This window comes from Mobula birostris, chromosome 23 (assembly GCF_030028105.1).
Source record: "Mobula birostris isolate sMobBir1 chromosome 23, sMobBir1.hap1, whole genome shotgun sequence".
Taxonomy (NCBI): domain Eukaryota; kingdom Metazoa; phylum Chordata; class Chondrichthyes; order Myliobatiformes; family Myliobatidae; genus Mobula; species Mobula birostris.
Genome location: NC_092392.1, coordinates 27,888,830 through 28,465,545, shown reverse-complemented (window position 1 = coordinate 28,465,545; position 576,716 = coordinate 27,888,830). Strand labels below are relative to the sequence as shown.

Genomic DNA, 576,716 nt, shown 5'->3' with positions numbered 1-576,716 from the left:
AGACAGAAAGAAGCTGCAGAAGATCGTGAACACGGCGCAGCACATCACACAAACCAATCTTCCGTCCTTGGACTCACTTTACACCGCACGCTGTCGGAGCAGTGCTGCCAGGATAATCAAGGACACGACCCACCCAGCCAACACACCTTCCGTCCCTCTTCCCTCCGGGAGAAGGCTCATGAGCTTGAAGACTCGTACGGCCAGATTTGGGAACAGCTTCTTTCCAACTGTGATAAGACCGCTGAACGGATCCTGACCTGGATCTGGGCCGTACCCCCCAAATATCCGGACCTGCATCTCGTTTTTTTTGCACTACCTTACTTTCCATTTTTCTATTTTCTATTTATGATTTATAATTTAAAGTTTTAATATTTACTATCGATTTGTACTCCAGGGAGCGGGAAGTGCAGAATCAAATATCGCTATGATGGTTGTACGTTCTAGTATCAATTGTTTGGCGACAATAAAGTATAAAGTATAGTCAGAATCTCTGGTGACGAGGAAATCAAGATATGTGGAAAGCAAGGAAACATTTTTTAAATTTACACTTAGACATCAGGCATCGATAACTTCACTCACCAAAACTCTGAACTGATTCTACGACTGACAGCTTCACTTCCAAGGTCTTTACAAAACATGTTTTCAGTATTATTTTTAAAATTTGCACAGTTTGTCTTATGCACACTGGTTATTTGTCAGTCTTTGTTGATGTATAGATTTTTCATGAATTCTATTGTATTTCTTTATTTCTATGCAAATGCTGCAGGAAAATTAATCTAAAGGTAGTATATGGTCACTCGGTGACCCCTTTATTAGGTACGTCTGCATACTTGCACATTAATGCAGATATCTAATTAGCCAATCAGGTGGCAGTAACTCAATGCATAAAAGCATGCAGACATGGTAGAAAGGTTCAGTTGTTGCTCTGACCAAACATCAGAAATATGATCTAAGTGACTTTGACCTTGGAATGGTTGCTGGTGCCAAGCAGGGTGATTTGAGTACCCCAGAAATTGCTGGATTTTCACACACAACAGTCTCCAGGGTTTACAGAGAATAGTGCAAGAAACAAAAACAAAATCAAGTGAGGGGCAGTTCTTTGGGTGAACGTGCCTTCTAATTAGAGAGATCAGAGGACAATGGCCAGACTGGTTCCAACTGAAAGGAAGGCGACAGTAATTCAAGTAACCATGCATTACAACAATAGTGTGCAGAAGAGCATCACTGAACGCACAACACATCGAACTTTGTAGTGGATGGGCCAAAGCAGCGGAAGACCATGGACATACACTCAGTGGCCACTTGGTTAGGTAGCAGTACTCACTAATAAAGCGGCCACTCAGTGCGTAAATATTTTGTTAATAAATTTTACTTTGACTTTGCCTTGACCTGATGCAGTGACCTCTTCTTCCTCAGACTGGGTTATACTGAAGCGGAATCCATGTTTTGGTGTGGCAAACTCTAAGAACGAGTGGAACTTCTGAGCTACGTTTGCATTCTCACAGCAGAAACACCTTCAAAAAACACCATGGAAACCAGAGAGAGAGTTCAGATCATCAATCACCACAATGTTTAAACCTGTCGTGGATCCAATTATATTTGTGTGGGTTCAGTAATCACAAAGCACAATAGTGTGTTGTATGTGGTACAATGAAATTCCATTTAGTCTGTTTAGACCAGTTAATGATTTGGAGCCAAAAACTTTGATGTTAAACTTTGTGGATTTCTGCAGTGACTTATCGTCAGAATAGATAATTGTCAAGTCATTCATAATGTTACAGAGATACTACCAATTATAGACACCCCCCAAAAAAACCAGGAAATTTATCCAGTGGATCCACACAATCATGAAACAGGGTCTGCATTGGGTTTGCTGATCTCACTGAGGTAGGTGCTGTGGTTGTGGTCAACTTCACTGATAAAGAGAATGGATTTATCCAGGCTTTGCATTCTTGTTTATCTGATGACCACTTGCACAGGGTTTGGCCTATGTGGTCCTTCAGTGATGGTATGAATGGGTTGGGTGGTGCCCTCTCCCCCAAGCACAGCTCTCGACAGCGTTCACTATGAAGATATGCATGTGAATTATGCGTGCATGGAGATACCAGGAACTGAATATGCTGGAGTCTAGAGGGAAAAGCAATCTTCTGGAGGCTGTCAGCAGGTTAAGCAGCATCTGTGGAAGGAAATGCAGAGATGATGTTTCAGGTTGAAGGCCTTCAGATGTACCATCTCGAACCAAAATCTCAGTGCCCATTTCTCTCCACAAATGCTGCTTGACCCAATGACACACACAAAATGCTGGAGGAACTCAGCAGGTCCTTGGCCTGAAGGATCTCGAACCAAAACGTCGACTGTACTCTTTTTCTATGGATGCTGCCTGGCCTGCTGAGTTGCTCCAGCATTTTGTGTGTGTTGCTCGGATTTCCAGCATCTGCAGATTTTCTCCTGTTTGTCATCCAACAGTTAGCTTTTTCAACAGTCCTTGGACACAGTTCCTTAAAGCTGTAGTATTCTTAGATAAGTTTTCTTATGTGTTTAAAATAGACATGAAACTATCTTAAAATACTGTGGTTAGAACATAGAACATACTGAGGTTTGATCGAGGCATGACTGCGCAAGGGGGTGGACGTTAGCGAGTTAGTACAGTGAGAAAAGTTTAAAAGGAGATAGCTTTGTAGAGCGGGCGCCAGAGGCGCAGGTGACAGAATAGAGGGAGATAGGGTAAGAGGGCTTTGGCTATAATTTGTTGAGGCAAGGTCAACTACTTGTGTAGAATAGAAACAGCAAGTATGCGTGTGAGGCTGGTGTTCTGTACTGGGTGTCAGATGTGGGAAGTCCGGGAGACTCCCAGCCTCCTGGCTGGCCACATCTGCACCAGGCGTGTCGAGCTGCAGCTCCTTAGGGACCGCGTTAGGGAACTGGAGACACAGCTTGATGACCTTCGTCTGGTCAGGGAGAGTGAGAAGGTGATAGAGAGGAGATTGCCTACCTGGGGGAAGTAACAGTGGTCGTGCCTCTGGCACAGAGTCTGGCCCTGTGGCTCAGAAGGGTAGGAAAAGGAAGAGGATGGCAGCAGTGATAGGGGGTTAGACAGGTGATTCTGTGGACACAGTGAAGAAACATGGATTGTAGTTTGCCTCCCAGGTGCCAGGGTCCGGGATGTTTCTGATTGCATCCACGATATCCTGAAATGGGAAGGAGAACAGCCAGAGGTCATGGTACATATTGGTACCAACGACATAGGTAGAAAAAGGGAGGAGGTCTTGAAATCAGACTACAGGGAGTTAGGAAGAAAGTTGAGAAGCAGGACCTCAAAGGTAGAAATCTGGGGATTACTGCCTGTGCCATGTGACAGTGAGTATAGGAATAGAGTGAGGTGGAGGATAAATGCCTGGCTGAGGGATTGGAGCAGGGGGCAGGGATTCAGATTTCTGGATCATTGGGACCTCTTTTAGGGCAGGCATGACCTTTACAAAAAGGATGGGTTGCACTTGAATCCCAGGGGAACCAATATCCTGGCAGGGAGGTTTGCTAAGGCTATTGGGGAGAGTTCAAACTAGAAATGCTGAGGGGTGGGAACCAAACCGAAGAGACAGAGGAAGGGGCGGCTGGCTCACAAATAGAGAAAGCTTGTAGACAGTGCGAGAGGGAGTATAGGCAGATGATGGAGAAGGGATGCGCTCAAACCGATGGTTTGAGATGTGTCTATTTTAACGCAAGGTGTATCATGAACAAAGCAGATGAACTTAGAGCATGGATCAGCACTTGGAGCTATGATGTTGTGGCCATTACAGAGACTTGGATGGCTCAGGGGCAGGAATGGCTACTTAGAGTACCAGGCATTAGGTGTTTCAGAAAGGACTGGGAAGGAGGAAAAAGAGGTGGGAGCATGGCACTGCTGATCAGAAATAGTGTCACAGCTGCAGAAAAGGAGGAAGTCATGGAGGGATCGTCTATTGAGTCACTGTGGGTGGAAGTTAGGAAGTGGTCAAAAACTCTACTGGGTGTTTTTTATAGACCACCCAATAGTAACAGGGACATCAAGGAGCAGATAGGGAGACAGATTCTGGAAAGGTGTAATAATAACACGGTTGTAGTGACGGGAAATTCTGATTTCCCAAATATTGATTGGCATCTCCTTAGAGAGAAGGGTTGAGATGGGGTGGAGTTTGTTAGGTGTGTTCAGGAAGGTTTCTTGACACAAAATGAGCCTGGAAGAGGAGAAGCTGTACTTGATCTGGTATTGGGAGATGAACCTGGTCAGGTGTTAGATCTCTCAGTGGGAGAGCATTTTGGAGATAGTGATCACAATTCTATCTCCTTTACCATAGCACTGGAGAGGGATAGGGACAGACAAGTTTGGAAAGTGTTTAATTGGAGTAAGGGGAAATATGAGACTATCAGGCAGGAACTTGGAAGCATAAATTGGGAACAGATGTTCTCAGGGAAATATATGGCAGAAATGTGGCAAATGTTCAGGGGATATTTGCGTGGCATTCTGCACAGGTACATTCAAATGAGACATGGAAAGGATGTTAGGGTACAGGAACCGTGGTGTACAAAGGCTGTTGAAAATCTAATCAAGAAGGAAAAAAAGCTTACGAAAGGTTCAAAAAACTAGGTAATGATAGAAATCTAGAAAATTATAAGGCTCGCAGGAAAGAGCTTAATAATGAAATTAGGAGAGCCAGAAGGTGCCATGAGAAGGCCTTGGTGAGCAGGATTAAGGAAAACCCCAAGGCATTCTACAAGTGTGTGAAAAGCAAGAGGATAAAATGTGAGAGAAGAGGACCAATCAGCTGTGACAGTGGAAAAGTGTGTATGGAACCGAAGGAGATAGCAGAGGTACTTAATGAATACTTTGCTTCAGTATTCACTACAGAAAAGGATCTTGGCGATTGTAGGGATGACTTACAGCCACTGAAAAGCTTGAACATATAGATATTAAGAAAGAGGATGTGCTGGAGCTTTTGGAAAGCATCAAGTTGGATAAGTCACCGGGACCGGACGAGATGTATCCCAGGCTACTGTGGGAGGTGAAGGAGGAGATTGCTAAGCCTCTGACAATGATCTTTGCATCTTCAATGGGGATGGGAGAGGTTACAAAGGATTGCAAGGTTGCAGATATTGTTCCCTTATTCAAGAAAGGGAGTAAAGATAGCTCAGGAAAATATAGACCAGTGAGTCTTACTTCAGTGGTTGGTAAGTTGATGAAAAAGATCCTGAGATGCAGGATTTATGAACGTTTGGGGAGGCATAATAAGATTAGGAATAGTCAGCATGGCTTTGTCAAAGCCAGGTCGTGCCTTACTAGCCTAATTGAATTTTTTGAGGATGCGACTGAACACATTGATGAAGGTAGAGCAGCAGATGTAGTGTATATAGATTTCAGCAAGGCATTTGATAAGGTACCCCATGCAAGGCTTATTGAGAAAGTAACGAAGCATAGGATCCAAGGGCATTGCTTTGTGGATCCAGAATTGGCTTGCCCACGGAAGGCAAAGAGTTGTTGTAGATGAGTCATATTCTGCATTGAGGTCAGTGACCAATGGTGTGCCTCAGGGATCTGTTCTGGGACCCCTTCTCTTCGTGATATTTATAAATGACCTGGATGAAGAAGCAGAGGGATGGGTTAGTAAATTTGCTGATGACAGAAAGGTTGGGGGTTGATGAAAGACAGATAGTCAGAGGCTTTTTCCCAGGGCTGAAATGGCTAACATGAGGGGGCACAGTTTTAAGGTGCTTGGAAGTAGGCACAGAGGAGATGCCAGGGGTAAGTTTTTTACACAGAGAATGGTGAGTGCGTGGAATGGGCTGCCGACGACAGTGGTGGAGGCGGATACGATAGGGTCTTTTAAGAGACTCCTGGATAGGTACATGGAGCTTAGAAAAATAGAGAGCTATAAGTAACCCTGGGTAATCTCTAAAGTAAATACATATTTGGCACAGCATTGTGGGCCGAAGGTTCTATATGGTGCAGTAAGTTTTCTATGTTTCTATGTTAACATTACAGTACAGCACAGACCCTTCAGCCCACAATGTTGTACCAACCCTTTAACCTAATCTAAGATCAATCTAGCTTTTTATTTGTTAGATATGAACATATTTCATACAAAGACTAAAAGACATCGACCAAATAAATTCACATCAGAAGGAACATAATGCATATCTACTCATTCAGCACAACATTTTTTCTCCTTGTCTATATGTAATTTTGCTATAATTTTAACAGTCTGCAAATAATAACTCTTAATAGTAGTATACCAAGATTAGAAACTGTGACTATAAGTTAATTTGTTTTACTGGTTACGCTGCTTAATTTTCTTATTAAGATTGCTAACATATTTAATTTAATTAATTGTGTTTTGTGTACAAATGATAGTACCTCAGCCAGTGAGAGTCTGTGATGTGCATTCAAGGTTGAATTCGATAACGTATGATGTTAGTATTTACAGATCGGTATCACACAAATTAAATCACATAGTGAGACCATTTGTATTGGTGTTATTGTAACGCAAGAGCCTGGAGCCCAAGCAATGAGCCTGCGGTCACCTGAGAATATATCACCCCATCAATGATATAAATACAAAGATTTAGATACAATACAAATGCAAAAATGAATGTTATATTAAAACTGAAAGTGCATTGAAGGAATGATATTAGAACATAAAGCAGTACAGCACAATACAATCCCTTCAGCCCACAGAGTGCTGACCTCCTAACCTACTCCAAAGGTCAATCTAATTTTTCCCTTCCATGTAGCTCTCCACTTTTCTATTATCCATTAACCTATCTAAGAGTCTCTTCAATGCCCCTGATGTATCTGCCTCCACCACAGTCCCTGGCAGGACATTCCACACACCCACAATAATAAAAATCTACCTCTGACATCTCCCTTATACTTCCTCCAAAAACATTAAAATGATGCCACCTTCTATTAGCCATTTCTGCCCCTGGAAAAAGTCTCTGAATGTCCACTCGCTTATCAAAAGATCATAAGACCACAAGAAATAGGAGCAGAGTTTGGGCATTTGGCCCATCGAGTCTGCTCTGCTATTTCATCATAGCTGATCTGTTTTCCCTCTCAGCCCCAGTCTCCTGCCTTCCCTCTCTTGTACACCTTGATCAAGTCATTCTTACCCAACCAATATACTTTCGAAAGTAATGTGTATGTTTTGTGTTGAATACTTACACTTCCTAACAGGAAAATACGAACCAATGATGATCGCTGTGTGAATTGGCAATGTTGGTTTTCATTGGATGAGTTATTGGAGAGTAGTTCCTTACACAATGAGTCTGATCACTACTACCACCCACTTTTGTGAGAACGAGAGTGAATTGATAAATTAGTTTATTATTGTCAAATATACCAAGATACAGTGAAAATCTTATCTTGTGTGACGTCCATATAGATGAATTCATTACGCAGTGCAATGAGCTAGGACAAGGTAAAAAAAAACAATACCATAATGCAGAATAAAGTGCCAAAGCTACAGATAATGTATGGTGCAGGCAGACAATATTGTGAGTTCAAGAGTCTACCTTATTGTACGAGAGAACCATTCAATAGTCTTGTAACAGTGGGGTAGAGTCTGTCCTTGGTCCTGCTGGTATGTGCTTTTGGGCTTTGTATCTTCTGCCTGATGAGAGAGGGGTGAAAAGAGAATCTCTGTGGTTGGAGGGGAGGGAGAAGAGAGAATGTTTGTGGTTTGTGCATCTTTGATACCGTACTGAAGCAGCGAGAAGTATAGGTGGAGCCCGTGGCATCTTGGGGTTGAGGCCCAAAGTTCAAATCCATGATTGGCAAGTCCTGGGGTTGGCAAAGTCGGGAGGGCAAAGCCAAATAACAGAGTTCAAAATTTAGTGAGTTCAGAGGTCAAAAACTGAAGTTGGTGAGTTTGGAGGTAGAAGCCTGCAGGTGAGGGACCAGGGCCAAGGACTGGTGGCCCAGAGGTGGACTGCCTTGGGATTGGAGGCCTGTCTGTATGGGTGAATGGGAGGGAAAGGGGCTTGTTTTGATGTGGTCTTGTTTTACTTTGTTTTGTTGCTGTCGCTGCTTCTATGGTACTGCTGAACTTTGTGGGCATGGTATGTTGGCGCTGAAATGTGTGGCAACAGTTGCCGGCTGCCCCCAGCACACCCTTGAGTGTGTTGGCTGTTAATACAGTTATTTTACTGTATGTTTCAGTGTCCACGTGATAAATAAAATTAATCTAAGTTTGTATATGAATATGAATCTTTTGTGTGCAATTGTGGTCATGAAGCTTTTGGAAATCTGTGGTTAAGCTGGAGAGAGTTAAGAAGTTTCACAAGACCGTTACCAAGACTGGAGTGTGTGAATTGAAAGAGACACTGGAGAGGTTGGGACTGTTTTCCCTGGAGTGAAGGAAGGTGAGGGGGTGACCTTATAGAGGTTGATAAAATCATGAAAAGGTGGATAACCACAGTCTTCTCCCCAGGGTAGGAGAACTCCAACATCAGTAACACCAAGGAAATGATTGTGGACTTCAGGAAGGTGAGTTTGAGGGATCACACACCAGTCCTCATTGAGGGATCAGCAGCTTCAGTCTCCTGGGTGTCATCACTGAAGATCCACCCTGGACCCAACAGATTGATGCAGTTATGAAGGAGACACGAGAGTGGCTATGTTTCATGAGGAGTTTGAGGAGATTTGGAGTATCGCCAAAGACTCTTGCAAGGGTCTACAGGTGCACCATGGAAGGCATTTCTAACTGGTTGCATCACCATCAGAGAAAGCAGCAGGAAGTTGTAAACTCGGCCAGGACCATCTTGAACACTGACCTCCCCAGCATAGAGGACGCCTTTTTAATGTGATGCCTCAAGAGGGTGCAATCCATTGTCAGTGTGCCACAAATGGAATATTGTGCAACACACACAAAATGCTGGAGGAGCACTCTTTTTACACTACTTACCTATTTTTATACAGTACGTGTTTCTGTTGTAACTTATAGCCGTTTTTTGAATGTATTACACTGCACCCATGCCACAGGATGGTGAAGAGTTCAGTCAGCAGTTATGCTGTGGGGCAACGCTCTTCTTTGTGCAGTCATGCGAACGGTGGTGAGTACCGCCAACTCTGAGTGTGGCTTCGCCGCATTGCGGCATGGAGGCAGGGGGAGTCAGAGGAGTCTCTGGAGAAGGAATAAATCTAGGTTATACCACCTGCTCTTCCCCAGGACAAGATGATAAGAGACATAAATAGAGTGGATAGATAGAGATTTTTTCTCAGGGTGGAATTGGCTAATACTAGGGAATCGAATACGGGGGGACAAGTGAGGTAGGTTCTTTACAGAGGCAGTGGAAGGTACATGGAATGCACTGCCAGGCATAGAGGCCAATACATTAGGGACATTGAAGAGAATCTTTAGGCACATGGACGATAGAAAAATTTAGTTTTTTAAAAATTGAGATACAGCGCAGAATAGGCCCTTCTGGCCCTTCGAGCTGTGCCGCCTAGCAACCCCCGATTCAACCCTAGCCTAATTACAGGACAATTTAAAATGACCAATTAACCTACCAACTGGTATGTTTTTTGACCTGTGGGAGGAAACCGGAGCAGCCAAAGGAAACCCATGCATTCCATGAGGATGACACACAAACTCCTTACAGAGGACACCAGGACTACTAAATGCCGAGCTCCATCGACCTGAGCTGTAATAGCAGTGACTGCTACACTACCGTGGCACATAAAAATAAAGGGTTATACAGGAGGGAAGGGTTGGGTTGATCTTGGAGTAGGTTAAAGGGTCAGCACAACATTGTGGGCCAAAGGGCCTGTACTGTGCTGTAGTGCTCTATGTTCAATATTGTTTCGTTTTGAAGTGAATTTTCCACATTTGATCCTGATGGTGATATGAACTTATAAATTTGACATAAATTTCACATTTTTTTTGCCACTGAAAGCTCCTGCTGACTTGAGGAAAATCTTTTACACACAACAAAAGCGCGATCACATTACAAGCAATAAACATTCTCCAAACACTCTCAAGGCAGGTTTTCCATCCCTGCGCCTACAGAAGTGTACACGGTGAATTCTTTGGATGCTTCCAGACACGCTGCCTTTTGTCAGAGGTGAATAGCCCACCCTCCACTGCTGTTCACTCTGTTCCTCCTGCGTTTCTGACCATCCCTCCGGGTTCGGCCACCACAAAACAGAAGGATGCTGCGGAAACCCTACCCGTTACCTGCAAGGGTGAGAACAAAGCAGTCAGTAATTGGTCCAGGCTTTGAACGTGAAGAGAATTCTCAGCAAATAGCTCAGCCTTTGTTCGACGGATATTCCCCCTGAGGCCACCAGAGCATTTTTCCACTCGGTAACAATTTGCAGTTCTAAGAAAAACATCTCAAAAGGCAGCCCATAGAATTTAAGGTGAACGAGAGGTTGGACGTGCCCTCTGCTCCTTGCTACCATCAAGGAGAAGGTACAGGAGCCTAAAGACCCACACTCAGCATTTTAGGAACAGCTTTTCCCCCTCTTCCATCAGATTTCTGAACGGACAATCAACCCATGAGCACTACCTCATTATTTTTTATTCTTTTTTGTTCTCTTTTTGCTCTACTTATTTAACTTAATTTTATATAAGTTTTTTTTTCTTTTTGTTACTTATAGTTTTTTTAAATTATGTTTTACAGTGGACTGCTGCCACCAAGCAACCAACGACATGACATATGCCGGTGATATTAAACCTGATTCTAATTCTGAAATACTGACCACCAGAGAGCAGAACCTCAAGGCCAGATAATCCCTCAGAGGGGAATCACGCAGCTGGAGGTAAGGGAATGCGACGAGGCAAGAAAACAAAGAGGGTTGGGAAGGGCGTGGCAGAGAGTGAAGTTGGAGGATAGAGTGGGGCAAAATGACAGAAGTTTGGAGAGTTTAGGTGATAATAATAGGAAATGCAAATCAGTGGATTAAGATCAGCCGAGCGGTTTATTAGATTAGATTAGAATAGATTAAATCGTTAGATTGAAGCTTTTGGCATGATGAGGGAAGCTCTGAACACCACCAGAGATGGAGGACCTTCATTGCTGCCCTAAACGCCAGCAGCGTAGCAGGCAGTAAGTAAAATCAATCAGCAACCTAATCTACTCTGACGATAACAGGAAGCCTGTGCGGGAGAGTTTTTAAAAGTGGAAAAGTCACTGCACTGGGGCACTTCCAGTCCCTCGACCTCGGATTCGGGTCCAGTGGTACAAGCAGACGTCACAAACCGGGGTCTTCCTTGGTTGCAGTGGATGACCATGACGTCTTCTGTGCCTCACCATGCCCTTCGCCCTCCGCGGAGCGTTGCAGAACCGCTTTCCTTGAGTTGGATCTCACTGTAGATCCCATCCACCCAGTTCGCCAGAGCCGGCTTCACAGGCTAGGACAGGCACGTCCCTCTCTCACCGGGGTGTGAGGCCCGCCGGCTACCCATGTGTTGAAGCGGTGTACGGGAGTGTGGCCGCTGTCACACACAGACAGCTACTTGGAGCCATACGTGGGAGGTGAGCGTCTGGTAATTCCAAAGGTGAGTGAGCTATCCTGGAATGGACAGGCCAAACCCCTTCGCCAGAGGTGCTACCCCTTCCTGGACAGCCCATATAGCCCACAGATTAGACTACATTAGACCTCTTAGTCACACATGGAGTGCAAGGGCTTGTGCTCAGCAGTTAAACAGGGAGGTAACTCAGGGACAGTAAAGAGATTCAAGGTTGTTTAAGCAACACACATCAACGTTGCTGGTGAACGCAGCAGGCCAGGCAGCATCTCTAGGAAGAGGTGCAGTTGACGTTTCAGGCCGAGACCCTTCGTCAGGACTAATTGAAAGAAGAGCCAGTAAGAGATTTGAAAGTGGGAGGGGGAGGGGAGATCCGAAATGATAGGAGAAGACAGGAGGGGGAGGGATGGAGCCAAGAGCTGGACAGGTGATTGGCAAAAGGGATACGAGAGGATCATGGGACAGGAGGCCCAGGGAGAAAGAAAGGGGGAGGGGGGAAAACCCAGAGGATGGGCAAGGAGTATAGTGAGAGGGACAGAGAGAGAAATAGGAGAGAGAGAAAAAGAAAGAGTGTATATAAATAAATAAATAACGGATGGGGTACGAGGGGGAGGTGGGGCATTAGCGGAATTTTGAGAAGTCAATGTTCATGCCATCAGGTTGGAGGCTACCCAGACGGAATGTAAGGTGTTGTTTCTCCAACCTGAGTGTGGCTTCATCTTTACAGTAGAGGAGGCCATGGATAGACATATCAGAATGGGAATGGGACGTGGAATTAAAATGTGTGGCCACTGGAAGCCACACTCAGGTTGGGGGAACAACACCTTATATTCCGTCTGGGTAGCTTCCAAACTGATGGCATGAACATTGACTTCTCTAACTTCTGCTAATGCCCCACCTCCCCCTTGTACCCCATCCATTATTTATTTATTTATATGCACACTTTCTTTTTCTCTCTCACCTTTTCTCCCTCTGTCCCTCTCACTATACCCCTTGCTCATCCTCTGGGTTTTCCCCCCTCCCCCTTTCTTTCTCCCTGGGCCTCCTGTCCCATGATCCTCTCGTATCCCTTTTGCCAATCACCTGTCCAGCTCTTGGCTCCATCCCTCCCCCTCCTGTCTTCTCCTATCATTTCAGATCTCTTCTTTCTCCCCCTCCCCCTCCCCCTCTCCCTCCCACTTTCAAATCTCTTACTAGCTCTTCCTTCAGTTAGTCCTGACGAAGGGTCTCGGCCCGAAACGTTGACTGTACCTTTTCCTAGAGATGCCGTCTGGCCTGCTGCGTTCACCAGCAACTTTTATGTGTGTTGCTCAAGATTGTTTAATGTCGCTTTCAGTACACAATAATCATTACTCTGGATCCGATGCAGAACAAAAAACACAAAAAGGTAAAGAACACAATAATAAAAGCACAATAAGTATAAGTATGTAAGATAGCTTATATACATAGATTGATTTTATGTCCTTAAAGTGATGCTAGACTCAGGAGTGTCTGTACATGTGACTGACTGGAGATGATAAAGTAGTGGTGGTTGGAGGTGTAGAGGGGTGGGTTAGTGGGTAGAGGGTTGATCAGCCTTACTGCTTGGGGAAAGTAATGGTTTCTGAGTCTGGTGGTCTTGGTGTGAACACTACATAGTCTCTTCCCTAATGGGATTGGGAATAAACAGTCCATGAGCAGGGTGGTGGGGGGGAATCCTTCATGATGTTACTGGCCCTTTTCTGGAACCTTTCTGCAAATATGTCCTTGATGGTAGGAGCTTAGATTACAGTCAATAAGACCATAAAACATAAAAGCACAATTAGGCCAATTCTCTTGTCTTCTGCCAGTAACCTTTGACATCCTTACAAGTCAAGAACCTATCAACCTCTGCTTTAAATATACTCAATGACTTGGCTTCTACAACGGTCTGTGGCAATGAATTCCTCAGATTCACTACCCTCTGGCTAAAGAAATTCCTTCTCATCTCTGTTCTAAGGTGACACCTTCTATTCTGAGGCTGTGTCCTCTGATCTCAGACTCCCCCACTGTTGGAAAATTCCTCTCCATGTTCACTCTATCTGGGCCTTTCAATATGCAGTAGATTTCAATGAGATGCCCTCTCAGTCCTTCCCCACAAAGTCTTTGCAATTGTTGCACCAAGCTTCATTGTGCCCTTCAGCCTGGACTATGCCAGTTGGCAGCATTCCCTTTGGACATCTTGCTCTGCTGGAAGATCATGTTTCGGGCAGACTAAAGGGCACCTTTCACTGAGTCAATAACCTTCCAGCAGCACTGATGTCCATTCCTCTATTTGTACCTGGAAACAGACAGGAACAAACATAGAGTCCTCTGTTACGCAGCTGCAGGAGATGAATCGGGACACGGACCCTCTCGGCAAATCCATAGCCTGCAAAGAGAGGAGATACCATCTCTTCCCCATTACATCCTTCTCAGGGACAGTATGATATTTTATCTGTATAGGAAAGATCTGAGCGTCAGGGGCCCCTCACACCACCAACCAACCACGGTCTTGGTGCTTGTCAGTGAGATCTGCCAGATGGTTTGGACAGTTTGCTCAGGGAACCATCCTGCAGTTCCCATCACACTTGCTGTGATCTGAGCTTAGAGACTTTATGCATAATGGAACATAACGACAAGGAAGAAACACTCACCCTTTTAGCAAATCCAGAGTCTGCAAAACTTGTGGATTCCAAGCGACATGGACCAAGAGATCTCTGCTCTCTCAGAGATGTTCTGACTGAGTGCATCTCAGAGCGCATCTCTCCGATCTCTCACAGAGAGAATCTCTGCTCTTTCCCAAAAATCGTGTGGGCTCCAAGACCCTTTTCCATAGCTAACCACAATCCGACAAATGTGACCACTTTCATAATTTGCAATGGAAACTTGGACAAATTGAAAGTAAGACCATAAAGCCACCAATGTTCTCTCTAATATTCTCCCCCTTTCCTTCATAAGTTGTTGATTTATCAGGGGACATGGTTCCAGACAACACCCCCCTTCCCACCATGGGCTCTAACACATCTCAGCGTCGTATCTCTACCTAAAGAACCAAAATATTTAACTGTCTCCCCATCTGTAGACCCTGAATGTTCCAACATTTCCTGCACCCCCCCCAACCATCCTTTAAATCCTTGCACCAAACTCATGGTCTTCGATACTTAAGTGCATCCTTTCTCGATACACCTTCTGGTGCATCGCTTCTCAACTCAAGTTGACTTCAGTGAACCTGCAATGGGATTTCCATTGAGACACTCAAGAGAAAGCAGATGCGGGAACCTGGAGCAACAAACAATCTGCTGGGTCAGGCAGCATCTGTGGGAGGAAAGGAATTATCAATGTGTTGTGTCGAAAAGCTGCATCAGCACACCCTCACAAATTTCTACGGGATGCACAGTGGAGAGCATTTCAACTGGTTGTATCACAGCCTCTTATGAGGGCTCCAATGCACAGGATAACAAGAGGCTGTAGAGAGTTGGAGACCCAGCCAGCTCCATCACAAGCACAACCCTCCCTATCATCGAGGAGATCTTCAAATTGTGGTGTCTCAGAAAGGCAGCATCCATCATTAACCCTCACTATCTAGGACAAGCCATCTTCTCATTACTACCATCAGGAAGGATGTACAGGAGCCTGAAGACCCACACTAAATGATTCAGGAACAGCTTCTTCCCCTCCACCATCAGATTTCTGAACGGTCCAGAAACCCATGAACACCACCTCACTATTCCTCTTTTGCACTCTCTATAAATTTACTTCTCGTAACATAGTAATTTTTAAAATCCTGCCCTGTACTGCTGCCGCTAAACAACAGATGTATCAATGCATCAGTGATAATAGAAGTCATTCAGATTCTACTTTCCGTGGAAGGAGGCAGCAAAAGTGGGTGATAGGTGTGGTGAAGGAAATATGGTGGGGAGATGTGGTGTTAGAAGAACCTGAGTCAGTTTGTTCCCATCTGAACACCAAGCCTATAAAATGGTACTCAGCCTACTGCTTAAGTCTGCCAGTTTAACATTAACTGGGATTGACCAGCGATGCTGCTGGTCCCTCTAACTATATAATGATTACTTTCTCCTAATAAAACACTAAATTGAGGCAGAAGATGCATAATACATGTCTCTGGTTCTAAATCTCTTGTTCTGAGCAGTGAGTTCTCTGTTAGCAATCATTACTTATGACATTATTTCTTATCTGTAACCTTATCTCATGATCTTGATATTCATACCAAACTAATTATAAGATATGAGGAGTTTTAGAACTGAAAAATTAATCCTTCCAAAGTCAATCATAATTTTTCCAAATAACTTTTTTCTGCTCCAGCTAACTTCTCATAAGTAATGCCAGATGATGATAGAGTTGGAGGCAGTTCTTAATGTTTTTGTTGGTACAGAGGACAAATAAATGTATTTTCAATGGAATTTAAGATCTTTCCAAAGTTTATAAACTTTGTAAACAACAAATGGGACTATTATATTTAAAAAAAGATTCCAAGGTGTTCGCTGTTCCGAATCAGTCTTGCCTTTTTCCTGATGATGGACATTTTTTCAAGTTTATTTTTTCCAGTTGGACATTTGCCAAAGCATTCTGGACAAACTGTGGCTCCAAACTCTCATCCGTCTGCCTGGATGTATCAGGCATGTTACAGCGGACTGGTGGACAGACATGTGAGGTGGTTGGGTGAGATGTTTGGGGAGGCTTCACAGCAGAGGATAGGTACCTGGATGGGAAGTGTATGGAGGGTTATGGTGCAGGTGTGAGTCGATGGGACTAGGCAGAATAAACAGGTCGGCACAAACTAGATAGGCCCAAGGGTTTCTTTTTGTTCTGTAGTGCTCTATACTCCGATAGAACAAATCTGGAAGAGTTGAAAATACTCAGTGGTCAGTAGATATATATAGCCTAGGTTGCCTTGGGAACAGGAATGAAGCAGAAAGTTAGTATCCTGTGATGGACAGCACTCAGTAAATACACACACGAATATTGCCTTGTTATTCGCTGTCGCTGTGCTGTGTGCGCACACTTCAATATCTTCCCCGGTATATTCCAAGCTGATGTGCTGGAGTTGGATTTATGGTCTTTCCCACCATGCACAGTGGAATATTCCAACTCTTTAGTAATGAGTATGTGTAAATATGTATATATTGTTTGTATAATGTATTTAAGGTAGAAACTTCAGTTTATTTTGTAGTCTGATTGTCAGTACGTTGTGGGGTGCATCATATTCTAATTCATGTGTAGTCTTAAATTAACGTTATGGGTAATGAAAGCCGATGTGTCCTGGTGTCTAATTAACGGGGCTCTTCGCTCTCAGTTGGAGGGAGAGAGATCGGAGCTGCTGGAGTTCACACTGGACAAAGTATGGAGCTATTTATTGTGCTTTATGGTAGATAACTTGTTGTAAATGCTGGCAGTTTCCTTTTTGCTATTTTTGTAAGTTTGATTTTTGACACACCTAATAAACACCCTTTCACTAAAGTGCTAAGTGACTCTAGCCATTTTTTACCTTTAGTCATAACCCATGGATTTCACATATCCCGGCATAAAGATTCATGATCTGGATACATGAGTTCAAATTGCACTTGTGGCTGGAAATTTACATTGAATAAATTGTTATCTGTTTATTAGTTTATATGGCACCTGTACTGAGGTACAGTGAAAAGTTTTTGTTTACATGCCATCCAGGCAGATTATTCCATACAATGAGGTCGTACAAGGGAAACAATAACAGAATGCAGAGTATAGTGTCTGAGTTACACAGAAAGAGCAATGCAGGCAGACAATAAGCTACACACATAAAAGTTGTTGGTGAACGCAGCAGGCCAGGCAGCATCTCTAGGAAGAGGTACAGTCGACATTTCAGGCCGAGACCCTTCATCAGGACTAATTGAAGGAAGAGTTAGCAAGAGATTTGAAAGTGGGAGGGTGAGGGGGAGATCCAAAATGATAGGAGAAGACAGGAGGGGGAGGAATGGAGCCAAGAGCTGGACAGGTGATTGGCAAAAGGGATATGAGAGGATCATGGGACAGGAGGTCTAGGGAGAAAGAAAAGGGGCAGAAAAAAGCCCAGAGGATGGGCAAGGGGTTTAGTGAGAGGGACAGAGGGAGAAAAAGGAGAGAGAGAGAAAAAGAGTGTGTGTGTGTATATAAATAAATAATGGATGTGGTATGAGGGGAAGTGGGGCATTAGCAGAAGTTTGAGAAGTCAATGTTCATGCCATCAGGTTGGGGGCTACCCAGACGGAATATAAGGTGTTGTTCCTCCAGCCTGAGTGTGGCTTCATCTTTACAGCAGAGGAGGCTGTGGATAGACATCATGCCATCAGGTTGGAGGCTAACCTAATAAGGTGCAAGAACCATGACAAGATAAGTCAGGAGTTTATCACTATTGTACCAGAGATCTGTTCAAGAACCTTATATCAGCAGGAAAGAGGTTGTTTTTGAGCCTGCTGGTAGGTATTCTCCATCTTTTGTATCTTGAATTTTATAACAAAAGGAAGGGAGATGAAGGAACATTTAGGCTCATTCTCTCCTGGGGCAGAGTTCATGGAAGGGAGGTTGGTTTCCATGATGTGCTGAGGAGTGTCCACAACTCTCTGCAGGTTTTCATGGTCTTGGGCGGACAGTTGTCATACCGAGCTGAGGTGCGTCAGATAGAAGGTTTCTTTGTATATGTGCAACAAATCCAAACTTAAAAGCTGTTCTAAGTGACAGTGTCGATGGAATTATGGGTTGTTGTAAACCCTTTCTGATTCACTAACTTCGCACAGGGAGGGTAATCTGCTGTCCTTAGCCAGCCTGACCTGGAATAGAAGGTGCAGGTGGAACTCTCCTATATGAAGGTCTAATGAAAATTCAAAGTTCAGAATTAAAAGTACATTTACTATCAAAGTACATCTACCATATACAACCTTGAGATTCATCTTCTTGCAGGCAGCCACAAAACACAGAAACACAATAGAATTCACGAAAAACCCATAAGACTATGATATAGGGGCAGAAGTAGACCATTTGGCCCATCGAGTCTGCTCCACCTTTCAATCATGGGCTGATCCAATTCTTCCAGTTATCCCAACTCCTCTGCCTTCTCCCCACATCCTATGATGCCCTGGCTAATCAAGAACCTATCTATCTCTGTCTTAAATGCACCCAATGACATGGCCTCCACAGCCGCTCATGGCAACAAATTCCACAAATTTACCACCCTCTGATTAAAGTAATTTCTCTGCATCTCTGTTCTAAATCGACGTCCTTCAATCCTGAAGTTGTGCCCTCTTGTCCTAGACTCCCCTACCATAGGAAATAACTCTGCCATATCTAATCTGTTCAGGCATTTTAACATTCGGAATGTTCCTATGAAATCCCACCCTCATTCTCCTGAACTCCATGGAATACAGCCCAGGAGCTACCAGACATTCCTCATACGGTAACCCTTTCACTCCTGGAATCATTCTCGTGAACCTTCTCTGAACCCTCTCCAATGTCAGTATATCTTTTCTTGTCAGGCAGGATTTTCCTTTCAGGAAACCATGCTGGTTTTGGCCTTTCTTGTCATGTGCCTCCAGGTACTCCATAATCTTATCCTTAACAATCAATTCCAACAACTTTCCAACCACCGATGTCAGGCTAACAGCTCTATAGTTTCCTTTCTGCAGTCTCCCACCCTTCTTAAATAGCAGAGTCACATTTGCAATTTTCCAGTCATCCAGTACAATGCCGAATCTATCAGTTCTTGAAAGATCATTGTTAATACCTCAGCAATCTCTCCAGCTACTTCCTTCAGAGCCTGAGGGTGCATCCATCAGGTCCAGGAGATTTATCCACCCTCAGACCATTAGGCTTCCTGAGCACTTTCTCAGTCATAATTTTCACTGCACATACTTTACTTCCCTGACACTCTTGAATATCTGGTATACTGCAGATGTCTTCCACTGTGGAGACTGATGCAAAATACACATTCAGTTCCTCTGCCATCACTGTGTCTCCCATTACAATATCTCCAGTGTCATTTTCTATTGGTCCTATATCTACCCTCAACTCTCTTTTACCCTTTATATACTTAAAAAAAGCTTTTAGTATCTTCTTTGATATTAGTCACCAGCTTCCTTTCATAATAAATCTTTTCCTTCCTAATGACCTTCTTAATTTCCTTCTGCAAGTTTTTAAAGCTTCCCAAGCCTCTATCTTCCCACTAGCTTTGGCTTCCTTGTATGCCCTCTCTTTTGCTTTTACTTTGCCTCTGAATTCACTTGTCAGCCACGACAGTGCCCTTCATCCATTTGAAAATTTCTTCTAATTTGGAATATATCTCTCTTGCACTTCCCTCATTTTTCATAGAAACTCCAGCCATTGCTGCTCTGCTGTCCTTCCTGCTAGTGTCCCTTTCCAGTCAACCTTGGCTGGTTCCCCTCTCATGCCATTGTAATTTCCTTTATTCGACTGAAGTACCGACACTTGGAATTTAGTTTCTCCTCAAATTTCAAAGTGAACTCGATCATATTGTGATCACTGTTCCCTAAAGGTTTCTTAACCTTAAACTCTCTTATCACCTCTGGATCATTGCACAACACCCAATCCAGCACAGCCGATCCCCTAGTGGGCTCAACAGCAAGCTGTTCTAAAAAACCATCCCTTAGACATTCTACAAATTCTCCCTTTCAAGGTCCAATACTGGCCTGGTTTTCCTAATCCACTTTCATGTTAAAATCCCCAATGATTATCATGACATTGCCCTTCTGACATGCCTTTCTATCTCCTGCTGTAATTTGTAGAGACTCTACACCTTCCGACCCTATGTCATCACTTTACAAATATTTAATATAATTTCTTATACACGGGGCCATACCACCCCCTCTGCCTATTAACCTATCTTTCCGACACACGGTATGTTAGATTAGATTAGATTAGATTATGAGGATACTCAGTCCTTGTTTATTGTCATTTAGAAATGCATGCATGCATAAAGAAATGATACAAAGAAAAACAGGACAAACCAAAGAATAACACTGACAAGACCACATAATTATAACATATAATTACAGCAGTGCAAAGCAATACCATAATTTGATAAAGAGCAGACCATGGGCACGGTAAAAAAAAGTCTCAAAGTTCCGATCGACTCCCGATAGTCCCTGATAGCAGGCGGCAGAAGAAGAAACTCTCCCTACCATAAACCTCCAGGTGCCAACAACTGTCGATGCATTGGAAGCACCCGACCACAGCCGACTCTGAGTCCGTCTGAAAACTCTGAGCCTCCAACCAGCCCTTCGACACTGAGCACCGAACACCATCTCTGCCGAGCGCTTCAACCCCGTCCCGGCCGCTGAACAACAAGCAAAGCCGAGGACTCGGGGCCTTCCCCTCCGGAGATTCTGGATCACACAGTAACAGCGGCAGCGAGAAAGGCATTTCAGAAGTTTCTCCAGATGTTCCTCCGTTCCCTCACATCTGTCTCCATCAAATCAGGGTTGTGCACGGCACCCTACTTGACGGATTACAGATATCATTCACCGGAGAGGCCGCGCAAGCTGCGTCGTGCTGCCATCTTCTCCTCCTCCTTTCACTTATATCCTTGGGCGTTCAGCTCCCAATGGCACCAATCCTTTAGCCAGGTTTCAGAGATGGCTACAATGTCGTACTTGCCAATCTGTAGCTGGATTTCAACGTCGTCCATTTTATTTCTCATGCTGGGTGCATTCAAATACAACACTTTCAGTCCAGTATTTGTTGCTTTCTCTTTTAACTGCACCACGCCTCTATTGCCCTGTAAATCATCCCACTGGCTGTGATTATGCCTCATCTCCTGCCTGTACTTTCTATCATCTCTGTTGCATGATATCTTTGTTTTATTTCTGTTTTTCCCTTCCTCAGCCCTATCACACTGTTTCCCATCCCCCTGCCAAATTAGTTTAAACCCTCCCAAACAGCTCTATTAAAACTGCCTGCTAGGATATCAGACCCCTTTGGGTTCAGTTGTAACCCGTCGTTTTTGTACAGGTCATACCTCCCCCAGAAGAGGCGCCAATGATCCAGGAGCCCAAAGCCCTGCCCCCTATACCAGTCTCTCAGCCAGACATTAATACGCCTAATCATGCTATTCTTGCGCTTGTTAGCACGTGGGACAGGCAGCAATCCCGAGATTAATTACCCTGAAGGTCCTGCTTTTCAGTTTCCTACCCAACTCCCTGAATTCTCTCTTCAGGACCTCCTCCCTTTTTCTACCTGTCATTGGTACCAACCCCACACAACAAAGACCGACAAACATCCAATGTGTGAAAAAAGAACAAATCGTGCAAACAAGAAATGAAGTTAACAAGTAAAACATAGAATATGAACTACAGAGTCCTCGAAAGTGAGTTCACAGCTGCGGAGCCAGTTGAGTGCTGCTGCCAGTCCAGGAGCCTGGTTGTGTAGGCCACAACCCAGGAGCCAGTTCTGCGCTGAGGCAAGTGCTGTTGGCGGCAGGCCACCGCTGCAGAGACAGTTCAGCGCTGAGGCGAGTGACACCTCACAGAGTAGTGAGCTGGACACTGGCTTGTACTTTACCCTCAGCCTCAACACCTTAATCTTTTAAACCTGGCTCATCACTTAAATCAGCACGACCCTGTGCTCAGTGACCCTTAGCCCAATCGCCCTTGAGTTGGGGGCGTTCCTCAAGTTGGAGAGTCTGGAATCAGAGGTCAGGACTGAACTCAGGTCACCGGTGAAGTGAGCTAGATGGACCACTGCTGCATCACTGGAGTTATCTTCAAAGAGACTGGAAAAGTTTCAAAGTTCAAACTAAACTTATTACCAAAGTACATATGTATATGTCACCTTATACTATCTTGAGATTCATTTTCTGACAAGCATTCACAGTAGAACAAAGAAATTAAATAGAATCAATGAAAAACTACAGACCGAAAAACTGCAAAAAAGATAGATGAACAAACACATAAACAATTACCTGAGAACATGTTGTAAAGTCTTTGAAAATGAGATAAATGAGACTAGTTTAGATGGGTTAGCATGGACCCAAGGGGCTGAAGGGCCTGTCTTTGTGCTGCATGACTTTATGACTCTATAAAAGAGAAATGCTATTTGTAGAAAGTAAACATATAGTGTAATGTTGTAAACTACAGTTAACTGGATCTTTTAATATTCCCACTGGCAATACAGTTTGAGTTCATCCAACAGATTAAGATGGTTTGATCTAATACTGTACATCTGAGACACTGATTCAGTGATGTGCATAGTAAATGGCAACACAGATTACTGAAACAAAGGGCTATTGATGCAAGTTGTGAATTATATTTCTAAAAATAACAATCAAGATTATAATGTGATCCGATAAGCAGCAAGGACATAGCTTTAGGTGAGAGAGGCAAAGTTTAAAGGAGATTTGCAGGGTACGTTGTGGGTGGGTGCCTGGAACACACTGCCTGGGGAGGTGGTGAAAGCAGGTACAATACCGATGTTTAAGAAACATTTAAGCAGGCATGTGAACAGGCAGAGAAAAAGAGTATGCTGGATCATGTGCAGGAAGATTGTTTTAATTTAATTTGTGGTTGCATGGCAGAGTAGCAGTTAGTGTAACAATATTCAAAGTTCAAAACGCAAAGAAAATTTACGAGGGGTGATTGATAAGTTTGTGGCCTAAGGTAGAAGGAGCTAATTTTAGAAAACCTAACACATTTATTTTTCCTACATTTACACACTTAGTCCAGCGGTCGTGGAGCATACGGATCTCTTCTTTGTAGAAGTCAGTGTCTTGGACCTCCAGAAGTGGTTCACAGCAGGGGTGATTGATGGGTTCGTGGCATGTCACAAGAGCTGTATAACTCATCTCCTTCTACCTTAGGCCACAAACTTATCAATCACCCCTGCTGTGGAGCACTTCTATAAAGAAGGGATCCATATGCTCCACAACTGCTGGACTAAGTGTGTACATGTAGGAGGGGACTATGTTGAAAAATAAAGCTCCTTCTACCTCAGGTCACGAACTTATCAATCACCCCTTGTATTGTCAAAGTACATATTTGTCACCATATCCAACACTGAGATTTGTTTTCACGTGGACATTCTCAATAAATCTATAGAATGATAGCTATGACACAATCACTGAAAGACCACTCAACTTGGACATTCAACCAGAGTGCAAAAGACAACAAACTGTGCAAATACAAAAAAAAGCAATAAATATCAAGAACATGAGATGAAGAGTCCTTGAAAATGAGTCCATAGGCTGTGGAAACATTTCAGTGATGGGGCAATTGAAGTTGAGTTAATTTATCTGCATTGGTTCATCAGCCTGGTGGTTGAGGGGTAATAACTGTTCCTGAACCTGGAGGTGTGAGTCCTGAGGCTCCTGTACTTTCTTCCTGATCACAACAGTGAGAAGAAAGCATGACTGGATGATGGAGGTCCCTGATGATGGATGCTGCTTTCCTGCAACAATGCTCCATGCAGATGTGCTCAATGGTGGGGAGGGCTTTACCCAAGATGGACTGGGCCAAATCAACTACTTTTTGTAGGATTTTCCCTTCAGGGGCATTGGTGTTTCCATACCAGGCTGTGATGCAGCCAGTCAATATGCTCTCCACTACGCATCTATAGAGATTTGTCAAAGTTTTTCTGTCATGCCATATCTCCGTAAATTCCTAAGGAAGTAGAAGCACTGTTGTTCTTTCTTTGTAATTGCACTTACGTGCTGATATTATAGTGAGCACCCGAGACCTGGGTTCATTTCTCACCAGAGGCTGTAAGGAGTTTTAATGCTCTCCCCCTGAACAGGAAGATTTCCTCCAGATACTCTAGTATCCTCCCACATCCCAAAGATATGCAGGTTAGCAGGTTAATTGTTACATGGGTGTAATTGGACAGTGTGTGGTCATTGGATTGGAAGGACCTGTACCTGTGCTGCATTTTTAAATAAAATATTTAAACAAATAACTTAACGTCATAGTTGGCCATGACATCACGGGCCGCCCTGCGCTGTGCTTCTGTCTTCTGTGTCCTGCAAACCCACCCCCCCCCCACCCCACTGTCTGTTTTTGTGGCTTGGGACGGGACAGTGGAGATTTCTACTATACCTGATGAGGTTCGGTTTTGACGGACAGATGAACCAAATATGTTGGAGTTCGTCCTGAAAGAAAAGCTCTGACTGGGCATCACTGCGGTTAATTTCCACGGCACTTCAATTCTTTGTCCGTGAACCCGTGAACACCACCTGACTATTCCTCTTTTGCATTATTTGTTTACATATTTTAATTTAATTCTAACTCATAGCAAGTTATAACACTTTACAGCTGTCTAAAAGTTCATGACATGTGGACCAAATGTTAAGAGGTATAGATCAAGTGGACAGCCAGAGGTGGAAATGTTTAATGCCAGGGGGCATAATTTTAAGATGATTGTTGGAAAGTATAGGGGAGTATCAAAGGTAATTTTATTTACACAGAGAGTGATGCTTGGAACACACTGCCGGGGAAGGTGGTAGAGGCAGATACATTAGAGACATTTAAGAGGACACTTAGACAGGTACATGGATGAAGGAAAAATGGAGGGCCATGTTGGAGGGAAGGGTTATATTGACCTTGGTGTAAGTTGAAGGGATGGTACCTCATCGTGGGCCAAAGGGCCTGTTTCGTGCTCTATGTTCTCTATGTCAGTGCTAATAAACCTGAGTCTGATTCTGGTTAGGTTTTGCACATGTCGAACCAGCTTCACCCACTGAAGCTTCCTGCAAGTAGCCACCTCTAGCCCCTGCCCAGATCTCCAAACTAGCTTGTGCATCTGGTGAGGAACAGTGGTGAGTTCAGACAGAATAGGAAACATCTGTGTTTATTTCCTTTAGGTTTCCTTGCAAATATTCATAGAAGAGATATAGCAAAGGGCTAATCTTTGATCCTATAATGAGGTGAAAGCCCTGCTTCTACAAAGTAGGTGTGGGAGCAGATTTAATGTGAGTTCTTGGCTATCAGTCTGAAAAACCTCGTTTCATGAAAGCTGGCACCAATCACTAGTTGAACATAGAAAATAACAACACAGTGCTGGCTCTTTGGCCCATGATGTGGCACCATCCCTTTAACTTACTCCAAGATCAATATAACCCTTCCCTTGCGCTGACCTTTTAACCTACTCTAAGATTTAAAGAACCCTTCTTTCCCACATAGTATTCCATTTTTCTATCATCCATGTGTCTACCTTAGAGTTTATTAAATGCCCCTCATGTGTCTCCCTCTACCACCACCCATGACAGGATATTCCACACACCTTGCACTCTCAGGGTACAGAAACCTACCTCTGACATCCCCCCTTATACTTCCAAACACCTCAAGATTTTGCCCTCATATTAGCCATTTTTGCCCAGGAGTAAGTCTCTCGATCTATGCCTCTTTTTGTTTTATACGTCTCTATCAAGTCACCTCTCATCCTCCGTCGTTCCAAAAAGAAAAGCCCCGGCTTGCTCAATCTATCCGCGTAAAACATGCTCTCTAATCCAGGCCGCGTCCTGGTCAATCTCCTCTGCACCTTCTCTAAAGTTTCAGCATCCTTCCTATAATGTGGTGACCAAAGCTAGGCACAATACTCCAAGTCTGGTCTAACCGGCGCTTTCTAGAGCTGCAACACTACCCCTTGAATTCAATCCCCAGAGTAATGAAGGCTAACACACTATATGCCTTCTTAACCTCCCTGTCAATTTGCATGCTACCTTCAGGGATGCATGGTCGTGAACCCAGGAATCCCGTGCTCCTCCACACTGCTAAAAATCCTGCCTTTTGCCCTGTAGTCTGCCTTCAAGTCCACATTTAGGAATTAGTTCTCCTGGTGCAGAGAGTAGCCAGTGAGAATTTTGACACATAGTTTAGTGTGTCCCAGAGGATTGCTGATCCATTAATTTTAATGAATGCAAAGTCATGCCGTGCCAATGAACCTCAGAGCCCAAATTCTTGGTGTGCACTTCACAAACCTTCCCATCAGGAATGCAAATCTGCAAAGTGCCAAATGTCCAGAGTTAGGTATGGACATGAGATGTTGATATTCTGAACAAAATGAATGATGAATTACTGGCAAGTATAACCACTCAACGTGGAGTAGCACTCTGCAGGTTTTAGCTGTTTGCACTTAACAAAGAAAAAGGTCACTCTCAAGGCTGCCGAGTGTACATTTGCATTTCTTTAGCAGCACTATTCAAAGCGACCTGGCTTCCAAGAGAAGCTAGTGTGAATTAATCAGCTCATTACAGAAAACCACTTTCTGAATTTGCTCGTTGTATAAACAGTGGCAGGCGGCATGCAAGCACATAGATGCTGCAGTCAGACTGGATACTGTTAAAACCCTGCAAAGATGAAGACAGCATCTCCCCCAGAGCACCTGGGCATCGAACAAGGCTCTGTGACAAGGTAAACCATCAGTGGATTCAAGACGCACTCAGATTCAAGGAGGTCCAAATGCTTGTAAAGATTTCTGATAGAATAAGGTGCTGAGATGGAAATCAAAAACTGTGGGAGAACCTAGGTGTCTACGCTGTTGAATAAAGATCTGTCTGTCCGTCTAGGTACCATATCCGATGCGGACTTTGGTGACCATGGTTTTCCACATAGATCTATCCTTCGTATTTTGGATGACTTCCATTTCCTCGATGTGTAGCCACCTGGCTATGATTTTGATGTCCATGAGCTGAGGACTTCCTCTAGGTTTACTCCTCCCAATCTTTCCAGAGAGTATGAGTTTTTCCAGTTCATCTTTCCACATGATGTGTCCTAGGAATCTGATCAGAGAGGAGAAACCAAATCACGTGAAAAAGTACGAACATATTTCAGTAGTACTACAGAATAAAGTCTGCACTCACGCCTTACCTTACCTTAGTATTACAGGACACAAAGAAGGCACAACAGTGCCTCTACATGTTCAGAATTTTGTACAGATTCGGCATGTTATTGAAAACTTTGATAAGTTTCTATAGATGTAGTGTGGAGAGTTTCCTGACTGGTTGCATCATAGCCTGGTATGGGAGCAGCGATGCCCAAGAATGGAAAAGTCCACAGAAAGTGATGGAACAGCACAGTCCACCATTGTGCACATTTACAAAGAGCGTTGGCACAAGAAAGCAGCATCCACCAGCAAGGGCACCCACCACCCAGACCAGGCTCTCTTCTCGCTGTTGAAATCAGGAAGGAGGTACTGGAACCTTAGGTCCCACAGCATGAGGTTCAGGAACAGCTATTACCCCTCAACCAACAGGCTTCTGAACTGGCGTAGATAACTTCACTCACCTCAACTCTGAACTGATTCCACAACCTTTGGACTCACTTTAAAAGGGCTCCACAGCTCATGTTCTCAGTATTATTTACTTACTGACTTATTATTATTAGTTTTTTTGTATTTGCCGTTTGTCTTCTTTTGCACATTGGCTGTTTAACAGCCTTTGTAGTGTTTTATTGAGCCTACAGATTTCTTTGTTCTGCTGCGAATGCTGGCAAGAAAATGAATCTCAGGGTAGTATTTGGTGTCATATATGTACTTTGATAATAAATTTACTTTGAACTTTGAAAAAGTAAAAACAAATGCAAGTATTTAGTGTTGCAGATGAGGGAGCCTGGACAGTGTGGAGTGAAGTGGGGGGGGGGGGTGTGGAGTGAGGACTGAGGGGTGGTAATATCCACATACAGTTGGCGCCTCTCACGTTAGGTCACATTAATCACAATTGATCTAGGAGCGGTGGACGAATGATGAAGGGTCTCAGCCCAAATTGTTGACTGTTTATTCCCCTCCAAAGATGCTGCCTGACCTTCTGCGTTCCTCCTGCATTTTGCTCTGGATTTCCAGCAGCTCCAGAATCTCTTGTGTTGATGAAGTTGTACTTATAGCCCAGTCTCCTATCATGATCATAGTTTTTAAATACTGAGCGTAAGCAATACTGTAGAAACATCAGCACAGAACACTAAACCTCCCATGAGTAATGTAAAAAAGTTAATAGATTGCCACATGTACACCAAAACATCCGGTGAAATGCATTGTTTGCATTAAATCAAATCAGTGAGGATTGTGCTCAGGCAGCTTGCAAGTGGCACCATGCTTCCAGCTGCCATGTGGTCTGCGGCCTCTGTGGCTTTCGGTAGAGTGTTGAGCTTCCAAGATTCTTGAGCACTTATAGTTAGTAATCATTATCTTAACCAGTGCAGTTCAGTGCTTTTGGTTTAATCTTGTCAAGTTAATTGTGACTGGCGAGGGTTTTCCACATTCTATGATTATTTAAAGTGGACTCCAGTTTAGCGACTTAGCGGAGTCATTGTGTTGAGAGAGAACGAACTGTCTTGTGGTGTCGCTCAGTCACTCCTCCGAGGCTCTGTTGGTATTCCTACGTCTAATCTCTTGTTTCCGTGTCTTCATGGGGAACCTGCCGCCTTCCATTCTAGGGTCGAGTCGTGAACCTGCCATCCACAGCCCCTGGGTTGAGTCAATGTCAGCCACTCCGGTGACAGAGAAAATCTGCCATTCTTCCGCACTTGGGTCTAGTCCCCTGAGAGCACACCGTGACACCAGCATAGCATGCCCACAACTTACTAACCTATAGGTCTTTGGAACGTGGGAGAGGAGCATAGGATCCTGGAGGAAATGTACAAGCTCTTTATAGACAGCGGAGGGAATTGCTGTAATAGTGTTACACTAACCACCATGCTACCATGCCCTCCCACCCCCACAGTGTGAGCTTCAAAGGCAAAAACACAGTGAATGCATATACTATAGAGACATGTGCAGTGTTTAAATTTGACAGAAAAAAATTCAGAATTAAATTGTTTTATCTGGTGACATGTTGACAGGTTTGCAGACCTCAGTGTCCTCGTACACAGATCACTGAACATCACCTTAGGGGTTCAACAGCCATCTACAAGGACAAATGATACATTGGCCTTTGCTGTGACAGGATTGAAGAACTGCAATTAGAACATAGAATATGGAACAGGACATCACAGCGACAGGCCCATCGACCCAGAATGTTGAACCAAGCCAATTAAATTAGTAATCAAATGGCTAACTGAACTAATCCCCTCTGCCTACACAATGTCCGTATCCTTCCATTTTCCTCACATTCGTGTGTCTATCTGAAACGTCTCTTTAAACCCCCTAATGTACCTGCCTCTACCATCACCCCAGGCAGTGCATTCCAGACACCCACCCACTCCCTGTGTAAAAAAGACTTGCTTCTCGCATCTCCTTTGAAATTAATTCCTCTCACCTTAAATATGTTGACTCTGGCTTTAGACATCTCAACCCTGGGTAAAAGTTATTGTCCACCTCACTATCTATGCCTCTCGTAATCTTATAAACCTCTCCTCAGCCTCCACCGTTCCACAGAAAATAACCTGAGTTTGTCCAACCTCTTTTTATAGGACATGCCCTCTATTTCAGGCAGCGTCCCAGTAAACTTCTTCTGCATCCTCTCCAAAGTCTCACCATACTTCCTATAATGGGAGTTATATGGAGCCTTGCTAAGAATACATCTGGAATATTGTACACTGGTCTGGTCTCACTGAGGAAGAACGTACTTGTAGGAGTGGGAGTTAAGTGTAAGTAAGCCTTCACGTAAATTATTCTTTGAATGGGCAGAGATAATAAACAGACTGGGCCTGGATTTTAAAGGAATGAAAGGTCTCGAATTAATTGATCTCATTAAAGCACTGAAAACTTAATGTGTCTTTTTCCTAGGGTGATGATGGCTAATACAGGAGGACACTTTTAAGTTGATTGGAGAAAAGTATAAGGGGGGATGTCAGAGGTAGGTTTTTTTACAGAGAACTGGTAGGTACCTGGAATGCACTGCCACAGGTGTTGGTAGAGGTTTATTAGGGACGTTTAAGAGACTCTTCGATTGGCACAAGGATGATAGAAAAATAGAAGGCTATGTAGGAGAGAACGTTTTACGAGAGGCTGCCAACTATGCCAGCTTCCAAGATTTAAACGCTCTTACTCTCCGGTGAAGAATCTTTGAGGGCGTAGGACGTCTTTGTTAATTGATAATCATGTTTTAAGTGCCAAGAAGTGAGTAATTACAGAACTCCTGAGCATAGGTTCGGTGCTCAATCTTAAGCCGACCAATGATTTTGTACAGCATATGTTTTGCGCTCAGTTTCTCGACCCGGTTGAGACCGTGTCTCGATCCCAGTCTCGGATACTCCAGCCGTTTGGATCCAAGCTATCGTCCTCAAGGACTCTCGTCACAGAAGGATTAGATTGGTCTTAAAGAGTTGGCAAAACATTGTGGGCTGAAGAGCTTGTACAGTGTTACAATGTTCTATGCTCTATGTTTTATGTTCTACGTTAATAGGATAGATTCAGATGTGATTTTTCTCCTGGCTGGAGTTTCTGTCACAGCATCTTAATGAGATTCAGATATGATTTTTCTCCTGGCTGGAGTTTCTGTCACGGCATGTTAATGTGATTAAAGATATAAAGTTGGAACAAGAATGTAGGGCCAAAGGAAACGGCCAGTGTGGATCTCATCAACTGGTAGAACAAGGCCTGTAGGGCTGAAAGGTTGTGATTCCTACGTCCCAATATGATTGGTATGAGACATTCTCTTTCTGAACTGTTCAGTGTCCATCTTCTGGAAAACTCATTCAGCTAAAACATACATTAGAGATTAGATATTTCCATGATTCAAAGTGGAAAAACTTTGACTAGCACCAATAATTAGCACTAATAATTAGCACTAATAATTCCAGCAAGTTTTAAATTCCTTTACACTCACGCTAGTAATTACCAGGACAGGATACTAATTGTGACATTTTACCAGTGAAAGTGACTTAACTCACTCTCCTTCGAATAATAAGTCAGCTGCCAAAAATAATATTATGCCTAACATTTAAATATTAAATACATTTTCACACAGCCAACGGAGCGTGTGTGTAATTCTGCAAGAAAACAAAGCTGAGGCAATCCACTCTGTCACAGCACACTGGGAGAGGAACTCTCATTCCACGCTGCCATCCCACCCTGGACAGAGGGACATACAACCAGGTGTCAGCATGGAAATTTAGCCGAGAAACTGGATCTCGTTATGGAGTGAGAGTACAAAAGAAACAATTCAGTCCAGGGGGATTACCAATGCAATTCCTTCTGGAAGAGTTTGCATCCAATGGAACATTGGACCGGGTAACTGTGTGGCATCAACCAAACACCTAATGACATCAGTATTAGTGCTACACCAACTTCCATCCTGGTCAGAACTATTAGAAACAGTTGTCCAGTCCTGGTGAAGGGTCTCAGCCCAAAATCTCGACTGTTTATTCCCCTTCATAGATGCTACCTGACCTGCTGAGTTCCTCCAGCATTTTGTGTGTTGGAATAGTCAGGTGTCATCTCCGATTGTTGCGGAAGGTCTGAATCAGAAGTCTTTCAGTAGAACTAGGGATACCTTGCAATAAGTGAGATGTAGAAGGAACTCTGTGGCTCAGGCAGCATCTGTGGATAGAAATGGACAGTTCACAGCTCCAGCCATCTGGACAGGAAGATAGAGGGGAGGTTGCTGGTGGAAAAAGGTTGGAGAAGATCTGGTGGATGGAGGAGGGGAGAAAGGGAATAGTGACAGAGGGTGGGGGGTGTGATGGGTGGATTCAGGTGAGGGGAATTGGTGACAGACAGATAGGGGAGGGGAGAGGGAATAGTGACAGAGGCTGGGATCCAGGTAAGGAGGGGTGAATAGTCAGATGAAGGAAGGAGTGGGAAAGTGACAGCAGCTGGGTTGAGAGAGGTGGAGGTAACAAAGAACTGCAGGTGAAGGGGAGGATGGTGGAGCATGGACTCGAAGTGGGGAGGTCGGAAGGAGAGGCAGAGCATTGGGGGACAGGAACACTAGGTATCTACCCTCTTTTTTTCAGTCCAAGTGAATGGCCTTGACATAAGACATCCGCTGTTTATTTCCCTCTGTAGATGTAGCTGGTCTATTGAGTTCCTCCGACATCCTGTGTCCTGTTCAAGATCATTTAATGTCATTCTCAGTACACAAGTGTAAAGGAGAACAAAATCACCATTACTCTCGATCACAGTAATAACAAAAATACAATGAATATAAATACATAGGTTCTAGCCTGTCTTAGCAAATTACCAATATGTGCAAACTTAAGAGAACCTGCAGATGTTGAAAATCCAGACTAACGCACACTAGTAACACACACAGCATACAAGTTAGGCAGCATCTATGGAGAGGAATAATCAGTCAATGGTTTGGGCCAAGACCCTTCATTGGGACTGTTTATTCATTTCCATAGATGCTGCCTGACCTGCTGAGTTTCCTCAGTGTTTCGTGTGTATTACCAGCACGTATGAATCTGAGGCGCTCAGGCTGCAGAATAGAAAACAGACGGAAAGAACAGATTTCAATTCCACGGGCCTGGCCTTGATTCTAACCATTCCCAGATACAGAGGGACGTCGCCCAGTCCTTTGTCCCTTTGTGTCTGGCAGTGAGTTTCTATAGCCTTGTTTTCCTCATCTTCAGCCAAAGTAACCAATTAGTTCAAGTTCACATCGTTATCCAGTTATGGCCCTTCACATAAAAGAAACTGACATTTGATACTTATTTTTCCACAAATAATCACCCTCGGTAAATATGTTTTCCATACGTACATTCGCAGAGCTTCAGTAATTGCCAGACCCCTGGGCTTTGGATATAAGAGCATGCAGGGTAAATTTACTCCCAATAATGCTGAATCTCACAGAGCACTAAAGAAACTTAAGAGTGCATTCAGGAGAGGGGTACTGAGAAGAGATTTAATGCCAGTTTTTATTTTAATTCTCATTCGGTGTCTCTAATTGTATCAACAATAGCTTCCAATAATAACGGGTGGCATGGTAGTACACTGGTTCAATTCCCACCGCTGCCTGTAAGGAGTTTGTATGTTCTCCCAGTGAGATGGGTGCTCTGGTTTCTAACCACATTTCAAATACATAGAGTTAGGGTTAGTAAGTTGTGGACATGCAATGTTGGTGGCGGAAGCATAGCGACACTTGCACATCCTCGCTAATTTGAAGCAAAAACGAAACATTTCACGATATGCTCAGATGTACGTGTGACAAATAAGACCTATCGTATCTCAATCCTTTCATTTAGTTTATTATGAACATTTTTTTAAATGCACGCTTAATCCCAATTTCAAAATGACAATAAATTTACAAAAATAATCAGTATTGATTTTCATTTTGTTTAAGTTAAAATTAGAAGTCGTCGTCGTCTGAACCTTTAGAGCCTAAGTGGCACATGGGGCCTCAAAATTAGAAATAAAATGCATGAAATCTAGAGTAGTGGTTTTCGTAGTGTGCTAAAGCCATGCTCATAAACATCATGCCATATGCTTAAAGGGTCAGTAACACATAATTATAAGTCATATTTCTAAATCACTGGTGCCTAGAAATGAGACTGTATAATTCAAAGTTAAGGGCATTTAATGGTTCTGTATGAGGCTCTATTGTCTGTATGTAGAGAGAAATATTAGCTCATAAAGTCTGTGAATTAACAAGTTAGCAAGGTATTCATGAAATAGGTAAGCTGGTAGGGGGACTGGCTTTTGGATAATTACATCTGCACTGGAAAATGGGTCTGGCCCCCCCCCCCCCAAGTCACTGGACTGACTGACTATAGGCTGCACTCGGTCTCTCCAGGTTAGTTTAGTTTCTGTCTTGGGGTTGATAGTCAAAAGTACCCGATGTACCACTAGCTCCAGCCTACCACCATCAAGGACAAACAGTATATAGTGAAAGATGCCGGAAAAGGGTCAGTAACACCATGAAGGATCCCACCCACCTTGTTCATGGACTATTCGTCCCACTCCCATCAGGATGCTATGTAGCATCCATGCCAGGACCACTAGCCTGGGTGCCACAATAGCTTAGCGGTTAGAGCGACGCTATTAAAGCTCGGGGCGTCAGAGTTGGGAGTTCACTCCTGGGGTCCTCTGTAAGGAGTCTCTGTGCGTCCTCTCATGGAATGCATGGATTTTCTTAAGGTCCTCCCACAGTCCAAAGGTGTACTAGGTAGGTTAGCTGGTCATTGTAAATAGTTCTGTGATTAGGCTAAGGTTATATCGGGGTTGTCTGGCATTGCTGGGCAGTGTGGCTCCAGTGGCCAGAATGGGCTATTCCGTGCTGTATCTCTAAATAAAATAAATAAATACGCTATTTCCCCAAACGGTAAGGCTATGTCCGCCGGTGGCGTAGTGGCATCCACACTGGGCTTCGAGGCAAGTGGTCTCAGGTTCGAATCCGGCCGGCTCCTTGCACGCTTTCCATCCGTGCTGGGTTGTGTGTCACACTAGCAATTCGGCCTCATAAAAAACAGACAAAAATACCAAAGAAACGACAAGGTTGCTGCCCGATGCACCATGAGACGTGGAAAAGAACAACAACAACAAGCAGTAAGGCTGATCAACACCTCCACCCACTTACACACTCCACCACACCCCAACCTCCACTACTTTATCATGTCCTGTCAGAGTCACCTTATGTACAGACACTCCTGTGCCTAGCGTCACTTTATGGACATTAAATCAATCTATGTATATAAGCTATCTTATGTATTATATATATTCTGTTTATTTAAACTGTTATTATGGTGTTCCTTATCTTTGTGCTGCATCAGATCTGCAGTAACAATTATTTTGTTCTCTTAACATTAAATCTTGAATCCTGAATTTTCTGGAACTGCCCACATTTTACACTCAGACAGACAGGAAATTGTGACTTCAGCCTTTTTGATTTATTTCCCCAGGACATTACCAATAGCCTGTCATGGTCCAAACACGTAGATGCTACAATAAGAAAACTCATCAACTATTGGCATACGGTTCATACAGATCAATTCATTACTCAGAGCCTCAATGCGCATTATACGTAAACAATCTCAGGAGGCTGAAGAAATTTGGTATTTCCCCATCAACTCTTTATCGATGCACCCCATCCAGATGAATCACGGTTTGGTACGGCAGCTGATCTGCTCATGACCACAAGGAACTGCAGAGAGTTCTGGACACAACACAGCACAACCTCCCTTCCATGGACTTTGTCTACACTTCACACTGCCTCAGCACAATCAAAGACACCACCCATCCTAGACATTCTCTCTTCTCTCCTCTCATATTGGGCGGAAAGTACCCAAACCAGATCGTGTGCAAGCAGAAATGATTAGTTTAATTTGGCATTGCGTTCAGTACCGTCATGATGGGCTGAAGGGCCTGTTCCTGTACAGCCCAATGTGTTGCTCTCCTTTGAGTGGTGTCATTATGCAAAGACTTTTCTTGTTCCCACAATGGGTGCCATGTTTCTCTTCTTTTCTCATCCTGCTGAAGTTCCTTGGGTCTAAGTTAAAAAGGTGAAATTCACAACTGGCATGAGGAAAATGCCTGTGCACAGCATGACCTGGCCACTGGAATGCACTGCCCGCAGGGGGGAGGTTGGACAAATGTGTGGTGAGGAACAATATGCAAGGCTGACCGCTGGCACCTGGGAGGTTCTCTGGTAAGTCACACCGGATAGAATCCTCTTGTCCTGTAAGTGTACTGAAGGTCTCACACCAACAGATTCAGGAACATCTATTACCCTACATCCATCAGGCTCCTGAACTGGCATGGATAACTTCACTCACCTCATCTCTGAACTGATTCCACAACCTATCGACTCAGTTTCAACCCATGCTCTCGGTTTATCTATTTACTTTTTTATTATTTGCACTGCTTGTCTTTTTTTGCACTTTGCTTGTTTGTCAGTTTTTATAGTTATTTATAGCTTTTCAGAAGCCATTTTGTATTTCTTTATTCTTCTTTGTAAATGCCTACAAGAGAATGACCCCAAGGTAGTATAACCCTGTGGGGAGAAGGCAAGAGAATGGGATTGAGAGGGACAATAAATCAGCCATGATTTCATGGCAGAACAGATTTGATGGACCAAATGTCTTATGGTCTATGGCCTGCATTTGGCTGAAGTCCTCCTAAACCCTGACCCTAACCTTTCTTTCAGGTATGGTATGTGTGTCCAGCTCGTTTCATGTGCACACCACCCGCTTTTACTAACCCTGACTGTGTTTCCAGTTACATTTTGCAATAGTTTTGCAGTTTGTCTGTCAGCGAGAGTTTTACAATTAAGTAAGAATGGATGGTACCCCACTTTAGAATATCTATAGTGAAAGATATTCTTACGAGATGCAATGTTGTTCTGGGATTGTCTTCATTTTCTGTTCATTGAGAAGAATCATTGAATAGTCTTCTCTGTCATCAGTGCATTATTTTACTTGGTCTTTATGGTTATAAAGTTAAACTTGGACACATTCTTTCCTTCAAGATCATGTTTAAATCAATGGCAATGCTAATTCCACCAAAGAAATTCATCAAATGAAACCTGAGAGAGTCTGTGGCTTTGCTCTAAGTACTGGTTTGCAGGAAACATTTATAGAAAAGAGACAAGTATTAATCAAACTGTAATTAATAGCCGAAACATTACCTAAAGAACCTGTCAAATATTATCACAGCTTGTCTGTAATACTGAAAGACATACTGGCTGTTCTAAGCATGGGCCCAGATTGATTGGTCTGATCTTCGTAATTTGTCCCAAAATTATGCCAAGAACCACAACTTGACAAGGAACTCCAAGTGCAAATTATATCTGCCACAAATTGAATTTCCACCTTCTGTCACAGTGGTTTATAGAAATCCATTGCACCCCACCGGCTTTGTCGGATTGAGTTAATCACCACGGCTATTCTCACTGCCTGGGTCCTTTGTGGGCCCTCAAAGAGGCTCTTAATGCACAGGAACAGTGATAGGCAGCTTTAAAAGTTTAAGTCTTGTTGAACAATCATAACAATGTTTCTGGTGGGAATGGTAAATTTCAAAATCAGGACCTTTGCAGTCTCTGTTGGCAGAGGTATGTGGAATGATACAGTGTGCGTGGTGTAACAGAGTGCAGGGCAGCAGTGAGGAGGGGTCAGGAGTAACAGGTGCCTGGTCACGGCTACGCGGACAGCTCTTTCTGTAGTTTAATCATCATTTTTCTGTACAATCATCATCTCTCTCTCTCTCTTTGTCTCTCTCACACACACAATCTTTCTCCCTCACACACTCTCTCTCTCTCACACACACTCTCTCTCTCTCTCTCTCTCTCTCTATCTATCTATCTTTCAGAATCAGAATCAGTTTTTTTTTTATCACTGGTATGTGTCATGAACTTTGTTCACTTAAATTTTCTCTCTTTCTGTCTGTCTCTCTTGGTCTCCCTTACTCTCACACACACTCTCTGAGTGACAAAGGACATTAAGGACATACTGAACGCTAAAAAGAGGGTGTTTAGAGACAGAAATAGGGAGGAGCTGAGGGCAATACAGAGGGACCTGAAAGCCAGGAGCAGGGAGGCTAAAGACAGGTACAGGAGGAAGCTTGAGTGGAAACTCCAGCAGAACAACATGAGAGAGGTCTGGAGGGGGATGAGGACCATCACTGGGTTCCAGCAAACTAGCAACAGAGGAGCTGAAGGCAGTGTGGACAGGGCCAACGAACTTAACTTGTTCTTTAACAGATTTGACATTGTGACCCCTGTTGTCAGCCCCCAACCAACACATATTCCACTCTCCCCTTTTACCCCTCCTCACAGTCCCCCACCCTGCTCTCATGACTATTCCCCTCCCCCACACAAAACCACCACGGTGGGCTTCACGGCTGAACAGGTGAGAAGACAGCTGAAACGTCTCAACCCAAGCAAGGTTGCAGGCCTGGATGGTGTCAGTACCAGGGTGCTCAAAGCCTGTGCCTCTCAGCTATGTGGAGTACTTCGCAATGTATTCAACATGAGCCTGAGGCTCCGGAGGGTTCCTGTACTGTGGAAGATGTCCTGCCTCATCCCTGTGCCGAAGCTGCTGTGCCCCAGTGGCCTCAATGACTACAGACTGGTGGCATTGACCTCCCACATCATGAAGACCCTGGAGAGACTTGTTCTGGAGCTGCTCCGGCCTATGGTCAGGCCACAGTTGATCCCCTCCAGTTCACCTACGAGCCCTGTCTAGGAGTTGAGGATGCCATCGTCTACCTGCTGAACCGTGTCTACGCCCACCTGGACAAGCCAGCAAGCACTGTGAGGGTCATGTTTTTTGACTTCTCCAGTGCGTTCGACACCATCTGCCCTGCTCTGCTGGGGGAGAAGCTGACAGCGGTGCAGGTGGATGCTTTCCTGGTGTCATGGATTCTTGATTGACTGACTGGCAGACCACAGTACGTGTGCTTGCAACACTGTGTGTCCGACAGAGTGATCAGCAGCACTGGGGCTCCACAGGGGACTGTCTTGTCTCCCTTTCTCTTCACCACTTACAGCTCGGACTTCAACTACTGCACAGAGTCTTATCATCTTCAGAAGTTTTCGGATGACTCTGCCATAGTTGGATGCATCAGCAAGGGAGATGAGGTTGAGTACGGGTCTACGGTAGGATACTTTGTCACATGGTGTGAGCAGAAATATCTGCAGCTTAATGTGAAAAAGACTAAGGAGCTGGTGGTAGACCTGAGGAGAGCTAAGGTACCGGTGACCCCTGTTTCCATCCAGGGGGTCAGTGTGGACATGGTGGAGGATTACAAGTACTTGGGGATACGAATTGACAATAAACTGGACTGGTCTAAGAACACTGAGGCTGTCTACAAGAAGGGTCAGAGCCGTCTCTATATCCTGAGGAGACTGAGGTCCTTTAATATCGGCCGGACGATGCTGAGGATGTTCTACGAGTCTGTGGTGGCCAGTGCTATCATGTTTGGTGTTGTGTGCTGGGGCAGCAGGCTGAGGGTAGCAGACACCAACAGAATCAACAAACTCATTCGAAAGGCCAGTGATATTGTGGGGATGGAACTGGACTCTCTCACGGTCGTGTCTGAAAAGAGGATGCTGTCCAAGTTGCATGCCATCTTGGACAATGTCTCCCATCCACTACATAATGTACTGGTTGGGCACAGGAGTACATTCAGCCAGAGACTCATTCCACCGAGATGCAACACACAGCGTCATAGGAAGTCATTCCTGCCTGTGGCCATCAAACTTTACAACTCCTCCCTTGGAGGGTCAGACACCCTGAGCTGATAGGCTGGTCCTGGACTTATTTCATAATTTACTGGCATAATTTACATATTACTATTTAACTATTTATGGTTCTATTACTATTTATTATTTATTGTGCAACTGTAATGAAAACCAATTTCCCCCGGGATCAATAAAGTATGACTATGACTATGACTATCTCTTCCTCTGTCTATTTATCTCTCTTTCTCTGTCTCTGTCAGTCTGCTCATCTCTCTCTCTCTCATTCTGTCTGTATCTCTCTCTGACTCTCCCTCTCTCCCTGTCTCTGATTCTTTCTCTCTCTCATACGCAAAGTCCTGACCAATGAAGACAAGTGTCCCACACACCTTCTTTTCCACTCTATCTACACATGTGACCACATTTCAGGAGTTATGGACTTGGAGCCCAGGATCCCTCGGTACATCAATACTGTTATTAGCTGTACACATTTACTTTTGACCTATCAAAGTACAACACCCCACACTTGTTCAGATCACAGTTCAGAACTCCATCTGCCATTTCTCTGTCCATATCAGTAACTGATCTATATCCCAATGTATTCTTTGATAGTCCTCTGCACTGTGCACAGTTTCACCAATCTTTGCAAATTTACTGATCCTCGCACCGTTAATTTCATTGAAGTTAATTATCACAAGCAAGAGAGGGTTCAGCACTGATTTCTGTCACAGACCTCAGCCAGAATAATACACTTAATCTTCTGTTTCCTTATTTATTTAGAGATACAGCAAGGAACAGGCTCTTCCAGCCCAACAACCACGTATTTAACCCTGACAGGATAATTTACAATGACCAATTGACCTGCCAACCGGTACGTCTTTGGAGGAAACCGGAGCATCTGGAAGAAGCCCACGCACACATGAGAAGGAGCGGAATTGAACTCTGAACTCCGACACCGCGAGGTGTAATAACGCCGCGTAACCGCTACACTACTGTGGTAAGTCAGAATTGATCCTGCTAGCCCCTTCCTGGGCTTCCTTATCTGCCTCTGCCCACTGGACCTTGGACATCTCTTCCATCACACCATCGTGGCTTCGATATGAGGAAAGCTCATGTGGGAAGTGTGTGGGAAGCAGTACGACCTCAGTATCCCGGGCAGCTGTAATCTGATCTATCAGGATTATAAAACTGCTTTTTGTTCTGGTTTCCACATCTTTATCTGCCACTGTTGAACAAATCACCCTGTCTCCATGTTGCTTCCTGATGCATCTGGAAGTGATACCTAACCTTCCTCCTTTCCCTTGATGAGGAAGTTGCGTGGGGGCATGCGATATATTTGGTGACTGCAACTCTGTTTAATCTCTGGGCTGTCTGTAATTTCACAGATATTGGCAAACAAATGCTGGCTTGTGTGGAGCAATGGCTCTCTAATGAATGAGATCCATGACACTGAACCCAAGGAAGATATATCTGCTGTGAATATATCTAATTCAGGGCAGAGAAATGATTAGCATCCCGAGGCAACACTGCCTTGTCGACTATGATAGAGTAGTATCGATTTTCTGAATGTCATACGCCCATCATAAAAAATATTAAACACACCTCCATTCACTTAAAGCAGCAATTGTTTGGTTTCAGTCTGCTTTCCCTGCCAGGCTCACAGATCTGCTTCATTCTGTTCCCTCTCACATAGGCACAGCCTGGGTTAAATAAAGATATAAAGATTCTGATCCTGAGAATGATCTATAAGCCAATTTCTCCATCAGTCAGAATGACTGTTCTCTACAGATACTGACATCATATCACCACACAGGCACCTAACCATGGACATTCGAATATAGACTATCCAGTTACTAATAAATACCGCAAAGCATCTTGTAGCATGGCACGGTAGAAAAGTGGTTAGCATAATGCTTTACAACACCAGCAGTGAGATCAGTGTCCGATTCTTGCCGTTGTCTCTAAGAAGTTTGTACGTTCGTCTCGTGACTACATCAGTTTCCTCCAGGTGCTCTGGTTTCCCCCCACATCCCAAAGATGCATGGGTTAAGATTAGTAAGTCGTGGGCATGCCACGTTGACACTAGAAGCATGTGACACTTGTCAGAATCAGAATCAGGTATAACTTCACCAGCATATGTTGTGAAATTTGTTAACTCGGTGGCAGTAGTACAGTGAAATACATGATACCTACATATAGAAAAAATATAAGTAAATCAATTACAGTAAGTATACATACGTATATTAAATAGTTAAATTAAAAGTAGTGCAGAAACAGAAATACAAAAAACAAGTGAGCAGTATCCGTGCGTTCAGTGTCCATTTAGAAAATGGATGGCAGAGGGGAAGAAGCTGTTCCTGAATCACTGAGTGTGAGCCTTCAGGCTTCTGTACCTCTTTCCTGATGGTAACAATGAGAAGATGGTATGTCCTGGGTGCAGGGGGTCCTTAATGAAGGATGCTGCCTTTCTGAGGCATCGCTCCTTGAAGGTGTCTTGTATACCATGAAGGCTAGCACCCATGATGGAGCTGACTAATTTTACAACTTTGTGTAATTTTGTTGAATCCTGTGCAGTAGCCCGTACCCCTCCCCCATTACCAGACAGTGATGCAGCCTGTCAGAAAGCTGTCCACGGTACATTTGTAGAAAGCTTTCGAGTGTTTTAGGTGACAAACCAAATCTCCTCAAACTCCCAATGAAATATAGCTGCTGTCTTGCCTTCTCTATGGCTACATGGATATGCTGGGACCAGGTTAGAGATATTGACACCCATGAACTTGAACTTGTGGGCTGCCCACAATACATTCAGAAGGCATTGGTCATTGATGCAAACAACACATTTCACAGTATGTTTTAATATTTCGATGTGCATGTGACAAATAAAGCTGATCTTCTATATCTTTAGTAATTTTTGGGAGCTTGAAAAATGCTTTATAAGTCCACGGGGACAATTTGTAGAAAGTGGGATTGCCATAAATCAGGTTATCCATGATCAGAGGAGAATTATGTGAATAATATCATTTCCATGGTAATAACTATTAACTAATACTGTCACATTAGATCACCATGGGCCAAACATGGGCAGATGGGGCTAGTTTGCTGGGCAACACAGTTGGCATTGGCAAGTTGAGCCGAATGTTCTAGAATGACCCTATGACTGTAATACAAAAACTTGAAATGACTTTCAATAAATGATAAATTATCCATGAACCAGATAAACTATCACAAGAGCAGCAGTAATTGACACAAAAACAACCTCAATCTGGCCAGCCATTTATCAGAACTGTCAGAGATGTGATGTGTAAAACCTTGGAATCCTTCCAATTAATTAATTCACGTTAGCAGGGTAAGGGGATAATCATTGGAGAAAATTTTAAATTGAAAACTTGGAAAGGAATTTTACAGCGACAAAGTTTATTTAGTTTTTAACTTTCTGCCAGGGTGTGTTCTAGACCAGAAGAAACAGAAAAGAAAGAATTGTAAAGAAAATACTACAACTTTTAAACAAACACTAAACTCGTCACCCTAATGAAAGAAAATACAGAAGCAATCAGGCTGCAAAGGCGGGTCTCTCACTTCATGTTGGAGTGACCCTTAATTACTGCCAAACACACCACTCTGCTCTGACAGCACAGAGAGGGTTTTATTAAATGCTGAGAAGTTTTGTTTTACCAGATGGAGGTTAATTTATCAAAGTGTACACATGTCATAACCTGGTACAACTCCAGTGCTACCAAGAGCATTACGTCCTGTTTGAATGAATATTAATTGCCAATGATACCTACTGGTGAAACATGACATATCCACAGATCCCAAACTCAGAGTCTCCACACAACAAAGATGCTTTCTTCAGCTGAATAAGGAACCATTGTACATCCACCACACAGCTTTTGAAATGATTTTTTTGCACATTCTGTTTTGTAGAGTTGTTTCATATTCTCTGTAAATTGCTCTAAAGCTTGGTGTAGGGATGAGTCAAAGGTCAACTTGACATTGGCTTTTGAGAGAACTCTGTAGAAATCCACTGTTACTGCCAATATTAGATGTTGAATGTATTTTCAATGTAATTGAATGGTGTAAGTATGTGTAGCTGTCTGCACTGTAAAGACAAAGGGCTAGATCATAGACAATGGGCTAGATCATAGATAATAGGTCAGATCAGAGACAGTGGGGTGGATCACAAACATTGGGTCAGATTGTAGACAGAGGGCCAAATCAATTATTTACCACTGTTTCTAATCAACTATATTTTTTCAATTAGAAATACATATTTCAATTTCTATAATTTTCGAATGTCATTGAATCTGTTGAACGTGATTGAAATCATTGAAAGTTTTTACGGTTCACACAGAGGAAGGCTCTCAGACAGTTGTAAAAGGCTGCCAGTTGCTTTACTTGGGAGGTAGATTCTGGCACGGGGCTCCAGATCTGATGCTGGCCCAACAATTTATCACCAAGCCCATTGCTCATTCATATCGATTTATTTAGAACTGAAAATCAAAAGGCAGCAGATGCTGAAAATCTGAAACAAAGTCAAGGGCGTCCTGGTAGCGTAACAGTTTGTGTCAAGCTTTACAGTGGCAGCAATCTGAAGTTTGGCGTTCAATTCCTGCTGCCGTCTGTAAGGAGTTTGTACATTCTCCCCATGACCATGTGGGTTTCCTCCAGGTGCTCTGGTTTCCTCCTACATCCCGAAGACATTCAGTTTCAGGTCAGTGCATTGGGCCATGCTATGTTGGCACTAGCAGCATAGCTACACTTGTGGCCTGTTCCCAGCACATCCTCGGACCATGTTAGTTGTTTTCACACGTTGTGACTGACTAAACTGAGAACCTGACTTTGAGTATTACATTTAGGGGATGATTAATGTGGCTAAAATTTATTCCAGAAGCTACTGTAAGCACAGAATCCTCTAAATATTGATCCTTGCTACGGTTCAGGATTTGACACACTTGAGAACGTTTCTCCTGACTTTTGAGACAACTTCCTTCGGCAGACTGTGAACCTAAAGTTAACCAAACATGCAAGATGGAGGGAACAGAATAGACAGCTGAATTCTTTGGGGGAGAACAGAAGGCTGCAAGGAGATGTGCTGGAAGTATATGAAATGTTGACGGGCTTCATGGAAAGTGGGAGGTTAGATGTAAAAATTCAGAGTAAGACCTTCCTCTCTCAGAATGTGGTTGGAATCTTGGATGCACTGCCTATAGCTGGTACGTGGATGAGAGAGGTATGGTCCGGGTGCAGATCAATGGGACTAGGCAGATTAATGGTTTGGCATGAACTAGATGGCTCGAAGGGCCTGTTTCTGTGCTGTAGATTCTTCGATGAGATACAATAGAGGCAGCTTCCATTGTGGCTTTGAAGAAGATGTTGAATCAATAAATAGAGGAGGGAGATGCGCAAGGCTGCTGAGAGAGAGCCGGGGGATGAGTGTAAATGAGTGTGTCGTGACCTGAGTCAGCTGAAGGTCCAATTTCCACACTGAGAGGATGAATCTGTCTGTCAATAAGGGGACAGCTGGCCCAGAAGAGAGTAAAGCACAGACACAACATGCTGCAACCATTTTAGGATACTATTAGTGAGAAAATATTTAATTTTCATGTCTCTGACAGTGATACGTTGGTGAGAATTATGGGGTGGGATCCTCTTGACTTTTTGCTGATATTGTGGAACATTAAATGGTAGTGAAGGTCCGTGTCCTGTAAACTGACAGAACGAGGATGAAAGATCGGCTTTTTAGTGCAGTTGTACACTGTAGGAACTATTCTTTATTTTCCTTCCCTGACTCCACGTACTGTCCCCATCTCCAGGCACCTATAGCTCTGAGCAATGCAGCAGTGAGCCTCAAAGACAAGGACAATTAATTTATTACTGTTTATTAATTTCTTGATTTAGTTTTTAATTTATTATTGTCACATGTACTGAGATACAGTGAAGAACTTGTATACTGTTTATACAAATCAGTTCATTACACAGTGCATTGAGGTGGAACAAGGTAAAACAATAACAGAATGCAGAATAAAGTGTAACATTATTATCACTGTCATTGTGTGCCATGTTGTATGACGTGGGTGGTCATAGTCTTCCTTCTGTCATAACCATAGTTGCTCTTAGCAAATTTTCTACAGCAGTGCTTTGCCTTCTTCTGGGCAGTGTCTTTACAAGGTAGGCGACCCCAGCCATTGTCAATATTCTTCAGAGATAGTCTGGCATCAGTGGTCACGTAACCAGGACTTGTGATACCCACCAGCTGCTCATATGACCGCCACCACCTGTTCCCATGGCTCCACGTGACCCTGATCGGGGGCTAAGCAGGTGCTACACCTTGCCCAGGGGTGAGCTGCAGGCTAACGGGAGGGAAGGTGCGCCTTACGCCTCCTTTGAAATGCATCTCTGCCTCGCCACCCAAAGGGTAACAGCGACTGAAAAAGTGATTCTTCTCTCAAATTTAAACATCAGGGTAGTTTTTATCCATTTAGATTTTGGAGGACACTGTTTGATTTACAAAGTATTTGTCAATTAGTATTTTAGTAAGTGTCATAGTTTATTTATTGAACATACTAGTAAATCTATTGAATGATGAAAGGTCCTGATAGAGTGGATGTGGAGAGGATGTTTCTTAGGAACAGAGGACACAGCCTCAGAATAGAGGGACGTCTTTTAGAATGGAAATGATGAGGAATTTGTTCAGCCAGACAGAGGTGAATTTATGGAATTCTTTGCCACAGCCTGTGGAGGTAAAGTCTTTATGTACATTTAACGCAGAGGTTGATAGATCCTTGACTAGTCCGGGCATGAAGGGATATGGGGAGAAGACAGGAGATTGGTGCTGAGAGGAAAATTGGATCAGCCATGAAGAAATGGTGGTGCAGACTCGATGGGCCAAATGGCCTAATTCTGCTCCTGTATCTTATTTTTCACTAATCTCACATACATGCAGTTATCATTGGTAAATGCAGCTATTCTGATGATTTCGAGTTTATCAGGAGTTCCAGCGGTCTGCAGGTGCACACTCCAATTAAACAGTGCTCAGTTCAGGCAGTCAGTTCCTCAGAACCAGCTGAATAATTGAACTGAATTGAACAAGAACCACAATTTAACAGGCAGTCTATCATAGTGGCCCAAGAGGTCATATTTTTACAGATTTATTTATGTAGGAACAAAGTCATCTTTTAATTTACTCATTAAAGTTTCAGTTACACATCAGGTCTGTGCCCTTCTCACCAATCTGCAGCAAGGCCCAGTATAGCTTTACAAGTCTCTATATGCTGATGACATACACTCGTTGGCCATTTTATTAGGTGCCTCCTGTTCTTAATAAGGAGGCCATTGAGCGTACGTTCATGGTCTTCTACTGCTGTAGCCCATCCACTTCCAGATTTAATGAGCTGTACGTTCAGAGGTGCTCGTCTGCACACCACTTTTGTAACGTGTTGTTATTTGACCTCCCTGTCAGCTTCAACCAGTCCAGCCATTCTCCTCTGACCTCTCTCATTAACACGGTGTTTTTGCTCACAGAGCTGCCGCTCACTGGATGCTTTTCATTTTCTGCACAATTCTCTGTAAACCTTAGAGATTATTGTGAATGAAAACCCCAGGAGATCGGCAGTTTCAGAAATACTTAAACCACACTGGTTGTCACCATCAATCATTCCACGGTCAAAATCAGTTAGATCACATTTCTTCCCCATCCTGATGTTTGGTCTGAACAATAACTGAATCTCTTGACCATGTCTGCATGCTTTTAGGCATTGAGTTGCTGCTACATGATTGGCTAATTAGATATTTACATTAACGAGCAGGGTACAGGTGTACCTAATAATGTGAGTGTATGTTTGCAGCGTGGGTTTGGTTGGATGTGTAAAGCTGATTAGAACATAGAACATTACAGCACAGGACAGTGTAGGACCTTTGGCCCATGATGCTTTGCCAACCTGTTAACCTACTCGAAGATCAATCTAACCCTTCCCTCCCACATAGCCCTCTATTTTTCTATCATCCATGTGCCTATCTAACAGTCTCTCTGAAACTTCCCTAATGTATCTGCTTCTACCTTCACCCTGCAGTGTATTCTATGCACCCACCACTCTCTATGTAAAATAGCTTACAAGTTCAACTTCAAATTTAATCGTCATTCAGCCATACACATGAATACAGCCAAATGGAACATTGTACCTCTGGGCCCACAGTGCAAAACATACTACATACAATCACACACAGCGCATAATGCACATATAATTATGATAGCAGAAAAACATACAGTAGTTAAAAAAATAATATATTAAAATATAGCCTGTCCCTGAGTGTCATGGCCTGTAGATTGATGGTGCATGGATGTTGTCCCAGAGCCATGTTTCTGTAAGAACAAGACCGCAGCAGTTCCCCATCTCACCACATGTTTCTGTAAGAACAAGCCCGCAGTAGTTCCTCATCTCACTGCATGTTTCTGTAAGAACAAGCCCTCAGCAGTTCCTCATCTTGCACAGTGCATCTGTGGATGAAGGCAATCCAGCTTGTCTCCCAATGAGTGAACACTGGAGGGCAGCACTGGCGGGATGAGCTCCCTTATCTTTCCTGTCATAAGGTGACCAAAACTGAACACGTTCCTCCAAGTGTTGCGTAATCAGAGTTTTACAGAGCTGCAACATTACCTCGTGGCTACTCACTCCTCCAACTAATCAAGTCCAACACACCGTCCTATTAAACTCTGCTTTAAAAACTCCCTTAAATATTGTCACTAGTTGTGCAACACTCATATTTGACTAGTTCCAAGAGACAGCAGTTTCCATTCGCTCATGAATACCCAGATTACTGTGAAACTTGTGTTAAAGATCCAACCTTCAACCCCCACTCATTGTTTTCTCTGTGAACCCAAGTACATTTGTAGATGTGCCTTTCACTGCCCTCTGTATGGAGACTGGGTCAAACGTCACTCTCAGCTGTCTGGACTAATTTGTTAGCAGTTACCCACACCACAAGAATCTGGATTAAAGAAATCAGAAGTGGATTCACAGAACCAGGAGTGAGATGGGGGTAAGCTTTACTGCACAGTCTGGAATGCATTGCCGACGAAGAGTGAAGACAACTTCACTCTAGTGTTGAAAAGGGAGCTGATTAGGGTAGCAAAATTGTAGTTAGAGTAATGCTTGATGGTACCAGCAATCACGATCAGGGTTCAATTCCCGCTGCCACCTGTATATTTTCCCTGTGGCTGCGTGGATTTCCTCCAGATGCTCCAGTGTCCTCGCACATTCCAAAGGGTTAGGGTTAGTAAGTTGTGGTCAGGCCATGTTGGTGATGGAAGCATGGTGACACTTGCGAGCTGCCCCCAGCACATCCTCAGGCTGTTGGCTGTTGACACAAATGGCGAATTTCACTTATGTTTCGATGTACATTTGACAAATAAAACTAATATTTTCTTTATATTTAGATTAAGTGCCTGAAAAAGAAGGAACTTTCAGGGCACTGGAGAGAGGAGAAGGGAGTGGACTAACTGAGTTGCTCTTTAGGAGAGCTGGCAGAGAAGATGTGAAAGACTGAATGATTTTGTTCTATCCTGTAGCTTGTTGTGGTCCTGTAATTCAACAGTCACCTCTCACTCAACATCTGGTCATCACAGAGGCGTTGGTGGGATCTTAAGGCTGATTTATACTTGTGCGTCAAATGGACGCCGTAGCATACGCAAGTGGCCTACGTATGTTGTGAGCATTTATACTTGTGCGTTAGTGTGTCTGCGTCGCTCTGCAATTCAGGCATGTCGCGCATGCGCACACACCTGCCCGTACAAGGCTTCATGGTCATGGTAGTCTTTCTCGTGGTAAACAAGTTTAAAGCGAGCGTCTTTTTTCGTAAAAGCGAAATGAGTCCTCCATAATTTCGGAGGTCTGTAAAGCTAGTTGGAAAGCATTGCAGCCAGAGTTCCTTCCCTGCCCTTCAGTCGCCCAATGGGAAGCTATTGCAGCGCAGGAGGAAATGCGATACTACCAGGCGGACCAATCACAGTTGTTCGTTCTGCGTTGCCGCGACGCGTAGTTACATTTTGGGGGAGGTGAGCGTCAGGCTACGGCGTAGGGATCCGCGTAGGCTCTGCGTAGGGTTCGCAGCGACGCCGTACTTACTGCGTCAAGTTGACGCAGAAGTATAAATCAGCCTTTACTCTTCACAGATTGGCTCCCCGATGACAACAGTGACTAGGCTTCAAGATATTCATTGGCTTCGATTGTTTAAGGATGACTTAAAAGTTGCTTCGGTGATATATGTACAGTAAATTCTTCTAGATATTGAATGAAACATTGAAGTATAATCACAGACACTGTTGGAACAGAAATCAGAATCAGGTCTGTTTACTATCATTGTCTTAGATTGCATGAAATTTTAAACACAAGACACTCAGCAGATGCTGGAAATTGTGAGCAACACAGAAAGTACTGGAGGAATTAAATTTGTTGTTTTGTGGCAGCAGTACAATGCAATGATATAAAATTACTATACAACACAAAAATAAGCAAATAGTTCAAAAATAGGTAGTGTTCATGGTTCATGGACCATTCAGATGGCAAAGGGGAAGGAGTTGTTCCTGAATTGTTGAGTGTGCACCTCATCATTAGAAATTAATCCTTTCACTTTTACAATCTGGAATCGAATGTGCTCAGGTGATGAATAAGATCTTTGTTCTATCTGATCATTTCCAGAATTCCAAATGGAACCACTTTTGATTGCATTCATCCAGTTCCATTTGGTGTGAGTCTGTCACATAAAACTGCCAGTAATTTACATTAATTGCCTCTCACACTCAGAGGTGGACACGTATGTAAACATTCTATCAGTTTAGCAATCAAATACTCCAAAGGTGTGTTCGGGGATGATTTCTGGAATTCGAGTAATTAATATTCAATGTTGTTTTTGGAGACTTTCAGCTAAGCTCAACTATTGCAAGGTTAGGCTTCTGATCTTTCTATGGACTTACTTGACTAAACACAGTTTGAAATAATTTGTGAAAAGCACCATTAGTCAGATAAGTCAATTTTATAAATCTTCAGAATCAGGTTTAATATCGTTGGCATATGTCATGAAATTTGTTGTTTGCAGCAGAAGTAAGTTGCAATACATAATAATAAAATCTATAAATTACATTAAGTATATATAAAAAAGAAAATAAATAAATAGTGCAAAAAGAGAGGGAAAAAGGTGAGATAGTGTTCATGCGTACATTGTCCATTGAGAAATCAGATGGCAGAGGGGAAGAAACTGTTCCTGAAACATTGAGGTTGTGTCTTCAGGCTCCTGTACCTCCTCTTTGATGGTAGCAATGAGAAAAGGGCATGTCCTGGGTTATGGTGGTCCTTAATGATGGATGCTGCCTTTTGAAGATGACTTCAATGCTGGGGAGGCTAATGCCCATGATGGAGCTGTCTGAGTTCACAAATTTCAGCAGCTTTTTCCCACCTTGTGCAGTAGCACTCCCATACCCGACGGTGATGCAACCAGTTCGAATGCTCTCCACAGTACATTTGTAGCCATTTGTGAGTGTCTTTGATGATGTGCAAATTCTCCTCAAACTCCGAATGAAATATAGCCACTGTGTGCCTTCTTTGTAATTGCATCAGAATAGGTCCTCAGAGACTTTGACACCCAGGAACCTGAGATTGCTCACCCTGGGTGAAATGCACATTATTTACTTGGTCTCACAGCTTCCACTGTCCATCCTTGGACCATTGTTTCTCTATAGCTATTTACCTTTGTGGTCCACAGAATATTTCTTCTGGACGTACATAGAACATAGAACATAGAATAGTACAGCACAGTACAGGTCCTTCGGCCCACAATGTTGTGTTGACTCTCAAACCCTGCTTCCCATATAACCCCCCACCTTAAATTCCTCCATATACCTGTCTATTAGTCTCTTAAAATTCATGAGTGTATCTACCTCCACCACTGACTCAGGTAGAGCATTCCACGCACCAACCACTCTCTGAGTAAAAATCCTTCCTCTAATATCCCCCTTGAACTTCCCACCCCTTACCTTAAAGCCATGTCCTCTTGTATTGAGCAGTGGTGCCCTGGGGAAGAGGCGCTGGCTATCCACTCTATCTATTCCTCTTATTATCTTGTACACCTCTATCATGTCTCCTCTCATCCTCCTTCTCTCCAAAGAGTAAAGCCCTAGCTCCCTTAATCTCTGATAATAATGCATACTCTCTAAACCAGGCAGCATCTTGGTAAATCTCCTCTGTACCCTTTCCAATGCTTCCACATCCTTCCTATAGTGAGGCGACCAGAACTGGACACAGTACTCCAAGTGTGGCCTAACCAGAGTTTTATAGAGCTGCATCATTACCTCACGACTCTTAAACTCTATCCCTTGACTTATGAAAGTTAACACCCCATAAACTTTCTTAACTACCCTATCTACCTGTGAGGCAACTTTCAGGGATCTGTGGACGTGTACCCCCAGATCCCTCTGCTGCTCCACACTACCAAGTATCCTGCCATTTACTTTGTACTCTGCCTTGGAGTTTGTTCTTCCAAAGTGTACCACCTCACTTTTCTCTGGGTTGAACTCCATCTGCCACTTCTCAGCCCACTTCTGCATCCTATCAATATCTCTCTGCAATCTTCGACAATCCTCTACACTATCTACAACACCACCAACCTTTGTGTCGTCTGCAAACTTGCCAACCCACCCTTCTACCCCCGCATATCCAGGTCGTTAATAAAAATCACGATAAGTGGAGGTCCCCAGAACCGATCCTTGTGGGACACCACTAGTCACAACCCTCCAATCTGAATGTACTCCCTCCACCACGACACTCTGCCTTCTGTAGGAAAGCCAATTCTGAATCCACCTGGTCAAACTTCCCTGGATCCCATGCCTTCTGACTTTCTGAATAAGCCTACCATGTGGAACCTTGTCAAATGCTTTACTAAAATCCATATAGATCACATCCACTGCACTACCCTCATCTATATCCCTGGTCATCTCCTCAAAGAACATTGATGACATCAGATTATAGTGGATAGTGTAACACTGTTACAGTGCCAGCAACCCAATATCTGTAAGGAGATTGCATGTTCTTCCTGTGACTGCATTGATTTCCTCTGGGAGCTCTGGTTTCCTCCCAGAGTCCAGAAATGTACAGGTTAATAGGTCAATTGGTCACATAGGTTTAACTGGATTATATGAGAATGAACCAGATGGGCTGTTAACATGCTATATTGCTAAATAAACAAACCCAAATTGATCTATTTTTAATCTACAATTTATTTTCAATCCATCTTCGCACAGCTCTTCTCTATTTGGAGAATCTTTAATCCGAAAGGATCATTGTGGTTGGCGAGATGGATCCTTAGTGAGTGTGGGGACACAATGCTGTTCAGACAACCTGACACACAGACCACAGACTTCTCTTTGTAGCTGGTGACAGCACAGCACTGTAGTGTAGTAGTTAGAGTAATGCTATTCACAAGCTGTAGGATCATGGGTCAATTTCCACCATTGTCTGTCAGGAGTTTGGACATTCTCCTGGTGACCCCGTGGGTTTCTTCAGGTCCTCTGGTTTCCTCCCATATTGTAAGGATCTGTGGTTGGAGTTAGTGAGGTGTTGCCATGATGTGCTGGTGTTGGAAATGTGGCAACATTTGCGGGCTGCCCAGCACGATTCCTGCTGATTTGATTTGACTGAAGCGATACACTTTGCTGGATGTCTTGATGTATATGTGACAAATAAAGCTAATCTTTAAGATCTCTAAATCTAGTTGCATCATCTGTGCCTTCAATAGTTCGAATGTTTCATTTAATATCAGAGACATGTATGCAATATATTCCCTGAAATTCCTTGTCTTCGCAGACATCCATGAAAACAAAAGAATGAGAGACAGTAAAAACGTTAGAACCCCAAACCGCCAGGCCGGCTGGTGGCACACTGACATCAGCACCGGACTCTGGAACAGAGGTTCCCGGGCACGAACGCAGTCGGATCTGTTCCCGAGTATGCTCTCCATCCGTGCTGGGTTGAGTGTCGAGATCGCAACTTGACCTTGTAAAATAAAGGGAAAAATACTGTGAAATGTCTGTGTGAGGAGTGGCGCGCCACACAGTCTCTCTCTCTCTCTCTCCTTCGCTCTGCACCTTGTAAAGGCATGAAATAGACATTGTCCTGCCAACATCGCACATGCACGCACGCACGCAGACACACACGCACAGACGCACACACACGCACACACCAAAACAAAAAAAGAAGAACCCGAAGGGCCCCTACGCCCCCTCCCCACACACAAGCAGCAGCAAAGCAACAACCCTCTCCTCCCCCATTTACTTCAGGAAAAAAAACATGAGCACCCTCCACCCACCAGACATACAACAGCAAAGCTCCCAAGAAAGACCATGATCTGCAGTACAACAAAAGCTAATCGTTCACCGGACAATTCGACACAGCATAGGCTCTCTCTCGCTCTCTAATAATTCATGTCTTCCTGCATCTGCATAGTATAAAAATTGAAGAACAGGCTATAGAGACACGCCCATAATATACATGCAAACATATACGATCATTCTTCAACTTGATTGGTGATGATGGAAATTTTGCGGCGTCACCAAATTTCGATTTGTTTTCTACTGTTTTTTTTTATCAGCGTGGCTGGTGACCAGAGCAGTAAGAAAATATTTTGTTTAAACTGCCATTAACTATGATCCATCAACCGACAGACAAGAGGCAAATTGGAGCATTTCAGATAACAAACTATCACTCCACAGCATTGTTGTAATATTCTTGTTTTCAAAGTTCAAAATAACTTTATTATCAAGTTATGTGTATATCACCATACACTAGCCTGAGATTTATTTTCTTGCAGGCATTCACCGATCAATGAATCAATGAAAAACTACACACAAAGGCTGACAAATGTGCAAAAGAAGACAAATTGTGCAAATACAGAAAAAGATACAAATAATAAGAATAAATAAGTATATAAATAAATAAATAATACTGAGAACATGAGTTGTAGAGTCCTTGAAAGTGAGTCCATAGGTTGTGGAATCAGTTCATTGTGGAGGTGAGTGAAATTATCCACGCTGTCTTGCTTAGAGCTGAGATCTCCACTCTGTTCTTCCACAATGACCTGTTGATGGAAGTTTAGGGATGATTCTCCAAATGATCAATGTTTGCCAGCTTCAAAGTGTGCACACATTGCCAATATGCTAATAATTCAGATTAGCAGCGGGGAATGTACAAATGTTTACAGGAATAGGACTGGGCACTAGTGGAGGCAGAAGGGATTTGGTTATGTCATTATGGGAACCTGAATCAGATCATGATCAATGTTGATGATGAATCAGATCCCGATCACTGTTGATATGATCAATGGATCAGAACCTGATCACTGTTGATATGATCAATGGATCAGAGGGGATAACTTCACTCACCCCATCACTGAACTGTTCCCACAACTTATGGACACACTTTCAAGGACTCATATAATTTTCTCAATATTTATTGCTTATTTATTTATTATTATGTTTTTTTTTTGTATCTGCAGAGTTTGTTGCCTTTTGCATATTAGTTGTTTGACTTGTCCTGTTGGGTACAGCCTTCCAGAGATCCTATTGTGTTTCTTGGACTTATTGAGTATGCCTACAAGAAAATGAATCTCAGGGATGTATGTGGAGACATATACAGTATATTCTTTGATATTAAATTTACTTTGGCCATTGATCACCATTGAAACTTCAATGAATCAGGGTGCTGATCATAAACACAAGAAATTCTGCAGATGCTTGGAAGTCCAGAGCTACACACACTAAAAGCTGGAGGAACTCAGCAGGTCAGGCAGCACCTATGGAGAGGAATAAATAATTAATATTTTGAGCCAAGACCCTTCACCAGGAGGGTCATGATTGATAGTGACAATGAATCAGATCCTGAATATCATTGATACCACTTCTCAGCTTTGTTCTAAAGAGAAAAGCAATGTTGGTGTAATATTAAACAACAGGCTTGTGATAGAATGAGACAGAGTTGCTAAGGAGTTTCCTGTTTACTGTGCTGAGTAACAAATTGGATAGAACCATCAATTCAACTTGGTGAAACAACCCTGGAAAACGTGGACTACTTTCCATATCTTGGAAGTCACTTCTCCAATGTTGACCTTAATGATGAGATCCAACGTCGTCTTAAATGCGCTGGAACAGCTTTTGGACGTCTCCGAACAAGAGTCTTTCATGATCGTGACATCTGAACAGGCACCAAAATGTTAGTGTACAAAGCAGTGGTAATCCCAACGCTCCTGTATGCATCAGAAACCTGGACAACATACCGACGACATCTGAAGGCACTTGAGAAGTTCCATCAACGCTGTCTTCGAAACATCTTAAATATCAGCTGGGAAGATAGAAGAACCAACGTCAGTGTGCTAAATGAAGCAAAAACAACAAGCATTGAAGCCTACGTCATCAAGAACCAACTAAGATGGAGCAGTCATGTTGTTCGGATGAAAGATGAATGTCTGCCGAAACAAATCTTCTACTCCCAGCTTAAAGAAGGCAAACGTAAAAGAGGCGGACAACAGAAGAGATTCAAAGACGTGTTAAAAGCCAACATGAAGAAATGTAACATCGACATCAACAATTGGGAAACCAATGCCAAGGACAGGAAACTCTGACAAGTCATCATCTGAGAAGGAACAGCAACTTTCGAAGCCAACAGATGTACAGAATTAGAGGAAAAGAGAAGAAAATCGAAAGAGAGGCAGCAACAACCAAAGGCTGATCTGCCATCTGGAACTACCTGTCCTGAATGCAGAGGAACTTTCAAAGCCAAGATTGGACTCACAAGCCACTTAAGAGCCCATAAGTAGATCAACAGAATGAAGACCATCATCCTCGACCTCGAAGGATAGCCACCACGACGACCGGCTGAGTAACTGATAGACTAATAAGGTAAGTTAGAGAACAGAAAGTTAATAACAGGAGGCGTTAAAGCCGTAAGGCTCTGGTCAGAGCAGTTGCAGAGAAAGAAATGTGTAAGGAGAAGGTTAGAAATGCCCAGTTGATTTGGTGAAATTATATATGGGACATTGATCACTGAAGAGTACAGCGCAGGAAGAGGCCACTCAACCCATAAAGTTTATGCTGACCGTGATTCCAATTTCAACTCACATCTGCTTGCACATGGCCAATGTTCACCAGTGCCTTAATTAATTTGCAGAGATTTGGCATTACACCTAAAGCTTCCACAAACTTCTATAGTGGTGTAATGGAGAGTTTTTTACTGGCTGCATCATAGCCTGGTATGGAAACACCAATGCCCTTGAACAGAAGATCCTACAAAAATTAATAGATATAGGCACATTTTACACGAATCGTTGTGCAGGACAGCATCATCTGTCATCAAGGACAGCTACCATCCATGTATATATGTATTTTGATAATAAATTGACTTTGAACTTCAAGCTTTTAACTGATATTCTCCATTCCCTGCCAGTGTGTGTATCTGTCAGAACACCTCTCACACATCGCCGTCATAATTGCTTCCACTATCTATTCAGCAAAACATTCCATCACCCTCTGTGTAAAGATTCGTGTCTCACACAGCTCATTTAAAACAGACCCTACCCCCCCCCCCCCACTTCACCTCACCTTAATCCTCTCTGGTCTTGTATTTGACACGTCCACCCTGGGATAAAAACTCCCTCTGTTAAACGCTGTGGCGGCACAGTTGCACAGTGGTGAGCACTTTGCTCTAGCAGTGACTGGAGTTTGATTCCTGCTGCTGCCTATAAAAAAATTCACCCCGTGACCAAGCGGCTTTCCACTGGCTGCTGCAGTTTTGTCCCACAGTCCACAGAGAGGCCAGTTGCTAGTATAAATTAGTCATTGTAGATTGACCTGTGATAAGGCTACAGTTAAATTGGAGGTTTCTGGGCAGAAAGGCTCAATGGGCCGGAAAGGCCTGTTTGGCACTGCATCTCAATAGTAAAAATAAACATTTAAAAAAATAACTAGAAAACTGTGGAAGCTTGTCTGTGACAAGAGGCTAGGTTATCCTAAATAACCTGCCCAGATATTTATTCCATAAGACACTGGAACAGAATTACGCTACTCGGCCTATCGAGTCTGCTCCAACATGCCATCATGGCTGGCTTATTTCCCCTCTCAACCCCATTCTCTTGCTCTCTCCCCATAATCTTTGACACCCTTACTAATCAAAAACCGACCAACCTCTGCTTTAATTAACCCAATGACTTGGCCTCCGGATCTGCCTATGACAATGAATTTTAAAAATTCACCAGCCTCAGCCTACAGATATGCCTCCTCATCTCTGTTCTAAAGGAACATGAGTCAGAGGGTGGTAAATCTGTGGAATTTGTTGCCACGGGTAACTGTGGAGGCCAAGTCATTTGGTGTATTAAAGGCAGAGATAGATAGGCTCTTGATTAGCCAGGGCATCAAAGAATATGAGGTGAAAGCAGGGACTGGGGGTGACTGGAATGAATTGGATCAGCCCATGATTGAATGGTGGAGCAGACTCGATGGGCTGAATGGACTACTTATGGTCTTATGGTCTTATGGACATCCATCTATTCTGAGGCTGTGCCCTCTGGTCCTAGACTCACCCACTATGGGAAACATCCTGTCCGTGTCCATTCTACTGAGGTCTTTCAATATGCGACAGGATTCGATGAGATCACCCCCACCTTTCTTCATTGACCATCTCACACAGGACATTGAGTTCACTGATAACAAAACCAAATGTGTGTAGTCCAAGCAATAGGGAAAGGGCAAGAATTCCTAACTTTTTTAAAACCACGAGTGATTCTGCAGATGCTGGAAATCAAGGGTAACACATACAAAATTCTGGAGGTACTCAGTAGGTCATGTAGCATCTATGCAAAGGACTAGAGAGCCAACGTTTCAGAGCTGCTTTCTGAGTACTTCATTTTATTTAGCCGCACCATTCAGCGACCCACCTATTCAACCCCAGCCTAACCAGAGACAATTTACAATGTCCAGTTAACTGACTAACCGATAGGCCTTTGGACTGTGGGAGGAAACCAGCGCACCCGGAGAATCCCATGTGGTCAAGAGAAAGGTGTACTAACTTAGACCATAAGACCATAAGTGGAATTAGACCACTTGTCCAATTGAGTCAGCTCCACCATTTCATCATGGCTGATCCATTTCCCTCTCAGTCCCAATCTCCTGCCTTCTTCCTGTAACCCTTAATGTCCTGACTGATCAAGAACCTACCAGCTTCTGCGTTAAGTATACCCAATGACTTGGCCTCCACATCTACCTAAGGCAATGATCTCACAGATTCACTACTCTCTGGTTAAAGAAACTCCTCCTCATCAATGTTCTAAATAGCCATCCATGTATTCTGAGTTTGTACCTTCTGGTCCCAGACTCCCCCACCATAGGAAACATCCTCTCTACATCCATTCTGTCAAGGCCTATCAGCATTTGATAGGGGTTTCAATGAGATTCCCTATCATTCTTCTGAATTCCAGGACCAGAGCCGTCAAACATTCCTCATATGGTAACCTATATGATAACTTCTTACAGAGGACGCCAGAAATGAACACCCTTCTCCAACACCCCAAGCTGTAATAGCAATGTGATAACCACTACACTGCCACGTATATAACTTTACTTCCTTATAATAACTACAGAAAAAATGTCTGCAAGTTTTAAAAGTAAATTTTTGAATATAGAATATAGAAACATAAACATTTAGTTTGCGGTTCCTTTCTATGGATTAAGGTATCATATTTACTCTAAACTGCAAAATTTGCCATCCTTCTCTAAAAACTTTTCTTCTAAAGACGCGACCACTACAGGAAACATGCACTCCATGTCCAATCTGACCTTTCAATATTCAATTAGTTTCACTGGATAAGAGCTAACTTCTTTCCAAGTTTTTTTTGCTGTAATTTATCATTATCAATTATTTATAAAGGTTCCTAATTAACTATATTTTTTCAATTAAAATAAATATGTATTTTTAATTACTTACTTCAATTTCAGTAATTTTCAAATGTCATTGAACCTTTGAAAGTGATTAAAAACATTGAAAGTTTTTACATTTGCATGGGGAATTGGTCTCGGACATTTAGAGAAGGCTCTCCTTTCATGCTTTATTGCTTTTGTTAAAGCCAGAATGAAAGAAAGATAACACTTTGAAATTCTCTTGTTAATGCATTGTCATTGCACTAATTTCTTGCCAAGTAATGTAAGTGATTATTTCAGAACTGTTATAGTTGCAAACTCCATTTCTTGGCAAGTAACACACAACAAATATAGCAGAAAATAATGTTTAAGTGGTAAATAAATTTCCTTCCTTTGGATTACAGAAGGTCCTGATTTGTTTCTTTACATCTCTTGAATTTACAGATTCCCACCCCTCGTGCTTGCACGTCTTCTTACCACTTGGCCAGTATTACATAGAACATAGAACTGTACAGCACAGGAACAGGCCTTTCGGCCCACAATGTTATGCTGATCCAATTAAATTAGTAATCAAATGGCCAACTAAACTAATCCCCTCTGCCTACACAATGTCCAATCCTTCCATTTTCCTCACATTCATGTGCCTATCTAAACGTCTCTTAAAAGTCGCTCATGTATCTGCCTCTACCAGCAGCTCAGGCAGAGCATTCCACAGACCCACCACTCTGTAAAAAAACTTGCCCCTCACGTCTCCTTTGAACTTACCCCCCTCTCACTTCAGATGTATGCCCTCTGGTATTAGACATTTCAACCTTGGGAAAAATATTCGAGAGATTCAAGAGATTCAAAAAACTTTATTGTCATTCTAACCATACATCAGCTCTGCAGGGCAGAATGAGACAGCGTTTCTCAGGAGCAGTGCAATCATAACATAACAAATGCAACACTAAATAATAAACATAACAATAAATAGTAAAACACAACAGCCACATGTCAGTTAAAATCAAGTTATAAGTGTCCAGTGCAAGTTAAAAGTGCCCAAAGCAGAGTCAGGTGGAGCAGCTATTTAGCAGTCTGACTGCCTGTGGGAGGAAGCTGTTTAGTAGCCTTGTGGTTTTAGTTTTGATGCTCCTATAACATTTGCCTGATAGCAGAAGAACAAACAGTTCATGGAGAACTCTGAAAGAGGCCTTGGACAGAAAGTAGGGAGACCCCAATAACCTTCTCTGCTCCCCTAACCACCCTCTGCAAGGCTTTTTTGTCGACAGCACTGCAGCTGGAGTACCAGGTTGTGATGCAAAAGGTCAGCACACTCTCAACCCCGTCTCTGTAGAATGTAGCTAAGATGTTAGTGGGGAGTGATGCTTGTTTAAGCTTCCTCAGAAAGTGCAATCTCTGCTAGGCCCGTTTCACAATCGCAGTGGTGTTCCAGGACCAGGTGAGATTGTCCGAGATCTGCACCCCAAGGAACTTGATGTTTTCCACTCTCTCCACTGTGGAGCCGCTGATGCTGAGGGGTGTGTGCTCAGGCTGAGACCGTCTGAAATCGACGATCATCTCCTTGGTTTGTCTGTATACTGTCTGTCTACCCTATCTAAGCTTCTTGTAATCTTATCAGGTAAAAATAATAAAAGCTATTTTTTTTAAAATCAAAGCCGAATTCAATGAGATGGGACAGGAGGCAGAGGTTCTTGTGCAGATGGCAGGAGGGGGGGTGGGATAGGAGTTGGTGAATGATACCAAAAAAAAGAACTGAACAGTTAAGTGCTGCTTTAAAGAAGCCTAAACACCACTTCCTATGAATCTTCTATCTGGAGTAAAATACTGTTGCTTCACCTGCTTCCAATGGCTGCAGGGACAAATCTTAGTGTGGGTTGTAGCTATTCTGATGATACCCACATCGTGGTGCTTTCTCTATCAATGTTCAAAGTGCATTTGTTATCGAAGTATGTATACTATACAGCTTTCAGATTTGTCTCCTCACAGGCAGTCACAAAACAAAGAGACCCAATTAAGCATTAAAAAAGACCATCAAACACCCAATGTGCAAAAAAAAAAGTTGTGTAAACAATAAAAATAAGCAAATAACATTCAGAACTCAAGTTCTCAAAAGTGAGTTCACCAACAGGAAGCCAGTCCAGGAGCCCACTGGTTGCAAGCCTCAGCCTCAGTTCTGCACATAGATGAGTATCTCCCCTCAGCCTCCACCAGCCCAGAGAAAACAACCCAAGTTTGTCCAGACTCTCACTATAGTGCTCTGGCACTGGTGAATAGCTGCCTGTCAATCAGACCTACCACAAACATCTGTTTGTGTAAAACATGTGGCAGGTCTGTGAGGAAATCTGTGATTTGTGGTCTTATAGTTTTCCTCCGGCATGCAGAGAAACCCCGGAGTTTCTGTGTATGATACACAGAGAGATTACAGGCAAGTGAGGCAAATAGTTAGGAAGAAAAATGATATCTGGACCTCCCAGTCATAGAGGGAAGTGGGACAGGCTGGGACTTTATTCAATGGAGCACAGAGACTTAGAGGTGATGTAATACATCATGATGGCTGCAGGTAGGGTGAGTGTACTCAGTCTTTTTCCAAGGATTTGTGAATCAAGTCTAGAAGGCACAGGTTTAAGGTGAGAGGAGAAAGTTTCAGAAGTGCCCTGAGGGACAACATTTTCATCTAGAGGATGATCAACTATCAGTAGAAGTGGTGAGGCAGTTACTGCAATGAGTTCTTCAGGCCTGTGCAGGGAACTGGAGAGCATTGGGCTCCAAGGTTTTTAGAACAGCTTAATTAGTTAATTGTTGTTTAATAACAGCTATTAATCGTTTTGAGTTCCTTATGTTTTTCATGAGCGACTTGATCCTTGTAATGTGGTCTCCTGATGCTTTCTGCTTAAGTTTATTTTTGATAGGCTCAGGGATCTGTGTTACTTGTATTATTTAAGCGGATGCCTGTTTAGAGCTAATCGTGGGGTCCTAGTTTTGAGAATATTACTTCTCGGGGTGTCACTCAGCCAAGCCATCAATGTTCTTTTTTAAATTATTATGAATAAACTCCTGTCGCCATCTCTACATCAGTGTTAGTCTTTCCTCTGCACTTGGGTTCCGACATTGCCTGCGCACGTTGCGACGGTTACAATAGCAGCTCTGAAAGGTACTTGGAGAGGTACACGGATAAGGAAGGTTTAGAGGGATACGGGCCAAAGTGAAGACAAATGGGTCTGGCTTAGCTGGGTATCTTGGTCAGCATGGACCGGTTGGTATGACTCTGTAACTCTGAATTGGTGTTTAGTCTTTTGTTCACAGGTGGCACATTGTAAACACAATTTCTGCATCATCACACTGAACCGTCGCTAGAAAAAAAAGTTTAAGAAGCAGATGATAGTCCGCAGCAGAAACCACACAGAGGGTTTGAATGAATGCTTCAAGTTTCATAAAAGTAATTATTTAAGAACATTCTTTTAACAAGCTATCCATTTTCTTTAAAAACAAATGAGATAGAAGAAAGCCCTTTCCAATGTGAAAATTCCTCTGTGTCCTTCATTACTCTGTTCAGGAGGAAACAAGTTTTCTCAAGAATGATGAACCAGCCAGTTCAGATTGTGTTTGTGAAACTACACACCTCCTGTTCTGGTCATCACACTGAAAGGCCCAGTAAATCATTGAATAGTTGACAGGTTCCAGAGCATATTTGCTTGGTCTTGGACAAACCAAACAAATAGCATTCAAGTTCAGCTGTGCTGGTGCTGAAAACAAGTGAGTGAATAAGATAAGTGTGACATTTAGCTTTGCAAACATTCTCAATCAATTCTTTGACTTTGACTGCGCTTTGGGAATTCATTTTGACACTCGGGTTTTAAGGGCTCAGATGTCAATGCACAAATTAGCCCATGAAACCTTGTCCTCTCTGGAGAGAAGATGTCAGATTTGGTCAGGGCTGTGCGGCCAGAACACTGTATTTTTTTTTAAGCTGGTCAGGCTATCACTGAAATGGGACGTTGCAGCTCCTGGCACCTCCCTCGCCGCAGGACGGGCAGAACGGTTTCATCTGGCATGTGCGGATGTCTATGTCCCCATGTGCATTATCCTTCAGGAGTCAGGAAGTCATATCGCAGCTGTAGAAAGTCACTTGGAGTCCTGTGTGCTGCGATACAGGATGGGTGTGCAGGATTTGGAGCGGATGCAGAAGAGGTTCACCAGCATGCTACCTGGATTAGAGGGTATGATCTATAAGGAGAGGATGGACAAACTTGGGTCAGAGGCAGAGGGGAGAGCTGATAGATGTCTATAAAATGATGAGGGACAAAGGTAGGGTGGATAGTCGGAAGCCTTTACCCACTGTAGAAATGTCGAATATTCGAGGACACACATTTAAGGTGGGGGGGAGGTATGTTTAAAGGAGATGTGCAGGGTAAAAAACCCTCTGTTTTTCACACAGAGGGGTGTGGATCTGTGGAATGCTCTGCCTCAGAAGGCAGTGGAGGCCAATCCTCTGGATTCTTTCAAGAAAGAGTTAGATAGAGCCCTTAAAGATAGCGGAGTCAAGGGATATGGGGAGAAGGCAGGAATGGGGTACTGATTGTGGATGATCAGCCATGATCACAGTGAATGGTGGTGCTGGCTCAAAGGGCCAAATGACCTACTCCTGCACCTATTGTCTATTGTCTATTGTAAGTTATTTTACCTGGAGTGGTGGGTGCCTGGTTTGGCTGCCAAGAGTAGAGGGGGAAGCTGATACAATAGTGACATTTCAGAGGCATTTAGACAGACACGTTGTTATGTACCAGCAGCAATAGATCACAAACTGAGTCAGGTTTTAATGTTAAAACCACTAACTTTATTAATATCTACTCAAAATATAGAAACTTAAACAAAATAAACAGAAGTTAACACTCTTATGCATATATATATATATATATATGTGTGTGTGTATGTGTATATATATATATATATATATATCTATGTGTGTGTGTGTGTGTGTGTGTGTGTGTGTGTGTGTGTGGTTCCCAAACAGTCAAGTTTAGGAACAGTTCTTAAAGTGTTAAGATGGCAAAATAGAAAAGGTTCAGTAATCCATGGAATAAATGAGTGAAGGGGGAGATTTGTAAAGTGTAGAGAGAAGGTGATTACGAAGAAATTCCACAGGTTCCATGCTGAGTAAACGAAGTAACAGTCGCCGAAGATCTTATCTGTTGAGTCATTCCGAAATCCACTTAGAAATATCACCAGGTGACAGTCACAGGAATATCGTCTTCAAGTGGTTACTACATAACACCCCGATTCCAGGTAAGGGCCGACAAAAGTGATACCACAGGATACTCCAGCATATCCACACATATGAATTATACGAAGTGACAGTCACACATCCGTTGTACACTGCGTGCGGACGATCACCTCAATATTTTTGGGCATAGGAGAGTTCCAAACCATAGCAGTGACAAGCTGAAGTTCCAACAGAGTGTGTCTCTCTCTCCTCCTCCTCCTCCTCCTTCTCTCTCTCTCTCTCTCTCTCTCTCTCTCTCTCTCTCTCTCTCTCTCTCTCTCTCTCTCTCTCTCTCTCTCTCTCTCTCTCTCTCTCTCTCTCTCTCTCTCTCTCTCTCTCTCTCTCTCTCTCTCTCTCTCTCTCTCCCTCTCTCTCTCTCCCTCTCCCTCTCCCTCTCCCTCTCTCTCTCTCTCTCTCTCTCTCTCTCTCTCTCTCTCTCTCTCTCCCCCCCCCCCCCACTTACTGAGCAGCTGCGGTTGCCTGCAGCTTGTTATACTGACATCATAGTCCCCTCCTCATCCAGGTGTCTCTTAAAGTGACAGTCAACAAAACCTGTGGTCACGTAACATCATGTAATGGCAGGGAATAGTTGATTTATAGGTCATAGGGAGGCTGGTCGGTTGTTTAAACTGACATCATGGTCAGTCCGGGCATCATGGGCTGAAGGGCCTACTCCTGTGCTGTACTGGTCTGTGTTCCATGATGTTCTGATGAAAGTGCCTCTTCATCTGAGGCAGTCTCTGGGGATCGAGGATGACTGTACTCACTGCAGCTCTGGGGGTCTTGAGGTGACTAACGACACACATCTTTGTCTTACATGTAATGTCGGTGCTGCTGGGCCCACATCAGCCAGACAACTTGATTCAAAAAAGAGCAAAGGATTAACAGAAGTAACAAATACTTTGCATTATTGAATTGAATTGACTTTATTACTTGCATCCTTCATATACTTGAGGAGTAAAATTCTTTACGTCTAAATGTGCAATGTGCAATTTATAGTAAATTATAATAAATAGTATGTACAACAGGACAATTAATATAGCATGGAAATACAGTGTGAACTGATCAATCTGAAGGCCTGGTGGAAGAAGTTGTCCCGGAGCCTGTTGATCCTGGCTTTTATGCTGTGGTACTGTTTTCTGGATGGTAACAGCAGGAACAGTTCGTGGTTGGGGTGAGTTCGGCCCTGCAATTGAGGGGAGTACTGTTCCCATACTAGGCAGTGATACAACCAGTCAGAATGTTCTCAATTGTGCTCCTATAGAAAGTCCTTAGGATTTGGGGGCCCATACCAAAACTCCTTCAACCATCTAAGGTGAAAGACATGCTGTTGTGCAGTCAGCAGGTTAATCCTTTCACATCGGTGATCAAAGTGAGGTTTCCTGGTTAATATTAAACTTCACCATCTGAGATTTCACATTACAGTGAACATTTGCCAATATGCAGGTTACTGAAGGTACCTCTGGTTGGAAAAGAGGGGCTGTTCCATTGATGATAACAACTGCTTTGTTAAATAACCATATAATCATATAACAATTACAGCACGGAAACAGGCCATCTTGGCCCTTCTAGTCCATGCCGAACGCCTACTCTCACCTAGTCCCATCTACCTGCACCCAGCCCATAACCCTCCATTCCCTTTTTGTCCATATACCTATCTAATTTTTTTTAAATGACAAAATTGAACCTGCCTCAACCACTTCTGCTGGAAGCTCGTTCCACACAGCTACCACTCTCTGAGTAAAGAAGTTCCCCCTCATGTTACCCCTAAACTTTTGCCCCTTAACTCTCAACCCATGTCCTCTTGTTTGAATCTCCCCTACTCTCAATGGAAAAAGCCTATCCACGTCAACTCTATCTATCCCCCTCATAAATAAGCCTTATATCTGTTCTTCCAAAGCTTTTTAAATTGGTAAATTGTTGTATTATTGTCACACATTCTGAGATAGACAGACTTTGTTTTGCATGCCATCTGTACCTTTATTACAACAGTATATTGAAGTCGTACAAGGTAAAGAATATGATAGAAAACAGAATGAAGTGTCACCATTACAGAGAAAGTGCAGAGCAAGTGGATAGGGTTGTAAAGAGAGCTTTTGGCACATTGGCCTTCATAGCTCAGAGAACTGAGTACAGGGGTTGAGATGTTATGTTATAAGACATTATAATACTCCATTATAGTCCATAAGACATAATTTGTAGTACTATGTGCAGTTTAGGTCACCTGCCTACAGGAAAGATGTAAATAAGGTTGTAAGAGTACAGAGAAATTTTACAAGGATGTTGCCAAGACTGGAGGACCTGAGTGAAAAGGAAAGATTGAGTAGGTTAGGCCTTTATTCCTTGGAATGTAGAAGATTGAGGGGAGGTTTGATAGAGGTGTACAAAATTATGGAGGGTATAGATAGGGTACATGCAAACAGGCTTTTCCACTGAGGTTGGGTGGGACTGCCACTAGAGGTCATGGGTTAAGGGTAAACACAAAATACTCTGCAGATGCTGGGGTCAAAGCAACACTCACAACACGCTGGAGGAACTCAGCAGGTCGGGCAGCATCCGTGGAAACGATCAGTCAACATTTCGGGCCGGGACCCTTCGTCAGGATTGAAGAGGGAAGGGGCAGAGGCCCTATAAAGAAGGTGGCGGGAGGGTGGGAAGGAGAAGGCTGGTAGGTTCCAGGTGAAAAACCAGTAAGGGGAAAGATAAAGGGGTGGGGGAGGGGAAGCAGGGAGGGGATAGGCAGGAAAGGTGAAGAAGGAATAGGGGAAAACACAATGGGTAGTAGAAGGAGGCGGAACCATGAGGGAGGTGATAGGTAGCTGGGGGAGGGGGCAGAGTGAAATAGGGATAGGAGAAGGGAGTGGGAGGGAATTACTGGAAGTTGGAGAACTCTATGTTCATACCAAGGGGCTGGAGACCAGCCTTCTCCTTCCCACCCTCCCGCCACCTTCTTTACAGGGCCTCTGCCCCTTCTCTCTTCAGTCCTGATGAAGGGTTCCGGCTCAAAACGTTGACTGAGCATTTCCACGGATGCTGCCTGACCTGCTGAGTTCCTCCAGCGTGTTGTGAGTGTTGCCATGGGTTAAAGGTGAAAGGTAAAAAGTTTAAGGGGACCATGAGGGGCAGCTTCTTCATTCAGAGGATTGTGAGAGCGTGGAATAAGTTCCCGGTGCAAGTGGTGCATGCAAGCTCAATTTCAACATATAAGAAAAGTCTGGACAGCAGGGATGGTAAGAGTATGGACGGTTATGGTCCCTGTGCTGGTTGATGGGAGTAGGCAGTTCAAATGGTTTGGCACAAACTCAATAGACCGAAGGGCCTGTTTCTCTGCTGCACTTTTCTATGATTCTATGACTCTAGGTACATAATCAAGTTCAGGGGCTATAACAAGGTATGAAGAGCATAGAACAGTACAACACAATACAGGCCCTTTGGCTCACAATGTTGTGCCAATCTTTTAAACTACTCTAAGATCAATCGAACCTCGCCCTCCTACATAACTGTACAACTATATGTCAAATAAATAAAAGCACGCACTTGGTGGAGAGTTAACTGGTGGGTTCACTTTGCAGAGAGAGCAACAAATCAAAGCACATGCTTAAGTTATCAGTTAATAATTAGTGCCATGGGAAGTCATTGCACTAAAAGAAATAGATCCATACACTACAAAAACCTTCAATTTTTCTTTCATTCACTTGTCTGTCTAAGTGTCTAGTAAATGTCCCTAATGTCTCTACCACCACCCTTGTTTTACGCACCCACCACTCTCTGTGTAAAAAAAAACCTCTGAGATCTCTCCTGTTCTTTCCTCTAATCATCTTAAAATTTTGCCCCCTCATTTTAACCATTTCTATCCTAAGGATAAGTCTCTGGCTATCCACAAGGTAGATTTGGATATCAAGAGTTCATCTTTTAATGCATGAGAGGTACAGTCAATAGCCCAGTAAGAGTGGGATTGAAGCTATCTTTGAACCTGGTGGGACGTGCTTTCAGGCTTTTGTACCTTCTGCTCGATGGGAGCGGGGAGAACAGCGAATGTCCAATTTACTGTCTGTAACAATGGATAAAATCATTACGTGTGTATTTAATGTCTTCAACATAGCAACACTTTGATTCACTTCCTTTGGAATTTGTTTTTTACTCTACATAATTTATTTCAATACCTTTATTCCAACCAGAACCCAGGCCTCTTACTAGATGGCACATCATTAATAAGACCAACAGTAATATATCAAAATGTGATAGGTTTGTAACATAGGGCTCCATGCATGAGGGGTTTTTAAACAATCCAGAGTATTAATTATATAAAATTGTTGGAGTTCTGATTGAATGGTTGCTGCAAGAAGGTAACACCTGTTAGCTGAACAACAGTGAAATGAGAAGTTCTGCTGTAATTGTTGCTCCATAGGAAAGGTGTGGATTCGAAATTCTGGCTGCAATGCAGTTTTCTCCAAGCATAACCAGTGAAATCACAGAGCTTTGCCCTACCTGTGTCATTGTTTAGAAAATACTCAGACTAAACACATTACTATTTCATGATTAGTCAGGCATCAAAGGATATTGAAAGGCCTAGATAGAGTGGATGTGGAGAGGATGTTTCCTATCGTGGAAGAGTCTTGGACCAGAAGGCACAACCTCAGAATAGAACAGGGCTTCCTAGCCTTTTTTATGCCATGGACCCCTACCATTAACCGAGGAGTCCTTGAATCCCAGGTTGGGAACTGCTGGAATAGAAGAATGTCTCTTTAGAAGAGAGAAGAGGAGGAACTTCTTTAGACAGAGGGTGGTGATTCTGTGGAATTTATTGCCACAGATGGGTGTGTAGGCCAAGTCATTGGATATACTTAAAGCCAAGGTTGATAGGTTTTCACTTCATCAGGTCGTCAAAGGTTAAGGGTGGAAGGTAGCAGAATGGGGCTGAGAGGAATAATAAATCAGCCATGATCAAATGGTGTTTTCCCCCTTCTTTTCTCATCCTGATGAAGGGTCTCAGCCCAACACATTGACTGTTTATTCATTTCTATAGATGCAGCCTGATCTGCTGAGTTCCTCCAGCATTTTGTGTGTGTTGAGTCAAATGATGGAGAAATCTTGATGGGCCATATAGCCTAATTCTGCTCCTATGCTTTATGGTTTATGGTCTTATTAAAATTCCCTGGAAAATGAGGTGGTTTTGACCTGGCTCGTTCCTGAACTGTTGATTCAGTTGATAAGGTAATGTGGACCTGATCAGAATGTGCAGCCACGTTGAATGAGAATTGACAGCTGCCAGGAACTTGTAGAGGTTTTGACTGGGTTAGGATCAGAAACATAGATTCATAGAGTCATAGAATACCACAGGCCATTCAGCCCATGTAGACCCTGATGACTGAGTTTTCTGCCTTGGACATGCACCATAGCACACACCCCCATACCACTCTCATCCAATTTGAACAATGTTCGAAACACTGCTTCTGCTGTGACCTCACCTGATGCAGCTTCCAGACAAACCTGTGAACAGTTACTTCTACTGCCCTCCTGACTTTAACACGCATATCTTAAAAGCAGCATTGTTAAGAGCAGACCAGGTAGTCACCATAACACGTGTTTTCCCAATGAAGACTTTATGGTATTTTGTCTAGCTATCCATAATCTCAACCTGGTCTCTGCAGTAACTTAAGGAGATGGGTTACGAGGTAAATGTACATGGAAATCAACTCCTGCTGAAGGGTCTCGGCCTGAAACACTGACTATTCACTCTTTTCCATAGATGCTGCCTGTCTTACTGAGTTCCTCCAGCATTTTGTGTGTGGTCTGGGGTTATTTGATGTTTTTTCTTGACAATGCATCATTGAATAGGAATACTATTCAGAAAACTTTTCAGCGGTCCTAAATCCTGTGTTTCTTGATTTTTTTGTGCTTTTAATGAAATTTTACAGATATAACCCATTCTGTGCTATACTTAGAGGAGTATAACACTGAACACACTATGTACTGGGTGAGGGGGTGGAGACACATTGCTTTTAAAGGAGGTGTAAGGTGCTGCTTCCCTCTGCTAGCCTGAAGGTCACCCTTGGGCAAGGTGTAGCACCTGCTTAGCCACCTCCCCCCGCGAACAGGGTCACGTGAGGCCATGGGAGCAGATGGTGGATGGTCATATGAGCAGCTGGTGCGTATCACAAGTCCTGGTTATGCCACCACTGTCGCCAGGGAGACAATCTCCAAAGAGTATTGATAATGGCTGGTGTCATCCATCTTGTAACGACACTATCCAGAAGAAGGCAATGGCAAACCACTTCTGTAGAAAAATTTGCCAAGAACAACCACGGTCAAAGATTATGTTCACTCACGTCATACTGATAGTGATGAGTACTGAATAACACTTGAAGTTTTATGTTCAGGTTTGGTCACTTTATTATAGGAAGAATGTAGAAACATGGAGCCTAAAAGCAGCTGATGAAAAGAAGTTGACTGCATCTGAGATGTGGACATACAGAAGGATCCTTAGCTTATCACACATTGAAAGGAAATCCAACAATTTCATCCTAGAAAAGATTGGCATGAAACCAATGCTTCTGGAAACTGTTATCCAAAGAAAACTTCGGCATTTTGGACGCATCTCAAGAACTGATAACACACTGGAATGCACTGCGCTTGAAGGCAGAGTAGAATGAGACAGACAGAGGACAACCTAGATCGACAACATCAAGAAGTGGTCCAACCTCACCGCCAGAGATGCAAGTTTCTGTCAAATCAGCGAGAATTGTGCTCCTGTGCAGTCTCATTACAGATGGTGTTGTTTCTGTCAAATCAGCGAGAATTGTGCTCCCCTGCAGTCTCAGAACAGACAGTGTTGTTTCTGTCAAGTCAGTGAAAATTGTGCTCCTGTGCAGTCTCATTACAGATGGTGTTGTTTCTGTCAAATCAGTGAGAATTGTGGTAGGCAACACCATACGTCCAGCACCAGCGTAGCACTTCCAAAACCCAGTAACCCTAACCCATATGTTTTTGGAATGTGGGAGGATTCCGCGGCAGAGTAGCAGACTCCCTAGTACCCCCACTGATCAGAGGATTCAGTACACACCCTGTTATATTTTTATTGTTGGCTGAATGATTAGGAACAGAGCATTAAGGGTTTCTGTTGCAGCAAGATCATAAAGAATTAATTTATAATCTCACTACAAAGAGCAAACAGAGGAGACTTCAGCCACTTTGGCAGTAGGGTGAGGATGAGTTGTATGGAGATGAGGTCGAGTACAGGGCTACTGTAGGAAACTTTGTCACATGCTGTGAGCAGAATTATCTGCAGCTTAATGTGAAAAAGACTAAGGAGCTGGTGGTAGACCTGAGGAGAGCTAAGGTACCGGTGACCCCTGTTTTCATCCAGGGGGTCAGTGTGGACATGGTGGAGGATTACAAATACCTGGGGTTACGAATTGACAATAAACTGGACTGGTCAAAGAACACTGAGGCTGTCTACAAGAAGGGTCAGAACTGTCTCTATTTCCTGAGGAGACTGAGGTCCTTTAACATCTGCCGGACGATGCTGAGGATGTTCTACGAGTCTGTGATGTCCAGTGAGATCATGTTTGCTGTTGTGTGCTGGGTCAGCAGGCTGAGGGTAGCAGACACCAACAGAATCAACAAACTCATTCTCAAGGCCAGTGATGTTGTGGGGATGGAACTGGACTCTCTGACGGTGGTGTCTGAAAAGAGGATGCTGTCCAAGTTCCATGCCATCTTGGACAATGTCTCCCATCCACTACATAACGTGTTGGTTGGGCACAGGAGTACATTCATCCAGAGACTCATTCCACCGAGATGCAACACAGAGCATCATGGGAAGTCATTCCTGCCTGTGGCCATCAAACTTTACAGCTCCTCCCTTGGAGGGTCAGACACCCTGAGCTAATAGACTGGTCCTGGACTTATTTCCTGGCATAATTTACATATTACTATTTAACTATTTATGATTTTATTACTATTTAATTATTTATGGTGCAACTGTAATGAAAACCAATTTCCCCCGGGATCAATAAAGTACGACTGTGACTATGACTATGACTAGATTGAGTTGACAGCCAGCATACTTTTCCCAGGATAGAAATGGCTAAATCGAGGGGGCATAATTTTAAGGTGTTTGGAGGAAAGTATAAAGGAATGTCAGAAGTAGTTGTTTTTTACACAGAGATCGTGGGCGTGAAATGCCCTGCTGGTGTGGTGGTTAGAGGGAGTTACGGTGGGGGCATTTAAGACCTTCATCACCCGGGCAGTAGTGAGTCATTGGAACGTACTGCCGTGGGGCGAGTGGTTAAAAATGAACCTCTGCCTGCATTGAAGAAGTGTTGCTGTAGCAGAGATGGCAAACGGCCAGCAGCTGGGAGATGGGGTTAATATGGAAGCATGGGTGTAATGGGCTGAACAGTAGTGTAGCAGTTAGCGCATTCACTTTACGGCATCTCTGACCACCGACCGGGGTTTAATTCTCACCGCCGTCTGTAAGCGGTTTGTACAATTTCCCTGTGATTGTGTGGGTTTCCTCCAGGTGCTCTGGTTTCCTCCCACATTCCAAAGACGTACGGGTTAGGGTTAGTACATTGTCAGCATGCTATGATGCTGCCAGAAGTGTGGGGACACTTGTGGGCTGCCCCCAGCTCATCCTAGGACTGTGTTTGTTGTTGCTGCAGCCTTCCTCCACCTTTGCCGCCGTTATGATGCGTCATCATCTTCCGCCAGCTCCACCACTGAGGTTTCGTCTGGGTCGCGCTTTGTCTGGAACCTCCCCCTTGTCCTTATCGCCATACGTGACCCTACCAGGAGCTGAGTGCCAGATGGCTAAACTCCAGGCAGCAGCACTCTCGGGACATCAGGAACTCACAAACCACTCCTCCATGACGAGGCGATGATCCTCAGAGGAATCAGAAGTAATTAACCTTGACAAAGTGTGCACAAGCTGGAAACTATGTACTGTACATTATCATTTACTGGGAGTGCGGAACAAAGCATTAGAGATGCTTGGGGGAGATCTGACATGGTATAAACTGTACCTCCTGCAGAGCTAAATAGAACAGAATGTAACACAGGAACATACCCTTCAACCTACAATGTTGTGCCAAAATAATTTAACTGATGATGCCTAATTATAAGCACAAGAGATTCTGCAGATGCTGGAAATCTTGATCAACACACACAGAATGCTGGAGGAATTCAACAGGTTAGTAGCTTCTGTAAGGGGAATAAACAGTCAATGTTATGGGCCAAGGCCTTGATGCTGATGCTGATAAACAGTCTCGGCCTGAATCATCGACTGTTTATTCCCCACCATTGATGCTGCCTGACCTACTGAGTTCCTCCAGTATTTTGTGTGTGTTGCCTAATTGCACTGATCACCTCTGCTGGCACATGGTCCATATCCGCTCCATTCCCTGCACATTTCTGTGCCCGTCTAAGAGCCTCCTAAACACCTCAAATATCACACTCTCCTCATAACCACCTGGGTCTCCGCCAGGTGCTCCAGCCTCCTCCCACATTCCAAAGACGTACAGGGTAGGATTAGTAATGTTGGAAGCATGGCAACACTTGTGGGCTGCCCCCAGCTCATCCACAGACTGTGTTGGTTGCTGACACAAAATAATGCATTTCACTGAATGCCTTAATGTACATGTGACAAATAAAATTCATCTTTATCTCTTTCTTTAACGCTGGATCGTGGTCGGGTACTTCCAATGCATCGACATTTGTCAGTGCTTGGAGGTCTATGGCAGAGAAAGTTTCTCCCTTCTGCCGCCTGCTATCGGGTACTATCGGGAGTCGATCGGAATTTTGAGACTTTTTTTAAACGTTCCCATGGTCTGCTCCTTATCAAATTATATTATTGCTTTGCACTGCTGTAACTATATGTTATAATTATGTGGTCTTGTCAGTGTTAGTCTTTGGTTTGTCCTGATTTTTTGTGATATCACTCTGGAGGAACACTCTATCATTTCTTAATGCATGCATGCATTTCTAAATGACAATAAATGAGGACTGAGTGTCCTCATAATCTAATCTAATCTAATCAACTGGTAAAAGGTCAAAAATTGAAGAGGCTTAAGAGAATAGTAGACTTTTGATTGGGAATTCAGTGGTGCGGATTTTGGTTATTTGGGATTTGAAAGGAACAGAGAGAGGGGTCACTAAACTCCCTTAGGATCTTCTGTAATTGAATAACATCACATCTCATTCCTCTGAATCCAAGAAATATGGATCAAATTGGCTAGCTTTTATTGATGGAACACCCTCTGGAGACTTTCATCTGCAGACTGGCGAACATTGGTGAAATATTTGAAGCTGAATGTTATGCATTTAATATTTCAGTAATTGTGGAGTAATATTGTAGACATATTGTTTGATTAAGAATTCTTGATTCATTTAAATAATTCATTATTATGGATTATATGTAAAAGTAAGTGAATGGCATATGTCATCACGCCACCACATCATAAGCGTGTGTGTTGCGAAAGCAAAGGTGAACTAGACACTGATTCCCAGCTCCTTGCTTCCTTTCATTTAATTTTATGTTTTGGAGTTACAAAATATAACACAGGATTTTATGCAAGGCTTGTGATAATTGAGCTGACTAACCGTGAACAGTAGTGTCAGGGTTATGCAGCAAAATAATAAACCAAGAACATCCAATCATGGGGTATTTAAGTTCACTTCATTACATTTTAAATGTGGCTTTATTTGTCGCAAGTACATTGAAACGTCTAAGCATACAGGGAAGTGTGCTGTTTACGTCAACGACCAACGCAATCCAAGGATGTGCTGCGGCAGCCCGCAAGTGTCGCTATGCTTCTTACATCAACATAGCACATCCACAACTCACTAATCCTAGTCATACACCTTTGGAATGTGGGTGGAAACCAGAGCACCAGGAGGAAACACTCGTGGTCACGGGTAGAACGTACAAACTCCTTACGAACAGCGGCGGCAATTGAACCCAAGGCGCTGCTGCTGTAAAGTGTTACACTAATTGCCACACTACCGTGCCATATATATTTATATACGAAACAGAACCAGAGAAGGTGACCATGAAACCTCTGTATCGCTTTTCGATTATATCTGGTTCATTGATGTTTTTTTACTTACCATGGAGAAAACTCTACCGGCTCTTCGAGCCACTCTGCCCCAGCAACCCAACAACCCCAATTAGCCTTAACCTAATCACAGGATAATTTACAATGACCATGGAGCCTGTGAGCTACATTTTGGCAGTGAGCTTTTGGGCTGATTGAGTAATCTGTTGCTTTGCTGTCTCTGAGGGAATTCGGTGAGGTTTCGAGTGAAGTGTATAGACTCGAGGCCAAGAAGCCTGGAGACAGGGTGTGACTCCATTTCTCACTGATCTCACCGATTATAGCATCGAGGAAGATTGAAATCATCGAGGTGAGTGCAGAAGGTGAGTGACAGTTCAGAACCATCTACCAGCCTCTCACTCTCTGCTGCCAGAGGAAGGTGTCTGTGTGTGACTCTCCCTCTCGCTCACCACTCCTGGTGAATGGTCCCTGTGTTTGAATGGTCTCGCTCTCTCCCTATGCTGTCGGAGAATGGTGTTGGGCAAGGTTTAATCAACACAGTTTGTGAATTTGACTCTAGTTCACATTATAATGTGTTTCTGCTTTCCGCTCACTCCTTTTTTGCTGCTATTTTGTGTGATTTTGAATCGAGGCAGCCTACAGATAATGAAATCTAAGCTGAACTGAATTATGCCTGAACTCATTCAATTTTGTGTTTTATGCTCGTTTTTTCGTTGCTGTTTGCGCAATTTGTTTTTTTTTTCATGTTGGGAGGGGTTGATGTTTTTCTTTGAATGAATCCCATGGTTTTCTTTGCTTTCTGGCTGTGGGAAGACAAATCTCAAGGTTGTATACTGCATACATACTTTGAAGTATTTTGAATCTTGAAAGATTGTTTAAATCTCTGTTTCTTTCATTCATTCTCAACCACAAAATACCTTTCTCTTTCTACTCAATATGAGTACACTGTGCCCGATCACCCAGTCTCTTGCTTCATCATTCTGTGGTTCCTCTTGTGCTCTTGGCTGCAACTTCTCCCTGATCCACAGAGCATGAGTCATTCTATCCACTGAAATCCCATTGACCTTCCACATTCAACCTGAACTTTTTACCCGAGTTGTTATACACTCACTGGCCACTTTATTCAGTACATCTGGCAGAAACTCAAAGCATAAAAGCATCTAGAAGTTTAGTACGCCCCCCCCCCCCCACAAATTCTAAGAACTTTCTATAGGGGCACGACAGAGAGCATCCTGACTGGCTGCATCACTGCCTGGCATGGGAAGTGTATTCCCTCAATTGTAGGTCTCTGCAGAGAGTGGTGTGGACAGCCCAGTGCATCTGTAGATGTGAACTTCCCACCATTCAGGACACTTACAGTGACAGGTATGTAAAAAGAGCCTGAAGGATCATTGGAGACCCAAGTCACTCCAACCACAAACTGTTCCAGCTGCTACCATCCGTGAAACAGTACCACAGCATAAAAGCCAGGACCAACAGGCTCCGGGACAGCTTCTTCCACGAGGCCATCAGACTGATTAATTCATGCTGACACAATTGTATTTCAATGTTAAATTGATCATCCTGTTGTACATAATATTTATTATAAATTACTATAATTGCACATTGCACATTTGAACTGAGATGTAATGTGAAGATTTTTACTCCTCCTGTATTTGAAGGATGTAATTAATAAAGTCAATTCAATTCAAAAGGTTCAGTTGTTGTATATGATAAAGGGTCTGTACTGTGCTGCAGTGTTCATTGTTCTAATCACCTTTACACATCCAGTCAAACCCACACTGCAAACATACACTCACTTTACTAAGTACACTTGTACCCTGCTCGTTAATGTAAATATCTAATTAGCAAATCATGTACCAGCAACTCAATGCATAAAGGTATGCAGACATGGTCAAGAGGTTTGGTTGTTGTTCAGCCCAAACTACAGAATGGGGAAGAAACGTGATCTAAGTGATTTTCACCATGGAATGATTGTGGGTGCCAGCTGAGTTGGATTGAGTTTCTCAGAAATTGCTGATCTCCTGGGATTTTCACACACAACACTCTTTAGAGTTTATGGAGAGTGGTATGAAAAAAGAAAATCATCCAGTGAGTGGCAATCCTGGGGGTAAAAATGCCTTGTTAATGAGAGGACAGAGGAGAATGGCCAGAGTGGTTCAAGCAGACAGGAAAGCGACAGAACTCAAACAACCATCTGATGCAACAGTAGCGTGCAGAAGAGCATCTGTGAACTCACAGCACGTTGAGCTTTGAAGTGGATGACCTACAGCAGGTTCTACTCCTGGACCTAATAAAGTGTCCACTGAGTGCATATCATATAGAAAATTTCCTATCATGGGGGAGCCTTGCGCCAGAGGCACAGGCTCAGAATAGAATGATGTTCCTTTAGAACAAGGATGAAGAGGAATTTCTTTAGCTAGATGGTGGTGAATCCATGGAATTCATTGCCACAGATGGCTGTGGAGGTCAAGTCATTGAAGATATTTGAACCAGAGGTTAATAGATTTTTGATTAGTCAGGGCATTGTTGGTTAAGGGGAGTAGGAAGGAGAAAATGGGTTGAGTGGGACTTTAAATCAGGCATGATGTAATAATGGAACAGATTAATGGGCTAAATGGCCTAATTCTACTCGGATGTCCTATGGTCTTATATAATATCACCAGCAGAAGAGATGATACAATTGATGGATTTGAGGATATTCTCTCCTGCCCTCTTTGTTGAGCTGTCTAGCTGTTTATAGGGTGCTGACTTGTCATGTGGAAAGTTGGCTTAAAACTAAGCAACCTGTTCTTTAATGAATGAATAACTCACTCTAATTAGGTGGTGTTCAATTACTCCAGACCTTTTCAGAAATAATGCAATTGTATGTTTGACGTTATAGAGGTCTAATAATAGTCATTAAAGGAGCGTATTTTTGTGGTCCAATTTTTATTAGTATTTCTGGAGTTGATTTGGACCAGCCTGGCCTTTTGTAGTAGTTACCTCACTTGAAGACTTTGGAAACGATTGTGCTTTTCTATGGCAATGACTGGATTTTTGGCAAACTTTCAGTAAATGTGAACACGAGGCTAAATTTAGAATCCGTGTGTATTCATTTTCACAGGTAATCATTTGACTTTTCCATTCACAGCTTTTTACCGTTCACTTCACTTAAGTGCCTTCCTTCCTTTAGAATTGGTTCGTGCTGAAGTAAGGCTCAGTGGGCAATGATCATCTTCTGCAAACCCCCACCTCCCCCCCGCCACCGTCTGCGTCTAGACAGCAACCATTGCCGCAGTCTGTGGGAGCTGTGGACTTGCCAATGACGCTACGTGCTGTGAATGAAAGGAAAATAGAAGTGTGTTTATGCTTCGTCAGGTTATACATATGTTGCTAAAATCAAACAGCAAATTGAAAAGCTGCTCACTGTTCCATTAATGAGGGTTTTTTTACAGATCCTGAAAGGCCTAGATGGAATGGAGGTTGAGAGAATGTTTCCAGTAGTGGAAGAGTCTAGGACGAAGTTTCTCAACCTGGGGTCCACAGACTCTTCAGTTAATGGTAGAGATCCATTAAGATAGACATAAAAATGGTTGGGAGTCAATGGTCTAGGATCAGAAGACACAGCCTAATAGTACAAGGACATCCCTTTAGAACAGAGTTGAGAAGGAATTTCTTCAGCCAGTAAGTGGTGAATCTGTGGAATTCATTGCTACAAACAGTTGTGGAGGCGAAGTCATTTGGGTATATTTAAAGCAGATGTTATTAGGTTTCTTGATTAGTCAGGGAGTCAAATATCACAGGGAGAAGACAGGAGAATGGAGTTGAAAAGGATAAAGCCATGATGAAATAGTGGATCCAGATTCAATAGGCCAAATGGCTTAATTCTGCTCCTTTGTCTTATGTTCTTGTCTTTTGAAGATGGCTGTTAATGAGTCCACATTTTGTGTGGAGCAACAGAGCGGTGGACTGTCAAAAGTGTGGCAGTTGATTTGGAGGTCGAAAAGGTTAAAAAGGACATGGAAGTGACAGGTCGGCTTGTGGTGAGATGTTTTTAATACAGTCAAAATCGTAGAACACTACAGCACAGAAGTGGCCCATCTAGTAAATCCTGAACTGCTATTGTGCCTAGTCCTACCTGCACCATAGTCCTCCATACCCCTCCTTAAGTGTTGCAATTGAACCCGTGCCCGAACTGAATGAGCTGGCAGCTCATTCCACACTCTCACCACCCTCTGAATGAAGAAGTTGCCCCTCATGTTCCCTTTAAATGTTTCATCTTTCAGCCTTTAACCCATGACCTCTATTTCTAGTCTCTCCCAACCTAATGGAAAAAGTCTGTTTGCATTTACCCTACCAATATACCTTATTAATTTGTATACCTCTGTAAGATCTCCTCTAATCCTCCTATGCTCCAGGGAATAAGGTCCTAACCTACTCAGCTCAGCACTGATCCTGCCAGCAGTCAAATAAAATCTTTCGTACTAGTTTATATCCACATTTATATGTTAACGGGAAGTTTTACAGATAAACAGTCATTGATAAATTGTCTACCTTAAACCTGGAGCAATATAAAACCTGCCTACAGGGAGGACGTCAATAAGTTTGAAAAAGAACAGAGAAAATTTACAAGGATGTTGCCAGAACTTGAGAACCTGAGTTACAGGGAAAGGTTGAAGAGTTTAGAAATTTATTCCCTAGAGCATAGGAGGATGAGGGGAGATTTGATAGAAGTATACAAAATTATGAAGGCTATAGATAGGGTAATTGCAAGCAGGCTTTTTCCACTGAGGTTGGGTGGGTCTAGAATGAGAGGTCATGTGTTAAGGGGTGAAAGGTGTCATGTTTAAGGGGAACACAAGGAAGTACTTCTTCACTCAGAAGGTGGTGTGGGTGTGGAATGAGATACCAGTGGTAGTGAGGGAACTGGGTTCGATTTCAACATCTAAGAAAAGTTTGGATAGGTATACGGATGGTAGGGGTATGGAGGGCTATGGTCTGGGTTCGGGCTGATGGAGCTAGGCAAAATAATAGTTCGGCCCGGAGTAGATGGGTCAAAAGGCCAATTTCTGCGCTGCAGTGCTCTGTGACTCTGTGAATCTATAATAAATGAAACAAATGCTTAAAACTAAATTTTGATTTCATCTGTCAAAATTAATCAAATTATTTCCTATACTAAGCCACAGTGAGACATGGTCTCTGCAGAGGGAATCCAGAACTCTTTGAAGTGTCACTGTCTTTAATCACATGGGCTACACTTTTCGGTACCATTGAAGTCTTTCTTTAGCCACCGACTTCTACTTAACCGAGCTGTTACTTAAATATATGTCAGCTCTTTCGAATGACAGCTCCTTGATATTCTCAAGCTTTCAGTCACACTCAAAGCAAACATTTTTACAGTCCGCACAGGTTTAAACCAGCCTGCACACTTTAAAGAGTTTTTCCCCCTGAATAAAGAGTTTATTGATCCTTTTAGTAAAGGGGTTTTACAATGAGATTGATGTTGTGCAGGACACTCCCAATACAAACTAACTTTCTGATACAATCCTTCGTGTGTGCTCAGGCTGATGGCGCTGTGATGTCATTTTGAAAAATAAATATGGAGAGCTTGAGGCTTAAGGCCACAAGAAAAGCAGAAATCTTCACTTCTAAACATTTAAGTAACCTCCACAAGGGGTCAGAAAGTTTGAGGTCAGTGGGATTGAAAGGAGCATTGTTTTTATTAAAGCTGTTGGGTGTTTCTGAACTTGTGCAAATTTCAGTTTAAGGCAGAACAGAGGTTGCAAATCACAGCAAAATGTTCAATTCAAGTTATGCAGAATAGAAACAGGCCCTTCAGCCCTTCTCATCCCTGCTAGCCAGGCTGTCTACTTGCGCTAGTCCCATTTTCCCGCATTTGGCCGATCTCCTTCTAAGCCAGGGATCCCAACTTTTTTTTTGCCATGGAGCCCTACCATTAACTGAGGTTGGGATCCCCTGTTCTAAACCTTTCTCAGACCTTACTCTTTAACACTTGTAACTCATGATAAGTGCAATTGCTTCATCAATCACTTCAAAATAAAAGAGAATAACCTTCTCAAATATTCTAATTGAGCTGACCCTGTGGCCTATGGCGTAAGCTAGTGTGCATTATATAAAAGTTAAAACAATAGAGATTCAACAGATGCTGGAAATCCAGAGTAACACATACAAAATGCTGGAGGAACTCAGCAGGTCAGACAGCATCTATGGAGAGGAATAAACAGTCAACCTTTTATGACTATTGTCACAGGTACTTAGGTTCAGTGAAAAATTTGCCTTGCATTCTGTTCAGACACATCAATTAATTACACTGTGCATTGAGGTAGACCAAGTTAAAACAGTAACAGAATGCAGAATAAAGTGTAACAGTTAAAAGGAAAGTGCAGTGCAAGTAAATGATAAGGTGTAAGATCATAATGAGGTAGATTGTGAGGTAAAGAGAACACCTTATTGTACTAGGGAACCATTTAATAGTAGAAGCTGTCCTTGAGCCTGGTGGCACATGTTTTCAGGCTTTTGTATCTTCTGCCCGATGAGAGAGAGGAGAACGTTCAGGGTGGGCTGGTCTTTGATTTTGCTGGCTGCTTTACTGAGGCAGTGGGAAGTGTAGACACAGTCTATGAAGGGGAGATTAGTTCCTGTGGTGTGCTGAGCCCTGTCCACAACTCTCTGCAGTTTCTTGTGGTCATGAGCAAAGCAGTTGCCCTACCAAGCCGTGCTGCTTCCGCAGAGAATGCTGTCTATGATGCATTGATAAATATTGGTAAGGTTTAATGGGGGCACACTGCATTTTATTGTTAGCTTGGAATTATAAATAAATTGGATAATAACTTTGAACTTTGAACTTTGAACTATATATGTTTCCCAATGCATATTTTATGCCATAAGACCATAAGACATAGGAGCCAAATTAGTCCACTCAGCCCATCGAGTCTGCTCTACCATTCCATCATGGCTGATCCCGGATCCCACCCAACCCCATACACCTGGCTTCTTGCCATATCCTTTGATGCCCTGACCAATCGGAAAATGATCAACTTGTGCCTCAAATATACTCACAGACTTGGCCTCGGCCGCAGTCTGTAGCAGACCATTCCACAGATTCACTACTCTCTGACTAAAAAAATTCCTCTTTACCTCCGTTCTGAAGGGTTGTCCCTCAATTATGAGGCTGTACCCTCTAGTTTGGGTACCCCCACCGTAGGAAACATCCTCTCCACATTCACCTTATCTCGTCCTTTCAATATTCAGTAGGTTTCAATGAGATCCCGACACGTTCTTCTAAGTTCCAATGAATACAGACCCAAAGCTGCCAAATGCTCCTCATATGTAAACCCCTTCATTCCTGGAATCATCCTCATGAACCTCCTCCGGACTCTCTCCAATGACAACACACCCTTTCTGAGATATGGGGCCCAAAACTGTTGACAAGACTCCAAGTGTGGCCTAACTGGTGTCTTACAAAGCCTCAGCATTATCTCCTTGTTTTTATATTCGATTCCCCTTGAAATAAATGCCAATGGCACTACAAAGGCAGAAGGTGTTTGTAAATCATCTGCTTCAATTTAATCATTTTTGAAGGCAGTTTATGGATTTTTCATTTTTGAATGCGAAGTGCAGAGAAATTATAGATATCTGTAAACTTGTACTCTCAACAAGTATTCCTGCAGAGCCTGGCAACAGTGGCTGGAAGTTTTAATATTTTAATTTCTATGAACTTTTGTGCTAATCATTTATCCAGCTTTGCTAACAGATGGATTTAATGTCTCTGCTGCAAGATGAGTGGAATGTCTCAGACAAACACATTGAGTATTGGAATCTCTAGCCCTCTGAAAGCTTTTTAAACGTAATTATTATCCAGCATAAAAGAATGAAGTGCTAATTCTCTGATTTGTAAACCATTCAGGCAAATTGTCAGCACTTAAGTGGAATGTGTGAGTGCCAGTAATATCCATAGCAACTATATAATCAGTACTGCAGTTCAACAAACAGTTCCAGGCATGTTTGAAAATGCTTCTTTCTACATTTTAAGTTGATAATTGCTGAAAATTTCTTACTCTTCAAATCCACTCTTACGGGGTCTATAGCTGTCTTCAATGGTGTTGCTTATGCCTGTTTTTGGAAGATGCATATTGTTGGAGATGTGCAGAATGTGGCGCCAAGCCAAGCTGTTGGACGATTGATGCTAATGAGGGAGATAAGAAAGACAATGGAGAAATATTCAAAATGCTAATAAGAGAGAAGACAGGGATTAACAGAAGAGAAATACAATTCAGAATATTGACAGACCAGTTGCTTTGAACCTGAACTGTTTGAAGTTTGATGGACAGATGATACCCCAGCAGGGGGATAAAAAGAGCAGGTTTGCTAAGGCACGAAACAGACCACAAGACCTCGAGACCCTGGAAAGAGCAGTGTACCCCCACAAGTGGTGGGAGTTTGGAGGTCCGGTTCACGGGAACCAACCAGCGGTTCACAGGGTGTGAAGGTACGATCGGTGGGAACCTGAGGTGTGTGTCCACCCTTGCCTGGGTGCTGGGTTCACCACAGAAGAATGATCGTATCCGGAATGGAGGGGTCACAGTCGGTGACCACAGCAGGGGATTAGAAGACATAAAAGGGTCTGCCCGAAACCAACTGCAAAGACATCAAAGGTCTGCCTGAACCAAATTGCACCTCTCTCTCTCTCTCTCCAACGGTACCACAACAGCGATTACTGCGAACTGCACTAAACTGAACTGAACTCTGCTTCACTTAAGACTGATCATTTTATCCCTAGACTGCGATAGAGCTTGGTTGATTCCTATTACCCTATTTCTGTGTATATGTGTGTATTATCATTGTTAACCCGTTACATTGATATCCTTACGATTAGAGTACTGTATTACTTATGTCTTTAATAAAACTTTGTTAGTTCCTAGTAATCCAGACTCCAACAAGCATTCCATTTCTGCTGGTTTGGCAACCCAGTTACGGGGTACGTAACAAGAAGAAGAAGAAGAAAGCCCTTAACTCCAAGTGGAGTCATTGGGACGCCGTCCTGACAGCGTTTTTTTAGCAGGCTTTCTTATTTTTACGAGGTTGGGTTGCTAGCTCGATGCTCAACCCAGCACGGATGGAAAGCGTGTAAGGGAGCCAGCTGGATTCGAACTCGGGAGCCTTCGCTCTGAAGTCCGGCGCTGATGCCACTACGCCACCAGCCAGCGAAGATGAGCAGTACTTGGGCAGTAATGGTATGAATGAGACCAATTTCAGATTCAGATTAAGCGCCATGGTAGTGTAATGGTTGGTGTGACACTATTGCAGCATGTGGCATTAGAAATTGGAGTTCAATTCCTGCATCCTCGGCAAGAAATTTGTCTGTCCTCCACATGGAATATGTGGGTTTCCTTGGGGTGCTCCGGTTTCCTCTCACAGTCCAAAGACGTATCCGTTAGTAGGTTAATTGGTCATTGTAAATTGTCCCGTGATTGGACCAGGATTAAATCTGCAGCTTGCTGGTGACACAGCTCAAAGGACTGGATCAACTTATTCCAACTGTGTCTCTAAGTAGAATAAAATCAGATTCAGATTTATATATTGCATGCTGATCGAAACATGCCTTGAAATGTGTCACTTGCATCAATGAACTATAGAACATGCAGGAGGCAGCCCGCAAGCATCACCAGCATAGCATTCCCACAACACTCAGCAGAACACCACAGAGCACAACCAGCAACAAAACAACAACTACAGAATACGCCCTTTTCCTCCCTCCCACCAACCCACACACACGCACAACCCTCCAACCCCAGGCTTCCGGTCTCAGCCAGTGAGAAATGGGTAGGTGTCAGAACAAACACTGGGGAACATCAATGAGACTCGACTCAGGTCCAGCTCTGCCCAGTGTGCTGCCTCTGGACCAGGAGACAATGTCCAAAGTGACAGAGGCAGTAACTTTATCTACGGCTCCAAGAGGATATCCTGGCCAAGGGATGAGCAGGAGTGAGTGGACGGCGAGCAGGGAATCCACCCGATCAATTGGAACAACACACACAATATGCTGGAAGAACTCAGCAAGTCAGGTAGCATCTATGGAGAGGAATAAAGAGTTGACATTTCAGTCTGAGATCCTCCATCAGGACTGACATGTTCCACTCTAATGATGCTGCCTGACCTACAGACACAGGAGGAGATTTAGGCCATTCAGTCCATCGAGTCTCTCTGTCACTCCATCATGGCTGATTTAATATCCCTCTCAACCCCATTTTCCTGCCTTCTCCCTCTGACATTTGATGCCTGGACTAATAAAGAACCTGTCAACTTCTGCTTTAAATATACTCAATGACTTGGCCTTCAGAGCTGTCTGTGGCAATGAATTCGACAGATTCACCACCCTCTGGCTAAAGAAATTCCTCCTCATCTCTAAATGGATGTCCCTCTAGTCTGAGGTTGTGCCCTCTGGTCCTACACTCCCCCACAATAGGAAACATTTCTTCCACATCCACTCTGTCTAGGCCTTTCAATACTTGACAGATTTCAGTGATACCACCCCCCCCCCCATTCTTCTAAATTTCAGGCCCAGAGCCATCAAATGTTCCTCATATGTTAACCCTTTCACTCCTGGAATAATTCTCGTGAATCTCCTCTGGACCCTTTCCAATGCCAAAACTGCTCACAGTACTCCAAGTACTATCTGACCAATGCCTTATAAAACCTCAGCATTACACCTTGCTTTTATATTATAGTCCACTTTGAATGAATGCTGACATTGCCTTTGCTGTCCTCTCCATAGACTCAACCTGCAAATTAACCTTTAGGAAATCCTACGTCAGGATTCCCAGGCCCTTTTGCATCTCTGATTTTTGAATTTTCACCATGTTTAGAAAATATAGTTCCTCCAACATTTTTGTGTGCATTGCTTAGGGTTTTCAGCATCTATAGAGTCTCTTGAGATTACGATAAATTGGAACGTGTCTTCTCTCTTTTATTCATCTTTGTCATCAGTTTGTAGACCTGTACAGCACAGAAGAGAGCCTTTTCAACCTCACCTCGCCATACTGACCATAACACCTATCTACAGTAATCAGATTTGTTCACATTAGAATCACATCCCTTCACTCCTTTCCTGTCCAACTACCTGTCTCAATGCCATTTAAACACAGTTAATGTTTCTACCTCCACTATCCCCTCTGGAAGTTCGCTCTAGATAACCACCACCCTCTGTGTGAGAAAATCACCCCTGAGGTTTCCCTTAAATCTCTCCCTCTCGCCTTAAACATACACTGTAGGGCTCTAGACTCTCCCGCTCTGGGAAAACTATCTGTGGAAAATACACCTCAAGAAAGCAGCCAATATAATCAAGGAGCCCTCCCGCACCAGACATTCTCTCTTCCTCCACCGCCTATCAGGCACACGTGTTGAGAAGTATGAACAGACTGAAGGACAGCTTTCATCCCACTGTTATCAGAATCCTGACTGGACCTCTTGTACGAAAGAGAAGAAGAATTGATCTCACAGTCTGTCTCACCAAGGCCCTTGCATTTTATTTGTCCACCGGCATGGCACTTTGTAACTGTGACACGACATTCAGTACTGTGATATTGTTTTCTTTTTTGTACTTCCTCAACATATTTCCACATGGTATCTCTGACAATCATAATCCAATTTCCAATAGCTGTCTCTTTTAAACCATTGTGATGTAGATCATTGGGACTTATTGTCATTCAGTCTCACTACCTTCCCTCATATGTTTCTATAACCAGCTCTAATTTTCTTCAGTTCTCCATTCTCACTCTACCTCTGGCGCTCCCATATCCCTAAGTGTTCATTATCAGTCTATGTGCACACACCAGTCTTTGGGACTCTTCAGTTCCTTTTGTTTATTGCTCTAGAGAACTTTGGTACTCCGGAAATGACCAGGGCACGGTAGTGTAGTGGTTAGCACCAACTCGTTACAGTACCAGCCACTGGGGTTCAATGCCTGCCACTGTCTGTGAGGAGTTTGTACGATCTCCCTGTGACCACAGGGGTTTCATCTGGGTTCTCTGGTTTCATTTCACTGTCCACAGATGCACCGGTTGGTAGATTAATTGGTCATTGATTAGGCTAGGATTAAATCGGGGGTTGCTGGGTGGGGTAGCTCGAAGGACCAGAAGTGCCTATTCTGTGTTGTATCCCAATGCATCAATAAATAGCTTATAATTAACACTAATTTTCTTCAATTCTCCATTCTCTCTTTACTTTGGCGTCTCTCATAGATATGTGACATCATCTTCTCTGCAGACAGACAGAACGTGAATGTTTAATTCCTCTGCTGGTTTCATTATAACTTGCTCTGTCTCTCTCTCTCTCTGAGGGAAACACATTCATCCCAGTGAGTGTTTTCCTTCTAATGCTCTTCATTTGGAAATGAGGACTGTTTTATTCTCACACACCCTTCACTGAATAAGTACACAATGTGTCAGCCATTCATGACCAATTTCAGTTACCAAGAAGTGTCTAACTCAGGAGTTCCCAACCTGGGGTCCACAAACCCGTTGGTTAATGGTTGGGGTTTATGGGCATGAAAAAAAGCTGGAACTCCTGGTATAACTCATACACATGAGGTGGACATATAGCGTAGTGATTAGCACATCACATTACACTGCCAGCCATGGGGGTTCAATACCTGTCACTGTCTGTAAGGAGTTTGTACGTTCTCCCCGTGACTGTGTAGGTTTCCCTTGGCAGGTCCGATTTCTTCCAACATTCTGAAGACGTACAGATTAGGGTTAGTGAGTGTGGCTTGCTATGTTGGTGCCAGAAGCGTGGTACTACTTGCGAGCTGCCCCAACATAATTTTGGCTGATTTGATTTTGACATAAAAGACATATTTCACTGTATGTTTCGATGTACGTGTGACAAATAAAGCCAATCTCTTTACAAGTCATTAAAAGAGAAACAATTTCTGAAGAAAGGCAAATTAATCATTAGTGTAATGTTCTTTGAGTGAGAGCCACAGGGGGTACCCACTAAGTACATTGGTTTTAAATCCCAGCATGGGAGCATATGTCAAAGCCCCGAAGACATAGGAGCAGAATTAGGCCATTCAGCACATTGAGTCTGTTCCCCCTTCCACCATGGATAATTTATTATCCCTCTCAACCTCATTCTACTGCTTACTAATCAAGACTCCTTACTAATCAAGACTCTATCATCGAAATCACCAATATAGATGACAAACAGCAAAGGACCCAGCACCGACCCCTGCGACACACCACTAGTCACAGGTCTCTGGTCTGAGAGGCAACCATCTCCTACCACTCTCTGGCTTCTCCCATGAAGTCAAAGTCTAATCCAATTTACTACCTCATCTTGAATGCCGAGTTGCTTAGGGACTTTTAAGGGATGTTTTAGATAGGACAATGAATGTGAGGTAAATGGAAGTATATGGATATTGTCTAGGCATAAGGGATTAGTTTAGTTAGCTATCTGATTACTAATCAGATTGGTTCAGACAACATTGTGGGCCAACTAGCCTGTTCTTGTACTGTACTGTTCTATGTCTATATGCTATGGAGCTTCCAATCTGTTTCTCATAATTTACAATCATACCAGATGGTTAGAACTAGTCAACATATATTGATTTACAAAAGGGAAGTCTTTGCTCAGACTTGGCATCTATGTTCTGCATGGGCATTCATAAAATGTCAAAATATATTTCATTTGCCAATTTAATAAGTTTGTTTACTAAACCTTGGAAAGGTTCAATTACAAGAGATTCTGCAGATGCTGGAAATCCAGTGTAATGCACACAAAATACTGGAGGAACTCAGCAGGTCAGGCAGCATCAATGGAGGAAAATAAACAGCTGCGGTTTCAGGCCGAGACCTTCGTCAGTACTGGAAAGGAAAGGGGAAGAAGCCAGAATAAGAAGGTGGGGGAGAGGAAGGAGTATAAGTAGGTGAAAGAGTTGTAATGCTTTATATTACACTTTGGAATATATAGAGTATTTGTACAAATGCTGAAGTCTGTTTCCATGCCAAACTCTGGCAAGTATTGCCTGAGGCGACATTGTTCCTGAACCAGCATTTTTACCTCGTGTTTAACTTGGTAGCCAGAAACAAGGTTCAAGATGCTGGACTGATTACTGCCGTAATTGTTCCTTTTGGTAATATATTGGATTAGACTGAAGGTAAAATGGCTGAACATTCAGTGAGAGTGCTCGGTAATCGACATCCTGAACCCTGGCACACCACGGTAATATGATATTAATGACTTCATTGTCTTCAATCTGATAGTTATAACAGCTTGACACCAAAGCAAAGGTGGTGGGGAAACTGCTGGAGTCAGTTATCAAGGATGAGATAACAGCACATTTGGAAAGCGGTGAAATGATCGGACAAAGTCAGCATGGATTTGTGAAAGGAAAATCATGTCTGACAAATCTCATAGAATTTTTTGAGGATGTAACTAGTAGAGTGGATAGGAGAGAACCAGTGGATGTGGTATATTTGGATTTTCAAAAGGCTTTTGACAAGGTCCCACACAGGAGATTAGTGTGCAAACTTAAAGCACACGGTATTGGGGGTAAGGTATTGGTATGGGTGGAGAATTGGTTAACAGACAGGAAGCAAAGAGTGGGAATAAACGGGACCTTTTCAGAATGGCAGGCAGTGACTAGTGGGGTACCGCAAGGCTCAGTGCTGGGACCCCAGTTGTTTACAATATATATTAATGACTTGGATGAGGGAATTAAATGCAGCATCTCCAAGTTTGCGGATGACACGAAGCTGGGTGGCAGTGTTAGCTGTGAGGAGGATGCTTAGAGGATGCAGGGTGACTTGGATAGGTTGGGTGAGTGGGCAAATTCATGGCAGATGCAATTTAATGTGGATAAGTGTGAAGTTATCCACTTTGGTGGCAAAAATAGGAAAACAGATTATTATCTGAATGGTGGCCGATTAGGAAAAGGGGAGGTGCAACGAGACCTGGGTGTCATTATACACCAGTCATTGAAAGTGGGCATGCAGGTACAGCAGGCGGTGAAAAAGGCGAATGGTATGCTGGCATTTATAGCGAGAGGATTCGAGTACAGGAGCAGGGAGGTACTACTGCAGTTGTACAAGGCCTTGGTGAAACCACACCAGGAGTATTGTGTGCAGTTTTGGTCCCCTAATCTGAGGAAAAACATCCTTGCCATAGAGGGAGTACAAAGAAGGTTCACCAGATTGATTCCTGGGATGGCAGGACTTTTATATGAAGAAAGACTGGATGAACTGGGCTTGTACTCATTGGAATTTAGAAGATTGAGGGGGGATCTGATTGAAACATATAAGATCCTAAAGGGATTGGACAGGCTAGATGCAGGAAGATTGTTCTCGATGTTGGGGAAGTCCAGAACGAGGGGCCACAGTTTGAGGATAGAGGGGAAGCCTTTTAGGACCGGGATTAGGAAAAACTTCTTCACACAGAGAGTGGTGAATCTGTGGAACTCTCTGCCACAGGAAACAGTTGAGGCCAGTTCATTGGCTATATTTAAGAGGGAGTTAGATATGGCCCTTGTGGCTACGGGGGTCAGGGGGTATGGAGGGAAGGCTGGGGCGTGGTTCTGAGTTGGATGATCAGCCATGATCATAATAAATGGCGGTGCAGGCTCGAAGGGCCGAATGGCCTACTCCTGCACCTATTTTCTATGTTTCTATATTTCTATCTTATCTCCTACTTTGTTCGATGGATCTCAGATTTTTCTAACAACTTTAATGATTGAATATTACCTGGCAAGTGTGGCTAAGGAGAAGAAAATTTAGCTACGGATTAAAAGTTGCGTTCACCAGCAACTTTTAAAAAGGATCTCCCCCTCCTCCTCCCACTTTAAAATCTCTTACTATCTCTTCTTTCAGTTAGTCCTGACGAAGGGTCCTGGCCCGAACAGTCGACTGTACCTCTTCCTAGAGATGCTGCCTGGCCTGCAGCATTCACCAGCAACTTTTAAGTGTGTAGCTATGGATTATTGTTTTTTTTCTGGATTACTGTATATATCTTATAAACTTTGCTATTACTTTACAACAAGCATTTCTGTTTGGATTAATTTTGGGGTCAATATTTTATTACAGTTTGTTAACAGTAAATTCAAATATGTTGTGTATCAGCTTATTATTAGTCTGGAGTTTAGCTGTCTGGCACTTAGCTCCTCATGGGTCACCCATGGTGAGAAGGTCAGGCGGAGGTTTCCAGACAAAGAATGGTCCAACCAAGATCTCAGCAGTGGAACTAGTGGAAGGTGATGGGAGAACATAATGGCAGTTAAGGCAGAGGAAGGCTGTAGAGGTGAAGTGTCCCCATTCCATCCTGCTGGTCCCCAACCCCAATCCGTCAAGGACCGTGTGGTGACTGCCTGTGCTTTAGCCTTGCCACGTTACACAAAGTCACGCACGGGCGTTATCCATTAGCAGAATCCACCCTAACAGCCTGGTTGTATAAATCCCAGAGTGGCCTCTGCAGCCACCTCAGGATCCCTGATAGACAACTCCTTTGGAGAACATTGTACTTGACCCAAGTGACCACTACTACATCCTGCACCGATGGTCTGAAGTGCTGAGGAAGTACTTGAAGGCTCATGGCTGCAATTAGTGCAGATTACAGGGACAGAGACCATTACACCATGAAACATAGGACCAGAATTAGGCCATTCTGCCCATTAGGTCTCTTCTGCCATCCTCATAGCTAATTTATTATCGTTCTCATCCCATTTTCCTGTCTTCACTCCATAACTTTCGATGCCCTTATTAATCAAGGACCTATCAACCTTTGTTTTAAATGTACTCAATGATTTGGCCTCTACAGCCATCTGTAGCAAAGGATTCCACAGATTCACCTCCCTCTGGTTAAAGAGAGTCCTCCTCATTTCTTCCCTCTATTCTGAGGATGTGCTCTCTGGTCCTAGACTCCTCCACTATAGGTAACATCCTCTCCACATCCACTCTATCTAGGGTTTTCGATAATTGATAGGCTTTAATGTGATCCCCCCCCCCAATTCTTCTAAACTCCAGCAAGTACATTAAACAGTCCTCATACATGTCCTCTTGGAGATGTCCTCAATGGCGGGGAGGGTGCTAGATTCAAGTTTTAAGTTCAAGCTTTTATCTGTGCCTTGAGCACATTTCCCTGATTCCCAGTTTAATGCAATTCTGAGGGAGGGCCACAGAGTCTTCAGCAGGATCTCAGCACCATCGGTGGGTGGGAGAGGAACTGTCGAGATTTGGGGTCGAATCCCTTCATGGGGGAGTGGTGTCGTGTTACAGCCCCCACTCTAAAGGAGACGTGACACATGATCCTGAAGACCCCACTACCTCCTGCTGTGGGTCTGCTGAATGTTAAATGTTCTACCGTTTAGAAAACTAACAAAAGCCTGACCAGAAGCTTCAAAGGTTTTTGACAGCTGCTAAAAGAAAATACTCAATCGTTTGCCTTATTCCCGTGACAGCTCAAAACACCAAGTGTGACTTTAGGCACTGCTTTGTGTGGTAATCTGACATGCTTTCAATCAAACTGCGCTGGGGAGAAATAAATCCTCAGAGACTATAGATGTTTAACACAGGAGATTTATTTGTTCGAGAGAAGTAACTGGGAGCCACAGCCGTCAATACCTGATTTCTGACACACACTATCTGTCACTTGTGCTGGTGAACTCAGAATCAGAATCAGGTTTAATATCACTGGCATATGTTTCTTGTTATGTGGCAGCAGTAAGTTGCAATACATAGTAAAAACTATAAATTATAATAATATCATCATCATTATGTGCCGTGTCTCATGACCATGGCTGTTCTTGGCAAATGTTTCTTCAGAAGTGGTTTGCCATTGCCTTGTTCTGGGCAGTGTCTTTACAAGACTAGTGAACCCTGCCAATATTGATACTCTTCAGGGATTGTCTGCCCAGTGTCAGTGCCCACATAACCAGCTGTGATGTGCACCAGCTGCTCATCTGACCATCCACCACCTGCTCCTATGGCTTCATGTGACCCTGATCGGGGGGCTAAGCAGGTGCTACACCTTGCCCAAGGGTGACCTGCAGGCTAGCGGAGGAGAGGAGCACCTTAAATAAGTACTGTAAAAAGAGAAAAGAAATAAAAGTAGTGAGGTAGTGTACATGGGTTCATTGTCCATTCAGAAATCTGATGGCGGAGGGGAAGAAGCTGTTCCTGAAACTTTGAGTGTGCGTCTTCAGGCTCCTGTGCCTCTTCCTCAACAAGAGAAAATCTGCAGATGCTGGAAATCCGAGCAACACACACAAAATGGTGAAGGAACTCAGCAGGTCAGGCAGCAGCTATGGAAAAAAGTACAGTCGACATACAAGTAGGAAACATCGACTGTACTTTTTTTCCATTGATGCTGCCTGGCCTGCTGAGTTCCTCCAGCACTTAGAGAGTGTGCCTCTTCCTTGATGGTGAAATGAGAAGAGGACATGTCCTCGGTGATGAGGGTTCCTAATAATGGATGCCGACTTTTTGAGACATCGCCTTTTGAATGTGTCCTGGTTGCTGTAGAGGCTAGTGCCTACGATGGAGCTGACTGAGTTCACAACTTTCTGCAGCTTATTTCAATCCTGCACAGCAGTCCCTCCATACCAGATGGTGATGCAACCAGTTAGACCGCTCTCCACAGTGCATCTGCAGAAATGCATCTTCCCACTGGAGCAAGCACCATTTTCATGTCAGAAAGTACTTTATTTTAAACATTTCTTTCCAAGGCAGCCAGTGTTCCAGTATTGAGGTACTTTTTCTGAGATTTCCCTGTTTTGGACAAGATTTCCAGTGTCACTGGAGTGCACAGGGCTTCAGAGGCATTATCTCCGATCCAGGCCGATGGATTGAAGTCACACCAGGCAAAGAGGAAGAGCAAGGACTCACTCCACTTACTCCTGAAGAATATAAGTATGTTTCTCATCTCAGAACCTTGTGCATGTTCTACATTACAACAGGGACTGTACTAGGATGTATGGAGCAAAGAATATAAAACACAGAACAGAACTGCACTCTTTAAGAACAAACTCTTTGCTCCACGATGTCTGTGCCAAATGCAAATGACAAATTTAATTCGTCTGCCTGTACATGATTTATATCCATTCATTCCCTGCACGTGTCTCTCTAACTACCTCTTAAATGCCACTTTCATACCTGCTTTCACCGCTTCTCCCTGGTCGCCTGCTCCAGACACCCACCACTCTCTCTATAAAAAGAAGTTGTCCTGCACAGTTCCATTAAACCTTTGCCTCTCATCTTAAATGCCTGTACATGAGTACTTCCCATTTCTAACCTGCGGAAAAGATTCTGACTGTCTACCCTATCCATGCCTCTTATAATGCGATAAACTTCTACCAGGTCTCCCCTCATCCTCCGTCGCCCAAGAGAATTGTTGTTAGAACTGGTTTATTATGGACCATTACCCTGTACATTGAGATAGAACACGATAAATCAGTAACAATGAAGTGTAACAGTTACAGAGAAAGTGCAGTGCGGGTAAATGATAAGGTGCAGGGCCATAACAGAATGCAACTCAAGTTTGTCCAAACTCTCCTTGTAACAGATCCCCTCCTGTCACCCCGTCCATTCCTTCCTGTAGTGGGGCAAACACTGTTGTATAAAATAGTGGTGGAACGCAGCAGGCCAGGCAGCATCTATAGGAAGAAGAGCAGTCGACGTTTTGGGCCGGGACCCTTCGTCAGGACTAACTGAAAGAAGAGATAGTAAGAGATTTGAAAGTGGGAGGGGGAAGAGGAGATCGAAAATGATAGGAGAAGACAGGAGGGGGAGGGATGAAGCCAAGAACTAGAAAGTTGATTGGCAAAAGGGATACAAGGCTGGAGAAGGGAGAGGATCATGGGACAGGAGGCCTAGGGAGAAAGAAAGGGGGAGGGGAGCACCAGGGGAAGATGTTGCTTGAATTTCCAGCATCTGCAGATTTCCTCATGTTTGCATGTACAAAATACTTCATGTGCAGCTTGACCAAAGACTTATACAGCTACAACATGGAATCTTGACTCCTATAATCAATGCCCCAATGACATGTGCCTGGGTTACTGTGATAGACTGAGCTTCTAAATCATCTCAAACTCTTCACCTTAATTTGTGATTTAAAGAGTCCTAAATTCATTGGCTGGGGGAACAGCAATGTCCTCTGCCAAGTTCCGTTCCTGTACCCAACATCCTATGTCCACCGACACCTGTTTCCAATGGCTGTAGTGAAGGGGGTAGAAACATAGAAACATAGAAAACCTACAGCACAATACAGGCCCTTTGGCCCACAATGCTGTGCCGAACATGTACTTACTTTAGAAATTACCTAGGGTTACCCATAGCCCTCTATTTTTCTAAGCTCCATGTACCTAACCAGGAGCCTCTTAAAAGACCCTATCGTATCCACCTCCACCACTGTCGCCGGCAGCCCATTCCACGCACTCACCACTCTGCGTAAAAACTTACCTCTGACATCTCACTGTACCTACTTCCAAACACCTTAAAACTGTGCCCTCTTGTGTTAGCTATTTCAGCCCTGGGAAAAAATCGTTGACTATTCACAGGATCAAAGCCTCTCATCATCTTATACACTCTCATCATCTTGTACATCTTATGAAGCTGTGTGGCAATCTCAGGGACAATGTCTGCCTGTAGTGAAGGGTGTGTGTGACATTTTCAGGGACACCTACGGCCTGTAGTGAAAGGTATGTGTGACATTTTCAGGCTTAGGCTGTACTTGTAGTGAAGGGTGTGTGTGACATTTTCAGGTTCAGGTTGTACCTGTAGTGAAGGGTGTGTGTGACATTTTCAGGCTTAGGTTGTACTTGTAGTGAAGGGTGTGTGTGACATTTTCAGGTTTAGGTTGTACCTGTAGTGAAGGGTGTGTGTGACATTTTCAGGCTTAGGCTGTACTTGTAGTGAAGGGTGTGTGTGACATTTTCAGGTTCAAGCTGTACCTGTAGTGAAGGGTGTGTGTGACATTTTCAGGGACACCACCTGCCTCTTCTCTCATATTTTGACGGTTTCTACCACCAAACTCAAGGACACGGTAACTCTCAGATCCAGGAAATTGGCGACTGATCTCTGCCACCTCACTCTGTCTGCATACGAAGGCTCAGAACCATGCAGTACCAGTGAGGCTCACTGGCCCATCGAGTCTGTGCAGACCATCAGACACCCACTACTCTCATTCCCCACTGTCCCATTTCATTCTCCCCATTTCTTCATCAATAACCATCATACCACCTATTATACCACCTATCCACGTACCAGGGACAATTTACAGTGGCCAATCATCCTCTCAGTCTGCATGTTGTTGGAATGTGGGAGGAAACTAGAACATTCTGGGAATCCCACACAGTCACAATGTGAACTTGCAAACTCCACACAGACAGCACTGGAAGCCAGGATCGAACCAGGTCAGTGGCTCTATGATTCAGCTACAATATTAGATACCCCACTCTGCCCTCTTCGTCATATTGGAGATACCAGGACTCTTGCTGGAATTCTTCACTCTGAGGTTGCTACTCCACATAGAAGAAGAATGGATGAATTAGGCAGAAGAAACAATGTCACATTGGAGGTCAGATTCATTTATTGACATGGCAGTCATGGCATCAGTCACATTGCTTCACAGTTTTGTCCCACATTATAGCAAGGCAGTCATTTGTCTTTAAAAAAGAATCCCTCAGTATCCTGCAGCGATCAAGGATTTCCTCAAATACCACTGAAATTAAATGTATGACCTTAACAATCACAGTAGGTGAGGCATTTCAGAGTATGTAGCACAGCTAGCAGTCACCACACCAATGTGATCTACCTCTGCACGCTGAAAGATCTGGATGAACTGAACTCATAACTGAATGTCTGTGGTGTCTTAAAATGCATTATTAATTAAACAAGATTAAATAGTGAATAAACTGATAATCATGCCCTTGGACTTTTGTTAGTCATACAGGTGCCATTCCCTTTTGTAGATGCACCTTGCTGTTCTACTATTGTGTTATGATGCTTTCCTCTCTGTCTACAGATAACCTGCTCCAGTTCCTATGTGACTTCACAAAAGCTGTTGAGTTTTTGGGAAGGGGGCTGTCCTTTTGAGGAGCGTTTAGGAGACTGGGCCAATTGTGTAGAAAAATGAAACATAAAAACATTGACATGTGAATGCAAGGATGATGTTGTCCCTGGTTGGAGTATCCAGAACTAGGTGTCACAGACCCAATAAGACACTGACCATTCAAGGCACCTCTTCACTGAGAGGGTGGTGAATCAATGCTCCACTCAAGAGGGGTTGTCAAGGTACAGTTATCATATACATTCACGAAAGAGTGAACAAACATTTGGAGTGGAAGGAATGTAGTATTGTGGAAGTAGAAGAGGTCCTGGTGTGAGGTCTCAGCCTGAAACATTCACAATTCCTCCTTCCTCGTAGATGGCTAAGAATCTTTAGAAGGTTTAGCTTCTAAACTTTAGAGCTTGAGTTCCCAACCTGGAGTCCACCGACCCCTTGGTTGATAGTAGTGGTTCATGACATAAAAAAGGAGGGAAATCCCTGGTTTCAAATGTTTAAACTCTAAACTTAGAAAGATATGGGTTATACAGTGGCACATGGGGCTGGCTCATTTAGACAGCCGGGTTGGCAGAGACAAGTTGGGCTGAAGGGCATGTTTCTGTGCTATAAATCGCTACAGCTCTATGACCTACTGTGTTCCTCCAGCAGATAGTTTGTTGCAAACAATATGGGGTGCTGAGCTAATCAAATAGCCACAATCCTATGGAATAGTAGAGCAGCATGAAGGGCTGAATGGCCTTCTCCAGTTTCCACTTCTTATGTACGTGTCCTCATTTAGTATCCAAATCAGACCTCAGTCAAGGAAGGTAGCAGGAAAAACCTCTGAAAATATTGGTGCAAAGTGGTAGTATTGGAGCCGATGAGGATTATCTGAGGCGTGATGATTTAATTATTTATTTCGAGATTCAGAGTGGTATCGGGCCCTTCTGGTCCAATGAGCCAACGCCACCCAAAAGTACACTCATGTGACCAATGAACCTACTAACCATATGCCTTTGGAATGTGGGAGGAAACCAGAGCTCCCGGAGGAAACCCATGCGGTCATGGGGAGAAAACACAAAACTCCTTAGAGACAGCAGTGGGAATTGATCCCAGGTTGCCAGTGCCGTAACAGCATTGCACTACTCTGCTACCCATCAGCTTTATTGTTTATTGATAACTTTTCCCAAGTTTATCTATGATGCGCTGGATATTTAGCAAAGAGCAAGATGTGATGAGTCGATGGGGGAAATGGTCAGGTTAAACAATTCCTTGCACAGTGGGTAAAATTAAAAGGACAATTGATGAACGTGGCGATATAATGGTTGGCTAAAATGGCTCTTCGCTTCATTAGTTTCAGCTGCAGTAACTTTGCTGTAGGCACTAATGACCAAGGAAGTCGAAGTTTAATTCCACCACCATTATACAGCTATTACTGACTTGGTTTAAACACTGTCCCAAAGTACCAGATTATTCTAAGCATGTCAAAGTGGTGTGGCATTCCATGTTGTTGACAGATCTAACTAAAAAGCATAAAAAGTGAAGTTTAAACATACTTCTTAACACTCTCCAGACACTCTTTTGGTAGCAGTGTTTACTGTTGAAAAATATACCAAAATGTCAGTGAACAATCAGGCTTTGCATACTTTGAATTTATTACTGAGGTTTAGGAAAGGTTTTTTTTTCCCTCTTTGACTTTCCTGCCTCTCTGGTTTAGAATGTGGGTCAAAAGTGCAATTGAAGCTTTATAGGGAAAGTCAGAACTTACACTCATGACACTTGGGTTCAGATGTTTAAAAATGAGATTCGTTTCAAATGACCAAGACTCTCAAAAGAAATTAGCTATCACTTGCTCCTCAAGTAAGTATAACTGATCAAAGTTTATCCCAAGTCAATAAATTGTTAATTTCCCGAAGAATCAAACTGAAAAGCAGGGAAGTAATGCGAACTCTACATGATGCATAGCTGGATCACAGTATAGTCGTAGAGTTGGTAGCATGGGAAGAGCCCTTCAGCCCATACTTGTCCATGCTGACGGAGATGTATATTCAAACTAATCCCATTAACCAGCACTAGGTCTATATCCCTCTGAGTTGAAGTTCAAGTTGAGTTTACTGCCATTCAACTGTACATGAAACAACGTTCCTCCGGATCAGAGTGCACAACACAGTACCTATAACTCACCCGCATAACGCCATTGAGCATAATAAGGGCCCTGCGTACGCTGTGCTTCTGATAAGTGCTGTACCTCTGAAGAGTGGACGAGAGACCCAGGTGATGATCTCAGCAGTCCTTTGTAGGGATTGCAGTCACATGCCTTGCAATTCCCAGGTCAGACAGTGAAGCATCTGGCCAGGACACTCTCGAAGTTGGTTAGAATGGGTGCAGGGATTCTCAATCTCCTCAGGAGGTGGAGACTCTACATCACTCCCTTGTCATCCATATACAGTATCTATCCACAGACTTCTTAAATATATCTACTGTACCTGCCTCATCTACTTCCTCTGTCATCTGCTTGCACATATCCACCACCTGTTCAGTTAAAACAAACTGCCTCTCAGATTCTTTCACCTCTAACCTTAGTCTGTGTCCTCTAATTCTTAATTCTCCAATCCTGGAACAAAGATACTTGTCATATCTACACCCCTGATGATCTTTACCCCTCTGAGATCACTATGCTCCAAGGAGTAAAGGCCCAGCCTGTCCAGCTGTCCCTATTGCTCAGTCACTCCTACCATCTATGAGATCCTGCACAGTTCTCTTGCATTGCTGGCAACCCAGGTTCAATTCATGCCTCTGCCTGCAAGGAGTTTGTACGTCCTCCCGGTGATTGCTGTGTGGGTTTCTTCCGGCTGCTCCGGCGCCCCTCCCCACACCTCCCCGCAGTCCAAAGATTTACTGGCTACTAGGTTAATTGGTGATTGTAAATTATCCTATGGTTAGGCTAGGGTTAAATCAGTGTGTTACTGGGAGGTGTGGCAGCAGCTCTGTATCTCAATAGAAATAATTGAATAAGTAAGTATTAACTTAACAGAGAATATTGACGGGCTGGAGAGAAGGTGCGTATTTCTTGTCAGAATTACAAAATTCAGACAGGGCTCGGCAGGGTGGATGTGTGAAGGATGATTCACTGGCTGTGGAGTCAGGAAGAGGGTGTTAGAATATTTGACAATTATTGGATGCACTTAGAACATAAAACCTTCGAATATTACAGCACATTACAGGCCTTTCAGCCCACAATGTTATACCGACCTATTAACCTACCCTAAGATCAATCTAACCCTTCCCGCCCACCTAGCCCTCCATGTTTCTATTATCCATGTGTCTATCTAAAAATCTCTTAAATGTCCCTAACGTTTCGCCTCTACCATCATCCATGGCAGTGCGTTCCACACACCCACCACTCTCTGTGTAAAAAAGACACAGACATACACCCTATACTTTCCTACAATCACCTTATAATTATGCTCCCTCCTATCAGCCATTTCCACCCCGGAGAAAATGTCTTGGTTGTCCCCTCAACATCTGGTACACCTCTATCAAGTCATCTCTCATCTTCCTTCGCTCCAAAGAGAAAAGCATTAGCTCACTCAAGCTATCCACATTAGACATGCTCTCTAATCTAGTCAGCATATTTGCTGATCCTTAACATAAATACAGATGAGGTAGGGATTAAAGCATGGATTTGAAAGGTGTTTAGGAGCGAGATAGATCACCTGGCTGAGTGGTGTTGCAACAGCAACCTTGTACTCGATTGATTGTTAACTTCTGGAAGGAGAAGTCAAGGGAACACACATCAGTCCTCATCGAGGGATTAGCAGTGGAAAGGGTGAACATTTTCAAGTTCTTAGGTGTCAACATCTCTGAGGATCTATCCTGGGCCCAACACTTTGATGCAGTTACAAAGAAGGCACGGCAGTGGCTATATTTCATTAGGATCTTGAGGAGACTTGGTACGTCACCAAAGAAACCTGTAAATTTCTACGGAGGTGTCGTGGAGAGCATTCTAACTGGTTGCATCACCATCTGGTATGGAGGGACCACAGCACAGGATCAGAAAAGCTGCAGAAAGTTGTAAGCTCAGCCAGCTCCATCATGGGCACCAGCCTCCCACCTTTGGGGACATTTTCAAAAGGAGGCAGCATCCATCATGAAGGAGCCCCACCACCAATTACTTTATACTTTATTGTCGCCAAACAATTGATACTAGAACGTACAATCATCACAGCGATATTTGATTCTGCACTTCCCGCTCCCTGGATTACAAATCGATGGTAAATATTAAAAATTTAAATTATAAATCATAAATAGAAAATAGAAAAATGGAAAGTAAGGTAGTGCAAAAAAAGCGAGATGCAGGTCTGGATATTTGGAGGGTACGGCCCAGATCTGGGTCAGGATCCGTTCAGCAGTCTTATCACAGTTGGAAAGAAGCTGTTCCCAAATCTGGCAGTACGAGTCTTTAAGCTCCTGAGCATTCTCCCGGAGGGAAGAGGGACGGAAAGTGCGTTGGCTGGGTGGGTCGTGTCCTTGATTATCCTGGCAGCACTGCTCCGACAGCGTGCGGTGTAAAGTGAGTCCAAGGACGGAAGTTTTGTTTGTGTGATGTGCTGCGTCGTGTTCACGATCTTCTGCAGCTTCTTCCGGTCTTGGACAGGACAACTTCCATACCAGGTTGTGATGCACCCTAGAAGAATGCTTTCTATGGTGCATCTATAAAAATTAGTGAGGGTTTTAGGGGACAGGCCAAATTTCTTTAGTTTTCTCAGGAAGTGAAGGCTCTGGTGGGCCTTCTTGGCAGTGGATTTTGCTTGGTTGAAGCAAGTCAGGTCATTTGTGATATTGACCCCAAGGAACTTAAAGCTTTTGACCTGTTCCACTTGCCCACCACCGATGTCAATTGAGTCGTGCGGTCCGCTACTCCTTCTGAAGTCAACAACCAATTTCTTTGTCTTGCCGACATTGAGGGATAGGTTATTGTCTTTGCACCATGCCATCAGGTTCTTAATTTCCTCTCTGTACTCCTGTACTCAAACTCATCATTACCCGAGATAAGGCCTATAATTGTTGTGTCATCAGCAAACTTATATATTGAGTTTGATGGGAACTTGGCCGCACAATCATGGGTGTACAGTGAGTACAGCAGGGGGCTGAGTACACAGCCTTGTGGGGCACCGGTGCTCAGAGTGGTTGTAGAGGAGAGCTTGTCCCCTATTTTTACAGCCTGGGTCCTGTCTGTGAGGAAGTTGAAGATCCAGCTGCAGATCTGAGTGCTAAGGCCCATGTTCTGGAGCTTAGGAATCAGTTTATTTGGAATGATGGTATTAAAGGCAGAGCTGTGGTCAATGAAAAGGAGCCTTATGTATACGTCTTTATTCTCCAGGTGTTCTAAGGAGGAATGTAGGGCCAGAGAGATGGCATCTGCTGTTGACCTGTTGCTCCAGCAGGCGAATTGCAAAGCGTCGAGGCTGACCGGTAGGCTGTGGTTGATGTGTGCCATAACCAATCGCTCAAAGCACTTCATAGTAATTGATGTCAGAGATATCACAGGTTCTCTCTCTCTCCCTAATAAGGGGAAAAGGGATGTCCTCGTTTCACAGCAAGAGGGGAAACATAACGGAAGAGGTGAGAGGAGGTGAGTTTTGTGAGAAGAAGGAAACAATTGGGGAATGAGACCTAGCTAAATGACGTGGAGTGAAGAACTGAGTAGATTCCTCCTCTACTGATGCTGAGACTCAACTGCCTTTGTGAAGTTATTTCTGGGAACAGAAGACCTCAGTATAAAATTCCTCTGTTTTAATTGCTCAAACCTACAGATTTTAACTGGGTAAACTCACCCATGAAGCAGTGAGGAATTTAGTGTGACTGAGTCCTCACACACACTAGTGCTGCTGACAGTAATTTCCAGTGTGGAAATTGAAAGTAGCTGTCCACTTATTGCCAATTAGTGTCTCGGAGGAGCTGAGCAGTTGGATTCAGGCCAACGAGGAAACGATTGAGACTTGCCAAACAATTTCATGGAGAACCCTCCGGTCATCAGAGAGGAAACTTCGATCCCCTTCAGATCTGAGTGGGCTCCAGAGAGGAAAGGACAATTTGAACAAACGTACAGAGATGTAAAGTGTGCTCTGTTAATATAACAGCTCCCACTGCCTCAGTTATTCCATTTCTGTGAAATTGAGGGAGGCAGCGTTAAGAAAACAGCAAGTGGGTTTCTTCCAGTGAAGTGCTGATGTGATTTTTAGTGAAAGACTGAAATGGGAATGTGCACACTCAAGTCTATCTGCATGGTGAGTGAGTTTCACAGTGGCTAACGCATTCAATGTTGTGTTACAGATGAGGAGGTTGGCCGGTGAGTGTTTCACAGAGCAGTTCAAGGAAGGGACCATCAGCCAAGCCTGTTTACTGAAGATGGGTTCCAGCTGGCCAAGCTTCTCTTGGCTGCCCTTTGACCTTCTGTCCACACTGGTACCATATTCCTGGGTTAGGCCAACCAGGCAAAGGGAACAAAGTGGACAGTTTAGGGAAAGCTCTTGGAAATTCCCCTGAATTTGTAAACCAGCAGAGGATCATAAACCATAAGATATAGGAGCAGAATTAGGCCATTCAGCCCATTAAATCTGCTCTGCCATACCACCATGGCTGACTTTTTATACCTTTCAACCCCATTCTCCTGCCTTCTCCCCGTAACCCTTGATGCCATTACTAATTAAGAACCTATCAACCTCCGCTTCAAATATATCCAATGATTTGTCCTCCACAGTATTTGTGGCAAGGAATTCCACAGATTCACCATCCTCTGTCAAAGAAAATCCACCTCATGTCTGTTCTAAATAGACGTCTTTGTATACTGAGGCTGTGCCCTCTGGTTCGAGTATCCCCCACTATAGGAAACAACCTCTGCACATCCACTTTATCTGGGTCTTTCAATACTCAATAGCTTTGAATTAGACCCCCCCCCCATTCTTCTAAAGTCCAGTGAGCCCAGGCCCGAAAGCTCCTCAAACATTAACCCTTTCATTCCCAAGATTATTCTCATGAAACTTCTCAAGTTCAAGTTTATTTTCATCTGACTACATATCTTCAACCAAATGAAACCGCATTCCTCTGGACCACTGTGCACACACAAAACATATATCACACACAGAACATAAAACAAAATATTATACTACTAAATACAGTGTCATGCAAAAGTTTGGGCACCCCCAGTCAAAATTTCTGTTACTGTGAATAGTTAAGTGAGTAGAAGATGAACTGATCTCCAAAAGTCATAAAGTTAAAGATGAAACATTCTTTTCAACATTTTAAGCAAGATTAGTGTATTATTTTTGTTTTGTACAATTTTAGAGTGAAAAAATGAAAGGAGCACCAAGAGATTTGAACTCCCAGATAACTTTTCCCAAGCTCTCAGACCTTAATTAGCTTGTTAGGGCAAATGGCAGTTACAGGAACGGTGGAGGCCAAGTTGAGGGCTGGAAGATCAAGAAAGCTTTCCAAGAGAACTGCTCGTAGGATTGCTAGAAAGGCAAATGGATACCCCCGTTTGACTGCAAAAGACCTTCAGGAAGATTTAGCAGACTCTGAAATGGTGGTGCACTGTTCTACTGTGCAGTGACACCTGCACAAATATGACCTTCATCAGAAGAAAACCTTTCCTGCACCCTCACCACAAAATTCAGCGTCAGAAGTTTGTAAAGGAACATCTAAACAAGCCTGAAGCATTTTGGAAACAAGTTCTGTGGACTGATGAAGTTAAAGTAGAACTTTTTGGCCGCAATGAGCAAAGGTATGTTTGGAGAAAAAAGGGTGCAGAATGTCATGAAAAGAACACCTCTCCAACTGTTAAGCATGGGGGTGGATCGATCATGCTTTGGGCTTGTGTTGCAGCCAGTGGTACGGGGAACATTTCACTGGTAGAGGGAAGAATGAATTCAATTAAATACCAGCAAATTCTGGAAGCAAACATCACACCGTCTGTAAAAAAGCTGGAGATGAAATGAGGATGGCTTCCACAACAGGATAATGATCCTAAACACACCTCAGAATCCACAATGGACTACCTCAAGAGGCGCAAGCTGAAGGTTTTGCCATGGCCCTCACAGTCCCCTGACCTAAATATCATCGAGAATCTGTGGATAGACCTCAAAAGTGCAGTGCATGCAAGACGGCCCAAGAATCTCACAGAACTAGAAGCCTTTTGCAAGGAAGAATGGGTGAAAATCCCCCAAACAAGAATTGAAAGATTCTTAGCTGGCTACAAAAAGTGTTTACAAGCTGTGATACTTGCCAAAGAAACACACACAAAATGCTGGTGGAACGCAGCGGCTCAGGCAGCACCGATAGGAAGCACAGTCAACGTTTCGGGCCGGGACCCTTCGTCAATGAGATTTTTAATCTCCCTCCTATATGCTGATTCATCACCACCCTTGATTTGGCCTACGATGGTGGTGTCATCAGCAAACTTAAATATGGCACTGGAGCTATGCTTCGCCTCACAGTCATAAATGTAAAGAGAGTAGAGCAGGGTGCTAAGCACACAGCCTTGTGGTACATCTTTGCTGATGGAGATTGAGAAGGAGATGTTGTTGCCAATTTGAACTGACTGGGGTCGGCAAGTGAGTGAATCAAGATGCAATTGCACAAGGAGGAATTGAGGCCAAGGTCTTGGAGTGTATTGATTAGTTTTGAGGGGATGATAGTATTGAATGCCAAGCTATAATTGTTAAAGAGCATCCTGATGTTTGCATCATTTTTGTCCAGAAGTTCCAGGGTAGAGCGAGGAGCCAATGAAATAGCACCTGCTGTGGACCTGTTGTGCCAATAAGCAAACTGGGAGCAAACTGGAGCAGATCCAAGTTGCTTCTTAGGCAGGAGTTTGTGTGTTCTATCACGAACCTCTCAAAACATTTCATCACTGTGGATGTAAGCGCTACTGGACAATAGTCATTTGCCTCTAGGACGTAATCATTAATGGGGGCTGCCCTGAATGTACAGGGACAGTGGACTGTTTCAGAGACAGATTAAAGATATCCATAAGATCTTGGTTAGCTGGACTGCACTGGCCCTCAGCACTTGACCAGGAATGTTGTCCAGCTCTTCAGCTGACCAGGTATGAGTTTACCTGTCTAGGGTCCTCCTCACCTCGGCTGCTGCCAGACAGGGTACCTATTCCTTTGGAAGAGAGGGGGCAATCATTCAATTGGTCAAAGTGTGCATAGAAAGTATTCAGCCTGCTAGGAAGGGAAACATCACTGTTGTTGATACGCAGGGTGGTTAGGGTTTGCATACTGTACCTTGCCACTTGCATCGCATGCCCCTGTGGTTAAGTGCCTTGCCCAAGGACACAACACGCTGCCTCGGCTGGGACTCGAACTCATGACCTTCGGATCACTAGTCAAATGCCTTAACCACTTGGCCACATGCCCACACATTGTAAATACCTGCTGGTATTTATCTATTTATACACATTTTATTCCATATCTGTACTTTGAGCTTTATTTTCATATAATTCTTTATTCTTTATATGCTGTTATTATTCACATGTCAAATGTTGTTTTTTGTTGCATGTCGTGCCCTGACCAACACACCACAGCAAATTCCTAATACATGTATGTACATGTATCTGATGAATAAAGTTGATCCTTGATCTTTGAAACTGCAAAAAGTTGCGGACACATCTTAATACATCACAAAAATCAACCTTCCCTCAATGGACTCTGTCTACACTTCTTGCTGCCTCAGTAAAGTAGCCAGCATCATCAAAGACCCACCCACCCCAGACATTCTCTCTTCTCCCCTCTCCCATCAGACAGGAGATACAAAAGGCTGAAAGCCCGTACAACCAGGCTCAAGGACAGTGTCTATCCGACTGTTATCAGACTCTTGAACAGACATCTTGTATGAAAAGGTATGTGACTCTTGGCCTTACAATCTACCTTGTTATGATCTTGCACCTTGTTTGCCTGCACTGCGCGTTCTCTGCAGGATTTACATTTCATTCTGCATTATCGTTTTACCTTGTTCTACCTCAACGTATGGTGTAATAATCTGATCTGTATGAACAGTATACAAGACAAGCTTTTCCACTGTATCTCAGTACATGTGACAATAATAAGGTGCTGGGGAGTAGGTGCAGAGGAGATGTCAGGGGTAAGTTTTTTACACAGAGAGTGGTGAGTGCGTGGAATGGGCTGCCGGCGACAGTGGTGGCAGATAAAATAGGGTCTTTTAAGAGTCTCCTGGACAGGTACATGGAGCTTAGAAAAATAGAGGGCTATGGATAACCCTAGGTAATTTCTAAAGTAAGGACACATTCGGCACAGCATTGCGGGCCGAAGGGCCTGTATTGTGCTGTAGGTTTTCTATGTTTCTATAAACCAAATCCAAAATCCTAAAAATGACCATCTAGTTCAGGGATCAGGCCATGCCTTCTTCTTGATGCTACTATCAGGAAGGAGGTACAGGAGCTCAAAAGACCTACACCTCAAAGTTCAACAACATCGTCTTCCCCACCGTTATTAGGTTCCTGAACAGGCCTGAAACATCCTGAAATAACCTTGAACTGTATTTTTTTTACTCTTTCTAAACTTGCAATAATGCCATTGCGTTTATTTTGTTTAAGTTATGTACAGCATAATTTATGTCAATTTATGTTAATATTAATGTACAATTTATAATGTACTGCATTGCTGCTGGCAAAATCTAATTTTCATGGCATTTATACCCGTGATAATATGCTTTCCCATGACAACAAACTTCAACTTGACAGGTGAACCTTGTTGGCAGGAACTTGCTCCGGCCTCCGTAAAAGGAAATCCATGGCCCCCTTCCCACTTCATCTTCCAGCTATCAATCTCTCTTTCCTCAGTTTTCCAACAGTGAATTTATTCTTATTCTGGGGTAATTTGCTTCTACCTTTTGCCATGGAGATCTATTCTAATCCTACATGCCTGTATTAATTCCTTCGACCTCTTTGCCCTTTCAAATATTTATCCAGATGCCTCTTAAATATTGTTACCGTTCCTGCCTCCACCACCTTCCCTGGCAGCTTATTCCAGATATCAGCTTTCCTCTCACTTCTCCGCTCTGCCAGGAGGCAGAAGGTACTAAGGCCTGAAAGCACGTGGCACCAGGATGGAGGGCAGCTCCCATTCCACTGTTATCATACTTTTGAACGGTCCCCTAGTACAATAAGATAGACTTTGGATCTTACAATCCCATTATAATCTTGTACCTTACTGATTACCTGCACAGCTCTTTCTCTGTAACTGTTACACGTTACTCTGCATTGTTATTGTTTTACCTTGTCCGACCTCAGTGCACTGTGTACAGAGCAGAATCTGATCCAAATGAACAATATTCAATACACAGGTTTTTCACTGTATTTCAGTGTATGTGACAATATTAAGCTAATTCCAATTCTAATTCTAATCCCAGCTCGTCTGTGTGTTAAAAAAAAAGTACCCCTCCGATCCCATTTACACTGACTCCCTCTCACTTTAAACCTATGTTTTCTAGTTTTAGACTCTCCTACCATGGGCAACAGGAACTATCGGCTCTATCTATTCCCCTCATAATGTTATATGCACTGATTTGTAATATAAAAACCCCAAAAATTGCACCCAGAGAGGCAAAGAGTAGCACAAAGCTCTACAGCACCAGTGACCCAGGTTCAATTCCCAGTCCTGCCTGGAGGGAGTTTGCACTTCCTCCCCGTGAGCGTGAGGGTTTCCTCTGGGAGCTCCAGTTTCCTCCCACAGTCCAAAGCCCCACCGGTTGCTGGGTTAATTGGTCATTGTAAATTGTCCCCTGATTAAGCTAGGGTTAAATCGGGGGGAATTGCTGGGTGGCGTGTCTCGAAGGGCTGTTCAGCGCTGCATCTCAATAAATAAATATAAGAAACTAACCCTGCATGGGACAGCCCCTTCTCAGATGTGTCGCAGCATGTGAGCTGATCGCCTCTTCCTGTGCAGTCTGATCCGACACCTCCTGGCAGCTCTCCTACCTCTGAACCCAAGTTTTATGTGCAAGCAGTGCTGTCATTCTAAAGATGATCTGTATTTGTCACACGTACATCGAAATGTATGGTGAAGTGTGTGTACTTACTCATTGAAATACAGCGATGAGCAGCCCTTCTGGTCCTTCGAGCCGCACTATCCAAAATCCCCTGATTTAACCCTAGCCTAATCATGGACAATTTACAACGACCAATTAATCTACCCATCGGTACATCTTTGGGACGTGTGAGTATACTAGAGCAACTGGAGGAAGCACATGTGGCCACAGACGGCGTTGTTTCTGTCAAGTCAGCGAGAATTGTGCTTCTGTGCAGTCTCGTTACAGATGGTGTTGTTTCTGTCAAATCAGTGAGAATTGTGCTCCTGTGCAGTCTCCTTACAGATAGTGTTGTTTCTGTCAAGTCAGCGAGAATTGTGCTCCTGTGCAGTCCCATTACAGACAGTGTTGTTTCTGTCAAATCAGTGAGAATTGTGCTCCTGTGCAGTCTCATTACAGGTGGTGTTGTTTCTGTCAAATCAGCGAGAATTGTGCTCCCATGCAGTCTCATTACAGATAGTGTTGTTTCTGTCAAGTCAGCGAGAATTGTGCTCCTGTGCAGTCTCATTACAGATGGTGTTGTTTCTGTCAAATCAGTGAGAATTGTGATGGGCAACATCATACGTCCAGCACCAGCATAGCACTTCCAAAACCCAGTAACCCTAACCCATATGTTTTTGGAATGTGGGAGGATTCCGCGGCAGAGTAGCAGACTCCCTAGTACCCCCACTGATCAGAGGATTCAGTACACACCCTGTTATATTTTTATTGTTGGCTGAATGATTAGGAACAGAGCATTAAGGGTTTCTGTTGCAGCAAGATCATAAAGAATTAATTTATAATCTCACTACAAAGAGCAAACAGAGGAGACTTCAGCCACTTTGGCAGTAGGGTGAGGATGAGTTGTATGGAGATGAGGTCGAGTACAGGGCTACTGTAGGAAACTTTGTCACATGGTGTGAGCAGAATTATCTGCAGCTTAATGTGAAAAAGACGAAGGAGCTGGTGGTAGACCCGAGGAGAGCTAAGGTACCGGTGACCCCTGTTTTCATCCAAGGGGTCAGTGTGGACATGGTGGAGGATTACAAATACCTGGGGTTACAAATTGACAATAAACTGGACTGGTCAAAGAACGCTGAGGTTGTCTACAAGAAGGGTCAGAGCTGTCTCTATTTCCTGAGGAGACTGGGGTCCTTTAACATCTGCCGGACGATGCTGAGGATGTTCTACGAGTCTGTGGTGGCCAGTGCTATCATGTTTGCTGTTGTGTGCTGGGGCAGCAGGCTGAGGGTGGCAGACACCAACAGAATCAACAAACTTATTCGAAAGGCCAGTGATATTGTGGGGATGGAACTGGACTCTCTCACGGCGGTGTCTGAAAAGAGGATGCTGTCTAAGTTGCATGCCATCTTGGTCAATGTCTCCCATCCACTACATAATGTACTGGGTGGGCACAGGAGTACATTCAGACAGAGAGTCATTCCACCGAGATGTAGCACAGAGCGTCATAGGAAGTCATTCCTGCCTGTGGCCATCAAACTTTACAACTCCTCCCTTGGAGGGTCAGACACCCTGTGCCGATAGGCTGGTCCTGGATTTATTTCATAATTTACTGGCATAATTTACATATTACTATTTAACTATTTATGATTCTATTACTATTTATTATTTATGGTGCAACTGTAACGAAAACCAATTTCCCCCTGGAATCAATAAAGTATGACTATGACTATCCAACATAAAGCACTGTCCTCAGCGTGATCATTTCAGCATCCTGGTGATGGATCAGCAAACTGGCAGAAGGCCTAGTTCATAACCCTGATTCATAGCCCTGTCCCACAGACTCCATAGCCCTTCCCTTTCCAGCTGAGGGTGTACAAAATCTGATTAAATTAGCTTTAATTGTCTCATGTACTTGAAATCACAGTGAAATGCATTGTTTGGGTCAAATCAAATCAGCAAGGATTGTGCTCGGCGTCAGGTCTCAAATAACGCCATGCCTCCTGCACTGGCATAACGTGCCTACAATTTACGAACCCTAATCTGTACATCTTTGGAATGTGGGAGGAAACTGCAGAGAACCCTCACAGTCAAGTACAAACTCTTTACAGGACAGCAGTAGGAATTGAACCCTGAGCTTACAGCTGGAACTGTAAATCATTATACAAACTGCTACATAACTGTGACATCCACATAGATTCTTTAATCATTACACTAACCGCTACGTTAGCACAATGCTCATATTGATTAAGATCAAGGTGGCACCTGTGTACGATGCTCCCTTGGTCAACATCTTCTGGATGGAGCATGAAACTATTTACTTCACTTCTTTTACATCTGCTTTTCATAGTAAATGTGTTTCTGAAACTGTTAAAGCCTACAATATACAACTTGAAGATCAATGGAGTAATCCAGTGCTCTGCCGTCTCCAAGACGATTCCAGGCTCCGAGCTCAACCCGTGATGCCTCGAGCTGAAGAAACTTCGAGACAGGATATGAGCCAATGATCAACTCCGTTTCGCCAATGAAAACTTCCATTATTCACTGTTTAAAGCGACAAGGAAAATTGAAGTATCGAAGTGAATGTGGAAGGCGGGCTAGTGTGCGGCACCGGCTACCTACCTCTCGATCCCTCCGCTGTTGGAGGAGGCTGAGTAGCTGATTGCCATACCCGGAGGCTAGGCCTCTGCACTCTCTCTTTCCATGATGTTGGGGGATGTTACTAAGGTTCTGTGTTTATGGATTTGGACCATGGACTATAGACTTTTTCAGTCTTATATCTTCTATATTTTGCATTTTCCCCCTTTCTTTCTCATTTTTTTTGGTGTAGGGGAGGGGAGTTTGGGGGTTTGGGAGTTGATGTTCTTGGTGTGCTTTTGTGTGGGGGAGGGGGTTGGGGGCTGATATCCTTGTGCGTTTTCCTTAGTTCTTGTATGGAGGAAGGGACTTGGGTGTCAATGTTCTTGTTGCGTTCCATGTGGGCAAAGGGTGGTTTGGGGGAGTGTGGATGATCGTGCTGCCATCCCTTTTTTTTTGTGCGGGGGGCTGGGTTTGCTGTTTCTCTTTGAATTTACTTCCATGGTTTTTCTTTGTTCCATGGCTATCTGGAGAAGAAGAATCTTGGAGTTGTATATTGCATATGTACTTTGATAATAAATGAATCTTTGAACCTCTGAACCTTTTATAATCTTTGACAATTTAATCACACTACGTTACTGTGATACTCTTGTTGATTATTCAATCATTACACTAACCACACAGAGGAAGAATTTGATGATTAATAACTTAATTCATTACAAATATAAGTTCACAATGAGTTTTAAAAGAACCACAGAATCACAGAATCTTATTTTGCTCTCCTTTAGCACTACTTTTTTATTTTATTTATACAGTTGGCCCTCCGTATCCGCGGGGGTTTGGTTCCAGAACCCCCCCAAGGAACCAAATTCTGCAGATGCTCAAGTTCTGTATATAAAATGGCGTAGTATTTGCATATAACCTACGCACATCCTCCCGTATACTTTAAATCATCTCTAGATTACTTATAATACCTAACAGAATGTAAATGCTATATAAGTAGTTATTATACTGTGTTGTTTAGGGAATCATGACAAGGAAAAAAAGTCTGTACATGTTCAGTACAGATGCAACCATCGTAGCCCTTCTGGGAACGCTGATGCTGCCTCAGTATCAACCGATGCTGATTCTTCCGTGATCTTTAAGTTCTTGAGGCTGTAGCACTTTACATAGCTAGCCAGCCATCCCTTACTAGCCTTAAACTCCTTCTTCTCGCTCACAACACAAGTAGCGAACGAATGAGACGCGAGGCGAACAACGCTCAAACAGCGAGTGCTGGAGAGAGAACCTCTGGGGCTTTTTTCGATCCCGATCTGCGGTTGGTTGAATCCCCAGATGCGGAACCTCCAGATACGGAGGGCCGACTGTATTTCTTACTGTATTTTATCGTCATTTTTAATGTGGATTGTACTGTACTGCTGCTGCAAAGCAACAGATTTCAGAACACATGTCAGTGATGTTAAACCTGATTCTGATTCACAGAACCAGATCCTTTTGACCCACCTGGCCCATGTCAATCGTGACATTTTTAAATAAAGTACAATTACAGGATTGTACAGCACAGAAAGAAAATCTGTAACAGCCTTGCTAATAATTGCACTGAATTTCTGGGAATTGAAAACAAAAACATTTCTGTTGAAATACCAGCAATCTCTGGAGGAATTTTTCTTTCTTTTTAAAGCTTAAAAGAGTTTTTGAATATACTTCCAGAACTTAAAATTATTTTATTTAATTATCTGCTGTTGTGCAGAAACTTGGCAAAATAGCAAATTTGCAGACAATAAGACCGAGCTTAATCCTTGTAGTTTGATGGAAAAGAGTGCCGCAGTGAAGTAGAGGTTAGCATGGTGCTATTACAGCTCGGGGTATTCTGGACTTCGGAGTTCAGTTCCGATGGTGTTTATATGGAGTTTGTACACTCTCCCCGTGACTGCATGGGTTTCCTCCGGGTGCTCCAGTTTCCTCCCACAGTCTAAAGACATACTGATTAGTTGATTTGTTGGTCATTGCAAGTTGTCCTGTGATTAGGCTGGTGGGCTGCTGAGTGGTGCAGTTTGCTGGGCTGGAAGGGTCTGTTCAGTCTTGAATCTCAAAATAAATATAAATAAACAAAAACCACACTAATCAGAACAAAAGAGTTGTACTTCTGTAATCATAGTATTCATTTGTTAAGTTGCTGCGCTTGAGGTACCAATCAAAACACAATAGGCTTGAGTGAACTGGAAACTTGCTCCAAACTTTTTCAGGAGTATCCGAACTCTTCCCTCTTACAAGCAGTTACCACACCGGTTCTCAGTTCCTACCCTGCTGGGTACCCCTGTAAAGCCATAAACACAAGAGATTCTGACGATGCCGGAAATACAGAGCCCCCCCGTGATCAACAAGTGGTGAAGGAGGCAGGGCTGTGAGATCTGGCTGAATTCAGGATCGTGGTGTTGGGTTTACACTGGGCAAGTGAAGGAGAAGAAGGGTGGTTACTTGTCCGCACTGCACCAGAACATATGGATCCTGGTTCAGCCTGTACAGCCTCCTGAGGACCCAACAATAGAGAACCCCTCAGGAGAACATCATACTCAACCTGAGTGATCACATTAATAGTGTGAATCTCCAAATGTATGTGCAAGAAAGCATTGTCTATGTACCACGTCACAATGAACTCAGCTCTGCAGAGGGTGAATAGGATGCCCTGGACAGTAACTCTCTGCGACAGAAAGCTTATTGGTGTTGAGATAGTCTACTGGAGAGGGGAAGATGAAGGAAAGTGTTGGAGCAATGACAGACCCTCAGCTCACTCTGCTCTGCTCTGAGGATGGATCCGTTGTGCATCTGCTGTTAAGGTCATGACTTGCATTCCTTTAAGAGGAGTCTGTGAGATGGAGACATATTCCTGCAGAAAGGCAGGTGTGAGCAGGAATCTCCGTGGCTTTTATGAACATAGAACATAAACCAGTAGAGAACAGCACAGGTCCTTTGGCACACAATGCTGTGCCGATCCTTTACCCTTCTCCAAGATCAATCCAATCCTTCTCTCCCACGAAGCCTTCTATTTTCTTTCCCTCCATGCGCCTGTGTCAGAGTCTCTTAATTGCCACTAGTGCATCTGCATCTACCACCACTCCTGGCAGGGCATTCCATGAACCCACCACTCTCTGTGTACAAAAGCCTAATTCTGACATCCCCACTATCCTTTCCTTCAATCACTTTAACATTATGCTCTCTCATATTAGCCATATGGGAAAAAAGAGTCCCTGGCTATCTGCTCTATCTATGCCTTATCATCTTTTACACCTCTATCAAGTCACATCTCTATCTCCTTCGCTCCAAAGAGAAAAGCCTTAGCTTACCCAACTTATCCCCATAAGACCCCGTCTCCATTCCAGGCAGCATCCTGGTAAATCTCTGCACACTCTCTAAAGCTTCTACATCCTTCCTATAATAATGCAGCCAGATTTAAACACAATTCTCCAAATTAGGCCCCACAAATGTCTTATACAATTTCATCAAAACTTCCCAACTCCTGTATTCAATACGTCAATTTATGAAGGCCAATGTGCCAAACCTCTAGTTAATGAACCTATTGACCTGTGACGCCGCATTTAAGGAATTATAGATCTGTATTCCCAGATTCCTCTGTACTCCCGCTCTATTTACCATGTTAGTCCTACCCTGGTTTGTCCTTGCAAAGTGAAACACCTCACATTTCTCTGCATTAAATTAAATCTGTCATTTTTCAGCCCATTTTTCCATCTTGCCTGTACACTCTCTTTGCCCGTCTCGCAACAGTACTGTCTGCTGTGCGCACACAGTGGACCGTGTACAACAGTACCGCCTGCTGTGTACGCACAGTGTGCCATGTACAACAGTACTGTCTGCTGTGTGCGCATGGTGTGCCGTGTACAACAGTACTGTCTGCTGTGTACACACAGTGCGCCGTGTACAACAGTACTGTCTGCTGTGTACACACAGTGCACCGTGTACAACAGTACTGTCTGCTGTGTACGCACAGTGTGCCATGTACAACAGTACCGTCTGCTGTGTGCACAGTGCGCCGTGTACAACAGTACCGTCTGCTGTGTACACACAGTGTGCCATGTACAACAGTACTGTCTGCTGTGTACGCACAGTGTGCCATGTACAACAGTACTGTCTGCTGTGTGCACATGGTGTGCCATGTACAACAGTACTGTCTGCTGTGTACGCACAGTGTGCCATGTACAACAGTACTGTCTGCTGTGTACGCACAGTGTGCCATGTACAACAGTACTGTCTGCTGTGTACGCACAGTGTGCCATGTACAACAGTACTGTCTGCTGTGTGCACATGGTGTGCCATGTACAACAGTACCGTCTGCTGTGTGTGCACAGTGCGCCATGTACAACAGTACTGTCTGCTGTGTACACACAGTGCGCCATGTACAACAGTACCGCCTGCTGTGTGTGCACAGTGCGCCGTGTACAACAGTACCGTCTGCTGTGTACACACAGTGCACCATCTACAACAGTACTGTCTGCTGTGTACACACAGTGCACCATCTACAACAGTACTGTCTGCTGTGTACACACAGTGCACCATCTACAACAGTACTGTCTGCTGTGTGCACACAGTGCGCCATGTACAACAGTACCGTCTGCTGTGTACACACAGTGCACCATCTACAACAGTACTGTCTGCTGTGCGCACACAGTGCACCATCTACAACAGTACCGTCTGCTGTGTACACACAGTGCACCATCTACAACAGTACTGTCTGCTGTGCGCCCACAGTGCACCATCTACAACAGTACCGTCTGCTGTGTACACACAGTGCACCATCTACAACAGTACTGTCTGCTGTGTACGCACAGTGCACCATCTACAACAGTACTGTCTGCTGTGTGCGCACAGTGCACCATCTACAACAGTACCGTCTGCTGTGTACGCACAGTGCACCATCTACAACAGTACCGTCTGCTGTGCGCACACAGTGCACCATCTACAACAGTACCGTCTGCTGTGCGCACACAGTGCACCATCTACAACAGTACCGTCTGCTGTGTACACACAGTGCACCATCTACAACAGTACTGTCTGCTGTGCGCCCACAGTGCGCCATCTACAACAGTACTGTCTGCTGTGCGCCCACAGTGCACCATCTACAACAGTACTGTCTGCTGTGTACACACAGTGCACCATCTACAACAGTACCGTCTGCTGTGCGCACACAGTGCACCATCTACAACAGTACCGTCTGCTGTGTACACACAGTGCACCATCTACAACAGTACTGTCTGCTGTGCGCCCACAGTGCACCATCTACAACAGTACTGTCTGCTGTGTGTGCACAGTGCACTGTGAGGCTGAGCTGGGGACATCCTGCTCCTCAACATTACATCTGAAATGTCCCATGTACTGTATGTAGCATGACCCCATGTCTTATATATGTGATATGACCCTATGTCCTGTGTAGGTGGTACAGCCCCTGGCCTGTGTATGTAACACAGTCCGAAGTCTCCTGTATGTAACACAGTCTCATGTCTCGTGTGTGGAACACAGTTATGTAACATTGTCCCATGTCCCAAGTAAGTAGCATGCCCCATGGACATAGTGTAGTCCATGGGTTGTGGATGCTGTGCTGGTAGCTGCGACTGTGATAAAGATATGTAGACTTAAAGTGGCTGTGCAATACCCTCAGACCACCGATGATTTCCAGTGGTGAACCAGCCAGTGGTGAACCTTGCTCACCTCAACATGCAGCAACGCCCAGAACAGCAACGTCAGAGTTCCCATTGGATCTTTGAACGCTCCATGAACACACCAACACCACCTTTTTTTGTTCGGTTTGCTTACTTTGTAATTTACAGTAATTGTACAAAACAAGAATTTTCAGCACCAGAAAGTCAATGATAATAAACCTGATTCTGGTTCTGTTTTGGATTTGGATTCCAATTCACACTTCTAATTCAGGCTCCGATTCAGGATTAGATTCTGATTCTGACTCTGATTCTGATTTGGATTCTGATTCTGATCAGATTCTGATTTGGGTACTGATTCTGATTCGGATTCAAACCCTGTGTCCATCTGTAGTTACACCTATACACAATTACCACCAGGAGACTGGCTACTGTTCTCTAGCGTGTTATAGCCCATTGTCTCTCTGATTGAACCCCAATTAGGCATTTAAGCTTGGGGATGCAGCAATGCAGCTTGAAACTAAAAAGCCAAGTTCAATAATTCAATAGTTCCATTTAATATCAGAGAAACGTATACGATATACAATCTGACATTCTTGTTCTTCACAGACGCCCATGAAAACAAAAGAGTGCCCCTAAGAGTCAGTAAAAACATTGGAACCCCAAAGCTCCCCCTGCTTCTTCCCATGCACAAACAGCAGCAAAGCAACAACCCTCCACTTATAAATAAGTCCCCACTTATTTCAGCAAAAAAAAGCTCCACCCACCAAGTAAGCAGTAGCAAAGCCCCCGATGAAGATCTGCAGTACAACAAAAACTAACCATTCACCCAACAATCTTTCATACCACAGGCTACCTTTCTCTCTCCCCGCTTCAGTCGGGGGCTCTGGCATTGAATCAGTTCATCCACAGGGCTGCGGAGCCTTGGAACCCCAAGGCCGCATCCTTGGGATATTGAGAAACAGCCGGTCGTGAGCCCCCAGGAGCTGGGTCCACCACCGCAATGAACCTAAGTCTGAGTGTAACTCCAGGTTAGGGTCTCTGACAGAACCCTATCCACCCTGAGAAGGAAAAAGTGAGACATTAAAGGTAGAAGCTAAACTGTTTCTGAAAATGAACTTGAAGGAGTCGCTGTTACGCGCCATCGTAGCTCTGCCTTGTCATGTACTAATGTATGTTTTCTACAGAATATGTAAAATGATGCTTTTGTGATTTCGTTCATGTATCAAGTGTAAGTGCAGAGTGACCAGCAGAGGGCGAATATCTCCAGTGAGCTGACCAGCTGTGGTCTGACCAAGTCAGAGACCTGGTGAACGCAGACTCTGGGATTTGGTGAATGCAGAGCTTTGGATCTAATGAATACAGATTTGGGGATCTGGTGAATGCAGACTCTGGGATCTGTTGAATGTGGAGTCAGGGATCTGGTGAATGCGGAGTCAGGGATCTGGTGAATGCAGAGTCTGGGATTTGGTGAATGCAGAGCTTTGGATCTAATGAATACAGATTTGGGGATCTGGTGAATGCAGACTCTGGGATCTGGTGAATGCAGAGTCAGGGATCTGGTGAATGCGGAGTCAGGGATCTGGTGAATGCAGAGTCTGGGATTTGGTGAATGCGGACTCTGGGATCTGGTGAATGCGGAGTCAGGGGTCTGGTGAATGCGGAGTCAGGGATCTGGTGAATGTGGAGTCAGGGGTCTGGTGAATGCGGACTCTGGGATTCGGTGAATGCGGACTCTGGGATTTGGTGAATGCGAAGTCAGGGGTCTGGTGAATGCAGAGTCAGGGGTCTGGTGAATGCGGACTCTGGGATTCGGTGAATGCGGAGTCAGGGGTCTGGTGAATGCGGAGTCAGGGATCTGGTGAATGCAGAGTCTGGGATTTGGTGAATGCGGACTCTGGGATCTGGTGAATGCGGAGTCAGGGGTCTGGTGAATGCGGAGTCAGGGATCTGGTGAATGTGGAGTCAGGGGTCTGGTGAATGCGGACTCTGGGATTCGGTGAATGCGGAGTCAGGGGTCTGGTGAATGCGGAGTCAGGGATCTGGTGAATGCAGAGTCTGGGATTTGGTGAATGCGGACTCTGGGATCTGGTGAATGCGGAGTCAGGGGTCTGGTGAATGCGGAGTCAGGGGTCTGGTGAATGCAGAGTCAGGGGTCTGGTGAATGCGGACTCTGGGATTCGGTGAATGCGGAGTCAGGGGTCTGGTGAATGCGGAGTCAGGGATCTGGTGAATGCGGAGTCTGGGATTTGGTGAATGCGGACTCTGGGATTCGGTGAATGCGGACTCTGGGATTTGGTGAATGCGGAGTCAGGGGTCTGGTGATTGCAGAGTCTGGGATCTGGTGAATGCGGAATCTGGGATTCGGTGAATGCGGAGTCAGGGGTCTGGTGAATGGGGACTCTGGGATCTGTTGAATACAGCATCAGGGATCTGATGAATGCAGAGTCTGGGATCCAGTGAGTGGGGACTCTGGGATTTGGTGAATGTAGAGTCTGAGATCTGATGAATATCCACGGGTTGAAGGGAAAATATCACACCTAAAGGTTACAGAACTCTTCTGTTTTTTAGGACCTTGAGTTTTTGAAGTTGCAGACAGATGATGTATCGGGAAGACAGAACATATTTAAAGATCATGCACTGAACTGGTTGGAAACTTCAGTGCGAATTTGAAAAAATATACAAGTTAAAATATATTACACACATATTTCAGAGCTAAGGTAACTGAGTTACAGATTGGTGACAGCATGTATGCCAAATGAATTAAAGTCTTTTGGAAAATACATTAGCATGTCCAAAACAAATTCTAACTGCATACTGTCAGATTAATCTAAACATGTTTTTGTTCCAAAGAAACTCATGCATAAGCTCATGGGGCGCCACGGTGGTGGAGTGGTTTACACAGCGCTTTACAGAACCAGCAACTGGGGTTCATTCCCGCCACTGTCTGTAAGGAGTTTGTACATTCTCCCCATGACTACATGGATTTCCTCTGGGTGACCTGGTTTCCTCTCACAGTCCAAAGACATACCATTTGGTAGGTTAATTGGTCATTGTAAATTGTCCTGTGTTTAGGCTAGGATTGAGCCTGGGGATTGCTGGTGGTGTAGTTTGAAGGGCCAGAGAGGCCTATTCTGCACTGTCTCTCAGTAAATAAATAAAGTCGCAATTTCAGCCCCCCACACGTACACAGCCTGGATTTACAATCATGTGTTTATGCAATCACACATCACACACAGGTACACACACAGCAGTTTTTCACACCTACAGAGAACACAGCTCTTAATAGAGCCCTAACTGTGACGTGGCATGGAATGACACTGAACTGAAGATACAAGCTTTAAGTGCAGTGGGCAAGAGCATGGCATCGGAAGACTTTGATTTCCCCTGAACTTTCCCAAGCCCGGGCTACATAGACGTCCATCATTTCAGAGAAACACATCCAGCAGCAGCAAGCTTACTCCTCTTCTGCAGGCGACTAGAGCTGAGGCTTTCCTCTTTGGAACGAAGGAGGATCAGAGGCAGGTTGGTAGTGGTGGAGAAGATGATAAGAGCCGTTGATAGAGTGGACAACTAGGGACCTTTTTCTCAGGGTGAAAATAACTAAAACAAGGGGGCATAGGGTGATTGGAAGAAAGTGTAGGGGAGGAATGTCACAGATTAGTTCTTTGAGCAGAGAGAGGCTTTTTTACTGTTGTTGTTTTGTCTTATTGTTGTTGTTGTTCTTGCTGCTTGTGTTGTTCTGTTGAAAATGGTTAGCGCCGGAATGTGTGGCAACATTTGCATGTTGTATTGGTTTCTAATGCAAACTATACATTTCACTGTATGTTTCAATGCACATGTGATAGATTAATCGGAATCTGAATCTAGATATTTCTCAGTAAACTCCAGTAGCCTAGCGATCAGTGTGATGCTATTACAGCACCAGCTGTATGACTAGGGTTCAATTCCTGCCACTGTTTGTAAGGAATTCGTACCTTCTCCCTGTGACCGCGTGGGTTTCCTCCGGGTGCTCTGGTTTCCTCCACATTCCAAAGATTTACTGTTAGGGTTAGTGAGTTGTGAGCATGCTACACTGGTGCCAAAAGCATGGCAAAGATTGTGGGATGTCCCAGCACAATCCTCACTAGGTTGATTTGACATAAATTAAATATTGTTTCGGTGCCCAGTACATGTCATAAAGCTAATCTTTAAAAAAAGATCTTATTCTTCATCTAATTTCAGAAAAAGAAAGTGATTGTCCTGGATCATTGCCTGTGTTTCTCTCTCCCCACATGCTGCCTGTACTTTTAGTTGTCTCAGATTTAATTTGCTGGTCTCCAGTATGCCATGTCACTCTAAAGCAAATACCTTTACTCTGTAGGTAGGTGAGAACAGTCGTTCTATAATTCGCGGAACAAGCTGACATTCCCCCAGTCTTCAGCAGCAGCCAGACCATATTGCAATGAAAACTGAATACCAGCTTCTGAATGGGTACTTTAATCATGGTAACATAGTGACTAGTGTAACACTTTATAGCGCCAGTGATCTGGGGTTTAATTACTGCCACTCCTTTACTCCTTGTATACCCATGACTGTATCGCCACCCACAGCTTTAACCTGCTAATTAAATTTGCCGACGACACTACATTGATTGGCTTTATCTCAAACAACAGCAAGGTGGCCTACAGGGAAGAAGTCATCTCTCTGACACAGTGGTGTCAAGAAAACAGCCTCTCCCTCAATGTCGCAAAAACAAAGGAGCTGGTTGTGGATTACAGGAGGAATGGAGACAGGCTAACCCCTATTGACAACAATGGATCTGGGGTTGAGAGGGTGAACAGCTTTAAGTTCCTCAGCATCCACATCACCAAGGACCTCACGTGGTCTGTACACACCAGCTGTGTGGTGAAAAAGGCACAACAGCGCCTCTTTCACCTCAGACGGTTGAGGAAGTTTGGTATGGGCCCCAAATCCTAAGAGCTTTCTACAGGGGCACAATTGAGAGCATCCTGACTGGCTGCATCACTGCCTGGTATGGGAACTGTACCTCCCTTAATCGCAGGACTCTGCAGAGAGTGGTGTGGACAGCCCAGCGCATCTGTAGTTGTGAACTTCCCATGATTCAGGGCATTTACAAAGACAGGTGTGTAAAAAGGGCCCGTAGGATCATTGGGGACCCAAGCCACCCCAACCACAAACTATTCCAGCTGCTACCATCAGGGAAAAGGTATCGCAGCATACCAAGACCAATATGCTCTGGGACAGCTTCTTCCACCAGGCCATCAGACTGATGACCTCATACTGATTTGAGTGTACTCTATAGTATATTGTCTGTTCTATTTATTATAAATTATTATAAATTGCTGTGATTGCACATTGCACATTTAGACGGAGGCGTAACGTAAAGATTTTTACTCATGTATGTGAAGTATGTAAGAAATAAAGTCAATTCAAACCAATTCACTGTCTGTAAGGAGGTTGTACATTCTCCCCATGACCGTGTAGTTTTCCTTTGGGAGCTCCAGTTTCCTCCACACTCCAAAGACGTACAGGTTAGGGTTAGTGAGTTGTGGGAATGCTACTTTGGGGCTGGAAACGTGGCAACACTTGCGGGCTGCCCCGCAGCACATCCTCAGACTGTGTTGGTTGTTGATGCAAAGAACATGTCTCACTGTATGTTTTGAAGTTTCGATGTCCATGTAACAAATAAAGCCAATCTTTAATTATAAACGTGAGGCTTGACTTCTAAACGGTTGTAATGCTGATCAGTTATTTGGGAAAGTTAGTGAGAGAAGGGGCTGGAACAATTGTAGACATTAGACTGCGGATGGATGTTATCTGCAGACAAAGTGAGGTGTTTTTCCAACTTCTCTCTCCTCTGAATCGAGCAGATATGGCCTTTCTGAATCTGCCTTCTTCACCTTCTTCCTATCATGGCTAAATTCAAAGCTAACCAGCTGGAAAGCACTGGGGGCAAACATTATCATACTAAGTAGCAAAGTACACACCAAAGATTCATGGGATTGCTAACGAAGCAACTAAAGGGAATTGACTCTCAGGATTTTGATGTGGTCTCTTGCAGCCAATTTAAAATTGGATGGTTCAGGAACATTAAGGGTGGGAGGGGTCAGAGAGGTGTCCTAACGGAAAGGGGGAGAATTAGATGACCATGTTACAGTGCCAATTCAGTGGGTAGGGATTAACTTCTCACAGTATGCGTATCCCTTGCTTATATACATGCACACATATTGACATGTTTGGTTGGACAAACTTGGGTTATTTTCTCTGGAATATCAGAGGCTGAGATAAGATGTTTATGTAGTTGGGGTCTGTTTCCCAGTGCAGACATTTTGTTTTGCAAGGATGTAAATTTACAAAGACGTTGCCAGGACTTTAACACCTGCGTTATTGGGAGAGGTTGAATAGTACAGGACTGCTCATACGACCATCCACCACCTGCTCCCACGGCTTCACAAGACCCTGATCTGGGGGCTGAGCAGGTGCTACACCCTACCCAAGGGTGACCTGCAGGCTAGCGGAGGGAAAGAGTGCCTTATACCGCCTTTGGTAGAGACATGTCTCCACCCGGCTTCCCATTTTTCCAGGATAAAAATGTCAAAAACCAGTGGGAATAGCTTTATAGTGAGAGGGGGAGTGTTTAAAGAGGATGTGTGAGGCAAGTTTCATACAGGATGGTGCGATGGTGCGTGCCTAGAATGAACAGTTGAGGGTGGTGGTGGAAACAGATATGACAGAGGTATTTTTAACCGGGTTTTATGCAGGCACAATAATATACAAGGAATGGAGGAATATAGATCATGTGCAGGCAGAAGAGATTCAGTTTAATTTGGCATAATGTCCACTAAGACACTGTGGGCCAAAGGCCTGTCTTCGTGCTGTGTTGTTCCCCGGGAGGCCATTTTCCCAACACTTGCTGGTCAGTTATGAGTACTGTGAACTGTTCTGTTCACCACGTGTGTGAATGCACTGGAAAGAGTGCGAGGAGGTTTACAAGGATGCTGTCAGGATCATAAAGTCGTAGCCGTGAGGTCACCAAGGTGCTACGGTAGCGTAGCAGTTAGTGCGACGCTATTACAGCCGAGGGCGTCGGAGTTCAGAGTTCAACCCTGGCATCCTCTGTAAGGAGTCTCTGTACATCTCCCTGTGGAGTCTGTTGGTTTTCCCCAGGTGCTCTGGTTTCCCCCTACAGTCCAATGACATACCGGGTAGGTTAATTGGTCATTGTAAATTGTCCCGCGATGAGGTTAGGGTTGTCAGGGGTTGCTGGGGCGGCACTGCTTAAAGGACCAGAAGGGCCTATTCTGCGCTGAATCGCTAAATGAAAATAAAATAAAATAGCACCTAAGCTAAATCAGATGGGAGATCCTCTGATCCCTTCAGAACACAGTGAACATTTCGCTGAGGTGTAAGAAACAACGAAGCTTAGACTGAGTTAAAAAGGATCCATTCTCTCAGGAGAGGGATCAAAAACCAGGGGCAGTAGTTTAAAGTAATTGGTGCAACACACACAAAATGCTGGTGGAACGCAGCAGGCCAGGCAGCATCCATAGGAAGAAGCACAGTCGACGGACGGCCTTCTTCCTATAGATGCTGCCTGGCCTGCTGCGTTCCACCAGCATTTTGTGTGTGTTGCTTGAATTTCCATCATCTGCAGATTTCCTCGTGTTAAAGTCATTGGTAGAAGGACAAGAGATAAGATGAGATGAGATACAGTACTCAAATGTAAAGACAGTACACTGTTAAGGGCAAGACCCTTACCAGTGTTGATGACCAGAGGGATCTTGGTGTCCAAATTCATAGTTCTGTTGAAGTGGCTACACGGGTTGATAGGGTGATTAAGAAGGCATCTGGTGTGCTTTCCTTTATTAGTTGAGGCATTGAGTTCAAACGTCAGGAAGTTAGGCTGCAGCTTTATAAACCATTCATTGGGCCACATCTGGAGTATTGCATACAGTTCCTTTTGCCCCACTATAGGAAGGATGGCGAGGCTTTGGAGAGGGTGCAGAAGAGACTTACCAGGTTGCTGCCTGGTTTAGAGGGCATGTGCTATAACAAGAAGCTGGATAAACTTGGGTTGTCTTCTCTGGTATAGTGGAGACTGATTGGAGATCTGACAGCGGTTTATAGAGAGTTAAAGGGCAAAAGTTTAGGGGTAACATGAGGTGGAGCTTCTTTACTCAGAGAGTGGTAGCTGTGTGGAATGAGCTTCCAGCAGAAGTGGTTGAGGCAGGTTCGATGTTGTCTTTTAAAGTTAAATTGGATAACTATATGGACAGGAAAAGAATGGAGGGTTATGGGCTGAGTGCAGGTCGGTGGGACTAAGTGAGAGTAAGAGTTCGGCACTGACTAGAAGGGCCAAGATGGCCTGTTTCCGTGCTGTAATTGTTATATGGTTACAAGATTATGAGAGGCATAGATAGAGCAGACAGACGGTATCTTTTTTCCCAGGGTTGAAATGTCTAATACCAGAGGGTGTGCATTTAAGGTGAGAGGGGATAAACTTCAAAGGAGATGTGAGGGGCAAGTTTTATTACACAGAGAGTAGTGAGTGCCTGGTATGTGCTGCTCGGGGTGGTGGTAGAGAAAGATACACTAGAGACTTTTGAATAGCACATAAATGAGAGGAAAATGGAAGAACTGGACATTGTGTAGGCAGAGGGGATTAGTTAGGTTGCCCATTTGATTACTAATTTAATTGGTTCAGCACAACACTGTGGGCCAAAGGGGAGGGTCTGTTCCTGTGGACATACCCACACCTCAAGGACTGCAGCGATTCCAGAAGGCAGCTCACTGCCACCACCTTCTCAAGAGCAATTAGAGAGGGGCGATTAAATGCTGGCTCAGCCCACACCCCTTGAATGACTAAAAAGAATGAGGAAACATGCACTCTGAGACTCATTGCCTGAAGGGAAGGTGGAGGCATAAACCCAGTTAAAACAATCCCTGGGTGTGTACTGGAAGAACATGACCTGCAGGGCACAGACCTGGAGCTGAATGGTGGGATTGGGCTAATATTGTGTTTCTCAAACTTCTGCGCGTGGCCCACTTGTGAGTTTCATTTACCGCTGTGGCCCTCATCCTCCGTCGTCTCCAATAGTTGCTAAAGCTTTTTTGGTCACCGTACTAATTATTCTAATATACAGTCAATATTTGTCTTTGAATGGATTATAGGTATTATTATATGTTAAATATAATGTTACAGGTGTATATGAAAAAAAAACAATTTCAAAGACCTGGATATTATTTTTTTCCTGTGCTCTGTATTTTTATATGTAAAACTAATAATAAAAATATTGGAAAGAAAGCTGAATAGAATACTTTATTTATAATATATATAATATTCTTCCAACTAGCACCAAAGAAGCACTTAATATTATTACAAAATACAGCGCCAAATATTCTTTGGGTATTTAGTGACAGCTGCTACTAGTGAATTTTTGAATATCTGGTTGCAGTTTGGTCAAGGATAATCGAAGATCACCTTTATTCACAACATTAAGACGGTTAGGAGATTTTGATAGCAGGCGAAGAGTTTGACTAAAATCACACTCGCCACCCCCTCCCCCCCAACACACACACACACACACACACACACACACACACACACACACACACACACACAGAGGCTAAGCTGTTTGCTGCTTCATTTGCACCATCCAGCATATTTTCCTTCATTCCATTCAGGATTCCAATTAAATTACATGAATTCATTGCTTTTTTATTTATATATTTTAGTAATATTTCACTAAAACATGAAGGCCCATTCAAAGTTCCAAAGTTCAAAGTTCAAAGTAAATTTATTATCATATTTCATTAAAACATGATGGCCCATTCAAAGTTCCAAATTTCAAAGTTCAAAGTAAATTTATTATCAAGGTACATATATGTCACTGTATACAACCCTGAGATTCATTTTCTTGTGGGCATACTCATGAAATCTATAGAATAATAACTATAATAGAATCAATGACAGACCATCCAACTAGGGCATTCAGCCAGTGTGCAAAGACAAGAAACAAATAAAAATAATAATAAATAAATAACTAAATAATCAATAAATATTGAAAACATGAGATGGATTCTACATCGGGGATGTGAAACTCCTGTGGCCCCTAGTTTCTTGCTTTTTACTGGTGGCCCATACCAAATCCTGCATGGCCCCCTGGGGGGTTACATGACTCACACTGAGAACCACTGTGCTGATAAGCACCTTCTGTGCTGTGAATGGTTGGAGGGACTCTGAGGTATTGATCCACTTGTCTCCAATTCCACTTGTTTTCCTTTGCTTTGGTTTTCTCGTGAGATGAAAGGTCATTGGGATCCAATGTGCTGAGGGAGGGACCTGGGAGACGTTTATTTTTTAAATTATGAGAACCATAGATAGGTTAGAGAGTCATTAACAAATAACTGAGTTACAACAAAATAAATAAATCGTGAGAAAGAGGGCTCGTGAGGTAGTGTCCATGGGTTCCTGGACTGTACAGAAGCCTGATGGCGGAGGGAAAGAAGCTGTTCCTAAAATGTCCAGCATGGGTCTTCAGGCTCTTGTACCTCCGCACTGATGGTAGCAATGAGAAGAGGGCATGTCCTGGGCGATGAGGGTCCTTAATTCCACCTGCAGGAGCAGATACATTCCATCTGAAGGACCCTGTGGGACCCCTCTGCACTGACCAGGGATGGCAGCCTGGGTTTTTATCTGTGCTTGACTCTCTGCCTCGGAGGGCAGAGCACGTTGGAGTGCTCAAATCTGATAACTTGTTGTTATCTCACTGTTTGCAAGGAAACAGAACCGCTGGCAGTCTGCCAGTAACCAGAGGACACAGAGTTAAGATCATTGGCAAAGAGGTACTGGGATTTATTTCAGACGCAGAGACGCTAGGATACCTTGTCCAAGAGGGTGACTGATGCAGATTTAATTAGAACATTATCCTGAAGAGAACCGGATAAATATTTGGGAAATATTTAGTATAGCTCTGGGGGTGGGCAGGGAAATGTGACTAACTGAATGACTTAATGAGCCAGGACAGGCAGAGTGGATCAAAGGAACTCTGCCTCCACTGTTGTGTGACTTTTACCATTGCTCAGGATACCTGTATCCATTGGGAAACACTGCCCAATCAGATTAGAGTGTCCAGATTCCATTTGACCAGGAGAACATTGCTTTCAGGTATGATTTTAAGTAGAAGATTGCAATAAGTGTTTGCCTTAGAACAAGTCCTTAACTAGTGAAGTAACATATATGTGTGTGTGTGTGTGTGTGTGTGTGTCGTTGTTGTCGTGGCTAACCCTCGAGGTCGAGGATGATGGTTTTCGTTCTGTTGATCAAGTGGCCCACAGAGCGAAGATGCCTGTGCGTGTGTTTGTTTAACGTGTACTTGATGTTGCACTCCAAGAAGCACACGATACTTCACAAATCAACCAACTGATTCCAATGGCATGGAAACCACGACGATTGGAGCTGATGGATTTGTTGCAGCCTTCATCCGCCTTCACAGCTGTTGAGTTCAAAGTAACTTCTTCCACCTGTTCCACCGTTGAGGTCTTGGTTGGATTGTTCGTTGTCAGGGACCTCACCCTCGACCTTACCACCATGGGTGACCCTACCAGGAGCGTAGCTCCAGACGGCATTGCTCTCGGGATCTCAGGACCACACAAGCTTCTTCACTACGACAAGGTGACAATCCACGGAGAAGGTGTGTGTGTGTGTGTGTGTGTGTGTGTGTGTGTTACATATATATATATATATATATATATATATATCAGTGAGATTCAATAAAGGGCCTGGAAGTGACATGCCAAGCTCCTGTGCTCCTGTGCCTGGTCTGATTTGGGTTAGCGGTGATAGGGAAGGGAACAATGTGACATCCCCCATGCCCCACACTCGGGGCTGGGCATTGTTCCACATTCCCCAGGGCAAACTCCTTCAGTGAGCTCCTGAGTCCTTAGAGGGGGCAAGTTCCAGAGTCCTGAGGGAGGGGGCAGTTTCCTGGGAAGGGCAGGTTCCTCAGACCAGAGAGGACATGCAGGTTCATGAGCCCTGAGGAAATGGGGTTTCCTAATGGGGTGGCAGGTTTCTGAATCTTCGGGGGGAGAGGCAAGTTCCAGAGTCCCGAGATGGGGGTAGTTTCTGAGGGGGGAGGGATTTCAGAGTGTTAAAGGAGGGGAGACACATTTTTGAGTCCTGAGACAGTGTGCAGGTTCTTGAGTTCAGGGGAAGGGGGCAGTTTCCTGGGGGGAGCAAGCATTGAACTAAATCCTGAGAATGGGATCAGGTTCTTCAGTCCTGAGACAGAGGACAGTTTGCTGGGGGTAGGGGGGGGGGGGAGGGTGGGTGTGGACCGCAGGATTCTGAGCCGCGAGGGGTGGAAGTTTCTTGAGGGAGGGGGCATTTTACTGAGACTTGAGAGGTGGTTCAGGTTCTTAAATCCTGAAGAGGGAGGGATAGGTTCCTGAGCAGGGTGGGGGGCAATTTCCTGAATCTTGAGGGGCGGGGGCAGTATCTTAAAGAGGAGGAGACGTGGGTTTCTCAGACGGGGTGGGGGATGTTTCTGAGGCAGGGAGGGGAGAGGGTGTGCCCGAGACATGGGTGGAGGGCGGAGGTGTTCCTGAAGCGGATCCCGTGCCCTATCCGCACACGGTCACACACTGTACGATGTGGCCGGTTGCAGACTCCGCCGGCAGCTGCGGGCAATGAATGAGCGAGCGGCAGAAGAGCGACCCAAGGCGGGGGAAATCCAAGAGTTCAGCGGGAGCGGGTACACCCCCACAACAACACCCCCCCCACCCAGATTCAGGGTTCCAAGTCCGGGACGTTGGACGGACCGCAGTTAAATACCTCCCCGCCCGCTGATCTCTACAATTAGACAGTTGGGAGGTTGGGAGGTTCATCTGACACTTGGCCGAATCTCGTCCGTGCCCGGCTCGGCGCTGAGCGGAGCAGCTCCCCCGAACACCACGCGGCGGCCGGAGCTCCCCGCACCCTCGCCGGCACGGCTGCCAGGTAATTCCCGGGTGCGTTCACCTCGGCACCAGAGAAAGCGCGGAACTAACTGGCCGCGACAGAGCACCGCTTGTTACAAATTATTGCATGTTTTAAACTGCGGGGGCTGAAACTAGAAATAGTCACTGATACCTGGTGGAGATTCCGGCATTGTTGTTGTAACCATTTGGATTTCAGAACTATTTAAAGTTTATCGCTTGACAGGACGGTATGAGGAGGGAGTGTGTGTAATAAATGTTTGAACCGTGCGGGGAAATCTTGGCTCGTTGGCTGTTGAAATCTCTCATTCCGCGGAATCTTTCGGAAATCGCTTCCCTGGCGAAATTAAAACTCCTTCGGACCGGCTTCTGAATCAGGATTAGAATCAAGTCGGGCAGATAAAACGCCAGTTCATAGCGTGCAGGGTGGGAGGGCGAGTCTGATTCGCGCTCGGTAGTCGCCTCTCCGTCCGACCCTGTCTCGGGTGAGAACGTTCCCCAGTTAGTGCGGGGCTGCAGGGGTCTGGGGTCTGGATGAATTGTGATGCTTCACTTGGCCAAACATCCGCGTTAACCCCTTCACTGCTATATGGCCATTGGGGAATACATAATCGCTTCATTGCTGTATGTCACCCACCGTGTATATGCTACCACGCTAAGGAAGGGACGAGCTAGCTAGACTAAAAGGAGGGTCTCGGAGCCAATTCAGAGACCAGATTCCAGATCTGTAGGCTCTTGAGTCTTCACAGAACAGAAAGTCAGGTTCAGAATCACTGAGTTACCACCGCGCGAAATTTAAGCAACACACATCAAAGTTGCTGGTGAACGAATTCCTCGTGTTTGTGACCGCGCGAAATTTGTAGTTTTGTGTCCTAAAGACATAAAGACGACTATGTAAGAGCAAAAGTGTAAACCAAAAGGAATAGCGAGGCGGTGTTCATGGGTTCATGGTTTGTTCAGAGATCTGACAGCGGAGGGGAAGACGCTGTTCCTGACTCGTTGAGTGTGGGTCTTTAGGCTCCTGTACCTCCTCTCTGATGGCACTGAGAAGAGGGCATGTCCTGCACCTCCTCCCTGACGGTAACAATGAGACGAGGGCATGTCAAGGCTGGCGAGATTCCAGTGTCTGCCGTTACTTTATTTCACTTCTGTTCAAAAGGAACAAATTAGTCGGGGAAATGCACCGTTTCTACTTTAAAATATTTTTGCCGACTCCTTAAAAAATGAGTGGAACATATCTGAGTGACCTGGATGGTGAGGGTCATTAGTGATGAGTGCCGCTTTCCTGCGGCACCGTCCTTTGAAGCTGTCCCTGTTGGTGGAGAGGTTATGCCCACGATGAAGCTGGGAGTGTCTCCAACCCTCTGTAGTCCCTTCTAATCCTGTGTATTGGAACCTCCAAACCAGACTGTGATGCAACCAGTCAGAATGCTTCCCGCTGTACATCTGCAGGAAACTGCTAGAGTCTTTGGTGACACACCAAGCTTCCTCACTGGGCATGTCTACAAATTACAGGATAAATAAATAAAACAAAGGAGATGAATAAGGAGGCGGTGTTCATGGACCGTTCAGAAATCCGATGGTGGGGAGGAAGAAGCTCCTGTACCATTGAGTGTGTGTCTTCAGGCTCCTGTACCTCCTCCCTGATGGTAGCAATGAGAAGAGAGCATGTCCGGATGGTGTGGGTCCTCGTGATATAAAGCTGAATTAGGTCATTTACCCCATCGAGTCTGCTCCACCATTCCATCGTGGCTGATTTAATTTTCCTCTCAGACCTATTTTCCTGCCTTCTCCCCGTAACCTTTGACGTCCTGATTAATCAAGGACCTATCAACCTCCACTTTAAATATACCCAATGACTTGGCCTCCACGGCCGTCTGTGGCAATAAATTCCACAAATTCACCGCCCTCTGGCTAAAGAATAATAGATACCCTGGATTGAACGTACAGAATTTAATAGCCAGAAGCAGTCACATATCTCCTGTCCATATCATATGCCCACCGTACTGAGTGGCTCTGAGGCCAAAATGAATGCGACAGACCTGCGGGGCTAGACTTGTATCTCAACCCGTAGCACTGAAAGACTTTTATAGATAACAGATGGTAGGCAGTGTACAATTGGAGTATTCTCCTAATGCTTTTAATCTGCTTTGAACTGTTTTACTACTCTGGAGTAATTTAAGAATAAAGTCGTCCAAACATCTGAACTGGAAAAGTAACCCAATCTTTCCTCAGCTAAATGAAAAGGAAACGAGTTTTATGTGTAACAGAGTGCAGCGTTATTTCAAAAACTGGAGCTTTAAACCGAAACTATCGCCCGTTAAACGGCGACATGGTTTAGGGAAACGGGGTTAAAATTTTATGCATTGCTTCTGTCTCTCATTTGAACAAATTATTGTGATTGCAGAACCTCGTGTTGTTGTTTTAAAAGGAGCGGTTGAGAAGTAATAGGACTTTTCTCTGTAGCGAAGGAGGATGAGAAGTGATATGACAGAGGTGAACAAGATGATCAGCGACATATTTCGTATGGACAGCCAGAGCCGTTTCCCTAGGGTGCGAGTGGCTCATACAAGGGGCAAAATTTTAAAGTGATTGGAGGAAAGTATGTTTTCTTTTTAATTAGAGAGTGGTGGGTGCGTGGAGCACCTTGATAGGGATGACAGTAGAAGCGGATACATTAGGGATGTTTATGAAACTTTTATATAGGCACACAGATGATAGAAAAATTGGCAGTTATGCGGCAAGGAACAGCTAGATTGATCTTAGAGTTGGTTAACAGGTCAGTGTAAGTTTCTGGGCCGAATGGTCTGTACTGGGCTGTAGTGTTCTATGTTCGACGTAATTCCTGAAACTTAAATTCAAAGTAGGAAAAGAAAGATACATGGCTGAACTTGCATTGTAAGTCTATGAGCAAACACAAATATTTTCCGGTTATTTCCAAGTGATAATGGGAGCACACAGACACTTTCAGATCACATTTTAATGGCTCAGATTGAGCAAATTTTTTTTAAATTTACCCCGATAAAACCCTGGAGTACACTAGATCTCATCTTTGCAATATGAGCGTGCGTTGAGAGAGGAAATACCAAAGACTTTAATGACTTTGGGCAGGTTTAACTCTCAGGACTGCACACTTTGTCAGTGGAAACTCTGGTGAGGTGGATAGAAGCTCTTTCGTTGTACTTATTGTATTTGGCACCATTCGGATCCTGGAGAATGTGAATGAAGAGCGAAGGGGAAATGTGTGGATTCCTTCTCTTTCTGCAGTGAAAGGTGGTGGGTTTTACTGAGAGGGAGTGCTGGAGCCCTACTGTGGTCTTTCTCAGTACCCAGAGTTGTAATTGAAGAACTTGGACTCCAGCTAGTGTACTCAATATGATTCCAACTTACCTTTTACTTCCTATCCCCATTCCCTCTTCTTGGTCCATGGCCTCCTCGTCCTCTATGGTGACACCACTCTCAGGTTGGAGGAGTGATACTTCATATTCCATCTAGGCAGCCTCTATCCTGATGACATGAACATTGATTTCTTCAATTTCCGGTGATTCCTCCCTCTTCCCTTTTCCTCTTCTTCAATTCCCCACTCTAGCCTCTTACCTCTTCTCCACACCTGCCTATCACCTTCTCCTGGTGCCCCCTCCCTCTTTCCGTTTCTCCCATGGTCTATTCTCCTCTCCTACCTGCCCTTTAGTCTTTCCACCTATTACCTCCCTGCTTCTTACTTCATCTCCCCTCCCCCACCCACCTGGCTTCACCTGTCACCTTCTTGCTTGTCTCCCTTCCCCTTCCCCTACCTTTTTACTCTGGTATCTTCACCCTTCTTTTCCAGTCCTGAAGAAGGGTCTCAGCCCAAAATGGTGACAGACTTGTGTGGATCACCAACACAGAGGCTGTGTACAAGAAGTGCTAGAGTTGCCTCTACTTCCTTGGGAGACTGAGGTCCTTTGCAGTATGCAGCCTCTCCTTCACATATTCTATTAGTCTGTTGTTGCCAGTATAATCTTCTATGCAGTGGTGTGCCTGGGCAATGGCATCAACACAGATGATGCTAACAGGCTCAATAAACAGATTAGAAAGGCTGGCTCTGTTATAGGAGTCAAAATGGACATACTGGAGACTGTGGTAGAACAAAGAACCCTACAGAAAATCTTGGCAATTCTGGACAGTGTTTCTCACTCTCTGCATGCCACCTTGGCTGAACAGGAGAGCGTTTTTAGTTACAGACTCAGACAAATATGCTCCTCCAAAGAGCGCTATATGAGATCATTCTTTCCCTTGGCCATTAGGCTCTATAATGAGTCAACCTATCGACAGGGAAGTGATGACCCCCTCCTGTTAGACTGTTTGAGGTAACTTGTTTTTTATTCTTTCTTACTTCTCTTCTAAAAGTTATATTTTTGCATACCTGTGCAGTTGTAGTGCTGTTGGGACACTGTAATTTCCTTTGGGATCAATAAAGTATCTATCTATCTATCGATTCATTTCCATAGATGTGCCTGACCTGCTGAGTTCCTCCATCATTTTGTGTGTGTTACTTCTAATTCACTTTGCACTTTATCCTTGTTGAGTTGTGAGCACGTGACCAAGTGGTTAAGGGATTGGACTAGCTACCTGAAGGTCATGAGTTCGAGCCCCAGCCGAGGGAACGTGTTGTGTCCTTGAGCAAGGCACTTAATCACACATTGCTCTGCGATGACACCGGTGCCAAGCTGTATGGGTCCTAATGCCCTTCCCCTGGACAACATCAGTGTCGTGGAGAGGAGAGACTTGCAGCATGGGCAACTGCCAGTCTTCCATACAACCTTGCCCAGGCCTGCGCCCTGGAGAGTGAAGACTTCCCAGGCGCAGATCCATGGTCTTGCAAGACTACCGGATGCCTTTACTTACCTTGTTGAGTCATACACTTTTGATCTTCTGAAAATCAGAATCAGATTTATCATCACTGACTCTATGATGTGAAATTGATCCTTTGCGGCAACAGTACAGTGCAAAGACAGAACATGACAATGAGTTACAAAATAAATAAAAGTGAAAAAAGAAGTGTGGTAGTGTTCATGGAATAATGGACCATTAAGAAACTTAATAGTGGAAGGGAAGAAGCTGTTACAGGATCATTGAGTGTGTGGGTCTTCAGGTTCGTGTTAACAATATTGGTAATGAGAAGAGGGCATTTCCTGGTTGGTGAGGATCCATAATGATGGATGTAACCTTCTTGAGACATTCCCTTTGGAAGTTGTTCCTGATGGTGGGGAAGGCTGTGCCCTTGGTGGAGTTGGCTGACTCTGCAGCCTCTTGTCATCCCGCACGTTGCAGCTTCCATGCCAGTCCGCGACGCGACCAGTCAGAATGCTCTCCACTGTACACCTGCCGAAACTGATGGGTGACGTCTGTTTGGTTGGCCGCCGACCAGTGACAGGGCTACAAAACAAGGATGTGCTCATTTACAGGGCACTAGGGTGACATAGCGGTTAGCGCGACGCTATTACAGCTCAGGGTGTCAGAGTTCAGAGTTCAAACCCGGAGTTTGCATGTCCTCCTTGTGGCATGTGTGGGTTTCCTCCGGGTGCTCCCGTTTCCACCCACAAAGATGTACTGGTTAGTAGGTTAATTGGTCATTATAAATTGTCCCATGATTAGGCTGGGATTAATTTGGGGTTTGCTGAAGACGGCGTGGGTCAAAGGGCTGGAAAGGCCTATTCCACGCTGTATCTTTAAATAAATAAAATTTAAAAACTGATTTGCACAGAAGTTTGCCTGAGAGGGTGGTGTATCTTTGGAATTCTCTGCTCCTGAGGGTGGTGAAGGCTGAATCACTAGATGTACTTAGGGAGAAGATAAGTAAATGAATCAGGCACAGAAGAGGAGTCGTGGCCTGCATAAATCAGCCATGGTCACATTGAATGGTAAGGATGGCTTGAGGGGCCGAGTGGCCTATCCCTGTAAAAATTCTCTTGTAGTGAAGCTGAGAGAAGCTGTGGCCAGAGATCACCTCAATGGGACTATTTAGGTCAGTAGATATAGGCTTGTCATATGAGGAGTGTTTGATGGCTCTGGGCCTGTACTCACTGGAGTTCAGAAGAATGAAGAGGGATCTCATTGAAACTTATTGAATGTTGAGAGTCCTCGATAGAAGGATGGTGGGGGAGTCTAAGACCAAAGGACACAGCCTCAGACCAGAGGATGTACTTTTAGAATAGAGATGTGGTGGGATTTCTTTAGCCAGAGAGTGGTGAATCTGTGGAACTTGTTGCCACAGGCAGCTGTGGAACTCAAGTCAATGGGTATATTTAAGGCAGAGGCTGATAGATTCTTGATTAGTCAGGGCATGAAGGGAAACGGGGAGAAGGCAGGAGATTGGGGCTGAGAGGGAAATGGATCAGCCATGATGAAATGGCGGATCAGACTTGATAGGCCAAATGACCTAATTCTACTCCTATATCTAATGATCTTGTGGAATTTCACGATGTTCCCAGATGATCTTAAAAACCTGACCAACTTTTAAAACCTTATTTTAATTTAGTGAATTAAGAAACTGAATCTTCTATCATTTCTGTCAATTATCTCTAAGGGTTTGGTGTACAGTACATTCACTCCAAAAATATCAGAAACAAACTCAGTTCTAGTCATTTACTGCACCTGCCTGCTGTTTGTGGGGTTATACTGGAAAGCAGCATCCATCATCAGAGATCTCCACCATCTAGGCCACGTCCTTTTCTCATTGCTGTCATCAGGCTCTTGAACAAAAGAGGATAACTACACTCACTGGCGCATCCATTGAGGTGTTCCCAGAACCAGTGATCTCACTTTAAAGACTCTTTACTTCATATTCTTGTTATTTATTGCTATTTATTTATATTTGCATTTGCACAGTTTGTTGTCTTCTGCATTCTGGTTGATCTTTCATTGATCCTGTTATAGTTTCTATTTTATAGATTTGCTGAGTAAGCCCACAGGAAAGCGAATCTCAGGAATTGTATGTGGAGACATATATGTACTTTGATTATAACATTTACTTTGAACTTTTGAACTGTTAATTGGCTGTAAAAAAGTAGAAGAAATATTTTGTTGATAGCCGGTCAAAAATAACTACTAGAAATTGAGTACTCCTTCCTCCTAATGTCAAACCAATCATTGAAGCATAAAACAAATAGAACGCAGGAAGACAGTGAAACATGTTTGAAGCAAAACAAAATCTAAAATATGGTTGGAATCTGAGAATTCACCCTAACTAAAGAGGTCTATCAGTAGAAAGCACGTTGGTTATAAACAAAACTTATGTATATGAACACACTAATCAGCTAAGCTACATGAGAATCTAAATATTTTGTTTAATGAAGTAATGCTTGTTCCATCTGTATGTTGCCTGAATCCACCTGTCCATCTGGATTCACATCACTCGTACCAGTTTGACTCCTGCCCAATATGAACAACAGAAAGAGCCCCAAATTCAATCCTCATCATTGTCTCCGTTTTTAAAATATAAACACCAACCTTTCCAAAGGCTCTGCATTTTTGATATCCTGCTTCTCCCAGCTGTCTTATCCATAAAGGCATGAAAGGACAGGAAACTGAGCCGCGAAGAGTGATGATGGCATTTACAATCAACTCACCTGTCTTCGGCACACCTCCTCACTTGTCAAATGGTTCTGTGAATCGTGGAGGGATGTAAGTGAATCAATCAGTTCTCATGAGACATCTTTTCTTGGCACAGAAATGCCCGGAGGTACGGTGTGATTTCCCTGAGTTATCTTTGCAACAGAACACAAATGGTTTTCTGGATCAACACACATAAAATGCAGGAGGAACTCAGCAGGTCAGGCAGCATCTATGGAAAGGAACGAGCAGTTGATGTTTTGGGTTGAGACCCTTCATCATGAGAGGAAAGGAAGAGGGAAGGTGCTTGAATAAAAAGGTGGGGGTAGGGGAAGGAGGACAAGCAAGAAGGAGATAGGTGAAGCCTGGTGGTTTGTGGGGTGTGGGCTGAAGTAAGAAGATGGGAGGTGATAGGTGGAAAAGACAAAGGTACTTAAATCTTAAAGGGCTCGTGAAGAAGGAACCTGAGAGGAGAGTGGACCATGGGAGAAAGGAGGAGGGACTCAAGGGGAGGTGATAGGCAGGTAAGGAGGAGAGATAAGAAGCCATAGTGGGGAACTGAAGAAGAGAGATTGATTTTCTGAAGCTGCTCTGGGACACAACATAGAACTACGGTCAGTAATAGTTCCTGAGTTAAAGAATCATAAAGACGCTAAAATGATGTACCGCACTTTGGTTTCACACTACATTCAGTACCAAGAGGGAAATGAGACAGATGCAGAGGTGGGTGTGTCACAGTATTTACACAGGCTGTTTGACAGCCTAACTTCCAGGCTTGGCATCAATCTTGGGACAGGAAGGAAGGGAAAAAAATTACACAGTGCTCATCAGGTGCTTGGAGCTAATGAGGTGCCAGCTCATGTACAGATCAAAGTTCAAAGTAAATTTATCACCAAAATAAATATATGTCATCATATACAGCCCTGCAATTCATTTTCTTGAGGGCGTTCACTGTAGAACAGTAAAGTACAACAGAATCAAAGAAAAATTACACACAAAATCTAACAAACAGCCAACGTGCAAAAAAGACAAACTGTGCACAGTAATGTAATGGTTAGCACAATGCTTTACAGTACAGGTGACCCAGGTTCAATTCCTGCCACTGTCCGTAAGGAGTTTGTACGTTCTCCCCCATGACTGCACGGATTTCCTCTGGGTGCTCCGGTTTCCTCCCACAGTCTAAAAACATAGCGGTTGGTTGGTTAATTGGTCACGGTAAATCGCTCTGTGATTAGGTTAGGATTAAATCGGGGGATGCTGGGCAGTGTGGGTTGAAGGGACAGATGGCCTTGTGCAGGAAATATTTTGTCACAGTTTAGTCTTGGTTGGGTGAACATTTATCTTTTAACCAGGATCCCTGGTTTTAGATTCTCCAAGGAGCTGAGAAACAATGATATAGCTGATACCATCGTATTCCAGATCCCAATCTCGATCTCTACCTCTAGTGCTGTCTGCACATTCTCCCTGTGACCGTGTGGGCTTCCTCCCCAGCAGCTTGTACTTCTTGGCACCTATCAATGACAAGCTTGCTGATAGGTCAATTGGCTGCTGTAATCTATCTGACCCTCCCACTGTTATACCATGGAAATGCTGGTCCTTTCCGATGAGGGGTTAGATGGAACCTCAGGTGTAAATGGGTTGCAGGGAGTCAAGGTGGAATTTTAGGGCTTGTGAGGAATAAGTCTTTATTTCAGTGTTAAATGTGTAAGGAGAATGTCCAAATAAATATCCAAAGCATCCTCAATCTAACCCTTCATCTGAAAGGACCTAGCCCTTCCATGTTACCACAGTGGGAGGTCAGATGGATTAGAGCATTCGAGTGTTTGGTGTTCGATTCATTCCGAACTTGAATTGACCTGATTGAAGTTTATAAAGCAGTGAGAGGTATAGATAAGCACTGACAGCCTGTATCATTCTCCCAGGGTAGAAATGTCAAATGCAGGAGAGCAGAGGTTGAAGGTGAGAGGGGGAAAGTTTAAAGGAGCATTTGTTTTACACAGAGAATGGTGATTGCCTGCAACAGACTGTAGGAATTGGTGGCTGAAGCAGGTATGATAGTGGCATTCAAGAAGGTTTTGGAAAGAGAGAAGCTTTCTCTTTCACCCGCCCATCATCTCCACTGGTGTATCTTCTCCTTTCCTTTCTTCTATGGTCCACTGGCCTCTTCTATCAGATTCCTTCTTTGACCCTTTATCTCTTCCATCTATCCCCTCCCAGCTTCTTACTTCATCTCCCCTTCCCCACCCGCCCACCTTCCCCCTCACCACACACAAAATGCTGGAGGAACTCAGCAGACCAGGCAGCATCCGTGGAAAAAAGTACAGTCAACATTTCGGCCCGAAATGCTGACTGTACTTTTTTTCCATAGATGCTGTCTGGCCTGCTGAGTTCCTCCAGCATTTTGTGTGTGTTGCTCGGATTTCCAGCATCTGCAGACTTTCTCTTGTTTGTGATTTGACACCTTCCCTCTCAGCTGGTTTTACCTATCTCCTGCCAGCTTGTACTCCTTCCCTTCCCAACACCTTTTTATTCTGGTTTCTGCTCCCTTCCTTTCCAGTCCTGATGAAGGGTCTTGACCTGACAGACCGACTGTTTATTCCCGTCCATAGATACTGTCCGACTTGCTGAGTTCCTCCAGCATTCTGTGTGTCTGTTGTTTTAGAAAGATTAGCATTACTTTAATTTGGCATTGTGCTTGGCATAAACATAGTGGGCTGAAGGCCTGTTCTGAACCAGCAAGCGTCTGACTGGAAGATGTAAGAGCTTCCTTGGCTGAGACGGATGCTATTCAGAAGACATTCCAATGCAAAGTGACACATGCTGCCAGAGGAAGGGTTGGCGGTGGGGGAGGAAGAGACAGGGTGAGCCACAGCCTGTCATTCTCAAAAACTGCTGGAGCCTACTCCAGGAACATTACCCTACACCATGAGACTACACACTTGTAATGATGTCTGCTGTGTGGGTAGATTCTGAATAAACTGTTATTTCCCAACAGCCATCAGGCTCCTGAAGCAGTGTGGATAGCTTGAGATTTAAAGAGATTCAGAGTGCATTTATTATCAACAAATGTATAAATGATACAACCTTGAGATCTGTTTGCTTAACAGGCAGTCACAAAGCAAGGAAACCGAAAGAATCCAGTTTTAAAAAATGACCAACCCCTAGTGCCCACAGAGAAAGAGGAGGAAAAATAAACAAATCAAATCATGCAAACAACAGGAGCGAGCAACAATGGCATTCCGAACCAAATTGAGTCCTTAGATCCAAATCCCCGGAACAGGCCCGAAGCCTTCATATTGGTAGGAAAAATCACCACAAGGTTCGCAAACATGAAGCTCAGCAGCTGGCAGCAGTCTCACAGCCTTAGTGTCATAGAGGGAAGAGCTCCCAGACTATCTTCCCTCTCCTCAACTCTGAACTGATTCCACAACCTACAGGCTCACTTTCAAGATCTCTACAACTCATGTTCTCAGTATTGTTTATTTTTTGTTTGGCAATTTATCTTCTTTGCACATTGGTTGTTTGTCGGTCTTTATTTATGTATAATTTATTTATAAGTTCTATTGTATTTCTTTATTTCCCTGTAAATGCTTGCAAGAAATCTCAGGGTAGTGACATATATGTACTTTGACAATAAATGTGCTTTGACTTTGACTTTGAATGAAGAACCAAGCTTAAACATGAGGGAAAGTAACTGAAGCTCCCTTAGCTTTGCACATCTGCATTTTCAGATGGAAGCAATGTGCAACTTCAGGGGCAATTCAGTAGATCTCTTCTGTAACCTTCCCCACCATTGAGTACATCTACAAGGAGATCTTCCAGAAGAAGGCAGCATCCATCATCAAGGACCCCCACCACCCAGGTCATGCTCTCTTCTTGCTGCTGCTATTTATCAGGAGGTCCAGGAGCCTCAGTTCCCACACCATCAGGTTCAGGAACAGCTATTACCCCTCAACCATCAGGCTTCTGAACCAGTGTGATAACTTCACTCAATTCTGAAATTATTCCACAACCCATGGACTCACCTTTAAGGACTTCACAACTCACGTTTAATAATATTATTTATTTATTTATTAATAATAGTTTATTTCGTATTTGCACAGTCTGTTTTCTTTGGCACACTAGTTGGTTGTCGGTCTTTGTACAGTATGCATTGATTTCTTTGTGCCTACTGTGAATGAATCTCAGGGTCGTATATGATGACATATACATACTTTGATAATAAATTTACTTAGAACTTTGACAGGGGTCAGATCTCAGGTGAGGGCTTTGGTGAGACCTTGAAATCCGAGTTTCCACCCACCCCTGCTACCCCACAAACTCTCCCTCTCTCACACACACACACACACATTCTGCATCCTTAGTGACTGTGGCACAAGCTGTGGATTACAAATAGGTCTTTACTGCTTTGCGAAGTTGGGAATATTTTCTGAAAGAAAGATTGATTTCTGTTAGTTTAACACCCGTGTGAATGTGCTGGACCTGGCTATGAGCCAATGTTTGAGGTTTACTTTAATTGCCATTCTCTCGATCTGCTACCTGAATTATGTGGGCTAACAATGCAGGATGTGCTCCCCAAGCAACTCCTCTCAAACCTCCAAGCAATTACATTTGAATTCCACCAGGTCTGGGCACACAGATGTCAATGAAAGTTGACAGGCAGAACATTGGTTGGACATGGAGAGGGATTTCCAGTTGACACGTGGGGTTAATGAGAGGCTGAGCAAGAAACAATTGCAGCGAGTACCCATGGCCTATTCCCACTGCAGCTTCTGAAAGGGACAGGAGAGGGGATGGGGGTGAAAGGGGCACATCTGTATTTGCTTTCACAGTCTTAGCTCATCAACAGTCAGTGACCAGTAATCAGTAAGAGCGACATCTTCAGAAGGCAATGCCTCACAAAAGGCGGCATCCATCATTACCCAGGAAGGACATGCCCTTTTCTCATTGCTACCATCTGGGAGGAGGACCAGGAGTCTGAAGACACACACTCAACAATTCAGGAACAGCTACTTCTCCTCCGCCATCAGATTTCTGAATGGGCATTGAATCCATGTACACTACCTCATTGTTTTTCTTTTTATGCACTATTTACTTCAATTATTTTATATATATACAGGTTTCCCCTGCCATCAGAAGGTAGAGTGTTCCTATGAAATGGTTTGGAAGCCAGAATGTCATAAAGCGAATAAGCAATTACCATTTATTTACATGGGAAAATTTTGTGAGCATTTGCAGACCCAAAAATAACCTACCAAATCATGCCAAATAACACATAAAACCTAAAATAACAGCAACATATAGTAAAAGCAGGAATTATATGATGAATATACAGCCTATATAAAGTAGGAATACTTTTCCACAATAATTACCCGCACAGTTCTCCATAGCAAAAATCTCACGCAAGCGCTCTCAACAGAAACGCAGCGCAAGCGCTCTCCAGTAACCTTTAAGCTATGAAGCTGCCAAATCATACCAAATAACACGTAAAAATACACAGCCGATATAAAGTAGAAATAATGTATGTACAGTGTAGTGTCACTTACGGGAATCGGGAAGACAGCGAGCACACTGATGATGGTGTGTTAGGCTGAGTCGTCGGAGGCTGGGGTGATGCAGTGGCCCCCACCCTCCAGGCAGTGAACCGATACCAATCTGCAGAGAATGCAGAGGTTCAGCGGTGCCCAGGACACACCCAACACATCTTTAAGAAAAAAGCCGAAATAAACAAGCTAATTAATTAGGTGCTGCCCGGCACATAAATGTCGGCCCAGCTCAGAGGCGACGCAATCGGCAATCGCCTCTGATCTGGGCCGACATTTACGTGCTGGGTGGCACCTAATTAATTAGCTTGTTTATTTTGGCTTTTTTCTTAAAGATGTGCTGGGTGCCTTGTGGCTACCGCTGCACTCTCCGTGGATCGGTATCTGTCTGTGGCCTGGGGTTTGGGGTGGTGGGACACTGGGGTGTCATCTGCTTGCATCAGGGCAGGCAGGTCATCTTCTTCTATCTCTGCCCGCCTCAATGTCGAAGGTCGAGGTTGGTCGTCTGCTATGGCTGATGTGGAAGGGTTGCTTGACTGCTTAGCCTCGCATATTTTTAGATCATACAGTTCTTTGTAAGCACTCAAACCACCCTGCAAATATGCCCTAAACCGATGTACCCTTTCAAAATTAAAGTCGTACTTTACCATTGCAGCGAAAATCTCATGTAGTTGCCTCTCGTTCAGTTCCTGGACGACTTCACTTTTGGTCCATTCACTACTGCATTTGGTTTTGATTGTTATCCTTTCCTCTTCCAATTGCGGCAGCTCTTCATCTATCAGTTCTTGGTGATGGGATGCCAAAATCTCTTCAACTTCATCTTCGTCAACTTCCATAAGCCAAACTCACTTTGTCCTTACTTTGTTCACCACGATTGAACCGCTTAATTATGTCTAGTTTTATGCTAAGTGTAACACCCTTACAAGCTCTTTTAGACTTTTCTGATACCTTAGAACTCATCTTGCAAACGGCTGCTCACAGGCACGTGTTTAAGCAATGCTGGCGAGAATGCTGTTCTGAATCCGGGGAAGAGCGGCTGCTTGGGGCGTGCACTGCTTTTTTCCGCGCGCTGCTCTTTTTCGTAACAGTGAAAATGCCTTCTGTTAGTGAAAACAGGTAACTAATGTAGATCTTTCGTAACAGTGAGTTTTCGTAAAGCGAACGTTCGAAAAGCAGGGGACACCTGTATAGTAAATTAAAGCTACTAGGACTTGATGTTTCAATCCCTGTGGTAAGTCAGCACTCTTGATGTTGGCAATGGGTTTGGAATGGTGACAAAGAGGGAGGGTAGGTATGTCATCAGGGTCATCAAGTGGGCACCCTCCTTCTTTGACGTTTCGTTGATAAGCCCATGACGTCTCCAGAGGGCTCAACGGTGCTACCTGGCATCCCAGATAACTCCCCTCAGTTCCATACCCTCCTGTCTTCATCTTGCACCCAGTTGTTGTCTTTCCTTTTAATCCAAATCCAATTGCAGCTTTCTTCTGCTGCATTTGACAAGGACTTGATTGCTTGTTGGAGGGAGTGACCCCTCACCCCCATCTTCTTCAATAGACTGGTCGTAGATGTAGCAAGGAATCCCCTGCATCCCACTTCTACAGGGAAAATCTTGGTCTTCCAGCTATTCTGGACAGCTTCAGTTGCCAGTTCAGAGTACTTGGTCTTTTTCCTCTCATAAGCTTCTTCAACACCATCTTCCCATGGTACTGTCAATTCCACAACATATGCCAGCTTGGCTGTGGTGGACCACAGGACCATGTCTGGCCGGAGTGTTGTAGCCGCAATGTCTGGGGGAAACACGAGCTTTTTTTCCAAGTCCACGTCCATTTTCCTATCCTGAGCAACCTGCAGAATATATTGCATTGCGATTCATACTTATTTTAATTATGCATTGCAATGTATTGCTGCCATAAAACAAAATATTTCACAACATATTCCAGTGATATTAAACCTGCTTCTGATTCTGATCCTGACCGGCAATCAGTATCACTAGACTGATGCCTTCCTGTGATCTGGCAAAATTGGGTACTCGCTCAGACAAGATTTCTACATTGGTATTCATGTGGACTGTGAGTGTGAGGATAGCATATATTCTGGATCACTGCATTGATCTACAAACCAAACCCCTCACCCCTCAACCCTCACCTTACCAGCTTAGCCCTAGGATAATAACTAAAAACTAAGATGAAGTCCTGATAAAGTCCTGATCACCCTGAAATGTCAACTGTTTATTTCTCATCATAGATGCTGAGTTCCTTCAGCATTTCATGTATGTTTTATAGGAAAGGTATTTTCAAGACATTACAACAATACTATAATTCTATATATTTACTCTCTAAGGTGAAACATAGGTCTCATTAGCAGTAAAGGAAAATGACGAGAAGTATTTCATAACATTGCTGGTCCTTAATTTGATTTGATTGTTTTGGAGAGTACGCTAAATTCTGTACTCCTTTCAAAGCCTTTGGTCTGTCCAATTCATGTCAGTGTGGATTGGTTTTGACTTCACCTTAATGAAAACTGTGCAGAGCGCTGCTGAGCTGAATTTGTCCAAAACTAATTTAAATAATTGAGAGTGTCAATGCGTCTTTCTTCAGTCAGAATGAAGGAACCTTGAAATAACTCTTTGTCGAGCTGTTTGAGACTGTTTAAAACTTTACTGAAGTGTTTCTTCCCTCACGTTCAGATTTAACAGCTGTGTAGACATTGCTGAGTGAAGTCTAGCTTGTACGGTTTCTGGAGATCCCATATGAATATCAATGCTTGTCAGTCCTCAGGTACAGTAGCAAATTGGTTAAATTACTGGAGACAGGAGTTCAAACCCCACCATGGCAGGTGGAAGATTTAAATTCAAGTAATGAAGCAAATCTGGAATTTTGTTGGGGGTGGGTGGGGGAAGTTTCAGTGATAATGAAACCATCAGATTGTTTTGGAAACCCAGCTGGTTTCCTGACATCTTTCTACAGAGGAACTCCTCCCTGCTTACCTGGTCTGCTTATTCTAGATCTACCAATGTAACTGACTTAAATACCTCCTCCATTCCAGGGCATTTGAAGATGGACAATAAATACTGATATAAGGCATCAGGGTAGTGTAGCAGTTAGTATGACACTATCACAGATCAGAGCGTTCTGCAGTTTGGAGTTCAATTCTAGTGCCGTCTGTAAAGAATGACATTGGTTTGCTCTGGGTGCTTCAGTTTCCTCCCACAGTCCAAAGGCATACTGGTTCGTAGGTTAATTGGTCATTATAATTTGCCCTGTGATTAGGCTAGGGTTAAAGAGATGCTGAGAGATCTGGATGACCTAGTGTGTGACTGTGCTGGAGAGTGGAGACTCCCTGCCTGACGCACTCTCCAGATCTACTCATTATTTCAATAAGGTTAGAAGATTGAAAGATTAGCTTTATTTGTCACATGTACATCAAAGCATACCGTAAACTGTGTCGTTTTTCATCGACAACGAACACAGTCCGAGGATTGTACCGAGCAGTCCGCGTGCTTCTAGTGCCATCATAGCATGCCCACAACTCGCTAACCTGTACGTTTTTGGAATGTGGGAGGAAACTGGAGCACCCAGAGGAAACCCACATGGTCACTGGGAGGATGTACAAACTCCTAGCAGGCAGTAGTAGAATTGAACCCGGGTCTCTAGCGCTATAATAGCATTTCGCTAACCGCTACACTACCGTGCCGTCAGAGCTCAGAGATGCCAAGAGATCTGTGTGACCTAGAGTGTGATAGTGCGGGAGTGTGCAGACTCATTGCCAGCTACTCTCTCCAGATCTAGTCCTTACATCTTTTGTAATTATTCTACCTCAGGTGCTCTAATATATTTAAATAATCTGTATGAATGGGAGGCAGAAGATATTTTCTCACTGTGCCTTGGTACATGTGACAATAATAAACCAATTTATCAAAAGGCTAGTGCAGATATACTGAGAAATTAGGAAAGACAACCCACATATACTTGTAATGTCAAGATCATCACCTTCATTATGTCCCATATCATACGACGTGGGTGATCATGGTCTAATATCCATGATTGTTCTTGACAAATTTTTCGACAGAAGTGGTTTGCCATTGCCTTCTCCTGGGCAGTGTCTTTACAAGATGGGTGGCCCCAGCCATCATCAATACTCTTTAGAGATTGTCTGCTCAGCATCAGTGATCCCATAACTAGGACTTGTGATATACACCACCTGCTTCCATGGCTTCACGTCACCCTGACTGGGGGGGGGGGGGCTAGGCAGTTGCTCCACCTTGCCCAAGGGTGACCTACAGGCTAGTGGAGGGAAGATAGAGATGTATCTCCACTCTGCCACCCAATTACAAGAGTTGCATGTATATTTGGTATCTCCTCAAGAAATAACAATTTATCCATGCACACAATAGTGCAACGTTCAACGCAGCAGTAATGTCAAGGCCGCATCGCAGGACCTTTGGACTGTTGCATGTCCAGTGTTCATGGCACGTATAGAATTGGAATTGGTATTATTGTCGCATGTACTGAGATACAGCGAAAAGCTTGTCTCGTATACTGTTCATACAGATCAGATCATTACACAGTGTATTGGGGTAGAACAAGGTAAAACAATAACAGAATACAGAATGAAGTGTAACAGTTACCAAGAAAGTGCATTTCAGGCAGACAATAAGAAGCAAGATCCCAATGACGTAGACTTTGAGGTGAAGAATTCATCTTATCGTACTAGGGGAACCATTCAATGGTCGTATCTAACAGCAGGGTGGGAACTGTCCTTCAGCCTGGTGGTGCGTGCTTTCAGGCTTCTGCCCGATGGGAGAGGGGAGAAGAGAGAACGTCCGGGGTGGGTGGGGTCTTTGGTGATACTGGTTGCTTTACTGAGGCAGCGAGAGGTGTAGACAGAGTCCATGGTTTCTGTAATGCCCCGACACTGATGCGGGAGTGTTACACCACAATGATATTGCAAGCCATGTGATCGTCAGGATTTCCCAGCCCGCGCATTATGAGCACATCAGAGCCAGGTGCGGTTCTGTCCTCGGATGGGATGGTGCTTAGTTGGTGATTGTGAAGCGATCGCTCGTCAGCTCCCGTCTCCGTGTGCAGTGGAACACCATTGAGCGGGAGTGCATTGGGGGCTAACTCGATCCTGGAAGGGTTAATTGGTTGTTAATTACTCTGTATGGCTGAACTTTGTTTTAATTAGTAACATCTGTGCCTAATACACATTATTAAATGTAGTCAGATCTAATAGAGAGCGCAAGCTGAACCGTTCAGGGCGGGGAAGGGTCTGATGCGTCTAGAGGGTTGTGTGGGTACCAGAGGTTAACAGGCATTCAGAAATTACCGCCGGCACACTGGAAGAACGGCATGAGATTGATGGAAACTACAACATAATTAATCATTTTTGTAAATGATTTTCCTTCCCTGGGTGACGCGTTTGAAGGTAATGATTAGCCAGCACGGTGGCCTCTGTAGTTCGAGTCCAGGAGGGAGTGAAAGCAAGGATTTCTTTAATGCTTTAAACTTGATGGATTTCATGCAGGAATTGTTTTCCCCTGGTGTTGCTCATGGATTAGAGTGGACGTACCCTTGGGTAATGGTCCCAGTTTGGCTCCTTACACCGTGCCTTTCTAACCCAGTTCACCATCTGCACATTCAGAACATCGTATAGCTTGTACCGTTCCACAGTGACGCCTGTTCATTCCTTTATCTCGTGTCTCTATGCTCCCTGTATTTGCTAGAGTTTGTTTTGCAGCTTCCCTATGCAATACTGTTGATGTTCCTTCCTCTTCACTCTGATTTGCCACAGTCTCTGTCCTGGAATCAACACCGGGGTCAAACAAGTCTCTTGAGCCACTATTGCAGATGTGAGACTGCAGATACTGCAATTTGTTCCAGAACGATTATTTGTGGGGATTAGTCTGTCACTGTATAATATTGTAGTACAGTACAGGGTGGGGACATACCTGTCACTGTATAACACTGGGGTGTGGTTCTGGTGAGGACAGATCTGTCACTGTATAACACTAGGGTATAGTACTGGTGGGGATGGGTCTGTCACTGTATAACATGGGTACAGTACTGGTGGGTACGGGTTTGTGTATAACACTGGGGTACAGTACCATGGGATGGGTGTCACTGTATAACATGGGTACAGTACCAGTGGGGATGGGTCTGTCACTGTGTAACATGGGTACAGTATCAGTGGGGATGGGTCTGTCACTGTATAACATGGGTACAGTACTGGTGGAGATGGGTCTGTCACTGTATAACACAGGTACAGTACTGGTGGGTACAGGTCTGTCTCTGTATAATGGGTAGAGTACTGATGGGACAGGTCTATCTGTGTATAACACTGGGGTACAGTACTGGTTGGAACGGGTCTGTCTGTGTATAACACCAGGACAGAGCATGTAGGTGCACATTAACCATTTCCCAAGTAGGTTTTCCATCATTCCCCTAAGGTTTCCAAGACTGTTCAACCTCCCTCACGTGTCTCTTCTGTCCTCTATCCCCCTGATGTTGTTTTCCCTTGGTTCACCCTCCCCTCCAGCTCCTCCTAGTTCCATGTGCCCAACCTCCCTCCCTTGTATGCTTTAATTTATCACCTTCTAGTTTCAACACTCCCACGTCCACTCTCCTGTTGTGTCCATCTAGCTACCCGCCACTTTCTCCCTCTCCATTCTGGAGCAAAATGGTAGCATTGTGGTTAGCACAATTGCTTTACAGCACCAACGATCCCTGACCTGGGACCAATGATCCCTGATCTGGGTTCAATTCCCATTGCTGTCTGTAAGGAGTTTGCATGTTCTCCCTGTGGCTGTGTGGGTTTCGTGGGGATGCTCTGATTTCTTCCCACATTCCAAAGATGTACTGGTTAGTGTTAGTGAGCTGTGGGCCTGCTATGTTGGTGGTGTAAACACAACGTCACTTGCAGGCTGGCCCTAGCACATCTCAGATTGTGTTGGTCGTTGTCATAAACAACACATTTCACTGTATATTTTGATGTTTCAATGTAATCTTCAATCTTTAACCTAATCTCCAGCTATCCATGCATGAACCTTCCCCAGGTCCTGGGAGAGTTGATGAGCCTGCATCCATTGGGTCCATCAGATTCAGTCCATAGTCTAAATCTGTCCAACATACACTCCCAACCTGACATGAAAATATACCTCTGCAGTTTCTTCCAATCCAAATAAAGGAACTCAACCTGAAACATTGACTGTTCTTTCCTCTCTGTAGATGCTGCCTGACCTGCTGAGTTCCTCTAATATTTTGTGTGTGTGTGTGTGTAACTGTAGTTTCATCGTTGCGTTCTCCCCAGTCACACTGTGAAACCACCTTTGCCAGAAGTCCTGCAGCTGTTCAGAATGGTAACTCACCCCCTCCCCACCTTCTCAAGGACAATAAATGCTGGGTTCTCCCATATCCTGAGAAAGAAATTAACCGAAATCAGTCCGTGTGCACACACCAGCCTTTGGGGCTGTTCAGCTCATTTAGGTTTTTGTTCTAGGGAACTTTGTAGCTCTGTAAATAATGGCAGCGTGGTGGTTAGCGCAAATATTTACAGAACCAGAGTCCCAGGTTCAACTCCTGCCATGGCCTGTAAAGAGTTTGTACGTCCTCCCCGTGACCGCGTGGGTCTCTACAGGGTCCTCCCACGGTCCAAAGATGTACCGGTTGGCAGGTTAATTGATCGTTGTAAATTGTCCTGTGATTTGGCGAGGGTTAAGTCGTGGTTTGCCGGGCAGTGTGGCTCAAAGGGCCAGAACGGCTTATTCTGCCTTGTATCTCAATAAATAAATAATGTGGCCGTGTACAATGGTATGGGAAAATATCCGATGAGGATTGTTTCTCTAATGGTAAGAAATTAATGTAAATATTCTCCAAGCTGGCGGTACTCAAATGGGGTTCTTGTACTTGCTCTTGAATGCCGGAAACTGTCACTTTGATGAGATGCGTGTGAGACTGGAAATGATACTCTCCCAGTAGGGCAATATTCCGCAAGTTTACACTGAAGCATCTGGGGAGATGCACTGGCTGCCACTTCTTGTTTACATTTTGGAATTCCTGCGTTTTCAGCTTTATTTCTTATTTGAATTTGTACATCAAATGTTTATGATGAACTGTGTCTAGTCTGCTCTAATAAAAGGATTGCAACTTCAGAAAGATTCTTCACTGTCCACCGCGAGAGAGGCTGGAAAATGGAATTCAGCGGCAACACGCGAGAGCACCGGGTTTCACATTGGGAGGGAGCAGAGACAACCTGGCTGCGTTTACTTTGGGAATCAGTAATCTATGTTATTTTCCACTCTCCTATTTTAATCTTTAAGTAAACACAGTTTCGCATATTCTAACTTTATTCTGTCAGAACCCAAAGATAACTCAACCATTTCATTCAGAAAATTGCAGTGGTGAGACAGCACAATATTACCAGTGTTTACGATGGGGTGTTGTGGCTTTCATTCTTGCCTCTGAGTCAGAAGGTTATGGGTTCAAATCCCTGCAACGCACAAACCACCTCTGAGCATAGTGTGTTGTACTATGGAAAATGCTGCATTTCGATCACTTGTTCCAGCAGATAAAAACTAAGTTCTTCCAAAGGAAAGATTTGTTTATCCCTACCAATGGTTGTCAATTTTTCTTACTCAGTGGCCGTTATTAACGTTTAAAGATCAGCTTTATTTGTTACTTTGTACATCGAAACCTACGGCAAAGTGGGCCGTTTGTGTCAAATCAAATCAGTGAGGATTGTGCTGGGCAGCCTCCAAGTATCGCCACGCTTTTGACGCCAACACATATGCCTACAGCTCTCAAATCCTGACCAATAAGTCTTTGGAAAGTAGAGCACGCAGAGGAAACCCATGCAGTCACGGGGAGAATGTGCAAATTCCTTTCAGACAGCGGCAGGAATCGAACCCTGATCTTACAGCTGGTGCTGTAAGAAATTGCGTTAACTGCTACACCACTATGCCGTCCTGGGACGGTCTTGTGCAATGGTTAACGGAGTTGTGTGGGCAATAGTAGGCTTATCCTTGTCAGTGGAAAAACTTCTATTTGTGTGGTATCTACATAAACAAAGACACTGAGGTAGGACAAAAGGAACAGAACACGCAGACAGTGTCACGGTGACGGAGGAAATACAGTGCAGTTGGACAGAGCAGAACAGAGCAGGCATACAGTGTCACAGATAAACTGGTCGTTCTGTCTCCTCTGTTGACCGCACCTTCCCAAAGCTTAGCTAGTTCTGAGGCCGTGCTGCCATCGAGCAGGCAGAGAAGCCAATCATATTAGAACACCAGAAGCAAGAGGAGGCATTTAACTTTATCAAAATTATTCATCCTATACATTTACATGAATTATAAGTTTGCTGTGGTGTGTTGGTCAGAGTGCGACATGCAACAAAAACAACATTCAACAATTATAAAGAATAAATAATTATCTAAGAATAAAGTCAGAGGTTAAAGTGCAGTTATGGAATAAAATGTTCAAATAAATAACAGCATGTATTTAGAATGTAAACATCATTATAGAAAGTGGTTCAAAGTGTTTACAGTGCAGTGATGGGGGTAGTAGACAGAGGGGGGTGGAAGGGAGGTTAACTAGAATGGTTGATCAATATTAACTGCCTGGAGGAAGAAACTTTTAAAATGGGATGAAGTTTTTGTTTCAATAATCCTGTAGCACTTTCCAGAAGGAAGCTTTTCAGCCACTCCTCTCTGGTCCATCATCCAGTAAGATCGTGGCTGATCTTTCACCTCACCACCACTGACCACCCTGAGAATTTGGAGATCTTTCCACCAGGATCTTTTCAGTGTCTTCAAGCCCTTCAGCCCATTGAGTCTCTTCCACACTCCAGGTGAAAGACCTTTAATTTTAACCTTGGGCCTTAATGACCAACTCCTGACTTCTGAGCACCATAAACATAGGGAAGAATTGTCCCTGATCCCTGTCCCGCAATTAAAATTTCAGTTCAAATCGGTTTCTTTCTCCATGGAAGCTGCCTGACCGGCCGTGTACTTCCAGAATCACAAAATTATCACTATCTTTCCTGGTGTGAAATGTGTTTTGTGGCAGCAGAACAGAGCAAAGACAGAAATTTCAAAATAAATAAGCAGTGGAATAAAGGCATAATGAGGCAGTGTTTGTGGACTCATGGAGCTCTTCCTAAAATCCTCGCTGATTTGATTTGAAGCAAACAATACATTTCACTGTATGTTTCGATGTACGTGTGACAATAAAGCTAATCTCTTAATCTCTCTTTAAAACACTGAGTATGAGTCTTCAGGTCTTGTACTTTTACTTGATTTGCTTATTTTTATTTATTTGACGATACAGTGTAGAACAGGCCCTTCTGACCCTATGAGCAGCATCAACCAGCGTCTCCCCGACAACCCCGATTTAACCCTACCCTAATCACGGGACAATTTACAATGACCAATTAACCTACCTACCGGTCTTGTCTTTGGACTGTGGCAGGAAACCAGAGAACCCGGAGATATAATGGGTGGCGCAGTGACATAATGGTTGGCACAGCACTTCACAGTACAGGCGACCCCGGTTCAATTCCTGCCACTGTCTGTAAGGAGCTTGTACGTTCTCCCTGTGACCGCATGGTTTTCCTCTGGGTGTTCCGCTTTCCTCCCACAGTCCAAAGACGCACCGGTCAGTAGGTTAATCGGTCATTGTAAATTGTCCTGTGATTAAGCTAGAATTAAATCGGGGGTTGCTGTGTGGTACAACTCAAAGGGTTGGAAAGGCCTATTCCGCGCTGTATCCCTATGAATAAATAAGCACACGCATTCCACAGGAGAACGCACAGGACACCGGGATTGAGCTCCGAACTCCAAAGTGTCCGGATCTATGATAGTGTCACACTAACCGTTACGCTAGTGTGGTGTCCTCCCTGGTGGTAGTAATGGGAAGCGGGTATATCCTGGCTGGCAAAGCTCCAGGATCTGCTGTTCCTTCTTTCCCATAACAAATCAACCAGGGAAACGCACATCTTTTAACTATTTTTAAAAATATTTTTCATCTCCCTAAGAAAGTGCGTGGAAGATACACAAAACTGAAAAATCTTACTGAGCCAGTTGCTGGTGGGTGAGGTTGGGTATCTCTTTGTTTCCTGGTACACGCACGTGGGCTGAATGGCCTGTGGCATATCTTCGACAGTAGCTTCCAGGATGAAGAATTTTGTGCAGGAAATCTCCTGAACTCGCGCGAGAGGGCAGGTGGGGCTCGGTTATCTGAAAGCCTTCAGCAGTATGACACTCCCTCAACACAATGGAATGTCAGTCTGGTTTTTGTGTTCCAGTGTGCGGGGATATTGCTGGGGTGGGGAGATGGGACTATATAAAGAATATTGCATTAAATAAAAATAAGATCCAAAGAAACTGAGACAAACTATCACGGAGCAGTTCCTGAGTGACAATGATGCTAATTTCCTGAGCGGTTTGCTGGGAGGAATCCCATTGTTCATGAGGCTGTTCCCATAATTGCTGGTTTTAACATTACACATAAGCTGGGCTTCTGCTAATATAAGGATCTGCAGTAATTGTCTTGTAATTGTATTCACCTGCCATTTTTATAAAATGTCTAAGGTCTTTGTCTCTTGCCCTGACTGACGCTATACAACTCTGCTTTCTCACATCCCTATAACAGATATCTCTTATGGTGATGTAACATTGATGGCATAGATTGAGTGGATAGCCAAAGATTTTTGTCCCCCAAGGTGGAAATGGCTCACACCAGGGGGGGTGTAATTTTAAGAAAATTGGAGGGAAGTTTAAGAGGGATGTCAGAGGTACATTTTTTTCAACAGAGTGTTGGGTATATGGAGCACCCTGTCAGGGTGATGGTAGAGACAGAAACATTGGGTACATTTCAGATACTCTTAGATAGGCTCATGGATGATAGACAAATGGAGGGCTATGTAGGAGGGAAGGGTTGGATTTATCTTAGAGTAAGACCATAAGATGTAGGAGCAGAGGTAGGCCATTTGGCCCAGCGAGTCTACTCTGCCATTAAGTCATGGGCTGATCCAATTCTTCCAGCTATCCCCACTCCATTGCCTTCACCCCATACCCTTTGATGGCCTGACTAATCAAGAACCTATCTCTATCTCTGCCTTAAATGCACCCAATGACTTGGCCTCCACAGCCATTCATGGCAACAAATTCCATAGATTTACCACCCCCTGACTAAAGTAATTTCTCCACATCTCTGTTCTAAATGGATGTCCTTCAATCTTGAAGTCATACCCTCTTGTCCTACACTCCACTACCATGGGAAATAACTTTGCCATATCTAATCTGTTCAGGCCTTTTAACATTCAGAATGTTTCTATGAGATCCCCCCTCATTCTCCCGAACTCCAGGGAATACAGCCCAAGAGCTACCAGACATTCCCCTCACGGTAACCCTTTCATTCCTGGAATCATTCTCCTAAGAGCCTGGAACAACATTGTTGGCCAACAAGCCTCTACTGTGATGTTATGTTCAATGTTATTTATCCTGGTGAGTTTATGGATGGATTTTATATGTTTGTGGTTAATGTCTTCGTATCCCAGAACTAGAGAATTTCAGTACTTGCTTCTATGTTCCTCGGTGTGTACAGGAGGTTTCTGAGCAGGGGTTACCAAACTTGTTTTATGCCATGGACCCTTACCATTAACTGAGAGGTCTGTGGACCCCTGCCCCAGTGTGTTTTGGTTAATTGGTTTATTATTGTCACATGTACCGAGCAACAGTGAAAAACCTTTTGTTTTGCATGCTATTCATACAGATTATTTCATCACAAAAGTGTATTGAGGTAGTACAAGGGAAAGCAACAACAGAATGCAAAGTAAAATGTTCCAGCAACAGAGAGAGTGCAGTGCAGGCAAGCGGTGAGGTGCAAGGCCTTAACAAGGTAGATTGTGAGGTGAAGCGTCCACTAGAGGGACATTCAGTAGTTTTACAACGGTGAAATAGAAGCTGTCCTCAGCCTGGTGGGACGTGCTTTCGGGCTCTTGGAACTCCTGCCTGATGGGAGAGGAGAGAAGAGAGAATGTCCGGGGTGGGTAGGGTCTCTCATTGTGCTGACTGCTTTACTGAGGCAGTGAGAAGTGTAGACAGAGTCAGGTCACTCATCTGTGTGCTACTGGTACCATGTAACCCAGTACTACCTGTCGCATGGTCGGGTGGTCGGCGATTAAACCGGCTCCCCCACCAGGCTTGCCTGGTGAGGAGGATGGCTAGACACCCTGCAGGATGAAAAACAAGTCCTGTCAAAGGGCGGATGAACCCTCTCGTAGGGTCAACGGCTGTCTAGCAAACATGTGTCGTGAAGCGCGGAAAGGGCACCACTTGCATTGAAGCTTGGCCTGGCCATTCACAGCAACAGAAATTCCCCTAGCCGTCTTGGACCCCACCATGCCGCTGGATTTGGGAGGGGATGTCGAGAGGGTGGGTCTGGACCTGTGCAACCCCCTACTCACCTAAAATCCACTCACACACACACGCTGTTCCTCTCTGAGGAGTGAGGTATCCTAAACCCCACTAACGGACTGAAAGGAACCATCATCATCCTATGGGATGGATAGCCAGAAAAAAGACAGAGTCCGTAGAGAGGAAGCTGGTTTTCCTGATGGGCTGAGTTATGTCCACAACTCTGTACTGTTTGCTGGCAAAGAGTGGACAGGAGGAATAAAACTCTTCCCGGGCTTTAAGCCGGATACAGGTATCAATTGTGGCCAACATTCGGATGACAAACTCTACTATCTTCAGGATAATTTATAATTGATACCTGCGTCTGGCTGGAGGCCCAAAAAGAGTTTATTCATTGTATATGGCGGGAAAGCGCTAGATCCTTTTTCACTGGACAGGAGATTTGCACAAACTCTAAGCAGATGGAGGACACCAGAATTCAGGCTATAGTGATGGGACTCGAGGTCTGTCGAAGGAATCGGCTGCTGGGAACTCTGGTCTCTGATGCAGATCCCAAAGGAGACCTTGTTGAACTAGGAAGCTGGGTAACTGGTTGAAGAATCCAAAATATCCAAGCTCAGTGCAGTTAATAACTTGGCTCATGGGTTAAAACCTTTGAAGACAGTTTGCACAGGACACTTTCATTTATCACTGCGTAGTCATTCTGTGGTATAATTCCACAAGATCAGTAATCTTGCTTGCATTGATCATGTTATAGAACAGGCCCTTTGGCCCATAACATTGTACTGACCTATATAAACCTACTCCATGATCAATCTATCACTTCCCTCCCACATAGCCCTCTATTTTTCTTTCATCCATGTGCCTATCTAAGTGCCTCTTAAATGTCCTTAATGTATCTGCCTCTACCACCACCCCGGCTGTACGTTTCATGCATCCACCTCTCAGTGTATTAAAAAAAAACTACCTCTGACATCCCCTTGTCATTGCCATTAACTCCCTGGGAAAAGGGCGCTGGCACTCTACTCTGTCAAAGCCTCTCATCATCTTGTACATCTTTATCAAGTCACCTCTCATCCTCCTTCGCTCCAAAGAAAAAAAGCACTTGCTCGCTCATGTCTATCTTCATAAGATTTGCTCTTACCAGGCAGCATCCTGATAAATCTCCTCTGCACCCTCTCTAAAGTTTCCACACCCTTCCTATAATGAGGTGATCAGAACTGAACACAATACTCCAAGTATGGGCTAATCAGAATTTTATAAAGCAACACTACCTTGCGGCTCTTGAACTTAATTTGGATAAACTTTCCCTCATTGAGCCCCTCCGCCATTTGTGCACACCAACCCCACCTCTCCAATCAGATCTATACCTTCTCCTGCTCCTCAGCTTCCATCAGCAGCTGTGAGTTGGGCCCCGGAGGGTCGGGTGTCTGCAGAGCTTGCCCTCGTGTCCTGGAGTGTGACAGGCACCCAGCTGGGCACCAGAGGCCGTCATTATGTTCAAAACCTTCCTTTCAGCTCCAGAGACTGAGGCTGCCCTCAGAGTAGTGATGACCTTGTCTATTCAACAACGGTTCAGAGGGCAAATGTCACACATCTTTCTTTCTTTTCCTGTATCAGAGACAAATTAATGACCATAGATGTTTGGCCTCTGATTGGCTCCCAACCACTCCCACTGCAGAACTTCAGTTAACAATGACATGGGAGGTACCTCAGGGGTTAGGAAGTACTGAACAGAGCAAATGCTTAAAACACAATAACTTATTGCACAAAACCCGAACACAGGACAAGAATGTGTGGGTCATTAGCACACAACACAAATTGTGCATGGGCGCCGTTGGTGGTCAAGACCCATCATATTGTGCTTCTTCAAAAAAAAAAACATGCCTTCTTTTGAATAAGGCATTTCATTATAAACTCAAACAAAATAGCCCAGGATTGTCTGCCTTCTGCTTATTTTATCCTCAGCTCGTCCCGTCTGAGTCCCTGCTTAACCCTGGTCTGGCCCTTTCCCCATTGACACAACTCTGGCATTGTTCTGCCCATTCAGGGACAGGGGACCATGCGTAACCAAACACAGAGTGAAGGTAATTGTAACAACGCGGTAAATAAACAGGATAATCCACTGAACTATACGGAGGCTAAACTTTCTCTTTAACGGATCTGTCACTAACCTGTGAGAAAGATTAATGGTTTAGTCAGCCACCACCTGGAGCAGCCTTAAGGACTCCAGTGTAAACAATAGAGGGTGAACTACTTCAGGTGGTAGTGGGTTGCAAAGACAGATAGAGACAGGCAAAGAGAGGGTGCACCAGGCCAGTTGAGCTGGAGATTGATCATGCACAAATAAGACTATAAGACCATAGGATACATGCGCAAACTTAGGCCACTTGGCCCATCGGGTCTGCTCTGTCATTTCATTATGGCTGATACATTTCCCGTTCAGCCCCATTCTCCTGCCTTCTACCTTGTCCCGTCATGCCCTGACTAATCAAGAACCTATCTTCCTTTGCCTTAAATATACCCGGTGGCCTCCATAGCCACCTGTGGCAATGAATTTCACAGGTTCACCACTCTTTGCCAAAAGAAATTCCTCCTCATCCCCATTCTGAGGCTGTGTCCTCTGTTCCTAGACTCTCTGACCACAGGAAACAGCCTCTCCACATCCAGTCCATTGAGGCATTTCAACGTTCGATAGGTTTCAATGCGATCCCCCCTCATTCTTCTGAATTCCAGTGAGTACAGGCTGAGAGCCATCAAACAAATTGTGGCGATGTTTTTAGACATACAACCAGGGTGAAGATGTCAGCAAATTATTATGTGCTTCATTTTGATGCTAGGCTGGAAATCTGCACATAATGAATACTGCTCTCCAGCTAGATCAGGCACTACAGATTAAGGCAGTGGAACTCAGTTGTTTTCAAGGATTAGATTACATGCAAAGCAATAATTTAATGAATCGGTTTCACTACAATTATTGAAGGCTGCATATTTTCAGATTGCTATTGGTTGAGCACTGGGGGTGGGGGAGGTACCTCTTTCATGGTAAATAAATTTGTTGTATGTATACCGAAGCATACAGTGAAATCCGTCGTTTGCATCAAATCAGATCAGTGAGGATGTGTTGGGGGCAGCCCTCAGTGTTTGCCATGCTTCTGGCACCAGCATGGCATGCACACAGCTTACTAAACCTAACACTATATGTCTTTGAAATGTGGGAGGGGAAGGGAGCACCCGGAGGAAAGCCTCCCTGGGAGAACATACAAACTTCTTACAGAGAGCAATGGGAATTGAGCCCCGATCGGTGATTGCTGGTGCTCTGAAGTGAAAGTGCTAATTGCTATGCCACAGTGCCGTCAATATTTCAACGAGATCTGCCCTCATTCTGAATCCCAGTGAGGACAGACCCAGCGTGATCTCTGGGTGGGTGGTGTAAGCTTCTCTTCAATCTGCTCAACTGTACAAACAAGGTTCTACTGAAATCATGCAGAGAACTTCAAAGCACACTCAGAAATGCAAATACTGTTAAAATTGTAGGAAAGTAATACTAACTGTTTTTTTATTATCAGGATCCCCGGGGTTAGAGGCAGGTTTCAGGCCCTGGGATTGGTTGAGGGCCAAGTTACAGGCCTCAGAATTGGCCAAGGAGCAGTGTGTTGGCCTGGGATTTGGCAAGGGACAGACTGCAGACTCCGGGGTTGTGCGGAAGGCAGCCCTGAACTTCGAATTCCCACAAGCACAATGAGTCAGGCGATCTGAAGCTCTTTGCTGTGGAGGACTGGGAATGCATTTTCCACATCTTTGGCAGTTTTGAAATTTAGGCAGAGGTTTGGTCAAAAGTTCCAACGTGTCATTGAACAGAGGGAATGAGTTGTTAATGAACTATGGTGAAAGTTTTGCGCCTTCAGGTCAGTTGTAACATCGCAACTTCACAACAATCCATACAAATCTTTGGGATCACCTTGGGATTGAAAACACTCTGACTCTGCTCAGCCACTCGGATAAACCTGGAAAAAATTTAAGCATAAATTTCATGTTGTATGTCAGTGATACTAACTCAGATTCTGAGAACATTGTCCACTGAAAATAGCTTTGAACTTGCTCCTTGAAGTATTGGAAACCGTAAGTGGACAGGGTTTGTTATTGCCCAGAATAACTGGCAAACCAACCAAGTGAGCACTGTTTTCCTTAACACTTTGTCTGATGTTTGACCTGACATTTTTTTTATGCATAATTGTATTTCCTGCAGCTTTTTAGTTCACATTGATATGATTTGTAGAACATTTTTGCAAGACAAACAACCGTGCTTTTTCAGTTCACGGTTTTACTGTCCGGTGCATAAACTTTGATGAGAGTGTTGCTTTTTAGGTCATTTGACTTCCAGCAAAGCAGAAAGTGAAAACAAACAGCAGGAGGTCTGAGATTAACACATTGCTGCTACTTCAGTGAGTGCTCACATTGGTGAACAGCGAAAATGACCCAGGAGTAGGCATCAAAATTACTTAACCTATCTTTCTCTATGGGGGCATAGGCCGCTGACAGCAGCTCACCAGAATCTCTGTACTGGGCCAGTTCTTATCCTTCCTCTCCCAGGGATGTGGCTTTGGAGCTGCGGTTGACATTCCTGTAGCTCTGGGATGGGGTTGGTCCTTTCGCAGTTGGGCTTGCGACTGTTCATGGCAGAGTTCTTTGAAGTTACACCAAGGAAAGTTATTTGACTAAATCAAATAACTGTAATGTCTTAAAGATCAGATTACTTTTCTTTCTTTCTTTTTAAATCTTTTTATTAATTTTTCCATGTTTATAAACAAAATAATGTTGATACAAAGAGAATGAAATAATCTTATTGTTAATAAACATATACAGAAAACATCTCAGATAACACAAGTATAGTAGGCTTCCAAACTCATGATGTAATTAATCATAGAAAAAAAATACCAAGAAAAACCCCAGATTAATTTTAATTGTCTGAAGAGGACAGACTGCAGCCGATCTGGATCTAGGAATCGAACCAGAGCCTTGCTCTTCCTGGGTGTGTAAACCTTTTGCCCAAGGGTCGATTAGCTCTTGTACGAGCCAGGCTGCGTCCTCGTTCAGTGAAGAGTTCTGATTCTTTCACTGTCAAAGCTGCATATCATTAAATCCCCGCCATTGTCTGTAAGCTGTTTGTATGTTCTCCCCATGACTGTGTGGGTTTCCTCTGGGTGCTCTGAGTTCCTCTCACATTCCTAAGGTATACAGGTCTGTAGGCTAATTGGCCACATGGGTGTAATTTGGTAATACAGGCTCATTGGGCTGAAGGGCCTGCTCCTGAGCTGTATCTCTTAATTAGTTAAATTAAATTACCCAATGAGTAATCCAGGGACAATGAGTTCAAATGGTAGCTGCGGGAATTTTGTTCATAACATGAAGGTTTTTAGAAAAATGATATTGTCAATAATAGGGTGGTGCTTTATTCAACAAATGTATATCGAGTGAAATGTGTCATTTAGCCCAATTCTTTTCCTAAGTCTTATAGTTTTATAAATGGCTAGGTCCGTCTCTGCTTACTGACGGGAGGGTGCCCGCTTTGTGGCTGTGTGTGGCTGAGTTTGGGCTGGTGTGTGTTTCTCCTTGAATGATCCTTGGAGGTGTTCAGGTGTGCAAGGGTTGTAACATGTGATTTTCTTCAGGAATTTAGAGTCATGTAGTAATATATGAAACAGGCCCTTCGTCCCAAATTGCCCATGCTAAGCCAGGGGTCCACCTCAGTCCCATTAACCACTATTTGGCCCATATCCCTCTCAACCTTTGCTATTTGTGTACCTGTACACAGTACTGTGTAGCAGATGTCTATTAAATGTTTTAACGTACGTATACTTCCTCTGGCAGCTCGTTCCACACACAGACAACCTTCAGGATGGAGAAGTTGACTCTCAGTTTCTTATTAAATCTTTCCCCTCTCACCTTCAACCTTTGCCTCTTGTTTTCCTGGGAAAATAACTGGGTGCATTCACTCCGCTTACGCCCCCCTTCTCTGAGGTCAACCCTCTGTCCCCTCCTCTCCAAAGAATGAAGTCCTAGCATGCCCCTCCTCTCCCTGTAACTTACTGCCTCCAGTCCCGACAATATTCTCATATCTTCTTTGCACTCTTTCCAGCTTTGTCCAAAATCTTGAGCGATGTGATCCTGACTGGAAACAGTCTTGGCTGCCGGTGTATTCAGAGCCACAAAGGTTTATGGTGAATCTTGTGGAATGTGATATTTCTATTGCAATTTTCATGGAGTTCTTTCCTTAATGATAGAAGAGCTGTGGAGTCTAAGTGCCCTTATGAACTCCTTTCTGAGGGTAAAGCATTGTGACGTGAAAGCAAAATATACGTCCATCTCAGTCAGCGAAAATGACAGAACGCAGATGAAAGCTTCCCGTATTTTTAACAGAACAACTGCTCACTGATTCAAGGTTTTCCATCAGCAGCTTCAGGTCAAATCACAAGTGGTGCATTGTATGAAATTTTGAAACCACATCTGTTCTCATGCCTGATACTCAGGGCAGAAACCTTGCCTCTTTTGTCTGTATGTCAGCCAATGGCTCCATGAAAATACCTCTCAGGTCGGGATTCACTGGAAGATCAATGAATGAGGGGTCATCTCATTCAGCAGTGAAGGATTCTGATGGACCTTCTCAGGGAGGTTACTGTGAGGATGAATCCCCGTGGGCGGTTAGTGGGGCACCTAGAACTAGGGGCTATGTGATCTACACCTCCTGGAAACAGTTTGATCTGTCTTTGCACTCAGAGTCACACAGGTTTACAGTGAATGCTGTGGAATATGATGCTTTATTGCAATTTTGGGGGAGTCTAGGACCAGAGGGCGCAGACTTAGAACAGATGTATGTCCATTTAGAACAGCGATGAGAAGGAATTTCTTTGGCCAGGGGGTGGCAAATCCCTAGAGTTCATTGCCACATATTGCCGTGAAGGCCAAATCATCTGGTATATGGTCTTTTGGTCTTATATTTAAAGCACAGGTTGATTAATGAGGGTATCAAAGATTACAAGGAGAAGGCAGGAGATTAGGATTGAGAGGGCTAATAAATCAGCCATGATGGAATGGTGGAGCAGACTCGATGGGCCAAATGGCCTAATCCTGCTCCTATGTCTTATAGTCTTATCATCGTATTTCTTTCATCCATAAGTTGTAGATGGGCTCTGTAAATGTACTGGGCAGAGGCTGTGCTCAGTAATCATAGCAGTGAAGAATTGAGACAGCTGCTTTCGTAAATCTGTGATAAGGAAGTATTTTTAGGCAGGCTTCCAGTTTATGCAGAGTGGCTGTTACATAGAGTTGCTATCGCTAAAGGCCATTTAATATCTGTGTTCCAGTTCTATTAGCTTATAACTAATCTCTGCTATTAGAATTAAGGATTTCAACAAGATTAAAAAAATCAATAGACAGGTATTAGGATTTCTGAAGCCGGGCAGCCTCACTCCTGTTCAAAGTTGTGGCCAATTTTGATCTAATCTGAATAAAACCTTTGAGAATTCTGTGAGAGTTATTTTTCATTTGGACAATTTTCCTGGCGACAGATTTAATTGTGTAACCAGTAGGTTGCAGGAAATTGTCAATTAATGTTGAAGATGAATTATAATTTCTAAATTATTGTTAAATTTAGCATCAATGCACATTTGCTACTGAGCCAAAAGGCAGTAGGTTCAAATCCTGCCCCAAGAAACCAAGAAAAATGTCCATAAGTAACTGAATCAGGAAAACAGATGGAATTTAATGCTTGAAGAGTGTGAGGTGTTTCTCTTTGGGAGGACAAATCAATGTAGGACTTACATGGTGAATGTTAGGGCACTGAAGAGTGTGGTAGAACAGAGTGATCTGGGAATACAGATCCATAATTCCTTGAAAGTGGTGTCACAGGTAAAGTCATAAAGAGCTTTGGCCTTCATAAATCAAAGCATTGAGTACAAGAGTTGGGATGTTATGTTGAAGTTGTATAAAAAGTTGGTGAGAGCTAATTTGGAGTATTGTGTGATCACCTACCGACAGGAAAGATCTAAACAAGTTTAAAAAGGTGCAGAGAAAATTTATAAGAGGCTTGAGGACATGAGTTTTAAGGAAAGATTGATTAGGCTAAGATTTTATTCCCTGCAACATAGAAGATTGAGAGGAGATTTGATAGAAGTATGCAAAATTATAAAGGGTATAGATAGGATAAATGCAAGCAGGCTTTTTTCACTGAGGTTGGATGGGACTGGAACTAGAGGTCATGGGTTAAGGGGGAAAGGTGAAATGTTTAAGTGGAACAAAAGGGGAAGCTTCTTCACTTAGAGGATGGTGAGAGTGTGGAATGAGCTGTCAAGAGAAGTGGATGCGGATTTGATTTCAACATTTCAGAGAAACTTGGACAGGTCGGGAGGAGTACGGAGGCATGGAGGGCTATGGTCCAGGCCTAGGTCATGAGAGTGGGAAGGGTAATAAATCGGTACAGACTAGATGGGCCAAAGGTCCTATTTCTGTACTGTAGTGTCCTATGACTCTATAACTGTAACAACCAAACTGCTGGAAGATCTCAGTCAGTCAGGCGGCATCTGTGGAACCAGAGGAATGGTCATTGCCTTGTGTTAAGGCCCTCTTTCGGATTCTGATGTAGCGTCTCATTCTGAGAGGTTCACCATTCCTTTCCTACCACAGAGGCTGCCTGATCCATCAAGTTCCTTCCGCCATTTGGTTGTTGCTCCATATTTCAACATTTGTAGTCTGTTGTGTCTCTATCCAGTAGAATACATAAAAACACAGAAAACTTACAGCACAATACAAGCCCTTCAGCCCGCAATGCAGTGCCGAACATGTACTTACTTTAGAAATTACCTAGGGTTACCCATAGCCCTCTATTTTTCTAATCTCCATGTACCTACCCAGGAGTCTCTTAAAAGACCCTATTGTATTCGACTCCACCACTGTCACTGGCAGCCCATTCCATGCACTCACCACTCTCTGCGTAAAACAAACTTACCCCTGACATCTCCTCTGTACCTGCTTCCAAGCACCTTAAAACTGTGGCCTCTCGTTTTAGCCATTTCAGCCCTGGGAAAAAGCCTCTGACTATCCAGACGATCAATGCCTCTCATCATCTTACACATCTCTATCAGGTCACTTCTTATCCTCCATCGCTCCAAGGAGAAAAGACCAAGTTCACTCAACCTATTCTCATAAGGCATGCTCCCCAATCCAGGCAACATCCTTGTAAGTCTCCTCTGCACCCTTTCTATAGTTTCCACATCCTTTCTGTAGTGAGGTGACCAGAAGTGAGCACAGTACTCCAAGTGTGGTCTGAGCTGAGCAGGGTCCTATATAGCTATAACATTACCTGTTGGCTGTTAAACTCAATCCCACGACTGATGAAGGCCAATGCACAGTATGCCTTCTTAAGCACAGAGTCAACCTACATAGCAGTTTGAGTGTCCTGTGGACTCGGACCCCAAGATCCCTCTGATCTTCCACACTGCCAAGAGTCTTACTATTAATGCTATATTCTGCCATCATATTTGACCTACCAAAATGAACCACCTCACACTTATCTGAGTTGAACTCCATACTGTGAGGTAACATTCACTCACCTCCACACACGGCTGACTCCACAACCTGTAGACGTGCTCTCAACGACCCTTCAGCTCATGTTCTCGGTATTACTTACTTGTTTATTTTTATTCAGACAGTTTGAATTCTTTTGCACATTTGTTGCTTGACAGACTTTGTGTGTAGGTTTTCACTGATTCTGTTGAATTTCTGTGAATGCCTGTCTGTCATCAAAGATGCTCACGACTTAGACCATGCTCTTTTCTTACCGCTGCAATCAGGCAGAAGGTACAATCGCCACTGGACTCGCACCACCAGCTTGCTAACCCTCAACCCTCAACCTTGAACAAAAGAGGATAACTACACTCATCTATTGAGATGTTCCACAACCAATGATCTCACTTTAAGGACTCTTTATCAATTCGAGCTCTCATTACTTACTGCAATTTATTTGAATTTGCATTTCAGTGGATTGTTGTCTTCTGTGCTCTTGCTCTTTCATTGATCCTGTTCACAGTTCCTATTCTATAGATTTGCGGAGCATGCCCGTAGGAAGAGGGTCTCAGGTTATATGTGGTGACATGTATGTTCTCTGATAATAAATTTTACTTTGAATGTTTGCAAGAAAATGAATCTCAAGGTAGTATACTTTGAACTTTGAACTTTGAGGTTTGCCAGGTCAGAGGTGTCATCATTTAATCTGTTTAATATTGTGCCATCTGTGCAGAACACTACATTGAACGTATTGAACAGTGCTGTACTCATTGTCTGACAATAAACAGATGTGATTCCTTCTTCTCCAGCCCCCTACTTTTTCCCCACCCACCTAGCGGCACCTATCACTCAGCTTTCCCCACCCCCACCTTTTTATTCTAGCATCTTACTCCTTCCTTTCCAGTTCTGAAGAAGGGTTTTGCCCTGAAACATCAACTGTTTATTCATTTCCATCGATGCTGCCTGTCCTGCTGAGTTTCTCAGCAATTTGTGTGTGTGTTGCTTTGGAAAAGAGGTGCTGTGTCCCTCTGTACGATTATTTAACAAAGTTTCCTGTTAATTTCATTTACCACCCTTTCTCCAGGATCTAGGAGAGTGATACTATTGTGTTAACATAGTCAATGGCGGTGGGATAGAGATACATCTCTACCAAACGAGGTGTGGGACACTCTTTCTCTCCACTAGCCTGCAGGTCACCCTTGGGCAACATGTAGCTTAGACCCGATCAGGGTCACTTGAAGCCATGGGAGGGGATGGTGAATGATCGTATGAGCAGCTGGTGCATATCACAAGTCCCGGCTATGCGACCACTGACGCCAAGTAGACAAACTCTGAAGAGTATTGACAATGGCTGTGGTCACCCGTCTTGTAAAGACACTGCCCAGAAGAAGGCAATGGCAAACCACTTCTGTAGAAAACTTTGGCAAGAACAATCATGGTCTTGGATAGACCATGATCGTGCACGTCATATGGCACGGCACATAACGAATGAACATTGACAGTGATCCTATTACCCTCTTTTATAGAACACAGAGCAGTACTGTACAGTCACAGATCCTTTGACCAGGTATGTACAAGCCATTATGCCAAATTAAACTGCACACAGTTCTCCAAATGTGGCTTAACCGAGGCTCCATACAACTGCAATACAGCTTCCTGATTTTACATTCAACACCCCGCCTAAAATTATTCCCCTGCTATTTGCCATTTCCAACCTTTTTCCCAGGGAGGAAATGACTAATACCAGGGGACATATTTTAAGGTGATTGGAGGAAGAATGAGGTGGCGGGGGGGGGGGGCGATGTCAGAGGTCATTTTTTTACACAGAGAGTAGTTAGTGCATTGAAAATGCTACCAGGGGTGATGGTAGAGACAGGGACATAAAAGACATTTAAAAGACTCTTGGATAGGCACATGGATGAAAAGAAATGGAGGACTATAGAACATAGAATAGTAGAGCACAGTCCAGGCCCTTCGGCCCAGAATGTTGTGCTGCCCCTCAAACCCTGCCTCCCATATAACCCCCCACCTTAACTTCCTCCATGTACCTGTCTAGTAGTCTCTTAAATTTCACTAGTGTATTTGCCTCCACCACTGACTCAGGCAGTGCATTCCACGCACCAACCACTCCCTGAGTAAAAAACCTTCCTCTAATATCCTCCTTGAACTTCCCACCCCTTACCTTAAAGCCATGTCCTCTTGTATTGAGCAGTGGTGCCCTGGGGAAGAGGCGCTGGCTATCCACTCTATCTATTCCTCTTAATATCTTGTATACCTCTATCATGTCTCCTCTCATCCTCCTTCTCTCCAAAGAGTAAAGCCCTAGCTCCCTTAATCTCTGATCATAATACATACTCTCTAAACCAGGCAGCATCCTGGTAAATCTCCTCTGTACCCTTTCCAATGCTGCCACATCCTTCCTATAGTGAGGTGACCAGAACTGGACACAGTACTCCAAGTGTGGCCTAACCAGAGTTTTATAGAGCTGCATCATTACATCGCGACTCGTAAACTCTATCCCTCGACTTATGAAAGCTAACACCCCATAAGCTTTCTTAACTACCCTATCCACCTGTGAGGCAACTTTCAGGGATCTGTGGACATGTACCCCCAAATCCCTCTGCTCCTCCACACTATGTAGGAAGGAAGGGTTAGTTTGATCTTAGTGTAGGTTAAAAGGTTGGCAAAACATTGTGGGCTGTAGGCCTTGTACTGTGCTCCAGTGTTCTTGTGAATATAAATCTATATGAAGACAAGTATGTCTTCTTTACCACCTGTCTACTTGTGTTAGCACTTTCAGGGAGCCGTGGACTTGGTAAATTAGATTATTATTGCCACATACTAAGTTACTGTGAAAGACTTGTCTTACATACTGTTCAGAGAGATCAATTCATTACACAGTATATTGAGGCCGAAGAAGTTTAAACTGTCATGAGCCCTGTAGGGATTTACAGGTTGCCATTGAGCATTGGGCTGCTAGGTTTCTCCAGCACCTGTATTCGCTAATTGTTGTCTTAACTAGAGTCATTAAGTCCTGATGCTTTCTGTTTAAACTTGTCAAGGTAATTGTGACTGGCATGGGTTTTCCACATTCTGTGATTATTTAAAGTGGTCTCCTGATTAGCACCCATTGTGGGGTCCTTGTGTTGAAAATGATTTGTCTCGTGGTGCGGCTCTCTCGTGCCACAGATGCTCAGTTGTATAACTTATTGATTCCATCTCTACATGGGAGACTGCCATGCCTCCGCACCTGGGTTCAGTCGTTGCCAGCGCTCACTGTGACAGAGTCTGGCATTACTCTGCGCCTGGGTTCAGTCATCATGACAAGAGCAGAATTCAGAATGTGTAACAGCTGCAGAGATGGTTCAGTGCAGGCAGATAGTAAGGTGCAAGGTAGATTGTGAGGTCAAGAGTCCACCTTGTCGTATTAGGGGACGAGTCCAATAACAGCGGGATAGAAGCCTGGTGGTACGTTCTTTCAAGCTGTTGTATCTTTTGCCCAATGGGAGAGGAGAGAAGAGAGAATGTCCAGTGTAGGTTGGGTTTTTGATTATGCTGTCTGCTTTACCAAGGCAGTGGGAAGTATAGACAGAGTCTATGGAGGGGAGGCTTGGAAATATGTTCTTCCAGGCTTTTGCACCCCAAGATTCCTCTGCATATCAATAGTCCTAATGGGTCTGCTTTATTTGGCTTTCCCAAGTGCAACACCACACACTTGTCTGGATTAAACTCCATCTGCCATTTCTCTGCCCACATTTCCATATAGTCTCTATCCTGCTGAATCATTTGACAACCTTCCTCACCATCCAAATCGCCACCAATTTTTGTGTCCCCTGCAAACATGCTCATCAGCCCTTCTGCAATTTTGAGCAAATCATTTATATGCTCAACAGAGGTCCCCACACTGATCCCTGCAGGACACCCCTGGTCGGTATGACACCTCTCCATCACGACCCTCTCTAGTTTAGATTTCTGTTATCTCATCTAGATTGGCCAAATCCCTCCAGTAAGAGCTTTGCATGCTACCCTCCCCGATTCAGCTTAGAGCAGGTTCTTTGGGAGGTCTGATGGGACAACACTGCAGTTTAGCAAGTTGAGCCTAAGCAAACCACTCCTTGGTAAGAGGTTGACTCTTTGAGGACGTGCAGGAAAGGACACTGTATTGTAAGACAGTCATAAGGAATTTGTGTGATACCTTGCAGATACTACAACGGACTTCTAATTAGCAATACTGGGGAGGGGACAGGATGCTTTGCAAATTAGAGTCTTGTCAGATTTCTGTTATCGTGGGCTGTTTATTATCTGCCCATTCCACACCGAGCAGAATGGTTATCTTTAATTGACCAGGTGGCTTCAGCACTTGTCTCAAAACAGTTCTTGCTCTGATTTCCACTGAGGTCCATTTAAAGTGGGACTATCATGAGTGGAGGTGGGGGGGCATATGACTGATGTGGTTTGTCCCGTTCACTGACGGGGCCACACTATCTTCTCGTGGTGCAGTTCCTCAGGGGTTATCAGTTTATGTTAATCAGAACATTGAAACTGTAAACCATTGTCACAGTGATGGATTCTTTATTTACTTTATCACCAAATGGAAGACGAATATGTATTATTTTGTAAACAAAAGTTTCAGTCATCTTGTGCCAAAGTTTTGAAAAGATGTTTGAATCTGTTGATTTACATTCCTGATGAAGTGCTCCTTGAGAAATTTCATGCTGAGAGTGGGATTCTTCCCTGAACCACTCAAGGGTCGTAGACTTGACCCTTGACTAAAGCAGGTCAAGATATGACCCAGCCAGTGAGCCTGATGGACTCTCCAAAGGGAAAGGTAACAGTCTCTGATGGCCTGCACTGTGTTGGGAGACCATGAGACCATGACATCTGGTATTTCTGAGACCACTGCAAAGCAAAGCCACTATATGGTTTAATCACAAAGGTGTCCTGGTTTTGATCTTGTATTTCAGTGGTAACTTTCTATTGAGTGGTAACCTCTCATTCAATAGTAACCTCTCATTCATAAAAGTGAAACACTCAACTGTGCAAGTAAGCAAGCAGGTAGAGAGGTGCATTCACTGGCAATGCACGGGGACACCACTGGACCTTATACAGGACTGCATGTGGATGTCACTGGACATAGCACTGGACTTCCACAGCACTGCACTGTGGGTGTCATTAGACACAGGGCTGGACAGAGACGCCCCTGGACACGGGGCCGCACGGTGACGCCCCTGGACATGGGACTGATTTGATTTTTGGTATTGACTAAGTTCTAAAGATTTAGCAGATCAGTCTTAGCAGGAGTGATTTGGATGTTGACTGCAGAAAGACGCCACACCCCGGAGAAACTTACCTTCTTTGAAATCAATGTCCCTGCTTCGCAGTGTAAGTTGCTTATCATTTCCTTTTGAAAACAAAAACAGCATTTGGTCAAACATTGGATGGGCAGATGAAATGTGCATTGACTTGTTAAGAACAGTGCAATTCCAAAACCTCAGTCTCCCTTCTCTTAATTTTAGGTTTAATATGTGCCACTAAAAATACTTCTGAGAGTTCAGAACCACTAAAAGCTGAGAGCAGCACCTCAGGTAGTCAACACCCAGCTCTTTATGAAGGCAATGGCTCAAAGAAGGGGATGAGATCAGTACTGGTCAGTACTTGTTGTCAAGCACAGGCACAGTGGACAGAATGGCCTGTTTTCTTGCCGTGTGATTCCATGACTCTAAGACTTGCATTTATATAGTTCCTACCACCAGTAGAAAATTACAGTTAAATGCATTTATGCAGGAAAGAACAGCAGTAAATATTATTGTCAGTAGAGTTTCACAAATAGTAACAAGGTTAATAGCCAGTTAATTGTGTTTTACTGATGTTGGTAGATCCAGGATCTCAAAATCAAAGTCAAATTAGATTTATTAGAAGATACATAGAAAACCTAAAGCACAATACAGGCCCTTTGGCCCACAATGCTGTGCCGAACATGTACTTACTTTAGAAATTACCTGGGGTTACCCTTAGCCATCTATTTTTCTAAGCTTCATGTACACATGGCTCCATTTATTATTGAAGAATGTATATGTGACCATATTCTACCTTGAAATTCCTTTTCTTGCAGGCATTTACAGGAAAAATAAATGCAACAGAATTTATGAAAAGCTATACTTAAGGAAGTCTGACAAGCAACTGATGTGCAAAAGAAAAAAAAATAATGAGAACATAGAGTCGTAGAAAAATACAGCACAGAAACAAGCCCTTTGGCTCATCTCGTCGGAGCTGTATCACTTAAACTGCCTACTGACCTGCACCGGGACCAGAGCCCTCCGTACCCCTGCCGTCCATGTACCTATCCAAACTTCCCTTAAACTTTGAAATCGAGCTCGCATACACCACTTGCACTGGCAGCTCATTCCACACTCTCATGACCCTCTGAGCGAGGAACTTTCTCCCCCATTAAACTTTTCACCTTTCATCCTTAACCCATGACCTCCAGTTGTAGTCCCACCCAACCTCAGCGGAACAAAGACTGCTTGCATTTACTCTATCTATACCCCTCATAATTTTGTACACCTCTGTCAAATCTCCCCTCAGTCTTCTCTACCGCCTTGAAACTGGATATGCAGGTTGTGAAATCTGTAGGATCTGAATATTGTCGGGTGATCGAAACGTTAACTGAGAAGCAATCAAGCACACACGCGATTGACTGAAGATGCCCCATACCTGGCAATATTGAGCTCAATGTCAATAAAGTATCACTGGAGTGCAGATGTATTATTATTAATATATTATTATTATAATAATAGTATTTCGGATTGCACAAACCAGACACGGAATAACCAGATAGGGTGTTCTGTTGGAGCAGGGATTTCCTACCTGGGGTCCACGGACCCCTCGTTTATTCGTAAGGCTCCATGTTGGAGGATAATCAGTACCTGATTCTGATGACTTCGTGTAAATTACGGGAACATGAATGTGTTTAAGTTGTTAATTCCATTCTGTACAATTAGTACTTGGATGTCAAATGTTCAACGGATTTTGATTCAAAATTTCGGACCAGATTTTCTATCTTCCTGGGCCCTTTGGAAACTAATAAGAGTGAATCCATGAAGTTGAGTTACACCCAGCAAGGCCAGATGCTACAGAAACATTTCAATATGGGAGAAGTCAACGGCTGGAAGTAAACAAACTCTTCACCCAACAGCTGTTTTATTTACAAAAAAATGAGTCATAGGCCTGGGAAAAGATGACCAAAACCCCTAAAAATGGACTTGTAAAAATATCTCACCCATAATTTCTTTCCCCTCAGTGATTCAGTTGATCTGCACTCAGCGGCCATTTTATGAGGTACACGAGTACACCTGCTTGTTAGTGCAAATATAGATATTTATTCTAAATGTTAGAATCAGCCAATTGTGTGGCAGCAACTGAGTGCATAAATGCATGCAGGCACGGTCAAGAGGTTCAGTTGCTGTTCAGACCAAACATCAGAATGGGGAATAAATGTGATCTAAGTCACTTTGACAATGGAATGATTGTTGGTGGCAGACAGGGTTGTTTGATTAATTTGGAAACTGCTGACGACCTGGGATTCTCACACACAACAGTCTCTCAAGTTTACAGAGAATGGTATCAGAAACAAAAAAAAACTTCCAGTGAGCAGCAGTTCTGTGGGTGAAAATGTCTTGTTAATGAGAGAGGTTAGAAAAAAAGGGTAGATTGGTTCAAGCTGACAGGAACCCAGATAACCGCGCATTACAACAGTGGTGTGTAGGAGAGCATCTCTGAATGCACAACATGAAGTGGATGAGCCACAGAAGTAGAAGACAATACTGTGTTCCACTCCTTTACCTAATAAAGTGGCCACTGTGTGTAAATTTTGACAAATTTCAGCAGGAATTCAAGTAATATAGTTCTCCTGTAGAAAGCCTGCACCCTGGACTTTTCACAAGCCAAATATTTCCCTAGTTTATACATAATATTTATTCCATCACATCATGAGAGAAAAGCCGCAACGATGAGGCACAAACATGGGTCAGGAGATGTAAACCGGGCTCTGTGAGAGTGAGGAGTGGTGCTGGCAAGGTCAGGTGGGCTAAGCTTCACCATTCAATGAAAATGCTGGCGCACATCCGCCTCTTCATTCTGAAGATAAAGGTTAAGGATGAGCTTTGTCTGTTACATGTTCATGGAAGCATGCAAAGAAATGTGGTGTTTTTCATCCATCCAAATCAGTGAGGAGGTGCTGAATACAGCCTGCAAGTATCGGTAGCCTTCTGGTGCTAAAATAGTAACTTACTGACCCTCACCGTGTGCCTTTGGAATGTGGGAGGAAACCGGAGCACCCGGAGGAAACCCATGTGGTCATAGGGAGAATATACGTACTCCTTATAGACAGCGGCAGGAACTGAACTCCAATCAGTGATCACTGGTGTTGTAGGGAGTTACACTAGCTGCTACGCTATCGTGCTGCCATCAAGGTTTTGCATAGCAGGGGAATTAAGGGCTATGGGGAAAAGGCAGGTAGGAAGAGGTAGGTCCATGGCCAGATCAGCCATGATCTTATTAATTGCGGAGAAGGCTCAAAGGGCCGTACTGCTGAGGGCCAGTTTGATTGCCGTACCGCTGAGGGTCAGTTTAATCGCTGGGTTTGGTGGGGTTATGTATGAATTGGCCGTGTTTGGTGGGGTTTGTTTATTGTCATTTTTCAGTACACGTGTAAAAGATAGCAAAACGATTGTTACTCTGGATGTGATGCAGCATTAAAAAAAGAGTAAGCATAAAGAACACAATAAAAAATACAATAAATATAAATATAAAAGCAAACTAATAAAACACAATGTGCAAGTACTGTTATGTACATAGACTGATTATACCTACAATTTTTTCATGATTTATTTTTGTTCCTACAGTAATTTTTATGTCATATATTGTCCTGTTGCTGTAAAGCAACAAATTTCATGGGCTACCTCAGTGATAATAAAGCTGATTGTGGTTCTGCCCTCAGCTGGATGGAAACATCTGTACCCGAGAACTCCCTCCCCAGCTCTGAGAGCAGCTTCACCACAAAGACAGCCCGGTTCCTGAGGTGGCTCAACCCCACTTTCTCAAAGACACTTAAGATCATAAGACCATAGATACAAGAGCAGAATTGGGCCATTTGGCCCATCGAGTCTGCTCCGCCATTTCATCATGGCTGATCCACTTCCCCTCTCAGCCCCAACAGAATGCCTTCTCCCTTATCCCTTCATGCCCTGACTAATCAAGAATCCGTCAGCCTCTGCCTTAAATATACCCAATGACCTGGCCTTTACAGTTGCCCACGCCAATGAATTTCACAGATCCACCACTCTCTAGCCAAAGAAATTCCTCCTCATCTCCATTCTCAAAGGATGCCCCTATATTCTGAGGCTGTGCCCTCTGGTCTTAGACTCTACCACAAAGGAAACATCCTCTCCACATCCACTTTATCAAGGCCTTTCAACACTTCATAGGTTTCAACGAGGCCACCCCTCATTCTTCTGAACCCCAGTCAATACAGGCCAAGAGCCATCAAATAAATGCTCTTCATATGACAAGCTGAATCAATCCTGTTATCATTATTGTGAACCTCCTTTTACCCTCTTCAGTTTCAACACATCTGCACTTAGGTAACGGGCCCAAAACTGCTCACAGTACTCTGTGAGACTTCACCAGTTCTTTATGAAGACTCAGCATTACATCCTTGCTTTTATAATCTAGTCCTCTTGAAATGAATGCTAACTTCGCATTTGTCTTCCTCGCTACCAACTCAATCTGCAAATTTACCTTTAAAGAATCTGGCACCAGGATCCCAAATCCCTTTACATCTCAGATTTTTGAATTTTCTCTCCATTTAGAAAATAGTCTATGCTTTTATTTCTTCTACCCCGACATTGTATTCCATTACTTTGCCCATGCTTCTAATCTAAGTCCTTTTGTAGCCTCTCTGCTTCCTCAGAACTACTTGCCCCTCCACCTAGCCTTGTATCGTCTGCAAACTTTGCCACAAAGCCATCAATTCCATCATCTTAACCATTGACATGTAACATAATCAATCCCATCACAGACCCTTGTGGAACATTAGTGGTCACTGGCAGCCAAACAGAAAATGTCTGAGCAATAAATATCCAGATTCAGGAAGTGAATTTGGAAAATGATCATCCAGCTGTGTTGTTTTGGATATTGTATTTGCAATTTAAGTAAAAAATTGAAAGGAATAAGTACCTAAAACAGATAGAAATGGGCCCTTCGAGCCATCCAGTCTATGCTGAACTATTAATCTGCTTAGTTTCATTGATCTGCACCCAGACCAAGGCCCTCCATACCCCTCCCATCCATGTACCCATCCAAGCCTCTCTTAAATGTTCAAACTGATCCTGCAACTGCCAGTTCTACTGGCAACTTGTTCCACACCCTCGCCGCCTTCTGAGGGGTCGGTGTCTTAACATGGATGGAGTTAGAAGCTAATACTTGTCAGAGCCAGTAAGCTCTCGTGTTTCCTTCTGAATACCGTTGGACAATGATTCTGCCCAGTCAGGTTCTCGAGAGGAACGGTACACGTCAGTCAGGAATGTAAATGAGCAAATGGCTTCAAAATGCATTTGTACATTGGAATGACAAGAAGTCACTACTGAAAGGAACTCCGAGTCGAATCTTGTTTTGACATAAATGTCACAAAAGCTGGCAGGTTTGCATGGATGTGTGAGTTGTGATGTTCCATGACTGTCAGTTGAATTGGAATGTTTGTGCAGCACAATTTGTGAGACAGCTCTCAGTTAGAGGTTCTACGTAATCAGGACCTGGAAGTAATAAAAATAAATAAATAATCATTATTACCTATCATTATTTGCTAACTTTGCATTGCACAAGTATGTCTATCTTGCACATTGGTTGTTTGTCAGTCTTTGTAGTTTTTCATTAATTCTGTTGTATTTCTTTGTATCTATTGTGTATGCTTGCAAACAAAAAAATCGCAGGATAGCATACAGTGACCTATATGCACTTTGATAGTAAATTTACCTTGAACGTTGAACACATCAACCCTTAACCAAGTCCCTGGCGTACTGTGCATCTGAAAAGAATCTACCTATCCTGTGGGCGCGGTAACATGGTGGTTAGTGCTACAGCTTTGCAGTACCAGTGAACTCCTGCTGCTGTCGGTGTGGGTTTTCCTCCGAGTGCTTGGGCTCCTTCGATGTCCCAAAGACAGATGGGTTAGAGTCAGTAAGTTGTGGGCATGCTACGGATTAAGCATGAAGGATCAGTTTTATTCAAAGATTCACAGCATATTTATTACTAAAGAATGTATAAATTATACACCTTGAAATTTGTCTGCTTACAGGCATCCACAAAGCAATAAATCCTAATGATCCAATTTAAAAAAGACTAAAAACTACTACATAGAGAAACAGAGGGAGGAAAATAAAACATAAATCATGCAAAAGAAGCAAGCTGACAACATTCCAAACCAGACTCAATCCCCAGATCAGAGTATTCTCAACCCTCGGTGGCAGCTCGTCACACTAGCAGGGCAAAAATGTTCAGCAGCCAGATCAGTCCACAGCCTCAGTGCCGTGGAGAGTGTGAGAAAATCAGCCCGACATTTGCAGGAGAGCGAGTGAGAGGTCACACAGCCCGAAGCCGTTCTCGATCTCACCAAATCGGCTCGGGATTTGGAGCGGTCAAACCTTGCACCCGGGTTAGGTGGACAGGCATCAAAACTCTTCCTAAATGCTCACTCTATCTCTGGCAGCGATACCACCAACTCTGTCTGTGACCCCGGTTCAAACACATTGTGCCTCGCAATGCCCAGCACGACTCGTCCCCCCGAAACCAGCATCATCTCCACCCACCTCCTCACTGTCTGCGGCGATTGTCTCTGTCTCTCTTCCTGCCATTGCGGACATTTACACCACAAGCTGCACCCATAAAGCCAACAGCATTGTGAGGGACCGCACACACCCCTCACACAAACTCTTCTCCCTCCTGCCATCTGGCAAAAGGTACCAAAGCATTCAGGCTCTCACGACCAGACTGTGTAACAGTTTCTTCCCCCAAGTCATCAGACTCCTTAATACCCAGAGTCTAGACTAACATCTACATGTAATTTGTCCTCTACTGTGCCTATTGTCTTGTTTATTATTTATTGTACTGCCCTGCACTGTTTTGTGCACTTTATATAGTCCTGTGTAGGTCTGTAGCTAGTGTAGTTTTTGTGTTGTCTCACTTAGTCTAGTGTAGTTTTGTGTTGTTTCATGTAGCACCATGGTCCTGGAGGAATGTTGTTTCGTTTTTACTGTGTACTGTACCAGCAGTTTATGGTCGAAATGACAATAAAAAGCAACTTGACTTGATAGTTCACCACGATTTGCTCCAGTAAACATAGGTAATGTTTTTAGTTGAATCTCTCACCTTACTGTCTACCAGTAAGCTGTCACACATTTTCAGTAGCATCATTTTAAACTGGAAACCATTTGCTGTATACATGTACAAGTATTAGGAATTTGCTGTGGTGTGCAATAAAAAAAAGAACATTCAACAGTTATAAAGAATAAAGAATTATTTAAACATACAAATGAAATTCATCATATCAAATCAGTCAGCACAGTAGCATAGTGGTTAGCACAGTGCTTTACAGTACCAGCAACTGGGTTCAATTCCTGACACTCTCCTTCAGGAGTTTATACGTTCTCCCCGTGACTATGTGGGTTTCCTCCAGGTGCTCCGGTTTCCTCCCACAGTCCAAAGACATAATGGCTGATAGGTTAATTGGTTATTGTAAATTGTCCTAAGATTAGGCTGGGGTTAAATTGGGGGGATTGCAATGGGCAGCATGGCTCAAAGGGCAAAAAGGGTCTATTCTGTGTTTTATTTCAATAAATAAAATAAATGAAAAATAAAGTTAGAGGACAAGGTGTGAATATGGAGTAAAGTGTGCATAAATACTGTATTTACAATGTATGATGTACTATGGCAACACTCGTGGACTGTTCCCACCCCATCCTTAGACTGTGTTGATCGTTGACTCAAATGATGCATTTCACTGCATGTTTCATGTACTGTATGTGTGTCAAATAAAACTCATCTTTAATCTTTCGGTAGTACTTACTAAAAGGATTGTAAAAGATAATATCCATTGGGAAGCAAGAGGATAGAGACAGAGCAACTTTTTGGGGGCAATTATTCAATGAGAAATTTAATTACTCATGCAACCTTTCACAAAAGTTACTGCGAATAAGTGTTGTAGGTGATTCACTATTGAACTGGTCATGGTGTTCTTGAAACTGTAAATATTTTGGGAAGCTAAGTACTTCTCAAACTTCCGCTAATGCCCCACCTGCCCCTTGTACCCTATCCATTATTCATTTATATACACACATTCTTTTTCTCTCTCTCCTTTTTCTCCCTCTGTCCCTCTGACTATACCCCTTGCCCATCCTTTGGGCTTCCCCCCTCCCCCTTTTCTTTCTCCCTAGGCCTCCTGTCCCATGATCCTCTCATATCCCTTTTGCCAATCACCTGTCCAGCTCTTGGCTCCATCCCTCCTCCTCCTATCTTCTCCTATCATTTTGGAACTCCCCCTCCCACTCCCACTTTCAAATCTCTTACTAGCTCTTCCTTCAGTTAGTCCTGATGAAGGGTCTCGGCCTGAAACGTCGACTGTACCTCTTCCTAGAGATGCTGCCTGGCCTGCTGTGTTCACCAGCAACTTTTATGTGTGTTGCTTGAAATTCCAGCATCTGCAGATTTCCTCGTGTTTTCAATTCCTGTTGCTGTCTGTAGGAGTTTGTACGTTTACCCCATGGATGCATGGGCTTCCTCCAGTTGCTCTGGTTTCCTCCCATATTCCAAAGATCTACAGTAAAGGTTAGTGAATTGTCAGATATGCTGGTGCTAAAGGCGTTGTGACACTTACGGGCTACCCCAGCACCACCCTCCCCATCACCCAGTACGTTCCTTCTTCTCACTGTTACCATCAGGATAGAGGTACAGAAGCCCGAAGGCACACACTCAGCGATTCAGGAACAGCTTCTTCCCCTCTGCCACCCATTTTCTAAATGGACATTGAACCCATGAATACTACCTCACTTTTTTAATATTATTTCTGTTTTGCACTATTTTTAATCTAACTAATTAATATACATATATACAAACCGTAATTGATTTACTTAATTCATTTTTCCTTCCATATTATCATGCATTGCATTATACTGCTGCTAAGTTAACAAATTTCATGACACATGCCGATGATATTAATCCTGATTCTGATTCTGACATTAGTTGCTTTTCAGACTTTGGTCATGTATAATCTTCATAAATTCTATTGTATTTCTTTATTTTCTTATAAATGCCCACAAGAAAAATGAATCTCAGGGTTGTATATGGTGACTATAACATACTTTGATAATATATTTACTTTGATTTTTGACTTTGACTCTGTTTGAGGGGAAAATTTTTCCTCTTGGCTTCCCCCTCACCTGAAATGTATGAAGTGGACAAAAGTGTATGTGGGCTGATTGGATACAAATAGAACATAGAACATAGAACATAGAATAGTACAGCACAGTACAGGCCCTTTGGCCCACAATGTTGTGCCGACCCTCAAACCCTGCCTCCCATATAAGCTCCCACCTTAGATTCCTCCATATACCTGTCTAGTAGTCTCTTAAACTTCACTGCCTCCACCACTGACTCAGGCAGTGCATTCCACGCACCAACCACTCTGAGTAAAAAACCTTTCTCTAATATCCCCCTTGAACTTCCCACCCCTTACCTTAAAGCCATGTCCACTTGTATTGAGCAGTGGTGCCCTGGGGAAGAGGCGCTGGCTATCCACTCTATCTAATCCTCTTATTATCTTGTACACATCTATCATGTCTCCTCTCATCCTCCTTCTCTCCAAAGAGTAAACCCTAGCTCCCTTAATCTCTGATCATAATGCATACTTTCTAAACCAGGCAGTATCCTGCTAAATCTCCTCTGTACCCTTTCCAATGCTTCCACATCCTTCCTATAGTGAGGTGACCAGAACTGGACACAATACTCCAAGTGTGGCCTAACCAGAGTTTTATAGAGCTGCATCATTATATCGCGACTCTTAAACTCTATTCCTCGATTTATGAAAGCTAACACCCCATAAACTTTCTTAACTACCCTATCTACCTGTGAAATGTTGGAGGAGTCCAGGCATTCCCAACCTTTTTTATGCCATGGACCAATACCAATATGTCAAAGGATACTGCACAATGTAGACCGATTGTAGATCCGGGCAGAGAAATGGCAGATAGAGTTCAATCTGGACAAGTGTGAGGTGTTGCAACTTGGGAGGTCAAATGTCAAAAGAATATGTTGAGTCATTGGCAGGACAAAGGGTGTTTGAGGTGCAAGTATCAGAGATATCAATCATACAGGCAAAGGGCTAGTTTAATTTGGCATTGTGATCAGCACAGAGATTGCGGACAGAGGGGCCTGTTCTTCTGCTGTACTGTTCTGTGTTCCATGTAAGGCTAAACAATAAACACTGTTGGTGCACAGATGTTGAAAATAGTGTGTTATGGGCCAAATGCAGGGAAATGGGTTAGGATGGACCGGTTGGGCTGAAGGGCCTATTTCTGTGCTGTATAACTCTGAGTCTAAGCAACCAAATTTTAGAATAGAGTAACATTTATCAGTATTTGTAAATGGTTGTTTATCTGCTCCTGTAAGTTGTAAAGACATTGGCTGAAGTGTGTAAATGTGTGTATGTGTTGGCAAATGTAATTAGTGTCATGGTGTCTGAGGTAATAGACTTTGGGCATAAGGCAGGCACTCCATAAGTGGATAAATGCAGTGTGGAATTGACGGAGTGTTTAAACGCCTGGGCTTTCATCATTATAAGCTACATCACAGCTGTATTAAATTATAAAGGCTTCAATGCTGCACTTTATCAGAAGAGATCATGACTGTTCAGACCTCATTTGAAATTTGAGCTAACTTTTGGAAATACAAAGTTGAAAGCGTAGGCACTATGCTGGTAATGTGTAGCTTGAATCAAGCAGTACTTTAATTTGAAGAATACAAGTTTGAAGTAATGTTGATTTCCAAGGTGGTGGAGAACATCCAATGCCCCTCATCAAAATTCATTCCTGGGACATAGCTGCGATGACAGATTGGGCAATTGAGGATGACATTCCACTGTTATTTAACAGCAGCTTGGTTCAGTGCATGAACTTAAAGAAAGGTGCAGAGACAGAGATTCTCCTCAGAATCATGGTGGAAAATTGAAACCAAGTCAGGGCACCTGTTGCCTTTTCTCTCTTTACAGGCTGCGTGAGGTTAATTTTATTATCAAAGTATACACTACCCTATACTACCTTGAGATCCATTTTCTTACAGGCATTTACAGGTGAGTAAAGAAATACAATAGAATTTATGAAAAACCGTACATAAATGAGAACTAAGAAACAACCAAAGTGCAAGAGAAAGCCAAATATGCAAATAATTAAACAACGAGAACTTGAGCTGAAAGTGAGTCTGTAGGTTATAGAATCATTTCACAGTCCTGTGAAGTTATCCACACTAGTTTATTAAATTGATGGTTTAGGTTACTACCTGTTCCTGAACCTGATGTTGTGGAACCTAAGGCTCCTGTAGCTCCTTCTTGATGGAAGTCATGAGATGTGAACATACTCTGGATGATGGGGAGTCCTTGACGATGGATGCTGCTTTTTTGTGACAGTACTCCATGTAAATGTTCTCAATGGTTGGGAGGGCTTCACCTATGATGGACTGGGCGGTATCCACCACTTTCTGTAGTCTTACCTGTTCCTGGGCATTGGGGTTACCATACAAGGCTGTGGTGAAACCAGTCAGGATACTCTCCACTGTGCATCTATAGAAGTGTGTCAAAGTTTTAGATGACTTGCCGAACCTACACAAACTTTGAAGAAAGTTGAAGCACTGCCATCTTAGTGATGGCACTTACGGGCTGGTCCCAGAACAGTTCTGAAGGTGGGGAGGAACAGATTAATGTTCCTGACTGGTTTACTTGCTTCTCCCTGATTTTCTACTGGCCGCCGAAAAATACACCAACTATTATCAGTCAATAATCAGAGCATGGCTGCGAGAGCCAGTTCTGTCATGGCAGGTTAGTGTCTGAACCAGGTCGTCCACAACCTGATTAGAACACTGTAAACCTGGCTCAATGATAATGTTGAGCCTTGCTCCTAATGTTAAAAAATTTCCCATCAGCAGGGTTTATTTCCTTGTGTTAATGGGAGTTGATTGGAAACACTGAGGGAGCTTTGTTTAAACTGACACCAGTCAGGGTTAAGTTTCTGACAGAAGCAGCTCAGAGCTCAACCTTCATGTGCACCAACTACCAACCTTTGTTCTTTTTCACTTAATAAGCTCAAGCTTTGTTGAACAAAAAAACTTTCAACATGCTCTTTATCTTTTGGTTTCAACTGGATAGTCGTAACTTTGGCAAATGAATGATCGTTGATGATTTTCAAAGGCCTCTCTCTCATCATAAGTATCACATGGGTTCCACTATTGCTTATATCTTCTAATTAGAGCGGCAGAGACGGTGAACATTCAGCCCATTGGGTTCATTCTGGCTTTCAAGAAAGTAGCCATATCAATTCCAATCCCCCCCTTATTTCCCCGTACTCTACTATGTATTCTCTGTCACATGGGTATCAAATCTCCTTTGATGGTTTTTAATTAGCCTACACCAGGGGATGATTAGCTTCAGCCAATTAACCTGGCAATACATTTTTGGGATGCTGGAGGAAACTGAAGAACCTGGGGTTTCTCATTTCCTGCTGCCTTTTTTAACAGCTGCTACAAAATACCTCAGGGCTGATTAGGGGCAGGAACATGATAACTTGTTTCCATACTAGGTTGTGAAACCTAATTCTGTTGGCCGCTTTTCACATTAAAGAGCTATAGAGCATAAAACTTTACAACACAGTACAGGCCCTTCGGCCCACGATGTTGTGCTGAACTTTAATGTACTCTAAGATCAATCTAACCTTTTGCTTCCACATCACCCTCCATTTTTCTTTCATCCATGTGCCTTGCCTACTTAAGATCCTCTTAACTGTTTCGAGCGTATCTGCCTTCACCACTCCTGGCAGTTTATTCCATATACCTGCCATTCTCTATATAAAAAAACTTACTTCTGACATCCCCCTCCCCAACCCACCAGACATTCCTCCAACCATAAATTAATGCCCTGTCATGTTAACTATTTCCACCCTGGGAAACGTCTCTGGTTGATAACTTACCATCTTGTACACCTCTAACAAGTCACCTCTCATCCTTCAAAGAGAACAGATCTAGCTCACTCAATCTATCTTTATAAGACATGCTCTCTTATCCAGGCAACGTTCTGGTAAATCACCTCTGCACCCTCTCTAAAGCTTCCACACCCTTCTTATAATGAGGCGACTAGAACCGAACACAGTTTTCCAAGTATGCATTGTACAGAAAGTCCTGAACCTTCTCACTGGTACATGGAGAAAGCAAAACCTACGAGTATGGTAAATATAAAGCAAAACAGAACTTGCTTGATAAACTCATTAAGGGAGCCATCTCCCAGGGGGTGGTGAGAGTGTGGAACGAGCTGCCAGCGGAACTGGTGGATGTGGGTTGATTAAGAGAAGTTTGGACAGCTACGTGGATGGGAGGGGTATGGAAGGCTATGTTCTGGGTGCAGGTCAATGGGACTAGCAAAAGACTAGCTCAGCATGGACTAGATGGGCTGAAGGGCCTGTTTCTGTGCTGTGTTCTCACTGACTCTATGATTTCTGTTTTTATATTAAGAGGATTTCTTGGTTTTGTTTGTACCTGTTGGGAGAAAAAGCCTTTCTGTAAATTCAGATAATCAGGGAAAAGGAGAGAGAATGATGGAATAAAAGAAAACTCAGCTGTCTAAAACACTGAGCGGAATTCTGTCTTCCTGGTGCTCTAGATGATGCTTCTCATGCCTCAGTCCTGGTAACGTGTTTTATTATTGTTACCTTTCCAAGGTACATGGGAAAGAACTTGCTTTGCATGTCATCATACAAGGCAGTGGAGTAGAATTAGGAAGGCCATTCTGCCCATCACATCTGCTCTGTCATTCCATCATGGCTGATTCATTTTCCCTCCCAAACACATTCTCCTGCCTTCTCCCCATAATCTCTGACACCTTCCCTAATTAAGTGTCTATTAACGTGCTTTAACAGGGTGGAGGAGCAACACCTTATATTTCATCTGGGTACCTCCCCTCATCTGATGGTTTGAATATCAGTTTCTCCTTCCAGTGAACAAATCTACCCCCCACCCCCATCTTCCTCTATTCCCCACTCTTCTCACCTGCCTATTACTTCCTCCTGGGTCTCCTCCTCCTTCCCTTTCTCCTATTGTCCACTCTCTTCTCCTGTCAGATTCTTTCTTCTCCAGCCCTTGTTGCTTCTCAGCCACCTGGCTTCACCTGTCACCTTCCAGCTAGCCTTTTCCCCTCTCCCCACCTTTTTATTCTGGCAACTCCCCCCTTCTTTCTCAGTCCAGTAAAAGGGTCTCGGCCCGAAATGATGACTGTTTATTCCTTTCCATGCCTGACCTGCAGAGCTCTTCCCGCGTTTTGCGTGTGTTGCTTTAAATACACCCGGTATCTTTGCATCCACAGCTGTCTGTGCAATGAATTCCAGAGACTCACCACCCTTTGGCTAAAGAAATTCCTCCTCATGTCTGTTCTAAAGTGACATCCTTTTTCCCTCTGGTCCTAAACTCCCCCATTGGAAACATCTGCACATCTATTCTATCTAGATCATTGACATTGCACAGTGCATCGAGATGGTACAAGAGAAAATTAACAGAATACAGAATGAAGTGTTACAGTTGCAGAGAAAGTGTGATGCAGGTAGATAGTATGGAGCAAGGTAATAATGAGGTATATTGTCTGGTCAATTGTCCACCTTTTCATACCTGGGAGCCATTCAATAGTCTGATAACAGTGGGATAGATGCTGTCCTTGAGTTTGGTGGGAGGTACTTTCAGGCTTTTGTATCTTCTGCCTGATGGGAGGAGGGAGAAGAGAGAATGTTTGAGATGGGAGGGGTCTTGAAACACATTACACTGGATTATACAGTACACCTCGCTCTGTTACACTCTGGTTGGGAGTTTGAAATATTATTGCGTTCCCATCAGCGCATTGTTCCAATGACCTGTGCCAACTTCCCTCAGCTTCACGGGGATTACTTCATTCTGCTTCAAGGAATTCCCATTAGAAGTGAAGTTTACAGACCTCAATGTTCTTTGCAAGTATGTAACCAAACTTTGTAGGTTCCAGGAACTCGTTAAGTTTGATCTTACCTTTGGCTCTGAGAGAAAAAGAAAACCTGTAGAAATGGCAATCACATTAGAAATTTCACTCTGATTTAGGGTCCGATTTATTTATCACATGTTCATCAAAATATACAGTGAACTGCATCAACCAATACAAAGTAAGGATGTGCTGGCAGCCCACAAGAGTCGTCACACTTTCCCTCGCTAACATAGCATGTCCATTGGTTGCAAAAGCTGTTTTTTTAAAATCATGAAGTTCACACATCTGTTTCAAAACTTGTTTGATTGCTGTGAAAGTTACATTTTAGAATGATTAATCATTGTATTTACCCAGATAAATTCCCTTGGGAAAATTCTCATGTTAATGTTTCTGAGCAGAACATGATTGAGATAGTGGATAATATTATTTCACCGCATAATTTTATTTTGCATCCTGTTCTTTCAGTTTCTCTTCTGTGAAAAATAATGTGCAGATGCTGGAAATCTCTAATAAAAATAAGACGTACTGGAAATCCTCAGCAGGTCGTGCAGTATGTGCAGAGAGAAACAATTCACATTGCAGCTCCTCATCTCTTCATCCAAATTAAGGGTCCCAGACTCTTTTTGCTTGTTTATTGTGGCAGTAGCCCAGCTTTGGAGTTGAGATTCTATACTGAAGTGCAGTAGTCTTCCACATCCTGAGTTCTCAGAGTTAATGTTATATTGTTCTGTAACATCTCATTTAAAGAATCTACCTCAAATAGTATGGGTGGTGGAAAGGAAGGGGGCAGATACCAGAATAAGAAGGTGGCGGGGAGCGGAAGGAGGACAAGTTGGCAGGTGATAGGTGAGACCAGGTGTGTGGGTGAGGGAGAGATGAAGTAAGAAGCTGGGATGTGATGGCAGAAAAGGGGAAAAGGAATCTGAAAGGAGAGGAGAGTGGACTATGGGAGAAAGGGAAGGAGGAGGGGAACCAGGGGAAAGTATATCTTCGTCATAATGCTGGTCTGGCTGTTGGCACACATCCTGAGATTGAACGAAAACATGCTGAAAGATTATTGTGGTATCGGCCGTATGATTAAATAATTCTTGAGGAGGAATTTGGGTATGAAACTCTGGATAAGGAAGCACAGGATGTTACAGAACTGTAACTCAAATAGGTTCATGGTTAGGTTATAAGTTGATTACAACAAACAAACTTTAGATTGTATGAAACAAGAGTAATTAATAGTGATGGGGAACTGATAGATTGATGGGGTAGTGTCTGTCAGATGAAATGGAACCTGTAGTTTTTGGTATGAGGTAGGGTTAAACTAAACCTTGCTGATACTGGAGCCATTGGAATTCAATTAATCCATCTACTTCTGATGATAAATGGTGCATGAAATCTAAATATCTGTCAAAAAGTTCTGTGATGATTTAAGTCCAGCATTTTGGATAAAGAGTCAAAACTCAAATGATAACCAGAGGCTGAGGATTAATTTATCAGTGGTGACATTGCCATTAAACTGTGAGCAACAATAATGCTCTCTCGGTTATTGAAATTCAGCCTTTGCTGAGAATGTGCGGACAATCTGCTTTCACACTAAATAGCCCGAAACCTGCACATTCTCAACTCCTGCTGCATGTGTGGTCAGATACGGACGGTCAGTGCAGAGCCTGAGAAGTGCAGTCCGCTTCTGCAACAGCTTCCAAACATTGGTGTTTCACAGTGTGACACCGGAGGGGTCTCCACCATTGAGCACATCTACTTAGAGAACTGTCAGGGAAAAAGCAGCGTCCATTATTAACGACGGCCACCATCCTGGCCATGTTCTCTTGCTACTACAATCAGGAAGGAGGTAGAGGAGCCTTCGGTCCCACGCCACCAGGTTCAGGAACAGTTATTACCATACAGCCATCAGGCTCCTGAATCAGAATGGATAACTTCACTCACCTCAACACTGAATTGATTCCATAACTTACAGACTCACTTTCAGGGACTCCACAACTTATGTTCTCGGTATTATTTATTTGGTTATTTTTTTTATTTGTCGTCTTTTGCATGTTGGCAGTTTGTCAGCTTTGCGTGCATTTTTTCATTGATTCTATTGCTCTATTGTGAATGCCTGCAAATAAATGAATCTACATATACGTGACATATACGTACTTTGATAGCAAATTTACTTTGAACTCTGAATCTGTATGGGGCTGCCAGTGTTAATGTAAAAGACACATTTCACGGTATGTTTCCATGTACGTGTGATAAATAAACTCGAATCTTAATCTTGAAGTAGTCAAAAAGCAGATGCTGTGCTGACCCTTACCTGAACACAGATAAAAACATCTTCCTGTCACAGAGAGGATGCATCTGGAGTAATTTGCCTGAGTCTGATGTCCTCACAAATGAAACCTGTGCCAGAGAGAGTGAAGTTAATGAGATAAAGCAAATTGGAGTTGTACTGTCTTGTGTTTAGAAGATGCTGGGATGATCATAAGACCATGAGATAGATGAGCTGAAGTAGGCCATTCGGCCCATCGAGTCTGCTCCACCATTCAATCATGGGCTGATCCAATTCTTCCAGTCATCCCCACTCCCCTGCCATCTCCCCATTCCCTTTGATGCCCTGGCTAATCAAGAATCTATCCATCTCTGGCTGAAATGCACCCAATGACTTGGCCTCCACAGCTGCTTGTGGCAACAAATTCCACAGATTTACCACCCTCTGACTAAAGTAATTTCTCCACATCTCTGTCCTAAATGCATCTCCTTCAATTCTGAAATCATGCCCTCTTGTCCTATCCTAGACTCCCCTACCAAGGGAAATAACTTTGCCATATCTAATCTGTTCAGGCCTTTTAACATTTGGAATGTTTCTATGAGATCCCCCCTCATTCTCCTGAACTCCAGGGAATACAGCCCAAGAGCTGCCAGACGTTCCTCACACTGTAACCCTTTCATTCCTGGAATCATTCTCGTAATCAACCGTGTAAGATTCTTGCAGGTTGGTCATTGGAAATTGACCCATGATTAAGCTCAGATTAAATTGGAGGATTGCTGAGCAGATTGGCTCAAAGGGCTGGAAGGGCCTGCGCCACACTGTATCTCAATAAATAGATAAATTAATCATGAAAGAATTTCCAATGGCCAATTAATGTACCGACCGGTTCATCTTTGGAATGTGGGAGGAAACTGGAGCACCCGGAGTAAATCCACATGGTTGACAGGGAGGACGTATAAACTCCTAACAGGGAGTGGCACGAATTGAACCCAGGTTTCCTGTATTATACAGTGTTGTGCTAACCACTACACTACTGTGCCATCCTAACCGGGAAGGTGTGAAGATAGTCTTTGCCATCTCTCTAGATGTGGGTTCAGCCACTCAGAGCAGAGATGAGGAGAAATGCCTTCACCCAGATAGTGGTGAATCTTCAAAATTCTCACCCTAAGAGGACAGTGGAGGATCGGTCACTGAGTATATCTGAGATGGTGATGAATGGATCTCTGCATATTAAGGGGGATTAAGGGCTATCGATTACCCAAGTTCCACAGGGCCATGAGAAATGGCCAGAGGGCTGTCATCTCAGCAAGTGCTATTCATTTCAAAGGAACAGATGGATGTTGTCCACTTGGTGATTTACAAACAGCTTCTTCCCCTCTGCTATCAAGTGTCTAAATGGTTCATGAACACTGCCTCGCTGTTCCTCATTTGCTCTTTTGTAATTGGGAGTAATTTATTAATGTATTGCACTGCAAAACAGTAAATTTCACAACATATCTCGGTGATAATAGAGCTGGTGCTGATTCTGAATCAACCAGAGGGAGTGAGTAGTGCAGTCTCTCTGTCTGCTCCACAATAGAGAGCAGGAAGTCATGTGAGGCTGTATTGTCTGCCCACTATGGGTCTCCGTCCATCTCTTCTGTGGACTTAGTGGTGCTTATCTGGGATTCATTAGTTCCCGAATTCCCCCAAAACTTTCCTATTCATGATTATTTAATGTCACTTCCAGTACATGAGTGTAAAGGAGAATGAAATAATTGTTAGTCTGGGTCCGATGCAGCACAAAAAACACAATAAGATAAAGAACAGAATACTAAAAAACACAATAGATATAAATACATAAGATAGTTTATATACATAGATTGATTGTATGTCCATAAAATGATGCTAGGCAAAGGAGTCTCTCTACACAAGATGACCCTGACAGGAAATGATAAAGTAGTAGGATTGGGGGTGTGGCGGGGTGGGTTAGTGGGCGGAGGTGTTGATCAGCCTCACTGCTTGGGGAAGGTAACTGTTTTTGAGTCTGCTGGTCCTGGTGTGGATGCTGCATATCCACCTCCCTGATGGGAGTGGGATAAACAGTCCATGAGCAAGGTGGATGGGATCCCTTGTGATATTTCTGGCATCTTTCTGTATATATGTCCTAGATGGTGGGTAGGCTGGTGCCAGTGATGTACTGAACAGTTTTGACGACCTGCTGTAGAGCCTTCCTGTCTGCCTCAGTGCAGCTTCTGTACCACGCAGTGATGCAGCTTGTTAGGATGCTCTCTACTGTGCATGTGTAGAATGATGTGTGTAAAGTCCAGCTCTCTCCTGCCTCCTCAGAAAGCAGAGGAAAGTAGTTTCCTATCCATGTGTCTGTACAATTCTATTTTAAATATTGTTTATGTACTTGCTCAATCATCTTTTCTGGAATTTTTGCTCTGAGTGAAGATGTTAAATATTGTTTATACACCTGTCTCAATCATTTCTTCCAGTAATATATTCCATAAACTGGCCACCATCTGAGTGAAAAATTTGTCCCTCAGATTTGAATTAAGTCTCTCCTGTCTCACCTTAAATCTGTGCTGTCTAGTTCTTGATTCTGTGTGGCTTGACCAACGTTATGTACAACACCGAACCCGTGAAAGTGGAACGCTAATCCTTCCGTGAGGTGCGGGTTTGGGTGTTATTTTGTTTTGCTTGCCCTGTCTTTCCTTGGGATTCATGTCTGGGCATCTAACCGCTGAGCCTCTCCCAAAGAGGGGGAATGCACACAGACTGGTATATGTCTCCTTTTGAACAAGTGCATCAAATTACAAGCCAGCTATCTCACGTAGAATGTGTTCATGCTTGCTGTAAGGCAGCTGACACCTAGGGGCACTTGGAAGAGCTCTATGTAAACCTGCTCAGATCAGAGGTGGGTTTATTCCCTTTGCATATTTAGTTACATTTTACACAACATGGACATCAAAGCCACTGATTTCCAACATGGATATCAAAACCACTGGTCTCCAACATGGACATCAAAGCCTCTGGTCTCCAGCATGGGCATCAAAGCCTCTGGTCTCCAACATGGACATGAAAGCCTCTCGTCTCCAACATGGGCATCAAAGCCTCTGGTCTCCAGCATGGGCATCCAAGCCTCTGGTCTCCAACATGGACATCAAAGCCTCTGGTCTCAAACATGGACAACAAAGCCACTGCTCTCCACTAATAGTGCCACAGGGCCTAATGTTCGCAACTGGCTTTAATTGGGGAAAATGATCACACAACATGAATTTAACAGTGTGATTGTATGAGAAGTTATTTATACACAGAATCCTTGACAGAGTCTGTTCTATTACGGGGATTAACTTCCCCGCCATCAAGCACATCTTCAAGAGGCACTGTCCATCAATAAGGGCCCATCACACATGACGTGCCCTCTTCTCATTGCTACCATCAGGGAGGTACAGGAGCCTGAAGACCCACACTCAATGATTCAGGAACAGCTTCTTCCCCTCTGCCAGCAGATTTCTGAATAGCCCATGATTATGACCTCGGTAATCATATTTTGTTCTAATTATTTATTTTTGTAACTTATAATAATTTTTATCTTGCACTGTACCACTGCCACAAGACAACAATGTCGGTGATAATAAACCCGATCCTGAATCTGGCTAATAACTGAAATTGAATTTTTTAGACTCATCAAAGTGATTGATTTGCTGGTGACCTCAAGGCCTCAGCTAGGTCTGTGGGCTGAGGATTGGCAAATGGCATTCATTCCAGACAAGTGCAAACTGTTGCGTTTTGGTAAATCAAACCAAAGTAAATGGTAGGGGCTTGGGGAGTGTAGCAGAATAGAGGGGCCAAAGAGAGGAGGAATATAATATGTTAAAAGTGAAAAACAGAAAAAAAATTCTGCCAGAACAACACACACAAAATGCTGGAGGAACTCAGCAGGTCAGGCAGCATCTATGGAGAAGAATAAATAGTCGACATTTCAGACTGAATTCTATGTGTGTTATATTGAGAGTGATGTTGCAAGTAGACAGGCTGGTGACGAAGGCACTTGGCACATTGGCTTTCATCATTCCTGGCATCTGAGTATTGAAGCTGGGATGTTATATTGCAGTTGTCCAAACACTGGGTGAGGCCAAACTTAAATTATTGTTTACTGTTTTGGTCATCCTGTTATAGGAAAGACGTCATTAAGCTAGAAATAGTGCAACGAAGATTTATGAGGATGTTACCGTGACTTGAGGGCCTGAGTTATTGAGAGAGGTTGGGCAGGTTAGGATTTTATTCATTAGAGCATTGAGACTGGAGGGTGACATTATAGAAGTGTATAAAATCATGAGTAGCTTATATAGGAGTAACGTGCATGGTTGTCCCCTGAAAAAAAAGACTAAAAACTAGATACCATAGGTTTATGATGAGAGGGGAAAGATTTCAAAGTGACCCGAGGGACATCTTCTTCACACAGAGGCTGGTAGGTGTATGGAATGAGCTCCCTGAAAAAAGCAGAGAATGAGGGAGTTGCAATAATCTTTAAATGATATTTGAATAAGTAGGCAGATAGGAAAGGTTCAGAGGGACATGGGACAAATGCAAGCAGTAAAACAGGTGAGCACTTTGGTCAGCATGGACCAGTTGGGCTGTAGGGCCTGCTTCTGGGCTGTAAGACTTTATGACTCTAAGCTCCCAGCAAAACATTTTGTTTGGGCAACTCTGTCACACAGGTCTGGAGAGGGGGCTCAGTCCTGAATTCGAGTGTTGTCTATGTGGAGTTTGCACGTTCTCCCTGTGGTTGTATAGGATACACTTTGGTGCTCCAGTTTGCTCCTACATTCCAAAGGTTGAGGGATTCAATATCCCCCAGTGTAGGGTTTGGAGAGAGAAATTGGGGCTAGATTCAATTGCCCCTAGTGTAGCATTTGGAGGGGAAATTAGAGAGTAGATACAAAATTCAAAGTAAATGTATAAACAAAGTCACTAAATGTCATCATTTGCTAGCCTGAGATTCATTTTCTCAGTGTCGTGTAATGAATCTGAGGATAGTATATGGTAATGTGTAAATACTTTGATAATAAATTTACTTTGAACTTTACACTTTGAGATTCAATTGTCCCTAATTTAGGTGTCTGGAGGGGGAATTGTAGGGGTAGATTTATTTGCCTCTTGTGTAAGTGTCTGGATGGAGGATTGTGGGGGTAGATTCAAATGCCTTCAGTGTAGGGAGAATTAAAGGGTAGTGATTGGCACGTGCAAGGGAAAACAGGTGAATTGCTGAAAAAGCTCTGAGACAGCATGGATTTGACGTGTTGAGTGACCTTCTGTGTTGTAAGGGATCATGAATCCTCTCTGACACATGGTTTGATGTAACATTTCCTATGGGATTTGATGGTAATTCGTTATCTTTGAAATGTAAACGCTGTTGGGATGAAGGAAGCTCCAGAGACATTCTCTGCCCAGCAGTCTCCATGGCAACTGACACATTGTGTTGGTGTGATTGTTTGAGCGACGTATACCGTCAGGATTCAAGCCAACTGTTCTGACGTCTACCTCCACATCTGATCAATTGACAAGGCCTCAGATCCTGTGAAAGTGTGGTGTTGGGTGTTATAAAGACGGGAGATTCTGTAGATGCTGGGAATTCAGAGCAACACACAAAGTGCTGGAGGAACTCAGCACGTCAAGCAGCATCTATGGAGGGGAATAAAGAGTCGATGTTTCAGGCTGAGGCCCTTTGTCAGGAAGGGACAAGTGTTGAGGTGTTGGTTGGTGCACGTCACCAAAACATAAGGGTGGACACCAAACCTCACAAAGCCAGGGGAAGCTGCCTCTTGTGTTTACTTATTGGAGTTTTTGGAGTTTGGGAGTTTGAGTGTAAACATGATTCTTCAAGTTTTCCAAGTGAAATGCTGTAATTTTTGTTAGATAGAGTGATAAGAGTCAGAGAACATTACAGAACAGAAACAGGCCTTTTGGCCCATTTAGTTCATGCTGAACTATTATTCTGCCTACTTCCATCAACCCACAACCGGACCATAGCCCTCCATACCCCTCCAATCCGTGAACCTATCCAAACTTCTCCTAAACGTCGGATTCAAATCCGCATCCACCACTTCTGCTGGCAGCTTGCTCTACACTCTCACCACCCTCTGAGTGAAGAAGCTCCTCCTCAGGTTTCCCTTAAGCATTTTACCTTTCACCCTTAACCCATGACTTCCAGTTCTAGTCTCACCCAGCCTCAGGGAAGAAAAGCCTACCTGCATTTATCCTGTCTATATCCTCAAAATTTTGTATACCTCTATCAAATTGCCACTCATTCTCCTACTTTTAAGGGGAAAAAAGCCCTAACCTATGCAACCTTTCCCTATAAAACAGGCCCTCAAGCCCTGGCAACATCCTTGTAAATTTTCTCTGCACTCTTTCAATAACAGAACTTTGTGATTTCTTTTTCTTGCTGGTGCTCTCCATTTTATACACGTTCCATCTTCCAACCACCAATGTACAGAATAAGATGGCACTAAAGAGCTAAGAACTTGTTTCTGTTGGTTTTCTGCTTGTGAACTGAGCTTGTACACTCTATTCACATTGTAATCTGGTTTCTCCAATGGGGCAAACTCTACCTTGAAAAATTCCACCAAAGTTTATTCAGCTAGAGTGAGATCTGTTCAAGTGTCTTCAACCATCTGTGACATTTCATCCCAAGTCACCTACAAATCCTGAGTCATCTTCCTGACATCAACCAGTCTTCATTGTCCTCCCCTCACTCTGATAACCCCTCACCAATCCATCTCCATCGTCCTCCCCTCACTTTGATAACCCTCACCAACCCATCTCCAATGTCCTCCCTTGCTCTGATATCCCCTCACCAACCTAATGGCTTAAGTGGCCACTGAATATTGTCCCTGAGGAGGTGCTGGTGGTGGAGTCTTGGGGAGGGGTTGATTAGAATGTGGGAAGAATGAAATGGGATTAAAGCAGGAAAACAAGAGATTCTGCAGATGCTGGAAATCCAAAGCAACACACACAAAATGCTGGAGGAACTTGGCAGGTGAGGTAACATCTATGGAAAGGAATGTTTCAGGCTGAGACTCTTTATCAGGACTCAAGATTAGTGTAGGTAGATGCGTGAAGGTTGGCAGGGAATGGATGGGCAGAAGGGCCTCTTTCTGTGCTCTGTGGCTCATTAGACCATGTAATTGTGTGATACATTTACTCTGTTTCATTAATACCCACATAGCTTCAATTAATTTGAAATATCCAACAAATAATGAGCCTGGCACGGTAGCGTGGCGATTTACAGCACCAAGTGAGCCAGGTTCAATTCCCACCACCGACTGTAAGGAATTGGTATGCTCTCGCTGTGACCCTGTGCGTTTTGTCGAGGAGCTCTGGTTTCCCACCACATTCCAAAGACGTAAGGGGTAAGTAGGTAAATTAGTCACGTGTGTAATTTGGGCAGCAAAGGCTTGTTGGGCCAGAAGGGCCTGTTACCATACTGTATCTGTAATTAAAAAAGTATTAAAAATAAGTATCTCATCAAGCCAAGTAATTCATTGCAAAATTCTTTCCAGGTCAGAGGTTTGATGGGATACTTCAACTGTGACGACATAGGTATGTTTTCCTGTATCATTTGGATTTGGATTTGGTTGGGTCGGTGGAGGTGATGAATCTCCCAAAGGGATAACTTTCATTAGGTGTAGGAGTCACATATCTATTTTCTGTCTGTCCGTATTGTATTCTGTGTTGCATGTTTTAATATGGGCCGTGCTAATTTGTCACATGGGTGGGGACGTGGTACGAGTAATGAGTATAGGCACGTATTCACGCTTTGTGATGTCAGTTTTAGTTCGATTAGAGAGAGGCTGAGCAGGGGAATTGGCTATTTGTTGTTGACCGCTTATTTCATTTATTATGCTAATTATGCTAATTCTGATCACTCTTCTTTGCTGGCCTCATAATAAAGTATCAAACGTGCTTTTTTCGACTTGGCGCTCAGTTATTTGGAAGTGCGTCATACAGTGTCAACTCCTGAACTCGGTCTCTCAGCAGTTTTGGTTTGTAACTGCTGTATTGGGAGAACAACTTGATCCAAACCAGTGGCAGGATCATAATAAAAGGTGATGCTGGTTTTGATAAATGAGTCGGCTCTTTCAGGAGCATCGTTTGCAGCTCTCATGATATTGCAAAAGTTGCATGTCAACAGTTACCCTTGGTGGGTCCAGAGGTCTGGAAACTCCCTCCCAGTGCTCCCTGTATTGTGGTGTTACCTGTTAACAAGTTTTTACAAACAATGCTCTTCTCAGTCTCTGTACTTTCACAAATAATTCAATGTGTTTCCTGGTGCTTCAGGCTGTGAAGAAAAGACCATGAACTTTCCTGAGAAGAAAAGGGTGTGAAATAAATCCACTGAAAGAACTGATGTGTTGGGTCATTAAAATAAACCATTGTAAATTTCCAATAAAGTCCAAGGATTCTGGGTAAGGTCTCTGAAAAGCCATTTATTCACTGCGGCCTCTAGCTCTTCTTATTGTTTGGAGTGCACACCCTCCTGAGGGGATTGGCTGTGGCCTTTCCTGGAGCCAGTGTGGTTGGCGATAGGCAGCCTCATTATGGGAACCAGGTTCAATTGTTTGCAATTTAAAGAAAAGGACATTCTGTTTTTATGTTGTTGTATTCCAGGAATAATAAAATCTTTGATCTCCCTCTGGCTTTTTCCCCACTGTGAGGCCCCGTTTTTAAACCATACAGTATCTGCTGCTAACGGCCAGGTCCTGGGAGATGAGGGTCGATGTGGGAAGGAGGTTGCAGTTCCCGGATGTGGTGCACACAGCCCTACGCCCGGACATTGTACTATGGTCAACGGAAGACAAGAAAATAATTCTGATCGAGCTGACTGTGCCGTGGGAGGAGGGATGGGAAGAGGCCCACGAGAGAAAGGCCTTGAAGTACCAGCCCTTACTGCAGGAGTGTAAAGACAAGGGATGGCAGGCATGGTTGTTCCCTGTGGAGATCAGCTGCAGAGGTTTCCCAGCCAAATCAGCATGGCGGTTGTTGTCAGATCTGGGCCTGGACGAAAGGAGCAAAAAACAAGCAGCTTGTAGGATGGGGGAAGAGGCAGAACGAGCCTCTTGTTGGATTTGGAGTAGGCAAGAGGAGGGAAGCTGGAAGCCAGGAGCAGACGGGCAGTGATTTGGCCACCACTGCCGGCCCACCAACTGGAGAGTGTCGTGTTTAAAGGTCGAAACACTCGGTGAAGGTTAGAAACCAGCTGATGACATCTGCTCCTGGCTGAAGGCTACGGTTACCTTATAAGGTAACTGGAGAATGCACCCTAACAGGTGTATGTAACAAGTGTAATGCACTGAGGTTCTTGTTCTGTGATCAGAGTGTGCACGCAAGAGATTCTGCAGATGTTGGAAACCTTGAGCCACACATACAAAATGCTGGAGGAACTCAGCGGTCAGGAAGACCTCCAGAGTTGCTGCCTGACTTCATGGGTTCCTCAAGCACTTTGTGGAATTTCTGGGGGAGCTGGTTTGAGGATATTACTGCGTTATTCGTTCTCGAATGGGCTCTCATCTGCAGTGGTCATCTTCAAGTCTATCCACACCTGTCCTGATGACACTTCGTTGAAGAATGCTTTGTGCAGGTGCCCTGGCAGGTTTTGAGTGGATACGCAAGCAGAACCTTTGGACAACATTGGAGGAAGATCCATCCTTCCTGAAAGCATTTTCAGTATGTAACATCCAATCATAGACCTTAAACTTGGATGTAAACCAACAACATCTCACCCCATTTTCCCTCAGTGAGATCCATCAAACTGCAATGTGGCTCTGACCAGATTATTTGTCTTTACTCAGTTTGGACTATGGGAGAACTATTGCGCAGGGAACTATGATAACTTCCTACTGGAAACAGTGCATGGGATCTCTGGCATCCAGCTTTGCACTCTGATTAGAAGGGGTCTTCCCCACCCTCAATACTGCTTCAGAAAGTACCTGGGAAAAAAATAAAGTGGCGATTCTCTTTATTTTATTTATGTTTTATTATTTAGAGATGCAGCGCAGTAGCTGCCTCTTTCAGCCCACACCGCCCAGTTACACCCACGTGACTAATTAACCTACTGACCCGTATGTCTTTGAAATGTGGGAGGAAACCAGAGCCCCCAGAGGAAACCCACACGGTCAGAGGGAGAACGTCAGCACTCCTCGCAGACAACAGGTTACCCGTGCTGTAATAGCATTATGCTAACCTCTACACTACTGCACCGTCTCATGATCTTATAAGATCATCGCTCAGCCTCCTTCAATCTAGGGAAAGCAGTCCCAGCCTCTAACCCAAGTCCTTATAACTAATAACTTCCAGTCCTGGCAATATACTCACAGGTCTTTTTTGCACCTTGTCCAGTTTAGTGAGATCTTTCATGGTGCCAGGCAACCAGAATTCCAAATATGGCGTTAACAATGGAACATGATGTCCCACTTCTGTATCCTGACTGATGAAAGGCTTCTTCAGCACCCAGTCAAGGAAGCGTAAGTGCCCTCCGAAGACATTCTATTCTACAGCACTCCCTATGGTCCTACCATTCACATGAGGATCAGAATCAGGTTTATTGTCACTGACATCAGTCGTGAAATTTGTTGCTTTGTGGCAGCAAGGCAAGCACGGTAAATTACTATAAACTTAACGAATGAGACGGTGCTCGATTGAACTGAAATGAGCTAAACTGAATATGGCTGGACTCTTTCAATGTCTTTGAATGTTGGGATTTTAATTCTGTTTTTTTTTCCCACTCATTTTTATTCCATTTGTGCTATTTGCTATTTTACGCGTTGGGGGTTTGATGTTTTTCTTTAGATATAGATATAGATAGGTTAAGTGAGTGGGCAAGGGTCTGGCAGATGGAATACAACATTGGTAATTGTGAGGTCATCCACTTTGGAAGGAAAAGTGGAAAAGCAGATTATTCTTTGAATGGTAAAACAATTGCAGCATGCTGCTGTGCAGAGGGACTCGGGAGTGTTTGTGCATGGATCACAAAAGGTTGGTTTGCAGCTACAGCAGGCTATCAAGAAAGCATGATCTTAGGAATGGCAGAGCAGGCTCGACGGACCAGATGGCCTACTCCTGCTCCTATTTCCCCTATTCTTATGTTCTTTGAACGGGTTCCATGGTTTTTCTCTGTTTTGTGGCTGTCTGTGGGAAGGTGAATCCCAGGATTGTATACTGCAGGCGTACTTTGATAATAAATTGTACTTTGAGTCTTTGAAATGAATAGTGTAAAAGAAGAATAATGAGGTAGTGTTCATGAACCACTCAGAAATCTGAAGGTGGAGGGGAGGAGGCTGTTCCTGCATCATTGAGTGGGCCTTCAGGCTCCTGTACCTCCTTAGTGAGAATGGTAGTAATGAGAAGAGGGCATGCCCTAGATAGTGAGGGTACCTAATGATGGATGCGCCTTCTTGAGGCATTGCCTTTGCATGTTTAATATGCTCACTGTGTCTGTCCTGTCGTGTCTTACCAGAATGCAGCACCTCGCATTTATCTGAATTAAACTCTGTCTGCCTTGGCCTGATTGATCGCAATCCAGTTTTAATAGCAGCAAAAAGGTAATATTTAACATTTGAGAACGTCAATTGTTCACAGCGTTCTTATTCTGTGATTTTGTGGAGTTATCCTTGTGGTACGTTTCTGTTTCAGTATCTACATCTGAGGTAATCAGTTCAGATTCCTGAAAGGACAATGAACCCATGAACTCTGCCTCACTATTTTTGATGTGTATTTGGACTACTTATTTAATTATACAGAGATAGATAGATAGATGTGCATGTGTGTGTGTGTGTGTGTGTGTGTGTATGTATTCCGGTTAAATTGGACACATTGGGACCAATGCATTTTGTCCCAATTAAGCAGCTGCCCCAATTAGCAGAATTTTCATGAAAATAGTTAAAATGGTATAAAAAAAAGCCCAACTGTCATTTAACTGAGTAACAAATTATGTATTTAAATGAAATACAGAACAAATTGGAACACGGCCAATACTACTGTACTATAAATCTGTGTGTTAGTTCCTAATAGTTATTGATGGAGGAAATCATCCAGTGTACACTGCCATAGTCTTTTGATTGACTGTAAATGAACAAAATCAGTGCAGAAATCTTGTGCCGGTAATGGACTGCCTCCAAACAATGCTTTCGACGATTTCATCCTCCAAATATTCATTTTCATTGTAACGTGCAAGATGATTTTAGATACCTTAAAATTCTTCATGGGTCCTAACTTGTTGGAAGTAGTGAAATTATTTCATTTTCACTCCCAGCGTTTCTGGCATCTCCAAGTCTGAATGCTCAAAACCACAGTGAGCAAAACAGCTCTGATTTGTCTTACTGCTCATTTCTCGCCAACTATCAGTGACAAAAATCACTGCTTTTTGAACACAAACACAAGTAACTGATGCTATTTAAAAACTTACTTTACTTTATACTTTATTGTCACCAAACGATTGATACAAGAATGTACAATCATCACAGCGATATTTGATTCTGCGCTTCCTGCTCCCTGGATTACAAATATTAAATAGTAAAAATAGTAAAAAACAGTAAATATTAAAATTTTAAATTATAAATCATAAATAGAAAATAGAAAAATGGAAAGTAAGGTAGTGCAAAAAAAAAAAACGAGAGGCAGGTCTGGATATTTGGAGGGTACGGCCCAGATCCGGGTCAGGATCCGTTCAGCAGTCTTATCACAGTTGGAAAGAAGCTGTTCCCAAATCTGGCCGTATGAGCCTTCAAGCTCCTGAGCCTTCTCCCGGAGGGAAGAGGGCCGAAAAGTGTGTTGGTTGGGTGGGTTCACTCTGAACATGGTGTAGCGTCTAACTCTGCCACATGACGTGCACGAGACTGATACTAGTTAGAAATGTTTGGCAACAGTCTTCTGTCTCAATTGAGTGGCATAATGTCCCAAAAAAATGAAGAGAATCCCAGCTATTTTCTTGATTTGTTTTTGTTCTTTCAGAGTTGTCCAAAATAAGCTGCTGTTCCAATTACTGACAGCCCAATTAACCACAATCCAGTGGAGATGTATATTTCTTTCTGTAATTTATAGTTTGTTTTTAAGTATTGCACTGTACTGCTGCTGCAAAACAACAAATTTCATGACATATGCCGGTGATAGTAAAACTGATTCTGATTTGGAGAAGTCCAGAGCTGAAACATTAACTTTAATTATCTCTTCTCGGATGTTGCCTGACCAGTTGAGAGTTTCCTGCATTGTCTGGTTTTCTTTCAGAATTCCAGCATCTGCGGTGTCAGTTTGATTTTCCACCATGTCTATTGGTTCTGTATTTCAGATTAGATAATCATTTCATAGAACAGTCAGGCACCATACAGGCTCTTCCTTCCATGACGATGTCCTGACCATTCAGCCATTATCATCTGAGCTAACACAGCTGGTATCTATTTATTGTCTATTTATTTATTTGTTGAGATATAGCATGGGATAGGGCCTTCTGGCCCTTTGAGCTGTGCTGCCCAGCAATCCCTCGATTTAATCCTGGCCTAATCTGGGACAGTTTCCAATGACCAGTTATCCTACTGGTCCATCTTTGGAATGTGGGAGGAAATTGGAGCACCCAGAGGAAACCCATGCAGTCACGGGGAGAGCGTACAAGCTTTCTTACAGGCAGCGGTGGGAAAACCAGGCTCGGAATGAAAGGGAGGCTTTGGTGAGAAAGGCATCCTTAGTTAATAGAACATGTTGGCATGTGATGTTGTGCCAAACTTTTGACCTGCTCCTACAAACCCCTCCATTTTCCTATCATCCATGTGCCTATCTGAGAGTCTTTTAAATGCCCCCTAATATATCTGCCTCTACCAACACCCCTGACAAGCGCATTCCACACACCCACCACTCTCAGACTAAGTGCATGGGAGATGAACTGAGTATCACTGGACGGAGGACAGGGTCCAGTCCTAATGTTCAAAGTAAATTTATTATCAAAGTATGTTCATGTCACGAGATTAACTTTCTTGTGGGCATTCACAGTAGAACAAGTAATACCAATACAATCAATGAAAAACGACATACAAGCAAAAACTGACAAACAACCAGTGTGAAACAAAAGACAAACTGTGTAAATAATGGGAAAAAACCCACACAAAAAATAAATAAATAAATAAATAAATACTACTGAGAACATGAGCTGTGGAATCAGTTCAATGTTGAGGTGAGTGAAGTTATCCCCTCCAGTTCTGAAGCTCCCAAACCGCTGTACCCTGAGCAACTTGCACAGTCCAGGGAGACCAGCAGCCCCGACTCTGGATTCAGGAGGCTGAGGTCACCATCGTCACCGCAGTGGAGCACACAAAATGTGTACCTGGCTGATAGGAGGACCCTGCTGCAGGGTGGGATAGATATCATTCAGTTGCTGTTGAACATTTGGCAGCAGTTTGCGTTACCATACCCATGGCAAGCACCGGAAGAAATGCCCTGAAATTCGGATGCCAAGCGCGCACAGCCACTGCCAACTTGCAGAGTGAGGGAAGGAAATGAAGTTAATCGCCTTTCAGAAGATCTTACTTTTACCATAAGGTGACTCTTTACTTTTTGCCTGTCGCAGTGCACTTTGCAAACCTCAAAAATTTGATTAATGGAGGAAGCAAAAACCAGGACCAGGCAGATTATAAAACTATATATTAAATCCAAGATGTCACTTTTATTTTGGTGATTTATGCAACTTGAGAGCAGTTTCCAGATCCAAATCTCCCGTTGCCTTGCAACAGCCGATTATAAAATCTTATTTCCTTCTTGCTTGGAGGTGTTTGGGGGGAGGTTACTGAAGAAAATAGCATGCTTCCACTTCATAGAGAGGTAAGTGGAAGCTTGGTAGCCTTGTGCTTGGTGTCTAGTTAGTGAAGTACTGGAGGACATGCATTTGAGTTGGGGTGGGGTGCAAGTTTAAGATGCACAGGCCAATTTTCTTTTGGAACGGGCTGCAGGGAAAAGCAGTGGAAGCAGGTTTAGAGGTGGTCTTCAGGAGGTTGTTAGATACATGAATGTGCAGGGAATGGAGAGATATCGATCATCTTCACACCAGTATGCACTTGTTAACTTGTGTTTCTGTTACCAGTATGGTGCATGTCTTTCTGTGTGTGTACTGAGTTATCAGAACTGTCAGCAAATGAAAGGCATCGTAACTGACTGCCTGTAGGCAGCTGGTCTAGAGATAAACTCAAGAAGCAGGTTCATAATGCCCCACGTGAGAGGCTATGGAAACATAAGTCACTGTAATTGATGTGGGGCTATGATGCAAGTATTGTTCCAGAAGATCAGAACAATCTCAAAGTAATATCTTCAGTCCCCATTAAAGGGGTTACTGAGCATGGCTGACCCACCTAACCCCAACTGGCCAATACATCACAGGCACATCCCTGGGAGAGCTCAGCAGGTCAGGCAGCATCTGTTCCTCCAGCATTGTGTGAGTGTTACTCCAGATTTTGGGCATCTGCAGAATCGCTGGTGTTGATCTGCTCATTCCTCCCTGCTCAAGGGGTTAGATGGGACTAAGGAGGAAAAACGGGTTTGCATGGACTAGATGGGGCAAAGGACCTGCTGCTGTGCTATAATACTCTATGACTTTAACTCTATGAAGTTGAAGCCAAGACGTACTCAGCTCGATGGGCTGAATGTCCTGCTCCTGCCCATGTTTAATATGTTGCTATGTTCTTGCATATACATGGACATTAGCCCATGTTAATGGAATATCTACCTCAAGTGCAAGATTTAAGACACAAGGCATAGGAGCAGAATTAGGCCATTCAGCTCATCAAGTCTGCTCCCCCAGTCCATCATAGTTAATTTATTAACCCTCTCAACCCCATTCTCCTACCTTCTCCCCTGGCTAATCAAGAACCTATCAAATCACAAACAAGAGAAAATGTGCAGATGCTGGAAATCCCAGTAACACGCACAACATGCTGGAGGAACTCAGCAGGCCAGACAGCGTCCATGGAAAAGAGTGAACAGCTGACACTTCGGGCCAAAACCCTTCGGCAGGTCTGGAGAAAAAAATCTGAGTAGATTTGAAAGGTGGGGAAGGAGAGAGAGAAACGCCAAGTGATAAAGAGAAACTTGGAGGGAGAGTGATGAAGCAAAGAGCTAGGAAGTTGACTGAAGGCCATGGAAGAAAGAAGAAAGGGGGGAGGGGCACCAGAGGGGGATGATGGGTGGACAAGGAGATAACATGAGAGAGGGACAAGAGGATGGGAAATGGTGAAGGGGAGGGGTGGTGGAGGCATTACTGGAAGTTTGAGAAATCAATGTTCATGCCATCAGGTTGGAGGCTACCCAAACAGAATATAAGGTGTTGCTCCTCCAACCTGAGTGTGGCCTCATCACGACAGTGGCGGAGGCCATGGATGGACAATTCAGAATGGGAATGAGAAATGGAATTAAAATAGATGGCCAATGGGAGATCCTACTTGTTCTGGTGGACGGAGTGTAGATGCTTGCCAAAGCGATCTCCCAATCTACGTCGGGTCTCACCGATACACAAGAGGCCACACCAGGAGCACCGAACACATATATGACCCCAAACAGACTCACAGGTGAAGTGTCGTCTCACCTGGAAGGACTGTTTGGGACCCTGAATGGTAGTGAGGGAGGAGGTGTAGGGGCAGGTGTAGCACTTGTTCCACTTGCAAGGATAAGTGTCAGGAGGGAGATCAGTGGGGAGGGACGAACGGACAAAGGAGTCGCACAAGGAACGATCCCTGCAGGAAGCAGAAAGTGGGGGGGGGGTGAGGGAAAGATGTGTTTGGTGGTGGGATCCAGTTGGAGGTGGCAGGAGTTTCGGAGAATTATGTGCTGGACATGGAGGCTGGTGGGGTGATAGGTGAGGGCAAGAGGAACCCTATCCCTGGTAGGGTGGCGAGAGGTTGGGAGCAGACACGTGAAATGGAAGAGATGTGGTTGAGGGTGTTGATTGTGGAGGTAGGGAAGCCTCTTTCTTTGAAAAAGGAGTACAGCTCCTTGGTTCGAGAGTGAAAGGCATCATCCTGAGAGCAGATGCGGTGGAGACGGTGGAATTGAGAGAAGGGTATAGCATAGAGAACCTATCAACCTTTACTTTAAATATACCCAATGACTTAACCTCCATTGTCGTCTGTGGCAATGAATTCTGCAGATTTACCCACCTCCAGATAAAGAAATTCCTCCTCATAAGATTATAATACACAGGCTCAACAAGGTCATAGTGCGCTAGCACACAGTAACAGGCCCTTCGGCCCATCTGGTCAATGTTAAACTTTCATCTAGCTTACAGCCATTGACCCGTGGTCCTCCAGTATGAAAACTAAACTCCTCTTAAACGTTCAGAATCAAACCCATATTCACCACTTCCTCAAAAGACATGCTCGATCAGGGTGATGTGAAGCTATGGGAGCAGATGGTGGATGGTCGTATGAACAGCGTGTGCATATCACAAATCCTGGTTTTCCAACCACTGACACCAGGCAGACAATCCCTGAAGAGTATTGATAATGGCTGGGGTCACCCGTCTTTTAAAGGTACTGCCCAGAGGAAGTCAATGGCAAACCACTTCTGTAGAAAAATTTGCCAAGAACAATCATGGTCATGGATAGACCATGATAGCCCTCGCCATACAACATAGCACATAATGATGATGGAACTGTTTTATTAAACAGATTCCACAAATGTTTTACTTTGATCTGGATTAGTCTATTATATTTTTGGGACAAATTTTAAAAAAACTTTAAAAATCCTAATGTGTCAAAATGCAGCAAGTCTATGAAATCATAAACATAAGAGATTCTGCAGATGCTACAAATGCAGAGGACACACCCAAAATGCTGGAGGAACACAGCATCTATGAAGGGAAATGAATAGTCAATATTTCAGCTTCAGACCCTTCGTATGGACTGTATATTAGAAACTAATGCTATTATGAATAATATTTATAATAATAGTCTTATTTTAATTATAAAAATATTATCTATTTATTTATTAAACGATACAGCATAGAACAGCTCTTTCTGGTCCAACAAGCTGCACTGCCCAGCAACCAATCTATTTAACCCTTGCTTAATCACAGGACAATTTACAATGGCCAATTAACCTACTGACTGGTATGTCTTTGGAATGTGGGAGGAAATCAGAGCACCCAGGGGAAGTCCATGTGTTCATGGGGAGGAACGTACAAACTCCTAACAGAGGGCTTCGAAATTGAACTCAGACTTCTGATGTAATAGCGTTGCGCTAATCACTATGCTACAGCGGTGCCCCCATGTTTGTCATAGGACATATACTATGCTGATGCTTTCATGGAAAATATTCGTATAAGGAATAATATGTTATGTGCCTACCCTATAAGTATATGAAATATTACTTGGTGAAAAATCAAGTTTTTAAACTGTTGAACTTTTGTGTGGTATTGTTTCCAGAGTTTAGCTGAATAAGATTGATCTTTAAACTGTTCCCATGGAGAACCTTCGGGAAAATAGTAAAAATCTGGATCTCTTTTCAACTATGTAAAAATTGGCCTTACTACAGTGATGTGTTGTAAGGATCGTGCCTGTTAATGAATTACTTGCAAAGTAGTAAAGAACATAGAGCAGCTCTGGATTAAAGTGTTACCTTTAAATTGCATATCTTTTTTCACTTTGTCCCCACCAACAACTGCCTTAAAACAGCTTTGAACATGACCTTTCAACATCCTTCGTGTGATTATTTGTAGCCCAGTTCCTCTGACAAAGGTCCTCATTATCACCACACCACTTTTATAGGACATCTGTTCAGATTTAGTAGTACTTGTTCCTATCTCGTTGCAAATAGCTTCCGGCTCGTCAGGAAGTCTGGCAGGCTTTGTAAGATTAATAGAGAACCTAAGAGGTCCAGTGGAGCAGAGGTGCTAAAGATACATTGGGGTTGAGAAGCTTTGAACACTCCTCCGAAAAGTTCAACTACTGCATGTAATAGAAGGGCGTGATAGAAGAAAGGTTTTATTTGTGGAAGCATTGATATCACATCATCACTTAAACTGTGGTGTGAGAAATAAATAAGCAGTTTCTTGCAAAAATCCGTATAATTTCATCGCAGTAATTTTGTAAAATTCCTGTCATTATTACAGGACCTATTGCTTCTGTACCTCCTTCCTGATTGCAACAGCAAGCGAGCAGTTCACCACAGGAAAAGCCCCCCCCAGCCGTTGACCACATGCACAACGAGCACTGTCCCCCCCCGTGACAAGTTCCTTTCTTGCTGCTGCCTCCGGGACGGAGGCACAGGAGCCTTAGATCGCACACCACCAGGTTCAGCAACAGGCTCCTGAACCAGGATGGGTAACCTAAACTCTGAACTGATCACTGAACCCTGCCTATGGACTCACTTGCAAGGACTCCACAACTCGTGTTCTCAGTATCTATCTATCTATCTATTTATTTGTTTGTTTGTTATTTATTTATTTTGTATTTGCACAGTTTGTCTTCTTTTGCACATTGATTGTTTGTCAGTCTTTGTGTGTTGTTTTTCATTGATTCCATTGTATTTCTCTGTTCTACTGTGAATGTCCACAGGAAAATGATTCTCAGGGTTGTATATGGTGACATATAGGTACTTTGATTATAAATTTACTTTGAACATTGAATTTTATCTGCACATTTCCCATTACGTCTGTGACCCTCTGTACCTCTGCCTCTTAATCACCCGCACTGCATCGGATTCCACCAGAGGGCACAGGTTTAAAGTGAGAGGGACAACATTTAAAAAGGACCCGGGGAGCAGGTTTTTCACACAGGGGGTGATAGGTATGTGGAATGAACTGTCAGAGCAGGTGGTAGAGCGGGGTTACAATTATAAAGTTTAGAGCCACTCAGACAAGTATGTAGGTAGGAGAGACTTACAGGGGTATAGGCCAAATGTAGGCATATGAGAGGAGGTCAGGTAGGCACCTTGGTTGGCATGGATAAGTTGGGGCTGAAGCACCTTTTTTTCCATGCCGTATAACTCTGTGACTCTATGCCTAAGATTCCACCCCCCACCATTGGTGAGTTCCAGATATCAATCACTATCTGTGTAAAAGGTTACGCCTCATATCCCCTTTAAAACCCCCCTCTGTTATCTCAAGCCCCTGCCCTCTACCATGGGAAAAGAGACTCTGATGATCTACTCTATCTCTGCCTCTTATAATCTTATGTACTCCCATCTATAAATAATCACAAGATGTTTTATTTTCAGTCACCAGAGCAGACTAGTCCTTGGTTTGATGTGTCACATGCATCGAGATACAGTGAAAAGTTTGCCTTACACATTGTTCATTCAGATCAGATCATTACATCGTGCATTGAGGTAGAACAAGGGAAAACAATAACAGAACACAGAATAAAGTGTAACAGCTACCGAGGAAGTGCAGTGCAGGTAAACAATAAGGTGCAAGATCATAACGGGGTAGATTGTGAGGTTAAGAGTCCTACTTTTTGTCCTGAGGAACTGTTTAATAGTCTGATAACAGTGGGGTAGAAGCTGGTGGTATGTGCTTTCAGGATTTTGTATCTTCTGCCCAATGAGAGAGGGAAGAAGACAGACTGTCTGGGGTAGGTGGGGTTTGATTATGTTGGCTACTTTACTGAGGCAGAGTCGGCTGACGGGAGCAAGACATAGGTCTCTTCCATGGAGGGGAGGCTGCTTTCTGTGATGTTCTGAGCTGCGTCCACAGCTCTCTGCAGCTCCTTGCAGCCACGGGCAGAGCAGTTGCCGTACCAAGCCATGATGGATCCATGTGTGTGGTCCGTCAGTAAAAAAAATTGGTAAGGGATGTTTCTTTAGCCTCCTGAGGAAAAAGAGAATGACACCTCTGACAGTGTAGGGCTCCCTCAGCACCGATGGGGTGTACTTCACAATGGTCTGACTGTGCCCAGCTGACCAACAATTGCTACAAGTGAGGTGTGCTTGACTGTTCCACACAATATAAACTTTCTTTTTCTTGCAGCAGATATCGTACCAGCACAAGAACCCATTACAAGTGGTGATGAAGGCCAGGATGCCAGCAACAAGGAACTCTCTCGGGAGGAGAGGTCTGACCCCACTCCACTCCCGTCCGCTATTGTGGCGGACGCTTCTCCTGTTGGTCTTGCCATCGGTGGAAACCGGGAGGTTGAACATTCCCAGACTCAAGCTCTCCCATAGAGGTAACAATCGGAAGGATTGGTTGACATGTGTCTCGCGGAAGAATAAAAAGAATTTTTCAGATCGTATTGCCTGAGAGTTTCAGTTTGTTTTGGATACTGAATGCAAGAGCTCACTGCTGGAATTCCCTCTGTTTTAAGGTGATGTGTTTATTGGTCAACATTACCACAGGAAGCTACTGAAATCTCAGGCAGCCTTGGGCTTATTTACAGTTGTGTATTCAAAGGAAAGGCAGTGGAAAGATCTTCAGTGATCTGATTGCTAAGGAGAGGAGCAGAGTGGTGCTGGATTAAATTTAACTCCTTTCTGCTGACGATGGAAATTGCAGGCATTCAGTGCCATTGTACGGAGCGCAGAAGCTGGGATGCTATGTTGAAGTTGTATAAAATGTTGGTGAGGCCCAGTATGGAATATAGTGTGGGGGCAGGAGGATGGAGAGACAATTGAGAGAATGGATGCCAACTTTTTGAGGTTTCATCTTTTGAAAATGTCCTCAATTGTGGACATCAAGACTCTTAGATAGGCACTTGGATGAAAGAAAAATGGAGGGCAAGGTGAAAGGGAAGGGTTAGATTGATCTCAGAGTAGGTTAAAAGGACATCACAATGTTGTAGGCCGAAAGGCCTGTACTGTGCTCTACTGTTCTGTGTTCATTGGTATTTTACCACAGAATTCTCTGCTTTTGATGATAGCATTTAGGCTAAAGTTTCCAAGTCTATTTCAAGCTATTAAACTGGGTGTGTATTGTTAACTCTACATGGAAGTACAGGCCTTTGGTTTCATTTGTCACCAAAGTTTGTAATATCTGCTCTGGATGGTAGTAGAGGTGGGAAATGAAGTAGGCCAAGGTAACACTGTTTCTAGCATCGGATCTCGCTCAGGAGGGAACTTGCCCTTCAGTCCAGACTCATGCTTTCTGTCCAAACCAACTTTTATTCTACTGTACGTACATACTCTCGGTTTAAGATGCTGATTGTATGTAAAAGGAGGGAGGGAAATGGTGACCGCTGGCAAGCTGAAATTCTAGGCCACAATATGAGAATAACACTAGTCAGTGCAGCTCTGGTCAGGTCCAATATTTCTGGAAACATCTTGAATGGAAGAAGATGAGAAGGAAGAGCAGGAAGACACCATTCAGCTCATCATGCCAGCTGCACCATTCAATAAAGTGCGCTGATTATTTCCCTCAGCTCTGCTTTCCCCGTATCCTTGAATCCCAGCAGCCCACCACTTTCGGCTCTGTACCTACGCAATGGCTAACCCTCCACAATATTGAAGGAGGGATTTATAAAGATGCACAATCCTCAGGGTCCCTTCTAGTCTCTGCCCCAAGTGGCCAATCCCTTACCTGGATAGCATGCTCCCCAATTCTAGATCCTTCAGCTGGAATAAACAACTCATAAATGCAGGAGATTCTGCAAGTGCTGGAAATCCTGAACAACACACACAAAATGCTGGAGGAACTCAGCAGGTCAGGCAGCATCTATGGAGGGGCATAAACAGTCGATATTTCAAACTGAGATGTTTACTCCCCTCCATTGAATAAACAACGGTGCAATTTTGAACCATCTCCCTGTGTTTCAAAATACACGTCTACGTTTCTCGGTCTCTCATTTTTGTGGCACACTGTTTGAGCATGTTTACTAACCTGGTATTTAAAGTTTAAAAACTCATTCTGCATTTATTTTTGAATGTTGTTAGATGTGTAATTCGAGTGATTGGTTGTATTTGTCACTTTTTTATAATGTAAACATGCGATTAAATCCCGACATAACAGAAAAGAACGAGAATGAAATGTGATGAAGTAAGATGTTGGTGAGACCACACCAGGAGTACTGTGTACAGCTTGGTCACGCTGTTATAGGAAAGATGTTATTAAACTAGAAAGAGTGCAGAAATTATTTAGCAGTTGCCAGGAACTGGGGGCCTGAGTTACAAGGAGAGGCAGACTAGACTAGGATTATATTCGTTGGAATGTAGGAGATTGAGGGGTGACCTTATAGAGGTGTATAATTCATGAGGGACATAGACAGGGTGAAAGAACATAGTTATTTTTTCCCTGGGGAGGTTAATCTAAAAAAAAGAGGGTGTGAGTTTAAGATCAGAGGCATGAGATTTAAAAGAGACTTCAGGGGTGATGCATCAGGGATGGAATGAGCTGCCAGAAGTAGTGGTTGAGGCCAGCTCGCTGGCAATGATAAATTCATGGATATGGAGAGGTTTAGAAGGTTATGGGCCAAAAGAAGGCAGATGGGATTAACTCACTGAGGAACAGGGTGGATATGGATGAGTTGGAGCAGAGGGCTTTCTATCTGATCATCCCTGTCCGGCAAGCTACAGAACACAGAGTGTATCAACTCCACCTCCCTGAGAGCCGACCGGTGTGATGAGTTGTAGGTGAACCTGCAGCTGACGATAACACAAAGTCTATGAACAATGCTTTGGTCCTTTGCTTCTAACTTTTCCCAATCTTACAAGATCTTTTTATCTCTTTTTTCTCTTGTTCATTCCGACCACCGTGCCCAGCTGCCCACCCCAAGGTCTGGGGAAGGGCATGAGGTAGACCTGTGTGTGGCATCCCCACCGCCAGGGTAGGTTGGTGCTCGATTCAGCCATCGGGTCGAGAGGTCTGCTGGGTGTCGCAGCACTGCAGGTGCTCCTGGCCCACAGACCCATCGTCCTCGGAGATGCATTGCCATGGAAATGAATAGCTCTGGTGGTAGACATCTTGGTCAGGGTAGCCCCCTGTAATATGGCCCCCATGGTGTTTCAGGGCAGCTGGTGAGATAGGTAGGATATTTCTGCTTTAATTCTCCCAACAGTACTATGAGTCCTCACAAGGAGTTTCCTGTGCACCTCAAGGATCATTAGGACTATACTTCAACCAGAGGGTACAGCCTTGGAATAGAATGATGGTCTTTTAGAACAGAGAAGAGGAGGAATTTTTTTTACCAGATGTTGGTGAATCTGTGGGATCCATTGCCACAGAAGGCTGTGGAGGTTAATTCACTGGGTATATTTAAAGTGGACGTTGATAGGTTTTTAAATAGTAGGAGCATCAAGGATTGCAGGAAGGAAGCAGGAAAATGTTGAGGGAAAATAAATCAGCCATGATGAAATGGTGGAGCAGATTTGATGGGCTGAATGGTTAATTCTGCTCCTGTGTCTATTGGCTTTAAAAACAGAAGTTCTAACTTGCTTTTCACATAGAAGTTTAGATGAAGGCCCGAGCATTTTCGCATCCACAAGCAGAGCACTAAATCATAGCCCTTGGCACAAAACAGCCTTCGCTACAGAATGTGCTCTCTGATAGAGGCCATCCATTTAACTTCCTGATGGAAAGTTCTGTTTAATAAACCCTTGATCTCACAAAGGTTATCAGAAGTTCAGCGAATTCATTCGTCTTCATAACCCGAGCTGCCCTAAATGAGCAGACGGATGGTTTGCCAGTCAGTAGCTGAGTGAACTGCAGAAATAGCTGTCATTAGCCGTGTCCCTGTGGAATTCATGAAATAATTTAAAAACATTAAAGATAATGATCGCTTGTACTTTTGTGGGCATTAGCCTTTGTACGCCTGGTTGCTGCTGTGCGTTGGCTGTTTCAATGTTGCTACGGTTAACAGGCACTTTTTGCAAAGGTCTGAAACGTTCTTCGGGTGTGTGTTAGTAGCCAGGCGCTGCAGTGAAGTACACTGCCCATCGTTCCTGCCATTTACTAAGCTGTCCTCGGGTCTTCAGCCATCAATCATGCTAATCTGTCTTGGATGTCTTCTCCCTTTATTTTCCAAGGTCCGCTGACTATAGATAACAGAGTAGTGGATATTCTAAGCCTCGGTGACCGGAGAAACAATTAACAGCACCTCTTGTTTGTTCAGTGGCTGCTGGGTGAATTCCTCCCGTGTTTGGAGGATATCTCAGACTCTCTTTCCCGCTAGCTGCCTCTGTTATTAAGCCTGCGTGTAATCTGCAGATCTGGAATGATGCTTGCTTCAGTGAATCACAGGACCTATCTTTCAGATGTTGGGTTTGGAGAGAGTGACACACTGAGGAGTTGCTCGATAAGATTTTCAAAACTTCCCAGACAAGGTGAAACTGTCAGTGTAATCTATTTACTTAGATGTTCACCTAGCAGCTTAAACGGCTTCACTGTGTATGCAACATGTAGCAGCTGACAATGGAAGTTGTTTCTGCTCTACACACAAAGTGCTGGAAGAACTCAGCAGGTCAGGCAGCATCTGAGAAAAAGAGTAAATAGTCGACGTTTCGGGCTGAGACCCTTCATGAGGAACAAGAAAACCATCATCTTCTCATGCTTATTTCTACTCTGTTGGGTATGTCTTCAGGCCCTTGTAGAGGAGATTTAGTTTTATCTAAGATTCAGATTGTTTTAATTTGAAGCCCTTTTTAATCAGTTATAATTTGGTTCTGTTCTGCAGGGTCAGTTTTCTTTGCCCGACTCCGTGAGTCAGCTTGTTACACTTGGAAAGCTGCTCTCTTTTGCCCTGGGCCATCACACTTCAGACCATCTATTTCTGATGTTACAGACCTTCATTGCAAGAAGGTGGTTGTGCCTTCATTGAAAACAGGTGCTATTCCTTTGGTACAAACGGACAGCATTCCTTGTTACAGGAGGACGGCATTCCTTTGGTACAAGCAGACGACATTCCTTGTTACATACAGACAACATTCCTCCTTACAAGCAGACAGCATTCCTTTGGTACAAGTGAATAACAACATTCCTTGTTACAAGCAGACAGCATTCCTTGTTACATGCAGACAACATTCCTTGGTACAAGCAGACAGCATTCCTTGGTACAAGCAGACAGCATTGCTTTGTTACAAGCAGACAGCATTCCTTTGGTACAGGCAAACAACATTGCTATGTTGTAAGTGGACAGCATTCCTTTAAACAAACGAGTAACATTCCTTTGTTACAAGCAAGCCGACTGCGAACCACTTGTGTGTTGGTCACCAAATCAGTACCGTCGAAAACGAAAATGTCTGTGACCTGACGGCCAAACTGAATTGGGCATCAGAAAAGCCTGGAGTCAGTGATTTCTGCAAAGTCAGTCCAGGGGTCACAAGCACCGCAGGGCACCAGGGTGGTGGGAGTAGGTTTGGGGAAGGAAAACCAACACTAAGATGTGTGGGGGAACAGAGGAATCTTGGAGAGCATGTTTATAGGATGATGGAGAAAATGGACAGCCACTGAAGGCAGAGTACAGGGTTAATGGCAAGATTCTTAGCAGTGTGGAGAAACGCAGAGATTTTGAGGTTCACATCCATAGATCTCTCAAAGTTGCTGTGTAAGTTGATAGGGTGGTTAGGAAGGTATATGGGTGTCAGCTTTCATTAGTCAGGGGATTGAGTTCAATAGCCACAAGGTAACGTTGCAGCTCTATAAAACCCTGGTTAGACGACACTTGGAGTATTGTGTCAGTTCTGATCACTTCATTATAGGATGGATGTAGAAGCTTCAGAGAGGGTGCAGAAGAGATTTACCAGGATGCTGCCTGGATTAGAGAGCATATTTATGAGGAAAGGTTGAGTGAGCTAGGGCTTTTCTCTTTGGAGTGAAGGAGGATGAGATGAGACTTTTTCCCAGGGCAGAAATAGCTAGTACAAGAGGACATAATTTTAAGATGGTTGGAGGAAAGTATAGGGGGATGTTAGAGATAGTTTTTTAACACAGAGAGTGATGAGTGTGTGGACCACTCTGCCAGGGGTGGTGATAGAGGCAGATACATCAGGGACATTTCAGAGACTCTTAGATAGCCACAGGGATGATAGAAAAATGGAGATGCTATGTAGGAGGGAAGGGTTAGATTGATCTTGGATTAACAATACACCATAGGCTAAAGAGCCTGTGCTGTTGTAATGATCTATGTTCTATAAGACATAGGTGTAGAGTTAGGACACTTGGCCCATCGAATCTGCTCTGTCATTCCATCATGGCTGATTTATTATCCCTCTCAACACCATTTCCTGCCTTCACCCCATAACCTTTGACATTTTGTTCGATGTTCTATAGATCAAGATCCCTGGTCCTAGCAACATTCTTGTAAATCGGTTTTTGCATTCTTTCCAGTTTACCTATCGCAGGGTGACCAGAGCTCCTGACCTCTCCCTGCCCCTTTCCTCTAATTATCACCTCTCTGTTGTGCATTTGCTGGAGCGCTGGTGTGTTTGATCCGACTAACGTTGTGCAACAGCTCTGATAATGACAGCCCCTGGCATCTTCCGGGGACCAGGTATTACAGCTGGAATGTTATTTGGTGCAATTATTAGTGGTTTAGATAATCCTGATCTTGACTTCAGTTTATCTCGACTATTCTATTCAGGTGAGTCTGCTCCTAATTGACCTTGTTAGCTCCCAGGGCTAAAATGACAGCTGCCTCCCCAAGGCGGGACTGCAGACTCCATGCCTTCCCCCGACAGGTGATCTGCTTCTCATCTGAGCCTGGTGCTGTGACCAGCTCCTGACCAGAGAAGCAGAAGGTGACGATTCAGGGTCTGGAGCCTGCCATAGTGTCAATGAGAGCACAGGTCTTCCCCATTCACCAGTAGTTCACAGAAATCTTTTGACCTTAGATTAAAGCTGGCAACTGGTCCAACTTTGGCCACTGTTAATGACAAGGTTTATGTGTCCCCACTCTTCTAGCAGCTAATAAGAGAGGGCATAACTTTAAGGTGATTGGAGTAAAGGGTGGGGGGGTTGACTGTTAAAGAGTGGTGGGCATGTGGAATATGCTGCCATGGGTGGTGGTAGAGGAAAATACATTGGAGACATTTAAGAAACTCTTAGCTGGGCAGATGGAGGAAGAAAAAATAGAGGGTTATATGGGGAAAAAAGAGCTAGTTTGATCTTGGAGAAGATTAAAAGTTCAGCACAGCATAGTGCAACTCCTCCGTGGATGATCGCAAGCCCGGCTGAGAAAGGAGGAAGATTGGGCATGGGTCCAGCAACTCCATCCCGTAAAAACCCAGAGCTACAGAAACTCCACCAGAAGCTCCAAAGCCCTCATCCCTGGGAGAGGAAGCATCTTCGCCTAGAAGATGTAGGACGTTGTCTGTGTAAGTGGAAGCCACAGGACTGATCATCCTTTGGCCCAGGATTGAGGACTTTGCAGAGTCGGTGTCAGTGACCCATGACCCAGAAGGACTTAAGAAGAAAGAAGAAAACAACATGGTGGGCCATAAGGCCTCCACCATCTGTACTGTTCCATGCTCCACACTCTTCTCTCTTCTCGCCTCTTCCATCGGGCAGAAGATACAAAAGCCTGAAAGCACATACCAACAGGTTGAAGGACAGCTTCTACCTCACTGTTATGAGACTACTAAACAGATCCCTAGTATGAAAAGTTGGACTGTTAGCCTCACAATCTACCTCGTTGTGACCTGGCGCCTTATTATTTACCTGCACTGCTTTCTTTCTGTAGATGCTGCACTTTATTCTGCATTTTGTTATTGTTTTACCTTGTTCTACCTCAATGAACTGTATAACAAATTGATCCGTTTGAACCGTGTGCAAGACAAGCTTTTCACTGCATCTTGGTACATGTGACAATAATAAACCAATTCCTATTCTAATTCCCACTTTGTGATTCTCCTCTGAATCATGGCCGTCATTTTTTTAAAGACCATATGCTGGTGGAAAGTTTCTGTTCATTCACTCAAATTTCTCCTTGAAAACTACAATCAGATCTCACTGTAACCTACTAAATTGCAGGAATCCAATCTGAGTTCCATTGTTGGATAGATAATTTAGTGGGATATGGGGAAATGGGACTAGCTGGGATGGTCATCTTGCTCATTGGGACCAGATGGGCCAAGCAGCTTCTTTCCCTGCTGCTTGGCTGTAAGAAAAATTTTACCTCCATGCTTTAACTCTTGCGTCCCAACTACCATTAAGGTGAATATGGTGTGTGCTCCCGCTGTGGCTCGTCTCTCCTTCCTGAAGTGTGATGCCCTAACTTATTCCCACTGTAGCTGCTGTCAAATCCGAGTGTGCATTGCTGGCATCCCGTGGCAATCGTAGTTATTAACCTTACAGATTCCTTTCCGTAGCTGAGTAAGACACCTGGGACACAGTCCGAGTATCCTGTCCGCCACAGAACCCCTCCAGTTCTCTGGTATTTTAATTTAATTTATTTTATTTAGAAATGCAGCCCGGAATAGGCCCTTCCGGTCCAGCAAGCTGCACCAGCCTGGCAACCCACCCATTCAACAGTAGCCTCATCACAGGACGAATTATAATGACTAACCAAGCTCTTAACCGGTGTGCCATTGGAACGCGGAGCACCCTTAGGAGGGGCGGACACACACACACAGGAACAACGTACAAATTTTCTTACAGAGGACACCGAATTGAGCTCTAATGACCTGAACTGTCATAGTGTCGCGCTAGCTGTTATGCTTCTGTGGCACCACTAACCCTGACCCTGTTCGGTCTAGGCCTAGTTGTAAAACGTTGCTGAGCCCACTTTGTTCAGGAGGTTGACTTCAATGCTTATCGTTGCCTGTTCTGCATTTAATTTCCACAACGTTCTGTTGCTCTCTGTTGCTGAGCATTGGGGTGCTAATCTTAAAATTAGCTTTATTTATCACACATACATTAAAATATACAGTGAAATCCGTCGTATGTATCAATGACCAACATAATTCAAGGACGTGCTGGGGGCAGCTTGCAAGTATCGCCGTACTTCCAGTACCACCCTAGCAAGCCCATAACTTGCTCACACTAATCTGTTCATCTTTGGAATGTGGGAAGAAATTGGAGCACGCAGAAGAAACCGCACGGTCACAGGGTGAAAGTACAGCTCCTTACAGATTGTGATGGGAATTGAACCCCGATCAACGATCGCTGGTATTGTAAAGTGTTACGCTCAACGCTATGCTATCATTCTGCCACCAGGTTATTTACTCAGATATCACAGACTCAACACACTAGTCTTAACAGAGGGTCCTGTCAGCTCACTGCCTGGCTCCTGGGTGTTTACCACAACCCATACATCTTTGGGAATGTGGCAGGAAATTGGAACATCCAGAGGAAACCCCTGTGGTCTCAGGGTTTAGAAGCAATAGCAAAATGCTGCATTTGGTAGCTGTGTACGTTTGAAGTTGGAGTGTCTACTCATTAAGCATTAATTGTGGTTAACAAATGCCACTGTTTTTTAATGCTATCTGTCTAAAATTATTGGCTGAAATCAGATCAGAGTGAAATCATTAAAATAAACCAGAGTGAGAGACCACTTTTATGTAATGCAATGTAGTGAAGCCTGTGGTACTGATGAGGCCTGTAATAGTTTGGACTGAGGTCTGTAACAGTTTGGAGTGGGACCTGTAGTGTTGATGAGGCCTGTATATTACTATTTTGGCCTTCTGTACTGACTTCTTGCCCAGTTCAGAAAGTCTTCCAATAAAATTTTCAATGAGGGTGAGAAGTTTTAGCACATACAAACCAGGTCCATAAGCTGTAATGTCCAGATATTTTAGTTACTGACTGCTTGTTAGCTTGACTACATTACTTTGTAATAACATAAAATAGGACACGAGAGACAACCAATTCTGAAATCTGGAGCAACACACAATCTACTGGATAAACTCAGCTGGTTGAAGAGCATCTGTGGGGGGAAAGGAATGAATAGTTGATGTTTTGGGTTAAAAACCTGCGTCAGGATCAAAAAAGTGGACAATTTCTTTCCTCCCACAGGTGCTGCTCGACCCTGCTGAGTGCTTCCAGCAGGTTGTTTGTTGCTCATGAAGTTAATTGGGAGAGTGGAAGTTGAGCATGCAGGATGAGTGTCAGACTCCTGTGGACCTGAGGCTGGCTGGATGTTCTGAAGTCCCACCTCAGACTGGGCCTGGTCTTCCCGCTTGCTTGGTCAGCTGGACTCCTGTAATGGGTGGCACAGTGCTGGATGATAAGTCAAGTTGTGGAGAATCCCAGCAAAACTGGCTGTACCACTGGAATGCAGCTGCGGGCCGAATTGATGGGTTTATCTCTCGGTAAATCAGTTTTGCATTTCACAGTGAGTGCATAAAAATGAGGGTTTCCTTCAGTTTTGGCACATGAACTCCATTGGAACTAGAGTGGAACTGCTGGTAGCTGCAAGATCCGGACCAGGATCCACAAACAACAGTGGAGCTGCTGGTTGCTAACTGTCTGAGATCCGGACCAGGATATGCAATGTAACTTCCAATTTTCTCCTTGATCTTTTCTCACCTGAAGTGATAGATAACGCAACACTGAACTGATTCCATAACCTATGGACTTAATTTTCAAATACTCTTCAACTCATGTTCTCAGTATGACTTATTTATTTTTGTATTTGTAGTGTTGTTTTCTGTTGTGCAATGGTTGTTTGTCAGTCTTTATGTATCTTTTCTCATTGATTATATAGTATTTCTTTCTCCTGTGGAATGTGGAACCTGTAAGAAAGTAAATCTCAGTGTAGTATATGGTGACAGTTACATACTTTGATAATAAATTAACTTTGAACTTTGAACCTAATCTCTAATTACCAGGTTTTTTTGAGCCATTGTTATCAAACTCTTGTTATTCTCTGTGACTTTCCTGCCTCCTTCCAAGACAATTTTCTTGCCTCATTTCTAAAGATACCTCCTTAGAACAATCTCTTCTTTCCATATATCTCCCTATCTTGAACCTGCCCCTTCTTTTCATAAAGTTATTGTCCATATTTACCTCTGGCTCGTGAATTTGTTTTCTGAAGTATCCACTGCATAAAGTCCGAGTTTATTTGTGACCATGGTTACAACACGAGGGGTTGGAAATCATGGATACAGCACAGGGAGGAATCTGAAACCTATGGTTCACACACAAGGAGGGCTGGTAACTATGGATACAACACACAAAGTGTGGGTAGCTATTGTTGCAACACCCTCTTTTATTGTAACCATCGTTTTCAGCTGCTCCTCTGCTGCCTTTTGATGTTTTATGTCACTCACTTTTACACTTTGTGTGAGTTGCTCTGGATTTCGAGCATCTGCAGAATCTATTGTGCTTATTACGTTCTGTGTAAATTATTTACACTGAGAGTGGCGAGTATGTGGAATGTGCTGCCAGGAGTGGTGGTAGAGGCAGGTACATCAGGGACATTTAAGAGACTCTTAGATAGGTACATAGATGAAAGAAAAATAGAGGGCTGTGGAAGGGAAGTTTAGATTGGTCTTGGAGTAGGTTATAACGTTGGCACAGCATCGTGGGCCAAATGACCTGCACTTTTCTGTGTTCACTTCTTCCTTGTTGATTCCTCAAGGTGACATGTTTCTATCTTGCCTAGTGGGAATTAGTTGTTCCAAAGTGGTTTCTGGGAAATTCAGGACCTGTGAAATCGGTACAGGACCTCCAGTCCAACAGGACCTGTGAAAGTGGTCCAGGACCTCCAGTCTGACAGGACCTGTGAAAGTGGTCCAGGACCTCCAGTCTGACAGGACCTGTGAAAGTGGTCCAGGACCTCCAGTCTGACAGGACCTGTGAAAATGGTCCACGACCTCCAGTCTGACAGGACCTGTGAAAATGATCCGGGACCTCCAGTCTGACAGGACCTGTGAAAATGATCTGGGACCTCCAGTCTGACAACACCTGTGAAAATGGTCCATGACCTCCAGACCGACAGGACCCGTGAAAATGGTCCAGCAGCTCCAGTCTGACGGGACCTGTGAAAATGACGACCTCCAGACCGACAGGACCCATGAAAATGGTCCAGCAGCTCCAGGCTGACAGGACCTGTGAAAATGGTCCACGTCCTCTAGTCTGACAGGACCTGTGAAAATGGTCCAGCAGCTCCAGACCGACAGGACCTGTGAAAATGGTCCACGTCCTCTAGTCTGACAGGACCTGTGAAAGTGGTACAGGATTTCCAGTCTGACAGGATCTGTGAAAATGGTCCACGACATCCAGTTTCACACCAATTCATCCTCTGTTGTATGTGGCGTCAGAGATGACACTGGGTTTTCTGTACGTGCTGTGAATTCTTCCTTCCACACCTGCTGTTGAATTTGAAGTTTCCATGTCTCTGCTCAACTCTCCCCAGCACTGAGCCAAAAGCAAAATATCTTCAAGTCATTATGACTCAAACCAAAGTCAGATTTCCAGCTTGAATGTTTTCCTCTGCTCTCAGCATTCCTAATGTTAACCCAGGACAGGTTTAAGAGGCACTTTTACCCTAATTTCAGAATCAGAGTCAGAGTCAGGTTTAACATCACCGGCCTATGTCATGTAATTTGTTAACTTTGTGGCAGCAGCCCAATGAAATACATGATAAATATAGAAAAAAACTGAAATTTAGATAGTTAAATTAAATAAGTAGTGCAAAGCAGAAATAAAAATTAGTGAGGTAGTGTTCATGGGTTCAGTGTCCACTTAGAAATCGGATGGCAGAGGGGAAGAAGCTGTTCCTGAATCACTAAGTGTGAGCCTTCAGGCTTCTGTACCTCCTTCTGTATGGTAACAATGAGAAGAGGGCATGTCCTGGGTGGTGAGGGTCCATAATGATGGACACCTCCTTCCTGAGGCACCGCTCCTGGAAGATGTCTTGGCTACTATGCAGATGGAGCTGACTAATTTTACAAGTTTCTGCAACTTACTTCGATCCTGTATAATAGCCCCCAACCCCACCCACCTCCCAAACCAGACAGTGATGCAGCCAGTGAGAATGCTGTTCATGGTACAACTGTAAAAGTTTGAGTGTTTAGGTAACAAATCAAATCTCCTCAAATGCCTAATGAAATATAACCGCTGTCTTGTCTTCTTTATAGCTATATTGATATGCTGGGACCAGGTTAGATCCTCAGAGATATTGACACCCAGGAACTTGAAATTGCTCACTCTCCACTTCAGATCCCTCTACGAGGATTGGTTTGTGTCCCTCATCTTATCTTTTCTGAAGTCCACGATCTGCTCTTCGGTTTTACTGACTTTGAGTGCAAGGTGGTTGCTGCGACACCACTCAACTAGCTGGTATACCTCACTCCTGTACGCCCTCCATCTGAGACTCTGTTAACATCAGCAAATTTATATGCAAGGGGTTTCTTCTTTTATGTTACTGCGTAGGCTAATTAAAATGGCTTCTTTTTTATGTTATAATTAAAATGGCTTCTTTGTTATGTTAACTGCTGAGAGGGTTCTCCCGCTAGCAGCTTGGTTGGGTTATGTTATTAATAAGAGAGCAAACGAACCAACTAGGATAGATGTTATTCTTTCTAGTGTGTCTGTAAGTTATTGTGATGCACGGGTTTTTGGGCAGAAGGCGCGATAGAGAGCGAGAGAATGGACAAGGTGCTGTGAGCGGTTAACGGAGTCGGACCCAGAGGAGGAGTCCGAGGTCCAGGATCTTCGGCGAGGAAGGAGGAGACGGAGACAGACTCGTGTGGAGCAAATGGTTGACCACCGTGGTTGGTCCCAGGCGGCAGGTCGAGGTGCTCTGAGGGGATTGAATAGTGAAGAGATGATTGTTACCAGAGCTCCAACGGTTGTGCATGAAGAGATTGAACTTTGATAAATGTGGCGCCTTTTATGTAGTTCCAGTGATATCTATAAACTGTAGTTCATTTACTCGTATATGGTGTATTGTCTGTTATTTGGCAGGGTGGAGTACGTCACACAGCATCCACACAAACTTAATTACCCAGTTTGGTGTGGCCGAGGGCTGCTTCCCTAGATGACAGTGAGTTGAGCGACCCTGAGGCTTGCCAGGGGGGCTACATATAGATGGCATTTGAGCTGAGTCTAGCCACACATTCATGGGTGTAGAGAGAGTAGAGCAGTGGGCTAAGCACACATTCCTGAGGTGCAACAATGTCGATTGTCAGCGAGGTGGAGATGTTATTTCCAACCCACACAGACTGTGGTCTTCTGGTTAGGAAGTCAAAGGTCCAGTTGCAGCGGGAGGTACAAACTCCCAAGTTCTGTAGCTTTTCGATCAGGACTGTATGAATGTTGGTGTTAAACACAGCTATAGTCAATGAACAGCATCCTGATGTAGGTGCTTGTATTGCCCAGGTGATCCAAGGGTGCGTGGAGAGTCATTGAGATTGTGTCTGCTGTAGACCTATTGTAGTGATAGACAAATTGCCAGGTCCTTCCTGAGACAGGTGTTGATTCTAACCGTGACCAACCGCTCTGTGGTAAACCATATATATATGTCGTAAACAACAGGAATTCTGCAGATGCTGGAAATTCAAGCAACACACATCAAATTCTGTCCGCCAGAGAAAGCAGGATCTCCAAGTGGCCACACATTTTAATTCCACATCCCTTTCCCATTCTGAAATGTCTATCCACGGCCTCCTCTATTGTAAAGATGAAGCCACACTCAGGTTGGAGGAACAACACCTTATATTCCGTCTGGGTAGCCTCCAACCTGATGGCACGAACATCGACTTCTCTAACTTCCGCTAATGCTCCACCTCCCCCTCGTACCCCATCCATTATTTATTTTTATACACACATTCTTTCTCTCACTCTCCTCTTTCTCCCTCTGTCCCTCTGACTATAGCCCTTGCCCATCCTCTGGGTTCCCCACACCCTTGTCTTTCTCCCCGGACCTCCTGTCCCATGATCCTCTCATATCCCCTTTTCCAATCACCTGTCCAGCTCTTGGCTCCATCCCTCCCCCTCCTGTCTTCTCCTATCATTTTGGATCTCCCCCTCCCCCTCCCACTTTCAAATCTCTTACTAACTGTTCCTTCAGTTAGTCCTGACAAAGGGTCTCGGCCTGAAACGTCGACTGTACCTCTTCCTAGAGATGCTGCCTGGCCTGCTGCTATATATGTTGTAACTGGGTTACCTGTCTGGACACGCCCCTCTGCTGACTGCTCCTGTGGCTCCTCCCACAGACCCCTGAATAAAGGCTATTGCGCCATTGCTCCTCCTCTCAGTCCAGGGGCAGATACTCAGCATGGTGGAGGTCACATTTTACTGCTAATAAAAGCCTTTCAGTATTTACACTACTTCCAGTCTTTTGGAATTATTGATGGTGCATCACTCTCAAAGGATTTCATCATGGTAAACGTGAGTGTTATTGGACGGTAGTCATTAAGGCAGCCGACTCTGCTCGTGATCTGTTATGCCCTTTATATTGATCGATGGTCAGTGTTTAAGAGTGTTTTCCTTCCACTGTAGGTAGGATACATGCCTTTTATCTCCCCCTTCTCTGCACAACAAAATTAAATCACAGGAGAAGCATAATTTTAAGGTCCACACATCAAAGTTCCTGGTGAATGCAGCAGGCCAGGCAGCATCTCTAGGAAGAGGTACAGTCGACGTTTCAGGCTGCGACCCTTCGTCAGGACCCTCTAGGAAGAGGTACAGTCGACTTTTCAGGCCGAGACCCGAAAACGTTGACTGTACCTCTTCCTAGAGATGCTGCCTGGCCTGCTACGTTCACCAGCAACTTTGATGTGTGAATTTCCAGCATCTGCAGAATTCCTGTTGTTTGTATAATTTTAAGGTGATTGGCGGGAAGTTTAGGGTGGCTGTCAGAGGTAAGCTCATTATAGAGGGGTGGACGCATGGAACGCATTGCCAAGGGTGGTGGTAGAGGCAGATGCTGTACATTTAAGGAGTTCTTAGATAGGGGCATGGATGATAGAAACATGGAGGGCTATGTGGGAGGGAAGGGTTAGATTGTTCTTAGAGTAGGTTTAAAAGGTCGGTTCAATATTGTGGGCTGAAGGGCCTGTACTGTGATGCAGTGTTCTGTGTTCTACGTTATTATGTGGCCTTCAGTACGTGCTGTGATAGTTTCCCACAGACCGATATGACTGCACAATGTGGTTGCTGCAGCCTTTTCCAAATTCAGACCTACGCTTTCCGGGAACATTTTCCGTGTTAAGATATGAGTTCTATCCCGTCCTCTTCGTGTCGGAGTAGGGAGCCATCAATCACAGCAAAAAGATAACTATGTGGGATAAAATACAAACTCATTGATACATGACTGTTCGAGCTGAAACACGTTGTGTGTGTTAGATTGTGAGATCAGGAGATGAATTCACTTGGAACAGGAGGTTTGCTTTGGGGGAAGAAATAGAAAGAATTGCATTAAGAATTAAACAATCTTTCTATTGTCAGTAATACTGCAGCTTGGAGATCCCAGCTGATAACATCGGATTATTCAGAATGAACGCATTTGAGGTTAAGAAGCCCATGTTTCCAGTGGTTTGAGGCGAGGTGCCATGTTTATATCCCATCTTTATCTCTTTTGTTTCCTTTCTTCCTTTAGCAGTAACATTGCGAGTGATGCCTCCATGGTTTGCTCCCCACCCTGTGTTACGCAGCACAGAAACATGCCCTTCAGCCTACTGTGTGCCAACTGTCAATAACCCATCTACACTAATCCCATTTCATTCCAGCCCAGCACCCCCCCCAAACCACCTTTCTATCAACTCCCTACAGATTAAACCCCTTCTGTGTCTAGGGCTGGACACTATTATGGGAAAGATGCAGAGTATTCATAGTTCAAAGTAAATTTATTATCAAATATGTGCAGTACTGTGCAAAAGTCTTAGGCACATATGTATAACTAGGGTGCCAAAGATTTTTACACAGTACTGTAGTAAATTTAGATATTGCACTGAACTGCTGCTGCAAAAAAAACATATTTCATGACATATGTGAGTGATGGTAAACTTGATTCTGATGTGGGTCTCTATTGTGGACTGAGAGTGGGAAAGAGGATGTTCACGTCTGGACCAAGTGGGTAGGGGAATGGAGAGTCCAGACGAGGAGTCTACCAGCTGCCTGGGCTAATGAGCTCTGGCTAACTGTACCAGACTGTTCCTCCTGTTAGCCATGTGTGATGAAACCTCTCAGTTCTCCGGTCGGTTCACTGGATCAGATGAGGTGCTGAGGTGAATCATGTGGGAGGGGATGTCCTTAGTCTGCAGAAACAAGGTAACAGTCTCCAAACCAAAGATTGGCTACTCAGGACTGGGTTCAGGAGGAAACATACACAAAGACGAGTGGGTGAGCGGAACGTGCTGCCACAGGTGGTGTTAGAAGCAGATACATTGAGTCTGTTAAATGTCTCTAGGTAGGTCGTGGATGACAGAAAAATGGTGAACTATGTGGGAGGGAAGGGTTAGATTGATCTTGGAGAAAGTTAAAAGGTCGGCCAACATTGTGGGTCAAAATGCCTATAATGTGCTGTAGTGTTCAATGTTCTTTGAAAGCTTATAGCTCGACAGCTATAAACCTTAGGGATTACGTCTTCCAAGAGGTTGTGGGTACTCCGTTATTGAGTACCTCAGTTTGTTACTGGGAACATTCAATTCCAATCCCTATTCCCACTCCGACATGTCAGTCCTTGGCCTCCTCTTCTGCCACAATGAGGCCACTCTTGGGTTAGAGGAGCAACACGTCATATTCTGTCTAGGTAGCCTCCATTCTGATGGCATGCCCATTCAATTTCTCCAACGCAGTAATTTTTCCCCCACTTCCCCTTCCCCTCTTTTTCATTTCCCCATTCTGGCTCCCCTCTTCACCGGCCTGTCACCTTCCCCGGTGCCTCTCCTCCTTCCCTTCTCTCCCACCAGATTCCTCCTTCGCCAGCCCTTTACCTTTCCCACCCATCCCCTCCCAGCTTCTTCCTTCCTTCCCCCTTCCTCATCCATCTATCGCCTTCTAGCTGTCCACTTTCCCTTCCCCCCAACTTTTTATTCTGGCATCTTCCCTCTTCCTTTCCAGTCCTGGAGAAGGGTCTCAGCCCAAAACATCAACAGGTTATGCACTTCCACAGATGCTGCCTGTCCTGCTGAGTTCCTCTGGCATTTTGTGTGTGTTGCCCTGGAGTTCAAGTAGCTGCAGAATCATTGGAGTTTATTACTGAGTACGTAACGAGGACACAGGGAGAAACTTTTTCTTTTTGCACAGCTGCAGATCGAGCAGTGATCTTGTTCAATCTCAGCCTTGACCATTGTCTGTATCATTAATATGTTCTCCCTATGACCACACAAGCCCCCTCCCCACCCTGTGTAGTGCAGTTTCCTCACACCTTTCAACAACATAAAGCTATGGAGCTTAGAAAGCTAGAGGGTTATGGGTAACCCTTGGTAATTTCTAAAGTAAGTACATGTTCAGCACAGTATTGTGGGCCGAAGGGCCTGTATTGTGCCATAGGTTTTCTATGTTTCAATGTTCTATGTAACATAAAGGTGGGGGCTATTGTAAATCGTGTCCAGTGGAGGGGGTTGACAGAGGTGTGTGGGGGAGTGGTTCAGGGAGCCACGAGAAAACTGATTTCGGGGAATCAGTGCCCTACTCAGGGGAATTCCCTGAGAAGCTTGCACAAACTCAGGAAATATGACTAAATATGAATGTGCAGTTGAAATCATGACATATTCCTGAGTATTGGCGGGTCACTCTGATAAAACGGTGGTCTGGGCATGAGGTTGTGGCGGAGGGAGGTGTGAATGACCTCTTTTGCGGCTTCTATGATTAAGCCCAAAATAACTTGACGTTTGGACACTGAAGGAACGAGAACTTGGGTTCAATGCAAGGAGGTGACTCTGTGATAAAAGATCGTACTGAATGACAGGGCAAGCCGAAGGCCGGCTCTCAATTCTCACAAATAAAAAAGCTGAAGGTGCTGGAAATCTAGAGTAACACACACAAAATTCTGGAGGAACTGAGGTCAAACAGTATTTATGGAAAAGAATAAACAGCTGAGACCTTTCGGACTGAGATCCTTCATCCAGACCGGTCTCAGTCCAAAACGTCGACTATTTATTTCTCTGCATAGATACTGACTGACCTGCTGAGTTCCTCCAGCATTTTATTTGTGTTCCTCTTGTTTCTGCTTGTTTGGCGAACCTGTCCAAAACTGATCTTTCTCAAAGGAATAATCTGTCATTCATAAAGGTACAGTACATTGTTATTTATCTCCTAGGAATCATTTTGTTTGGGCTGAGGAACCCGGTGTGACTGTAAATAAATAAACATTGTGCAACAGAGGAGATAGGGAGTGTTGTTATCAAGCCCTGAAAGTCCTCTGACAGGGTGATAGGATGATAGATAAGGAAGATAGGGGTGGGAGCCTGCCGCAGTGCGGAACAGCAGTGAGCAGTTTCACGAGACAAGTTAATTTTGGACTGTTCTTCCCGCTCAATGAAACAAAACTTTTCCACGTGTGCTGTTACATTCAAATTAACGCCATAAGACCATAAGACATTGGAGTTAAGTGAGGCCATTCAGCCCTTTGACTCTGTCATACCATTCCATCATAGCTGATTTATTATCCCTCTCAACCCCATTCTCCTGCCTTCAACCCGTAACTTTTGGCACACTCACCAATCAAGAACCATCAACCTCCGCTTTAAATATACTCAGTGACTTTGGCCTCCACAGTCATCTGTGGCAATGAATTCCACAGATTCACCACCCATTTTGGGAACAGGAATTCCTCCTCACCTCTGTTCTAAATGGACATCCAGCTCTTCTGAAACTGTGCCCTCTGGTCCTAGACTCCCTTTCCAAAAACATCCTTTCCATACCCAGCTATCTAGGTCTTTCAATATTTGATAGGCTTAATGAGATCCCTCTTCATTCTTCTAAACTCCAGTAAGTACGGGCCCAGAGATCTCAAATGCTCTTCATTCTGTGGAATCATCTTGTGAACCTTCTCCGGACCCTGTAAATCCTTTCTTAGATAATGATGATGATGTCGACCCAGGCCTGAGAGGCCAGTGTTGGGCATTTTCATGCTTTACAAGGCGCGGAAAGACTGTATGGCGCGCCACTCCTCACACAGACATTTCGCAGTATTTTTCTTTATTTTATGAGGAGGAGTTGCGAGCTCAACACTCAACTCGGCACGGATGGAAAGTGTACTCGCGAACAGCACGGCTGGGTTCGAACCCGGGAACCCCCGTTCCGGAGTCCAGCACTGATGTCACTGCACCACCAGCCGACCTATTCTTCGATAAGGGGCCTGATACTCCTAGTGTGGGGTCTGAGCAATGCCTTACAGAGCCTCATCTCTATGAGCTGCCGTTTCAATTCAAGCGTATTCCATCAGCAGTTGTATGCAGCAGGGCTAACTCAGAGAGCTGAAGTTTGACACTGTTGCTGGTGTTGTTGCCGCAAGATAATTCCACCTAATCTGTGCTAAATCGTATGCTGGCTGGAGTTCAGATGAAAATATTTTTGTTACTGACAGGTATTTCTGGGGGCTATGAACCTTTAGGGGTGCAGATACCATGGATTTGGAGTATAGATAGTGTGTTTACTTTCTGCGTCTTTTAGAACCTTGCCTGTGGGTGTGGGAGAGCAAAACAGGCTTTCTGCTCGCTACAGGCTTGCTGCCTTTCAGTTTATCTGTAAGTACATTCCAGCTGTCAACAGACTGGAAGATTTGAACTCTAGGCATCTGATGACACCACCTACTCTCCCACTTACCTGTGGGGTGACATGCTATGCTCTGAAAAGTAATTCGCTCCACGCCTGGAAGCAGGAGGCCTCAAAGTGCTGAGGATGTGGTTAATGAGGCTTGGCACCAGCAGAAATAGCCCAATGTATTTCCAATTAAACTGCCAAAACTTTAATGCTGGCGGTCTGTTAAACTCTCTGCTGCAGCTCTGCTCTGATTTAATTTCATGTGTTGACGAAATGACGGCTGATTTTTCCGGTGGCTCCTAGGAACCGTGGGTTGGTGGATCTGCCATGGCGTCAGTCCCCACCCAGGAGGTAACAGGGACGACGGCCATGTGTTGCACATTTAATGTGGGAGTGTGAGTCCCCGGGGAAGGGGGGGTGGTGTCCTGATGGTAGGTGATGCTGACATCCATCTATCTCTTCTCTGCTCCAGATAATTGTTTTGTTGTTTTCTTGGTAACTAATGAATTTCTGGCAGAGTTAGATTCTCAAAAATTTTCCTCTGTCAAGCTAAATGCCCTATTTATCACCAAATTAAATTGCACTTTATGTCAAGCCTCATGAGCGTTTCCAAGCATGTGTGTGTAATCATGCATGCTTGTGTGTGTGTGCCTTTGTGTGTCCATGAGTATGTTCATACATACATGTTTGTCTTCCGTTGTCCCTGAGTATGCGTTTTGTGTTTGTGTGTGTCTTGTTATTTGCGTGTTTGTACACTTTTTGTGTTTGTTTGTGTCTGTGTGTGCCCTTTTTGTGTGTGTGAGTGCGTGTGCACTCTTTGTGCTTGTCTGTGTGTGTGGAGTTGTTTGTGTTAGCGCCTCTCTGTGAGACTGTAGATGTGTGTGCCCATGTCAGGGTATTTTCCAAAAGCAAAGCAAAGATTATCACTTCACATGGAAAGAAACGGTGGTCATGAATCCAATGTGTTCAATCTAGCCAGTGGACAATATTCAAGCCCAGTTATGATGGGCTGAATGGCCTGCTTCTGCACTATGCCATTCCCTGAAGTGAAAGATCCTGCCATGTTTTCATCAGAAACAGTGTTAACTATTTCCAGGCTGTGCACTGAATAATGTCCTTGTTCCAACCCAGCAGTTCACTTCTTTATATCAGAGTACATTCATACAAATATAGAAATGCAAAATATATTTAAAGACTTAGGAAAGAATGAAATTAAACTCTATATTATGCCAATATATAACTTTTCAAAGCATACCTTTAAATATTGCGATATTCCTCCAGCATTTTCTGTGTGTTGCTCTGAATTTCCAGCATCTGCAGAATCTCTCGTGTTAAATAAATTTAGGTTCAGTAACACACATCAAAGTTGCTGGTGAACGCAGCAGGCCAGGCAGCATCTCTAGGAAGAGGAACAGTCGACGTTTCAGGCCGAGACCCTTCATCGTCTCGGCCTGAAACGTCGACTGTACCTCTTCCTAGAGATGCTGCCTGGCCTGCTGCGTTCACCAGCAACTTTGATGTGTGTTGCTTGAATTTCCAGCATCTGCAGAATTCCTCGTGTTTAGGTTCAGTAACTTCCCTTGCCTCAACTCTGATCTGATTCCACAACCTAAAGACTCACTTTCAAGGTCTCGACCACTCATGTTCTCAGTATGATTTATTTATTTTTATTTGCACAGTTTGTCTTCTTTTTGCACTTTGCTTGTTTGTCAGCAATTGTTTATGCATAGTTTTTCATAAATTCTATTGTATTTCTTCATTTTCCTGTAAATGTCAGCAAGAAAACAAATCTCGGGCTGTTATATATGGTGACATGGATGTACGTTAATAATAAATTTACATTGTCTGTGACTGAATTGCACTGCCAGGTTTATCCCTGTACCTTTCCCTTCTGTCTGTGCCCTCGCTCGATGACCAAGTGCCAGTCCCTGCACGGAACACCTGCTGCCCCTTCAACCCCCGTTCCGACATTGTTCTTTTCACTAAGAACTTTCAGATGGGCTCGCGGTTTATTGCAATCATCCTGTCTGATCTGTTTTCTTCTACACCAGAGCACTGGGCTGAGATTCACTTTCAATGTGTTAATTGTAGCTATTTGTGACCATTTTGCTAATTTTAAGAGTCTTGAGGGTGGTGAGGAAATAGCGTTTAGCAGTGGAATGCATGGTAAGCAGGGTGTATGTTGCCAGCTGTTTAAACATCTCTGTGTTTGGAGCTGATAGCACTGCAGCTTCCAGCATACCGGAATGTGGAGTCAGACCACATCCCCATTTGAAACTCATGGTTAAAACTGCATTTCAATGTCATACCCAGTGAGTACAACATTATTAACGCTGCCAACGTCAAGATAAAGTGTCAAACGGAGCTGCTGCCTGTCAGTTAACAACTTCATTGACGGGAAGGCCAATAGACATAGAACATGCCTTTCAGCCCGGAATGCTGTTCCCACCTACTGTATATAAACCTACTCCACGATCAATCTAACCCTTCTCTCCTACACAGTTCATGAACCTCTGCGTTTCTTACCCCGTGTGCCAATCTAAGAGTCTCTTAAATGCCCCTGTTGTGTCAGCATCTATCACCACCCCTGGCAGTGCATTCCAGATACCCACCGCACTGAGTGTAAAAAAAAATTGCCTGCCTCTGACACCTCCCTTAAGGGGATATCCTCCGGTATTGAGAAACAGTCTTTGGCTCTCCATTCTATCTATGCCTCTTTTCATCTTATACACCTCTATCAGGTCACCTCTCCTCCTTCAGTACAAAGGATAAACCCCAAACTTTCTCAACCTATCCTCATAAGACATGCTGTCTAATCCTTGCTGCATCCTGGTAAATCTCCTCTGTACCGTTTCTAAAGCGTCCACATCCTTCCTATAATGGAGTGACCAGGACTGAACACACTAGGAGCAGAATTAGGCTATTCAGCGCATCGAGTCAGCTCAACCATTAAATGATGTTCTATCGTCTCTGTTCGCATGTCATTCCAGCAAGTTGGTAGGACCTTGCAAAGGAAACACCGGTGTTTTGATGGTATATTTCTAATGCTTTGGGACACCTACTGTCACTGGTCCGTGTCTCAGAAGCCTATAGGAGGTCAGCAATCAATACATCTTTATGATCCACCCCAGCTTTTGGAGTGTCGTTTGCTGTACTGGTCCTCTGGATCTAGGAGAGGCTGCAGAAAGGTTTACAAGGATGTTACTGGGACTGGGTTTGGGTTATAATGAGAACCTGGGGAGGCTGGGACTGTATTCCCTGCAGGTTTACAAATCATGAGAAGCATGGATAAAGAGGATAGCCATAATCTTTTCCCCTGGGTTCTTTCTGAAGCAGTATGGGGAATGAGGCAGACCTTATAGAAATATTTCAAATTCTAAGAGATATAGATAAGCTGCATACTCAAGGTAATAGTTAAGGAGATAATGCTGAGACCTTTTTAGACACTAGTCAGGCTGCACTTGGAGTATTGTCGAAAGTTTTGGGCTCCATATCTCAGAAAGGATGTCTTTGGAAAGAGTCCAGAGGAGGTTCATGAGGATGATTCTGGGAATGAAGGGGTTAACATGTGAGGAGCATTTGGCAGCTTTGGCCCTGTACTCACTGGAGTTTAGAAGAATGCGGTGGGGGATCTCATTGAAACCTACCAAATGTTGAAAGGTCTAGATAAGGTGGGTGTGGGGAGGATGTTTCCTATAGTGGAGGTATCCAGAACTAGAGGGCACAGCCTCAAAATTGAGGTAAGGAGGAATTTCTTAAGCCAGAGAGTAGTAAATCTATGGAATGCTCTGCCACAGACTGTGGTGGAGGCCAAGTCTGTGCGTAAGTTTAAGGTGGAAGTTAATTGTTTCCTGATTGATCAGACCATCAAAGGATATGGCGAGAAGGCAGGTGTATGGGGTTGAGTGGGATCCAGGATCATCCATGATAGAATGGCAGAACAGACTCGATGGGCTGATTGGCCTAATTCTGCTCCTATGTCTTATGGTCAAAGGTTGTTTCCCCATGGGAAGGAGTCTAAAACTAGAGGGCTTAGGTTTAGAGAGAAAGGGGGGAAATTTTAAAAGAGACCTGAGGGGCAACGCTTTAACACAGAGGGTGGTGGGCATATGGGATGAGCTGGCAGCGGATGTGGTAGAGATGGGTATCATTCTGATATTTAAAAGGCCTTTTAAGAAATGACATAATAGGAAAGATTTAGAGGGATACGGGCCAAATATAGGCAAATGGGACTGGTTCAATAAGACAATTTTCCCGTTACGGACCAGTGAGGCTGAGGGACTTGTATCAAGAACCCCTTAATCTCTGCCTTAAATATAACAATGATTTTAATCTCAACTGCTGCCAGTGGCAATGAATTCCACAGATTCACCGCTCTCTGGTTAAAGAAATTCCTCCTTCTCTTTGTCCTAAATGGATGTCCCTCCATTTTGAAGCCATGCCCTCTGGTTCTAGACTCTCCCACCGTAGGAAACATCCTCTCCACATCCACTTCTAAACTCCAGGGTGTACGGGCCCAGAACCATTAAATGCTCCTCATATGATAACCCTTTCATTCCCAGGATCATTCTCGTGAACCTCCTCTGGGCCCTCTCCAATGCCAGCACATCCTTTCTTTGATAAGGGGCCCAAAACTGCCCACAATACTAAGTCTTTCAATATTCAGTAGATTTCAATGAGATCCCCCACTTATTCTTCTTAAAATGTCAAAGTAAGTCAAACTAAAATTTACTATCTATGTATATGTGACCATATAGCACCATGAGATTAATTTTCTTGTGGGCATTCACAGAAAAATAAAATAATAATAAAATTTATGAAAATCTATACTAAACAAAGACTGGCAAACAACCAACTTGTAAAATAAAGTAAATTGTGAAAGAAATGCTGAGGAGTTGAGTTGTAGACTCCTTGAAAGTCAGTCTGTAGGTTGTAGTAATCAAATCACAAAGAAGAGAAAATCTGGAAATCTGAGCAACACACACAAAATGCTGAAGGAACTCAGCAGGGCAGACAGCATCTATGGAAAACAGTGCAGTCGAAAGGGTTTCTGCCCGAAATGGCGACTGTTCTTTTTTTTTTCCATAGATGCTGCCTGGCCTGCTGAGTTCCTCAGCATTTTGTGTGTGTTGCTGTCGGCTGCAGAATCAGTTCAGTGTTGTGGTGAGTGAAGCTATCTACATCGGTTTAGGAGCCTGTTGGTTGTAGAGAAACATCAAATGTTTATTCCCGTCCACAGAGGCTGCCTGGCCTGCTGAGCTCCTCCAGCATTCTGTGTGTGTTGCTCCAGATTTCCAGCATCTCACGTGCTGGTGGTTGTTTGTTGTTTTGGTTGGAATGGTTGCTCGGTGTCAGAGGAGCATCACCCACTCTGTGCCAAATTGTTAGTGTAGAGAAAGAGCCACTTAACAACTTGTGTGAATCTCATCAATTTGCGATTGTTAATTCTCTTTAGAAATTGTAATTTTGTGTCTTGCAGTGAAAAACAGCAGTGATGGATTTTTTTTGTTCTGTTGAAAGAGATAGAGGGATATTCTGTCACAGCACCAAGTTTCAACAGGGAAAAAAACACTTTTCAGATACTTCCCTCGCACATTCTTCTGGGCTGACTTTGACAGTTGAAGCCTTTCCCAGATTACTTCTCAGCCTCAGTAGTTACTGCTCTACCATCTCTTATCTTCAACCATCCAGTTCTGTATTTACCCTCCAGCTCTAACCTCATCCAATACCTTTCACCCTCCCTCTGTATAAATGTTTGACATTCCCCACTGCCCAAAACATGCTCTCTTCTCACTCCTGGCATCAGGAAGAAGGTACAGGAGCCTCAGGGCTCACACCACCAAGTTCAGGAACAGTTATTACCCCTCAACCATCGGGCTTCTGAACCAGAAGGGATAACTTCACTCAACTTCTCTTGTCTCACTTTCAAGTACTCTTCCTCTCATGTTCTCAATGCTTATTTAATTATTATTATTATTTCTTCCTTTTATTATTTGCACAGTTTGTTGCCTTCTGTACTCTGGCTGAATGCAAAGTTGGGCTGTCTTTCATTAATTCTGTTATGGTTATTAATCTACAGATTTGTTGATTATGTCCACAGGGTTATATTTGGTGACATATGTGCACTTTGATAATAAATTTACTTTGAAAATAAATTTACTTTGAACTTTAACCCAGTGTCGATCCATTACTGTGAAATTGTCATGGGATATTCTGATATTTGAACAGTTTGTGTAATAATCAGCACATGGGTATTTAATATTTTTCTCTAGAATGATTGTTGATTGAAAACGTGTCTTTTACATAACATTGTGAGGGAGAAGCTGGCCCATAATCAGAATCAGATCCATTATCACTGAAATATATTGTGAAATTTATTGTTTTGCAGCAACAGTACAATGCAATACCTTAAGTATATCATAAATTTAATAAGAAATATACACTTAGTGGTCAATTTATTAGGTACACCTGTACACCTGCTCGTTAATGCAAATATCTAATCAGTCAATCATGTGGCAGCAGCTCAGTGCATAAAAGCTTGCAGACATGGTCAAGGGATTCAATTGTTGGTCAGACCAATCATCAGAGCGGGGAAGAAATGTGATCTAATTTACTTTGACTGGGAATGATTGTTGGTGCCAGATGGGGTGGTTTGAGTATCTCTGAAACTGCTGATCTCCTGGGATTATCGCACTCAACAGATTATAGAGTTTACAGAGAATGGTGCGAAAGCAAAAAAAAACATTCAGTGAGTAGCAAAAATGCCTTGTTAATGGGAGAGGTCAGAAGAGAATGGTCAGAGACTCTTAAAATTAATATCCAATAAGCAGCATTCACCAGAGAAGCATAAATTAATCAAAATTTTATACAAGATTTTCCATGAAATAACACAATTTGAACAAAAATGTCTAACTGGATGCAATGTGATCAATGTGGTCACTGTGTTGTTAAATTGTAGTGATGAGGGATGTGTTCAAAAACCGAACGGTTGAAGGGGAGTAGCTGTCCCTGAACCTGGTCATGCAGGACTTCAGGCTTCTGATGGGAACTGCGAGAAGATGACATGGCCCAGAGGGTGAATATCTCTGATGAGAGCTGTTGCCACCTTGAGACGATGCCTCCTGTAGATACCACCAGTGGTGGAGAGGGATATTGGGCTATGTGGCACTAGTCCCTGCAGCTTCTTGCATTTGAGTTGCTGTATCAGTCCATTCTAACCGACCCTGTGGATGGACAAGAAGGTAACCCCAGCAAGGCTGACAATCCAATCTTCACATCACACCGCTGAACACATCGATAATATTGGCTGAAACCAGTATTCACAAGATCAGGGGGAAGACAGTTGCCCCCAAATATGAGGGGCTGCCCACGAAGAAGAAGGAGGTAATCGCTCATTAGTCTGTCATTGGAATTCTCTGTCCTTTGACCTCATTCTTGAGGGACAGTAACCCTCCATGTGAACTAATTCCCTCCAGTTAGCACTTTAACAATGGGCCTCAAAACTGACTTCATTCTTCAGCTGTTTGTTTCGAATATAACTTCCAAGCAACAAAGATTCTTTTACGAAAGTTGAGTTCCAGCAGTTCAAAAGGTGAGTGTTTCTTTTTGTGATTACCTGTTCCTAGTTTGCCAAAATAAGCTATAGAAGCTCAAAGGCAAAAAGCTACAAGTGCATTCCAAATTCATTTCCCTCTGTTAAGCCTTGCCAACGTAACTGAATGTTTCGAGTTTGAACTGAAGCAACCCGGGACGCTCCTGCTGTATTGTCAAATCGACTCTAAACTCTGCATGATTAGACCATGAAGTAGTGCTGAAAGGTTCATGGATTCATTAACACAATTCGTCAAAGAAAATTCATGAACTGGCTAATATCAAATCACAAGGTGCAATCTGTAGTCAGAATGAGATAAGGGAATTCAGAACATGGCAAGAGGCTGGCCCCTCGACCCCTCGTATCTGCTCCTCCACCAACTAAGAAGGAATTGCCATAGAAGCGAGTTTATTATTGTCACAGGTACTGTACTAAGGTACAGTGAAAAGCTTGTCTTGTATATCATTCATACAGATCAAATCATTGCACAATACAAAGGTAGAACAAGACAAAACAAAAGCAATGTTCAGAATAAAGTGTTGCAATTACAGAGAAAGTGCAGTGCAGGAAAACAATAAGGTGCAAGGCTATAACAAGGTAGTTTGTGATGTCAATAGCCTGTCATATTGTACTGGTAAGGGAACAGGGTTCAGCTAGTGTATCTTTAGTACCAGTGACTAAAAATGAATTACCATCTGTAGTATAGGGTGTGGCTCAGTTGATTATTGGTTAACACAATTGCTCTACAGTGCCAGGGATCTCTGACCTGGGTTCCATTCCACTGCTGTCTGTTTGGGTTCAATTCCACTGCCTGTACGCTCTCTGCATGACTGCATGGATTTCCACCCGGTGCTCTGGTTTCCTCCCACGTCAATTCCAAACACATGCGGGCTAGGGTTAGTCAGTTGTGGGCATGCTGGTTGGCGTTGGAAGCATGGTGACGCCTGCCAGCTGCCTAGCACAATCCTTGGACTGTATTGGTCATTGACACACACGACACATCTATGTGACAAGTAAAGCTGAACACTTTAAGGAAGTTTTTCAGTAGTTTTGCTGGTTTTAAATGATCGGGACTGGGCAGTGTTGAGAAGTTGCCTTTACTCTGGAAAAGATGGGCAGCTTGCATTTTCAGCTCCACTGATTAACTCCTTGATGGTGAAGAGCCGGTTTGCTGGTGTGTTGCAAATGGTTCGGAAGCAGAAGATTCAATGCACACTCACATGAATATTTCCATTTAATATCAGAGATATGTAGGCAATATACACCCTGAAATTCTTGTTCTTCGCAGACTTCCACGAAAACCAAAGAGTGCCCCGAGGAATGAATGACAGTAAAAACATTCGAACCCAAAGCCCCCGCACCCCCCCCCCCACCTTCCAGGCACAAGCAGCAGCCAAAGCAAGGATTCTCCCCCACCCCCACCTATTTCCACAAAAAAAATCAGCACCTTTCATCCACCAAGCATGTAGTAGCAAAGCCCCCAATAAAGACCATGATCTGCTGTGCAACAAGAACTAATCACTCACCCAACAATTTGACATGCCACTGGCATTCGCTCTCTCCCTGACAAAGGTGCCTCTTTTCCACAGCAAGAGGGGAGACATAACTAAAGAACTCACTGATTTACGGAGTCAAAAGTCAGGGAGGGGAATCTGTGCCAACGTCCACTGACATGTCACTAAACCTAATATAACAAGGCATTTTGCTCACGTGAGTATGGTCCCATAATGCATTGGTTCATGTTGGCCCATGATATTATTACAGTTACCAAAGCAGTTTAGGGTCCGTGGGACTGATCCTCATCAATAAATCTCACCCAGGCGTTGTTTCAGACTTTCTGCTCTGTTGGAATCAAATGAGACTTTTCTGTGTACATTTGTAGGGCAGTCAATGAGCAGTTTGTGGATTTCTATTGGTCTTGAAGCCCTTGGCTGACTCTGCAAACAAATATTTGCTCACTGATTAGCTTTTAATTCTTCTCTCCAGAGTATACAAACCTCCAGCCTGTTGACACTTGCTTAAAGGTTTCACTTCAGCACCTTTTGTGAATGTAATTGACGATAATTATTCTGCATTCCTCAAACATGTCACAGGAGGAGGAGGTGACACTGGGAGATGTTTAGAAAGAAGCATCAGAAACTTCTGTAGGGACATCCAAAGAGTTGTGGTGAGTAGATAACCTCTCTTACCACAATCCTGAACTGATCCTATGACTGCCAGATTCACTTTTAAGGACCCTTCACAGCTCATGTTCTCAGTATTATAATTTAGAACATAGAACATATACATAGAACCAATACAGCACAGTACAAGTCCTTTGGCACAAATTGTTGTGCTTACCGTTTAAGCTACACCAAGATCAATTTAACCCTTCCCTCCCACAGAACCCTTCATTTTTCTATCATCCATTTGCCTATGTAAGAGCATCTTAAATGTCCCTAATGCATCTGCCTCTACCATCACCCCCGACATCATGTTCCACGCTGTGTAAAATAACCTGCCTTTGACATCTCCAGTCACTTTAAAGTTATGCCCCCTTGTGTTAGCCATTGCCAGCTTGGAGACTGTCTGGCTGTCCAGTTGATCTATGCCTCATAACATCTTGTACACCTCTACCAAGTCACCACTGATCCTCCTTCACTTCAAAGAGAAAAGCCCTAGTTTACTCAACATATCCTCTTAAGACATGCCTTCTAATCCAGGCAGCATCCTGGTAAATCTCCTTTGCACATCTAGAGCTTCCGCATCCTTTCTATAATGAGGGGACCAGAATGAACACAATATTCTATGTGTGGTCTAACTGGAGTTTTATGGAGCTGCAACATTACCTGGTGGGTCTTGAAGACCAACATGCCAAATGCCTTCTTTACTGCCCAGTCAACTTGCTCTGCAACCTTGAGGGATCTATGGACGTGGACCCCAAGATCCCTCTGTTCCTCCACGCTGTTAAGAATCCTGCCATTAACTCTGCACTGTGTTTTCAAGTTCAAACTTCCAAACTTGAAGGGACATAGCCTCAAGATTCAGGGGAGTAGATTTAGGACGGAGAGATGAGAAAACTGCTTTTCCCAGAGAGTGGTGAATCTGTGGAATTCTCTGCCCAATGAAGCAGTAGAGGCTACCTCAGCAGATATATTTAAGACAAGGTTGGATAGATCTTTGCATAGTAGGGGAAATAAAGGTTATGGGGAAAAGGCAGGTAGGTGAAGATGAATACATGGCCAGATCAGCCATGATCTTATTGAATGGCAGAGCAGGCTTGACAAGCAAGATGGCCTACTCCTGCTCCTATTTTGTAAGTTCTTATGTTAAGGAGAATCACTTAACTTCTTTATTTGCACAACTTGTCTTTTACATGTTAGACACTTGTCTTGTTTATGTATAGTTTCCATGAGATCTATTGTATTTCTTTATGTTCCTGTAAATGCTGACAAGAAGATGAATCTCAGTGTAGTGTTTGGTAACCTATACATAATTTGATAATACGTTTTACTTTGAACTTCGATCTCCAACCACCACAGCCATCTTCCTTTATACTTGATGAAACTCTAACCAGCAGATGTCTCCAGGAAGCAAAAGACACTGATCCAGACCCTCACCTATCGCCTGCCAGCTTGAACTCCCTTGCTTCCCCTCACCTCCATATTCTGGCTTCCTTCTCGGTCCTGATGAAGGGTCTCAGCCCAAATCGTGGATTGTTTAGTCATTTCCATAGATGCTGCCTGACCTGCTGAGCCCCTCCAGTATTTTGTGTGTGTTGCTCTGGATTTCCAGCATCTGCAGAATCTCCTGTGTTTATAATGTGAAATTTGTTGTTTTGTAGCAGCAATACAGTGCAAAAACACAAAATGTCGATAAATTACAAAATCAAATGTTGCAAAAAGGGGATTAGTGACATGGTGTTCATGGGCGCATGGACCATTCAGTAATCTGATGATGGAAGGAAAGAAACTTTCTGAATCTTTGAGTGTGAGTCTTAAGGCTCCTGTACCTCCTCCCCAATGGTAGTAATGAGAAGAAGGCTTGTCCCAGATGGTGAGTGTCCTTAATGTTGAATGCAATTTTCTTAAGGCACTACCTCTTGGTTATGCCCATGTTGGAACAGGCTGTATCTGCAATCCTCTGCAGCCTCTTCTGATCCTGTGCTTTGGAGCCTCCACACCAGAGGGAGATGCAACCAGCCAGGCAGCATCTATGCAGCAGAATAAGAGGTCAACACTTTGTTAGGGCTCTGCCTGAAGTGTCATCCGTTTATTCCCCTGAATTTCTGAACTTCTGCAGCATTTTGCATCCGTTGCCCAATTTCTCCAGAATCTGCAGAATCTCCCTTGTGTGTAACTGCTCAGAATACTCTCCACGATGTATCTGTGGAAATCTGCAAGAGTCTTCAGCAACATTTTAAGTCTCTTCAAACTCCTAATGAAGTAGAGCTGCTGTTGTTGATTGCATCATTGCGCTGGGCCCAGGATAGATCCTTCGAGATGTTGATGCCCAGAAACCTGGAGTTGGTCACCCTTTCCACTGCGGATCCTTCGATAAGCACTGGTCTGTGTTCCCTCGAGATCTCCTTCCTGAGGTCCACAATCAATTCCTTGGTCTCGTGACATCAAGTGCAAGGTTGTTGTTGTGATACCATTCAACCAGCCAATCTATCTCACTCATGTACACCTCCTGGTCACCATATGAGATTCCACCAGCAACAGCCGTGTCATTGGCAAATTTGTAGATGGTGCTTGAGACGTGCTTAGCCACACAGTCATGAGTGTAGAGAGAGTAGAGCAGTGAGCTAAGTATGTGGCATTGAAGAGTGTCCGTATTGTCAGTGAGGAGGAGATGTTATCACCAATCTGCACTGACAGGGTTTGCTCTGAATCAACTGATCTCTGTGCAGGAGAAATCACAATTGTGAATGGCTTTTCAGTGAGTTCCAGGTAATTGAGAGCTCGCTGCTGGCTAATCCTCATGGCAGCTGACTTTTTCCTGGATTTAGTAACTTTGCTGTAATGGCAAAGCGAGGGTTCAGCTCAGGACTTAGATGCCTCTTTACCATCGAGCGGTGTCTGCCACAGCTGGTCTGCTGTGAACTTAGGTATTCCTGAGACCACACATTTTGTATTGAGAAGAAGGTTACTGCATAAACAACCATCTTTTTGGGATCACTACATGCACCAGATTAGGTTAGATTAGCTTTATTTATCACATGTACATCGAAACACGAAAACATACAGTGAAATTAATGATGACACGAGGAAACCTGCAGATGCTGTAAATTCAAGCAACACACACACAAAACGTTGGTGAACGCAGCATCTATAGGAAGAAGGACAGTCGACGTTTCAGGCCGGGACCCTTCGTCAGGACTAACTGAAAGAAGAGATAGTAAGGGATTTAAAAGTAGGAGGGGGAAGGGGAAATCCAAAATGATAGGAGAAGACGGGAGGGGAGGGGTGGATCTAAGAGCTGGAAAGTTGACCGGCAAAAGGGATACCAGACTGGAGAAAGGAGAGGATCATGGGACGGGAGGCCTAGGGGGAAAGAAAGGGGGAGGGGAGCCTTACGGGTCTCATCCCATGATCCTCTCCCTTCTCCAGTCTGGTATCCCTTTTGCCAATCAACTTTCCAGCTCTTAGATCCACCCCTCCCCTCCCGTCTTCTCTTATCATTTCGGATCCCCCCCTGCTCCCCTTCCTACTTTCAAATCTCTTACTACCTCTTCTTTCAGTTAGTCCTGACGAAGGGTCCCGGCCTGAAACTTCGACTGTCCTTCTTCCTATAGATGCTGCCTGGTCTGCTGCGTTCTACCAGTGAAATGAGTAACCTCTTCTTGGACTTCCAGCCGGGTACAGGTATTGATTATAACTGACATTTAAATGACAGATTCCACCATCTTCATTAGGGATGCAGAGTTTGCCATCGAAATGTCGGTTATAATTGATACCTGTACAGGGTTGGGAAACTGAGAAGAGTTTATTCATTATATATACCAGGAAAGCACTAGATCCTTTTTCATACAGTGAAATGCATCATTTGTGCCAGTAACCAACACAGTCTGAGGATGTGCTGGGAGCAGCCTGCAAGTGTCCATAAGACCATAAGGTTTAGGAGCAGAAGTAGGCTGTTTGGCCCATTGAGTCTGCTCTGCCATTCAATCATGGGCTGATCCAATTCTTCCAGTCATCTCCACTCCCCTGCCTTCACCCCATACACTTTGATGCCCTGGCTAATCAAGAACCTATCCATCTCTGTCTTAAATGCACCCAATGACTTGGCCTCTACAGCCGCTCGTGGCAACAAATTCCACAGATTTACCACCCTCTGACTAAAGTAATTTCTCCGCATCTCTGTTCTAAATGGACGTCCTTCAATCCTGAAGTCATCAGGGGTGCAGTGGTAGCCGGAGCACACCCAGCACATCTTTAAGAAAAAAGCTGAAATAAACAAGCTAATTAATTAGGTGCCGCCCAGCACGTAAATGTCGGCCCAGATCAGAGGCGATAGGCGATTGCCGATTTCACTTGCTCTACGCGATGTTCACTCCTCTTTCCAGGGCGCTGGAGCCTTTACCTGTTCCATTGGTCGGTCAATTTAAACGTCAGCCCAGACAGGCTGAAAAGACAGGGCTGTCAGGATCGAGATGACATGTTGAATCTAATTCTAATAAAGTATAGGCGCTGCCGTGCTTTCTTTGTAATGACAGTTACGTGCTGGTCCCAGGACAGATCCTCTGTCACTTTTCAGAGAGAAACATCAATCCTTAATGCCGAAGAATTTAAAGTTATTGACCCTCTCCACCTCAGTTCCTCTAATGAAGACTGGCTCCTGGGCGGCACCTAATTAATTAGCTTGTTTATTTCGGCTTTTTTCTTAAAGATGTGCTGGGTGCGCTCTGGCTACCACTGCACCCCTGGAAGTCATGCCCTTTTGTCCTAGAATCCCCTACCATGGGAAATAACTTTGCCATATCTAATCTGTTCAGGCCTTTCAACATTTGGAATGTTTCTATGAGATTCTCCCCCACCCCATTCTCCTGAACTCCAGGGAATACAACCCAAGAGATGCCAACTGTTCCTCATACCCTTCCATTCCTGGAATCGTTCTTGTGAATCTTCTCTGAACACTGTTCTATGTCAGTATATCCTTTCTAAAATAAGGAGCCCAAACCTGCACACAATACTCCAAGTGTGGTCTCACGAGTGCCTTAATAGAACCTCAACATCACATCCCTGCCCTTATATTCTATGCCATGCTTCCAGCACCAACATAACATACCCACAACTCATCACCCTAACCTGTATGTCTTTGGAAAGTGGAAGGAAATCAGAACACCTGGAGGAAACCCACGTGGTCACAGGGAGTTCATACAAACTCCTTACAGACAATGGCAGGAATTGAACCCCGATCAGTTGTCACAGGTGCAATAAAACCATGCACTAACCACTATGCCATCCAGACGTACGTCAAAAGCTCCCTCTGCGAGAAATTGGAGTGTATTCATTCAGAGTGCTCCACAGCCATTAAAAGTCAAGTTTGAGTGGAAACAAAATTGAATTTCCTGGCCTATTTCCCTCAAACTGACCAATTTATTTGTAATGTACTATCTGCCAGGGATTCTTAAATAGATTATCTGAAACAGTGTTGTCTCTCTCTCTCTGACACTTGATACTCCTACCTCTCCAGAGAGACTACATTCTGTGCCAATTAATGGGAAGGAATCAGAGATTAGCCTGTGTCACTGACATGCTGTTCTTTGGAGATCAGCATTACTGAGAACTCACAGTCTGTACAGTGTCATAGCTAACAATAAGGGGTCCAACTCTGAGTTTATCCGAATCAGCTTTCATATCGTCAGCATATGTCATGACATTTATTGTTTTGTGGCAGGAGTACATTGTAATGTATAGTAATAAAACTGTACTGTAAATTACTAGATATAAAACTGATGGTGGAGGGGAAGCAACACACATAAAAGTTGCTGGTGAACGCAGCAGGCCAGGCAGCATCTCTAGGAAGAGGTACAGTCGACGTTTCAGGCCGAGACCCTTCGTCAGGACTAACTGAAGGAAGAGTGAGTAAGGGATTTGAAAGTGGGAGGGGGAGGGGGAGATCCAAAATGATAGGAGAAGACAGGAGGGGGAGGGATGGAGCCAAGAGCTGGACAGGTGATAGGCAAAAGGGATATGAGACGATCATTAGACAGGAGGCCTAGGGAGAAAGAAAGGGGGAGGGGGGGAAACCAGAGGATGGGCAAGGGGTATAGTGAGGGGGACAGAGGGAGAAAAAGAAGAGAGAGAAAAAGAACGTGTGTATATAAATAAATAACGGATGGGCTATGAGGGGGAGGTGGGGCATTAATGGAAGTTTGAGAAGTCAATGTTCATGCCATCAGGTTGGAGGCTACCCAGACGGAATATAAGGTGTTGTTCTTCCACCCTGAGTGTGGCTTCATCTTTACAGTAGAGGAGGCCCTGGATGGACATATCAGAATGGGAATGGGACGTGGAATTAAAATGTGTGGCCACTTGGAGATCCTGTGGGAAGATGTTATTCTTGAAATGTTCAGTGTGTGTCATCAGGCTCCTGTAACACCTTCTTGATGGTAGCAATAAGAAGAGAGCATGTGTTGGGTCGGATTCAGCCTTTTTGAGGCAATGCCCTTTGAAGATACCCTCGTTGCTGGGGAGACTAGTGCCCATGGGGAAACTGGCTGTGTTTGCAACTTTCTGCAGCTTTTTTTGATCCTTTGCAGTGCCTGCATATCCTGCATATCAGACCTTGCCGCAACCAGTTAGAATGCTCTCCATGGTACATCTGTAGAAATTTGTGTGTGTCTTTGGTGACATACCAATTTTTCTCAAACTCCTAATGAAGGATAGCCACTGTTGTGCCTGCTTTGTAACTGCATCGATGTGTTGGGCCTGAGATGGATCCTCAGAGATGCTGACTGGTGATATTGTCGCCAATAAATGAGTCAGGATACGTCAATGAGGTGAACTAACAACCTCAGCCTGGAGCCTAATTACAAAGAATTGAATCATCTTTAAAAGTTTAATTATTGTTCTAGTTTTTACATTGTTCCAGCTCTTCCATTAACACAAACGTTGCCCTGTAAAGGGAGAGTGGAAGAGAATAGCTTTCATTGTGATGTGAAGTTGGAGACAATCACAAATGATTGTGTTATGGTGTAAGGACTTCTCATGGAACATAGAGAAACAGGCCACTTGGCCCACAATGTTGTGCTGAACCAATTAAACTAGTAATCAAATGGCCAACTCTTCTGCCTACACAATGTCCATATCCTTCCATTTTCCTCACATTCATGTGCCTATCCAACCATCTCTTAAAGGTCCCTAATGTACTAATCTGCCACCACCCCAGGCAGTGCACTCCAGGCACCTGTTACTCTCTGTGTAAAGAGCTTACCCCTCACATCTCCGTTGAACTTGCCCACTCTCACCTTAAATGCATGCCCTCTGGTATTAGACATTTCAACCCTGGGAAAAGATACTGTCTTGTCCACCTGACCTAAATTCAGTGGCTCCTTGCGGTTCAGACTCAGTTGTGTTGTTCAGATAGAAGTTCTTTACTCTGTCCACAGCAGCTGTTTCCCTGCAGACCCGACACAAGCAGCCTTACCTTCTCCAGATGTTAAAGATAAAGGTTACTTTTTTATTTGTCACATTACAGTGAAATGTGTCAACTGCCTATGTACCTATGCCTGTGCCTGGGGCAGCCCGCAAGTGTTGCCGTGCTTCTGGTACCAACGTGGCATGTCTACAGCTTAGCAATCCTGACCCATAGGTCCTTGGAATGTGGGAGAAAACCAGTGTACTTGGAGGAAACCCACAGAGTCATGGGGAAGACATTGTGTAAGGGAAAAAAACCTTGAAGGCACCTATCACCAGGCTCAAGGACAGCTGATACCCAACTGTTATCAGACTCTTGAGCAGAATTCCTGTATGATAAGATGGACTCTTGGCCTCATAATCTACCTCGTTATGATCTTGCACTTTATTGTTTACCTGCACTGCAATATTATTTTCAATAGTTTTGACACTACACTTTAGTCTGCATTCTGTTATTGTTTTACCTTGTTCTATCTTGGTACTTGGGTGGCAGAGTGGAGATACATCTCTACCAAAGGAGGTGTAAGGCACTCCTTTCCTCTGCTAGCCTGCAGGTCACCCTTGGGCAAGGTGTAGCACCTGCTTAGCCCCCAAATCAGGGTCATGTGAAGCCATGGGAGCAGGTGGTGGATGGTCGGATGAGCAGCTGGTGCATATCACAAGTCCTGGTTATGTGACCACTGATGCCAGGCAATCTCTGAAGAGTATTGATAATGGTTAGGGTCACCCATCTTGTAAAGACACTGCCCAGAAGAGGGCAATGGCAAACCACTTCTGTTGAAAAATTTGCCAAGAACAATCATGGTCACAGATATAGAAAAGAATAACAACAAGCATGTGAAGGGTTTCTTCCCCACAGGCAACAATCAGGTTAGAGACAGATGGAAGACCATGATCACCCATGTCATATGACATGGCACATAATGATGATGATATCTTGGTACATGTGTCAATATTAAACCAATACCAATACTACCCTGGGGAAAAGACTGTTACCATTTACTTTATCTATACCTCTTGGCATTTTAAACATTTCTCCAAGGTTGCCCCTCATTCTCCCACATTCCAAGGAATAAAGAATTAGTCTGGCCAATCTCTTCCTATAAGTCATATCCTCTAGTCCTGGGAATATCTTTGCAAATGTTTCTGCTCTCTTTCCAGTTGAGCCACATCTTTCATATAACAGGGTGACCCACGCTCTTTTCAGTACTCTGTGCATCCTCGCTAGCGAATTTTGAAAGGCTGCTGGGCTTTTTCTGAAGGTAGATCCAAGTCAACACAGCACAGCGGACCTGGGGTCACTGACCTCAGAATACAATTCAGACATGGATCCCGTGGACATCGAGGCATCCAGCAGAATGCATTGTTTGTGTTAACAGCCAATATACCCAAGGATATGCCGGAGGCAGCCTGCAAGTGTCACCTCACATTCCGGGGCCAACATAGCATGTCCACAACGCCCAGTAGAACGACACAGACCACAATAAAACTGAACATATCAGGTGAGCGAACAACAACAGCAAAGCAAACACCACTTACCCCTCTCGTCCACCCACGCACGTACGCAGTTCTCTAACCCGGGGTGAGGAGCTGTTTCCTTCTTTAAAGGATCAAGTGAACTGGATGGATTTTTTTCAACAGTCTGGCTGTTTCGTGATCATTATTGCTGATAGTCGCTTTTTATTCCAGACTTATTTAATTAACTGAATTCCAGCTACCATGGTGGGATACGAAATCTTGCTTCCACAGCATTTGCATTGCTAATCCAGTAATCGAACCCCTGTGCTACTGTTACGGCAACACACCATGTAACCTCTGTGTACTTGGTAGTAAGCCAGCACTGAAAGGAGCGCCATCAGCGGGCCAAGACCATCAACAAGTGCCTCCTACAGTGACAGACTGAAAACTGATAAATTGTTCCAGTCTGACATCTGTACCAAGATACAGTGAAACAAATTGTCCTCCCTACTTGTGAGAACTCATGTTCCCAGCATTATTTATTATTATTATTATTAAGGATTTTTTTTGTATTTGCACAGTTTGTCTCCTCTTGTACATTGGTTGTTTGTCCATTTCTGTGTGCAGTTTTTTTATTGATTCTACTGTACTTCTTTGTATCTGCTGTGAACGCCTGCAAGAAGTTGGATCTCAGGGTCATACGTATATGGTAACATATAAGAAATTTATTATTAGAACTTTGAATGAATTGAACAGATCACAGTGCATTGAGGTAGTACAGAGTAAAACAATAACAGAATGTGGAATAAAGTGTTACAGTTACAGGGGAAAGTGTGGAATGCGAGGTCAAGAATCCATCTTGTAGTACAAGATATCTGTTCAGTAGTCTTAAAATAGAGGGATAGAAGTTGTCCTTGAGCCTGATGGGACGCGCTTTCAGGCTTTTGTATCTTCTGTCTGATGGGAGAGGGGAGAAGAGGGAATGTCTGGGGTGGGTGGGGTTGTTGAGGATGCTGGCTGCTTTACTGAGGCAGCGAGAGGTGTAGACGGGGATCATGGATGGGAGGCTGGTTTCTGTGATGTGCTGAGCTGTGTCCGCAATCTCCCCGGGGTTTCTTGTGGACACTGGCAGAGCAGTTGCCATCCCAAACTGTGAAGGGAACTTTTAATTTATAATCTAGTAATTTCTTTATATTTTATTTTCCACTGTTGAGAAATGACATCTCACCAGCAAAGGAACACAATTGATCACCTAATACACGACCATGGTCTCTGAATGTCTTTGTCCTCACAGTAAGATTGTTTTTTTGCACAGTGTTTTATTCTCCTATTCTTCGTTCTCTCGATAATTTATATTTTATTTGCATTGTGTGTGTTGTCTTTGGCCAGCGATTGTTTTCCCACGGAGAGCGTTGGGTGCCTGGAATGCACAACCAGGATTAGTGTAGAGGCAGATACGATAGTGGTGTTTGGGAATATCTTAGACGGGCTCCTGAGTATGTAGAGAACGGAGAGGTGTGTAACATGTGCAGGCAGAAGGGATTAGTTTAATTAGGTAGGGGAGGGAACGTCGACTCAGACCATGAGAGGCCTGCGTTGGGCATTTTCATGCCTTACATGGCGCAGATTGGAAGTCTGTGTGGGGCGCCACTCTTCGCACAGACACTAGAGCAATGTGTGGTTAAGTGCCTTGCTCAAGGACACAAACATGCTGGCACAGCTGAGGCTTGAACTAGCCACCTTCAGATCACTAGACAAATGCCTTAACCACTTGGCCACGTGCCCAATTAGGTGACATTAGGTTAACTTGTTAGAAGAAGATTAGCTTTATTTGTCATATGTACATTGAAACAGACAGTGAAATGCATCTTTTGTGTTAACAGCCGACACAATCCGAAGGTGTTCTGGTGACAGTCTGCAAGTGTCACCATGCTTCTGGTGCCAACATAGTATACCCACAACTCACCAACTCTCACCTGTATGTCTTTTTAGAATGTGGGAGGAAACCAGAGCACCTAGAGGAAACCCATGAGGTCACAGAGAGAATGTGCAAACTCCTTACAGACAGTGGGGGATTTGGACCCTGGCACAGTAAAGCAATTGTGCTAACTACCATGCTACTGTACTGTTGTAGTTCGTCACTATGTGATGGACCAGAGAGCCTGCTCTTGTGGTCTACATGTCTGTAGCCCTGTGTCTGCGATGTTGCTGCAGTCAAGTCTTTCTCTGCATCTCTACTTGTGCACAAAACAATAACTCTGAACCAGAATCAGGTTTAATATCACTGGCATACTGTATATCAGGAAATCTGCTGTTATGCAGCAGTAGTACATTGCAACACATAATAACAAAAAAACTATGAGTTACAATGACATATAAATAAATAAAATTAATAGTGCAAAAAGATAGCAGAGAAAAATGAAAAGTATAGTGTTAGTGTACATAGGCTCTTTGTCCATTCAGAAATTCAGCTTGAATGCAAATTAAAGCAATTGAAAAACATTGCTAAATTATCAATAGCACCACACTGTTTTGGTTGTTCAATGCTGAAGGTAACAAGATTCGGTGATATTCAGCTTGGCCAGGTGAAACACTATCTTGCCCTATACTCTTTGAACTGCTTCAGCATCAGTCTCTATTTGCTCTCCTCGAAGTGTTCAGAGCAGTTACCAATCCATTGAGATACAGCTAACTATAAGCCAAAGGCGGCATCCATTATTAAGGAGCCCCATCATCCAGCACATGCCCTCTTTTCATTGCTACCATCGGGGAGGAGGTACAGGAGCCTGAAGACACACCCTCAACATTTCAGGAACAACATCGTCCCCTCCGCCATCAGATTTCTGGATGGACAATAAATCCATGTACACTACCTCAGTGTCTCCCCCCTCTCTTTTTGCACTACTTACTTATTTTATTTTTTATTGTGATGTTTATTTATTTATTGAGATACAGCATGGAACAGGCCCTTCTGGTTCTTCGAACCGCGCCGCCCAGCAACCCCAATTTAACCCCAATTTAGACTGACCAATTAATCTACCACTCGTCTTTGGATTGTGGAAGAAATGAACCTACCACAGCCTTTGGATTGTGTGAGAAAACCAGAGCACTGGAAGAAACTCACACAGTCACAGGGAGAACGTACTACTACAGCATCGACTCAGGCCTAGGGGGCCAGCGTCGGGCATGATGACGGACTCTCCACTTCTCCCTCCCCCTCATCAGTGTGTTCAGTTCATCTACATTAGCCGCGCCGCTGTCTTCTAGGAGCGCGTTGACCATAGTCTTGGGAGGGCGCCCAGGGTTCATCCTCCCGTGCTTGGGCTCCCATATGATGACTAGGCTGGCAGGTAGCTCGGGGTGGCGTAGACAGTGCCCTGCTAGTTGCAGTCTTCTCACCTCGATTTCAGTGGTGAGCATCGGTAGGTCGTCATAGAGCTCAACGTTCGTCGTGTGCTGTTGCCAACTCATGTCAAGAGCTATCTGGAGCATTCGTGTATAGCAACCATCTAGAGACTTTCGCATCGTCTTGTTGAGTGTCCACGTCTCGCATCAGTACGTGAGAATGGACTCAATGACTGCTATGAAAATCCTCTTTTTAAGCCCTCTGGTCAGGTTCGACTTCCAGATTTCCTTCATGTCGTTCATAGCCCTCCAGGCCAGCGCCTTCTCCGAACTCATCATTCTTGACCCGAGGTACTTGTAGAGTACACGGGGAGAACGTACAAACTCTTTACAGTCAGCGGGGGGAATTACAATGTACTGTCACTGCAAAACAACACATTTCATGACGTACGCTGGCAAAATTAAACCTGATTCTGTTTCTGATGGTGCTTCGAGACTCCAGGGTCCAACGGCTTGTGACCTTTTGCGCAAAGGTCACATTAAAGACCAGATCAAATCGATTGACAGAAAAAGCTATTGGAAGATTCCCACAACTTTGACAAGGCTTTAGGTTCCCCAGAAGCTTTAATGATGCATTATATTCATTGGTGGAATTTACCACTAAATGGCCCAGGCATTCTTTGTGATGTGCTATTAAGGAAGGAATTCAGTCTTTCATTTTGTTTGGGGTTGTGGCCACACCAGGTAACCCGCTGAGCTCCTGAAGGCATTGACAAATAAATAATCTATAGTCGCTCTTTTATATTGTCCTGCTCTCTGTCTTCGCAGAATGATGGCCTGTTTCTATTGTATGATAACACGGTATGAGGCCTTCAACTGTGGGAACCTGGGAAGCCCTCCTACCAATTCGAAACACTGTTGTTGACCAAAGGTCAGAGGAGTTCAGGCAAGGGTTGGGAACTCAATCTGAATGGATAGAAAATAACTGCGGTTGAGTTTAAATGGTCAGGAATCATCTGTCCTGATGAGAAATGTGTCTATCAGTCAAAAACGTTCTTGCATTTGATAAAGGATTATGCAATCAACCCAGGCCACAGTGAGCAAGTGTCAGAAGTGAGGGGCAATGTATCATCCCTTGAACTCGCTTATCTGTTCTCTCAAAGAGACCTGTAACCCTGGTGATGCTGTGGATGGACAGTTAACATGCTCTTATGAAGTTCTGCTGTGGCAAGAGCACCAGTGGGAATGTATGGAGGAGATTCACCATTCAAGATTATTTACCGTCATTACTCAGTACACAAGTGTGAAAGAGAACAAAATGGTTGTTGGTCTGAATCCAACGCACCACACAAAAAAAACACACAAGAAGATAAAGAACACAATAAATATAAACAACACACACAAAATGCTGGAGGAACTCAGCAAGTCAGGCAGCATCTATGGGGAGGGATAAACAGTCAACGTTTTGGGCCGAGACTCTTCATCCGGACTGGAAAGGAAGGGCACCAGAATTTCTCACGTTTATAAATATAACTACTTAAGATAGCTTGTACACACGGGTCGATTGTATGTACATGAAGTATCACCAGTCACAGGAGTGTCTGTACAGGTGACTCTTCCAGGAAATGATAAAGTAGTGGTGGCTGAGGGTGTGGAGGGGTGGGTTAGTGGGTGGATGTGTTGATTAGCCCTACTGCTTGGGGATAGTAATAGTTTTTGAGTCTGGTGGTCCTGGTGTGGATGCTGCATAGTCTCTTCTCTGATGGGAGCAGGACTAACAGTTCATGAGCAGGATGTGTGGGATCCTTTATGATATTGCTTGGCTTTTTTCCGACACCCTTTTGTACATGTTTTTGATGGTGGGGAGGGTGGTGCCAGTGATGCGCTGGGCAGTTCTGACTCCCCGTTGTCGACCCTTCCTGTCTGCCGCAGAGCAGTTTCTGCACCATGCAATGATGCAGTATGTCACGATGCTCTCAGCTAACTTAAAACATGGATAAATCTTGGACCGGCCCCATCCACTGACGATGCCGCTGATTGTTGTACATGCGGTGCCACAGCAACTTCAAAAGTTGATGCCAGTGGGCTGAAATCCTGGAATTTTAATGTAGAAATGAGATGTGAAAATCAACTGTTGGGCTCAGTGGGGTTAGTGAAAGGAGTAACACACACAAAATGCTGGAGGATCTCAGCAGGTCAGGCAGCATCTGTGGAAGAGTACAGTTGACGTTTCAGGCTGAGGCCTTTCTTCAGCACTGGAAAGGAAAGGGGAATATACCAGAATAAAAAGGTGGGTGGAAAGGAAGGAGTGTAAGCTGGAAGATGATAGGTGGAGCCAGGAAGGGGGGAGGGGGGGGCGGGGATTGAAATAAGAAGCTGGAAGGCGATAGGTAGAAAAGGCAAAGGGCTGAAGATGAAGGAATCTGATAGGAGAGGAGAGTGAACCATGGGAGAAAGGGAAAGAGGAAGAGCACCAAAGGGAGGTGATAGGCAGGTGGAGGTAAGAGGCCACAATGGGGAAATGAAGAAGGGGGAAGGGGGCGGGAGAAAGAATTACTGGAAGTTAGAGAAATCGATGTTTATGCCATCAGGTTGGAGGCTACCTAGATGAAATATGAGGTGTTGCTCCTCCAAGCTGAGAGTGGCCTCCTCATAGCAGAAAAGGAGGTCACGGACTGAAATGTCAGAATGGAAATGGAGATAGGAATTAAAATGTTTAGCTACTGGATAATCCTGCTTTTTTGAATTGGTTGGAAGTGCTTAACAAAGCAGTCCCCCAATCTACATCGGGTGTCAACAATGTAGAGGAGGCTGCAACAGCAGATAACCCCAGCAGATTTGCAGTTACCTTACCTGGAGCTGTTTGGGGCTCTGAATGGAAGTGAAGGAGGAGGTGAATGGGCAGTTGTAACACTTCCGCCGCTTGCAGGGGTAAGTGGCAGAAGGGGCGAATGACAAATGGCAAAGGGAATCATGGAGGGAGCAATCCATGCAGGAAACAGAGTGGTGGGGGAAGGGCAGGTAAAGATGTGTTTGGTGGTAGGGTTCTGTTTAAGATGGTGGAGGTTGCGGAGAATAATGTGTTGGATGCAAAGGCTCATGGGGTGGCAGGTGAGGCTCAAGAGGTCCCTGTTAAGTTGACGGGAAGATGAGCTCAGCACAGATGTCTCGGAAATGGAGGCGAAGCGGGTAAGGACAGCATCAAATAGTGGACCTACTGAATGTTTCCAGAGCTTTCTGTTTTAATTTCATCAATTCCTATTGCTTAGATTTATAGAAGAGTGAATATCTGCCCTGCTTCATAGCATACCCTGCAATTTTGTGAAAAATAAGTGTTGGTCTCTTACACTATAGTCTGTCTGTCCCTTTGAGAATTCTCTCTGGAGGTTAACCTACTGAGTTGTGCTAAATGTGATAATGATTTCAAAGGCTGTCTCACAGTGGGCATACTCATTGATGGATCTTGTCATGATGCCAGAGTGGAATGGTTCATCCCAATCACAGGCCATTTCATCTTAATGTTCAACATTTCACCTTGAGGCTTCCCGATGTTTGCCGTTGTTTCTTTACTACTGGTGGGCTGAGAGGAGGTGGAGTGTGAAGATGGCCTTGAGCGGGAAAGTGGAGAGCCAGATAAAGCAGATTCCTCATCTCAGGGAGGCTGTGGTTTGTGGTATGCAAAGTAAGTGTCGACACACAGCCTGAAGATTGGTGGTTCTCAGAATCTGTGGTCCTACTCAAAGTGTCTGTGGCCAGAGCATGTTGTACAGGGAGAGTGGGAACTGTTAACAAAATAAACAGAGGAGTTGTGCCAAAGGAGGTGTGAGTATGAGAGTCCAATTCTGCCATCTGTATTCAATGTTTGAATACACTGGACAACAAAAATGTTGCTTCCTGAATACTTTTGGGTGTATCTTATGGATCTTAGGCTGCTGATCATGAAAATCATCATGCAGGTTCCTCATCACTCACCATTTTTTTTTGAAATTGCCTATATTTGTTATTTCAATTCATAATTCACGTCAATTTAAACGTAGCCCACAATGTAAGCTGAAAAGTTTTCTATCTTGGCCAGGCATGTTTGGGTGTGCTTAGGCAGGGCAGATGCTGTGTGGCAGGACAGTTTTTAGAAAAACAGGACATGTAGTCAAGAGCAGGCAGACGAAGATGTGGTGATGCACAAGTCAGGAATGAAAAAGACACTGATACTGATACAGAATTTGAACCCATTATGCTGAGTGAACTTCAGTTGATAACTCAATCTGGGTTAAATGACCTGGTCAGAGATGTAGATTTGTCAAAGGCAAAAGCAGAATTACTGGTTTCAAGACTGCAAAGATAGACCTTGCTGTCACCAGGCACAAAAATTCTTCTGAAGGATTTTGATATTTGAGATAGATATTTCCCAGAATAACTGATGCTAAGATTAAGGAAGGCATTTTTGTTGGTCCACAAATCAAACTGGTCATCAGTGACAGGCAATTTGAAGAACTACCAGTGGGACCAAAGAAAATCACATGGAAGGCATTCAAGGATGTTGTTGGAAATTTTCTTGGCAGCTACAGAGCACCAGACTACGTGCAACTGGTTGACAATATGCTTCAAGCATTCCCATTTAGACTTCTTCCCTGCAAATCTTGGCGATTGTCAGCGATGAGCATGGTAAAAGGTTTCACCAGGACATTGCAGTCATGGAGAAACGATATCAGGGCAACTGGATCAATGCTGGCTGATTATTGTTGGACACTTAGGCGAGAAGTTTCAGACACTGAGTACAAATGAAAATCATCAACTAAGCATTTTTAGCATAGTGGAACTACTGCAAAGAATCAGCCCTGTTATGCAATTAAATTCATTATATTCAATAAAAGTTAATTTCTTGTTTCTCCAAGTTCCTAAGTGACACGAGTAGTCTGAAATTATATTTATGTTCAGCTTCAAGCGGTCTATCATAAACAAAAAAAATTCTGATGAAACAACGCTTTTGAAAACATTTGTTGTCCAGTGATAAAGGTATTTTCAAGTCTGGTTTGTCAGTATTGGATAAGAGTGAACGAGGAGTGCAAGCACATACGAGAGGGGTAATTGATAAGTTCGTGGCCTAAGGTAGAAAGAGTCAATTTTAGAAAACCTAGCACATTTATTTTTCCCACATTTACACACTTAGTCCAGTGGTTGTGGAGCATACAGATCCCTTCTTTGTGGAAGTCGGCGTTTTGGACCTCCAGAAGTTGTCCACAGCAGGGGTGATTGATAAGCTCGTGGCCTAAGGTAGAAGGAGATGAGTTATTAACTTCAACCTTCCTGCATAATCACTCAAAGAGTTGAATTGCACGTGCATGTAACGAGAGCTGTATAACTCACCTCCTTCTACCTTAGGCCACGAATTTATCAATCACCCCTCGTAATTCACTGAAAGTGGATTCGCAAGTGGACAGACAGGATGCTGAAAGAGTCGTTTGTCACCACTGGCCTTTACCAGTCATAGCATTGAGTATAGAATTTGGGAGCACAAGCAAAGATGAAACGAGTAAGGGCGGAAAAATGGAAAGGTCAAATGTGGGTTTGGCATTTCTTTGGGCTCTCACCAATTCTGTGTCCTGTATATTCCTATTAGAGGGTTTGGTGGCTTATTATAGTCACGCATAAACAGAAGATACAAAGGCTTGAAAGCACATACCACAAGGCTGAAGGACAGCTTTTATCCTGCTGTTATAAGACTATTAAATGGTTCCCTAGTATGATAAGGTAGGCACTTGGCCTCACAATCTACTTTCAATGTGATCTTGCACCTTATTGACTGTCTGCATTGCACTCTCTCTGTAAATGTAACGCATCATTCTGCATTCTGTTATCTTCTTATACCTCAATGCACTGTGGGATGAATTAATCTGTATGAACAGTATGCAGGACAGGTTTTTCACTGTATCTTGCAACACATAACTATAATAAACCAATTCTAATTCCAAAAGGAACTCTAGAGGAAAGTGTTGAGGATAATGTTATTGTGGATTTTTGAAGACACCGTTGCCCGGGCCATGATGAATTCTAGAAAAACTCGCTGTATTTTCCATGAATTTTATCTCAGAGGAAGTTGATGAAGAGCTGAGCCCTTGTGCGAGAAAGGGGATTGGATTTCTCCAACAGTGCCCCTCTCGGGGATTTGGCAGCTCTTGTGTTCTGATGATTATTTAATTCGCTCCGTGCCTCTCGGGGACACCCGGACAATGCCGCGGACTTGTGCTGCTCCTGGAAGCATTTATGTCTGTAAGCCTGCAGTAGGCAATTAAAGCGGCCGTTTAGTTTGTGACTGGGAGCAGAGGACTGTCTGTAACTATGCCCAGCAGTCGTTAGCCTAATTACAATTTAAACAGCCAGTCAGATGTCCCCTTGGACGTCACTGACTTGAGTGGATTAATCTTTCAATGCAGACTAGTCATGGTTCATGAAGTCTGAACATTGCAACCATAATGTTAGCTTTCCTGCTCAGTCTTCCAGAGATGGGGGAGAACATCACGGCACACTTGTCAGACTGCGTGTTAACCCTTCCAGCAAAGGGTGAGGTGAAGATGCTGCACAGGCTTTCTGCTTGCCGCCCAACGTCAGCAGCAAACCCCTGAAAATCACGCAGAGGAATCTCCACATAGCACACTCAGTGACACAGACAGATTTAGTCTGAGTACAATTGGCTGCATCACATCTGGTGCAGCAATTAGTTGCAGGGAGTGGTGATAAAACTCTCCCCACCATCAGGAGTATCTACAGAAGGTGTTGCCTGAAGAAGAAAATATCCATCATCTAAGACCCCTACCATCTGGGACATGCCATCTTCTCACAGCCACCATTGGGCAGGAGGTACAGAAGCCTGAAGTCCCACACCACCAGGTGCAGGAACAGCTACTTTCCTTCAACCAGTTGATTCTTAAACCAACTAGCAAAACCGTTATCACTACAGTTTAGCAACACTATGACCGCTTTAATCACTTTGCACTAAAGTGGACTATTTTGTGTTTACTTGTAAAATGTATGCATAATTTGTGTTTTTCTTGTGAATGCCGCTTATGCGATGCACTGAGTCTTTGATTTTGCAGCAAGTAAGTTTTACATCGTATCTCTGCACACATGGACTTGTGCAGATGACAGTAAACTCAGATTTGAGTGTAGATATGGGCAAATAGGATGAGCTGAGATGGATACCATGGTCAACATGGATTAGTTAGACTGAAGAGTGTGTTGCCTTGTAGGACCCTGTGACTAAGCAGTCTGAGTTGAGTTGTCCTGTGGTTTCCGTAGAAACCCAGCTGACAGAAAATGGCTGACGAAGAAGAATTTGTGCCTCAGAATTGACCTCTTCCATTCATCATGACCAAGTAAAAGCCCAATTTTTGACCTGAGTCCATAGTCCTCCAGTTATTGCTCTTCAGTTATAAAATGCAATGAGGCTTTCTGTTTCCTTCTCTCTCTAAGTAACGTGGTCCAACTCTCCATCATTTTCTCTGGGTGAAAGTTCCTCCTTGAATCTTTGGAACCTTTGCATTTTTCTTAGGGTTTGTGTACATATGAGGGGGTGGGTTGGTGGGTGGATCACTCTCTTCCACTCACACCACAACTATTACTGCCATTCCTTCATCAGCCCATAGTAGGCGGTAGTGAGCTACTTCGAAGACCAGCGAATTTCTTCCACGTTCCAGCGTTTCCTTGAACAACTGGAACCTATGGAGACTTGTTCATAAGACCGAGGGGTTTTGAAAACCAGCTCACAGTAAGGTTTAAATTTATCAATTCTTAAAAAAGTTTTGTCCAAGCTGTATTTAAAATATAGAAGATTGAAAATAGAAAAATACAGCAAAGTACAGACCTGTCGGCCTGCAATGTTGGGCCAGCCTTTTAATTTACTCCACGATCAAACTAACCCTTCCAACTCACATCGCTCTGCACTTTTCTTTCATCCACGTGCCCTTCTAAGAGATTCTTAAATGTTCATAATGTATCTGAGTCTGCCACCACCCCTGGCAGCACATTCCACTCTCTGTGTAAAACAAAACCTACCTCTGATATTCCCTCCCCATACTTTCCTCCAATCACCTTAGAATTATGCCCCTCACCTTAGCCACCTTGAAGGAAACTGAAATCTCTGCAGCCTGTACTTCAGGTCACTGCTCCTTATTGCTGGTGAACAGCGGCGGCCAGATTTCCTGTGGTCCTCCATGTCAATAAATATCACTTCTTCAACCTTCCAGTTTCTATAATCCCACACAGGTTTCCTGGATGGCTGATAATGTTTAAAAATCTGTTTGCTTTTAACATACTGCCCGGGATGACTGAATTGGTCAGCACATATTTCTCCAACTCTCACAAGTGACTGCATAATTAAATATACTGACTTCCCATGAAGTGGCTGCCTCTCTCATTCACGCATCACTGACCGATGACGATGGTGGGGCAGGGAGCCGCGGTCACTGGAGCAATCTGAGGCTCTTGCTGGGCTGGAGGTCTCACCTATCCTTTCGCTCAGAAACATAAAACTGACAGGAACAGGAATCAGACACTAAGAGCCTTGAACCTGCCCCGACTGTTCAACAGGGTCACAGCTGGTCTGATCCTGGCCTTAGTTCACCCCCCTCCTTATTTCCCGTCACCCCTGACTCCCTGACAGACCAAACATCTTTTTGTCTCTACCTTGGATGTGGCAACAAATTTTACATTTGAAAAGTCTTTTTGAATTTTGAAATTACTATCTAAAAGGATACTTGCCTTCTGTTGCCAAGTTATGCAATTTTATATTGAATGTAGAACAGTCCAGCACAGGAACGGCCCACAATGCCAGTGCAGACCTGATCCTTTCTGCCTGCATATGATGCTTATCTCTCCAGTCCCTGCATATTGACCTGTCCAACCAAAACTCTCTTAAATACCCTCTTCCATCTGCCTCCTGCACTAGCAGCCTGTTCCAGGGACCCACCACTCTCTGTCAAAACAAAATAACATGCCCTGTACACCTGTAAACTCCCATCGCACCTTTATTTCATGTCCTTTAGTATCTGGCAAATCCATCCTGTGGAAAAGATCCTGATCGTCTCCCCTATCCATTCCTCTCATGATTTATAAACTTCTGTCAGGTGTCCCCTCAGTCTCTGATGCTCCAGAAAACATTCTCTCTTTAGAGCTGTTCCCTCCCCTAATCAAAACTTATTTAATTAACTTTTTAAACAGAAAATAGGTCAACAGTTGGGTAAAGAGCAAAACTAAGTATCACCTTTTGAGTTCATTCTCTGTTGTGTGTTTGAGTGAGTGCGTGTGTCTGTGTGTGAGTGAGTGTGTGTGTGTGTCTGTGTGTGAATGTGCGTGTGTCTGTGTGTATGTTTATACATGTGAATGCGCTATGTGAATTGATGTGCCTCTGTGTATACGTGAGTTTATACGTGCATGGTGTGTGTGTGTGTGTGTGGGGGTGTGTGTGTGTATGTATGTGTGTTTGTGTGTGTATGTATGTGTGTGTGTGTGCGTGTGTATGTGCGTGCGTGCACGTGAAATTTATGCAAGTGTTACATGTGAGTTCTGTGTGTGTGGATGTCTTTATGTTAGGGTGTGTCTGAATGAATTTGTAAATGTGCATGTGTGTGTGTGTGTGTGTGTGTGTGTGTGTGTGTGTGTAATGGATCTGTTACTTCCCTCACTACTGCTCTTCCTGCATCCTCACACTCTCCTTTGCTTTCTATTAGCCAGTTTTCACTGTGAACTCTTTAACGTAACACACAAAAGACAGCAGATACTAGGATCTGGAGCCAGAAACCAAACAGCCGCAGGAACTCAATGGATCAGGCGGCATCTGTGGAGAGAAAGTGGTAGCTGACCTTTTGGTCAATATCTTGTACTCTTCTAAACTCCAAAGAGTATTGATCTAATATCTTTAGCCATGTGCTAGAGCAATTTCTTCATTCCTGGAATTAGCCTGGTGAATCTTTCTTAGGCTTTCACCTTGAGAGGTCTGTAGGAGGAGTGAATGTGACTTCCTCAGTTTTCTCTTTGTCCACCTCAGTGTACACTTCTTTCAAACATTGAAGGGGTCCACTTAAGGTCAAGTTCAGGTTCTTTGTCATCTGACTGTACGTATATACAACCAAATGAAACATCATTCCTCCAGACCATGGTGCACCCGCAAAACATATATCACACACAGCATGTAAAAGAAAATATTACCTCAAATGAGTTAATAAACTATAATTCAAAATGCATGTAGTTCGCAGCACAGGTAGACAGTGAACTGTAAGCAGTAAACAGCTCGTTCTTCTAGTGACGAGACCTCCGTGGTGGCAGGGTATTCATTAGTCTGAGATCCTAAGGGTAGAAGCTGTTACCCAGTCTGGCAGTCCTAATCCTGATGCTCCTGTACCTCCTTCCTGATGGTAGTGGGTCGAAGAGATTGTGGGATGGGTGGTAAGGATCCTCAACAATGCTTCGGACCATTTGTTCCCAGTAAATGTCACAAATGGGGGGGGGGGGCGGGGGGAAGACCCCAGTGATTCTCCCTGCAGTATTCTGATGCAAGTTGACAGTCCTGTGATCTCACACCATGTTCACATCGGGGCTTCACCAGTTATTCTGTTAATGACATCTATGTGCTGAACACATGTAAATAAAGGCCATAAGACACAGGAGCAGAATTAGGCCATTTGGATCATTGAGACTTCCCCGCCATTCCATCATGGCTGATCTGTTAACCCCATTCTCCTGCCTTTTGACACTCTTACTAATCAAGAACTTAACAATCTCAGCTTTAAATGTACTCAATGCTTTGGCCTCCTCAGCCATCCGTGGCAATGAATTCCACGGATTCACCACCCTCTAGCTAAAAAAATTCCTCCTCATCTCCGTTCTAAGGGGATGTCCCTCTATTCTGAGTCGATAAATAAATAGATGAGGTTTGCATCACAACAGTTGGAAAGTTCACCTGGTTCTGCAAGTGTTTATTCATCTGTGCTACTGGTTAGAAATGCGAACACCACCGGGTGCAGAGCCAGGAATCTGAGTCACCAGATCTTTCAGTGCCAGGAATTTCATTCCCATCCCTTCTCATTAAATGCTTCGCATATTTTTCTAAAAGACATCTGTACTCGAGTGAGGAGAAGATTGCTTGAACGTGATGCTGCCTGTCAATGTGGAATGTCCGCAGCCAAGATCGTGTCTCTGGAAAGAGACATGAAAGTGATAGATGTGACAGGGATCTGAAGATCTCACTGCACTGAGAACGTGCATTGGTTCATTGACCGGATGTTAATCGACAGCTGGTTTTGACAGGTGTGACTGTGGGCTTAGGACAAGATGATTTTAATGATGGTAATCCTTTTTTTTAAAAAAAGGTGAGTCAATGTCAACCCTGCAACAAATAGGTGACAGTGTCAACCCAGTGGCCACTTTATTAGGTACACCTGTAAACCTGCTTATTAATGCAAATATCTGATCAGCCAATCACATGGCAGCAGCTCAGTGCATACCAGCATGCAGACATAGTCAAGAAGTTCAGTTATTGTTCAGACCAAACATCAGAATTGGGAAGGAATGTGATCTAAGTCACTTTGATGGTGGAATGATTGTTGGTGCCAGACAGGGTGGTTTGAGTATCTCAGAAACTGCTGATTTCCTGGGATTTTCAAGTTTACAGAGAGTGGTGCAAAGGACAAAATAAAAAACATCTAGTGAGTGGCAGTTCTGTGGGCAAAAAGGCCTAGTTACTGAGAGAGGTCAGAGGAGAATGGCCAGACTGGTTCAAGCTGACAGGAAGGTGATAGTAGCTCAAATAATCACAGGTTACAACAGTGGTGTGCAGAAGAACATCTTCAAATGCACAGCACGTTGTACTTTGGGCTACAGCAGCGGAAGACCAGGAACCTAAACTCCGTGGCTACTTTATTAGGTACAGGAGGTAACAAATAAAGTGGACACTGGGCGTACGTTCTTCATAGGTAAATGAACAATTTGACGATACTATTCATAATTAACATCAAACTGCTCTCTTTCCATAAATGCACTCTTTCCAGATTAGTTTGACACAATTCTAAGACAGAAAATTCAATGCTTCAGTCTGTGCACAGGAAACTCTAGAAATAGTTTTTTTATCATTGTTTTCGAATATAATTCTTCTCAGTTTGCAGAGTACCAACTGTACTAACAAAGTACTAGGGAACCGGGCACCTGTTAATGATTACAAAAGGAAGATTAAAGATTCCGTAAAATAACATCGCTGCAAAATGTCAAAGCCTTGAAGCATATGTGCTAAATTTCCTGAAATTGAGAAATTATGAAGTTTCACTACCTATAATGTACTGTTTGACAAGTGATTAGCGCAAGAGTTCTTGTGGAACTGTACTGCTGAATGATTTGCTAAACACAAGAGGTCTTGCAGATGTTGGAAATCCAGAGTAACAGGCGCGAAATGCTGGAGGGACGCAGCAGGTCAGGTAGCATGCACTGAGGGGAACCAACACTCAATGTTTTGGGCTGAGACTCTTCGTCAGGACTGGACTCTATCTGAAGAATTTGCTAATACTTAACAGCATATTCAAAAGTGTAGGTTGTCAATAATATATCATGAGCTAATGGTAGTATTTATTATTTGCTTCAATGGGAGAGGTTCTTTCAGACAGAGGTTTACACAACGTTGACTTGCTTGATTCAGGTTGATTGAACAGATTAAAAATCACAGATTGCTCACATTTATTGCTGCATTCCGAATCCTGTCCACCGAAACTATCTTTGAAAATAAGAGACTCAACATCAAACATTTGCATGCACGACGTGAATATTTTCATGCCACAGTTAGGTTCAGATTTAGATTCATTTTATTAATCTTGTCCATTAAAACACATAGTGAAATGTGACGTCTGTGTTAGCAACCGACACAATTTAGGGATGTGCTGGGGGGGTGGGTGGGGTAGCCTGCAAGAGTTGCCGCACATGCTGGTGCCACCATAGTTTACCCACAATGCTCAGCAGAATTTTATTGTGATTTATTTTTTGGTTTCATTCATGCACGTTTTTGGTTTTTCTACATTCTCCAATCCCGCAACCTGTGTGTGATTAATGTTGACCATGGCGCACTGGACGTCACCCACCCTCTCTGGGTTAGAAGGTATTATCCAATTTCCAGACTCTTGCTCGCTTAATCAGGTCAAATCTCCTGTGCCATACTGCAGTAGAGCTGCCATCTCAAAGATGCCTTGTGTTCAGAATGTGCAACATAGAACATTACAGCACAATACAGGCCCTTCGGCCCACAACCTTTTAATCTAATCCAAGATCAATCTAACCCTCTTGCATAGCCCTCCATTTTTCCATCATCCATGTGCCCTTCTAAGAGTCTCTTAAATGCCTCGAATGTATCTGCCTCTACCACCACCCCTGACAGCGATTTCTATGCTTAAAGTGCAAAAGCAGTGGGTGTGTCTGGTCTAAAATGGATGGATTGTTAGCTGAATCATCTGTAAGGTGTGTCTATTCTGTACCGTGCTGGACGTGGTCCTGAAGAAATGATTTGAAGAAGAACAGGGAGGTTCTGCCTGTTGGCTTGGTTGTCTATCTCTCAGACGATACCAATTAGTGACTTTATTCCTGCTTGTGGGGTGCTTTTTCTTTCGCACAAAATAATCATCTTTCGAAAGTACACCATTAGTAACAATACATTATAGAATAAAGACTAGTCTTGCAGAGTTACATGCTCCTTGGATTACAATGTTGTGCCAACCTTCTAACCTACACCATGATTAATCTAACCCTTCCCTTCTCCATAAACCACAACCCTCTATTTTTCTTACAAACGTACATCCATGTACCCATCCAAGAGTCTCTTATGAGTCCCTATTATATCAGTATCTGCAGTGTGTTCCAGCCACTCACCACTCTCTGTGTAAAAAAAACTACCTCTATTATCTTCCCCTGATCTTTCCTCCAGTCACTCCTCTGCAATATAAAATTCATTGGTTCTATCTGAGAGAAATGGTGTGGTGTTTGCTGAATAGAGATCCTACTAAGGTCCAAACAGCAGAGACGGCTGGGTGAGGCAGAAAGTCTGTAGCTGTAAACCGTTGTGAGAGCAGGAAGACCATTACTCTGGGGTTTCACTGGTCAACAGGATGAGCCAATGCACCTTGTGCATGACTCAGGAGAAATCCTGCTGTACAATTCCTCACTTCCCATTACCCTGTCCGTTGTGCTTTCCTCTCTCAGTTACCAGTGCTGATTGACAGCCTCAGGCACACTGCAGGAAATCTAATACTCACGATCATTTGGAAGGAAATGGGCATTGTGTTCGCCGCTTTGCTGGTTAACCTTATCTGAGTACCTGATAGCCCCACGTCAGATGCTAGACAATGGGCCGTTTGAAAGGTGCAGATGATGTTAAATCCGAAGGGTACGCATGTTGAAATACCTGCTTTAGTTTCTGATGTCTGTGGTTGTCACTCTGACATCCTGAACCTCAGATCTGTCAATCAGCATTGAAATACATTAAAGGTGGGGTCTCTCACACAGACAAAAGAGCAAGTGAGCAAGCGGAAAACTCTGAATCAGAATTAGAATCAGGTTTGTTATCACTGCCATATGACGTGAAATTTGTTTTGGGGCAGCAGTAGAGTGTAATATCTAAAAATTATTATCAATAACAATGTGAGTATATAATCAAAACAACCAAATAAATAAATAGTGCAAATAGAAAGCAATCTGTTAGAAATTTGCAAGAGTCTTTGGTAACTTAACGAACCTCAAATTCTTAATGACATAGAACCACTGGTGCGCTCTGAATACTTTGATGCTGTCAGCTGTCAGTAATTGTGTGTGGGCTCGGATCACCCTCCGAACCCCCACGGTTGGTCCTGTTACTCTCATCGTGAAGCTTGACATAGATGATGAATGCAATGAGGATTGGACCAGAACCTCCATCCAATCAGCGGAGAGATCTCCCAGGACCTAAAGGTATCATGCATAGGTCTCGCCCTCCTAGAAGGAGATGGGTGACTCCAGACCAGATCCAGTTTTGATGTGGGTGATGTGGCCACTTGATGCCTGTGAAATGGTACCCCGATCAAACTGTTGACACAATATCAACTTGATACATCAGAGTGGAGATACTCTCTAACTCAACGAAGACCCCTCTAGCTCTCCTTATTAATTTAGCTCCATCTGTTTGGCCAAGGAAGGGTGCCCTATCTCTCCTACCAGGGAAAATCAGGAAATGCAAAAAAAAAAGCGGTTTTGACAACTAGAATTTTGCAGACACACTGCCCATAAGCATGAGGTGCGACTGTATTTGTAGAAAAGGCACATGAGAGATCTAAAAAACATTCTTTTGTTGCTCTCCCACAGATCTGTTGATCTCAAACAGCTGCATTCCATTCCTGGGATCTGCCGAGGGCTTTGATTTTCAAACTATTCTGATAGATGAGGAGAGAGGGAAACTGCTCCTGGGAGCCAAGGATCACATCTTCCTGCTCAACTTGGACAACCTCAACAAAAACATACGGAAGGTGAGAGAACATCTTTGGTCATCTCTGGCTTTAGTCACATTCAGGACTGAAGGCAAATGCTCTTAATTTTCTTGGAATGTGCTTAAAGGCATCCCCCTTTGCCCCAGAACTTATCAAAGTGGGCTGTGATGGCCTAAGTCTGGACGTGCTAGGTTGCTGACTATATTTAAAATTCAGATCAATAGTAAACATGCAGGGGGTATGAGGACGGGGAGAAGTGCTGAGGCGAGGGTATCAGCTAGAAATAGCAGAACACATTGGAGATAGGCCCCTCAAGCTCTTCTTGCCTACTTAGCTCCGTCTGTATGGCTGAGGAAGGGTGCACTGTCTCTCCTGTATCAGGGAAATTCTGGAAGTGCAAGAAGGGAGGTTTTGAGAACAAGAAATTTGCAGACACACTGCCCATAAACCTGAAGTGCAACACATGAGAGATTCTGGCGTTATTGCTTCTAGGTGTTCTGCTAAAACGTAGAAGAGCACAGGAGCAGTCCCTTTGTGCAGAGCATAATGTCAAATTAAATTAAATCCCTTCTACTTGCAACGTAATCCATCTCCATCCATCCCTGCCTGGTCTAGCAGTCGTTTGAACACCAGTACCACCACCAACCCTGACACCCAGGCACCCACTCTGTAAAAAGAAAATTTACCCTGCACATTTCCTGTAAGTGTCCTCTCTTTTTACCTTAACTTCATGTCCTCCAGACATTTTTACAATGTGTTGTTATGTTCCTATTGTCTTTGTATGCACAGTGTACAATCCTGTTGTACCTCCTACTTGTTTCAGTGGAGTGGGACACGTCTGAGAGTGTCTAATGCCAATAGCTGACCCTCAGCAGGGTTTAGGAACCTTGGGACAGGAAGTAAAGACACAGCCATCTAGGAAGACCCAGCTCCCTGCATATTTTCAGAGGAGCCTCTTCTGTAGCCTTGTCCCACATCATAAATTACACCAAATTGGGCAGAACCCTGAGGTAAATCGCCAGCGGATCTGGGTAAGGAGTTTTCCCACAGTAAGTCACAGAGTCGCGAAGCTTAACCATTTTTATTGTGTCAAGGTAAGTTTAGTCAAGGTACTCCTCAGGCCTAATCATGGATTTGGACAATTTCACTACATTTTAGAACAGAGACCATCACAGCACTGTACAGGCCTGTGATGCTGTGCTGACCCCTTAACCTACTTTAAGATCCATCTCATCCTTCCCTCCCACACAGCCCTCCATTTTTCTATCATCCATGTGCCTATCTAAAAGTCTCTTAAATGTCCCTGATGTATTTGCCTCTACTACCACCCCTGACAATACATTTCATGCACCCTCCAAAAAACCAACTTCTAACATTTCCCCTACACTTTCCTCCATTTCACGTTAAAATTGTGCCTTGTCAGATTAACCATTTCCACCCTGGGAAAATGGTGCAGGCTGCCCACTCTATCCATGCCTTTATTTCCTTATACATCTCTCATCCTCCTTCACTTCAAAGAAAAAAGACCTACTCACTCATCCTACCTTCATATGACTTTCTCTCCAATCCAGGCATCATTCTGCTAAATCTGGGAAAGCTCCCTCTAAAGCTTCCACATCTTTCTTATGATGACTTTGGTTCAGTTCTAACTTGACGGGTATCCATGTTTTAGTGAATCATATAGCTCCCAGATATCAGGTATTAAAGGCCCTGAAGAAGTAACAATGATCACAGAATTATCCATTCCCCCCCACTTCCTTCTGTTCCACTAATATCCTTACCCAGACCAGCTAATGTGCAGTTCCGGTGTCCGATTGTTGGAGTCGCTGACCTCATGGCTGAGTGCTGCCAGAAGGAAGAAGGCACCAATTCAACGTGAATGTGAATTGTGCGGAGTCTGGCTGATTATTACAGTCATAGTGTCATAGTGCCTGGGAAAGGCCCTTCTGCCCAAGTGATACATGCCAACCAAAACATCCATCTAAGCTGGTCCCATTTGCCTGTGTTTGTCTCATATCCATTTAACCCTTTCCCATCCATGTTCAGGTGTCTTTTAAATGTTGTTAATGTATCTCCTCCAACCTCTTTCTTTGGTAGCTCATCCCATATCCTGACAACCCTCTTTGTGAAATACCTTCCCCTCTGGCTCCTCTTAATTATTTCTCCTGTGACCTTAAGTTCTTGATTTCCCAACCTTTGGTAAGACCTACAGCCCAGTCCATCGTGGGTAAAACCCTCCCCGCCACTGGGCACACCTACAAGGAGTTCTGTTGCAGGAAATCAGCATTCATCATCAACGACCCCACCACCAAGGCTAGGCTCTCTTCTCCTTGCTGCCATAGGAAGAAGGTACAGGAGCCTCGGGACTCGTACCTCCAGATTCAGGAACCATTATTACCCCTCAATCATCAGGATCTTGAACCAAAGGGGATAGCTTCACTCAACTTCACTGAACTGTTCCCACAACCTATGGACTCACTTTAAAAGCTCTTCATCTCATGTTCTTGATATTTATTGCCTATTTGTTTATTATTTTGTTTGTTTTTGTTTCTTTTTGTATTTGCAGTTTGTTGTCTTTGGTTGTTTGTCCGTTTTGTTTGTGAACTCTTTCATTAATTCTATTGACTTTCTTTGTATTTACTATGAATGCCCATGAAAATGTGTATATGGTGACATATATGTATATGGTAACTTTGGTAATGAGTTAACTCAAGGTTCAAGGTTCATTTTATTGTCAAATATGCATGTTCAGTACAACTCTGTTATTTATCTTCTCCAAGAGCTAACTTTGAACTTTGAACCTACCTATGCTCCACTTTAAGATCACCCATCAGTCTCCTACACTCCGAGAAATAAAGGCTAAGCCGGCTCAATCTTTGTCTAGAAGTCAGCTCCTCTCGTCCTGGCAACATCTTCATAAATCTTTTCTGTTAATTCCCTTTTGGATTGACCAAGTGAGTCACTCAGTTCAAGAGTAGGTTGGAACACTGCCCTTCCTGGTCAGGTATGCATCCTGCAGGACAAAAATAAAATACATAATGAATTTTAACCAAGATTCCAATTAGACAGATTTCTGTCTGGTTTCGCATTTGAGTCTTAGGATAACTGACAGAAGGGGTTTTAAACCCAGTGGGGATATCAAAGGCTGGTATGCAGAGAGTAATCTCCAATTCCTGTGAACCCAATTAAAGTAAATAATTCATTAATCTGCTGATTAGTGAGCAACTGTTAACCACTGCTCTGCCAAATAATCAGAAAACTATGGTTAATTTCATAAGCTAGCAACCTTGACATTTAAGGCTTAACAATTCCTTTATAATTTAATTTTTAAAGATTTGCCAAGTTAGGCTCAAATATATCATGAGGTTCACTGTTGCAATGGGACATTTCAAAAACAATGAGGACCTCTTGTTTGATAATTGGATGCAATGGGGTGAAGGGGTGTTTCTCTTCCAGAACTAGAACAAAACCATTGGCCACGTTCAGATTTCTTTTCAAAGTTTGTAGAATATAATGTGAGTTTGCATGAAGAGTGAAAGAAAGATGGAAATATGACCCATGAATAAGCCATCTAGAGACAGAAGGCATAGAATTTGTGACAACCTCATCTGCCCTGTCTTTCGATGTAGTTTGTATCAATTACAGTCAGATATTATTTTCTAACTGCTGCCTGCTTCTCGATTGCTGGAAGAATTTGACCTTTTTACGCATTTATACAAGTGTAGAACTTCAAATGAAGTATTGAAGGTAGTCCTGGAAGAAATTATATTCCATGAAGTAAATATAAGAATCGGAAAAATTTCATACTTTGTGGACTGTGGTTTAGGGTAACATTCTCTTTGACCTCAAGCTGCAAACCAGCATCTGACCATCTTGGAGGAGTGGGCTTCCCTGTCTCCTCTGATGATTTTTCCAAAAAAAGTGACACTACCAGGCAGCCTGACACCCAATCAAAAAAATAAGAGTTCTTAAAGGTATCGAAACAGGAAGTAAAAAGCTCTCACTTTAACTCTTAGATAGGCACATGGATGATAGAAAAATGCAGAACCATGTAGGAGGGAAGGGTTAGATTGATTTTAGAGTAGATTAAAGTACTGACACAACATCGTAGGCCAACGTAGTGCTGTAATATTCTATGTTCTATGTCCTTTGTTCTTTAATGAACTTCTAAACATTTTACCAAGAGTGAAATCAAGATTGGGGTACAGATTTGAGGTTAAGGGTAATGCTGAAACATCACAAAAAATTCTACAACATTATTTTCCATATTTTTTATTCATGGAAATTTGCAACTGACATTAAGGGAATTAGACTTCACAAATAGCACAACAGAACAGAAATAGACCCTTTGGCCCATCTAGTCCAGGCTGAACTATGTAAGAAGTAATTTTCAGGATGTCTCATTAATTTAGTGACCTCAAAAAAGCAATATAATTTCAATGGGATTTTCAGTAATGTACACCATAGAAGAAGGTAGTTCTTCGAGGTAATCTTGGTGAACACCAATAGTTTCACTGTCATTTGTCATTGCAAAATTGAGAATCACGATTTATTTGTTGAGGGCCAATGATTTTGATTAATAAATCTTTGACATTGTTTAGATTAAAAAGTATAGAAGTTGCCAAAGGTTTCATGAAGTATTTAGCAAGTAACTCAATGTAAAGTTAATTTTTTTAAAAATCCAGGCCTGGTTTGTCACAACGTGGTGTGCTTTCACTGACAGTGTGTATACAAACTGTACATTTATGAGGATCACGTCAGACAAAAATTGCTAACAGCTCTCATTCCACTGAGAAACTGTTTCAGAAGATTACATTTTACAGGTAGTGCTTAGAAAATGTCACACAGAATTAGGGAATCTGAATTCTTTGTTTGTCTTACTTCACATTGAGAGCAGTGGACATAGATCAACTGATAACTGGTTAATTAGTAGTTCCAGGCTCGAAGGCTGAATGATTTATTAAACTCCTGCTTTTCTCATGTTCGAGTTGTTACCTCATCTTTGTAGTGTATCCCTGAGTGAAATGTATCAGATGAGAATCGGGTAAACAATCAATATATCAGGATAGTGGGTGTTATTAAAATGCCATTAGGTTCAAATGCTTCTGATTACAAAAATGGGGCAGAACAAAGATTGATGAGAAGAATAGTCTCCCCCCAGAGGCACGAATTAATATGATGCTACGGAACACACTGAGTGCTCCCTTTACTCTTCGCTTCATAGATCACCTGCTGGACTGAGTATTGAACTCCTGATCTATCGGGTATCACTAAGACTTGTGGAGTGTCAGTAACCCAGTCCTTCATTGGGTTTGTGAAAGCCAGGAGTTGGATGCAGGCTGTTTTACTGTGAAGGCACATTACTGACATTGGTTATGAGGTCCCACATTTGGGAAGTCTTGTATTTTGGAGGTCATGTATCTTGGAAATCACATGTTTTGGAGATCATTCGTTTTGGAGGTCATCCGTTTGGAAGGCCACACATTTGGGAGATCAATGTTTGACAGGGCATGCGTTTGACAGGTTAGGTGTTTGGGCGGTCATGTGTCCAAGAATTCATGTACTTGGGAGGTTCTATTGAAGTAGGCTGGGCAAGTAAATGCAGAACATTTTGTAGCTGGACACCCCACATTTGACAGTGAAGAGAGTGGATGTTTCCTGTAGCTGGTGCACCCCATATCTGACAGTGACGACACACACTCAACATTTCAGGAATAGCTTCTTCCCTATGCCGTCAGATTTCTCAATGGACAATGAACCCGGATACACTACCTCAGTATTTCTTTGTGCTCTTTTTGCACCACGTTAATTTATTTTGTGTTTTATATTTGTAACTGATTTAGATCACTTTGGGGACATCTGTTTTCACTTTGACACGAAAGAGTCTTTCTGTTGATCAGTGTCAGAAAAAGACAAGTTAAATCCACTGTGATTCACTGTTGTAAAACAATAAAACATGAAAAACTCCCGAGGGGGGTGAATACTTTTTATAGCCACTGTAAGTATGTGTATATATAGTATATACTTCTTCTTATAATTTAGTTTTTTATTATGTATTGCTGTTGCTGCCACACAACGCATATTTCATGACATATGCCAGCGATATTAAACCCGATTCTGATTGGGAACAGTTAACCTCAGTGGAGAGAGAAACAGATGGCATTTCAGACCATTCTCTTCGTACAACAGCTTCCTGACCTGCTGGGAGAGACCCTGTTGAATTAATCTAACCTGGCTTGGGGCTACGGTTTCATATTAACTCTCCTCGCTGCCCAATTTGATCTAAAACCAAAGCCACTCCAAATGACTGGGTGACCGGTCTTATTCTGCCTTTTGGAAAAATTGGCTCACACTGGTCTTGCTCCAGGTCCCTCGTGCAACGTCCATTTCTGAGGTTATTTCTGAATTTTGTTGTCTGTGTCACAGCGATCCCTGGTGATTCTGGACACAATGTTAGTGTATGGTGGCCTCTCTGCAGTAAATTCCAGGTACAACTATTGGCGAAGAGAGATTTGTTTTGGCTGCAATTCTGTGGATGCCAGGAGCCCACTGGTACCTCTCCCAACTAACCAAACAGTTCAGTTCATATTTTAGCCAATGTAAACATGCACTTCTTCCAATGAGAGCAAATGATGGAAATGGTTTGTTAGTTTATTTCCTTCATTCACTAATCTCTGGGAAGTGAGGCAATCGTGACACTTAACTGGTCCTCTGACTGAGTTGATCCAACTCTACGGGGACTGAAGATCAAATCTGCTTCCTCCTGCACTGCTTCTGTTTAGAGAACATTTGCCTGATCCTCAACAGATCAGGGGAATTCTCCACTGTCAGAAGGGAGATAACCATCAGACTCCTGACCATCGTGGATAACCTCACTCAGCTCAACACTGAAGACTCACTTTCAAGGACTTTACAACTCACGTTCTCAGTATCATATATTTTATTTGCAAAAATTGTCTTCTTTTGCATGTTGGTTGTTTGTCAGTATTTTTTTATGTAGAGTTTTTCATTAATTCTATTGTATTTCTTTATTTTCCTGTAAATGTCCATAAAAACTTAATCTCAAGGTAGTGCATGGTGACAAATAAGTATTTAGATAATAAATTTACTTTGACTTTGACTAAATAGATAGCTGTGGAAGGTAGAAACCCTAATATCACAGCACAAAAGGGATCAGGCAACTTTTCACCTTTAGCCTTTGTCGAAGCATGTTCCCTGGTCATTCAGACATTCTGAGGATCTCACCAAGTTAAAAGTGACTCCAGGCGATAGTGTAACATCACCGAGTCTCCCTGCTTTAATACCCTGGCATTTGTCAATGAGCAAAAACCTCACCGGGTCAGTCATACAAAACCACACTCCCAGAACAGGTCAGAGGAACTGTATTGTGGAGTCAATGTCACAATTTCTGACACCTCAACGTCATTCCATCATCCACAGGGCACAGCTCAGGGTATGAGGGGACACTCCCCATTGGCCTGTATGGTTCCAATCATTCATTTGTTATGTACTGTGTTGTATGACGTGGGCAATCATGGTCTTTCCTTGACCATGATTGTTCCTGGCAAATTTTCCTACAGAAGTGGTTTGCCATTGCCTTCTCCTGGGCAGTGTCTTTGCAAGATGGGTTATCAATATTCTTCAGAGATTTCCTGGCATCAGTGGTTGCATAACCTGGACTTGTGATATGCACCAGGTGCTCATATGATCATCCATCACCAGCTCCTGTGTCTTCATGTGACCCTGACCGGGGGTGGGGGGGGGACGCGCGGGTGAGGTGCTACGTAGGAGCTACACTTTGACCCACGGGCTTGTGGCGAGACCTCCTTTCACACCCTTTTGCAGAGGCATATCTCCACCCTGCCATCCCGCATTTCCAATAACGCTCAGGAATATTGGTACCACTTGGAGCAAACCAATCTCTCATCACCACCCCCAATGTTCACCCTCTCCACCACCAGCACATCGTGGCTGTCCATATTTCCAGCTACTGAACATACTGGCTACTCCAACAGAACCTCCCAAACTTTCCCACAAAGGCCCATAGCACCAGAAAAACAGAATTCACAAGAAAAATAACATAAATTAAACACAAAAAAAATTAACACAACTAGAACAAAAGAACAGCCAACTTAGTGCAACATGATCTATGAGGTTACAGTGTTGCTCTAATGAGGTCGTGATTGGGGTTTTGCTGGTTGGTTCAACTAAAAAGGGAAGTAGATGTTCTTGAACCTGATAGTATGAGACTTCCTTCCTGCCTGATAGTAGCTGCAAGAAGATGGCGTGACCCGCATGATGGATGTTACCTTCCTGAGACAATTTTTTCCGATACTCATTTAATTATTTATTTAGAGACGCAGTGCTGATTCGGCCCTTCCTACTCTTCATGCTGTGCTGCCCACAGCAATCCCTGACAACCCACATTTAACCCTGACATAATCACAAGATAATGTGCGATGACCAATTAAGCTGCATGGTATGTCTTTGTACTGTGGGGAACCGGAGGATGAGGAGAAAGCCCAGGCTTTCCACAGGGAAGACGTAGAGAAACTCCTTACAGAGAACACTGGAATTGAACTCTGGACTCTGAGGCCCCCAAGCCGTAATAGTGTTGCTCAAACTTCTATGCCGTCATGGCACCCGGTACTGCTGATGGTGAGGTGAGCTATTCCTGTGATGCACAGTTTTGGCAGATAAAGGAGAATCTTAAAAGCATGTACAAATATATTGAGCTCAGAAGAGAAATGTAGGGAGAGAATAGATCCCACTAGAGATCAGTATGTTCTCTCTCTGGAACCACAGGAGATGGGCGAGGTCTTAAATTAATATTTAAGACCTTTATTTACATTGGAGAAGATCTGTATTTACATTGGAGAGAACCGGTGTAGCCGGAAGAGAATAATGATGTGAACTGTCTCAACAATGAGGTGCTGCATGAAAGCAAACCATTCTTTCCCACTGTTGCCACAGACCACTCCCAGCCTCACTGATTTTCAGCCTCAGAGTTCTCATTAATAATTGTGAGTTTGAATTTCAAACAGATGATCATACTGGGTCATCTTAAAGGCAGAACAAGGACTTCTGATGATCAAGGTTTATTTGGTGCAGGGAACGCCACTTACAGCATTCAGTTCTGTTGTCTTTGCGGAATCAAATTTCAGGAGAAGGAGCAGGGGTTCATAATACAACCAGGACCGGTTCTTCCTTCTTTATCCACTGGTAAAGTACAGAACCTAGCTTCAAAGTTCGAGGTAAATTTATTATCAAGGTATGTATATGTCATTACATACTACCTTGACATTCATTTTCTTGCAGGCATTCACAGTAGAACAAATAAATACAATAGAATCAAAGTGAAACTACAAAGAACGACAACCAATGTGCAAAAGAAGATAAACTGTGCAAATATAAAAAATACAAACAATAAATATAAATAAATAATACTGTGAACATGAGTTGTAGAATCCTTCAAAGTGAGTCTGTAGGTTGTGGAATCAGTTTAGAGTTGAGGAGAGTGAAGTTATCCACTCTGGTTTAGGAGCCTGATATGTTGAGTCAGTTCAGAGCTGAGGAGAGTGAAGTTATCCACAACAGTACAGGAGCCTGATGGAGCCTGAATTTTTGTCAAAGTCAATGACACGGGGAATTTGCACAAACTTCTTAGAAAATAGAGGCACTGCCTTGTCTTCTTTGTAATGGTACTTACGTGGTGGACCCTGGTCAGAAAATACTCACCTTTGGGTTGTGCACTTTAAACCTACTGTTGGTTTCTTTCTGCCTGATGTTCTGATCTCTGCTTCCTGTAGACACAAGTACAATTTTAATACCAGTCCTACACACTTCTGGTCTCCTTCAATGGATTCATGGCTATGTTACCTTTGTCTTAGTACTGATACGTCAGTCCTTGCATGATTTTCCTTTTCCATTTTAATTTAAGTGTGTTCTCTCCTTTTTCAGCTTTACATAGTTTTTCCTGATCAGTTCCCTTTCCACTTTCCCTTGCCTTGTGTGAAATCTCTATCAGTTTAGTGCAGTCTCTCATCCCCTGCTGACTGTTTGGTTTGTTTATACCCAGTGCCTTTGCCTCTGAGGTGTGTGCTAGCCATCGTTACTGTACCAAGCTCTACATTAAATATTTCCAGTTGTTTCCCTGTTAGGTCCAATAGTTGGTTCCTTTCTCATCTCTTCCAAGTTTGTTTTATGTAAATAGAAGTACCAGGGTAACACATGGAGCAGAGGACTAGAATATAAAGGCTTTATAAGGCATCAGTCAGACGGGGGTTTGGAGGGTGGGGTTTGAGTATTATGAGCAATTTTAGGTCCCTATCTAAGAAAAGATATGCTGGAATTGGAGAGGGTCCAGGTAAGTTCATGAAAATGATCTCAGGAATAAAAGGTTAATGTATGAGGAGTGTTTGATGACTCTGGGATTGTACTCGCTGGAGTTTAGAAGAATGAGGGGAGATCTAATTGAAACCTATCAAATATTGAAAGGCCTATATAGAGAAGTGTGGAGAAGATATTTCAGGAGCCTAGGACCAGAGGGTACAGTCTTAGAATAGAAGGATATTGCTTAGAACAGATATAAGGAGGAATTTCTTTAGCCAGAGTGTGGTGAATCTGTGAAATTCTTTGCTACAGATGGCTGTGGAGGCTAAGTCATTGGATTTAATTAAAGCAGAGGTTGATAGGTTCTTGATTACTAAGGGCATCAAAAGTTATAGGGAAAATCAGGAGACTGGGGTTGAGAGGGAAAATAAATCAGCCATGATTGAATGGCAGAGCAGATTCGATTCGATGGGCTGAATGGTCTGTTTCTGCTCCTTTGCCATATGGTCTTAAGGTCTCACTTCTCCAGAGACTCGGTTTCAATCCCAGCTCCAGGCTCTGTCTATGTGCAGCTTATACATTCTATAATACCATACAACATATGGTCTTACAGTCATTCCATATATCAAGATGGCCTATGGCGTGTTGGCCTTCATCACTCAAGGAATTGTGTTCAAGAGCTGTGAGGTAATGTTGTAGACCACACATGGAATATTGTGTTCAGTTCTGGCCACCTCATTGTAGGAAGGATGGAGAAGTTTCAGAGAGTATGCAAAGGAGATTTACTGGGATGCTGCCTGGATTAGAGAGCATGGTTTATAAGAGTAGGTTGGCTTTTCCTTTTGGAGTGAAGGAGGATGAGGGGAGACTTGATAGAGGTGAAAAAGATGACAAGAGGCATTAATAGAGTGGACAGGTAGGGACTTTTGCTCAGGGTGGAAATGGCTAAAATGAGAGGTGTTTGGAGGAAAGTATAGGGTGGAGGTGATGTCAAAGGTAGGTTTCTACACAGAGAGTTGTGGGTGCAATGAATGCACTGCTGGGAGTGGTGGTAGAATCTGATGCATTACGGACATTGAAGGAACTCTTAGTCAAATGAAGGATAGAAAGTTGGAGAGTTATGTTGGAGGGATGGTTAGATTGATCTTAGAGAAATTTAAATTGTCAGCACAACACCGTGAGCCAAAGAGCCTGTACCATGTTGTACTCTCCTATGCTATGTATTTAATATTTCAGTAATATTTGAGTAACATTGTAAATATATTGTTTGATTAAGCATTCTTTGTTGTTTAAATAATTCATTACTGGTTATATGTAAAAGTACATGAATGGCATATGTCATTACGCCACCACATCATAAGTGCGTGCCTCGCTAAACATAAAAACAAAGAGTACATGCTTGTCCCGGTCTCCTTATGTTTTTATTTTGATTAGTTTTATATTTTGGAGGTACAAAACATAACAAAGAGGAATTCTGAAAGTCAGAGCAGAGAAATTAAGAGTTGAGATGTAATATGGTAACTTACAAAGCACTGGCCAGGCCACACCTGAAATTTCCATGGGAACAAGAACAGAAACAGAGTTAAGAAAAATTGCTGCTTTAAGCTGTTTTACTATATCCTTCTGTTCTATAAACCTCACTTTATAACCATTTTAGAAGTAAGATCTGGATGGTCTTCCTGCCTAAGAAAAGGAAAATGCAATATTTCCTCGAAAGTGAAAGAATTTAGCATGTTTGAATTTAGCACCGATGCAGCTTGGTAAAAGGCTTCCTTTTACACTTTATCACTCCCAATAAACTCATTCATTTTCCTGCAGTTCTCCTTAATAAAGTATCCCGCTGATTTAGATTGCAACATTATGCCAACTACTGTGTGCCAAGGGCAATCAGCATCAGCCTCCAGAAGCACAATATTTCTTTGTCCTTCACATGAGTGTGAAGGAAGTTTAAATACAAGCAACAGCAACGTGTGTTCAAGGAGCAAGCCTTTAAATTGAAAGAACATTGAATATATTGAAAGGAGAAAGATTTCATGTCTCAGATCAATTTTCCTTTGGCTCATGCCCAATATTTCTTTTACAAAAATCTATTCTGTCAACAGGATGTGTGTTATTAAGAGGCAATGCATACTATATGTAATTGAAATGTTGTTTGCAATAGTGTTTTGGAATAATGTGGTTAATTATAAACTATCTGCAAGTAGATCACAATAGGGTTTTCTGTTCAGCTTTCTGTGCTGTGGGGGCTTTGGCCATGAGCAGCAACATCATGAAGGGTTCCATCCCACACACCCTGCTCACGGACAGTTGGTCCCGCTCCCATCAGGAAGGAGGGTGCGCTGCATCGAAACCAGGACCACTGCAGTCAAAAACAGTTACTTTTCCCAAATAAGCGGTAAAGCTGATCACTAACTCCACCACTGCTTTATTATTTCCTGTCGGTCACCTTATGTAGAGACTAGCGTTAATTTACGGACATACAATCAATCTATGTATATAAGCTATCTCGGGTATTTATACTTATTGTGTTTTCTTTATTGTTATTGTGTTCTTTATCTTGTGTTTTTATGCCGTATTGGATGCGGAGTAACAATTATTTCATTCTCCTTTACGCTTGAGTACTGGAAATGGCAATAAACAATCTTGAATCTTGAATCTTGGATGATATAGTAAATACCAACATTTGAGAATAATATTCCGTGTGGGTCAATTTCAATTTCAACAGTGCGCTTGCAGGTCTTCCTTTAGTTTGAAGCTAATTTTACTGACCTTATGTTTAGAAAATGTACACCTTGAAGTTGAGATGTCATCAATACATTCATGTCTGACAAATTCTGCTGATAGTCTTTTCTGTTCAAGAATTCATGGACCATTCAGAAATCTGATAGCAGGGAGAAAGAAGCTTATTTCATTTGGAGACACAGCGCAGTAACAGACCCTTGCCCAATGAGCCTGCACCGCCCAATTAAAGATTAAAGTCTGTCACGAGCCTTGTGGCCCATCAGGCCGGTGCTTATGCCGGCTTCCGTGGCGTGAAGCAACTGAGAGTACGAGACTCCCCTCCCCGGATAGGACGCCAGTCTATCATGAGGTTAACCCCCACATTTTTGCCAGTACCCATGTTCAGCTGGGTAGACTGGAGCATTGTGTGGTTAAGTGCCTTGCTTAAGGACACGCACGCTGCCTTGGCCGAGGCTCGAACCCACGACCTTCAGATCGCTAGTCGAATGCCTTGACCACGTGCCGCACAATTTGTAAACATCAGGAACTGTTAACTGTAAACAAACTGTGCAAATGCAAATATAAATAAATAGCAATAAATAACGAGCATGAAACAACAAGATAAAAGAGTCCTTTTATAGTTATCCCCTCTTGTTCAAGAGCCTGATGGTTGATGGGTAGTAATTGTTCTTGAACCTGGTGGTGCAAATCCTGAGGCACTTCCACCTGATGACAGCAGGAAGAAAAGAGCATGGCCTGGGTGGTGAGAATCTCTGATGATGGATGCTGCTTTTCTACGGCAATGCTTCATGTAGATGTGCTGAATGGTTGGGAGGGTTTTACCCGTGATGTACTGGGCCGAATCCATCACCTTTTGTAGGATTTTCCACTCAATGGCATTGGTGTTCTCATACCAGGCCATAATGCAGCCAGTCAGCACACTTTCCACCCCACATCTATAGAAGTTTGTCAGGATTTTTGATGACATGCTAAATCTCCACGTACTCCTGAGGAAGTAGAGGCGCTGTCGTGCTTTCTTTGCAATTATTTTTATGTGATGGGTTCAGGACAGTTCCTTAGGAATTTACAGTTACTGCCTCTCTCCACCTCTGATCCTCTGATAATTACTGGCTCATGGACCTCTGGTTTCCCTCTCCTGAAGTCTACAATCAGCTCTTTGGTCTTATTGACATTGAGTGAGAGCTTGTTTTCATTACATCACTCAGCCAGGTTTTCAGTCTCCCTCCTGTACATTGAACCATCACCCCCTTTGATACGGCCCACAACAGTGGCGTCATCAGCAAACTCGTATATGATGTTGGAGCTGTATTTAAGGTCATAGGTGTAAAATGAGTAGAGCAGGGGGCTAAGAACACATCCCTGCGGTGTTCCTGTGCTGATGGAGGTTGTGGAGGAGATGTTTCTGCCAATCCAAACTATTTGTTTAAACTATTTATTTATATATTTAAACCCCTCCTATCCATTCTTTATTAAGGATATGGGTGAAAGGGATTGTGAGGGCTATAGGCCTACTCTAAGATCAATCTAACCCTTCCCTCCCACATAACTCTCCATTTTTCAATCTTCCATATGCCTGCCTAAAAGTTCCTTAAACGTTCCTGATTTATTTGTCTCCATCACCATCCCTTGGCGGTGTGTTCCATGCATCCACCACTCTCTGTGTAAGCTACAAAACTGCCACTGTCATCCAGCCTATACTTTCCACCAATCACCTTAAAATTATGGTCATTCACTCTTTTTGCTCTGGGTAACTGTGGAGCTATCAGACTAATGAACAAACCCTCCAATTTAATATGCAACAAACAGAACTCATGTCCTTTAGGAAAGGAAGCCTGCTGAATTTACTAGATAGATTACAGATTCTGATTCTGATTCAAAATCAGAATCAAGTTGAAAATCTATGGCACAGGTTGTGAAATTTTAAATCTACTCCTCATCTTTATTTCTCCAGTCCTGCTGAAAAGTCTTGGCCTGAAATGTCAACAGTACTTTTTTTCCATAGATGCTGCCTGGCCTGCTGAGTTCCTCCAGCATTTTGTGTGTGTTGCTCGGATTTCCAGCCCCTGCAGATTCTCTTGTGTTGTGAAATTTGTTGTTTTGCAGAAGCAATACAGTGCAATAGATAAAAATACTATTAATCACAATAAAATCAGATATAGCATAGACAATAAGAAATTCTTCAAATTGAATAAGAAATTTAGATTTTATTTATCATTGTATGTTTCATTGCATGGAAACATACAATGAAATACATCATTTGCATTAACAAATGACACACCTAAGCATTGGCTGGGGACCGCCCACAAGTTTTATAGGTGTCTCCTAATTCACAGTGACTCTGAACTGGCTCAGCAAGTTAAGTTTTAGGGCAATGAAACTTCAAGTGCATTCCCTTGACCCACAGATAAATAACGAATTGCAATAGATCCTGGAAACTTGGTTGGGCGAGGTGCATGTACCCAGTAGTCTGTAAGGAAAGGTCAACTTGTGATTGCATTTCAGTATTACTCAATTCTCAGTGGTTAACAACAAAACATTTACACTCTGCTGTCTTCACACTTCTGTTTTTCAGATTCATTGGCCTGGAAGCAAGGAGAGAATGGAAATGTGCAGGCTAACGGGGAAGCATCCCTCTGTAAGTATCATGATTGTGCCTCCAGACAGATCGAAGAAGCAATGAACTCTTACATCCAGTCTACCTAAATATTACTTGTAAAATTCTGTTTTAAGATAACGGTACAAATGACCCGTGGATTTCGAGAAGGCATTCAGCACAATAAACCATGAGCTGAGATTAAATGGAAGGCCAATTACTGACTTGATTAGATGATAAAACACAGCCACTATAATGAGTGTGCCGTGGATTGGGGGAAGTGACTGGTGATACCCTACAGAGATCTCTCTGCTGGGAACACAGCCACTCATGGTTCATTAGTAACTTCATTAACACAGTGAGAGCCCAGATGTGAGTGTACAGATGACCCAGAAACAAGAAATTGCCAGGACTCATTGGACTTAGTTAAGGGGTAAGGACGAGCAGATTGGGACATTGGAGAGCACATTGGAGAACAGGAGAATGAGGGCAAACATACAGAGGTGTATCCAATCATGAGGGACACAGATAAGGTGAATGCACTTGTCTAGGGGGCACAGAAAGGGTGAATACACTCAGTCTGGGGGGGGAGCACAGATAGGGTGAATGCACTCAGTCCAGGGGGTGCTGAAGGGGTGAATACACTCAGTCAAGGTGGACACAGAAAGGGTGAGTACACTCAGTCTGGGGGGGGCACAGATATGGTGAATACACTCAGTCTGGGGGGCGGCACAGATAGGGTGAATACACAGTCTGGGGGGCACAGAAAGGGTGAACACACTCAGTCTGGGGGGGCAAAGAAAGGGTGAATACACTCAGTCTGGGGGGCACATAAAGGGTGAATACACTCAGTCTGGGGGGGGCACAGATATGGTGAATACACTCAGTCTGGGGGGCGGCACAGATAGGGTGAATACACAGTCTGGGGGGCACAGAAAGGGTGAATACACTCAGTCTGGGGGGCACAGAAAGGGTGAATACACTCAGTCTGGGGGGCACAGAAAGGGTGAATACACTCAGTCTGGGGGGCACAGAAAGGGTGAATACAGTCTGGGGGGCACAGAAAGGGTGAATACACTCAGTCTGGGGGGGCACAGAAAGGGTGAACACACTCAGTCTAGGCGGGCACAGAAAGGATGAATACACTCAGTCTAGGTGGGCACAGAAAGGATGAATACACTCAGTCTGGGGGGCACAGAAAGGGTGAATACACTCAGTCTAGGCGGGCACAGAAAGGATGAATACACTCAGTCTGTGGGGCACAGAAAGGGTGAATACACAGTCTAGGGGGGCAAAGAAAGGGTGATTACACTCAGTCTGGGGCACAGAAAGGGTGAATACACTCAGTCTCTGTAACCCCTCCAGGATTGGGGGAATCAAGAACCAGAGGGCACAGGTTTACAATGAGAGGCAAAATATTTAATATAAACCTGAGGGATAGCTTTTCCACCCAGAGTGTGGTCTACATTACAGAATGGGCTGCCAGAGGCAGGTGCGTTAAAAACATTTAAAGGTACTTGTCCAAGTTTCATGAATGGGAAAGGTTCAGAGGGGTATGGATCAAATGCAGGCAAAAGGGACTTGCTTCAATGAGCATGTGAGTCAGCATGGAGCAGCGGGGCAGAGGGGCCTGTTTCTGTGCTGTATAACTCTATGAATGTACGGTGGAACCTGAATATTATTCCCAGCACCATCAATGGGACTTTTGGGTGCTTTGGGAGTGAGTAAAGGATTTTCTCAGCTAATTGTCAAGCAGATGTCACTTTAAGATCAGAGAAAGGTTGTTAGGATCAAGGTTGCTGAAATTGTGTAACTCTCCCACAATGTACTTAATTTATTGAGGTACAGCATGAAACAGGCCCTTTCTATATTTGACCCTAGCCTAATCACAGGACAATTTATGATGACCAATTAACCTACTAACTGGTAGGTCTTTGGGCTGTGGAGGAAACTGGAGCACCCGGAGGAAACCAACGTAGTCGTGGGGAGAACGTACAAACTCCTTACAGACATTGCCGGAAGTTGAACTCTGACACCCCGCCATCCCGAGCTGTAATATCATTGTGTTAACACCACACTACCATGCTGCCCTGAGAATGAGGTACTGCACAATGGCTTGAAGTCAGGCATCAATTAACTTTTCAAACTAAGGGTGTTGAGGTGTTTTTTGAAGCTATTCAGATGGTTGCGTTTAGTGTGTGATCTCATTGGAAGACAGAACAGACTTGACAGGCTGAATGGTTTCACCTTGCTCCTGTGGTCATACGTTGCAAGTTCCTCGCTGGTGTCCTGTGGGCACTATACCTGTAGCAAGGGAGAAGATCCTTGCAGCCAATCTGAACTCTCAAAATCACCACTCAGCTAGTCAGGACAACGTGTGTGTGAGAATGTGGTGATCTCCCTCCATTACACTCTGCTCTGACTTCACGATGTAGGAATTGGAAAGGGCAAAGCAATTTGAGATACAAGATTAATGAAGGACTAAACTTTGGCTTCTCTGTGGATTGTCACCTTGTTGTGGTGGAGAGGCTTGTGTGGTCCTGTGATCCCGAGAGCAATGCCGTCTGGAGCTATGCTCCTGGTAGGGTCACCCATGGCGGTAAGGTCGAGGGTGAGGTCCCTGACAAAGAACAATCCAACCAAGACCTCAACGGTGAAACAGGTGGACAAAGTTACTTCGAACTCAGCGACTGTGAAGGCGGATGAAGGCTGCCATAAATCCATCAGCTCCAGTCGTCGTGGTTTCCATGCCATTTGAATCAGTTGGTTGATTTGTGAAGTATCGTGTGCTTCTTGGAGTGCAACATCAAGTACACGTTAAACAAACACACGCACAGGCATCTTCGCTCTGTGGGCCACTTGATCAACAGAACGAAGACCATCATCCTCGACCTCGAGGGATAGCCACGACAACGACGACTTTGGGTGAATTGGGAATATATTGTTATTCTTTCATTGTTGATGGAACAATCCACTGGAGTTCATTTTGAGCGGACTAGAATATAAAAGCGAGGATGTGATGCTGAGGCTTTATACAGCATTGGTCAGGCCACATTTGGAGTATTGTGAGCAGTTTTGGGATCCATATCTCAGAAAGGGTGTGCTGGCATTGGAGAAGGTCAAGAGGAAATTCATGAGAATGATTCTGGGAAAAAGGGGTTAACATATGAGGAGTGTTTGATGGATCTAGCCCTGTACTCACTTGAGTTTATGGAGAACGAGGGGGGGGATCTCGTTGAAACCTATTGAACATTGAAAGGCTGAGATAGAGTGGACGTGGAGGGATGTTTCCTATAGTGGGGGATTCTAGGACCGGAGGGTACAGCCTCAGATTAGAGGGTTGGCCCTTTAGAACAGAGATGAGGAGGAATTTCCGTAGCCAGAGAGTGGTGAATTTGTGGAATTCATTGCCGCAGGCGGCAATGGAGGCCAAGTCATTTATATTTATAGCAGAGGTTGATAGATTCCTGATTAGTCAGGGCATCAAAGGTTATGGAGAGAAGGTAGGAGAATGGGGTTGAGAGGGATAATAAATTAGGCATAATAAACTGATACAGTAGACCTGATGGGTTGAATGGCCTAATTGTGCTCCTATGTCACCTCATTTCTCACAGCTGTTCCACTGCAACAGCGGGAGATACAAGACTTGTCTTAATTCTGCTCCTATTTCTAATGGTCTATGGAACACCTCTGCAGAATACTGCGTGTGCAGCATCCCTGATTCAAAGATTCAAGATGCAAAGTACATTTATTATCAAAGAATGCATAAATTATACAACCTTGAGATTTGTCTGCTTCAGGCAGCCACAGAGCAAGAACCCCAAAAGAGCCCAATAAAAAAATACTGATCCCCAATGCGCAAAGAAAGAGAGAAAAAAACCCACAAAACGAATAGAAAGCGAACAAATAACAAACTGCAACGAATAGAAGCGAACAATAACATTCCGAACCAAGTTGAGTTCATAAATCCATTTCCCCGAAGCAGCCAGAGTAGGCCTAAGCCTCAGTCTCAGTTCATCATAAAAGCTTGCAGACAAAAGCACAGCAGCCGAGGCACTCTCACAGCCTCAGCTTCGCGGAGAGTGGAGTGAACGCCACGGGAGAATGAGTGAAATTAGCCCCACCTCCGGTCCCAACACCCTGCCTTCCCAGTCTAACTGGGCCAACATTTTAATTGTCTACGTAGCAGAACATGCCTCGCATTAGGACCAGACCCTGCTGCAGCAAAATGCTTTGGGCCTAGAACGCGCCACTCAGCGATTCGCTCTGGGCCTAGATTCCACCACGCAGCATGAAGCCATTCTCAACTTCTCCGGATCGGCTCAGCACTTGGAGCGATCCAATTTCACACCTGGGTTAGTTGGACAGGCATCCAAACTCCTCCTCTCTGAATCGCTCACTCCATCTGCGTCGATTTTGCAACGCACCAGCACGACTCATCCCTCAAACTCGCTTCGCCTTCACTCACCTCTTCATTGTTTGCAGTGATAGTTTACCACAATTTACTTCAGTAAAAGGCTTTATAAAACACTAGTTGGGCTGCATCTGGAGTACAGTATTGCATACAGTTCTGCTCGTCCCATGATAGGAAGGATTTCGAGGCTTTGGAGAGGGTGCAGAAGAGATTTACCAGGATGCTGCCTGGTTTAGAGGGCATGTGCTATAACAAGAAACTGGATAAACGTGGGTTGTCTTCTCTGGAGTAGTGGAGACTGATTGGAGATCTGACAGAGGTTTATAAGATTATGAGAGGCATAGGTAGAGTGAACAGAGAGTATCTGTTTCCCGGGGTTGAAGTGTCCAATACCAGAGTGCTTGTATTGAAGGTGAGAGGCGGTAGGTTCAAGAGGGATGTGAGGGGTAAGTTTTATTACTCAGAGAGTGGTGGATGCCCGGAATGAGCTGCCTGGTTTGGTGGCAGAGGCAAATACATTAGAGTCTTTTAAGAGACGTTTGGATAGGCACATGGGATATGGACATGGTGTAGGTAGGAGGGATTAGTATTTGAGTGTTTTTGAGTTACTTTTTAGTGGGTTTGACATAAGATTGTGGGTCACATGGCCTGCTCCTGTGTGGTACTGTTCTATGTCTTATGTCCTAAGTAACAGGTCCTCCGAAATGATAACACAGAGAAATTTAAAGTTGATCACACTCTCCACCTCCAATCCACCAATGACGACTGGCTCATAGACCTTTGGGTTCTCTTAAATTAATTTTAAAAAGGTTTCTAAAATAACCTAGAAAAAGAAACATGAGAGGTTCATTCTATACCATTAACTGAAACCCATTGGCAATTTGGATCTGGTGCATGAAGAAGCTAAGGTAAACACTAAACTCAAAATTGTGGGTGTGTGTATTTTACCTCTGGCTTTATTTCCTGAGGAGGATGGGTGTAGGAATTTCTGCATAAAGGAATATATCTGGGATATAACGAACAATTGGAGCTTGTATAAAATGGAAATGAAACTGAACATTAACTTGGCAAAAGGAGGTACTGTAAGTTAAAGATTTCTCAGGACCCCCTTCTTCCCCCAGCTTCAGAACCCCATTGAGAAAGGATGACAGAGTACCAGAGATGATGAATGCAGCCTCTTGGTGCTCAGTGCCAAGGGTCACATTAATGAAACACGTTTTCTGGCAGTTTCAGTCTGGTTCCCTGTTGACACGGGGTCAGAGGGCACTGCTCTGAAGCCAGAGTCGAGGTTTTATTGAAGAGTAATGTGTAAGGGGGGCTTAGTTGGTGGATTTCAACACTTCAGCCTCGAGGACTGTTCTGTCATCACATTTTTAATAATGACAATAATTCATCTTTGTTTAAGCTAATTAAGGCAAATACTCCATGGATGCATTGTCCTTCACTCTGAAGTTAACATCGAGGCAAAGCAATATTGGTTTCAATAGCAGTTTCCTTTTTCAGTTCTGGATTTTAGTCGTGCTTAATAAATAAACTTTTGTTTGTGCTCTGTTAAAAGCTGAACCTATTAAACAATAAATTTAAGACAAAGGTACCATCTGTACTTAAACCAAACCATAATTACTTAAGTCCCTTTCCTTTTTTTTGTGGAGTTTTGGCATCATTAACAATTCTTGGCCTTAGGATCAGCTTTTTAATTACGCCAGAAAGATTGAAGAATAAAATTAAAGAATTAACAGAAGTTATTTATTAAATGTGCAGACACAGAAATTTTACTTTCTTTGCCAACAATCCTTAGATTGAACTGATTCTGCCTAAATTCCTCGATGAGACTTAAGAGAGCAGAAAGGAAGATAAAAATCCAATTGTCGGAATTTTGCGGCTTTCAGTACTAATGAAGATTTAAACTACAGCTCAAGCAGTTTGCTGAAAAAGAAGGACGAATGTAAAGCATGGTTTAATCCACATCCAACCCTATTACCAATGTCATCCATTCTGGAAACTTGTCTGAAAGTCCAGCAATTTTCTCCCTGACAATTGAACAACTTTTTTTTCATGTTTTCTCATTTTGCCTGTGATCTTGTTCATCCTTTTTTACTGAAAACAACAGCCTAGCTAGGGGCTCCCTTTATGGATCAGTGAGTGTACCGAGTGATTTGCTTTGATCACTCGTCTCTGCTGCCGACGGAAATCTCAGTTGATTAAACTGGTCTTTGGGTTAGACCATAAGAAAGAGAACACAGAACGGTAGAGCATAGCAACAGACCATTCAGCCCAGGATGCCTATGCTGTCCATGATGCCAAGTTAAGTTATTCACATCTGCCTGAATGTCATTTCCGTTCCCTGCCTGTTTCTGTCTGTCTGTCTCTTAAACACCTTTATCATATCTGCTTCCACCACCACCCCTGGCAGAGCGTTTCAGGCACCCACCACTCTCTGTTGACAAAACTTGTCCCAAGAATCTCCTTTCAACTTTCCTCCTCTCACCTTAAAGCTCTGGCCTCGAGTATTTAACTTTTCCCCATGGAAAAGGACTAACTGTCTACCCTATCCATCACACCATTATCATCATTATGTGCTGTGTCCTATGACATAGGTGATTATGTCCTTGACCATGATTGTTCTTGGCAAATTTTTCTGCAGAAGTGGTTTGCCATTGCCTTTACCTGAACAGTGTTTTTACAAGACAGGTGAGCCTAGCCATTATTAGTACTCTTCAGAGATTGTCTGCCTGGTGTCAGTGGTCACATAACCAGGGCTTGTGATATGCACCAGCTGTTCATACAACCATCCACCTCCTGCTCCTATGGCTTCACGTGACCCTGATCAGGGGTGGGGCGGGGGCTAAGTGGGTGCTTCACCTTGCCCAAAGGTGACTTGCTGGCTAGTAGAAGGAAGGAGCTTACGCCTCCTTCGGTAGAGATGTATCTCCACCCACCACCCAAACCCTCTCTATGTCTCTCATGATTTTATACATTTCCATCAGATTTTCTTTCAGCATTCAAAACTCCAGAGAAAACAGCCCAGATGTGTCCAATCACTTCCTACAGCTAATGCACTCCAATCCAGGCAGCACCTTGTTAAGCCTATTCCGCATCCTCACTAAAGCCTCCGTACCCTTCCTGTAATGGGACAACCAAAGGAGCAAATAGGAGTGTAATGGCCCCTCAAACTTTCTCCAATATTCAACAGGAAGATTAGATTAGCTTTATTTGTCACATACACAGAACATCAGAACATCAAAATATACAGTGAAATGCATAGTGTTTGCACAGTCCGAGTGTCGCCATGCCTCTGTCTTCAATGCAGCCCACAACTTACTAACCCTAACCAGAAAGTTTTTGGTTTGGAAGGTGGGAGGAAATTGGAACACCTGGAAGGAACCTGGAGCTTCTCATCATGGGGAGAATGTACAAACTTCTTACAGACAGCATAAATATATAAATACAAGTGTGTGTTTGCAATATAAACAGCATTATAAACAGTGGTTTCAAGTGTTTACAGTGCAGCTGTAACCTCGCTGTTAGACTCTTCTCTTCCCTGTGGTAAATGATGTTATTGCAATTGCAATTTTCTGCTTCAATTCAAATTTCAGATTCTTATTTTTTAACTTTTATCTTTTATTGAAGTATGGAATGTACCTCAATAAAAGTTTAAAAAAAATTGAAACTTGAGCTGCATGATAATGTAGCAGTGGTGTATTTAATATTTCAGTAGTATTTAAGTAATCTTGCAAACATATTGTTTGATTAAGATTTATGTTTGTTTAAATAATTCATTTCAGGTTATATGTAAAAGTATGTAAATGGCATACGTCATTATGCCGCCATGTCATATGAGTGCAATTCGCTAAAGTAAAAACAAAACCAAGACCAGTTCTTCTGGGCCTCTGTCTTTTTATGGCAGTTAGTTTTAATATTTTGGAATTATAAAACATATGGGGAGCAAGGACATGGTAGACCAATTGAATAATTACTTTGGTTCTGTCTTCACTAAGGAGGACATAAATAATCTTCCAGAAATAGTAGGGGACAGAGGGTCCAGTGAGATGGAGGAACTGAGCGAAATACATGTTAGTAGGGAAGTGGTGTTAGGTAAATTGAAGGGATTGAAGGCAGATAAATCCCCAGGGCCAGATAGTCTGCATCCTAGAGTGCTTAAGGAAGTAGCCCAAGAAATAGTGGATGTATTAGTGATAATTTTTCAAAACTCGTTAGATTCTGGACTAGTTCCTGAGGATTGGAGGGTGGCTAATGTAACCCCACTTTTTAAAAAAGGAGGGAGAGAGAAACCAGGGAATTATAGACCGGTTAGCCTAACGTCGGTGGTGGGGAAACTGCTGGAGTCAGTTATCAAAGATGTGATAACAGCACATTTGGAAAGTGGTGAAATCATCGGACAAAGTCAGCATGGATTTGTGAAAGGAAAATCATGTCTGACGAATTTCATAGAATTTTTTGAGGATGTAACTAGTAGAGTGGATAGGGGAGAACCAGTGGATGTGGTATATTTGGATTTTCAAAAGGCTTTTTGACAAGGTCCCACACAGGAGATTAGTGTGCAAACTTAAAGCACACAGTATTGGGGGTAAGGTATTGATGTGGATGGAGAATTGGTTAGCAGACAGGAAACAAAGAGTGGGAATAAATGGGACCTTTTCAGAATGGCAGGCGGTGACTAGTGGGGTACCGCAAGGCTCAGTGCTGGGACCCCAGTTGTTTACAATATATATTAATGACTTGGATGAGGGAATTAAATGCAGCATCTCCAAGTTTGCGGATGACATGAAGCTGGGTGGCAGTGTTAGCTGTGAGGAGGATGCTAAGAGGATGCAGGGTGACTTGGATAGGTTGGGTGAGTGGGCAAATTCATGGCAGATGCAATTTAATGTGGATAAATGTGAAGTTATCCACTTTGGTGGCAAAAATAGGAAAACAGATTATTATCTGAATGGTGGCCAATTAGGAAAAGGGGAGGTGCAACGAGACCTGGGTGTCATTATACACCAGTCATTGAAAGTGGGCATGCAGGTACAGCAGGTGGTGAAAAAGGCAAATGGTATGCTGGCATTTATAACGAGAGGATTCGAGTACAGGAGCAGGGAGGTACTACTGCAGTTGTACAAGGCCTTGGTGAGACCACACCTGGAGTATTGTGTGCAGTTTTGGTCCCCTAATCTGAGGAAAGACATCCTTGCCATAGAGGGAGTACAAAGAAGGTTCACCAGATTGATTCCTGGGATGGCAGGACTTTCATATGAAGAAAGACTGGATGAACTGGGCTTGTACTCGTTGGAATTTAGAAGATTGAGGGGGGATCTTATTGAAACGTATAAAATCCTAAAGGGATTGGACAGGCTAGATGCAGGAAGATTGTTCCCGATGTTGGGGAAGTCCAGAACGAGGGGCCACAGTTTGAGGATAAAGGGGAAGCCTTTTAGGACTGAGATTAGGAAAAACTTCTTCACACAGAGAGTGGTGAATCTGTGGAATTCTCTGCCACAGGAAACAGTTGAGGCCAGTTCATTGGCTATATTTAAGAGGGAGTTAGATATGGCCCTTGTGGCTATGGGGGTCAGGGGGTATGGAGGGAAGGCTGGGGCGGGGTTCTGAGTTGGATGATCAGCCATGATCATAATAAATGGTGGTGCAGGCTCGAAAGGCCAAATGGCCTACTCCTGCACCTATTTTCTATGTTTCTATGTTTCTATAACAATAGTGGTTAGCACAACACTTTACAGCAGCTGCTGTAACATTGGGGTTTGATTCCCATGGCTGCCTGTAAAGCGTTTGTCCATTCTCCACATGACTGTGTGGGTTTCCTCCAGGTGCTCTGGTCTCCTCCCACATTCCAAAAATAAAGTACAGTTACAGTTCGTGAGTTGTGGGCATACTATGTTGGTGGTGGACGCTTGGTGACATTTGCATGTTGCCCAGCACAAACAATGTAATCTGTATCTTTCAATGCACATGTGACCAATAAGCTCTCAACCATCAGGCCCTTGAACCAGAGGGGATAACTTCACTCAAGAAAAGTATAGTTGCTGATGCACGTGTCTTCCATCGTGTTGACTGAGAGGGTTACTTGACCTCGTAGATCACACAGATTCAGGAATAGTCATCATCCCTCAACTCTTGAACTTAGAGGAGATAACTTCACTCACCCCATCACTGAACTGTCCCCACAACTGATGGACTCACTTTCAGGACTCACGCCACCAGGTTCATGACCAGTTATTAACCCTCAACTACCAGGCTCTTAAACCCAAGAGGATAATTTCACTCAACTTCACTCATCTTATCATAGGTTCTCATAACCTATGGACTCACTTTCAAGGACTTTTCATCTCATGTTCTCGATATTTATTGCATATATATTTCTTATTATTTTCCTTTATTGTTATTTCTTTGTACTTACTGTGAGTGCCCATAGAAAAATGAATCTCATGGTTGTATATGGTGACATATTTATACTTCGGAGTAAATTTATTTTGAACTTTGAAGGAGCATTCTGTAGGAATGGGACTGGATGGAGCCAGGCACCAACTGTTGTGGACTTGTAGCTGTTGCTCCTGTGCTAATGATGTTTTCTCTTTCTCCAACAGAGGGACTGTGCAAATTTCATCCGAGTCCTTCATAATTACAACAAGACCCATGTATATACCTGTGGGACTGGAGCTTTCCACCCAATGTGCGCCTTTATCGAGATGGGAGCCCAGGCAGAGGTAAGTAACTTTAGCTGTTGTTATAACTGGTGCATGGCAAGGTAAGGCAGAAAATGGAATGAACATCATCCATCATCTGCCTTCAAAGAGATTTTTCATTGCACTAGGCTGATATTTTACACAGTTGGTGCATGCTTAATACAAAGAGATTCATTCATTCCAGACAGGTTTCTGAGAAGTAATCTTTATTTTTATCAGGAGCCTGTGTTTCAGCTGGATTCACACAGTCTTGAGTCTGGGAGACTGAAATGTCCCTTTGACCCTTTGCAACCTTTTGCCTCAGTGCTAACAGGTAAGAAATCATATCGCCCTCGTTGGCACGTCTTGAGGAGAATGATCTCTGCCATTAATGAGAACCAAATGTTACTTACGATCTTGGTTTCTTTCCCCACCTTTGGAAGGAAAAGAATGACCGACTATCTTACAAAGAGATATCTTCTTCCTACTTGTTATTTATTTATTGAGATACTGCACAGAATAGGCCCTTCCGGCCCCTCAAGCTGCACCACCCAACAATGCCCCAATTTAATCCTAGCCAAACGATGGGACAATTTACAATAACCAATTAGCCTACCAACTGGTATGCCTTTGGGTTGTGTGAGGAAACCAGAGTACCCAGAGGAAACTCATGCATTCACAAGGAGAACATACAAAATTCCTTACAGGCATTGGTGGGAAATAAACCCTGGTCGCAGGTTCTGTGAATGGTTGTGTTAACCACTATATTACTGTGCTGCCCCTTTTATCTCCAGGTCCTCTGGTTTCCTTCCACAGTCCTAAGACAGACCGGGTAGTTTAATTGGTCATTGTAAATTGCCCTGTGATTAGGGTTAGGGTTAAATCAGGGTTGTCGGGGAGACGCTGGGTGGTGCTGCTCATAGGGCCAGAAGGGCAAATTCTGCACTGTTTCGTTGAATAAGTAAAAATAAGTAAACCAAGGAAAAGTTCGAGATACCCTGATCCATCCCCTCTCCCAACCATGATTCCCCTCTCCCTGCCCTCTTCCCACTCTCAGTCCACAAAAGAGACCCATAATCTGAATGAGGTTTATCATCACTCACATACATCATGATTTTTTTTTAGTGGCAGCAGTACAGTGTAATACATAAAATTACTACAGTACTGTGCAAAAGTCTTAGGCACTCCAGCTATATGTGCCTAAGACTTCTGCACTGTACAATATATGGTATGAGATTGTTGTTTTCTGGCAGCAGTATATTGCAAAAGTACAATATTACTTTTGTTATGTCCTGCACAGTTCCTGGCCTGTGTTTCCTCTTTAACTTGTGTTGCTGTTTCCTGGGACACCTGCAGTTACCCTTCCGTTGCCAGGACCTGATGGGGACCGCTTAAAAACAAGGCCACTCCCACTCCCTCCCTCCCTCCTCCCTCCCTCCCTCCTCCCTCCCTCCCTCTCTCTCTCCCTCTCTCTCTCTCTCTCCCCTCCCCCTCTCTCTCTCTCCCCCTCTCTCTTTCTCTCCCTTTCTCTCCGTCTCTCTCCCTCCCCCCTCCCCCCCAGTCTGCAGCCGGCACTACCACACCACACATCTCCTCTTTTCCGTGTACCCTAATCATAATTTAATAAATATCTTTTGTTTGTACTTCCTGTTGTGGTCTGACTCCTTCGTATTGCTTCCTGAGAGCTGAGGTTGTAACCGATAAATTACAAAATAAATAAATAGCACAGTAAAGGAATAGAGAGGTAGTATTCACGGGTTCATGGACTGTTCAGGAATCTGATGAGGGAGAGGAAGAAGCCGCTTTTGAATTGTTGAGTGTGGATCTTCATGCTCCTGTGCCTCCTCCCCGAGGGTGATAACGAGACGAGTAGCAGCGATTACTCACAATAGGGACTGCATCGCAAACAGGCAGACACAGCCTAGTTTAACTTGTCATCATTTTCAGCGCAGGTAATGTGGGCCAAATAGATTGTTCCTGTTCTGTGTAAATTCTACCTCCATTCTGCCAGAGTGAGTCGACTTTTTCCATCTCGAGCAAAGATGGTTAAAATTATTTGTCCGTGCGAAAGGAAACAGAGAGAAAGACTTCCATTTGATGTGTCTGGGTGAGCTTAGATCTGGACATGGTCTTTAACCCCTCTGTCCTATCGTGTTACTGCAGACTGTACCCCTGTCCCCATGCCCGACAGCAGTCTAACCCTATAAAGTATCAGGAAACATGATATTTGCAGCTATTTCTGCCAGGATTAACTGCTTCAGAAGCATTCCGTCTACTTTACAGCTGAAATAAGCAAATCTCTGCCGAACCGTGATTCTGGTCGGATCTAGCTGAAGAAAATGCCAGAACTCTACATATAATTTTTATTACATGTCGTAGGGAAAGTGACTGCAAGAGTGAAAATAAAATTTCTCCGGAGCTGTAGTTCTGCAATTTATCCCCCCAAAGTTTAATGCATGCAGACAGCAGAAAAAAATTAGGGATTTTCTTTCACTTTTAGCAGCCTTTATGCCATGCCTGACATTCGGATTTAAATATTACATTAACACAGTCTTGATACCAATCCCTGAAACTGAAAATAGGTGTAGGCAAAATTACTGGACTTATGCAGAGTGATCAACACTGTTCAGTTGGAAATCTGTGCAGAAGCCTCCTCTGTGAAATTATCTGAATCGATCAATAGTGATGACTATGTGACTTCACTCCATCCTCTCCAGCAGCTGGGCCTTTGGCGATTATCTGCTGCAGAATTGACCTGCTACTGAATCCATCCTCAGTGATCACCAACATAGGTTTGCTCTGCAGTCAATTACGCACCAACCTTTGGGCTAATTATCACAACTGGCCGTTCCAAGGAGGGTACTTTTTCAAATGATCACAGCAATGTTTCCTTGAGGACAGTACAAGCCACAAAAACGCTCTCATCCCATTGATAAACTTAGTTATCAGAGGCTACAGCAGCTGCCAGAGTAACATCACCAGTGGGGCAGAAGTCTCTGACTCCCTGACGATACCTCCCAATTTCTCTTTTTTCTCTCTTTTCTATTTCTCTTTCTCTCCCCCTCCTTCTCATTCCCCTCCCTCTTCCTCTCCTTCTGCCCTCTCTCCCTTTCCTCTCTCTTTTCCCTCTCTCCCTTTCCTCTCTCTTTTCCCTCTCTCCTTTCCTTCTTCCTCTCTCCCCCTCCCTCTCTCTCTTCTCTTCCTCTCTCTTTCTCTCTTCTCTCTCTGTCCTCATTCTCTCTCTCTTGACTTCACTCTCTTCTCCCCCTTCTCTCCCCTCTCTCTCTCTCCCCTCTCTTTCCTCCTCTGTCCCCTTTTATCTATCCCTCTCTCTCCTCCCACTCTCTCTCATGCTCTTTTATTCCTGTCTCCCTCTCTCTCTTCCTCTCCCTTGTCCTGTCTCCTCTTCCTCCCCTTTTTTCTCCCTCTCTCCATCTCACCTATTCAGTCTTTCTGAAGTAAAACAACACCAAACCTCGATCTTTGAGACAGATTTGACCCTTGGTAGCACTTCTCGCTTGTTCTTTAATGCAACCACATGCCTTCCATCCCTCAGTGAGATCGGCAGTCATAAACCTGGGGCAGGAATTCACGTAACACTGTTGATGCCATTCCAGGTACAAGGTTGAAAACGAATCTTATTCCTAAAGTGTCACACTCACCCCACTGAATCATGGGAAAAACCCAGTTTAAAAGGTTTTCCAAAGTAAGTAGGTATTTTAATGTATTTCTTGATTCACTGTTCTATGATTCTAGGAAGGGAGAGACTCAGGGTTTTTGTGTAGGTACTGTGTCACTGTGGTGTACTTTGACTGGTGGTGTACTCACAGACTTTATGGACTAACTTAGCATTGAAGGCCAGTCCTGAGGGAGTGTTGAACAGCAGACAAATAGCTCAGCACCAGGACAGGACTGAACAAAACACCAGCAGCTGGTAACCTGCCTGGGTGTCATCTCCTGCCGCAGAAGGCAAGAAGTGGAGTACATTTCCCAGCCTGGACACTTGAGTCAGAGGTCTGAGAGAAGACAAACAGAGCTACCTCTATAATCCCGAGCATATCACATATCCTGGATATCAGAAGGATTGATCCATTTTCAAAATTCCTGCTGTTTAAGCGTGAGTTTCTGTTGACAAGTTAATCCGTGCAGTGGACGGAGAGGGAGAGCGTGGAGCTTGAGGACGAGCAGCAGAGGATGAGCTTACTTCACCGCACGTCTGTCGGTAGATATGGAGTAATTATCTCGTAATTATGCTCTCTCTCGACATCAGTGACGTAGAACTGGGAGTACCTGACTGATAGCTTTGAGAGTCAGCCACAGGAGTGACCAACAATCCGCTGCAGGAACGCAGCAGGCCGTGCAGCATCTGTGGAGTGAAGGAATTGTTGAGGTTTGGGATCAAGATCCTACATCAGTACTACTGACACTGAGTGAACTTATAGAAATGTTTGAAATGATAAGATCATAAAACCATAACAGAAGGGACGTTTTGCACCTGAGCTGGAGGGGGACTAATATTCCAAAAGGAAGGTTTGTTAATGCTGCACGGGGCGTTTAAACTAGAGTTGCAGGGGGATGGGAACCGGAGTGCCAGAACAGTTAGTGGAGAGGTTGTGGAGGCAGATGTTGGTAAGACCTCAGACAAAGTTAGGAATCAAAAAGTTGAGCATGGTGCAGCTAGTGTCCTGAGCTGTGTATGTTTCAATGCAAGAAGTATCATAGGAAAGGCGGATAATAGTGCTGAAGTTGAGGTAGCTGGTTTACAAACAGAGGCAATGTGTAGTGAGGAGAGGCTATTGACAGGTAAAATTGCAATCAATAGGATAAGTTACAGTGTAAAAGGCAGACAAAATCGAAAAGGGTGAATACAGGACTGAAAGTGTTATATTTGAATGCATGCAGTATACGGAATAAAGTAGAAGAACTTGCAACACAGTTGCAGATTGGCAGATGTGATCTTTGACACTTGAACATTTGATAATGTGGACAGCCTTTACCCCAGGAGAGGGGAGTCTGGATCTACGGGGCATAGTTTTAAGGTGAGAGAGGAAAGATTTAAAAGGGACCTGAGAGACAACTTTTTCACCCAGAGGGTGGTGAGTATATGGAATGATCTCCCAGAGGAGGTTTTTGTGGCAGATACAGTAGTATCATGTAAGAAGCACTTGGATCGGCACATGTGTGGGGCTTAGGGGGACATGGGCCAAATGTCGGAAATTGGGACTTGCTGAGTGGGGACCATGCTGGGTGGGTCAGCATGGATTGTTTGGGCCAAAGGGCCTGCGTCTGTGCTGGATTGCTCTGTGACTCCTTCCAGCACCGGGACTATGGTCCTGCAGGGCCAGTGCTGATTCAGGTACTGTTCAAATGGGACGAGGTTCTCTGCTCCACATCCTTTTAGATCTCACCAGCCTCTGAAGGGAGGGTTTACCCTCATCTCCCCTTTCACCTTTTTTGCCAATTGCTTTAAATTCGAGGGGTGAGGGATGAGGGGTGCGGGGGTGTTGCATCAGTGTATACAAGGACTGAATGGCTGAAGGGCTCTGTGTCTGCTGTATTGAATCCCTGCCTCTTGGTTTGTGACAAGAAGTGGGTCATTATCTAACCCTCGCAACGTTATACACTTCATGTCCAGCCTGTTAGGTATAATTCATACCATCATTACTGCAATTTACTCCTTGTAAAACTATACATCCTATGAAATAACACTTCGTTATTTGCTCTGAAAATACACCCAAATAGAACATTTCTTCAGTTCGCAAATGGATTTTCTCTATCGTCATTTTGAGTGAAAACATTTGGAAATATTTTAACGCACATTAATATGAAGAATGGGAATCCCAGTATGAGCAAGAAATGTAGGGGTGTGCAGTGGGAACTCTAATGAATAGTTGTGCCTTACCCAAGCAGAGAGCACACCTCCCGTGCAATACTATCACCCCTGCCGCGCATTCCATGCACTCACCACTCTCTGTGTACAAAATCTACCTCTGACATCCCCCCTATACTTGCCTACAATTACTTTAAAATTATTATTATTATCATCATCATTATGTGCCATGTCGTATGACATGGAGATCATGGTCTTCCATCTGTCTTCAATCTGAGAAATTCTAATAAGCTCTTCAAAGCCTTTGCCTGTCCATCCCTTGATATAACTCACGAATGCCACACACTGTCGACCGCGACTTTTTCTACCATCAGTTTTTCCTGTCACTGCAAGATGTTCGAGCTTCTCTTTCCTCAGTACATGCCCCAGAAATTCCAGCTGCCGTTTCCTGACTGATGGTATCAGCTCTCTCCTTATTCCGGCTCTTGGCAACACTTCCTCATTTGTTACTCTGCCCTTCCATGATATTTTCATCATTCTTCTCAAAAACCACATTTCTGCAGCTTCGAGTCTTCCCTCGTTCTGCTTTGATATTGTCCAACGTTCACTTCATTATGTTACGTAGCACCTCAACACTCTGACTTTCATACACACTGAAATTATGTTATTCTTTATGTTATGGACTTACGGTCAAGATGGCACCTGCAAACAATACCCCTTTGGTCGACATCTTCTGGACAGATCATGAAACCATATACTGTACTTCATTTATTTTATGTTATTTACATTTGTTTTTGATCTTGAATGTGATTCTGGAAATGTTGGAACCTGTGATTTGCAGTTTGGAGATCGTTTGGGTGTTTCAGTCTCGGAGAAGATTTTCCGAGGCAGGGGCAGCATGAGCAAACCTTATGGTGAGAAGGCTGTGGGACTGGGTGCGAGCCAACGTTAACCTCCATTTCAGCGATTAAAGCTTCCATTCTTCGCTGATTAAAGCAAAAACGGAGATTGAGGCATCAAGGAGAATGCAGAAGGTGCCTGCATTTTTATCACTGATGGGATCGCTGTGCTACAGAGAGGGGAGGCTGCCTTTGGATTGCTAGTGGGATCGCTCTACTTCCAGAGAGTGGAGACTGATTTTTGGTCGCTGGTGGGATCGCGCTGCTTTGGAGAGGACAGACTGACTTTTGATCACTGGTGGGATCGCTCTGCTACAGAGATAGAAAAACCTGCCACTGGGCCTGGAGAATATTACTCAGGTTTTCTGCATTTTGGATATGGATTTGGACTATCGACTTTTTTCAGTCTTACAGATTTTTATATTCTGTTTTTTGTGTGTGTGAGGGGTGGGGGAATTTGGGGTTGATGTGCCTGTTCCATTTTTGCTCTTCTTTTTGGTGCAGGGAGAAGAGATTTGGGGATTGATGATTGTGCTTCCATTCTTTTCTTTCTTGGTTCCTTGGCTATCTGGAGAAGAAAAATTTCCGAATTGTATACTTTGATAATAAAATGAACCTTTGAACCTTTAGTATCTTGTTCAAATGTGTGGACATGCATTTAGCAATCTCAATCCTTCTAACTTCAACATCAGCCCTACTGTAAATGTTATTGTGCCCTTTAAAATTATGCTCTCTTTTATTAGCCATTTCCACCCTCGTGAAAAAGGTACTGGCTTTCCACTCTTATCAGTGCCCCTTATCATCTTGTACACCTCTATCAAATCATCTCTCATTCTCCTTCACTCCAAAGTGAAAAGCCCTTGCTCACTCAACCTTTCCTCACAAGACATTCTTCCATTCCAGGCAGCATCTGGTAAATCTCCTCTGGACCTTCTCTAAAGCTTCCACATCCTTCCTATAATAAGGCAACCAGAACTAAACACAATCCTCCGAGTGTGGTCTAACCAGAGTTTTACAGAGCTGCAACATTACCTTGCAGCTGTTAAAGACAATCCTCTGACTAATGAAGGCCAACACATCATACAACTTCTTAACCACCTTGTCAACGTGCGCGGCAACTTTGAGAGATCAATGGGCATGGACCCTGAGACCTCCTCCACATTGCTAAGAATTCTGTCATTAATTTTGGCCTTCCAAATTTAATCACTTCACACTTTTCTTGAATGAACTCCATCTGCCTCTTCCCAGCCCAGTTCCGTACCCTGTCAAAGTAAATCAAAAAAATCCATCCACTTCACAGACTGATTTGTGTTCCCCTGCTGTCTGCTTCTAGATGAATACCTGTATGCTGGTACAGCGTCTGACTTCCACGGCAGAGACACGGCATTCACTCGCTCTCTGGGACAACCTTTCAGCCAAACCTACATTCGCACTGACCTCTCTGAACATTACTGGCTCAACGGTAAGTCCCTCCCACAGCCTCGCAGCCCAGGAACAGGATCCAGCTGTTGGGAAATACTTCTCCACACCAGGACTGCATTAGCAAACCAATCTGATTAACACTGACTGCACTAATGTACAAATGGTATCCCACACATGGAAAGGACTTCGCTCAACCTGCATTCATTGATTTGATGGGATTCTGCTAAACAGGATGGGTTGAGAGCAAACTACTAACTAACAGCTTCCCTCCCAACTCTACCCTTATTCAAGACTCAAGACATTGCCTAGGTCTCACCAGCGTCAAAGCGCATCGTAGCTGGACAAGATCTGAATGAGATATGTGTGAAGTAGTAAAGATTCAACTCCCCCCATCCTCCACCCCTCTACTGGTGAATCTGGTAAACAATTCAAACCATGAACACAATGGCATCCACTGCTCTCTGAACGTCTTCAGTGGAGACGTCACTGAGATGTATAGTACTGAGCAAACATCTTAGACGCGTGTATATATATATAGCTGGAGCGCCTGAGACTTTTGCACAGTACTTGCCGACATGGAAGAGGGAGCGAGTCTATAAAATCTGGCAGATGCCGGAAAACTCAAACAGACAATGCCAGAGCTGGTATTACCAAGTCTGGAAACTGGCCCCTCCCAACCCCTCCCCACTCCGAGTAATAGAGCTGATTGAACAAAATGTAGCCTCTGTGACGCATCAGTGACCACAGTTACACGCACGTCCGGACAATGTGACCATGCTATGTTGGCACAGGAGTGTGAGGGCAACACTTTTGGGCTGCCCCCAGCATATCGTTAGGTTGTATTGGTCGTTAGCGCAACCCGATGTATGTTTCACTGTAAGTTTCCATGTGTATGTGACAAATAAATCTGAATCAGAATAAGGTCAGGTTTATTGTCAGGACATAGGTTGTGAAATGTGTTTTCTGCCTTGCTGTACTCAAGAAGAGTATAAGTGACAGTAAGATATATAATGCTCTTTTTTTGCACTACTTTTACAAACACTCGGTGGCCACTTTATTAGGCACACCTGCTCACGAATGCAAATATCTAATCAGACAATCATCTGGCAGTATCTTGATGCATCAAAGCATGCAGACATGGTCAAGAGGTTCAGTTGTTGTTCCGACCAAATAGCAGAAAGGGGAAGAAATGTGATCTAAGTGACTTTGACCGTGGAATGATTGTTGGTGTCAGATGAGGTGGTCTGAGTATCTCAGAAACTGCTGACCCCCTGGAATTTTCAGCTCATCAGTCTCTACAGTTCACAGAGGATGGTGCAAAAAACAAAAAAAATGTCAAGTGAGCGGCAGTTCTGTGGGTGAAAATGCCTTGTTAATGAAAGAGGTCAGAGGAGAATGGCCAGACTGGTTGAATCTGACAGGAAGGTGACAGTAACTCAAGTAACCGTTCATTACAACAGTGATGTGCAAAGGAGCATCTCTGAATGCACAACACGTCAAATCTTGAATTGGATGGGCTACTGCAGCAGATTCACCTCTTGTTCCTAATGAAGTGGCCACTGACTGTGCAGGAGAGCACAAATAGTGAGGGGTTCATGGTCTGATGGCGGAGGGGAAGAAACTGTTCCTAAAATGTTGAGTGTGGGTCTTCAAGTTTCTGTAGCCCCCTCTCTGATGATAGCAATGAGAAGGGGGCATGTTCTGGGTGACGAGGGATCCAGTGATGCTGCTTTTAAGGGATTGCTTTTTGAAAATGTCCTCAATGGTTGGAGCTAGAAATTCCCACCTGCTATAAGTCAAAAAGCAATGTCACAGTCCTTCCTGGTGACCGTGAGACTATCAGTTGTATGTTAAATTCTTCTGATTCACAAATGACCACTAGGGAAGGAAGTCTTATGTCCTTAGCCTTGGCTGAATCCAGCGATGACTCCTCACAGCCTTTGAAATGGCCAAGCAAACTGGTCAGATGAAGGAAATTGTGGGTAAACAAAGATGAAAGGCTAAAGATTCAAGATTTAAAAACAGTGAACGTCTGTCCTTGGTTGCTGTACCTACATCTGCCAAGCAAATAAAGAAAGGAAACTCACACCTAGTGTTGATCACTGTCCACATGAGTGAGTTCTTCCTGAAGCCATCCCAACATTGTTCTCACATCTGGGTTAGCAAGTGTGACTTTCTACTACACTGTGAGTATATTTCTGTCAAATGAGCAAAGACCGTGAGTTTTATCTGTTAACGAAGTGTGCTGAGTTCTGAGTAACTTCTGGGGACCCCGGTATCTCCACCTTGCATCATGTAGGATTAATGTAAAGACAGACTATTTGGATCTAAAAATAATGATGTTTATTTTTGTTAACAAAAGCCCCATTCAGTGCATTTTCAATGGATTAAATTCTGTTCATAGTTTCCAAATTACTTTTCTTACTCAGTCTCTAAACAAAAGTTTTTCTTTACAGAAGCAAAGTTCATTGGAGCGTTCCCCATCCCCGACACCTACAATCCAGACGACGATAAGATATACTTTTTCTTTCGAGAAGCCACAGAGGACAGCCGCACCTCTGACAGAGCCATTTTTTCCAGGGTTGCTCGTGTCTGTAAGGTAGGTGAAGGCTCGCGGCAGTCAGTTGTTCATTGTCAGGACTAGAGTAACGATCTGCCCTGGTCATATTTTTCACACAATGGCCTCTTCATTGCATTTGGTTCTGTTGCTTCATGATCTCGAGATTCTGCTGGAAATCCAGAGCAACACACACAAAAAGCTGGAGAAACTCAACAGGTCAGCCATTCTGATGTGCTCCACATGAGATAAAGAACCAGTTTGGAATTCTAGATATAGGAACATGATGTCCCTGCCGTAGTACTGAGGATCTATGCAGGATTCCTGCTGTACTGAGCATCTCTGTTCTTCAATGACCTGTTACCTTCTGCTGGTCTGCACAAACTCTGAAGCTTGAACTGATTTCGAAGTTTGGATGATAATGTGGTAAACTGGACCAGCAAATTTGCAGACGCAACCAAGATTGGGGGTGTAGTTGTCAGCAAGGAAGGCTGCCATGGCTTGCAGTGGGATCTGGATCAGCTGGAAAAAATGCAAATGGATTTTAAGTTGAAGGTTAAGTTTAATTGTCATTCAACCATACCTGAATTCCCGTGAATACAGCCAAACAAAAGTGTTCCTCCAGGGCCAAGGTGCAAAACACAGTCATACACAGCACAAGACAGGTATAGCAGATATAAGTTAGCAAGCACATATAAGATGTCAGTAAAAACTGTCACACAAAAAATATAGTTTAAGACCCTGAGTCCATGAATGTTGTAGCAGTCGGCAGTCGAACGCAATACAGCTTGTCTTCTGCTCAGTGAACACTGGGGGGCAGCACTGACTCCCGCTTGGACGCTGTACCACAGCACCCCCCCAGCACTCCAGTGGAGCACACCGACTTTGACACCTCTCTCCTGGGCAGCTGTGACAGGCAACACTGCAGCATGTGGCCTAATCCTCGCCACAACTGAGGCCTTGCGCTCCCCTGCCGTCTGCCAGTCAATCAGTGAATCAGGCTGGCAGCATTCCAGAATCACAAGAAAGGTGAATGAGATGATTACTTGCTGTTAGTCTGCACAACACCTTCGCGCACCAACTCCTCCGATGCCTTTCTGACGCAGGCAGCAGCACGATCCGTAACGAGTCCAGCTCCCTCAGTTTCTCTGCCAACGAGCAGCTTGCTGATGGGCTGGGTCTGCAGTGCCTTAAGTTCTTAATGTCCAGCAGGGTTTTGCAACCATGAAAACAATATGTTTAGAAATGTCAATAACACATTTTGTTGACCCTGTAGAATCCGCTGGGTCCAATCGCGCAGGTTTGATTTCAACACTTAAGAGAGTTTTGGTTAAGTACATGGATGGGAAGGGTATGGAGGCCCAAGGTCCAGGTATGGGTTGATGAGACTGAGGCAGAGTAATGGTTCAGCATGGACTAGATGGGCCGAGGGGTCTGTTTCTATGTTGTAATGCTCTATGACTCTATGAGATTCCAAGTCCTTCGCTTGGTCAATGCTGGTGCAGAACCCTGCCTCAGGATCTATTCAGGAGGTGCAGCTGAGAACTGTGGTGAAGAATGTTTATATTCAGGTTGGTGTAACACTGGAAAAAATGCAGCAAATGTTCAGCATCGAATCCCGAGTAGGGAGCAGAGCAGAGTGTCGGATATGTGTAGGAGACTGAGAAAACATTTATTCAGCTGCCTCAGGCATCGGAGAGCACAGTGTAATGAGGGCTGGCTTATGCACCGGCAAGCTCTCCTGCCTCGGTCCTGGCCGGGGTATACTGCTTCCTCCACCCCTGTCACTGTCACAGTGAGATCAGCTTACAGCACTGGCTCCTTCTCAACTCAATGCCTGACACACCTTTCAGCAGAGGATGTATCACAACATTTAATTTCTCTTTATTTCCTTCGGCACACAACTCAGTAACAGGCCCTTCCGGCTGAACAAGCCTGCACCACCCAACTACACTCATGCGACCAATTAACCTACTAACCCCTACATCTTTGGAATAAAACCATTGACCATAGCACATAGGAGCAGAAGGAATTCATTCGGCCCATCGAGTCTGCTCCACCATTCCATCAAGGCCGATTTCTTATCCCTCTCAATCCTGCCTTCTCCCTGTAACTTTTGATGCATTGATTAATCAAGAACCTATCAGCCTCCATTTTAAATATACCCAATGAATTGACATCCACAGCCATCTGTGGCAATGACTTCCACAGATTCACCACCTTCTAGTGAAAGAAATTTCTCCTCATCTCTGTTCTAAAGGGAAGCTGTTGTATTCTAAGGCTGTGCCCTCTGGTTCAAAATCCTAGACTAGACTAGAGGAAAATCCTCTCCACTCTATCTCGACCTTTCAATATTCAGTCAGTTTCAATAAGATCCCCCTTATTCTTCTGAACCCCAATGAGTGCAGACCCAGAGCCATCAAACACTCCTCATACCTTAATTTCATTTGTAGAATCACCCTCGTGAACCTCCTCTGGACTCTCTCGAACACCAGCACATCCTTTCTTAGATAAGGGGCCCAAACTGCTCACAGTACTCCGAGTGCAGTCTGACCAATACCATATAAAGCTTCTACATTACATCCTTGCTTTTATATTTTATAGTCATCTGAAAATGAATGCAAACATTGCATTTGCCTTCCTCACCACAGACTCCACTTGCAAGTTAACCTTTAAGAAATCATACCGGAGGATTCTCAAGTTCCTTCGCGCCTCTGATTTTTGAATTTTCTCCATGTTTTAGAAAATAGTTGATGCCTTTATTCCTTATAGAAAAAGTACATGACCACACACCTGTCTCTTCTTTGCGCTACCTCCTAATCTGTCTACATCACTCTGCAGACTCCGTGTTTCCTCAATGCTACTCGCCCCTCCTTTCAATTGTCCACAAACCTCGTCTCATAGACAGTTAACTATTTAACTAATAATTTGCTTTTCTGTTTCTTAAACCAAACCAGGTAACTATATTTCTCCAAGTTTTACTTCATTTGCCTATGCAGAACTGTGCAAGTCTGAGGAACTTATACAGTATATATATAGCTGGGGTGCCTAAAGCTTTTGCACGGTACTGTATTTGTCAATGTGAAATGGAGAGCGAGTTTGTAAGTCTGGTAGGTGCAAAAGATGTGGGAAAGGTGAAGGTGGAGTGCTGTGGGACAGGTTGTAGGGAATGAGTGCTAAGGGTGAGGGATAGCATGGGTACAGGCGCGCCCAGCCCTGTGACACCGGGCAAGGTCATTTGATTCCAAATAATTGGTTTATTGATCATTACAGATTGTCTCTCTGGTGCTTCCCACTCTCTCCCCTCTCCCTTCCCCTTTCCCAACTATGATTCCCCTCTCCCTGCCCCCTTCCCACTCTCCGTCCACAAAAGAGACCGATATCAGAATCAGGTTTATCATCACTCACACATGTCATGAAATTTGTTTTTTTTTATGGCAGCAGTGCAGTGCAATACATAAAATTGCTACAGTGCTCTGCAAACATCCTTGGCACCTTAGCTGTGCCTCAGACCATTGCATGGAATCTATTTGCCCATTCACTCACTCAGCTGCTGATTAGGCAGAAATGTGGAGAAATCTGCAATTCTGTTCATTACACTACCATGTCAGTGTACCACTGGCTGTAGAAAGTCAAAACTAAATTGCTGGCTTGTTCTAATAATCAGGTTATGAAAAAATCCATTTACAATAACTTCTGGAGAATATCCCTTCCACGAATAGAGCCAGTCTATGCCGTACTGAAAGGGTTTCAATTGAGATATCAGATTACTTCTGTGACTGAACAAGCTGTTTCTCCATGTAAATCCAGATTATGCCCCAAAGTCAACTGATCCATGTCAGTAATTGGATCCAAGTACCTCTCTCCTTTATTTCAAATAAAAACAAAGTGTTTGGTTTGAGTTTAAGTGATGATTAAATAACTGAAGAGTAAGTAACTAAACTGTGAAATCTGCTACTACCAGAGATTTTTTTTAAAGAGAGATTGGTCACATTTCATTGTCCTCAAACTGAGTGAAATGCATCGTTTTCGTCAACAACCAACACAGGCTGGGGACGTGTTGGGGGCTGCCCCCATGTGTCACCACACATAACTTGCTCACAATTTACCCTAGCCCATACATCTTTGGAATGCATGGGGGAAACCAGAGCACTCGGAGGAAACCCACACAGTCACAGGAGAACACACAGACAGCGCCAGGAATTGAACCCAGGTCGCTGACACTGAAAAGAGTTATGTTTGCCACTATGGCACCATGCTGCACGTATGCTTCTGAGGCCAGGATTATCAGCCAGGATTTTCTGAATGGTGGGTGGGCTCTCTGCTCTACTCCAAGCTCTTATACTCTTGGATGAACTCAGGTTAAAAATCAGACTTGAGTTTATTATTATCTGCGCAAGTACATATGGGCTATGAAAAACTTACTTGCAGCAGCACCACAGGCACAGAGCATTCGAGACACAACTTCCACAAGGAAAAGAAAATATGAATTAAATATAAATTAGACAAAATTAAGCAAGACAGTGCAGATTTAAAAGAGAAATGCATTCTCGTGCAGATGTGTCGTTGCACTGAGGTACTGATGACTGGTTCAAGAACTGAATGGTTGAAGGGAAGTAGCGGTATCTGAATCCGGTGGTGTGGGGCTTCAGGTTTCTGTACCTCGTGCTGATGGTAACTGCAAGAAGATGGCATCGTCATTGTGGTGGGAATCTTTGTTGATGGATAGTGCCAACTTGAGGAGTGGAGGGGTGTACCCACAGTGCATTGGGCTGAACCCACTACTGTCTGCAGTTCCTTACGTTTCCGTGTATTCAAATTGCCATACAAGACCATGATGCAACCAGCCGGCAATGAGCTTGTGTGGGAATTCTCTGAGGGAGACGATGGCCCAAGGAAGAGCAATAGGTAGGATATTACCTTCTGAGAGGAGCAGTTGATTCAGCAGGTCTGGCGGAGAAGGTGGGGTGGACAACCTTGGATTATAATCGCAGCCCGTTTGTAAAACCCAGGGTGAGAACTGTGAATAGTATTTCACCTCAGCCTCTTGGGATGCTTTTGGGATTTTGTTAGTGTTTAGAGTCTCTGAACATGTCAGATTGAAATATTAGGTGTTTGAGAAAATCAATTTCCTCCCATAGGGAGGGGTGATAAGTGGTGTTGGCTAGGTGTTGCTGGGGATCACCTTACACATCATGAGCACAGTCCGGGGGTGGATTTTCTCAACAGCAATTCCTGCTATGGCAGATATTGCCTGCTTATGCAAACTCCTGCTGTGTACCCGGATTGTATAAATGTATCAGAAGTGTTGTGCTCTGAGAAAGTTGCCGCATCTCACACTCTGTGTGGTGAAGAGAGAAGCTCTAATATCAGGGTGCGTAACTGCTAAGGTGTTTGGAGGAAAGTATGGGGGGGGAACTGTCAGAGGTAAGTTTTTTTTACACTGAGCAGTGGGTGCGTGGAATTCACTACCACTGGTTGTTAGTCCATTTCTGTGTATTGCCTTTCACTGATTCTGTTGTGTTTCTTTGTATCTACTGCAAATGTGCACAAGGAAATCAACCTCAGCATAGCTTATGGTGACATAGACATACTTTGATGATAAATTTACTTAGAACTTTGAACTGCCAAGGGTGATGGTGAAGGCAGATGTATTAGGGACGTTTAAGGAGCTCTTAGATAGGCACATGGATGATAGAAAAGTGGAGGACTATGTGGGAGAAAAGGGTTAGACTGATGCTAGAGTAGGCTAAAAGGTCAGCAGAATATTGTAGGTCAAAAGGCCTGTGCTATGCTGTGGTGTTCTGTGTTCTAAGTTCACGGTTACCAATATCCCAGCTAATATAGTGGAGGTCAGTGCATCACTTGATAGAGGGTATAAGATGATGAGAGGCAGTGTAGACAGCCAGAACCTTTTCCCAGTGTGGAAATGGCTAATATGAGGGGGCATAATTTTAAGGTGATTGGAGAAAAGTATAAGGGGGATGTCAGAGTTTAGGCTTTTTTTTTTACACAGAGAGTGGTAGGTGCATAGAATTCACTTCCAGGAGTGGTGGTAGAGGCAGGTACATTATTATAATTATGATTATGAGGACACGCAGTCCCCTTTTATTGTCATTTAGTAATGCATGCATTAAGAAATGATACAATGTTTTTCCAGAATTATATCACAAAAACACATGACAAACCGACTTAAAAACTAACAAAAACCACATAATTATAATATACAGTTACAACAGTGCAAAGCAATACCATAATTTGATAAGAACAGACCATGGCACAGTAAAAGTCTCAAAGTTTCTCGAAAGTCCCATCATCTCACGCAGACGGTAAACCTCCAGCGTCGCCAACTTGCCAGTGCAGCATACTGGAAGCATCCGACCACAGTCCGACTCCGAGTCCGTCCCAAAAACTCCGAGCCTCCAACCACCTCCCGACACCGAGCATCGAGTACCATCTCTGCCGAGCACTTTGACCCCGGCCCCGGCAACAGGCAATAGGCAAAGCCAAGGATTTGGGGCCTTCCCCTCCGGGGATTCTCGATCGCACAGTAGCAACGGCAGCGAAGCAGGCATTTCAGAAGTTACTCCAGATGTTCCTCTGCGATTCTCACGTCTGTCTCCATCAAATCCAGATTGTGCACGGCACCCCGGTTACACATTAGGGACATTTAAAAGACTTTTAGGTAGGCACATGGATGGTACAAAACTGGAAGCTATGTGAGAGGGAAGGATGAGTTTGATCTTGGAGCAGGTTAAAGGCATCATGGACCGTAGGACCTGTACTGTTCTGTGCTTCCATGTCTGATCCTAACTCCATGACAGAAGTCAGCCTTTCCCAGACAATGTGCTCGGTCTACTGTGGTGAGGTAGAAAAGTTTCTGATAGCAGGTGAACATTTGTAGCTGTGGAAACAGCAAAGCCCAAGCTCCACTACCTTGTAAATGGTCAAATGATAAGGGAGACTGCTGGAAGTGTTCATGTAGGCAAGTCACATCTGTAGAGACCAAAACAGTTCACCTTCAGTTCCGATGGAGGGTTTCAACTTGAAAGATCGGCAATTCCTCCCCTTTCCAGAGGCGCTGTTCAGCCCGCTAAGTTCCTCCAGCACACTACATGTTGCTTTAGATAAGCATTTGCTCACCAGACGTTTCCTGGTTTCTCAAGGGCTTTGCAAAGCATTTAGGAGGCAAATAACCTGTCTCCCTCTCTCCTGGTGGAGTCTCTACTACAGGGGATGCTTTAAGGAAAGGGTGAAAGGTTTTATAAACACATGCTGGAACTCTAGAGCAAAACACATAACATGCTGGAGGAACTCAGCAGTTCAGGCAGTACCTAAGGGAGAGAAATAAACATTTGATATTTTGGGCTGAAACCCTTCATTGCGACTTCATCATATTTTATAACTTGACTCTTGAAATGTAACTTAAGAGAAGAGAAAGCTTAGATGAGAGCTGGGAAGAGGCATTGAAGGACAGCAACACACACAAAGTGCTGGAGGAACTCAGCAGGTCAGGCATAGATGTTGTGAAAAGAAGTCGAGATATTCTGCTGCAGCTGAATTAGATTTTCTATGGAGACTGAAATTTGCCATGCTTGTAGCTCACCACAAAATTCCAAACTGTGTTAATTGTACCAAGCAAGTGCTTAAACTTCAGCAAATTTACTATTCTGCAATTAGTATTTTGGTTTAAAAGGTTGAAATGGGAGTCAAGAGCATTTTATGTGCTCCATCAATCCTGTAGTCCAAATCCAAAGGTCTTCAGACTTCAAAGGGTGAAAAATGATTGCAAAATACGGCTATGTTGTGATTGATATTACTTTCAGTTCAGTTCCTTTCAAACTCACAAAAGTCAGTGAAGTCTTTGAGAGGTGTAATTCATCAGAACATGCAGAGTGGACAGGAGCGACCAATGATTGGTATATTTACAGGAGTTAATGAGGAGTTGAGGAGCGTTATCGGTAACTACCAATAACAGCTTTGATGTAGGTGGATTTATTAAAATAAATATGTTTGCTTAATAAGAACTTTGTGCTGGCTGCATTTCTTGGACGCTGGTGGTATTTTTGCACAGAGTTGGGCTACTTATTTCCAGATTCATTCATGGATTAAGCGCTATCAGCCTGAGGCGTGGAGAAAATCTGTGACCTTGATCTTTGGGTCATGTTCTATGAGCTCAAGCACTTGCACCGATGATGATAAGGCCCATTGTTATGTCCACCATGGTCTTTTCATGAAGAGAGTAACCATTTTAACATGGCAGTTTTAGGTTTCAAATTAAAGCATTTCATGAACAGGTCACAAATTGGGCATAATTTCAATGTTTTGTAGGTTTTAGAATGTTTTTCTGGTTGATTGAAGATGTCCCTGATGGTGGAGAAGCTAGTGCTCATGGTGAAGCTGGTTGAATCTACAACCCTCTTTAGCTTTTTCAGATTCTGTACATTGGCGATGCCATACCAGACAGTGATACAACCAATTAGAATGCTCTATAGCATTCTACAGTACAGTGTATCTGTAGAAATTTGCTAGTCTTTGGTGACATATCAAATCTCATCAGACTGCTTTCTTTGTAATTGCATCAAGACACTGGAATCAAGATAGATCTTTAGAGATGTTGACCCCCAGGAACTTGAAACTGCTCACCAGTACCACTGCGGCCTGTTGATGAGAACTGGTGTGTGCTCTCCCAAGTTCCCCTTTCTGAAACCCACAATCAATTCCTCGGTCTCACTGACACTGAGTGTGAGGTTGTTGTTGCAGCTGGTCTATCTCACTCACCACTTCTCATTACTCAGTGTTCACCATTCATTAGTACTAGAGAAGTGCTCATACTGACAGCACGATCAACATTTCAGTGCCTGGGCCATGTGGCTCCAGGGGTATGTTGATATAGACTTTGAGGAATTGTTGGTGATGGATTTGGACCTCATGATTTATTGATGATCACATTATTGATTGTGGCAGCTTGCTGTGCGTACATTGGCTGTGACTCCTCCTATTTTTCAATCGTGACTACAAGGCAAAACTGTTTCAGTGACTGTAGCGTGATTTGGATTGACTGAAGGCACGAGAAAAATGCAATCCTTTACTGATGTTGGTCTTGGCTGCGGGTGTTTCTGGAGATGCCCAAGATCCTGATGAAGTGTGGTGCTGGGGGAGCTTGCTCAATCAGTGCAGGTTTATTGCTGACTTCCCCATCTGCACTCGCCTTCTGGACCCAGCCCTTCCTGGGACTCAGACTGTTGGAAGTACCTCTCCTTGAGAAAGGTTGATGCTAAGCTCCAAGGTTCCTTTGAGAGCTGAGTTTATTGACTATTGTTCTGTGCATAGGTTCAGTACAGGTGCAGGTACAATGACAAACCTGTGAACAGCAGCATCACAGACACAGGGGAACAAATGACACACAGAACATTAATTATACATAAATTTTATATAAATTATACAGACAATATGTTACTCAAGACCACTGCTATGGACCATCTCATGCCTGGCTGTGAAAAGAGGAGCGTTGGCTATGGAACTAGCAAACCCATCCCGTAAAAGCCCAGAACTACAAAAACACCAACAGAAGCTTGGAAGAACTCATCCCTGTGAGAAGAATACAGCAAGAAGATGGACTGGATACCTGGAGACAAAGTGAAAGACTGGCCCTGGAGAGAGGATTCTAATGAGCTGCTGTTGGCAGCCTTGGCCTCAGTAGGGGTGATGGGATTAAGTAAATGACATCCACTTAACCCGTGATGATTGTAAAATTTCATTTTTGGTTTTACTGGATCTTGGTGCTGCTTTTGACACAGTTAATTATGGCATATTACTGGACAGAGTGGAAAACTGGGTAGGACAGTCCTAAAGTGGTTTAAATCATGTACAGGACTGGGACTATTTTGCATTGATTGGTAGCTAAATATCTGACCAAACAAAAATGATATGTGGAATGCCTCAAAGGTCGATACTCAGACCTCTTCTGTTTAACATATATGTGCTCCTTCTAGCTAAGATCATGGTAAGCAACAAAATATCTTCCTATATTTATGCGGGTGACACACAGATTTATGTAACAATGTCATATAACAGTGTCATATAAGTGAGTATGATCCCATACAATCACTAAAAAAAACTGTAATGAACAAATCACTGATTGGATGTGCCAAAATTTCCTCAAATTAAACAAAAAGAAAACTGAAATAATTGTTTGTGGTGCTAAAAGAGAATGATTAAAAGTCAGTGGCTTATTTAGAATCCCTGTTGTTACAGATCACAAAACAAACCAGAAACCTTGGTGTTGTGATGGACTCTGCCTTAAGTTTTCACTGCCACATTAAGACAATTCCAAAGTCACCCTAATACCATCTTAAAAATATAGTGAGAGTGAAAGGGCTTATGTCTTAGCAAGATCTAGAAAAACTCATCCATGGCATTTATCTTTAGTAGGCTTGACTACTGCAATGGCACTTTCACAGATCTCTGTAAAAAAATCTCTTGGCCGGCTGCAGCTCATTCAGAATGCTGCCACTAGGGTCAGGACGTCCTCACTGAGACCAAGAAAGTAGAACTCATCACTCCAGTTCTCAGATCATAACACTGGCTTCCTGTCCATCAGAGGACTGACTTTAAAATATTACTACTGGTTTATAAAGCACTGAATGGTCTCGGGCCAAAATACATCTCTGATCTCATGCTGCATTATGAACCTCCCAAGCTCTCAGGTCGTCCGCAGTGGGTCCCCAGGGTCAAAACTAAACACGGTGAAGCAGCTTTTAGCTACTATGCTCCACACGTCCGGAATAACCTTCCAAATGATGTGAAGTCTGCCCCAATCTTAAGCTCTTTTAAATCGAGACTTAAAACTGCAATACAAATAAACTTGCCTTGCCTTGCCTAAGTATATTATTGAAGAAAACAGAGAGAAAGAAAAGCTGTGTTAAATCAAAACTTTAGTACAAGCAGAGAAACGTGCGTGGTAGTGCAAGTGGTGGTCTGTACGTGTTCTGTTGCTCTGGTAGGATTAGCGTTGTGCAAGTTTATTCAAGACCTTGGTGGTTTGGGACTTCAGGCTTCTGTACCTCCTGTTCGATGGTAGCCGTGAGAAGATGGCTTGGCCCGGATGGTAGGTGGACACTTGTTGATAGCTCCCATCTTGCTGTCAGTGTTGGGAAGGGCCGTGCCTGTGGTAGATAGAGCTGTGTACATGACTCTCTGCAGCCTCTTGGACGTTCTAACCTCAGGACTCAGGGTGGCCCCTGTGGAACAGTGGGATGTAGGGAGAGACAGGGGAACTGGGATTTGTGGGTAAACACAAAATAATCTGCAGATGCTGTGATCAAAGCAACACTTTCAGTATGCTGGATGAAGTCAGCAGGTCAGGCAGCACCAGTTAGAAACGATGAGTCGACGTTTCGAGACAGAACACTTCGTCAGGACTGAAGAATGAAAGATGGGGAAGGATTTGAAGAATGCTTGTAGCGTCAGTTGAAAGGCCAGTAATTTGAAAGACAAAGGGGTGGGGGAGGGGAAGCATTGACGTCATAGCCCTGAAAACAATGGATAGTAGTAGAAGGAGGCGGAACATTGAGGGAGCTGGGGGAGGGGCAGAGTAAAATAGAGATAGAGGAAGGGAGGGGGAGGAATTACCGGAAGTTGGAGAATTCTGTGTTCATACCAAGGGGCTGCAGACTACCTAGACGGTATATGAGTTGTTGCTCCTCCAACCTGAGTTTAGCCTCATCATGGCAGTAGAGGAGGCCATGTATGGACATATCTGAATGGGAATGGCAAGCAGAGTTGAAGTGGGTGGCTACCGGGAGATCCTGTCTGCTGTGGCAGACGGAGTGGAGGTGCTCGACGAAGCGGTCCCCCAATCTGCGTCGGGTTTCACCGATGTAGAGGAGGACGCACCGGGAGCACCGGATGCAATAAATGACCCCAACAGACTCGCAAGTGAAGTGTTGCCTCACCTGGAAGGACTGTTTGGGGCCCTGAATGGTTGCAAGAGATGAGGTGTAGGGACAGGTGTAGCACTTATGCTTACAGGGATAAGTGCCGGGTGGGAGATCAGTGGGGATGGACGTGCAGATAAGGGAGTCATGGAGGGACCGATCAAATGCTATTCCCTATTCCCAGTTCCTCCATCTCCGCCGCATCTGCTCCGAGGATGAGGCTTCCCATTCCAGGCCATCTCAAATGTCCTCTTTCTTTAAGGATCGTGGTTTCCCTTCTGCCGTCATCAATGATGCACTCACCCGCATCTCCTTCATTTCCCACACTTCGGCCCTCACCCTATCCTCCCGCAAAACCACAACAGGGCCAGAGTTCCCCTTGTCCTTACCACCCCACCAGCCTCCGGATCCAGCACATTATCCTCCGCAACTTCCGCCACCTTCAACAGGACCCCACCACTAAGCACATCTTTCCCTCTCCACCCCTCTCCACTTTCCGGAGGGATCGGTCCCTCTGCGACTCCCTTATCCACACGTCCATCCCCACTGATCTCCCACCCAGCACTTATCCCTGTAAGCTGAAGTGCTACACCTGTCCCTACACCTCATCTCTTGCAACCATTCAGGGCCCCAAACAGTCCTTCCAGGTGAGGCAACACTTCACTTGCGAGTCTGTTGGGGTCATCTATTGCATCCGGTGCTCCCGGTGTGGCCTCCTCTACATCGGTGAAACCCGACGCAGATTGGGGAACCGCTTCGTCGAGCACCTCTGCTCCATCCGCCACAACAGACAGGATCTCCCGGTAGCCACCCACTTCAACTCTGCTTCCCATTCCCATTCAGATATGTCCATACATGGCCTCCTCTACTGCCATGATGAGGCTAAACTCAGATTGGAGGAGCAACAACTCATATACCGTCTAGGTAGTCTGCAGCCCCTTGGTATGAACATAGAATTCTCCAACTTCCAGTAATTCCTCCCCCTCCCTTCCTCTATCTCTATTTCACTCTGCCCCCTCCCCCAGCTCCCTCATGGTTCCGCCTCCTTCTACTACTCATTGTTTTCAGGGCTATGACATCAATGCTTCCCCTCCCCCACCCCTTTGTCTTTCAAATTACTGGTCTTTCAACTGAAGCTACAAGCATTCTTCAAATCCTTCTCCATCTTTCATTCTTCAGTCCTGACGAAGGGTTCCGGCCCGAAACGTCGACTCATCGTTTCTAACTGATGCTGCCCGACCTTCTGAGTTCATCCAGCGTACTGAAACTGGGACTCATGGGACAGTGGGGTGTAGGGAGAGACAGGGAAGCTGGGACATGGGATAGTGGGATGTAGGGAGAGACAGGGAAGGTGGTACAATGAAAGAGGATGAACCAGATCATATTGAGTAAATGTGCAAGTTGAATGGCCTTTTCTTGCCATCATCCTGTACACTCAGAGGCACCTTATTTGGTACCTTCTGCACCTCATTCAGTGGCCACTGAATGTATGACTGTGGTCTTCTGCTGCTGTAGCCCATTCACTTCAAGGTTCAACATGTCGTGCATTTACAGATGTTCTTCTGCACACCACTGTTGTAACTTCTGGTTATTTGAGTTATTGTCATCTTCCTGTCAGCTTGAACCAGTCTGGCCATTTTCCTCTAACCTCTCTCATTAACAAGGCATTTTTCACCCACGGAACTGCCTCTCACTGGATGTTTTTTTGTTTTTCACACCATTCTCTGTAAACTCTAGAGACTGTTGTACTTGAAAATCCCAGATCAGCAGTTTCTGTGATACTCAAGTCACCCCATCTGGCACCAACAATCATTTCATGATCAAACTCACTTAGATCACATTTCTTCCCTATTCTGATGTTTGACCTGATCAACAACCGGACTTCTTGACCAAGCCTGCATGCTTTAATGCATTGAGTTGCTGCCATGTGATTGGCTGATTAGATACTTACAGTACATTAACTGGCAGGCGTAGAGGTGCACATAATAAAGTGGCCACTCAGTGTAAGTTTCTCGTAAAGACTCTCACAGATTTCCATAGGTGTTCTGTGGAGAGCATTCGAACTGGCTGCATCACCATCTGGTATGCAGAGGACACTGCCCAGGGTCAGAAAAAAACTGCAGAAATTTGCAAACTCAGACAGCTCCATCATGTGTGAACTAGCCTTCCCAGCACCGAGGACACTGCCAGAAGGCGATGCCTCAAAAAGGCAGCGCCTATCATCAAGGGCCCCCATCACCCTAGACATGCCCTCTTCTGATTGCTACCATCAAGGGGGAGGTACAGGAGCCTGAAGGCACACACTCAGCATTTGAGGAACAGCTTCTTCCCCTTTACTTCAAGGTTCAACATGTGCATTTACAGATGTTCTGAATGGAAAATGAACGTATGAACACTGCCTTACTATTTTATTGGTCTCTTTTCACACTCCTTAATTTAACTTTTAAACATATTTCTGATAGTAATTTATAGCATTTTGAATTATAATGTACTGCTGCTGCAAACAACACATTTCATGATATATGCCAGTGATATTAAACCCAATTCTGATATTTCCTCTACCATCCTATCCAGCTGCTTCAATGCAGACCTCTGGCAGGACTTGCTGACATCTTGTCCTACCCTGTCTAAAACCTCAGTGCAACAGCCTGTCAGTCGGTTTCTGAAAGGAGAAACCTATCCGGATAGCCCGGAGGATTTACATCTCAGCCCTTCAGATGTTCAGTGTGCGGAGACACATCAAACCACTCTGACAAATCCATTTGTTTGTCCTGCCAATGTATCTGCGGCGCTGGAGCGGCGAAACCCCGCAGGATGGCATGTCACTGACTCGGGGCTAACACCTCTCACTTTGAAATCTAATATCAGGGCCAGCCGCGCCGAGTGCACTGAAGCACTCTGTTGTACGGCAGTGGGTTAGAGAGGCGTTTCTGCTGTGGAGGAATTTTACCGAATGTGTGGTCCATTTTTAAAATAAATTGCTTTTGGGCAATGTAATGTTATTTACACTGTGCCGATATGTATCTGTAAACAGAAGCAAACACATTCTGCTATCTGCAGAAAATATCTTCTATGGCATGTCGTCTGACAGGAGTTTAAGCATTCACTTCAATCATTCTCATTGATTGAGTGAGTGAGAGTGTGTGTGTGTGTGTGTGTGTCTGTCTGTCTGTCTCTCTCACTCTCCCTGTTCGCGATGCGTGCGTGTATGTATGTGTGTCAGCGTGTGCTCACACAATGAATATCATTGTGTATTGTGCACCAGCCAATAGACAAGAGAAGTTTAAATCACAGGTGTTAAACCAATAAAATGATCAATAATTGATACTTTACAGTGATTAGATTAGTTTTATTTGTCACACTTACATCGGCGCATCAAAACGTCACAGGGAAATGTATCATTTGCGGCAATGACCAACGCGGTCAGAATGGCATGGGGTCAGCCGACAAGTGTAGCACGCTAGCATGCCCACAGCTCATTAACCCTGACCCCTACATCTTTCGAATGTGGGCGGGGGGAGGAGCTGGAGTATCCGGAGGAAACCCACACAGTCTCTCACCGGGAGAATGTACAAATTCTTTACAGGCAGCTGCAAGAATCGAACCCCGATCTTACAGTTGGCGCTGTAAAACGTTGTGCTACCAAGCCGCCTATCAATTGAATCAATATTCATCATCATCATCAGGTGCCGTGCCCAGTTTGAGCTTTGACTGCCTTGGCCCACACACTCCTGTTTCGGGTCAAGTGGATCAACTCATTGGTATTCATTTCCAGTTCTCCATCCGTCTTCATCACCATTTGTCTTTGCCTTCCTCTTGCTTTCTTCCCTTCAATCTTTCCCATAATTACCGTGCATTCTAACTCCTCTTTCCTAATCACATGTCCAATAAAGTTACGATGTCTGTTCATGATCTCATACGTTATTTCTCTTTCTGTGCTTGCTCTATTCATGACATCCTCGTTAGATATTCGTTTCGTCCATGATATTCTTTGCAGGTGCGACATGGACATCAAAAGAAGAATAGGGATGGCAAGAGACACCTTTACGAGTAGACTCAGAGTACTGAAATGTTACATTTATCCAGTTATGTTATATGGATCAGAATGTTGGACAATATCAAGTAACACGAGGAAACGAATTGAAGCAGCAGAGATGAATCAATATTAGTGGTTCCTTATTATGGTTTGTCAAACTCTTGACCTCACAATCGACCTCGTTATGACCTTGAACCTTATTGTCATCAGCACTCCACTTTCTCAGTAACCGTTACACTTCATTCTGCATTCTGTTATTGTTCTAACTTGTTGTAGCTCAATGCACGGTGTAATGATTTGATCTGTATGAACAGTATACACGACAAGCTTTTCACTGTATCTTGGTACATGTGACAATAATACCAATTCCTAACCTGTTCAGATGTTGCTAAACTTTGGCAATATGCAGTCATGCCGTCAATTGCTCAGCGTCAGTGCTACTGCAGAGATGATGCAGATGCAGAGGAGAAATTGTAATTTATGCTTTCTCAAGATATTGTTGGTTCAGTCTGGAGGGTAATGCCAATGTCACAGTGTATGAAGCTCTGCTCTGTACTGAGAGAATAGCTGTCTGTAGAGATCATTGGTGGCGATAAGCCCGTGCGCGGTTTGAAGCAGCGCGGTATTGTTCGGGGTGGACTGAACAGAGAGATTGGTGCCAAAGCTCTGCTTCTTTGACCAGCCGGTGAAGCGGGCGGTGGCGTTCTCTGAGTGAACGATAAGCTGAACAAACAGAGATGGATTAAATCCGGTGGGGTAATTATTTTCAATCAGGTCCACTCCGACAATAAACAGCTCGATTTACAGCCGCTCACCTGAGTAGAGAGAAATTCAAAGCCAGTGGGAGACTAACACAGACATTCTCATCAGATGTGGACCCAGGCCTTTGTCCACCAGCCTGTCCCTCTGTCATTGCCTGCATCCTCCACCCTCACCTCTCACCCCTATCCTCCACCCTCAACTCCAACTCTTCATCCTCACTCTCCACCCTCACTCTCATCCTCACTTTCAACCCTCCACTCTCCTTCCTTAATCTTCTTACTCGCGCTCCATCCTCACACCACCCTCACTCTCCATCTTCGCCGTCCATCCTCAATCTCTTTCCTCATTCTGTATCTTCACCATCCTCACTTTCCTTCCTCACCCTCCACACTCACTCTCCTTCCTCACTCTCTATCTTCACTCTCCACTCCCACCCCCACCCTCTATCATCACTCTCCACACTCACTCTGATCCTCACTTTCCTGTCTCCACTCTCCTCCCTCAATCTCCTTCCTCACTCTCCATCCCCACTCCACCCTCACTGTCCACCCTCACCTCTCACCATCATCCCCCACCCTCCATCCTCACTCTCCATTCTCATTCTCCTTCCTTACCCTCCACCCTCCACCTCACCCTCCAACCTCAATCCCCACGGATATCTGCCGTACTCATCCCTTGCTCACACCCCCACCTAAAACCCTCATACCCCCACCCCACCTCCACTTACTCTTTTCTCCAACTCACCACTCTTCCTACCACACTGACTGATAGTCACACCCATACCAGACTGCTCACTGCTGTTCTCCATCCCCCGCCCCCACCCTCCATCTCACTGTTCGGGAATTGTCTCCCTCTGCTGGTAAATGCTGAAGGTTTTGTCCTTGGCTTTCATCAGGAAGAGAATGATGTGTACAAAAGCCACAAATAGCCCATAAATAGAAAATGAAACAACTTGTCTTATTGATTTCACTCCTTCCTTGAGGTGGTGACCAGAATTGTACACAAAGTTCCGCTCCGGCCTACGCAAAGTCTGAGAGCGTTGTACTGTGACTCCCACGCTGGGTGCAGTGACATCCCAGTGTGTTGCTTGGTTCCTCTACCAGCTTCAAACGTTCCCATCAGGCTCAGGAAGTCGGTGAACAGGAATAGGGACCGTGGCAGTGTTTCAACTGGTAACGCTTCCCAAAACGCTGTTGATGAGTTCAGTCTGCAGTGGAAATGAGAGCTCTTGTTTCCAATGTGGTTAAAACATTAACTAAAACTTTAGAATCAGAATTAGATTTATTATCACTGACATTTATTGTGAGATTTGTTATTTTGTGGCCGCAGTATCGAGCAATACATAGAAATTGCTGTAAGCTACAAAAATAAATAATGGAAAAGAGGAATAACAAAGTACTGTAGTGTTAATGGGTTCACAGTCATCATACACTTCACAGGAACCTGCCTCCTCTCCATAGACTCTGTTTACACTTCTCATTGCCTCAGTAAAGCAGCCAGCATCATCAAAGATCCCCCCTACCCCGGACAGTCTCTCTTCTCCTCTCTCCCATCAGACAGAAGATACAAAAATATGAAAGCACGTACCACCGGGCTTCAGTTATCTGTTTGTACACTCTTGGGGACCTATCACTGGTTTGTACTCTGGTGGAGCCTATCACAACTGCTGAAATGCTAATAGATACTGCACGTGAATGCAGTTCTCACCACAGGCTCTGGGGTGGGGGGGGGGGCAAAATGTTGTGGATTGAGCAGAAACTAACTCTTACACGGTAATTATTTTCGATGTTTTTTCTTAAACTCTGTTGAATTCCGTCCCAGGCGTAAAACATCTGTCAACAAGCCTGACTGTCCAGCAGTCGAATTACTTGAGGATTGAGGGGAGATTGTTCACCATTATTTTCTACAATGCAATGAAACAGGTTCAAAGGAGTTGTGAAGGACGTGGGGAGTAAAGTGCACTCTGAGTAATAGACATTTACCCAGTTCCCAACATTACCTCCTGATGACTTCCTGTGGCTTTGTCCAAAGGGCTGTGTCTGGATAACAGCCGCAGCGTCTGTTGCCTGCATATTCTGACCCCTGAACCGTGTTGATCAGATCGGTAGAGATTGGTGTACCCAGGTAAATCTAGGTGTTCCACATGTCTGAGGTGAAGTGGAAGGTAGCTCCAGGTGTGATGAACCTATTGTTCTCTCAAGGCTGGTGATCCCTTCCCATGACAGTGGGTGTTGCATATACGAACGATTTGGCCTGTCCATCAGAGCTGAGTGACTGTAACAGGAGTCTCATTACTTGCAACGTTGACCTTACAGAGGCCCCTGACAACAGTGTTTTACATTGAACACTGGCTTCTCACAGAGTTTTCTGTATAGTGTTTTCTCAGATATCAAGATCTAGCACTGGAGAGACATAGGTGACCTCAGATACCGGAGTCTAGAGGCAGACAATCTCAGCTGGAGGAACTCATTGTGTCGAGCCGCATCTGTAGGAGGAAAGGAATTTGCAATATTTTGGGTCGAACCTGCCTCAGGACACTGTTTGGAAGGAGGTGGGGTGAGAGCAGAGGTACGAGAGAGGAAATGCAAGATTGGGCTCCATTGATCAGTACAGAAGGAAAGCCAGGCTTCCAGAGAAAGGTGGACATTTCCAATGTCTGAGAGCAGATAGCCTCATCTTGAGAGCAGATATGGCAGGGATGGAGAAATATTCTGATCCAGGGCTTCAACCTGAAATGTCAACAACTCCTTTCCCCAATGCTGCTCAACCCATTGGATTCCCCCAGCAGATTCCTTGAAGTTCTAATGCTATATTGCAAGCAATGGCTACACTGTCACAACTGAGCATTAGTTGGTACATGAAGGGTTAACTGGTGTGTTTTTTTTGATGAAAAGAATACTCAGCCTTATTGTTTATGGGAGCAAGTTAATAAATGAGGAATCTTAACTGTCAGGATGGTGTGTGCACCAACGTACTACAGGAGGTGATTAACCCATTGGCCTTACGAGAAATTTACTACAAAACTTTTCACTGAATCAGTGGTTTCTTGTGCAGTCAAAGGTTAATGAACAAAGCATTAATGAGCAATACAAAACTCTATTAATTTAATCCTTTGATCTCTTTGAAGGCCGTGTGCCCCTTCAACTTTGGCAATATCTATATTCTCAATCAATGTTAGCTCCAAGAATAGCATTTAGATCTTTTTCTGGCTGAACATTAATAAAAATAAATTGATTTAACAAGCTGCAAAGACGGGAAGCCGAAGACACTGATGTCGGTTTGATTCTCATAAGCAGACAGATCTTTATAACCCTAATATAATGAGATGGTGTCACAGAGAACGCCCAGAACCCCTCTCACCAACCCCCCCCCACTGGGAACCAATGAGTTCTTGGCCCATTTATTCAAACAATCTGGGCTAGTGAATGAGTTTTTCCGTTGGAAGCCAAAGAGAGTCTCGGCTAAAGGCTAGGAAGGTCGCAGTGCTTTGCTTCTTGATGTTGTAACAACAACTTTGCACTCAACATCAATAAAATTCTTAGACACATATATATATATTCTACGAGTCTGTGGTGGCCAGTGCTATCATGTTTGCTGTTGTGTGCTGGGGCAGCAGGCTGAGGGTAGCAGACACCAACAGAATCAACAGACTCACTCGTAAGGCCAGTGATGTTGTGGGGATGGAAATGGACTCTCTCACGGTGGTGTCTGAAAAGAGGATGCTGTCCAAGTTGCATGCCATCTTGGACAATGCCTCCCATCCACTACATAATGGACTGGTTGGGCACAGGGGTACATTCAGCCAGAGACTCATTCCACCGAGATGCAACACAGAGTGTCATAGGAAGTCATTCCTGCCTGTGGCCTTCAAACTTTACAACTCCTCCCTTAGAGGGTCAGACACCCTGAGCCAATAGGCTGGTCCTGGACTTATTTCCTGGCATAATTTACATATTACTATTTAATTATTTATGGCTTTATTACTATTTAATTATTTATGGTGCAACTGTAATGAAAACCAATTTCCCCCGGGATCAATAAAGTATGACTATGACTATAGCTACCGTGTCTAAGACTTTTGCACAGTACAGTATTTGTGGAGTGGAGGGTCAGTTTGTAAATCTGGCAGAAGCAAAGGATGGTGGGAATGGCGAGGGTGGGGTGTGGGACAAGTGGCAGAGAAGGAGTACCAGGATGGGGGGGGGGGGGGTTGGCTTGGGTGGAGTCACTCCCAGCCCTGAGGCACCTGGCAAGGTCATTTGATTCCGAACGATTGGTTTATTGATCGTAAAAGAATGTCTCTCTGGTACTTCCTGCTTCCTCCCCTCTCCCTTCCCCTTTTCCCAACCATGATTCCCCTCTTCCTACCCTCTTCCCACTCTCAGTGCACAATAAAGACACGAATCAGAATCAGGTTTATGCTGGATTTGGGTTGATAATTCCAAATCCCAGTGGATCAAAACCTGTTCTGACTGGGAAGGACTCTCACCTGTGCTTGTCAACTGAGGGTAACACTGCAGAACAAGTTCTCTGCAGTTTATAATCTGCCTCCTTCCTGATTTACAGAACGATGCTGGGGGACAGCGAAGCCTCATCAACAAGTGGACCACGTTCCTGAAAGCTCGCCTGGTGTGTTCTGTCCCGGGTCCTGATGGAGTGGACACCTATTTTGATGAATTACGTAGGTATCCTTCCCACTACGGGACTTGGTTTATCATGTTTTTGTGCAGAACATCAGTGAGGTACAAGAGGTGTGTTTGATGGCTGTGGTGTGGGGAACGTTGAACATGCAAGACCACCAGCGATGTGTTCCAGACAGCTCACAAAACTAGGTACTCTGGTAGATATACTTCTGAACTACACTTGCTGCAGTCTACAGCCTGTCATTTCTCTTTTAAGGATGTGCTTTTGAGCTGACTAAACGATCAGGCGCTTTTGTGATTTCCTGGGGGATTTGGCAAACGAGACTCTCGAGAGTGCAGGTACAGCCAGGGTGGCCATCGCTAGGGATCACTAGAGGTGGACGCTACGTTGTTGCCCGATGGCGAACACAAACCAGTGGTCAGCTTCATTATTCTGCACTGATTAAAGCATTGAGCAAGATTAAAATCTTCAAGAATGAGAGCAGAAAAACGAACAGATATTCAGTGCCATTTGCCTGCGTTGTACTGATCTCCCTCTCTTCTTGCTACTACTGTCAGCGGAGCAGTGCAGGCGTCTTGGGTTCCACAGGTTCAGGAGCAGTTATTGCACCGGCTTCACACACCTCAATGCTAAAATGGATCTGTGACTATGGACTCACTTTCGGGGTCTCTGCATTTCATATTCTCTGTGTTATTTGTTTACTTTTTAGTTGTTTGCACAATTTATTTTTTTTGTTTTGATACATTGGATGTTTGACGATCTTTGTTGTGTGGATTTTTTAAAATGGGTTCTACTGGGTTTCTTTGTTTTGTGGCTGTCTGCGAGAAGATGAATTTCAAGGTTGTATATAGAATGCATACTTTGATAATAAATGTACTTTGAACTTTGAACTTGGTCATGGGTTTCTTCTAAACCCCATTGGGAGCCAAATGAAATCCTTGACCTCGTTTCAACAGAGCATAAAAGGAGTCTCTGATAAGACAGACTCTTGACCTCACAATCTACCTCATTACACCCTATTGTCTGCCTGCATTGCATTTTCTCAGTAACTGTTAAACTTTATTCTGCATTCTGTTATTGTTTTACCTTGTTCCACCTGTGTAATGATCAGATCTGTATGAACAGTATGCAAGACAAGCTTTTCAATGTATCTTGGTCCATGTGACAGTAATAGACGGATTCCAATTGTAGTGATGAAAGTCCTTCATTGGTTGTTTTGCTTGTCTCAACCTCGACCTTGATAGGTTCAGAATTAAAATGTTAGCAGAATGGCTCCAAGTGTTTTCTGAGTCATCAATCAGTTAATGTGAAAAAAAATAATACCAGCCATATCAGTCTTTGAACCAAATCTATCATTCAATAAATTCTTGGTGGGGCCTTTGATTGATGATTCTTCAGTTGACAGTGGAAGGAGCTGACAAACTGACCCAATTGGTAGATGTTCTTCCAAAGGCCAATGACTGACATGCCAGTAATGTTTCTTCACTCTTTGTCTTGCATTAGTTTCCTCTTCCTCTATCTGCTCGTGCTCTTTTACACATAGGTGGGCTTCTTTGAGCCAGAGTTCTTGGCAGCCTCCTGCGGAAAGACTAACACCACTTCCTACGGGAGAGGGTTTTCAGATGGCTGTGAGAAGGGCCTTCCTCTTTTTGGCAACTTGAACATGTTGTTACACCACTGGACTAACCAGTCAAAAATTGGCAACTGACCATCAGAGGAGAAGTGGGTAAACATGGAACAGAACATAGAATTGTACACCATATTACAGGCCCTTCAGCCCTCAATGTTGTGCCAACCTTTTAACCTGCACCAAAATCAATTTAATGCTTATCTCCTTCATAACCCTCCATTTTTCTTTCAAAAGTGCCTATCTAAGAAACTCTTAAATGTCCCTAATGGATCTGCTTCTACCCATATCCCTGGCGGCATGTACCATGAACTAAACAATCACTGTGTAAAAAACCTTCCTCTGATAACTCCCCAATACTTTCCTCCAATCATCTTAAATTGATGACCTCGGGCACTTGCTCCTCTGCAGAAAAGTCTCAGGCTATTCACTCTGTCTGTGCCTCTTGTCATCTTCTACATCTCTATTAAATCACCTCTCCTCCTCCTTCACTCCAAAGAGAAAAGCCCTAGCTCACTCAACCTATCCTCATAAGACATACTCTCTAATCCAGGCAGCATCCTGGTAAATCTCTTCTAAACCCTCTCTAAAGCTTCTACATCCTTCCTGCAAACATTTCTGTTCAGAGAGCCTTCTCAATGCAGCAATGGTTGCATGAACTGAAAGCTACTTTGATGATTAGCTGGCAGATGATTGTCCAGTGATATGTTTCCTGGAGTTTAATGTTTTAACATTAACAACTTTATTATTCTTGGCAGAGGATGTGTTCCTGCTCCAGACCAGAGATCAAAGGAACCCCCTTGTTTATGGAGTCTTCACTACCACAAGGTAAATATGAAGTACCGATGCATGAATTAAAACTTCCTGAAGCAGTGGACCTCTTCAGGTTCAACAGATGCTGGAAATCTGAGCAACACACACAAGATGCTGGAGGAACTCAGCAGGCCAGGCAGCATCTATGGAAAAGAGTACAGTCGACATTTTGGCCCGAGACCCTTCAGCAGGACTGGAGAAAAAAAGATGAGTAGACTTAAAAGGTGGGGGGAGGGGAGAGAGAAACGCAAGGTGATAGGTGAAATCTGAAGGGGGAGGGATGAAGCCAAGAGGTGAGAAGTTGATTGGTGAAAGAGACACAGGGCTGGAGAAGGGGGAGTCTAATAGGGGAGGACAGAAGGCCATGGAAGAAAGAAAAGGGTGGAGGAGCACCAGAGGGAGGCGATGGAAGGGCAAGAAGACAAGGTGAGAGAGGGAAAAGGGGATGGGAAGTGGAGAAGGGTGGGGGAGGCTCATTAACAGAAGTTTGATAAATCGATGTTCATGTCAGCGGGTTGGAGCCTGATCAGACAGAATATAAGGTGCTATTCCTTCAACTTTAGTGGGGCCTCATTGCCGCAGTGGCAGAGGCCATGGATAGACATATCAGAATGGGAATGCGAAGTGGAATTAAGATGTGTGACCACTGGTAGTGAAGGATGAGTTGCTCCTCATACTGCATACGTTGTGCAGATCTTGTGTGGGTTTTGGAGGGACATACCTGCCTCCCCCCCCAACCTCGAATTATCTCCCACTTCGATATGGATTGTGCATGCAGTCCCCGGGCTGAGCCAGCTGTGGAGCCTCACTTCCACCTCATGCGGCCCCTGGCCCAAACTGGGAGTGGAGCTTCATTCCCACAATGTGTGACCCCTGACCCAAACTGGGTGTGAAGCCTCATTTCCACAGTGTGTGGCCCCAGTCCAAACTGGGTGATGAGTCTCATTTCCACAGTATGCGTCCCCTGGGGCAAACTAGGTGTGGAACGTCATTCCCACAGTGTGTGGCCCCTGACCCAAACTGGGTGTGGAGCCTCATTTCCACAGTGTGTGACCCCTGACCCAAACTGGGTGTGAAGCCTCATTCCCACAGTGTGTGTCCCCTGACCCAAACTGGGTGATGAGTCTCATTCCCACAGTATGCGGCCCCTGGGGCAAACTAGGTGTGGAGTCTCATTCCTCCCTGTCCAGTGGGAGTGAAACTCCAGACAGTGCCATCTGCCAAGGAGAGAGAGCAGGTGAGGGGAAGGGGTGGAACAAGAACTGGCAAGTGCCTCCAGGTGAGGGAGGGGTGATAGGCAGACGAAGGTGGGGAGAGTGGGAACAGTGACAGAAGCTGAGGTGAGAGCTAGAGGTGACAAAGGGCTACAGATGGTAGGATAGATAGGAGAGGAAGTTTGAGTGTGAAACCAGACAAGGGAGATGGGAACAGTGGGGAGGGGGATCCAATGGGAGGAGTATGTGAGTGAGGGGCAGATGGAGGAGGTATCAGACAGAAAGTAGATCACTTGGTACAACTTGATGCTTATTTGAGGGTTAAATGCAATTTCTCCTTTGTCAATTCTTACCCATAAGGGCATAGGTAGATCAAAAGTTTGCTAGGAGCCTTATTTTACCATGTGTCTAACTTTATCCAAAATACTTTACTTTTTGGTGAAAGAAATTATATCAATTTAGGTATTGATTTGTCGACATCTTGATTTCACAGTTCGATCTTTAAGGGCTCAGCAGTGTGTGCCTACAGCATGGCTGATATCCGTGCTGCTTTCAATGGACCCTACGCTCACAAGGAAGGTCCCAATCACCGTTGGGTTGAATACGAGGGGCGGATTCCTTACCCCCGCCCAGGGACGGTAAGTACACCCAGAGATAGAGTGGCCTTTATCTGAGTTTTCAGCTTCTCAGCATGGTTAAGAGTCCAACATTACCTCAAACTGCACAGGCGGTGGTGCTGGGGGTGAGGGAGGATTTGGGGGAAGATGTACAGAGTGTGGTAATCTGTAGCAAACACTCAAGCACAAATAGTTAATGGCAGATTCTTTACAGTGTGGAGGTGCAGATGGATCTTTGGGTCCACATGCCTCAAAGTTGCTGTGTAAGTTGGTAGGGTTGTTAAGGAGGTTTATGGTGTGTTGGCTTTCATTAGTCGGGATTGAGTTCAAGATCTGCAAGGTAATGTTACAGATCTACAAAAGTCTGGTTAGACAATGCTTGAAATATTGTTTTCAGTTTGGATCCCCTCATTATAGGAAGGATGTAGAAGCATTAGAGAAGATGCAGAAGCTTTGCAGAGGATGCAGAGGAGATTTTACCAGGATGTTACCTGGATTCAAGAGCACGTCTTATGTTGGGAAGTTGAGCAAGCTGGGGCTTTTCTCTTTGGAGTGAAAGAGGACGAGTGGTGACTTGATAGAGTTGTATAATCCAAGAACGGAAAAGCCATGAAACAGTAATGTATACAGCCCAGCCCATCACAGGAAAATCCCTCCCCACCACTGAGCACATCTACAAAGAATGCTGCTACAAGAAAGGAGCATCCATCAGAGACTTCACCATCCAGGTCATGCTCTCTCTCACTGCTGCCATCAGCAAAAGGGTATAGGAGCCTTAGGTCCCACACCACCAGGTCCCTTCACTCATCAGGCTCCTGAACCACTGTAGATAACTTCAGTCACCTCAATACTGAACTGATTCCACAACTTACGGCAAATGCAAGAAAATCTGCAGATACTGAAAATTCAAAGCAACATACACTAAATGCTGGAGGAACTCAGCAGGCCAGGCAGCATCTATGGAAAAGAGTAAACAGTTGGTATTTTGTGTCAAGACAATGTCAGCTGTTCATTCTTTTCCATAGATGCTGCCTGGCCTGCTGAGTTCCTCCAGCATTTTGTGTGTGTTGCCCATAACTCATGGACTCACTTCCAAGCGCGTCACAACATATGTTCTCAATATTGTTGATATACATATATATATATATATTTGTATCCACACAGTTTGTCTTCTTTTGCTCATTGGTTGTCAGTCTTTGTTTGTGAGGAGTTCCTCATTGACTCTAATCTATTTCTTTGTATCTATTGTGAATGTCCACAAGAAAATGAATCTCTGGGTAGTATATGGTGACTTATATGCACTTTGAACTTTGAAATTTGAACTTTAATGTTATAAGAAGCATAGTTAGAGTAGATAGCTAGCACCTTTTGCCCATTGTGACATTAACCAATATCAGAGGTTATCAGTTTAAGGTGATTGGAGGGAAGTATAGGGGAGATGTCAGAGGCAGGTTTTTTCACAAAGCGTTGTGTGTACCTGAAATGATGTAGAGGCAGATACATTAGGGACATTTAACAGACTCTTGGGCACATGGATAAAATAAAAATAAGATCATAAGACACAGGAACAGAATTAGGCCATTTGGCCCATCGAGTCTGCTCCACCAGTCAATCATGGCTGATACTTTTTACACCTCCTCAGCCCCACTCCCCAGCTTTCTCCTCGCAACCTTTGATGCTGTGGCCAATCAAGAATCTATATATTTCCACCTTAAATTAACACAATGACCTAGCCTCCACAGCTGCCTGTGGTAACAAGTTCCACAAATTCACTACCCTCTGACTTTTCTCCCTGTTTAGAAGATAGTCTGCACACTTATTTCTTCTCCCAAAGTACTTGACCATGTATCTTCCAACATTCTTATTTTGTTTGCCACTTTCTTGCCCATTCTCCTAATCTGTCTAATTCTTTCTGCATCCTTCCTGTGACCTGAACTCTACCTACCCCTTCACCAATCTCATATCATCTGCAAATTCGGCAATAAAATCATCTATTCCATCATCAAAATCATTGATATACAGCATAAAAAGAAATGGTCCCAAAACCAACCCCTGCAGAACACCACTAGTCACTCGCAGCCAATCAGACAAAGATCCTTTTATTCCCACTCACTGCCTCCTACCAATCAGTCAATGCTCTAACCATGTTAGTAACTTTCCTGTAATACCATGGGCTGTTAACTTGGTAAGCAGCCTCATGAGTGGCAGTTTGTCAAAGGCCTTCTTAAAATCCAAAAATACAACATTAGATTAGATCAGATTTGATTCAACTTTATTGTCATTGTGCCAAGTACAGATGCAAAGTCAAGGAAATTCAATTAGCATCTGACCAGAAGCGCAAATGAGTAGTATTATTTACAAAATAGCTGCAAATAAGGAGTAAGTGCTACAGCACACAAATATAAAAGCACTGAGACAGTCCAATATGGGTGCTTAGTGCTGTGATGTGAGGTTCAGCAGGGTCACAGCCTCAGGGAAGAAGCTATTCCTGAGCCTGCTGGTGCGGCAGCAGAGGCTCCTGTAGCACCTACCGGATGGGAGGAGAGTAAAAAGTCCCTGGTTAGGGTGAGATGCACCCTTGATAATGCTTTTCGCCCTGCCCAGGCAACGTTTATGGTAGATGTTCTCAATGGTGGGCAATTGGGTGCCGCTAATCCGCTGGGCAGTTTTCACTACCCGCTGGAATGCTTTGTGGTCTGATACGGGAAAATTGCCATACCACACTGAGATGTAATTGGTGAGTATGCTCTCAATGGTACAGCGGTAAAAGTCCGTCAGTATCCCGGTACAGAGGTGAACTTTCTTGATGCTCCACAGGTAATAAAGGTGCTGTTGTGCCTTTTTGATCAGGATGGAGGATTTCAGGGACCAGGTGAGATCAACGGAAATGTGGACACCAAGGAATTTGAAGCTTCATACAAGCTCCACTACATCCCCTTTATCTATCCTACTTGTAAACTCCTCAAAGAATTCCGATGGGTTCGTCAGGCAAGATTTTCCCTTAAGAAACCATGCAGACTTTTTCCTATCTTGTCCTGTGCCACCAAGTACTCCATAACCTCATTCTTAACAATTGATTCCAACATGTTCTCATCCACTGAGGTCAGGCTAACTGGTCTATAATTTCCTTTCTGCTGCCTCTCTCCTTTCTTAAACAGTGGAGTGACATTTGCAATTTTCCAGTCCTCGGGAACCATGCCAGAGTCCAATGATTTATGAATGATCATTATTAATCCCTCCACAATCTCTACCACTACATCTTTCGGAACCCCAAGGTGCAGCTCATCTGGTCCAGGTGACTTACGTACCTTAAGGTCTTTCAGCTTTTTGAGCACCTTCTTTGTAATAGTAACTGACATCACCTCTCTTCTTTCACACCCTTAAACATCTGGCACACTGCTAGTGTCTTCCACAGTGAAGACTGATGCAAAATACTCATTTAGTACATCTGCCATCTCCTTATTCCCTGTTATTATTTCTCTGGCCTCATTTTCTGGTTGTCCTATATCTACTCTCAACTCTCTTTTATTTTTATATACTTGAAAAAAGCCTTTTCTATCCACCTTGAGATTGTTTGCTAGCTTGCTTTCACATTGCAACTTTTCCCTCCTAATAATTCTTATAGCTGCTCACTATAGGTTTTTAAAAGCTTCTTAATTCTCTATCTTCCCACTAATTTTTGCTTTGTTGTATGTATGCCCCTTCTTTTGCTTTTACATTAGCTTTGATTTCCATTGTCAGCCACAGTTGTACTATATTTCCACTTGAGTACTTCTTTGTTTTTGGAATACATCTATCCTGCACCTTCCTCATTTCCCCAGAAACTCAAGCCATTGCTGCTCTGCTGTCATCCCTGCCAGCATCTCCTTCCAATCTACTTTGGCCAACTCCTTTCTCATATCACTTTACTCCACTGGAACACTGCTACGTCAGACTTTACTTTCTCCCTATCAAATACCAAGCTGAACTCAGTCATTTTGTGATCACTGCTCCCTAATTGCCTCTATCTATGTCTAATGGCCTTTGTCTATGTAATCATCTCTATCTATCTCATAGACATTCAACAAATTCACTTTCTTGCGATCCATTACCAACCTGATGTTCCCAATCTACCTGCATGTTAAAGTCTCCCATGACTATCATAGTATTGCCCTTTTGACACGCCTTTCCTATTTCCTGTTGTAATCTGTGGTCCACATCCCAGCTACTGTTTGGAGGCCTGTATATACGTAAGTGCCATCAGGATCCTTTTACCCATGCAGTTTCTTGACTCAACCCTGAAGAATTCAACATCATCTGATCTTATACCACATCTTTCTAATGATTTGATGCCATTCTTTACCAGCAGAGCATGCCACCCCCTCTGCCTACCTTCCTATCCCTCTGATACAACGTGTAACCTTGGACATTCAGGTCCCAACTAAAACCATCCTTCAGCCACCTTTCAGTGATGGCCACAACATCATACCCAACAGTCATTGACATTGATAAGATCTTTCACCTTATTTCTTAAAGTAAAGGCATCCGTTAGTCTTGCGAGACCATGGATCTGCGCCTGGAAAGTCTTCACTCTCCAGGGCGCAGGCCTGGGCAAGGTTGTGTGGAAGACCAGCAGTTGCCCATGCTGCAAGTCTCCCCTCTCCATGACACCAATGTTGTCCAAGGGAAGGGCATTAGGACCCATACAGCTTGGCACCAGTGTCGTCGCAGAACAATGTGTGATTAAGTGCCTTGCTCAAGGACACAACACTCTGCCTCGGCTGGGGCGCGAACTCACGACCTTCAGGTCGCTAGTCCAATGCCTTAACCACTTGGGCACGTGCTCACACTACCGTTATTTCTTATACTCCTTGAATTAAGATATAACACTCAGAGTACCGTATTTGCTACCCGTTTTGATTCTGTATTCCTAATGAACTGGTACGCACCCCGCTGGCTGCAATTTTGTCCGATCATCTGCCTGCCCTTCCTGACAGACTGACTGCAAGCTATCTTTGGATTTTTACCATCCGCCCTTTCCTGAGTCACTTCACTCCGGTTCCCAACTCCCTGCCAAATTAGTTTGAAAATGGAAGGTTATAAGCTATGTGGGAGGGATGGGTTAGATTAATGATGGAGCAGATTTAAAGATCGGCATCACATTGTGGGTTGAAGGGTTGTACTCTGCTCTACTCTTCTATATTCCTGTATAAGTAGATAATATCTTTCATCTCAAATGACTTTCTCCTGACCTGCTTCGAGAAAGGCCATACAGTATTTGGCTACAGTCATGGAAAATAGATGATAGATATCACTTATGTTAATTAATTTCTTATTTACTTCCAATAGACCACAGATCTCCATGTAAAACCTTTCTCCCAACACCTGCATGGGTGAAATCTGAGCCTTATCAGTGCTTTGTGTCTGAGTTCAGCACGGTTCTCACTTCATTCAGGAATCCACAGCAACTCATTCCAGAGGCACCACCTATTGGATGAGTTGTGAACTGGCGATCGTCACAATCATATAGCAATACAGCATGGATTATGGCCGTACTGACCCTCCAGCTAGTCCCAATTTCCTGCATTCAGCACATATCCAAGCCCCACCTTTCCATGTACCTATTCAAGTGCTTGTGTGACAAACACTGTTGTATCTGGCTCAAGCACTTCCTCCAGAACCTCATTCTGTATGAAAAAAGTTGCCCCTCAGGTTCCTTTTAAAACTTCCCTTTCTCAACCTAAATCTATGCCCTACCCTGGGGAAAAGACTGTTAGCGTCCACCTTATCCATGCATCTCATAAAACTGAACATTTCAGAAAGGTTTCTCCTCATTCCCAAGGAATAAGGACCTCTCCTGGCCATCCTCTCCCTATAACTCAGGCTAACATCCTGCTAACATCCTTGTAAATCTTTCCTGCATTCTTCCTAGCTTAACCACATATTTTCCATAACTTACTTCCTGCCCGTTACACCACTGGTGCTTAGGGCAGTAATGAAGGTCCTCCATCTCTGGTGGTGTTCAGAGCTTCCTTCATCGTGTCAGTAGCTTCCTCTCGGTCTTCACCACTGTCTGTCATGCAAGTGGCGGCTGGAGCCTCAGGAATACCGTCACACTCAGATGTAGAAGGATTCTCCATTGCTGTTTTCATAAGAATTTTGTTTTAGCAGTCAGGGTTGTTAGCCCTGAGCTGAACTCCCCACGCCTGGAGGACCAGTGGACCATTCTTAGTTTGGCCTCTACCCTTTGACCTGTTTGTCACGGGTGACCCAAAGCATAGAGCCCTGACTTCAGCCAACATAGCTCTCTGGGTCATTGAAGCACACAAGACTCCAAACCATGACAAAGTCATGGTCCTCTTGGAGGATTTTCTATAACAGTGTCATCAAAATTGTACACGGCACACTAAGTGTGGCTTCACCCATGATTTTATGTGAAGCAACATGCCCCAACTCTGATACTCAATACCACTCAGTCCCATCACAGTGTTAACCTCATTTTCAGCACAGTATTGATCTCGACAAAAAAAATACCTGAACAAACAATGACAAAGTGAAGTTTATTGCCATCGGCACAAGTCCATGTGTGCACAGGTGCAATGAAAAACTTAACTGCAGCAGCATCACAGCCACAGAGTGTCAAAAAAGCAGCATTCACATGAAAAACGAGAATTAATTGTAAATTATGCATGATTTTTACAAGATAAAGCTCCAATTTAAACAAAAAAGTCTATTTTAGTGCAAAGTGATTGAAGTGTCATAGAGCTGCTAAAATGTACAGATTCTATTTGTTCTGGTTGGTTTGGGAATTGAGTGCTTAAAGGGAAGACGCTGTTCTTGAACAATGAACACCTCTGTTTTGTATCCCATTTTTGCTTATTTATTGCTCAAATCCATGGAGTGTGGCACATCGGAAAAGATCAGTATTTATTGCCCAACCTCATTGCCCTTGGGAAGGTGGAGATGAGTCACGTTGGTCAACCAATGCAGCCTCTCTGAACCGGGGGCTCTCCCCAGAGCAACGCACGCAAAATGCTGGAGGAACTCAGCAGGGTTAGCCAGCATCTATGGGAAATGAGTAAGTGGGCTGAGACCCTTCATCAGAGAGTTGTTGGGAGAAAGTCGTCGGACTCCTTTGACAAGTTCTTCACTCAGAGGGTGGTGAGAGTGTGGAACCAGCTACCAGTAGAAGGGATGAATTTAACAGATGTTTGGATAGGCACATGAATAAGTGGGGTATGAAGGGCTACTGTCCGGGTGAAGGTCAATGGAATTTGGTAGAAGTTTCAAAATTTATTTTTATTTAGAGGTACAGCATGGTAACAAGCTCTTCTGGCCCAACGAGTCCGTGCTGCCCAATTGCACACATGTGACCAATTGACCTACTAACCTGTATGTACATCTTTGGAATATGGGAGGCAACTTGAGCACCTGGAGGAAACCCACGTGGTCACGAGGAGAATGTAAAAATTCCTTAAAGACAGTGGTGGTAGTTGAACCCAGGTCACCGATGCTGCAAAGTGCTACACTCAGTGCTACGCCACCCAAGATCAGATGGGCCAAAGGGCCAGAGTTCTGTACTGTATGGCTATGCCTGTGACTATGCAAGACTATGTTTTATTGACTTCCGGTCTGCAATATGTAACAATGGAAGTTAAAATCTCACCCATTGTTGCGACAATGGCATCTCCAGTGATTTTACTTGGCACGGCTGTACAGTGGATGTAACACCTGAAGCTGATACAGCAATTGCTAATCACTGAGCAATTCACAACAAGCTGAGGGTTTCTATTGTTATAACATTTTCTTCACTCACACTCAAGCATATTAAAAACGTGTTTAATTTAGCAGTTGATATTTTTTATAATTGGAATTTATCTGTCAGCTGGGAGCCAGCACAGTGCAGAGAGGCAAGCCTGAGCACAGCTAAAGTTCACAAGAGACACTGTGAAATCGTTCCTTACCTCTCTGTTTCTTTCCTCAACTCCCCATTCACTTCCAGACTATTAATACATTGGTAAGGTGGTAAATTGGTCTATTACTGTCACATGCACTGAGGTAGAGTGAAAAACTCTTTCACATGTTGTTCCTGCAGATTATTTCATTACCACAGTGCACTGAGCTGTGTAGGACAGGGAAAAGCACCAACAGTGCAGAATAAAGTTTACAGTTACAGAGAAACTGCAATGCAGGTAGTCAATAAGGTGCAAGGCTATACCGAGATATATTGATAAGTCAAGAGTGCTTCTTACTTGTACTGGGGGACCATTCAGTAGTCTTATAACCGTGGGGTAAAATCTATCCCTCAGCAGTATTCTCCTAGACTCTCTGAGTTCAGGATGGGCAGGCAACTTTATGATCTTTTTTGAGATGACTCTCATCGCAAAATCAAAGTACCTATATGTAACAATACATAACCCTGAGATTCACTTTATTTATTATCTATTGAGGTGAAGTGCAGAATTGCCCGTCGAGCCACACCACCCAGCATTCCTCCAACTTAATCATGGGATAATTTATAATGATCAATTAACCTAACGATCAGGACGTTTTTGGACTGTGGGGGGAAACCGGAGCAGCCAGGGGAAAGCCACAGGGTGACAGGGAGAACGTATAATCTCCTTACAGGCTGCGGTGGGAATTGAACCTACACTGTAAAGCGGTGTGCTAACCACTATGCTACCGTGCTGCCTGCATTTTCTTGCAGGCATTTACAATAGATCAAAGAAATGCAATAAAATCAATGGAAAACTACTCATAAAAGCTGATCAAACAACCAATGTATAAAAGAATGCAAACTGTGCAAATACAAGAAGAAAACAAGTAGTAATAATAATAATAATAATAATAATAATAAGCCAAAATGCTAAACACCATTAGAATAGTCCAAAAGTTCCTAGCAATTGAGAGAAGAGTGTGCTTGGCTATGCCTGTATGTCAGGTTTTACCAGCTTGAGCTGACAAAAACGAAATAATAATAATGATCATAAATAAATAATTCTGAGAACATGAGTTGTAGTGTCCTTGACGGTGAGTCCAAAGATCTGTTCAGAGCTGTGGTGAGTGAAGTTATCCATGCTGGTTCAAGAGCCTGATGGATGAGGGGTAGTAACTGTTCCTGAATCTGGTGGTGTGGGACCTGAGGCTCTTGTACCTCCTTCCTGATGGCAGCAGTAAAAAGAGAGCATGTATCTAAATGGTGGGGGTCCTTGACGATGTGTGGGCACGTGGCCAAGTGGTTAAGGCATTGGACTAGCGACCTGAAGGTCGTGAGTTTGAGCCCCAGCTGAGGGAACGTGTTGTGTCCTTGAGCAAGGCACTTAATCACACAGTGCTCTGCGATGACACTGGTGCCAAGCTGTATGGGTCCTAATGCCCTTCCCTTGGACAACATTGGTGTCATGGAGAGGGGAGACTTGCAGCATGGGCAACTGCCGGTCTTCCATACAACCTGCGCCCTGGAGAGAGTGAGGACTTTCCAGGCGCAGATCCATGGTCTCGCAAGACTAACAGATGCCTTGATGATGGACGCTGCTTTCTTGTGGCAACACTCTTTGCAGATCTGCTCAGTGGTGGGTACAGCTTTTCCTGTAATGGACAGAACTGTATCCACCAATTTCTGTGGGCTTTTCCATCCTTGGGAATTGGCGCTTCCATACCAGGCAATAACACGGTGGATGACTGCCAAGTTTTCTGCTTACATCATCTGTCCCTGTAGGTATGCAGACACACTGGGTCTGAGCAGCACTAGAAAGGCTTGGTATTTATTGTCTACTCCCTGTGGAGGTAAGATCCCATTTTAAATTTTCTTTTATGCCATGCAGTGCGTTGCTGCACCAAAACAATACATGGCGTATATCAGTGATCATAAACCTTATTCTGAGTCTGATTCTGATTTTGAACTGCTATCCTGACAACTGCTTTCAATATAAGAATAAAGTTTCAGAAAGGCATCAGGACGAAGTTCAACCTGGAATTTCCAGTGACCATCAGAATGAAGTATTTAATCATTCAACAACTGGGTGCACAACCCTGCACTCTCAGGGAGGAGTCTGCTAGCTCAGGACAGTCCGAACCTGTGACCACACACCATTCATTGTCCTCCTGTCTTCGTGCCGTCTCTGTATTTCCTATTATTCTTGGCAGGTGGAATTACCCAGAATAAATCAGACTTGTAATAACACTGCCTTCATGTCAGGCTGCCGTCGGTTCAGGGACAGACAGCAAAATAGGAAAATGAGCACAGGCTACCCTGTTTAATTTGAGTTGGCAGACTACTGAACAGCTTTCCGGGAATCTGGCACATCGTGCAGTGGAGTGCTAATGGAGAGGAGTGAGGTCTATGTAAGCAGGCAAGAGGCACTGACTGGTCACCATGTGTGGATACCCAGGAGAGGCATTTGTGTTTGTTTCGGACCTCAGGCTCCCAGAGTTGTCTCTTTTCCTGTAATTTAGCCATTCCTTCACTGTACAATTTATATTTTTTATTGGCATACAGTGCAGAGTAGGCCTTTCTGGCCCTTCGAGCTGGGCTGCCCAGCAACCCCCCAGTTTTAACCTAATCATGGGACAATTTACAATGACCAATTAACCTACCAACTGGCACATCTTTGGACTGTGTGAGGAAATTGGAGCCTATGCGGTCACTGGGAGAACATACAAACTCCTTACAAGCAGTGGTGAGAATTGGACCCTGGTCGCTGGTACTGTAAAGCGTCGTAGCAACCACTATGTTACCGTGCCGCCCTGAATATCATGTTTCAGCAACAGTGATCACTTTGCAACCATCAGGCTCCTGAACCAGAGTGGATAACCTCACTCACCTCAACAATGAACTGATTCCACAACCTCGGTCTCACTTCCAAGGACTCTACAAATCATGTTCTCAGGATTATTCATTTATTTATCTATCTATCTATGTTTTATTTAGTATTTGCACAATTTGTCTTCTTCTGCGCACTGGTTCTTTGTCAGCCATGATGTAATTTTTCATTTATTCTATTGTACATTTTTTGTTCTACTGTGAATACCTGTGAGAAAATGAATCTCAGAGTATATGGTGACATATACGTACTTTGATGATAAATTTACTTTGAACATTGAAATACAATATTTCTCATAATTCAAACTCTGTGTTTTAAATTTGCCGATGTTTGGTAATTAAACTGTTATACTGACAATGTGATTTCTTTGCCTTTCTCTCAGTGAGAGCCACCTCACTCAGACACTGCCAGCTTTGACCTCAAAAAGGGTCGGGTTTTACTGCTGACGGATTTCTTTATGTTTGGATTCACAAGTCCATTTTCCTTTATCTTGCCTGGGAGCCTAACTTATTAATTGTGGCCTTTGATGTTAAAAGCATGAAATGATAATGGGGAAAAGGTTCACTGCTCAAATACAGGCATACACAGTCGGTCACTCACTCAGGAGGCTGAGGGAGGGGTAACACACTCAGTGAAGGATTGAGGGGAGTAGAAAGGAGAAGACAGGAGAAAGGGGAAGGTAATTTATTACAGTGGGTTCAGGCCGTTGAAGGAGATTTGTTTGATTAGAGGCATAGTGGTCATATCATATTAATGGGTTGGAAGCCAGCACTACTTAAAGATGAAAGGTTGGCCTTATTTGTCCTGTGTATATCAAAACATACAGTGAAATGTGTCGCAGCAGGTCAGTGAAGACATCAGTAAGTGTGCTAGCTATTTGTTCCCCAGTGTAGTGCTTATGACAGTTGAAGGCATCCGTGTTGTACAAAGAGAGAGAGTGAGGGAACCTACTCTCAGTGGCACCTCTATTAGACACACCTGTACACGTGAGCATTAATGCAAATATCTTATCAGCCAGTCATGTGGCAGCAACTCAATGCATTAAAGCATGCAGACATGGTCAAGAGGTTCAGTTGTTGTTCAGACCAAACATCAGAATGGGGAAGAAATGTGAGATCGAAGTGATTTTGACTTCGGAATGATTGTTGGTGCCAGACAGGGTGGTTTGTGTATCTCAGAAATTGCCGATCTCCTGGGATTTTCAAGCACAGCAGTCCCTAGAGTTTACAGGGAATGTTGCAAAAAAAACCAAAAGACAACAGTGGTGTGCTGAAGAGCATCCCTGAATATACAGCACATCGAACCTTGAAGAGACTGTGAACTCACAGTCAGTGGACACTTCACTTTCTATTCCCCTAAATGAAGTGGCCGCTGAGTGGATATGGCCACATACTGTAAGTGTGTGTTCATCCTGCCTTGTGTGACACACCCTCTCCTTGTCCTGGTGTCGAGTGGTTGTTTGCAGTCTCTTCCTGTCACTTACAATGGAGCTATCAAGTCACAGAGCCATACAACACAGAGACAGGCCCTTCGGCCCAACTCATCCATGCCAGCCAAAGTTCCCGCCTAAAGCTTGTCCCATTTGTCCGTATTTGGCCCATATCCCTCTGAATCTTTCCTACCCATGTACACACGTATCTGTCTTTTTAATGTCGTTCTTGTACCTGCCTTAACTATTTCCTCTCTGACAGTTCATTTTGTACACCTGCCAGCCTCTGTGTGAAGAAGTTGCACCTTGGGTCCCTCTGAAATATTTCTCCTTCCAGTTCCCTTTATTTTGGAAAAAGAAAGACTGTGCAGCCACCTTATGTGGTTGCGTGGTGGTGTAGCGGTTAGCGTTACGCTATACAGCTCCACTGACCCAGGCCCATTTTCTGCTGCTGTCTATAGAGCGTTCTCTCTGTGACCATGTGGATTTCCTCCAGGTGAACCAGTTTCCTCGCACATTGCAGAGATGTTGGGTTAGGGTTAGTAAGGTGTAGGCCTGCTATGCTCGTGCTAGAAGCCTGGCAACACTTGCAGGCTGCTCCCTGCTCATCCTCAGACTGTGCTAGCCATTGACACAAGCGACACATCTCACTGTCTGTTCCGATGTACATGTAACAAGTAAATCTAATCATTTTCAAAAATGATTGTGCTTAAAAAATAATCTGCCTCATAGAATTCCCTTTCCAGAACGAACCTGCCTTCCTCATCGGCTCTGGTCTCTCAGAGACTCCAAACCCGCAGCACAGTGCTTGCTTGGAACCAGTTGTTCGATTGGCTCAGAGAGCTACCAGACTGAACAAAGCCCTGCTCCAAGGTGGCCTGGTTGTCTGGGATGTGAACAAGTGCTGGCTTGTCAGAAAACCGCAGGCCCCAGGAATTAATTTCTAAAGGGGATCAGTATCCCCCTTCTCCAAGGGCATTCTGGAACATCTAACTTAACCGAAAAAGTTAGGAGGCTGTGAAGGTTCTGCTGACAGTTGGGAAAGTTTTCAACTCTTTCATTTGGCTGTTTGTCCCACCTCATCTGTCCAGAGCTGGCATCACTGCATGGAAATTCAGAATGACGCCATAATGAGAATTTTCGAGATTGATGGCTGGGTGGAAAGGAAAAGGCATGTCACCTTTATGCTCATAGAAATAATATCTGAGGACATTTGGCAGGGAGAAAGCAGCAATTGAAAGAAAGGAAAAATATGGAAATGTAACAGGGATCCTTAAAAATGTTCTGTTAAACCCTGAAACTCTTTCAGCAGAAAAACTTCTGAACAGGCCATAGTTCCAATTCAAAGTAGTAATTTGAGATCTTCTCATAGACTCTGGAGAAAAATGAAATACTGTCCCCATTACTCCCTCCTTGCAGAGGTGCCTATAATCGCAGGCCATTGGACCAGGGCCCTGAGAGGAACACAGATGAAATCTTTCTGTGGAGTTACACTTGATTGTAAATAGCAGAGATAATAAGGTATCATTAATCGCTCAGTTTGGGGGTTAAGGAGGGATTGATATTTCAGTCAGTGCTGCCTTTGCGATAACTCTACAGGGATAACGGAGTCCATAAGACATGGAGCAGAATTAGGCCATTCAGTCCACCCCATGTTGCTCTGCCATTCCATCATGGCTGATTTACTATCCCTCTCAACCCCATTCTCCTGCCTTCATCCCATAACCTTTAATGCCCTGACTAATCAAGAACCTATCAACCTCGACTTTAAATATACCCAATGACTTGGCCTCCCAGCTGTCTGTGGCACTGAATTCCACAAATTCACCACCCTCTGGCTGAAGAAATTCCTCCTCATTTCCGTTCTTCTATTCTGAGGCAGTGCCCTCTGGTCCTAGACTCCCCCATTATAGGAGTCATGGGGATGTAAAGGGATACAACATGAAGGAAGCCATTCAGCACACTCAATCCATGCGATCATTTCCATCAATACGTTTTTTATTCATAAATATTCTCGGGCTTCCAGCTGGGTCCAGGTTTTGATTTTAACAGAGGTTTCAATGACGAGCTCTCCCATAGTCATCGGGGATGATGCTTAGGCATGTCTAGTGTGGTGGTTAATATACTCAACACCCGTCATCTGTCTTTCCTGATTGGTTAATCCTCAACCAATCAAGCTGTCCCACCTTGTTTAAAATCATATTCCAGTTCTCACTTAGAGCAAAACTTTTGTTTTTGTTGAAGTTTGGCAGTAGCAGAACATTGCATATGCAGTGACCTCAGGACTGACATTGATGGCACAAAATTACTGTGCCACGCTAATTGTTTTTGGGGCCGCCCTGGTGAAGGAAGCCATTGAAGTAAGATTAGAGAATAGAGTTTCAACAAAGAACAAAGTAAGAACTGGAATATGATTTTAAAGAAGGTCGGACTGCGGAAACTTGATTGGTTGAGGACTAACCAATCAGCAGGGACGGATGACAGGAGTTGAGTGTATATACCACCGGACTAGACATGCCTAGGCATGACTGATGAAGATGGCAGAGTTTGTCATTGAAATGTTGGGTAAAATCAACATCTGGGCCCGGCTGGAAGCCTGAGAAGAGCTATATATGCTGGGAAAGCACAGGACACTTTGCCACATTTTTATTGTTTTCACATTTTCATCACCCTCCCCTGGACTCTATGACCTATCCACACTCAGTGGACGATGTACAATGGACATTTAAGATAACTAATCCACACATCTATGTGGAAACTGGAAACATCCAGAAGAAACCCTGACAGTCACCGAGAGAACGTGAAAACTCCACACGGACAGCACCTGAGGTCTCTGACACTGTAGGGCAGTGCCTTTACTAGCTAGGAAAGGTTTACAGCAGGGGTTCCCAACCTGGGGTCCGCAAACGGCTTGCTTAATGGTATTGGTCCATGACAGAAAAAAGGTTGGGAACCCCTGGTTTAGCAGGATGTGGACCAACCCCAAGCAAATAGGACCAGCTCAAATGGGAGTTTTGCCTTTTTGGATAGGGCTTTTCTCTTTGGAGTGAAGGAGGATGGCTGACTACTTGATAGAGGTGTTTATGGGAGCCATAGACAGATCAACAGCCAATACGTTTTGCTCTGTGCAGCAATGACAAATACCAAAGGACATCCATTTACGATGAGTAGAGGAAGGATTATGGGAGACGACAGAGGTAACTTTTCTACAAGAGAGTGGTGGGTGCGTGGAGGTGATGGTAGAGGCAGATACATTAGGAACATTTATGTCATTCTTACATGAGCACATGGATGATAGAAAAATGTAGGATTACGGGCCGTGCAGCAGGGAAGGGTTAGATTGATTATGGAGTATGTTTGTCTAGGTCAGCACAACGTTGTGGACCTAAGGGCCTATACTGTGCTGTACTGTTCTGTGTTCGATGTTGTATTTTTTAATTTTGGTTAGCAAGGACCAGTTAGGCAGGAGAGCCTGTTCAAAATTCAAAGTAAATTTATTATCAAAGTACATATATGTCACCATATACAGCCCTGAGTTTCATGTTCTAGCAGGCATTCATACTAATTAGAATGAAACACAATAGTGTCAATGAAAGGCCACTTCCAACAGGACAAACAAGCACCAGTGTGCGAAGGACAATAAAACTGTGCAAATACAAAAAGAGAAAAAAGTTGTAGTAATAATAATAATAATAATGAATAAATAATAAATATCGAGAAGATGAGATGAAGACTGCTCCAAGAACATAGAATTTCTGTAACACATGAGCCAACAGCAACGTTGAGAAGAGTACTTTGCAGACCAAAAGAACAAACCAAGTTGTTAGACGAGACCAATGTGGTCTGTAAAAACCAATGTGGGGACTGCAGCAAATATTACATCAGCCAAACTGGGAGAAAATTATCCACAAGGATCCACGAATGTCAACTGGCTGTAAAGCAGCCTGACTCCCTAGTCTCTAGCCATGAAGACTGAGAGGGTTGCAAATGTGACTGGGCATCAGTGAGGGTCATGGCACAAGCAAACACACGGCATGCAAGATTATTCCTAGAAGCATGGTTTTCCGCAAACAATTCTGTAAACAAAAAGACGTAGACCTCGATCCTGTTTATGAGCCGGTGCGGGCAAAATTCCTGACCACATTGCACAAAGTTCTCCACATAGCCAATCAGCAACAAGATTTCCTCCCCACATCACAATTGAGTTTCCGAAATGATATCCAATCAGCGGATTGAAAAGTATATAAAGGCCAAGCATTCCGAGGACACACCACAATGGTGATGAAAATTTGCGAGTAAGTTGCCAAAATTGGAGAACAATCCAGCCCAACCAGATGAAGAGTCCTTGAAAATGAGCCCATAGGTTGTGGGAACAGCTCAATGCTGGGGTGAGTGAAGTTATCTCCTCTGTTCAATGGCCTGATGATTGAGGAGTAGTAACTGTTCCTGAACTTTGTGGTGTAGTTCCTGAGGCTCCTGTACTTTCATCCTCATGGCAGCCAAACTCCTGTACTTTCATCAGCATGACTCAATGACTCAGGCCAAGCTTGAATTATATTTGAAATGGCTCATCATACAGTACATTACTTTCTGCAGTCAATTGAACCTGGCAGCGTACACAGTGGTTTTGTGATTTTGGAACTCGCTGTCAGTAGATGTTTCTCATCACCTTCTGGAGCTGTAGAAATCCAGCAGCTGCTGCCATTCTGTTCCCGCCACAGTGGATGATGTGCTCTCCACTGAGGGTGAAACAGGATAAACGTGTGGAACAACAGCGTCCCAATGACTCATACCACAGGTAGATTTCAATGCAATACTTGTCTTGGCCAGATCCTGGGTGGTCAAAGCATCCATCGTCACCTTACACAGCCACTCTATGCCCAGAGAATGTTTGTTATTCTTTGTTCATTGCTGATCACTGCAGGAGATGACAGCAAAAGAACCAAGATTAAGATTCAAACAGTCCATGAGCAGGGTGGGTGGGATCCTTCATGACGTTACTGGCCCTTTTCTGGCACCTCTCTGTATATATGTCCTTGATGGAAGGTAGGCTGATGCCAATGATATCTTTTCCCCAGCAATGTTGGGGTTACAGACACCACAACCCATTCCTGCTGATGCCACGATCTATTTTGGGTCTGATGGTTAGGCAAATCATTGGCTCCCACCACCGTGGGGAGGGAAGTATCTCCAATGCTGGAACAGGTGGTGATTTCTTCCACCAGCATGTTTAGGAATTGGAATGACACTGAGGTACAGAGCAGATCCAAACTTTCTCAATTTAGTTTATCTGCCTGTACTGGAAACCCGGCTACTTAAAATTCTCTGATGCTATGGAAAGTTTGCGTGGGTTGTAACTGCACACTCCTGAACATGCTACAGGATGTTTTGGCTTGCAGATGACTGGTGCCAACGTCACAATCTGTAGGGCAGCTTAGGAGATGTGAGCAGAAACTGACCACAAGAGGGGATGGTCATTCTCAGTAAATCTACATTAAAGTGAACATCACAGTCCCCGTGGTGCCTCAGTGAAGAACTAGTCCAGGCTGTGTAGTCTTGCCCACTGGTATTCAGTGCTTCACAAGATTTTACAAGCATTACCTCATGGCGTTTCTCATTGTTCACTCAGAACCCGTTTCCTTAGCAACAGGGAAGAGACTGCTGCAGAAAACTTCTGGTTAATATTTACACTTCTCATTATGGACAATGACCAGGTGTGTTGCTTGTGGGGTGGGCGAGCTATGGGTCAATGTAAGAGTTACAGATCTGAAATTTTGGGAATGCTTTACTCTAACTTTTTGACAAGTACTGTGTCTTTCTGTGTAGGCCTTTGACACCACCAATATCGGAATCAAGTTTAAAATCACTGGCATACAATATGTTGTGAAATCTGTTTTGTGCATTGTACTACAATATAATTAAAAGCTATAAATTACAATAAGTATATATAAAAATAAACTAAACAAGTAATGCAAAAAGAGAGGGGAAATAGTGAGGTACTGTTCATGAATTCATTGTCCATTCAGAAATCTGATGTTGGAGGGGAGGAAGCTATTTTGAAACATTGAATGAGTGTCTCTAGGCTCTTGTACCTCCTTCTTGATGGCAGCAATGAGGAGAGGGCATGTCCTGGGTGATGGGGTCCTTAATGATGGACGCCTCCTTCTTGAGGCGTCGCCTTTTGAAGGCGTCCTCAGTGCTGGAGAGGCTGATCCCCATGATGAGTTTGCAACTTCCAGCAGCTTTTTCTAATCCTGTGCATAGCCCCTCCATACCGGACAGTGATGCAACCAGTTAGAATGCTCTCCATGGTACAGCTGAAGAAATTTTTGCATGTGTTTAGTGACATATCAAGTCTCTTTAAACTCCTAATGAAATATAGCCACTGTCGTTCCTTGCATGAATAATGCACATTACAACATGGCTGTTTATTGATTCCTACCATGTCTGTGTTCCTGATAGGTGACATCTTTGCCCATCAATATTTGAAGAAGGCCATCATTAATCATTTAATATGATATCTTGTTCTCATTTGCATTTTCTAGGCACCTCTGTATGTCAACAATTTCTGGGGCAGTATAACTGGAATTATGTTTGGTCTGGGTCATCGTTATCCATGCAGGCACTTTTGAGTATCCAAAGTCTTCCTCGCTTTTATCCTTCCTGCCTTTATATTTCTTGTTTCAGTCAGTGCTTTAGATGTTATAAACTCTTTGGGCTCATATAGGGAGCCAGAGTGTGTTGTGCTCTGAAGTTTTGAGAGCACCTCAATTGGTTAATTGTTGCTCAATGAGAGTTGTTAATTGTGCTTTTTCTCTCTCGGTGACTCACTCTTTGTATTGCAGTTTCCTGGTGCTTTCTGTTTAAATCTGTTAAGTTTATTTTTGATAGGTTTGGGGATTCCATATTACTTGTATTATTTAAGCAAATACCCGATTAGCACTAATCCGGGGTCTGAGTTTTGAGAATGTTATGTGTCGCGGTGTCGTTTGGCGGAACCACTGATGCTCTGTCTGAATTTTTATGAATAAACTCAGGTCACTGTCTCTACATCAGAGTCTGTCTTTCCTCCGCACTTGGGTTCTGACATTGCAAGCGCGTTCTGTGTTTGCAGTGGAAGGAATTTTCTATCTGCAATGCACCACCTGAACACAACTACATCTCGGTGTCGATGTTGCTCCTTGTGTTTTTCTCGGGCTGTCTAACAGTGAAGGCCATGCCCGTTGTGTCAGAGGTGACAGACTCCGCACTGCCACACAGCAGCTGGGCAGAAGGAGCTGGGGGTGAAGATCTGGTGGTTCGCACAGAGACAGGGAGAATTTGTTGAAACTAACCTTTCAGCCACTAGAGGGTGAGGCAGCACTTTGCATGAAAAGACAGTCATTCTGACTGCTGGAGATTGTGAGATTTCGGCTAACTTTGGAAAGAAAGCGAGTGCCAGTGGAGTTGGAAGAGATTTACCTGTGGTTTAATCTGCTCTTTCACAAAGTGCAACCTGATCATGGTGTCATCTCGTTCCTTCCTCCTCAATCAGATTGACACTGAACTCACTGACATTCAGATTCAGATTCCTGAGACTGTTTGCCCTGAAGTGAAGGAGGCTGAGAGATGACTTACAGAGGCTGGTAAAATCACGAGGGCTGTAGATAAGGTGGAAGGAAGGCCACCACCATTTTCCCAGGCCAGGCAGCCAGAAACTAGAGGGCACAGGCTTGAGGTGAGAGGGCAAAAGGATCTGAGGAAGGAGATCTGACAGGAAATACATGGAATGAGCAGTCAGCAGAACAGTTAGAAACAAGTACAATTACAACATGTAAAAGACATTTGGACAGGTACATGCATAGAAAAGGCTTAGAAGATTATGGGCCAAATTCAGGCAAATGGCACTTGCTTGGATAGACATCTTGGTCAGCATGGACAGAGGTACCTGTTTCCTTCTTGTAAAACCCTATGACTATTTGTGACCTATTTGTTATAAAATTTCATACTGCACTGTTCTTTAAAAGTACCAATCTCTTCCCCAACAGTGCCCCAGTAGAACCTATGATCCCTTGATAAAGTCCACAAAGGATTTCCCGGATGAGGTGATCAGCTTTATCCGCTATCACCCGGTGATGTACCAGTCTGTGCACCCGATGGCGGCGAAGCCCGTCTTCACCAGGATCAACGTGGAGTACCGGCTGACGCAGATTGTGGTGGACCACGTGGTGGCTGAAGATGGACAGTACGATGTCATGTTCCTGGGCACAGGTAACTGGCTGCAGGTGGTTTACAGGTAACTGGCTGCAGGTAAATTCTGATAACAGGTAACCACTGAGAGCAGGTAACTGGGTGCATATGGTTAACTGGACTTTTTCATGCTGCCATAGCTTGGCACCTACAGATGCTGCCTGACCCCAAGTTCTGGCAGCCGATACCAGCATCTGCTGTGTCCCGTATCTGAAATCATAAGCGGCCTCTTATGACACAAAACGCTGGAGGAACTCAGCATTATTAGGCAGCACCTGTGGAGAGTAATAAACAGTCAATGTTCTGGGCTGAGACACAGGCTCTTTATTGTTCTCCACAGGTACTGCCTGACCTGGTGATTCCCTACAGCACTTTGTGCGTGCTGCTCTGGATTTCCAGCATCTGCAGAATCTTGTGTGTTTATAACTGCCTTTTCCAGCTCCTGTTGTCCTGCAGATGGAGCTCTTCACCAACTCATGACACCCCACTCCCCCCCCACCCCATCCTCTCCCAGAAGACGATTAAGATCTATAGAGCAGACTTAAAGACCGTTTGGCCCATTGAGCTTGCTCCACCATTCCATCATGGCTGATTTATTATCCCTCTCAACCCCATTCTCTTGCCTTCTCCCATAACCTTTGACACCCATACTAATCAAGAACCTATCAGCCTCTGCTTTAAATATATCCAATGACTTGATTAGAGCTAGCTTTGGCTATTTTACCTACCACATCTGCTCTGCCATTCAACCATGGCTCTTTGCTTTCAACCCCATTCTCCCATCTTCTTCCCATATCTCTTAATCCCCTAACTAGTAAGGAACCTCTCCTATACTGCACTGCATGTTTCAGGGTGCTTTTACACGTTATTCTGCCTTTTTATTGTTTTTCCTGGTTCTATCAGATTGTGTAATGATCTGATCTGTATGAGCAGTATGCAGGACATGTTTTTTACTGTATCTGAGCTCAGCTCTGTGCTGACCACATTGACAGAGCTGGTTCCTTTCCGGGACAAGTTACAGACAGAACCGAGCTCAGTCAGCCCGCAGACACACTTCAACAGGCTGGTCACCGACAACGGAATCCCATCACTAGAGGACAATAGTGTTTTTATTGGGGGATAATGATAGTAAAATCTTTGCTAGTATCCTATAACTTCCTCATCCATTTTATTAGGTGCGTTTTTTTATCTCCAGCTGCCCTTGGCAGGATTCGCTCTAAAGTTAATGGATCAATAGTCCAGGCTTTTGGATGGTCACCCAATACGTTCAATGGGATGCCACCACAAGAGCTTTAACACTGCCTCTCTCCCCCACTCTTGCCACCATCCCTCATCCCCCACCAACCCCTCACCATCTCAGATAACTTGGGTTGCTCACTCACACCTTGGCCAGGCTCCAACCTCACTGTAAACTGTAATTTTATGTGTCAGTGAAACCTTCCTCAGTTCAAAGTTCAAAGTAAATTGATTATCGATGTATGTATCACCATATATTTATTTAATGCATACATTTTATAAATATAAGTTTAGATAAACTGATAATCAAAGTATATATATATAGTCACTATATACAACCCTGAGATTCATTTTATGTTCTGTATGAGAAAAGTAGAACACAAAGCACAGTGTAGCACCGTGCTTCATCCACAATGTTGTGCCGGCAACTGATGTACACAGTACTCTTTATTCGCACAACTTGTCTTTCGCACATTGGTTGTTTCTCACTCTTTGTTTATGTATTGTTATATTTTCCTGCAAATGCCTGTAAGAAGATGAATGGTGACATACAGTATACGTGCCTTGATAGTAAATTTTACTTAAACTTTGACTTATATAAACCCAAACACAAGAGATGCCGCAGGTGCTGGAAATCAACCCACACAGGAAGAACTCAGCAGGTCAGGCAGCATCCATGGAAAAGAGTAAAGAGCTGACGCTTCAGGCCGAGACCCTTCGTCAGGACTGGAAAAGAAGGGGGAAGATGCCAGAATGAAAGTGTAAACCAGTTCCATAATCAATCTAACCCTTCCCTCCCAAATATCCCTCCCATTTGCCTTCTATCTGTTTGGCTATCTAAAGTCTCTTAAATGCTCCTTAAAAGTTCCTTAAATTTATCTGCCTCTACCACGACCCCCCAGCAGGGTATTCTACACACCCACCACTCTGTACAAAACCTATCTCTGTCACTCCCCCCGTACATTACCCCACTCACCTGAAATGGACGTCCTCTGGTATTGACCATTGCCCTCCTGAGAAAAAGTCTCTAGCTGTCTACTCTATCTATGCAAACACGAGAAAATCTGTAGATGCTGGAATTTCAAGCAACACACATAAAAGTTACTGGTGAATGCAGCAGGCCAGGCAGCAACTTTGATGTGTGTTGCTACTCTACCTATGCCTCTTCTCATCTTTTATCTCCTATGCCATCATCTCTCATCCTCCTTTGCACCAAAGGGAAAAGCCACAGCTCGCTGACTTCTACTTCAGCAAGCATCCCGGTAAATCTCGTCTGCATCCTCTCTAAAGCTTCCAAATCCTTCCTATGATGAGGCAACCAGAACTGAACACAATACTCCAAGTGCGGTCTAATCAGGTTTTATAGAGCGTAACTGTTGTCTGATCCTCTGCAGTTCTGTGTGTTGGCAAAGGGGCTTCTGTAAATGGTTTCATTAACTGGACATTAATCCAATGCACAGGGACCCACTTGCTTCAGGTCTATCAGGGCGTGTGGCCCAGCATGAAAATGCTATAAATCAATGTGGCTGCTTCCCCAGTCCAGATGTGCACACAATGAACACTTTGTGTTGCAATGCTGTTTGTGTAAATCAGATGTAGGCCAGTGTTTGGAACCCCACCAATGGCCGGGATGAGTTTTTCCATCATATTGTGGAAGGGAGTGAGGTGAAGGCCAAGAGTGAGTGGGGCAAGGGGTGAGGGGAGTGAGGCAGGAGGGGTTCAGACTGGAGGCGTGAATCAGAACGAAGGAGACTGAGGCAGGGAGAGGGTGAGTGAGGCAGGGGGAGAGGAGAATGAGGCAGGGAGGTGAGGGCAGGGGAAGGGAAGTGAGGGAAATGAGATGGGTAAGGGGAAGTGATGTAGGGAGAATGTGGGGCAAGGGGACAGGCAGACTATGGTGCACTCTGCAGTCATCCTCCCTCCTCTTAGGCTGAGTGACACTCTCTCTCCATTGTGGTATGTGGACTGAAGAGTAGCCACAGATAAGGACATAACTCTGGTCTGGTCTCTGCACTCTCTCCTCATCTCCCCTGTGCACCCCTCGTGTCTCAGCGAGATCGCCTCTGACTCCTTCAACCCCCACTCAGCATGAACAATCTTCCACAAACATTCCCAGGGGATACATCACTCCTTGCACCTCTCCTGTGAATCCGCACTACCCGAGGGAGAACAGCATTTCACACCATGCCCCATGTGAGGTCTCCTCAAAACCCTGCCCAATCTCAGCGGAACTTCCTTCTCTGTAAATTGCAGTTGCCATATAAAGGCAGAGCACCATTTGTTTCCGGGGGGCTTCCTGCTGGGAGGTAACTGTTGGCCTTCAGTTTGTCTATACATCAGTGCTGCCAGGTTCCTCCATGTTGTTCTGTCCGTCACAGCCGGAGTTAACTTAATGGAGTTAAATCGAGAATTGTTACAATAACTGTTATAGCAATAAATTTAGTTTTATGCACTCCTGCTCCCCAGCACACCCTCAGCTATGCAGGTTGTTAACACAAATGGTGCATTTCACTATATGTTTCGACATACAAGTGATAACTAAATTTGAGTGTTGAATGTTGAATTTTGAATCTTGAATGTTGGTGAATTGGTTTATTGTGGTCACATTTACTGAGATACAGAGAAAAGCTTTTGTTTATGTTTGACCCAGACAGCTCATACCGTACATAAACACACTGACAGAGTGAAAAGGAACAGCGCAGAATATACACTCAGTGGTTATTTTATTAGGTACAGAAGTGGATCCTGGTGTGGTCTTCCACGGCTGTAGCCCACCCACTTCAAGGTTCAGCCTGTTGTGCATTCAGAGATGCTCTTCTGCACACCACTGTTGTAACGTGTGGTTATTTGAGTTACTGTCGCCTTTCTGTCAGCTTGAACCAGTCTGGCCATTCTCCTCTGACCTCTCTCATTAACAAGGCATTTCCCCCCACAGAACTGCCCCTTCCAAGGTTTTTTTTTTGTTTTTTGCACCATTCTTTGTAAACTCTGGAAACTATTCTGGGTGAAAATCCCAGGAGATCAGCACGTTCTGAGATACTCAGACCACCCATACTGGCACCAACAATCATTCCACAGTCAAAATAACTTAACTCACATTTTTTCCTCATTCTGATATTTGGTCTGAACAACAGCTAAACCTCTTGACCATGTCTGCATGCTTTTATGTGTTGAGTTGTTGTATACTATTTGGCTGATTAGATATTTGCATTAGCAAGGAGTTGTACCTAATAAAGTGGCACTGAATGAAATGTTAAGGAAAAAATGCATGCTGCCTGGCCTGCTGAGTTCCTCCAGAATTTTGCATGAGTCACTCCAATAAAGTGTAAGGGCAGCGATGAGGTAGATTGGGCGATCAAGAATTCATTTTTTGGTGTTTAAGTGGTCTGTTCATGAGTTTATTAACCACAGGATAGAAGCTGTCCTTGATCCTGGCAATTCGTGCCTTAAAGCTTCTGCCTGATGGGAGGGGGAATGAAGTGAGAATGTCCAAGGTGGGTAGGATTTTGATTATACTGGCTGCGGAGTGGAGATAAGTCTCTCCCAAAGGAGGTGTAAGGCTTTCCTTCCCTCCGCTAGCCTGCAGGTCACCCTTGGGCAAGGTGTAGCACCTGCTTAGCCTCCTGATCAGGGTCACATGAAGCCTTGAGAGCAGGTGGTGGATGGTTGTATGAGCTGCTGGTGCAGATCACAAGTCCTGGTTATACGACCACTGACGCCAGGCAGACAAGCTCTGAAGAGTATTGATAATGGCTGGAGTTACCTGTCTTGTGAAAGCACTGCCCAGAAGAAGACAATGACAAAACACTTCTGTAGAAAAATTTGTCATAAACAATCATAGTCATGGAAAGTCCAAGATCACCTACATCATATGACACAGCACATAACAGACGGATGGACGGGCGGCCGCTTAACCAAGGCAGTGGGAAGTGTAGACAAGAGTCCATGGAGGGGAGGCTGGATTCCGTGATGTGCTGAGCTGTGTCCACAACTCCCTGCAGTTTTTTACAGTCACGTACAGAATAGTTGCCACACCAAGCCGCGATGCATCTGGATCAGATGCTTTCAGTGAATTGAATTTATTACTTACATCATTCATATACACCAGGAGTAAAGATCTTTACATTACATGTCCCTCTAAATGTGCAATGTGCATTTTATAGCAATTTGTAACAAATATACCGTAGAAATACAATGGTATCAGCATGAATTTATCAGTCTGATGGCCTGGTGGAAGAAACTGTCCTGGAGCCTGTTGGTCCTGGCTTTTATGCTGCGGTACTGTTTCCCGGGTGGTAGCAGCTGGAATAGTTTGTGGTTGGAGTGACTCAGGTCCCCAATGAACCTACACACCTGTCTTTGTAAATGTCCTGACTCATGGGAAGTTCACAACTACAGATGCGCTGGGCTGTCCGCACCACTCTCTGCTGAGTCCTGTGATTGAGGGAGGTACAGTTCCCATACCAGGCAGTGATGCAGCCAGTCAGGATGCTCTCCTTTGTGCCCCTGTAGAAAGTTCTTAGGATTGGGGACCCATAACAAACTTCTTCAACAGCCTGAGGTAAAAGAGGTGCTGTTGTGCTTTTTTCACCACGCAGCTGGTACGTACAGACCATGTGAGATCCTCGGTGATTTGTATGCCGAGGAATTTAAAGCTGTTTACCCTCTCAGCCCCAGATCCATTGATATCTATAGGGGTTAACCTGTCTCTATTCCTCCTGTAGTCCACAACCAGCTCCTTTGTTTTCGCAACATTGAGGGAGAGGTTGTTTTCTTGACACCACTGTGTCGGGTGATGACTTCTTCTGTGTAGGCTGCCTCGTTATTATTTGAGATTAGGCCAATCGGCGTAGTATTGTCAGCAAATTTAATTAGCAGATTGGAGCTGTGGATGGCATCACAGTCATGGGTATACAGAGAGTAAAGGAGAGGTGCACTGATAAAATAACTCAGCCAATCTTGCTCCCCAAAGATGTTGGAAATGTTAGGCTTTTGGGTTGTCACCCCTTATTCTCACTTCCCCAACACTACATGTTCTGTAAAGGACCCACATTGGGTGGGCAAAATGTGCAAGTCAGATTAAGTTCAGGTTCAGATTTATAGTGATCTGAATGTGTATAGATTTCTATAAAACCGAATGAAACAATGTTCCCCATGATCATGGTGCACCTACAAAACACAGCACTTAAATAAAATATTGCATTAATTAAGTCAATAAGATAAAATTGAAAATGTTCTACTTGCTTCATTTTCTCCAGGAGCTGTTTTAAAGTATTGATTTTGTTTCCGTGCAGATATTGGAACAGTTTTGAAAGTGGTGAGCGTCACCAAGGAAAACTGGGTCACTGAGGAAGTGATCCTGGAGGAGCTGCAGGTGTTTAAGGTAAGGAGGTGTCCTGAGGATTAACCTCAGTTACGGTCATACCTTCTGCAGTGTGTCACAGGTAAGTGTTGCCCATACCCATAGCATCACATAGCACAGAGTTATACAGCACAGTAAAATGCCCTTCAGCCCAAATGCTCCATGCTGACCGACATCCCCATTTACCCACCTTCAGCCCATACCCCTCCAAACCTCTCCTTTCTATATAAACGTTGTTACTGTACCTGCCTCAACCATTTCCTCTGGCAGCTCGTTCCATGTATGGACCCCCTTCTGGGTGAAAACTTTGTCCCGCAGGTTCCTATTAAGTCTGTCCCCTCCACCTTAAACCTCTGCCCTCTAGTTCTTGGTTCCCAATCCCTGGGAAAGAGACTACGCACATTCACCCTGTCTGTGCCCCTCATGGTTTTATACAGCTCAACTGGACAGCTTATGCTTCTGTCCTCCAATGGAAAAGGTTCATCTGCTTAACCTTTCTCCATAACTCATCCCACCGCTGTCCGTAAGGAATCAGTAGTTTCTCATGTGACCGCATGGGCTTCCTCCATATGTTCCTGATTCCTCCCACTTTTCCAAGATGTACGGGTTGCAGGGGGGGGGGGGGGCATGCAATGCTGGCGGCAGAAGCGTGGGACGGGCCGTCCCAGCCCATCCTCAGATTGTGTTGGTTGTTGATGCAAATGATGGATTTCGCTGTATGTTTCAATGCTTCAAAGTAATTTGACCAATAAGTCCAATCCAATCTAACAATTCTAGTCTTCGCAACATCCTTGTAAATCTCCTCTGCACTCTTTCCAGCTTAACATTGTCTTCCCTAAAGCAGAGAGGCTAAAACTGCACAGCACATTCTCCATAACTGTTATACTTTGTTATGCATTCTATTGCTCTTTTCCCTTATACTACCTCAACCCACTGTTGTCATGAAGTGATCCGGGATGGATGGTATACAAAAACACCACAGCTCAGTGCACACGACAAAACAATTTACCAATATTCCAAATACAGATTATCAACGTCTTGTACAACTACAACACAACATTCCAACTTCTGAACTCAATGACCTAACTAATGAAGACCATTGTGCCAACAGCCTTCTTCACCATTCTGTCTGACTGTGACACCACTTTCAGGGAACCATGTACCTGTACCCCATCCTACAACAGGGAACAGGAGAATCTCTGTCCTACAACATTCCGCGGGGCCCTGTCATTCACTGCGAAATTCCTACTCTGGTTTGTCTTGCCACAAGAAACACCTCATACTTATCGACTGAACCTCCATTTGTCATTCCCTTGGCCCACTTACCCAGCTGATCAATATTCCTCTGTAATTCCACAAATCCATCTTCACCGTTAACACTTCCACATATTTTAGATTCATAGGAGATATTTGCTCCCCTGTGTCTAAGCCCGCTCTCCATGCTGATTCTGTGTTACATTAACCTTGGTGGGGAAACCCTGAGGTAAATATAAAGACAGTTAACTAATCTTTACTGCAATGCTGGTAACACATACAAAATACTGGAGTGGCACATCTGGTCAGCCAGCAACTATGAAGAGGAATAAACAGTCAACATTTCGGGCTGAGATTTTTTAGGAGTCCAATCCTGATGATGGGACTTTGCCTGAAACATCAACTGGTTATTCATTTTCATAGATTCTGCCTGACCAGCTGCGTTCCACCAGCATTTGGCATGCGTTACTCTGGATTTCCAGCATCTGCAGAATCTCGCGTGTTTCTATTCACTACAATGCTGGTATCAGGTCCAAACATACACTGGGAAGGACACTTCAAATTTTTTCTTATCACACCTGCCTTTGATAAATGATCAACAAATTTCTTGGGATTAACGAGAAGCTGATAAATTGGCTCCAGGTGAAAGCTAATGAGCTTCTCCTACAGCTAATTAAATGGAATTGAGTGTGTGGATGGAGAGACAGGGTTTCTGTTTGTACCAGTGAGCAGAACATGCTGGCTATGAGGCACATGATGTAAATGCTGCTTGTTCCAGAAAAAATGCAGCCTACAATGTCAAAGTTAAAGTAAATCTATTAACAAAGTATGTATATGTAGCCATGTACTGTACTACCCTGAGATTCATTTTCCTGTAGGTATTTTCAGGAAAATAAATAAATGTAATAGAATTTACAGAATCTACACTCAAACAAAGGCTAACAAACAACCAAAGTGCAAAAGAAGGCAAATTGTGCAAATAATTAAATATACTGAGAATAGCAAACAAGAGAAAAGCTGCAGATGCTGGAAATTCAAAATCCTTGAGGAACTCAGCAGGCCAGGCAGCATCTATGGAAAAGAGTAAACAGTCGACCTTTCGAGTCAAGGCCTTTAATCAGGATTGGCTCCTTCTTTCTTGACTCTGTAGGTTGTGGAATCAGTTCAGCGTTGAGGAGAGTGAGGTTATCCATGCTGGTTCAGGAGCCTGATGGTTGTCGGGTAATAACTGTTGCTGACTTTGACTATGATCCAGCAGTAAGCTGACTCACGGCTGTACCGTGGGAAAACGGCAGAGTCTTCAGTTGTCTTCTCCTTGCTGGTGGCAGGAGCAGGCTCCGCTGAGGAAACATTTAAGGGTATTTAATAATTAAGTTGAGACAGCAGTGTTTTATTGTCAAATCTGTCAGTGTTTCTGCAAGGTCCACGTGTTCCGATTTTATTCTGTGGAATGTAGGAGACCGAGAGGTAACCTCATAAATATGTTTAGAATTGTGAGAGGCATCGACAAGGTGCTGGTAACAGTCTTTTCCCCAGGGTAGGGGAGACAAAAACCATGGGGCATAGCTTTAGGGTGAGAGGGGAAAGATTTAAAAGAGAAAATTTCGGAGGTGGGTGGTGAGCTGCCAGAGGAAGTGGTTGAGGCAGGTACAATTCGGAGCACTTGGGTAGGTACATGGAGGGATATGGGGCGAATGCAGGAAGTTGGGAGTATCGGGGGGGGGGCACTGTGGTCAGCATAAACTAGTTGGGCCGAAGGGCCTGTATACTTGCTGTACTCCTCTATGACTCTAGGACTACAAACAGGTTCGACCCACCAATTTGTTCTGCTCTCCCTAAAGGTTACCTAGATTTGAGATCTGCTATAATCATCATTTCCATGTTCTTTCTCCAGGGTCATTCCCCAATATTGAACATGAAGATCTCTTCCAAACAGGTAAACTAGAATGGTTGAGTGTTAACATAAACCCTTATCTTACTTTAATCTTTCTATTTCCCAGAGACCACAGGAAGTAACTAACGGTTGAACATTTTTTCTACAGCAACAGTTGTACATTGGCTCCAGGGACGGGCTGGTCCAGCTCTCCCTGCATCGTTGCGATACCTACGGTCAGGTCTGTGCTGAGTGCTGTCTGGCCAGAGACCCTTACTGCGCTTGGGACGGCATCTCCTGTTCCCGCTACATGCCAGCGTCCAAGCGGTGAGTGTTGCTCGGGTCCACTCTGCTGGTCGTGGTTTCCGCGTGCTACATAACCTGTTCCTCATGTGGTGTTTGATTAGATTTTTTTGGTTTCAAGGAATCAGTGAATCCCAGAGAGACACAACACAGAAGTGGACACCTTTAGCCCCCTTACTGCGCTGAACATGATGTCCACTACAAATCCCACCTGCCTATGTTAGGCCTACGTTCTTTACACCTGTTGGATCCCAACACCTGTCCACACACCTTTAAAGTGTTGTAACTGTAAGCAGTCATACATACAGCACGGAAACAGGCCCTTCAGCCCATCTTGTCCATGCCAAATCTGTTGCCCGGTGGGGTAATGTTCCCATTTAGCTCATAGTGTTCTACACCCCTCCAATCCATGTACTTAACCAGGTGGCTTCTAAATGTTTCTAATGTGTCTGGCTCAACCACTATTTATGGCAGCTCGTTCCAAATACCCTGCGCGTTAAAAAGCTTCCTCTGAGCTCCCTTTTAAATCCCTCACCCCGATCTAAAACCTGCACCCTCATGATTTTAGCACCTCCCCTTCCTGGGTTAAAGACTTTGTGCTTTCCCCCTGTCTCTGCCCCCTCATGATCTGATACACCTCTATCAGGTCACCCCTCAATCTCCCATGTTCTCGGGAATAAAGCGCTCGACTACACAACGCCTGCTTGTAATTCACACTCCCAAGTCTAGGCAACGTGCTGGTAAATATTTGCTGCACTTTTTTCTAGTTTAATAACATCCTTCCTATAACAGGATGATTAAAACCGAAGGCAAAAAACTTAGTATCCTCCTCTACCACCTCTTCTGGCAGCTTGTTCAAAATGCCTACCACCCTCTGTGTGGAAAAAGTTCACAAAAGTCTGCAGTTTAACACGCAGTATGCGTAATAAAACAACAGCGCTCATTGTCGGAGACAGAAAAGTTAAGAGCTACAAACTGCAAAAACATTTTCACAGTCTGAACCACTTTGCTTTGGTGATTTTCCGTTCGTTCTGACTGTTGGATCGAACGTAATTACAAATGGCATTTCATTGGCATTTCTGATGTTTGTACAGGCGGACGAGACGTCAGGATGTGAAGCATGGAGACCCAGTCAGCCAGTGCTGGGACCTGGAAGAAAGTGAGTACTGGGGGATTCAGTGTAAAGTGAATGATGATGCTTCATATTTGCTAATCTCCTCACTCCCCCCCCCCCACCCCATGTGCACAGAGCCCTTTCCCGTGACAGCGTCAGGCGCTCCCAACATTCAGGCCGTGCCGTCTTCTCACTGCTACCATCAGGAAGGGGATATAGGAGCCTTTGGCCCTACACCACCAGATTCAAGAACAGTTACTACTTTTCAACCATCTGGCTTCTGAACTTGTGTGGATAACTTCACTCACCTCAACTCTGAACTGAATCCACAACCGAGAGACTCACTTTCAACGAATTGACAGCTCATGCTTTGATTTTTTTTTGCACATTGGTTTTTGTCAGTTTTTTCATAAATTCTATTGTATTTCTTTATTTTCCTGTAAATGCCTGCAAGGAAATAAATCTCAAGGTGACACATAAGTACTTTGATAATACATTTACTTTCAACTTTGACTTGTATTTCCAGCCCTAATGATAAAGGAGGGTGTTTCATTCCAAAGTTCACCACTACATCTGAGCAGGTAGCCTGAGATTCTGCATTTCCATCCAGCCCTTGTGACCCTGAACATCAGCACAAGAGAAATGTCATCATTTGTCAAGATACTTTAAAAAATTGTTTTTGCATAATCTTACGAACTTCAGATGTGGTTCATTAATTTGGTGCCAAGGAGTGAGCTAGGTTCACCAAACTCTTGGAATTTTACCTATGTTCCAGTCAGTGTGTCCTGGAGTGCTTGCTCAGTAAAAAGCTTGTCATTTATAAAGGGAGGGAGTATCAGAAGTGATTTGATTATCAGATTTCGAGGCTGAGATTAGGACAATGTAAGGAAGGTGGGGGTGTTGTGGGGCAGGTCCATGGAAGAGGAGGACCTGAGTTGATGTACAGAATGTAATTCACCAGAGACTTGTATCTGAGTCGCGTCTTTAACCAAGTGAAAGGCTTCAAGGAGTTGGACAGGCCCTTGTCAGTGCTGGGTTTTCACTCTGAAACCATGGCGACAGTTGGCATTCCTACAGAGACTCAGGAAATCTTAGGCTTCCAATCATTGGATGAGCTACAAGATGCCAAAAAAGGAGCTAATCTCTCTTTTGGATAACCAGTTGTTCAATCTTTCTATTTGATCTTTAATCCTTCAATTGTTGGGCAAAAACTGACCTGTGGAAGGTTCCAAAAATTGTGTTAGCTGTTCCAGTATTTCTTCTTGCAGAGACCATAAGACCATACCAGATAGGAGCAAAATTAGGCCATTCAGCCCATCGAATCTGTTCCACTATTCAATCATGGCTAAGCTATTATCCCTCTCAACCCCATTTTCCTGCCAGAGGGTGGCAAATCTCAGAAATTCTCTGTCCTGAGGGGGGGGGGGGTGGTTGTGGAGGCTGGATGACTGTAAGTATTCAGAGAAAAAGTATCTAAACTTTTAAAAAGATGAGGAAATTGAAGGTGATAGAAAGTGGTACAGAGGGAGGATTTGAATCTAGGGCAGGTCACCTGTGATCATATTGAATGGCAGGAGGAAGCGAGTGGCCTCCTCTTGCTCCTATCCACTTGTGTTTGCATAATTTTGTGATACTTCAGATGTTATTTGTTCTGGGACTCGATCACCCCAGTAGATGACATTATCCACCCGTACTGAAGACCCTGGGGTTTGGGCTTGCTCTTGCCCTGGTTTAAATTTAATATAAACAACAAACACAGGAAAGTCTGCAGATGCTGGAAATCTAAAGCAACAATTATCAGAAGACCAGGGAGTGTGCACGTACACATACACACACACACACCGCCCATCCCACCAAGACCCTGGAGAACCATTCATTCTTTTGCTCAACCACTCTGGAAGTTCTGGAGCCACGTAACCGGGGAGGGTTCAGATGAGCAAGGATACCTCGAAAGACAGAAGATCCCCAACGTTCTCTGGGGCCTGATCCTTGACCTCACTCCGGCATCCATAACTTCACTCACCGCAACTCTGAACTGAGTCTTAATGCTGTTTATTTTAATTTGCACAGTTTGTCATCTTTTGCACGTTGGTTATTTGTTGGTCTTTGTTTATTTATAGTTTTTCATAAATTCGAATGTATTTCTTTACTTTCCTGTAAATGCCTGCAAGAAATTGAATCTCAATATAGTTTATGGCAACAAATCCATAATTTGATGCTCAATGTACTTTGAATTTTGATGCCCTTGTGAACTGTATTTCAGTGGATAGTGAATCTGTGGAATTCATTGCTGTGAAGGCCAAATCACTGGGTATGTTTTAAGTGGAGGTTGATAAGTTCTTGATTACTAAGGGTGGTATAGGTTGCGGAGAGAAGGCAGATAAATGGGGTTACGAGGGATAATAAATCAGCCATGATAGAATGGCAAAGCAGATTTCATGTGGGCCGAATGGCCTGTTATGCTTCTATGTCTTATGCAAACTTCCATCTGTGTGATATGTGGAAATGAAGTTAGACTCCTGACCAATGATCTGGCCATTAATACTCAGAAGTCTGTGCATGAGGTGGTCTCAGTAGAAAGTTGCAGTAATTCTTCATTTCGATAGTATAAATGATATAATTTATTGCAAATATCCTCCTCATTAGTCCCTGCTGGAACCTGGGACACAGAGAAAATGTCAGTATTAGCAGTGTTTCTGTGAAACTAATCTATTTATGGTATTCCTGCTGTTTTTCTGGAATGGCTGATGTATGAGATTATCTCCTTGCCGGAATCAAATTTACCCAGCCGGTCCGTATCCACACTGCACAGGGCCCAGTTTCCCCCTCGAGAGACGTGGTGTGTGTCCTGATGTGCTGGCGCTGTAACTGTAACACCTGAGCTGATCTCACCGCTTGCGATTGACAGGTATGAACAGGGAGAGCGACGAGAAGCTGATGTTCGGTATCGAGTTTAACTCCACTTTCCTGGAGTGTCTCCCCAAATCTCAGCAAGCTTCGATCCGGTGGTTTGTTCAACGTCCCGGCAATGATTATCGGGAGGAGGTAAGATTTAGATTTATTTACCACAAGTACATCAAAACGTAGAGTGAGATGTGTCGTTTGTGTTAAAAACCAGCACACGTAAGTATGTTCTGGGGTGGGGGGGGGGGTGGTAGCCTGCAAATGCTGCCACACATTCCGGCACCAACATATCATTCCCACAATGCTCGGCAGATCGACACAGATCACGACAACATAGAACATGGTAAAGTGGCAAAATAAGAACAGTAAAACAAGGCCCGTTGCGTCCTCCGATGCACATGCATAGACCTCTAACCCCCGGACCTCTTCTTCAGCCTCCAGCTTCTCGCAAACTCGTGGATTTGCAGACATTGGGTCCCAATTTCCCCTGCGAATCCATTGGTCCTAGACCAGAGTTGTCTGTGCTAATCTGCATTCAGTGGAGTTATTTATAACTTAAAGAGGCCAGAACTAGGTTTATTGTCTCTACTTTTGCAGTGAAAATTGTTTTATGGCTGCAGTACAATGCAAGGACATAAATAGAGACAGTGCAAAGACTATAAATTACAAAACAAAAGACAAAAGAGAATAGTAAGGCACTGTTCTTGGGTTCATTGTCCATTCAGAAAGATGACAGAGTAGGGAATAAAGATGTTCCTGATTCATTGAGAGTGTGTCTTCAGGCTCCTGTACCCCCTCACTGATGGTAGTAATGAGAAGAGGGCACGTTGTGCATGGTGAGAGTTCTGAGTGATGAATACTGCCTTCTTGAAGAACTTTTTTATGAAGATGTCATTGACGCTGTAACAACTCTTTGTCCTGCACTTTCTCTGTAATGATAACACTTCATTCTGAATCTGAATCAGGGATTATTATTACTGACGTGTCATGAAGTTCCTTGTTTTGTGGCAGCAGTACAGTGCAAGACCAAGACATAAAAAGCTACTGTAAGTTAAAATAATGAATAAAAAGCCCAAAAGAGGAATTGTGTTGTAGTATTCATGGATCGTTCAGAAATCTGACAGCGGAGAGGAAGAAGCTGTTCTTAAAACGTTGAGTGTGTGTCTTCAGGGTCCTGTATCTCTTCCCTGACGGTAGCTGAGAGAAGGGCATGTACTGCTGGCAAGGGTCCTCCTTCTTGAAGATGGCCACAGTTGTCAGCTGCCAAGCTGGCTGTGAGTGGAGACCTTAGGGAGACTGAGTAAGGACTGGCAAGGGACAGAGTGTGCAATGCTGGAAGTGTCTTGGTCTATGTGAGGCCTCTGACTCCATGTGAGGACAGTGACCCAACCTGCCAAATGGGTGTCGGTCATAGAGTACCCGCTCCTGTGAAGGAGTACCGGCCTTGCACTCACAGAGCTGAAGTCTGTCCTGGTCAGAACAAGAAAATTGGCTCACTCTGCGGCTGACTCCTCACTAACAGAAAATTAAATTACTGACCAGGGAGGGTGATGGTCCTGTTTGCAGTGGTTTCCTAGAAGGCTGACAAGAACCAGTACACATCCAGGACTCTCAAAACCATGGTGATCCTTACCTGCTGGCTGGTCCTGCAGGTTGGTGGTGGACAGAGCTCTCACTGAATAAACCACTTTACAAATGGGTCTAGATCAGGTGGAAATATTGGTCACTTTGGCCTGAAGGACTTATTTCCTGCCTCTGTGGTTACTAAACTCCTAACTTTGCAGATCGGATCTGGTTCTTTATAAACTGGAATTGGTTTATTATTGTCACATGTACCGGGATACAGTGAAAAACTAGGCTTGCAAACTGTTCATACAGATCAATTCATTACACAATGCATTGAGGCAGAATGAGGAAAAACGCGGTATTTTCTTACTTCGTCACTGCTCACCGAGAGGTAGGCCATGCTTCCACCTGATCACTGTTTTGGGGAGCTGTCCCCTGCTCCCCATCCTGCTGAGTTAGAGCCAAAACAGTCTCTGAAGTCACTGAATGAAAGCATTCCTTCTTCACTCTGTCCTGCAGTGGGAAGGACCAGAGCTAATACTGAGGGGTGCTCATGTGTCATTTATCAGTGCTCTCACGCACAATTAAACATCGCTGACTTGTGAGGACAGAGGTATTTCAATCTGGCACTTCAAAGCTGCACTGAGTGTTTATGCACATGTCCACTGCGCCTTCCTTTGTGCTCCTTTCAAACCTGCTTTGATGTTGTGTAAACATTCAGTTTTGCTAAGTGCCAACAGCGCCGGTGGTGTGGAGGGACACTCTCCCACACGATTCAAATTTTTACGCCTCCACCGAAGGCCCATCTCGGCCTGGAATTCGCACAGGTTCAGTCCGAATCCGGAGTCATTGCGACAAAAAATTCAATTCTCACGATGTCCTGCAATGGTTGTGGTCAGTGTCCAGAGTGAAGGTTGGAGTTTAGATTCGAGGAATCTCTGAAAAGTCAGAATAAGAATCATGTATTATCACTGGAACATGACGTGAAATTTATTGCTGTGTAGCAGCAGTACAGTGCATGGAATAAAAATTACTGTAAGGTACATAAATAACTAAATAATACAAAAAAAGGAATAGTGAAGTTGTGCTCCTGTGTTCATAGTCCAATCAGAAATATGACGACAGGGCAGAAGACCATAGGATACAGGAGCAGAATTAGGCCATTTGCCCCACTGGGTCTGTTCTGCCGTTCCATCATGCCTGATTTACAATCCCTCTCCCTAATTATCCCTCTTTATTAACCCCATTCTCCTACCCATAACCTTTGATGCCCTGACTAATCAAGAACCTATCAACTTTAAATATACCTGAGGAAGCTGTTGCTGAAACATTGGGTGTGTGTCTTCAGGCTGCTGTACCTCCACCCTGATGGTAGTAGTGAGAAGAGGGCATGTCCTGGTGGTGAGGGTTTTTAGTGATGGATCCCACCTCCTTGAGGCACCACCAATTAAAGATGCCTCAAGGAGTGGGGAAGGTTGTGCCCATGATGGAGCTGGCTGAGTCTAGAACCTTCTGCATCCTCTTGCCATCTGGATTTGAACTTGATGCCGTTCCAGCAGCTGCTTGCGCCAGAGAGGCATCGGCGGAGGTGGTGTGCAGTCTAGTGGTGAGTGATCGTCTTGGTCACTTTTCATGTGATCACAAGACCCTGTTGGACATTATCAACGTGGAATGCTGCAAGTCCGACTCGCTGATTCATTGGCAGACAGCGGGGGAGCTGCGTGCCCATAGCAAGCACTAGGCCTCAAGCCGCGTCCTGGCCTGTTTACAGCTGACCAGGAGAGAGGCGTCAGAGTTGGTGAGCTCCACTAGGGGGCGGTATGGCGCAGCGTAGAAGCTGGAGTCAGTGCTGACCCCCAGTGTCCACTCGGCAGAGGCAAACTGTGCTGTATTTGACTGCAGACTGCTGCAACATTCATGGATTCAGGTTCTTAAATTATATACATCTTTTTGTGAGACTGTACTTTACTGATATCTTATACGTGCTGTGTGTGACTGTTGGTACTATGTTTTGCATCTGGACCCTGGAGGAACACTGTTTCATTTGGCTGTATTCATGGGTGAATGACAATTAAACTTGAACTTGATCCGGTGCATTGGAGTCTCCATCCCAGGGTAAAGCCCACAGTGGATGAAAATCTAAAACAACTGCAGATGCCAGAAGCCTGCAACAAAATGTGTCATTTGCATCAATGATCGAGACAGTCTGGGAATGTGCTGGTGCCGTGCTTCAGGCACCAATGTAGCACGGCCACAACTCACTGTCCCCAGCCTGTATGCCTTTGGAATGTGGGAGGAAACCCATGCGGCCACAGGGAGAGCGTACAAACTCCTTACAGACAGCGGCAGGAATTGAACTCCCATCGCTGGCGCTGATACGCGTTACACTGGCCTCTGCGCTACAATGCCACCCTTATAGTCGTCTCAGAGAGGCAACAGGCTCTGGAGAAAGAAACAAACTCCCGGAGGAGCTCAGAGGGTCAGGGAACATCTGCGGAGAGAAATGGACAGCAGATCTTCCAGACCCAGACGTTTCATCCGGACAGAGAGAGGAAACGAACTGCAGGAGGAACTCAATGGGTCAGGCAGCATCTGTGGAGGGAAAATGACAGTGGACATTTCAGGCCCTTCAATTGGACTAGACCTGGAGCTCACTTCTTCAGCAGGGATGCCTGTCTTCAACCTTGAGGACGTCAGTACTACAAGCTCAGTGATTTCTGCTGTGGGAGGGAACGGTTTGCAGCAGGCTCCCACGGTTGGGAAACAGCAAATTGTTTCTGTTTTATCTGCTCACCACCTCCTGGTTTTTGAAGACTCCACATGGCTAACAGCAACGTGTGAACCTTGTCAGTGGCTGACAGATTAATTTACCACCCATACCTACACGGAGGCTCATTCATATCTATTGTAAATTGTACCAAATTTCACAGCCTGTTTAAGAGACAACAGGTGGGGGAGGGAGGGGGTGCTGGGGAGGAAGTAGAAGTGAAAAGTGCCTGAGGAAATTGCTGAGCTTCAGCCTCATCCGATATCAATCTTGTGGCGCTGACTGGAAGAGGCCAAGCTTCTGATAGACAAACACCTGAATGCTCAGGCGGGGACAGGTGCAGTGACTTCAAAGATGCACGGCAGCTCTGCAGAGACCCAGCCAGTCAATGTTGAAATTAAAAGGAACACTTACCCAAGGCAGTTTGGAACGGGGTGCACCACAAATCAGAAGCCCTTTCACAGATGGCAGGGAACTGCAGAGTAATTATTGTGCTCGAGAAACTGTTATGCTCACGCTTTGAATATTCAGAGAAAATACATTGGTTTAAACTTCCCACCTCATCACCATGCCTAGCTAGATCCTTTACAGTACAGGTGACCTGGGTTCAATTCCCACCACTGCTGTGAGGAGTTTGTATGTTCTGCCCGCGACTGTGTGGGTTTCCTCCGGGTGTTCCTGCTTCCTCCTGCAGTTCAAATATCTACTGGTTGTACTGTAGGTTAATTGATCATTGTAAATTCTCCGGTGATTAGGCTCGGGTTAAGCAGGTGATTGCTGGGTGGTGTGGCTCAAAGGGCCGGGTGGGCCAATTCCCTATTGTATCACAATGAATAAAAAATAAATGAAAGTACCGAGATACTTTCTCCGAGTACCGAGATACTGAAACCATAATTCAGCTGCTTCTAGTCTCTTTTCCATTTTCCCCAGCAATGAAAAAGAGCCTAGAAGCAGCTGAATTATGGTTCTACAGGAGAATGTTAAAAATATCATGGACCACACACACATCAAATGAAGAAGTTCTCAGAAGAGCCCAAGCAGTTCGATCACTCATGCCAACAATAAGAGAAAGAGAACTCAGATTCCTAGGACACATCATGCAGAAAGATGAACTAGAGAAACTCATACTCTCTGGAAATATCGAGGAGAGCAAACCTAGAGGAAGACCTCGGCTTATGTACATCAAAAGCCTAGCCAGGTGACTACACATCGAGGAAATGGAGGTCATCCAAAGAAGGAGGGATGGATCTATATGGAAAACGATGATCACCAACGTCCGCATTGGATATGGTACCTAGACAGACAGACCAAGATACAGTTAAACACTTGCCTTGCACACTGTTCAATCGATTGATTCATTGCACAATGCATTGAAGTAGAACAAGGTAAAGCAATAACAAAGGAGAATAAAGTGTGAAAGCTACAGAGAAAGCGCAGTGCAGGTAGGCAATAACATGCATGATCATAATGGGTAGATTGTGAGGTCAGAAGTCCAATTTATTGTACTAGGGAACGATTTAATGGTCTTATAAAAGTGGGATAGAGGCTGCCCTTAAGCCTGGTGGTACGTGCTTTCAGGCTTTTGTATCTTCTGCCCAATAGGAGGGGTGAGTGGGGGCTTTGATTTGCTTCACTGAGGCAGTGAGAAGTGGAGGCAGAGTCTATAGAGGAGGGGCCAGTTTCTGTGATGTAGACAGAAGTTTGTCCAGTGGTGCAAATGGCTCTTGAATTGGACTAGCTAATCCTTTCACACAATGATAAACATCCTTTGCACTTAACCGAACTGCAGTGTGACTGATGCTGACTCTGGTCTGCTGTGATTAATTGGCAGGGCGCTGTGTTCTTGCGCACTGCATTTGACCTTCACAGTACTGTTGATGTCAATGTTGTGCAATTGTTGCGTTCAAATGAAGCAACTGGAAATTCTGATCTGGCATAGTGCTGTGGGGATATCCAGGGGTCATTAATTTAGAGGATATGCACTTGTCCAAACTGCATGCACTTTCATAACAACCTATAAACAAAATCCTTCCTGCTGTATTTAACCTTTAGTCATTGGGGTAAAGCTGTAGGTGTACAGATCAAAAGATCTCAAGAAAAATGTAGAAATGTAGTGAACTTTAAGCAACCTGCCATACAGTTTTCATTCAATAGCACTGATTAAAACGGCACCACTCCAAATAGTTTTACGATATCTTGCTCTTGCTTGGTGATACATCAGCATCTGAGACCCCTTTGTGTTCACAGCTCATTAGGGGCTCCAACATTTTAAGAATAACGGAAGGGGCAACTAATCTGCAGATGTTGAGTCATATATGGAGAGGGGCACGAGGACTGGATGGGCAGGACAGATTTCCAATCCTGATCTCAACCTCAGCCTTCAACATTCAAGATAGGTTAATGTCATTTCTAGTGCACGACTGTAAAGGAGAACAAAATAATTGTTACCCTGGATCTGATGCAACACAAAAAAACGCAATAAGATAAAGAACACAATAATAAAAAAACACAATAAATATAAATGCATAAGATAGCTTGCATGCGTAGTCCATAAGGTGATGCTAGACACAGGACTGTCTGTACATAAGGTGACTGGCGGGACATGATAAAATAGTGGTGGTTGGGGTACCCTGAACACCAGCAGTGTAACAGGCATTTGATGATATTGGGGGTGTGGAGGGGTGGATTATTGGATGAAGGTGTTGATCAGCCTTACTGCTTGGACAGGGTAACTATTTTTGAGTCTTCTGGTCGGGTCACTCGTCTGAGTGCTACTGGTACCAGGTAACCCAATACTACCTGTCGCGTGGTCGAGTGGTCAGTGACTAAACCAGCTCCCCCACCAGGCTTGCCTGGTGAGGAGGGTGGCTAGGCACCCTGCAGAATGAAAAACAAAACCTGGCAAAAGGCGGATGAACCCTCTCGTAGGGTCAACGGCCATCTAGCAAACACGTGCCGTGAAGCGCAGAAAGGGCATCCCTTGCATTGAAGCTTGGCCTGGCCATTCACTGCAGTAGAACTTCCCCCAGCCGTCTTGGACCCCACCATGCCGCTGGATTCGGGAGGGGATGTCGAGAGGGTGGGTCTGGACCTGTGCAACCCCCTACTCACCTAAAATCCACTCACTAACACGTTGTTCCTTTTTGAGGAGTGGGGTACCACCCCACTAACTGACTGAAAGGAACCATCATCATCCTATGGGATGGATAGCCAGAGAGACCAGAGATTTTTGCGTCTGGTGGTCCTGGCATGGATGCTACATAGCCTCCTCCTTGACAGGAGTGGGACAAGCAGTCCATGAGCAGGGAGGGTAGGATCCTTTGTGATGTAAATGGCCCTATTCCAGAACCTTTCTGTATATATACCCTTGATGGCAGGTAGACTGGTGCCAGTTATGCGTTATGCGTGACTACTCATTGTGGAGTCTTTTTGTCCCCTGACACAGCGTAGAGCCAGTGAAGCAGGATAGAGCCCTTGAAACAGAGTACAGCCCGTGAAAGGGCATCATTCAACAACAGGTGCTTAGGAAGTACAACAATGATCAGACTGAGAGAGAGATCTGCTTCAAAATAAAATTTTCTAAGGTTCTCCAGGTAATTAATTTTGAAGGAATGAGACTCCTGTGACATTAAATGTTCAGGGTTGGAGATGATGTATGGCCGTCAGTATGACTGGTCGCATCATTAAAGTCATATCACATTTAAACGTACCTTCCAAGCTCTTTTTGCTCTGCTTATTGGATATTAATTGGGAAAAGTTGCAACTTCACGCCCACACAATGCAAACGGTGACAAGTCTGTCAGTCTGTGAGGAAGCAAGATTGCTCAGAGCAGAACTTTGGGTTCTTGCGTTTTACTGTTTCTGTGCCTATGCCAGCAGATAGTGAGGTAATAAAGAGTGCAGCTATTTGCCGTACACTGTAACATTAAAGTGAAGCTTTAGAACTAGGAATGGCGCAGGGAGCTGTTGAAGACATAAAGTCCGACATTGGGCTCAGTAATAAATCACTATCTAGGAAAAGATGAGAGTGAAATAGACCAAACTCAATGTGGCAGTTGAACATTTATCATCTACTAAAATCCTGGGAAGGGGAAGACTTTTATGTATATCAGTACAGACTTTAAGGGCCTTGTTTGAGAATATTTTTGATACTAAAATTCAGCAAGGATTGTATAAACCCTACCAGACCAGCAATCTCTGAAAGTTTATTCAGTTCTCAATGTTTTGTTTAATTATTGTGCTCTAACAAAGAGAACTAAAGGAACATGCACATTGGATTGGGTGGTGTCTACACCCACACAGAGAAGGTGGAGGGAACAGAGCGATTGTCTGCGACTGGGTGGAGACCAAGCGAGACCATAATGTAAAGTCTTCGATTTGTACAACAGGGAAACAGGCCCTTTGTCACAACTTATCCATGACGACCAAGTTATTAATATTATTATTTGTTTTGTTTTGTATTTGCACAGTTTGTCTTCATGTTCACATTGGCAGTTTGTGAGTCTTTATGTGTGGTTTTTCATTGTTTCTATTGTATTTCTTTGTTCTACTGTGAATACCTGCAAGAAAATTAATCTCATGGTGACATACATGTACTTTGATAATAAGTATACTTTGAACTTTGAATGTTTAAATTGCCTCACTGAGCTAGTCTCTTTTGTCTTTTTGGCTCTAAACCTTTTCTCTCTGTGTACCTGTCCAAATAGCCCTTTAGAAACCATAGAGACCATAGAAAAACTACAGCACAGAAACAGGCCTTTTGGCCCTTCTTGGCTGTGCCGAACCATTTTCTGCCTAGTCCCACTGACCTGCACACGGACCATACCCCTCCATACACATCCCATCCATGTATCTGTCCAATTTATTCTTAAATGTTAAAAAAGAACCCGCATTTACCACCTCGTCTGGGAGCTCATTCCATACTCCCACCACTCTCTGTGTGAAGAAGCCCCCCACAATTTGTATTTGTAAGTATCTGTACCATACATGACCCTAGAGTCTTAGAAAAGAACAGCACAGAAACAAGCCCTTTGGCCCATCTACTCTGTGCCAAACTATTTAAACTGCCTACTCCCATTGTCCTGCAGCAGGACCATAGCTCTCCATATCCTGCTATCAATGTACCTATCCAAACCTCTCATAAATGTTGAAATCGAGCTCGCACACACCACTTGTGCTGGCAGCTCGTTCCACACTCTCACAATGCTCTGAGTGAAGAAGTTTCCCCTCATGTTCCCCTTAAACTTTTCATCTTAACCCATGACCTCTAGTTGTAGTCCCACCCAGCCTCAGTGGAAAAGGCCTGCTTGCACTTATCCTATGATACATAAATGCCATAAACAGTGATGCTGGCTGAGAGAAGGCGATGGAGTCTTGTTGGTTTCAGGTGTACTATTGAACAAGCAAAGGGAGGAAGATGGGCAGGATTTCTGGATCAGAGGAAGTGAGACATGCAGACAGATGCACAGGAGCCTCAGGGAATATGAGACAATGACAGAAGATGAAAGATTCTGCTTAAACTTTTTAATCAATGTATAGTGTACCTTAAGATTCATCAAACACCCCACAGCAGCCAGCAGGAGAATTTTCAATTAAAAATAACGCAGTAGTCTTGGGCAACACACAGAAAAAGCTGGAGGAACTCAACAGGTCAAGCAGCATCTCCGGTTGATATTTCGAGCCAAAACCCTTCATCGGGACTGGAAATGAAGGGGGCAGAGGCCACAACGAGAAGGTGGGGGAGGAGAAACAAACAGTAGTGCAAACAGATTTCAGAATGGCTGGTTGTAAACAAGATCAAAGTGGCAGGTTTGAAGGGAGGAAGGGAGGCTGTAGTGGAACTAGGGAGGGAATCCCAGACCTGGCCCTTGTCAGCAGTCACCAGTGTTCGCTTGATGGGATTTGTTTCAGTGTATAGTTGACCCCTCACCCTGACACTGTCCCCCCCGATCCGGGCCCTCAGCTCGAGTATTATTTCCCATTGAAATCATTTTCAGAGACTGGACTGATGGAAACAGGAGATTGGTTGAGTCGCTGGGAAGGTAGGGGATGTTTGTCCTTGGATTGTGTCCAATGGGCTCTCTGTTCTAGTTTTGGGACTCCCACTAAACCTGACTGTGTTGGAGTAGCGGTTCAGGTTTCTCAGTACTCCATGCTTCAGGATCCAAGATTGAAGATCAAGTTTGCTCATCTCATGTACATCAAAACTTTCAGTGAAATCTGTTGTTTGTTTTAACAACCAACGCACCTACAACGTGAAAGTCTAAGGCACATATATATAGCCAGGGTTCCTAACACCTTTGCACAGTACTGTATTTGTCAATGTGGAGTGGAGAGCGAGTTTGTAATTCTGGCTGGAACACAGGATGTTTGGAATGGTGAGTGGGTACTGCCGTGGGAGGGACAGGTGGCAGAGAAAGAGTGGCAAGGCAGGGGCAGGGGTAGCAAGGGTGCTAACACACCCAGCCCTGAGACACCAGGCAAGGTCATTTGATTCCAAACAATTGGTTTATTGATCATTACAGAACGTCTCTCTGGCACTTCCAGCTCCATCTCCTCTCCCTTCCCCTTTTCCCAACCATGATTCCCCTCTCCCTACCCCCTTCCCACTCTCAGTCCACAGTAGAGATGCTTATCAGAATCAGGTTTGTCATCGATCTCATATATCATGAATTTTGGGTTTGTTTTGCAGCAGTACATAAAATTATTACAGCACTCTGCCTAAGACTGTTACACAGTACTGTAAGGATGTGCAGGGTGCACCCTGAGAGTATTGCCACACATTCTAGTGCCAACATGGGATTCCTGCAATGTTTGGCAGAACAACACAAGCAACAACAAGACAGAGCCCAGCAAGCAACAAAACAAGAGCAAGACATCCCCCCTCCCCGTCCCTCCCTGTCCCTCCCTCACACCGATGCACATACATAGTCCTCTAACCCCAAGACAGTCTGTGTCCTTCGGCTTCCAGCAGACTTGGATTTGGACTCAGATATTCAGACACTGGGCCTTCAACTACCCCAGCAGGCTCTCAAAGACATGCAGACTGGGGCTCCAGCCAGTGAGCCTCAAGTTCAACGGATGGGACTCAATCCTTATCAACCCCAGCACCCGCCGATCACTGATGCTTCCGTGTTACCTTCTGATGTAATGCCTGGGATTTGTGAATTGGTGGGTGGGCTGGTATCACAACAGGACTACTAATCTCTTTTAATACTTTTGATTCTGTTTTCTGCTTCTGTTGATTGTGACAATGTAGGCACAATGTGCTGTACAGCAAGTAGTCATCACCATCGTTATGTGCCGTATCTTATGATATAGGCGATCACAGTCTTTTCATGACTATTTTTCCTACAGAAGTGGTTTGCCATTGCCTTCTTCTGGGCAGTGTCTTTACAAGACGGGTGACCCCAGCCGTTATCAATACACTTCAGAGACTGTCTGCCTGGTGTCAGTGGTCACACAACCAGGAATTGTGATCTGCACCAGCTGCTCCCATGGCTTCACGTGACCCTGATCGGGGGTGGGGAGGTGGGGGTACTAAGCAGGTGCTACACCTTGCCCAAGGGTGACCTGCCGGCTAGCAAAGGAAGGAGCACCTCACACCTCCTTTGGTAGAGACGTATCTCCACCCCGCCACCCAGGACATGTAGTAGTAGATAACAGAATTGGAGCCTCTCAAAGGTTAACTGAGAATCTGCTGCAGATAACCAATTTAATGAACCATATATCATATCCTCAGGTTACTAGGGGCTGAGCGTTATGAAGATTTTGTCATTATATTGAGCATGCATCCCTATGGCAGAAACAATTATTTCGCCCCTTTATTAAACTTTGAATCATTAAGACTGAGGTCACGGAATATGCTTTTATGCTTTCATATCATTTGACCCTTTGATCATCAGAAGGCAGGCAGGATTTAAAATTATATTCCATCCATCCCTCCAGAATCTCTGAGTGACAGCACAGGAAATGAATCCTGTGGTATATTTTATTTATCCGACACACGTGTTCAGTAAGACAATGAGGAGGAATGGTCCTAACGCCAGCGGCCTCCTGCGGAGACAGGCTGGAGTGACTCAGCTGAAACATTCCTCCAGACTGGCGTCTCTTCTGTCGTCTCCCTACAACAAGGGATACCACCATGGGTAGGGGTGACACTGGAATTAGAACTGGCTTATTATTATTACATGTACTGAGATACAGTGAAAACACAGGTCCTGTACTGTGCTGTATTGTTCTGAGTTCTATGTCTTAAAACTGGTACTACTCACTTTAAGAAACACAGTTCCTGGAATGTTAGTGTGCCAACCATGCCAGGGTCGTTACTGTCTCTTGTTTCAATATCAGTGTAAGCAATGAGCAGAACTTTCAAGTTCAAGTTTAATTATCGTTCAACAGGTATACAGTTAAATGAAACATCTTTTTTTTCTGGCATCAAGGTACAAAACACAATACATAGAGTCACACACAGCTTGCAGCACATATGATGCAGTACATAGTTACAATATAATATTAGCACACGTTCCTGAGTGGCATGACCTGAAAATTCATAGTGCATGGGATGTTGTCTTGGAGCCATGTTTCTGCAAGCACAAGGATGCAACAGTTCCTCATCTCACATTGGGTCAGCCACAGACAAAGGCAATCCAGCTCGTCTTCCAGGAAGCGAGCACTAGAGAGCGACACTAGGGAATCTGGCCCACAAAGGCCAGCCCCCTACCCAACACAGATCCCAGCATACCCACTGCTGGATGGTAGATCCCTGGAGAACTGAGGGGAAAATTGTACTGTCAAGCCTGTCTTTGGAATGAGATGTTCAAGCAAGTTCTGGCTACTTTCTCTGCAAGCCCTGTAACACTCTGCAGGGATTCATTCTTAGAACCCAGAGCAGGATTTGTTATTTAATCAACACTGCAAAATCAGATCATCGGTTGGCATCAAATTGCTGTCTGTGCTGAAACTAACTGGCACAACAATGACTTCAGAAACCCTTCCCATCCCTGTAAACCACTGGGTGATGTTGGCATTCTTGAGCCACAATGTAGAAATGTAAATCTCTCTCTCTCTCTCTCGAATGAAACATACTGGAGATAACTCACTAGAGGTGCAGTGAGGGTGCCATGGTGACATAGCAGTTAGCGCAATGCTATACCAGCACAGGCCGTCAGAGTTCAGAGTTCAATATCAGCTCTGTCCGTAAGGAGTTTGGATGTTCTCCCCGTGAACACGTGGGTTTCCTCTGGGTACTTTGATTTTCTCCCATATTCCAGAGATGTGCTGACTAGTAGGCTAATTGGTCATTGTAAATTATCATGTGATGAGGCCAGGGTTCAATAGATGGGTTACTGAGTGGCAAGCTCATTGGGCCGGAAGGGTCTGTTCCGTGTGTATTTCTAAATAATAATAAGCAACTTACAACAGTATAAACCGCTCTTCCTCTTGTACTTTGAAGACCTACCCTGGTGGAATTGCTTGGAGTGGTCTAAATGTTTGCATTACCATTCTAAATGTTGTGACATTAGAAAGGAGCCCATTGCCGATGGTTATGTTGAAAGATAATGTGTCCTGTGGGACTCATTACGGCTCCCAGACGGAAATGAGGGAGGAAGGGAGAGCCGTCACTGAAGCTAAATGACTTAGAGGGTTATTCCGTGGCCTTCACCTTTGGGTCTGTGGTTTGCATTCTGTTTCCCGGCCAGCCACCTCCTGGGAACAGGCAGGGTCTTCTGTAAATCGAAGCCTGTCAGCAGGCCCACTGCTCCCTCTGAGTGACCGGAGTTCCTGAAGGGGTGTAAAACTCACAATTCAGACTCTTGTTCTTGCACGCCCACTTTTCAGCTGTTTTCAGTGCAGATGTGTCCTGCAGCACAGCATCACCGTTCAATTAAAACCTTGATATTTTGAATTCCTTGAGGGAAGATGTTATTTTGAGCTTTCAATATTCACAGGGATGAACCTTCAGCTTTTTGCTTCCCACCGTTTAGAACATAGAGTACAGGACAGTACTGTACAGTACAGGCCATTTGACCCATGACGTTGTGGTGTCCCGATACCATCGATAGCCATTCATGACTGTCCTTGAACTGTGTAGACAGTTCAGAAACCCCACAGTGATGGGCTGGGCATCACATAAACAACAACAGATTTCCTCAGCCAGAAGACCCAGGTGGACTTCTGACGAGTTCACTGTTTTGTTACGATGAATGGCTTCCCCTTTTCTTTCAAACTCCTTGAACATACACTCCCAGTGGCTGTGGTGGGATTGGAACTATGTCCCTTAGACCAGCAACATAATCATCATCCTCTCTGTTCATTTTCATTTCCCTCTCTGAAGGAGGTTGTTGTGCATAAATTGGTTGACAATTTCCCCTCAGTGACTGCACTTGGAAAAAGCATTTTTTGACTACCAGTAAGACCAATGCCAATACAATGCAAAAAATTAGGATCATCTCAGTGAATGGCATGGACTTGTTGGGCCGAAGGGCCCGTGCTGTGTATGACTTTGTACACAGATGACTGTAAAAAGCAAAGTCCTTTCTCCTGTAGTGCCCAAGGACTCTGGATAAGTCACTCCACACACTGTGAGCCAGAGGTAGATCCGTATCTAATGGAGTTTACATGCTTTGACCTTTTAGCTAATTGCATTTTGAATGATCACTTTAAGTGAGAAGCAAGGTCCTAAAGCTAAGGACTAACCATGGGTTTAATCTGGAGAATCTGGTGCAGTAACTGTTACAGACATTGTCCGTCTGAGCACCAACCAGTGATTATTTACTGTATGTGGACACTGGTCTGTCATCCTCTGTTGAACACCCTGTCCATTATGTCCCTCACCCACGAACAGTGGGAGTGAAGTATGCTTTGAAGCTGCTGCGTTCACAGCAGACAGATGCATTGTTTTAGCTGTGGAAAGGAGACTGACATAATGATTAATTTGTAATGTCAGATCTCTCGGAACAGACAAGTGGAGAGGAGAGCTGGCATTTGACCTAAGCCAATGGGGTGCTGGCCGTGCTCTGAACAGACGAGAGGAGAGGAGTGCTGGCTGTTGACCTAGGGCAATGTTGTTTCTCCAGAGCATTTGCCTTCTATAAACTTACTGTGCAATCATGTGAGTTTTTACACCCAATCTCAGATGTGAGCAGATGTTCCCAAGGCTCAGCTTTTGACTCTGAAAGGTTATAATGCAGTGGATTCCAGTTATTGGGCCATCAGTAAATAGGGCCAGCTGCTTACTTGGGATAACTCTTAAAGAACAAAGCTAATTGAGAAAATATCCGGGATTCTCTTTATTTATTTGGACACAATGCTGGTTAATTAGGACAGGAGACTTGCCAAAGTTTGTAACTAGTGTCAGTCATGTACACTTGTGTAGTCATTAGACTTTCCTTAGAGAGAACAGTTTTTAAATAGTGTTAGTTGTAAGTGTTTGTGTTCAAAAGCAGTGATATTTGTTGCTGCTAGTTGGTGAGAAATAAGCAGTAAGACAATTCAGAACTGTTTTGCTCACCGCGTTTTCTAGTACTCAGGCTTGGAGATGCCAGAAACGGCCGGGAGTGGAAATAAGGTGATTTCACTACTTCAACAAGTTAGGACCAATGAAGAACTTGAAGGTATCGCCAATCATCTTGAATGTTACAATGAAAATGAAGATTTGGAGGATGCAATCATTGAAAGCATTGTCTGAAGGCAGCCCATTATCTTCAGTAGATGTCTGCACTAATTTTGTTCATTTACAGTCAATCAAAAGAACATGTCAGCATACACTAGGTGAATTCCTCATTGAAAACTGTCAGGAACCACAGTTTTATAGTGCTGTAGTAGTAGTATTAGTGTTCTAATTTGTTCTGTATTTCATTTAAATATTTAATCTGTTACTCAGTTAATGGTACTTTGACGTTTTTATATATTTTTAACTATTTCCATAAAACTTTGGCTAATTGATGCAGCCCCTTAATTGGTCCCAATGTGTCCCAATTAACCAGAATCCACTGTACTGATTGTTCAGCTTCTCACGTAAATGCAGACTCTGTGTTGTGTAGCATAAGAACCCAGCAAGACAGGCAGCATCTATGGAGAGAAATAAACAGTCAATATTTCAAGCTGAGACCCTTTTTAAATACCCCACCAAGGCAAATCCTGCCTCCCTGTTCTAACTACCCCACCAAGGCAAATCCTGCCTTCCTGTTCTAAATATCTCACCAAGGCAAAACTGGCCTCACTGTTCTAAATACCCCACCAAGGTAAATGCCTCATCTTCATTCAACCTGCCAATCCCTCTCTGTTTCTTGCAGACAGACCCTCCTCATCTCCAACAAAGGCAGGAGAAACAAGTTTGCAAAATTCTATCATTGCTCAAAAAAGCATTGCTTTAAGGACAAACACTGGTGTTGAAATGCATCCATCAAAATAAAAATAAAACTCTAAGTACATTTTAAACAATTATTTTTCATTACAAAGCTAATTAAATTGCAGTGTACAACTACATTAAAATTTATAACCATGAAAATGGGTTCAAAATTGAGAGATCTGTTGGTTCCATAAAGCCCGCTGCTGCAGAGTTCGTTTAAGCATTTGATTAATGTGTATTGATTTCTTGTACATCTCTCCGCTGCTTCAGATCAATCCCAAGTGTATGATTACTCCAATACTAATGTCGCTATCACTGGAGAATGCAAATGAAAATTTGAATCAATGTGTGTTTCTAATTAGTTACATCAATAATTCATTTGTGACAATACAGGAATATTTTAGAAAAGCTTCATTGAAAATCTGGCAAAAGATAAGAATATGCTGTTAAAGTATGATCGCCATGGTAACGTAGTGGTTAGCGCCACGCTATTACAGCTCAGGGCGCTCTGGAGTTTTGAGTTCAATTCCGGCACTGTTCTGTAAGGAGTCTCTGTACGTCCCCACTGTGGAATGCCTGGGTTTTCCCCAGGTTCTCTGGTTTCCTCCCACATTCCAAAGGCGTACCTGGAAGGTTAATTGGTCATTGTAAATTGTCCTGTGATTAGGTCAGGGTTAATCAGGTTTGTCGGGGGTTGCTGGGGCAACACGTCTCAAAGCGCTGGAGAGGCCAACTCCTCACAGTATCGCTAGATATATAAAATAAATATAGAACTCTACAGCATGGAACAGCCCCTTCACCTCAGCTGATCAACAATGACTATCTCCAAATAAGAATCAGGTTTATTACCATTGACATAGGTTGTTTAATTTGTTGTTCTGTGGCTGCAAGGCACACAAAAAAAAACGACGATAAGTAACAATAAATAAATAGTGTAAAAGAGGAATAGTGAGGTAGTGTTCATGGGTTCATGGACCGTCAGAAATCTGATGGTGGGGGAGAAGCAGCTATTCCTGAATCATCGAGTGTGTGTCTTCAGGCTCCTGTACCTTTGCTATATTACAGTATATGATATTACCAGTGCTGGCCCTACAAAAGGCTAGGGTGAAACATTCTGAATAAATAATTAAATCATATCTGAAGATGTGACAGAACCATACAGCTGATTCCCTGTTGTTCCAGAATCCAGAGGCAGATCTTGTCTCTGGATTATGGTTGCATTTGTTAGCCAACAACTTATCCCATCTACTGATCTGATGGAAGAGCTGGCCTTTAGCTGGAGCTAGCAAGAGGAATAAGGGGCCAAATGGCCTCCTCCTACACAATAAGTCATTGCCAAGTCAGAGTCAATGTAATTGTATTATCAAACTACGTATGACGAAGGGTCTCGGCCCGAAACGTCGACTGTACCTCTTCCTACAGATGCTGCCTGGCCTGCTGCGTTCACCAGCAACTTTGATGTGTGTTGCTTGAATTTCCAGCATCTGCAGAATTCCTTGTGTTTGACTTATTTTCTTGCAGACTTTTACAGGAAAATAAGGAAATACAATAGAATTAATAAAAGAACTCTATGTAAACAAAGACAAACAGCAAATGTGTGAAAGAGGCCAAATTCTACAGATAAAAAATAAATAATACTGAGATCATGAATTGTAGAGTCCTTGAAAGCGAGCCTGTGGGTTGTGGAATCAGTTCAGTGCTGTGGTGAGTGAAATTTTTGACTCCGGTTCAGGAGCCTGATTGTTGAAGGGTATTAACTGTTTCTGAACCTGGTGATATGGGACCTAAGGCTCCTGTATCTCCTGCTGATGGTGTTAGCGAGATGGCTTGGCTGGTGGTTCAGGAGACGAATCTTATACAACCATTCCCATGGTCGGTTATGTTGTAAGATAATTACTGTGCTTCTACCCTATAAAAGCTTTGATGATCCTGTTTTAATACTGGACAAGAGTATATTTTCTTGATGATGATGGATGCTGCTTTCTTATGGCAGCACTCTGTGTAGATGTGCTCAATGGGGAGGGCTTCAGCTGTGATGGACTGGGCTGTATACACCTCTTTTCACTGATATCTCATCTGTTTAATATCTGTCCCTTAGGTAAAAAGTGACGAGCGAATTGTCAAAACTGAACACGGCCTGTTGATCAGAAGGGTGGAGAGTCGGGACGCTGGGCTGTACCTGTGCAGAGCAGAAGAGCAGTCCTTCACTCACACCATCGTCAGGCTGGATCTGCGGGTTATCGCGAACGAGCAGATGCTGAGCGCCCAGAAGGCGGCGGAGGAGGAAGTGAGGAGCCGGGACTTTGCCTCGGAGTCGCGGCTGAGATACAAGGAGTACGTCCAGCTGCTGAGCAGCGCCACCTTCACCGTGGACGACTACTGTGAGCAGCTGTGGCACCGTGAGAAGAGGCGGCAGCGGAACAAGGGAGCCGGAAAGTGGAAGCACGTGCAGGAGATGAAGAAGAACAGGAACCGACGGCACCACGCCTAGGCCGGTGCCGCAGGAGAACGGGGGTCCCAGCCTCAAGCCGAGTGGCCGAACTCCGCGAACACTCTGCACTCCGCTGAAGCAAGGACTTTCAATCTCACACAACGTGCTCAGGGTATCCACACTCTGACGATGCATTCTTCTCTAAGGCTACATTCTGTAGAATTTACATCATTCAGCCCAGCAGACCACAGAGCACTCCAGCTCTAAAGGATCTCTCTACTCAGCATGGACTCGATGAGCCAAAGGGCCTGTTTCTGAGCTGTAGAGCTCTATGTGTCTATCTCACATCTCCTCACACTCCAAGGTACAGCTCTTCACGGTCACATTCCTCAGTGGCGGAGGACATGTCCGAGGAGCATCTCCTCGAGGTTGCAACACCTCACCCCATGTCCTCCTGAGGAAACACCTACGGTGACATCTAGAGGTTGCGGTCATTGTTCTGACCGAACGGCAAGTCTGAAGTTGGTGGGTCCAGTGCTGGATTGTTGCCATAATCATTGGTGTTGCTTTAAAACTCAACTCTGGACACTGCTAGCAGTCATTAGAAATCAACTGGTGCCTTTTCTGTGATTCAGTGGCCAACACTGATAATCACCGAGCACATTCCGTCAGCTTCTTCATCAACATCAGCCCAGTATAATGGGACAATGTTATTCTTTTTTTTGTTGTAAATGTTCATGGTATTTATGCATGTGACTTATTACTAAATGTAAACAGAAGACGAATCTTACACAGCTGCTTTCATGGTCGGTTGTGCTGTAAGATAATTACTGTGCTTCTACCCTGTAAAAGATTTGGTGATGTTCCTTGTTTTGATAATGGGCAAGAACGTCTTTTCTTCTTAATATGTTGGCTGGTGGGGACAGGAAGAACCTCTGTGGAGGTTAGGCAGGCAAGTACCCTGGGGATACAACACACAGGGCTCTCAACTATACTGCACCTGTTTGGGTTGGCAGTTCCCAGAGGAAACCTTGCCACAGTTTGGTTGCACGGAACAAAGATGGACAGATGTCTGACACTTCATTAAGGTGAAAGGAGAGAAACCCAGCAGGACAAATCAGATCACCACGTGCACAGTGTGTCTCTTCAGTGGAGACCCTCCCGAATGGAGCCCATGGTGACCGAAAGTTTTGGAAAGAGGCTTGCAGGAAGGCTTGAGAATTAATAATTCCACTTCCTGATTGCTGTTTTCCTCCCTGTGTTATTACTTACTTTTTTGTTGATAATATAATGAATTTAGCAAACCTGTTTAAGTTAACATGTATACAGGAAAGTTTCAGCAAGGAGCTGAAGTGACAGAACTTTGGTGTATGTGTCACTGCAAAACAAATTCCTTACTCCTTAGCTTAGAGTTCAGTTTTATTTACTAGTTGAGCCTTCTTAGAGGTTCTTTTATAGTTGAGTTGATGTATGATTTCCTAGAAATGTCACCTTCAAACAAACAAGATTTGTGAACATTGACAGTCCATAACCCTCTGTCCAAGGGAAAGATCCAACAACTCCTCTGCTGAATATTCCTGGCACTCCAGGGCTGTTGTCACTCAGGTGGGTCTCCGTGGACACTGTCACATCAGCCAGGTCCATCTCCTTGGAAGCTATCTGTTCTGGTCAGGGAGGGGAGCTCAGAGTGGTGCTGAAGGCCCATCTCTCTCTTCCGGGTTCCAGCCAGAGTGGTGTCTGTTGAGTGAGAAATGCCAGCTCACAGAAATGAGTGTATTGTCCATCCCCTTTAACCTGGTGTTTGTTCGTAATATACCGCTTAGACCATTGAAAGGTTGAATAGTCCGTTAGGCTGAGTAAGCAACTCCTTCTCATCATCAGCATGTCCTTCCAATCCTACAGTTTAATGGTTTACATTCAAGTAATGTTCCTCATCCAAGTAATGTTTCTCATCCTTCACTATCAGGAGGCCATTCAGTCCATTTTGTCTATGCTAGCTCTCACTGCAGTGTTGCATCAGACCCATTGCCTCCACCTTTCTTGTAACCTGTGAAGTTGACATTATGGGTCGAGACCCTCATGGGTCAAACCCAAAGTATCGACTGTCCATTTCCCTCCACAGATGCTTCCTGATCCATTGAGTTCCTGCCAGCAGCTCATTTTTTGCTCCAGACTGCAGTTCTGCAGTCTCCTGTGTCTGATTTCCTGGTAGCCTTTACTCTCCCACAGGTACTCATTAACATCTTCCTGAATTCGCCTACAGACAAGGGACACATTACAGCAGCCTGTTATCCAACTAGTCTGCACGTGGGAGCGAACCAGACCACCCAGGGAAACCCACTTGCTCATAGAGAGAGCAAACAAAGTCCATACTGACAGCACCTGTGACCAGGATTAAACCTGGGTTATTAGAGTTGTGAGTCAGTGACATTACTTGAAACACCAGCGTGTCAATCAGTCAGCACGAACTTAGCCAAGACAAGCTCTGAGGAGAGGACGTTTAACAGGATTCTGCCTGGATTAAAGAGCACGTTTTCTGAGGAAAGTTTGAGTGAGTTAGGGCTTTTCTCTTTCTAGCGTAGGAGGATGAATGAGAGGTGACTTGATGTACAAGATGATAAGAGGCACAGATCGAAGGCATTTTCAAAGGGTGGAAATGGCTAATATGAGGGAGCATAATTTTAAGGTGATAGAAACATAGAAAATAGGTGCAGGAGTAGGCCATTCGGCCTTTCAAGCCTGCACTGCCATTCAGTTTGATCATGGCTGATCTTCCAACTCAGAACCCTGTACCTGCCTTCCCCCCATACCCCCTGATCCCTTTAGCCACAAGGGCCGTATCTAACTCCCTCTTAAATATAGCCAATGAACTGGCCTCAACTGTTTCCTGTGGCAGAGAATTCCACAGATTCACCACTCTCTGTGTGAAGAAGTTTTTCCTAATCTTGGTCCTAAAAGGCTTCCCCTTTATCCTCAAACTGTGATTCCTCATTCTGGACTTCCCCAACATCGGGAACAATCTTCCTGCATCTAGCCTGTCCAATCCCTTTAGGATTTTATACGTTTCAATAAGATCCCCCCTCAATCTTCTAAATCCCAGCGAGTATAAGCCTAGTCGCTCCAGTCTTTCATCATATGAAAGTCCTGCCATCCCAGGAATCAATCTGGTGAACCTCGCATTAGGGATCAGATATGCTAACACCCAGGAATTTAAAGAACATAGAGCAATACATCACAATACAGGCCCTTCAGCCCACAATGTTGTAACAACCTTTTAACCTATTCGAAGTTCAATCTAACCCCTCCCTTCCACGTAGCCCTCCATTTTCTATCATCCACCTGCCAATCTGAGTTTCTTAAATGCTCCTAATGTATCTGCCTCTACCACCACCCCTGGCAGCACGTTCCACACACCTATCACTCTCTGTATTAAAAAAATTCCTACCTTTGACATTTCTCTTCTGCTTTCCTCCAATCAATATAAAATTATATCCCCTCACCTTGGGAAAATGTTTCTGGGCACTGACTTCCTCTACCACAATGCCCTGACGTAGACTGGCATGTTCACCCTCACCCCCCCATCCGAAAGCCAACAATCAGTCCTTCAGTTTGACTGATGGTGAGTGAGAGGTTGTTGCTGTGGTATCTCTCAACCCAATATCCTACCTTGCTCCCATATCCTGACCCATCGCCACCTGTGCTTCATTGAACAATACTGGTCAATGGTTCTTCAGAGGATGGAGCCAAGTATCCATACCATTCCTATTACCAGAACGTTACTCCTTGAAGGATCAGATTTTTCCATGTAAAGATGTTAAATATAGCGAGTCATTGTATTCATATCCTGGGAGTGGAATTTGAATGTATATTTTGGTATTATTTTAATAAAGTAGATTCTTGTCATTAAAATGATCTAAACGTTCCTTCTCGTTAATGTTGCATTACATATAAACCATTCCTGAGATAAATGTTAGATTCTTCAACACTTCCTGGTCAATGTTTTCCGGAATCTTTGTAAAAATGTTGAGCAGCACACACAAAATGCTGGAGGAACTCAGCAGGCCAGGCAGCATCTATGGAAAGGAGTAAACAGTCGACGTTTTTGGCGGAGACCCTTCATCAGAACTCATGAAGGGTCTCGGCCCAAAACGTTGACTGTCTATTCATTTCCATAGATGGTGCCTGGCCTGCTGAGTTCCTCCAGCATTTTGGGTGTGTGTTGCTCTGGATTTCCAGCATCTGCAGATATTCTCGTGCTTATGAAAATATTAATGCAACTGCAGAGGAGTCAGAGATGGGACAGGGGGCCTCTGCTTTAAAGTACTTCCAAGATGTCCTCCTTCTTTAAAGAATAGGGTTTCCCTCTCTCTACTGCTGATGCTGCCCTCATCCGCATCTCCTCCATTTCCCGTATCTCTTCCATTTCCCGTACCTCTACGCTTACCCAATCTTCTCACTGCCTTAACAGTGATAATGTTCCTCTTGTCCTTACCTAACACCCCAGTGACCTCTGTGTCCAACACCTCATTCTCTACAAATTCGCCATCTCCAATGGGGTCAATCATACCACCAAACAAATCTTTACCTTCTCCCACTCTCTGCGTTCTGCTGGGATTGCTCCCTCTGCGACTCCCTTGTCTATTTGTCCCTCCCCACTAACCTCTCTCCCAGCCCTTATCCCTGTAGGTGGCCTAAGTGTCACACTTGCCTATAAACCTCCTCCCTCACCTCCATTCAGGACCCCAAACAGACCTTCCAGGTGAGGCAACATTTCACCTGCAAATCTGCCAGGGCCACATATTGTATCCAGTGCTCCCAATGTGGCCTCCTCCACATTGCTGAGATCAGTCATAAATCGGGCGACCACTTTGTCAAGGGTCCACACCATCCGCCACAGATAGAACTTCCCTGTGTCCGACCATTTTAATTCCGATTTCCATTCCCATTCCAACACATCAATCCAGGACCTTTTCCTGTGCCCCTTCCTCTATTCCCCACTCTGACCTTTTACGTCCTCTCACCTGCCTTTTAATTCCCCTTGTGTCCCTCCTCCTTCCCTTTCTCCTGTGGTCTTCTCTCCTCTCCTATCTGATTCTTTCTTCTCCAGCTCTTGACCTTTCCCATCCACCTGGATTCACCTATCATCTTCCAGCTATCCTCCTCCTCTTCCCCCCTACATTTTTATTCTGGTGTCTTCCCCCTTCCTTCTCAGTCCTGAAGCAGCGTCTCAGCCCAAAACCTCGACTGTTTATTCATCTGCACAGGTGCTGCCTGAGCTGTTGAGTTCCTTCAGCGTTTCACTTGTGTTCCTCTGGATTTCCAGCATCTGCAGACCTTCTCGTGTTTAATAAGATGAGACATTGGCTTTATCTGTCATGCATACATCGCAAAATATGGCCAAATATGTCATTTACATCAATAACCAACACAGACTGAGGATGGGCTGGGAGCAGGCTGCAAGTGTCACCGTGCTTGTGATGCCACCACAAAATGCCTACACTTGCTGATGCTAACCTGTACATCGTTGGAATGTGGTAGGTGTGGGAGGAAGCCAGAGGACCTGAAGGAACGCCACACTGTCACGGGGAAAATGTACAAACTCCTAACAGACAATGGGGTCATAGTGTCATAGAGAAGTACAGCATGGAAACTGCCCTTCAGCCCATCTAGTCCATGCCAAAACCATGAAAGCTGCCTACTCCCATTGACCTGCACTGGAACCATAGCCCTCCATGCCCCTATTATCCAAACTTCTCTTAATCATTGAAATCAAGCTCGTATAGACCACTTGTGATGGCAGCTCATTCTACACTCTCATGGGCCTCTGAATGAAGAAGTTTCTCCTCATGTTCCCCTTAAATTTTTCAGCTTTCAACCTTAATCATGACCTCTGGTTGTAGTCCCACCCAATCTCAGTGGAAAATTCCTGCTTGCATCAACCATATCCATACCCCTCGTATGTTGTATATTTCTATCGAACCTCCTCTCAATCTGTGTTCTAAAGTATGCAGTCCTAACCTATTCAATCTTTCCTTCTAACTCAGGTCCTCTGGACCCAGCAACATCCTTGTAAATGATCTCTGCACTCTTTCAACCTTGGTTATTTCTTTCCTGTAGGCAGATGACCAAAACTACACACAATACTTCACATTAGGCCTCACCAATGTCTTATGCAACTTCAACGTAACATCCCATCTCTTCCACTCAATACATTGATTTATGAAGGCCAATGTGCCAAAAGTTTTCTTTACAGCCCTAACTACCTGTGACACCACTTTCAACAAATTATGTACCTGTATTCCCAGATCTCTTTGTTCTACCACACTCCTCAGTGCCCTACCGCTTACTGTGTAAGATCTACCCTGGCTGGTCCTACTGAAGAGCAAAAGCTCACACTTGTCTGCATTAAATTCCATCTGCCATTTTTAGCCCATTTTTTCAGCTGGTCCAGATCCCGCTGCAAGCCATGATAGCTCTCCTCACTGTCCACTACACCTCCAATCTTAGTTTCATCTGCAAATTTGCTGACTCAGTTAACCACATTATCATCACATTATAACCACATTATAGATGACAACAATACAGGACCCTACACTGATCCCTGCGGCACACCACAAGTCAGAGGGCTCCAGTCAAAGCTACAATGCTCTACAACCATTCTTGGGCTTCTCCCAAAAAGCCAATGCCTAATCCAATTTTCTACCTCATCCTAAATACCGAATGATTGAACCTTCTTGTCCAGTCTCCCATGTAGGACCTTGCCAAGTGCCTTACTAAAGTCCATGCAGACACGATCCACTGCCTTGTCTTCATCCACTTTCCTGGTAACTTCCTCAAAAAACTCTATAAGGTTGGGAAGACATAACCTACCATGCTTGAAGTCATGTTGACTATCCTTAATCAGCCCATGTCTATCCAAATACTTATATATCTGGTTCCTTAGAATCCTTCCAATAACTTTCTCACAACTGATGTCAGACTCACTGGCCTATAATTTCCTGGCTTTTGCTTGGAGCCTTTTTAAACCAGCAGCATGATAGCTATCCTCTAATCCTCTGGTACCTCTCCTGTGGCTAAGGATGTTTTAAATATCTCCGCTAGGGTCCTGGCGATTTCTGCCCTTCCTCTCGTAGGATCCAAGGGAACACCTTGTTAGGCTCTGGGGATTTATCCACCCTGATTTGCCTCAGGGTAGCTAACACCTCTTCCTCTGTAATGTTTTCAGGGTCCATGAAGTCGATGCTGCTTTGCTTCACTGCTATAGACTCTGTATCTGTCTCCTGAATAAATATAGATGCAAAGAATACATTTAAGATCTCCCCCATCTGTTGTGGCTCCACACATGGATTACTATTCTGGTCTTTCAGAGGAACAATGTTGTCCCTAGCAATCCTTTTGCTCTTAACATATTTGTAGAATCCCTTGGGATTCTCCTTCACCTTGTCTGCCAGGGCAACTTCATGCCGCCTTTTAGCCTGCCTGATTTCTTTCTTAAGTGCCCTCTTGCATTTCTTGTACTCCATAAACACCTCATTTCTTCCTATTTGCCTATACATGCCAAGCACCTCCTTTTTTTCTCTTGACCGGGGCCTCAATATCTCTTGAAAACCAAGGTTCTCTACATTTGTTATCTTTACCTTGCTTTTTGTGACAGGCCCAAACAACTTTGTACTCTCAAAATTTCATTTTTGAAGGCCTCCCACTTTCCAAACATACTTTTGCCAGAAAACAGTCTGTCCCAATCCACACTTGCCAGATCATTTATGATACCATCAAAATCGGTCTTTCTGCAATTTAGAATCTCAACCCACAGACCAGGCCTATCTCTTTGCATATTTACTTTGAAACTAATGGCATTGTGGTCACTGGATGCAAAGTGTCCCCCTACACAAACTTCTGTCACCTGCCCTGTCTCATTCCCTAGTTGCAGATCGAGTATCACGTGCAGTCTCATTGGGACTTCTGCGTACTGATGTAAAAAACTTCTGTGAACAAATCTGACAAACTCTATCCCATACAGTCCTGTTACAGAGTGGGATTCCCAGTTAATATGTGGAAAGTTAAAATTTCATACCACAACAACCTTATGTTTATCAGAACAACCTGCAATCTCTTTATAAATGTGTGCTCTAAATCCTCTGGACTGTTGAGTGGTCTGTAATATTGTGCCATTAATGTGGTCATGCCTTTCGTTTTTCTCAGTTCCACCCATAACGCTTCACTTGTTGGATTCTCCATTCTGTCATGATAGAGCACTGCCGTGACATTTTCCCTAACTAGTAACGCCAACCCTCCTCCTTTAATCCCTCCCACTGTCATGTCTAAATCAGCGTAACTACAGAATACAGAGCTGCCAGTCCTGCCCCTCCTGCAACCAAGTCTCACTAATGGTTACAAAGTCATAATTCCAGGTGTTGATCCATGCCCAGAGCTAATCTGCCTCTCCTACGATAATTCTTGCATTGAAATAGATGCAACTCAGGACACTAGTAGCCTCATGCTCAACCTTTGGATTGCTGTCTGATTGATGTCTTACCAACATCTGCCTCCAGAGCTTCTCCACTAACTGTTCAGGCACTCTGGTTCCCATTCCCCTGCAAATCTACTTTAAACCCAACCATGCAGCTTTAACAAATTTTCCTGCTAGCATATTAGTCCCCCTCCAGTTCAGCTGAAAACCATCCCATCTACGCAGGTCCTACCTTCCCTGGAAGAGAGTCCAATAATCCAAAAATCTTATGCCCTCCCTCCTACACCAACTCCTCAGCCATGTATTAAACTGTAGAACCTTCCTAGTTCTGGCCTCACTAGCACATGGCACAGGTAGCAATCTTGAGATCACAACCCTGGAGGTCCTACCTTTAATTTAGCACCTAACTTCCTGAACTCCCTATGCAGAACCTTGTAACTCATCCTACCCATATCATTGGTATCTACATACAACACAACTTCCATCTGTTCACCCTCCCACTTAGGAATGCTAAGGACTCAATCCGAGATATCCTGGACCCTGGCACCTGGGAGGCAACGTACCATCCGGGAATCTTGTTCTTGCTCTCAGAGCCTCCTGTCTGTTCCCCGAATTTATAAGTCCCCAATCACCACAACGTGCCTTTTCTTTCCCCCTCTCCCTTCTGAGTCACAGAGCCAGATTCAGTGCCAGAGACCGATCATTGTGTGAATTTGCTCTGCTAGGTCATCCCCCCCCTCCACCCCACCTCCCCACCGACAGTACCCAAAGTGGTATACCTGTTTTGAGGGGGATGGCCACAGGGGTACTCTGCACTGGCTCCTTAACCCCTTTCCCCTTCCTGACTGTCACCCAGGTTCCTGTGTCCTGCACCTTGGGTGTAACCATCTCTTTATATGTCCTATCTATCACCCCTCCTGAGTGATCCAGAGTTCATCCAGTTCCAGCTCCAGCTCCAGCTCCTTAGCACAGAGTGTTAGAAGCTGCAGTTGGATGCGCTTCTCACAGTTAAGGACATCAGGGACACTGGAGGTCTCCCTGCCTTTTACATCCCACAAGAGGAGCTTTCCACTATCCTGTCTGGCATCCCTACTGTCCTAATTCAGCAGATATTAAGAAAGGAAGGAAGAAAAAATAAGTAGTTGGAGCTTTTCTTTTCTTTGCTTTCTTTCTCTTACTAAAGCTTCTCTTTGTTGAAACCTCGAAGAGCTAAAGCCTCAAGATCACCACTCTCTGTCCACTCAGACAACGGCTGCTGCGCTGGCCCCTGCCTTCCTTTAGTTTGCTCTTGCCCATCAATCCCAAATGCAGATTGGCCGCTAGTCGAAGCTCTATTCTGCTTCCACGACCCACTGCTGACTATTTCTATTCAGGCAGAAGACCTGAGTGAAATCTCCTCCCCTCAAACTTCCAATGTCTGGATTGGTCACTGGTCAAAGCTCTCAGCAGGAATTGAACCCTGAGCGGTGATTGTTGGTGCTGTAGAGGAATTGCTCTAACCACTACGTTGCCATGCCGCCCACAGGGTGGGACTGCACAAACACTGCTTCAGAGTTGTCAGTCATTTCCAGCAAGAGAGGGTCAGAATGAAATGGCCATGGATGTAACAGAAGATACATTGAGCTTTGGGGTAATGCAAGATAATACTGATGGTATAGACACCGGTGTGATATCCCTGTCTGGAACACATAAAAACTGCCTTTTGATCCGCAGCCTGTACTACATGTTATAGAGTGGAAACTGTCTCCAATTCCTCAGACATGGAGGTAACTCACTCAGTCCCTCCACACTGTTTGTTATTTAGAGAGGTACTAAGTAAAACAATAACACATAGAAGCAGAATTAGGCCATTCATCCATTCATCTCATCGAGTCTGCTCTGCCATTTGATCATACCTGATTTATTTTCCCTCTCAGCCATATTTTCCTGCCTTCTCCCTGTAACCTTAGACACTCTTACTAGTCAAGAACCTATCAACCTCCATTTTAAATATATTAAATGACTTGGTCTTCACAGCCGTCTGTGACAATGAATTCCACAGATTCACCAACTTCTAGCTAAAGAAGTTCCTCCACAGCCTTATTCTAAAGGGACGTCCTATTCTGAGGCTGTGGCTCTGATCCTATAGGAAACATCCCCTGCATATCCACTCTATTTTGGCCTTTCAATATTGGATGGGTTTTAGTGAGATGCCCCTTCATTTGATAGAGCATAGAACAGTATAGCACAGGGACAGGCTCTTTGGCACACAGTGTTGTGGTGAACCATTTAATTAGAGCAACACACACAAAATGCTGGAGGAATGCGGCGGGCCAGGCAGCATCTATGGAAAAGAGCAGACAGTTGACGTTTTGGGCCAAGACCCTTCATCAGAACTCAGGTCTTGGGTAGCAGGTATAAATGGGAGGTGCAGGGTAAGGGAACTATGAGGCTGGTGGGAGATCTCCAGAGTCAATAAGGTCAGTGGTGGTGTGGTAGATAATGGCCTGGTGCTGCTTAGCGGGGTCCTGGTCAGGGGGTAAGTAAGAGGAGGTGTCCAGGAGTTGTCGTCTGGCCTCAGCAAGGTGGAGATCAGTCCACCAGACTGCTATAGCACTCCCCTACAGATTTAACGTTGAGGTTAAGATTAGTGCGGCGGGAGTAGAGAGCTCAGAGTGGAAAGTGGAGTGAGATTAGAATTGGAGAGAAGATTAAAATCGAGATGGTTGATGTCTTGTCGGCGGTTAGTGATAAATAGATCCAGAGCAGGCAGAAGACCAGAGTGAGTTGTTCAGGAAGAGGAGGGGGGCTCAAGTTGGAAGAAGGAGTCATCGGTGCAGACAGGAGAGTCTTTACCAAAGAAGCAGGTGTGGAGATGGAGGCAGCGGAAGAAGAGCTCAGCGTCATTGCAGGCGCGGTACTCACTGAGATGTGGGTACAGGGGGGACAAAGACGAGGTGAGGGCAGAATGTTCTGCCTTAGAGAGGGGAAGGACAGAGGGAATTGTGAAGACCCGGCATGGATGAGGGCTGGGATCAGAGGAGGGAAGAGTGTTGGTAGTATCTGAAGAGAGAGGAGAGTCGGAGTATTCACGGAAGTTGGGGTGGGAGGAAGAGGGAGGCTCTGTGGACCTAAGAGTTGACGGTGGGGCCTGAGAGACACAGAACTGCAGAGTGGTGGTGGGGGAAGGAGAGACTGGGGTTCCAGGGGATGTGTGTAAAGTCTTGGCCTGGACGGTCAAGGTCCAGGCTGGAGCTGGAGTTACAGACGATGCAATTAGTAGGTTGAAGGTGTCTGGGGTCATTGGAACTGGCATTGATGGCAATGGAATCTAGGTTCTTAATTCTCTTGAGATTGTTGGAATTAGTGTTGGCGATGACAGTGTTACCGGTACAGTGAGTCCCGATGAAGGGTCTCAGACTGAAACATCGACTATTTGCTCTTTTTCCATAGATGCTGCCTGACCCGTTGAGTTCCTCCAGTATCTTGTGTGTTGCTTTGGATTTCCAGCATCAGCAGATTTTCTTGCATTTAAATTAGTAATCAAATAGCTGTATCCCATAGCTGCAGCCATATCCCTCAATTTACCCACACAATGTCCATATCCCTCAATTTTCCTTACATTTATCTGCTTATTTAAAAGTCTGTAATGGAACTGCTTCTACTACCACCCCAGAAAGTAGAGGGTCATGAGGATGCTGCCAGGACCAGAGGGTGTGGGTCGTAAGGAGAGACTTGATAGGCTCAGATTGCTTTCCCTGGAGTAAGGAGGCTGAAGGAAGACCTGATAGATTTATAACATCATGAAGGGTATTTTTGGTATGTCGCATCTGGAATTTTCCGGTTAGCGGGCGATTTCCTTCCACGCTGCTCTGACGTGTTGGGAGATCGTATACGAGGCAAGTTACGGCAGTGGTTTGTCATTGCCTTCTGCCGGGTGAGTGTTTTTTTTGAAAGAGATCACCAGCTCTTAACCCAGCATGGATGGAGAGCGTGCAAGGGTGCCGGCTGGAATCGAACTCGGGACCTCTTGCCCCGAAGTCCAGCACTGACGCCACTACGCCACCAGCTGGCTTATGAAGGGTATAGGCAGAGAAAATGGTCAGGGTTATGTTCTCAGTTCACAGTTTGCATGCATGTGGTCATATTTAAAATTGATCTAGTAAGTCACGGTGTATCCAAGAACTGACAGCTAGAAGCCAAGCAGCTGCTGGAGGGATTTGGTTTTTAGTAATTTAGAATTCAAGCAGTTCTTTCCTGCTGCAAACATCCTGGGAACTCATAGCAGCATCAGAAATCCCAGTGGGATTTTGCTCTCCAACACTGGGTTGCTTCAGCCTTGATCGAGATCCAGATGTTGTACAGGCAGATGGGATTAGTTTAAATTGGCATCATGCTTGGTACAGACATTGGGAGCTGAAGGGCCTGTTCCTGTGCTGTACTGTGCTGAAATATTTGAACATAGAACATAGAATATTACAGCAAGGTATAGGCCCTTCGGCCACAATATTTTGCCCACCTTTTAACCCACTCTATGATCAACTTGACCCTTCCCTTCTACATAGCCCTCTAGTTTTCTGTCATCTAAGAGTCTCTTAAACTATGAACACTTTCCTCTACCATGACCCTTGGCAGTGTGTTCCATGCACCCAATACTCTCCATGTAAAGAACCTACCTCTGATATTCCTCTATACATTCCTCCAATCACCTTAAAATTAAACCCTCTCATATTAGCCATTTTCACCCCAGGACAAAAGTCACTGCTATCTACTCAATCTATGTCTCTTAATATCTTATGGACCTCTATCAAATCACCTCTCCTCCATTGCTCCAAAGAGAAAAACCTTAGCTTGCTCAACCTATCTTCGTAAGACATTCCGGCTTATCCAGGTGGAATCCTGGTAAATCTCCTCTGCACCCTCTCTAAAGCTTCCACCTCCTTCCTATGTTCTAGGTAAAAATGCATTGCATTTTCTACTCCATGTAAGATCACGGAAAAATTTCTTCCTCAACACCTTTCTCCAGCACATTCATTGTACCCTTTAATTTCATTTTCCAGAAATCTATTAGTCAAGGAACCAACTTGGTGACTAGGCCTCCGCATTCTTGCAGGGCAAAGAATTCCAAGGGTCTACCATCTTCTGCATGAAGTAAATATCTCCCATGTACTAAGGACATGTGCTTTGGTTGTCTAACTGGCCTCAATGAAGATTGAAAAGGTCTGCATACCGTGGCTGGAGGCAAGGAGTGGGCCAATTCAGCTCACTGCTGTGCGGGTTTACTCGACTCTGCGCTGAGCTGAGGCCATGGTCTGCAACTAACGGGCTGCTGGATTGGCTACAGTGATAACTGGCGTCTCCGCTGTGGGCTCACTTTTGCGAACTTCAGCTGTTTGTTTGCTTTTGCTGTTTGCACAATTTGTTTTTTCCCCTGCGCATTGGGTGTTTGATGGTCTTTTTTTTAAGATTAGATTATGAGGACACGCAGTCCTTTTTTATTGTCATTTAGTAATGCATGCATTAAGAACTGATACAATGTTTCTCCAGAATGATATCACAGAGACACATGACAAACTGACTGAAAAACTGACAAAAACCACATAATTGTAACATATAGTTACAACAGTGCAAAGCAATACCGTAATTTGATAAAGAACAGACCATGGCATAGTAAAAAGTCTCAAAGTCTCTTGAAAGTCCCATCATCCCACGTAGAAGGTGAACCTCAAACTTGCCGATGCAGCATTCTGGAAGCATCCGACCAGTCTGACTCTGAGTCTGTCTGAAAACTCCGAGCCTCCGACCAGCTCTCCGACACCGAGCACCGAGCACCATCTCTGCTGTGCGCTTCGACCCTGGCCCCAGCAATAGGCAAAGTCAAGGATTTGGGGCCTTCCCCTCTGGAGATTGTCGATCGCACAGTAGCAGCGGCAGCAAAGCGGGCATTTCAGAAGTTTCTCCAGGTGTTCCTCTGTGCTTCTCACGGCTGTCTCCATCAAATCAGGATTGTGCACATCCCCCTAGTTAACACATACGATATCATTCAGAACGGCTGCGCGCGCTGCGTCGCGCTGCCATCTTCTCCTCCCTTCTCCCTCCTAATGGGGTCTAATGCGGTTCTTTGTTTTGTGGCTGCCTGTCAGGAGATTAATCTCAAGGAAAATATACTTTGATAATAGATGTATTTTGAACTTTGAATTAGGGAACACAAGGGAGCAAGGTAACAGTTTGGGCGAGATAATTCTACAAGGAACCAACAAGAGTGTGGCGGACTAGAGACCTACTTGTGTTTTAGAATTCCAAGAACCTGCCTGACCAAAATGCTTCCAACATTTTTTTTTGCTTTCTCCCTGAGTTATTCAGCTGGAGTATTTTGCTCTAACATGACATCCTCAGGCGTTCCACTCGGGCTCAATCTTCCAGGCACTCAAGGGGCCAGATCTGTGCCATTATCTGAGCCTGGATGGCAAAGTCTTTGAAAGAGGAAACTAATGGAGGAGAGAATCAGACTGCACCGCTCTTTCAACAGCTGCTGCCTATCAAAGGATAATCTAATCCAATTATAATTTATATCGATGCCTTAAGTGATGTAATTGCGTAGAGCATGCCTTGACATCTGAACGTATTACATAAGAACTATGATTTATCTGTATAGCTGGAACACTTTGCTTTGGAAGGGTCTAATGAGATCAGCTATTAAGAGAATTACCGAACTTTAATAAGTGTTTTATCTTGGAGTGGAATAATCTCATGCAGTCATTGTAAAACAAAGTGTGCGCTCAACACAAATATTTAAATCACTGACAGCTTTTTTTAAACTCTTGTTTCAACAGCTTTGAAGGTGGTAAAATTCACCAAGGCTTTGCAATTGTGTCATGTTCTCCCTCCCCACTCACAACAAATGATAGCTTTATGATGTACTCAAGGACTCTGGAGACGTATTTTCCTGTTTACTAACATTTGGAAGGATTTACTGCTGAACACAGAATGAGATTTTGAGCAGTAATCCACGTCTGTGTTGATGTACCATCTGAGCAAAGTCTTCATCACAATCTGATGACAGCTATCCAACTTGCAATAAAAATGCCAACAAAAAACAACACGGCAGTGTAGTTGTTGTGTGCTGTGCCAGAGATACAGCTTTACTTCCCTCCACTGTCTGTAAGGAGTTTGTATGATCTCTCCATGGCCATGTGCAAACAACAAAATTTGATTTTCCATCTTTTTTGTGTTAAAACTATGAAGGACTAAAAGTGTTTCTACTGCATAGGGGATTGGTGAGCTCACTTTGAAAGGGTTTCTATTGCGTCAGGGATTAGTAAGACCACATCTGGAGTACTGTACATACTACAAGGCTTCCGATTTTTAAAAAAATGCATTGGAAGCAGTTGAGCGAGGTTTACAAGACTAATAATCAGAATAGGCAGGTTGTCTCAAGGGGAGAATTTGTAGAGGTTAGATGTGTATCTGCTGAAGTTTCGCAGCGAGGACCTGATCACGATATATGATATCCTGAGTGGTTTCGACAGGGTGGGTCAACTGAGGATATGGATCTAGAACTAGAATGACTAGTTAAAATATGTCACCATTAAAGGCAAAGATGACGTAAAATTCCTTCTTTCCGAGGACTGCAAGTTTGTGGAAATCTCAGATCCCTCAAAAACCAGCGGTAGCTGATTTCCTGAATATTTTACAAGGCAAATGTGAATAGAGCCTCGATAATTGAGACGGTGGAAGTTTATTGCGGAAGGATGGGGACACAGAGCTGAAACTGCAGAAAGGTCGACCATAATCTTGTCAAATTGTAGAATAGTCTCAAGGGGCTGAGTGGCCAGGATTTTGCGGGGAGATCGAGTCATACAACATGGAATCTGGTCCTTTGGCCCAACCAGTCAATGCTGACCCTCTAAGCTAGTCTCATTTGCCCACGTTTGGCCCATATCTCTAAACAAAGGGTTCCTAGCCTTCTTTATGCCATGGACCCCTACCATTAACCGAGGGTTTCCTGGACCTCAGGTTGGGAGAGCCCTGATCTAAACCTTTCCTTACTATGGTCCTGTCCTATTACCTTTAAATATTGTTGATGTGCCTGCCTCAACCTTTCCCTCTGGCAGCCTGTTCCATCTACTGACCACCCCCTGGGTGAAAAGGTTGCTTTTCGGGTTCCGATTAAATCTTTCCCCACTCATCTTAGACTCCTGCCCTGTAGTTCTTGAGTCCCCAACGCAGGGGAAAAGACTGCATTCACAGTACCTGTGCCACTCATATTTTTATATGCTTCTGTTAGGTTACCTCTCATTCTTCTGCGTTCCAACAAAAATAGTCTCAACCCCACTCCACATCCGAGTCCCAGCAAACTGCTGGTGAAGTTTCTAATCTGTCAGAAGGTTTGCGCTCTATCCGTGCAAAATGACCCAGCCTGCTGAGCAGTTGAACTGGGGCCTAGACTCCTCACAGAATTTACTATGGTCAATATAGACAGGTCTGTGTAGGCGTTTTGGCCTCAAAGAACCTTCGACCAGGTCAGACAAGATGGAGGCAACCCGCGCAAAATACTGGAGGAAATCAGCGGCATCCATGAAAAAGAGTAAACTGGAAAGCGTAAAGAGGAAAGAGCAACTGGAGTCCTGATAAAAAATCTCAGCCCAAAACATCGATTATTTACTCTTTTCCATAGATGCTGCCTGGCCTGCAGAGTCCCTTCAGCATTTTGTGTGTGTTGCTTGGATTTCCAGCATCTGCAGATTTTCTCGCCTTTGTGCTAAGACAAGATGGAAGTGGTCTTTTCACTTTTGATTAGAGGTCTTTCTAGTCAAGTACCCATTAAATGAGCCAAGTTTCAGCAGGACTCCTGATCTCGGCCGGAAACGCCCAAAATTGTCCTACCGCCATATGGACTTTGCTTTCTTCGATAGCTGTAGGGTAGGGTATACCATGGTCTCTATGGTAAATACTCCCAGGCAGTGTCACTGTCCCATCCTAGAATTCCCCATATTCCAAGAACAGGCCTGTGTCGCCTACAGGTTAAATCTTCCGCTTTCCTTTAATACTCATAGATATTCAAAAACTAATACAATAGATTTAAAAATATGTTAGTAACCTCTAAAAGATGAAGCACAAATTAATTTTACATATAGACACAAACATACTAAAATAAAGTAATTGAAATATTAATATTTATTTTTTATTTCTAGATACAGCATGACAACAGGCTAAGGGCAAATGCCCATGAAATCCAAAGCAACTTGGCAACCTGCATCCAAAATTAGCTTGATAATTGGGGAATTGGTAGGTTATAGGACACCTTTCTAACATTTTGATCAGGTCACAGGTAGGGTACTGTGTCCAGAGGTGGTTACAGAAAGACAGTACTAGTGTGATTGTATTGGACAGGATGTTGCATAGGATGGAACAGTTACTATGGGGAGAGTCTGGAGAGGTGGGCTTTGACTTCCTGGTAGAGGAGGAGGCATAGACAGGATTAGCAGCAGGAATATTTTCTTCATTTCAGGGCACAAGTGTCATGGTGGCATAGTGGTTGGCAGTTTCAGCTTGGGGCGTCACAGTTCAGTGTTCAGTTCCAGTGTCATCTGTTATGAGTTTGTACATTCTCCCCATGACCGCATGGGCTTCCTCCAGATGCTTCTGTTTCCTTCCACAATCCAAAGACATACCGGATAGTAGGCTAATTGGTCATCGTAAAGAGTTAAATAGATGGGTTGTCGGGTGACACATCTCGTTGTGCCAGAAGGGCCTGTTCCACATTATATCTCAAAATAAATAAATATCGTAACACACACGGAATGTTGGAGGAACTCAGCAGGTCAGGAAGCATCTATGGAAATGAGCAAGCAGTTGATGTTTCAGGTCGAGACCCTTCATCGAGGCATCCGAACCCATCATCTTTAGTCCTGAGGAAGAGTCTTAGCTGGAAACATTGACGGTTTATTCATTTCCATCGATGCTCCAGCATTTTGTATGAGTTACTCTAGATTTCCCACATCTGCAGAACCTGTTGTATAAATAAATATTGCATTTATTTAATGGTCAGGAATAAGTTTTCATGGTGATTCGAAGAAGATATTTTCTGCTCAGAGGTGGTGGAATCTGGAATCCTCTGCATTAGGTAATGGTCGAGCCAGGGACATTCACAATAATAAGGCAGTATATAGATTCTCATTGAAAGATCAGATCTTCATCCAGGGATCAGATTCTCATCGAGGGATCAGATCCTTATCGAAGGGTCAGATCTTCATTGAAGGATCAGATTCTCATTGAGGGGTCAGCAGTTGAAAGGATAAGCAGCTTCAAATTCCTTGATGTCAATATCTCTGAAGATCGATCCTGGGCCCAACATATTGATGCATTACCAGAAGAATTAGGCCATTCAGCCCATCGAGTCTGCTTTGCATTCCATCATGGCTGATTTATTACCCCTCTCAATCCCATTCTTCTGCCTTCTTCTCGTAATCTTTGATTCCCTGACTACTAAAAAACCCACCAATCTCAGCTTTAAATATACCCAATGACTTGACCTCCACAATGATCAATGACAATGAATTCCACATATTCACTACCCTCTTGTTGAAGAAATTTCCCCTCAGCTCTGTCATAATTGGACATTCCACCATTCTGAGGCTGTGCCCTTTGGTCCTAGATTCCCCCACCATAGGAAACATCCTCTTCACATCCACTCTATCTAGGCCTTTCAATATTTGGTAGATTGTAATGAGATTTCCCCCCTCATTCTTCTAAACTCCAGCGAGTAGAGGCTCAGAGGCATCAATCACTCCTCTTACATTAACCCTTTAATTCCCAGAATTATTCTTGTGAATCTCCTCTGGACTCTCTCCAATGCAAGCATATCCTTTTTTAGATAATGGGTCCAGAGCTGCTCACGGTACTCCAAATGTGGTCTTACCAATGCCTTATACAACCTCAAAATCACATCCTTGCTTTTACATTCTGGTCAAGATGGCGCCAGTGTACAATGTTCCCTCAGTTGACATCTTCCAGATAGCTCACGAAAATTTCTTTTTTACTTCTCTTACGTCTGTTTTTCACCTTGATTGTGTTTCTGAAATTGTTAGAGCCTGTGATTTACAGTTTGGAGATCGTTTGAGTGATCCAGTATTTTGCTATCTCTGAGGAGATTCCGGGAAGTGAACGTGTACTCAGATAGTCTCAATGTGCAGAAACTTCGAGATCCGATGAACGTCCATTAACCACCAGTTAAAGTGTCGAGGAAGTTTGGGACATCGAGTCGAATGCAAAAGGTGGGAGAGAGTTCAGCACCGACTGCTTTCCTTTTGATCGCTGCTGAGAAAGAATCTGTGAGCAGCCTATCAGCCTATCGCTGTGTAGCTCGCTGTGGCAGGTGGGTTTCCCTCTCTGCCTCACGCGGTGTTCCTCTCTTTCGATGAATGCTGGTCACATTGGAGGATGGTATCATGGTTCTGCATTTATGGATTGGACTATTGCGTTTATGGACTGTGGACTTTTTCTGTCTTATGATTTTTATATTCTGTGTTTTTTATCACCCGGTCCTTTTCCATTTTGTTGTGTGAGGGGAGAGATTGTTTGAGGGTTGATGTTCTGTTAGCTATTTGTGAGATGGAGGGGCTGTTTGGGGGTTGATGTTCTTGTTCTGTTTTGTGCGGGGGAGGGGGATTTGGGGGTTGATGTTCTTGTTCTGTTTTGTGCGGGGGAGGGGGATTTGGGGGTTGATGTTCTTGTTCTGTTTTGTGCGGGGGAGGGGGATTTGGGGGTTGATGAGCGGGGGGTAGTTTTGATGTTTCTCTCTAAACAGCTTTCATGCTTTTTCTTTTTTCCCATGGCTATCTGGAGAAGATAAATTTCAGAGTTGTATATGGACATATGCTTTGATAATAAATGAACCTTTGAACCTTTGATATTCTCACCCTCTTGAAATGAATGCTAACTTTGTATTTGCCTTCCTTACCACTGACTGCAAGTTAACCTTTAAAGAATCCTGCATGAGTAATCTCAAGTCCCTTTGCACCTCTAATTTTTGAATTTTCTCTCCGTTTAGAAAATAGCCTATGCCTTTACTCTTTTCCATATCATACGCTTCCCTACACTATATTCCACCTGCCACTTCTTTGCCCATTCTCTCAATCTATGTCCTTTTGGATACTCCATGCTTCCTCAACACTACATTGAAACATACCGTGAAATGCGTTGGTTGTGTTCCAACACACTCAAGGTTATGCTGGGTGTTGTCTGCCAGTGTCGCTGCACATTCCAGTGTCAACAGAGCAATGGCTTCTATATTCAGCAGCAACACAAAACAACAAAACAAGACCCTTTCCCACCTTCCCACTCACTCACACACACAGACAGCCTACCAATCTCAGGACAGGCCACCTCTGGGCCTCCAGTCCTTGGCCCCGGACTCACAGGCTCACAGACGTTGGCCTTTGGCCTCCAGTGAAGACTGGGCAGCTGCATCACTGACTATCTACTCTCCAACCGCTGTTGCCAATGGCTACTGGCTGCCATTTTAATTGTCACTGCCCTTCCAACATCGACCTGCCTGTCCTCGGTCTCCTCCACTGCCTGGGCGAGGTTCAAAGCAAACAAACCGAACTGCACCTTGTATTCTGCCTGGGGTGGTCTCAGCAACACTCTCAGGGACTCTTCATCTCATATTCTTAATATTTATTGCTTATATTTTATTATTGTTATTTATTTTGTTTTCTTTGTATTTTGCAGGTTGTTGTCTTTTGCACACTGGTTGTTGTCCGAGCTGTTGGGTGTGTTCTTTTACTGATCCTGTTATGTTCTTGAATTTACTGAGTATGCCCACAAGAAGGCTTTGATAATAAACTTACTTTGAACAACCTGATGGCATGAACATAGAATTGTCCAATTTCTGTTAATCTGCTCCTTCACTGACCCCTATCTCTCTTCTCCTGATCTTCTCCTCACTGGCCTCTGTCACTATTCCTACTTCCACTGCCATCCATCTGCCTATCATCCACCTCACCAGAATCTGCCCACCACCTCCCAGCCTCTGTCACTGTTCCCAATGCCTCCTCCTGCACCTACCTATAACCACTCCTCACCTGGATCCATCCATCACCTTCCAGTCTTGATCCACCCCTTTCCTTCACCTTATTACACCGGCTATTTCCCCTCTACTCTTTCATTCCAGATGAAAGGACTCAACCGGAAACTCTTCACTTCCGTCCATCAGCACTGCCTGAGTTCCTCAGCGGGTCAGGCAACCTTTTGAGTACTGTACCAATAGTTCAAAGTTCAAACTAAATTTATTATCAATGTACATATATGTCACCATATACAACCCTGGAATTTATTTTCATGCAAGCAAATGACCCATAAAGAATCAATGAAAAACTGCACCAACTGGGCCGACAATCAGAGTGCAAAAGGCAACAAACTGCGCAAATACAAAAAGAAAGAAAATAATAATAAATAAACAAACAAACAAATAATTAAATAGATAAATAGATAAATAAATAAACAAGCTTTCAAAATCAAGAATATGAGGTGAAGCATCCTTGAAAATAAGTCATTAGGTTGTGGGAACATTTCAGTTTTGGAGCGAGCACATTTGAGTGAAGTTATCCTCTCTGGTTCAAGAGCCTGATGGTTGAGGGGTAATAACTGTTCCTGAACCTGGTGGTGGTGGTCCTGAGGCTCTTGTACCTCCTTCCTGATGGCAGCAGTGAGAAGAGAGCATGTTGTGTGTGGTGGGGGTCCTGAGGCTCTCGTACCTCCTTCCTGATGGCAGCGGTGAGAAGAGAGCGTGTTGTGTGTGGTGGGGGTCCTGAGGCTCTCGTACCTCCTTCCTGATGGCAGCAGTGAGAAGAGAGCATGTTGTGTGTGGTGGGGGTCCTGAGGCTCTCGTACCTCCTTCCTGATGGCAGCGGCGAGAAGAGAGCATGTTGTGTGTGGTGGGGCTCCTGAGGCTCTCGTACCTCCTTCCTGATGGCAGCGGTGAGAAGAGACCATGTTCTGTGTGGTGGGGGTCCTGAGGCTCTCGTACCTCCTTCCTGATGGCAGCGGTGAGAAGAGACCATGTTCTGTGTGGTGGGGGTCCTGAGGCTCCCGTACCTCCTTCCTGATGGCAGCGGCGAGAAGAGAGCATGTTGTGTGTGGTGGGGCTCCTGAGGCTCTCGTACCTCCTTCCTGATGGCAGCGGCGAGAAGAGAGCATGTTCTGTGTGGTGGGGGTCCTGAGGCTCTCGTACCTCCTTCCTGATGGCAGCGGTGAGAAGAGACCATGTTCTGTGTGGTGGGGGTCCTGAGGCTCCCGTACCTCCTTCCTGATGGCAGCGGCGAGAAGAGAGCATGTTGTGTGTGGTGGGGGTCCTGAGGCTCTCGTACCTCCTTCCTGATGGCAGCAGTGAGAAGAGAGCATGTTGTGTGTGGTGGGGGTCCTGAGGCTCTCGTACCTCCTTCCTGATGGCAGCGGTGAGAAGAGAGCATGTTGTGTGTGGTGGGGGTCCTGAGGCTCTCGTAGCTTGTTGAGATATTGTAAACTGAATGGCTTACATTCCTGCCAGTACTTGCATATTGTAACCATCAGAATCAGATTTAATATCCCAGCATGTGTCGTGAAATTTGTTAACTTTGCGGCAGCAGTACAATGTAATAGATAATATAGAGAGCAAAAGAAAACGGTGAGTTACGGTAAATATATAAATACAAATAGCTAAATTAAATAAGTAATGCAAAAATAGAAATAAAAAAGTAGTGAGGTAGTGTTCATGGGATCAACGTCCATTCAGAAATCAGATAGCAGAGGAGAAGAAACTGTTCCTGAGTCATTGAGTGTGTGTCTTCAGGCTCCTGTACCTCTTCCCTGATGGTAACAATGAGAAGAGGGCATGTCCTGGGGTGGTGGAGGTCCTTAATGCTGGATGTTGCCTTTCTGAAGCACTGCTCCTTGAGGATGACCTGGATACTATGGAGGCTAAGGCCCATGATGGAGCTGGATAATTTTACAATTCTCTGCAGCTTATTTTGATCATGTGCAGTAGTCCCCTCCCCCACTCCCTCCATACCCAGTGATGATGCTGCCAATTAGAAAAGTCTACATTGAACATCTGTAGAAATTTGTGAGTGCTTTTGGTAACATACAAAATCTCCTCAAACTCCTTATGAAATATAGCCACTGTCTTGTCTTCTTTATAGCTGCATCAATATGTTAGGTCAAAGTTGGTTCCTGAGAGAGATTGACAGCCAGGAGTTTGAAATCTCTCACTCTCTCCACTTCTGACCCCTCTGTGAGGACTGGTAGACTATGTTCCCTCGTCTTACCCTTTCTGAAGTCCACAATCAGTTCTTTGGCCTTACTGACACTGAGTGCAAGGTTGCTGCTGGGACACCACTCAGCTAGCTGGTATATCTCACTCATGGGGGTGCTCAGCAGACCAGACAGCATCTATTGAAAAGAGTAAACATTTGTTGTTTTGGGCTGAGACCCTTCGTCAGGGCCTGACGCAGGGTCTCGGCCTGAAAAGTCGACTGCTTACACTTTTCCAAAGATGCTGCCTGGCCTTTTGAATTCCTCCAGCAACTTGTGTGTGCTGTTGGGATTTCCAGCATCGGAAGATTTTCTGTCATGTATATCTCGCTCCTGTACACCCTCTCGTCACCATCTGAGATTCTGCCGACGATGGTGGTACCGTCCTCAGATTTATAGATGGTGCTTGAGCTGTGCCTTGCTGCAAAGTCATGGGTATAGACAGAGTACAGCTGTGGGCTAAGCACACATCCCCATTCTTGCTCTCAGATAAAATAGTCAATTGCCCAAATTAGGATGGTTAAACATGAAGGTGGAGTACAGGGTTATTGGCAGGATTCTTAGCAGTGTGAGAGGGAAGAGTTACGAGTAGCTTAAAATGTTGGAACAACATGATGGGCCAGAGGGCCTGTACTGCTTGTACTACAGGTGTACAAATCTGTACTCGTTATACAGAAATATGAGGGGTATGGATAGGGTAACTGCAAACAGGCTTTTTCCACTGAGATTGGGTGAAACGAGAGCTAAAGGTCATTGGTTAAGGTTGAATGGTGAAATGTTTAAGGGGAACATGAGGGGGAGCTTCTTCACTCGGAGGGTTGTGAGAGTGTGGAACGGGCTGCCGGCACAAGTGGTGGATGTGGGTTTAATTTCAACATTTAAGAGAAGTTTGGATAGGTACCTGGACGGGAGAGGTGTGGAGGGCTGTGGTTCTGGTGCAGTTCAATGGGAGTAGGCAGAATAATAGTTTGGCATGGACTAGATGGGCCAAAGGGCCTGTTTCTGTGCTGTAGTGTTCTCTGATTCCATAACTTTACTCCATATTCTATGTTAAATAAGGATTTCAGGTGTGGCGGGTCATTTCAAAGGAGATGCAATGAGCAAGTTTTTTTACACAGAGACTGGTGGTTGCCTGGGGTGATGGTAGAGGAAGATACATTAGGGACTTTTAAGAGACGTTTAGGTAAGCACATGAATGTGAGGAAAATGGAAGGATTGGACATTGTGTAGGCAGAGGGGGTTAGTTAGCTTGCCCATTTGATTACTAATTTAATTGGATCAGCAGAACATTGACGACCGAAGGGCCTGTTTCTGTGCTGTCCTGGTCTATGTCCTGAAGATATTATAAGTTTGGGCTGTGGGCAGGAAAGCTCAGCCTGAGATGATGGCAGGTACTGTATTTTTAAAAAACATCTTACAAAAACAAAACGTTTTCAACAAACAGCATCCAGCAATCAAATTGTGGAATTAGGAATTACTGACAAATATTTACAGTCATTACATGGAGATTAGTGCAACAATGGCTCAGATCTTGTTCTAATCATAGTTTAAGGGACAATGAGTTGTTTGTTCCATGGTATATTGTAAACTTTGTGATTTACTCTGAAATAACATCCACAGATTTGGATTTCCTTTCTGCAGACTCCAGTAAAAATGATCCTAGTTGTTGTTTTGCATCTTAGCTACTGTGGTTGCTTCGCCACCAGCTATTGCATGTGATTCCACATCCCCCTGCCAACATTCCTCTGGAAGCCATATGTTATCAGTGAACAGAGTAACTAAAGCATACAGTATATTCTGTCCTCACGGACGAGGGGTCGGGGGACAGGCTGTAGATCTGTGGCCGAAGCCTTCCTGCGATGGTGAAAATAAAGGTTTGGGGTCGGCCAGGTTGCTTGCTCCGGGATTCAGTAAGTTTGGGCGGGGGAAGATAGAGACTGATAACACAAGGAGTCAAAAATGTCGAGTCTGTCGATTTGATGTGTTGTTCGAAGCGTCTCATCCTGCCAAGCTGGGTGCTGAATCATTTTCAAGCCCAACTCTCTTTTTAAAAATGCTGACAAATTCAAACTTTTCAGCTAAAGCCAATGACAGGAAGGTCCCATCAATCCTGTTCATAGAACCGTAGAGCACTACAGCACAGAAACAGTCCCTTCAGCCCACCTAGTCTGTGCCGAACGATTAATCCTCCTCATCCCATTGACCTGCACCCGGACCACGTCCCTATCTAAATGCTTCTTAAGTGTTGCAATCAAACCTGCTTCCACCACTTCAGCTGGCAAGACATTCCACACACTCACCCCCCTCTGAATGAAGAAATTCCCCCTCATGGTCCCCTTAAGCACTTCACCTTTCACCCTTAACCCATGACCTCTAGTTCTAGTCTCACCCAACCTCAGTGGAAAAAGCCTGCTTGCATTTACCCTATCTATACCCCTCATAATTTAGTATTCCTCTATTGAATCTCCACTCATTCCCCTTGTTCAGCACTGAGGTGAGTGAAGCCCGTCCAGGAGCCATCAATCCCTGTCACTCACCTGCAAATAGTTTCTATTCCCAGGGGAGATTCAATAAAACCGTATGGTCATGGAAGCACACAGCAATGATATGGGCAAATCAGTCCAAATTTTTCTGCCATCCAATAGAAACCCTTCCTCTTCCTATCTTCCATCCAATAGAAACCCTTCCTCTTCTTATCTTCCATCCAATAGAAACCCTTCCTCTTCCTATCTTCCATCCAATAGAAACCCTCTCTCTTCCTATCACCCAGCACTTGGCTCATGGTCCTCTTGTGTGAAGGAGTTGCGCTCAGTACAGGGACTTAAGGAGGAATTGGATCAAAAGGGGACTTGAGGGCAACGGGAATGGCACAGAAGAGGATCTGAGACATGGGGTAGATCAGCCATGAGCATACGAAATAAGGGATCAGGACTGATAGACCAAATGGCCTCCTCCTGCTCCTATTTTCTTTGGGTCTGGTCTTATATTATCATTTATTTCATAAATTATGCATGGAATGTGGATGACATCCTCGCAGGCTTCATTGCTCCAAACCGCAGTAAGCCTGCTGAGCTATTTAGAGAGATATTGTGGTCTTCACCCGCTGGCGTCAGCGGTCAGTGCTGTATAGGGTGCAGGGGTTAGGAGGCAGCAATGATTCTCTGTGTTGATGGAGCAGGGACAAGAGACCAAGTGACTAATTCCTCCTCATTCCTGTTCCTTTTTTAAAGGTTGTTTACACACTCAGTGATTCAGAAACAGCTTCTTCCTCTCTGCCATCCGATTCCTGAATGGACTTTGAAGCTTTGGACACTACCTCACTTTTTTAAATGTACAGTACTTCTGTTTTTGCACATTTTTTAAATAATCTATTCAATATACCTAATTGATTTACTTGTTTATTTATTATGTTTTATTTTATTTATTATTATTTTTTCTCTCTCTCTGCTAGATTATGTATTGCATTGAAATGCTGCTGCTAAGTTAACAAACTTCATGTTACATGCCGGTGATAATAAACCTGATTCTGATTCTGATTCTGACTGCAGGATAACACATTTGAGCCCCTGAACATCGAATATAGAACATAGACCACACAGCACAATACAGGCCCTTTAGCCCACGATGTTATGTCAACCTTTTAACCTGCTCTAAGATCAGTCTAACCCTTCCCTCCTACATAATGGTCCATTTTTCTGTGCCTAACTACGAGTTTCTTAAACAGCCCTAATGTATCTGCCATGGGAAACAGTTTGTAGCTCTCCACTTGATCTATGCCACTCCTCATTGCTACCCAAGATTCTATCCACAATCAGCGTGTTAAAATGTCCTCATACCAGCACAGACTAGGCAAGCCCATGACCCATGGTAGATAATCATGGGTCATAAACATTACTTCATCCGGTCTGTGGGAATGGGGTAAGATATCAATTTAGGAAGCATTTTGAGGAAAGTTTATATCTCATCCAGTAATCCCTGGACTACAAAACAAAGCTCTGCACCTGCCAACTGTATTGGAAATATTCTGCAGACCAGGCAGCACCTACAGAGGTGGAAACAGAATTATATCTTCTGGCTGCGAGTGTTGTTTTGATCTGCTGAGTAACATCAACTGCTGTGCACTTGTTGTGAAAAGTAAGGGGGGATCGGTTGCCATGGTAGCATTGCATTTAGCACAGCGCTATTGCAACTCAAGGCATTTTAGAGTTCGGAGTTCAATTCTGGTGCTGTCTGTAAAGAGTTTGAATGCTCTCCCCATGAACCACATGGATTTCCTCTTGGTGCTCCAGTTTCCTACCACAGTCCAAAGACATACCAGTTAATAAGTTAATTGGTCATTGAAAGTTGTCCTGTGATTAGGCTAGGGTTAAATAGGTGGATTGCTGGGCAGCGTGGCTCATTGGGCTGGAAGGGCTTGTTCCATACTGTATCTCTAAACAAATAAACAAACAAACAAATAAATAAACAAATCTATCGAATATTGAAAGGACTACATATGTGTTACATGTGCCTTGTGCTGTGTGTGACTGTTGGTACTGTAATTTGTACCTTGGATCCTCCAGCGTTTTGTCTGTGTTGCCCAGAGTAACGCTGTTTAGTTTGGCTGTATTCATGGATATTCATGTATAGTTGAATGACAATTAAGCTTGAACTTAATATAGTGGATCTGGAGAGGATGCTTCCTGTAGTGAGAGAACTTGACACCAGAGAGCACAGACTCAAGATGTTACTTCAGAGTAGAGATTAGGAGGGATTTCTTTAGCCAGAGGGTGATAAGTCTGTGGAATTCATTGCCATAAATAGCTGTAGAAGCCAAATTATGGGTATATTTAAAGCAGAGGTGATAGATTCTTGAAAAGACCATAAGACGTTAGAGCAGAATTAGGCCATTCAGTCCGTTGATTGATTACCAGGGCATCAAGGGTTACGGGAGAAGGCCGGAGAATGGGGTTGAGAGGGATAATGAATCAGCCATGATGGAATAGCACAGGAAACTCATTGAGCCAAATGGCCTAATTCCACTCCTATGCCTTATGCTTTTATGGGAATGGGTTAATTGGTAATTGGTGGCAGTTGATGGGTGAGAGGGACAGGACAAGAATGGTGGGTAGGGGGATGGGTTGAGCCGTGTCTGTCAGATGGAGGGCAATCAGAATGTTTGGGCAAGTTGTCATTAGTTCACCGAGTTCCTTCATTTTAGATTTTCTTTGAAATTGGATCAGATGACTCTGTGAAACATGGCCTCACACAAGGGCTGTAATGAAGAAAGGAACCAAATCAATACATGCATTGCATTCAGATAGTGAACAAGGTGTGCATCGTTCCTCTGACATCACCATCCTGAATCACATGTACACTGTCCTTCTAGCAGCATATTCCTGCACCGGCAAAGTAGGACCCGTCCGACGCTCCAGAGATACTTCCTTAGCTGTCGAGGACTTTGGATCTGAGATCATGAGGGGCGTTATATAAATTCAGGGTTTCCATGGTCAAGTGCTTAATCATTTTTAAAATCTCCATCTGCCTCTGACAACTCACTGAACTTTAGTATTATAGATACTGGGGCCACTGCGCGCGCGCGCGCACACACACACACACACACACACACACACACACACACACACACACACACACACACACACACACACACACACAGACACACACACACTCTTTCTTTTGCATTTGCACCTGCACACGTTCACATACATATGCTAACATACACACACGAACACTGAAACACACTCATGCACAGACACAAACACACACAGACATGCGCTGAGGGAGGGTCTCTGTGACACGAACACACTGAGACTTGCTGATTCATGTGGCCAAACCTCAGTGATGCTGGGATACCACAGATGTTCCCATTTAGGTAGCTTCCTGTTCGATAGATTTACACAGGAACTATACATAGGATTGCCAAATATGTAAAACAACGTCCTGGGGTTGTGTCTTTACACATCTTGGTGCAAGTTAAATAATTAGTTTCCAATGATGCTTCTCTGATTCTTTAAGTGAAGTCAACATTGTTGGAGCTTGCCTCTGAAGGTGGCAGAAACACTGATTTGGTACAGAGAGGTCACAATAGGACATCGGTTCTAGTCCCAGTGGGTACTTTCTGTCTCCCTAGTCTTTGACTTTACACAGAGGAACTGTCTCCTCAGTCTTTAACTTTAAACAAGATCTCTGGTTGGATTGTACGATTACAGAGTTCTCAGTGCACATGGCTTTCATAAAAATGTATTCAACGCACTGCACAATTCACATGAGGAATGACCACTTAAATGAGTTACAGCAACCACTGCTGACCAGAAAATGAATTGCAGTCCTCTGGGATTGAGAAGTGGAGAGGGTTAAAGTTCAAGAGATTTAATAAAATATCATGTCAGATGAACTGGCAGCAACTCTCCTCGTAACCATGGAAGTCACAGGAAAAAAGAATGCATTATAACAGGGAAAGTAACCCAGGTTATTATAAATTAACATTTTCATATTCAGAGCAAAACTTTAAATAATTAAGGAATGGGGAATGAGCATTGATGTGAGATTTTGTGAGCGATTGCTTGAATCAAAGTCAAATCTCAAACCAAGCAAACTGTCTGGATTTGATTCTATCGAATTCTTCAGCTCACCAGAATTTAAAAACCACAAATGTCGCACTGTGATACATGTGACTTAAGTGAGTTTTTTGCTTCGATATGTTAATTAGGGCACAGCTGAATAGTCTAAATGGGTAATAAGCAGAAAACTCTCTCCAATGAGATGAGAGAAATGTTCACAGTGCAATAGGCAATGAGCAAGTCAAAACTTAGGAACATTTAGCTTTAAGAAGCTTTTCAGATTCAAGGTAAGTTGAACTTAATTCCAATTCGTAACTTAAATTGCTTGGATCAGTTTGATGAGTCGTTAATGATATTTTATTTAGTTTGAGAAGTATCTTGATTTTAAGGTAATGCATTTTATTTTGATATTTTTACACCAGATGCCTCTCAGAATGATTCAAAGTTGGTAGATCCATTCTTTCTGTGTCTTTACTTATTTTTATTTATTTTGGAGATATATCACGACTTTCTGAGCCCCTGCTGCCTAATTATCTTGATAACCTGTACATTTTTTGGACTGTGAGAGGACACCCGTCTGGTCACATGAAGAATACACAAACTCTTTACAGACAGTAGTGGGAATTGAACTCAGGTCACTGGCGTGATAGTATTACGCTGACCGCTACACACGTGCCACCCTGGTGTTTTCTTCTCGAGAGACAGGAGTCAGGATTGCAACTGGGGGTCCCTGGAGCTTTGCTGACGTTTGTACGAAGCCCCTAAAACTGCCACCTGCTGCAAGGAACCCTCCTGGTTTTGTGTTCGTATTTGGAGCTGCACTTTTGTGTTTTTGCTTTTTGCAACGTGCCTGCATAAGCGTGCCACTTTGACAGGAGATCTCTGGGACTGAGTTAACTGTGGCGAAGTTTATGAAGGAAGTAATTTTTGCGAGAAGTCCCTGAAGTTGCAGAACAGAAAAGTTCGTATCAAGTCTTCCTTTTGCGTCAACCTTGTAATCAGAGAGCATTCAGTGAAGAGGTCTGTTGTATTTCATGTAGCAATTAATGCTCACTAATTAATGAACATTAACTTACCCCTTACTGCAATTAGTAAAATTAAGTACAGTTAAAGATCATCCTGGCAATAGAGGACTGAATATTACATTGGTTCAGTTCATGATATTTACACTGCTGAATAATTAGTTTTGGATCCTGCTAAGACAGTATTCCTGTTGTTATAAATACTGAAGACTGACTTGGCAGCTGATGGGTGAGACTGACAGGATTAGAATAAGCTGCAAAGAGTTGTAAACTCAGCCAGCTCCATCTTGGACACTGGCCATCCCACTATCAAGAACACCTTCAAAAAATGATGCCTCAGAAAGGCGGCATCCATCATTAAGGACCCCCATCACCCAGGATGTGCTCTCTTCTCATTGCTCTATCAAGGAGCCTGAGGAGACATACTCAGTGATTCAGGAACAGCTTCTTGCCCTATAGCATTAGATTTCTGAACGGTCCATAAACCCATGCACTCTACCTTACTCTCTGCTGTCTTTTTCAATATTTATTTTATTATTTTAATATATATTTCTTATTATAATTTACAGTATATTTTATGACTTGCACTGTACTGCTGCCACAAAACAACAATTTTCATGACATCTGTGATAATAAATCAGATTCGGATTCTGCATCAGCATCAGAAACCTGGGTTCAATTCTGGCAGTTCAGTTCAGAAGTTTATACGTTCTCCCCATGACTGTGTGGCTTTCCTCCGGGTGCTCTGGTTTCCTCCCACAATCCAAAGACGTATGGGTTAGCGTTAGTGAATTGTGGGCATACTCTGTGCTACTGAAAGCGTGGCAACACTTGCTGGCTGCCCAGTACAACCCTCACTGATTTGATTTGACACAAAGGACGTATTTTACAGGATGATTTGATGAAGACGTGACAAATAAAGCTGATATTTCAATAGGTTCTTGCTCACTCATTCAATGTTCTGCATCACAGATAATATCCACATCCACATCACAGACAATAATCTGCGTGGTATCTCCTCATTATTATTATTATCATCGTCATGACTGCTTCTATCTAAAACAAGCTAATGTTTTTCCAAATTAAAAAGTCAGTAGTCAGTAAGTCTGGTTCACTGGATGACAATGTTTTTCAAAAGTGTTGCTTCCTCAGAAATTTTCATTGTTTATGATAGACCACTTGAAGCTGAACGTAAATATAATTTTAGACTATTTGTATCACGTAGGAATTTGGAGAAACAAGAAATTAACTTTTATTAAATATAATGCATTTAATTGCATAATGGTGCTGACCTTTTGCAATAGTTCAACTAAGTTAAACATGCTTAGTGGATGATTTTTGTCGGTACTCAGTGTCTGAGGATTCTCACTTAAGTATCCTACAAAAATCGGCCAGCATGGATGGATTCTAATTGCTCTGATACCGTTTCTTCATGATTGTAATGTCCTGGTGAAACCTTTCACCATGTTTGCCTCTGAGAGTGGCAAGATTGGCAGAGAAGAAGTCTAAATGGGAATGTAGAAAGTTAATCTTTAGTGACATGTTGCAGTTCATGGTTTTGTATCCTCGAAGCACTTTGTCAACCAGCTGCTCATAGCTTGGGGCACTGTAGTTGCCAAGAAAATTTTCAACGAGATCCTTGAATGTCTTCCATGTGACTTCCTCTGGTCCCACTAGAAGTTCTTCAAATTGTCTGTTACTGATGACCTGTTTGATTTGTGGACCAACAAAACTCCCTTGCTTAGTCTTGACATCAGTTACTCTGACTTGAATTACAAATTGAAATAGAAAATATAGGCAATTTCAAATAAATGGTGTGTGAGATAGGGAACTTTCACGGCAATTTTCATGATTTGCAGCCCAAAATCTATAAGATATACCCAAATGTAGACAGGAAGCAAAATCTTTGTTGTCCAATGATATCTGCTTGGGAAATTGAGTTTTACAGTGCCTGCTCGTTGAGAAGCCTTGTTCAAACCAAATGGATCATTAATATTCTCAGTGGGTCAGGAAGCATCTATGGAGGGGAATAAAGAGTTAACGTTTTAGGCTGAGATGCTTCACCAGGACTCATAATGAAGGGTTTTAGCCTGAAACTTTGACTGTTTGTTCATTTCCACAGATACTGCCTGACTTGCTGACTTCCTCCAGCATTTTCTGTGTGTTGCTCAAGATTTCCAGCATCTGCAGAATCTCTTGTGTTTAGGATCAATAATGCTCATGTTTTTTATGATAACCCTATCATATCTTAGATTTATGGTCCCTGCCTGGACTTCCAGCAGGAGGGAAAGACTCTTATATTTCTATAGCAGCTTGTATAAAATTCCGTAGCATTTTACAGCCAAGGAAATACTTTCTGAAGTGTTGTCACTCATCACAGCAGGCAACTATCTCCCACAAAGAGCAATGTGAGAAAAAAGCAATCTGTTTCTGTCTGAACGCAACAAGCTACAAATGCTGAGAATCTGAAATGAAAACAGAGATGTTGGAAATACTCAGCAGGTCAGACAGCATTCAGAGATGTTGACTGAACAGAGGGAGAATATCAGTCAATTCATGTATTCACTTGCCACATGCAAAGTGTCCCTTTAGAATACTCAGCAGATCCGACAACATTCAGAGATGTGATTGCTATAAAGATGTTGAGCAGAGAGAGAATATCATTCAATTAATGTGTTCACTTGCCACATACAAAGGGTCCTTTTAGAACAAAGATGAGGAGGAATTTCTTTAGTCAGAGGGTAGTGAATCTGTGCCATAGACGGCTGTTCAAAGTCCACAGTCAAATATATTTATTATTAGATTATGTATACCATATACAATATTGAGATTCATATCTTGCAGGCACGCACAAGGAAACAAGGAAATAGAATAGAATCCACAAAAAATTAAAATCAAAGATGGCAAACATCCAACGTGCAGAAGGGGACAAATTGTGCAAACAAAAAAATAGTGTGAACAATCGGTACTGAGGATTGTGCAGGCTAAGTCATTGAGTATATTTAAAGAGGAGGTTGGTAAGTTCTTATTTAGTCAGGGCGTCAAAGTTTATGGGGATAATGGGGTTGACAGGGATAATAAATCAGCCATGATGGAATGGAGGAGTAGACTCAATGGGCTGAATGGCCTAGTTCTATTTATATGTCTTGTGGTCTTTCAATGTTACTATTGTTCGTTTGAGTGTGAGGAACTATTGAGAGCGTTTTTTATTTTGTCAATGCTTGGTGCAGATCACATCAACAGAGCACTGGAGTCAAAATACTATTAACAGTCACCACTGTTAATATTTTAAAACCAGCCAATCATAGTTTTCAAAATAGATATTAAATCAATTTCAGGAAAAAGACTTGGGGGCAATTTTGCAGAATGTCTATTATGACAAACGACCTGTTTCATTCCAGAATTTTATCATCTGGATTAAATTTTATCCAGTTACGCACAGGATATTGTTGAGAGGGACCATCCTAACTAATCAGGAACTAACTGCAGATTCCTTCACAGAGAGTTGTAAATTATTTGTCAGTTCACTTCTTCACACAACTTGGATCCCACATGAAAAATATTTAAATCGTCACAATAGTTTTAAATAGAAGGCTGGCGGTGCAGTGCATCTGCACCAGAGTTTGAGGTGAATGGTCCCGGGTTCGAGTCCGGCTGGCGCCTTGCAAATCTCCTTGGAGCGACGGAGGATGAGAGGTGACCTGATAGAGGTGTATAAGATGATAAGAGGCATTAATCATCTGGATAGTCAGATGCGTTTTCCCAGGGCTGAAATGGTTGCCACAAAGGGACACAGGTTTAAGATGCTGGGGAGTAGGTACAGAGGAGATGTCAGGGGTAAATTTTTTACTCAGAGAGTGGTGAGTGCATGGAATGGGCTGCTGGCGATGGTGGTGGAGGCGGATACGATAGGGGACTTTTAGATAGGTACATGGAGCTTAGTAAAATAGAGAGCTACGGGTAAGCCTAGTAATTTCTAAGGTAGGGACATGTTTGGCACAACTCTGTGGGCCGCAGGGCCTGTATTGTGCTGTAGGTTTTCTATGTTTCTATTTTTCTAAACTTTCCATCAGTGCTGTGTTGAGTGTCGAGCTAGCAACTTGGCCTCATAAAAAACAGACAAATGCTGAAGAAGCAGCAAGGTTGCCACCCAATACGCCACAAGGTGCAGAGAAGAAGAACAACAATAATTTTAACACAGAACTTAGAACAGCATAGCACAAGAACAGGCCCTTCGGCCCACAATGTTGTGTTGAACCAATTTAATTAGCAATCAAATGGCCAACTAATCACTTCTGCCTACACATTGTCCAAATCCTTCAATCTTCTTCACATGCATGTGCCTATCTAAATGTTTCTTAAATGTCACTAATGTATCTGCCTCTGCCACCAACCCAGGCGCGCGTTCCAGACACCGACCACTCTCTGTGTAACAAAACTTGCCCATCACATCTCCCTTGAAATTGCCCCACTTTCACCTTAAATACATACCTTCTGGTATTAGACATTTGAACCTTTGGAAAAGGATATGGGCTGTCTACTGTAACTGTGCCTCTCATAACCTTATAAACCTCTATCAGCTCTCCCTTTCAGCCTCCGCTGCTCCAGCAAAAACTACCCAAGTTTGTCCAAACTCTTGTAATAGCACATGCTCTCTAACCCAGACAGGTAATCCTCTGACTTAAAACATTGGTTGTGTTTTCATTATTCAGAAGTCAACAGGCAATTTTACTTTTCTTCCTTAATACCAATTCAGATTCGGATTCAGTTTAAGTTCAGTCAGGATCTTACTCACATCATACACCGGGGTGCTCTCCTTCGGCTGGGAGCAGATGTTGTCAGGTAGTGCCCAACCTTCACAGAGTATTTCGACCCTTAACCACTACACTCTCCAGTTGATGGGTCAGCAGTGGAGGCCAAGTCACTGTCCATCTGCTCCTGACTTTCAGCTCAAGTTAGCATCTCAAAAAAGTTATCGTAAATCCTCAGTAGAATTAAAGCAGCGATACATGCAAACATCATCATGCTCCTTTAATCAGACCTTTGACCTTCTGAAGTCCTCCATACCCCTGTCATCATGGACTTAATAATCGAAAGATTTTGAATATATAAGCAAGTCTTAAATACAAAGCCTATAGTTACCTGTGACAATTACAATGAATGCTCGAGCTAGGACTTCCTCACAGTGAGTGTTTACATCAAGATGGGTTTGTTCTTTATTGTGTTTACTAGCCATGGTATTGAAACGAGCTTCAGCTGGTGATGTCACTCCTGTGCCTCCAATTGGTGGTATTGAAAGGAGGTTTATCTGGTCATATCTCTCTCCTATCTGGTGTCAGTAGTATTGAAACGAGGTTTAGCTGGTGATATCGCTCCTGTATCTCGTGTCAGTGGAACGGAAAGGAGTTTCAGCTGGTGATGTCGCTCTCGTGTCGCGCAGCCTGCATTTGGATTCAGGAAATCTGCTGGCAATATCTTCAAATCCCCCTGTGTTTGCAAGCCTACAGAACCAACACAATCAGACATCCATCTTTATTACTACAAGTCAATCCAGCTGTGGTCTTCCATTATACTGTCAAGGCAGAAGGGGGAGAAAAGAGCCTTTTTTGTTCCAACAACAATCGGCCACGTCATTTAATCTGTTTGATATCCCTGCAATGAAACCTAAGACAACAAGCCAGTCTAATGTCTTTCCATTTCTTTGGCAGAGCAAAATAAACAGATTGGAATCTAATGGCAACCACATTATATATTGAAACAGATCAAAGCTGCGCTCGTCTTAAAAAATGACAGACTGTTGCAACCAACAAGTTTCTCCAGCCTCTCAATCTGCCTTAATGTATAACATTATTGTCTCCACAAGGCAGTGAAAAGTTAAAGAAAGAATCATCAGGATGCAATTATCTGTGTCACTGCAAGAGTGTTTATTTTTCCACACTCTGTGCCAATCTGTTCAATGTGATCTGAGATAAATCAACACCACTGTTGATTGCTGGTCATTTTGAATATCTTAATGTACAACACTCTGTAAAAGCCTTAGGCACATGTATATAACTAGGGTGCCTAAGACTCTTGCACAGTGCCGTATGTGCCAACGTGGAGTAGAGAGCAAGTTTGAAAATCTAGTGGGAGCAAAGGATGTCAGGAATGGTGAGGGTGGAGTGCCACGGGAGGGGTATGGGGCAGGTGGCAGACAAGAAGTGCTAGGGCAGGGGTGGCGCCTGGGTGCACACACACCCAACCCTGAGACACCAGGCAAGGCCATTTGATTCCAAACAATTGGTTTATTGATTATTACAGAATGTCTCACTGGTGCTTCCTTCTCCCTCACCTCTCCCTGGCCTCTTTCCCAACCATGACTCCCCTCTCCCTGCCCCTTTCCCATTCTCAGCCCCACTATAGAGACCCACATCAGAATCAGGTTTATCATCACTCACATATGTCATGAAGTTTGAATTTTTTTTCCAGCAGCAGTATAGTGCGATACATAAACTTACTACAGTACTGTGCAAAAGTCTTAGGCACATATCCTGTATATGGCACCTATGTCTATGGTCTTATGGTCTAATATTTTTCCATGCAGAAGGTGGTGAGTATATGGAGTGAGCTGCTAGAAGTAGTGTCTGTGTGTATATATATAGTGCCAGTATATTATGCCTTTCCAGTTACCAAATAACACTTAATGCTACTGAGCTAATACAAAGTTAAGCACTCTTATTTCTGTTTCCCCACTATCTCCCTGTTTTAACCAATATACAGTACTATGCAAAAGTCTTAAGCATTCTAGCTTTGTACGGTATATGTGCCTAAGACTTTAGCACCACTCTATGCATCCTATTTTTTGGACTAAAGAAGATACTGGAGTTTGATGAGCGGCTAAAATTTTAAATTATTTCTGTTCTACATTTCCTGGATATTAGTGAAGACCTGAACTGATAGATAGCTGATGGACCTTTTATGTTCTTCTAGTCATGATGTTAGTTTGCTATGCTTGTGATCCACTCTACTTTATGATGTGAGAAGGAAAGCATTGCACAGTTGTGCAACCTCCCATAGCTTATCACCAGAGTTACTGTGCTTGTCACAGAGCAATACAGCATAGATACAGGCCCTTCAGCCCAACCAGCTCATGCCAGCACGGTGCCCACCCAGCTAGTCCCAATTTCCTGTGTTTCAACCATATCGCTCCCTGTACCCGTCCAAGGTCTTATTCAATGATACTACTGTACCTGCTTCAACCGCTTCCTCTGATTGCTCATTCCATATACTCACCACTGTCTGCATGGAAAAAAATTAGACCATGCGACCGTAGAAATAGGTGCAGAATTAAACCATTCAGCCCATCTGGTCTGCTCCAGCATTCCATTATGGGATGATTTATTTGCCCTCTCAACTCCATTCTCCTACCTTTTCCCCATAACCCTTTGATGCCCAGTCTAATCAAGAACCTATCAACCTCCACTTTAAGTATACCCAATGGCCTGAATTCATCTCTGGCAATGAATTCCACAGATTCACCCTCCCTCTGGTTCTGGAAATTCCTCCTCATATTTGTTCTAAATTGATGTCCTTCTATTCAGAGTCTGTACCCTCTAACTGTAGACTCCCCCACCATAGGAAGCATCCTTTCCACATTCACTCTATTGAGGCCTTTCAATATTTGATATGTTTCAATGACACTTCCCTGCCAGGTTCCATTTCAGTCTTTTCCCTCTCACCCTACCCTGGGGAAAAGACTGCAACCATCCATTTTACCATTATAATTTTATTTATTCTTACAATATCCTTGTACTTAAAGATTCCTTTACTTTATTAGCAACACAAGGCATTAATTTTCTGGAGACGTATGGATAATTTTACTGATAACCAGAAAATCGTCCTAAATTAAACTATTGTACTGTTCCTATAGTGGTTAGAGAGTAATAATCAGTCTGAAGGAATTCTGAATTAAATAATGACTGAGCACATTTATAATTATTGATGAATGTTAATTGTGTAAATCAAGTGAAATGAACACTGTGGGATGGAGTTAAAATACATTTTGAAATATTGCAGAGGGTACAGGCATTGAACCCAGAACAAACTCATTCAAGCAGTTTTGATTTTCAGTTCAGCTTCTCTGAGCAGCTGAAATACAGGATTGTTTGAGTATGTCAATTCTGCTCAATACATCCAATGGTAGAAAGGACTGGATTTATATTTTATTTAAATTACAAGTTTGAAATATTTAAATAAGTCCTTCAAAAAATATTCAAAGTTTTCATTTAAGAAATTGGTTCAGCACAACACTGTGGGCCGAAGGGCCTTTTCCTGTGCTGTACTGTTCTATGCTCTATGAATGCTCTAAATCTCATCCCAGACTTTCTCTCTTCTCAGGTTTGCTGTCGTGCAGAAGATACAGAGAAACACACACAAAATGCTGGAGGATCTCAGCAGGTCAGGCAGCATCTACAGAAAGGAATTAACAGTTGATGTTTCAGGTCAAGACCCTTCACCAGGACTGGAAAGGAAGGGGAGGAAACCAAAATAAAAGTGTGGGTGGGAGAGGGAGAAGGACAAACTAGAAGCCCGAAGGTTGGGAGAGAAGATAGAGAAGCCCGAGAGTATATTCCACCAGACTCTGAGCAGCTTCCATTCCACTGTTATCAGACTCTTGAACAGACCTCTCATACACCAAAAGGCAATCTCTTGATCTGCCAAACTACGTCACTATGGCCCCTGAACTTGACCTGCACTGTAATTTCTGCCTAGCGACAGCACTACATTCTGTGTTCTGTCTGCTTCAATATCCCATCTTTCACATTGGGATGCTCTGTCTAAATGGCAGACATACCAGAATTCTTCACTGCATTGCAGTACATGGAGTCATAGCACAGAAACAGGCTCTTCGGTCCAGCTATTCTGTGCTGAACCACAAATTGTCTAGGCCCATTGACCTGCACCTGGATTATAGCCCTCCAAATCCATCCCATCCAAATTTCACTTAAATGTTGAAATCAAATCCCTATCCATCACTTGTGCTGGCAGCTCATTCAACACTCTCATCACCCTCTGAGTGAAGAAGTTCCCCTCATGTTCCCCTTAAACATGTCGCCTTTCACCTTTAACCCATGACCTCTAATCCTGGTCTTACACAACCTCAGTGGAAAAAGCCCACACTCCTGCACGTCGTGGGCCGCCATGTAGAGCAGCAGTTAGTACAACGTTATTATAGCATGGGGCATCAGAGTTCAGAGGTTATTTCCAGCATCCCCTGCAAGAAGTTTGTACGCCCTTCCCGTGAGTGCATGGGTTTCCTCCTGCAATCCAAAGACGCTCACGTGAGTAGGTTAATTGGTCATTGTAAATTGTCCTTTGATTAGGCGAGGGTTAAATGGGTGGATTGCTGGGTGGTGCAGCTTGATAGGCCGGTACAGCCTGTTTCATGCTGCACCTCAGAATAAATAAATAAATAAATTCGGTTCTGTCATGGTCAGGCCACTCCAAATATACTTGGCCTTAACTGAGTTTGGGTCCTGATGTGAAAGCTGAGGAGAGGCTGGAGTCAGGAGGATTGATGTTGAAAAGGGGGGGGTGGGGGGTAGAGTTGGTATGGGGAGAGACACAAGTCGGCCACATCTCACATTGACATACAGGTGAACTGCCCCCTCGTTCCCTAGTACTGCTTGGGTCACCTGCAGTGAAGGCAGGAAGATAATGCTGCCTGACCTGCTGAGTTCCTCTAGCATTTTGTGTGTGTTGCTCAGATTTCCAGCACCTGCAGATTTTTCTTGTTTGTAGGCAATGCTGGCTGTCTGCTTCAGGCATCGTCGAGATGTGCAGAGAGAATTTAGACTGAAAGTTACGGAGCGAGTTAGGAGACTGAGTTCAGCCCTCCTAATGGTTTCCAGACGGTGAAGACTGAAAGATCATCTCCAGACGTTCACTGTACTCCCTTCCTCCCATTAGGAAGAAAATGCAAAAGCCAGAGAGCAAGAAATACTAGGCTCAAGCTTCTATGCCACTGTTACCAGATATTTGAATGGGCCCCTCAAATGCAAAAAGAGGAATCCGTAATCTCATAATCGACTTGATCTTGGCCCTCATACTATACTTGTCTCTGTCCCTCACTTTTTCCATTTCTGCAGCCCTATTTCTGACTTCTGTTTGCTACCTCACTGTACTTCCATATCGAATCACAAAATCTTTTCACTGTGTTTGTTTATTTATCTATTTCACTATGCCTCGTGGAGTAGGCCCCACCAGCCCTTCGAGCCACATCATTCCCAACAAACTCGATCAATTCCAAGTTAATCCTGGGGTAACTCACTGTGACCAGTTAACCTGCCTGGACTGTGGGAGGAATCCAGAGCACCCAAGGAAAACTCACACATTCCGACGGGAGGATGTACAGACTCCTTACAGACGGCACTGAAGCTGTACTCTGAATCTGTAACACTCCACGCTGTAATAGTGTTGCGTTAACTGTGCCCCTATCTCAGAACATGAGGCAATGATAAACAAGTTTAATTTCTGAGATCAGGCCCATGGGAATTGAGATGAAGCAATGCCATCAGTGTAGGATACGGAGCACTTGGAACTGGAGGTCTGAACTGCAATGCTGCTGTTCATGTCTTGGAGACACACTGACCTCAGCATCTTTCAAGTGTGTTAAAATGTACAATAGAGGAATGTTGACTGTTGATATTAACCATCAGGAAGGAAAAAAGATCTAGTGCTTTCCCGGCATACAGTACATGATGAATAAACTCTGCTCAGGCTTCCAACTCTGTACAGGTATTGATTATAACTCATGTTTCGATGACAAACTGCCATCTTCATCACAGATGAAGATCTTCATGAAGATGGCAGAGTTTGTCATCAAAACGTCAGTTATATTTGATACCAGTAGCCAGCTGGAAGCCCAAAGAGAATTTATTCATCAGGAAGGAGGTTTAAAAAACAATTAGAAGATCAAAAGCTTTAAACATAGCCAATGACTTGGCCTCCACAGCCGTCTGTGGCGATGAATTCCACAGATTTACTACCTTCTGGCTAAGGAAATACCTCCTCATCTTTGTTCTAAAGGAACATTCTTTTATTCTGAGTTTGTGTCCTCTGGTCCTAGAGTCCCCCGCTATAGGAAACTTCCTCTCCACGTCCACTCTATCAAGGGCTTCCATAGGTTTTAACGAGATCCCCCCCACCATTCTTCAAAACTCCAGCACGTACAGGCCCAGAGCCATCAACCACTCCTCATATTTTAACCCTTTCAATCCTGGGGTCATTCTCGTGAACCTTCTCTGGACCCTCTCCAATGCCAGCACATCCTTTCTTAGTTAACTGCTGACCATGCTTCCTCTGGTCTGACCAATGTCTTATAAAGCCTTGGCATTGCATCCTTGCTTTGACTATTTGGCCTGCATCAAATTCATGCAAACAGGATTAGTTAGAGACAACATGGGTTGGCATGGAAATGTTGGGCTGTGGGGCCCGTTTCTGTGCCATACAACTCTATCACTCCATGATACATTTACTTTGCATATGGGAAATGCATACATTATCAGACTGTTGGCAATGGTACACAGGGCTGAGGTTTCCAGAAATTTCCTCATGCAGAGATCTGTAAATCTCTGGAATTCGCTCTCTCAGGGGGGTGTGGATGCCGAGAATCTTGCTGAGGGTGAGATGGTTTGGGATTAATAAAGATGACAATAATGTTTGCTTCAAAGCACTGAATCTGATATCAATGTGCTGGGACAAGCAGGAGCTTTTGCACAGATATCACAAAAAGCAGAGGTCAAGTTGTTCTAAAGCAGGTCATATCACTAAGTGTGAAGTGACAGAATTATTTATTTACTGTTGGCTTATCAGAACCTGCCTTTAATTGCGGATATAAGCCAGCCAATGTCATAGCAACAGAATATGGTGATCTCTGCCTCTCAGGCGCTTGGAGTGATGCACCGGAATCCGAATCAGAATTGAGTTTAACATCACCGGCATATGTCATGAAATTTGTTAACCTAGTGGCCCCAGTACAACACAATACATGACAATATAGAAAAAAAAATAACTAAATCAATTACAGCAAGTTCACTAGTTATATTCACTAGTTAAGTTAAAAATAGTGCAAAAACAGAAATAATAAAAGTGAGGTGGTGTTCATGTCCATTTAGGAATTGGATGACTGAGGGGAAGAAGCTGTTCCTGAATCACTGAGTGTGTACCTCCTACTTGATGGTAACAATGAGAAGAGGGCACCACAGACACCTCTCCTACATTGATAACAGAAGGAAAGAGAGAGATGGGGGGGCAGCAAGAATTAGACAGATACTTTCAATTCCACTCATACCATGGGATGACATGGTAGTGTTGTGGTTAGCATAACGTTATTCATTCCAGTGCCAGTGACCCAGGCAATTCATACTTCTGTCTGTAAGGGGTTCGTACGTTCTCCCTGTGACTGTCTGGGTCTCTTCCAGGGGGTCCAGTTTCCACCCACATTCCAAAAATTGTCAGATTAGAGGTCTAGTTGGTCATACGGGTGTAACTGAGCAGTGTGGTCTCATTGGTCCAGAAGGTCCTGTTACCGTGCTGTATCTCTAAATAAGAACTACAAATAAAATGTTCCAGTGTTTACAGGTGTGATGGAGCTTTAAAGTATATTTACAATGTAGTCAGCTGGTTTAAGGGTAGTTACTGTATATCCCACAAATAACACTTCCTGAAGAGGTGCCGAAGAGATTAGCTCTAAGATCATTTGGCAGGAGTCACAGGATGCCTACCTTTCTGCAGATTAGGACAGAATAACTCCATATGAGGTTCAAGATTCAAGACTCCAGTTTGTTTAATGACATTTCCAGTGCACAAGTGTGAAGGAAAATGAAATAATTGTTCCTCTGGATACAATGCAGCACAAAAAGAAACATAATAAGATAAAGAACTCAATAATAAAAACACAATAAATATAAATACTTAAGATAGCTTACATACATAGATTGATTACAGTACATGTCCATAAAGTGAAGCTAGGCACAGGAGTGTCGGTCCATAAAGTGTCTGTCAGGAAATGATAAAGTAGTGGTGGTTGAGGGTGTGAAGGGTGGGTTAGTGGGTGGAGGTGTTGCTTGGGGAAAGTAACTATTTTTGAGTTTGGTAGTCCTGGTGTGGATGCTACATAGCCTCCTCCCTGATGGGAGTGGGACAAAGAGTCCTTGAGCTGGGTGGATGGGATCCTTCATGATGTTACTGGTCCTTTTCCAGCTCCTTTCTGTATATACGTCCTTGATGGCAGGTAGGCTGGTGCTGGTGATGTGTTGGGCAGTTTTGACTACCCGTTATAAAGCCCTCCTTTCTGCCAGCATTTCTACATTTCAGAATTCCTACATTTCAAATGTTTACAGGGAGAGATCTGCATCGAACAAGCAAATAACAATGTAAAGTTTCAAATGAAATCAATCCTCACTTACAGTACAAAATAACCCCCTGACAAAAGTGATTCAACAGATTTACTTAGTTACTGCCTGTTACCCCGCTGGCATTTAGGGCAGCATTGAAGATCCTGCAGCTCTGTCTGACCTTCGCCAACAATTTTGGTCCTGATCTTGCAGTATTTAGTGCTTCCTTCATCATGACAGTAGGTTCCTCTCAGTTTTCACTACTGTCAGCCATGCAAGTCCAGGGTGGATATGTAGGGATACTGTCACACTCTGTTGTAGAAGGATTCTTCATGGCTGTTTCGGTAACAGTTTTGTTTGACCAGTCAGGGTTGCTAGCACTGATCTGAACCCTGAGGACCAGTGGACTACTTAGTTTAACCTCTACCCTTTGACTTATTTGGCATGGGAGATCCTACCAAGAGCCAAAGCATAAAGCCCCGACTCCAGCCGATATAGCTCTCTGGGTCATTGAGGCATATAAGCCTCCAAACCACGGCAAGGTTGTGGTCCTCTAAGGGGATTCAGCTGCCTTTCTCCAGTGTAATTCGTGAAAAATTTCACACTGTTCTTTATGAATGGTTCATGGTCAGAATAAACAGTATCTGAGTGTGTATCAATGTACAGCAGAGCCAATGAGTGTGAACATAATTCTATCTCCTTTACAATAGCATTGGAGAGAGAAAGGAACAGACGTTAAAAAAAAAAATTGGAGTACGGGGAATTATGAGGCTATCAGGCAGGAACTTGGAAGCTGAAATAGGGAACAGATGTTCTCAGAGAAAGGTACGGAAGAAATGTTCCTTTGTACTGATGGTCTGCATTCCAGGATACTTAAGGAGGTGGCTTTAGAAATTGTGGAATCATTGGTAATCATTTTCCAATGTTCTATAGATTCAGGATCAGTTCCTGTGGATTGGAGGGTGGCTAATGTTGTCCCTCTCTTCAAGAAGGGAGGAAGAGAGAAAACAGGGAATTATAGACCGGTTAGTCTGACGTCAGTGGTGGGAAAGATGCTGGAGTCAATTATAAAAGATGAAATTACAACACATGTGGATAGCGGAAACAAGATCGGTCCGAGTCAGCATGGATTTACGAAGGGGAAATCATGCTTGACTAACCTTCTGGAATTTTTTGAGGATGTAACTATGAAAATGGACAAGGGAGAGCCAGTGGATGTAGTGTACCTGGACTTTCAGAAAGCCTTTGATAAAGTCCCACATAGGAGATTAGTGGGCAAAATTAGGGCACATGGTATTGGGGGCAGAGTACTGACATGGAATGAAAATTGGCTGGCTGACAGAAAACAAAGAGTAGCAATTAATAGGTCCCTTTTGGAATGGCAAGCGGTGACCAGTGGGGTACCGCAGGGTTCAGTGCTGGGACCGCAGCTGTTTACAATATATATTAATGATTTAGATGAGGGAATTAAAAGTAACATTAGCAAATTTGCCAATGACACAAAGCTGGGTGGCAGTGTGAAATGTGAGGAGGATGTTATGAGGATGCAGGGTGACTTGGACAGGCTGGGTGAGTGGGCGGATGCATGGCAGATGCAGTTTAATGTGGATAAATGTGAGGTTATCCACTTGGGTGGTAAGAACAGGAGGGCAGATTATTATCTAAATGGAGTCAAGTTAGGAAAAGGGGAAGTACAACGAGATCTAGGTGTTCTTGTACATCAGTTACTGAAAGCAAGCATGCAAGAACATCAGGCTGTGAAGAAAGCTAATGGCATGCTGGCCTTCATAACAAGGGGAATTGAGTACAAGAGCAAAGATGTCCTTCTGCAGCTGTACAGGGCCCGGGTGAGACCACACCTGGAGTACTGTGTGCAGTTTTGGTCTCCAAATGTGAGGAAGGACATTCTTGCTATTGAGGGAGTGCAGTGTAGGTTTACAAGGTTAATTCCCGGGATGGCGGGACTGTCATATGTCGAAAGATTGGAGCGACTGGGCTTGTATACTCTGGAATTTAGAAGGCTGAGAGGGGATCTTATTGAAACGTATAAGATTATTAAGGGATTGGACACGCTGGAGGCAAGAAGCATGTTCCCGCTGATGGGTGAGTCCAGAACCAGAGGCCACAGTTTAAGAATAAGGGGTAGGCCATTTAGCAGGGAGTTGAGGAAAAACTTTTTCACCCAGAGGGTGGTGGATGTATGGAATGCTCTGCCCCAGTAGGCTGTGGAGGCCAAGTCTCTGGATGCTTTCAAGAAAGAGATGGATTGAGCTCTTAAAGATAGCGGAATCAAAGGTTGTGGGGATAAGGCAGGAAATGGATACTGATTGTGGATGATCAGCCATGATCACAGTGAATGGTGGTGCTGGTTGGAAGGGCCGAATAGCCTACTCCTGCACCTATTGTCTATTGTCTATTTTCTAAATGTGGCAAATGTTCAGGGGATATTTGTGTGGAGTTCTGCATAGGTACGTTCCAATGAGACAGGGAAGTTATGGTAGGGTACAGGAACTGTGGTGTACAAAGGCTGTCGTAAATCTAGTCAAGAAGGAAAGAAAAGCTTACAAAAGGTTCAGAGAGATAGGTAATGTTAGAGATCTAGAAGATTATAAGGCTAACAGGAAGGGGCTTAAGAAGGAAATTAGGAGAGCCAGAAGGGGCCATGAGAAGGCCTTGGCGGGCAGGATTAAGGAAAACCTCAAGGCATTCTACAAGTATGTGAAGAGCAAGAGGATAAGACATGAAAGAATAGGACCCGTCAAGTGTGACAGTGGGAAAGTATGTATGGAACCGGAGGAAATAGCAGAGGTACTTAATGAATACTTTACTTCAGTATTCACTATGGAAAAGGATCTTGGTGATTGTAGTGATGACTTGCAACGGACTGAAAAGCTTGAATATGTAGGTATTAAGAAAGAGGATGTGCTGGAGCTTTTGGAAAGCATCAAGTTGGATAAGTCGCTGGGACCGGATGAGATGTAGCCCAGGCTACTGTGGGAGGTGAGGGAAGAGATTGCTGAACCTCTGGTGATAATCTTTGCATCATCAATGGGGACAGGAGAGGTTTCGGAGGATTGGAGGGTTGCAGATGTTGTTCCCTTATTCAAGGAAGGGAGTGGAGATAGCCCAGGAAATTATAGACCGGTGAGTCTTTCTTCAAGTGGTTGGTAAGTTGATGGAGAAGATCCTGAGAGGCAGGGTTTATGAACATTTAGAGAGGTATAATATGATTAGGAATAGTCAGCATGGCTTTTTCAAGGGCAGGTTGTGCCTTACGAGCCTGATTGAATTTTTTGAGGATGTGACTAAACACATTGATGAAGGTAGAGCAGTAGACATAGTGTATATGGATTTCAGCAAGGCATTTGATAAGGTACCCCATGCAAAGCTTATTGAGAAAGTAAGGAGGCATGGGATCCAAGGGGACCTTGCTTTGTTGATCCAGAATTGGCTTGCCCACAGAAGGCAAAGAGTGGTTGTAGATGAGTCATATTCTGCATGGAGGTCAGTGACCAGTAGTGGTCCTCAGGGATCTGTTCTGGGACCCTTACTCTTCATGATTTTTATAAATGACCTGGATGAGGAAGTGGAGAGATGGGTTAGTAAGTTTGCTGATGGCATAAAGGTGGGGGTGTTGTGGATAGTGTGGAGGGCTGTCAGAGGTTGCATTGGATCATTGATAGGATGCAAAACTGGGCTGAGAAGTGGCAGATGGAGTTTAACCCAAATAAATGTGAAGTGGTTCATTTTGTAGGTCAAATATGATGGCAGAATATAGTATTAATGGTAAGACTCTTGGCAGTGTGGAGAATCAGAAGGATCTTGGGGTCTAAGTCCATAGGAAGCTCAAAGCAGCTGCGCAAGTTGATTCTGTGGTTAAGAAGGCATATGGAGTATTGGCCTTCATCAATCGTGGAACTGAACTTAGGAGCCGAGAGGTAATGTTGCAGCTATATAGGACCCTGGTCAGAACCCACTTGGAGTACTGTGCTCAGTTCTGGTCACCTCACTTCAGGAAGGATGTGTAAACCATAGAAAGGGTGTAGGGGAGATTTACAAGGACGTTGCCAGAATTGGGGAGTATGCCTTATGAGAATAGGTTGAGTTAACTCGGCCTTTTCTCCTTGGAGCAACGGAGGATGAGAGGTCACTTGATAGAGGTGTATAAGATGATGAGAGGCATTGATCATGTGGATAGTCAGAGTTTTTTTCCCAGGGCTGAAATGGCTGCCACAAGAGGGCACAGGTTTAAGGTGCTTGGGAGTAGGTACAGAGGAGATGTCAGGGGTAAGTTTTTTATGCAGAGAGTGGTGAGTGCATGGAATGGGCTGCTGGCAGTGGTGGTGGAGGTGGAAACGATAGGGTCTTTTAAGAGATTCCTGGATATGTACATGGAGCTTAGAAAAATAGAGGGCTATGGGCAACCCTAGTAATTTCTAAGGTAGGGACATGTTCAGCACAACTTTGTGGGCCAAAGGGCCTGTGTTGTGCTGTAGGTTTTCTATGTTTCTGTGTTTCTATCCATTAAAATGGGTTTGGCTTCAGTGGACAATGGAAGATTCTGAGTATAATGTGTTATTATTATTCCTTTAGAACAAGCCAAAGAGGGATAACAATGAATAGTGAAGACTAGGTTGGTGACAAGAGTCAATGTTCACTTCACTGCCTGCTCTCTGCTACTGCTTGTTTAACCTCTTATCTGAGGTTCTCCAAGTTGACAAGCAGAAATGCACATGATCGATAACAAGGCTGGGGAATCTGAGGATGAGTCAACTGCTTCACAGAGCTACACTGAAAAGAACATCCCCAGAAATAATCACTTTGACAACACACATTAAAGGTCAGAAGTTGGGGTTAGTTCTGTCACACACACTGAAGCCTTGCAGGTGCGGAATCCTTTAAACTCCAGTGGGCTGGGATTAGGGAAGCATTGTTTCATGGCATGCAGCGGGGTTATCTCTGAAGCACAAATCTGAATCAATATCCTTTTTATGCCTAGTTATGCTCCCCCTCAAGCCCACTCAAATCAATCCTTCCAACCTGTTAGTGTCTCCATTCCTTTGTACACATGAGACTCTGGTGTAAGATTGAGCAGTGTGATTAAAAGATTTGCAGCAACGTTCCAAACCACTGTTCTGAGTATATACATTTCAAATTGTTAACTCGTCATATGGATTCATGGACTCTCAGCATGCTAAAAAGGCCTTTCAGCCCAAAGTTGGGCTTGTGACAATTTTTTTTTCCCCTGAGAAAGGGAATCTAAAACTACAGAGTGTTGGTTAAGGATGAAAGGAAAAAGATTTAAGGAGACCTGAGGGGCAACTGCTTCACCCAGGATATAGTCAGTATATGGAAGTGGCTGAGGCAGGTACATTAACAATAGTTAAAAGAAAGTGGGACAGCTACGTGGATAGGAATGGTTTAGAGGGATAAGGGATACAGGCAAATCAACTAGCTTGGACAGGGCACCAGGGTCAGCATGAACCAGATGGGTCAAAAAGCCTGTTTCCATGTTGTATTGCTCTGTAACTCAGAATCAAGTTTACTGTCACCGGCATGTGTCGTGAAATTTACTAACTTAGCAGCAGCAGTTCAATGCAATACATAATATAGAAGTGAAAAAGGTTAAAAATAAATAAATACATTACAGTATATGTATATTGAACAGCTTAAAATCATGCAGAAACAGAAATAATATATATTTAAAAAGTGAGGTAGTGTTCAGGGGTTCAATGTCCATTTAGGAATTGGATGGCAGAGGGGCAGAAGCTGTTCCTGAATTGCTGAGTGTGTGCCTTCAGGCTTCTGTACCTCCTTCTTGATGGTAACAATGAGAAAAGGGAATTCCCTGGGTGCTGGGGGTCCTTAATAATGGGTGCTGCCTTTCTGAGACACTGCTCCTTGAAGATGTCCTGGGTACTCTGTAAGCTAGTACCCAAGATGGAGCTGACTAAATTTATGACCCTCTGCAGCTTCTTTCGGTCCTGTGCAGTAGCACCACATCCCCATACCAGACAGTGATGAGGCCTGTCAGAGTACTCTCCACGGTACATCTATAGAAGTTTTTCAGTGTTGACATACCAAATCTCTTCAAACTCCTAATGAAGTGTAGTCACTGTCTTGCCTTCTTTATAGCTGCTTCGGTATGTTGGGACCAGGTTAGGTCCTCAGAGATCTTGACACTCAGGAATTCGAAACTGCTCACTCTCTCCACTTCTGATCCCTCTATGAGGATTGGTATGTGTTCCTTCGTTTTACCCTTCCTGAAGTTCACAATCAGCTCTTTCGTATTAATGACATTGAATGAAAGGTTGTTGCTATGACACCATTCCACTAGTTGGCATATCTCGCTCCTGTATGCCCTCTCATCTCCACCTGAGATTCTACCAACAATGGTTGTATCATCAGCAAATTTATAGATGGTACTTGAGCTATGCCTAGCCACACAAACATGGGTATAGAGAGAGTAGAGCAGAGGGCTAAGCACACGCCCCTGAGGTGCACCAGTGTTGATCATCAGTGAGGAGGAGATATTATCACCCATCCGCATAGATTGTGGTCTTCTGGTTAGTAAGGCAAGGATCTAATTGCAGAGGGAGGTACAGGGGCCCAGGTTCTGTAATTTATCAATCAGGATTGTGGGAATGATGGTGTTAAATGCTGAACTATAGTCGATGAACAGCATCCTGACATGTGTTTGTATTGTCCAGGTGGTCTAAGGCTGCGTGAAGAGCCATCGAGTAACTCTTTGACTAAGATGGCTCTCCATGCTAACCCTATTTGCATGTTAATAACCCATATCCTTCTACACCTTTCCTATCCATGTACCTGTCCAAATGCTTTTTAAACATTGTACTTGGACCTGTACAACCTCCTCTGGGTGAAATGTAAGCAACTGAGGTCTATACAAGGACTCCCACTATCCAGGTCATGCTCTCTTCTTGCTGCTGCCATCAGACAGGAGGTACAGAAGCCTTAGGTCCCACACCACTGGGTTCAGGAACAGTTATTACTACTCAAGCATCAGGCTCCTGAACCAGTGTGAATAACTTCACTCACCTCAACTCTGAACAGATTCTGCAACCTATGGACTCACTTTCAAGGTCTCTACAATTCACGCTCTCAGTATCATTTATTTACTATTTTGTTTTTGTATTTGCAGTTTGTTTTCTTTAGCACATTGATTGTTACCCAGTCTCTGTGTGTAGGTTTTCATTGATTCTTTTGTACTTCTTTGTTCTACTGTCAATGCCTGTAGGAAAATGAAGGTGGCAGATATGTACTTAGATATAAAAAATGTTTCAAAATTTGAACTTTCAACAGTCCGCTGGAGGAAATTGGTGAGCCGAGCAGTATCTGTGTGTGTCAATGTATTGTGCCAAAGCCCTGCATCAGGACTTTCGAACAATTCCTTTCCTCCCGTCGACGCTGCTTGACACACTGAGTTCCTCCAGCTGATTGTGTGTGTCTCCCGATTCCAGTGTCTGCCCTCTCTGGTGTTTCTAAGACCAGACCAATCAGCAGATACAGAACTTCTGCCTTTCAGCCAATCATGTTACTTCAGGGATCGCGGGCATTAACGCTCAAAATTCAAAGTAAAGTTCAAAGTAAATTTATAATCAAAGTAAATATATATCACCAAATACAACCCAAGATTCATTTTCTTGCAGGCATTCTCAATAAACCTAATCGAATCAATGAAACACTGCACCAATATGGCAGACAACCAATATGCAAAAGACAACATATGTGCAAATACAAAACAAAAGGAAAAAAATAACAATAATAAATTTTCAGAGAGCCACAATACTAAATACCACTAGAATAGTCTGAAAGTTCCTTGCAATTGAGAAATGAGTGTGCTTGGCCTACCTCGGGTTTTAACAGCATGAGCTGAGAAAAAATAAATAATAATAAATAAGCCATAAATATCGAGAACATGAGATGAGGGAGGAGTCCTTGAAAGTGAGTCCACAGGTTGAGGAAACTTCAGTGGTGGGGCAAATGAAGTCAAGAGAAGTCTTCCCTTCGGGTTCAGGAGCCTGATGGTTGAGGGGTAATAACTGTTCCTGAACATGGTGGCGTGGGTCCTGAGGTTCTTTCACCTTCTTCCTGTTGGCAGCAGTGAGAAGAGAGCAGGGCCTGGGTGCTGGGTATTCCTGATAATGGATGCTGCTTTCCTGCAACAGTGCTCCGTGTAGATGTGTTCAATGGTGGGGAGGGCTTTGCGCATGATGGACTGTGTCATTTCCACTTCTTCATGTAGTATTTTCTGTTGAAGGGCTTTGGTGTTTCCATACCAGGCTATGATGCAGCCAATCAATATACACTCCACCACACATCTATAGACTTTTGTCAAAGTTTTAGATGTCATGCCAAATCTTTGCAAAATGCCTAAAGAAGAAGAGGTGCTGCTGTGCTTTCTTCATAACTGCATTTTTATGCTGGGCCCAGGACAAGTCTTCTGAAATGATAAACTGATGAATTTAAAGTTGTTGACCCTCTCCACTTCTGATCACTCACTGAGGACTGGCTCATGGACCTCTGGTTTCCTCCTCCTGAAGTCAATAATCAGCTCCTTGGTCTTGCTGACATTGAGTAAGAGATTATTGTTGCAGCACCACTCAGCCAGATTTTCAGTCTCCCTCCAGTATGCTGATTCATCACCTCCTTTGATTCATACAATGGTGTCATCAGCAAACTTGAATATGGCATTGGAGCTGCGCTTAGCCACGCAGTCATAAGTCCAAAGCAAGTAGAGCAGGGGACTGAGCACACAGCCCTGTGGTGCACCTGCACTGACGGAAATTGTGGAGAAGATGCTGTTGCCAATCCGAACTGACTGGGGTCTGCAAGTGAGGAAGTCGAGGATCCAATTGCACAAGGAGGTATAGAGACCAAGGTTTTGAAGCTTATTGATTTGTCTTCTTGATGGTGTTTGAATGCCAAACTGTGGTCAATAAAGAGCATCCTGATGTATGCATCTTTGCTGTACAGATGTTCTAGGGTTGAATGAAGGGCCAGTGAAATAGCCTGACATGGATTTGTTGCATTGGTCGGCAAATTGACAATCCCCAATTTTGGACAAAGTGGACATCTTTCTAAACCCTTAGCGACAGCAGTTCAAAATTAACAACATCAGTGAGTCTGGCGTTCCCAATATTCCAGACCGGGCAAGTCCAGCAGATTTCATTACTTGAAGGACATAAGTGAATCTGGCAGGTTATATAACAATCTGGTACATTCCTGGTCTCTGTTCTTAATGCAGCATTTTGATGCAGGTATACAGAAGGCAAGATAGTGGCTCTATTTCATTAGGAGTTTGAAGAGATTTGGCTTGACAACTAAAATACTCGAAAACTTCTACTGTGTACTGCGGAGAGCATTCTGACTGGCCACATAACCGTCTGGTATGCGGGGGAGGTGGGTACTGCACAAGATCAAAATAAGTTGCAGAAACTTGTAAGATTAGTCAGCTCTATCATGAGTACTAGCCTCCATAGTATCCAAGACATCCTGAAGGCGTAGTGCCTTAGGAAGGCAGCGTCCATCATTAAGGATCCCCACCACCAGGCCATGCTCTCTTCTCATTGTTACCCTCAGGAAGGAGGTACAGAAGCCTGAAGGCACACACTCAGCGATTCAGAAACAGCTTCTTCCCCTCTGCCATCCGATTCCTAAATGGACATTGAACCCATGAACACTACCTCACTATTTTTTAATTTCTGTTTTTTTTTGCACCACTTATTTTAACTGAACAATTTAATAGACAAATATATACTTAATGTAACATAGTTTTTTCTCCATATTTACTTATAAATGTATTTCATTGTACTGCTGATGTAAAGATAACAAATTTCACAACATACGCCAGTGATAATAAATCTGATTCTAACTCTGATTCTGAACTCTGTTTACGTAGATTTATTCAATCAATGTCCTCAACTGCTGAAGGGTAAACTGCACTTGAATTAGTGAAGCCCTCTGGACTCTGGGCTAGCAACTTTACTGCTGAAGTAAAATCAAAGTGTCAGATTTATGGAGCTTGTCCCGATTAACCAGGCAATCAATGTTTTGTGCCGGATCAGCCCTGTCTTCTCCACAGGATGCGAGCAATAATGGAAGGTGACAGATGTTGAAAGAGTACAAGGAGGTTGCCAGGAGTTGAGGACCTGAATTCTATGAGTTATAGGGAAAAGTTAGGACTTTATTTCCTAGCGATTATGAGATTTGATAGAGGGGTACAGAATTACGAGGGTATAGATCCGGTAAATACAAGCAGGCTTTTCCCACTGAGGTTGCGTGGGACTAGAGCTGGAGGTGACGAGTTAAAGGTGAAAGGTGAAATGTTAAGAGGAACATGGGGGGAACTTCTTCACTCAGAGGGTGATGAGAGTGTAGAATGAGCTGATATGGGTTTGATTGCAACACTTACGAGTATTTAGGATGGGTACATGGATGGGAGGGTTATAAAGGGCTGTGTCCCAGCTGCAGGTCAATGGGACTAGGTCGATTAATAGTTCAGCATAGACTAGAGGGGCCAAAGGGCCTGTTTCTGTGCTGTAGTGTTACACGACTTTCTGACTATTCTGTGTTATGCTGCGTTGACTCAGGGAGCCCTTGGGCTTTTGTAGTCGGACTCTCATTATTAGAAGTCTGAGTCCTCTGCAGGGGATCCGTGACCCTGTGTGGACGACAACCATTTGTAAAACTAATCAGACTCCAAAATCCCCATTGCAACAGCAAACCATTAGACTACAAGATACACTTTCAGTAAGACAAGACCATAAGACATAGGAGCAGAATTAGGCCATGTGACCCATCAAGTCTGCTCCCCATTCCACCATGGCTGATTTATTATCCCTCTCAACACCATTAAATTTTGAAGACTTGATTCAATGCAAATGTGCATCCAGAAAATGAACCGCATAGAGAAAAAATTGTGGGGGGAAATATAAATGAAGAAGAAAGCTTTAAAACTATTAGATAATATTTTTAAAATATGTTCCTGTAATAATTAGAACTTGAAGGTCTGAGCCTCAACAATTCTAAACATTTATTTTGAGCGTCAGAGAGGCAGTATGGTGGTAATCATATGCATCACATTGTTAATGGTTCATATATATCGGATCAGATAGTTTCTAACTTTTCTTGGTGTTTTTAAAGGTTATCTGTCTCACATACACTACTCTGTGTGGCATTGAAGTCCATCGAATTCTTAGACACAGAGGGTCAAGAGATCCTTTCATTTGGGGAAGAATAGACGTGTTAGGGACACTCGGCTGGCTTTGTGTGAGATTGTCCTGTCTCAGAAATGTGACTGAGTGGAAGTGGCTACACAAGGTGTGTGCAAATGAAGTCATCCCTACCCATCTACCATCTTAGTCCAGCTCTTCATTACCAAACACAGATTTGTCTCAGGATCACGAGAGGCTGCAGAGGGTTGTAGTCTCAGACAGCTCCATCAGGGGCATAACCCTCCCCACTATTGGGGACATCTTCAAGAGGCGTCATCCACCACTAAAGATGCTCACCATCCAAGCCATGCCTTCTTCTCATTGCTACAATCAGAGCATGAAGACCCTCACTTGGCACTTTAGCGTTAGCTTCTGTCCCACTGTCAATAGACTTTAGAATGGTCCATGAACCCACAGACATTACCTTACCGTTCCTGTTATTTATCAACTCAGTCCGACGATGTGCCCTCAAGCCCTCAAGAGCCCTTACCTCTGATGCCAATATTTTCAACCCACAACTTACTAATCCAAACTGTATGTCTTTGTAATGTGGGAGGAGACTGGAGCACTCAGAGGAAACCCAAGCAGTCATGAGGAGAACGTACAGGAGGCTGCAGAAATTGACCCCGATCCCACAGTTGGCACTGTAATAGCATTATGCTAACCACTACATTACAATGCTTCAAGAAGGCAGCATCCAACTGTAAGGACACTCATCAGCCGGTACATACCCTCTTCTCGTTACTACCATAGGGGAGAAGGGAAAACACACCACGTTGGAGAGTGACATATTGGCTCAAACAGCAGACTGATTAATGGCTCAGTAGACAAGTTTAATGCTGACTCATCTCGTTCCGGATGCTGGCTCTGCTGGTGTGAGACCTGATGTCATTCCCTGCTGATCTGAATTCCTTTGAAGTCACTTTGTTATTAACCAGTTTGGAGGAGAAACCAGCCTCTGAGTGAAGAGGTTCCCCCACATGTTCCCCTTTAATATTTCACCTTTCACCCTTAACCTATGACTTCTAGTTGTAGTTTCACCCAACCTCAGTGGGGAAAAACCTGCTTGCAGTTACCCTATCTATAACCACTCATCAGTTAATATATCGCATAATCTATACCACTCATAATTTTGTTTAGCTGAAGTAAATTTCATTAAGGTGCTGATATTGAAAGGGGATGCACTCTGCTGAACTCCCTCCATCTCTCTGATCTTCCTCTATGAACCAGAGAAAGTAAATCCCAAAGGGTTCTTAATTTGAAATGAGCTGCCTTACAGAAACTTCCTTCCCCAGACAGCCACTATATTTAATAATACATGTGGATTTCCAAATATGAAAATGAAATCTCTGAAATCCTTTTGATTAAAATCGAAATTCTGAAATGTCTAGCTGTGCTGTAAGGAGTGAGAGTAGATCTGTACACAATGCCCATGCCGCCACACCTAATGAGAATCAAATTAACAAATCACTCAAAATGGGCAGGGGGGAACAGGGGGATCTTGTTCAAAACTTTTCCACTTAAATACTTACTTTTTTAAATTTAGGGGTACAGCATGCTCATAGGCCCTTCTGGTCCAACGAGCCTGAGCTGCTTAATTAACCTACTAATCTCTGGATGGTGGGAGGAAATCCATGCAGTTTTGGGGAGAACGTACAAACAGTCAGCAGTGGGAATTGAACCCGAGTTGCTGATACTGCAATGTGTTACACTATTGGTTACACCACTGTGCTGCCCAAGCAATAGTGTGTGGATATCAAAGGCTGAATTTCAGACAAAACGCTCCAGGTCTTTCAGGTAGAATATCAATCTCTTGAAATTTTTAAATCTGTGGAAGGTATTGCAAAGCATTGAACAGCCAGAGCTGGTGTGGGACTGGTACTCAGCTGATGTCAATTGCAAGAATGAGTTCCTGCATTGGAATTGCAGCTGGACTTCCAATCAGACACAGTTTATTACCTGCTGTGTTTTTCAGGACTCCTCCTGCTGTCCCACCCAATAACGATATCAATCATCTCCGGCCTTCCTGACAGAGGCTCGCAGACCAAGGACCATGAGTGCAGAAACTGAATGAAAAGCAGCAGGTAATTGTTCATGGCTTATTCGTAATGGCACTGAGAAAGACGGCACAAAGTTAGGTCATTCAGCCCATCGAGTCCATGTTGACCATCAAGCGCCTTTTGGAACTGTCCTACAGTGATGACATATTTATGTATTTAGAGCAGGTTTCCCAACCTTTTTTACACCAAGGACCCCTGTCATTAACCGAGGGGTCCATGGCCCCAGAATGGGAACCCTGACTTAGAAATACAGCGCAGAATAGGCCCTTCCAGCTCTTCGAAGCCTTGCCGCCTAGCAACCCCCGATTTTAACCCTAGCCTAATCACAGGACAATTTACAATGAGCAATTAACCTACTAACTGGTACGTCGTTGGACTGTGGGAGGAAATTGGAGCACCTGGAGAAAATCCATGCATTCCGCAGGGAGAACGTACAAACTCCTGACAGAGGATGCTGGAATTGAATTCCGAACTCCGTTGGCCCAAGCTGTAATAGTGTCGTGTTAACCACTACGTTACTGTGGTGCCCGTTGTATATTAAACTCGACATGCTCCTATCTGTTCCTAATATATTCTGCCACTTGCCTAACTCTGAGGGCATTTTTTACAATAGCCAATCAATCTACCAACTCACGATTCTTTGATAAGTGGGAAGAAAGTAGAGAACCCCAAGGAAAGGTTCTTGATTAGTAAGGGTGTCAAAGGTTACGGGGGGAAGGCAGGAGAATGGGGTTGAGAGGGATAATAAATCAACCATGATGGAATGGCAGAACAGACTCGATGGGCCGAATGGTGGAATTCTGCTCCTATGTCTTATGGTCTCATGAAAGATGCTGGAAGTCATCCATCAAAGAACAAATAATAAACCATTTAGCCATAATCAGACCTCTTCAGGATGGTTTTATGAGAGGTAAATCCTGTTCGAAAAAATTTTCTTAAGTTCTCTGAGGATTTAACAGGGATAGTTGATAGAGGGACACCTGTAGATGTAGTATATATAGATTCCCAAAAGGCATTTGATGTAAGAGGGCGATGTGTAGTTTTAAACCCAAAGGTGTTGGTGGAAGTGTGCTGGAATGGAGTGAAAACTAGCTGGCAGACAGGGAACAGAGAGTTGGGATTACTTTGCATTCTCAGGTAGCGGGACGTAACTGGTTGGGTGCCCCCAGACATCGGTTCACACCGATGACCTGAAGGAGGAAACAGATTATTTCTGATAATATCAAAGGAGGTAAGGGACAAGAGGTTTAAAGGGGATCTGAAGAAGGATGTTTGTGAGCTGAAATGCACTGCCTGAAGTGGTGGTGGGTGCAGAGACATTTATACTGAGGAGTAGATGGTGAAGAACAAAATACCTGTACAGGGAAATGGGATTAGTACAGATCGGTACAGCAGGGGTGTGTAGGGCTGAAGGGTCTTTTCCTCTGCTATCTCATTGGTGACTTAATGAATAGTCCCTCTCTTCCTCAAGGGTTTTCAATTTGTCCCCGGTTCGATGAATTAAGTATGCATGTTGATAACAATTTGGAGCTTGACTGATGAATAGACAGCATAAAAATGAAAGATGTCGAGTGGTAGGTGCAAGGAATACACTGTTGGGACAGGCGAGAGAAGCACAGGAAACTTCAAAGACTTAGATGGGCATCACTCATCATTATTATGTGCTGTGTTCTATGATGTAAGTGATCATGGTCCCATGGCCATGAATGTTCTTGGCAATTTTTTCTGCAGAAGTGGTTTGCCGATGCCGCCTTCTGGGCACTGTCTTTACAAGGTGGGTGACCCCAGTCATTAACAATACTCTTCAGAGACTGTGTGCCTGGTGTTAGTGGTTGCATAACCAGGACTTGTGATATTGTGATATGCATCAGCTGCTCATACGACCATCCACCATCTACTCCCATGGTTTCACATGACCCTGATCGGGGGGCTAAGTAGGTGCTACACCTTGCCCAAGGGTGACTTGCAGGCTAGCAGGGGAAAGGAGTGCTTTACATCTCCTTGGTAGAGACATACCTCTACCCCATTTAGATAAGCAAAATGAATTTTAAAAAATGGAAGGCTACGTGGTGTGTGGGAGAGAAGGGTGAGATTGATCATGGAGTTGGTTTACATAGGTCAGCACAACATAATGGGCCAAAGGGCCTGTACTGTGGCTTACTGTTCTATTTGCTATGCTCCAGAATTAGAGGGCATAAGTTAAAGGTGAGAATAGAGAAATTTAAAGGATGCAGGAAAAATAGAGGGTTATGGCCATTGTGGGAGGAAAGGGTTAGAATAATTGTGAATATGTTTATACAAGTTGGAACAACATTGTGGGCTGAAAGGCCTGTACTGTACTGTACTGTACTGCTCTATATTCTATAAAATGCTCCACAGGCCAGGTAACGTTGGTGGAGAGAGAAGTAGAGATCCACCCCGGTGTGTTTTCATTGTAGCAGAATACAGGACTCTGATGGTACAATCCCACTCCAGTTACCCGAGCCTGGTGCCATTGTCCGCAGAAAACGTCTCAGGTCATCAGCCGCGGATGTAGAAATTGCCAGTGTGTGAGAGCAGGATTTGTACAATCAGCAGCAGCTCATATTGAAAGATATATTTTATAAAGAGCCAGACTTCACTTTGACTAAACACGAGAGGCCTTTTCTTTCCACTGATCATGCATTGTGCTTGCAAACAGGAAGGATTTTGTTCGAGTTAGCAGTTTGAAAACAGCCCCTTGTAAGGTAGCAGCTTTGACGATGACGGAAACAGCCAAGTATTCATTATGTTGTACAAATCTTCAAATGAAGCCAGCTGTGGAATGCCCAATTATATTAGTGACAAGAATATGCTTTAATGGATGGCTGTGTAAATTCTTTGGTAATAAGACAAAGAGAAATCAAAAGTATGTACTGATTTATGGGAAGTGTAAAACACAGGGTTGTTTTCCATCTGTTTGTCAAAAGTATCAAATCTTCATAAATGTTGTCTGACAGGAAGGTACAGATGAAACAATATTTATGCATCAGAACATGTCAAGCGAATCCATTATATTCTGTAATAAAAACAAAAAAAACATTTTGCAGATCAGGCAATATTTGCAGAGAAAGAAACAGAATGAATATTTCAGGTCACAGATATTTTCTGTCCCTGCCCTGAACCTCTGGATTTCCTTAAAAGCTCAATCTGACAAAGCAAGAGTCACCTTTTTCTAAAATACTCAAGTGGTTCCCAGCAAAATAGGCCATGGTAGTGTAGCGGTTAGTGCAAATCTATTGCAGCTCAGGGCATCGGAGTTTGGAGTTCAATTCTGACGTCCTCCGTAAGCAAGATTGTACATCCTTCTCGTTTGTGTGTAGGTTTCTTCCAGGTGCCCCGGGTTCCTCCCACAGTCCAAAGATGAACAGTTAATCGAGCTAGGGTTAAATTGTTGGCAGTGCCCCTTCAAGAGCCAGAAGCTTTGTTCCACGCTGTACGAGGGGTGATTGATAAGTTTGTGGCCTAGGGTAGAAGGAGTCAATTCTAGAAAACCACATAGCCTCCCCCTACATGTACACATTTAGTCCAGCGGTCGTGGAGCATACGGATCCTTTCTTTGTAGAAGTGGTCCACAGCAGGGGTGATTGATAAGTTCGTGGCCTAAGGTAGAAGGAGATGAGTTATTAACCTCAAACTTTCTGCATTACCACTCAAAGAGTTGAACTGCAAGTGCATGTAACGAGAGCAGCTTGGACCTTCAGGTGGTCCGCAGCAGGGGTGATTAATAAGTTTGTGGCCTAAGGTGGAAGGAGATGAGTTATACAGCCCTCGTTACATGCACGTGCGGTTCAACTCCTTGAGTGAAAATGCAGAAGGTTTGAAGTTTCTCCTCAGCTCCTTCTACTTTAGACCATGAACTTAGCAACCACCCCTGCTGTGGACCATCTGGAGGTCCAAGAAGTCGACTTCTACAAAGAAGGGATCCGTATGCTCTACGATCGCTGGACTAAGTGTGTAAATGTAGGAAAAATAAATGTGTTAGGTTTTCAAAAATTGACTCCTTCTACCTTAGGCCATGAACTTATTAATCACCCCTCGTATCTCTAAATAAATAAATGTCTAGAGTCAATATAACTATTTCTTCATTGTGAAAATTTGGCTTGCAGTGACTTAATGGGCAACAGTCTTGCCTCCAGTTATGGGTTCAAAGACCCAAAAGAAAAACCTCAGGCTGGCATTCCAGTGAGAGACGTACATGGTACTGTCGAAGATGCTTCTATTGGATGAGACTTTAAAACAAGATGCTATCATTTCTATCGAATAGGTTCCAAAAACCCCCTAAAGATGGGGAAGTTCTTCTTGGTGCCCTGAACAGTGCTGCTCCCTCAGTCAGCCAACGTTTGGTTGTCATGGGACCTTGCCGCACACCTAAAGATAAAGATTAAAGATTAGCGTTATTTGTCACACGTATATTGAAACATCAAAACATACAATGAAATGTGTCATTTGTAATGACTAACATAGTCTGAGGTTGTGCTGGGGGCAGCCCACAAGTATTGACATGCTTCCAGTAACAAAATAGCATGCCCACAAGTTTCTGACCCTAACCTGGCCATCTTACGGATGTGGAAGAAGACCCATTCAGTCATGGGAAGAATCAGAATCACATTTGATATCACTGGCATGCGTTGGGAAATTTGTTGACTTAGCGGCAGCAGTACAATGCAAAACATGATAATATAGGGAAAAATAAGTCAATTACAGTAAGTACATATATGTATATTAATTAGCTAAATTTAAAATAGTGCAAAAACAGAAATAATATAAAAAAGTGAGGTAGTGCTCCTGGTTTTTTTTAAGATTATGAGAACACTCAGTCCTCTTTTATTGTCATTTAGAAATGCATACATGCATTAAGAAATGATACGATGTTCCTCCAAAGTGATATCACAGAAAAACAGGACAAACCAAAGACTAACACTGACAGAACCACATAATTATAACATATAGTTACAGCAGTGCAAAGCAATACCGTAATTTGATAAAGAACAAACCATGGGCACGGTAAAAAAAAAAGTCTCAAGTCCCGATGGACTCCCAGTTTAATGTCCATTTAGGAATCGGATGGCAGAGGGGAAGAAGCTGCTCCTGAATCGCTGAGTGGGTGCCTTCAGGCTTCTGTATCTCCTACCTGATGGTAACAATGAGAGGAGGGCATGTACTGGGTGATGCGAATCCTTAAGAACAGATGTTGCTTTTCTGAGGTGCTTCTTTCTTGAAGATGTCTCGGTTACTGCAGCAGCTAGAGCTCAAGAACTTACAAACCTCTTATAAACAGCAGCCAGTGTCACTGGCACTGTCAAGCGTTATGCTAACATGCTATATCCTATGTTACAGAATATCCAACTGGTTCTCCTAGATCTGCTTGGCATACCATAGCCCCTGATTCCAGTGACACATCGAGGGGGGGGCGCTAAGAAAGCACGTGGAGATGACCTGACCCACCCAACTGAAGATGCTTGCAATCTCTCAACACTTAACCTCTCCACTTAGCTCACTGGTCTACCAGTTACAATGTGTCCATAACCATTCAGTAACGCAGGGAGAGTTGTTGTCACACGTACACTGAAACATGCAGTGAAATGCATTGATTTACGTCGATGACCAAAGCAGATTGGTAATGTACTGAGGGCAGCTCACAAATGCCACCATGCTTCAGCCACACACATAGCATGCCCACAAGTCACTAACCCTATTCTGTACATCTTTGGAATGTGGGAGGAAACTGGAGCACCCAACAGAAACCTACTTGGTGTCAGGAAGACATAAAAGCTCCTTACAGACAGCAGCGGGAATCGAACCGGATTTTCTGATTTCTCGCACCGTAATGCATTACACTTAATGCTATGCTGCCGTGTCACCCAACCCTATTTGAATTGGTTATAAATCCCAAGAAATATCTTTAAAACGGGATGAAGATTCTATATTTTTCATCTGTACACAGTATTTCTTCTGTTTAAATAATGCATTTCTCATTTCCAATTCAAAGCTTTGAATTAGAATAAGAATCAGAATCACTTACATATGTTGTCAGTACAGTGCATATATAAAAAACTATAAATTATAATTAAAAAATTAAATTAAATAAGTCGTGCAAAATAGTGAGGTGGTGTTCATGGGTTGAATCGTTGTCCATTCAGGAATCTGATGACAGAGGGGAGAAAGCTGTTCCTGACATATTGAGTGTGTGTCTTCAGGCTCCTGTACCTTGCTCTTGATGGTAGCAATGAATAACAATAAGCTTTAAATAAATACTTAATATGTTTCCCTTTTAACAGCACCACCTGTTACTTTGAAAACAAGCAGATTCATTAGACAGGGTTCTGTTCTATAACACAGCATAAACCTATCTTGGTTCACAAAGCCCCCCAAAGTAAAAGGAGGTCTCAAGTTTTTCTTTTGACATAGAGATGAGTACAAACAGAGTGAGATTCAGTAGAGCCTGTCTGTAAAAAGGCTACTGCTGGTGACTTTATTTTAGCACAGATTTACATTGAAATGGGAAAATTTAATCCATCCAGATTGAATCTTTTATTTGTGCTGACTGACAAAACCCTACGGGTGATCATTGTCCATGACTGCAAATCCTTTCCTTGATTTGAAGAGCTTGAAGTGGTATACATGTTATATGAGAGGGAATGGGGAAGATGCCGTAAGATAATGCCTTTAAGCTGCTCATTTTCTCTGCTATGCGATTGTTCTATGTTTCTGCGTCTGTTCCGAAGGCCGGGGTTTAACACTTTGCTCTCTTATTCATCATTCATTGACTCACCGACGATTCCATTTCTCTAACATCAGTCATTAATTGGTTTAAACTCCTAACACGGAGTCCTGAAGTTTGATAGTTTATGCAATTCATCTTAGACTTGCACTGAAATCATTTTGTTGTGTTTACGCTGCAGCTTGTAAAATATTCTGTTTTTCAACTAGAGGATAATTTTTAAGAATGTACTAATGTTGCATAGAAAATCACAGATTGGATTAATTATCCTCCTTGGTATTTAACTTTGATTTCATACATAGTTTGTGTTTGTGTGCATGTGCATGTGGGTGTGTAGGTATGGGCTTGTGGGGTCTGTCTGTATGTGTGTTCATTAGTGAAATTTCCTTGTCCATACAGGAGCAGGAGAAAGATGAAGCACTACCCAGAAAGACAGGTTGATATCTCCCCCTTCCCTCTCCCCCCTTCCCTCTCCCCCCTTCCCTCTCCCCCCTTCCCTCTCCCCCCTTCCCTCTCCCCCCTTCCCTCTCCCCCCTTCCCTCTCCCCCCTTCCCTCTCCCCCTTCCCTCTCCCCCTTCCCTCTCCCCCTTCCCTCTTCCCCCTCTCTCCCCCCTCTCTCCCCCCCTCTCTCCCCCCCCTCTCTCCCCCCCCCTCTCCCCCCCTCTCTCCCCCCCCTCTCTCCCCCCCCTCTCTCCCCCCCCTCTCTCCCCCCCCTCTCTCCCCCCCCTCTCTCCCCTCCCTCTCCCCCCCCTCTCTCCCCTCCCTCTCCCCCCCCTCTCTCCCCCCCTCTCTCCCCCCCCTCTCTCCCCCCCCTCTCTCCCCCCCCTCTCTCCCCCCCTCTCTCCCCCCCCTCTCTCCCCCCCCTCTCTCCCCCTCCCCCCCCTCCCCCCCCTCCCCCCTCTCTCCCCTCCTCTCTCCCCCCCTCTACCCCCCCTCTCTCCCCCCCTCTCTCCCCCCCTCTCTCCCCCCCCTCTCTCCCCCCTCTCTCCCCCCCCTCTCTCCCCCCCCTCTCTCTCCCCCCCTCTCTCTCCCCCCCTCTCTCTCCCCCCCCTCTCTCTCCCCCCCCTCTCTCTCCCCCCCCTCCCCCCCCTCTCCCCCCCCTCTCCCCCCCCTCTCCCCCCCCTCTCTCCCCCCCCTCTCTCCCCCCCCTCTCTCCCCCCCCCTCTCTCTCTCCCCCCCCTCTCTCTCCCCCCCTCTCTCTCCCCCCCCCTCTCCCCCCCTCTCTCCCCCCCCTCTCCCCCCCCTCTCTCCCCCCCCCTCTCCCCCCCCTCTCTCCCCCCCCTCTCCCCCCCCCTCTCCCCCCCCTCTCCCCCCCCTCTCCCCCCCCCCTCTCCCCCCCCCCTCTCCCCCCCCTCTCCCCCCCCTCTCTCTCCCCCCCCTCTCTCTCTCCCTCCCCTCTCTCTCCCCTCCCTCCCCTCTCTCTCCCCCCCTCTCTCTCTCTCATTCTTTCCCCCCACCTCTCTCTCTCACACATTTGCAGCATTATTTTACAATGTCTATTCACAGTGAGTAAGGTTCTGCATCAGACGCTGCTCATTAGAATGTTTGCTGTATGTTAACAATTAATATAAAGAGTAAGATAGTAATCATTTTCTTTGTTTTTTTTCTATTATCAGCAGTCATTTGTGTACATTGTCTGTTTATCGATTACAATCCACACACAGATGTCAGGTCTCTTACTTGATGTTGTTTTGTATGGAAAGGCTGCCCTTCATTACCCGCTCATGCCAAAGATGAACATTGGCCTCTACAGAGTCACCAGGGTTTGAAGCTCATTCTGTGCAAATCCAGTTCAATGTCCTGGTCAGACAAGTAACACGAAAGGAGATTGTTGGCTCCTTAGAGGGTTCGAGACAGGAGATTGTTGGATCTCTGGAGGGTTTGAGACAGGAAATTGTTGGATCTCTGGAGGGTTCGAGACAGGAAATTGTTGGATCTCTGGAGGGTTCGAGACAGGAAATTGTTGGATCTCTGGAGGGTTCGAGACAGGAAATCGTTGGATCTCTGGAGGGTTGGAGACGGGAGTTTGTTGGATCTCTGGAGGGTTCGAGACAGGAAATTGTTGGATCTCTGGAGGGTTCGAGACAGGAAATTGTTGGATCTCTGGAGGGTTTGAGACAGGAAATTGTTGGATCTCTGGAGGGTTCGAGACAGGAAATTGTTGGATCTCTGGAGGGTTCGAGACAGGAAATCGTTGGATCTCTGGAGGGTTGGAGACGGGAGTTTGTTGGATCTCTGGAGGGTTCGAGACAGGAAATTGTTGGATCTCTGGAGGGTTCGAGACAGGAAATTGTTGGATCTCTGGAGGGTTTGAGACAGAAGATTGTTGGATCTCTGGAGGGTTTGAGACAGAAGATTGTTGGATCTCTGGAGGGTTTGAGACAGAAGATTGTTGGATCTCTGGAGGGTTTGAGACAGAAGATTGTTGGATCTCTGGAGGGTTTGAGACAGAAGATTGTTGGATCTCTGGAGGGTTTGAGACAGAAGATTGTTGGATCTCTGGAGGGTTTGAGACAGAAGATTGTTGGATCTCTGGAAGGTTCGAGACGGGAGTTTGTTGGCCTCAGAGGGTTAATGTCAGGGAAGTGTATACAGTATACATCCTGAAATTCTTTTTCTTCGCAACCATCCATGAAAACAGAGGAGTGCCTCGAAGAATGAATGACAGTTAAAAGTTAGAACCCCAAAGCCCCCCCCAGCTCCCCGCCCACATGTAAGCAGCAGCAAACCAACGATCCCCCCACCCCCACCAACAAAAAAATCATTGGCATCCCCAACGAGCACTCGAGCGTGCAGCAAAGCATCAATTAAGACACAGACTTGCAGTACCCCAAAGACTACTCGTTCACCTGGTATTCGACATATCACGGGCTCTCTCTCTCTCCCGAATAAAGAAAAAGGAGGTGTCTCTGTTTCACAGCGAGAGGGGAGACGTAACAAACAACACCCTGATTTACGAAGTTAGAAGTCTGTTGTATTGCTTTTTCCGAGCTCTGGGCCCAAAGATGTTGGGTCTCTGGGCACGCAACCACTAGCCAGCTTGCTGCTTTCGATCTTCTGTGTACTCCCATGGCACACCAGGTTCCTGCGGAGGCACTGACCACCGGTTCGTCTACCTCCAGAGCCACGAAATTCCAATAACCCTGAAGGCGCGCTAATCTTCTAGGCCACGTCTTTGGTGTATCAAATAGTAGCCTGTCGTGAGACCCCAAGAGCGAGTCCCATACACACAAGGAACTGAAGTCAGCGTGCAACTCCAGGTCAGGGTCTAAAAAGAACCCTGAAAGGGAAAAATAGAGATATTGAAGATAGAGACAGAGCTGTTTCCGAAGATGCAAGTGAAGGAGTTGCCATTAGGCGCCATCATCTCCCTTAATTCCAAAGATTCGACACACCCCTAACATTACCTCTTCTCACCTCTCCAATTGGCCTGAAGATAAAGATACCTGAGAGCTCATTCCACCAAGATCACGAGCAGCTTCTCTCCCACTGTTATGAGAACATTAATTTCCTAGTACAATAAGATGGGCTCTTGAGCTCACAGTTTACCTTGTTATGACTTGCATCTGACTGTTTTCCTGAACTGCACTTTCTCTGTAACTGTTACACTTTATTCTGCATTGTTATTATTTTACCTTGTTCTACCTCGATGTGTAATGATCTAATCTGAATGAACAGTATGCAAGACAAGCTTTTCACTGTGCATGTGACAACAACAAACCAAAGTAAAAAAAACCCTCCATGGAAAACCCTCCATGGATGCTGAATGACAGATTGAGTGTCTCCGGCGCTTTGTGCCTGTTGCTCCAGATCCCCAGTATCTGCAGTCTCTCTTGTGTTCCCAGTCGCTGCTGTCTCGCCGCAAAATGCCACAGCACACAGTAAAACAAAGCAGTGTGCAGCTCAGTTAAGAGAAGAAAGAGATTGAGCAACTAGACAAAAACGCAAGAGATTCTGCGGAAGCTGGAAATCCAGGGAACACGTACAAACTGCTGGAGGAACTCAGTAGGTCAGGCAGCGTCCATGGGAGTGAATAAACTGTCAACATTTTGGGCAGGGACCCTTCTTCAGGACTGAAAAGGAAGGTGGAGGGGGGGTAACCTAAAAAACTAGACAAATTACCTTGATAACTGGTGATCAGAGGGTAAATACACATCTGTGAGTGTACTGGGAATTACCAACGGACATGTAAGTGGAAGTCCAGGCCATTTGACACAGTAGGAAATGAAAACACTGAGACCAGCACTAGCAGAGCAGAAAATCCACTCAGATTCTCTTCATCTCTTCCTACTTTCACACAGTTAATAATCATACTTACTCTCTGTCCTGCACGAATTAGCCAGGGTAACACACACACGGTTGTAGGAGCTTCTGTTAATGAAAGGGTTGGTGTGTTTCGATGTCTCCCATGGTAAAATAGTTCAAAGAAATCCACTGTAGCATGTCATATTCCATTTCCACTTGCCTGTTGACCTCTAGTTTACCCCATGGTAGCCTAGGAAAAGGTTACAATCCACACGAGGAACAGTGGGAGCACTGAAGACCTTACTCAGTGATTCAGGAACAGCTTAGTCCTCCCCCCCCCACCCACCCCAACCCCATTACACTTCTGACTGGTCCATGAGACGACTTTGCTATTTCACCTTTACCCTATTTATTTAGACTATAAGTCCATGAAACACAGGGGCTCTCTTCTTGCTGCTGCCTTTGGGAAGGATGTACAGAAACCTTATGTCCCAGGTTTCGGAACAGTTATTACCCCCTCAACTATCAGGCTTCTGAACCAGCGTGGATAACTTCACTCACCTCAACACTGAACTGATTCTACAACCTATCACTTTCAAGGACTCAACAACTCATGTTCTCAATATTATTCATTTATTTATTATTAATATTATTTCTTCTTTGTATTGCACAGTTTATCTTCTTTTGCATATTGGTTATGTGTTAGTCTTTGTGTGTAGTTCTTCATTGATTCTATTGTATTTCTTTGTATTTCCTGTGAATGGCTACAAGAAAATGAATGTAAGGGTAGTATATGGTGAGATATAAGTACTTTGATAATATATTTACTTTGAACTAGACCCATTGAATCTGCTCCACTATTTGAATATGGCTGATTTATTTTCCCTCTCAACCCCGTTCTCCTGCCTTCTCCCCATAACCTGTGAGTTATTTTGGGAATTTATAATAGTTTTTTTATGTATTGCATTGTACTGCTGCCACAAAACATCAAATGTTACGAAAGTGTTAATGATAATAAACCTGATTCTGACTCTGTACAAAGGTGTTAGAGCAGAGAACATCATCAGTCTTGCAATTTCTCTGCTGTGATTTCAAATGCCGTTCAACATCAAATCATATAACTTCTTATCAAAATGTCTCTTGGATTAATTCTCCTCTCCTTACATGGAAGAAACAACCAAAGATATATGTGAGAGGGTGCACACAGTCTGCGAGGGAGTGTATACAGTCTCTTGAGGGAGTGTACATAGTCTTTGAGGGGTGTGCACTGTCTGTGAGGGATTGTACACAGTCTATGAGTGTGTGTACACAGTCTGTGAGGGAGTGTACACGGTCTGTGAGGTGTATCCCGTCTGTGAGGTGGTGTACGCATTCTCTGAGGGGGTGTACACATTCTATGAGGGGGTGTACACGGTCTGTGAGTGTGTATACACAGTCTGTGAGGGGGTGTACCCTGTCTGTGAGGGGGTGTACCCAGTCTGTGAGTGAGTGTACAGTCTGTAAAGGAGTGTGCACAGCCTGTGAGGGTGTATAACTCAGCCTGTGAGGGAGAGTACACAGTCTGTGAGGGGTGTGCACACAGTCTGTGAGTGTGTGTACACAGTCTGTGAAGGAGAGTACACAGTCTGTAAGGGAGTGTACACAGTCTGTGAGGGGGTATGCACAGTCTGTGAGGGGGTGTGCACAGTCTGTGTGGAGGTGTGCACAGTCTGTGAGGGGTATACACAGTCTGTGATGTGTATACACTGTCTGTGAGGGGTTGTGCGAAATCTGTGAGGGATTGTACACAGTCAGTGAGGGTGTATACACAGTCTATGAGGGAGTGTACACTGTGAGGGAGTGTACCCAGTCTGTGAGGGTGTGTACCCACTCTGTGAGGGGTGTACACTGTCTGTAGGGAAGTGTAGTCAGTCTGTGAGGGAGTGAGCACAGTTTGTGATGGGGTGTGCACAGTCTATGAAGGGATGTGCACAATCTGTGAAGGGGTGTACACGGTCTGTGAAGGGGTGTACACGGTCTGTGAGGGAATGGACACAGTCTGTGAGGGATTGTACACAGTCTGTGAGGATGTGTACCCTGTCTGTAGGGAAGTGTAGTCAGTCTGTGACGGTGTATACACAGTCTGTGAGGGAGTGAGAACAGTCTATGAAGGGGTGTGCACAATCTGTGAGGGGGTGTACACAGTCAGTGAGGGATTGTACACAGTGAGGGTGTATACACAGTCTGCGAGGGGGTGTACACAGTCTGTGAGGGAGTGTACACAGTCTGAGTGGGTGTACACTGTCTGTAGGGAAGTGTATACAAAGTCTGTGAGGGAATGAGCACAGTCTGTGAGGGAATGAGCACAGTCTGTGAGGGGGTGTGCACAGTCTGTGAGGGGGTGTGCACAGTCCACTGTCCTCTCAAATCAGATTCCTGCTTTGGCCCTTGCACTCTCCCACCTATCACCCATGGTGTCTGACTTCATCTGCTCCCCCACCTTCCCCCTCACCTTTTCTCATCTATCAGCAACCACTTGTACTCCTCTCCCTTCCCCATCCCCTCAACTTATTTTGGCTTCTTCACCCTCTCCTTTCCAGTCCTGGTGAAGGGTCTTGGCCCAAAACTTCAGCTGTTGATTTCCCTCCATAGACGCTGCCCAGGCTGCTGAGTTCCTCCATCATTATGAACGTGTGTTATTTAAGATTTCAAGCATCTGCAGAATCTCTTCTGTCTGTGCTAGGTTGCTGGGATCTGTGTCGTGTCTGGGGTAAGCTAAAGTGCTTTGATTGACTGAGACAGCAAACATAATGTTCAGAAGATGAATGACAAACACAAGGCCACACTTCCGTACCTAATGTTCAGCAAACAAAAAGCGAAAGCTGGACAAGCTGGTACTATAACAACAAGCAATCACTTCAAAACAACGAGCAAATGTTTGCAAGTCATCAATGACAACTTCAGCTGGATAGTCAGTCGGCAAACGTCTTCATGCTGAAATGTCCGAAGCATAAGAAATACAGGAATGATGTGATCCAGACACTCAGAAAACCAGTCTCCGCACTAAAGGATCTAGCCAAAGCATCAACATATATTACCACTCGATGGGAACACAACACGGCAACCCTAGCACACTCACTCCTGCTGCCAAAGAAATCGTAACAAGGTGATGAAAGCTGAGCTGCGAACCACTGTGGAAATCAGCAGCCACCACCCAGTGGAAGTCCTGGTTCAAGGTTCTCCAGGTGGAAAAAGATAAAAATATTGGCAGATAGAATCAAAACAATACATGCATGATTTCTGCTTCACTCTTAAACACCCGTAACCTGTTTTCATTCAAATCCTACTTTCAAACTATTCATAAATAGAAGAGATTTTGCAGATGCTGGAGATGCAGAGTAACACACGTCCTCTTTAGCCATGATGAGGCCACTCTCAGGGTGGAGGAACAACACCTCATATTCCATCTAGGTGGCCTCCAATCTGATGGCATGAACTTTGATTTCTCCTTCTGGTGATTTTTTTCCCTTGTCTTTTAATCCCCACTCTGGGCTCTTACCTCTCCTCCTCACCTGTCTATCACCTCCCCCTGGTGTCCCTCCTTTCCTAGCACCCATGGCCCACTCTCCACTCCTATCAGATTTCTTCTTCTCCATCCCTTTACCTTTCCCATCCATTTGGCTTCACCTATCATCTTCTGGCTATCCTCCTTCCCCAGCCCCAACTTTTAATCCTGGAATCTTTCCCCCTTCCTTTCTAGTCCTGAAGAAGGGTCTCGTCCCGAAACGTCAACTGTTTACTCAGTAAAACAGATGCTGCCTGACCTGTTGAGTTCCTCCTGCATTTTGTGTGTGTTACTCCAAGCTACTCATGACTTCATAAAGATCAAGGATCAACTTTATTCATCATATATATTTATATGTATTAGGAATATGTTGTGCTAGCACAACATACAAGAAAGAACAATTTTCAAGAATGACAAACAATAAAGAATTATATGAAAATAAGTTAAATGTAGAAGTATGGACATGGAATGAAATGTACATAAATGTATAAATACTGGTATGTATTTACAGTGTAAACTGGATAACAAACAGTGGTTTGAAGTGTTTACAGTGCAGTGTAGTAACGGGGACAATAGGTAAAGGCAAGTATGTTAAGTGTCGTTCTAGTCAAGTTGGCATCAGCAAACAACAATTCCTCAGGTGACATCTTCCAGATAATCAATCACTTCAGCTTTTCTACTTATTCTTTTTATCTGAATTTTGTTTTTGAAACTTCTGGAGCTGGTGACTCACAGTCTGTAGTTCGATCAAGTGAGCTAGCGCTCTGCTGTCCCAGAGAAAAACGAGCACGAGGAAAAATGCAGAGACTAGACGAGGGGCCATGATTTGGCTACCTTTCTCATCGAATAAAGCATCGAGGAAGACTGAAGCATCGAGGCAAATGTGGAGGAAAGCGAGTGGCTCTCAGAGAGGCCGCTGGTTCGAGGCACTGTCCGTGGAGAGGCCACTGGTTCGAGTCGCTGTCCTGTGAGGGGCTGTTAGTTCCAGTCACTGCTGTTGGAGGGGCCGTTAGTTCGAGTCGCTGCTGGTTTGAATCTGAAGTACCTTCAATAACTCCAAAAGACTGAGGTCGGGGGAAAATACTGAAAGGCTTTTATTCGCTGTACAATACGACCTCCATGCTGAGCGCCTGCCCCTGAACTGAGGGGTGGGGCAAGGCGAAACAGCTTTATACAGGATTCTGTGGGAGGAGCAACAGGGGCAGTCAGCAGAGGGGCGTGTCCAGACAGTTAACCCAGTTACAACATATATATATAGTTTACCACAGAATCACTGCTGTTGGAGAGGCTGCTGGTTTGAATCACTGCTTTTGGAGGGGCCGTTAGTTCGAGTCGCTGCTGCTGGAGAGGCCGCTGGTTTGAATCACTGCTGTTGGAGAGGCCGTTAGTTCGAGTCGCTGTCTGTGGAGGGGCCGCTGGTTTGAATCACTGCTGTTGGAGAGGCCGTTAGTTCGAGTCGCTGTCTGTGGAGGGGCTGCTGATTTGAATCACTGCTGTTGGAGAGGCCGTTAGTTCGAGTCGCTGTCTGTGGAGGGGCCATTAGTTTGAATCACTGCTGTTGGAGAGGCCGTTAGTTCGAGTCGCTGTCTGTGGAGGGGCCGCTGGTTTGAATCACTGCTGTTGGAGAGGCCGTTAGTTCGAGTCGCTGTCTGTGGAGGGGCCGTTAGTTTGAGTCGCTGCTGTTGGAGAGGCTGCTGGTTCGGATCACTGCTGTTGGAGAGGCTGCTGGTTTGGATCACTGCTGCTGGAGAGGCCGCTGGTTCGAATCACTGCTGCTGGAGAGGCCGCTGGTTTGAGTCGCTGCTGCTGGAGAGGCCGCTGGTTAGTCGCTGCTGCTGGAGAGGCTGCTGGTTCGAATCACTGCTGCTGGAGAGGCCGCTGGTTTGAATCACTGCTGCTGGGTCCTGATGCTCTCGGAGATGTTATAGGAATTCTGAGATTTGGGGATTGGTCTGTAGTCCATATTGGCCTCTTTCAGTTCAGTGTTTTTTTTGTGTTATCACCTATTGTTTCTTGTTGCTGATTGACAGCTGTAGGTTTGGGTGATCTGTTAGTTTTTGTGTGAGGGAGGGGTTGGGGTATTTGGGGTTTGCAAGTTTCTGTTTCTTTTTCTTTTCATGCGGAGGAGTGGGGGGGAATTGGTGTCTTTCTTTCAACTACATATATGGCTATCTGTATTCTCTGGCTATCTGGAGAAGACAAATTTCAGAGTTGTATTATGCGTACATACTTTGATAATAAAATGAACCTCTGATTTCAAAGAAAGCATGGCAGCACCTTACACCTTGCACCTTGAAGTTGGCACGGTTAAGGCTTGTCATCTAGAACTTTGATAACTTCTATACATAAATGGTGAGACTACACTGAATGGTTACATCACGGCCTGGTATGGAAACACCAATATCCAAGAATGGAAAAGCCTACAAAAAATAATAGATACAACCCAGTCCATCACAGGAAAAGCCCTCCCCACCATTGAGTACATTTACACGGAGCACTGCTGTAAGGAAGCAGCAGCCATCATCCAGGACCCTTGCTATCCAGGCCATGCTCTCTTCTCACTATAACCATCAGGAAGGAGGTACAGGAGCCTCAGTTCCCACACCACCAGGTTCAGGAACAGTTATTATCCTGCAACCATCAGGCTCCTGAGCCAGTGTGGATAATTTTACTCACCTCAACTTTGAACAGATTCCACAATCTACAGACTCTCTTTCAAGGTCTCTGCAACTCATCAACCCAGTATTATTTGTTTATTTATTAGTTTTTTTTATTTGCACAGTTTGGCTCCTTTTGCACATTGCTTGTTTGTCAGTCTTTGTGTGTATGTAGTTTTTCATTGATTCTTTCCAGTTTTTTTTATTACAAAGTTTGCAGTTTCTACATAGAAGAATACAGAGTAAAAGAAAGTATATATAAAAGGTCAAAAAAGATTTTAAAAAAACTACCAGTTACATTATATCTAATCATAATAACAATCTCATTACCCCGTATTCATGTAAGTTAATCAATAGTTATATTGAAATATACTAATTTATTACCAAAAAAAGAGTCTAATCCCTACCAGGACTGAAGTTGTTTACTAAGGAGAAAAAAAGGTAAAGTACCTTTTCATATAATAAAAATTAATAATAGCCAACATCTGAGTTTAAACAACGAATTGAAGGTTTTGAAAGTTTTGAAAATAATTAGAAAAGGTCCTAAATTGATTCTAAATTGATTCACTGATTCTAAAGCAGTTCTTTGTTCTATTGTGAATGACTACAAGAAACAACCTTAGTGTAGTATACAGTGACATATACGCACTTTTATAATAAATTCATTCTAAACTTTTTGAACTTTTAATTTGCCAAAATAGTTCAACTGATCTCATTTGCGCTTGACACAATTTCAAGTAGAAGTTCATTTCTATCCAAATGCCAATATGTTCTGGTAATTCCCAGCTGACATATGACATTGAAGAGAAGAACTGACTGATTTGAATCAGCGGACATGCAGTAAATGACTGAGGAAATGCAGATGTCTCATTCAAAGAGCAGGTCACTTTAAAAAGTATTGCTGCACTTACCATGAGAGGAGAATGTTCTTAACTCTGAAACTTAACAAACTTTGAGATTGAAATTTCATTTCACTTACCAAGTGCCAACCATCATGCAAAAAAATGACTTTGCAATATTAGATTTATCAGTGAAAAATTTGGAAATTCCCAAATGAGCCTGAGCTTCCAGTGGTTTCTGTTTTATCTCGGAGATTTAACATCTGTGGCATTTTGCTTTGTTAGAACATCAGTCATAGTACATTCCAGAGCAATTCAGGCACTGCAGCTCACGATGTTGTGCTGACCTTTTAACCTACCCAAAGATTAATCTAACCCTGCTATCTTCTATAGCCTTGATTAAGATTCTGGTATCTTTCCTCTTCCATCCCAGTCCTGAAGAAGGTCTTGGCATGAAACTATTTATTCATCTTCATAAATGCTGCCTGACTTGCTGAGTTCCTCCAGCAATTGTGTGGGTTGCTTTGGATGTCCAGCATCTGCAGACTTTCTAGTGTTTATGATCCCCTACAGCCCTCCATTTTTCATCTTCCATGTACCTACCTAAGAGTCTAAGAGTTTCTTAAATGTCCTAATGGACCTGTTTCTACCAGCACCCCTGGTAGAGTGTTTCACACAGCCATTGCTCTCTGTGTACAAAACTTACCTCTGACATCGCCCATACTTCCCTCCAATCACATGACAAACAAATGAACCTAAATGTGTGCTGTCAGTGTAAACTAGCTGAGTAGTGAATGAACAATGGAACGCACTACAGCCACTTTGTGCTGGGGGGATGTGTGTGGGGCTGGAGGAGGGTTGAAAATGGTGAATGGGGTGTTAGTGATTTCAGTTACTTTGGCCCAAGACTTTCCTGAATGCCATTGGAGCAGTATTTATTTAAATTAGGTTAGATTAGATTAGATTATGAGGACACTCAGTCATCGTTTATTGTCATTTAGAAATGCATACATTAAAAAATGATAAAATGTTCCTCCAGAAAGATATCACAGAAACACAGGACAAACCAAGACTAAAACTGACAAAGCCACATAATTATAACATATAGTTACAACTATAGTGCAAAGCAATACTGTAATTTGATAAAGAACAGACCATGGGCAGGGTAAAAAAAAAGTCTCAAGTCCTGATAGCCCCATCATCTCACGCAGACGGTAGAAGGGAGAAACTCTCCCTGCCATGAACTCCAAGCGCCGCAAACTTGCCGATGCATTGGAAGCACCCGACCGCAGCCGACTCTGAGTCCGTCCGAAAACTTCGAGCCTCTGACCAGCCCTTCTACACCAAGCACTGAGCACTATCTCTGGCTGAGCGCTTTGACCCTGGCCCTGGCCGCCGAACAACAAACAAAGCTGAGGACTTGGGGCCTTCTCCTCAGGAGATTCTGGATTACGCGGTAGCAGCGGCAGCGAAGCAGGCATTTCAGAAGTTTCACAGATGTTCCTCTGTGCTCTCACGTCTGTCTCCATCAAATCAGGATTGTGCATGGCACCCTACTTGACAGATAACAGATATCATTCACCGGAGTGGCTGCTGCGTGCTGCATCACGCCGCCATCTTCTCCTCCTTCTGCTATAGGTTCATGAGAATGATTCCAGAATGAAATGTTAACATATGAGGAACATTTTCTGGCTCTGTGCTTGTACTTACTCTCAAGTATTGATAGCCTGCCATTGGACATGAACTTCAGCAAACCAATCATGGCATCCAGCCCTAACAAGAACGCTACTGAGTCTAATGGCAATAAAACGTGCCAAATTAAGTCTTACAGACTAAACGAAAGGATCGCCCATAAGATAATAAATGTTCATTGTCAGCGCGTGGATGCAAAGCTCTCAGATTTCCAGCACCTCCTCCAGGAAGAAAATCCTGATGTAGTTGCAGGCACAGAATCTTGGTTGCACACCAATATTACCACCGGGAAGATTTTTCCATCAGATTTCCAAATTTTTCACAAGGATCGTAGTGAAGAAGGGAATGCACATGGTAGTGTCTTTATAGCTGTTAAAGACAATTTAATTGCACAGGATGAAAATGATTTAGATCAGCCTGACTGTGAAATGAAATGGATCAGTATTCATGTGAGGGGTATCGCACCTGTTTATATTGGCGCCGTCTACTGCTCTCAGAAGACTGGAATTGACAATATGCATCAATTTGAAAGTTCAGTTGAAAAAATCCCTAAGCATGCCTCCATCTGGTTATTAGGGATTTCAACATGCCAGATGTTAATTGGAATTCCAATAGCTTGTTGCCTTGTGGAAGATACCCGGGTCCAAGTAAGGTGATGATTGAAATAGCACTTGATCATAATTTTCATCAAGTTGTTACTCGGCCTACAAGAGACCAGAGTCTTCTTTCTTTCTTTTTAAATCTGTTTAGTAAATTAGTACACACAGGATAAAACATATAGCAACCAATGCATTGTTATGATATAGATATACACAAAGTATTAATACAAAAAAACAATGAGAAGACCAGAGTCGTCTTGATCTGTGTTTCACAAACAACCCAGCTGTTGTTAGTAAAATAGAGGTCAAACCAGGGATCAGTGACCATGATATTGCTATTGTGGATGCCTCAATCAAACCAAAAATAGTCAAAAAATCAAAGCGTAAAATGTTCATTTATGCCAAAGCCAACTACCCAGACATATCTCAGAACCTCAGCACCCTCAACAGTCAGCTTACTGATGACGTCATTGTGAACTCTGACATTGACAGCTTATGGACTAAGTTTATGAGCACAAAGCAGAAATCTATGGATGACAACATTCCTCACAAAATGAGCTCTTCCAAACCAAGCTTACCGTGGGTTAATGCTTGGCTTAAGAGGGGTATTAGGAAGAAACGTAAGCTGTGTAATCATGCTAAAAAGACAGGTGATTTTTCTACTTGGGATGAGTTTAAACTCCTTCAGAGAAAGGTTGACAGGCAGATGAGAAAACTTCACCGTGATTATGTGTATGATATTGGTACAAGTCTCCAGAGTGAAAATACCAAACCATTCTGGAACTACGTGAAAGCTATGCATCGGGAAGTACTCGGTGTCTCCCCATTATTATCTATGGGAAAGATTGTTTCTGGTGCAAAGGAGAAAGTGGAAGTACTCAACCAACAGTTCTGCTCTGCTTTCACAAAGGAAGACATCTCATCAGAAACGGACTTGGGACATAGTAGTGTTCCAAATATGCCGAATATCAACATTACCACCACAGGCGTTGAAAAATTATTGAAAAACCTCCAGGCCCATGAAGCCGCAGGACCTGATAATGTGCCAGCCCGTATTCTCAAAGAATGTGCCACTAGTGCCACTCCAATACTCCAAAAAGTCTATCAAAAGTCTACTGGAACCTTGCCTAAAGACTGACTCAATGCCAATGTCATTCCAATCTACAAGAAAGGGAACAGGTCTTCACCATCTAACTACCATCCTGTGTCACATACATGTATCGCAAGCAAGCAGTTAGAACACATTATTCACAGCAATATCATGGGTCACCTGGAGAGACTCTCACTTCTCTCCGACAGACAGCATGGATTTAGGAGTGGATGGTCTTGTGAAACAGTTAGCCAGACTCGTTAATGACCTAGCCCAGATACTGGATTCAAAGAGTCAAGTTGACCTTTGCATAATGGATTTTAGTAAAGCTTTTGATACTGTACCACATCAACACCTGTTATCTAAACTTGACCATCTTGGCATCTGAGGCTCTACCAAGGATTGGATCAAAAGCTTTCTAACTAAACGGCACCAGAAGGTATTAATCGATGGGTAATCCTCATCCAACTGTCCAGTGTTGTCGTGAGTACCACAGGGCACTGTCTTGGGCCCACTACTTTTTTAACCTATATAAATGACCTTCCAACTTGCGTTACATCTGAAGTCAGACTGTTTGTAGATGACCTGATTCTGTACAGACCCCTGAATTCTCCAAATGACTGCAATACCCTTCAACAAGACATTAACTTGCTGTGCAGGTGGGAGTCCTCCTGGTAAATGAAATTTAACAACTCAAAGTGCTACATTATGAGAATGACCCACAAGAAGAATTTTTACCATCACCAGTACTTCATGGGAAAAGTTGCACTCCAGGATGTAAAACATCACCCCTACTTGGGCATTGAACTGTCAGATAACCTTAGCTGGGCGAAACACGTCAACCAAACCATTTCAAGTTCCAGCAAAGTCCTTGGCCTTCGATAGCATAACTTCTGGAATTGCTCAAAAACTACAAAAGAAATTGCTTATAAAACTCTCGCCCGTCCAAGACTTGAATACTGTAGTGCCATTTGGGATCCCTACCAAACCATTCCATTCACATCAGTAATCTTGAGAAAGTCCAGAGAAGGCCAATAGCGTTACAGATATGCTTCTCGATCTCAAATGGGATACCCTCCAAAGATGCCGCACAATAGCCAGGCTTACTACAATTTACAAGGAAACTCAATCATTAAATCCATCCAACATTAGTCACCTTTTGTGCAACCAGAATAACAGACCATCAACCCAACAAAACCAATCCCTGAACTACAAGACCATTCAGACCAACAAGGACAGCTACCGCTACTCACTGTACCCTAGGATCATTCCAGTTTGGAACTCCCTGCTGCCACATATTAAATCTGCTGCTGATAGTCAAACTTTCAAGTTGCTGCTCTTAAACACTGCAATTTAAATTGCTACTGCATGCATGAGGGATGCACGTTTATAGCCCAGCGGCGGCAGTTGGTGCAGTATGGACAAGACAAGTTTAGAAGAATGAGGGGGGATTTCATTGAAAACTATTGAATGTTGAAAGACCTAGATAGATTGGATGTGGAGAAGATGCTTCCTATAATAGAGGAGTCTAGGACCAGAGGGCACAGTATCAGAATAGAGGGATGTCCATTTAGAATGTAGATGAGGAGGAATTTCTTTAGCTAGAAGGTGGTGAATCTGTGGAATTAATTCCCAAAGGGTGCTGTGGAGGCCAGGTCATTGGGTGTATGTAAGGCAGGGGTTGATAGTCAGGTCATGAAAGGTTACGTGGAGAAGGCAGGACTATGGAGATGAGAGAGAAATGGATTAGCCATGATGAACTTGTGAACTTGTCAATGGGCCATATAGGCTAGTTCTGCTCCTATGTCCTACGGTCTTATGGTCTTACCAATCTTTGATGCTAGACCATAAGACATATGAATGGAATTAGGCCATTCAGCTCTTTGAGTCTGCTCCGCCATTCCATCATGGCTGATTTATTTTCCCTACCAACCTCATTCTCCTGCCTTCTTCCCATAACACTTGGTGTCCTGACTCACTTTTAGCTGACGTTTTGGTAAGTACAGCCTGACCCATTGGATTGGTCCCTCAACCTTGCACTCGCTTACATTTATTTTCCTTTGTTCATGGTTCCCCTCTTTAACGGCCAACATCTCCTGGCCTGTACTCAGGTTTTCTCCATCTTTAACTACCCCTATTATCCCACTGATCAGATGACTGCCATAATGTAAACAAAGCAAATGATTTGGCAAGTAGCATCTTAATGAAGACCTGCCCTCTTAAAATTTAAATGACACTTGGGGCAGACTTGGCATTACTCCAGGCTCTGTTTGATTTATGAAGTGCTAACAGTTCCACAAAATTTCAGCTCTTGTGACAATGGTTCACATTTCTCTCAATATTTGTTATATTAAAAAAAAAGTCCTCCTTGTCAACTGACCTATTAATCTCCGAGTCAATAGGTACACTGACAAAGAACATATGGATGGGATTGAGATTTGGTTTGAGAAGATATTTCCAAATGTTGTTCATATTGTTTTGTTTCTCCTCTGCCCAGCATGTTGCAGAAATGGGCAAGGATGATCACGACTATTTAAGTGCATGGGCTGAAGATTCAAGATGCAGGATTGTTCGTTGTCGTTTTTTAGTACGTGAGTGTAAAAGAGAACAAAATAGTTGTTACTCAGATGGTGGAGTACACGTGTAAAGTGTGCACTTTTAACAACATACGAGCCAGAGACCAGAGATTGGTCTTGTTGCAGGTTCTACTTTTGTTTAACCTACACATAGCAGAGATCAACATGCATAAAAGACTGCTGGAAATTCCAGTTGCAATCAACCTGACTAGCCAAGTTCTTTTAGAAAGTTGGCCACATTCTGCCTCTGTAGAGCGACCTTAAATTATGAAAAATACCTGAAATGTTAGACCTATAATTTGTAAAGCAAAGAACAAAACAGTGACCCACCATTTGCTCATCATTCATGTGAATCCCTGGCACTAAATACTTCCATAATATCATGGCTTGTATTTAGCTGAAGGTTCCTGTCAAAACTACATATCTTAATGTCAGCCCAGACCTGCCAGTTTTCCTCCACAGCGCCTGTTTCTTGAATGTCTTAATTCTCAGCTGTGATCTTCTGTTTTTCCATCATCCATTATCTGTGCCTGCCTCTTTTCCTTCCTCAGATTTATGACCTTAATTGCAGAGTATGGTTCTGACTTTACAGGTGTCATCTGCATTGATTTACAGACAAGACAATTCTATTATTTATGTCAGAAATGATTTCAACAACCAGATACGGGTTTCTGGTTTTCATGTACTGAACTAACACTTGTGGATAAATACTTTGAATAAATTTCTGCCTATATTTGCAACATATTTTTTATGAATAAATTTCTATAAATGCGAGAAGTATTGCACCCAATGAAGAAGAGTTTGCGAAGAGAGGGACGGAGTTTACAAACGCCAGATTTACAAACCCGCTCTCTACTCCACATTAAAAATGAAGAATACTGTGCAGTGATAATAACTGAACCCACAATATCTAACGTGGAGGAATACCTAACCATGAAGAGCTATGAACTGAGGTGAAAGAATGGATGATTGACAGGTATTCTAAGTAATTCCTTTCCTTTACTGCAAGACTTCCTTGTTTCTCTCAGCTGTTTTATTTTAAAGCAAGCCTCCAATTTACTCTGTTTTATTTTCTTCTTTGAAGCCAGCGACAATATTTACCGTCATATCTCAGAAACTGTAGCAAGGACCAGTGAGGCTTTACAAGGAATTGGTCAGAATGCACTTGGAGTATTGTGAGCAGTTTTGGGTCCCTTATCTAAGAACAGATGTGCCGGCATTGGAGAGCATCTCAGAGGTTTACGAGAATGACCCTGGGAAGGAAAGGGTCAACATATGAGATCCGATTGATGGCGCTGGGCCTGTACTCACTGGAGTTTAAAAGAATGAGGGGGGGATCTCATTGAAACCTCCTGAATATTGAAAGGTATTGATAGAATGGATGTGGAAAGGATCTTTCCTATAGTAGGGGTCAAAAGCCAGAGAACAGAGCCTCAGCATATAAGAACTCCCCTTTAGACCAGCGATGAGGAGGAATTTCTTTAGCCAGAGGGTGGTGAACCTGCGGAATTCATTGCCACAGATGGCTGTGGAAGCCAAGTTGTTGGCTATATTTAATGTGGAGGTGGATAGGTTCTTGATTAGTAAGGGCCAAATGGCCTAATTCCTATGTCTTATTGTGTTTGCCCAACAGGCAGTAGTATTTCCACATGATCAATTTATCAAGATGGCTTTTTCCCTTAATTGGTTACCTTCTCCAGAAATTAATTTCTCAGTCCTCTGAAGAATTTAATCTCAATGTTGTGATTTTATATTGTTGCCCTCCCTTTCTTTGCCTGGGCTTTAGTGATTATTTCATGGAAGTTACACTTGGTTTCGGAGGAGAATGAAATGGTGATCATGTGAAATGGTGGGAAGAGAAACAGACCCCTCCTCATTCTCTTAAACCTATCAAAACTATTTCAAAGATTCCCTACATCTGCTAGCAATACAATAGACCAAATACTGTAACTTAAATAAATGTAAGGGTCCTGTAAACATTCAAAAGTTGTGCTTGGCAGGATTTTTCAACAGCTGGTAGGATTCCAAATGCTAGCCAGATGGAGTTAGCACGAGCAATTCTTTCAAAAATGGACATGTAATTACTCTAAGCTAAATGAAATGAAGGCAGATTGGAAAAAAGATATTTCCTTTGTCCCCCTTCATTGCAATCATTCCATCATTAATTTAAAGAAAATTGATTTACATGACCCATAAAAAATACCAGATATCTTTACAAAATGCATTTTCATTGTGTGCAAGGAAAAGGAATGAACCAAACACGCAAGGATCTGATGGCAGTTTTGCATTTTGCATTGATTCCAATAGACAGCTCAAACTTTTACAGTTATAGATTAATACCGCAGGGAATAAGATTTTCATTGTGTTGATAACTTGTGATGTTTTTATTGTCTAGTTATTCTAACAAAATACCGAATTCTATTTTGGTGACTTTGTGCATTGATGCACCTTCATTTTTATTTGAGAAGCAGCCCAATGAGCTCATGCTGTCTAATTACACCCACATGACCAATTAACCGACTAACCAGTACACCGTTGGAATGTGGCAGGAAACCGAAGCACCCGGAGGAAACCCACGCAGTCATGGGGAAAATGTACAAACTCTTTAGGGACAGAATCAGAATCAGAATTAAAGTTCACAGTCCAAATTAAATTTATTATCTAAGTACATATACATCACTACATACAACCCTGAGATTCATTTTCACCTGGGTAATCACAGCAAATACAAGAAACACAATAGAATCAATGAAAGACTGCACCCAACAGGACGGACAAACAACCAATGTGCTAAAAAAGAAACCCAGGTTTAATAAAACCAGAAAGAAGATTATAACTGTGAGCTTAATGTCCAAGGAAACACATTGCATCAAAAGGACAGGCAGGTAGGCAGATGGGGCGACATTGCTCTGTTGGTAAAAAATGAAATCAAGTCATTAGAAAGAGGTAACATAAGGTCAGAAGGCGTTGAATCATGTGGATAGAGCTAAGGAACTGCAGGGGTAAAAAGACCCTAATGGGAGTTGTAAACAGACCCACGAATAGTAGTGAGGATGTGACCTACAAATTACAATGGGAGATGGAAAATACATGCCAAAAGGGCAATGTTACAATAGTCATGGGGGACTTCAATATGCAGATAGATTGAGAAAATCAGGTTGGTGCTGGATTCCAGGCAGAGGGATTTCTAGAGTGCCTACAAATTAGCATTATAGAGCTATTCTGAATTGGGTGTTGTACAATGAAAAAGAATTGACTAGAGAGCTTAAGGTAAAAGAACTTGTAGGGCAAGCGATCATAATATGATTGAATTCACCCTGAACTTGAGAAAGAGAGCTAAAGTCAGATGTATCAGGATGACAGTGGAGTAAAGGAAATTACACAGGCATGAGAGAGGATTTGGTCAGAATTGATTGTAAAAGAACACTGGCAGGGATGACGGCAGATCAGCAATGGCTGGAATTTATGGAAGCAATCTGGAAGGTGTGGGATATATACATCTCAAAGAGGAAGAAGTATTCAAAAGGCAAGATGACACAACTGTGGCAAACAAGAGAAGTTAAAACCAATATAAAAGCCAAAGAGGGGGCACATAATAGACCAAAAAATTGAGGGAAGTTAGAGGAGAGGGAAGCTTTTAAAACCAAAAGAAGACAACTAAAGAGTCATTAAGAGGTAAAGATGGAATATAAAAGTAAGCTGGCCAAAAATATTAAAGAGAACGCCAGAAGTTTCTTCACATACATAAAGTGTAAAAGGGAGGCGAAAGTAGATATCGGACCGCTGGAAAATAATGTTGGAGAGATAGTAATGGGGGACAAGAAAATAGTGGATGAACAGATTAAGTATTTTGCATCTGTCTTCACAGTATGGTGGAAGTTCTAGGTGTCAGGGGTCATGAAGTGTGTGAAGTTACCAGAACTAGAGTGAAGGTTCATGGGAAACTGAAATGACTGAAGGTAGATAAGTCACCTGAACCAAATGGCCTATACCCCAGGGTTCAGAAAGAGGTAGCTGAGGAGATTATGAAGGCATTCGTAATGATCTTTCAAGAATCACTAGATTCTGCAATGGCCCTGGAAGACTGGAAAATTCCAAATGTCACTCCACTCTTCAAGAAGAGAGAGAGGTAGAAGAAAGGAAATTAGAGGCAAGTTAATCTGACCTCAGTGGTTGGGAAGATGTTGGAGTTGATTATTGAGGATGAGGTTTCAGGGTACTTGGAGGCACATGATAAAATAGGAAGTAGTCAGCATGGTTTCCTCAACAGAAAATCTTACCTGAAAAATCTGTTGGAATTCTTTCAGGAAATAACAAGCAGGATAGACAAAGGAGAATCGGTTGATGTTGTGTACTTGGAATTTCACAAGGCCTTTGACAAGGTGCCACATGTGAGGCTGCTTAACATACTATGAGCCCATCGTATTACTGGCAAGATTCTAGCATGGATAAAGCAGTGGCTGATTGGGAAGAGGCAAAGAGTGGGAATAAAGGAAGCCTTTTCTGGTTGGTTGCCAGTAACGTGGTTTTTCACAGGAGTCGGTGTTGGAACTGATTCTTTCTACGTTAGAGCATTAGAATATTAGAAAATTTTTGACGAGAACAGGCCATTCAGCCCAACAAAACTTGCCAAATTCCTCATCACATTTTGCTGTGTAAAGAAATGTTTCCTGATATTATTCTGAAATCTCCCTTTAACCAGTCTCCACCTATGACCCCCATATCCATGTTGATGGATTAATTTCGATGTAGCAGCTGGCATCCGCTTTACTTATACCCTTAATAATTTTGAACACTTCTGTCATGTCTCCTGTCATTCTACATTTACTTAGACTAAAAGGATTTAATTATTTCCATATTTCTTCATAGCTCATGTCCTGCATACCTGGAATGAGTCTCGTCATCCTTCTCTGAACTCACTCCAGTATTTTCACATCCCTCACACAATATGGAGACAAAAATTGTACACAGTAACCAAGGTGTGGCCTCACAAGTGCATTATACAGCTTAAGGAGAACGCCTCTAGACTTGAACTTCACTGAGCACTTTCTATTAGCCTTCCAAATCGCTTCTGTGCATTGTCTAGATCAGGGGTAGGCAACCTTAAGCACAAATGATTTTCTAGCACGCGTTATTCATTAATTTGAGGCAAAACATAACTAGATGTATTTAAATGGATAATTCCCATATTTCAAGTTTTTTATGGCATTTATCTGGCCCACCGTCCGCTCATTAATACGCGATCTGGCCCACAGAGGCAAAAAGGTTGCCGACCCCTGGTCTAGATGTTGACAGTGATGAGTCTACCAGAATGTCCAAATCCTTATTATTAGGTGCACTTCCTAACTCAAGACCCGTCATTGTATATCTGTATTTAATATTTCTACTTCCTATATGTAATATTTTACATTTACTTACATTAAGTTTCATCTGCCATTGATCTGCCAACATCTGGATTTTGTTTAGATCTAACTCTATTTATTGTGCTGCCTGAATGTTATCAGCCCACCCCCTTAATTTTGTGTCAACGGCAAATTTTACTAGTTTATTTGTCATGTGCTTATCCAAATCATTAATGTAAATTAAAAACAGCAGCGGCCCCAAAACTGATCCCTGCGGAACCCCACTTCTAGGTGTGAAAATGATCCTCTCACTATAGCTCGTTGTTTTCTGTTTTTGAGCCAGTTCTACACCCTTTCACACACCTTACCCTGAACTCCTACCTCCTGCAATTTGGTTATTAACCACTTGTTGGGTACCTTGTCAGAAGTTTTCTGGAAGTCCAAATAAATGATATCAACTGCTCTATTGTTATCATAAATTTTAGTTACCTCTTCATAGAAATCCAGCACATTAGTAAAACATGATTTTCCCTTCCTGAACCCATGCTGTCTTTCTGCTAACATGCCTGTTCTTATCATCTGCTTTTCCATATCATTCTTTATTAATGCTTCCATTGACTTACCCTATGATACCAGGTTCAGTATGATCACCCTTCTTATATACCAGGACAATGTTAGCCCATTTCCAGCCCCTAGGGCTTTCACCAGTCTTCAATGACTTATGAAAAATACATGTTAAGGGTTTCTGTATATAATCACAGACCTCTTTAAGTACCTTTGGATATATGTTGTCTGGCCCTGGAGATATATTAACATTCAGCCTTTTCAGCTGAAGCAGAACCTCACTTAAGTCACTTAAAACAACCTTATTTTTCTCTACACCTCCTGGCATATTGCTAACATCTTCTCAGGTGAATACTTTAGTGAAATATGAGTTAAAAGTATCTGCTATGTCCTTTTCAGCATAATGTATCACCCCACTATTATTCTTAATACAGTTAACTTTCTCCTTGACTTTTCATTTACTACTAAAGTATTGAAAAAAAATCTCTTGGGGTCAATCTTAGCATTATCAGCAATATCCTTCTCAACTTCCTTCTTGACTATAGCTCTCATATTTTAGTATGTCCTGCAGCTTATTTTTTCTGTATTCCTTATATAGCTGTCTTTTCTTCAATATGTTTACGTATATCTTTATTCATCCATGTAGTTGATCTACTGGTTTTATTGCTTCTCCCGACCTTGCATATGGACATTTCTTGCACTGTGTGTATTACCTCTTGTAATGTGTCAACGATGTGGATAATGGAATAGGTGGCTTTGTTCCAAAGTTTGCCGATGATATGAAGGTAGGTGGAAGGGCAAGTAGTTTTGAGGAAGGACTTAGACAGATTAGGAGAATGGGCAAGAAAACGGTGGATGGAATACAGTGTCGAGAAGTGCATGATTATACATTTTGGTAGAAGAAATGAAAGGGTAGACTATTTTCTAAAAGGAGAGAAAATACAAAAAAAAATCTGAAGTGTAAAGGGGCTTGGGAGTCCTTGTGCAGGATTCCCTAATGCTTAAGTTGCAGGTTGAGAATGTTGTTAGGAAGGCAAATGCAATGTTCACATTCATTTTAAAAGGATTAGAATATAAAAGCAAGGATGTAATGTTGAGACTTTGTAAAGCACTGGGGAGGCCTCAGTTAGAGCATTGTGAGCAATTTTAGGCCTCTTAGAAAGGATGTGCTGAAAATTGAAAGGGTTCAAAGGAGGTTCACAAAAATGATTCCACGATTAAATGTTTTGTGATATGAAGAACGTCTGATAGCTCTGGGCCTGTATTCACTAGAATTCAGAAGAATGAGGGGTGACCTCATTGAAATCTATTGAATGGTGAAAGATCTTGATAGACTGGATGTGGAGAAGTTGTTTCCAAAATGGGAGAGTCAAAGAGCAGAGGACACAGCCTCAGAATAGAGGGGTGGCCCTTTAGAATGGAGATGACAAGTATTTTCGTTAGCCAGAGAGTGGTGAATCTGTGGAATTATTTGCCGTAGTCCGCTGTGGAGTCAGCTGTACCAAGTTTTTATGTATATTTAAGGCAGAGCTTGATAGATTCTTGATTGGACAGGGCCTGAAGGGATACATGGAGAAGGCAGAAGATTGGGGCTGAGAGGAAAATTGGATCATCCTTGATGAAAAGTTGGAGCAGACTTGATGGGCCAAATGGGCTAATTCTGCTCCTGTGGTCTTATAGTGTAATATAATTGACATATGTCATGAAATTTGTTGTCCTGAGGCAGCAGTACAGTGTAAAACATAAAAACTGTAAATTACAATAAGAATATATGTATTTTTTCTCACACCTTATGGTTGGTGTGTATGTGTATCTTTCCCTCAATCCTGTCTCAGCATCCTTGCTGTTCCATGTAGTGCTCTCTTCTGGACCAAGATCTCAGATGTTGTTCCCGAGATTTGTGGGAGCCACTCTCCCAAACCAGGTGTCACAGCCCCAAGTGCTGGGATTCACCACTGGCATTACTCTGGTTTTAAATTTCCGCATCCTTCCTGTGTGCTCTTTCGAGCCCTGGTCTTTCTCCAGCTTCTCATCTTCGTTCTTCCTAATGTTACTGTCATTCGGGATTGCCATATCTGCTGCTTTTGCTTTCTTCTGTTCCTTGTCCATTCTTACTACGTCTGGTTGGTTGGTCAGTACCTGCTTATCAGTCTGTATTGGGAAGTCCCACAGGATCTTAGCTCTGTCAGTCTCCAATACGTTCTCTGGTGTTTCCCGTTTGGACTTGGGAGTGTCCAATCCAACCTCAGTGCAGACGTTCCTGTACACAATTCCTGCAACTTGGCTGTGCCGCTCAGTGTATCTCCCTGGCCGCATCTTGTACCCAGCTACTATGTGCTGGAAGGTTTCAGCAGATTCCTTACACACTCTGTATCTTGAGACTTGTCTGGTGTGATAGACCCATACTTCTATTGTTCTCGTGCTCAGCGCCTGCTCTTGTGCAGCCATGAGCAGCACCTCTGTGCTGTCCCTCGGCCCTGCCGTTTCAGGCCATAGGTAGGACTTCCTTATGTCAGCCACCTCTGATACCTGATGATGATGCATCCCATGCAGTAGCTTGTCCTGCCGGGGTCTCTGGTCCTCTGGCTCTGCTTCACCCACTTCCGTTTCCACATCCCCTGCCTGCTGTCTGAGGTATTCTCGTAAGAGTCATCTTCCTCACATCCTCATGGATGTTTCACATTTCTTCTAGGACCATGGCCTTGATGCTTCCAAGTCCCTGTCCTCCTTTATTCTGGTGGGTGTACAGTCACTTTTGCTGGCCTTTGGACGGAATCCTCCATGTATTGTTAGCAGCTTCTGGATCTTGATGTCGGTGGCTTCTAGTTCATTCCTTGGCCACTACACTATTGCACCTGGGTATCTGATGACTTGCAGGGCAAATGTGTTGATGGCTCTGATCTTGTTCTTCCATTCAGCTGGGTTTTTAGGACCTGTTTCACTCTTCGGAAGTACTTGGATGTTGCAGCCTTCCTTGTGTCCTCATCGTGGCTTCCATGTGCCTGCAGGATCCCCAGGTATTTGTAGCTGTCCTGTTCATCTGGAATGAGGCCTTCAGGTAACTTGACTCCTTCAGTCCTGATGGGTTTGCCTCTTTTCACCGCCGCCCGGCTGCACTTTTCCAATCCAAATAACATCCTGATGTCTCTGCTATACTCACTTGTCAGGTGGATTAGTGAGTCAATATCTCTTTTATTTCTGGAATACAGCTCGATGTCATCCATGTACAGGAGGTGGCTGATGGTCACTCCACTTGTGAGCCTGTACCCATGTTCACTCATTGAGATGATCTGGCTGAGGGGGGTCAAGCCTGTGCAGAACAGCAGTGGGGATAGTGCATCACCCTGGTATATTCCACATCTGATGATCACTTGTGCTATTGGCTTTGAGTTAACTTCTAGCATTGTCCTCCAATGGCCCATTGACTTCTTGATGAAGGTCCTTAGTGTCTTGTTAACTTTGTACAGAGATAGGAATTCCAGGATCCTTGTGTGGGGCATTGAGTGGTATGTTTTCTTGTAGTCAATCCAGGCTGTGCTTAGGCTGGTTTGCCTGGTCTAGGAGTCTCGCATGATTGCTTTGCCTACCAGTACTTGGTACTTCGAGCCTCTGGTTCCATTGCCAATCCTCCACTGAGCAGGGCTCAGGAATTTACACACATGTTCCTTCAGCTTGGTGGCTATGATGCCTGATAGGAGCTTCTACGTTGTTGGCAGGCAGGTTACAGGCTGGTAGTTTGATGGTGTTGCTCCGTTGTGAGGGTCCTTCATTATGAGTACTGTCCTTCCTTGAGTTAGCCAGTCAGAGTGGGAGGCTGCTTCAAGCCGCTGGTTCACTTGAGCTGCCAGCTGAGTATGTGATGCAACACACATCTAAGTTGCTGGTGAACGCAGCAGGCCAGGCAGCATCTCTAGGAAGAGGTACAGTCGATGTTTTGGGCCGAGACCCTTCATCAGGACTAACTGAAAGAAGAGCTAGTAAGAGATTTGAAAGTGGGAGGGGGAGGGGGAGATCCAAAATGATAGGAGAAGACAGGAGGGGGAGGGGGGAAAATCCAGAGGATGGGCAAGGGGTATTTGTCAGAGGGACAGAGGGAGAAAAAGGAGAGAGAGAGAGAAAGAAAGAATGTGTGTATATAAATAAATAATGGATGGGGTACGAGGGGGAGGTACCCCTTGCCCATCCTCTGGGTTTTTCCCCCCCTCCCCCTTTTCCTTCTCCCTGGACCTCCTGTCCCATGATCATCTCATATCCCTTTTGCCAATCACCTGTCCAGCTCTTGGCTCCATCCCTCCCCCTCCTGTCTTCTCCTATCATTTTGGATCTTCCCTTCTCCCTCCCACTTTCAAATCTCTTACTAGCTCTTCCTTCAGTTAGTCCTGACGAAGGGTCTCAGCCCAAAACGTCCACTGTACCTCTTCCTAGAGATGCTGTCTGGCCTGCTGCGTTCACCAGCAACTTTGATGTCTGTTGCTTGATTTTCCAGCATCTGCAGAATTCCTGGAGTTTGAGTATGTGATGCAGTTAGTTTCTTCAACCATTAGGCGTGGATCATGTCAGGCCCTGGTGATGTCCAATTCTTCATACTTGCTACCCATTGCTGGACATCTGCTGCTGTGGTGGTGACTAATTCTTGCTCTGGGAGGTTGCAGAGGCTTGCTTGTAGGTCTTTCAGCCATTAGGCACTGGTGTTATGTGATTTTTCCTTCTACCATATACTCTTCCAGTACTCCTCAGTTGCTGTTTTGGTTAGTTCAGGTACTGGTAAGTTGTTGCTCTGGACCTGAGCAAATACTTCTCCTGATTTTTTGGAGAAGAGTGCATTTATTCTCTTGGCCTCTGTGTCCTCAGTGTACCTCTGTAGTCTGGTAGCCAGAGCTGTTAATTGTTGCTTGGCAGTTTCCAGGGCTCCGGCTATGGATATATCCCTATACTTCCTTATTAGCTGAGGTGAGTCTTTGCCTTCCCACCTTTCTGCAGCTCTGTTAGTCTGCAGACCTCCGCCTTGCGGTTTTCATCTCGGCTTCCAATCGTCACTTCCCGGGTGGGGGCGCGGTTATAACAGTACTCTCCACTGTATTTCATCTTGTAGCCCAGCATTTCCAGGACTGCTGCGGTCGATGCATTCATCAGTTTATTGGCCTCAGTTATGTCGGAGGTTGCAATTGTGAGCAGTGCTTCATTGGCTGCTTCTAGCATGCTGTCTGATGGAATTTTATCACCAAGTCTTTGGGCGGGGGGGGGGGAGCCTAGTTCATTCAATAGGTTCAATTTAATGTCAGAGAAATGTATACAATATGCATCCTGAAATTTGCCAGTTCAGCTATGACAGTGGCTAATTCAGCTATGCTGTTCTCTCTGATTTCATCAGCCAGCGCCTGTATGGTTCAGTTCAGTTCAGTTTCCATTTATTGTCATTTAGAAATGCATGCATTAAAAAATTATACAACATTCCTCCAGAATGATATCACAAGAAAACACAGGACAAACCAAGACTAAAACTGACAAGACCACATAATTATAACATATATTTACAACAGTGCAAAGCAATACCATAATTTGATAAAGAGCAGACCATGGGCACGGTAAAAAAAGTATCAAAGTCCCGATAGACTCATCACCTCACGCAGGCGGCAGAAGGGAGGAACTCTCCCCGCCATGAACCTCCAAGCGCCACCAACTTGCCGATGCAGCACCATTGGAAGCACCCGACCACAGCGGACTCTGAGTCCGTCCGAAAACTTAGAGCCTCCGACCAGCCCCTCCGACACTGAGCACCATCCTCTGCCGAGCGCTTCGACCCTGCCCTGGCCGCCGAGCAACAAGCAAAGCCGAGGACTGAGGGCCTTCTTCTCCGGAGATTCTGGACCACACAGCAGCAGCAGCAGCGAAGCAGGCATTTCAGAAGTTTCTCCGTGTTCCTCCGTGCTCTCACGTCCGTCTCCCACGTCACGCACAGCACCCTCCTTGACAAATAACAGACATCACCACCGGAGTGGCCACTGCGAGCTGGCTACCAGAACAAACCATAAATGGATCAGACTGGATAACATGGAATTAATGGAATGCTATGTTAACAGCCACCCACATGAAAGAGGATACATCAAGTGCACGTGAGGACTCTGGCAACAATGAAGACCGTCATCCACATTCACCAAAAAACAACTGGTTACCCAGCGATCAAACATTGTCAATAGAGGATTGCTATCATACCTTGAATTGTAAGTTATACAATCACGATGCACCTCAGCAACATCACCGCAGAACCGAGCTGATCGGGAAACATGAGTTCAAACCCCAGCTCCACAACTCACCATGGCACAAAAGTAATGGCATCACATTGTACACGGGAAATGTTCATCCCGGTGACGTCCGAGCCGGTATGACTCTTCTTGTTCTTGTCACCCTCATCCAGAGCTTCTGTGGGTAGATGTAATGTAAGCAAGAGGGGTCCAGCCCAAGGTCCCTATCGGGTTGCCACCACTGGGTCCTGAAGCCTGGACCCCTGTGCCACAGAGCCTAGACAGTTCCGGGTGCCAGCCTCCGAAGTTCCGGGTATCAGCCTTTCCCATATATATGAGAAATAAGCTGTTCCTGTCAGCAATAGGAAATGAGCCCAGGTCATTAGCGGTGTAATATACTTCATACCCAACTACACACAGTACTTTCACATATTTCAATAATGCTTAAAACTTACTTAGCTTAAACTTGCCATGCCACTACTGCAGAGTTAAACTGCTCACCGAATAGACTTTATGGTTAAAAAGTAAATCTTTCTCTCTGTTTCTCACTTCAGCTTGTGGCTCCTGGTCCCAGGCCGAGCCGAATAACTCGTGATTTTCACTTGTGTTCGCCATCCGTAGGAAGAATCTAATTGATGAATTTACCATGCCCAGCTCTCGCACTTCAGCATCAAGTTCCCACAACGGAAAGTGCTTGAGGGAAAGAGGAAGCAGAATACTCCATAGAATTAATTCTGTGTTACATTGCAGCTGTCAGTGAAGATAGGTAATGACTTGTAGAGCTCGGAACAGGAATAACTGATGCCTCCTGCTCTTAAAAAAACTAACAACCCAACTTTTGCATTGGGTGACAAAGGGATGTTCATATTGACATTGTTAAAGAATTTGGAATTGGTATTGGTTTAGTACTGTCACATGTACCAAAGTACAGTGAAAAGCTGGAATTGCAGGGGCGGGGCAGACAGTGGGGGAGCTACACGGCCTCAGTTGCAGAAAGGACTTGGCTTCTAGCCACTGTGTTGCCAGTTCACAGTCACCCAGAGGGAGGCATCAGGGTCCGTGCACTCCACTGGGATTCAGTGTGGCAGGGCATCCAAGCTTGTGTCAGTGCTGCCCCCACTGTTTGCTCAGCAGAAGACAAGCTATATTGTGTTTAACTGCAGACTGCTGCAACGTTCATGGACTCAGGGACTTCAACTAATTTTTTTGTGTGATTGGATTTTACTGCTATCTTATATGGCTATGTGTGCCCTGTGCTGTGTGTGACTGTTGGCAAAGAGTTTTTCTCCTTGCCCCTGGAGTAACACTGTTTCGTTTAACTGTATCCATGAGTATTCATGAATGGTTGAATGGCAATTAAATGAACTTGAACTTGCACACTGTTCACACAGATCAGATCTATAAACATTGCATTGAGATAGAACAAGGTAAAACAATAACATAATGCAGAATAAAGTGTAACAGCTACAGAGAAAGTGCAGCGCAGGTAGACAATAAGGTGCATTTGCTGGTTCTGAGCCTGTACTTGCTGGAGCTTCAAAGAATGAGGGGGGGGATCTCATCGAAACATATTCAATATTGGAAAAGCTATATAGAGTGGATGTGAAGAGGATGTTTCCTTTCCTGGGAGGAATCTAGGACCAGAGGGCACAGCCTCAGAATAGAAAGATCTACCTTTAGAAGATAGGTGAGGAAGAATTTCTTCAGCCAGACGGTAGTGAATCTGTGGAATTCATTGGCTGTAGTTGGAGAGGAGGTTGATAGGTTATTGATAAATAAAGGCATCAAAAGTTATGGGGTTGAGAGGGATAATCGATCAGACATGATAGAATGCAGAGCAGTCTTGATGGGCCTAATGGCCTGATCCTGCTATTATGTCTTATGGTCACATGATGCATATGATAACGAAGAAGTCTGTGAGATCAGAAGTCCCAACTTATCATTTCAACATCTGTGCAACAATGCACTGTGGTATCTTCAGCCATTGATACATCGAGTCCGTTGTAACCAGGCAGTGGGTGTGGACATCCTGATTCTGTCCATTGTAACCTGGCAACAGAACACAAGAGATGAATGTCTGTGTTAATCGGCCATCATCAACACTGTTCTTCATACTGTGGAGAAGTTGTTACCACATTGAGTGGTCCTGTGTGCTTTCTAACTTGTGTAGAAAATTGTCACATGGAGTTTGGGGAAAAATGGAGCTCATTTATAACTCGGGGATGCCTTGTAACTCTTCAGGATTTTATTAAGATAGTCAGATAGACCTTGAGTTAATGGCAAGTGTTAGAAAATAAACGTGTGATATGTTCCTTTTGAAAACCAGAAGTAGGTGGCCTGGGTAATAAGGATAACTATACTGTGCAAAATCTTAGCCATATATATATAGCTAGGGTGCCTTAGACTTCTGCACAGTACTGTAGCAATTTTATGTATTGCACTGTACTGCTGCCGCGTGACATGTGAGTGACGATAAACCTGATTCTGATAGGGTGTGTCTGCACCCACACCATCCCCACCCCTGACACTATTTCTCTGCCACCTGTCCCACACCCCTTCTGCAGCACTCCACCCTCACCATTCTCAGCATCCTTTGCTCCTGCCTGATTTACAAACTTGCTCTCTGCTCCACATTGACGGGGACAGTGCTGTGCAAAAGTCTGTCCCTTTAGTACCCTGTGACCAGCTGTTCTGTATGAATGGAGAGAAGGTCGTGTTTGACAGGTTGGCTTGGTGCTCTGTTTGGGCAAAGTTTGAATGAGGAATGCTCTCTGCAAGTTACTGTGTTTAATAAAGCATTCTAATGGATTAATTTACTGATTACTCTCTGCCATCTTACAGCATGGTGCTAGCACCAAATGGTCCCTGTTTGTCACAAAACAGTCACCCAGCTGAAATTCTGCATCAGATCCTTGGGATTAATGGCTTCTGTAATTAAACAAACCACAGTACTAGTGCATCTGTGTGCATCATGAAATTATTTTATCTGAATTGAAAAATGATGCCCTATAACTGTCCAATTGGGGATGAATAATTTTACATTTCATTGCCCAATTAAATATCAACTATAATTAGTTATTCACTAGATATCAGTAATTGATGGTCTTTGCTTCTGTGCTAACACTTGGAATTGTTTCTCTGTGTAAACCTGTTGTAGAATTTGTAAGTGATTAGTATGCCTAATTAGTCTGTCTTCAGTATGAAGAGGTCTTGACAACTTTGGGCTATAATTGTGGCATCTGATTATATGCTGGTCTTTGTTATAATTGTAGATTACTTGGTTTCTACACTGAATAAACTCATTGACATGTTGGTCAATAACAAAGGCTGGGGTCATTTGGCAGGTCAAGACAAGATTGAGTGATGTTTAAGTACTGGAGCAAAGTTGAGATGGGATTGGAGAAAAAGTCACCTTTGAGAACAGTTTTCTCTTAAAATCTGTTCTCTTTTTCTTAGAAGGTAGAAAAAGATTATTTTTTGTTCTTCCTATTTTATAGGATGTTAACTTCGGCCAAGGTAACCAAAACTAATTGTTAATTCTGCTATAGACTTGTGCTGGGGTAATCATTCTCAGTGATCCAATGGGGAGAATAATTTTTCAATTCACAGACCAATTAAATGCCAAGTCCAATTAATAATTCAATAAATACTAATAATTGGCAATCTTGTACCAACACCGAGAATTGTTTCCCCACTACAACTCTGTAGCAGATATAGCAATTAGTTTTGGCCACTTTCACCAAAGTTAACATCCTATAACAGGAAAAGCAGAAAATAAAGTAATCCTTTTTTTGAAAAAAAAACAGATTTTTAGACAAAACTCTTCTTGTATTTTCTCAACAATGACTTCTTCCCCAGTCCCACCTCAACCATGCCCGAGTACTTAAACATCGCTCAGTCCTGTTTTGAGCAGCTGAATGTGGGAGGAAACCAGAGCACCTGGAGGAAACTGCACGTTCATGGGGAAAGCATACAAACTCCTTACAGATTACAGTGGGAAAATGAACCCAGGTCTCTAGTACTCTAAACAGCACAACGCCAACCACTATGTTACCAATCCATCCCAAAGTAAATGACTTGGAAATTGTGTGTCTGACACCTTGTATCTTATCGAAAAGGTCTGTGATATTACTGAAACCGTTTTTATTTTGGTATGCACAAATGATATGTGCCAAGACTGAACAAAAAACTGCATTCTTAAAACCCAAGAGCATGAGCAGGGAACTAATAGGTCAAATATACACTACATCACTCACCATATCAAAGTTGACCTTTATCCCCCTGCAACTTTAACCCCTCTTGTCCACGTTAGGACCTTAACCTTCTATACTTTCCCATTCAGGGGGCTATTTTAATGCCTCTTAACATAACGATTGACACAAGAGATTGTGCAGGTGCGGGAAGTCCAGAGCAACACACAAAATTCTGGAGGACCTCAGCATCTCAGAGGTTTCCTTCTTCTTCAGCCCTTCAACTTTCCCACCCAACTGGCTTCATCTATCGCCCTCCAGGTTTCCCTCCGACCTCCTTCTAATGCAGGCATCTTCTCCCTTCCTTTCTAGCCTCTGCCTGAAATGTCAACTTGTCATTCATTTCCATAGATGCTGCCTCACCTGCTGAGTTCCTCCAGCATTTTGTGAACATATTGATGGTATCTGACTCCAATGTCTCATCTGACAATGTGTTCCAGCTATCAACTGTTATCCGCATGAATAATATACCTAACAAAAATTTGCCTCTCCCTTTAAAACTCCTTTCTCTCACCTTAAGATTATTTTAAATACCCTTGCCAGAGGGAACATGCACCTCAATGGGGTTCCCTTCAGCTGCTCGGTAATCAGACCCAGCCTATTCCTGTCCATGCTTGTATCTAAAGTCCTCCAATCCAGGCAACATCCCGGTGAATCTCCTCTGCACCCTCTCCATCACAATCACAAAATTCCTACAGTGAGGTGAGCAGGACTGCACCTAGCACTCTAACTGGGGTCTGAATAAGGTTTTATGAAGTTGGATCATAACTGGACTGCTCCATCTCGGGCAAGTTGGTGAATTAGAGAAACACACAGAAAACGTTAGGGCAGCTCAGCAGGTCAGGCAGATAGGAAAAGAAAAAAAAGTCAACGTCTCGGGCTGAGACCCTTCATCAGGAGGCCATGATTAGGGTTGTGCTGGTTAGTTCAAGAACCGAATGTTTGAAGGGAGGTGGCTATTTCTGAACTTGCTATTATGTTTGCATGACAGGTTTTTTTTTTGCAGAGATTTTATTTTCACAGTGTTGTGTATTTAATATTTCAGTAATACTTGAGTAATATTGTAAATATATTATTTGATTAAGCATTCTTTGTTATTCAAATATTTCATTACGGATACGTGAATGGCTTGAGTTATTATGCCAGCACGTCATAAGTACGCACCTCGCTGAAAGTAAAAATGAAACAAAGACATGTTATTTCCGGCTCCGTGTGAAGTTGCAAAAACATATCAATGGTAATGAATTTTTAAAACAAACCCTAGATGACTACCTAACGGCTGACGTGCAGCGAGATGTTTAAGTTTCTTAAAAAACACAACATGCTTTTTTTGCAAGAGAAGAAGAGAGTGCCCAGGGTAAAGAAAATAACTGTAAACCCTTCTAGAAGGAAACGTTTCAGCAAAGTGGACTTAACTGAGGCCTACGTAACAGATGGAGATGAAAGAGTCTATAATACTATCAGATATAGGAGCAGAATTAGGCCATTTGGCCCATTGAATCTGCTCTGCCATTTTATCACAGCTGATCCATTTTTCCTCTCAGCCCCAATCTCCTGCCTTCTCCCCATATCCCTTCATGTCCTGACTAATCAAGAATCTATCAATCTCTTCCTTAAACGTACACAATGACTTGGCCTCCACTACCACCTGTGGCAGCAGATTCCACAAATTTACCACTCTCTGGCTAAACAAATTCCTCCTTCAAAGAGGACAAAGTTTTTCTCACCAGAAATACTCACAAAGGGCTTTATCATTATAATAAGCTCATTTTGGGAGTAGCATCTGCACCTGCACTCTGGCAAAAAGCTATGAACCAGGTGTTGCAAGACTGCCCAGGCACTCAGTGTTACCTAGATGACATCATTGTTACTGGTAAGAAAGACAAGGAACATCTCCAAAATCTCAAGACAGCGTTAAAAAGATTAGAAGATTATGAACTCAGAGCATGATGGAACAAATGTGAATTCTTTAAAGCAAACATCACTTACTGTGGTCACAACATTGATGCACAAGTTTTACACAAGTGTGTGGGAAAAAATTCAAGCACTGGTGGATGCCCCAAGGCCAAAGGAAATGTCACAGTTGTGGTCCTTTTTAGGAATTGTCAATTACTATAACTGGCTACTATGCCCCACCCCCCGAACTCATTACTATAGATCAAGAAGAAATGGCAATGGACAAAGCTGTGTGAGGTGGCTTTCCAAAAGGTAAAGGAAATGGTGACATCAGACATTGAACTTACATGTTATTATCCACATCGTCTAGTGAAGCCTCATGTTATAGGTGAAGTCATGTAACATGTTATGACCAATGGAAGTCAACATCCCATAGACTTTACATTACATTCCCTTACTGCTACAGAGAAAAATTACATGCGGATTGGCAGAGGCCTTGAGTCTAGTTTGGGGTGTAAAATGTATCAACCCATACTTGTATGGGAGAGAGTTTACCTCATTATTGATCATCAACAACTAGTGTCCATTTGCAATCACCAGAACGGTGTTCCACTAATGGCAGCAACACAAATACAGAGATGGGCTCTGTTTCTTGGAAGGTACAATTGCGAGATCTAATTCAGAGACAACTAATCATGGAAATGCTGATGGATTGTCCTATTTATCCTTGGCAAAGGGAATACAGTACCTGAAAATATTACAAAAGAGGACACTACTCTTGACATAATCTCCCCATTATGACAGAGATGATCCACAGGGAAACCAGAACATACCCCACACTGTCTCACATCTAAATGACCACCTAAAATGGCTAAAATGTGGCACAGTCAGCCTTAAAAATAGTTCCCCCATATTTACCAGCACTGGGATGAACTTGCCCTTGACGGGGGTTGTCTTGTGTGGGGATTGACAGTTGCTGTACCATCCAAGCTGAGAACTAAAGTGCTAGGGGAGCACTGTCCGGGATGCCAACACATCCAGAAGATGCCAGGAGCAGCACTTCTCCATCCCTGGGAATGGCCTGCATTGCCCTGGCAGAAGATTCATGTGGATTTTGCTGGACTATTCATGGGCACGAATTTCTTAGTGGATGTAGTTACAAAGTGGCCATAAATGTTCCCAGTAGCCTCCACTACAGTCTCACACACTGCTGATGTATTGAGAAGCCTCTTCTTGAGGCCTGGTGTTCCAGAACATTTAGTCAGTGACAATGGACTAGAGTTCATTGCAGAACAGTTTCAGTCATTCCTGAAAATGAATGGAATAAGAAATATTACATCTGCATTGTATCACCCAGCTACAAATGGCTTGCTGGAAAGGTTTGTTCAGAGTCTAACGAATGCACTGTGAGCAATATCAGCGGAACACACTACACTGACACTGAATCAGAAGCTCACTGATTTCCTCCTTGCATATCACAATGCAGAATGCTTCACAACCAACAGCCCCCCAGCTATGCTGTTCCTGGTTCATGCCTTGCGCTCGTGTTTGGATCTCCTCAGACCCAATCTCAGAAGGTGAGTATGCAGGACAAACATGTGAGACAAACTGAGAGCTCCTCAAATGAAGATGCTCAGTGTTTCATTCTTCGACAAGCAGTACTGGTGAGGGACTACAGAGGTGATCAAAAGCGGGCACTTGAAAAGATTATGGACAGAACAAAACCACTCTCCTACATGCATCTGATGTCATCTAGGGATGACACATCGATCAATTGAGGAGAGCAGAGTCAATTGTTGAAGAAGAAAGGTGGTCAGAGCTGTCAGAACCACTTCCTGTAGTCCCAGAATCAACTCCAACAACGACCACAAGTGAGGCCTTGAAAACTCAAACTCAAACTAGAATCTGATTCTTTCATAGTATTGTGTGTGTCTGTGTGTTCAATATTGAGTTGTATAGCTAAGCAGGGGGAATGTTGTGTATTTAATATTTGATTAATACGTGAGTAATATTGTAAATATGTTTGATTAAACACTCTTTGTTTAGATAACTCATTAAGGGTTATACGAAAGGTTAACAAAAAAGATTCCAGGATTAAAGGGCTTGTTATATGAAGAGCTTTTGATGGCGCTGGACCTGTATTCACCGGAATTCAGAAGAATGAGGGGTGACCTAATTGAAACCTATTGAATGATGAAAGGCCTTCATAGAGTGGATACGGAGAGGATGTTTCCTGTGGTGGAAGAATTGAAGACTAGAGGACACGGTCTTGGAGTAGAGGGGTGTCCTTTTAGAATGTCTTGTCTTTCTTTCAGTTTTATGTTTTGGAGTTACAAAAACATAAAATGTTGTGGTATAATTTCGTGCCAGGTCTCAGTCATCTCTGATCTTACATCTACCCCACTTGCTGGTGAATCAATTATATTGTTGATCCAACATTACTGAGTCTCTGTGGTGAAAGAACAATCCTGCCGTTATGTAGCTCAGTATTCGCAACAACCAATCCTAAATCTAATCTCCTGCAAGCAAAAACAAACCCCAAGATCGCAGACTAGTTTGGTTGTATCTGAAGGTGGAATGTCATCAGGGCTTTGGAAGCATTCCTGCTCTTTCTCAAGTGGTCATCTGGGTTCTTTTACCAGTCCTTTGGTTTCATATCTTTAAGTCCTCCAAGTTGGTAAGAACTTAACAATAAACATGCCTTCTGGCAATCTCATGTTTGAAGCAATTCCATGTCTGCTCCTGAGAGCTTTAATAGCAAGTGAGTAATTCATTTGTACAGCTGCTAATTTTCTTTTCTCTTCTAATTATGCATGTCATGAGCAGTAACTTCCTCTTACTGGAAGTTTCCAAGATGTTGGAAGTCCTCTGGGAGAGTTGCGGATTGAAGCAGTCGTCATTTTGTACCATTACCCAAGTGGGCTTCTTGCGGAGGATTGTAATGGAATACCTGGTCACCAGGGAACCCGAGGAGGGAGTGCGTATCATGAGAGCTCCCTGGAAAAGCAATGATGGAGCGCTGGAAACTGGGGGTAAGCAGATCAATTCACCTAAGATTCGAGATTGTTTTTGCTGTCATTTTCCGTACACAAGTGTAAAGTGAAACAAAATGATCTCTACTCTGGATCGGGCACAGCAGGAATAAAATAAGCACAGAGAAGAGATTCTGCAAACATTGGAAATCCCGCGTAACACAAAATGCTGAAGGTACTTGGCAGGTCAGGTAGCATCTATGGAAATTATTAAACAGTCAATGCTTTGGGCCAAGTCCTTCATCAGGACAGAGTCTGCTGTTTATTCATGATATTGAAGCATAAAAACCTTGATAAATATAGCTGCATAAGTTTAACTTACATACATAGACTAATTGTATGTGCATGATGTACTGACAGGAAATCATAAAATAGTGGTGACTGGGGGTGTAGAGAGGTGATTAGTGTGGGAGGTGTTGATCAGCCTTACTGCTTGGGGAAAGTAACTGTTTTTGAGTCTGGAAGTTCTGACATGGATGCCAAATAGCCTCCTCCCTGATGGCAGTGGAGCAAACAGGATTGATGGGACCCTTCATGATGTACTGGCCTTATTCTGGCACCTTTCTCCGTATATGTCTTCGATAGTGCAGTTAGTTGCTCTTTATGGAGTTACACTGTTCTAGCACAGAACAGGAAATTATTAGCCACTTCTGTTGTAACTACAGTGAAATTGTGGATAATATTAATATATCTTTTTAGTAGCACTAGGAGCTTTGAATTGCTGAGGATGGCTATCCATAATGTTTGCATTCAGTGTAAGCTGATAGAGGAACGTGCCTTCCTGTGACAGAGAAAATAATTGATTAGATGTGGGTTTACCGACAAGGCTGCTTCTTATAGGCCGTTCCCAATAACTTCCGAATGCTTGGACTTAGACTGCCATTTCAGAAGATGCTTCAGAAGCAACTGTCTGGTCGTGGGCTTGAACTGCACATTGTGATGGCATATATCCTAAATGCCATAGTGAGCCAGCAATTTTGTGGTCACCATTACCAAGACTCACTTTTTATTCTAATTAAAGAAAGGGGAGGAGAAGATGGCGGCTCTATAAAACTCTGGTTAGGCCACACTTGGAGTACTGTGTCCAGTTCTGGTCACCTCACTATAGGAAGGATGTGGAAGCATTGGAAAGGGTACAGAGGAGATTTACCAGGATGCTGCCTGGTTTAGAAAGTATGCATTATGATCAGAGATTAAGGGAGCTAGGGCTTTACTCTTTGGAGAGAAGGAGGATGAGAGGAGACATGATAGAGGTGTACAAGATAATAAGAGGAATAGATAGAGTGGATAGCCAGCGCCTCTTCCCCAGGGCACCACTGCTCAATACAAGAGGACATGGCTTTAAGGTAAGGGGTGAGAAGTTCAAGAGAGATATTAGAAGAAGTTTTTTTACTCAGAGAGTGGTTGGTGCGTGGAATGCACTGCCTGAGTCAGTGGTGGAGGCAGATACACTAGTGAAGTGTAAGAGACTACTAGACAAGTATATGGAGGAATTTAAGATGGGGGGTTATATGGGAGGCAGGATTTGAGGGTTGGCACAACATTGTGGGCCGAAGGGCCTGTACTGTGCTGTACTATTCTATGTAAATGATGAAAGGTCACAATAGAGTAGATGTGGAGAGGATGTGTCCTATGGTGGGAGAGTCTAAGACCAGAGGACACAGCCTTAGAATAGAGGGACATCCATTTAGAATGGAGATGAAGAATTTCTTTAATCAGAGAGTGGTGAATCTGTGGAATTTGTTGCCACAGGTGACTGTGGAATTCAGGTGTACGGGGTTAGCTAGACATTTGCTTGGGTTCGTACAGATAGCAGGGTGCTATTAGCCAATGGGTGTTCATGTATCGTTTTTCTCGGATGATAATGCTGTCTCATATGACTGGGAATGAGGGTTTTTGGCGGGGAGTCGGAGGAGAGACGAGGAGGATGACGGATGTGCCGGAAGGCTCCGGTCGATCACTCCGGATGGTCCCGAGCCGCGAGGTGACGGGGTCCAGGTGGTCCCCAGCCGTGAGTCGATGGGGTCCGGGTGGCCCCCAGCCGTGAGTCGATGGGGTCCGGGTGGCCCCCAGCCGCGAGTCGATGGGGTCCGGGTGGCCCCCAGCCACGAGTCGACAAGGTCTAGGTGGTCCCAAGCCGCGAGTCGACGGGGTCCGGGGGTGGTCCCGAGCCGTGAGTCGATGGGGTCCAGGTGGTCCCGAGCCGCGAGTTGACAGGGTCCGGGTGGTCCCGAATAACTTCCTAAGCTCCAACTTGTGCACGAAGAATTTGAACTTTGTTAAGTCTGGCGCCTTTTTCCATTTCTTCTTTTTCTGTATTGAGCTTATATTAATTTCATAGACTTAATAATATCTATAAAGTGTACTTGGTAAAACATACTGTGTGTGCTGGCTGATGATTGATGTTTGGCACTGATTTGGGTGGCAGTGGTAGAGCAACCGACCCAGCGGGAGGTGTCCAGGCGGGCGCCGGGCGGGATTTCCCCTAGATATATACGAGCCAATATAGCTGAGCGTTACACAAGTCATTGGGTATATTTAAGGCAGAGGTTGATAGATTCTTGATTAGTCAGAGCACGAAGGGATATGGGGAGAAGGCAGGAGATTGGGGCTGAGAGGGAAATGGATCAGTCATGATGAAATGGTGGAACAGACTCGATGGGCCAAATGGCTCTTATATCTTATGGTATTCAGTTATTCAGGTTTGTACATGGGAATAAATGAGACCCCCTTTATAAATGTCATTGGTACCAACACTCTGTGTGTGTGTGTGTGTGTGTGTGTGTGTGTGTGTGCGCGCGTGCGCACCCGCACGTGTGCGTTACTCAATCACCGCTGTTTGTTCACACAGGCTGTGCTCTTGGGAGTCAATCCTCCAATCTGATCAGGAAATGCTCCCTCTCTGATTTGCAGTACAGTTTATTGACTTCATGTGCATAGCTTCAAAGGTTACCTTATATAGCCAGGGCAAGTTCAAATTAAAATTGAGCACAGTGCTGTTAGCCTCCTTCACGTACACTGCACAGCAGGAAAGTTCATTGCACTGAAATGGATTATGAATGTAGCGAGAACCCCAATTAATCTCGAGGCTCAGCAATACTTCATATTTCTGTAGTCCCTGAGAAATTGCACAGGGGTAGGAAGGTTGAACTTGTAAAGATAAAAACTGACCAATTTTAACATTGGCACCAAGAAGATACAGAAGTAATTAGCAAGATTGTATTTCTTTATTTTCCTGTAAATGTCTGGTGAGCATACTTCAACAATAAATTTGCTCTGAATTTTGAAGCCTTCATTTTGGAGGAGACATTGTGGCCAAGGCAATCATAGAACTCCAAAAATAATGTTGCACAAAATTCATCGGCACGTAATCTGTACATTTCAGTGCATGAAATCAAAGGGTCCAACTGCTGGGAAGGAATTTAGTGATTTATAACAGGATATTAAAATACTCAAACCTCTTTCCAATAATGATTATAAGAACATGTTAATGTGTTTATGTAAACGTCCTTCTCCCACTGTGGTAATGGGGGCTTTACCTGCTTATTTAAAACAGATTAAACGCTTCAGTTATAAAAGCAAAGTGCTGTGCATGAACAAGTTAAACCACTGGAGACTAGGACCTGCACAATTTAATTTCCAGCCTTCAGAATTGACTGAACTGAAGCCCACAGCTTTGCCGATAGGTTAAGTTATATTTGTAGAATCTGTTCAATGTCTCAGCGACTCTTTTATCTTGATGAAACAGTACATTTATAATAAAGCAAAATGCCTCTGTGAATGCTTCTATTTTTAAATTAATGATTTATTTTGCACTAATGATTTTCTTGCAGCTGCCTGTGAGTAACTATGGTCATAAGGATGATGAATGGCTAACGTAATGCAAGTATTACTGAACAATTGGAAAAATATGAGTGAAGGATGGAGAAGTGCACTTCAATGTGCAGATCATTAATTTACTTCTGTTGGTAATAACACAATACAATGCCTTGAAGTAGAAAATAATGAGTTTTACTCCTGGAGTGAGGAAGGGGACATCTGCAAGACAATTGAGAACTGAGCGGTAGATGTTATCTACACGGAGTTCAACAAGGCCTTTGACTAGGCCTTTAGTATTTCAATAGTAACTGAGTTTTCCAATGCCATCCTCCACCACTCTTGTGGCATCATCCGGTACCTTAATTGGCTTTCAGTAGACTATTGCATGGGATGTGGCATGTAAATGGTGCACCGAGCTCCAATCAAGTTGTAGTTGTCTCAGCCAATAATGACCCTACAACACTGGAGCTCTAGTTTTTACCACATACAAGCCCAATGTGGCTTTATAGTTGTTGTATTTCACTGTTACAAATATCATTCCCGCAGAGTTATTTTTTCTCCAGTATAAATAATTTCTTAGTTGGATATTTGCAGTTTCAGTTTAGTATCTTTAAAGTACCATTCAAGCTCATTTGTGGAATGATTGAAACAGCTGAGCCAATGTCCAATTCCTTTTTAATTAATTTGCCATCTCCTTCTGGTGTAAGCCGTATTACTTGTCTGTTGTTAGTTTTCACGTTATAAATCTCAAGGCTACCTGGTCCTGTGTCACTCTCATCAATAGCAGATTTTTTTTATCAACAGCATGCAGATTAGTGCTCTTTTTGAAACTGCAACTTGACTTTTTAATCTTCTTTTCTTCCCTGTGCAGACCATTTATGTTTGTCTGCCTGACATGTTCTTTGTGTGTGTCCTACTTTGTTGCACTTTCTGCAAGTTTCACCTTTAGATCTGCATTGCTCTGGTGTATGCAAGTCTCTGCCATAATGGTGATATGGTTTGTTCAGCCAGGGCGGTTTCTGCTTAGACGTTACAGTTTTGTACATGGTTACTTTCATTCTTGACTGCATCTCAATTCCGCCTCTGGATGCTGTTTCTATAGATACAGTGATTTCACTTGCTCTTTTAAATGAGTGTTGTGCTTCAGCTAGGAGCCTCTTTTCAATTCTTTCTTATAAGTTTGCATAAACTAAACGATCTCTCAGTGTATCAAGACCATTACCGATCTGACAATGCTCAGATAATCTCAATTTCAGCCATGTACACTGAAATGGACTCCCCTTCCTTATAATTCCACTGAAGAAACCAAAAGAATTCTGCAATCAACAATGATTTTGATTTTACATGTTCCTGCATTATTTTCATGATATTAGCAAAGCTCATTTTGGCTGGTTTGGTTGAAGTAGTTAAACTCCCAAGCAAACTGTATGCATTTAACCCCAATGCACTCAGAAAAACTGGTACTCACTGCTCAATATTTCATTTGCTTTAAGATACTGCTCAATGTACTCAGTAGACAAAATCCGGTTATCTGTTGAGTAATCAAACGTGTCAATCTTTCTGATTGTAGCCAGCCATTCTGTTCTTTTCCTGATTATTATCACCTGGTACTCACTGTTTATGAACCCATGAGTTCTTCTGTTTTCTGCCATGTACAACTCGATCGTGTCTTCCCTTCCAAAGAACACATACTTGCTGATTTTATTTTTACTCTTAACATCTTGATGTGCTTCAACATGTAGGAGGTCATCACAGGTTTGTTTAAAACTTTCTCATTGTCACTGTTATGTTTTGTAACTCGAACACATTAAAAGTAATTGAAAGGAAAACACGGGGCTGAGAATACGAGTCTAACTCCATTTTTACTGTAAGCGCGGCACAAGCGTATGGCGTCGCATCATGACGTATACAGTTCACTTATTTTTCCGTACAACCAGTAATAAATTAAATGGACAAGAATGCTTAATCAAACACAAACAAGAGAAAATCTTCGGATGCTGGAAATCCAAGCAACACACACAAAATGCTGGAGGAACTCAGCAGGCCAGGCAGCATCTATGGAAGAGAGTACAGTCGACGTTTCAGACCAAGATCCTTCATCAGGACTGGGAAAAAAAGATCAGAAGTCAGAGTAAGAAAGTGGGGGGGAGTAGAGGAAGAAACACAAGGCAATAGCTGAAACCGGAGTGGGGGGGGGGAGAAGAAGGGGTGAAGTAAAGAGCTGGGAAGTTAATTGGTGAAAGATGTATAGAGCTGAAGAAGGGAAATATGATAGGAGTGGACAGTAGGCCATGGAAGAAAGCAAAGGGGAAGGAGCACCAGAGGGAGGTGATGGGCAGGTAAGGAGATAAGATGAGAGAGAGAAATGGGAATGGGGAATGTTGAAGTGGAGCACTGCCAGGAGTTTGAGAAATCAATGTTCATGCCATCAGGTTGGAAGATACCTCAACGGAATATAAAGTGTTGCTCCTCCCAACCTGAGTGTAGCCTACTGAAATTTTAAATACACAATAGGTTCCTCTTGGCAGGCTAGACTGGAAGATTTGATCACATGGGATCCACAGCTGTCTATGGCAATGAATTGCTCTGCTTTCTTCCCACATTCCGAAGATATACAGGCTTGGGTTGGTAAGTTGTGAGCATTCTATGTTGGAGCTGGAAGCATGCTGACACTTGCAAGCTGCCCCCAGCACGTCCTCGCTCTGTGGCTGTTGACACAAATGATGCATTTCACTGTTTTGATGTTCGTGTGACAAATAAAGCTTATCTTTAAAATTAAGAGCAGGTGATTTACCAAATCACTGCTTCACCAGTGGATTGTATCCCAAGTCTAGCTCAAACTATTAACATGAGTCTAACCAACATAACTACCAATGGAGCTGAATAGTATAACAAGGCTTATGTTGCATTATACTTAGAGTTGTAATTATTGAAGTAAGTTGTGATGTGGTCAAATTAATTATCTGTAAGTTGGGAGTGACTCCAGGCTTCCTTTATAGATATTGTCTTCTTCCTCAATGTCCTAGATATTAATAATGATTTTTTTTCTTAAATTTGATTGTATTTCTTTCATTTTCAGTAAATACCTACAAGAAAATGAAACTCAAGGTAGTATATGGTGAAATATACTACATGTCCCTTGTTAATAAGTTGACTTCAACTTTAGTGTCTGTGTACCTGGTACACTGAAGTAATTCCTAATTAAATTTCACCATATCTTAAACCATGAACAATATTAGGTTTTAACCGAAATTGGGATTCACTTCTCGAATATCATTTGTTGGAACTGAATTCAGATAGTTTATTTTTTTGTGGCTTTTCTCCCAGTAAATGTTTCTACACTATCACTGGCAGATTCCGTTTGAAATGAGATGACAGTCATGTTCCTGTGCTGTGCTGTTGTATGTCAGGATTTTATTTATGAGCACCATTGTAATGCAGCAAAAAGCAATAGTCAAGCACTGGAGAAAGAGCGTCAGGGTTCAGACCTTTGACCTTTTGTCAGAAGGGGAAAGGACGTTCAGGGTCCAGACCATTGACCTGTTATCAGAAGGGGAAAGGACGTTCAGGGTCCAGACCTTTGACCTTTTGTCAGAAGGGGAAAGGACGTTCAGGGTCCAGACCATTGACCTGTTATCAGAAGGGGAAAGGACGTTTAGGATCTAGACCATTGATCCGTTATCAGAAGGGGAAAGGACATCCAGGGTTTAAGCTGTTGACTCTTTATCAGAAGGTGAAAATTGAGAAACTGTTAAGTTGCAAAGATGAGGAGGGTAAAAAGAAGAGGAAATGTCTGATGAAGAACGGACTAAAGTTGTCGGGGTTTCCAAAGTAGTAATTATTTTGAAAAGCAGCACTTAGAGACAAGAGGAAGCGGAAGGAAAGAGATAAATTGAAACAGGGGTCCAGCCACACCTGCAGTTAGAGCTGATAACTGAAATTATTAAATTCCTTATCAAGCCCGGAGGGCTTAGGAGCTCAGACAGGAACTGAGTTGCTTCTACTGAGAGGTGACCTAATAGAGGTGTATAAGATGATGAGAGGCATTGATCGTGTGAATAATCAGAGGCTTTTTCCCAGGGCTGAAATGGCTAACATGAGAGGGTGCAGTTTTAATGTGCTTGGAAGTGGGTGCAGAGGAGATGTCAGAGGCAAGTTTTTTACGCAGAGTGTGGTGAGAGTGTGGAATGGGCTGCCGGTGACAGTGGTGGAGGCGGATATGATAGGGTCTTTTAAGAGACTCCTGGATAGGTGCATGGAGCTTAGAAAAATAGAGGGCTATGGGTAACCCCAGGTAATTTCTAAAACAAGTACATGTTTGGCACAGCATCGTGAGCCAAAGAGCCTGTATTGTGCTGTAGGTTTTCTATGTTTCTATGCTCAAAGTTCAGTTATTGCATCAACGGACAGGATTGGAAAAAGCTGCAGGCGGTTGTAACCTCATCCAGCTCCATCACAGGCATCACCTTCTCCGCCATTCAGGACAAAAAAAGACAAGCAACCAAGGAAGCAAACTGTACAGATATAATACTGGAAATATAAGTTGTGAAGAGTCCTAAATGAAGGACATCTTGAAAGGGCAGTGTTTCAAAAAGGTGTCCAGTCCAGGAGCCTGATGGTTGCAGGGTAATAACTGTTCCTGAACATGGTGGACTGGGACCCGAGGCTCCTGCACTTCCTTTCTGATGGAAGTCACGAGAGGAGAGCATATCCTGAATTGTTGGAGGTTCTTGATGGTGGGTGCCTCTTTCTTGTGGAAGCACTCCTTGTAAATGTGCTCAATGCTTTACCTGTGATGGACTAGGCAGCATTACTCGTTTCCGTAGACTTTTCTTGCCATACCAGACTGTGATGGAACCAGTCAGGATACTCTCCACTGTGCATCTATAGACGTCTGTCAGAGTTTTTGATTACATTCTGAATCTACACAAACTTCTGAGAAAGTAGAGGTGCCATTGTGCCTTCTGAATATTCATTAGTGTGCACACATTGTGTGAGTTTAGTAATGAATGAATAGCATTCTAAGTAACATGTAAATAAGATACTGTGGAATTTAATACCGAAAACTACAAGGGCTACAGACTCGGCTGAATACTTTTAAATGCCAGCTCAAAACCTATTTATTTAACCTTTCTGTATCTAACAACCTCTTGCCTTTTATTTTCATGTTTATTTTTATTGTTATTTTTATCTTTTTTCATATTTTCATTTTTGCACTTTATCCCATTGTAAAGCACTTCAAAGTACATTGTATGAAAAGTGCTCTATAAATGTTATTATTATTAATAATGAATTTAAACGAGTCATGTAGAAAATCTAACTATCAAATTTATAACTCAAGGAGAAAAATAAGTTGTAATTTTTGCTGTCAGATTGAAAGAAAATACAAAGAACAATGACAGTTGCCATTTTCATTCACACTTTATCGCACAGTATATGTGAAGCACAACAATTCTCTTGAATTCCCCCATTCAATCTCAAATCAAAAAGAATGGCTCAGGAAAAGGTTTTGGATTAATTGTGGAACAGATTAAATGGACTGCAATTAATTATTTAGTTGACTATCACAGAAGCCAGACAGTGCAGTTATCTCCTCTCGTCAGGATGCGGCAAACGGCAGGTGAAAAGGAGAGCAGTGGGAATGCACAATCCTAATCCAGATGTTGGGGTTTGGTGACACTGAATCCAGATGTGCTCTCCAGCTTGAAGCGTTGTTGAGAATCCCTAGCACCCATCCTGCAATCTCTTTGACCCACTACTGTCAGGAAGGAGGTACAGAAGCATCAGGACTAGGACTGCCAGACTGAGTAAAAGCTTCTTCCCTTAAGGCTGATTTATTCTTGTGTGTCAACTCGACGCCGTAACCTATGCAAGTGGCCTACGCACATCGTGAGCATTTATACGTGTGCGTTGGTGTGTCTGCGTCGCTCTGCAATTCGGGCATGTCGCGCATGCACACACACCTGCCCGCGCAAGGCTTCATGGTCATGGTAGTCTTTCTTGGGGTCAACAAGTTTAAAGCGAGCGTCTTTTTTCGTAAAAGCGAAATGTGCCCTACATAATTTCGGAGGTCTGTAAAGCTTTATGGAAAGCATTGCAGCCCGAGTTCCTTCCCTGCCTTTCAGTCGGCCAATGGGAAGCTATTGCAGCGCAGGAGGAAATGTGATGCTACCAAGCGGACCAATCACAGCTCTTGCGGTCTGCGTTGCCGCGACGTGTAGTTACATTTTGGAAGAGGTGCATGTCAGGCTATGGCACAGGGATCCGCATAGGCTCTGTGTAGGGTTCGCTGCTATGCCGTACCTACGGCGTCGAGTTGATGCAGAGGTATAAATCAGCCTTTAGGCTGTGAGACTAATGAATACCCTGCCACCACTGAGCTCTTTTCACTAGGTCAGCAAGTTGATTACTGTACTGTTTACTGTTTACATATGCTGCATACTACATAAACTTTGAATTATACTTTATTAATTTATTTGTGGTAATATTTTGTTTTATGTGCTGTGTGTGATGTATGTTTCATGGGTGTACCATGGTCTGGAAGAACATTGTTTCATTTGTTTCTACACATGTTCAGTCAGATGGTAGTGAACTCTCTGTGGTGCCATTTATCCCTTGCAACACACTAAAACTCTGTAGCCAACCCCTGGTTCTGTTGACCTTCAGTCGGATTGAACATGTCCTATTTCCTGCACCTTACCCAAGTGTGTGCGGTGATATGGGACCTAAGGCTCCCGTACATCCTGCCCAGTGGTAGTAGCAAGAAAAGGGTAGGGTCTTGATGGTGACAGTCATTCTTGATGGAGCGGTTTAGGGAAAGAACGGTAGAGCCCACCATTAGGGGGCGAGATTCTGTACTCCAGAGATATGCTATCATCATATTCCTTTCTGCACAATGTTCAGTGTTTCAAAGAAGAATCTCATGTACTGTACAATTTCAGCAGTGGCATGGTAGCAGTTAGTGTGACCATTTACTGCGTCAGTGATCAGGGTTCAATTTCCGCCACTGTCTGAAAGGAACTTAGGCGTTCTCCCTGCGATTGTGTGGGTTTCTTCCCACATCCCAAACACGCACGGGTTAGGGTTCGTAAGTTGTGGGCGTGCTCTGTTGGTACCAAAAGCATGGTGACACTTGTAGGTGTCCCTAGCATCTCCTGGGACCTTGTTGGTCAATGACAACAATCATACATTTCATTGTTTCAGTGTACAGTACATGTACATGGAGCTTAGAAAAATAGAAGGCTATGCAGTAGGGAAATTCTAGGCAGTTTCTAGAGCAGTTGTGCCATGGCTGGCACAACGCTGTGGGCTGAAAGGCCTGTAGTGTGCTGCAAATTTCTATGTTCTATGTTTCAATGTGACAAATAAAGCTAATCTTTATTGTTTACCTGCATGCACTTTCTCTGTAGCTGTTACACTTCATTCTGCATTCTGTTATTGTTTTACCTTGTACTACCTCAATGCACTGTGAAATGATCTGATCTGTATGAGCAGTGTGTGAAGCAAGCTTTTCACTGTATCCTCGTACATGTACCAATGATAAACAAATTCCACTTCTTTAAACAACCTCTAGCTGGGAACAATAACTCCTGCGCCACTTTCACAATGGTAATAAAATTGGAAATTAATTGCTTTTTTTTGCAAACTATAAGGATATTTATAGTTTCTGTTTATTGTGGAGATTATTTCCAGATTATTGGCATGCAGAGCCCACACTGTAGGCGGGCAGGTCATTATAGAATCTGCCTGATCTTCACTTCTGTTGAAGGACAGAGGTGGGTTTGCAGTGTAAGTTCTGTACCCAGCTGCATATTGGAAATCGCTCCATAATACGACAATAACACACCACATGGTGCGAGACTTTATGCGAAGCCCACATTCAATCCTCAGGCAGTCATTTACCTCTCCACAGATGTTCCTTTATCTTACTGTGGGACCCAGTAATTAAACTCTTGTAGGATTAATTGAAGTAAATATTCAGTTTAAGTATTTATGTTTATTACAGGAGTACAAATGTGGAAATAACACTGCTTGCTCAGGAAAAAAAATACTTCTGTCAATGCCTTGTGGGCATCAACAAGCATTAGGAAAAAGTTTGAAGTAAACTTATTATCAGAGTGCTAATATCAGCAAATACTACTTTGAGATACCATTTTTTGCTGGTATTTACAGGAAATAAAGAAATTGAGTAGAATTAAAGATAAACTATACATGGACAAAGACTGACAGCCAGTGAGCAAGAGAAGACAAAAATAATACTGAGAAAATGAATTGTAGGGTCCTTGAAAGTGACCCTGTAGATCATAGAAGCAGTTCAGAGTTGAGGTGAGTGCAGTTATCCACACTAGTTCTTTGGAGCCTGATTGTTATAGGGTAATAACTGTATCTGAACCTGGCGCTGTAGGACCCAAGGCTCCTGTACCTCCCTATAGTTAGATTTTACAGGAAGGTAATAACTTGGCTGGTTAAGAACATTAATGTTGAATTAACACATGGGACAGTTTTTAAATTCAGGTAATGCATTAATTATGAGCCGAGGACACTACTGGTTAATTCTGTCCTGAAAAGCATGCCTTGCCCACCACAAGGAGTATGTGTCACAGTGGTCTTTGATCTGTTGACGTGTACAAGCCTAACATGGGTTTGCAAAGGTCAATATTTACACTGCTTCTAAAGTTTTAGAATTTATTACTGCCAGAAAGTAAAAGGGGTAATTAAGTGCAGCCAGATGTCCTGTATCTCATTCTGTTATTGTAACTTATGGAAGAAGAGAAAACACCCAAGAAAAACCTAAATCAGGCTCTGTCAGAGGGGCCTCTCTCCATATTGCTCTGGGGAGCTGGTTAACAACAGGGAAAAGGAGAGGCTGCAGTCACAGGTCAAGAGGTTCCAAAGGAACTTCATTGACAGCTTCAAAACAACAGATGGCGTTCTTTATAGAAACGTATGAAAGAAAGAACATTTATTATCGAAGTATGTGTATGGCACCATGTACCACCTTGAAATTCATTTTCTTATAGGCATTCACAGGAAAACAAAGAAATACAATAGAATCAGTGAACAACTGTGTACAAACAAAAACTGGCAAATCAACAAAGCAACGCACACCTACAATGCCGTAGGAACTCAGCAGGTCAGTCAGCATCTATGGAAAAGAGTACACAGTTGATGTTTCTGGCTGAGACCCTTCATCAGGACTGACCTGGAAAGAAGGGTCTCGGCCAGAAACATCAACTGTTTGTTCGCTTCCCTAGATACTGCCCGACCTGCTGAGTTCCTCCAGCAGTTTGCGTGTGCTGCTTTGGATTTCCAGCACCTGCAGACTTTCTCCTGTTTATGACTGAAGAATAACCAATGAACAAAAAAAGATAAACTGTGCAGTTAAAAATAAACAAATATACTGAGAATATGAGCTGCAGAGTCCTTGAAAGTGAGTGCATGGGTTGAGATGCATGAGGTTATCTTTTCTGGTCCAGGAGCCTGATGGTTCAAGGGTAATAACTGTTCCTGAACCTGGTGGTGTGGAAAGTATTTCTGGCCTGCTGGCAGCAGTGAGAAGAGAGCATGGTCCTGATGGTGGGGTCCATGATGGAATTTGGAAAGAGGGAGGGAGAGAAATAGACAGATAGAGAGGGAGAAAGTACAATGTCTGTCATTCCGACCTCATCTCTCCCCCCACCCCATTTGGAAAGTAAAGTTTGTTTTTATCACTCTCTTTAAGTCAACCTGCTCTCTGTCTCAAAGTTATTAAGTGGTTGAACAAGGTAGAAAACTGGTTGGTGAAGGGTCCCAGTGCACCCGAACTTCAGCTTGGTTTGCACACTCCTGTAGTGTACCAATAACCCACAGGAAGCAGCTGTCTTCTGATCGTTTCTGGTCACCTCTCTATAGGAAGGCTGTGGAAGCCTTAGAGAGGGTGCAGAATCAGGTTTAATATCACTGGTATATGTTGCGAAATGTCAAACTTGAGAGATTATGCAGATGCTGGAAATCCAGAGCAACAAAGAATGCTGGAGGAACTCAGCAGGTCAGGCAGCATCCATAGAAATGGACAAACAGCCAAGTTTCGGCCAAGACCCTTCATCAGAACCTGATCAGGCCTGACATACCAAATCTTCTCAAACTCCTAATGAAGTATAACTGTGCCATGCTGTCTTTGTAATTGCATCAATATGTTGGGCCCAGGATAGATCTTCAGAGATGGTAACACCCAGGAACTTGAAAGTGCTCACCCTTTCCACTGCTGATCCCTCGATGAGGACTTGTGTGTGCTCCTGTCACTTCTCCTTCCTTCCTTCCTGAAGTCAGCAATCAATTCCTTTGTCTTACTGATGTTGAATAAGGTTGTTGTTATGACACCACCCGATCAGCCGATCTTCCTCACTCCTGTATGCTTCCCTGTCACCATCTGATATTCTGCCAAAAATAGCTGTCAATGGCAAATTTATAGATGGCAATTGAGCTGTGGTAAGCCACACAGTCGTGGGTGTAGAAAGTAGAGCGGTGGGCTATGTATTGATCCTTGTGGAAATTTACTAGGATTGGAGCAAGATTTATGAGGAAAGGTTGAGCGAGCCAGTGCTCTTCTCTTTCGAGTGAAGGAGAATTAGAGGTGACTTGACAGAAGTGTACAAGATAGCAACTATAGATTGAGTGGACAGCCAGGAACATTTTCCCAGGGTGAAACTGGTTAACATGAGGTGAGCCCAATTTTAAGCTGATTGGTAAATCTAGGAGGTGGAGGATGTCAAATGTAGATTATTTTTTACATAGACAGCAGTGGATGCATGGGATGTGCTGACGGGAGTGGTAGTTGAGTTAGATACATTAGAGGCATTTAAGAGACTTAGAAAAATGAAGGGCTTGTGGGAGACAAGGATTACATTGATCTTGGAGTAGATTTAAAAAGTTGCCACAACATTGGGAAGAAGGCTCTGTACTGTGCTGTTCTATGTCTGTGTCTGATGGGTACGTGGGAAGCTGTTTATGATGACGTGGTTACATTACACAGTGAGGGACTCAAGTCTGGACAAGGTCAATGGCCACTGGCTGAGCAGATAGGATTTCCTCAATGCCTGTAACGGTAAGAGCTCAGACCGAACCTTTGTTCCAGGATGTTCACTTGGCAGCAAAGAAACACTGCACTGCCTTTTTTGGTGATATTCATACTTGTTTCCATTTGCAATTCCCAAACTGAATTGTTTTGTTAAAGTTGCTGACCTTGGCTGGCTTGGAGATCTTGATTGAAACATTTCTGCTTGTAAAGCAATTTGGTAATTTCTCTGAAGTCAGTAGATTCATTTTCTTCACATCTTGTTTCTGTGAGACGGTAGTAAATAGATCTGTGTTGCTGCAGGAGCTTGGGCTGAGAGAAATATTCATTATAAATCAGCTGCTCTTCAACCAGACCTGTGACTTTGCAGAACAGGCACTGACTGTATTGTGTGGAGACTGAGAGGGATTTTATCCCATGAGGGTTGTCCAAGCTCTGTCAATCACGGTCCGGAGATGCCACCAGAACCTGGGCTGCAACAGGAGACTGGGGGTGTCGCCGGGCCTCCTGAACGCCCCGGTCAGGTAAGCAGATGTGGAAGAATGCAGAGAGAAAAAAATGTAAATAATATAAATAAAACAAGTTTAAAACAATTCTAAATATTTTATTATCAGTTAATATAATCTAGGTTTAAAAAGAAGGCAGAATTTGAAGTGAAATCAATGGGGTGTGTGTGGCACTGCATTAGTTTCTGCCAGTCCCATCTAAACCATTGTTGGGTTTTGGGACATGTAACATTTTCTGTTTCTTTGTATTCAAATTAATTATTTTAATCACTGCACCCAACATTACACCCCAGTCCTGAGATCAGAGAGGAGGTACAGCTGCTGTCTGAGGTGAATATTTCTTAAAACATCCAAGGACGGTCAGCTGAACACCTGGTGAGGCCAAGCAATTATCTCCCACACCACAGGAAACAGACCGAGACTCTGCTAACTGATCTCAGACGGATCTTTGCACTTGGCAGAGGAGAAGCTTCTATTTTGTCCAGAGCAGCACATGCAAAAAGGTGGGACTTTAGGGATTGGAATGGAACAGCAGGGCTTGGGAGTGCAAGTGGATAGTTCACGGAAGGCGTCATCACATGTGGGCAGGGTGGCGATAAGGGCATTTAGCTTGCTGGCCTTCAAATCACTCAGTGCATTGAGTGCAGGAGTTTGAGACATTATATTGTAGCTGTGTAAGTCATTACAGGGGTTACACTTTGAGTTTTGTGTGCAGTTTTGGCCTCCCTGTTACAGGAAAAGCATGGTTAAAAGAGTGCAGAAAAGATTTACAAATGATGTTGCCCGGACTCGAGGGCTTGAGTTAATACCTGTTAGCCAGGCTGGGACTTTATTCAGTGGGGCATACATAAATGAGGGATCAACTTACACAATTATGAGAGGGATAGATAAAGTGGACAGTAATGGTCTTTTCTGACAGTGAGGGGGTGCCCAAAATTGAGGGGGGGGGGCCACAGGTTTTGGCGAGAGGGGAAAGATTTTTAAAAAAAAGACCTGCGTGGCAATCTTTTCATGCTGAGTGTGGTGTGTATGTGGAACGAGCTCCCAGAGGAAGTGGCAGAGGTTGGTACGATAGTATCGTTTATGAAGCACTTACATTGGTACATAGAGGGGCAGAAATTAGAGCAGTATTTCCCAACCTGGAGTCCAGGGACCCCTCAGATAATGGTAGGGGTCCTTGGCTTAAAAGAGTTGGGAAGGCCTGAATTAGAGGGATATGAGCCGAACTCAGGAGGTTGTGGCTAGCTGGATAGGCACCTGGTCAGTATGGACTGTGGGCTGAAGGGCCTGCACCCATCCCATATTACTCCATAATGTTATGGCAATGTCCTTGGCACCCTCACTGGCAATCACATGATTCCTATCATGTGGTAGCCAGAACAGCACACAGTGCACCATCTGCGATCTAACCAATGCTCTACCATAACCCTCCTGTTCTTATACTTCCTGCTCCATCTAATAAAGGCAAGAATGTCACATACAAGAGCTAATTTGCAGATGCTGGAAATCCAAGCAACACACACAGAATGCTGGAGGAACTCAGCAGGCCAGGAGGCGTCTATGGAAAAGAGTACAGTTGACGTTTTGGGCTGAGACCCTTCAGCAGGATTGGCGGAGAAAAGATGAGGAGTAGGTTTAAAAGCTGGGTGGAGGGGGGAGAGAAACACAAGATGATAGGTGAAACCTGAAGGGGGAGGGATGAAGTAAAGATCTTGGAATTTGCTTGGTGAAAGAGAGACAGGGCAGGAGAAAGGGGACTCTGATAGAAGAAGACAGGCCATGGAAGAAATAAGGGGGAGGAGCACGAGAGGGAGGTGATGTCATATGTCACCTTCTCTACCTTATCTCCATGATGTCCTCAGCTGCTCACCAATCAGGAGCAAGATGGACTAGATGGGCCGAAGGGCCTGTTTAATAAAGGTAAGTATGCCAGTGTCACTTTCACTACCTTATCTCTGTAATGTCTGGTGTTGCTCACCAATCAGGAGCAAAATTACTTAGCTGGGTCAGACGACCTATTTCTGTGCTGTACTTTTCTATGACCCTAAAGGCACAGCTGGAAATCTGACACAGAAACACAAATCATTAATTTTACTAGAGACAGTCCCAAGCCTGGATGCAAAAGGAGGAGGGCTGGACATGGAGCTAACAACCCCATCCTGTAAAAACCCAGTGATACAGATATACCAACAGAAGCTCTAATGACTTCATTGCAGCGAGAGGAATGATCTTCGCCTCGAAGACGTATGAAGCCATGTGGTGAAAGTGATCATGTGGAAGCCACAAGGGTGATCAACCTTCAGTCACCCTAGACTGGCCCAGGACACTGCTGTCGGCAGCCTAGGCCTCTGTAGAGGTGACAAGCTTAACTAATCGACACAAACCTTTCCACAACACCTTCACTCCATTGAAAATGGGGTTATGTTCCAGCCTGACGCTGCAAAGGTCACTGTCCGTGTGGCTGTAATGGGCTCAAGCTCTTTCTCTCGCTGAGTGTACACAATTGACCTTGTGTTTAATCTGTTTGGCTTCAGTGCAAGTCAAAGCATATTATAGCAACATGCTTAACATTTGGTTAAGCTGCCAAAATTACTGGCATATGTTTTTATTGTTGTCAATATAAAATGATATTATTGTGAAACCATCACTCTCCCGTGTTTATTTGTGTTAGGGGCACTTTCCTCCACGGATGCTGGGTTTGTATGAAACATTGACTGGGCTTCTCAGTGCTTTACCCATGCAATATTCCTTGTGGAAAATAGCAACCAACTATATATGTCAAATGATTTTACCAACACGCTCACATATAAATATGCCAGTAATATTTACTCGATAAGAAAGGGCGGTACTGTGCTGTTATGTTCAAGTTTAAGTTTAATTGTCATTCAACTATACAGCCAACTGAAATAGCATTTCTCCAGGGCCAAGGTGCAAGCACAGTGCTAACAGTCACACACAGCACAAGCCACGTATAGCACATTTAAGACAGTAGTAAAATACAGTCATACAAAAAATATATTCCGAGTTCCTGAGTTCATGAATGTTGCAGCAGTCTGTAGTCACCTGGTGTTGTGGGACTTGAGGTCCTGTATCCTCTTCCTGAAGGTAACAGTGAGGTGAGGGTATTGCCTGAATAGTGAGGGCCCTTGACAATGGATGCTGCTTTCGTGTGACGGGGCTCTGTTTGGATGTGTTCAGCGGGGCGGTGGGATTTATCAAATATGAAGCATTATCATTCACTTTACACTGAATCTCTCAGTACTTACTTTCTTCCAGGTCCCAGCACTGGCTGACTGGGTCTCCATGCTTCACATCCTGACGTCTTGTCCGCCTGTACAAACATCAGAAACGCCAATGAAATGTCATTTGCAATTACGTTCGATCCAACAGTCAGAACGAAGGGAAAATCACCAAAGCAAAGTGGTTCAGACTGTGAAAATGTTTTTGCAGTTTGTAGCTCTTAACTTTTCTGTCTCCAACAATGAGCACTGTTGTTTTATTACGCATACTGCGTGTTAAACTGCAGACGCTTGTGAACTTTGTCCACTGTGATTAGCAGCCACTCGTCTGCACCGGTTTGCCTGATGCACCACAGCGCTGACGATGAACAGACCTGTGAACCCAGGCATTGACAATAATAATGTTTTACTTTAAACACAAGAGAACTTTCAGATGCCGGAAATCCATAGTAACACACCCAAAATGCTGTAGAACTCAGCAGGTCGGGCAGCATCTATGGAGAGGAATAAGCAGTCAGTGTTTCAGGCTGAGACCTTACATCAGGACTGCAAATGAAGGGGGAAGAAGCCGGAATAAGAAGGGGTCTTTGCTCAGGTGAGTGAGGCTTGACAAGCTCAGAGGAAAACCCTCAAAGTAAAGGCATAAAGAGCCCAGGAAGATAACCATTGCTGAGAGCATACTCTACAAAAACAATGAAAAAGTAAACTCTCCATTAAAAATCTTCGACTTTTTAAGGAAAAAAAATGAAAATTTCAGCAAACGCAAAAATAAGTGAAATATATAAATATATAGAAACTAAATATATAGAAATTAAACTTTCCAGTAACCTGTCTGATTCTGGATGGCAAGGCCGTTCAAGAATGAAGCTGGACAGAAAGCAAATATAGATCATCGGAGACTGAGGGGTGAAATTATAGAGGTGTACAAAACCCTGGGGGCAGTGATAAGGCAGGAACAGTCTTTTTCCCAGCGTAAGCGAGTCCAAAAGTAGAGGGCATGGGTTTAAAGAGACAAGGAAAAGATTTAAAGGGAACCTGAGGGGGAAGTTTTTTTTCACACATAGGATTGACGGTGTATGAAATGAGCAGCCAGAGGAAATGATTGAGGCAGGTACAAAAACCTTCAAAAGGCATTTGGACAGGTACATGGATATGAAATGTTTAGACAGAGGCAGGCGAATGGGACGAGCTTTGGTCATGTTGGGCCAAGGAGATTGTTTCTATGAATTACAGCTCTGTGTCCTCTTGAGAGTCCGGTGTCTCCTCAAGTGAAATGTGTACACTTAGTTGTCACTTTATTACATACCGGAGCCCAGCTAATATCGTGGCCGTGTTGGAGTGGAAACCAGTGTGGTCTCCTGCTGCTGTAGCGCATCAGCTTCAAGGTTTGGCATGTTGTAGGTTCAGAGATGCTCTTCTGTGCACCACTGTTGTAACACATGGTTACCTGAGTTACTGTCATCTTTCTGTCAGCTAAACCAGTCCGGCCATTGCCCTCTGACCTTTCTCCTTAACAAGGCACTTTTGCCCACAGAACTGCTGCTCACTGGATGTTTTTTTCTGTTGTTCACACCTTTCTCTGTAAACTCTGGAGATTGTTGTGTGTGAAAATCCCAGGAGATCAGCAGTTTCGGAGATACTCAAACCACCCGGTCTGGCACCAACAATCATTCCATGGTCAAGGCCATTTAGATCACATTCCTTCCCCATTCTGATGTTCGGTCTGAACAACAACTGAACCTCTTGACCATGTCCGCATGCTTTTATGCATTGAGTTGTTGGCACATGATTGTCTGATTATGTATTTGCATTAATGTTCAGGTGTACAGGAGGTACCTAATCATGTGGCTACTGATTGTAAATGATTATTCAAACAAGCAACATCATTTTGGGTTCATGAAGGGAAATGGCATTCATGAAATTCATTCAAATTCTAAGAACTTTACTAGGATATGGATGAGAGGTGAATTATAGAAATAATGCCTTTCCATTTCCCAAAGATATCTGATAGATTACACAGGACCACAAGGGATAGCAGAGAGTTGTAGATTCAGCAAGCTTCATCATGGGCAAACCTTCCCCACCATTGAGGACATCTTCAAACGTGGTGCCTCAAGAGGGTAGTATCCATCATTAAAGCCTCTCACCATCCAGGACATGCACTCTTGTTACTGCTGTTGGGAGGAAGTTCAGGAACCTGAAGACCTACATTCAATGTTTCAGGAACAGCTCCTTCCCCTCCACCATCAGGTTTCTGACAGGTCCATGAGCCCAAAAGCATTTTCCTTCATTATTCCTTTCTTTTGCACAATTTATCTTTTAATTTGATAATTTTATGATTTTACACAAAGTTCATGTCATAATATGCACAATTCTGATTCTGTTTAATTCATCTGTTCATCTCCTTGTTAATTTCGATTGAGAAAACTTATTAGCTGTCTTTAGATTTCTGCCTAAAAGTTCCTCCATTTCTTGCCACTTGCATATTCTGTCCAATCCTCTGACCCGTCAGTGTTATTGATTTACTTTGAGTTTGATTTCACCTTCAACCATGAATCATCAGGCGTCTCCTTGGAGATTTTATTTCTCAATGGAATGCATCTGTTCTGAAGGTTCCTTTAAGTATCTGACACTGCGTCTCAGCTGACTGATCCCTAAACCTTTGTTTTACCATTTCACATTATCTCACTGTGTGACCTTGCAATTGCCCTCATTTAAGTTGAAAATGTCAGTCTTCGACTCTTAGAACTGAATGCAAATTTCAATCATTTCTGATCGTGGCTGATGGGGGCACCTTTGCCAGCAGTCACTAACATTGTAGTATATCCAACCTTATATCACCTGCACTCCGGCTTGGAATGTGCTGACGTGAGAAACTGCCCCGAACACTCTTAATAAACTCATAATTCCGGCTACTTTCAAAACAGGGGTTCCCAACCTTTTTCATACCATAGACCCCTACCATTAACTGAGGGGGGCATAGACCCCAGGTTGGGAACTGGTTTAAAATCATGAAAGGCAGAGATAAGGTGAATTGTAACAGTCTTTCTCCAGGGTTGGGAGTCCAAACTTAGGGCCAAAGGCTTCAAGTGAGAGGGGTAAGATCTCAAAGGGACCTGAGTCGAAAGTTTCTTTACAGAGGTTGGTGAGTATCTGGAATGAGCTGCCAGAGGAAGTGTTTGAGGCAGGTACAGTAGCATTATTTACGAGGCGATTAATAAGGGTCAGAATTTGCACAGATATGGGCTGAATGCAGGAAATTGGGACTAGTTGGATGGGTGAAGACTGTGGTTTGCATGGACTGGTTAGGCTGAAACGGGAACACCTCTTTTTCCCTTATTAGGGAGAGAGAGGGAGCCTGTGGTATGTCAAATTATCGGGTGAACGAGTAGTTTTTGGGGTACTGCAAGTCTGCATCTTTATTGATGCTTTGCTGCACACTTGAGTGCTCAGTGGAGGGTACTGATGCTTTTTTGCTGGTGAGGGTCTTTTTTTACCTTGCTGCTGCTTGTACGTGGCAGGGGACTTTGGAGTCCTAACATTTTAATTGTCATTCATTCTTTGGGGCACTCCTCTGTTTTCATGGATGTCTGTGAAGAAAAAGAATTTCAGGATGTATATTGTATACGTTTCTCTGACATTAAGTACACCAATTGAAACCTATTGAAGGGCCTGTATCCATGCTATATGTCTTGAAGCTGACAATCACTGACAAACTCCTGTTATGCTCCACCCCACAGTGTGGCTATGGTTAAGGGGACCTACACACCACTCCCATGGATTACTAACACAAGAGATGCAGATGCTGGAAATCTACAAAATGTGAGGGGAACTCAGCAGGTCGAACAAAGGAATAAACAGTCGATATTATGGGCTGAGACCCTTCATCAGAACTAGAAAGGAAGGGGAAGAAACCCATTGATGACTTGTTACTTTTATTTCCCTCTCCATTTTGAAAACCACTGTCATGTCCTGAATCCCTATACATCTCTCTCTACTGCACTAAGACCACCAGTAATAACAGAGCCACACTTTCCCCTTGCACTTGTTTCCCATCCTCCTAAATATCAGAATCAGGTTTAGTATCACCGGCATATGCCGTGAAATTTGTACAATACAATACCTGATAACTATAGAAAAAAAATGAATATATATGCATATTAGATAGTAGTTAAATTTAAAAATCCTTCCTTCCTTCCTTGCGCCCTTAGCTCCTGGTGGAGTCGTCGGGCACCATCATGACAAGCTTTGCACCAGTCTGTTCCATTTGTCGTGGTGGTGTGCCAGAGCCTGGGTCACCGCAAATGTTTTCCCTGTCCATTCTTTAATGTTGTCCGTCCATCTTTTCCTCTGTCTCCTTCTCCTTCTTTTCCCCTCCACAGTTCCTTGTAGAACGGGTCTTTGCAAGCCCGCTGGATCTTGTTACGTGATGTTAAATTTAAAAATAATAGTGCAAAATCAGAAATAATAAGAAAAAAGTGAGGTAGTGTTTGTGGGTTCGATACCCAATCAGAAATCGGATGGCAGAGGGGAAGAAGCTGTTCCTGAATCACTGAGTGTGGGCCTTCGGGCCTCTGTACCTCCTTCCTGATGGTAACAGTGTGAGGAGGGCCTGTCCTGGGTGGTGGGGGGGGAAGGGGGTTCTTGTTGATGGACGCTGTCTTTATGAGGCACTGCTCCTTGCAGATGAAGGCTAGTACCCATGATGGAGCTGACTAATTACCTACTCTCTGTAGCTCCGTTCGATCAATATTACAAGCCATTGCATCTCAATCTATATCATCCTGAAGCCAAGTCTCTGTGAAGACTGACTGACATATCCAACTATTTCTGTTTGCAGTTTGAGTTCATCAGTTTTTCTTTGAGCACTGCATTCAATACGCAGGCTAAGCTCATTTATTATTGGTGTAACCTCTCGCCTTTTCTCCTCATTTACTTTAAGATTTATACTCTCTATCCCTGTGTACTCTCTATCACTTCCTGACAGACTCCTCCTTATTTGTCCGTACAAGTCTCCACCCTCCTGCTTCATCTCTATGCTTTGATTTAATGCAATTGAGCACCTTTGACAAATCTGTCTGTGTGTTGGGAGATTGTAGCTAACAGAATAGATAAAGGGTTCTTCAGCAGATGCCCTTAGATAATGTGCCACTCTAGGGGTTATCAAACAACATTAGAGCACATGGATTAGGAGCAAGGTATTGGCACAGAGGGAAGACTGATTACTGAACAGTTCACAGAATGGAAATGGTTTCTGCTTAGTCTGGGTAATCTGCAACCTGGCAGCGCCACCATTGAATTCTCCAACTTAGGGTAACTCCTCCTGATCCTCCTAGGTCCCACCACCATATCTGTTCCCCTTCCCCCATCTACTCCATCTGCCCATTACCCACATCCTTCTCCCACTGGGGGTCCTCTCATCGCCACTGTTTCCCGCTGGCCTCCCCACCTCCCTGCCTTTATTCCATAATCCACCTTCCTCTCCTACCAAATCCCACCATCTGTAGCTCTATGCCATCTCCACCTCTCACCGCCCACCCTCTGTCACCGTCCCCTCTCAGCCCTCCCCAATCTGCCTACCACCGCTTCTCACTTGGATCCATCCAGCACCTACCAGTTTTTCCATACATCTTCCCCTCACTTTTCTATTCTGACTTTCTCCCCTCGATCTCTCAGACCAGATGAAGGGTCCAAACCTGGTATGTTCACTGTCCATTTCTCTCCACGGACACAGCTTGACCCTCCAGCAGATTGTATGTTGCTCCAGGTTCCAGAATCTGCCATTTTTTTTTTTCTGCAGTTAGCTTTCAGTGACCAGTCTGATCAATGATCCTTCACTAGAACCGGGAAGGAGACAAAAGGGCAGGTGAGGGGTAAAACCAGGGGACCAGGGCAATATGCTTTAAAGATTACTTGGTCAGTGAATTTAGAGGGTGAGAGCATAGACAAAACAACAGAATGGCCTTCATTGTCAGGGAATTTAAATACGGAACACGCCATTCAGGAATTACACCTACTCAATGGAAAATTTGAGTGATGGTCAGGTAGTGGTCGATGGGCCTTGTGCTAGCTGGAGGACCATGGTGAACGATGTTCAGCAGGGATCCGCACTGGGACCTCTGCTGTTGAGATCTGCACAGTCAAAGGGAGGAACTCCACATGGACAGCACCCGAAATCAGTATTGAACCCAGGTCCCTGGCACTGTGAGGCAGCGGGTCCGCAGTGCGACCCCGTTATTGAGGTAAAAACCGACCCCTCAGCTTGGAATTGCAGGCCTTTTGGCCAAAATTTCGGGCATGTGACTGTGCCCAGATGTTGCATAGGCTTATTCCAAAGCAACAATTGTACAAGCTAGAACTTTTCTTTTTTGAGTGAAGAGGTGAACGGGAATGAATGAATGAGGTGAATGAAAGGTGGCTTGATAGAGGTGTACAAGCTGATAAGGGACATCCATAGACTTTTTCTCAGGGCAGAAATGGCCAATAGGAGAGGGCATAATTTTAAGCTGATTGGAGAACAGAGGGGATGTCAGAAATAAGATATTTATGGAGTAGTGGGTGCCATGGGTGGTGGTAGATGCAGATACATTAGAGACATTTAGGAATCTTTTAGATAGGCACATGGATGATAGAAAATGGGGGGCTATGTAGGAGGGAAGGGTTAGGTTGATTTTAGAGTAGGTGAAAAGGACAGTACAAATTCTGGGCTGAAGGGTCTGTTCTGTTCTATGTTCTGCTCTATGAAGCAAGTTTGATTCATTACCAGTTCACTGCAACCATCATAAGAAACTACACGCAATGTGCAAGCCATGGTAGTGTAGCAGTTATCCCGATACTATTAGAGCTTAGCGCATTGGAGTTCAAAGTTCAATTCCATCATCATCTGTAAGGAGTCTATGTCCTCCCCGTTGAATGCATGGCTTTTCTCTGGGTGCTCTAGTTCCCTCCCACAGTCCAAAGGCATACTGATTAGTAGGTTAATTGGTCATTGTAAATTGTCCCGTGATTAGGCGAGGTAAAGATTGGGGGTAGCTGGGCAGCGCAGTGGAAGGGCTAGAAGGGCCTATTCTGTGCTGTGTCTCTAAATAAATAAATTCATAAATAAAGATGAGCTATTGGCTCCAATTGTACAGTAGCATCACAGACATTGCTAGTATCTACAAATTGTTCCAAGGTCTTTGATGAAATTTGGGAGCATTATCTCAATGTGAAGTTTGTAAACTTGAAAGTTGATCGAGGTGTTATTCCACTAAAATCACAGATTAGGCAAGAATACACTATAGTGGGAGAAAATTGAAGGGAGAAAGAATTTTCACTGTGTAACCAGCCCACAATAATTTCCACCTATCATATTTTCAGGTCAAGTAGACAGGGGTGGAATTGTAAATACCAAACCAGGGAACATTTTCCTTTTGAAAACTTGTCTTATCACACAGCAAGTTAAATGGAAACACGTGCATCGAGAGCAGGGGCTGCACTAATTCTGCAATATTTATGAGGCCATTGTCACTTTTATTGCAAGGTTTAAGGAACACTCGAACCTTGCTGAGAATGCCCACTCGGCAGATGTGAAATTTAACCTCTCCATTCCTCATAAATAAAAGAACAAAGTGACACCATCTCAGCACTGGACTACAATCGCACAATTGAATCTGTTCAGTCAGGAACTGGGACACAACATTAAGGAGTCATTGCTGCAGTGTACATGCTCTTTGTTGAGACCATACACTTGGATGTATGCTGTTCTCTCACTTACAAACTGTCACACTCATCTCAAAGTGAGGAGCACTGAAGCACATCAAAGGGTTGGCACAGGAGCGGTGGATCTGGAGTCAAGTAGTGGCCAGACCAGACCAGATCAGGAAGCCTGACTTCCTTCTCTGAAGAACATTAGGAAGCCAGATGGGAGTTTTACAATGAAATGGCTTCATTCCTGTTTAATTCCAGATTTCTACTTGGACTGAAATTAAATTCCCCAGCTGCTGTGATGTTTGAGCATGTGCCACTCAACCAAGAGCATGATCTTCTGCATGCTAATTGGGTAACAGCCATAATTCTCCCATTTCCCCTCTTCCCTAGCGAAGGAAAATCAAATGTTTGTGAACAACACACAAAATGCTGGAGGACGCAAACACGAGGAAATCTGCAGATGCTGGAGTTTCAAGCAACACACATGAAAGTTGCTGGTGAACGCAGCAGGCCAGGCAGCATCTCTAGGAAGAGGTACAGTTGACGTTTCGGGCTGAGACCCTTCGTCAGGACTAACTGCTCTTCTTTCAGTTGGTCCTGACGAAGGGTCTCGACACGAAACGTCGACTGTACCTCTTCCTAGAGATGCTGCCTGGCCTGCTGCATTCACCAGCAACTTTGATGTGAAATGCTGGAGGAACTCAGCAGATCGGGCAGCATCTATGGAGAGGAATAGACAGTCGACGTTTTGGGCTGAGACCCTTCATCAGGACGGGAAAGGAAGTCGGGAGGAAACTATTTGTGTATGGACATGTAACGAACAAAGATATCAGGTAAAAGATGGTCCATGAACTATGGATAACGAATTTGCCAGTCAGGGTTTGAATGTGAGGCACGTCTGGTTGGATTTAAACTGATTTTCAAAAAGGGCAAAGAGGACATTTTTACCTCAGAAATTGCCAGAGATAAAAGATGTTTCCAAGCATTTATTCCTTCTTGGCTACATATCTATCTAAGTAATCCTGGTGCCAAATTTCCCCTATAATTGAGGTCTGCAGTGAGTGGAGTTTTATCAATCACAAATCAGCTGCTTCCCCAGGTAAAATAGTGGTCACAGTATTGCGATCATTCAAGATCCAGACACAACTCTCCACCAACAACACATGCAGTTTATGGCAAGGTCTGCACACCATCGCAGACTTCTCCAGTGGAGTTTCCAAAATCGCTGCTTCTCCCTCAGATGAGCTCAATCTTTTTTACGCTGCGTTCGATGTTGCCAACACTGACGAGCCCCTGAGGAGAGCCGCTGATGCGACCTGCAGCTTGGTCAGCTCTGAGGCTGAAGTACACAGGGGTTTCCAGTGAGTGGACAGTCGCAAGTCTGCGGAGCCGGACAGCATCACAGGGCAGGTACTCAGAGTGTGCGCAGCACAACTGGCTGGTGTGTTTACAGATACTTTTCATCTCTCCCTTTCCCAGTGTAGAGTGCCCTCCTGCTTCAAAACGGCCACCATTGTTCCTTTACCTAAAAAGACCAAGGTAACATGTCTGAACATCTGGCATTCTGTCGCACTCACCTCAATAATTAACAAATGCTTTGAGAGGCTGGTCAGGGATTACATCTGCAGCTTGCTACCACCACACTGGACCCCTACAATTTGCCTACCGACACAACCGATCGACAAATGATGCAATAGCCACAGCTATTCACACCGTCCTTACACACCTGGAGAAGAGAGCTGCTTATGTACGAATGCTGCCCTTGGACTACAGTTCAGCATTCAACACCATAATTCCCTTCAGGCTCGACAAGAAGCTCCTAGACTTCGGCTTTCACCCTGCCTTGTGTAGCTAGATCCTGGACTTTCTGTCAGATCGCCAGCAGGTGATAAACATGGGCTCCGTCACCTCTGCCCCTCTGACCCTCAACACAGAAGCCCCTCAGAGCAGTGTCCTAGGCCCTCTCCTGTACTCTCTGTATACCCATGACTGTGTCACCACCCACAGCTCCAATCTGCTAATTAAATTTATTGATAACACTACACTGATTGGACTAATCTCAAATAATAATGAGGCAGCCTGCAGAGAAGAAGTCATCACCCTGACACAGTGGTGCCAAGAAAACAACCTCTTCCTCAATTTCACAAAAACAAGGGAGCTGGTTGTGGACTACAGGAGGAATGGAGACTGGCTAACCCCTATTGACATCAATGGATCTGGGGTTGAGAGGGTGAACAGCTTTGATCCTCGGTGATGTGAGGCATACACATCATGGAAGATCTCATGTGGTCTGGCTGTGTGGTGAAAAAGGCACAACAGCACCTCTTTCACCTCAGACAATCGAGGAAGTTTGGTATGGGCCTCCAAATCCTAAGAACTTTCTACAGGAGCACAATTGAAAGCATTCTGACTGGTTGCATCACTGCCTGGTATGGGAACTGTACTTCCCTCAATCGTAGGACTCTGCAAAGAGTGGTGTGGACAGCCCAGCGCATCTGTGGTTGTGAACTTCCCACTATTCAGGACATTTCTAAAGACAGGTTTGTAAAAAGGGCCCGGAGGATCGTTGGGGACCTGAGTCACCCCAACCGCTAACTGTTCCAGCTGCTACCATCTGGAAAATGGTACCGCAGCACAAAAGTCAGGACCAACAGGCTCCAGGACAGCTTCTTCTACCAGGCAATCAGACTGATTAATTCATGCTGATACAATTGTATTTCTATGTTATATTGACTCTCCTGTAGTACATGCTATTTATTATAAGTTACTATAAATTCCACATTGCACATTTAGATGGAGACATAATGTAAAGATTTATACTCTTCATGTACATGAAGGATGTAAGTAGTAAAGTTAATTCAATTCGATTCAAGTTGAGTATGGCGATCTCCTAAGGGGTTGTCTATTGGTGGGTGCTCAGGTGGCTGTAGAAGCCGATCTGGGATCCACATAACCAGGATATTAAGGTGGATTTCCCTAATGGAGAATGCCTGTCCGTGACTTTGTTTAACGTGGGGAGGCTGGTGCATGGGTAGTGACCACATGGTCCTTAACAGGTCGAGTCGGAGTCCAGTGGCACGGAATGAAAGACGACTGAGGACCCTTCACTGTGGCAGCCTTTCTCTGTCTTCACTGCCATTGTGACATGTCATCATCCTCTGCCAACTCCACCGTTGAGGTCTTGGTTGGATCACTCTTTACCTGGAACCTCCCCCTTGACTTTATCACCATGGGTAACCCTACCAGGATCAAAGCACCAGATGGCTAAACTCCGAATGACATCACTGTTGGGATCTCAGGAACCCATAAACCTCTCCACCACGACAACGTGATGATCCTTGGAGAACACGCACTTCCCCAGCTATAGTTAGTGGAGGTAACCAGTGACTTACTTCTACTCAGATCCTGACAGAACCAAGTTGCCAGAGGAGTGATGTGGGACATTCTCCCGCACCATTTGTGCCCATGAAAGCAGATCACTTTCCACAGTGCAGAGGGCGCTTGGTTCAACATCAAATCTTCAGCCACTTCGAGCAGAAATTTACGGGTACTTTCTGCATACTTGGAATAAACAAGCACGTTGGGAGAACAGGTAAAATTGGACATCTGACAATTTGCATCAATTCAGCAGCAAAAACTATGGTTTAAAAACCTAGACTTCAACAAAACAGTGTTTTCTGTTTTAACTCATTGTTATCTGATCCCTGACTACACCATCACAAGCAGTCTTCCTGCTCTGCGGCAGTCTCACCAAAGATGGCATGGAGTTCAGTGCGGCCACCAGAACCACCTCTATCTTCAGGTATCATTAACCCATTCAGCTCCTTCTGTTTATTGAACCCACAGCAACAGGTTCAGGAACATTTATTACCCTTCAACCATCAGACTCTTGAACCAGAGGGAATAACTTCACTTGCCCTTTCACTGAACTGTTCCCACAACCTAAAGACTTACTTTCAAGGACTCATCATCTTATATAAACTCTTTTCGAGCTTCCAGCAGGGTACAAGTATTGACTTTAACCAACATTTCAATGACAAACTGTGCCATCTTCATCAGGAATAATGGCTGGGCATGTCTATCCGGTGGTATTTACACCCCTGTCATCCATCCTCCTGATTGGTTAGTCCTCATCCAATCAGTTTTCTGTTGTCCCACCTTGCTTACCATCGAATTCCAGTTCTTACTTAGAGCGAGACCCTCAACTTTCTTGGAATTATTTTCCTCTAGTTTTATTTCAATGGCTTCCTTCACCAGGTGGTCCCAAAGGCCATTGACGTGACACAGAACTATTGCTTTAAAGTGTGGCTGCAGGAGTTTAATATTGAAGTACAAACTAAAAAGATCATAAGACTAGTATGGAATTACAATGAGATCAAGTCGACAGACAGAGACATTTTTGCAGGGTGGCAACGGCTGATATAAGGCAGTATAACTTTAAAGTGATTGGAAGAAAGTACAGGGAGGATGTCAGTGGTAAGTTCTTTACACGGAGAGTGGTGAGTGCGTACAATGCCCTGCATCAAAGTGACATCAAAGGTAGACAGGGTGGTGAAGAAGGCTAGCTTCGATTAGAGAGCATGTCTTTAGAAGGGTAATTTGAGTGAGCAAGGGCTTTTCTTTTTGGAGTGAGGGATGATGAGAGGTAACTCGATAGATGTGTATAAGAGGACAAGAGGCATAGATACAGTGGACTGCTGGCAACATTTTCCCAGGGTAGATCTGGCTAATATGAGAGGGCATAATGTTAAAGTAATTGGAGGAAAGTATGGGGGGGGGGATATCAGAGTTAAGTTTTTTTTTACACAGAGAGAATGTTAAGGGTGTTCAATACCCTGCCAGAGCTAGTAGTAAAGGCAGATACATTCATGGCATTGAAGAAACTCTTATATACAGTAGGAACAAGGGTGAGTTAAAAAAAATGGAGGGCTAAGTAGGAGGGAAGGGTTAGATTGATCTCAGAGTAGATTAAAAGATCAGCACAACATTGTGGGCTGAAGATCCTATATTTTGCGGTTAAGTACATTTACAGCCGCTAAGCCAGATGTCTTATCCCTACTAATTCTGTTTATATTTGAAGCCTTTGTGTAAAGTTACAGTCTATCAGAATCTGTGTCCTTTTTAACCAAAGTCCCAGTGATTTCAGAAATCTCCAGAAGCAGATATGCGCCTTTCTGCCTGATATCACTCACTTTGTAGTGGACCTCCACAGTGTCCTCTCCTCATCCTACATAAGTGTACAGATGATCCATTCAGAGAAGGGAAACTCATGCAGAGGTTGAGATAAATATCAGCACCTGAGGAATCCCTATCTTTTAGATGTTTGTTTTTCATCTGTATCTGAGATGGTGAGGAGTCTCTCCAGAGCTTGCTCAATAGGAGCTGGATTCTGAGCTTCCTGTTGTTTTCCAGAATAGCCTGTGGGTGAGCATGTGGTATCGTTTAGAGCACAATATTAAACAAAGGCAGGATCTTCAATTTCAATTCCAAATCAACAAGTAATTAGAGAGTTGATTCATCCACCCCCAGCATCTCACTACTAGTGCGATTTTGAATATGATTGTTTTTTCCATTATCGATATGACGACAGTGGGTGGAATTTTTGCGTAAAATAAGGATAAACAGGACAAATCCAATCAGGCGCATCACCGCCCATCAGACTGTTCACAGTCATCTACAAGTGGTGGGCCACTTGCCTCGCAGGCTGAAGGACAGCTTCTACCCCACTGTTATTGAACTATTGAGCTGTCCCCTTGTGTGATAAGGTGTACTCGTGACCTCACAATCTATCTCATTGTGACTTTGCACCTTACTGCTTACTTGCCCTGCACTTTCTCTGCAGGTGTAACATTTTATAGAGTCATAGAGCACAACAGCACACAAACAGGCCCTTTGGCCCATCTAGCCCATGCTAGCCTGTTATCCTGCCTAGTCCCATTGACCCACTTACCATAGCCTCTATAATTCTCCCATACATGTGCTTAACCAAATCCCTCTTAAATGGTGAAATTGAACCCACATCCACCACTCCCACTGGCAGCTGGTACCAGCAGACTGAGCATTCTGTCATTGTTTTATCTTGCACTACCTCAATAACCTGTATCAATGAATCACTCTGCATGAACAGTTAGCAAGGTGAGGATATTCACTGTGCAGTTGTCAAAGTTCAGTTCCATTCACAACTCTCTCCAACCTGATTCCTTCTTCTCCAGCCCTTTTCCACCTTCTTATCTCATCGACCCTCCCCTACCCACCTAGTTTCACCTATCACCTTCTAACTTGTACTCCTTCCCCTCCACCTATTTTCATCTTCTTATTCTGGGTTCTTCCCCTTTCCTTTCCAGTCCTGATGAGGGGTCCCGGCCCACAATCTCAATTGTTTGTACGCTACCACAGATGCTTCCTGACCTGCTGAGTTCCTCCGGCATTTTGTGTGTGTGTGTGTGTGTGTGTGATGCTCCGTTTTCAGCTCCCTGGCCCAGCATTAGTGAAGTAGCCCATGCCAACACTGCCTGGCCTTGACACACTACACACTGTCATTCTTTAAAGCTTCTGCCGGGTGGAGGAGAGCGTAACTCCTTCTGTTAATGTGCATCTTTGTTGCAGGATTTTATTTAAGAGTATGTAAAATAAAAACCAAACATTCTATCAGGACTCAGCAGACTGTCAAACACAATGGCTCCACATCTGAACCGAGCAGTAGCATTGTGTGGGATGGTTAATGCCTATCCTGTCTGTTCTTCACAGATAAGAAAGTAATGTATCATTCTTTTGACACAAGAGTTTCTGGAGCTACTGGAAGTCTGGAGCAAAACAGACAAAATGCTAGAGGATCTCAGCAGGTCAGGCAGCATCTATGGAGAGAAATGAGAGGAGATCATTCTTCCCAAATGAAGGATTATGACCCAAAACATCGGCTATGCATTTCCCTCCATTGTTATTCTCAGTAAAAAGGAATATTAATTTTCTATTGATACTATAATCTTATGTATTTCCATCTTGTACTCCACACCACTGAAAGCTGGAGATCTGACCTTACTAAACTTCTAAATCAGTGTTTGTGCTTTGAGAACTTCAGGAAAGATTTCACACAGAATCTTTTGTGCAACAATGGAGTACGTGCATGAATCAGGTTCTTACTTTTGGATGTTATCATTTTGCAAACCCTTCAACTTCCAATCACATTGCACAAATGTGAAACTACTCAGTGGAAGTGAGACTATCCCACTTCTGTTTGAATTCCAGCTATTCTCCGAGAGCTAGCTGCAAAGCTGCTGGGAAGCAGTGCAGTTAAACTGTTGGGAACTGGACCATCCTCTCTCCCAACTCTTCCCCAGCTCTCCTCCAAACACCCACAACCTGACTATGAAATGGCTGACGATCTTCCCAAGTAAATATTACACCGTTCCCTCAGAATTTTCCAACCACTGACATCAAACCCTCTGGCCTATAGTTGCCCAGAAGACTGTGGAGGCCAAGTCTCTGGATGCTTTCAAGAAAGAGATGGATAGAGCTCTTAAAGATAGTGGAATCAAAGGTTATGGGGATAAGGCAGGAACTGGATACTGATTGTGGATGATCAGCCATGATCACAGTGAATGGTGGTGCTGGCTCGAAAGGCTGAATGGCCTACTCCTGCACCTATTGTCTATTGTCTATTGTCTATTGTTGCTTGGTTTTCCCTCTGGAAAAAAAGGCACCATGTTTTCTACCCTGCAATCTGACATCTGTCACTTCACATGTGATTGGTGAAGACTTATAAATCTCTGTCAGAGCCTTGGCTATCTCCTCCCATGTCTCCCAGAGCAGCCTGGGCTACATCTTATCAGACTCTAGGAACCTGTACATCTTTGATTTATTCAGTCATTTAATACTTCCTCTTTTTTAGCAGTAATTAATTATAGGATTTGGCTGTCTCTCTCTCTCTCTCTTAATTCTCCCGTAGCAATGTCTTCTTCCTCGGTGGGTGCAAATGGGAAGTGTTCATATAACACCTCTTCCCTGAGTGTTTGATGGCTTTAGGCTGTATTATACCAGTGGTGAAACTGGGAGAGGGAGGGATGAAGTAAAGAGCTGGGAAGTTGATTGGTGAAAGAGATACAGGGCTGGAGAAGGGGGAGTCTGATAGGAGAGGACAGAGGGCCGTAGAAGAAAGAAAGGTGGGGGAGCACCAGAGGGAGACAATGGGCAGGCAAGGAGATATAAGATGAGAGAGGGAAAAGGGGATGGGGAATGGTAAAAGAGAGGAGGAGGGGAATTACTAGAAGTTAGAGAAATCAATGTTCATGCCATCAAGTTGGAGGTTACCCAGACGGAATATAAAATGTTTCTCCTCCAACCGGAGTGTGGCCTCATTGCAATGTAAATCCCATTGTGTCCAATTTCAGCTTTCATTAGAATATGTTCTGGTCTTGGCTAAGGAGAGGCGTCCAGGGGTCAGAATGTATCAGCTTTGGAATGTGGCACTACCATCCCGGTTGTCTGCTCAACTCTGACCTTCTCGTATGATTTGTTGCAGACCTAATAAAACGAACGGGATTTAATCATCGTTCTGAAAGCCAGTCTCTGAAGAGTTGAATTTCTGTGCCTATGCTTTTAGGAATGTGAAAGATGTTAGGGTGTGTAAGCACTTAAGTGATTCCTACTGTAGGGATATGTTGTTTAGACATTTACTGATGGAAACCGTTCCTTTGGAGATAACCAGCGAGGAGGTTGAAATGATGTTTATTTGATTAGGGTTTATATTACTCTTGATGTGGATTCTGGTTACCAAAGGTGGCACTTCACAATAAATCATCACATTGTTGACTTTAGCATGACCTGTGACATAATAGCTTTGGTGCTTGCTTGTCTTTTAAGATTCAAGATTCAAGGTTGTTTAATGTCATTTTCAGTACATGTGTAAAGAAGAGCAAAGCAATTTTTACTCTGGATCCAATGGAGCAAAAAAAAACACAATTAGGTAAAGAACACAATAATTGCCAGAGAAGCTGTTGTATCTTTGTGCACCACCATTTTCTATTTTCCAAATGTCCCAAATTGAAGAAAATCTCCAATTTTCCTTCATATGTGTCTCAATTGGAGAACATTTTGACTTAAAACAATTCACTAATTTTATATCATTTTGTTGAATCATTCCTTTAAAGTGGGCAATTTTTAATGCTTACCTGTGAGCTTGAGATTTTTCCAATTTCATCTTGGAATGCAGAAAGCTATTTTGTGTGGCTTAAACGTGTTTTTTCATCATTAATAATTGGGTAGAAGGACCGAGTTTAGCAAGTTTAAAACTGGTAGTCCTTCCTCATTATGGAATTTAAATGGTCCGAGTAAATAACATTTTCACCATTTCTCTGTAGGAAAAGCTGAAACAAGAGAGTAAGGAAGAGTCTCTCACAGAGTGTGCAAGAGATACTGCATGGATATTCTGACTGGGATACTGATTACTCTAAAAACTGTTTACACATTCTGCAATGTGCTTTCATTTCTTGCCTCTGAGGCAGAGTGCTTTAACAGCATGGACCTCTGACTACTGCCCTCGCTCACCTCCCAGTCTAGTGCTCAGTCATTCATTTCGCTATCTGCGGTTTCATTGATGTTTCCCTGGATACCAAGATGACCTGTGACCACAGCCGTGGTTTCATTCCCATTCTTGCCTTTAGAACCTCTCCAGGTGTCCAGAGTCTATGCCAGTGTAGCTGTTTCAGAGTTAGAGCTGGTGTACTGAAGTCATTCCAGTGTGAGGACACGGGAAATCAGAGCCCCAGTTCCCTGAGTGGTGAACAGAAGAGTTAAACTCTCGCTCACTTACCATGTCTCATCTTTGATGCGTGCCCAGATATCAGTCCTGTAAAGATTTAAAGATTAGCTTTATTTGTTGCATGTCCATCACATACAGTGAAACGCATCGTTTGTGTTAACAAAAGACAAACAATTGAAGGTGGAGTTGCAAGCATTACATCATTTCAAGCGCCAACATTTCATGCCCACAATTTACTAGTCCTAACCCATATTGTCTTTGGACTGTGAGAGGAAACCTGAGCAACTGGAGGATATCCCCCTGTCATGGGGAGAACGTGCAAACTCCTTATAGACAGCAGCAGAATGGAAGGTGGGTCACTGATGCTGTCCATACATTACTGTGCTGCCCTGTCTAACAACGTTGATGTGTCCTTTGATCATTTGATATAAGGCAGCAAAATATCCAAAGGTAGTGATGAGAGCATGACTGGCAAAGCTCTGGCCAACCACAGGAGGATAGACTCAACAAACGACTGATATCCTGCAGGGTATTAAGGAGCACTATAACCGAAGGAAGGTCACTGAAGAAACACAGAGAGGGAGTTTCTTGGAAGTGGAAGCCGTGGACGCCAAAGGTGAAGGAATAAAGAATAGGAATGAAATACAATACTCTGGAATGCATGCCAGAGTTCCAGGTGTCTCCCTTAACCTTTCAATCAGGGCTAAGTTAGATGCAAGACTATAAGACCATAAAACATAGGGGCAGAATTGGGCCATTCAGCCCATCTAGTCTGCTGCACTATTCCATCATGGCTGATCCCGGATCCCACTCAACCCCACACACCTGCCTTTGTGCCACATCCTTTGATGCCCTGACCAACCAGGAAATGATCAACTTTTGCCTTAAATATACTCACAGACTTGGCCTCCACCACAATCTGTAGCAGAGTATTCCACAGATTCACTGCTCTCTGGCTAAAAGAAATTCCTCCTTACCTCTGTTCTAAAAGCTCAGCCCTCAATTTTGAGGCAGTGCCCTCTAGTTCTGGATACACCCACCATAGGAAACATTTTTTATATAACCCCCTATCTAGCCCTTTCAACATTTGGTAGGTTTCAATGAGATTACTACATATTCTTCTCAATTCCAGTGAGTACAGGCCTAAAGCTGCCAAACGGTCCTCATGTATTAACCATTTTATTCCCAGAATCGTCTTCATGAACCTCCTCTGGACTCTCTGCAAAGACAGCACATCCTTTCTGAGAAATGAGGCCCTAACCCCAAACCTGTTAACAATACTCCAATTGTGGCTTGACTAGTGTCTTATAAAGGCTCAGCATTATCTCCTTGCATTTATATTCGATTCCTCTTGATTCCTCTTGCCAACATTGCATTTGCCTTTTTTACCACAGACTCAACCTGTAAATTAACCTTCTAAGAGTCTTGCACGAGGACTCCTAAGTCCCTCTGCACCTCTGATGTTCGAATTTTCTTCCCATTTAGATAAAGTTCACACTATTGTTCCTTCTGCCAAAATGCATTATCATACATTTCCCTACATTATATTCCATCTGCCACTTTTTTGCCCATTCTTCCAATTTGTCTAAGTCCTGCTGCAATCTCATTGCTTCCTCAGCACTACCTACCCCTCCATCTATCTTCGTATCATCCACAGACTTTGCCACAAAGCCATCAATTCCATGATCCACATCACTGACAAACAATGTGAAAAGTAGCAGTCCCAATAATGACCCCTGAGGAACACCACTAGTCACTGGCAGCCAACCAGAAAAGTCCTCTTTATCCCACTCACTGTCTCCTGCCTGACAGCCATTCCTATATCAATGCCAGTATCTTCCCTGTAACACCATAGGATTTTATCTTGTTAACCAGCCTCATGTGTAGCACATTGTCAAAGTCCTTCTGAAAATCCTAGTAAATGACATCCACTGCCTCTCCTTTGTCCACCCTGGATATTACCTCCTCAAAGAATTCTAACAGATTTGTCAGGTAAGGTCTTTCTGAAGGGTTTCGGCCCGAAACATTGGTTGTACTCTTTTCCTAGATGCTGCCCGGCCTGTTGAGTTCCTCCAGCATTTTGTGTCTGTTGGTCAAATTTCCGGTATCTGCAGATTTTCTCTTGTTTGTCAGAAAAGAGTTCCCTTTACCGAAACCATGCTGACTTTGACTTATTCTACCATTATTCTGTAAGTACCCTGAGACCTCGTCCTTAATAATGGACTCCAACACTTCCCCAACCACTGAGGTTAGGCTAACTGGCCTACAATTTCCTCCCTTGTCAGGAAACCCTGGTATCGTAGTGGGGTGGTAGATCAGGCTGGAGAAGTTGCTGAAGTGACAGGAGTGAAGACCTGACAGCTGCTTGAGGTGATCTGTGTAGAATAAGGCAAGTGTACCCCATCAACATCAGCTCTGCTGTACTAGCCAGCTGGCACCTTCCCTGGGGTTTGCAGATTCTAATCTGTGTTCAATCACTCCTATTATTCTCCCCTCTTCTGAGTTTCAATTCTTCAAAGGGCCCTCTACGAGAAAAGTGACTTGTCTCATTTCCCCTGAACTCTCCCACACCTGAAACATTCCAATATTTCCCATTGACTTAATTATGTCCCTGGATTATTTCTTTCCATGAAGACATTGTTTCCCGGACACTGTCCTCTCTCTGTCGTCAAACTTCAGGGGATATCCTCTGTGGTAGCTCAAGTAATCATAAAACACTCTATGACTCTCAGTTTGTACTGCAAGAAGTATCCACACCCTTCCAATTATCACAGGAATTATGTTGAAAGGTAAATATTAAAGTTACTAAGTGAGCAGATGATTTAGTCTGAAGGAGCTTGTTTTGAGCATTTCCTTTGATGATTTCCCATTTTTCCCATTAGGCCAGCCAACATCCCATCTCTCTGCTTCATTTTCCTCACTCCCACAGTCGCTGGGAAATACAATCCCGGCATCTCATGTAACTGTGCTGTGACACGTGGCAGTCTGCCCTGTGCGAACAATGACATGTATTAATTGGTAACCCCTGGGTAACTAAGAAGTGGCCTTGGCCCTGGCGGGACAAGAGATTTACTTGCATAGCTGCTGGAGTTGACGTCCTCACTATTGTTGATGTGTGTTTGATAGCTGATTCCACAGAAAGGCCAAATGTCATGTAATTTCCTTTGTATAATGGTGATGATGTACCACTGTTGAATGTGTGGTTCCTTTCCTTTATCTAAGCCTTCTATAGTGCGTTGGATCCTGATGTTTTTGTGATCCTAGGGTTTTTCAGAAGGCAAGCATGAGGCAACAAACTTGTTGCTTACGGCTGTTTTATTAAATGTTACAAGAATGAGCACAAAAATGAACACGAAAGCGGAGCCGTGAGAACAAAGAGAGGGCAAAGAGAAATCAGTTGTGGGCAACACTAGAGATAACAAAATTTTCAGTAATAGCAATTAGCCAGATTCATGTAGCGAGACACCTGCTACTGAAAACTCAAACCTTTCTAGAAAAATACAGAAGCAACTGTACCGTAATTATTGGAAAATTCACTGAACGATTACATATGTATCGGCAATCATATAAAATTACAAACAAACATAGGAAAATTAAACTACAAGAAAACTAAGAATTCGACACCTTAATTCAGCAACTGGGATTTCTCTTTGGCAGGGCTATCCTCAGATGGGAGTGGTTGATTCATTCTCTGGAAGGGAATGTGTAAATCCTTAGCCATCAGAGAAAGGAAACAGATGACAGACAGTGGTAGGTTTGCATGTTAAAGCGTCTTTCAAGATTGCAGGATGTTTGAGCCAGTGAAATAATCCATAATGTGTACACCCTAGTTGTGTTGGGAGCTCAGAGCCAATGTGAATATTCAGACCTCAGAGTCAGAGATTTACGATAAGAATATTCTATTTTCAAGATATTCAGTAAATGTAGACGTTGGTCAGAACTCTGGGGACAATTCAGTTTCAGCTTTATTTATCACATGTACATCAAAACATAACTCCTCCATGGATGGTCCCAAGCCCAGATGCGGAAGGAGGAGGGTTGGGCATGGGGCTAGCTAACACATCCTGTAAAAACCCAGTGCTATACAAATACCAACAGGAGCTCTGAAGACCTTATCCCTGAGAGAGGAAGGATCTACCAGGAAGAAGAACAATAGGGGTTTTGGGGCTTAAAAAGAAGACGAAGAAGAAAAAGAGAAAGCGCATTGAAGTATAGAGTGAAATGTATTTGTTTTTTTTTGCATTAACATCCAACACTTAAATGTGTGCTCGGGGCACACGTGCAAATGTTGCCACACATTCCAGCACCAGCATAACATGCCCACAATGTTCAACCTAACAACATGACACAGAACAACACAAGCAACAGCAACAGCAACAGCAGCAACAGCAGAACAAAACAAGGCAAAACAAACCCTTTTTCCTCCCACCTGCCTCCTTACACACACATACACACACACACACACACACACACACACACACACACACACACAGGCCTCCAGCCCCAGGACAGACCACCTCAGGGCCTCCATCCCTTGGCCGTGGACTGTCAAACACTCAGACATCAGGCCTCCAACGTTCAGTCCATGGCCCGGACATGCAGACTCAATCTTCAGGCCTCCAACACTGGTCTTTGACTTTTCCAGCTTTCATCCACAAGACTTGCCGAGCTCTGAACTTTGGTCTAAAGTTCGTTCCTCCTGACTTGAGGTCAAGGAGAGAACATATCAACTTCCTACAGCCAGTGGTAGCAATTCAACCCCAAACACTTTTTGTAGCTCGAGGAAAAGTACACACTCAGGACAACAAATACTTTTTCAGCTTTTAATTCCTTTATCTGTTTTAGATGTTTACATGCCAGAAGTGGGTCTCAAAACAAAACAAACAAATTTACAACCAGTTCTTGCCATTACAATCTCAGTTTAACTTTTGATCCACGCCCTTGTGTAGCAACGAATTGCATATGCAGTATAAAAATACATAAGGCAAACTGCACAAAACTAATACCGTACTATTACGGTAGTGGCAATTTTGAAGGAACACAATACAAACAATATTAGAATCCCCTCAACCCTGTATCTTATACATAACAGCGAAAAATGTAAGTGAATTCATCTCATCTAAGACGTCTACTACGTTTTAGTACACACGTGCTGAACTTCCGAACAGAGACTAAACATTCACGTTACGCTGTTACATGCACAATCAGTAATGATACAATAAAGTTAGACAAAAGGTAGACTTTGGCACAACTTTTACAGGGTATTGCCTGGTAGTTAAATTACAGGAAGACTGACCTACTTGGATGGTGATGAACTTTGCACAAGCCACGCTATCCAGCGTCGATGCCTTCACTCATGAAAATCTGAAGCATCCACACGTAAAACATGTCAAATTACCGATATCGTCGATTCGCCAACAAGCATAAACAAATTCACATGGATATCGTCAATTAATGCTCACCTTTCCTCACCGTGCCCAGCATCTCTGGGAGGAACCCAATTCCAAAGCCCCACCAGCTTCTTCAGCAGAAAAGAAAATGGTCTCCCCACTATCCCGCGCTTGCATAATGACATCACCGTCTCCCCTTAAAGGCACAGACAACTATTCTAGCATTACCCACATGGATGCCTAAGTACACTTTTAACGTTAGTGAATAAGATTCGACAGTCACCCAGTTACCTACTGGTGTGGTAAAGCGTTACGCCACCTAGGCTACTTTACCATGAGTTACAGAGAAAGTGCAAGTGCAGGAGCCACTACAAGGTAGTTTGTGAGATCAAGAATTCACTGTTTAGCAGATGAGTAGTCTGTTCAAGAGCCTGATAACTATGGGACAGAAGCTGCCCTTGAGGCTTCTGGTACTTGTTCTCTAATTCTAATGGTTTTCTAATTCCTTGTCTGTGCACTCCAGTACTTTCTTCTTCTCCAGTGTAACAAGCTCATCAGTTTCTAAATCTTCAACATCCTGGCCTAATTTAGACAAACGGTATCTGGTGCCAAAGTGTAGCCTGAAGGCCCTCCTGGCCATTTTTATCTTAAAAATTTTACTTTACTGTACATTGATTATCATTGTATAAACTACCATTTCTGTATACATTTAAAGTTCTCTAATCAGTTACATATGCACCAAAACAGTCAGAAACATTTACCAATTAACAGCAAAAAATGCTTATGAACTAAACATCTCATGGTGACTAGCAAGCATTGTCTGGCTTGAACTGAACTGACTTTATTTCTTGCATCCTTCACATACACAAGGAGTAAAAATCTTTACGTTATGCCTCCATCTAAACGTGCAATATGCAATCATGGTAATTTATAATAAACAGAACAGTCAATGTAATATAGAAATACACTCAGATCAGTGTGAGTTAATCAGTCTGATGGCCTGGTGGAGGAAGATGTCCCAGAGCCTTTTGTTCCTGGCTTTTATGTTGCGGTAACATTTCCCAGATAGTAGCAGCTGGAACAGTTTGAAGTTGGGGTGACTCAGGTCTCCAATGATCCTTCGGGCCCTTTTTACACACTTGTCTTCGTAAGCGTTCTGAATAGCGGGAAGTTCACATCTACAGACACGCTGGGCTGTCCACACCACTCTTTGCAGAGACCTGCAATTGAGGGAAGTACAGTTCCCACTCCAGGCAGTGATGCAGCTAGTCAGAATGCTCTCAATTTTGCTCCGTAGAAATTTCTTAGGATTTGGAGGCCCATACCAAACTTCCTCAACCGTCTGAGGTGAAAGAGGCACTGCTGTGCTTTTTTCACCACACAACTGGTGTGTACAGACCACGTGAGATTCTCGGTGATGTGTATGCTGAGGAACTTAAAGCTGTTCACCTTCTCAACCCCAGATCCATTGATGTCAACAGGGGTTAGCCCATCTCCATTCCTTCTTTAGTCCACAACTAGGTCCTTTATTTTGCGACATTAAGAGAGAGGTTGTTTTCTTGACACCACTGTGTCAGGGTGATGACTTCTCTGTAGGCTGCCTCATTATTATTTGAGATTAGGCCAATCTATGTAGTATTGTCAGCAAATTTAATTATCAGATTGGAGCTGTGGGTAGCGACACAGTCACGTGTATACAGAGAGTAAAGGAGGGGGCTTAGGTCACAGCCCTGTGGACTCCTGTGTTGAGGGTCAGAGGGGTGGAGGTGAGGGAGCCTACTCTTACCACCTGCTGCGATCTGACAGGAGGTTCAGGATCCAGCCGCACAATGCAGGGTGAAGGCCGAGGTGTCTGAGCTTCTTGTCGAGCCTGAATGGAGCTATGGTGTTAAATGCTGAACTGTAGTCCAAGAACAGCATTCTCACATAAGCATCCTTCTTCTCCAGATGTGTAAGAACGGTATGTAGAGTAGTGTCTACAGTGTCATCTGTTGATCAGTTGTGTTGGTAGGCGAATAGTTGGGGGCCCAGTGTGGGTGGTAGTCCCAAACTACCAAACTACTTTGATACTCACCTTGGACATCTGAACAGATTTCAGAGATGCATCACAGATTTGTGTTGCCATATTAAAGTAGTTGTTGCTCTCTAATAAAACAGAGCAGGTAAAACACTCTTCCCAAACTGGCCAGCTTTCTGAGGCCATTGCTGAAATGTGCTTATAAATGTAGTAGCCACTTTATTAGGTACACCTGCTTGTTAATACAAATATCTAATCAGCCAATCATGTGGCAGCAACTCAATGCATAAAAGCATGCAGATTTTGTCAAGAGGTTCAGTTGTTGTTCAGATCAAACATCAGAATGGGGAAGAAATGTGATTTAATTGACTTTTCACCAAGCAATGTTCGTTGTTGCCAGACAGAATGTTTTGAGTATCTCTGAAATTGGTGATCTAGGATTTTCATGTAGAACAGTCTCTAGAGTTTACAGAGAATGGTGCAAAAGAAAACTCAAAAAATGTATTCAGTTCTGTGTGAAAAATCACCTTGCTAATGAGAGAGGTCAGAGGAGAATGGCCAGACTGGTTCAAGTGGACAGGAAGATGACAGTACATCAGATAACCACACATTACAACAGTGGTGTGCAGAAGAGCATCTCTGAATGCAGAACACATCAAATTGTGGCTACAGCAGCAGAAGACCATGAACATATACTCAGTGGCCACTTTTTTAGGTACCTTCTGTACCTAATACAGTGACTACTGAGTGTATGACACAATATTTCATCATATGACTAGTTATTCTGAATTATTATATTACTGTTGGCTGAATCAAAGGTGGTGATGGAGGGACTTACACTATCTGGTTGAGTGATGTCACAACAACATCTACGAAGATGCAGTGATCTGTGAGCAAGTTTAACATACTGAAGAGAAGTTCATTGTTATAATTCAGTGATGGATAGAAGATCAGTTTGGGCTGCACATGGGTGCATTAGTCACATAGATCACAGGAGTCTGGTCCAGTGAAGTTAAGTTGCCTGAGGTTCATTGATGTGGAGATTCATATCCAGAGGAAGACTAGATAATAAAATGACAAGGTTGGTCTCTGGAACCTGGACTGTGGATGTCCGACTTTATTGATTGAGCCACACTCCACACCAAGAATTCAGTCTAGATACTAACTGAAGGCACTTGTAATGTGTTGATGCGCATAGAATATTGGCTGGTTCTCAAGAAACTGAGTCTATTTCTGGTTGCCAAGGCATCATAAGAGACATGTTCCATGAAATGGTATTGGGGTGTCTCCTTCATACAATGTGTGTGAAGTAGATGAAGTGTTGAAATGTACAGTAGGTTGGAAAGCAAGTCACCAAGAGGATATGGGACTGCCAAAAGGACTTAGCGATATTAAATAAGTGGACAAAGATCTGGCAAACGGAGAGAAATGCAGGACATGTGACATTGTCTATATTGACTGGTTTAAAAAAAGAAAATAAATATATTATCTAAATGGTAGAGCTCCAGGACACTCAGGAACTGAAGTTGTCCCTGTCGGTGGGTCAGACCAGTCTGGTAGCTGAGAACCTGAGGATTTTGGATGTGCTTGTGTGTGTGTCACATCAGTCTGGTATCTCAGATCTTAAGGATTTGGGATGTTTCTATGTGTGAGTCACAACAGTCTGGTATATGAGATCCTAAGGATTTTGGATGTACTTGTGTGTGGGTCACACCAGTCTGGTATATGAAGGCTCTGGGATATCCCTGTGTATGGGTCACACCAGACTAATACCTGAGGTTCTGAGGATGAATGTCCCAGTGTTGGGGTCCTATCAGGCTGGTGCATGCAGGCACGGTGAGTAAACAGGAACGCTAACAAACGAATACTATGTTTTTATGAAGAAAATTGAATGCATATGACAGGAGGTCATGCTCCACTTATGCGAGATTTTGAAGAGATCACATCTGGAATTCTGTCTACACTGTTAGTTCCTTTTTGAAGGCAGGATGTAAATGTGCAGGAAACATTTCAGAGGAGGTTTATGGGACTAATGCTTGGAATGAGTGATTGTTTTATGACAGATTGAGCAGGATAAGGTTGAGAGTGAAATAGAACATTGATGACACATGTAACATCCTGAAGGGACCTGACAGGGCCCTTCCTTTAGAAGCTTCATCTAGAATTAGAAGTCACTGATTAAAAATAAGAGAGTCTATTTAAGACAGATGGTGTGCAGTCTTTTCCCTCAATGTTGAGTGTCCTGGGAACACTCTTTGAGGATTTGAAGAATTGTTAAAGCAGTGGTAAATAGATTCTTGATAAGCAAGGAGGGTGAGCAGTTAGTTGAGAGGGGAAGCAGAGTTGACAATACCATCAGATTAGTCATGATGTTATGAAATAGTAGAGCTTGCTTCAGGGTAATACTGAGAATGTGAATGTGAACCAGCTGGCTACCTGGCTTATCAGAAGAACACTGCAGAAGTGAAACAACATCACTTGACAGGTTACTAAAGCAAGCTTTCAACTGGGTGTGTGCATCTTTTGAAGCCTTGCTGTTGCAGAGTTTGAGAGTGCTGAATTGTGAATGTGTAAGTTGCACATCATACAGGTTGTTACCGAGCTCTCTGCCTGGTACTGCACACAGGGCTGTGCTTATTGATGTTGGTGATCTTTAACAATGGACCTCAGTCAACATCTGCACTATAATGACAATCCCATCAGTGAGGGAGGCGGTATAGATGCAGGGTTGCTGAGAATCTCCTTGTGAATGGGGGTGGGGAGGGGAGGTTAGCCCTTACTTGGGGCTTCCTGTCTCAGTGATTGACTGTGATTTGTATCACTCATTTCAGTGATTTCACCATGCCTCTCTGCAGAATGCTGTCCGTTCATTGTGCTCTTCTCTCTGGTGCACATCTTCAGTTCTGAACTAAGGACTACAGTGCACCTGAGTGAGATAGGCTGAACTGGAACCCAGTTTATTTTCACTGATGTACATTGGGACACTTGTTGGTTTGTGACAGCAGTACAGTGCAAAACAAAGCGGGATTCCTGGATAGCATAATAATTAATGTGAATTAATGAGGTAGTATTCATGGACTGTTCAGAAACCTGATGACTGATGATGGTGGTAATGAAATGAGAGCATTTCCAGAATGCTGAGGGTCCTTAATGATTGGATGCTGCCTGCTTGAGGCACTAAATGATGAAGAGAAATTCCTCATCCCTGTGGACACCCTTAGCAAAACTCACCACTACTGCAAACTTCGGACTGTACTCTAGAAGAAATATATGGTTTAATGTAATGACTTTCACCTCCTCTTTCTTTCTTTTTCACTCTTTTTTACTGAATTTCAAATTGATAAACATAACAATGATAATGATACAAAGAGATCGGGATTACATTAATAACGGTTAACGTACACAGACACAGACTCCGAGTAACGCATTTAATTTAAACCTCCCAATCTCTTAATAACTGAACATGAAAAAGATTCCAAAAAAAAGTTTTTACCCCCTACACTAAAAAAAACAAAACAAAACAGAGACTGGACTGCCATGTTTCATTGGTTAAGATCATTATTTGTCATTAACTCCGCTCCTCTATACACAAACAAAAAGTTATTGAAAAGGATTCGGAAAAGGTCAGCTTACATCATATGAAAATGTTGAATAAATGGCCTCCAAGTTTCTTCAAATTTAACCGAAGGATCAGTGGTACCACTCCTAAGTTTTCCAAGTTTAACCATGTTTTAGTTTGGGAAAACCATTGAAATTTAGTAGGGGGATTAGAATCTTTCCACTTAGCTAAAATGGATCTTCTGGCTATTAATGTAACAAATGCAATCGAACAGCAAGCTGAAGGGGATAAATAACTAAAGTCTATCATTGGTAGTCCAAAAATTGCAGTAATAGGATGAGGTTGTAAATCAATATGCAAAACTACTGAAATAATATCAAAAATGTCTTTCCATTATTTTTCCAAAAGGAGGCAAGACCAGAACATATGTGTCAAGGAAGCTACCTCAGAATTACATCTGTCACAGACAGGATTAATATGACCATAAAAATGAGCTAACTTATCCTTAGACATATGGGGCCTATGAACCACCTTAAATTGTATCAAAGCGTGTCTAGCACACATTGAAGAAGTGTTAACTAGTTGGAGAATTTTCTCCCATTTCTCTATGGATAAAGGTACCTGAAGTTCTCTTTCCCATTCATTCTTAATTTTATCAGACATATCTAAACGTATTTTCGTAATTAAATCATAAACAATTGCTATTAAACTCTTCTGATAAGGGTTTAAACCTCCTCTTAGGGCATTCCAAAATACTTTTGAAGTGTAGGGTTCGGCAAAGTTAAAGTAAATTTATTATCAAATACATATATCTTACTAAATACTACCTTAAGATCCATTTTCTTGCAAACATTTACAGGAAAATAAAGAAATACAATAGAGCTTACGCAAAATATGCATCAGCAAAATCTGGCAAATTAAGACAAATTATGCAAATAAACAATAAATAATACTGAGAACATGAGTCATTGAGAACTTGAAAGTGAGTCTGTAGGTTGTGGAATCAGTTCAGTGTTGGGGTGAGTGACGATATCCACGCTGGTTCAGGACCCTGATGGCTGAAGGGTAATAACCGTTCCTGAACCTGGTGCTGTGGGACCTGAGGCTCCCCTATCGCCTGTTTGACTGTAGCAGTGAGAAGGGAGCATGGCCTGGATGGTGAGGGCCATTGATGGATGCTGATTTCTTGTGGCAGCAGTCAGTGGTGGGGAAGGCTTTGTTTGTGATGGTCCACTGTAGCCACCACTTTCTGAAGACTTGTCTATTCCTGGGCATTGGTGTTCCTATACCAACCTATCAAGCAATCAGTTAGGGTACTGTCCACACCGCAGCTGTAGAAGTTTGTCAATATTTTAGGTAAGATGGCAAACCTACACAAACTTCTAAGAAAGTAAAGCCACAGGAGTGCCTAATTTGTGACAGCACTTACTTGCTGGTCCCAAGACAAATCCTCTGATACATGAACGCTAAGGAATTTAAAGTCACCGACCCTCTCCAACTCCAATCCCCTAATGAGGACTAGTCTGTGGACCTACAGCTTCTTCCTCCTGAAGTCCTGTGGTGCTCCCACAGCAACCTCTCACAAACAGCAATTTGGTAATCTTAAATATCATTGAAATTATATCCTCAGGAGGAATATTGTATCATTTCTTAATGCATGTATTGCTAAATGACAATAAAAAAGGACTGCGTGTCCTCATAATCTAATCTAGATATATCCCCAGGACACAGGCAGGCTCCGACCAATGCACATTTAGAGGGGGTGGGGATAAATGATGGAAATAGGACAGCAATGTGATTGTCAATGACCTCACAAATAGCCTTAAAAAATTAACTAATAAAAATATTGACTGGGGATGAATAATGATCGGGACTCGGGAGAGGCTCTTTTTAGAGCATCCAAGCAAACAGACAGGGTTCCATGTTAAACTTGCATTGGTAGGCTGGTAACTCTGCCACAGTGTCCCACCCTTGGTGCTACCTGGTGACTTGTGCTCATGTTGCAAGAGTAGGACTTGAACTCACAAACGCCTGCCCGGAGAGACCAAGGAGCTTCCTTCTAAGGCAGAGTTAACCTTGCCCAGCAGTGAAGATAATTAGTCGTTTCATGCCAGTATAATTTCATAAAATATATGAAATAGGATAGACAAAGGAGAATCGGTTGATGTGGTATACTTAGATCTTTAGAAGGCCTTTGACAAAGTGCCATACATGAGGCTGCTTAACAAGCTATGAGCCCATAGTATTACAAGAAAGATTCTAGCATGGATAAAGCAGTGGCTGATTGGCGGGAGGCAAAGAGTGGGAATAAAAGGAGCCTTTTCAGGTCATCTGCTGGTGACTAGTGGTTTTCTGTAGGGATCTATATTGGGACCGATCCTTTTTATGTTATATGTCAATGATTTGGATGATGGAATTGGTGGCTTTGTTGCAAAGTTTGCAGATAATATGAAGATAGGTGGAGGGGAAGGTAGTTTTGAGGAAGTACAGAGACTACTGAAAGACTTAGACAGATTAGGAGAATGGGCAAAGAAGCGGCAGATGGAATACACTGTCAGAAAGTGTATGGTCATCCACTTTGGTGGAAGAAATGAAAAGGTTGATTATTTTCAAAATAGAGAGGAAGTACAAAAATCTGAGGAGCAAAGGGACTTGGGAGTCCTTGTGCAGGATCCCCTTAAGGTTAATTTTCAGGCTGGGTCTCTGGCGAGGAAGGCAGATGCAATGTTAGCATTCACTTCAAGAGGACTAGAATATAAAAGCATGGATGTAATGTTGAGACTTCATAAAGCATGGGTGAGGCCTCACTTGGAGTATTGTGAGCAGTTTTGGTCCCCTTATCTTAGAAAGGATCTGCTGAAACTGAAGAGGGTTCTAGTAAGAGAGAAGACTGCCTTTTGATCACTGGTGGGATTTATGCTGCTGGAGAGGGAAAGACCCGCTGAATATTACCCATGTTCTTTGCATTTGGGATATGGACTTGGGCTATAGATTCTTCAGTCTTATACTTTTTTGCCTGATCTTTATAATTTTTTTTAGTGTGTGGGGATGGCGGATTTGGGGTCAATGAGCCTGTTCCATCTTTGTTTATTTTTTCGTGCAGGGAGAAGGGATCTGGGAGTTGATGATCATGTTGTTGTTCTTTTCTGTCTTGGTTTTGAGGCTATCTGGAGAAGAAGAATTTTAGGGTTGTATACTTTGATAATAAATTAACCTGTGAACCTTCTGTTTGATGGCTCTGTCCCTGTATTCACTAGAATTCAGAAGAATGAGGGGTGACCTCATTGAAATCTGTCAAATGGTAAAAGGCTTTAATAGAGTGGATGTGGAGTAGGTGTCTCCTGTGATGGGAGAGCCTAAGACCAGAGGACACAGTCTTAGGATACAGGGGTGTCCTTTTAGAACTGAGAAGAGAAAGAATTTCTTTAGCCAGAGAGTGGTGAATTCATGGAATTCTTTGCCACAGGCAGCTGTGGAGGCCAAGATTTTATGCATATTTAAGGCAGAGGTTGATAGATTCTTGATTGGTCAGAGCAAGAAGGGATATGGGCGGAAGACAGGAGATTGGGGCCGAGAAGAAAAATGGATCAGCCATGTTGAAATGGCGGAGCAGACTCAATGGGCCAATTGTCCTAATTCTGCTCCTATATCTTATGGTCTTGTGGTCTTGCTCATGTAAATATTATTGAAGGCCTGGAGTTCTAGGTCTCGTCATTAGCGAGTCTGGAGTTCGAGGCCAGGAGATTGGGATACTGTGGTCACTACCAAAGATTGAAGCCTGAAGGTTGATTGGACATCAAGGTCTGATGGCTAAAGTCCCGGGTCCTCAGGGTTGTGAACCCACAGTGGGTGGGAGGGAGGAATGGGCTTGTTTTGTTGTTGTTGTGTTGGTCTGCTGAGCAACATTGGCATGCTATGTTGGTACCGAAATGTGTGGTGAAACTTACACATCTTTAGGTGTGTCAGTATTTCACTCATGTTTTGACGTATTGTGATAAATAAATCTGAATCTGACTGGGAAACTGCTAACTAAGACAGCAAAAATATTTTCTAAAGGTGTGGTGTAATAAATCATCTTTCACTGATGTACTGAGAGCAAAAGCTAAATAAACACCCGTAAATGGTAGCATTCAGAGTGTCAGCCTGTCTGCACAGGTTGCTGCCGTTAATGTGTGAGAGTAATCCCTATTCAACCTGACAGGATCCAGCACCACCCACCAGCTGATGGAATTGACTCTGACAGGCCAGTCTGACCATTATCTGAAGTGATTAGTTGATCCTGATTAGCTGTCACTGTGGTGAAAAGGTCTGATAATCACAATGAAAAATTAACAAACTGACAAATAGCTTAAAATGCCGACTGTTGGCTTCAAACACTGACCGTTGCCTTCTGAAGAGAGTGTAAAGAATTGTCCTTTACTGCATAATAAAAAAATAAAGAAATATGTCGTCTAAATATTTCAGACCCTTTCAGTGTCATTAATGTCAAATGATGGATGTAGCTTGGACTTTCAAACTATGAAAATAACTCTGATTGTCGTCAGTAAATCATATAATGGGTTGGTGGATTGGTTTAAGTCCATACTCAGAATTCCAGTTAGACGATGCTATTGCCAGCATCTGTTCTGTGTTACACTGTACCCTGCTAATGACTTTACAAGATAATGTGAGTCTATGGGGAAAGTAGATTGAAAGACAACAAGCATTCAATTTTCCCATCAGCTCTGCAAAACTCATGCTGTCTTCTCGCTGCTGCCATCAGGAAGGAGGTACTGGAGTCTCTGGTCTCCACCAGGCTCAGTAACCCCACAGCCATCAGATTCTTGAACCAGAGGGGCAAAAGGATCTAGTGCTAACTTCACTCGCCCCATCACTGAACTGTGCCCACAACCTATGAACTCACTTTCAAAGCCTCTTATCTCATGGTCTCTATATATATTGCTTATATATTTATTATTATTATTTTACTTATTTTTTTCTTTGTATTTACTGAGTATGCCCACAAGAAAATGGATCTCAGGGTTGTATATGGTGACACATATATTCTTTGATATTAAATTTACTTTGAACTTTGAACTCTGAAAGCAGACTGTGAGCCTGACTGCTTCACATCTGTCAGGCAGGAAGGGAGAACATGACTTTGAAGAGCTGTCAGTACATAAATTGTTTTTTGATATTTTAAGTTTCTAGGTTTTTAAATTTGCTGAGATTTTTTTTATTGGAAATTTTTCACTGGGTTAATATGAATAAACAGGCATTGTTTTTCTGTATTTTGCAGTTATCCGGTGGTGTTGGTGTTTCTGGGTTTTTATATAAATTGCTTCATGATTTGTTCCCAGAGGTGTGCAAGTCCATAGTACCAGGATAGCTGATAGTTGTAACGTCACTCATGTTGTTCACCTCTCCTCCTGTGGCACCAGCTGATCACACACTATTACACATTCCCATATCTGTACCACAGGAGGTGTAAGCCGCTCCTTCCCTCTGCTAGCCTGTAGGTCACCCTAGGGCAAGGCATAGAACCTGCTAAGCCCCTCAATCAAGGTCATGTGAAGCCATGGGAGCAGGTGGTGGATGGTCGTACGGGCAGCTGGTGCAGGTCACAAGTCTTGGTTTCATGACCGCTGATGCCAGGCAGACAATCTCTGAAGAGTATTGATAATGACTGGGGGTCACCCGCTTTGGAAAGACACTGCCCAGAAGAAGGTAATGGTAAACCACTTCTGTAGACAAATTTGCCAAGAGCAATCCTGGTCATGACGGAAGGAAGTCCATGATCACCCATGACTTGTGACACGGTACATAACAAACGAACATGGACATACCAAGGCAGAACCTGTAGGTTGTCAGATGATGACGGTCAGATGCTGGATGGCTACCTCTGGAGGTTTTATTGAAATGTTGAGGGACCAACCACTACCAACTGCTGAGACATGGAAAGGACCAAAGCCTGATACAATGGACTTGGATTGTCTCTTGCTCTTCATCCTCTCTTCTTTCCTCATTTATGGAAGATGTTTCACAAAGGGATGTTCTGCGTGATGAAGCAAGCATAAACCGATGTGATGTTAGACTCTGTCATGTTGTTGATTGGAAATTGTTGTTTTGTGACTGGAGACAGTGGAAGACATCATTTATAATATTCCCTTTCTTATAAAATAAATGGTTCAAAAAGGACTTGTGTAATATAGTAGAAAAAGCGTTCTTTTAAATATTTTGTGGGATAAATGAGAGTTTAAAGATCCTATACCCAGACTGAGAGTAATTAGTGGAACGATTCGAGGTGAGACGAGGACATCTCCAGAAAGTGATGCCTCAAGAAGGTAGAATCCATCATTAAGGACCATAACCATCTTCACAAAGAGGGCAGCATTCATCATTAAGGACCCTCACCATCTTCACCATCATCCATCAATGTCTAAGGAAGGTGGCATCTATCATTATGGACTCTCATCATTCTGGACATGCCTCAAGAAGGAGGCATCCATCATAAAGGATGATCACCATCTTGAACATGCCCTCTTCTCAATACTACCAACAGGGAGCAGGTACAGGAGCCTGAAGACACATGGACAGTATTTCAGGAACAGGTCCTTCCCCTCCAGCACCAGATTTCTGAACAGTCCATGATCCCATGAACACTATCTCATTACTTCTCTTTCACACTATTTATTAGGTTAGTTCTGAAACACACTGCGTACTCACTCACCAGCTCCCAGCACAGGGGCAGTAATAGTCCCTTCACAGCCTCTAACCTATCGACACCTACAGAGTGACCTGTGGGCTCAGCTGATGGGAGGAGTGGTGGCTCAAACTTCACAAGATCTACAGACTGGGGTGTTTGACTGTGTGCTGTGGATTGGGCTTGTCGTGAAGCTGAAGTCGTGAACAGGTTCGGACAGATGGGCTCAGGACAAAGAGCTTCAGGTTAGGTCTGACTGAAACCTCAATGGAAACAGCACCAAAAAATGCCAAGGAATCTTGTCAACTGTCAGGCAGGAAGTCTTCATTGACGTAAATGCAGCTGTTCCCCACATTAGTTACAGATGATCAGTGAGAAATGGCTGCCACTAAGTTATGGAAAAGGCTTCCACCCTCTTTCCCTTCCCATCACCTGACCACCCCCCTCCTATCTGGTGCTTAGCCTGTTCCTCAGTTCAGATTTATTTATTGCACGTAATCGAAGCACACCATTAATGATCAACATATCTAAGGATGTGCTGGGGGTGGCCCACGTGTCACCATACATTATAGCACCAACATAGCATACCCACAATGCTTAGCAGAACAACACAGAACACACCAGGCAACAAAGCAAGAACAGATAAAACAATCTCCATTCACCACTCCTTTCCATGGCTCCCAGACACAGTCCTCTCGACTCATGACAGGCTGTCTTCTTTTTTCTTCTATTTTTCCACAATATTCAACAGAACAAAGCAAGTAGCATCAACACGACAACAGCATCAGAACCCAATAACAGCAGCAAAACCAGCCCTTTTCTTCCCTCCAACTCACCCACTACAGCGCAGGCAGTTGGGGGTCAGGTTAGAGTTTAGGGAGAGGGACGAGGAGAAGGTAAAGGTCAGGCTAAAATCCAGATTGGAGTGAAGGCCAGTGATCCCGGTGGACAGAAGTCAAGTTGGCATGTACTGTGGAAAAAGACCAGTGGTCCCCATGGACAAGCAAATTCCATGTGGTCAGAACTGATCTGAGGTGTTGGATGCGAGGTGTTCTATTGTCACCACACAGCAACAATCAATACAGGGGATGTTTCTTAACATTGGATCCCAATGATGTGATAAACTGGAATTGGTTTACTAATGTCACAGGTACAGAGATACAGTGTCTTGCATATGGTTCATACAGATCAGATCATTACAGAATGCACTGAGGTAGAACAGGTAAAACAATAAAGGAATGCAGAATAAAGTGTAACAGTTACAGAGAAAGTGCAGCGCAGGCTGGCAATAAGGTGCAAGATCACAACAAGGTAGATTGTGAGATCAAGAGTCCAATTTAACATACATGGGTCAATAGTTTTATAACAGTGGGGTAGAAGCTGTCATTGAGCCTGGTGGGACGTGCTTTCAGGCTTTTGTATCCTCTGCCCAATGGAAGAGGGGAGAAGAGAGAATGTCCGGGGTAGGTGGGGTCTATGATGATGCTGGCTGCTTTACTGAGAAGTCTAGATAGAGTCCATGGAGGGGAGGTTGGTTTCTGAGTTAAGCTGAGTTGCGACCACTAGCCCCTTGCAGTCACATCAGAGCAGTTACCATACCTGGCTGTGATGCATCTAGATAAAGTGCATCAGTAAAAATTGCTCAGAGTTAATGGGAACATGCCAAATTTCTTTAACCTCCTGAGGAAGTAGAGATGTTGGTGAACTTTCTTTGCTGTGACATCTACATGGAAATGAAAGAAATGCTCCTCAAGATTATATTTCCCTTTCCTTACGATATGTTATTAATCACAAGTTCATTGATTTGTTCCTTCCAAATCTTTATTTCAAATATAGATGTTCCTCTTTAACTGAAAATGGTTCAGAAGAGGTTCACAAGAATGTTCTGAAGAATAATAGGATAAATTTATTAGGAGCATTTGATTGCGCTGGGCCTGTACTCACTGAAGTTCAGAAGAATGCAGGGGGACTTCATTGAAACCTATCGAATGTTGAAAGGTCTAGATAGAGTGGACGTGGACAGGATGTTTCTTACAGTGGGGAAGTCTAGGACCACAGCCACAGCCTCACAATTGAGGGACCTCCCTTTAGAACAAAGATGAGGAGCAATTTCTTTACCAGAGGATGGTGAATCTATGGAATCCATTGTCACATACAGCTGTGGAGACCAAGTCATCTGGTATTTAAAGCAGAGGTTGATAGATTCTTGATTAGTCAGGGTACCAAAGGTTACGGGGAGAAGGCAGGAGAATGGGGTTGAGAGTGATAATAAATCAGCCATGATGGAATGGCAGAGAAGATTCAATGGGTTGAACAGCCTATAGTACTGTACAAAAATATAGTAGAATGTCTAAGACTTTGGCATAGTAGTGAATTTGTCAATGTGGAGCGGAGAGCGAGTTTGCAGGAGCAAAGGATGTTGAGAATGGTGAGGGTGGAGTACGGTGACAGGGATGTTGAGCAAGTGGCAGAGAAAGACTGCGAGGGGCAGGAGATGGCATGAATGCAGACACACCCAGCCCTAACACACCAGGCAAGGTCATTTGATTCCAAACAATTGGTTTATCAATCAGTACAGATCTCTGGTGTTTCCCATTCCCTCCCCTCTCCCTTTCCCTTTTCCCAACCATAATTCCCCTCTTTCTACCACCTTCCCACTCTCAGTCCACAATAGAGACCCATATCAGAATCAGGTTTCTCATCACTCATATATGTCATATAACCATATAACCATATAACAATTACAGCACAGAAACAGGCCATCTCGGCCCTTCTAGTCCATGCTGAACTCTTACTCTCACCTAGTCCCACTGACCTGCACTCAGCCCATAACCCTCCATTCCTTTCCTGTCCACGTAGCTGTCCAGTTTAACTTTAAATGACGACATCGAACCTGCCTCAACCACTTCTACTGGAAGCTCGTTCCACACAGCCATCACTCTCTGAGTAAAGAAGTTCCCCCTCATGTTACCCCTAACTCTCAACTCATGTCCTCTTGTTTGAATCTCCCCCACTCTCAATGGAAAAAGCCTATCCACGTCAGCTCTATCTATCCCCCTCATAATTTTAAATACCTCTATCAAGTCCCCCCTCAACCTTCTATGCTCCAAAGAATAAAGACCCAACTTGTTCAACCTTTCTCTGTAACTTAGGTGATGAAACCCAGGTAACATTCTAGTAAATCTTCTCTGTACTCTCTCTATTTTGTTGACATCTTTCCTATAATTTGGTGACCAAAACTGTACACAATCCTCCAAATTTGGTCTCACCAATGCCTTGTACAATTTCATCATTACACCCCAACTCCTATACTCAATGCTCTGATTTATAAAGGCCAGCATACCAAAAGCTTTCTTCACCACCCTATCTACATGAGATTCCACCTTCAGGGAACTATGCACCATTATTCCTAGATCCCTCTGTTCTACTGCATTCTTCAATGCCCTACCATTTACCATGTATGTCCTATTTTGATTAGTTCTACCAAAGTGTAGCACCTCACATTTATCAGCATTAAACTCCATCTGCCATCTTTCAGCCCACTCTTCTAACTGGCCTAATTCTCTCTGCAAGCTTTGAAAACCTACTTCATTATCCACAACTCCACCTATAGAACATAGAACATAGAATAGTACAGCACAATATGGGCCCTTCGGCCCACAATGTTGTGCCAACCCTCAAACCCTGCCTCCCATTTAAGCCCCCAACTTAAATTCCTCCATATACCTGTCCAGTAGTTTCTTAAACTTCACTAGTGTATCTGCCTCCACCACTGACTCAGGCAGTGCATTCCACGCAACTATTTTAGTATCATCTGCATACTTACTCATCCAGTTTCCCACCCCATCATCCAGATCATTAATGTATATGACAAACAACATTGGAACCAGTACAGATCCCTGAGGCATACCACTAATCACCAGCCTCCAATCTGACAAACAGTTTTCCACCACCACCGTCTGGCATCTCCCATCCAGCCACTGCTGAATCCATTTTACTACTTCAATATTAATACCTAACGATTGAACCTTCCTAACCAACCTTCCGTGTGGGGCCTTGTCATGAAATTTGTTTTTTTTGTTGCAGCAGTACAGTGCAATACATAACATTACTACAGTACTGTGCAAAGGCCCAAGGCTCCTTTGCTATATATATATTTGTGTGTGTGTGTGTGTGTGTGTGTGTGTGTGTGTGGCTAAGACTTTTGCACAATACTGTGTGTCTTATGGTCTTTAACAGCTGTGGTTTGCTTGGCTCTGCTTCCTGCTCTGTGGTTGCTCCCAGCCCAGTAAAGCAGTCCGACTTTACTGGGAGCCCACCAGAAATTAAGCAAACAAGCTTGAGCCCTATTTAAACTATTTAATTCATGGTTTTATGGGCAAGTTGTAGTGGGACTGTTGCTGGGTACTGCAATGCCAACAGCTAATTAACTCACACGACTCCTGGCCGCGGGATTTAACACTGTGAAATTGCTTGGGCAGCACTTGTTGTTTAGGGAGCTGTTTCTCTGATCCTCTCCCATATATAACTGGTGCAGTGACTTGCAGACTAGCAGTTGAAGGGCATGGACCACTTGCCATTTGAAATATTAATGCCTTTCACGGAACACAGAACAGTACAGCATGGGAGCATTCTGTCCATCATATCTGTGCTGGACATGACGCTGGAATTAAACTGATCCTCTTCTGCCGATACACAATCCATTTGTTGCATATTCATGTGACTGTCAAAGAGCCTCTGAAACCTCCTCTATTGTATTTGCTTCCACCAACACATGGCAGCCTGTTACAGACTCCTACCACTCTCTGACTAAAACAAAACGTGCCCTGCACATCCCCTTTAAACAATCTCTCTCTCACCTTAAACATATGTCCTGGGAAAAGACGCTGACTATCCACCCTATCTATGCCTCTCATAATTTTATAAACTTCTATCAGATCTCTCCTCAGGCTCTGACTCTCCACAGAAAACAACCCAAGTTTGTCCAATCTCTCATTAAAGCAGATAACCCGATAATCCAGGTAGCCACCTGGTGAATCTCTCCTGTACCCTCTCCACCATCTCCTCGTGGGTTTCCACCAGGTACCCAGGTTTCCTCCCACATTCCAAAGATGGACAGGTTAGGGTGAATGAGTTGCGAGCATGCTATATTGGCAACAGAAGCCTGGCGATAGTTGTGGGCTGCCGAGCTCAATCCTCACTGATCTGATTTGAGGCATTTCACAGTTAGTTTCAATGTACATGTGACAAATAAAGTGATTCTTTATCTTTACACCCTTATTGTAATAGGGCAACCATAATTTAACAAGGGATAGTTTGAAATGATTTTACTAGTTCAACGTCCAGTTAGTGAATTGAATTGAAATGAATTGACTTTGTTACTTACATCCTTCATATACATGAGTAAAAATCTTTACGTTACTTCTCCTTCTAAATGTGCAATATGCAATTTACAATAAATATTATGTACAAAAGGATAATCAATATAACAGAAATACAGTAGCATCAGCATGAATTAATCAGTCTGATGGCCTTGTGGAAGAAGCTGTCCCGGAGACTGTTGGTCCTGGCTTTTATGCTGTGGTACTGTTTCCCGGATGGTAGCAGCTGGAACAGTTTGTGGTTGGGGTGACCTGGGGCCTCAGTGATCCTTCGAGCCTATTTTACACACCTGTCTCTATAAATGTCCTGAATAATGAGAAGTTCACATCTACAGATGGGCTGGGATGTCCGCACCACTCTCTGCAGAGACCTGCGATTGAGGGTAGTACAGTTCCCATACCAGGCAGTGATGCAGCCAGTCAGGATGCTCTCAGTTGTACCCCTGTAGAAAGTTCTTAGGATTTGGAGGCCCATACCAAACTTCGTCAGCCATCTGAGGTGAAAGAGACGTTGTTGTGTCTTTTTCACCTCAAGCCGATGTGTACAGACCACGTGAGTTCCTCGGTGATGTGGATGCCGAGGAACTTAAAACTGTTCACCCTCTCAACCCCAGATCCATTGATGTCTATAAGGGTTAGCCTGTCTGCATTCCTCCTGTAGGCCACAACCAGCTCCTTTGCTTTGCAGCATTGAGGAAGAGGTTGTTTTCTTGGCACCACTGTGTCAGGGTGATGACCTTCTGTGTAGGCTGCCTCATTATTATTTGAGATTAGGCTAATCAGTGTAGTGTCATCAATAAATTTAATTAGCACATTGGAGCTGTGGGTGGTGACATAGTCATGGGTATACAGAGAGTAAAGGAGGGGGCTTAGTATACAGCCCTGAGGGGCACCTATATTAAGGGTCAGAGGGGCAGGGGTGAGGGAGCCCACTCTTACCACCTGCCGGTGATCTGACAGGAAGTCCAGGATCCAGCTACACAAGGCAGGGTCAAGGCCGAGCTTCTTCTCAAGCCTGGAGGGAATTATGGTGTTGAATGCTGAACTGTCGTCCAAGAACAGTATTCTCACATAAGCACACTTCTTCGCTAGATGTGTAAGGACGGTATGTAGAGCAGTGGCTGTTGCGTCATTGGTCGATCGGTTGTGTCATTAGGCAAATTGTAATCCTTGACCAACCTCTCAAAGCATTTGCTTATTATTGAGGTAAGTGTGACAGGACGCCAGTCGTTCAGGCATGTTACCTTGGTATTTTTAGGTACCGGAACAATGGTGGATGTTTTGAAGCAGGTATGTTTCGGTGCTGCCATGTTGAAGATTGTGAACTAGAAGCCGAGATGCTGGGGATCAGATCACAGGAGGGACAACAGAGCCCACGGCAAGAAAAAAACATCGAAACAAGTAATAATAGCGGATGCTGGAATTTTGAAACAAAAATACGAAATCACTCAGCAAACCAAAAAATGTGATAAATGTGTTGCACGTTTTTAGTGGGATTTACACATCTCAGGTGAAGTAAGCACCAGGATCTGTTGTTGAAAGTAGCACGGTGTCAAGGCTGAGCTAATATGATATATTACCTGTAATGTGTGCTGGAGTAGATGAGGGTGCCCTCCTTTCAGTTAAGATGGCGCTGAGCTAAAGGTTATCATTTGCAGCAACCCTAATGGACTTCGGCAAGTGGCTTTGCTGGAGCCGATAGATCACAATGTGATCATCAATGATGACTTGTCATTTCTTTCCATTTGGCCTGAGAGGTCATTAACATTTGCTGCAGGGAGGCAAACATTTAGTGTGATGAATTCAAATGAAGTTGGTGATTATTCACATGAAAGGGCAAGTTAATTTAGTTCCTTTTAACTCCACCGACGCTGGTGAAAAGCAGACACAGTATTTCCTTAGGTATTCTAATGAGCAAAGTCCATACACAGGGTGTGCAACATGAAGGAGGCTATTGAGCCCATTGTGTTTATGGTGGATGCAGAAAGTTCAGTGCCTAACCCTACCCTTCCACAGAGGGTCCCTGACCTACATGTCATAGAATTTCCAAAACACACCCAGAACATGAGAGATTCTGGTATGGTGGTGGCGCATTTGCACGCAATGGCTTCTATAGGGCCAACCAGAGGTGCTATTGTCTTTTTAAAATGTACTTTTTATGATTGCAAGATGCCACTGGACATTAAGAAATTTATTGGAGGGTGGCCATGGGGAAGCTGCATGGCTTCAGTTGTAGCTAGGACTAGGACTCAAGCTGTGGTTTTGCCTGTTTACATCCACCCTGGATAGCTGGAGGCAGAGTTAGTTCACTCCACTAAAGTGCTAGAGGCAATGTGGTGTGGTGTCCATGCCATAGTCAGTGCTGTCCTCCAGTGATCACTCGGATTTATTGATGAACTGATTGGACATCACAAACAGAGTTTAGACCATGCTTGTTCCATGCCCTTGGACTCTGCAAATCCTCTCCCATCTTCAAGATGGCACTTGTGCACAACACTACTTCAGGTGACATCTGCTGGATAGACCACAAAACTATTTACTTCACTTCTTTTATGTCTGATTTTCGTGTTGAATTTGTTTCTGGAACTGTTAGAGCATGTGGTTTGCAGCTTGGAGATCATTTGGGTAATCCAGCCTTTTGCTCTCTCTGAAAGGATTCTGGGAGGCAGTGAACACAATCCTCGAGAGGAAGCTGCAGGATAGGGTGTCAGCTGATGCTCAAGCCCATTTCACTGATTAAAGCTTCCATTATTCAGCAATTAGAGTGACAAGGGATATTGAAACACAGAGGCGAGTAAGGAGGGTGAGCACTGACTCCCTGCACTCTGATCGCTGGTGGAGTCACATGGTGTCAGAGAAGGGTGCCTGTGTGGCTTATCGCTGTGTCCGGAGGGTAGGCCTCTGGGTCTCTCTCTTCTGAGATGCTGGAGGACATTACTGAAGTTCTCTGTGTTTATGGATTTTGACTATGGACAATGGACAATGAAATACTTGTTTTAACTTTATAGTTTCTATATACTGTGTTTTCACCCGTTCTGTCTCATTTTTTTGTGCGGAGGAGGGGGATTCGGGGGTCAACGTTCATGCTGCATTTTTGTTTGTTTTTTGTGCTGTGGTGGGGGGGTGGATTTGGGGGCCAAAGTTCTTGTGTTCCATGCGATGGGAGGGGAGTTTGCGGGGGTTGATGATCTTGTTGTCATTCTTCTTTGAGCAAGGAGGGGTGGGTTCCTGTTTCTCTCTGAACTGATTTCCGTGGGTTTTCTTTGTTTCATGGCTATCTGGAGAAAACGAATCTGAGAGTTGAATACTTCATACATACTCTGATAAAAATGAACCTTTGAACCTTTGAAATCCCACATCAGACTCAGTCTTTAGACCAAGAGAGAAACTTCATGGGGTTGGATTACCAGCAATGACAGAAAAGCCCTTACTTACACAGCCTCCCATTTTGCCGTTGCTGATGAATCCTAATGAAGAACATTAAGCATTGGCTGAGGGAGGGGTTGGCAGTCTGACCACAGCTATGAACATGGAAATGTTTCTTAATGCTGGAAAACCTGGCAGATAATTATTCCTTTTTTTTTGAACTTTCTATTTTTGTAATTTACTGTATTTTTAAAAAAAATTTGTACTGCTGCCACAGAACAACAAATTTCGCATTGTACAAGTCACTGATAATAAACCTGGTGTCTGAAGCTGTTGGAATTGAGAAAATTCTGTGAAAATGTGCTGTCATCGCAAGGTTCTGTAACCATAGGAAACATGTCAGTAAATCTTCAAACTGTCAGAGGGCGTGATGGGTGCCCTTGCTGAGGAGTAGAAATTTCAATTAAGCTGAAGGTTCTAACAAATTAACAAATGGAAGTTCACCACAATTTCCCAGTAAGTCTTGGAGTTGTACAGAAAGGCCCAACTCATCCGTGCTGACCCAGTAGCTTATTTACAATGATCCCATTGTCCTGCACTTGGCTCCTGTCTTTCCATTTGCTTCCATGTACCTGTCCAAACATTCAAGCAAGAGTTGCTTCAGAAATGACAATATTCAGATTCACTTTCCACATGTGCAGTGAAATGCATCGTTTGCGTTAACAACCGACACACCTAAGGATGTGCTGGGGGCAGCCTGCAAGAGCCACCACACGTTCAGCGCCAACACAGCATGCCCATGATGCCCGGCAGAGCAACTAAACACAGCAAGCAACAGAACAAAAGGAAAACAAGTCCCTTTCACTCCACCCACTCACCACCAGAAGGTCAGTCCTCCAACGCTAGGACAGGCCTCCAGTTGCCAGTCTCTGTACTACAGATACTGAGCATCAATTTCTGGACTTCTGATCAAATATTAAGTGCCCACCAGATTTTTTGTACTGTGGGAGTCATTGACAGGCACAGTTATTTTACTGGTGAGAAGATAATCATGAATTTCCTGTTTGTGCTGAAAGGTCCTTTTGAATGTATTCACACTGCTCATGGCCCTGGAGATCCAGGAACAGACCTAGTTATGCTGAAGATTCAGCAATGGATTCCCAAGTCATTATCCTCACACCTTTGATAACTTGTGACCCACCATCTCACACTTAACCCTCCTTATCTCATGATTTTGATGTCTGCTGTTTGGACTTGCATTTTCTAAAGGCTTTTGACAATGTGACCCATATGATGCTGCTAAACAAGGCAAGAGCCTATGGGTTACAAGATACCAGCATGGACAGATGATTGGCCGACTGGCAGGAAGCAAAGAGTGGAAATAAAGGTGGCTTAGTTGGCAGCTGGTGGATAGTGGTGTTCTGCAAGGATCGGTGCTAGGACCACTTCTTTTCATGTTATATGTCAATGATTTGGATAACAGAATTGATGGCCTTGTGGCCAAATTTGTGAACAATATAAAGATAGGTGGGGGAACAGATATTGTTGAGGAAGAAAGGAGTTTGCAGAAAGACTTAGACAGGTTAGGAGGATGGGCTAAGAAGAAGCAGATGGAATATAGTGTAGAGAAGTGTATGGCTATGAACTTTGGTAGAAGTTCAAGTTCAAGATCAAGTTTAATTATTAAATAGCGTTTCTCTGGGGCCAAGGTACAAAAAGAATTACAGACAGCATGTAGCACACTGCACATAACACAAAGCACAAATGGCACATATGGTTACAAACTAAAAAAAACATACAATCACAAAGAGAGAAAAAATAATGTTGTCCCAAGTTCCTTAGTGGCACGACTGGAATAAAGATGTAGACTATATTCTAAATGGAGAAAAAATTCAGAAATCAGAAGTGTAAAGGGACTTTGGATTCCTCATGCAGGTTTCCCTAAAGGTTAACTTGCAGGCTGAGTTGATGGTAAGGAAGGTAAATGCAGTGTTAGCATTCATTTCAAGAGAACTAGAATATAAGAGCATGGATGTAATGCTTAGGCTTTATAAGACATTGGTCAGACCACACTTGGAATACCTTGCGCAGTTTTGGACCCCTTATCTCAGAAAAGATATACTGGCATTGGAGAGGGTCAAGAGGAGGTTCACAGAATTAGTCTGGGAATGAGAGGGTTAATATATGAGGAGCATTTGATGGCTCTGGGCCTGTACTTGATGGAGTTTAGAACAACGAGGGAGGATATCATTGAAAACTATTCAATAGTGAAAAGCCTAGATAGAGTGAATGTGGAGAGGATGTTTCCTATAGTGGGGGAGTCTAGGAGCAAAGGAACAACCTCAGAAACTGGGGACATCCATTCAGAAAAGAGATAAGGAGGATTTATTCTTAGCCAGAGGGTAGTGAATCTGTGGAATTCACTGCTATAGAAGGCTCTGGAGGCAAAGTCATTGGGTATATTTAAAGCAGAGGTTGATAGGTTCTTGATTAGTCAACGTATCAAAGGTTATGGGGAGAAGGCAGGAGAATGGGTTTGGGCGGGATAATAAATCAGTCTTGATGGAATGGCAGAGCAGATTTAATGAGCCAAATGACATAATCTACTCCCATGTCTTATGGTCTTTTGGACAATTGTTGGTTTCTGTTCTCTCTGCCTGGGCAAACCCTTCTGACTGGTTGCATTTGCAGGGTTTGACAGATTTCATGCAGTCCAATAGCTCTATCTTCCTATTTGTGCAAATAGACATAAAAATATTTCTTTGAATGGTTGTGTCCATAAAAATTTGATTCCCTTTCATATAAAATAAGTTGCAATTTTAACACATTCAGCTTTATTTGTAAAGCAACAAAATTTAAAATTTTGCACTATTAAAATGTATATTGGGTAGGAGATGGAATGAGCTGCCAGAGAACGTGTTTCAGGTAGCTATAATGACAGCATTTACGTATTTGGGCAGGTACATGGATAGGAAAGGTTATAGACCAAACACAGGAAAATGGGACTAGTTTAAATGGGAATCTTGATCGCCATGGATCAAATGGGCTGAAAGGCCTGTTTTCCATGTTGTTTCACTCTATGACTCAATGTTACTTGTGTCATGGAACATCTAAAATAGACCCTTCTAACTGGGCTGGACAGTCTGTTTGGAGACAGACACTTCTGTCCTTCAAGTATCACAGCTTCCTAATAGCCAGGTTGCATACGATGAGAGTTAACTCACTTTTCGGAGTTCAACTTTCTACTTCTGTTGCTAAAATCAAGTGAAAATGGTGTCCACAGAAATGCCTCCACGTAAGGGGATAATTTAAAGAACTGTGCTTAATAGTCTTCAACAGCTTTGTGGTGAAGTTTAACATTTAAACAATGAGCACCAACTGATTGGTGATTGCAATCTGTGGTTTTCTGTGCCTCACTTCACTAATCACACATCCCGAGCAAAGCAAATCGCACATTCATAGTTAAAAGCCTTTCACGCACTCCATTTTGAATTCACTGGTTCAGGCATGTTATACTTCTTGAGTGTTGTTTGGCAGAACTGTTTCATCTGTTCAAAATAAACTGGAATCTAGGAATTTGACAGGAATTTGTAAAACAATAATTCCCCGTGGTATTTTGGAAGTAGAGCAGCCTTCCGCCGCATTGTCAGTTTGCTTGTAGGTTTCTTCCAGTGTCGACAGAAATTGGTAGTTCTCCATTGAGCCCAATATGCACAATAATTTTTATTCCTGTGCCGTCCATCAGCAGACACATCCTGTGGCAGAGCATTATAATTGGTCCTGACTTCCACTCCAATATATTGGCTCTGAATTCTTATGTTGTATCATTAACCAGTGATCCTTGCTGAGACATAGAACAGTACACCACAGGAACAAACCCTTCAGACAAACTAATGAAGCTAATGGCACCTCATCCCTTCTGCCCGCACGTCTTTAATTTATTTTATTTATCGATATCGAGCGGTGGCGGGGTGGGGATACAACTCTACCAAAGCAGATGTAAGGTGCTCCTTCCCTCTGCTAGCTCATAAGTTACCCTCAGGCAAGGTGCTTAGCAACCCCCCCCCCCCCCCAATGAGGGTCACATGAAGCCATGGGAGCAGGTGGTGGATGGTCATACGAGCAGCCGGTGCATATCGCAAGTCCTGGTTATGTGACCGCTGACGCCAGGCAGACAATCTCTGAAGAGTATTGATAATGGCTGGAGTCACCCATCTTGTAAAGACACTGCCCAGAAGGCAGCAATGGCAAATCATTTCTGTAGAAAAATTTGCCAAGGACAATCATGGTCAAAGACCATGATCATCCACGTTGTACGACACAGCACATGATAGTGATGATTAGCAGCGTTGTGCAGTAACAGGCCCGTCAGCCCCAACAAGACTCCAGTTACACCTACGTGACTAATTAACCTACGAACACATATGTCTTTTGAACATGGGAGGGAGCTGGAGCACCCGGAGAAAACACACTTGGTCTCAGGGAGAATGTATAAACTCCTTACAGACAGCGACAGTATCGAACCCTAGTCGCTAGAGCAGTAGTAGCATTGAGCTAACTTCTAGGCTCCTATACTGCTCCACATGGCCCACATTCAGAATCAGAATCAGAATATCACTGACATATGTTGTGAAATGTTACTGTTTTACAGCAGCATTACAGTGCAATCCATAAAAATACTATAAATTACAATAAGAAATATATTCCTGAGGCATTGTTTTTTGAAGATGTTCTCGGTGGTGAGGAGGTTAGTCCCCATGATGGAGCTGGCTGAGCTTACAACCCTTTGTAGCTTTCTCTGATCCCGTGATCATACTCCCTTGCTTACTCTGCATTCCATTCTCCCCAGTTCCCAGTTGGACTTATTGGTAAAATGACTGGACATTAGGGATAGTGTGTCCCATACTCTGCAGCATCCTCTCCATGTTCTCATGCCTAAGAGCCTCTTAAATGCCTCTCTCATGTCTTGAATATCGAACGGTACAGCGCAGGAAATGCGTTGTGCGGTTCGGCACAACAAGCCAGCCCAACGAGTAATTAATCACCTAAGTAAACTAATCCCTTCTGCCTATGCAAACTTCACATCTTCCATTCCGGGCACATACATGTTCCAATCTAAAAACAACTTTGTACCTGCCTCCACCACCACCATTGGCAGCATATTCCAGGCACACATCACACTGTGTGTGAAAAATAAACCTGCCCCACACACCTCCTTTTAACTTTCCCACTCTCACCTTAAATCCATGCCGTCTAGCATTAGACGCTTTAGACTTTGGCACCTGATGTAGATCAGGACCTGGTAACATTCACAATTTGGCCATGTGCAGAATGTACTGACATGGCTCTGTTGGTAAAGAATGGCATCAAATCATTTGAAAAATGTGACATAGGATCAGAAGATGTTGAATCCTTGTGGGTTGAGTTTAGAAACTGCAAGGGTAAAAGGACCCTGATGGCAGTTATATACAGGCCTTCAAACAGTATCTGAGATGTGGATTACAGACTACAATGGGAGAAAACTGGAACACCCGGAGAAAGTCAAGGGAGATCTTATCATGCCTAGATTGGGAAAATCAGATTGGTAATGGATCTCAAGAGAGTGAATCTGTTGAATGCCTATGATATGGCTTTTTAGAGCAGTTTGTCATTGAGCCTACTAGGGGATCAGCTGTACCGGATTGGGTATTATATAATGAATCAGAGGTGATTGGGGAGCTTAAGGTAAAGGAACACTTAAGAGGCAGTGATCACAATATGATTGAGTTCAGCTTGAAATTTTATAGGGAGGAAATAAAGCCTGATATAGCAGTATTTCAGTGGAGTCAAGAAGTTACAGAGGTATGAGAGAGGAGTTGGCCAAAGTAACTTGGAAGGAGATGCTGGCAGGGATGACAGCAGAACAGCAATGGCTTCAGTTTCGGGAAAAACTGAGGAAGGTGCAGGATAGATGTATTCTAAAAACAAAGAAATACTCAATTGGCAAAATAGTACAACTGTGGCTGACAATGGGAGGCAAAGTTATCGTAAAACCAAAAGAGAGGGCACACAGCAAAGCAAGAATTAGTAGGAAGTTAATGGATTAGGAAGATTTTAAAAACCTAAAGGAAGCAACTAAAATAATTATTAGGAGGTAAAAGATGAAATATGAAAATAAGCTAGTAAGCAAAGTCAAGATGGATAGTAAAAGCATTTCCAGGTATATAAAAAAATAAAAGAGAGATGAGAGTAGATATAGGGCCACTAGAAAATGAGGCCAGAGAAATAATGAAGGGGACAAGGGGATGGCAGATGAACTAAATGAGTATTTTGCATCAGTCTTCACTGTGGAAGATACTAGCAGTGTGCCAGTTGTTGAAAGGTGTGAGGGAAGAGAGTGAGTGCAGTTACTATTACAAGAAAGAACGTGCACAAAAAGTTGAAAGACAGAAAGGTGCATAAGTCACCTAGAGACCAGATGAATTGCGCTCCAGGTTTCTGATGGAGGTAGAGGTAGAAACTGTGGAGACATTAGTTATAATCTTTCAAGAATCATTGAACTCTGTCATGGTTCTGCTGGACTGGAAAATTGCAAATGTCATTTCACTCTTTAAGAAAGGAGAGAGGCAGCAGGAAGACCAGTTATTCTGACCTCAGTGGTTGGGAAGATGTTGGAGTCAATTGTTAAGAAAGAGGTTATGGAGTAATTGGTGACACAGGACAAGATACTACAAAGTCAGCATGGTTTCCTTGAAATTCCTTGAAATTTCCATATAATTCTTTATGGACATTACAAATGGGATAGATAAAAGGGATACAGTGGCTGTTGTACACTTAGACTTTCAGAAGGCCTTTGACAAGATGCCACACATGAGGCTGCTTACCAAGTTAAGAGCCTATGGTATTATAAGAAAGTTACTAGCATGGTTAGAGCATTGGCTGATTGTTAAGAGGCAGCGAGTGGGTATAAAAGGATCCTTTTTTGGTTAGCTGCCAGTGACTAGTGATGTTCTGCAGGGGTTGATGTTGGGACTGCTTCTTCTTATGCTGCATGTCAATGATTTAGAGATGGAATAGATTGTTTAGTTGAAAAGTTTGCAGATGATCCAAAGACTGGTCGATGGGCAGGTAGTGCTGAGGAAACAGGATGGCTGAAGGACAGACAGGTTAGGAGAATGGGCAAGAAAGTGGCAAATGAAATACAATGTTTAAAAAATGCATGGTCATGAACTTTGGTAGAAGAAATAAATGTGTGGAATATTTTCTATGCGGGGAGAAAATCCAAAAATCTGAAATGCAAAGAGATTTGAGAGTCCTTGTGCAGAACACCCTAATGATTAACTTGCAGGTTGCATTGGAGGTAAGGAAGGCAAATGCAATATTAGCATTCATTTCAAGAGGTTTAGAGGAGAAGATGGCGGCGCACCTGCGCGTGCGCAGCCCTCCGGTGAAAAATGATATCGTATCTGTTAAATAGGGGCCGTGGACAATTCTGATTTGATGGAGAATGGACATGAAAGCACAGAGGAACATCTGGAGAAATTTCTGAAACACCCATTCACTGCTGTCATTACTGTGTGTTCGGGAATCTTTCGGAGGGTAGACCTCAAAATCCCCGGCCTTGCCTGCTTTTGGCGACCGAGAAGGAGGTCAAATCGTTTGGACAGAGATGGCGCTCAGTACTCGGTGTCAGAGAGCTGATCAGAGCTCGATGTTTTCAGATGACTCAGAGTTGGATTGTGGTCGGCATGGCAGGGAGAGTTTTTCTTCCTTCTCCCGTCTGCATGAGATGTGGGACATTTGAGAAACTTTGGACTTTACTGTGCTCATGGACTTCTTCATCAAGTTATGGTATTGTGCACTGTTGTAACTATATGTTATAGTTATGTGGTTTTGTCAGTTTTCTCTATCTTGGTCTGTCCTGTGTTTTGTGATATCACACCAGAGGAAATATTGTATCATTTCTTAATGCATGCATTACTAAATGACAATAAAAGAGGACTACGTGTCTTCATAATCCTATAGAATATAAGAGCAGGGATGTGATGCTGAGGCTTTATAATGCACCGGTGAGGCCTCACCTTGAGTATTGTGAATGGTTTTGGGCTCCTTATCTCAGAAAAGATGTGCTAGCATATGTGAGGGTTCAGAAGAGCTTCACGAGGATGATACTGGGAATGAAAAGGTTATCATATGAGGAATGTTTGATGGCTCTGGACCTGTACTTGTTGGAATTAAGAAGAGTGAGGGGTGAATTCATTGAAATCTTTTGAATGCTGAAAGACCCAGACAGGGTAGATGTGGAAAGGATGTTTCCCATGGTGGGGGAGTCTTGGACAAGAGAGCACAGCCTCAGGATAGAGGGTCGTCCATTCAAAACAGAGATGCGGAGTAATTTCTTTAGCCAGAGGGAGGTGAATTTGTGGAATTTGTGACCACAGGCAGCTGTGGAGGCCAGGTCATTGGGTATATTTAAGGTGGAGATTGATACGTTCTTCCTTGGTCACAGCATCAAAGGTTACGGGAAGAAGGCTGGGGAACGGGGTTGTCGAGAAGGATAAAAAGTATCGGCCATGATTGACTGGTGGAGCAGGCTCAATGGACCAATTGGACCTAACTCAGCTTCTATATCTTATGGTCTTATTAATGCAGTTATATTGGGGGTGTATTAGGTGCCCAGGTTTCTGTAGCACCTCTGGTGAAGGAGCTTGTTGTATCCTTTCTGGGGCAGCTCAGTCAACTCTGGGCCCCACTGGACACTCAGTTGTCACCCCTGGCTCCAAGTAGCTGACTGCACGTGACAGCCGCCACACCTCCTGTGACAGGAGGGCTAAACAGGTGAGTTTAGCTGACAGACTGGTGAGGTAGGGACATGCCAGTTCTAGCATGTGAAGTCAGCTCTGGTGGACTGGGGGAACGAGATCTACAGTGAGATCCAACGGCCAGGAAGGTGGTTCTGCAATGTTCTGTGGAGAGTGAAGGGCACGACAAGGCACAGAAGATGTCATGTTCATCCACTGAAACCAAGGATGGCCCCAACTTGTGATGACCACTCATACCACTGGACTCAGACTGTTAGAAGTTGCCTAGTGTAACAACTTTTCCATTTATCAAACTCTCTCTGACAGGTTTCCTGTCGTTGTCAGATAAGTTAGACAACCAACAATGATTAGTAAACCATTAGTGTTAGTCGATCCATATCTCAGCCAGCGTTTTTAAGACAAGAATGAATGAGCTTTGGTACAGAGGAGGTAGGAGTGGAGAATATGGAGTGAACTTTCATGCAGGGGAGTTAGGAGTGGAGGTTATGGAGTGAACTTTGGTAAGAGAAGGTAGGAGTGGAGGTTTAGAATGAACTTTGGTACAAAGGAGGTAGGAGTGGAGAATATGGAGTGAGTTTTGGTACAGAGGAGGTAGGAGTGGAGAATATGGAGTGAACTTTCATGCAGGGGAGTTAGGAGTGGAGGTTATGGAGTGAACTTTGGTAAGAGAAGGTAGGAGTGGAGGTTTAGAATGAACTTTGGTACAAAGGAGGTAGGAGTGGAGAATATGGAGTGAGTTTTGGTACAGAGGAGGTAGGAGCAGAGGTTCAGAATGAACTTTGGTACAGGGAAGGTACGAGTGGAGGTTTGTAATGAATGTTGGTACAGAGGAAGTAAGAGTGGAGGTTGCAGAGTGAACTTTGGTACAGAGGAAGTAAGAGTGTGGGTTCTGTGTGAACACAAAATGTCAACATGGCAATTTTATGTTGATCCTTGGAAAGCAGAGACAAGATTTTAAAACTATTCCTGGTTAATAAAAAGTTAAATAATGAACATCGAGCAGAGCCAAATGATGGTGATCTAAGGGTTTTATTGTATTTTAATATTTCACATATGTATCTATTCCAAATAAACAGGATTTAGGACTTTGTTTAGTCTTACCATGTGTGTGAGAATGTCAGTGGGAGGCTGGTATAACACTAGTGTGAAAATAACATCCTAACTAACTATACAAAGTGCAGGGTGACCAAAGTGACAATGAGTCCCACTTCCCAGAGTATGCTGGTCTCTTTCTATTGCCCCTGTTCCTTCAATCCCACCGAATGTGTGGGAAATTTCAGCCTGAAGTTGGAGACAGAGACGTAGTGATTTGGGGCTTGGAATTTCCTGATCTTGATATCTGAACCAAGTAACAAGTTAACTCTGCTTGGGAAACAGGCAGACTAAGGCTTCAACAGACTGTCAAAGACAGCACTGTCCTCTGAAAGGCCCAGAGTCCTGATGAAGAGTCTCAGCCCAAAACATCAACTGTTTATTCCCCTCCACAGATGCTGCCTGACCTGCTGAGTTCCTACAGCATTTTGTATGTGTTGCTCCTGATTTCCAGCAGCTCCAGAATCTTGTGTCTCTAATGGCCCAATCACCTGTCCCTGAGAGGTCTTTGAATATAATTTTATATCTTTCTGAGATATTAAAAATTACTGCACATTATTAATAAAATTAATTATAAAGCAGATTAAATTGCTATGGAAATATTGGAAAACATTTAATTAAAAGAGTAGAAATGAGATAAAAATTCACCTTCCTCTCCGGCTTGACTAGAGGTTTCTTTGTAATTACTAGCTATGGTCAAAATGACTCAGCCCAGTGTTTCTGTTTGGGGAAGGACCAGAGCCGTCTCAGCATCCAAATCAGCAAACACCACCGCCGTCTGTGTCTAAAATCTGTGATCCTGCGTCAAATCTCTCTTTAATATTCATTTAATCAACCCATTCTGCATGTGATAGTGTGAATGAGTAGTGAACTATTCGCTTGCAGCCAAAACGTTTAAGTTCCAAAACTTTGCAGTGAATGAGGAAGTTTTCATTATTGGAAGGACATTTGAAACCAGTTGAACCTTCCCCATTTCCTAAGTTTTCTGCATAAGGTGATTTGATATGAGTTCCAACCCAATTTTCCAACAGTTCCAACCCAATTTTCTGCCCCTCTATTTACCTATTCAAGTGTTTCTTAAATAAGGTTATTGTACTTGACTTAACCACTTCCTCAGGTGGGTCGTTCCATATATTTGTCACTGTCTGTGTGGAGAACGTTACTCCTCGGGTCCCTGTTAAATATTTCCCCTCTCACCTAATAAACTATGCTCCCTAGTCTTGGACTTCTCTACCCTGGGCAAAAGTTATTAGCATCCACCTGATCTACAATTCTCATTATTTTAAACATTTCTGCAAGGTCACCCGGCATTCTCAAAGTTCATAGTTCAAAATAAATTTATTATCAAAATATATATACAACCGTGAGATTTATTTTCTTGCAGGCATACTCAATAACTCTATAATAGTATTGTAACTCTCTGGAGGGCGGGAGGGCGGGAGGGCGGGGGGGGGGGGGTGGTGTTGATAGTGGTGGCATGGTCGACAGACTGCCCCAGCATTCTTAGTTTTAAAATGCTTTCATGGGATTATGGTGGGATGTTCAAGATAATTTACTGTTACATTGGGTTATACAGTTATTTGTGGGTCATCCTGACTGTAACCGGGGTGTGTAATAATCACCTCCCCTGTCCGTATGTGACTGAGTGGGTTCTCCCTCTGGGTCTTAGCGCCCGGTCTGTTTCTGTGCTTGTCGCATTAAAACCATCAGTTGAGTTAAAGGAGCTTCTCTCATCTGTCATCTTGGACCAAAGCTCGCCACAGTATTATAACCATAACAGAGTAAATGAAAAACCGCAGCAACTTGGGCATTCAAGCAGTGTGCCACAGACAACAAACTGTACAAATATCTTAAAGGGAAATTACATGCTGCAGATTGCAGTGAGAATATTTCACAAGGGGCATATTTAGAAATATTGTACATAGCCTGCTGAACATCATTATAGTTCACTGCCGCCATTTTGCCAGGTTATGAAGAATAAAGACTTAGCCACGTTAACCTCTCCCTGTAAATCAGGTCCTCTAATCATGGAACATCCTCACAAATCTTTTCTGCACTCTTTCTAGCTTAATCACATCCTTTCTATAAAAGTTGAACCAAAACTGTACACAGTACTCCAAGTGTGTATGTATGACTAAACCAACAAAGTAACGTCACAACTCCTGTACCGAGTGCCCTGACTGATGAAGATCACCATGTTAAACACCTTTTCACCACCCTGTTGATCGGTGATGCTGCTTTCAATTAACTATACACTCGTACTTCTGCAGAAATTTGAACCAAACCCTGCTGATGGTCTTTGAATTTAATAAAGTGATTGTATTGACTTTTTTTTTAGGAAAATATTAACATTACCTGCCAGTCCATTTATTAAGTGTTACCTAGCTGGAAGAACATTTGAAGCCTTGTTGAACTTTATCAGCTCCGTTCCGCTCCTCGAGTGAAATCCCTCGCAAGCGTAACGAAAACCATATGGGCACGGTGGACTCAACTTTGTCCAAGAGAACTTTCCCGTTCTTCAGACCAGCTTGTAGTCACTTCAGCAAAGGCACTAAATGGATTTATTCTGCAAAGATCTCCATTAAGTATTATTAGTTTAAGAGCAGCAAGCAGCTTGTAATCACTGACAACATGCAGCGGATGACCACTGAGATCAAAAATTACTGGATTAAACAAATAAAATACCAACAATTATTCATAAAAGAATCTGTATATACAGTACAAACAAAAACAGTATGCACTGCACTCCTCCCTTCTGTTTGTACAAGTTTGCCTTTGATGTTGCAGCCTAGTTATTGAGTCAAAAAGCCTTGGTGAAATGTGTTTGAAACGGAGATAATGAGTGCACAAATGCTGAGGTTGTACTTTGGTGATGTTAATGCAGCACACTGATGCCTGGTTTGAAATTCTTCTAATCCCTCTTTATTGAAGCTACTTACTCATCCAAAATAAATCGGATCGCACCTTCGTTAATCAGCTGACAAAGGGATTTCAAACAAATGTTTTAACCATCTGTTACGATTGCACAGAGCCATTTTCAATTTATAGTCTGGTTTCTGGTGGTGTCTTTCTGTGTCGCTGGTGGTGGTTTTAAATTTAGCAGTAAAACCATGGTTTACTGCACACAGTGTGAGTCAGATTAGTTGTGATAAATGAGGAAGGGCTAAAATCTATTCACTCACCAACACATTTGTAAAGGTGCAGATAACTGTGGGCCAAAACAAAGAAATTGTGTATTTTGAACCTCTTTGTATGAGTCAGGGTCCTGACTAACCTTCCACTGAGGGACAATTCCCTCACCTAACATATACCTTGTGAATACACTCACTGTCATCTACCCTCAGTGACAACTTTATTAGATACACCTGTACACCGCTCGTTAGTGCAAATATCCCATCAGCCAATTATGTGGGAGCAACTCAAGGCATAAAAGCATGTAGACATGTTCAAGCAGTTCTGTTGTTGTTCAGATCAAATATCAAAATGGGGAAGAAATGTGATCTATGTGACTTTGACCATGGAATGATTGTTGGTGCCAGATGGGGTAGTTTGAGTATCTCAGAAACAACAGATATCCTGGGATTTTCATGCACAATTGTCTCTAGGGCTTAGAGAGAATGGTATGGAAAACAAAAATAAAAACATCCAGTGAGCAGCAGTTCTGTGGGTGAAAACAACTTGTTAATGAGAGAGGTCAGAGAAGAATGGCCAGACTGGTTCAAGCTGACAGGAAGGTGACACTAACTCAATTACCCATGTGTTGCAACAGTGCTGCACAGGAGTATATCTCTGAATGCACAACATGTCAAACATGAAGTAAGAACATAAGAAAAAGGAGTAGGAGTAGGCCATTTGGCCTGTCAAGCCTGCTCCGCCATTCAATAAGATCATGGCTGATCTGGTCATGGACTCATTTCCACCTACCTGCCTTTTTCCCACAAGCCTTAATTCCCCTACTATGCAAAAATCTATCCAACCTTACCTCAAATATATTTACTGAGGTAGCCTCCACTGTTTCATTGGGCAGAGAATTCCACAGATTCACCACTCTCTGGGAAAAGCAGTTGCTCTTCATCTCTGCCCCACATCTACTTCCCCGAATCTTGAGGCTATATCCCCTAGTTCTAGTCTCACATACCAGTGGAAACGACTTTCCTGCCTCTACCATATCTACTCCTTTTATATGTTTCTAGAAGATTTTCTCTCATTCTTCTGAATTTCAGCAAGTACAGTCCCAGGCAATTCAATTTCTCCTCATAATCTAATCCCTTCATTTCCAGAATCAATCTGGTGAACCTCCTCTGTACCGCCTCCAAAGCCAGTATATCCTTCCTTAAGTGAGGAGACCAGAACTGCACAGAATACTCCAGGTGCAGCCTCACCAGTAACCTGTACATTTTCAGCATAACCTCCCTGCTCTTAAATTCAATCCCTCTGGCAATGAAGGCCAACATTCCATTTACCTTCATGATAGCCTGCTGCACCTGCAAACCAACCAAAAGTGGATGTGTTACAGCAGCAGAAGACCAGGAATGTACACTAGGTGGCTATTTTATTAGGTACAGGAGTGACAACTGAGCGCATATTTCAGCTCTGAAACAATGTGTACAACTCTCTGGTATCTCGCGCAGATAAGGATCCACACAAATCTAGTGTGGCTCATTTACAGCCAAAGGATTTTCTGTTCCTCACGAGCAAGGTGATAGTACATGTCTTCAACAGGTCTGCCAAGCAATACCGACTCAACAGTGCTCACCCCTCAGGACCACTCATCTCTTCACCACCTGGGTCCATGGACCAAGAATCGGGTTCTGGAGGCGATCTGAGTGTAACTGTACTTACAGTCCACAAGAAGTGTCTTGACCTGAAACATCGGCTGTCTATTTCTCTCTGTAGATGCTGACTGAGTTCCCTCACCATCTTGTGTGTTGCTCCAGATTCCAGACTCTCGCGACTCCATCTTAACTGCCTCTGACACCATTTGACTCAGTGTGGCTGAAGCAGGAATCAGAACCAGGCTTATCATTGCTGACACACGTTGAGAAATGTCTTGATCGTGACAGCAGCACATTGCAAGGATATAAAATTGCTGTAAGTTACAAGAAATAAATAAATAGTGCAAAAGAGAACAAGTGAGAATGTTCTCACGTGCCGTTCAGAACTCTGGTGTCAGATGGGAAGAAGTTGTTCCTGAATCACTAAGTTTAGGTCTTTAACTTCTCCATCTCCTCCGCAGTGGTAGAATGAGAAGGTGGCATGCCCTGGATGGTAAACATCTTTAATGATTGATGCTGCCTTCTTAAGGCACCACTTCTTGAAGACGTCTTCGATGGCATTCAGGTTGGGGTTTAAGGGCATCATGAGGAAGCCCTCCCATAGATGGAATCATATTTTGTCCAGGAAAGGTGGGTGTAGGAGTTGGAGGTCCACTACCCCAGCCTCTGGATGTCACTGCAGGGTTTCTCCAGGGCAGTGTCCTGGGTCCACCTGTCATGAGGTGCTTCCTCAATGATCTTTCTTCTATCCATAGGTCAGAAGTGGGAATTTAACTGTTCTAACAGGGGCCTCACGGTGCCCTGCTCAAGGGAGAAGCATCTTGTCAGGGTGCAGGAGACTCAGGACCAGTTTGTTATTTTTTTGATGTTCATAAATAATTCAGCTGTGTCGTGGAACTTCTGGTTTAAAGTGGTGTTGGAGCCACAGCCTCGCATAGAGTCATATAACACTACAGCACAAAACAGGCCCTTTGGCCCATCTAGTCTGTACTGAACCATTAACTGCTTAGTCCCATTGACTTGCACTTGGAACATAACCCTCCATATCCATCCCATCCATGCACCTTTCCAAATTTCTCTTAAGTGTTGAAATCAACCCCACATCCACTACTTACGTTCACAGTTTGTTCCACACTCTCACCACCCACTGAGTGAAGAGATTCCCCCTTAAACATGTTCCCCTTAAACATCTCTCCTTTCACCCTTAACCAATGACCTCTAGATCCAGTCTCACCCAACCTCAGTGGAAAAAGCCTACTTCCATTTACCTGACCTATACTCTTCATAATTTTGTATCCAGTATCCATCTATCAAATCTCCCCTCATTCTCCTGCACATGCTCCAGGGAATACCATACTAACCTATTCAACCTTTCCCTACAGCTCATTGACGGCTGCTCTCAGCACATTTAAACAACAGTCAGATATGTTCCTGAAGGGCTGCAGGCCAATGAACCCTGTGCTGGGACTGTCAGACATTTTCTGTAAATCCATGGCTGCTGTTTAAAAAAGGAGGGAGAGAGAAACCGGGGAATTATAGACCGGTTAGCCTAACATCGGTGGTGGGGAAATGCTAGAGTCAGTTATCAAAGATGTGATAACTGCACATTTGGAAAGCGGTGAAATCATCGGACAAAGTCAGCATGGATTTGTGAAAGCAAAATCATGTCTGACGAATCTCATAGAATTTTTTGAGGATGTAACTAGTAGAGTGGATAGGGGAGAACCAGTGGATGTGGTATATTTGGATTTTCAAAAGGCTTTTGACAAGGTCCCACACAGGAGATTAGTGTGCAAACTTTAAGCACACGGTATTAGGGGTGAGGTATTGGTGTGGATAGAGAATTGGTTGGCAGACAGGAAGCAAAGAGTGGGAATAAATGGGACCTTTTCAGAATGGCAGGCAGTGACTAGTGGGGTACCGCAAGGCTCGGTGCTGGGACCCCAGTTGCTTACAATATATATTAATGACTTAGATGAGGAAATTAAATGCAGCATCTCCAAGTTTGTGGATGACACGAAGCTGGGTGGCAGTGTTAGCTGTGAGGAGGATGCTAAGAAGATGCAGGGTGACTTGAATAGGTTAGGTGAGTGGGCAAATTCATGGCAGATGCAATTTAATGTGGATAAATGTGAGGTTATCCACTTTGGTGGCAAGAACAGGAAAACAGATTATTATCTGAATGGTGGCCGATTAGGAAAAGGGGAGGTGCAACGAGACCTGGGTGTCATTATACACCAGTCATTGAAAGTGGGCATGCAGGTACAGCAGGCGGTGAAAAAGGAGAATGGTATGCTGGCATTCATAGCAAGAGGATTCGAGTACAGGAGCAGGGAGGTACTACTGCAGTTGTACAAGACCTTGGTGAGACCACACCTGGAGTATTGTGTGCAGTTTTGGTCCCCTAATCTGAGGAAAGTTATTCTTGCCATAGAGGGAGTACAAAGAAGGTTCACCAGATTGATTCCTGGGATGGCAGGACTTTCATATGAGGAAAGACTGGATCGACTAGACTTATACTCGTTAGAATTTAGAAGATTGAGGGGGGATCTTATTGAAACGTATAAAATCCTAAAGGGATTGGACAGGCTAGATGCAGGAAGATTGTTCCCGATGTTGGGGAAGTCCAGAACGAGGGGTCACAGTTTGAGGATAAAGGGGAAGCCTTTTAGGACCGAGATTAGGAAAAACTTCTTCACACAGAGAGTGGTGAATCTGTGGAATTCTCTGCCACAGGAAACAGTTGAGGCCAGTTCATTGGCTACATTTAAGAGGGAGTTAGATATGGCCCTTGTGGCTAAAGGGATCAGGGAGTATGGAGGGAAGGCTGGTACAGGTTTCTGAGTTGCATGATCAGCCATGATCATACTGAATGGCGGTGCAGGCTCGAAGGGCCGAATGGCCTACTCCTGCACCAATTTTCTATGTTTCTATGTTTATAGAGGGTCAACTTCACAGGGACTGCTCGTCCTATGATTTGCTCTTCACTGGGGCTGTTCTTCATTGTGGCTGCTCTCCCTCAGGGCTAACAGAGAACAGGACAACACAGTAAAACCCTTAATTTTTCGATCATTCATGTATCTATCTAAGAGTCCCCTAAATGTCCCTAAAATATCTGCCTCTACCACCACCCTGGCACTCTCCACTCTCTGTGTACAAAACAAATACCTCTGACATCCCCCCCTTATAATTTCCGACAATCACCTTAATATTATGCACTTCTGTTTGGCTGTCCACTCTATCTATGCATCTTATTAACCTTGTAAATGTTTATCAAGTCACCTCTCATCATTCTCCTCCCCAAAGAGTAAAACCCTAGCTTGCTCGACCTATCCTCATAAGACATGCTCTCTAAACCAGTCAGCATCCCGGTAAATCTCCTCTGCACCCTCTCTGAAGCTTCCACATCCTTCCTATAGTGAAGCGATCAGAATGGAACACAATATTCCAAGTGTGGTCTAACCAGGGTTTTATAGAGCTAGAATATTACCTCATGGCTCTTGAACTCAGTCCCCACCCCCACCCCAACACAACTAATAATGGCCAACACACACACCTGAACAACCCTATCATCTTGCGTGGCAAATTTGAGGGATCTATGGATGAGATCCGCAAGATTCCTTTGTTCTTAACACAGCTTAGAATCCGTCTAATATTCTGCCTTCAAGTTCGACTTTCCAAAGTGTATCACTTCACACTTTGCTGCATCTACCACTTCTCCGTCCAGGTTATTGTTCACTGCTGCTGTTCCTTATAGGAGCCAATTTCCATTTTCCCCTGTCCATTGTATAAATGACAACTATCAGTAAGCCTACATGTATCAGAAAACTGGCAATAAATGGTGAAATTTCAGCCATGCACCTTTTACTCAGCTCACTAATGTTATTTGAGGGATGGCCCTTCCTGTGTGTGTTTATTCAGGATGTAGAATGTGTTCAACTAATGCTTGTGTCTGAACTCACAATATGTTGGGTGTGAGTTCAGACTCACGTTGATTCTTTCCATGTTTGGAATTCACAAACATCTATTATCAGCTCGACAGACATCAGTATGCAAATACTTGTACATTTTGATATGCATGTTTTTGGGTAATACAGAAACATGGGAAAGTTTTAAGACCATCTCGTCATCATTTCCCACATTAATCCCTTTTAGTTGTTTTATCAGCTTACAGGTTTGTGACTGAGTTTAATCGATCAACCATCTTTGAGTTATTTGATTGTGGCTTCAAGAGCAGGACGTTACATTTCCAATTGTTTCTGTCATAATTCTCTCTGGTCATTACTTAAATAATGCTCGTAAATAAAATGTATGGTCTCATTAAGAATTTATTGTTTTTAGATTTATTTAGAGATGCAGCATGGTAAGAGGTCCTTCTGGCCCAACAAGCCTGTGTCACCCAATTATACCCATGTGACCAATTAACCAACTAACCTGGATGCCTTTGGAATGTGGGTGGAAATCTGAATATCTGGAGGAGACTCTCATGGTCACAGGGAGAACATGCAAACTTCTTATAGTCAGTGATGGGAATTGTAGCCAGGTTGCATTACACTACCGTCCCACCACCACCCCCTCAAAGTGAAGAGAGTGAAGGCAGTGAAGAAAGCCAATGGCCTGTTGGCCTTCATAACAAGTGGAGTTGAGTATAGGAGCAAAGAGGTCCTTCTGCAGTTGTACACGGCCCTGGTGAGCCCACACTTGGAGTACTGTGTGCAGCTTTGGTCTCCAAATTTGAGGAAGGGCATTCCTGCTATTGAGGGAGTGCAGTGTAGGTTCACGAGGTTAATTCCCAGGATGGCGGGACTGTCATATGTTGAAAGATTCGAGCGACTGGGCTTGTATACACTGGAATTTAGAAGGATGAGAGGGGATCTGATTGAAACATGTAAGATTATTAAGGGCTTGGACATGCTCGAGGCGGGAAACATGTTCCCAATGTTGGGCGAGTCCGGAACCAGAGGCCATAGCTTAAGAATAAGGCCATTTAGAACGGAGTTGAGGAAAAACTTTTTCACCCAGAGAGCTGTGAATCTGTGGAATGCTCTGCCTCAGAAGGCAGTGGAGGCCAATTCTCTGGATGCTTTCAAGAAAGAGTTAGATAGAGCTCTTAAAGATAGTGGAGTCAAGGAATATGGGGAGAAGGCAGGAACGGGGTACTGATTGTGGATGATCAGCCATGATCACAGTGAATGGCGGTGCTGGCTCAAAGGGCGAATGGCCTACTCCTGCACCTATTGTCTATTGTCTATTGTCAAAGAAAAAGCAAACAGCAAAATTGTTGGATCAAACAGCAAATAGACTGCATTCAAAGATAAAATTTAAGTGTTAGTTTAGAAACTCCGGGGCGAGGCAGCTCTGGCACTGGCTGCAGGAAGCTGTGGGATTTCAGGTTTCTGATATCGACACGCACCCGGAACAGATGGACATGCAGAATACTGTCTCCTGCCTGAGTGGAATGAGCTCAGACTGATTTATTCTTTTGTGAGGAGGTTAAAGGCAGAGGAAGGGCTGAGCCATTGCAAGGACGTCAGTCACCCAGCAGCTGCATTCAGACAGGATCACCCCCCGTTCCGCTCGGACACAACATTCCCGAGCCTGAGTGAAGTGTACCTCATCCACCATGAGGACTGGTTTTCCTGGCTGGGATTTAGGAATACCAAACTGGCATTGGGAAAGGGTTTAGTTTTAGCAGGAATCTATAATCAGCTGTCTCAAGTCCTTACTCAATAGGAACAGCATCAGGCCCTCCATGTGCCCTCCACTTATACTTTCCTTAGAACAGTCAGGTCTGATTTTAACTTGGGAAGGGGTTGGATGTGTCACCAGGATGAATGGCCATCCATTCTGACACTGCCTACTTGTGTTAGAGAGTTTTAGTCCTTCAGCTGAGAGTTAAACCGTTGATGAGGGAGTCGGGACATACTTCCTCAGATAAAGGACTACAAATCTGCAAACTGTTCTCCAAAAGCATGTGGATGCTGAATCTGACAGCATCTTGCGCAGTAAGGATGCTGAGGATTGAAAAAGTGTACAGAAAGTGGTAGATAAAGCCAATCCATCACGGGCAAAGCCCTTCCAACTGCTGATGGAGGTCTCAGCATGAAATGTCAATTGCTTATTCATTTCCAGAGATGCTGTTCGGTTCCACCAGCATTTTGTGAGTGTTGCTCTTTGTCATACTGGTTGTTTGTCAGACTTTGTGTATAGATTTTCATAAATTTGATTGTATTTCTTTGTTTTCCTGTAAATGCCTGCAAAAAAAAAATCTCAAGGTAATATATGGTAATATATAAATTCAAAGTAAATTTATTATCGAACTGCATATATGTTACCATATATTACCTGAAGATCCATTTTCTTGCAAGCATTCATGGTAGAACAAAGAAATACAATAGAGTCAATGAAACCCTACATACAAACAAAGACTGACAGGCAGCCACTGTGCAAAAGGGGACACACTGTACAAATACAAAAATAAATAATAATAATAAATAAATTAATAGATGGATAAAATGAACGAATGAGTGAATTGTAGAGAACATGAATTGTAGAGTCCTTGAAAGTGAATCCATAAGTTATGGAAACAGTTCAGTGTTGAGGTGAGTGGAGTTAGCCACGCTGGTTCTGGAGCCTAACTGTTGTAGGGTAATAACTGTTCCTGAACCTGGCGGTGTGGGACCTAAGTCTTCCGTACCTCCTGCCTAATGGTAGTAGTGAGAAGAGAGCATGGCTTGGATGGTGGGGTCTTAGGTGATGGATTCTGCATTCTCGAGGCTGTGCTCCTTGTAAATGTGCTCCAAGATGGGGAAGGTTTTTCCTGTGATGGACTGGGCTGCTTTTGCCGGCTTTTCTGTTGTTGGGCACTAGTGTTTCATGGGTATTTTATAAACACACTTGGACTTTGACCTTAGAGGGTAAGTGAATAACAGTGAAGACCTGGCAGGATGGAATAGATTCAATGGGCTGAATGGCCTCCTCCTGTGTAATCCCATGTGCCTGAGCTCCCAGGTAACCAACAGTCATTACTGGATGCATTACGTGTGCCACTGAAACACCCCGGACAGTTCACCAGCTGGAGGACCCGTACCCCGCAGTTATCATCAGCTGGTAGTGAGGACCAGTTCGGTCAAGGCGGATGGTGGATGCCATTTATTATTTATATATTTAGAGATACAGGACAGTAACAGGTTTTTTCAGCCCAAGGGGTCTGTGCTGCCCAATTACACCAACCTTCAGGATAATTCTGTCATAATTCTCTCTGGTCATTACTTAAATAGTGCATGCAAATGAAATATATAACCTCGTTAAGAATTTATTTATTCTTTTTATACTTTATTTAGAAATACAGCACGTACTTCTATATGAACAAGCTCAATGAGCTCACGCTGCCCAATTACAACAATGTGACCAATTAACCTACTATCCCGTATGTTTTTGGAATGTGGGAGGAAACCAGAGCACCCAGAGGAAATCCACGCGGTCACAGAGAGAGCGTACACGCTCCTTACAGACAGCAGCAAACATTGAACTTGGGTCACTGGCTCAGTAATAGTGTTATTCTAACTGCTAATCTAACCCTTTGAAAAATATTTTTGGAAATATTTTCAGAGATTATGTTTCCTACTAACAGTTATTTGGGCTAAGCATAGCTCAAATACCATCTATAAATTTGCCGACAATACAACCATTGTTGGTAGAATCTCAGATGGTGACGAGAGGGTGTACAGGAGTGAGATATGCCAACTAGTGGAATGGTGCCGCAGCAACAACCTGGCACTCAACGTCAGTAAGACGAAAGAGCTGATTGTGGACTTCAGGAAGGGCAAGACAAAGGAACACGAACCAATCCTCATAGAAGGATCAGAAGTGGAGAGAGTGAGCAGCTTCAAGTTCGTGGGTGTCAAGATCTCTGAGAATCTAACCTGGTCCCAACATATCGATGTAGTTATAAAGAAGGCAAGACAGCGGCTATACTTTATTAGGAGTTTGAATAGATTTGGCATGTAAACAAATACACCCAAAAACTTCTATAGTTGTACTGTGGAGAACATTCTGACAGGCTGCATCACTGACTGGTATGGAGGGGCTACTGCACAGGACCAAAAGAAGTTTCAGAGGGTTGTAAATCTAGTCAGCTCCATCTTGGGTACTAGCCTACAAAGTACCAAAGACATCTTTAGGGAGCGGTGTGTCAGGAAGGCAGGGTCCATTATTAAAGGATCTCCAGCACCCAGGGCATGTCCTTTTCTCACTGTTACCATCAGGTAGGAGGAACAGAAGCCTGAAGGCACACACTCAGCAATTCAGGAACAGCTTCTTCCCCTCTGCCATCCAATTCCTAAATGGACATTGAATCTTTGGACACTACCTCACTTTTTTTAATATACATTATTTCTGTTTTTGCATTTTTTAAAAATCTATTCAATATATGTAATTGATTTACTTGTTTATTTATTATTATCACTACTTTTATTTTTTTTCTCTCTGCTAGATTATGTATTGCATTGAACTGCTGTTGCTAAGTTAACAAATTTCACATCACATACTGGTGATAATAAACCTGATTCTGTGCTCTTTTTCCTTCTGACCTTGAAGCCACATTGCGTAGGAGAAGAATTTTACATATAGGAATACACAATCGGTCTCCTGTGTCTGATTGGCAACTTGATTGGTGAACATTAACCCAAGGGCTCTTCTCCATTTGATCTGGTCTTCCACAAAGATGGCAATTGCTCTGACTGTATTTGCTTCAACCTTGACTTCTGTACCATGGCGTAGCTGATATACAGTGGTCATGATGTATTACAAGAATTTGCACACAGGCTAAGTCAATCCTTAAGACAGAGAAACTGGATTGGGCCATTTGATCCATTAAGTCTGCTTTGCCGTTCCATCATGGCTGATTTATTATCCCCCTCAACCCCATTCTCTTACTTTCTCAACCCCATTGACACTCTTCAGGCTTTTGCAACTAAAACAAAGTGAGAGGTTTTATGTTTAATGAAACCTGGAACATATTTTACTGAACTCCAAAACCTCAACACAAAAGTGCACTAAAAATCTTTACGTAACAATGTCATCACATCAGACCAGTCTCTTAAAGCAAAACCCCAACTCAACGTCAGTGGTTGTGAAATATGTATATTTCTCCCTACACCCTGGCCCATTAAAAACCTATCAAACTCCGCTTTAAATGTACCCATTGCTACAGCTGTCTGTGGCAACGAGTTCCAAAGACTCACCACCCTCTGACTAAAGAAATTCCTCATCTCTGTCCTTGTATTCTGAGGCTGTGCCCTCTGTCATAGATTCCCCAACTGTAGGAAATATCCTCTCCAAGTCCACTCTATATTGACCTTTCAATATTCAATAGATTTCAAGGAGATCCAGCTGTTGTTTTTCTAAACTCCAGCAAGTACAGGCCCAGAGCCATCAAAAGCTCCTCGACCCTTTCATTCCCGGGATCACTCTCATGAACCTCCTCTGAACCCTCTCCAATGCCAGCACATATTTTCTTAGATGAAGGACCAAAAACTGCTCACAATACTCCAACCAATGCCTTATAAAGCCTTAGCTTTACATCCTTGCTTTTATATTCTAATCCTCTTGAAAAAGAAGTAGACTAGAACACTGAGAACTAGAGTGGAATCAAATCACTCATGCTCCTGGGGGACTGTGTAAGATGGAGAAATCTGATATAAACTAGAAGAGCCCTTTGTCTCCTCACTCCAAAGAACACTTTTAGCAGCTCAATGTCGGTTTTTACCCTGTGCTTTATAACCCAAGTTGATTTTGACTTTGAATTGAGTGGCAGGTTCATTACATCTCAGTGCAGCACATAAGTGCTCTGTGAATTGAACTGATTACCAAGGTTTCTGCGAGACTGGGCACATTCCCAAAGATTCCTTGAGCCTACCCTTTGAAATGTAATGTTCACTCATCCTGCTGCACTGACTGGGTCAGTAAACTTGGACAGATCTGCAGTCCACCTGATGTTCCTGGAGTTTCAAGGTGAAATGATACCCCTGTGGTTGCGGGCGCACAGACAGACTGGAAATCATTGCTGATGCTCAGTGAGCTTCATCCACTAATTCGATTCTGTTGCGATCATTCAGTGAGAGACAGCTACAGATGAAGTTATTTGCTTGAGTAATTTCCTTCACATGTAGTTTGAAGCACGTCTTGGTGGAAAAAAATGTTCAGGGATGGTCTGGAATTTTAATACACCAGTATTAATGTATTTCAGTTATGAGGAATCATTATTGTACGATAATATTTTGCAGAACATAGAACTGTACAGCACAGGAACAGGCTATTCAGCTCACAATGTTGTACAAAACCAATGAACTGACAATCAATTGGCCAACTAAACTAATTTTTTCAGCCTACACAATGTCCATATCCTTCCATTTTCCTCACATTCATGCGTTTATCTAAACGTTTCTTAAAAGTTCCTAAAGTATCTGCCTCTACCACCATCCCAGGGGCACATTCTGGACACCCACCACCCTCTGTGTAAAAATACTTGCCCCTGGCATTTCCTTTGAGGTTACTCCCCTTCACCTTAAATTCATTGCCTTTGGGTACTAGACCTTTCAACACTGGGAAAAAAAAGGTACTGTTTGTCTACTCTAACCATGCCTCTCATAATTTTATAAACCACTATCAGATCTCCCCTCAGTCCAGAGAAAACAACTCAAGTTTGCCCAACCGCTTGTTATGGCACATGCC

General features: G+C 43.7%; 1 protein-coding gene and 1 long non-coding RNA gene across 10 annotated transcripts; one reads left to right on the top strand and one right to left on the bottom strand.

The window, feature by feature from the left end:
• Positions 1-130,712: 130,712 nt before the first annotated feature.
• On the top strand, positions 130,713-389,460 carry sema3d (sema domain, immunoglobulin domain (Ig), short basic domain, secreted, (semaphorin) 3D). 9 transcript variants are annotated; one of them, XM_072241691.1, is made up of 20 exons: positions 130,713-131,119; positions 197,324-197,363; positions 201,277-201,361; positions 210,757-210,955; positions 268,681-268,841; positions 284,449-284,511; positions 295,489-295,608; positions 295,807-295,900; positions 303,629-303,757; positions 306,174-306,316; positions 327,578-327,692; positions 330,041-330,110; positions 331,803-331,947; positions 352,185-352,407; positions 358,917-359,005; positions 362,133-362,174; positions 362,281-362,438; positions 363,509-363,573; positions 366,437-366,573; positions 385,216-389,460. In XM_072241691.1, exons 4-20 carry the CDS (start codon positions 210,796-210,798, stop codon positions 385,606-385,608), a joined length of 2,307 nt encoding a protein of 768 aa, XP_072097792.1. In that variant the 5' UTR covers positions 130,713-131,119; positions 197,324-197,363; positions 201,277-201,361; positions 210,757-210,795; the 3' UTR covers positions 385,609-389,460. The 9 variants fall into 9 exon arrangements, with proteins under 9 accessions (XP_072097792.1, XP_072097791.1, XP_072097796.1 ...); XM_072241690.1 differs by lacking the exons at positions 197,324-197,363; positions 201,277-201,361 and having other exon boundaries at positions 210,760-210,955; XM_072241695.1 differs by lacking the exons at positions 197,324-197,363; positions 201,277-201,361 and having other exon boundaries at positions 130,713-131,130; positions 210,760-210,955.
• Positions 187,185-250,350, bottom strand: LOC140186925 (uncharacterized). The gene is made up of 3 exons (XR_011882966.1): positions 250,060-250,350; positions 189,816-189,901; positions 187,185-187,259 (listed from the first exon to the last, which is right to left on the bottom strand). It is a non-coding gene; the product is annotated as an uncharacterized lncRNA (long non-coding RNA).
• Positions 389,461-576,716: the final 187,256 nt, after the last annotated feature.

Bases quoted from the DNA above. Each gene is read 5' to 3' on its own strand.
- sema3d (XM_072241688.1), top strand. From the start codon at position 209,148: ATGGACTCACTTGCAAGGACTCCACAACTCGTGTTCTCA. The intron at 303,758-306,173 runs GTAAGTCCCTCC...TTTTCTTTACAG, and splicing joins TGAACATTACTGGCTCAACG to AAGCAAAGTTCATTGGAGCG. The intron at 330,111-331,802 runs GTAAATATGAAG...TTGATTTCACAG, and splicing joins GGAGTCTTCACTACCACAAG to TTCGATCTTTAAGGGCTCAG.